At 32.3% G+C, this 543,337-nt stretch overlaps 1 protein-coding gene and 3 long non-coding RNA genes across 5 annotated transcripts; 3 read left to right on the top strand and 1 right to left on the bottom strand.

Moving 5' to 3' along the window:
* Positions 1-57,038: 57,038 nt before the first annotated feature.
* Positions 57,039-347,258, top strand: LOC143061976 (uncharacterized). Its single transcript, XM_076233859.1, has 9 exons — positions 57,039-57,150; positions 78,506-79,293; positions 226,249-226,300; positions 229,056-229,184; positions 230,998-231,126; positions 249,073-249,198; positions 322,597-322,636; positions 342,961-343,057; positions 347,240-347,258. The coding sequence occupies exons 1-9, from the start codon at positions 57,136-57,138 to the stop codon at positions 347,256-347,258; spliced, it is 1,395 nt and encodes a 464-aa protein (XP_076089974.1). The 5' UTR covers positions 57,039-57,135.
* On the bottom strand, positions 96,773-110,395 carry LOC143043382 (uncharacterized). Of its 2 annotated transcripts, XR_012968362.1 has the most exons (10): positions 110,321-110,395; positions 109,437-109,533; positions 107,743-107,839; positions 106,049-106,145; positions 104,355-104,451; positions 102,661-102,757; positions 101,420-101,516; positions 99,725-99,821; positions 98,030-98,126; positions 96,773-96,884 (listed from the first exon to the last, which is right to left on the bottom strand). It is a non-coding gene; the product is annotated as an uncharacterized LOC143043382 (long non-coding RNA). The 2 variants fall into 2 exon arrangements; XR_012968356.1 differs by lacking the exon at positions 110,321-110,395 and having other exon boundaries at positions 109,437-109,626.
* On the top strand, positions 222,327-223,901 carry LOC143048470 (uncharacterized). Its single transcript, XR_012969870.1, has 2 exons — positions 222,327-222,422; positions 223,194-223,901. It is a non-coding gene; the product is annotated as an uncharacterized LOC143048470 (long non-coding RNA).
* Positions 347,259-528,536: 181,278 nt separating the features above from the next.
* Positions 528,537-532,524, top strand: LOC143043372 (uncharacterized). Its single transcript, XR_012968348.1, has 3 exons — positions 528,537-529,802; positions 530,374-530,442; positions 531,358-532,524. It is a non-coding gene; the product is annotated as an uncharacterized LOC143043372 (long non-coding RNA).
* The last annotated feature ends 10,813 nt before the right edge of the window (positions 532,525-543,337 follow it).

The raw sequence follows: 543,337 nt of genomic DNA, 5'->3' as shown, positions 1-543,337 counted from the left end.
GGTTTGATACCTTTTTCTAAAAGTTGTATATCTTTATCATGTATACATATAGAATAAAAGCAAAGGTCAAAATCTAGAACGTCAAATTAAGCTATGACCTTGGGATCAATTTCAAGGTCATAAACCAAGGACCTCAAATCAAAAGACCATAGGTCTTTATTATATTTAGTTAATGAGTTATATCACCAAACGCGTATTTTTAAATACAAGAGGGTAGAAAACTCCCTTTTACATTCAACGTACGCTTGCAATCAAAATTTACATCTTACGACATGTCGCAACTAACAATTTAGTAAAAATAATTTGTTGATATCTTATACAGTCTTTGGATATAAGTGAAAATAAGCCAAATTCAAATATTAGAATATGACCTTGACCTTTGACCTTGACCTAATTTTCATTTTTTGGGACCAAGGACCTCAAATCAAAAGATCCTAGGTCTCTATCACTTATGATTTATAAGATAGAAATTCATATCACTTATATCAGATGCATAAGGGGAAATAACTCTCATATGGAGCGGTCATATCGCTTCGGTCAAAATAGGACAAATCATGCGAAGGATATAACGAGCAATTTTGTAAAATAAATTTGTCATAATCTTTTACGGTTGCGAAGGAGATGCGCTAACAAGGAAAACAGTGTTTGGGGAGATAACTCCTACAAAGAAAAGTATTCGTTTACGCAGGGTAAATTTCAAAAGCGCATAAACTGTTCGATATCATATACCAAATATCTAAGCGACATATTGCGAAACAAATGTTTATCGCAAGAACAAAATTAGGCGGAAGAAAAAAAAAAAAAAAAAAAAAATAATCAGAAGAAAAACAATAGGTCTTTCCACAGAAAAGTGGAAAGACCTAATAATAATTAAAATGTCAATTGTTCTTGAACAATTGAGAGGTCTTTCCTTTTCGAAATGTAAAGTACATGTTCCAATAGTCGTAGAATGCATTGAAAAGCTCTCAAACACACACAAAACCGTTAAAAAATGACAAAAACAACAAATTCGATAATTTGGACATGACCTTGACTTTTGACCTTGTAACTTTTGTGAAGGTCATTGGTCCACAATGTCATTATAAAAGACCCCATGGGTCTAGGACTTTTCGTTCAAGAGTTAAAGCTAATTTTACCTTTTCAGAAACCGTTAACGGGGGTTATGCCCCTTAAGAATATGTCAAATCCTTTCGGTCAAAATGTAGAAAAGTTGTGCCTTAGTCACCCAAACATTTTTCACTGTTTACTATTTCTGTAAGAGTAACCGTTTTTGAGATATCGACTAAAAACTTGAAAGGTCAAAGGTCAAGGTCAACCTTAAAAAGCTTTAAAACACACTAAAAATCCTTAAAATAAGGTCAAAAACACATAATTCGCTATCTGGGACTTGACCTTGACCTTTGACCTTGTGACCTTTGTCAAGGTCATTAGTCCCAAATGTCATTGCTGAAGATCCCATGGGTCTAGGACCTTTGGTTATATAGTAAAAGCTGATTTTGTCTTTTCAGAAACCAAAATCAAGGGTTATGCCCCTTACAGAAAGGTCAAATCTCTTCGGTCAAAATGTAACAAAGTTGCGCCTTAATGACCCAAACATTTTCCACTATTTAAAATTTCTGTAAGTATAATGGTTTCTGAGATTATCCCATAACAAGGTGTTAGGTCAAAGGTCAAGGTCAACATACAAATTTGACCTTGAGGTATTTTTCAAAGATACATGAATTGATGATGATTGGTGAAGATCCTAGGTGTCTACGACTTACGGTTTCTGAGTTTTGGTGGTCAACCGACACCGGTTAATTTTCAGAGGGGCATAACCCTACCAATGAGTCGTTGAATCTTTTCAATCCAAATGTAACGGAGAACCGGGGTCTGGTCCTGAACAAATTTCACCCTTCGGTTTTTTTCTACCTATTACGGTTACGGTGTTGGAACGATAACAAGGTTTTTGGGTTTCGGAGGGATTACTCCGAACCGACAAAATATTTCGACTCACAGGGTGAGTTCCGGATAGGTATTCATGACACAGATACAAAGTGTGAATATGAAAGTGACACGTCTGACGGTTATCGCGGATAAATTTGTCAAAGTTTGGCGGAAGAATAATAATAATAATAATAATAATAATAATAATAAACAGAAGAAATACAGTAAGGTCTTTCCTTATAGAAAAAGGAAAGACCTTAATTAAACTGTCAATTGTTCTTGAACAATTGAGAGGTCTTTCCTTTTGTAATGTAAAATACATGTTCAAACAGACGTAGAATGTATTGAAAAGCTTTAAAACACACTGAAAAACCTTTAAATAAGGTTAAAAACACCAAATTCGCTATATGGGACATGACCTTGACATTTGACCTTTTGACCTTTGTCAAGGTCATTAGTCCCCAATGTCATTGCCGAAGACCCCATGGGTCTAGGACCTTTGGTTATATAGTAAAAGATGATTTTGTCTTTCCAGAAACCTAAAACAGGTGTTATGCCCCTTAAAAAAAGGTCAAATCTCTTCGGTCAAAATGTAACAAAGTTGTGCCGTAATGACCCAAACATTTTCCACTATTTAAAACTTCTGTAAGTATAATGGTTTCTGAGATTATCCCATAACAAGGTGTTAGGTCAAAGGTCAAGGTCAACATACAAATTTGACCTTGAGGTATTTTTCAAAGATACATAAATTGATGATGATTGGTGAAGATCCTAGGTGTCTACGACTTACGGTTTCTGAGTTTTGGTGGTCAACCGACACCGGTTAATTTTCATAGGGGCATAACCCTACCAATGAGTCGTTGAATCTTTTCGATCCAAATGTAACGAAGAACCAGGGTCTGGTCCTGAACAAATTTCACCCTTTGTTTTTTTTCTACCTATTACGGTTACGGTGTTGGAACGATAACAAGGTTTTTGGGTTTCGGAGGGATTACTCCGAACCGACAAAATATTTCGACTCACAGGGTGAGTTCCGGATAGGTATTCATTACACCGATACAAAGTGTGAACATGAAAGCGACACGTCTTACGGTTACGGAGGCTAACTTCGTCAAAGTTTGGCGGAACAAAAAGAATAATAATAATAATAATAATAATAATAATAATCAGAAGAAATACAGTAAGGTCTTTCCCTTTAGTAAAAGGAAAGACCTTAATAATAATAATAATAAACAGAAGAAATACAGTAAGGTCTTTCCCTTTTGTAAAAGGAAAGACCTTAATAATAATAAACAGAAGAAATACAGTAAGGTCTTTCCCTTTTGTAAAAGGAAAGACCTTAATTAAAATGTCAATTGTTCTTGAACAATTGAGAGGTCTTTCCTTTTATAATGTTAAATATATGTTCCAATAGACGTAGAATGTATTGAAAAGCTTTAAAACACGCTGAAAATCCTTTAAATAGGTCAAAAACACATAATTCGCTATTTGGGACATGACCTTGACCTTTGACCTTTTGACCTTTGTCAAGGTCATTAGTCCCCAATGTCATTGCTGAAGACCCCATGGGTCTAGGACCTTTGGTTATGTAGTAAAAGCTGATTTTGTCTTTTCAGAAACCTAAATCAGGGGTTATGCCCCTTACAGAAAGGTCAAATCTCTTCGGTCAAAATGTAACAAAGTTGCGCCTTAATGACCCAAACATTTTCCACTATTCAAAACTTCTGTAAGTATAAGGGTTTCTGAGATTATCCCATAACAAGGTGTTAGGTCAAAGGTCAAGGTCAACATACAAATTTGACCTTGAGGTATTTTTTAAAGATACATGAATTGATGATGATTGGTGAAGATCCAATGTGTCTACGACTTACGGTTTCTGAGTTTTGGTGGTCAACCGACACCGGGTAATTTTCAGAGGGGCATAACCCTACCAATGAGTCGTTGAATCTTTTCGATCGAAATGTAACGAAGAACCGGGGTCTGGTCCTGAACAAATTTCACCCTTCATTTTTTTTCTACCTATTACGGTTACGGTTTTGGAACGATAACAAGGTTTTTGGGTTTCGGAGGGATTACTCCGAACCGACAGAATATTTCGACTCACAGGGTGAGTTCCGGATAGGTATTCATGACACCGATACAAAGTGTGAACATGAAAGCGACACGTCTTACGGTTACGGAGGCTAACTTCGTCAAAATTTGGCGGAACAAAAAGAATAATAATTAAAATGTCAATTGTTCTTGAACAATTGAGAGGTCTTTCCTTTTGTGATGTAAAATACATGTTCCAATAGACGTATTATGTATTGAAAAGCTTTAAAACACACTAAAAATCCTTAAAATAAGGTCAAAAACACATAATTCGCTATCTGGGACATGACCTTGACCTTTGACCTTGTGACCTTTGTCAAGGTCATTAGTCCCCAATGTCATTGCTGAAGACCCCATGGGTCTAGGACCTTTGGTTATGTAGTAAAAGCTGATTTTGTCTTTTTAGAAACCTAAATCAGGGGTTATGCCCCTTACAGAAAGGTCAAATCTCTTCGGTCAAAATGTAACAAAGTTGCGCATTAATGACCCAAACATTTTCCACTATTCAAAACTTCTGTAAGTATAAGGGTTTCTGAGATTATCCCATAACAAGGTGTTAGGTCAAAGGTCAAGGTCAACATACAAATTTGACCTTGAGGTATTTTTCAAAGATACATGAATTGATGATGATTAGTGAAGATCCTAGGTGTCTACGACTTACGGTTTCTGAGTTTTGGTGGCCAACCGACACCGGTTAATTTTCATAGGGGCATAACCCTACCAATGAGTCGTTGAATCTTTTCGATCCAAATGTAACGAAGAACCGGGGTCTGGTCCTGAACAAATTTCACCCTTCGGTTTTTTTCTACCTATTACGGTTACGGTGTTGGAACGATAACAAGGTTTTTTGGTTTCGGAGGGATTACTCCGAACCGACAAAATATTTCGACTAACAGGGTGAGTTCCAGATAGGTATTTATGACACCGATACAAAGTGTGAACATGAAAGCGACACGTCTTACGGTTTAGGCTGCTAACTTCGTCAAAGTTTGGCGGAAGAATAATAATAATAATAATAAACAGAAGAAATACAGTAAGGTCTTTCCCTTTTGTAAAAGGAAAGACATTAATTAAACTGTCAATTGTTCTTGAACAATTGAGAGGTCTTTCCTTTTGTAATGTAAAATACATGTTCTTATAGATGTAGAATCTATTGAAAAGGTCAAGGTCAACCGTACAAAGCTTGAAAACACACTTAAAATCCATTATATGAGGTTGAAAACACTAAATTCGCTATCTGGGACATGACCTTGACCTTTGACCTTTTGACCTTTGTCAAGGTCATTAGTCCCCAATGTCATTGCAAAAGACCCCATGGGTCTAGGACCTTTGGTTATATAGTAAAAGCTGATTTTGTCTTTTCAGAAACCTAAAACAGGGGTTATGCCCCTTATTAAAAGGTCAAATCTCTTTGGTCAAAATGTAACAAAGTTGCGCCGTAATGACCCAAACATTTTCCACTATTTAAAACTTCTGTAAGTATAATGGTTTCTGAGATTATCCCATAACAAGGTGTTAGGTCAAAGGTCAAGGTCAACATACAAATTTGACCTTGAGGTATTTTTCAAAGATACATGAATTGATGATGATTGGTGAAGATCCTAGGTGTCTACGACTTACGGTTTCTGAGTTTTGGTGGCCAACCGACACCGGTTAATTTTCATAGGGGCATAACCCTACTAATGAGTCGTTGAATCTTTTCGATCCAAATGTAATGAAGAACCGGGGTCTGGTCCTGAACAAATTTCACCCTTTGTTTTTTGTCTACCTATTACGGTTACGGTGTTGGAACGATAACAAGGTTTTTGGGTTTCGGAGGGATTACTCCGAACCGACAAAATATTTCGACTCACAGGGTGAGTTCCAGAAAGGTATTCATGACACCTATACAAAGTGTGAATATGAAAGCGACACGTCTTACGGTTAACGCGGCTAAATTTGTCAAAGTTTAACGGAAGAATAATAATAATAATTAAACTGTCAATTGTTCTTGAACAATTGAGAGGTCTTTCCTTTTGTAATGTAAAATACATGTTCAAATAGACGTAGAATGTATTAAAAAGCTTTAAAACACACTGAAAAACCTTTAAATAAGGTTAAAAACACCAAATTCGCTATATGGGACATGACCTTGACCTTTGACCTTTTGACCTTTGTCAAGGTCATTAGTCCCCAATGTCATTGCCGAAGACCCCATGGGTCTAGGACCTTTGGTTATATAGTAAAAGATGATTTTGTCTTTCCAGAAACCTAAAACAGGTGTTATGCCCCTTAAAAAAAGGTCAAATCTCTTCGGTCAAAATATAACAAAGTTGCGCCGTAATGACCCAAACATTTTCCACTATTTAAAACTTCTGTAAGTATAATGGTTTTTGAGTTGTTCTGATAACAAGGTGTTAGGTCAAAGGTCAAGGTCAACATACACATTTGACCTTGAGGTATTTTTGAAAGTCTCATGAATTGTTGATGAATGGTGAAGATCCTAGGTCTCTACGATTTACGGTTTCTGAGTTTTGGTGGTCCACCGACACCGGTTAATTTTCAAAGGGGCATAACCCTACCAATGAGTCGTTGAATCTTTTCGAATCAAATGTAACGAAGAACCGGGGTCTGGTCCTGAACAAATTTCACCCTTCGTTTTTTTTCTATCTATTACGGTTACGGTGTTGGAACGATAACAAGGTTTTTTGGTTTCGGAGGGATTACTCCGAACCGACAAAATATTTCGACTAACAGGGTGAGTTCCGGATAGGTATTCATGACACCGATACAAAGTGAGAACATGAAAGCGACACGTCTTACGGTTTAGGCTGCTAACTTCGTCAAAGTTTGGCGGAAAAAGAATAATAATAATAAACAGAAGAAATACAGTAAGGTCTTTCCTTATAGAAAAAGGAAAGACCTTAATAATAATTAAACTGTCAATTGTTCTTGAACAATTGAGAGGTCTTTCCTTTTGTAATGTAAAATACATGTTCAAATAGACGTAGAATGTATTGAAAAGCTTTAAAACACACTGAAGAACCTTTAAATAAGGTTAAAAACACCAAATTCGCTATATGGGACATGACCTTGACCTTTGACCTTTTGACCTTTGTCAAGGTCATTAGTCCCCAATGTCATTGCCGAAGACCCCATGGGTCTAGGACCTTTGGTTATATAGTAAAAGATGATTTTGTCTTTCCAGAAACCTAAAACAGGTTTTATGCCCCTTAAAAAAAGGTCAAATCTCTTCGGTCAAAATGTAACAAAGTTGTGCCGTAATGACCCAAACATTTTCCACTATTTAAAACTTCTGCAGGTATAATGGTTTCTGAGATTATCCCATAACAAGGTGTTAGGTCAAAGGTCAAGGTCAACATACAAATTTGACCTTGAGATATTTTTCAAAGATACATAAATTGATGATGATTGGTGAAAATCCTAGGTGTCTACGACTTACGGTTTCTGAGTTTTGGTGGTCAACCGACACCGGTTAATTTTCATAGGGGCATAACCCTACCAATGAGTCGTTGAATCTTTTCGATCCAAATGTAACGAAGAACCAGGGTCTGGTCCTGAACAAATTTCACCCTTTGTTTTTTTTCTACCTATTACGGTTACGGTGTTGGAACGATAACAAGGTTTTTGGGTTTCGGAGGGATTACTCCGAACCGACAAAATATTTCGACTCACAGGGTGAGTTCCGGATAGGTATTCATGACACCGATACAAAGTGTGAACATGAAAGCGACACGTCTTACGGTTACGGAGGCTAACTTCGTCAAAGTTTGGCGGAACAAAAAGAATAATAATTAAAATGTCAATTGTTCTTGAACAATTGAGAGGTCTTTCCTTTTATAATGTAAAATATATGTTACAATAGACGTAGAATGTATTGAAAAGCTTTAAAACACACTGAAAATCCCTTAAATAAGGTCAAAAACACATAATTCGCTATATGGGACATGACCTTGACCTTTGACCTTGTGACCTTTGTCAAGGTCATTAGTCCCCAATGTCATTGCCGAAGACCCCATGGGTCTAGGACCTTTGGTTATATAGTAAAAGCTGATTTTGTCTTTTCAGAAACCTAAAACAGGATTTATGCCCCTTAAAAAAAGGTCAAATCTCTTCTGTCAAAATATAACAAAGTTGCGCCGTAATGACCCAAACATTTTCCACTATTTAAAACTTCTGTAAGTATAATGGTTTTTGAGTTGTTCTGATAACAAGGTGTTAGGTCAAAGGTCAAGGTCAACATACACATTTGACCTTGAGGTATTTTTGAAAGTCTCATGAATTGTTGATGAATGGTGAAGATCCTAGGTCTCTACGATTTACGGTTTCTGAGTTTTGGTGGTCCACCGACACCGGTTAATTTTCAAAGGGGCATAACCCTACCAATGAGTCGTTGAATCTTTTCGAATCAAATGTAACGAAGAACCGGGGTCTGGTCCTGAACAAATTTCACCCTTCGTTTTTTTTCTATCTATTACGGTTACGGTGTTGGAACGATAACAAGGTTTTTTGGTTTCGGAGGGATTACTCCGAACCGACAAAATATTTCGACTAACAGGGTGAGTTCCGGATAGGTATTCATGACACCGATACAAAGTGAGAACATGAAAGCGACACGTCTTACGGTTTAGGCTGCTAACTTCGTCAAAGTTTGGCGGAAAAAGAATAATAATAAACAGAAGAAATACAGTAAGGTCTTTCCTTATAGAAAAAGGAAAGACCTTAATTAAAACGTCAATTGTTCTTGAACAATTGAGAGGTCTTTCCTTTTATAATGTAAAATATATGTTCCAATAGACGTAGAATGTATTGAAAAGCTTTAAAACACACTGAAAATCCTTTAAATAAGGTCAAAAACACATAATTCGCTATCTGGGACGTGACCTTGACCTTTGACCTTGTGACCTTTGTCAAGGTCATTAGTCCCCAATGTCATTGCTGAAGACCCCATGGGTCTAGGACCTTTGGTTATATAGTAAAAGCTGATTTTGTCTTTTCAGAAACCTAAAACAGGGGTTATGCCCCTTACAGAAAGGTCAAATCTCTTTGGTCAAAATGTAACAAAGTTGCGCCTTAATGACCCAAACATTTTCCACTATTCAAAACTTCTGTAAGTATAATGGTTTCTGAGATTATCCCATAACAAGGTGTTAGGTCAAAGGTCAAGGTCAACATACACATTTGACCTTGAGGTATTTTTCAAAGTCACATGAATTGATGATGAATGGTGAAGATCCTAGGTGTCTACGACTTACGGTTTCTGAGTTTTGGTGGCCAACCGACACCGGTTAATTTTGATAGGGGCATAACCCTACCAATGAGTCGTTGAATCTTTTCGATCCAAATGTAACGAAGAACCGGGGTTTGGTCCTGAACAAATTTCACCCTTCGTTTTTTTTCTACCTATTACGGTTACGGTGTTGGAACGATAACAAGGTTTTTTGGTTTCGGAGGGATTACTCCGAACCGACAAAATATTTCGACTCACAGGGTGAGTTCCGGATAGGTATTCATGACACAGATACAAAGTGTGAATATGAAAGCGACACGTCTTACGGTTAACGCGGATAAATTTGTCAAAGTTTGGCGGAAGAATAATAATAATAATTAAAATGTCAATTGTTCTTGAACAATTGAGAGGTCTTTCCTTTTATAATGTAAAATATATGTTCCAATAGACGTAGAATGTATTGAAAAGCTTTAAAACACACTGAAAATCCTTTAAATAAGGTCAAAAACACATAATTCGCTATATGGGACATGACCTTGACCTTTGACCTTTTGACCTTTGTCAAGGTCATTAGTCCCCAAAGTCATTGCTGAAGACCCCATGGGTCTAGGACCTTTGGTTATATAGTAAAAGCTGATTTTGTCTTTTCAGAAACCTAAATCAGGGGTTATGCCCCTTACAGAAAGGTCAAATCTCTTCGGTCAAAATGTAACAAAGATGCGCCTTAATGATCCAAACATTTTCCACTATTCAAAACTTCTATAAGTATAATGGTTTCTGAGATTATCCCATAACAAGGTGTAAGGTCAAAGGTCAAGGTCAACATACACATTTGACCTTGAGGTATTTTTCAAAGTCACATGAATTGATGATGAATGGTGAAGATCCTAGGTGTCTACGACTTACGGTTTCTGAGTTTTGGTGGTCAACAGACACCGGTTAATTTTCATAGGGGCATAACCCTACCAATGAGTAGTTGAATCCTTTCGATCCAAATGTAACGAAGAACCGGGGTCTGGTCCTCAACAAATTTCACCCTTCGCTTTTTTTCTACCTCTTACGGTTACGGTGTTGGAACGATAACAAGGTTTTTTGGTTTCGGAGGGATTACTCCGAACCGACAAAATAATTCGACTCACAGGGTGAGTTCCGGATAGGTATTCATGACACCGATACAAAGTGTGAACATGAAAGCGACACGTCTTACGGTTACGGAGGCTAACTTCGTCAAAGTTTGGCGGAACAAAAAGAATAATAATAATAATAATAATAATAATAATAATAATAATAATAATAATCAGAAGAAATACAGTAAGGTCTTTCCCTTTAGTAAAAGGAAAGACCTTAATAATAATAATAATAATAAACAGAAGAAATACAGTAAGGTCTTTCCTTATAGAAAAAGGAAAGACCTTAATTAAACTGTCAATTGTTCTTGAACAATTGAGAGGTCTTTCCTTTTGTAATGTAAAATACATGTCCCAATAGACGTAGAATGTATTGAAAAGCTTTAAAACACACTGAAAATCCTTTAAATAAGGTTAAAAACACTAAATTCGCTATATGGGACATGACCTTGACCTTTGACCTTTTGACTTTTGTCAAGGTCATTAGTCCCCAATGTTAATGCCGAAGACCCCAAGGGTCTAGGACCTTTGGTTATAAAGTAAAAGCTGATTTTGTCTTTCCAGAAACCTAAAACAGGTGTTATGCCCCTTAAAAAAGTGTCAAATCTCTTTGGTCAAAATGTAACAGAGTTGCGCCGTAATGACCCAAACATTTTCCACTATTTAAAACTTTTGTAAGTATAATAGTTGCTGAGATTATCCCATAACAAGGTGGTAGGTCAAAGGTCAAGGTCAACTTCCACATTTGACCTTGAGGTATTTTTCAAAGATACATGAATTGATGATGAATGGTGAAGATCCTAGGTGTCTACGACTTACGGTTTCTGAGTTTTGGTGGTCAACCGACACAGGTTAATTTTCATAGGGGCATAACCCTACCAATGAGTCGTTGAATCTTTTCGATCCAAATGTAACGAAGAACCGGGGTCTGGTCCTGAACAAATTTCACCCTTTGTTTTTTCTCTACCTTTTACGGTTACGGTGTTGGAACGATAACAAGGTTTTTTGGTTTCGGAGGGATAACTCCGAACCGACAAAATTTTTCGACTAACAGGGTGAGTTCCGGATAGGTATTCATGACACGAATACAAAGTGTGAATATGAAAGCGACACGTCTTACGGTTACGGAGGCTAACTTAGTCAAAGTTTGGCGGAAAAAGAATAATAATAATAATAATAATAAACAGAAGAAATACAGTAAGGTCTTTCCCTTTTGTAAAAGGAAAGACCTTAATAATAATAATCAGAAGAAATACAGTAAGGTCTTTCCCTTTAGTAAAAGGAAAGACCTTAATAATAAACAGAAGAAATACAGTAAGGTCTTTCCCTTTTGTAAAAGGAAAGACCTTAATAATAAACAGAAGAAATACAGTAAGGTCTTTCCCTTTTGTAAAAGGAAAGACCTTAATAATAATCAGAAGAAATACAGTAAGGTCTTTCCCTTTAGTAAAAGGAAAGACCTTAATAAACAAAAGAAATACAGTAAGGTCTTTCCCTTTTGTAAAAGGAAAGACCTTAATAATCAGAAGAAATACAGTAAGGTCTTTCCCTTTAGTAAAAGGAAAGACCTTAATAATCAGAAGAAATACAGTAAGGTCTTTCCTTATAGATAAAGGAAAGACCTTAATTAAAAACCAATTGTTCAGAGAACAATTGAAGGTCTTTCCACCAGTAAATATCTATTTTGATATTAAAATATTAAAAATCAGTCTAAAATGTCAGTTCCTATGGCTTTATGATGTATAGATATGAATTTTAACCAAAGGTCATAATCTAAAACGCCAAATTTACCTATGACCTTGACCTCAATTTCAAGGTCACAAACTGAGGATCTCAAATCAAAAGACCCTAGGTCTCTAATATGTATGGTTAAGAAGTAATATCCCTTTACGCATCATTTTAGATGTGGTAGGGGCTAAAACTCCGATTTATTGTCTACGCACCCTTTCAACCAAAATTATTATGTTACGACATGTCACAACTAACAATTTAGTAAAAATAATTTGTCGATATCTGATAAGGTTAATGAAAATGAGTGAAAATAAGCCAAAATCAAAATTTAGAATATGACCTTGACCTTTGACCTTGACCTTATTTTCATTTTTTTTGACCAAGGATCTCAAATCAAAAGACCCTAGGTCTCTATCACTTATGGTTTTCCAGTTTAAAATACATTTCAAAATTTCAAATACAAAAGGGGAAATAACTCTCATATGGAATCTCTATACGGCTTCGGTCAAAATAAAACAGCACATCCTGAAGATGTAATGAGCAATTTGCAAAAATAAATTTGTCGGTTTCTTATACGGTTGTGAAGATTACGCGATAACAAGAAAAACAGTGTTCAGGGAGATAACTCTTATATGGGAAACATTTTGGTTACACGGTGTCAGTTACAAAAGCGTAATAACTGTTCGATATCATATACCATATGTCTAAGCGACATCTTGCGAAACAAAAAAATTGCGGAGGAACAAAAAGTTGGCGGAAGAAAAAAAATAATAATCAGAAGAAAACCAATAGGTCTTTCCACGGAAAAGTGGAAAGACCTAATAATAATAATAATCAGAAGAAATACAGTAAGGTCTTTCCTTATAGAAAAAGGAAAGACCTTAATAATTTAATTAGTATTTTATGAAACCATTATAAAACTTTTGAAACTGAAATATGGTTATTTCTCATAAAAATGCATAGTTTATGAGAATCAGCTTCCTAAATTCTAAAATTATATAAAAATTTGTCATTCAAAAATTTTTGATTGGAACAAATATATTTAAATAAATAAATTTATAAGTCCTGCTTTGAAATTCTAAAAGAATATGTTTGTTATACAGGATTGACTTTTGTTTATATTTAGGTGTGAGCCATTTAAGCAAAAATCATTCTATTCCTCAGTAATATTATTTTTTGTGTTGCACTCCTGACATGGCATAACTTTTTTTCAAAACACATCTGTATCAAAACGGTTCAATGGATAAGCTTTATTCTGAGTTGAAATCATCCCTAAGACATATTAGTTGTAATATACATAAGAATCTATGGCACATATCATCATATTACAAGTTGCTGTGTCTTTCAAATAAAACTTTTTTTTTCAAAATGTCAAGAAAAAGTGTTGCACTCCTAACAATTTTGGCATCTTTTTTAATGTAATTTTTCCAATGCTTGAAATTTTCCAAAGATATTTAGCAGGATTATTCTACACATTAAGCTTCAACATTCAGCCCATTTTAACATTGCAATCACTGCCATTTAAAAAGAATAGTAGCGAAATGTGATGAGATGTGAATTTATATATAAAAAAAGTGATATGTATGATATAGCTAAAAAAAAATATTCTTTACAGTGACTTGGCTGTTAGTGTTGCTCTCCACCAATAGCAACTCATTCAAAATTTTGACCAAATTGCAATTTGTTTTATTAAACCAAATTGTACAACTGGTCAAAATAGTGAACAAATTGTTCAGACTAAATGTGAAAGTGCAAGGTGATACAATAAAACATATTTACAATCATATAAGACTTTAACTCCACTTTAATGTTGTTGTGTTAAAATCAGTCTCTCAGTTTGTATAAGTATATTATAGTCATTTCCATGATGAAGGAACTGTTATTATTTTGAATTGGTATAAAAATGTCCAAACTAAGCTTTAATATAGTTTTTCTTTCTAAAAGTATTCTATATTCATAAGAATCAGATATCATTTTAAATAAAACATCCTATATTCAGTAAAATATGTGTGAAATAACAATATGCTATTGATAAGTTTCCATGGGGAGATAACCTAAAATATTATTCTTTTGAATAAAGACATTTTGAAAGAAAAAAATGAATATCTCCCCATGGACACTTCCTACGAACATATTGCAATTTTACACATATTTTACTAAATATGAAATGTATTAATTCACATAAAGTCTGATTCTTATGAATATAGAATAATTTTAAAAAGAGAACTATATGAAAGCTAAGTTTGGACATTTTTATACAATTACAAAATAATAACAGTTCTTTCAGCATGGAAATGACTACAATATACCTATACAAACTGATAGACTGATTATGTCACAACATCTTTATAGTGGAGTTAAAGTCTTATAGAATGTAAGTATGTTTTATTTTATCACCTTGCACTTTCGTGACTTGGCTGTGATTTTCTACAGCAGTTTGTTCAAATTTCTGACCAGTTAAACAATTTGATTTTATAAAACAAATTGCAATTTGGTCAGAATTTTGAATAAGTTGCAATTGGTGGAAAGCAACACTAACAGTCAAGTTACTGTAAATGAAAATAAAATGTCAAATCTGAAAGGCATAAATGTATATACACACTTAATCTAGAAATCATGGTATGATTTGATGATGTATAAACTATTTTGTTATGATATATATTGAATGTCAGGAGTGCAACAAGAAAGGGGAAATAAAGTACCTTATATAAGTTTTAATTAAAAAAAACAAAATAAGAGTTCAGAAAAATTTTGAAGACTGCAGATTTTTTTTTAAGCTGTTAAACAACAATTCTGACGGAAATTTAATGGCATTTAGTTCATAGTTTAGTAACTTACCCTCAATTGTATAAGAATGTGTCAGAAAAATGAATTTAAATATGGTCTGCAGTGCATAAGGTGCATAAGGTAAAACAGAAATTACATTCAAATGACAGATTTAGGTCTTTATAAACCAGCAATTATTAAAAAATTAAAAAAAATCATGAGCATTTTGTTCTTAGTTTCTGTATTTTAGTTTGGTGTATAATATGTCAGGAGTGCAAAAACAGGGGAAATAGGATGTATTTTCTGTTTGATACATATTTTTTATTAAAAGATTTATCTATCATTTTTTTTTCGTCAGTGAATTTAAAAAGGGTTAATTTTGATAAGGAGAAGGTTTTTTATCAACTTACTGATGAATTATTTTTTAATTAAAACTTTTTCAATCAACTTTAAATGAATTGATACAAAAAATAGCCAAAAACATTAAAAAAAAATTATAATCAAAGATGAGATTATTAATTTTTGCATTGAAAGTAATGTTTGGATTTCTGCAATCAAATGGGTTGAAAAAAATATTAATATTTGATAGTATGTGTTTGAAATCATATTCCCAAAAGGTATACTTGATTTATTTTTTTTCAATTTTTTTCAATTGGTTTTTATATCGTTTTAGATTTATTAACTTAAATGTATATGTATCAAAATACTATAAAAGAAAATAGACTAAAACAATGTTGAAATTTGACAAAAAAAATAAATTTGAACCATTTTTTTTTACTTTGCCCTACAGTCAAAGTGCTTCAAACTTTAATTTATTCAAAAATAAAACACTCTTAAGATATTTATCATGTTTATAGGACACTTCAACTAATATAAATAAAGCAATGACTCACCTAACATGTTTAAAATCCAAATAAAAAAGATATAAAGTCACAAAATTCAACATACATGATTTAAAAAGCCTGCTCTCTTTCACCATCCATCAGGTTAACCATCCGATCAAGAAAATCGATATATGAAAGCTAAGTTTGGACATTTTTATACAATTACAAAATAATAACAGTTCTTTCAGCATGGAAATGACTACAATATACCTATACAAACTGATAGACTGATTATGTCACAACATCATTAAAGTGGAGTTAAAGTCTTATAGAATGTAAGTATGTTTTATTTTATCACCTTGCACTTTCGTGACTTGGCTGTGATTTTCTACAGTAGTTTGTTCAAATTTCTGACCAGTTAAACAATTTGATTTTATAAAACAAATTGCAATTTGGTCAGAATTTTGAATAAGTTGCAATTGGTGGAAAGCAACACTAACAGTCAAGTTACTGTAAATGAAAATAAAATGTCAAATCTGAAAGGCATAAATGTATATACACACTTAATCTAGAAATCATGGTATGTTTTGATGATGTATAAACTATTTTGTTATGATATATATTGAATGTCAGGAGTGCAACAAGAAAGGGGAAATAAAGTACCTTATATAGGTTTTAATTAAAAAAAACAAAATAAGAGTTCAGAAAAATTTTGAAGACTGCAGATTTCTTTTTAAGCTGTTAAACAACAATTCTGATGGAAATTTAATGGCATTTAGTTCATAGTTTAGTAACTTACCCTCAATTGTATAAGAATGTGTCAGAAAAATGAATTTAAATATGGTCTGCAGTACATAAGGTGCATAAGGTAAAACAGAAATTACATTCAAATGACAGATTTAGGTCTTTATAAACCAGCAATTATTAAAAAATTAAAAAAAATCATGAGCATTTTGTTCTTAGTTTCTGTATTTTAGTTTGGTGTATAATATGTCAGGAGTGCAAAAACAGGGGAAATAGGATGTATTTTCTGTTTGATACATATTTTTTATTAAAAGATTTATCTATCATTTTTTTTTTCGTCAGTGAATTTAAAGAGTTAATTTTGATAAGGAGAAGGTTTTTTATCAACTTACTGTTGAATTATTTTTTAATTAAAAGTTTTTCAATCAACTTTAAATGAATTGATACAAAAAATAGCCAAAAACATTAAAAAAAATTATAATCAAAGATGAGATTATTAATTTTTGCATTGAAAGTAATGTTTGGAATGGGTTGAAAAAAATATTAATATTTGATAGTATTTGTATGAAATCATATTCCCAAAAGGTATACTTGATTTATTTTTTTTCAATTTTTTTCAATTGGTTTTTATATCGTTTTAGATTTATTAACTTAAATGTATATGTATCAAAATATTATAAAAGAAAATAGACTAAAACAATGTTGAAATTTGACAAAAAAAAAAAATAAATTTAGACCATTTTTTTTTTACTTTGCCCTACAGTCAAAGTGCTTCAAACTTTAATTTATTCAAAAATAAAACACTCTTAAGATATTTATCATGTTTATAGGACACTTCAACTAATATAAATAAAGCAATGACTCACCTAACATGTTTAAAATCCAAATAAAAAAGATATAAAGTCACAAAATTCAACATACATGATTTAAAAAGACTGCTCTCTTTCACCATCCATCAGGTTAACCATCCGATCAAGAAAATCGATATCACACACATTTAAATCATGTAATTTTTAAACGAGATAAATTGACACAAGACAATCAATTTCGGATAAGTGTATTATATGGGCAGTGTACAATTTGATTACATGTATTGAAGAAAAGTATATCACTAATTTCAGATCAGAGTATTGAATTGTATTATATTATTATTGTAACATTGTATTTAATTGTAATATTCTAATATAAAATATAAGAAAATAATACTTATCTATATGAAACCCTGTTCTTATAGATACTAACCATTTCAGGGTACCTTACAGTTAAAACTGTAGCGGTAAGGTCATTGTTAACACAGCTTTAGTGCAATAAATTTATATTCAAGTGTTAAAATATTATCATAAAATTTGTTTCTTAAAAAAGTTATAAAGGTCTTTTCTTAAAAAAGTTATAAAGGTCTTTTCTTAAAAAGTTATAAAAAATCTTATATATATGTTACAGTAAGGGATTATGTAGAATCCCTAAAATTTACAAGAGTCAAGCTATCCAGCAATTCTCATCCTGCAATTCTCTTTATAAAAAGCTATCTTACAATTCGTCATCCTGCAATTGCGTTTAGACAACTACTTGAGCGACAATATTAATTTTCTTTAAATCATAGTTTTTGATTTTTTTTGTTTTGTATGGCTAGGGATTATAGACGCTGCCCTTATGAATAGCTTTTGAATAGTATTACAACGTGAGGGTAAATAATTTCTTGGGTAGGTATTCTCAAAGGCCGAAAATTTCGTCCGTAAAATACGCATTGGGGTCACCCACTTGTTTAAACCCATTGCCTCGGTAGTTCTGTATGGCTTGGGATTATAGGCTCAGCTCTAATAAATAGCTTTTGGATAGTACTACAACGATACAGCAAAGAATTTCTGGGGAAAGCATTCCTAAAGGCCGAAAATTTCGTGCGAAACATGAAATAAAGACAAATTCGATAAAATAGCATTTGGGCCATCAACTTTCAAACCCATTGTTTCGGTAGTTCTCTATGGCTAGGGATTATATACGCTAGCCTAATGAAAAGCTTTTGCACAGTATTGCAACGTGAAGGTAAAGAATTTCTTGGGTAAGCCTTCTTAAAGGCCGAAAATTTTGTTAAACAAAACTGAAAAAGTGTATTACGTATTTTTCGATCAAGCGGCTTGCGCTTGAATATAATAAGATGGTGGGTTTATTTTTGCAATCAATGTATGGCAAGCAAAGAAATCATAAATGTATTATACTTATGGCGTACTATCACTTTGTAGTTGACACCAATATGTATTTGATCGAATTTGTCTTTATTTCCATGTTACGGACGACATTTTCGGCCTTTAGCAATGCTTACCCCAGATTTATTTTACCCTCCTGATATAGTTCTCTCCAATAGCTTTTTATTAAAACAGAGTCTATAATCCCTAGCCATACAGAACTGCCGAGGCAATGGGTCAGAAATGTGAGTTATGAAGTTGTATTGTCGGTATACCACGAACAAATTAATTTTACATCAAAATTCTAATTAATTGTAAATATGAGTGTAGACAATCGCAAATGTTGGTTAAACATGCGTTTATACGAATCACATCCTGGACTTAACAGATAACGCTTTGTTTGAATCGTCGTCATGATTTTTTTTTATAGTAAATGCTAATTACAAAATCTTAAATATGAGTTAGAAATCTACAAACTAAAGTTAGAATTATCTCAATGGGATATAAAATCTTGTTTCGAACAAAAAAGTCAAAAACTATGATTTTAAAGAAAAATAAAATTGTCGCTCAAGTAGTTTTCCGAACGCATTTGCAGGTTGACGAAAGAGGCAGGATAGTTTATCATAAAGAGAATTGCAGGATGAAAATTGCTGGATAGTACTAGTATTTGTACCCCTATTTGTGACATTTTGTTCATGCATCATTGTCAATATAATGGAAATCATGCGATTGTCGTAGAAGTTTGAGGTTTGGCCCTTTAAAACCATGGTTCAACCCACTATTTTCTACCTTTGACAATGCCTGTACCAAGTCAGAAAGTTGACAGTTGTCCTTTCGTTTGATATGTTTTATCATTTGATTTTGCCATTCGATTAGGACTTTCCGTTTTGAATTTTCCTCGGAGTTCAGTATTTTTGTGATCTTACTTTTTGCTCGCCACAATTTTTGGAGTCCATAAATCCGCAGAGCAAGAAATTAAATTAGTGTGACCTCTACAGCGTCAATAAATAACAATTAATACAACAAAAACATTTAACTTTATAACTATAATGCAATAAATAATAAAACCGTGGGTAAACAGACACAAAAATAAATTTCTTAAATAAATCTTATCAAAGACCACAGTCACAGAGAGAAAGCTCAAAATATAATTCGTAAAAACTAGTTGCTGTTTTCAGAGTAAGAGACAATAACGATCAAAACCAAGGAGTAAACAAGACTCAAAAAACCAAAGGACATTTACATCAACAGTTATAAATAATAAATAAGAAACAACACGAACTCCACTAAAGACCGGGAGTGAAATTAGGAGCTCCGGAAGGGTAAGCATTTCCTGCACCGTATACGGCACCCGTCGTGTTATTTCTTTGTTCAGTTCGATAATGATGGAAGGTTATTTTGATTGAGGAAGAATATCATATATGATTTCTGACACACTTTTGTCAAAATGGCCAATCAGCTCACGATGGCGACCGTTTTCTTGAGTGATGACCTTAATTTGATTGATTAATAGCCCTGTCCTAGACAGAGAACATGTACAATATTTATTCACTAATTCTATGCATATAAGATGTAATCATCTGATATCTTCGAGGCTAAGGCTTTCCATATATGAGAAGCTTTCATCTTAAAAGTTTTAAATATAAAACGATTCAAATTAAATGATTGTACAGTATTGACAATTGATATTTCGATCTAGTTTTACATTTTCCCCATTTGCATATATATTATCCTCTAGAAAGAAATCCAAAACTTGATAAATACGCATACTTTTATACAATTTATCAATCCATATCTTGTGTAAATGACTAAACAAAAATCGGCACCGTTTATTACTCCTTTCATTGCTGATCATCCATAGGCCCACATAATTTATGAATCACATAATTTGGACAGCAGTGAAAAAAGTAGAATATTTTTTTCTTGATAAAATATGAACGTTATTATTGTTTGAAATAACTTGTTAATCACATCCCCAGGACCACACGGGACGTTAACATTTGATTTTTATTGTGTATTGGTTTAAACATTTTATCATCTTGTCGATGTTTATCCTTTACACCCCAGGTACAAGATCATACATTATAATGACAATTTAAAATAATTATCTCAAACACGACAAAAATATATTAAACTGTATGCCACAGATACTTTTACACGGGATAAGTTGATATGAGATTTTAATCTCAGTTGCTGTTGATTTTAATCAAATTGGATGTTTCAATTTCTATAAAAAATTTTAAATGATTTTTGACATTTAAATACGTAACGTTGCCATTGTAAAATGATGTGTTGTAAATGAGACTTCTTTGTTATCATTTTACGTAGAATACACTCAATTTATACCCAATTAATAGCTAACTATACCAGATGATTGATAGCTCGCACACCCATTTCCATGTTGTAATGATATAGCCGGGTGAAATGTCGTTCCGGCTAAATGTAAATCAAGAAGGAATATTTCGCTCCTAAAACTTTTATTTCAGCAGTCCGGCAAGACCGAACAACAAACTCCAAACTAAATGTAAAGTAACATGCAAACAATAACAATATATACAAGCACAAGCAATTAAAGGATTAAGCAGATTAACAGAAGACAAATTAGAAATTACAATAAATTAAAAGAGTAATAAGTGTCCGACACGTATTTGTGAATTAAAGTTTAAACTGTCACAGAGAATAAATAATGAGATAAATAGAGTAAATGCTTTTAAGACCTTTGTCCAAGATTATGACACATAATCTGTGTGTAAAACACTTATGCCTAAATTTACGACACAGTCTTGAATAATAAAATAAATGCAAAACCTAAATATACATTAAAACAATTGAAATACTAAAATGTTGTTTAAAAACTACTTTCATTGTTACGACAAAGTCTTTAATAATAAATAATGCAAAACCTAAATATACATTAAAACAATTGAAATACTAAAATGTTGTTTAAAAACTAATTTTATTGCTCTGTCCGGTCATAATATTGTCAATACATTTAATTGTCATGTAAGTTTATTTTGCATTTCTTCACTTTTTCTTCCTTTAAGTCAATATAATATAACTTTTTATATGTTCTGCCCACTCTACTCCTACTTGCGATAACGATCGGAAGATTATACACCAGGATGACATCAAACCTAACAAAGTTTGACACGTATAAAATCCCACAAGAATTTGCTTCTATGCTGTTTTGGAAGGTACAATTAATCAGTTATCACGCGTGATTTTTAAGGTAATTTTGATTTATCTATTATATGATATTCACAACCTCTCAAACCAGGTTTTATTTACCATTTATAACATAAAAGATATGCCTGTACTATGTCAGGAATATGACAGTTGTTTCTCATTCGTTTGATGTGTTTGAGTCTCGAGGTTTGAACTTTTGATTTTACTATTTGTTCAAGGATGTTCCGTTTCATTTTTCCTTGGAGTTCTGTATTCTGATATTTTTCTTTTTGTTCTATGCTACTACTCAACACGGTAGATAACAAATACAAAATTGTTGGCCACAACCGTTGAATGAATGTATTAAATTAATTGCAATTAATTTGGTGTTTTTTCCCTTATAAATGCAAAGTACCATTATAGTCAATTTCTAAAATTCTAATTTACATGAAAATCCAGAGAATGTTTAACTTTCTCTGTTTAATAATATTAGTAATAAAAGTATTCTTACAGGAGATTAGTGTTTTTCTCCAGGATCTCCGGGTCCCTTCACCAATAAATACTTCACTCCTTATAAAAAAGACAACAAAAATATATAAAAAAGAATCAAAGATTCTTCTTATTCCGCAAACAAACAGAACAAAATTAAAGTATTCACCGAAGTAAGAAAAAATTTACGATCATCAATTTCACTGTCAGAATCTGATTGAAAAAGAACCAAAATAATTAATCAAAAAATGGTATGAATTTTATATTTATTCGTGTATTGTCTTATTGACCACAAACATTCTGATACTGTGCTGCTTTATCAAATGTTTGCTACCTTTAAACATGTTAAATGACGAAAATATTGATAGATTAATGCTGCATACCAAAAACAGATTTCTTAAATTGAAAGTGTCATATTAGAACATGTCTTACATATATATTCCAAGTTCGCAAAAGTAGTTACTGTGGATTTATCTATTTCCGAGGGTATCAATTTTCGTGGATTGAGGAAAAGTTGTGCTTTCGAGGATGTTCGATATGTGGTTTTGTCAACTTCTGCATACAAAGTCTTTGGAAATTTATAATTAGTCGAATATTCGAATTCGTTGCTGACTTGTACCCACGAAACTCACGAAAATTGGTATTCAACGAATAATAATAAATCTACAGTATCCGATAATCAATTTCATTTAAGTATTTATGGAATTTGATGCGACTGACGTTCCAATGCGAGGTTTAACGCTATACAACTAGGTTCAATCCACCATTTTCTACATTTGAAAATGTCTGTACCAAGTAAGCAATATGACAATTGTTGTCCCTTCGTTTGATGTGTTTTATCATTTGATTTTGTCATTTGATTAGGACTTTCCGTTTTGAATTTTCCTCGGAGTATTTTTGTTATTTTACTTTTTTATGAATATATTTTAAAGTTTTTCTTGTCGTATAACACGCCTTTTGGTGTCATGATTTGTGTTTCTTTGGGTAAACCTGAAACCCAAAGTTGTGTTATAATAGTAGACAAGAAAAAACTTACAATGTGCATTCAATATCGTACTGATATATATCGTCAATTTTTTTTATTTTCTTCAGCAAAAAATACTTTTTCAGAGGATAAAATGTGCAGGAAATTGTATCATTTTGCCGATCAAATGAAAATAGAGTACAACGGGTCAACTTACAGGATAAATTAAACCCAATATTATAATCCTTGTCTAGACTTTAACGTTATTAGTCACTATCAAGTTTCATTGAAAATGAAATTTATTCTATTAGTATGAAGCAAGAAATAAAGCAGATGTGTCGGTGTATCAAAATCAAGTTACTTGGTTAATTAAACTTGAATAAAGGGACAGTGTAATTTTCTTCTGTCTGGTTTATGACATTTTTATCGCAAACAGGAAATCTCTTTTTCAGCAATTGAAAATTGACCGATTTAATATACATTGTAATTATTTTCTTTCTTTGCCTTGCAATACAATTTTTCTTAAAATAGTAGAATCTAGAGAGAATAATACCTAATTCTATCTCGCAAAATTGTGCATTGTGGACGTTTTCAATATAATAAATCAAGTGAAGGATTGTTTCTGTTTAAAACATTCGAGGAATATTAAAACGGAAAATTGTAAAAAAAACCTCAACAACACACGATTACTAACAAATGATGTTTTAAGACACTGTAGTTTGCAATATCATCTGGGTAAATAATGGCCTAACATATGTCATTTACTTTGCATTGAAGCACTTTTCATTTAAATTTGATTTCATCAGGGTTGTTTCTTCAGACGAATGATATATTGTTCGGAAAGAAATAACTCCGTATAAGTATATAAAAATGGTGTAAACATATTGGGATGTATCGTTTAATCGCAAACCATTCAACAGAATCGAAATTAGATTTTATTTGTAATATTCAGTAAATATTAATCTAGAGAAACTTTCACCTTCTATATCAGGATATATTTTTCAACATTTGAAATTGGAAAATGCTTTATAAATTTTGTTATCAAGAGATCATTCGGCTTTTAGTATTTGCGAAAGGTTAATTTAAAACGTGTTTTTTTTTTAATTTGAAATAAGCGTATTATAAATATTAATAATTATCTTTCGTGAATTAAATGGTGTCTTGTCAACGACATTTACAAAAGGCATACGTTTATATAAGATTTCGACACATTTTTGTTTCTCCAAAATAATCTTGATTTACGAATCCTTTCTTGCCGATTTTGACTTTACTCCTTTTTACTCTTTTAAGTCCTTTTTCGGTGTTATCAGCTACCTCAATCACCACTGACATGATATTAAGAAAAAATCATTAGGTGGAGTGACATTGGAATCGTTTATGTTATATACTCTAAGAAAAGCATTTTTTCGATGGTGATAATACATACAGTGATAATTGTAGTACAGAGTAGGTACGGGGCGCCGAATGGGACTTACATTTTTGTAACCAAAATCAATTTTGTGTATACAAAATTCAATTCTGTCATAACAAAATCATTTTTGTCTTACAAAACTATGCGATTCAGACTTGTTTTATGAGAACTTCAATTTTGTAATGACAAAATTCTTTTTTGTAGACAAAATTCATTTTTGTAGACAAAATTCATTTTTATAGACAAAATTCATTTTTATAGACAAAATTCATTTTGTCATGACAAAAGTCAATTTTGTCAAAAAGGTATGCAAATATCAACTTATTTGCATACAAAATTGACTTTAGTTACCTGATATGGAAATTAAAACACAAAAGTCAATTGTGTGAGACAAGATTCAATTTTGTGAACCAAATTCAATTTTGTCTTCATAGAATTCACAAAATTGACTTTTGTGAGACAAAATTGACATTTGTGAAGACAAAATTCAATTTTGTCTCACAAAAGTCAATTTGTCTCACAAAAGTCAATTTTGTCTCACAAAAGTCAATTTTGTGTCACAAAAGTCGATTTTGTATGCAAATTAGTTCACAAAATCCAAACTGAACTAATTTGCATACAAAATTGACTTTTGTCGCCCAATTTTCAAATTAGGTAACAAACGTCAAGTCTGTGATACAAAAATGAATTTAACTAGTTAAAAAGAAAATCGTCAAAGAGGTAAGGATGTTAACATAAATAGACATGTGAATATAGACGCACCATATAAACTTAAATCAGTGAACTGACTTTGTACCAATTAAGACCTCGCATCAAGGGTGACTTGTTTCAAGTACTTTGAACAATAGGTCAACTGTATTCGGTGTTAAGGATGAATATAAAATGTACAAGTCTATCTGTCAGGGTTTATCTGAACTTATTCCTGATTATTTGGCTAACATAAAAAATATGTGGTAAACCACGTTCTCAGATACTTCAAGCAATGTGTGAATTATATTTGTATGTTGTGGATAATGAATTTATGTCAAACAATTCAAAATGTCCGTTTTTTTGCATTGCTTTCCTGTAACATTGGCTCTTTCATACTGGATAAAATTGAGAATGGAAATGGGGAATGTGTCAAGGAGACAACAACCCGACAATGGAACAAACAACAGCAGAAGGTCCCCAACAGGTCTTCAATGCAGCGAGACATTCCCGCACCCGGAGGCGTCCCTTTAGCTGGCCCCTAAACGAATATATATACTAGTTCGGTGATAATGAACGCCATACTAAACTCCAAATTGTACACAAGAAACTAAAACTAAAAATAATACAAGACTAACAAAAGCTAGAGGCTCCTGACTTGGGACAGGCGCAAAAATGTGGCAGGGTTAAACATGTTTATGAGATCTCAACCCTATGGATCATTGATCTAAAACAATATACGATTTTTTTATAGGCCTCCTTGACGTTTTGTCTAAAGTGTAGGTAATGAAAGTCCGATTGTGTATATATATATATATATATTTATATATATATATATATAAAGTGCCTAGAAAATCAACTTAACGATGTTAGAGTAGATTTGAATCATAACTTCCTCCCCGGCGCCGGGGCTGGAACTGTACTTATGAGTCTAAAAGATTGTGTAACAATACCGATAAATAGATGGAAAACAAAACACTAAAAAGTGTTGTTTTCCATCTATTTATCGGTATTGTTACACAATCTTTTAGACTTATATAATTTTTCCTGTTTGTGTAGTATTGTCAATTTTGACGATCCAATACCTATTAAGTTTACTGGTTGGTAGATTCTAAAAATAGCAACAATCAACATTTAATCTATTTAAGCGTGGATCAGTTTGTGAAAATAAACTGATACAGTTACTGAATTAAAATTATATAAATGTCTAAGAATATACTTAAACACGCTAATTAATACATTAAAAAGTTCTATTAGATTTTAAATAGTAATACGCAATATTTCGCTAAACACATTAGCTTCATCAGGCGTGTGCATCTCTCAAGGTGAAATCGGATGCATGACAAAAAAATATTTTTAATCTATACAGGATTTGAGGAAAAGTGTAACATATTTATTGATGTTGCATAAAATATGTTTGTAGCTACAACTACATCAAGTTGGAATAAAAGTTTAACACATTTATAGTTTTTCGATTAATTGTATGAATTTCTATAAATTAATTTGTATGATTTCAAGATAATTATGGTTTTGATTTGCTTTTAAATCTTTTTTCGTCTGTCTCATATATATATATATATACAAGGTATAATTTGCAGTTATCACTACAGATAGGCAAATATACATATATGTTACAGGGAATTTGTAAAATCAGTTATTTTGTAAAATCAATGGATTTTGTAAAATCACTAACAGTTTCAGTGGTTTTGTAAAATCCCTGAAATTATTAGGAATTTTACAAAATCACTGAAAATAGAGCTAGGGATTTTGTAAAAGCCCTGATTACAATTAAGTCTAACTTGCTATTAATAATGTGTTTTTCTTAATATAAAAATAGACTAATGATCACCAATGATTTTGAAATATATTTGTTTATTAAACACTATGAACTAGATCTAGTGTATAATGATAATGACTAAAAGGCATGTAAACGAATATTTAGACCACCGTGAATTTACTTATTTTCGCATGGCAAGTTTGGGTGACATCTACTGTTACATATTTGCCCTGCTTTTCATGTCTTCAAAACATACATAATATTTATAAAACATCTTCATCTGATGAATACTGCTTTATCGATTTTTTTCAAATATTTTCCACTGGATCACATACCCTAACCCACTATATTTCTTATACCTTACATATGTGTTTTTCTTCTCTAATGACAGCAATCAACCTACATGTAATATTCCGTCTTTATATTTGATTTTAAAGATTTGATATAATTGGTTTTATTTTTTACAGTATTTACAGAAAAAAACTAAAATAAACAGTTACATTCTTTCAAACAAGGTAGTGATTAAAGCTTGTTTTGTCTTCTTTCTGTGGCTCTATGACAACATGTTCCAAAATTTCATCATATTTTCCGCAGTTCCATATGTTGCACTTTAATTTTCCCTCAATTATTTGAAGTAATTTTTGTGTGTATGTTTGCTCTTAATTTAAAGACATCTGTGCCTGAGCCACAGTATGTCAGTTGTAAAGTGCCTGAAAACTGCTCACTTAATATCAAAATAAAGGCTAGATTAATCTGAAACTTATTGAATGTTACTGTAGTAGGATTTTTTTCTCAGAAATTCTTAATAAATATGAATGAATTTACAAATTCCCGGAATTTAATCAGTGAATTTGTAAAAAATATCTTAATTATTTCAGGGATTTTGCAAAATCCCTAGTCAAAATCAGGGATTTTATAATATCACTAATCAGTTCAGTGATTTTACAAATTCCCTGATTTCACAAATTCCGTGTAACATATATACTGATCTGTTAAAATAGCATCTTCATGCCTTATATATCATGTACTGTAGTACGACGCTAGATTAAAACCGACGTGGAAAGGTAACACCCGGCCACCAAAAGCTTCATTTTGAAACCCAGGTGGTCGTGTGGGCTAGCGCACAGGCGATTTGGTGTCACGATATCTCAGTAGCATAGGTTCAAATCCCGGCGAGGGAAGAACAAAAACATTGCGAAAGCAAATTTACAGAATAACACTGTTGGGTTGATGCTGAGACGAATATATATAATTCGTCTAAACATCAACCCAACAATGTTAGATCTGTAAATTTGATTTCGCAAATTGTTGTTCTTCCCTCGCCGAGATTCGAACTCATATATATTATAGATATAAAGTGCCTAGAAAATTAACCTAACGATGTTAGAGTAGATCTGATTCTAAACTTCCTCCCCGAGCGGGACTGGAACCTGTACTTTTTATTTCTAACTTCTTCGACAACCCCGCCTTGCAGAGTCCTATATATATCTATAATACTAAAATTACGAGCTCCAATTTGTCAGCCGTCATCACGTAAAAACGACGAATCAAAGAATTCAACTTTATATATAACTAATATAGTACTAAGGTGTAGATTAAAAAATTACACCACTCCAGGCCCTTTTGTTTTCCACATAATTAATATTGCCAATAATTAAGAAATTCCGGGTCGAGTCCGATACCGATACCAATAGTATATTCACCTGTTACCTATTACCTTATCTGTACGTTCCGCATCTTAAAGGCGCACCAACAAACGGTGTATTCAGGATTAATATGCTATATACACGGGTCATAATCACTAAATTGTCGAATTGTTACCTATTGTAGTATTTTAATCAGTAAGACTTTCTAAGATAACAATACGAATACTAATAATCTGGACTAAAAATAAGGCGTATAGGTACAGTTTTCAATTTGTTAGCGGGCATGACGTAAAACAGCGAATCAAAGAATTCAACTTTATTTATAACTAATATAGGACAATGCTGTTGATTAAAAAATACTCCATTCCAGGACCTTTTGTTTTCCAAATAATTAATATTACTAATAATTGATAAGTTCCAGTTCGACGGGTTCAAACAGAAAGATTTGAAAGCAGAGTAAACTGTGTATCTTATAATCGGCATGACTTTATCAGATGACAATACTAATACTAAAATAATGCTTGCGCATAGTTATATACTTTAATTCAGTCACGGACCCGCGATATCACGGGTGTGTTCTAGTATATATATATGTATACTAAAAATTGAATTCTGTGTCCACACTAGTAGAAATATGAATAGAATTAAATTTCAGAATGCTCTTAAAGTCCTTTAACTGTCTACATTTTTCTCCAACTGGTTTCACATCTTTGTGATAATCATGGATGAATGTAACTAACGGCAACATAACGTCACGATAATAAGTCTGTAACAAAACAACAAAGGTACGTAACCCTTACAAAAGTAACGTCTTATCTGTTTAGGCTTGGTTTGTACTTTAGTATAAACATATTTCCTTTATTAATTCTCATTTCATTTGTGAAAAAAAAAGAGGGACGAAAGATACCAAAGGGACAGTCAAACTCATAAATCTAAAACAAACTGACAACGCCATGGCTGAAAATAAAAAAGACAAACAGAAAAACAATAGTACACACGACACAACATAGAAAACTAAAGAATAAACAACACGAACCCCACCAAAAACTAGGGGTGATCTCAGGTGCTCCGGAAGGGTAAGCAGATCCTGCTCCACATGTGGCACCCGTCGTGTTGCTTAAGTGATTACAAATCCGGTAAATAGTCTAATTCGGTAGGTCATATTCATGAAAGGGAAGGGGATTGTAGTTACGAACCGGTTGGAGAAAAATGTAGAGAATTAAAGGACTTTAAGAGCATTTTGAATTTTTTTTTTATATATATATATATATATATATATATAAAATGACTGAATAAATAGTCAACGATTAATCTTACAGGGCGATGGATCATGTAATATGATTCCGTACACTACAAAATATAATATATAACAAGTCAAAAATGGGTACAACATCACCATTAAAAACTATAAAATGAACAAATATTAGATATTTCGGATAACAGATATCCTTCAATAATATTCAAATTGAGACACTATCAAAATCTTGAAAGTATATACAATTTAAGCGGACACATTGTATATACTTTGTTCAAAATACTCGTATGGTCTGGAACATATATATATATATATGTATAGAAAAGTGTACACAACAACACAAATAACACAAAAAAAAAGGAACTATAAATGTAAATATTTATAAATATTTCGGATAACAGATATCCTTCATCAGTATAATTGGGATGTTAAATGAATCATATCAGTCTACTTTGATTAAACTATAGCAAACTTGAAATTTATACAATAAAAAAGTCAAACCCAACATAAGTTAAAACGCTTGCACCATTCTTAAAATATGTAAATATTTTTTTTATATATATATTAGTATGTCTGAACCAGTTACAATTCTACAACAAATGTATCCATCGGATCACCAGCAATGATGGTGATACATGGCTGTGTTCATTCTGTAATATCAACTTAACAATGTTAGATCTATAAATTTGCTTTCGCAAATTATTTTGTTCTTGCCTCTTCAGTATTCGACCTCATGCTACTTAGATATCGTGACACCAAATCGCCTGCACTGTATCCGACGCGCAAGATAGCTCGATCACCTGGGCTCCAAAGCATTAAATCTTTCAAAACTGACGAGGAAAGGTAACACTCGGCCACCGAAAGTTTTATTATCTTTGAAAATAGGGTTGATTAGAGTCTATCAATGCAAGAAAAAGGAATTCACTGCTTTATTTCATTTTATATATTTAACAGAAAATAAATCAAAAAATTCAGGTGGACATTATACAGTTTATTATGCCCACATTTTGTTTTTATTACAATAGAAAATAGAAAACAACAAAATGTGAACTAATTATAACCTAGAAGAATACTAAAATCATATATTTTTTAATTGTTCATATTTGACATATACGATCTTCAAATAAAACGACAACACCTAATATATGGATACAAGTCAGAGACTAAAAGTTTTACTCCATAATTGTTTTAGTTACAATGCAGATTTGTACTATATATAAGTCGTTTTATTGATCTGATCAGTAAACAAAAAATGTTGATGTTAATAGAATTTTTTTGTAAATGAAAATGATAAGAGAGTAGACACCAATATTAATAGTCATAAGATAGCAAGTGAAGATATACATAAGCAATGGCATTTTTTTTAAGTAGTGTTATCTAAACAAAAATGTACATGTCAATAAATCTAATCAGCTGATTGTTCCCTGGGTAGTCAGTGGAGTGCAATAGTGTTTATCAAGAGGAGCAATAAAGGATGTTTTTCGAGGCACACTAGATTTGATGAATAAACATATAATATCGTTAAAAAGAAACGCTCAAACCTTAACATTTCAAACACAGAGAGCTAACACAAAAAGTTCAAACGCTATGAGAAATACGACTAAAAGGGACATAACAATGAAAGCCAAACTAATTGAAGGCATCTTTATAATGACCCAATATGAAATTTGTACTGACAACAAATGATTGAGTTTGTGAGAGTATGACTACGGATTTTTCGAGTGAATATGAGAACAAAAATTTAAACAAACATACTTCATTTCTTGTAAGACTTGAAACAGATGTTTGAACTTAATATACAAGATACTACAAGGTTAGTTAGTATTTGTGATAAAAAGGTATCATCATTCCTGTATTAATTTGTGTTATGAAAGTTTTATTTAGCTTGACTATGCTTGTATTCCAAAATATAGATAAAAGCTATTTATAAACATAGAATTGAGAATGGAAATGGGGAATGTGTCAAAAAGACAACAACCCGACCATAGAGCAGACAACAGCCGAACGCAACCCATGGGTCTTCAATGCAGCGAGAAACTCCCGCACCCGAGGGCGTCCATCAGCTAGCCCCTAAACAATATGTATACTAATTCAGTGATAATGGACGGCATACTAAACTCGGAATTATACACAAGAAACAAAAATTTCAAATCATACAAGACTAACAAAGGCCAGAAGCTCCTGACTTGGAACAGGTGCAAAATTGCGGCGGGGTTAAACATGTTTTTTGAGATCTCAACCTTCCCCTATACCTCTAGCCAATGTAGAAAAAACAGACGCACAACAATACGCAAAGTAAAATTCAGTTTAAGAGAAGTCCGAGTCCGATGTCAGAATATGAAACGAAAGAAAATCAACAAAATGACAATAATCCATAAATAACAACAGATTACTAGCAGTTACTGACATGCCAGCTCCAGACCTCAACTAAACTGATTGAAAGATTATGTCTTCATCATATAAATATCAGGCACTATCCCTCCTATTAGGGGTTTAGTATTATACCATCATGAAATATATGAGAAAAACATAAGCCGTGTCATGCCAACAGCTGGTTTAAGAATGAATGTGTTTAATTCTGATGTAAAGACCCTAAAAGTGAATCAATATAAAAGCAAACATATGCAATTTTTAATGACTTGAAAACAGTATCGTAAAAATATCTTTAACTAATAAGTATGTTTTAAGGTTTTGTTAGCTTTTGATATGAATACTGAAATTTTTGTGTTTTTGTAAAGAATATTACCATAAAAGATTTGATGTGAAATACCTGAACGTATAAGATGTCTGCATGTTGATTTATATTTACGAATGATTTCCGTATAGCGATGATAAAATCTTGTAAATGCTTTGACTAGTTTGTGATATCGAAAACCCTGGTGTAATAATTTTTCAGTAATACATAAATTTCTCTCGCTAAAATCTAATACGGTGTTACATACACGAGCGAATCGTACACGTTGACTATATAAACACCATAAGATTGTGACAAGGGAAATGGATAATTAACGATAGGAAAAGAAAAATCATCTCTTTTCGTTATAAATTGTTGTATTACGCTTCCCGTTAATAATATAAATATATCAAGATCGGGGAAAGGGAAGTGGTTAGTGTTAGTATTAACTTTATTTAAAGAAAGTTTAATAGGATAAATGTCTTTAATATACATACTGAAGTCGTCATTATTGAGAGCCAATATATCATTCAAATATCTAAAAGTATTGTTATATTTTTGTATCAAATATTGTTTCGATCTTTGCTGATTTAAGTCATCAATTATAAATCATAACAATACAAAAACAGGTCCACAATAAGTGTTGCACAGTTAGTCCCCATTGGAATTCCAATAACTTAACGATATGCGGAATCTCCAAAGCGACCAAAAATGTTATCAAGTAAAAATTCAAGCGCAAATATAGTATCAAAGCATGTCCAATTGACATAGTTCTTTTGTTTGTTGCTACTAAAAATTGACCTAAAAGAGTTTGAACATATGTATTCGCATTCTTACTTTTTAACTGCCCACTTAATTAGGTGTGTGGATTTTTCTTAATAAAAATATGAGGCAAAGTTGTATATAGGGTAGAAAAATAAAAACTTTGAACAGATTCAAAATCACCAATTTATGCATGCAATTATTATCAAGTATTTCTAACGAGTTTTTTACACTCAAAAAGTAATTAATTCCATTATTTTCAAAGGCATTATTTGAACGATTTATTATCAGGTACCAAGTGAACTAGTGAGTAGAATAGACAATTTAGTAGTGGAACAATGGCTTGAAGACGAAACAAATCTATATTTGTAAGGTGTGTTTTGAAGCTTCGGAAGCCAATACATAGTTGGGACTTTCATTGTGTTTGGTTCTGCTTGTAAAGAAGTAGCTAACAATTTATGTTTGTTACAGATGTCGTTTTCTAAAAATGAAGTCAGTTGGAATGTTGATGAATTCGTGATTTCTGTTGTGTTGTTAAGAGTAAAATGTTCTTTAAAATGTTGTATACGTATATCAACTATCTTCATTACTGAATTAAACTAGACGCTCTCAAGAGCCTGTGTCGCTCACCTATATTAACTGACATAATTAATAGTAGTATTAGTTAAACAAACCCGCATCTCACTAAATCACTCATACTACAAAATATTAAATAAAATCCATTTTAAACACAATGGCCCACTAAGATTTTTGAATAAATATATTCACAGGCTTTTGCATATATATACATGTATATATATAAATGCACACAAGAAAATAAATGTCTGGTTACTGTAACTTTTTTTTTAAATACAACATTAATTGTTTAATATGTTGCATTCCACGTTCATGTATACTACATGTATAAAGGTTCTAAGAAATCACTGGTAATGTGAATTAATAATTATAAGGTATAATCCTTTATACTATGTACATGTACAATACATATGCATGAATAATAAATCTTTTTGTTTTTTAATTAACTTAAATGCACCAACTTTATATGGTATTAAGTTTCCTCTTGTCACTGGTTGCATGACTAAACGCACGCTTTGTATATATATATATAGCCTACATATAATTTTTGGTATTCATAAATACATGTTTCAATCAAAATTAAAAGTTCTCACTTCCTTAATAATCAGGTAATTGAACTATTACCAACGATAAATATAATGATTAATAACACATAAAATATCACACAAAATACTGGTAATAATAAACATATCTATAATATAACAATATCAGTCATGGTCTGTCTGTTCTCTGTCTAGTTTATTATGGACTTGAAATCTGGTATTTTTGGCTGGTTCTCCCACTGGTTGATACCATCTTTTCATATTTCCTTGAAAAGGTTTAAGTCTGTTCACATGAACAACTTTAAATTTCACTTTTGGGCCTTCCTGAATTTTATACAAGACATCAGAAAGCACTTTAATAACAGTAAAGGGGCCGGACCACCGCATTTGAAATTTGGGTGAACGTCCTTTATATTTCCTAGGGTCATGTAGGAGTACTCCATCTCCTACTTTAAATGTGCGGAAAGTACAAGAGAGGTCATAACGCCTGTTTTGTCTCTCACTTGCACTGACAAGTCGGTCCCTTACTTCTTCATGGACCTTTTCTATTTTATATGACAACTTATCAACATAGATGGTCACACTATATTTATTAAGGTTAATACCACAAGCCCCCCATAAATTAAATCTACTGGCAGCCTAACTTCCCTGCCCACCATCATGAAACATGGTGTCTCTCCCAATGCTTCATGCACTGATGATCTATAGGCCATCATAAGGTACGGTAAATATTGATCCCAGTCCTTTTGGTGTTTAGGCACAAATTTACTAATCATATCCTCAATTGTACGATTCAATCTCTCCACTAATCCTGAACTTTGGGGGTGAAATGGACTATTCCTGGTCTTGTCAATATTTAATTTTTTGCACATTTGTATAAACAAATCGGAAGTAAACTGAGAGCCCTGATCAGTGTGTATTTGTAAGGGGAGACCTTAACGGCATATAAATTCTTCTAGCAGCTTATCTGCTACAGTTTGGGCTTCTATATCTGGTACCCCATATGCTTCAGCATATCTGGTAAAATAGTCCGTCACGACAATGACATATTTATTACCCTTATAGGTTCGGGTCACTGGACCTAAAATATCAAGCGATACCCTCTCCATAGGTTCCCCAACAATATATGATTTCATTTGTCCCCTGGTATGATGGGAAGGTTGGTTCCTTTTCTGACATTCAGTGCAACGTTTACACCACCTTTCTACAAAACTGGTATACCCAGCCCAATAAAACCTATGCCTAATTCTGGCTATAGTTCGTTTAAATCCGAAATGTCCCCCTAACTGATCATTATGCAACAATAAAAGCACACGGTTTCTATCTGCACATGGTAAAACATACTGTAAATTTATATCATTAGTGGTGGTATTTTCCCACTTTCTATATGATATTCCCTCAACAACAGTTAGTCTTTCCCATTGACTCCAATAGGTATGGTGTTGACTAAGATGGGAAATTTCCGGCCACTTTGGTTTTTCTGGTGACTTTTTCCAAGTCAAAATTTTACTAATAATAGGGTCATCTAATTGAGCTTGTTGGAATTCATCAGGGGTCTTATTGTTAAACCAATTAGTAACAATAGGGGTTTCTTCAATTTCATTCTCATCCAACATGTTAATGGCCCTTATTGTTGGATTCTCAATTTGATAACTAACTTCTGTTACATCTCTGGTATCACAGTGTTTACAATGAACACATGGTCTCCTAGAAAGACCATCAGCATTTCCATGCTTTAAACCAGCACGGTGTTTTATAACAAAAGTATAGGTTCCTAAAATTTCTAGCCAGCGGGCTAGTTGACCTTCAGGGTTCTTGAAATTTTTGAACCAGTTAAGAGCTCCGTGGTCAGTTCTCACAGTAAATTTGACCCCGTACAAATAATGGTGAAAATGTTTCACAGCTAAAACAATAGCCAATAATTCCCTTCTGGTAACACAATATTGTCGTTCAGTTTTAGATAAAGTACGACTAAAATATGCAATAACACACTCTTTGCCCTCATCATTGATTTGGGATAAAACTGCCCCCACCCCTGTGCCACTGGCATCGGTGTCTAAAATAAATTCCTTATCAATACAAGGATAGGTTAAAATCGGACTAGTTATAAGGGCCTCTTTCAAAATATTGAATGCTGTTTCACATTCAGCATTCCATTTAAAAATCACATTTTTTTCTGTAAGTCTATGTAAGGGTCGGGCTATTTTTGAAAAATCTTTAATGAATTTTCTATAATAGGAACAGGTTCCAAGAAAACTTCTTACATCCTTAGCGTTGGCTGGTATAGGCCATGACTGTACAGCTTCAATTTTAATTGGATCTGGTGAAATACCATCTGAATTCACAACATGTTCCAGAAATGAAACTTTCTTTTGAAAAATAAAACACTTTTTAGGAGCAATTTTCAATCCAGCCAACTGAATTCTATCAAAAACTTCTTGGAGCCTGGTAATGTGCTCCTCAAATGACCTCGAAAACACAATGATGTCATCTAGGTATACTACACAAATTTCCCATTGCAACCCAGATAAGATATACTGAATAAGTCTGGAAAAAGTGGCACCAGCATTACACAGACCAAAAGGCATGCGATTGAATTCAAAAAGGCCTTTACTAGTAACAAAAGCTGTTTTAGCACCGTCTTGAGGGTCCATGCCCACTTGATGGTAGCCACTGGCCAAATCAAGAGTACTTAACCATTGATTTCCCCTTAACACATCAAGGCAGTCCTCTATTCTTGGTAACGGAAAATTATCCTTTATAGAAGTATCGTTGACTAAGCGAAAATCTATGCATAGGCGAATAGACTGGTCTTTCTTACGAACAACTACAATAGGAGAGCTCCATGGTGACTGATAATGACGTATGATACCCCCGTCAAGCATACGTTGTATTTCTTCGTCAACTTCCTTCCTTTGAGCCAAAGGTACGCGTCGTGGATTTTGTTTTATAGGATGAGCATTCCCTGTATTTATTTTATGTTGGATTATATCTGTCCTACCTAGGTCATTTTTTGACATTGCAAAAGCTCCTGAGTATTTAGTTAAAAGATCAACTACAATTTTGCATTGATCCGCTTTGAGGTTATCTCCCTTAAACGTACAAATAGATTTTGCAACAAAAAACACCCTTATTCTTAAAATAAAGTTAAAAGGCTGACTGGTATTGTCAAGAATCATGGTTGTACCATAAGGTTATTTCTCATTAGGTAGTGCATGAATAATGGTTTCACTATTTGGGGGGGGGGGGGGGGTATAGTCACTTGCTCATCAATTGATATTTTGAACAAACTAGGTATTTGACTCTCTAAATGACAGTCCACAGTTTGACTATTCAATAAAATATTTTTATTTGGTACATTAATCACACATTGATTGTTATACATGAAATCATATCCTAGAACAATAGGTATATCTATATCAGCAATCACAAAAATTTGGTATATGTACTGATTGTCAATTAATAACGGTAACTTAACAGTGCCTAATGGTCTAACATTATGCCCATCTGCCATTTTCAAGTTATTTTCATATGGTTGTAACTTGGTTTTACAATGCTCAGGTAAACTATCAAAAATTTTGGGGTTTAAAACACTCATAGATGCCCCAGTATCAAGTAAACAATGAATTGTTCTACTAAAAATCTCAACTTTCATGAATAACCCATCATGATCATGAGTTTTCACTTTCAAAATATTGGGTCGTTTCAAAATAAAAGGTTCAGCTGGGAGGTGACCCTCTCTTCCAGCAACTAACAGTTTCCCTGGTTTTAGGAATTTGTTGTGGACACTTCACTTCTTGATTGGTTATTTTGTCTGTTAAGACCTTGGTTATTATTGTATTGACCACTTTTCATTTGCTGAATGAATTGATTATTATCAGTCATGCGTTTTTCACAATCCCTCTTAAAATGTCTTGGTTCCCCACAATAATAATATGCCCCTTTTCCTGAATTTCCCCCTTTAAAATGGGTTTTCGGTGCATTATAATTTGAGTTTACTTCGCTGACCTCTGCAAGTTTCCTTAAATTAGGTTTCCTATGACTTGAATGAAAAGCTTCATATTTCAGAGCCAAATTAAGGGCATCATCAACAGCGTCAATATTTGATTGGGTAAGAGCCCAAGCAAGGTCATAGTCATTTAATGCTTCTCTAAAGCTTCGGTAAGCAAGACTATCCAAAACCTCTTGGTGTGCTTTTTGGTAAGCCAAACGTACAAGTCTTTTTAATATCCTGGGCAAGATCAGGCAAACTTTCCCCCCTTTTCCTAATTCTTTTGTCAAACTGAGTTTTGTACAGCTCAGTCTGGTTTTCTGGTGCAAACCTTCTAGTTAAAGTATTGATAAGCTCACTATAAGATGGTGGACAATTTGTATTTATATCACCAATTGCTGCAAGTGCTTCATTTTGCATACAAGAAATTAATTTTAAAGCTTTAATTTCACTAGACCATCCATTTAATTGTGCAACAATCTCAAAATGCACTTTATAATCTGACCAATTTGATTTTCCGTCATAACTGTTGGGTTTGGTATAGCCAACATTTTCTGAATTATGGTTATTAAAACTAATACTAGGGTTAGATACAACATTTATTGGTTTATCAATCTGTTGACATGTTATAACTGGTACTGGTTTTATAAACATGTCTGAACTAGGTGTGTTCTTGGTATTCTCAATAGGTACAAAAGCACTAGGTATATGACCTGACGTATGGTTCTCAGGGTTTTGTAGGTTTTGGTTGTTTGATTTATTTTGGTTATTTATTTCATGCACACTAGACTTAGCAAGATGTGTGGTATCACTATTTGAATTTGGGGATGGTTAATCATTAAAACTGGCTTTTAAAGGGAAAAGCTTTTCTAATATATAATCAGCTTGCTTTTCCATTGCTTTAGTGATTTTTCCCATTTCACCATGAAGGTTCACAAAATTATTTTGTAATTTTGTGTTAATTTCAACAGATTGGTTTTCTAATTTTGTGTCAAAATCTTTTGACATGTCACTTAATCTGGTATTAAATTGTAATGACAGGTCTTCAATTTTTCTATTGGCATATTCACTATAAGTATCAAATTGGTTTTTGAAATTTTGGTTCTCTTCAGCTTGGTCACTTAACCCCTTGTGTAAATGGCTAACAATACCAGTTAAAACATCAAATTTGGTTTCAATAGTATGAAAATCTGGTGCTTGCACCGCAGATGGTGATAATATTTCAAGAGATGTCACTTGGGAACTTTGACTACTTAAAATTAGTGAATCTCTTGCACTTGCAGCTTCAGATCCACTGTAACTGTTTTCACTCATTTTATGTCAGTAATATTTAATAAAATTTATTTAATTTTATGTTTAACTTTATGTCAAGAGAAAAAAAAACTGGGTTCATACATCGAATCCCACCGCCGGTCACCAAATGCAACGCCTCTGGTATAGCATTACGAAGTAATATTTAAATGTGTGTGTGTTTTCTTGCTTAACACTAGAACCTTGGTAGCAGGCCTTTTATAAACTTTCACTGGTAATCGTGAAACATGCAATGGTAACTTGCAAACCTTGGTAGCTGGACTGAGTAATCTAATACACTGGTTTCTTATTCATTTCAAGACAAAACATAACAAAAACATATAAGTTTAGCAATGATTATTTAATCAGTCATAAATCAATATATATTATATATTATATATAAATATACTAAATAAATAAATGATTTGGAAAATACATTGAAGGTATAAAAAGTCATGAGAATTCCGAATGCAATTGGGTTATATCCGGGCACTCTGGTTCTAAACCTTGGTTCCATCTGGGTTTTCTGGTTCTGAACCTTGGTTCTTTGGTTCGAAACCATGGTAACTGGTTCTACATCCGGGTTGTTTGGTTAAGGCAACCCAACTTCTTGGTTCCATCTGGGTTCTATTCTAGATCATTCTAATGTTCCCGTTGAACATAACAGAAGATAACCGCAAGTCTCCGAATAAAAAGGTAAAGTAGGTCAAAGACGCTATAATCATTTTATAACATTAAACATTTTAACATCGACGGTAAAGGGAGCTATAAGGTATTTATCTTCTCATTTTAATTATTTTGATAAGGAAACTAGATAAAAATAAAGCATCGTATAGATTTTTAAAACAAACCGAAGTATACAGTACATCGAACATCCTTTTATTTAATTTAGTCGTTTTGTTTTGTTTTTTTTCCTTTACTCATCCCTTATTTACGTAAATATGTCTAGACAGTGGCGGATCCAGAACTTTTCCTAAGGGGGCGCGCTCCAGTCATGCTTCAATGATTCCCTATATAATCAACAAAATTTTTCCCACGAGAAGGGGGGGGTGCTCCCCCCCTGGATCCACATATGCTAGAAGTTTTAAAACCACCCAATTAGGACATGTTGTTTATATGGCTAACGATCACAGGGACTCGGTTAGCAGATTAACATTTTGTAAATCAATGTTTTTAATTTATTTTTTATTATTTCCTGTCTATTTGCATTACTATATTAACGTATTTAACGTTGCCTTCACTATTTCTTTGTTTTCTGGCAATGTGCAGTTTACTATCCATATCCATATACTGAAAAAACCTAAAGAGATCTAAGTCGCCATCTTGAATTGCCTTCCCTACTTTAGATAAAAAATAATTAAAAATATTAATAAATTACTATATACCTAACAACAGCCCTCATTTTCTTCCGAAATTATTCTTCTATCACATGCATATTTTGATTTGTGGATTAAGGCAACGTTAAATACGTTAATACAGTAATGCAAATAGACAGGAAATAATAAAAAATAAATTAAAAACATTGATTTACAAAATGTTAATCTGCTAACCGAGTCCCTGTGGCTAACGATATGTGCATCTAGCCACTTGACAAGTTGACGACTTGCATATATATTTGATTGCACATTTATTATCATTTTATTTAATGGCTTTTTAATAATGTCAGATTTGAAAGAAATACATGTGAAGTATATGTAACAAATCTTTTTGTTCAAAACAGCATGATAAAAGACATATAACGGAAAGGATGATCAATAAGTTGGTAAGCTTTAATTAGTTGGAAAAAAAGTTATAAAATATAATAAAATGTATAATTATTCACAATAAATTTGTCAAATTTGATACTCATTCAGTCATTGTGAAGGGCATGCATATAATCATTCGGCCAAAAATAAAGAAATCAAAATTAAGATTGAATATTTTTATAATAAAATTATGTGTACATGTGTTAATGACAGTGCTAGTGGGATGTGTATCACCAGCACAATAGTCAGAACTTCTGTGTTGGCGCCATGATTTAGGGGCATAAAGAGTTACACTAGTGCGTCTATCCCGAACGTCCCATAAACACGGGTTCCGCTCTCCTAACTTTAGTTTGCCTCAACCAAATACTACAAAACTTATGCACAATAAATAAAAGAAGCTGGTGCATGAGTGCCAATGAGAACTCTCCACAAGAGACTAAATGACACAGAAATTAACAATTATACAATGTAGCCTAGGTCACCACACGGTCTTCAACAATGAGCAAGATTCATACCGCAAAGTCATCTATTAAAGGCAGCGACATGACAATGTGAAACAATTCAAACGAGAAAACAAACGGTCTAATTTATGTACAAAAAATAAATGAAAAACAAGATAGGCACGTGCATATAAAATAAGGCGGGGTTAAACATGTTAGCGGGATCCCAACCCTCCCCCTTATGTGGCATGAGTGCCAATGAGAACTCTCCACAAAAGACCAGATGACACAAACACTAACAACTATAGGTCAAATACAGCTTTCAACAATGAGCAAAGTCAATACTGCATATAGTCAGCAATAAAAGGCACTGAAATGACATTGTATAACAATATTTAAACGAGAAAATAAACGAACAAAAATTAATTTATGTATAAAAAATGAACGAAAAACAAGTATGTTACACATAAAAAACGACATTCATTGAATTACAGGCTCCTGATTTACCACAGGCACATATATACCGAATAAGGCGGGGTTGAACATGTAAGCGGGATCCCCACCTCAACACAAAATCAAATTTGAAATTTTTAAGTGTCACTTTTACCGTTCAAGAGTTATCATGTCCCTTTAAAAACATAAGTGCTGACTCTTTCGTTTCCTTTCTCTTAAATAAGTCTGACTCAATAAAATGTTAGGAACCTTATACGCGATTCACATTACCCCATAACACAGATCTATTAAGTTCGATATAGGGTCCCGATGGCGTCACTGTTCATGAGTTTTTAGATGTAAAAAGTTGTGGTCTGAGTACCAATGATACAAATGTCAACCCGGAGCCTTGAGATAGGAAAACTGCTAAATCTATTGTTTCCGTTCTTTAACTTTAATTTGCCTCAACCAAATGTTTTGAAACTTATTCACAATGCGTATGGTCACAAAACGGTCAAAATTACGCGAATCCTGCATCTATATGTGGAAGTTTACTCATTTTTTTCACAAGCAGGGGCATCTGTGGTTAATAGACATATTCTACATTTATTTCAGTAATCAGCTTATTTACTTCCATTGAATTCTTCTTTAAATAGACTTAACTTGCACATTTTTTTTAGGATCTCGGTGCAGTTTGGTAACAGACTGATATTTCAAGTTATATGTGACCAACTTAACAAAGTGTTTCACTAGATTGAGCTCTCTGTCTAAGTGTACTTTAAAGGTTCTTAGCATTGAGTTCAGTTTATTTATATGCGTATATCGTCTGTGTGAATTTTTATGACGTAGAAGCAGACTATCCATACCTACATGTCCATGAAATGAAAGCTAAGGTAAAATGATTGAAACATTTTGCATTATCTATCACAACTGGCAGCACACGATGCTACTGAAGCAGTAAATTTTCTTACTTGATATTCACGGAAATTAAAGGATCTAGTTTCATCTGAACCAAACATTCTTACAAATTGAGAATGGAAATGTGGAATGTGTAAAAGAGACAGTTACCATGTCAAAAGAGCAGAAAGCAGTCAAAAGCCACTAATTGGTCCTAATAGCTGACTATGCGGTATGGGATTTGCTCATTGTTGAAGGCCGTACGGTGACCTATAGTTGTTAATGTCTGTGTCATTTTGGTCTTTTGTGGATAGTTGTCTCATTGGCAATCATACCACATCTTCTTTTTTATATCTTCAACAAAGCGAGAAAATCCCTCGCCCAGAGGCGGGATTCAGATGGCCCTTAACAAAATGTGTTCCAGTTCAAACTCCAAATAATAAAATAAACTTACAATTAAAAACATACAAGACTAACAAAAACCAGAGACTCCTGACTTACCGTCAAGGTAATCATATCAGAAGACACATTCAATATGCAAAGTTCGAGAGTCAGAAAGTCATAGTCTGGTCAAGAGATCCTTGTCAAAAAAAACACACAAAGCGGATTTTGAAAAAAGGGTCATCGTGGTACACAAAACTAACAATATATCTATATATCTAATATATCTAAGAAGATGTGGTACGAGTGCCAATCATACAGTTAATTCTCCATTTAATTCAAACAAAATATACAAGTTTTACATTGAGGGCAAAGGTCAAGCTCACATGAAGTTTCTCGTGCCAATAGACTCATCATCTTATGACAACACATCTACATGCCACATATTCAGAAGCAAGGTCAATTGAAAATTATATTTTGAGGTCAAGGTAATATACCGAGAAACACACTGCAACATGATGACACACCCAACATGCATACATGTAGGTTAGGAGTCAAAAAGTCAAAGTCTGATCAAATGTTCCATGTAAAAAATACACACAGCAGTCTTGCACGAAAGCTCATCATGGTACACGTAACAATGTCTTATGTCATGATGCACTACACATGCAAAATATAGAAAACCTAGGGCAGAGACAGAAACACAAGACATATAACTAAACTCAATGGAATGGTACTTGTATTCCAGGTCACTACAATCAACAATCTTTTCACTGATTATGTTACATGCATAGATCACTTTATCAGATACAGTCCCAGGAGATGGAAACTGTTTTGTTTTCTCTCTCTAAGTTTAATCATAAAAGTAGACTTGGAGACTTGAGTCTGGGTAGTACATTTAAGTATAAACTGTATATATTGTATGCTCCCATATTGTCCAAAATTGGATTTTATGGGAAGATGGAGTTAATATGATAACCCCTGATAATACCATGACTTTGATAGATATATACATGTACAGGGCATGTTACTTGGGAGTATGTCATGTATGTGGGCTACATCCTTAAAAATTCAAGCTGCAACAGTCACCTGTATATTTTATGCATCAGTTTAAACCTGATCAAAAAACATTTTCACTCTACAGAGTACTTTATCACTTTATACACACTTATGGTTATATAACATCACAGTACCAAATCTGCACTCAGTAACCAAAATTGCACCTATTCAACAAAAAAAAGCTGTGGAAATCTTACATGTTTTCTTTCACCATGTGAAGTTATCTAATTATCATCTTTTTGAAATGAGCAAATTAATTTTGTAACCAGCATCCTTTTCTTCAAAAAATATAAGTTGAAGCATGGAATAATGTCAAATTGTTCGAAATATTTGAAGAAATAAGACAAAACATCTGTTTATATTCCAGTTTTAAGGATTTGAAATAACATGTAATGATGTATGGAATTTGGGTACTGACCTCATTACAGAATCATGGATTGTTTGGAGGTCAGTTCAAATCCATTTTTCTATGACTCTGCATGGACTCAAAATTAAATTGGTGTAACTGACAATACAGGTGCAATTTGGGTACTCTCATGTTAGCAACTTCACAACAGAACTACAAATTTATTTTCATGACCAAAATAAAAAAAGTACAAACCTAAAGGCAATAAAATGCTTCGCCATGCACAGCCTGATATGACCACAGATGTACAATGTATATTTAGCATATAAAAAACACCAATTTTTTTTTTATCTCAGTTGCAATCAAACATATTTTAATTTGGGACCCTTCAAACTTCAATATGGACTAATTTGAAAACAGGTATCAAGTGAACCCAAACATTTCTATTCAGCAGAAGTCTCTAACTACATATCTACTTAATTTCATATGATATTGATAGTACAAATGTATTAAGTCCTACAAAAATATTGAAAATGTGTACGTTTATTTTTTTTCCTAGCTTCTCTCATTCGAAAGCGGTACCTTTTTGGTCACTATTTATGTGTTGCGTCTAAATAAGAATTGTAACACTTTATAGTGACTGAACAGGTTAAACAAATACTTCAAAAGAAACAGAAAAAGAAGACAACTTGGAACAGCACCAGCCATGCCAGTATATGTATGAATAAAAACTCAGATCAGAATAGCATGGACAATATGTTAGTTATATCCTTGGGAATATATAGTGAGTAAAGTTATCAATAATTCTGCAGATAATGCTTCTGCAATTTCATCAAGTATTTTGTACATTTTCGGTTAAAATTTTCACAAAATCAGTGAAACATTCAAAAAGGCTAAACTTAATTTTTATTACTGAAAGTTTTAAACAATGACAAGTGTTTTATTAACCAAATAACTCAGGTGTTTCTGCAAGAAAAAAAATCATGTGCAATTTTGGGAATTAAATGCAAAGAAGATCCTTTTGCCTTGCACTGGCGCATGTCAATTGTGAATATACTTACCAAATATATTATCTTTATCATGATACTCATGTCGACATTATGAAGAAGTACATATCTGATATCATAGGAAAAATTCACAAATTACAGATAAAATAATTAAAACATCCTATTTTGTGTGCATCTCCTGCCAAATCAGTATTTGTTGCATCTATATATACTAGATTAGTATAATCAATGTAAATATGGTAAATTTTAAAAGAAAAACCCAAAATTTTGATAAAAAAACACCCCCAAAAATATTGTACCATAACCCCAAAATCAATTCTAATCTTCCTTTTGTGTATTGAACCTTCTAGTACAATTTCATAGAGATCCATTCACTTATACTAAAGTTTTTGTCTTGAAACAAAATGTGTCTTCTTGAAAACAACTATGACATGATTAAGCATTACTCGAAAGCAAATTTTTGACATGCTTGTATTTCCCATTTCCATTCTAAAATTTATTTTGCTGCCATATAAAAACTTGAAAAGTGAGCTAAAAAAAAAAAAAAAAATATGCAAGAAATGTCATAAAACTGACTCTGAATTAGGACATGAAATTGATGTAGAACTAACAAACTGAAGATGATCAGGAATACGAATGTTTTTTTGTTTGAGTCAGATTTTTTTAACTGAACCCCTTCATCGCTATCAATTAAAATTATTTAGTCAAAATTTAACATCATCATAACAAATTGGCAAATACAGCCGTATTATCACATAAAAAATTACTGTGTACAGACTTCCCTGTGCGGTTTGGGAAGTTTTAAATATTTTTAGATATATATAAAAGTATAAATTTATTTTGCATATCTGAAAGATAAAATAATTTTTTGTGAAGATCTGGATTCAAAATATTTTTTTTGTCCTCTGCTTGAACAGATTTTTTTCATCAATTTGGGAATAAGAATTTATTTTTTAGGAAAATACCATAACCCCCTCCTGCCTTTTGAAGTTTAATGATCGTTTCCTAAACATTTTCCATCTGAACTTATAATTTTATTTTAGACAAAAACTATATGTTAATGTAGCCTAGGACATTCGTCCTGAACATGCATGAAATATTTGCAACTGGATGTTAAACAACCAACAGCTAATCAATATGCAGGATATATCATAGTCTTAGTATAAAGCTGGCATTAAAGGTAGCGCCTTCCTCATATTACAAAAATGTATATGTACAATAAATTTATCAAATTTGAGACTCCTTGTGAAGGGGATGCATATAATCATTCGGCCCCCCAAAAAAGAAATCAAAATTAAGATTAAATATTTTTATAATAAAATTGTGTGTGTATGTGTTAATGACAGTGCTAGTGGGATGAGTATTACCAGCACAATAGTCAGAACTTCTGTGATTGGTGCCATAGTGGAGAGGCATAAGGTGTTACCCTAGTCCGTCCTTCCCGAACATCCCCAAAAATGAGTCCCGTTCTCCTAACTTTAGTTTGCCTCAACCAATATTGGGAAATACTATAAAACTTATACACAATATAAAAAAGAAAATTTGGCATGAGTGTCAATGAGAACTCTCCACAAGAGACCAAATGACTCAGAAATTAACAACTATAGGTCACCATACGGCCTTCAACAATGAGCAAAGTCCATACACAATAGTCAGCTATAAAAGACTTCGAAATGACAATGCAAAACAATTCAAACGAGAGAACTAACGGCCTAATTTATGTACAAAAAACAAATATGTAACACATAAACAAACGACAATCACTGAATTACAGGCTCCTGACTTGGGACAGGCACAGGCACATATATACAGAATAAGATGGGGTTAAATTTGTTAACGGGATCCCCACCCTTTACCTAATATGGCTTGAGTGCCAATGAGAACTCTCCACAAGAGATCAGATGGCACAGGAATTACCAACTATAGGTCACAATACGGTCTTCAACAATGAGCAAAGGTCATACCTCATAGTCACCTATAAAAGGCACCGAAATGACAATGTTAAACAATTCAAACGAGAATAGAAACGGACAAATTTATGAACAAAAAATGAACGAAAAACAAATATGTAACACATTATCAAACGACAAACACTGAATTACAGGCTCCTGACTTGGGACAGGCACATACATACAGAATAAGGTGGGGTTAAATTTGTTAACGGGATCCCCACCCTTTACCTAATATGGCTTGAGTGCCAATGAGAACTCTCCACAAGAGATCAGATGGCACAGGAATTACCAACTATAGGTCACAATATGGTCTTCAACAATGAGCAAAGGTCATACCTCATAGTCACCTATAAAAGGCACCGAAATGACAATGTAAAACAATTCAAACGAGAATAGAAACGGACAAATTTATGAACAAAAAATGAACGAAAAACAAATATGTAACACATAATCAAACGACAAACACTGAATTACAGGTTCCTGACATGTGACAGGCACATACATACCGAATAAGGCGGGATCCCCACAGGGGCTCGGTTAGCAGATTAAAATTTTGTAAATCAATGTTTTTAATTTATTTTTTATTATTTCCTGTCTATTTGCATTACTATATTAACGTATTTAACGTTGCCATCACTATTTCTTTGTTTTCTTGCAATGTGCAGTTTACTATCCATATCCATATACTGAAAAAACCTAAAGGGATCTAAGTCGCCATCTTGAATTGCCTTCCCTACTTTAGATAAAAAATAATTAAAAATATTGATAAATTACTATATACCTTACAACAGCCCTCATTTTATTCCGAAATTATTCTTCTATCACATGCATATTTTGATTTGTGGATTAACAGAACCCTTACGCAGTTTCAGTTGCATTCGTGTCAGAATATTCAAATTTCCCGGCGAAAGCAACGTATCATTCGGAAACTTCCAGGTTGATGCGTTTACTACAACGATAAATCCTTATAAACAGACGAGTTTTAGTAGTCTGTTGTTATTTATGTATTGTTGTCATTTTATTTATTTTCTTTTGTTACATCTTCTGACATCGGACTCGGACTTCTCTTGAACTGAATTTTAATGTGCGTATTGTTATGCGTTTACTTTTCTACATTGGGTAGAGGTATAGGGGGAGGGTTGAGATCTCATAAACATGTTTAACCACGCCCCAATTTTGCGCCTGTTCCAAGTCAGGAGCCTCTGGCCTTTGTTAGTCTTGTATGATTTTTAATTTTAGTTTCTTGTGTATAATTTAGAGTTTAGTATGCCGTCCATTATCACTGTACTAGTATACATATTTTTTAAGGGGCCAGCTGAAGGACACCTACAGGTGCGGGAGTTTCTCGCTACATTGAAGACCCATTAGTTGCCTTCGGCTGTTGTCTGCTCTATGGTCGGATTGTTTTCGCTTTGACACATTCCCCATTTCCTTTCTCAATTTTATCTAGTCCGAGATTACTCTGACGTCCAAAGGCTGTTTTTGCCAGACAAGCTTGGGCCGTGGGACGTCAGGTGAAACTTATATAAATGAAGAGATAAATGAAAACTGAACAGATTGATGCCCAATTTATATAATTCAAAGGCCGTCAGTCGGCCCTAGAAACATCAAGCAGCACATCTATTTTGGACGGGCAAATATCCTCTTTTTGATATGGGACGAGCTCTGACGTCCCACGGCCCCAGCTTGTCTGGCAAAACAGCCGTTGACATCATAGTAATCTCGTACTACCGTTCATCCTATCTAGACTCTTTAAAATCAAGAGTCTATACTAAATTGAGGTAAATTATATGGCCTTCCAAATACCGTTTTCATCCTTAACATCACTGAAGAGACATTAATTGTCGAAATCCGGATGTGGTGTACAAATTTTTGCACCTCATGTTTGTGGTACATCATCTTTGCCGGAAGTTTAATAATTTCTGTTTTGTATCTATACTATTAAGCGAGAACACATCATTTTGTGGGTCGCTTCTCTTCCTTTCACAATGAGTTAATCATCATGCATTTGTGTCCTATAGGTACCATGCATAGTTGCATTTGTCATCCTCGTTTATGATTATTCCGTTTGGGTCATTTTGGGAGAAAAACGACAATAAAGGCGGCCTGATATTGTGTCCGTCATCGGTTTGATTTTTTTTAGGACGATATAAAATTACACATAGTTTTTATGAAGGTCGTAATGGGGGTACCTTTATGACGAATAGCAGTAAAAGTTCTTGCAAAATTACTTTAACGGTAATTCTTGGTGTATGACGATAACATGACTTGTACACTTTCTGATTTTGACGAATCACGTTAATTTTTTCCCCAAAGTGACTTTAAAGTTAATTATTTGAGACCTCTGATTAATCACGATAAGGATATGTTGACGAATCATGCTAAAATGTTGACGAATCGCGGTAAAATTTTAATTCACTTGACGCTAACGGTAGCCGAAATAACTGTTTGATACCTGACGTATAAAGACATTACTACCCTCTTTCATAGGTGCTTGAGGGACATCACAGAAGTTTCTTTATCGCTTTACATATACTATAAATAAAGTGGACATTGTATTTGCTTTTTACTATCAATGCCAAGTGTATCATCAACGGCGGTCATATATTACATGCTTTACTTTTACTTTCTTTCTGGCTACTTATTATATGTTTTTTTATCCAACTTATTGTGTACTATACATATATGGATATCTATTTATTTTTTTCTCTCTTTTTGGGCTGTTTGTTTGTTATCTATATCAACCACACTTGCATTAAAATGCACTAGATATTTAAAAAAAAATATATTATAGGTTCTGTATCTATATATTCTTTAAGAACTTACTAGATAGTTCTCATTAATCCTTTTTTAATCTTATTGTTTGTATTGTAATGAAAATTATTTATGTTGTAATGTTTCTGCCCTTTTGTTTAGGGCTGTAATTGGAAATATAGATTCCTACACTGCAACAAGTGTATTACGATATTTCTCCACTCGAGACAGTTAAATTTTATTATTTAAAGCGCGAGGCTTACCGAGCTCTTTAAATAACTAACATTTAACGTCGAGTTATAGTGTAGAAATCTGTTTCTCTAATGATTTTTATCCTTCTTTTTCAAAGATTTTCAGAAACTTGTGTTCTTTATATGTGTCATCAGGCATGGATGACTTGTTTCATGACGTCACAATAGGAAAATTCAGAAGAAAACAAAACATTTAGACGTCATAATCAAATTTCGACTAATCATTTGCCGAGAACAGATTTTTCACTAGTGAGGAGAAATATTTGTCTCACACCGGTCAGGAAATGTGAAAATAGCACAAAATTTAGAGAAAATGAGATATCTTCTTTTTCTCCTTCTATTATATAGAGATATATAACAAAGCATAACATAAAAAATGTAGTGCACATTTTCAAATAACCCGCTACGCGGGTTATTCAGAGGGCACCACATTTTTTTATGTTATTTTTATACATAGACAGAATTTTTTTTACAGCCATTCCTTAAATGGAAAATTAATAAAAAATTAAAAAAAGATAAAATAACGAATTTGGAAAAAAAGGGTGAGGACTAAAATAAATTGCTCTGCCACCATGTACCTTTGACTTTTGATACCTTTGCTGAAATTCTCCATTCATTAAATATTTTACAAAAAAAATCACCCTACAACAGTTTTCATACTTTCAACCAAGCTCTAAATGCCCGCGATTTTGCAGGTGCGTTCTAGTTAAGTTACAAAGATCAGTTTTATTACATCTTGTGATCAATTTATTTGACAATCGTCAATGTCAGTCAGCAGGGTTTATGAACATCATAAAATATACTTTTTCACTTTTTGGTCTCTTAGAAAATGTTGCACATGCTGTATTAGACCCATCTACAACGAAATTTGTTTTACATGCACACGTATAAAAATAGCGATTTTTATCCGACGCAAATATTGGTTTGAACGTTGTTTTCAATTAAGACTTGTTTATATATATAATTGATCACAAGATGTAACAAAATGGATCTTAATATAAATTTAATACTAAATAGAAAACAATAAACTTGTGGCCAAGATGTTATGCCACAAACATAAGGTGTCAATACTTTTTTTGTACACCAGATCCTGATTTCGACCATTAATGTCTCTTCAGTGATGTTAGGGATCGAAACGGTATTTGGAAGGCCATATAATTTACCCTCAATTTAAGATAGACACTTGAATTTTAAGAATCAATATAGGATGAACAGATCATACAAACCGGAGGGAAAATATGATACAAGCCCAAACGAAAAAATATAAACAAGTCTAAATTGAAAACTACGTTCAAACCTATGATTGCGTTGGATAAAAACCGCAATTTTTATACATTTGCATGTAAAACAAATTTCGTTGTACAAGGGTATAAGTACAGTACAAACAACATTTTCCAAAAGACCAAAAAAGTGAAAAAGTATATTTAAACAAAACGCATTTGACTAACAGGTTGAACAATTGATTTTCTTTAACTCTGCTGACTGCCATTGGCGATAGCCAAATGAACTTGATCACAAGATGTAACAAAATGGATCTTAATATAAATTTAATACTAAACAGAAAACAATCAACTTGTGGCCAAGATGTTATGCCACAAACATAAGGTGTCAATACTTTTATTGTACATCAGGTCCGGATTTCGACAATAAATGTCTCTTCAGTGATGTTAGGGATCGAAACGGTATTTGGAAGGCCATATAATTTACCCTCAATTTAAGATAGACACTTGAATTTTAAGAGTCAATATAGGATGAACGGATCATATAAACCGGAGGGAAAATATGATACAAACCCAAACGAAAAAATATAAACAAGTCTAAATTGAAAACTACGTTCAAACCTATGATTGGGTTGGATACAAACCGCAAATTTTATACGTGTGCATGTAAAATAAATTTCGTTGTAGAAGGGTATAAGTACAGTACAAACAATATTTTCCAAAAGACCAAAAAAGTGAAAAGGTATATTTAAACAAAACGCATTTGACTAACAGGTCGAACAACTGATGTTCTTTAACCCTGCTGACTGCAATTGGCGATTGCCAAATAAAGTTGATCACAAGATGTAACAAAATGGATCTTAATATAAACTTAATACTAAACAGAAAATAATAAACTTGTGCCCAAGATGTTATGCCACAAACATAAGGTGTCAATACTTTTTTTGTACACCAGATCCTGATTTCGACAATAAATGTCTCTTCAGTGATGTTAGGGATCGGAACGGTATTTGGAAGGCCATATAATTTACCCTCAATTTAAGATAGACACTTGAATTTTAAGAGTCAATATAGGATGAACGGATCATATAAACCGGAGGGAAAATATGATACAAGCCCAAACGAAAAAATATAAACAAGACTAAATTGAAACTACGTTCAAACCTATGATTGCGTTGGATAAAACCGCAATTTTTATACGTGTGCATGTAAAACAAATTTCGTTGTAGAAGGGTCTAAATACAGCACAAACAACATTTTCCAAAATTCCAAAAAAGTGAAAAAGTATATTTAAACAAAACGCATTTGACTAACAGGTCGAACAACTGATGTTCTTTAACCCTGCTGACTGCCATTGGGGATAAATAAATAAAATTGATCACAAAATGTAACAAAATGGATCATGATATAAATTTAATACTATACAGAAAATAATAAACTTGAGGCCAAGATTTTGTACCACAAACATAAGGTGTCAATATTTGTTTTGTACACTAGATCCGGATTTCGACAATAAATGTCTCTTCAGTGATGGTAGGGATCGAAACAGTATTTGGAGGGCCATATAATTTACCCTCAATTTAAGATAGACACTTGAATTTTAAGAGTCAATATAGGATGAACGAATCATATAAACCGGAGGGAAAATATGATACAAGCCCAAACGAAAAAATATAAACAAGACTAAATTGAAAACTACGTTCAAACCTATGATTGCGTTGGATAAAAACCGCAATTTTCATACGTGTGCATGTAAAACAACATTTTCTGAAAGACCAAAAAAGTGAAAAATAAAATTGAGAAAAGAAATGGGGAAGGTATCAAAGCGACAACAACCCGACCATAGAGCAGACAACAGCCGAAGGCCATCGGTGGGTCTTCTATGTAGCGAGAAACTCCCGCACCCGTATCCTTCATTTGGCCCCTTAAAAATATGTATACTAGTACAGTGATAATGGACGTCATACTCAACTCCGAATTATATACAAGAAACTAAAATTAAAAATCATACAAGACTTACAAAGGCCAGAGGCTCCTGACTTGGGACAGACGCAAAATTGCGGCGGGGTTAAACATGTTTATGAGATTTCAACCCTCCCCTATACCTCTAGCCAATGCAGAAAAGTAAATGCATAACAATACGCACATTACAATTCAGTTCAAGAGAAGTCAGAGTCCGATGTCAGAAGATGTAACAAAAGAAAATAAATAAAATGACAATAATACATAAATAACAACAGACTACTAGCAGTTAACTGACATGCCAGCTCCAGATCTCAAATAAACTGATTGAAAGATTATGTCTTCATCATATGAATATCAGGTACAATCCCTCCCGTTAGGGGTTTAGTAACATACTATCATAAAATATATGAGAAGAACATAACCCGTGTCATGCCAACAACTGTTTTTGAAATAAATGTGTTTATTTCCGATGCAAAGACCCTATAAGTGAATCAATATTAACGCCAAAATATGCTTAAACAAAACGCATTTGACTAACAGGTCGAACAACTGAGGTTCTTTAACCCTGCTGACTGCCACTGGCGATTGCCAAATAAAATTGATCACAAGATGTAACAAAATGGATCGTAATATTTTAGTCTAGTTGTTATTGTCGCTAACTGCAAATACTACCGGATCTGTAATTAGTGTCTTCTTTGTTGTAGGGATGTATGAATACATTACCTCGTCCGGTCTATGTTTTTGTTAGGTTTCTTTTTACTTTGTATCGATCTGATGAATTAAACTCTTTTCGACTGATTGTTATAGTTTGTTCTTATGTTGACAATGTACTGTTACACCACTGTACTAGGTAAGAGGAGGGTTTGGCGCCAGTAAAAATGTTTCACCCTTCCAAATTCTCTATGTGCTTATCCCAAGTCAGTAATTCAGTGGTAGTCGCTTGTTGCTGTATATCATAATGTTTTTTTCCGTTAATTTGTTTGCCCATAAATAAGGCCATTAGTTTTTTTCGTTTCAATCGTTTAACATGTGTCATTTCGGGACCTTTTATAGCTGACTTTGCCCATGGTATTCTTTATATGTTGCATCTGTTCTTAATAATCTAATTGTTTGTTTATTGTTATGGACTTTTACAGCTGTCAATAATTGCGAGTACTCTATGATGTAATTTGTGTTATTGTTTTTTTTTTTAAATTATTTTGTTATGCTTTGGTTCGATCTGATGAATACACATTTTAACACCGTTACATTCTTTATGTGCCTATTGCAATGTCGTTTGCTGTTGGTTATCATATTTGTTTTTCGTGTGTATTGTTTTGTATATAAATTAGGTCGTTAGTCTTCTCACTTGAATTGTTTTTTATTGATATTTTAGGGTCTTTTTACTGAGCTTACAATGCGGTTAGGGTTTTGCTTATTTGATGTTTTCTAAACCTGACGTCTTTTATTGAACCTGTTTTTTTGTGAATTCTGATAAGTATATTCTAGTGTTAGTCTAGATCTTTGACATACTAATTACAAGGAAAATATGTTACATATATAGATTTTGTTATAAAGACAATATTGGGCATCTAGTATTTTGTTAACTTCATGTATGTTGTTTAATTTGAAAAATAGTCTTTTAAATGAATGGAATATTTTTGTTATGTTAATATTATGTAATCAACTATTATGCAATTAATGGCAAAATCTTGGTTTGTTCACTTAAATGAATTGAGCTCTATCATCTCTATAACTATACAGGAAATTTAACGAAATCATAAATCTCATAAACCTGTAATATTAGTGTAAACATCCTTACTACATAAAAGTATAGATAATGCTTGATTTAGAGTTAAATTTGATCTTTTCATTCTATCCGAAATCTGAGACACCGTTTTGTAGATAATGGCTCTAGGAATATAATTTCTCGGGGTATCCATGAAGAAGATAATTTCAATTGAAAATGAAAATTTCTTGCAAAATTTTGTAGACTGTTAACATTATAATTGATAACATGACTGTAGCATAATGCTAACATTGCATTGATTATAAAGAGTAATCTGTTAGCTATCCATAAATACCACTTTTATAAATTTAAAGCATTCTAAAGAAAGTTACAGTATTTTAAAACTTGGCAATCGGAGGTATACAATTTGTCTATTGTTCTACCTTAAGATAAAAGTTAGTTAGATTACTTGGAGTGCATTTTTTTCTAACACATACGATGCAAACGACTAATCGCACACATGTTTTGATCATTTGTTTCTAACATGCGCTTGCAAAGTTTACATAAACTTTGACGAACTATGCACTCGCTCAAAAATGCGTCTAAAGTTTTTCGTTCATCGTTTGTTAGTACAAACGCTACATTTGTTTCTAACTTCAACCTGATTAAACGATGTATTTGTTTCTAAGTTTGTCAAAAGTCTGTTTACCAACAACCTGTGCATGCATTATTGAAAGTTCAAACAGGGTCAGTAAACACTGATTAAACGGTTTATTTTTTTAATTTTTTTTGTAGCGTTTAGAAAATAACAAACGCCACACAACGTTTACAAAATTTTGGTTAGAAAGAAATGCACTCTGTATTTAAAATGAAGAACGTTGATTTATATTTCGAAAATATTATTTCGTAGAAAAGTTATTAGTTATAGGCATAACCTTCTTCTTCTTCTTCTTTTCTGTAACTTCCTCCTAAAAAACCTACACAAAAACATGATACCACTAAACAAAAATAGTGCAAGGTGGGTTTGTCTTCCACGTGTCATTTGCTATTCAAATGTATAATGTTACGCAGGTAATACTGGTCGTTAATGAGATAAAACGCACATTATTAAATGAACTAAGTGTTGTTGGATGTATATATTTGCTGTAAGTTTATTTATTTGTATTATACATTAATTAATTTGCAATTTAAATAAATAATTCTACCCTTTACCAATGCATGCCAAGGTTTATATGTTGCTCTATTTAGAAAACTTTTGTATTTTTACTTTTTGCACGTATTTATAATTGATGTTCTGTAGGGATTTTATATATTCTATTCTAGATGTTATTCACATGCTTATTTATAGGAACACACGTTATGCATATTCCAACTTTTATGTTTTGTTTTTATTTGTTGATGTTCAAACGAAAGCTATCTTTGATAGTTTAGTTATATCCGTTACTTCAATCCACAAAAGAACAATAATGTTTCCATTTTTTTTGTTTTACCCTGGACAAGTTTTTGAGGATTATTCATTTCAAATAGTAATCAATTCTTTTGATGAGAGAAGAAATTACACAAAATGAAACCGATCTGAAAAACAGCAATGACACGTGTTTTTGCCTAGATGTGCTACCATTCTTATCAAGGGTTTAATTTAAATCTCCTTTTTTTTAAATGCTGGTTAAATATGTTCGTTACTTGTGCAAGGATCAAGAAAAGCGAATACTTATATTTTTACACATAAAAGGTATTTATATTTTTGGCATTTTAATTGCTTTGGAAATTTAGATTTATTTTTCGGGTAAACGGCTTACACTTGAAAGTAAAATTGACCCTTCAATGTGAAAATTTATTATGGTTAGATAATATTCTACATTTTAAATTTATACATATCAAATTGATTTAGCGCATTCCGGTACTGACTGAAATAATACGTTTGCAGTCTAGAATGAATAAATTTGCTTTTTAAGCATATTACGGCAAAATCTCTGTAATCAGAAATAAGAACCCGTAGAAATCTGACACGCATAGTCTCAGATATAGAAACTTTGATATAACATAATGTACTCTATATACGATCAATAATGAAGCATACTCTGTTTTATAAATTAGGGTTGACAAGGTTATCACATAAGTTGATTTCAGCTCAAATGAGTCTTTTTTTTAATTCTTCTGTAAAAATGGTAAAAAACTGTTTTCCTACCAGTCACAGAAATACCAGCTTTTTCTACTTTGCAAATACACGGAGGAAACTCGAATGTAGGTAACATTGACTATTTAATGTGAAATTGTATTGTGATGAGAGTATTTTCTATGTCTTATACTTGAGACCATATTGGTACTGACTGAAATAATACATTTGAACTCTAGAATAAACGAATTGGCTTATTAAGCATTTTACGAGCAAATCTCTGTTACAAATAAAAAGAACCCGTTGAATTCTGGCACGCAGAGTCTCATATATAGATGACACTTTGATATAACATTATGTACTCAATACACGAACAATAATGAAACATACTCTGTTTCATAAGTTATGGTTACCAAAGACGAAAGCCGATTTCGGGTAAAATTAAGACTCTAACTTTTTCTGTAAAAATATAAATAACTAGAACACACCCGTGATATCGCGGGTCCGTGACTGAATTAAAGTATAAAACTATGCGCAAGCCTTATCTTAGTATAAGTACTGTCATCTGATAAAGTCATGCCGATTATAAGATACACAATTTTCTCTGCTTTCAAATCTTTCTGTTTGAACCCGTCGAACTGGAACTTATCAATTATTGGTAATATTTAGTGTTGTCAACGGTAAATCGGTTAACCGGTTAACCGTTCGAACGACCGAATACCGAATACCACTAACGCTAACCGGTTAACCGGACTTTTTTTCTATTTTGATAGATTTGATATAAATTTGTATTGAAATCATTAAATATTGATGTTGTCTTTAAAAATTGTCGTCGTGGTAATTAATTTGACAGATCAATTGTCCAGTATATTGATTGCTATTGTTAATCCAAAAATATAAAATTAATTAGAACTTGTCTCTCAGCTCGGGGCAATTTATTAAGGAAACATAATTAGTTGCATGTTTTTTTAACAGTAACTTTAAATCAGTAATACGATTAAATTTTACGATTTACTTCATTATTTCAATTTTAATCTAAATTAATATTGTGTAGACCTACATCTGATTGTGCAATCTCCATCGTGCAAGTCTTTGTCATATTTTAAACGAAAAGGTAACTCAAAAACTATTAAAAAAACAAACCAACGTGAATGTAATCAATATATACTTAATAAATGGATAAATCAATTAAAATTAAAATACTTCCCATTATTTTCGGAAACAACGAGTGAAAATGAAAGAATCATCGGTTTAAGACATATTCAAATCTACGAGATCACGATTTTTTTTTAAATTTTTCAATCTGAAGTTAGTACAAACGCCATAGTTGAAACCGTGTATTTGATTAAAAATTAAACCTAGCCAGGAATCTTCACAGACAAGCCATATAATACCAACGGAAAAACTTCAATTCATGGTATTATAAAAACGTAAATGTATGACTTGAATGGAAGGTATTCACATTGACACTCATACCACATCTTCTTACATCTATGTGTAGGGTACTATTGAAAAAACTTTCAAACATCAACTTTAACCACCGGTTAACCGGTTAATCGGTCGAACAATTATCCGAGTAACCGATTAGGCAAAAGTGTACGATTTGACAACACTAGTAATATTAATTATTTGGAAAACAAAAGGTCCTGGAATGGAGTATTTTTTAATCAACAGCATTGTCCTATATTAGTTATAAATAAAGTTGAATTCTTTGATTCGCTGTTTTACGTCATGCCCGCTAACAAATTGAAACTTATTTTTAGTCGAGATTTTTAGTATTCGTATTGTTATCTTAGAAAGTCTTACGGATTAAAATACTACAATAGGTAACAACTTGACAATTTAGTAGTGTCAACGCTGTGATTATGACCCGTGTATATAGCATATTAATCCTGAATACACCGTTTGGTGGTGCGCCTGTCAGATGCGGAACGTACAGATAAGGTAATAGGTAACAGGTGATTATACTATTGGTCTCGGTATCGGATTCGACCCGGAACTTCCTAATTATTGGCAATATTAATTACGTAGAAAACAAAAGGGCCTGGAGTGGTGTTATTTTTAATCTACACCTTTGTACTATATTAGTTGTATATAAAGTTGAATTCTTTGATTCGTCGTTTTTACGTGATGACGGCTGACAAATTGGACCTCGTAATTTTAGTATTATAGATACTTTTATCCTTCCAGTCAAAGAAATACCAGTTTTGTCTTCTTTGCAAATATATTATGTCAATCTGGAGTATCAATTGTATAAACTGATTTTAATAATCAACCTTTCGATTTCCAAAACGTCTGCTCATAACAGACTAAAATGACTAATGTTGATTTCAGGGATTATATGTGCAGGAGAGTCTTTGAAAAATTCCTATGTAAAGAAAATCAACCACGTTCATACAAGTTTTACTTCTATTTTTGACTAAGCATATTGTATACTGCAATCAGTCAACTATTGTTTACATGACAGGTATACACATACATGTCTGCTTTATTTAAACTAGAAGTAAGTCCAGTGTTACCGGTTTCCATGTTTTATGATCGGTAATTATCAGAAAATGCTGTTACCATTCACTCACAAGATTGAATGTTAAAACATATCCGTTGATTATTTTTTTCATGCACAATGGCAGTCATTCTTGGTAAAAGCTATATTTTGCTCGCTCATAGAGGATAATGCAACTACATTCATGTTTATAGTTTTCACGGTAATTTCCACCAAGTTGATATACTTCAAGTAACAACTAAGACGGTGTACATTAAGCCACATGGCTGAAATGACCCACTTATAATGACTTAGTGTTGTCATTTTGAAACTTTTACTTTTATATTTTAAAACATTTAGCGCCCAAGATAGAAGTTCAAAAATGAAACAAACAAACATTTAACATACCAATAAATGCAAATTTTAATACTCAGAAGTGTTTTTTGTAACAAATTATAATTGTAACATAAGTGGTGATTTTTCGTTTGATCTTATAGTGAGTTAACTTCAGTTATTTTTAGATTGTTACGTTCTTGAATGATTGTTTAGTTATTTCACTCTCTTATACCGCCGTTGATTGTTTCTCGTTTGAATAGCTAAGAATTGGAGGAGCTTAAACCAGTGCATTAACATCCCTCTTAAAATTGGTTAATGCCCAGTCTGTCTCTGCCTCCTTGGGGTAGTAATTATTGAAAGATTAAAACAAAATGAAATAGAAATGACTACATTTTCCTGAGACATTTTCCTACAGTTATTTTGCTTGGATACCTGTTATATCGTGTCGAAACTATTAATAGCCTAAAAATATATGGCACTTGATGTGTAGTAATATTCTTCATTTTACAAAGGTATATTTCCGTGTATTGATCATGATTCAAACATTTGCCCTGGACCTTACATGCATTCAACACCCAATCATTGCAATCAATTAACCAATCTCTTCCCAGTTCTTTGGAATGAAAGAAGATTATTAATTACCTTCATAATTTAGGTCTTTCCTCTAGGCCAGAAAAGACCTTATTGTTTTTCTAATGTTTTTTTTTCTTTTTCTTTTTTTTTCACTTCCAGCATTTTTTTTGCACGCCCTCCTACAAAATTTAAACCATCGATAGACCTCATGAAGTTTTAACAGATGAACTTTTGTAGGATTTCATCTTCCCATTTAGAAGTTATCTTCCTTTTATTGATTTTTTTCAACATTGCCCCCTCATTATTTTTAAAGATATCATGACTTTATTTGGACAATTGGTAGATCTCATCATGATGTATTACCATATGAGGCTGCATAGGATTTCATCATCCCCTATGAGAGTTATAACCTCTTTAAGAAATTTATTTCCTTTGCATTTTTCTCAAAAAGTATTAGATAGAATCGATTTGAAAACGGAAACATGTACAAGAACAGATGGCAATGTTAATAAACATACACAATCATTTTGTTGTAAACTCTTATAGGGAGTTATTTCCCTTGAAAAGTTGAAACAATTTAAAAAAAAAATGTATTTCGAGAACCGGAAGTCGTACATCAAATGAAAGGTCGTACAAAGAACATTACGAAAACATCACTTTTACAGGACCTTTCAAATTGACGTCCCCTTAAAATGAAAGGTCTTATTATTTACATTTCAAATATCAAATTCCTGTCCTCCAAACATGAGTTGAATGGGGTTATTTAGTGCAAAAATTAAACTTTCTAGAACATGGTGTTGTCGCATATGAAATGAAGAACATCAAGTCTGCGTTACACATATCATATTTCCAATCTCGAAAATGTGAGCGGATAGGATCATTAAGTGTAAAAAGCGAAAAGTTTCAGAAGGCATGATTGTCGTATATCAATCGAAAGGTCGTGCAAAGTACATTACGAAAACATCACGTTTACAGGAAAGACCTTTCAATTGTTGTACACACAATTGAGATACTAGTTGGTATTAGGAATTGTTTCTCTTTTACACAACGTCCTTTGAAACTATTTTTTGCACTCAATGACCCCACCCAACCAATTTTTAGGGGACGTCAATTTGATATTTGAAATGTACGCGCTATGGACTTTCATTTGATATGCGACAACCCAACCATCTGAGAAGTTTGATTTTTTCACGTCTTTCTGAATTTGAGGGCAAATAAACATCGAATGAAACTTTGCATTACCTCGCCTTTTTTTTTTATCTCCCTACCACAACTCATTTCTGAAGAATTTTCGTGAAGAAAATATTCTATAACACATAGATGACTATCGAGTATGAATCACACAGCAACAGTTCTTTTAATTTCAAACGTACCTTTATCGGACAAATTCAACTGACATCTGCTGCATGAATAAATAATAAAAAATTGTTTTATTATTGTGTCATATATTAATTGACAAATATTTACAAATCACAGTATTCAATAAAACAATCAATACCCAGTCATAAATTTGACTTATGAGACACTTAACACATGCTATGTACATATTAATATAGTTTCAAGGTAAAATTGATAAAATTATAATCGAAAAAGTTCAAAAATGTTTATGCATTTAAAAGCATATTACCTGAACAAAAAATAGAATTCTGAAATGAGTGCTGGTTAAAAAAGTATGAAAATAAATAAAAAAGAATTAATATATTTGATTATCTTATCATAAATTAATTACAGTGACTTTGAAATCATGAAATAGACTGTTACAACTAGTATATTATTAGTAATAATTAAGAAAATGATTTTCGTCTCATAAAACTCTTATCAGGCGGAAACCCGGTTGAAATAGAACAAAAGAATCGAAGCTCTTTGTTAGAGAAGGCGATAAATGCTTATTGTTTTGTTTAATATAGTAACAAATTTTTTAAAAGTTAATAGAAACAAATAAATAACAATTTTCTGCTAAATTACGAAGTGTTTTATTTTAAAAACACCATTTGCATAAGTTTTCAATTTAACTTCTACATAGTTAAGTAGAACAATTAGATATCAAGTCGGCGACATGGGTATCTATCAAGTTGGATGAAGAAAATGTGTGATCTCCGATTTAATTCTTTTTACCACTGACGGAGAACATATTAATCTATTAGTTCAGTTGTTTTCGTGTCTGCCCCTCCATTAATTTATGTGACGCAAGAAAAAATTCCCCAAAACATTTTGTCTTGAAATCGTGTAAAGCAAGAGTATTTGATATATCATCTCGCTTCAGATTCTATCATTTTTATATATCAAGTCTACAGGTTGACTTTATAACTTAACAAAATCACAGTACTAAAAGATGAAATATATAGGTCAAGTAAAATACCTTTCTAATGAATCACAAAAACAGAGTAGGTGTGTTCGAATAGGTATTCTTTTAACTAAAAGTACTTGACGACAGTCTTTTAAGTTGGATGTTAAAAATGCATATCTTCGAAGTGTGATAATTAGGGTTTATAGTCTTCAACCACTGAAAATGTTTAATCTGCCCTTCCACTAAATATTTAATCAGAAAATTTTCAAATGTTTATGAATTTTCGAAAATTCCACCTGACAACCGATCAGGCAATAGTTTAAAGTTGACTCAATGCAGATAAGAACATTATCTGATGCTCATTAGCTAGTAGATACATTTGTCTTTTAAAATGCTGTTATGTAAACACTTGCTTAAAATTTTTTGAATATCATAACATTTAACTATTACAACAAGTTTAATATCATCATTTAACTTTGAGAAATTGTCAATATATTTTGAACATTCGAACAACAATTCAAACCTAATGTCATCATATAAGAAGCAATTTAAAAGAAAACGTTTTGCAGATTCAACACTATTTAAGGAACAAAATTTACAAAGTCTATTTTCGAGTGCTGTAGGCGGCCTGGTGTACCTGCCAGTCTCGATGGCTAACGGAAGCGAACCGGCGCCTAACAAGGCTAGAGTACGTCTACGACTGCGGTTTAATTTGGAAAACTTATGTCTCGGCATAATTGTTAGTTTTGAATAACCTGCACGTTCAATGTTTGTTGCCATTTTCCTGTCCACGATCATTAAATAGTTCACTTTGCCATTCGATATCATCTAACACCTTTATTTTGTCCGTCACAAACTTCGTAATTGTTTTCGTAGATAATAATAAATCATTTACAGTGTTTCTAATGTTTAGTAAGTCGTTAATTTTGTCCACCTCGCGGCACCAACCTTTGCGTCTTCTCGAGGCCTACTTTCATATTTTGAACACGTTTTGATTTTCGTCTGTCCTTGTTATTTTACACAAAAGTCTGATATATGATATACGCTGCTTATTTAAACACGGATTAAGGCAATGTCATTCGCGTACAACAATAAACTTAACATAGTCTCATTTATATTGATTCCATAATTTAACGCATTTATACGATCTGAAAGGTCGTTAATATATACCGCGAAGAGCGAAGGTGACAGTATACAGACTTGTTTTACTCCTGACGTCACACTGAACCAAGGGGTTAACTCATTATTCATACGGACAGTACATTGAACACCTTCATTAAGCGATTTGATTGCATCAAGAAACTTCCCACGTACACCAATAACTTGAAGTTTATACGAAAGTAAATCCCTTTTGACCGTACCGAAGGCTTTTCTCATTTCGACAAAACACGCATAAGTTGATTTCTTGGCAATTTTTCGGTCATTTGAAATTGAATAAAGTGAAAATAAATGTTCCTCGCAACTGCGTCCTTTTCTGAATCCGTTTTGTTCATCGCACAAGCAATCATTTAATAACTTCTAACCATTTCCTTAGTCGAAAAATTCAGGACAGAGCAGTAAATTTTTCAGGGCACAAATATTAAAGTTATACCTCGATAATTCAAAGGACATCTATTAACCATGGAACCCTGTTTCAAAATTGAATTTATAATTCCACTTGTCCACTGACTGGGCACTCGGCCAAGTTCGAAACAGCCACTAATTATTTGGTATAAAAGTTTTATCGCCACTTCATTTTTTAAAACCTCGGCAGGTACATCATCAATTCCAGCAGCCGATTTTTTGCCTGAGTAACGGCTAACAGAATTTCATCTGGGTTTTTTCACCATTTAAAGAATCAACATCTATGTTAGAGTCGAAATCCGTTTCATCAAGATTGTTGTTATTCTCACTTTTATTCGTAAACAAAGCTTGAAAATCACCTTTCCATTTGTTTAAAACACTGTTCTTATCGGTTTTAACATTTCCTGTATCGTCAATAATGACTCACGGAACGCGTGGTTTTCGTTCATTCGCTATTCCGGTCTCTCCTATCGATTTCCAGAATTCATTTTGGCTACACGCATTCAGTTGGTCTTCAAGTTTTTGTTGTTCCTGGTACACATACTTCCTTTTATATTTCTGGTTTCTAACATTACAAAACTCCTTTTCAAGTTTACGTTTGATTGTCTTTGATCTTTTTAATTTTAACATTTTTTTTTCTGATTCACAGACTTAATTCCACTGTAGAGAAAGATTATCTCATTCCAATAAGGTTTATAGAAGGACTTCTTACGTTTTTTACTTCCATTTGCAAAAATTAAAACTGACTTTCTTTTTCATTTCACTTTGAATTAAAAGTTGAAATTCATTATACGCCGTTTGTACGTTTAGTGTGATTTGTATAGAGTTTTCAATTCTAATGATAGTTTCATTTCCTTTTTCGATAATTCCAATGTTTTTCAAAAAATCGTTCGAAACATTTGCCGATCTAAATTTGCGGTTTTGAACTTTCGGATCACTTTTTAAAACATCTATGTTCTCCGTATCCCGTCCTCCAGGAATAATGACATCACAGATCAGTAATGAATGGTCAGGAATTTTATCCGGCATATAATTAGATAATCAAAGTTGACATTGAGACTATTTAACAATCTTTTATTTACTGTATGTCCTCATAAGGAACGCACATATAATCTACGACCAATTTGCCAGACGTTGAAATACAAGTAAATTCATGATCATGAAAACGGCCATTTAGCAGAGCAAAAATAATATCACTTAAAAAATTGATAAATATATCTCCTTGTTGATTTTCACTAAAATCGACAATATTTCGTGGTTTCACATTATCCACTCCTCAACATAATCTGTATCATGTCCTTAACTGAATTTAAATCGCCACAAATTATATTTTTTTCTAATTTCTGGTAACTATAAATTTGTTGAAGCAAATTTTGAAAATATAAATCCGAATCCGTAGCTCTGCTTGAATCAGCTGGAGGTAAAAAAAAACACACTGCTATGATAACCGATATATCGATAGATTTTGAGTTAAACTTAATTTACTGTATTCCCATATTTAGTATATCAACATCGTAAAAGGAAAAAAAAAATCATTTTTCATAAGTAAACCCACCCCTGCAGACCCTCTGGTAGCATTTCTATGTAAAATTTCCCTGTTATGACCGAATAATGTATAACCGAGGAAGTTCGATCTTTGAAGTTCGTCACTGCGCAAAAACGGTTCTGTAAGAACATCGCACTGAGAATAATCCAATACTCATTTCCTGAATTGCGAGTTATCGTTTGTCTTTACTGACCACCCCTGCAGTTCCAGACCGCAAGCCGCAAGTCTATTACCCGAAAATCTGTAACTTTTCTCACTACGGATTTTTTTTCAGTACAGTCCGGACGATTGCTTGAAAGTTGCGTGTTTCTTGGGGTAAATTGTTCTCAATGTACACTTTGTTATATTTAGTGATATTTTTAAGGTTTTTCTTGTTTTTCATAATTTCCCTTTTATTGTCAAATTTGACCACTTCTACAATAACCAGCCCAGGGGCAAAACCTTTACTATCCTTCCTTATAACCGATTTCAACACAACATTTGACAACGCGTGCTCGTCTTTCAACATAGCCTGCACTTTGTTGGTAGTAATTATGTCATTGTTCTTTTCATTTTCATCAAAGTCAAGATTTTTTATAATGAATCTGTTTTTTCGTATATCATTTTCTTTGGTATTGTTTTTATCTGCCAAATACCTCTCTAACCCATTAAGTCTGGTCTGCAAAGCAATCATGTCAGATTTTACTTTTGTTCTAACCTTATCTAATTTTTCCTTTATTCTGTTGGCGATCACCCCAGAAATCATTTGTGAAATTTTTGTTGACACTTTGTCTTCGAATTTTGTTTTTTGTTTCTAATTCATCAAGTCTATTTTCCAGTTATTCACTCACACTATTTATATTTGTTGATAGTTGACTGCTAAGTTGTAATATTAGCGATTCGAGTCTATCTGTTTAGGTGGAATGTATTAATTTAAGATATAGTAACACGCCACCATTTGATTGACATATCAAAAAGTTCAGTAAAGTTTGTTTGGTCAGGATTTAATCTTTTACATTTGTCATAGCCAATTAATGTTACAAATTTTAACATATTTAATCCACGCAAAGCTGGTCCGGGAACACAGTTATGGTACGAATATAGTCCTAGTTTGGACAGTGTGTTACTTGCTAATTTTTTTATACTCGTGTTAGAAATTTGATTCATTAAATTTAAATTTAAAGTAAAGTTTTGATTTGGTCCAGCTGAAAAAGGTTAAAAATGAGCATTTCGGAAGCTGTCCATCGACGTCTGTTCTGTCCGATGGAAAATTTTGAGCATGTTCAAGATTTTGAACGGACGTCCTTCGTCCTACGGATGAAGTGTGTTTTGAACGTCTTTTTTGTACGGTACTCGTCCGTTTCGTTTCTCTTTTGTATCCGTTACCGTTATACATCCGTTGGACGTCTGGTAGACAAATTCACCAACGGACTTCTTCCGGACGTTTAACAGATAAAAGAATGTTGAACGAATGTGAAACGGAATTTTACCGGACACGGATGAAACGGACGATGAACGGATCTGAAACGGATAAATGTCAATTAAAAATTTCGCGACAGAAGTGCCAATTATTGGTATGTCCGATTTCTTGAGTGTCATGAATTCATATTATTCATAATCGATCTTAGAGTGAGGACACGTCCTTACTATGAAAAGCTCTTATTCAGGCCAGACACTATCCTTTGGCGGCATTTTGAAGAACAAACCAAAACCAGTTACACAGAAACTTTTTGAATATTTATGTGATTAACGTGTATCATTTATGTCGCCTTTAATTTTTCCGTATATCTTGTTGATCCGTTTTATTTGGTACGCTTCCGTTAGGTGTCTGTTTTATGCGGTACTTGTCCGTAGGATGTACGTTCGACAACCGTTCTGTCATTTTCGTTTCCGTTTTTCGTACGTTGCATATCCGGTGAGTGTCCGTTATGCATTCGTTACGCGTCTGTTTATTTTGGTCAGTACACCAACGGACTCCCAACGGATAACAAGTTTGTCAACGGACAACTTTTATTTTCATCTGTTATGCGTCTGTAAGGTGTGGCAACAGCTTAACATAAAATTGACCATATTTTGAGTTAGAGCCGATGAAGATTTCTATAATTTTGATATGATTTGTCCCAAAAGTAGTACAACACACTGTAAAAATATTATAATTAAGAAAGCGCAGGTGGAATTTTTTTTATTTCCATTTATTGTCTAAAAGAATTGCAGTTACGAAATATCTGTACAGTCGGAAACCCGGTTGAAATAGAACAAAAGAATCGAAGCTCTTTTTTAGAGAAGGCGATAAATGCTTACTGTAAGGTTTACTATAGTGACAAAAATTTTAAAAGTTAATAGAAACAAACAAAATTACAATTTTCTTCTCAATTACGAAGTGTTTTATTTCAAAAATACCTTTTGCATAAGTTTTCAATTTATTTAGTACATAGTTCAGCAGAACAATTAGATATCAAGTCGACGACATGGGTATCTTTCAAGTTTGATGTAGAAAATGCATAACCTCCAATTTTTAAAAAAAAGATTACCACGGACGGAAAACATATCACTCTATTAGTTCAGTAACTTTTGTGTCTGCCCTTCCATTGTGTGACTCAAGAAAAAATTCAAAAAATGGGTAACAATTGTATTAAAAAGAGAAAATCGAGTGTACCTTTTTATGTTAGGGCGTGTTTGAGTTGAATATTTTGTCTTGATATCGTACAAAGCAAGAATATCTCATACATCGTCTCGCTTCAGATTCTATCATTTTTTATATATCAAAGCTACAGGTTGACTTTATAACATAAAAAATTCACAGTACTAAAAGATGAAATATATGGGTCATGTGAAATACCTATCTAATGAATCACAAAAACAGAGTAAGTGTGTTCGAATAGCTATTTTTTAATGAAAGTACTTAACGACAGTCTTTCAAGTTGGATGATGAAAATGCATATCTTCGAAAAATTATAATTTTTTTGTGTGTGAAAACTAGGGTTTATAATCTTCAACCACTAAAAAAATCTAGTCTGCCCTTCCATGAAATATTTAATTAGAATTTTTTTAAATGTTTTGGAATTTTCGAAAATTCCACCTGACAACCGATCAGACAATAGTTTTAAGTTGAATCAATGCAGACAAGATCATTAACTGATGCTCATTAGCTAGTTGATACATTTGTCTTTTAAAATACAACTGACATACAAGGATCGTAATGGTGCAATGTGGATAAATTTATCGGTTTCCGAGAGCAAAATTTGCAGCGCATCATCCCGACAATGGCTTCCATTTCTACGATTGTGAAAGTGAACTGGCGTAATGGGGAGATAATTTTGACGAAGTAGAATCCTGACTATGTATTCTCGGACCAGCTTCACTTTTCGTGAATTAAATAAGTTAATTCGTAAAAGGCGAGCTATATATCTCCAATATATATATATATATATATATATTACATAATGATTTCTCCAATATATATATATATTACATAATGATTATACACTTAAAAAAGTAATCAAACAATATACAATCCAATTTGATTCAAATCTACGAAAAAAGCATTCACTCTTATTATTTATAGATAGTTTGTAGGTTAATAACTGCGTTTGATTATCAGTTCAATATATATTTATGTAATGACACTTGAAACGGATAAATGAAGCGCATCGTTGTAAATATAACGGAATTTGATGAGACTATCGTAAAATTGAGAGATTTAGCGCTATAAAACCAGGTTCAATCCACCATTTTCTACATTTGAAAATGTCTGTACCAAGTCAAGAATATGACAGCTGTTGTCCATTCGTTTGATGATTTGACATTTGATTTTGCCATGTCTTTCCTCGGAGTTCAGTATTTTTGTGATTTTACCTTTTGATATGATAGTATTTGAATTTCAATTAACCTAATCTCAGTTCTTTAAAATTGTTGCATAAGAAATAATTTATGGAATCCATAGATTTGTTAGAAATTTACACATGATATTCGAATTTTATCCTGAGCGTAAAAAAACGTCAGTTAAAGCGTTTTCATTTGTATGACGTCATGATTTGAATAAATGTGCCAAAAAATATTGGGCTTTCGTGGAATTTTATTTTATTTTGATTTTTTGATTTCTCCAATTTTTTGTGCATTAATTCTTTTTATTATGCATCCGAATAAGAACAAAAATTGTGTAGTCTTTTTAGCTAACCTGGCAACAAGTACCAAGTGAGCTTTTCTCATCACTTGGCGTCCGTCTTCAAAATTGTACTTTACAAGGAAATATTTGTTCTCCATTTTAGTGGTGTCACATAAGCAAAAGAAAATAAGTCATATTTAATGACGAGGATTCGGTTGAATGTTTTTACGTCTTAACATTATCATAAAGTATACCTTATTTTGATTTTTTTTTTAAAGCAGAACGAGAAGAAAGCTAATTGAATCATGTGTTTTTGACGGTTATGAGTGAGCTATTTTCTTTATCGAATAAAACATATTATCAACATAATAAGATAAACATACATGTACGTATAGCACATGACATGTTCCTGTTAAACAAAGACTTAATACACTAAAGGGTAGTCAAAAGTCATATTCCAAAAGAATCTGACAAAGCTATTCCAAAAATTAAAAAAAAAAACTCTCTACAAAACTCTACATTGCAAATTCAAATCCGAAAGACAGATACCAACCTAATATATGTCGTAATCGCAGGTGCCTTAAAAGTATAACACCACTAATTCATATTCCCTTGCTTTAGATTTTAAATTCTACAATTTCAAACATTCATACACAGCTACTTTAGTATCAAGTTATCTTGATGTACAGTTCTAAAGATGCATATTAAATGTACATCTGCAAAGCTGTATATCAACTGTACAGCTGTAAAGCTGTATATAAACTGTTAATCTGTAAAACTGTATATAAACTGGACTTTTTTAAAACTGTATATAATTTCACTTATTTTCAAGAACCGTATAAGATATCGACAAATAAATTTTAATAAATTGTTAGCTGCGACATGTCTTAACACGTACATTTTAATTACAAGGATATGTTGACCGTAATGGGGAGTTTTCTCCCTTTTAAATTTAAAATTACATGTATGGTGGTATTGCTCATTTACAAAGCAAATAAAGACCTAGAGTAATTTGTTTTAAGGTTCTTGGTTTATGACACTGAAATAGAGCTCAAGGTAAAGTTGAATTTGACGTTCTTGATTTTTACCTTTGTTTTAACTTCATATTTAAACACGATAAAGCCATGGGACTTATTTCATAAGGTTGCAATTAAGATGAGCATGACGATCAAACCTGAAATGACTATCATGTATACACCGGAAGTAGCTTTGTTTTGTACTTATTTGATTTAAAAGAATATAGAAATACATATTTTTGGAATCAGTTTTAAGCTAAATTGTATAGAAACCATATATTTTTGGAATCAGCGTATGTTAAGGTATAATTTGACACTCACAATGACATTTTAGCCGTATTTTGATATTTCTATATCAAAATGAATCGGAATTGGGACTATTATACTAACGGGATTGGAAACCGTTACACCAATCAGTGTAATACTATCTACATCACAGTAGTTAGAACGAGACCTTACCTGCGGAACCGGAACCCATATACACGGCTCAAATAAATTTTAAAGATCCTATAAAATTACCTTCTCCTTTTTATGTGTGCAATATTTTATTATAATAAGGGTTAGTTTTGCTTAATAATGGTCTTCAGGTGGCAATAGCATAACACTTCGTGATATATATTTTCACAATTAGAACTACAAAAGAAGGCCCTACCATGCACAGCCATATTAAAAGTTTGGTGTTAACACGAGCTAGGTTCACAAAAGTTGAAAACCATGTGGCTATAGTTTCATAAGACCAGGGTAACTTTTGTTATATGAATTAATTAGGAATTGAAATTGTCAACATTGTTTTTATTGCACACTTATTGTTTTTATCAGGTTATTTATGATCTTTAAAGTAAAGCAGTCAGCACAAACACAAAATAGCAAATACGCACTTAACAAAAACAATTTGATAGTAGCGACCTATGCTAGATAATTGTTAGTTTGAAAATACCGAAATATAAAATAAAATGTTGATGCCAAATAATCTGCATTTCATTGTCGTGTTAACAAGAACGAATTCACAGACCTTTGTTTCATATTAATAATAATAAAAAAAAGGATCCAGACTAAATATTGACTGCATTTAAACTAATTTATTTGATAATTATTCTTTATTTCAATTCCACCAATTTTAACAGTTTTTCTATATATGCTGATTTGTTTGCCGAAATCTATTGTTAACATGTACCGAATGCTTATTTACAACGTGACACGATAAGCTGTTTATCAAAACAAAAAAAACAATAATCTGCTGAAATCCAGTCCTGTTAGTATAACAGTTCCAGATCGGAAGAAGTGGAAAGACCCTCAATTGCTCTCTGAACAATTGGTTTTAAGTCATTATTATTTTTATTTTTTTCCCGCCTAATTTTTTTCATTCGCTTTTTTTTTGTTGTTGTTTCGCAATATATTGCTAAGATATTAGGAATATGCTATCGAACAGTTTGTACGCTTTTGAAACTCACACCGCTTAACGGAATACTTTATTATGTAAGAGTTATCTCACCGAACACTGTTTTTCAAAATCTTTGCAACCGTATAAGAAACCGACAAATTTATTTTTCCAAATATTTGTTAAATCCTCAGGATCTTAAGAATAATTTTGACCGAAGTGGTCCGGAAACTCCATATGAGAGTTATTTCCCCTTTTGTATTTGATATAACTGAAATGAATTTGTAACTGGAAAACCATAAGTGATACAGTCCTAAGGTCTTTTGATTAGAGGTACTTAGTCTATAAAAATGAAAATAAGGTCAAGGTCAAAGGGTAAGGTCATGTTAAAAATCTGGATTTTGGCTTGTTATCACTAATTTTCAGAAATGTTATAAGTTATCGACAATAGGTTACAAGCCATATAAGTTTGAAACACAAACCTAAAGCGACCTTGTGTTAACCAGAAGTAGCTATTTTGGGACTTTTTTTATGCAAAAGTGTGTAGAAACCATATATTTTTAGAATCAGCTAAGAATAACTTAGCATTTGACACAGGAAATGACATTATTAACCGAATTTTAGTATTTTCATATCAAAATAAATCGTTAGCAGTGGTAAGACCTTTAATTGTTCGCTGCATAATTGGTTTTTAATTAATTTCTTTATCTTTTGTCTAAGCAAAACGTTTCAGATTTACTTCAACACCGTGTTGTTTTTATAAAGGGACATGACACCATTACAAACAATGTATTACAGGTCTACTAACCCCATATTAAACATACACGGTATCCACGCGTTCGCTTTTATCACATGATGTTCCTACAAATGTACTAGAGGTAAAATAAATGTTCTTATTGTCTTCAATGTCAAGTACATTGTACAATATGAATAATGAAGGCAATAGATGTATATACCGCTGTTTAATATGGCTTCAAAATTGTGTAGAAATTTGAAATAGGTTACTCGGTTTCATTTAAGATTATTACCGTTCTTTTCTGTATTTGGATACGAAAACGTCAAGTTATGGGAAATCGATGTTTTCGGCGAACAAAAAAGATGTCTGATTTTTTTTTTAGAACGGACAGGATAAAGAATTAGCAATAACAATCGATTTTTGACAATGTTTGTATGTAGTATAGAAACTATATTGGTAGAAAAACCTACATATTTTAAAATTCAATTGTAATAATAGCATGACAAGTTGAAAAAAAACTTTAAACGTCAATCTTTTAACCGATTGATTTGACGGACTTTTAAGTGCAAGTACAGGTAATGTTACGCAATCTTTAGCAAACAATTGATTACTACTGATTTAACCGCCACTACGTCATGTACATTAACGTGCGTTTATAACATAGGTACACATTAGATACTTTCAATATAATCGCGTATATGTATATTTAATCTACGTTCGTTATTGAAATAATGGAAAATGTCACAGTACCTTTACTAGAAAACTCCAAAATTGGGGTACACTAATAAAATATGTACACGTGTGGTTAGTGTGTGTTTATTAAATATAATGCTTGGTCTGAAACCCAACGGATAGTCAGTGAGACAGTATCCCATCGACAGAAACAACCAAAAGATATTTAATCATAATTCTATGAAAGTATAAAAAAGAAGATGTGGTATGATTGCCAATGAGACAACTCTCCACAAGAGACTATATGACACAGAAATTAACAACTATAGGCCAGTGTACGGCCTTCAACAAACAATTTCAGAGAGAATATAGTAAAAATAGTCTTATTATGAATATATTTCTATAAATGCAATTGTCCTATTGTTTTGAAGCTAGAAGGAGGATAACAAGAATCAAGTTTGAAAATATATAAGGTCAGATGTAAAGCGCATCCTACTAACACAGTCTTTTATCAGGTACTTGTCGACCTTGTTGAACTAAAGTGTTTCCCATTTGTTTGGTTTAGTTGTATTCATGTCGTGTAAGAAAAACTTTATTTCCCCTCTAAGTTCCACGGAGTAGACTGTATAGTTATTTAACATGGATGATATTCCTGTGAAAGTGATATTTTTCTAATTTCAAAATTCCTTGTCCGGTTTTAGCTGTACGTAAGGTCCTGTTTGGTTGGTCAGTTCTTCAAAGTTTGTATGCGTTTCAGATTTTAAAATACTTTGGCCTCGAGCATCACCAAAGAGATATTAATTGTCGAAATGCGCATCTGGTGCAGTAAAATTGGTACCGTTAATGATATTATTCTATATAATAACCTCTGGGTCCATAAAGCGGCTGATGTACTAGAAGTCCCCGAGGGTATCATCAGTCCATGCAAGTTTATCTATCATGCAAAGCTCTGATTTCTTGTTCGGGTTTGGCTATACTTTAGGTCATTTTGATTGATCAACTCTTCTACGTTTGTATTAGGATTTAGATTTTCTCATGTTTAGGCCTTGAGCATCACTGAAGAGACATTACTTGTCGAAATGTTCATCTGGTGAAGTAAATTGGTACCATTATATTATTAAAAGTGAATATACGCCTTTTTGAGAAACTGTCGCATGACTTTTTATTTAGTATGCTCAACTATTTCTAAATTTTCATAGTCCTCTTGTTCCCTATTTTTTATGGTGACTTGAGTAACACCGGTATCACTCAGATTACAATTCTACCTTGACAGGTAAGTGTGTATTTAGCCTATACAATACTTATTTAGCCTTGAGAATTGAAAGGTCAGTTTATCCCATTCATACAATAGAAGTTTACCTATAAGGGTCAGAATGGAGTTTACAGAATAGAGAACACATGTAATAGCAACGAAAAATAGAGAATAGAGAAAATGAACAACAAAATAAGGAATAGAGAATAATTTAATGCGATGCAAAAGTATAAAGAATAACTGTGCAAAATAAAAAGGTAACTTAGGTAACTGTAATGCAATACTGATAAAATAATGATCAATGTACAGAATTGATAAATAATCTTGTAACAGAAAGACTAAATAGTAAAATCATTTTCATGAGAATTTTACAGAATAAGAGTTATTTTTAAGGCTATTAAAAGAAAAAAATGCCCTAAAAATTTAAAGAATACAGATATTAAAAAAACCCATGTAGGTCCTCATGTCATTTACATTGTCAAAATATAGGACACATCTAGTCAAACTGGTTTTAAACTAGACATCTAGTCAAACTGGTTTGATTTAACTGACTGTTTCTTGCCCTAGATGTCTATTTCACAGTGACCTTATGTGTCTGTGCTAAGAGTACATTGTACTGTCATATTAATTGATTTTCTGTTGGGACATGACCTACATTGTTAACATGCAAAACAGTGGCTTGAGATTTCAACTGATATTAGTATGATAAATCAATATTTGGAATGTTATATCCTGGTTGATGGTGTGTTTTAGGGACAAAGATGTTTTCTTTATTTTTGTTCACATTATGATTATTTTAACCTTCAATGCACATTTAAAGATAGAAAAAATTTCAGCTCTCATTTAAAATATTTTGCAACTAAATAATAATCTGTCAGATTTGGTGTAAACAAAAAATAAGACAGTGTAATAAATAACCTGCAAGTCTATTTCTATAAAGTCAAGCAGATATTTTTTTTTTATATCTGAAAAAAAAAAACTACCATGTAAAGAAACATGAGAAATATGCAATTACAAGGCCGAAATAACCCCAAAAATTCAGCATTAGCAGATTTTCAACAATTAAATCAAGATGCACGAAGTTTTAAGTATTGGTCAGAATATAGGGTTCTTTTGTACTTTAACAATATCACAATAACAATAAAGTGACCTTAATTTTGGACAAGGTAAATGGCATGAAGCCAAATTTATCAACTTCTATTGTATGAATGGGATAAGCTGACCTTTCAATTCTCAAGGCTAAATAAGTATTTTATAGGTTAAATACAAACTTACCTTGTCAAGGTAGAATTGTAATCTGAGTGATACCGGTGTTACTCAAGTCATCATAACTGTATGATCTTCCTCCTACAATGTATAGTCTGTGTTTACTTTTATTTTTCGGTTACCGTTTCATGAATTAAATAATATGTTCGTAATACAGAAACATAAAATGCTGTTAAAGTTAGTATGTCAACATAACAAATGACAAAACAATCATACATTTTGTTTTTAAGTGTGACTAAATATGCCTTCTATAATGTTTTTAAACACAATGTTTCTAATCACACTTAAAGTATTACAATACAGTAAAACTGATATATGCTTAAACAAAGGCAACAGTAGTATATATACCGCTGTTCAATAGTTATAACTCGATTAAGCGAAAACAAATCCTAGTAACAAACTAACACCAAGGGAAAATCAACAACTATAAGAGGAAAACAACGGAACATAAACACTGAACTGCAACAAAAGCAAACGCCAACATACATTGAAACAGACTGGTTGATAACAGCAACCATATTCCTGACGTGGTACAGGACATGACATGTTACTAATAAGAAAAAGGGTAGGTTGAACCTGGTTTTATGGCTAACCAAACTTGTCTACATATAGTTTAAGCATAGTCAACATAATAAACGTTTGATCTAATCGACAAACCTAAAACAACTCACAGGGACACAACATGACCAAACTAGTCAATTTGCGATGTCTAACTAGTGTCATGTTCATTTAATCCATACCTTTTCATATTTTTTAAGTAAATTTTATTGACAAAACAATCTAGATTTTCGGGGTGTTTTATAGCCGACTTCAAGGTATTGGTTTATCTCATTGTTGAAGGCCATAATGTTGCCAGTAATGGCTTACAACCACTTCATTTTAATTTTGGGGGATAGTTGTCGCTGTCGTTGATCAAAAATTAAACATCAGTATGTAAATAAGTAGATAAATGCTTCATACTCAAATATGTGTGTCCGAAGCAAGTCTCATATAACATTTTCATCTTCTATCAGTATTAAGATATGTGAATTTACTATCAATCATATAAGTTAAAGATAAACTGTATCTTAAATATAATTTTTTCATTCATTAATTAAGTTGTAGTTAGATTTTGCCCTGTATATGTATATTCTATTTTAGAAATGTACAATCAATTCAAAATCACATTTGTAAATCCTATAATTTTATTTTAGGTTTTACGAAACGATACATATCTGCAATTTAAATTTCAATCAAGCCAAATGGAACGACAGCATTGGTGTTCATTTTGTCTCATTCCTTTCATGAATGAATTTAGCTTAATAGCTCATCTAAATATTCATGCACAACAACCACCAGTTCCTTGTAGTCTGTGTCCGCAAACATTTATACATCATAGTCAAATAGGATATCATATGAGATTTAAGCATTCTGATTGTATCAATAAAAAGTTTGTTGAAAATTCCGAAAGTATTTGTAGAAAAAATTTCACAGACATCACAACTGAGGTAGAATCTGATTCCGAATGGCCAGACAGTTCTGAGGAAGAGGAAACTGTAACGAGCAGTGAGGAAGAAGAATGTTCGGATGAAAGCTATGACATGGTCAATTCAGATTCTGAAAGTGAGGAAGAACCCGTTGAAAAAAAATCGAACGAAATAAACTACATCTTAGCTCGAAATGTGAATGATGCTTCTGCCAATGAAAATCGTGAAAGCGAATTTGATATAAAAGGAGTCAAAACCAAACATGTGAATAATTCAGATGGACATTATGGCAATGTAAAGAGTTGTGATGTTTCATTTCTTACCAAATTAGAAAGGAAAAAATCAGGAAGACAATATTTGAATGTCACAAGAAACATTCCTAATTTAGAAGATAACTCTAAACGACACATATTACAACAGCACATGAATACGGCGTTCCTAAATTCAGATTACAGTGTGTGTTCGCAACGACCTAGTTATAATTTTAGTGATAAAGATACAGATTCTGATTTACGGTTTGTATGAAGTTTAGACATTACGATACAAATTGATTATAAATTTTACAACACCACTTCATTTCTGCCCTAAACTATGAGTTCTTCTGACGAGTGTATTTACGATATGTCATATAGATGAAAATAAATATCGTAGTGTCGCTTGAAAGGATCTTTAACATACTAGTATATATTGTTTTTTTTTATTCTTTATATTTCGTAAATGTTATACATTGAACTGTTTAGAATAACTTTGAATCATAGTATTTTACAATTTTTTTTTACATGATTGCTGTTGTTAATCTGTGATAGTTAGATATAATTTCGCAAAAAATAGAATTCAAAATAGCATAATTCCTAGCTCTCGCTGTCCTCAAAACTAATAACGGAAATCCTGTTAATATATATTTGATTAACATTATTCAAATGCACTGTCGCATTTGTCATCCTCGCAAATGATTATTACAATTTGTTAATTTTGGAGGAAATCGAAAATAAAGGCATCCGGTTATTGTTTCCGTCATCGGACAGACTTTTCGGTCGTAGGTAGCAATAAAGATAAAACGGTACTATCACATTTTCTCAGCATTAGGTTGGCCTTGTGTGTACCCAAGACAGGTGAAGGAAGTCAACTTAGGAGCGCCGTGATTGGATGTAAGGGTACAATATATTTTTTATTTATCTATGAATAACTGCAGTGTTTATATTTACAATATAAATTTTAAAACTTATTGAAATATTTTCTAGAGAATTATTCGAAAAGGCTTTCAAAATTTTATAAATTTGCTGCAAAATGACGGTGGGCATGGATAACATAAACAAGCTCCGTTGGAAATTGGTCATGATACTATTTGGTTTTAATTTTTAAAATAGAGTAACAAAGTACTAACACCACACATAACTGTTTTATCCAGGTTTTTATTATAAAAAGTGGTAAAATTAGAAAATGTTAGTATTGTCGCCTATGGCAGAATAAATAGTACCGTTTTCCCTATACTCCAGCAAGGAATTGTATATTTAAAAGGAATGGAAACACGGCTCGAGATCAATCGGGATACCCGCAGAGCACCCGCAGAGCTAATAACCCATGTCTGGTTCAGGCGGAAGTATGAAGAATAATATAAAAAAATCATGACAGTGGTCCATTTCCTGTCATATAGATCGGTCTTTAAATTCACGGGATCATCTTGTTTGAGACGATATAAATGAGAGATAAAGCCGAAATCAAGAATAAACTTTTATTCCTTGAAAAAGGAACGGCCTTAGGTATCATTTTAATGCCTCATTAAACATAGGTTTGTAATATTGTATTGAGTAAATTCTCATTAGAATAGACCTCTCTCTTGAAACTTGAGGGAGTTTCATCCGGATTACAAAACAAAAAATACGGTGTTTTGATTTTTTCTAAAAACTCGACAACTACGAAGCACAAAACAAAACAGTTGATATCATTACGAAGCTGAAACCTTATTCTATCGTTTAGCTATTTTTAAAGTTTCTTGTTACTTTTCTGAGTTTATTCTACAATTTTTCGAAATTTCTGTTTTGAGTTTCATTATTCTGTCAAAATATGTCTATCAATCTGGGAGTGCACTACGATTTCTTTATAATATTGAAAAGTAGAATGAAAAAAGTGAGAAAATGAGATATCACTTTAAAGAAGAAAAATTTCCTACAGTTTGGTCTAAATTACGAATGCTAAATATAAATGATACTATGTAAATTATTTTATTTCGAAACATGTTGAAAATTTGAAGTTGTGCGTCAATAAATACATCGACACTTTGTATTTTGGTATGAGTTAAATAACTGCTTGAAATAGATGTGACATTGACATACAATTTTAAAGCTTAATCTTTTTTTTCTATCAAATAGTGTTGGTTTTATGAAAATGGTGATAAAAACGAATGTTCTATGATTTTTCGAAATCCCATGTTTATAGTTCACATTGACGCCATTTTGTTCAGTCAAGTTCGACACCGACGAAGTTGGAAATAACAGACAAGAAATATATACAAAGACTTACGATTGGGATTGATTGTGCCTTTTTATATACGACATGTACGATGTTATTCATTTATTTTTTTGTAAATACTTTTTTTTTATACTAAATTTTTGTTTGGTAATGCAGTTTGCCATTATTAAGCGTTGCCGCAAATTACCATACGCAACAACAAAACTGTTCTTTCCTTTTTTCTCGCAGAGCAGTAGTCTATAGGTCGCAAAAGTATTCATTTGGTGTTAAAATACATAAAATGCGAATGTGGGAAAGTTTTAACTGTTTCTAATTAGAAAATTTATTGCATCTCTGCATAATTTATTATTAATTAACAGGTGAGCTCGGCGTTATTAATTTTTAACATCTTAAGTATGTAAGACACAAATTAGCTTATCATTGATACATGAAATATTATACCTGCAAATTGGAACATCCCGCATATGCCATTGTTTATTATAATACCTGTAATCTAAGTTCTTTTATCTAGTTAATATACTGCAGTTGTTTACTTTTTTCTTCCCTTCTTAATGATTTAGTAACATACAGTACTTGCAACCTTAGGCGTTACTATTTCAGCGATCAGTCAGCGGTCATCGATCAGTCACCGATCAGTCAAGTTCGCGTCAAACTCACGTCAGCAATCCGTCAGACTCATAGTAAAAGTAATTGACTGATCGGACTGATCGGACGGATAGTACCGATCGACCTTGATGACGGATTGAACTTTAATACGTCACATGATAAACTAATACAAATTACGGAATCTTAGTTTCGTTTAATTTAATTAAAATGGCGACTATTGAAAATCGAACGTTAAATTATACATTTTGTTTATTAATTATTTAGCAAAGTTTTATGAATTGAAATGAAAAGAAATGTACAGATGAAACCTAAATTAAAATATCATCATTAAAGAATGGTCTTTTTCGTTTTATTTAGGTTATATATTTTCAAAACCGGCGAGTTCTAAAACGGTGTCTCAACGCTGTTTTTATTTTATTATTTTCAAAACATTCTCGGGGAAAAAACAAAATGAAAGAATCAGTTATTGAAAAATGTAGTCTATTTTTTTTCAATATTTTAAATTTTTGTATCCTTTTCATCATAAAATTCTTATAAAAAACTTATCATAATCACGGACTTTCTATATTCTCGTCACAATCGAAGCATTTAAAATAACAAATTACAAAAATAACTGCTGTATTTTTTAACAAGAAATAGAAATAATTTTAAACAATGCAAACAACATTACATTATATTTTTCTGAGAGTCTTTTTTTAATAAAAAAGATAACTACTCCTAAACAATAAAAAGTACATCATTACATCTCAAATTCTCAATTCTACAATACTTAGACAATACTTTATTAATAAACCTCAGACACATAGGTGTACAAGAGGACATCATATATACACGTATACACATGTTTATACTCAATACATTCACACTAAACATAATAATGCTACATACATGAGAAAATATAGCAAATGTCAATTTACAAACTACCATAACTTTCAACTAAAAACCAACATAAATCACAAGTATCGTGTAAGAATTTTTAAAAATATTGCTAAGTTTTTGTAAAGTTCTACATGACAAAATGTTAAAAGCTGTTTCAATTTGTACTCCGTTGGATTTGCAGTATAATATTGTGGAATATATTTATTTCTAAGCAGTTTTATTTCCTGTTTTTGACACTTAAAAAGATAATGAAATTCATCCCCTATTCCATTTCCACAAAGATGACAAATTCGTGCATTTTTTGGAATTCCGGACCATCTTCCCGTTTCTACAGGAATTTTTAAATTTGAACATCTGAGTTTTGCCATATAAATCCTGTCACACAGCTTCAACTTTATCAAATAGGTTTCCAAACGAAATTCCTCTTTATAAAATGAATAAAATGCACCTCTTGAAGAGTTATTCATTTGTGAAAACCAATGTTGGATGAATTGATCATTCAGTTTTTGTGAAATAATGTTCTTTAATCCCAGTTTATCCAATGAAAGTTGATTTTGCCAAATAAAACTAATTCCATTTTCGTCAAATATGGATTTAACGTACGTAATCCATTTAAATTTTGTGGGGTTTTGAAAATGTAATTTGAGCATTAATTTATACATAACGGAAGATAACTTGTTATTTTCCGATAACAAGTTATTCCAAAACAACACCATTTTACGTTTAATAATGGTTTCCAAAGGGAATCTTCCGAGTTCCCCATACACCATATAATTTGGTGTACTGCTTCTTAATTTCAAAATGTTTTTGCAAAATTGAAGGTGTATTTTCTCAATGCTTTCTTTATTTTCAAATCCCCATACCTCTGAAGCATATAATAAAACAGGACTAACCAATGAGTCAAAAAGTTTTAGCTGCAAATCGACGGGAATACATATATTTTTAATTTTTCGGTATAGAGCATACAAAGACTTCTGTGCTTGAACAAGAAGTTTTTTTCGTGCTGTACAAAAGCTACCGTTGTAATTGAAAAGTACACCAAGGTAGCAGTAGGAATCAACTATTTCAATTTTTTCACCATATATCATAAAATTCTGATTTCTTTTTACTTTCCTTTTACTAAAAATCACTACTTTGGTTTTGCTTGTGTTAATCTTAAGCTTCCATTTTTTACAATATTCTTCAAAACATACAAGGGTTTTTTGTAATCCTTCTGCACTTTCAGACAATAGCGCAGTATCATCTGCGTACAGTATAATAAACAATTTAACATACATTTCTAATGATTCCAAGCACAGCTTTGAAATATTATTTAGACTTTCTATATTATTTTCCACAAAATAATTTTCTAAATCATTTAGAAACAAAGAAAATAAAAAAGGTGATAGATTTTCACCTTGTTTTACTCCTGTATGAGATATAAAAAATTCGGAAAATTCATTTCCTTTCTTGACACATGTTTTTATATTTTGATACATATTATAGATCACATTAAATAGTTTACCTTTAATGTTTGATTTTTGCATTTTTTGCCACAATCCTGACCTCCATACAGTGTCAAAAGCGCTCTTAAAGTCTATAAAAGTGCAAAATAGCTTCTTACCAAATGAAAAATATATAGTAATTAAAGAATACAATACAAATATATTGTCAACAGTAGAGAATCCTCTACGAAAACCTGCTTGTGCCTTTGAAATCAGGTCTACGTGATCTGCATAATTATTTAACCTGTAATTCAACACGGCAGAAAAAGTTTTACTAAAGCATGAATTCAAAGTGATTCCTCTGTACATTTCGGGATCAGATCTTGATCCTTTATTTTTAAATATAGTAATCATGATTCCATTAGACCAACTGTCAGGAACAATTCCAACATAAATTGGCATTAAATCGTCAATTGTATTCTTTATATACTCATTTAAAATTTCATCACTACCTGAAGCTTTGCCATTTTTTAAGTTTGAAACAACTTTTTTAATTTCATCTTCTGTTACTGGACTGTTTAAAAATAACTCAACATCGTCTGGTAGAGTATCAAATTCCAAATCTTGTTCGAAATCATTTTCTGTCTCAACAGTTTCATTTAGTATTTTAAAATGATCATACAATGCTTTTAGAGATATATCGTCATTGTTATCTTTTTTTTTACTATCATTTAGATTATTAAGGATTTTCCATAGAGCTTTTGTATCCTTTTTAGAAATGTTACGCAACTCATCAGCAGCTCTCTGTTGATAGTTTGCAAAAGATTTATTTAATGTTATTTTATGTTCTTTACTAGCTTGTCTCATTTTACTTCTGTTTTCAGCATTTTTCAAAAAACTATATCTCTTTCGAGCTTTATGAAATTTTTTTCTACTCATCGAGCATTTTCTATTAAACCAAGGTTTTGAATTTTCATGTTTGTAAAAATGTTTATGTTTATTTACTTTCCCAAACGTTTCTGCTGCCGCATCTTTAAAATTTTTGCTGATATCTAAAACTATATTGTTTATATCATTTTGAGTTGCATCATTATTTACGGACAATTTGTCCAGTTTATTCATAACAGTGGTCAAAATACCTTCGGAATCATTGTGAATTCGATCAACGTATTCAGATTTCTGTTCACTCTTCCACCTGACAAAAGTTTTATCATTTCTATTGTTGATAACAATTGAATCTGATTTACTAAATGTGGCCTGAAGTCTAAAATTTATAAAAGAATGACAATCAGAATATAACGGTATAAAGTCAGCAATTTCAAAATAAACAATCAAAGGGAAGAGCATTGATGAAATAATTAAATAATCAACAACACTTGAATCGTTACATGTTTTCTCCCCAATATCTTTATCTGATCCAACTCTTGAATTTGCAATATATAAATTATTTTTTCTGCACAACTCTAACAGTCTATGACCATACTTATTAGGTCTACATGTACACTGAGACACTCTTTGTAAGGTGATTTTGTTTCGAGTCAGATTCTCATAATCATACAAATAATCTAATATGTCAGCATCACAATCTAAATCAAACATACTAACAATTGACTCATCAGGTATAATATAATCGGGTAAAGACCCAGTTTTTGAGTTAAAATCGCCAACTAGGGCAATATAACAATTTTCAGTGTTTGTAAGGATATTCAATTCATTTTCCAATTCTTCAAAAGCTTCTATAGTAGAATACTTAGAATTTTCAGGTGGTACATAAACACAACCAAAAATTACATCTGAATTAAGTGACAAAATTGATTTCGAAAGTTTAAACCATAAAACAAATTGACTCTCAGTATTATAGAAATTCAACTCTTTTTCTAAACTCTTTCTATAAATAACAACTATTCCACCTGATGCTTTTTTAAATTTTTTTCTATTTTTTGTGACATAAATATAATCGTCTGGTAAGTTTAAATTATCTAAATCAGTTAACATCGTTTCAACTAAAATACAGATATCATGTTCAAGCAAAATTTCAATGAAATCAGGAGACAATAGTCTTTTCTTAAGTCCACAAACATTTAAGAAACAAATATTTAAACTATCATTGTTAATTGTATATTTCTTATTCACAGTTTTATAATTTTTCGATTTCTTTTGAGGTTGTCCTCTTGCACCATTCCCCTATCTGCCAGAATTTGGTGAATCATCTGTGTGCGGTGGGCCAGGGGACGGTCCCTGTCGCTGTCTTTTGCTAGGAGGGGTATCACTAGAATAAGACCCTTTTGGGCTCGTGTCATGGTTTGTTGATGAAGAGCCAGTATGCTCCGTTCTAGTGTCCTCTAGTACCGTGTTAGGAATGTAGAGCTGGTTGTCTATGTATAGCCTATCACGCACAAGAGAGGCTTGTCTATTTTGCTGTTTGGCCTGTTTTAACACCGGATACAGTTCCTTCCGCTTTTGTTCAATTTCATGAGGAAATTGCTCCCGTATTCCGTATGGTCTACCTTTTAGTCTGGTAGCATTTGCTAAAACATATTCAAGATCACGGTGATATAGGAATCTTGCAACTATCGGTGCTCTTCTGTTGTCCCCCTTTGTTCGGAATCGATGGACATTGCCGAATTCGATCCTGTAGTCGATCCTCAGCTGATCGTATAGAAAAGATCGCAAAAGCTCTTCCGTATCTTCACCCGGAACTCTATGCAATCCCGTAAAGATCAGATTGTTTTTCATTGACCTGCATTGCAAGTCAAGAATGGCTGTCTTTAAGGACTCAATTTCCTTTGAATTGATGACTGATGGAACACCCGGTCGGACGATGGTGTTGTCTTCAAGTTTCTTAATTCTCGTATCATGATTGTTTATATTACGTCTGTTAGTTTTTACTTGTCCAGATACCTGATCGAAAAGATTGCTAACACCTTGGCAGCTAGTCTCGCAGTCTGACAGCTTTTTGTTGAAATCGCTCGCCTGGTCTTCTAATGTTCTAACCCTAGCTGACACCGTTAAGAAATCTTGTTTCAAATCATCAAGGCGCTTCTCCATACTTGTTTCCATTCGTCTCATTGTGGAGTCGATACCCGTAACTATTTCCAAAATCATGTTAAGCAATGTGCCGGAGTTCAGATTGACATCATTGGAAGCGTCAACTATTCTTCGGCTCTCTTTAATCAACCTCGACGTATCGCTCATCGACATACTTTTTGATATGATTGGTTGTTCTTATAGGTGAATAGGTCAAATTTACTATAAAACAGCTGATTTTACTATAGTCCAAAGTCCACTTTCATTCAATGTTTAATGAACAGTTTTCAATACATACACTGTTTATCCCCCAGGGTATACAGGACAGGTCTCAGTGAAAATAATAGTTTCGTTGTTATCAAAAACTTCTAATATGGGTTCAAGATCTCCGAAATTTAGACAATAAGTTCAAAAAGTATAATATTTACAGTTGTTGAAATCTTACTCCAAAATCTCCTGTATAACTAACCGAAATCCATATTTTTGTTGAGAGAGTAACAACACTTCATTTTCTTTCTAATCACGTCACAGACTTGTCTCAAGATGGTAAAAAAACTGATTTCAAATAAAATAGTATCATTTTTGATAAAAAGAAGAATAATTTTGGTTATTCAAAAACAATGCGAATAAAATTTTAGTATGATTTCTCTGACATTCCTTTAATTTTATGAACAAAAAAACTATTTCGAACTATAAAAATTACAAAATCCAATGGCGGTCAATAATTTTCAGTAAAATGAAGAAATATTTGCATTTTACGTAACGCGTACAAAAATTTAATATCTTTTTCCTTAAAGTAAGCATGTTTTATGAGGAACAGACAATCCTGATGTACAAAAAGTAATGAAATCATATGACGGTTAATAATTTGTATCAAAATAAATCAATAACTGCATTCTTATTCCACAAAAATAAAAGTTTAAGTATTTTAATTCTCATTATATCTCAATTCTAATTAGAAGACTTGTCTCAAGATAGTAAAAATAACTGATTTCAAATAAAATAGTATCATTTTTGATAAAAAGAAGAATAATTTTGATAATTTTAAACAATGCGAACAAAATTTTAGTATGATTTTTCTGATATTATTTTATGAAAAAAAACTATTCTAAGCTATTAAAAGTACAAAATTCCAATGGCGGTCAATAATTTTCAGTAAAATGAAAAAAATATTTGCATTTTAGGCAACGCGTACAAAAATTTAATATCTTTTTCCTTAAAGTAAGCATGTTTTATGAAGAACAGCCAATCATGATGTACAAAAAGTACTGAAATCATGTGACGTTATTATTTGTATCAAAATAAATCAATAACTACATTCTTAGTCCACAAAAACAAAAGTTTAAGTATTTTAATTCTCAATATATCTCAATTCTGATTAGAAGACTTGTCTCAAGATGGTAAAAATAACTGATTTCAAATAAAATAGTATCCTTTTTGATAAAAAGAAGAATAATTTTGATTATTTTAAACAATGCGAACAAAATTTTAGTATGATTTTTCTGATATTATTTTAATTTTATGAAAAATAACTATTCTCAACTATAAAAAGTACAAAAATTCAATGGCGGTCAATAATTTTCAGTAAAATGAAACAATATTTGCATTTTAGGCAATGCGTACAAAAATTTAATATCTTTTTCCTTAAAGTAAGCATGTTTTATGAAGAACAGCCAATCATGATGTACAAAAAGTACTGAAATCATGTGACGTTATTATTTGTATCAAAATAAATCAATAACTGCATTCTTATTCCACAAAAATAAAAGTTTAAGTATTTTAATTCTCATTATATCTCAATTCTAATTAGAAGACTTGTCTCAAGATAGTAAAAATAACTGATTTCAAATAAAATAGTATCATTTTTGATAAAAAGAAGAATAATTTTGATAATTTTAAACAATGCGAACAAAATTTTAGTATGATTTTTCTGATATTATTTTATGAAAAAAAACTATTCTAAGCTATTAAAAGTACAAAATTCCAATGGCGGTCAATAATTTTCAGTAAAATGAAAAAATATTTGCATTTTAGGCAACGCGTACAAAAATTTAATATCTTTTTCCTTAAAGTAAGCATGTTTTATGAAGAACAGCCAATCATGATGTACAAAAAGTACTGAAATCATGTGACATTATTATTTGTATCAAAATAAATCAATAACTACATTCTTAGTCCACAAAAACAAAAGTTTAAGTATTTTAATTCTCAATATATCTCAATTCTGATTAGAAGACTTGTCTCAAGATGGTAAAAATAACTGATTTCAAATAAAAAAGTATCCTTTTTGATAAAAAGAAGAATAATTTTGATTATTTTAAACAATGCGAACAAAATTTTAGTATGATTTTTCTGATATTATTTTAATTTTATGAAAAAAAACTATTCTCAACTATAAAAAGTACAAAAATTCAATGGCGGTCAATAATTTTCAGTAAAATGAAACAATATTTGCATTTTAGGCAATGCGTACAAAAATTTAATATCTTTTTCCTTAAAGTAAGCATGTTTTATGAAGAACAGCCAATCATGATGTACAAAAAGTACTGAAATCATGTGACGTTATTATTTGTATCAAAATAAATCAATAACTACATTCTTATTCCACAAAAATAAAAGTGTAAGTATTTTAATTCTCATTATATCTGAATTCTGATTAGAAGACGTGTCTCAAGATGGTAAAAAATAACTGATTTCAAATAAAATAGTATCATTTTTGATAAAAAGAAGAATAATTTTGATTATTTTAAACAATGCGATCAAAATTTTAGTACGATTTTTCTGATATTATTGTAATTTATGACAAAAAAACTATTCTTAAATATAAAAAGTACAAAAATCCAATGGCGGTCAATAATTTTCAGTAAAATGAAGAAATATTTGCATTTTAAGCCTCGGTCACACCTTACCGGATAGCACGAACGGACGCCTAACGGATGAAAATAAAAGTTGTCCGTTGACAAAATTGTTATCCGTTGGGAGTCCGTTGATGTAATGACCGAATAAAACGGACGTGTAACGGATGCATACCGGACACACACCGGATATGCAACGTACGAGAAACGGACACGTCCCGGACAGAACGGATGTCGAACGTACATCCAACGGACGAGTACCGCATAAAACGGACACCTAACGGAAGCGTACCGGATAAAACGGATGAACAAGATATACGAAAAAATCAAAGGCGACAATAATAATACATGTAAATCGCATATATATTCAAAATGTTTCTGTGTAACTGGTTTTGGTTTATTCTTCAAAATTCCACCAAAGGGCAGTGTCTGGCCTTAATAAGAACTGCTTGATTGTGAAGACGTGCCTATACTCTAAGATCAATTATGAATAATAAGAATTCATGAACCTTAAGAAATCTGACATACCAATAATTGGCATTTCTGAAGCGAAATTTTCAATTTGCATTTATCCGTTTCAGATCCGTTCATCATCCGTTTTATCCGTTATACGTCCGGTAGAAGTCTGTTTCTCATCCGTTCAACATCTGTTTTATCCGTTAAACGTCCGGTAGAAGTCCGTTGGTGAATTTATCTTCAAGACCTCCAACGGATGTATAACGGACACGTAACGGATACAAAACGGAAACGAAACGGACGAGTACCGTACAAAACGGACGCCTAACGGACGTTCTACAGACATTTTATCCGTTGGACGTCCGTTCAAAGTTTTGAACATGCTCAAAAATTTCCACCGGACAGAACGGACGCCGACGGATAAAACGTACGCTTAACGGACATGCAACGGATATGGACAGACGTCTAACGGATAAGAACGGACGTCTAACGGACATGAACGGATTGGAAAAAAGTTATCCGTTAGGCGTCCGTTCGAGCTATCCGGTAAGGTGTGACCGAGGCTTTAGGCAACGCGTACAAAAATTTAATATCTTTTTCCTTAAAGTAAGCATGTTTTATGAAGAACAGCCAATCATGATGTACAAAAAGTACTGAAATCATGTGACATTATTATTTGTATCAAAATAAATCAATAACTACATTCTTATTCCACAAAAATAAAAGTGTAAGTATTTTAATTCTCATTATATCTGAATTCTGATTAGAAGACTTGTCTCAAGATGGTAAAAAATAACTGATTTCAAATAAAATAGTATCATTTTTGATAAAAAGAAGAATAATTTTGGTTATTCAAAAACAATGCGAATAAAATTTTAGTATGATTTCTCTTACATTCCTTTAATTTTATGAACAAAATAACTATTTCGAACTATAAAAATTACAAAATCCAATGGCGGTCAATAATTTTCAGTAAAATGAAGAAATATTTGCATTTTACGCAACGCGGACAAAAATTTAATATCTTTTTCCTTAAAGTAAGCATGTTTTATGAGGAACAGCCAATCCTGATGTACAAAAAGTAATGAAATCATATGACGGTTAATAATTTGTATCAAAATAAATCAATAACTGCATTCTTATTCCACAAAAATAAAAGTTTAAGTATTTTAATTCTCATTATATCTCAATTCTAATTAGAAGACTTGTCTCAAGATAGTAAAAATAACTGATTTCAAATAAAATAGTATCATTTTTGATAAAAAGAAGAATAATTTTGATAATTTTAAACAATGCGAACAAAATTTTAGTATGATTTTTCTGATATTATTTTAATTTTATGAAAAAAAACTATTCTAAGCTATTAAAAGTACAAAATTCCAATGGCGGTCAATAATTTTCAGTAAAATGAAAAAATATTTGCATTTTAGGCAACGCGTACAAAAATTTAATATCTTTTTCCTTAAAGTAAGCATGTTTTATGAAGAACAGCCAATCATGATGTACAAAAAGTACTGAAATCATGTGACGTTATTATTTGTATCAAAATAAATCAATAACTACATTCTTAGTCCACAAAAACAAAAGTTTAAGTATTTTAATTCTCAATATATCTCAATTCTGATTAGAAGACTTGTCTCAAGATGATAAAAATAACTGATTTCAAATAAAATAGTATCATTTTTGATAAAAAGAAGAATAATTTTGATTATTTTAAACAATGCGAACAAAATTTTAGTATGATTTTTCTGATATTATTTTAATTTTATGAAAAAAAACTATTCTCAACTATAAAAAGTACAAAAATCCAATGGCGGTCAATAATTTTCAGTAAAATGAAACAATATTTGCATTTTAAGCAACGCGTACAAAAATTTAATATCTTTTTCCTTAAAGTAAGCATATTTTATGAAGAACAGCTAATCATGATGTACAAAAAGTACTGAAATCATGCGACGGTTATTATTAGTATCAAAATAAATCAATAACTACATTCTTATTCCACAAAAATAAAAGTGTAAGTATTTTAATTCTCATTATATCTGAATTCTGATTAGAAGACTTGTCTCAAGATGGTAAAAAATAACTGATTTCAAATAAAATAGTATCATTTTTGATAAAAAGAAGAATAATTTTGGTTATTCAAAAACAATGCGAATAAAATTTTAGTATGATTTCTCTTACATTCCTTTAATTTTATGAACAAAAAAACTATTTCGAACTATAAAAATTACAAAATCCAATGGCGGTCAATAATTTTCAGTAAAATGAAGAAATATTTGCATTTTACGCAACGCGGACAAAAATTTAATATCTTTTTCCTTAAAGTAAGCATGTTTTATGAGGAACAGCCAATCCTGATGTACAAAAAGTAATGAAATCATATGACGGTTAATAATTTGTATCAAAATAAATCAATAACTGCATTCTTATTCCACAAAAATAAAAGTTTAAGTATTTTAATTCTCATTATATCTCAATTCTAATTAGAAGACTTGTCTCAAGATAGTAAAAATAACTGATTTCAAATAAAATAGTATCATTTTTGATAAAAAGAAGAATAATTTTGATTATTTTAAACAATGCGAACAAAATTTTAGTATGATTTTTCTGATATTATTTTAATTTTATGAAAAAAAACTATTCTAAGCTATTAAAAGTACAAAATTCCAATGGCGGTCAATAATTTTCAGTAAAATGAAAAAATATTTGCATTTTAGGCAACGCGTACAAAAATTTAATATCTTTTTCCTTAAAGTAAGCATGTTTTATGAAGAACAGCCAATCATGATGTACAAAAAGTACTGAAATCATGTGACGTTATTATTTGTATCAAAATAAATCAATAACTACATTCTTAGTCCACAAAAACAAAAGTTTTTAAAGTATTTTAATTCTCAATATATCTCAATTCTGATTAGAAGACTTGTCTCAAGATGGTAAAAATAACTGATTTCAAATAAAATAGTATCCATTTTTTAAATAGAAGAATAATTTTGATTATTTTAAACAATGCGAACAAAATTTTAGTATGATTTTTCTGATATTATTTTAATTTTATGAAAAAAAACTATTCTCAACTATAAAAAGTACAAAAATTCAATGGCGGTCAATAATTTTCAGTAAAATGAAACAATATTTGCATTTTAGGCAACGCGTACAAAAATTTAATATCTTTTTCCTTAAAGTAAGCATATTTTATGAAGAACAGCCAATCATGATGTACAAAAAGTACTGAAATCATGCGACGGTTATTATTAGTATCAAAATAAATCAATAACTACATTCTTATTCCACAAAAATAAAAGTGTAAGTATTTTAATTCTCATTATATCTGAATTCTGATTAGAAGACTTGTCTCAAGATGGTAAAAAATAACTGATTTCAAATAAAATAGTATCATTTTTGATAAAAAGAAGAATAATTTTGATTATTTTAAACAATGTGATCAAAATTTTAGTATGATTTTTCTGATATTATTTTAATTTATGACAAAAAAACTATTCTTAAATATAAAAAGTACAAAAATCCAATGGCGGTCAATAATTTTCAGTAAAATGAAGAAATATTTGCATTTTAGGCAACGCGTACAACAATTTTACATCTTTTTCCTTAAAGTTAGATTATTCTATGAAGAACAGCCAATCATTATGTACAAAGAGTACTGAAATCATATGACAGTTAATAATATGCATCAAAATAAATCAATAACTACATTCTTATTCCACAAAAATAAAAGTTTAAGTATTTTAATTCTCATTATATCTGAATTCTGATTAGAAGACTTGTCTCAAGATGGTAAAAATAACTGATTTCCAATAAAATAGTATCATTTTTGATAAAAATAAGAATAATTTTGATTATTTTAAACAATGGGAACAAAATTTTAGTAGGATTTTTCTGACATTCTTTTAATTTATGAGAAAAAACTATTCTTAAATATAAAAAGTACAAAAATCCAATGGCGGTCAATAATTTTCAGTAAAATGAAAAAAATATTTGCATTTTAGGCAACACGTACAAAAATTTTATATCTTTTTCTTGAAAGTTAGATTATTTCTATGAAGAACAGCCAATCATGATGTACAAAAAGTACTGAAATCATATGACGGTTAATAATTTGCATCAAAATAAATCAATAACTGCATTCTTATTCCACAAAAATAAAAGTTTAAGTATTTTAATTCTCACTATATCTCAATTCTGATTCGAAGACTTGGTTCTAGATGGTAAAAATAACTGATTTCAAATAAAATAGTATCATTTTTAATAAAAAGAAGAATAATTTTGGTTATTTTTAACAATGCGAACAAAATTTTAGTATGATTTCTCTGCCATTCTTTTAATTTTATGAAAAAAAGCTATTCAAAATATAAAAAGTACAAAAATCCAATGGCGGTCAATAATTTTCAGTAAAATGAAGAAATATTTGCATTTTAGGCAACGCGTACAAAAATTTAATATCTTTTTCCTTAAATTAAATTATTTTATGAAGAACAGCCAATCATTATGTACAAAAAGTACTGAAATCATATGACAGTTAATAATATGCATCAAAATAAATCAATAACTGCATTCTTATTCCACAAAATTAAAATTTTAAGTATTTTAATTCTCATTATATCTCAATTCTGATTAGAAGACTTGTCTCAAGATGGTAAAAATAACTGATTGCAAATAAAATAGTACAATATTTGATAAAAAGAAGATTAATTTTGGTAATTCTAAACAATGGGAACAAACTTTTAATATCATTTCTTTGACATTCTTTTAATTTCATGAAAAAACAACCTATTCGAAACTATTAAAAGTTCAAAAATCCAATGGCCGTCAACAATAACCATTTTCGTAGAAATAAGTTCATGTTAACTGAGTCATATAATACAATTATGTATTATATGTCTCTGATGTTTATAATATTTAATACGAAAATATTAATTAACACAAACAATTTAACGCTCTAAGCATCTTATTCTGTTAAACTATTTTTACTTTTTTATTGCAACTAATTTTATTACAAATTATAACGTGTAAATTAAGGTGTCTTCGTAGAGGTCCGCGTTCATCGATTGTAAACACTGTGGAGTTCGGTTTACATAAGAATTTTAAATATATACGTATCCGTCCGATCCGTGCATAAATTTAATTTACTGATCGATCGGTGACAGTTGTCAGGGTAACTCTTACATAGGTTATTTGACTTATCTGACGGATCCTATGGGTCACCGATCACCGATCAGTCAAACATCCGTCACCGATCATTCACCGATCAGTCAAGTTCACGTCAAACAGTAACGCCTAAGGTTGCAAGTACTGTAGCATGTGGTTGTATTGTTATATTTTTTTTTGGATTAATTTATTTTTGGTTTCATGATTTATCACCTACTATACCACGTTCGTACTGGGGTAAATTCAGTAAAAAATCTCCCTTTGACTTTAATGCTTATCTATGTATGGAATTAAATTTATACCTGATTTACGTTTAGAAATTGGAAACTTTCATATAACATTCATGAAAGTACAAATGTAGCCCTATCTTTTGCACTAATAAAAACATCGGGTCATGCGGCATTTTTGGGCATTCACATGGCCTTGTTTACAAACAATGTAGATTCGCACTGAATTCCTATACTGACCCCCATTACTTTTCCACCCTCTAGTAAAAAAAATTAGTACATTCAGCATTTATTTTTTATTTTTTTTCAACTCTAGTTTTGATCCATCTGCCAAAAAATATTTATTACAAACATTATCTACCAATCAGAGGAGCATATGACTTCAGTGTTATACAGAAAGCTCTCCCCTAAATGGGCGGTCCCTGGTGACGTATATTTATTTACTGAATTTACCCCTATAAGGGACTTTTTTACTTCTTTTCCCACTTTTTTTGTAATAAACATGTAAGGTATCCAATTTTCAAGTTCCAGTTTCAATACAACATTCATAAATGCTAAGTTTGTAACGATAGAACAAAAATTATACTACAGCCCATACTGCGGCCAATGTATATTTGGTATATAAAGTTGCACATTGACTGTTTTTATAAGAATTGTGTAAAATACTATGTTTAATAAATATGAATTGTTTTCTGTGTTTGCTTTGACCAGTATTGCAAGTAAACCTAGAAACTAAAGACTTGGTGTACTCTTAGTTAAATTTTTCCTTATATGGAAGTTTTTGATTAAATACCCTGAAAAGAGCACAAAAGGACTTTTTAAAGGTTTTTTTAAGCAGTTTGATACCAAATAAAACAACAATTATGTTTCATTATACTAAATCTGTGTTTTAATTACTTGTAAAGTTCACAAAATGTCATTGACAATCACTCTGCAGAAATTCCTGTTACCCCAACATCAGGATGGATTCTTCGCCAAAACTAGACAGCCAAAACTGAAGTAGAAAAAAGTGCCAAATATGAATAAATAAGTCTAAATATAACCAAACTTTGCATTTGGAAGATTAAAGTAACAATTTAGAATATTTAAAAGCAATTATTTAACAAAAAAAATTCAATTACAAACATTTCAACACTAGTTTCCTAGATGAAGGACATGTAATCATGAAAAGTTGTCTAGTATAGTTTTTAAATAAAGAATCGCAATGCGTTATGTGAAAATAAATGAATATCTTCATGCGGTCAGATTATTTGAGTGTTAAAATACTAGAAAAGTGCTTATTTACCACTTGTTCTACAACTTAACATAAGGAACACAGCTAAAAAAAATATCACTATGTCAAAGGGAGCTAATCCATTTTTTCAAATGATTTTATATATATTATGAGGAGAAATATGTGCAAAATGTGATGTAAATGGGGAGGATATTTGTGCCTTTCATTGATATCATAACTCTAAAGTGTCATTTCTATTGTTTTTTTTCAATCTGCACACAAAAACTGATTTTTAACATATACCCCATGCTTCCTCTCACAGTACACTCAGTGCATCCTGAATAGCCGCGGCTAAGATAGAAATTTGTATAAAAAACAACTTCAAATGGTTCAAAAATCCTTCCATTACATTAATATTTACAGGAAATGAGTTTGTGGATTATTGTGTGGCCTTGGACAAGTATAGTGAAAAATGCATATTTTCCTATAAGGGACTTTTTTACTTCTTTTCCCACTTTTTTTGTAATAAACATGTAAGGTATCCAATTTTCAAGTTCCAGTTTCAATACAACATTCATAAATGCTGAGTTTGTAACGATAGAACAAAAATTATACTACAGCCCATACTGCGGCCAATGTATATTTGGTATATAAAGTTGCACATTGACTGTTTTTATAAGAATTGTGTAAAATACTATGTTTAATAAATATGAATTGTTTTCTGTGTTTGCTTTGACCAGTATTGCAAGTAAACCTAGAAACTAAAGACTTGGTGTACTCTTAGTTAAATTTTTCCTTATATGGAAGTTTTTGATTAAATACCCTGAAAAGAGCACAAAAGGACTTTTTAAAGGCTTTTTTAAGCAGTTTGATACCAAATAAAACAACAATTATGTTTCATTATACTAAATCTGTGTTTTAATTACTTGTAAAGTTCACAAAATGTCATTGACAATCACTCTGCAGAAATTCCTGTTACCCCAACATCAGGATGGATTCTTCGCCAAAACTAGACAGCCAAAACTGAAGTAGAAAAAAGTGCCAAATATGAATAAATAAGTCTAAATATAACCAAACTTTGCATTTGGAAGATTAAAGTAAAAATTTAGAATATTTAAAAGCAATTATTTAACAAAAAAAAAAATCAATTACAAACATTTCAACACTAGTTTCCTAGATGAAGGACATGTAATCATGAAAAGTTGTCTAGTATAGTTTTTAAATAAAGAATCGCAATGCGTTATGTGAAAATAAATGAATATCTTCATGCGGTCAGATTATTTGAGTGTTAAAATACTAGAAAAGTGCTTATTTACCACTTGTTCTACAACTTAACATGGGGAACACAGCTAAAAAAAATATCACTATGTCAAAGGGAGCTAATCCATTTTTTCAAATGATTTTATATATATTATGAGGAGAAATATGTGCAAAATGTGATGTAAATGGGGAGGATATTTGTGCCTTTCATTGATATCATAACTCTAAAGTGTCATTTCTATTGTTTTTTTCAATCTGCACACAAAAACTGATTTTTAACATATACCCCATGCTTCCTCTCACAGTACACTCAGTGCATCCTGAATAGCCGCGGCTAAGATAGAAATTTGTATAAAAAACAACTTCAAATGGTTCCAAAATCCTTCCATTACATTAATATTTACAGGAAATGAGTTTGTGGATTATTGTGTGGCCTTGGACAAGTATAGTGAAAAATGCATATTTTCCTATAGGGGTAAATTCAGTAAAAAATCTCCCTTTGACTTTAATGCTAATCTATGTATGGAATTAAATTTATACCTGATTAACCTTTAGAAATTGGAAACTTTCATATAACATTCATGAAAGTACAAATGTAGCCCTATCTTTTGCACTAATAAAAACATCGGGTCATGCGGCATTTCTGGGCATTCACATGGCCTTGTTTACAAACAATGTAGATTCGCACTGAATTCCTATACTGACCCCCATTACTTTTCAACCCTATAGTAAAAAAAATTAGTACATTCAGCATTTATTTTTTTTTTTTTTTCAACTCTAGTTTTGATCCATCTGCCAAAAAATATTTATTACAAACATTATCTACCAATCAGAGGAGCATATGACTTCAGTGTTATACAGAAAGCTCTCCCCTAAATGGGCGGTCCCTGATGACGTATATTTATTTACTGAATTTACCCCTATAAGGAACTTTTTTACTTCTTTTCCCACTTTTTTGTAATAAACATGTAAGGTATCCAATTTTCAAGTTCCAGTTTCAATACAACATTCATAAATGCTGAGTTTGTAAAGATAGAGCAAAATTTATACTACAGCCCATACTGCGGCCAATGTATATTTGGTATATAAAGTTGCACATTGACTGTTTTTATAAGAATTGTGTAAAATACTATGTTTAATAAATATGAATTGTTTTCTGTGTTTGCTTTGACCAGTATTGCAAGTAAACCTAGAAACTAAAGACTTGGTGTACTCATAGTTACATTTTTCCTTATATGGAAGTTTTTGATTAAATACCCTGAAAAGAGCACAAAAGGACTTTTTAAAGGCTTTTTTAAGCAGTTTGATACCAAATAAAACAACAATTATGTTTCATTATACTAAATCTGTGTTTTAATTACTTGTAAAGTTCACAAAATGTCATTGACAATCACTCTGCAGAAATTCCTGTTACCCCAACATCAGGATGGATTCTTCGCCAAAACTAGACAGCCAAAACTGAAGTAGAAAAAAGTGCCAAATATGAATAAATAAGTCTAAATATAACCAAACTTTGCATTTGGAAGATTAAAGTAACAATTTAGAATATTTAAAAGCAATTATTTAACAAAAAAAAATTCAATTACAAACATTTCAACACTAGTTTCCTAGATGAAGGACATGTAATCATGAAAAGTTGTCTAGTATAGTTTTTAAATAAAGAATCGCAATGCGTTATGTGAAAATAAATGAATATCTTCATGCGGTCAGATTATTTGAGTGTTAAAATACTAGAAAAGTGCTTATTTACCACTTGTTCTACAACTTAACATGGGGAACACAGCTAAAAAAAATATCACTATGTCAAAGGGAGCTAATCCATTTTTTCAAATGATTTTATATATATTATGAGGAGAAATATGTGCAAAATGTGATGTAAATGGGGAGGATATTTGTGCCTTTCATTGATATCATAACTCTAAAGTGTCATTTCTATTGTTTTTTTCAATCTGCACACAAAAACTGATTTTTAACATATACCCCATGCTTCCTCTCACAGTACACTCAGTGCATCCTGAATAGCCGCGGCTAAGATAGAAATTTGTATAAAAAACAACTTCTAATGGTTCCAAAATCCTTCCATTACATTAAAATTTACAGGAAATGAGTTTGTGGATTATTGTGTGGCCTTGGACAAGTACAGTGAAAGAGTGCATATTTTCCTATAGGGGTAAATTCAGTAAAAAATCTCCCTTTGACTTTAATGCTAATCTATGTATGGAATTAAATTTATACCTGATTTACCTTTAGAAATTGGAAACTTTCATATAACATTCATGAAAGTACAAATGTAGCCCTATCTTTTGCACTAATAAAAACATCGGGTCATGCGGCATTTTTGGGCATTAACATGGCCTTGTTTACAAACAATGTAGATTCGCACTGAATTCCTATACTGACCCCCATTACTTTTCCACCCTGTAGTAAAAAAAATTAGTACATTCAGCATTTATTTTTTATTTTTTTTCAACTCTAGTTTTGATCCATCTGCCAAAAAATATTTATTACAAACATTATCTACCAATCAGAGGAGCATATGACTTCAGTGTTATACAGAAAGCTCTCCCCTAAATGGGCGGTCCCTGATGACGTATATTTATTTACTGAATTTACCCCTATAAGGAACTTTTTTACTTCTTTTCCCACTTTTTTGTAATAAACATGTAAGGTATCCAATTTTCAAGTTCCAGTTTCAATACAACATTCATAAATGCTGAGTTTGTAAAGATAGAGCAAAATTTATACTACAGCCCATACTGCGGCCAATGTATATTTGGTATATAAAGTTGCACATTGACTGTTTTTATAAGAATTGTGTAAAATACTATGTTTAATAAATATGAATTGTTTTCTGTGTTTGCTTTGACCAGTATTGCAAGTAAACCTAGAAACTAAAGACTTGGTGTACTCATAGTTACATTTTTCCTTATATGGAAGTTTTTGATTAAATACCCTGAAAAGAGCACAAAAGGACTTTTTAAAGGCTTTTTTAAGCAGTTTGATACCAAATAAAACAACAATTATGTTTCATTATACTAAATCTGTGTTTTAATTACTTGTAAAGTTCACAAAATGTCATTGACAATCACTCTGCAGAAATTCCTGTTACCCCAACATCAGGATGGATTCTTCGCCAAAACTAGACAGCCAAAACTGAAGTAGAAAAAAGTGCCAAATATGAATAAATAAGTCTAACTATAACCAAACTTTGCATTTGGAAGATTAAAGTAACAATTTAGAATATTTAAAAGCAATTATTTAACAAAAAAAAATTCAATTACAAACATTTCAACACTAGTTTCCTAGATGAAGGACATGTAATCATGAAAAGTTGTCTAGTATAGTTTTTAAATAAAGAATCGCAATGCGTTATGTGAAAATAAATGAATATCTTCATGCGGTCAGATTATTTGAGTGTTAAAATACTAGAAAAGTGCTTATTTACCACTTGTTCTACAACTTAACATGGGGAACACAGCTAAAAAAAATATCACTATGTCAAAGGGAGCTAATCCATTTTTTCAAATGATTTTATATATATTATGAGGAGAAATATGTGCAAAATGTGATGTAAATGGGGAGGATATTTGTGCCTTTCATTGATATCATAACTCTAAAGTGTCATTTCTATTGTTTTTTTCAATCTGCACACAAAAACTGATTTTTAACATATACCCCATGCTTCCTCTCACAGTACACTCAGTGCATCCTGAATAGCCGCGGCTAAGATAGAAATTTGTATAAAAAACAACTTCAAATGGTTCCAAAATCCTTCCATTACATTAATATTTACAGGAAATGAGTTTGTGGATTATTGTGTGGCCTTGGACAAGTATAGTGAAAAATGCATATTTTCCTATAAGGAACTTTTTTACTTCTTTTCCCACTTTTTTGTAATAAACATGTAAGGTATCCAATTTTCAAGTTCCAGTTTCAATACAACATTCATAAATGCTGAGTTTGTAAAGATAGAGCAAAATTTATACTACAGCCCATACTGCGGCCAATGTATATTTGGTATATAAAGTTGCACATTGACTGTTTTTATAAGAATTGTGTAAAATACTATGTTTAATAAATATGAATTGTTTTCTGTGTTTGCTTTGACCAGTATTGCAAGTAAACCTAGAAACTAAAGACTTGGTGTACTCATAGTTACATTTTTCCTTATATGGAAGTTTTTGATTAAATACCCTGAAAAGAGCACAAAAGGACTTTTTAAAGGCTTTTTTAAGCAGTTTGATACCAAATAAAACAACAATTATGTTTCATTATACTAAATCTGTGTTTTAATTACTTGTAAAGTTCACAAAATGTCATTGACAATCACTCTGCAGAAATTCCTGTTACCCCAACATCAGGATGGATTCTTCGCCAAAACTAGACAGCCAAAACTGAAGTAGAAAAAAGTGCCAAATATGAATAAATAAGTCTAAATATAACCAAACTTTGCATTTGGAAGATTAAAGTAACAATTTAGAATATTTAAAAGCAATTATTTAACAAAAAAAAATTCAATTACAAACATTTCAACACTAGTTTCCTAGATGAAGGACATGTAATCATGAAAAGTTGTCTAGTATAGTTTTTAAATAAAGAATCGCAATGCGTTATGTGAAAATAAATGAATATCTTCATGCGGTCAGATTATTTGAGTGTTAAAATACTAGAAAAGTGCTTATTTACCACTTGTTCTACAACTTAACATGGGGAACACAGCTAAAAAAAATATCACTATGTCAAAGGGAGCTAATCCATTTTTTCAAATGATTTTATATATATTATGAGGAGAAATATGTGCAAAATGTGATGTAAATGGGGAGGATATTTGTGCCTTTCATTGATATCATAACTCTAAAGTGTCATTTCTATTGTTTTTTTCAATCTGCACACAAAAACTGATTTTTAACATATACCCCATGCTTCCTCTCACAGTACACTCAGTGCATCCTGAATAGCCGCGGCTAAGATAGAAATTTGTATAAAAAACAACTTCAAATGGTTCCAAAATCCTTCCATTACATTAAAATTTACAGGAAATGAGTTTGTGGATTATTGTGTGGCCTTGGACAAGTATAGTGAAAAATGCATATTTTCCTATAGGGGTAAATTCAGTAAAAAATCTCCCTTTGACTTTAATGCTAATCTATGTATGGAATTAAATTTATACCTGATTAACCTTTAGAAATTGGAAACTTTCATATAACATTCATGAAAGTACAAATGTAGCCCTATCTTTTGCACTAATAAAAACATCGGGTCATGCGGCATTTCTGGGCATTCACATGGCCTTGTTTACAAACAATGTAGATTCGCACTGAATTCCTATACTGACCCCCATTACTTTTCAACCCTGTAGTAAAAAAAATTAGTACATTCAGCATTTATTTTTTATTTTTTTTCAACTCTAGTTTTGATCCATCTGCCAAAAAATATTTATTACAAACATTATCTACCAATCAGAGGAGCATATGACTTCAGTGTTATACAGAAAGCTCTCCCCTATATGGGCGGTCCCTGATGACGTATATTTATTTACTGAATTTACCCCTATAAGGAACTTTTTTACTTCTTTTCCCACTTTTTTGTAATAAACATGTAAGGTATCCAATTTTCAAGTTCCAGTTTCAATACAACATTCATAAATGCTGAGTTTGTAAAGATAGAGCAAAATTTATACTACAGCCCATACTGCGGCCAATGTATATTTGGTATATAAAGTTGCACATTGACTGTTTTTATAAGAATTGTGTAAAATACTATGTTTAATAAATATGAATTGTTTTCTGTGTTTGCTTTGACCAGTATTGCAAGTAAACCTAGAAACTAAAGACTTGGTGTACTCATAGTTACATTTTTCCTTATATGGAAGTTTTTGATTAAATACCCTGAAAAGAGCACAAAAGGACTTTTTAAAGGCTTTTTTAAGCAGTTTGATACCAAATAAAACAACAATTATGTTTCATTATACTAAATCTGTGTTTTAATTACTTGTAAAGTTCACAAAATGTCATTGACAATCACTCTGCAGAAATTCCTGTTACCCCAACATCAGGATGGATTCTTCGCCAAAACTAGACAGCCAAAACTGAAGTAGAAAAAAGTGCCAAATATGAATAAATAAGTCTAAATATAACCAAACTTTGCATTTGGAAGATTAAAGTAACAATTTAGAATATTTAAAAGCAATTATTTAACAAAAAAAAATTCAATTACAAACATTTCAACACTAGTTTCCTAGATGAAGGACATGTAATCATGAAAAGTTGTCTAGTATAGTTTTTAAATAAAGAATCGCAATGCGTTATGTGAAAATAAATGAATATCTTCATGCGGTCAGATTATTTGAGTGTTAAAATACTAGAAAAGTGCTTATTTACCACTTGTTCTACAACTTAACATGGGGAACACAGCTAAAAAAAATATCACTATGTCAAAGGGAGCTAATCCATTTTTTCAAATGATTTTATATATATTATGAGGAGAAATATGTGCAAAATGTGATGTAAATGGGGAGGATATTTGTGCCTTTCATTGATATCATAACTCTAAAGTGTCATTTCTATTGTTTTTTTCAATCTGCACACAAAAACTGATTTTTAACATATACCCCATGCTTCCTCTCACAGTACACTCAGTGCATCCTGAATAGCCGCGGCTAAGATAGAAATTTGTATAAAAAACAACTTCAAATGGTTCCAAAATCCTTCCATTACATTAATATTTACAGGAAATGAGTTTGTGGATTATTGTGTGGCCTTGGACAAGTATAGTGAAAAATGCATATTTTCCTATAGGGGTAAATTCAGTAAAAAATCTCCCTTTGACTTTAATGCTAATCTATGTATGGAATTAAATTTATACCTGATTAACCTTTAGAAATTGGAAACTTTCATATAACATTCATGAAAGTACAAATGTAGCCCTATCTTTTGCACTAATAAAAACATCGGGTCATGCGGCATTTCTGGGCATTCACATGGCCTTGTTTACAAACAATGTAGATTCGCACTGAATTCCTATACTGACCCCCATTACTTTTCAACCCTGTAGTAAAAAAAATTAGTACATTCAGCATTTATTTTTTATTTTTTTTCAACTCTAGTTTTGATCCATCTGCCAAAAAATATTTATTACAAACATTATCTACCAATCAGAGGAGCATATGACTTCAGTGTTATACAGAAAGCTCTCCCCTATATGGGCGGTCCCTGATGACGTATATTTATTTACTGAATTTACCCCTATAAGGAACTTTTTTACTTCTTTTCCCACTTTTTTGTAATAAACATGTAAGGTATCCAATTTTCAAGTTCCAGTTTCAATACAACATTCATAAATGCTGAGTTTGTAAAGATAGAGCAAAATTTATACTACAGCCCATACTGCGGCCAATGTATATTTGGTATATAAAGTTGCACATTGACTGTTTTTATAAGAATTGTGTAAAATACTATGTTTAATAAATATGAATTGTTTTCTGTGTTTGCTTTGACCAGTATTGCAAGTAAACCTAGAAACTAAAGACTTGGTGTACTCATAGTTACATTTTTCCTTATAAGGAAGTTTTTGATTAAATACCCTGAAAAGAGCACAAAAGGACTTTTTAAAGGCTTTTTTAAGCAGTTTGATACCAAATAAAACAACAATTATGTTTCATTATACTAAATCTGTGTTTTAATTACTTGTAAAGTTCACAAAATGTCATTGACAATCACTCTGCAGAAATTCCTGTTACCCCAACATCAGGATGGATTCTTCGCCAAAACTAGACAGCCAAAACTGAAGTAGAAAAAAGTGCCAAATATGAATAAATAAGTCTAAATATAACCAAACTTTGCATTTGGAAGATTAAAGTAACAATTTAGAATATTTAAAAGCAATTATTTAACAAAAAAAAATTCAATTACAAACATTTCAACACTAGTTTCCTAGATGAAGGACATGTAATCATGAAAAGTTGTCTAGTATAGTTTTTAAATAAAGAATCGCAATGCGTTATGTGAAAATAAATGAATATCTTCATGCGGTCAGATTATTTGAGTGTTAAAATACTAGAAAAGTGCTTATTTACCACTTGTTCTACAACTTAACATGGGGAACACAGCTAAAAAAAATATCACTATGTCAAAGGGAGCTAATCCATTTTTTCAAATGATTTTATATATATTATGAGGAGAAATATGTGCAAAATGTGATGTAAATGGGGAGGATATTTGTGCCTTTCATTGATATCATAACTCTAAAGTGTCATTTCTATTGTTTTTTTCAATCTGCACACAAAAACTGATTTTTAACATATACCCCATGCTTCCTCTCACAGTACACTCAGTGCATCCTGAATAGCCGCGGCTAAGATAGAAATTTGTATAAAAAACAACTTCAAATGGTTCCAAAATCCTTCCATTACATTAATATTTACAGGAAATGAGTTTGTGGATTATTGTGTGGCCTTGGACAAGTATAGTGAAAAATGCATATTTTCCTATAGGGGTAAATTCAGTAAAAAATCTCCCTTTGACTTTAATGCTAATCTATGTATGGAATTAAATTTATACCTGATTAACCTTTAGAAATTGGAAACTTTCATATAACATTCATGAAAGTACAAATGTAGCCCTATCTTTTGCACTAATAAAAACATCGGGTCATGCGGCATTTCTGGGCATTCACATGGCCTTGTTTACAAACAATGTAGATTCGCACTGAATTCCTATACTGACCCCCATTACTTTTCAACCCTGTAGTAAAAAAAATTAGTACATTCAGCATTTATTTTTTATTTTTTTTCAACTCTAGTTTTGATCCATCTGCCAAAAAATATTTATTACAAACATTATCTACCAATCAGAGGAGCATATGACTTCAGTGTTATACAGAAAGCTCTCCCCTATATGGGCGGTCCCTGATGACGTATATTTATTTACTGAATTTACCCCTATAAGGAACTTTTTTACTTCTTTTCCCACTTTTTTGTAATAAACATGTAAGGTATCCAATTTTCAAGTTCCAGTTTCAATACAACATTCATAAATGCTGAGTTTGTAAAGATAGAGCAAAATTTATACTACAGCCCATACTGCGGCCAATGTATATTTGGTATATAAAGTTGCACATTGACTGTTTTTATAAGAATTGTGTAAAATACTATGTTTAATAAATATGAATTGTTTTCTGTGTTTGCTTTGACCAGTATTGCAAGTAAACCTAGAAACTAAAGACTTGGTGTACTCATAGTTACATTTTTCCTTATAAGGAAGTTTTTGATTAAATACCCTGAAAAGAGCACAAAAGGACTTTTTAAAGGCTTTTTTAAGCAGTTTGATACCAAATAAAACAACAATTATGTTTCATTATACTAAATCTGTGTTTTAATTACTTGTAAAGTTCACAAAATGTCATTGACAATCACTCTGCAGAAATTCCTGTTACCCCAACATCAGGATGGATTCTTCGCCAAAACTAGACAGCCAAAACTGAAGTAGAAAAAAGTGCCAAATATGAATAAATAAGTCTAAATATAACCAAACTTTGCATTTGGAAGATTAAAGTAACAATTTAGAATATTTAAAAGCAATTATTTAACAAAAAAAAAATTCAATTACAAACATTTCAACACTAGTTTCCTAGATGAAGGACATGTAATCATGAAAAGTTGTCTAGTATAGTTTTTAAATAAAGAATCGCAATGCGTTATGTGAAAATAAATGAATATCTTCATGCGGTCAGATTATTTGAGTGTTAAAATACTAGAAAAGTGCTTATTTACCACTTGTTCTACAACTTAACATGGGGAACACAGCTAAAAAAAATATCACTATGTCAAAGGGAGCTAATCCATTTTTTCAAATGATTTTATATATATTATGAGGAGAAATATGTGCAAAATGTGATGTAAATGGGGAGGATATTTGTGCCTTTCATTGATATCATAACTCTAAAGTGTCATTTCTATTGTTTTTTCAATCTGCACACAAAAACTGATTTTTAACATATACCCCATGCTTCCTCTCACAGTACACTCAGTGCATCCTGAATAGCCGCGGCTAAGATAGAAATTTGTATAAAAAAACAACTTCAAATGGTTCAAAAATCCTTCCATTACATTAATATTTACAGGAAATGAGTTTGTGGATTATTGTGTGGCCTTGGACAAGTATAGTGAAAATGCATATTTTCCTATAGGGGTAAATTCAGTAAAAAATCTCCCTTTGACTTTAATGCTAATCTATGTATGGAATTAAATTTATACCTGATTAACCTTTAGAAATTGGAAACTTTCATATAACATTCATGAAAGTACAAATGTAGCCCTATCTTTTACACTAATAAAAACATCGGGTCATGCGGCATTTCTGGGCACTCACATGGCCTTGTTTACAAACAATGTAGATTCGCACTGAATTCCTATACTGACCCCCATTACTTTTCAACCCTGTAGTAAAAAAAATTAGTACATTCAGCATTTATTTTTTATTTTTTTTCAACTCTAGTTTTGATCCATCTGCCAAAAAATATTTATTACAAACATTATCTACCAATCAGAGGAGCATATGACTTCAGTGTTATACAGAAAGCTCTCCCCTAAATGGGCGGTCCCTGATGACGTATATTTATTTACTGAATTTACCCCTATAAGGAACTTTTTTACTTCTTTTCCCACTTTTTTGTAATAAACATGTAAGGTATCCAATTTTCAAGTTCCAGTTTCAATACAACATTCATAAATGCTGAGTTTGTAAAGATAGAGCAAAATTTATACTACAGCCCATACTGCGGCCAATGTATATTTGGTATATAAAGTTGCACATTGACTGTTTTTATAAGAATTGTGTAAAATACTATGTTTAATAAATATGAATTGTTTTCTGTGTTTGCTTTGACCAGTATTGCAAGTAAACCTAGAAACTAAAGACTTGGTGTACTCATAGTCACATTTTTCCTTATATGGAAGTTTTTGATTAAATACCCTGAAAAGAGCACAAAAGGACTTTTTAAAGGCTTTTTTAAGCAGTTTGATACCAAATAAAACAACAATTATGTTTCATTATACTAAATCTGTGTTTTAATTACTTGTAAAGTTCACAAAATGTCATTGACAATCACTCTGCAGAAATTCCTGTTACCCCAACATCAGGATGGATTCTTCGCCAAAACTAGACAGCCAAAACTGAAGTAGAAAAAAGTGCCAAATATGAATAAATAAGTCTAAATATAACCAAACTTTGCATTTGGAAGATTAAAGTAACAATTTAGAATATTTAAAAGCAATTATTTAACAAAAAAAAATTCAATTACAAACATTTCAACACTAGTTTCCTAGATGAAGGACATGTAATCATGAAAAGTTGTCTAGTATAGTTTTTAAATAAAGAATCGCAATGCGTTATGTGAAAATAAATGAATATCTTCATGCGGTCAGATTATTTGAGTGTTAAAATACTAGAAAAGTGCTTATTTACCACTTGTTCTACAACTTAACATGGGGAACACAGCTAAAAAAAAATATCACTATGTCAAAGGGAGCTAATCCATTTTTTCAAATGATTTTATATATATTATGAGGAGAAATATATGCAAAATGTGATGTAAATGGGGAGGATATTTGTGCCTTTCATTGATATCATAACTCTAAAGTGTCATTTCTATTGTTTTTTTCAATCTGCACACAAAAACTGATTTTTAACATATACCCCATGCTTCCTCTCACAGTACACTCAGTGCATCCTGAATAGCCGCGGCTAAGATAGAAATTTGTATAAAAAACAACTTCAAATGGTTCCAAAATCCTTCCATTACATTAAAATTTACAGGAAATGAGTTTGTGGATTATTGTGTGGCCTTGGACAAGTATAGTGAAAGAGTGCATATTTTCCTATAGGGGTAAATTCAGTAAAAAATCTCCCTTTGACTTTAATGCTAATCTATGTATGGAATTAAGTTTATACCTGATTTACCTTTAGAAATTGGAAACTTTCATATAACATTCATGAAAGTACAAATGTAGCCCTATCTTTTGCACTAATAAAAACATCGGATCATGCGGCATTTCTGGGCATTCACATGGCCTTGTTTACAAACAATGTAGATTCGCACTGAATTCCTATACTGACCCCCATTACTTTTCAACCCTATAGTAAAAAAAATTAGTACATTCAGCATTTATTTTTTATTTTTTTTCAACTCTAGTTTTGATCCATCTGCCAAAAAATATTTATTACAAACATTATCTACCAATCAGAGGAGCATATGACTTCAGTGTTATACAGAAAGCTCTCCCCTAAATGGGCGGTCCCTGATGACGTATATTTATTCACTGAATTTACCCCTAGTGCACAACGCAACTTGCACAATGTAAGTACCATTACTCTACAATAAAATATGTATTTCGAATTATCTTCTAAAAAAACAATTATGATTTATTTCACACCAAGTAAATTGAAAAAGAATGCCCCTCAGAAGGATTTTAGTTCATTATAATATTTTTTATTACAGAAACATGCCTAGAAAAAAAATATCATTGTCAAGTTAGATAACTAGTGTCAGATTAAATGACCACGTTCGATAACTTCTACCGTATAAGTAATGAGCCAGTTAGAGCGATGGGGTGTAATAAACACCCGGTCGAAGCAAGAGATGCATCATAATATTTTCTTTGAAGTCGGCCGCGTTTCCATTCCTTTTAAATATACAATTCCTTGACTCAAGATAGCAAGGGAAATCAAAATTAATCAGACTTAAGTCATATTATACTATTTTGAAGCATTTGATAAGTACATTTGATTTTCATCACAAAGAATAGAAATTTTTAACTGAGAACAGTACTGTGTTGAGAAAAGTGCTGAGTCATCATTATAAGTCATATTGATGCGTACTGGTTTAAACTTTATTCTAGGATTTCAATATTAACTATATTGTATAAACTGCACCAAACTATTCTTCTTTGTATTTGTTTTCACCTTTCGCAATGATTAATTCAATTGGAAATCCTAGAATTCAAGTCGCGACAAATATTTTTAACCATATATTTGCCTTTTTTGCTGTGTTAAATTCCCTAAATGTATCACTTAGGTATTTCTATAGGCATAATATTTTAAAATAGAAAATTGTCTGGTAAAGTTTGTAATGTTTATGGAGTAAGACAATATTTGTTCATACTAAAAGCATTTTCAGTGTTAAAATTGTGTATTTAAGAAAAAAAGAGGCCCACCTGAGGCTAAATTTAGAAAGAATTTGTACACTCCTGTGTAAAGAATTGCTCACATTGTTGGCAATTCATGCAGCAAATATTTCAATAGTGCTTCATTTTGTATTTTCTATCTTTTATTATATCAGACATATATAATTTGTCATTTTGTACTGTCTGAAAGGACTGTTGTTGGAAATTAATACTCCCAAGGGACATAATTCAGCTTTTTCATTGATTAATACAGGTAACAAAGGCATCTTTAAAGCTTAGTATTTTGCATATTAAATATTTTAAGTGTCTAATATCTTTGTTTTCATCATCTCAAGACAGAAAAATAGATTTGATAACAACCTCTATAATTTTGCATCACAATATGGCATATACTAAAGCATGGGATGGAGATTAGTATGGATAATCTTGAATTTGTACTTTCGTTTTAAATTTTGGATACAATGAATACAAATTGAATGGAATTGTCATTTTTATCTGTTTTAATGGAACTGTTTATTATTCTTTTTTAAATGAGATAAGATATGACTGGACACAGGTTGTCTATTAGACCTTATCTGAAAGAAGCAGAGAAAGAGGTAAACCAGCATGTTTGGGTAGGGACAAAAAAATATCCATGTTTCTTTAAGTAATGGGGACATACAAGTATTTATTATAGCCAAGGTTTTCACAATAACCCAGTATTGCATTAATAGTGTCATAAGAATTCTTTATAGCTTTATGTCACAGTATAGGGAAAACGTTACTATTACATTTCCCAGCATTAGGTTGGCCTTTTGTGTATCCAAGACAGGTGAAGGATGTCAACTTAGGAGCGCCGTGATTGGATGTAAGGGTACAATATATTTTTTATTTATCTATGAATAACTGCAGTGTTTATATTTACAATATAAATTTTAAAACTTATTGAAATATTTTCTAGAGAATTATTCGAAAAGGCTTTCAAAATTTTATAAATTTGCTGCAAAATGACGGTGGGCATGGAAATCATAAACAAGCTCCGTTGGAAATTGGTCATGATACTATTTGGCTTCAATTTTTAAAATAGAGTAACAAAGTACTAACACCACACATAACTGTTTTATCCAGGTTTTTATTATAAAAAGTGGTACTCTTAAAATTAGAAAATGTTAGTATTGTCGCCTATGGCAGAATAAATAGTACAGTTTTCCCTATACTCAAGATAGCAAGGGAAATCAAAATTAATCAGACTTAAGTCATATTATACTATTTTGAAGCATTTGATAAGTACATTTGATTTTCATCACAAAGAATAGAAATTTTTAACTGAGAACAGTACTGTGTTGAGAAAAGTGCTGAGTCATCATTATAAGTCAAATTGATGGGTACTGATATGAAAATGAAAATACGGAGAGCCAATTTAAAACAGAAAAAAAAACCATAAAAACTTGTAAAAAATAATCTTGATGTTCTTATAAACCATCTTTGAAGGCTAAATTAGAACTCAGTTGTCTAAAAATGAATTTTATTACAGAATAACTTTTATATTTGAAAAATCCACCGGGGTCAAAATGCGACACTCAAACTCCTAACTGTGTATTGCTACCATAGACACAACTTCCGTTTAGGACTGTCTAAAATAACAAACAAAATTATAATTAACAAACAACCCTTAATTCCTAACTAGACAATGTTTTGGGTACCTGGGCTACAGGAACCGGTATAAAACATTCCGTCGGTCCCTGGAAGCGATAAAATTCCGATTTCAAGGGAGCCCAATGCACCGGTGTATAATCGTGTTTTATTTATTAAGAACTCCAATATGACGTCCTTATTACGCTTTGTAAACAAAGCCGTGTTCTAAAAGCACAAAATATGCTTGACACATGCGCACAAACTTACTGCTTATATTAACGTTATTTCCATTGTTATCCTGTTTGTTTTTTGAACTTTTAAATCTCCACGGGGGAGAAACGGGAACAGCCAAACATTTCTATGGCATTTTTATGGAACGCCATGACTGTCTTCTGATATGGATTGTTTAATATGTTCGGTACTTTGTGCATTATGTTCAGTATTATCTATATTATGTTCAGTAGTATTTATATTATGTTCAGTAGTTTTCATATTACATGTATGTTCATTAGTTTTGACAATATGTTCGGTGCTTTGGTTATTATGTTTAGTAGTTTCATAATAATATATGCAGTGGTATTTAAATTATGTTTGATACGTCTGACGTTATATTCAGTGCATTTTTCATTATGTTCAGTAATTTCGAAATTATGTTCAGTAGATTCAATATTATTTGCAGTACATTATGTATTACCTTCAGTGGTCCCGGTTTCTTTATATTCGGTGGATTGTTCATTATGTTCAGTTAAATCATCAGTATTATACTCGGTTCAAAGAACTGTATGTTCAGCGGTTGTATCTTAATGATGATGCAGTAAAAGTCGGGAAATCAATAACGGAATTGTTGGGGAAAAAAACGAACGAGGATATTTTTGACTGATGTTTTCATACGACACCTTTCATACGTGATGAAATCAAAATAGAAGAAATTGAGGCTGTATGAAATCGGTTTGGTTTACGCTTACACGTTGGCAATTTTCACATAGAAAAAATAACTCCTGACTTAATATGTAAGAATTCATGATTGATTGATTATTGTTTTCTGGCAAATATTTCATGAATATTTATTACGGAGAGAAGAATTTTCAAACCAAAAAAAAAGCAGTTGCGTGCGTTGTTGTTGAAACACCATTACCATAGAGAGACGACAAAAAAAATAGACAGCAAAATACAAAATCTAAAACCATATTCTATAGCTTTTATATTCTTTGAAGTCAACCCTTTTCGTTGGTTGGTTGTAGCATATATAGCTCATGCACCGACATTTTACAAAGAATTAAATGATTAACAACATAACTAATCTCTGCGTTTTCTGAATTCCAAATTTATTATTAATATAAGTATACCATTTGGAATGAAATCTTGAACTGCACCTATTCATAACTTGTCCATTGATGTTAGCCATGCAAATTATGTTCATTCGTATACATGTATAAGCATCGGTATTTTCCTCCAAATTCTTGACGTACCAATTCGTCCACTATTGCAGACAACGTTTATCTTACATTCTTTTCTCCATGCATTGCGTTAGAAATTTTAACAACAGTGATACAACAGTTCGTGAATAGATAAGAATGGTCTGGCCAAAAGAATTACTGGACAAAGAAATAAAGACCCCCCCTTTCCGTTACCCCCAGTCCAAACCTTCAGTTATCATTGTGACGGATAGTTTTGTTTAATATATTTAACTGTATTTGTCTTCAAAATGAGTATTTGTTCAACAAGGTGTTGTTGACCGTTCTTACGGTCGTAGAACAAATCGATGGCAAAGAAAATTTCGGACCAATCATACCAATATTTCGGACCTAATTTCTATTTCAAAAAACAACGGCAGACATTATCTGTTAACTAAGGTCTGTTAATTACTGGTTAATAAGTTAAATAAAAATTTGAAGGATTGCAACACAATTTCATATAGCAGTCCTAAGTATGAAATTGTTCTAATTATTATGGCATATTGTTATTCTAAACTATTTCCAAAATTGATCGCCCTGAAGATCATAAAAAACATTTTATTAAAATAAAGTATCTCAATAAAGGTTTTGATTTTGTAAATATTGCCGGTATATTTAACGACCATTCTGTTAAAGAACAAATTCCTGGATATTTTGACAATACTGAGCTACCTCTTATTTGTTATATTTACAAGAAATCTACCCGGAAATTTGTGTTTAATTATAGCCAATTGTGTAAAGATGTTATATCAGTGAAAATACACCTACTTCATGTAATTGTAGTAATTCCGAATACATTTATGGACCCATTTGCCATGTTATAATAGGAGATCTTAACATCGTCCAAGACCGAGAGTTAAAATCATTCCTCAGTAAACGACCTAAATATCGTCCCCCGTCAATATTTAATTTGAATGAGTGTCGTAATATAATCCACGACTCACTCCATACTTACTGTTTATAATGGATAAAACGGGAAAAAGCTGACAAAAAATCTTTGGACTCTTTTTTTTAATTCAGTAATGAAGATAGTTGATATACGTATTCAACATTTTAAAGAACATTTTACTATTAACAATAACCACAATAAACCTATCAAACATAAACTAAAAGAACTAGCCAAGAAATTTGTTTTTGTCCCGGTCGATAAAGCTGCTAATAGTATTATTATTGTTTGACTTTTGATTTTACATTGAGGTTCTGAAAAAAAAAACGCCAATTCACCAACATTCCAATTGACTTCATTTTCAGAAAAAGACATCTGTAACAAACATAAACTTTTAGCTACCGCTTTACAAACAGAACCAGATACAACGAAAGTCCTAACTATGTATTGGCTTCCGAAGCTACACAAAACGACTTACAAATATAGATTTATTTCGTCTTCAAGCCATTGTTCCACTACTTAATTGTCTATTATAAATGACTTCTTACCAGTACACTTGGTACAATCAAAAACCTGATAATAAATTGTTCAAATAAGGCCTTCGAAAATAGTGGAATTATTTACTTTTGAAGTGTCAAGAACTCGTTGGAAGTACTTGATTAATTGCATGCTTATATTTGTGATTTTGAATCTGTTCAAAGTTTTTGATTTTTCTACCCTGTATACCACATTGCCTCACATTTTCATTAAGAAAAAGTTCACACACCTAATTAAATGGGCATTTAAAAAAAAACTATGTCAATTGGACATGCTTTGGTACTATATCTGCCCTTGAATTTTTACTAGATAACATTTTTGTTCGTTGTTGGAGATTCCGTATATCGTCAGGTTATCGGAATTCCAATGGGGACTAACTGTGCACCACTTATTGCGGACCTGTTTTTGTATTGCTATGAGTTACAATCTATGACAAAAATCAGCAAAGACCCATCGAAACAAAATCTGATAAACAAATTTAATAATACTTTTAGATATTTGGATGATATTTTGGCTCTCAATAATGACGACTTCAGTATGTATACTAAAGAAATGTATCCTGTTGGACTTACTTTAAATAAAGCTAATACTAACAATGACCACTGCTCTTTCCTCGATCTTGATATCTATATCACTAAAGGAAAGCTTTTACATTGACCCAAAGTAACTTGTAATGTTTTCCATGTATATAACCTTTAATGTTTTCCAGGCATGGTAACTTGTATTTTTTACCATCGCCAATCAAAAACAATTTTTTTTTTTCACGTAGTGATCCGAACCTGCTAGGAGGGTTTAAGTCCTCCCTCCCGCCTCTATGAAAATTTTGAAAATTAGACTATACTTATTTTCTTCAATAACACATTAATATAGTTCTTTTTCCAAAAAGAAATCCGTTGTATTGAACGGAACGGATATGTCATCTCTTCGCCGGAGATTGTAAACTAATGTGCCATTTTAAGTAACTTACCCCCCCCCCCCCCGAAAATCAAATGATTGCTACCGAAAAAGCAGTCTACGATTTCGGTCTAAATATACAGCAGCTACTTAAGACTTGCTTGCTTGGTTTGTATTCATGTTTGCCTAGGCATTGTAATTGAGATAGAGCTTGAACTTATGAGATATATTTATTCAATTATTTTGATTGAAAATTTTGCTTGATAATTTTGATTTGATAATTTTGCTGGTAATAGCATAATTATTTTACCGGGATTAGCACAATTCTAACTTAGCAGATGTATTCTATTATTTGTCTATCTCGGAGATCCTGAATTCCAATTGCGGAATAGTAGTACAACAAAGAAGTTATTAATGAAATGTTAGTAGCTACATGTATATATTAAGAGGATTCCATTAAACTGGACTTCTGATATTAGTGAACACTAATTGACTAATATTATTTTTAAGTCACCACCAACTTCAAATGTGTTCAATTTGCCTGTCCGTCTATCCGTCTGTCCATCACACTTCATTTTCAGTTTAGAAATGCTTTGACCAAATGATTTTATTATTGGTTTGCTCAGCTTAATATTATGTTACAGGTCAATTTTGTGATTTATGCTGGTGGAATAACATCTCAGACGGGTGTGTGCCATAAGAAATTAAGAATGTTTTTACAATTATTTGGGCCATATCTACCTTGCTTTGCTATAAGCCAGGTTGGCCCGGCTATTGAAATTTCATGAAGTTCATCATCTGTTAACTTTCAAAAATTTGATTTTAAGATGATGAACTCGGAACAAAGTCCGACCAAACGCAATTATCTTTACAAGTATCTACTTGTATGCAACATTTAAAAAATCAACATACCTCCCTCCCTTATTTTCCACGTCACCGCCTCATCCCCCAACCCAAATGTTACATTATATATTATATTTATTGAAGAATCTGGAGAAAAAATCCAGACAAGACTGAGAGTGAAGAAAAGAATGAACTCATATTCCAATTTGAAAATAAACAGCCTCTGTTTATGTTTTTTTACATAAATTTCTATTTGTGCAGTTTTTGAGGGGATGTTGCTATGGATATTATGTGATTCCGTGGTAACAATTGAAGTCAAAAACACTTGACGATAGTAATTTTAAGTTTTCGATAGCTTTATGTATTTTCTTATCGATTATAAATCACTTCAGGACATTTGAACTGCAATATTCTGGAAATAAAAACTCCGTTTCCAAGGAAAAAATTGTTTGCTATGGTGATAAAACTAAAAAAAAAAAAAAAACACGAATTTTTCTATTTAATTTGGTAAAGAAGTATCCAAACTTCATAACTACAGTGCTAACTATTTTGTACATATTTGCACTTTTCTGAAAAACACCAGAGAAAATTTGATAATTTCGCAAAAATCCCAATTTCAGAAAAGTTGAAAATATACATTTTTTGGCATAATTTTTCAAAAAATTTACAAATTTGGTTGACATGCAATCTTAACTAAAATGAAGCTTAAACCAAGTTGTATCAATGTTACATATGAACATTAATGAAAAATGCATGATTCTATTCATAATCAGGCTCTGAATTGTGGTGATTTAGCTGATTTTTGCAAAAATTTAACCACGCTTATCAACCAAAAAATAGTGTGTCCGTTACCATGGTAACCACTCATATTTTCCCAGTCAAAATTATTTTTTGAGCAGTTTTCATTTATTGCTTCTACTAGTCCAATTATAGATAAAATCTGGAACCCCCCATGTATCACATGCATATGGCACTCTGCCTGGTTCTTATAAAGAGCTGTACTTAATACTAAAATTCATGATAATAGTTAATAATAGATAATAGTACCAGGATTATAATTTAGTACGCCAGACGCGCGTTTCGTCTACATAAGACTCATTAGTGACGCTCATATCAAAATATTTATAAAGCCAAACAAGTACAAAGTTGAAGAGATAACAGAGATGATTTTTCATTTCCTATCGTTAATTATCCATACTTGTACGATTCGCTCGTGTATGTAACAGTGTTTTAGATTTTAACGAGAGAAATTTATGTATTACTGAAAAATTATTACACCAAGGTTTTCGATATCACAAACTAGTCAAAACATTTACTAAATTTTATCATTGGTATTAGGACATCATTCGTAAATATAGCTCAACATGCAGACTTATTATACGTTCAGGTATTTCACATCCAATTTTTTATGGAAATATTCTTTATAAAGCACAAACATGTCAGTATTCAACTCAGAAACTAACCAAACCTTTAAATAGACTTATTAAGAAGGGATATAGTTACGTTCCTGTTGTCAGGTTATTAAAGATTGAATATTTTGACGTTAATATTGATTCATTTATAGGGTCTTTGCATCGGAACTAAACACATTTATTCAAAAACCAGTTGTTGGCATGACACGGGTTATATTCTTCTCATATATGTTATGATGGTATGATACTAAACCCCTAACGGGAAGGATTGTGCCTGATATTCATATGATGAAATCATAATCTTGCAATCAGTTTAATTGAAGTCTGGAGCTTGCTTGTCAGTTAACTGCTAGTAGTCTGTTGTTATTTATATATTATTGTCATTTTGTTTATTTTCCTTGGTTACATCTTCTAACATCAGACTCGGACTTCTCTTGAAATGAATTTTAATGTGCGTATTGTTATGCGTTTACTTTTCTACATTGGCTGGAGGTATAGGGGGAGGGTTGAGATCTCATAAACATGTTTAGCCCCGCCGCATTTTTGCACCTGTCCCAAGTCAGGAGCCTCTGGCCTGTAAATCTTGTATTATTTTAATTTTAATTTCTTGTGTACAATTTGGAAATTAGTATGGCGTTCATTATCACTGAACTAGTATATATCTGTTTAGGGGCCAGCTGAAGGACGCCTCCGAGTGCGGGAATTTCTCGCTACATTGAAGACCTGTTAGTGCCCTTCTGCTGGTGTTTTTTCTATGGTCGGATTGTTGTCTCTTTGAAGCATTCCCCATTTCCATTCTCAATTTTATTGATAGATGTACAACCAACCAACAACAAGGGTTGCCTTCTAAGAATAGAAAGCTATAAAAAATGTTTTATATTTTGTATTTTGCTGTTTGTCTTTTTGTCGTCTCTTAGAAAACAACAATCAATCAATCATGACATCTCAAAAACTGAGTCAGACGTTATGTTTTCATTGTGAAAATCGCATGGGGGAGCGTAACTCAAACTGATTTAATCAGGGCCGTAACTACATGGAGGCAAATGAGGCAAATGCCTCATGTTGGAAATTTGAAAAAAAAAAAAAAAATTGAAACAAAAGCTTGTCTTCATATCAAATTGTTTTCACGGCGAGTGTCTTGCAAGAAGCAAGTTCTCTTCACTCTCTGATGTCGCCCCTGCATGTTTTTCGTGATCTATGTTTCTAATTTACTTTTAGTTTTCAGTGTTGATGGTCTATTGTTTGTAGTTATGTGTCTTATCTGTACCCGGGTTTGTCTTTTGTTCATTTATTGTCCTACTTTATGACTATAGTCTAAGTGTTGATTTTTTTTTGTAAATCTAGTAATTTTGTTTAAAACTTGAGTTTTCTTATACTGAAGGACCTTTTGTCTAATTGAAAAAACTACATTCAATAGTAAGAATATTTGAAATTAGATCTACGATGACGGGTGAACGGTTGTGTGGTTTTTGGCAATGTTGCATGTCCACCGATGTCCAGACATTGTGCGAGAAAATATTTTAAGAAGATACGATGCTACTGGACACAGAAAAAAATGGTCGTTTCTTCATGAAGAATTGAATTTAATATTAAAGAATACAAAACTGGCTCTCTTTTTTGTAGATAAAACTAGATAGCTGACATGGGTTAAATTAAAGTGAGACCACCAATCTCGCGGTATCAAATCATTTGAAAAAAACAACAATGTATTGCCATATATGACCTTTTACATTGAAGCGCTTGCAATTAAGTCGTGTTCAGACCCTTTAATACAAAATAAAGGAATATGGAGTAAACGTGCACGGGACTTAATCGCACACAAAGTCAATACATAGAAAAAATACAAATTATCTATGATCAGGGTTTTTATCCCTGTTCTTCATCTTGATAGTCGCTGGCCTGAGGGTCTTCAGCAATGAAAGAATCATAAATACCATAAAACAAAGTCAAGATGGTTCCTAATGTCGACTTAAGCGGTACTTAAAGTATAATACTGCACTGTCACTATATCTAAATTCAGTCATAAAAAAAATTCTCCAAAGTTTAAACACAATACAAGATAAGAACAGACAGATCTGGTATTAAAATGATTATGAGAATTACGATTTTTGCTTTATCCTACATATCGGTCTTTTGATGTTGTCCCTTAAACCTAAAAGTTTTTATTTACAATGAATCTATATATTTTGCTTTGAGACCAGAATATTGTCGAAAAATAGCTAAAAATTAATTGCGTTTCAGAGTAAGAAAGAGTCCGGGAAACGGTCAGAATGCACGATTTTGCGTCATTTTTTTCAGAGCTTCTGGGGGCCTTGAGCGGCCTCCAGACCCTTCGCCTCGCTTCGCTCGGCTAATATATTTTGCCTCACTTTTAAAAGAAGCTAGTTACGGCCCTGTTAATAATGCTTCCAATTCTGCCATTTCATTCCATCCCGTCAAATAAAAATGATGTCCATGAAGAAAACATCATATATCTGTGGTTGTTTTTTCCCCAAACAAATTCCGTTATTGATTTCCCGACTTTTACTGCATCATCATAAAGATACAAACGCTGAACATATAGTTGATTGACCCGAGTATAATACTGATGATTTTACTGAACATAATGAATAATACACCGAATATAAAGAAACAGGGACCACTGAAGGTAATACATAATGTACTGCAAATAATATTGAATCTACTGAACATAATTTCGAAAGTACTGAACATAATGCAAAATGCAAGTTGCATATAACGTCAGAAGTACCAAACATAATTTAAATACCACTGCATATAATAATGAAACTACTGAACATAATAATCAAAGCACCGAACATAATGTCAAAACTACTGAACATAATATAGATACTACTGAATATAAAGCATAAAGCAACGAGCATATTAAACAAGCAACATCAGAAGACAGTCATGGCGTTCAATACATTTTCGTTCTCTTCAGCTTATAAAAGTGCTGTATTTGTCCTATTAGAATGGAAATAATAATATTTCCTAACGCTCAGTGTAAAATATCAACAAATATAATGCATATCCATGTTAAAATGAGCATTAAGCATAACACGAAGGGATTATTTCTTAAATAATTTATGCAAGCCATAGATTTGTTGTAAATTTTTCACATGGCCTGGGTCGTTATATTGAAGCTTCATCCCGACCGTAGGCAAGTGATAAACTTTATTAAATTAACGAATATGTGAAAAGGAAAATAAATCTATGGAATGCATGCATTATTTTGATTCTAATATATATAGTAAAGTTTCCCACTGAAAAGTCTGACTATTTTGTGCACAAACGCATTGTGACGTCAGTGATTCAGGTGGCCGGTTACTGTGGCTTTACGACCGAGGACACCTACGTAGGTCCGTCGCCCGTCTATCGTTGCCTTCCAAGGCCGAGATGCATAAAGTATCGTTTCATTTTTGAGCGAGATTCTGACTTAGAAGCGTTCATTCATAATCCCTAAGATGGTAGCTTCGCACCATTGGCTTATCAGTGGTTGCATGTGGTTTATTGGGTATTTTATTATGGCTCTATTCATATAACGTAATAAGCACCCCGTTTTAAAATTAATTTGCTTTCTTAAAAGTCAACACCTTACATCATTTATAGATGTCAGTAAAATATGACGGTTTTGTGTTCAAATCTCATTGTTTATTTTGGCGCTCTTTTCATAATTCCAATTTTATTTCCAAATATCATATAATAATCTGATTTTGTTAGTGGATGGTTTCTAGTAACTAAAATTGTAAAGGTGAATATATTGATTGTTCTGGCTTCTTCTCAACGAAAAGCAAGGTGACAAATCAAATCGCTTCCTAAAAATTGTGCGTTAATCTCACTACAAATAGCTGACCTATGTGTTGACATTCTTTAGATTTACATCCCATATTTTGAATTGGTGAAAAATACGAAATGTTATATTGATCAGTTCATGTTTACGATACTTTCAAATACCTTTCCTGAAATTCTCCAGTCATAAAATCTTTTACAAAAATTCATTCTACAATAGTTTACATACTTTCAACTACGCTCTAACTGCCCGCGATTTTGCAGGTGTGTTCTAGTCAATTTTGAATTGGCACACACAATTTTACATAAGTCAAAGATTATGAATTGTTCCTAAAATTTACCATTCCGATATTCCAAGCAATTCTTTAGAAGTCCCTATGATTTTATGGATGTAACACAATATTGAACCTTTCAGTAATTTTGAACTTCTAATTAACACAAACAAAAATTCAAATAGTTTAAGGTAGTTTATGAAAAATGACAGAATTTTCTTATACTTTGTTGACTTAAATTTTGTTGCGTGGTTATTGGAAAATACAATAAAATTTGGGGCTCACCGATCCTCCAAGAGATTTTTTTTATGTCTGGAAATGAGTGGTAGTTGAAGAATGAAAATAGGATAATTGCTAAATGGATATATCTGAAAAATGGACCAAAGACCTCTATGATTGAATATTCACAGCAAAAAACAAAAAAATTACAGAAGTTGCTAATTTTTTCATACTGAAAAGCTTGGTGTCTCTATGTTATAAAATTGGAATAAAATTTGGGAGTCACCGGTAATATAAGATTTATTTCTACATTTTTGACTGGCTTACCACAGAAGCAGACTAAAAGTAACATTTCAGAAAAACAGATTTTTTTTGATTGAAGAAGTTAATATCATTATATCTTCAATAATTAGTGGAAGATATAAGCAAGCAAAAGCAAGGGAATTGTGCAAATGATGATACAAGCATGAAAATTAGCACGAAGCATCATTATTATATACATTTTAAGAAAAAACTGCTGGCCATAAAAAAAAATCATTTTTTCAAGATGGCCACCACCTTTTCTAAAATAGCTGTTTTTTCAAGATTGAAATACTTATTTTTCTGGAAAAAAATCTTCTTTGAGCTTCTTGCAGTAAAAAAAAATTATCAGGTTTGGTGGATTCCTTCTTTACATCTGACTATTTGACAAGTTATGGATTTGCGCATGCGTGAAAATGTTACAAAATTCACACACAAACATTTGAGCTATTTATTACATGCTTAGCGCTTTTGAGTTTTTAATGATGTTATGAATTTGTTTGATGACGTTTTGTTAGGTTATGATACACATACGTTAAACAATTTCGCGCACGCGCAAACTATTTATAGAAAAATAACGAATAACACGCACTACAGGTGCACAATGATTGAAATCGTAGTTCTTCTAACAGATGAAGATTTGAATTTCTTAAACATATCTTGGTCGTCATTCATTCCTCTAAGCATCTAGGCTCTTCTGTTCGAATATAAAGTGTTACTTCTTTGACGCCACTGTTTAAAACAATTACTTTCAGTTGCAATGGTCAAGCATTCGATGGATAAGGTGAAAAAGGTGGTTAAGTTCTAAATATCGGGCAAACATTAATTATAGCTGCAGATAAACCCTTTGGTATTGGCTAAGCAATTTCAGTTGGAATGACCATATTTGTTTATCGTCATGTGTGGTGGATTGTCCATGGCTTGTTTTAAAATTCTGAGTGATATATTACGTGATAGTGGATGGACATGTGCCCTCACTGAAGCCGATATTGCAACACCTAGAATGGTCAAATGTTCAAATGTAATTAAGAATGGACACGCGCATCAGATAACTGCATGTGGTTTGCTTGAAATGATAATGCTAGTCGTTATGAAAGCGAAAACACAGAAAATATAGTTCATGGCTCTGTGACGTTCAAGTATGTGATCAACGGGTGTAAGGAAACTAAGAGAGTCATATCGACCACAGTTTAATTTCTGGCTTTCAATAATGAATTACGAACTTCATTTGCTTTCAGTAGAACGCTCATATCACGAGTCAGATATCGTACTTTACAGACAGTCCATATCAAGCATGATACCAATCTTGTTCTTGACCGTGTAAAGTATTTAAGATATGGATTCCCTTCACAAACATCACGCACAGGTTGCAATAAAATTTGTAAATGGTAATTTTTACTGTACGTAAGACCAGCAAGTTGATTTCTTATATTACAAATGATCAGGCACATAATAATGAGTCGTGAACGGCGATGTTGGTACATGTACCATACGTTTAATCAAAGATCCTTTCGACACGACGGGTGATAGCTGGAGCAGAAGTCAGTAGACTGGTAGATGAATTTGTAAGATTCAGTGGTTTGAGTCAATTTCTAGAAGAGTCGTCAGATATGTACAAAATGAACTCTTTTAAGGAAATTGTTGATTCAGAAGTAGGTAAGATATGTATATAACTCCAAGATATTGGATCCAAACAGTATGATCTTTTGAAGCAAATATGAAACAAAGAGAATCTGCTTTTTTAACCAGATGAAAAAGAACGTTTCCATATAAAAGCCGTAAAATTAAACTGGAAACTTCTTTGTCAAAAAACAAAGCTAGAGAACCTGAACACGGATTGGGATCTTTTTTCTAGACTTTTCATTTCTTCTTTAACCATTAAAACCAAACTGCCCCTCCGTCTTTGTGTCAAGATGAGGTATTAAATCGCAGGAAATGGGTATACTTGAAACATTCTGCGATTTGCCATTAAGTTATCATAATTCTGACGCATTTATCGTTGGTGTGGCAGCAATGGTTAATATATTGCCACCATTCGGGGCAAACATATTTGATGATTATGCAAATGATATCATACTGCCTTACATAAAATCTTCCTTCGATAAGTATCCAAGAGAAGACATCGATTTGATGTTTACTAAATTCATTATTTAAAGGCTGGAACGAAAACAAAATGCAAAGTACTGGTGCTAGACGGAAAGTTGTTGGTTCTGGTAGAACGCCAAGGGTTTGGAGTAGTTTTCTTTGTGAAGATGACAACAAAACGGAATTGTTCAAGTTTCTTGCCGACAGAATTGCTTCTTTATATAGGGACTAATGAATATGGTTATGCTACTCAAGGTGAAAAAAATTCTTTGCAATTTCAATACGGATACCTCCAGGCTACCCCCTTGTAACCATAAAAAACAGATACACAAATGATTGTCCATGATAAGCATGCTGCTGTAATTTAAGTTTTATCAAAATTTGCATTGGATTATACTTATTACACAGCTTTTAAAAGATTTACGAAATGTGACTAATTGGATATGACGCCATTTGCAAAATGAGCGGTGGCCATCTTGAAAAAATGATTTTTTTTTATGGCCAGCAGCTGATTTTTTTTTTTATCATTTAATCCACCCATATGCCAAATTTCATGCTTGTATCACGATTTGCACAATTATGTCCATAATATATCCCACTAAATGTACATGGTAATTATATACTGTTTGCAGAAGTAAACGCTGATTTTAGGAGTTCAAGTTCCCATAGCAAAACACGGACTCCGCCATTACATTGATATAGAAAGATGTGGTGTGAGTGCCAATGAGACAATTCTCCATCCAAATAACAATTTATAAAAGTAAACCATTTTAGGTCAATGTGAGGCCTTCAACACGGAGCCTTGGCTCTCACCGAACAACAAGCTATAAAGGGTCCCAAAATTACTAGTGTAAAACCATTCAAACGGGAAAACCAACGGTATAATCTATATAAAAAACGAGAAACATGTATTCCATTTCAAATATCATCAGCATGTCGCTTGAAATTTTTATAGCAAGAATTAAATAAAACTTTGAAGGATTATTTTAAGTATCATTTGTAGATATGAAAAAAAAACTTTTTTATATTTATCAAATTGAATTTGTGGTCTATTATGGTAAAACAAGGATTTTGCTATTTTTGTGTACTACATATATGTATCTCCTCTCTGAGAAATACCGCCATGAGATATGATGTGAATCAGACATTTAGTACATGGAACAGACATAGACTAATATGAGCATTTAGGCTGTGATGGTTCATACTACAATACTACAAAAAGGTTAACTACCTCCCAATTATGTTTATGTTTATTGTTATTGTTGTTGTTGTTTGGGGTGGGGGTGGTGGTGGGGGATTGGGGTTAGGGCACTATAGTCTTTTTCATTGGAACATCCAGTTCCCTACCGTTTTCATATATTTTGAATATTTAATAAAACATGTCCTATCTTATTTTTTGCCTCCCAATATAGCTATCAACATATGCTATTTCCTACAGAGATAAAGATATTTGACATGCATGTACAGCTGTTTAGTACGGACATTCCTAATTGTTGAAGGTTTAGAACGTCATTGTTCTTTGGTCTCCGGTGGATTTTTAATGTAAGCAGGTCTAATCAATGAGATGTTGAAGTCCAATTGTCAGATATTTCAGTTGAGATGTTATATTAAACTTGATATACAAACATTGTATCTTATTTCTTTGATTGGGATATTTGAGATACCAGTTTTCTATTGTTTGATATATACTTTAAACATTAATCTATCAAAATAGAATGAAATGTGTATGTTGTGTTCCATTCTTTTTTTATTTTCTAAATTAATGACATATGGCTCAAACAGATCCATTATAGAATTGAGAATTGAAACGGAAAATGTGTCTAAGAGACAACAACCCGACCAAATAGCAGAAAACATTCAAAGGCCACTAATGGGTCTTCGACACTGCGAGAACACCCCCTACCGGAGTTGGCACAACCTTGCCCCTAAACAATAATACAATTTATTATATGACTAGTAATATTCTGTTTTCTCATTGGCTAAAAGCATAGGAAATCCTCATTGACAAAAAGTTGTATTCACCGCGGGAAAATTTGTAGAGGTTAATTGCGGAAACGGTTTACGCAGTATATATTGCACGACCTCTGTAGTCTTTCGGAACACCGGAAGTCTTTTCGGAATACATTTGTTCTTTTCTATGACCACCTGCGAAAAAGGTAATTAATTGATCTAATGAATATTCATTACCGTTATACCGTTGTTGAAAAGCTAAGTGTTTATCGAGACTATATTTATATTTGTTATCCTCTGGGACTTAGTTTCAAAATAGGAAAAAAAAAGGTTCCTCATTCCTTTTCTTTTTTTTTTTTATCTCAGCTGGGATATGAAATATTTCATCATATTTTATGTACAACGTAAATCTTAAATCAGTCTTTCAAAGTCAGAAAGATAGTAAGAACAATTTCTGGTAATTTCTGCCAAAAAATATGTACATGTATCTAAGAATATACGAATAACAGAAATCTGATTTGGATAAGTTTTAGACTCAATGGAATTTATAACGACATGTTGAATATCTATTACTATAAAGTGACTATTTTTGGATCAAATTTAATTAGGATCATATTTAAATTTTGTTTTAAAACAGGGGGATTAGCTGGAGATCAATCAAACTTCATTTAGATGGACGTGTCTTAAAAATTAATGCAGTAGATAAAAAGAAATTTGTGGGGTTGGGGGAGTAAATGATTGGAAAGAGAAACATATTTTCTATTTATTTAACATTTTAAATTTAGGTAATATAACATCTTCCTCGGTTCGTCTTTCTCTAAGGACATCATTGAAGAAAGGAAATTCAAAAGCAATTAATCCAAACTCAATAACCCTTTTTATGATTTTTTCATACACCGATTTGAAAGTACACAATTTGTCAAAGTCTTAAATGTCACTTATCAAAATAAAAATTGGAAATAGATCCAACAGAAACGAAAAAAAATATCTACCATTAAGCAAGTCTAAATATTAAAAAAGTTATTAGTTTTAAACTTACCAAAGTTGTATTTCCCCCTTTCTTTACCCTACCAGAAACTTTCCTAGGATCCGTGGATTACGGAATATCGTCAACATTTCTAAAACGTTCACGTTAATTGACTGTGTCATGTGTTAAAACAGTTGTTGGCCAATCAAATCGGTATATACGATTTAATCTGCACGCTCTCGGTGACCCTTTAATCCGACCTCCTACGTCGTACGCCGTTCGGATTAATTAGGGTCACCAGAGCCGTGCAGATTAAATCGTATATACCGACTTGCTTTGTCAATAACTATAACATATTGTGTCACAGATATCCTAAATCAGTAGTTAATTTATAGAAAATGATGTGATAAGTTTTCAGAAGCATAAGCTGTGCTCACATATGGGATAAGATTTTAAGCGAAAGAAGTGACTGTCAGTGAATAGATTGGGCGTTTTGTTTTTATTTTAAAATTTGGTCATTTTAGCAAATTTAAAAAAGGAGCGCAGTCCATTTAGACAGCGTTTAAATGCTTAACAGAATAAAGTACGGTCATACGATTGCCAGTAATTGCTCACTCCACTTCATTTGAACTCTTTTAGTGGATAGTTGTCTCTTTGGTAATCATACCATATATCCATATTTTTTATCAATCTTATATGAAAACAATACCAGTTTATCCTGGAAATTAAGACGAAATTTAAAAGGCACCTTTTGGGTGTGTTAAATCAGTGAAATATGATACAGTATTATAAGTGTCTGGGCAATTAAATGCAAAATTATGCCATATCAAAACAGTTGATTGATCATCGGAATACGCGTTTGACTTATTCCTTAAAATTATTCTATAGATCTATATTAAACGATTCACGAACACTGACTTCCTTATTGTTTAAAACTTATGGTCATTGCGAAAAACAAAAATGGGATTCAATTTTTTATGAAAATATTCTTTATAAAGCACAAAGGTGTCAGTATTCACCTCAAAAACTAACAAAACCTTTGAATAGACTTATTTAGAAGGGATATAGTTACGACACTGTTGTCAGGTCATTAAAGATTGCATATTTTGGCGTTAATATTGATTCACTTATAGGGTCTTTGCATCGGAACTAAACACATTTATTCAAAAACTAGTTGTTGGCATGACACGGGTTATATTCTTCTCATATATGTTATGATGGTATGATACTGAACCCCTAACGGGAAGGATTGTGCCTGATGTTCATATGATGGAATCATAATCTTTCAGTCAGTGTAATTGAAGTCTGGAGCTGGCATGTCAGTTAACTGCTAGTAGTCTGTTGTTATTTATGTATTATTGTCATTTTGTTTATTTTCTTTGGTTACATCTTCTGACATCAGACTCGGACTTCTCTTGAACTGAATTTTAATGTGCGTATTGTTATGCGTTTACTTTTCTACATTGGCTAGAGGTATAGGGGGAGGGTTGAGATCTCACAAACATGTTTAACCCCGCCGCATTTTTGCGCCTGTCCCAAGTCAGGAGCCCATGGCCTTTGTTAGTCTTGCATTATTTTAATTTTAATTTCTTGTGTACAATTTGGAAATTAGTATGACGTTCATTATCACTGAACTAGTATATATTTGTTAAGGGGCCAGTTGAAGGACGCCTCCGAGTGCGGGAATTTCTCGCTACATTGAAGACCTGTTGGTGACCTTCTGCTGTTGTTTTTTTGTTTTTGTTTTTTTTTTCTATGGTCGGGATGTTGTCTCTTTGGCAAATTCCTCATTTCCATTCTCAATTTTATTTGATATATTCCTCGATGTTTGCCATCGAAAATTATTGTGAATTACAGTACTAGTATGTGGTTTTCGAGAAAATATTAGCAATATTGTTTGCATACTATTTAGTGATGATTATCTTATCAAGTCAGATATGCGTTTGTCTTATCGTTTCTTGAGGGAGAGGGGGGGGGGGGGGTTTCAAAGGGACACTGAGCTGTGTCGACTACCCCCCCGCTCCAAAAAAAAAATAGTTATAAAATGAAAAATCCATTCTTTTGTTTTTGTCATGTGAAACCCCTCCCAAAATAGACCTTATTAAAACATAATGTAGCAGGTGCACAGCTTTGTGTCTTATAATTCTTATAGATGAAGTTTTAGGGAATTCCGTCAATTCATTTACAAGGAGTTAAGGTCCTCTCTATTCATAAGTAAAGTTGTCTTAGAGAGTCTAGTTGACCGAGACCCACAGCGTGTTTGTCGAAAAATTAGGACGATATGTTATTAAGCCAAATATAAAAAACACTTAAAAACCCCAGCTTAGTACAATTCTTTTTTCTTACAATGAAAATCAGTATCCGTATTCAACGGACAGGCGATTGCAAAACTTTTTTTTTTAAATTGCGTACTGAACATGAACTATATGTATACTGCATTGGCCTTTTAATTCCTGCTTCGATCCTTCTCAGTTTCTATCACACAGCTTTACCGACCTTGCGAGGGCTGATAAGCCAGTCAAGGTAGTTAAACATTTCCACCATAACACAGCCGTATATAAACAACAAAACTACAGCTTCTTTTATTTGGGCTAATTTACAATAGGACAAGCTAGAAATAAAAAAGTGAGATTCGTTTGAAAAAGTATAAAGTTCCGGTTTCAAACTGTTTCAAACTAAGAATGGTATTCATAAAATGATAAAAAAATATCGTGAATATGAAAGCCAATGACCAAATAACAAAACAACACCAATATTAAAAAAAGAAAACATTAAATGTAATTATCTAATAGTATTTCGATGAGGAAAAACTAAAATTTGATCCCGCAATTTGCAGATTTAACATTGTAGAGTAGTTATATGTATATAAACCTTTATTATATAAGTACGTCTGCACCAGTGACGACTGTACAAAAGATTTTAACCATCGGACCACCAGAAGTGATGGTGATACAAGGCTGAAAAGACATTTTGTATATATGTATACGTCATATAACGTTTATAACAAAATATGTGTCCGGGTCATGTGCATAGTAAAAATTTACACATTGGAAAAGTGAAACAACAAACAAAGATCTTCTTTATTGCGTTTAAAGCTAAACGTCTTGGAAAATTCTGACAGATCTGACAAATTATTGATAGCCTACTGTATGGATGGACAAAAGCACAAAAATAGCAATAGAAAATGCATTGCAAAGAAAATTCTGTAGGAAAAAAACATATGAAAAAAGAAAATGAAGGTCAGTTAATAAAATCTTGCTTATATTATTATCTCTCTACTTAGTAAGCTATATTTCCATTCTCAATTTTATAGTAATAAGAGCAAAAACTAGCTTATCAAGCCAAGTCAGCCAAACAAGAAGTTTATTCATAGAGATGTGTTCTTACAAAATTTAATTTATTCAAATGGCAAATTCTTGTCAAATTTAAGCATCTTTGATTATTATTGAAGTAAAATGCACAAAATTTGTCCCACCAGTTTCATTTCATTTCCTATTACTAGTATTCAGGTAAAGTATATATACAATACTTTGTTTATAAATATGTAATTATTTAAAGAAGCTGATACAGCAACCTGTTCAAGAGAAGGAGTCCCATTTTTTCCAAAAAGTTTACTTTCATAATCTATAAAATACCCTGAGAAATAAGACAAAGGGCTACTGTGCAAGCTAATCTAATAGTTTAATTTTACAAAAATAATGATTCTGAAATTCAAAATTGTGTCACTTAATTTCACTTATAATTTAAAGCATATTTTTTTACAGAATTTCTGTCAATATTTTTGGTATAAAACTTATAAATCCCTTTTTTGTATTTTACTGTTCAACTAAGAAACATAGGCTTGAGTTTAAATTAAGGCTCTCTTAATTTGAAGAACTTTGTTGTGACTCTTATATATGATCAGTACTATTTATTTAATAATTATATCAATTTTCAGAAAGATTATTGAAATTGTATAAACTATGTTTTATTGCATTAAATATAATCAGAAGTGTTTTAAAAAATTCTGCTAGGAATGATCCCACATATAAAAATTACATGTAGTATATTTCATCCGCCAGATCTAATTTCTTTCAATATAGCTAGGTTTTTAATTTTACATGTAAAATCTAGGTGTCATTATCTACATTTCTGAATTGTTTTTTTTTTACTGCAGTAATATTTTGTCTTTTAATATTTACATTTAGTCCTTCTCTGAAAAATAGGGGGAAGTATCTCTTCTTTATATTATCATAACATAGTTATAAATCGAGTTTCGTTTATTTTCTTTCTAATTTTTGTAAAGTAAACTCCTTTTTTAATTTTTATGCATTTTGCTGGGTTTTTATTTTTGACTGGTGATATTAAGGGGAGATAACCACTTGCACAAATCGGCATAAAAACCACCGCTTCGGTTTGAAATCAATTTGACGTTTGCGTATCCAACATTCTATTGCCGAGATATTCATATCGAGTGTTTGTCTTAATGAGATGCTTTATTAAATTTAAATTCAACCCATCATTTTTAGTTTCCTCGTAAATATTTAGATTTTTCGTTCAGGAGACTTGACAATTTTCACCCAAACTCCAAGTTTGCAGATAAAATAAAGAATAAAGGACTTTGATTTGATGTGTGAGCTTTGACGAGAATAAACTATGGATACTCAAGATTAATTAGGTCAATAAGTTTTTATTACGACAATAGTATTCAGTGAGTTAAAATGAGGTTTGTCTCATCCGTTTTTTTACTGAATTTTCACGGTCACGTGACTCTATTGTTGCTGATAAACTTGGGGTCAAACCGTGACCTGCTTTCCAACTGTGTACGACTCGGAACCGCGCTAGTCGCGATGATCACGCTTAAGTGCGATTGTCTACGCTGAAGTTCGATGATGACATTGTGACGTTAACTTGTTGATATCTACACTGGAGTGCAATGGTAGTAACGCTGTAGTGCGATGGCCAATCTAAGACTTTGAGTAAAAGTAAAATGCTCATGAGCTGTTTTAATAAAATAACACCATTGAGATTTGACAAAAGTAGCTGCTAGCCTCTTATTTCTTCAGTATCCACGAAGTAAAATACCGACAAGTAAATCTGTGCTTGACTAATAGCGAGGCTTGTGAATTATTTCACGAAAAACAAAGATGAGGATGATAAATTGGGAAGTACACGTAGGGTTTAGTCAGGTTAATTTCTGTCTGACATGTTGTAGACTGAAACCATAAAAAATAAGACTAGAGCGACCGTGTTCTTTCAAAACAAAAACAAAAATGATCTCGGGAATAAAACTACATTATATAAACTTGATATAGCAAAAACATTGAAACATTGCTAATACTAGCATATTTTTAAATTAAATTGCCCACATAAAATCATGTGACGCTTACGTAAAGATAAATTAAGATTAATATTTAGATTAGTATACTGCATTTATCGTACAAAAAGTCTGCGGCATAATTCAGAATACTGGTTAGCCCATTTGGTGATCAAGTTCATCTTTCAGCCGCTTTCCTGCCTAAAATGTTCAAACATATTTTTGTAACCTCAACATGTAATGCTTAAAACTGTTCGTTTCTTTCTTATTTCCTTACTTTCCTTTGTTTGCATGAAACCTTCATCTACAAAACCCTATTCCCCTGCCGGCGAATCCATGTTGTATTTTGAAAACGCAACGTCATACACAAAACCATCGCACTTCAGCGAAAGGACCATTGTACTTCGGCGTGGACCATCGCACTTCAGCGTCCCCATCGCACCTCCGAGTCCTACATATATAACTGGTCTAAACATTAGCCAAACAATGTTAGATCTGTAAATTTGCGTTTTCCAAAAAAAAAAAAATGGTTTTAGTTTGGGATTAGCAAAAATAATGCAGCTTAGAATTTTTAACTATTTTCAAACTTACTACAAAAACAAATTATCAAGATTAATTGATTGAATTTCTTCACATTTGCCTTGTCTAAAAAAAACCCAGCACCTTAGAATGGAACATTTAACAAGAATATTTCAGCTCACAATGAACAATAGTTACATTAACAATCAATATGTCAGTTTCTTATTCTTATACATCAAAAATAATGTAAATCAATGCATCTTTATGAAACAATTATCTGATATTTAATGCCAAACAAACATTGAAGTATACGATTGCATTTCTTTTTTTTTTTTTAAAGAAAGCAACTTGTATAATATTTGGAACGGCGTCCGTGTACCTAATTATAGACGTTCCAAGGTAACGTCATTGACATAGGTTCACAACGCTAAGTAAATCCCGTTTTTTTTTCTTCTTTTGCTTCTTGTTTTTTCGGTTTATGTTTCTCTGTTCTTGTTTGTTTTTTTAGGAGCATTTGTTTTTGATTAACTTTATTGAATATTTCAACTCATGAAAATAAGCAACTGCAAAAGCCCATAATATATTTAATAAACTTTTAGTATGATCGGTTTACATTAGATCGAATCAAATTAAACTACCTCTTTTGGTGTTTTAGTTTAGACCGATTGAAGATCAATTCAAAGCGTTCACATTAGCCCTTAAAGCGAGATCTACAGTGAACCGGTCTAGTTTAAATCGATCTAAATGTCCTAGTGTGAACGGGGTCTCATTTTAAATGTGAACGCAGAGCTCGATTTTAACTAGTACGATTGAATCGGAAGTAACGTATGCGCATGTATAGCGGCAAAACTATATCAAAGTTACGTTGTTTTTATCCATATTTTTTTGTTAACAGACCTTTTAAACAAACTGAAAATATGTTGTCTTCGCCTTAGCAAAAATTTGCGAAATCTGTGTCTTCTCTTCTTATGTCGATTTTTCTTCTTTTCAGGACCGCGTCATGTCTGTAACTTCGTAGCTACAGTTTCTATCTTCAAAATTAAAGAAATACTAGAACACGCCTGCGAAATCGCGGGCATATACTGTAACAGCTTGTAAACTGTTGTAGGATGAATGTTTGTAAAAGATATTATGACTGGAGAAATTCATATAAGGTATTAAAAGCCTTCTCCCTTTTTTCCAAAGTCCGTCATAGTGTTTCCTTTCTGTTAAATTCAATTATTTTTCGTGTTTCTGGCCTTATACCACAATTATTCTTCCCCTTTGCTACAATGCATTTTTTGGTAAAAGTCAAATTAAATTAAAAAGTTGCACCGCTTCAAACATGAAATAAATGAAACTGCTTATAGACCATTATTATTCTAATAAAATGTACTTCTAGGACTCCATCAGTACGTTTCCTTTTGAGAGCCCTATTAACATGCCAATTGTAGGATTTGAATCTCGTATAAATGACTAAGGCTCATTTGAGGGGTGGTCTGAGGGGCCCCGATCCAAAAATCCCGGCCTTAAAAACATGAAATCCCGAGGTGCGTATTTTAACGAAATTCATACCCGACATTCCGAAATTTAAAAAAAATATTCCCGCATCCCGTAAAGATCAATCCCGTAATCCCGAGCTTAAAAGCACCCGATTCCGACGTCCAGAATAAGTCCTGCCTCCCTCTAATCTTTACCCTACTTTCATTTTGGCCAAATCACTACTTTCACTTTCAATAATAAATTTTTATTCCCCATTTATGGGAATTATGTTTTCTAGTCTGTTCGTCCGTTCGTTCGTTCGTTCGTTCGTCCGTCCGTCCGCCCGTCTGTCCCGCGTTAGGTTAATATTTTGTCGAGGTAGTTTTTGATTAAGTTGAAGTCCAACCAACTCGAAACTTATTAAATATGTTCCCTATGATATGATCTTTCTAATTGTAATGTCAAATTAGAGATTTTACCCCATTTCACGGTCCACTAAACATAGTAAATGATATTGCCGATGTGGCATCCGTATACTATGAATACATTCTTGTTTCCACTTATTTTACTTATTTCAATATATATGCAACTGGTATGACCCCTTAGATAGTAAATATTTCAGAAAAAAGTAGACCGAATACAGAGAGTCTGTATATTATAGTATTTAGTAGTATAATCGTAGCTTACAGGTGGATAAACGCGAAAACAATTGTCTCTAAGGAGGTATAATAGTTGTGGTTCTTACGATCTAAGCACCATGATATGGAGAACGCTCTTTTTTCATTTTTGTAATCTATCATACGATTTGTTGTTCTTGTGCATGTTTAAAACCGGAAAAACTTATCTATGACTAAAAGTTAGTCTAATAACGGGAACAATATCCGGACACCTATTTTGTCGTTTTTCTCCCAAAATAACTCAATCTGAATAATCATAAGAATAGATCACAAATGCGAATATACATGTTACCTAAAGAACACAGAGACATGATGATTAATTTATCGTGGAAGAAAGAGAAGCGACACAAAATGAGGTCTTCTCGTTTAATAGTATAGAAGATAATCAGGAAGGTTAGATAGACGGATTAACAAATTGTCACTTTAGCACTTAAAATATTTTGTCTGAACTTGATTTATTTCTAATTCACATTTGTCCAAATCTTCCTGGTTATATTCGCCACTACTCCATTTAAACTCGGTCTCCGAGTTTGCCGAATTGAAACAATTTGACTTGGTTATCTTCGTTGGTCACCTCCTCCTCGTTGGTGTTGATGCGAATTGTGAGAATAGTTTGTACGCAAAATTTCAATATGATTCTCGGCGATTGAAAGTTCATGAAGCAAATTTTGATGATCACGTATATCGTTGGAATGTTGAATTTTAAGTCTCTGAATTTCGTTCTTAAGTTTTTTTTTATAACATGACAGTCTTGCATCTCTTTTATTTTTAAATCCATGGTTAATCTGTATCTAGTGTTGGTTAAGCTTAGGTTTTCCTCTTTCAACCGCACTATTTCACTCTCAAAATTTTCAGTTCTACGGTATGTTCGGCATACTCATTTTCGATCATTTGGGTTAGCCGAACATGTTGTAAATTTTTCAAATTTAAATAGTCCAAACTGTTCCTTAACATCACGTTTTCTTTCATTACGGTATCATAAATAGGTCTATACAAATATAATATATATATAATATATAAAATAATATACAAAAGCCTATACATAAAACAGTATCTATAGAAAAGGATTAGTTTTCAAAGGATTAAGTTTAATCGTATGCTTTAGCCAATCATAATTGTAAAAATTTTGATAAGTCCATATGTTGGAAATAAAATTGAGAATGGAAATGGGGAATGTGCCAAAGAGACAACAACCCGACCATAGAAAAAAAAACAACAGCAGAAGGTCACCCACAGGTCTTCAATGTAGCGAGAAATTCCCGCACCCGGAGGCGTCCTTCAGCTGGCCCCTAAACAAATATATACTAGTTCAGTGATAATGAATGCCATACTAATTTCCAAATTGAACACAAGAAACTAAAATTAAAATAACACAAGACTAACAAAGGCCAGAGGCTCCTGACTTGGGACAGGCGCAAAAATGCGGCGGGGTTAAACATGTTTGTGAGATCTCAACCCTCCCCCTATACCTCTAGCCAATGAAGAAAAGTAAACGCATAACAATACGCAAATTAAAATTCAGTTCAAGAGAAATCCTGTCTGGTGTCAGAAGATGTAACCAAAGAAAATAAACAAAATGACAATAATACATAAATAACAACAGACTACTAGCAGTTAACTGACATGCCAGCTCCAGACTTCAATTAAACCGACTGAAAGATTATGATTTCATCATATGAACATCAGGCACAACATTCATTAAAAATGTTGGAAATTTAATTCAACCATGCAGATCTTAAAATGGAATCATTTTCTAATTTCAGCAGTTATAGCTTAAACACAATGTAGCATAGTTATTCTTGTTTGCCTTTTACTTTTCTTATCCAATATGATCGATTTCGTTCTGATTTTGATATATGAATAATGGGGTATCCGGATGAGTTCCCCAATAATTGAGAAGGAGATTACAAAATTTTAAATGAACTTTTTGCAGTTAATAAATAATTTGTTATATCAAATTTTAAAAAGTAAATTAACATGGCCCTATAAGGCTTCCGTAACAACTAATAACAAGATATCTGTTCTTCCTTTTCGTAAGATATCAACATTGCGTTTGGAGCCTTTTCTGCAAATGACGTTGACCCGTTTTAAAACTGCCAGTTCTAGAGAAATATATCCCTAGATTATTAAAATCTTTAACAATATCGATGAGTTATTGTATATAAATAAATATTAATTTATTTTGTAATCTTCCTTTGTAAAAAAATACTATCTTTTGTTTTTTTCAACATTCATCTTGAATCCCCATATATGTAACAATATATAGCTTGTTGTTCGATGTGAGCCAAGACTCCGTGTTGAAGGCCGTACATTGACCTATAATGATTTACTTTTATAAATTGTTATTTGGATGGAGAGTTGTCTCATTGACACTCACACCAAATCTTCCTATATCTATGTATTGAATTGATATAGGGAGGCCTGGAGATAAGTCGCAGTTTCGGCAAGTATGATCGTGGCATCAGAATATTAAGATGGTCCAAGAACACAATTAGCGTCCTTTGGTTTTGTAGTTCCTACTGTGAATAGTTCATAACTTGCCTTTTTTATACGCTTTCCCAATTTATTTCTTGATATTTAAGGCATGAAATACTAAGTAGAGGGATAAAATAACATGTTAACAAAATTTTGGGTCGAATTTTTATGTTAAGGAGTGATTCGGTCCACTTAAAAAAGGTCAGAAATAAGTACGTCTGAAGCTGTCTAACTGAATTTTAAACCACCTAAACACAGAATTGTCGATATTTTGAGTTAGAGCTGGTAGAAGTATCTATAATTACGATATTATTTGTCCAAAACGTAGTACACTTTACTGTAAAAATCTTTTTGCGGTAGAGCAGGTGCGATGTTTTTAATTTGAATTTATTGTCTAAAAGAAATGCACTACGAAATAACTGTGTTCTCGGGCCAGGTACAGCAAATATATAGTTTTTTTCCTCTAATAAATATTCTGCAAGATCAAACTAATAGCTTTGAGTTATAGATACATGTAATAATGCATGTAACGTGCACAATAAATAAAACAATTAGACAAATAAACAAAACAATAAATAGTAACTGGAATCGGGGCATAATTACCCGCATTCGATTAATCCAGCTTTTCAAAAGGAAAAAAAAAGGAAAATTCTTTTGCGAAAAGAAAAGAAAAAATGTAAATATAAAAAAAATGTGGTATGATTGCCATTGAGACAACTCCACAAGAGACCAAATGACAAAGAAATTAACAACTAAAAGTCACCGTACGGCCTTTAACAATGAGCAAATCCCATACCGCATAGTAAGCTATGAAAGGCCCCGAACTGACTATGTAATAAATTCAAACGAGAAAACTAACGGCCTTATTTATATTCAAGAATTAACGAAAAACAAATATGTAACACATAAACATATGACAACCACTGAATTACAGGCTCCTGGCTAATGTGACAGGGTTAAACATGTTAGCGGGATATAACCCCCCTTACCTAGGACAGTAGTGTAACAGTACAACATAAGAACGAACTATAAAAATCAGACGAAAAAGGCTTAACTCATCAGATGGGAACACATACAAATATTACAGAGTGGACTTTGCCGGGTTCTTGTTTATTCCAACACCAAAAAAAATCTGTTTGTTAAAAACTCCTAGTTTCATAACTGTTTCTCCAAGAAATGGTTATATCAAATAATGTCCACAAACTATCAAGTAAAAAATGAGGAATGAAGTACCATGAACTATAGTTTCATGTATATTTCATACTCAAGGTATGGAGGGGTTGGGGAATTGTTTTTACGTTTACGGATTTTGCTGTGAAATCATTTCCGCTAATTCTACGCTAGCAAAATGGTTTTTCAGGGGTTTTTAATCGCTGCTTTGAGCACATTGTATTCAATTCATCAGCGGACGATTTAAATTACTTACGTTACAGTTTTTTCCCATTTGATGTTTTAATTTGTTTACATCTATCTTTCGCATATTGGCAGGATCTTTTTTAGTGTACGACAATGGCTAAACTGCTTTATAAGCTACCAAAAATAAGTTCGTTATCTATAATTTTTGATCTGTATTACAGTATTCATGAGGTTCCCTCTTCTCCAATCGGGACCGCCCTCCCCCTTCTGGGAAAAATTGGGTTGATATCATAGATAATCAGAGAAACATGACCAGAGCGGGCCCCCACTAAAGCAGTCAGTGGGCACTCACTTATGAAAATTTCTGGATCCGCCTCTGAGAGTTGCAATGAAGATAACATTCTATCGGACGAGACAAGCACCAACTTCTTTGACAAGTATTTGTACATGTTTTTAGTAAGCGTTCTTTTTTTTATTGGAAATAAGGAGACTTCTCCAATAATCAACCTACGAACAAATCTATTCTTAAAACAACAACTATGTTTAGATTGAAGTATACATTAATATGAAAAGTTTGATGTAAAAACAATAAATAATGAAAACAAAAATATTTACCGAAATAGGTAATTATAGTTTTATTCTATTTTCCGTAAGAAAGAAAAATTACTGACACTTGTTTACACATATCAATTGTTCTCAAACACTTTTAACCATATGTAAACGTTTAGCATTTTGAATTAAGAATAGTCCCTACATGTCAGGCTTTTTGCTCATTTTAACATGGATAGGCATTGCATTTGTCGATGTTTTAGCACTGAGCGTTAGGATTTATTTCGATTCTAATAGGAAACACACGGTATTTTATATGTCGAAGCGTAACTGCATGAAAATCCGAGTGATTGATCATGAACAGAATATTCTATGGGAGTGATGTCTAGCGACAGCTGGTTATGAAAGGGTTTTGGATTTATAAAGGAACTAAATGTACTTCACCCAAACGGCATCAAAAGAAATACTTGCAGTGTTATAGAGGACTCCTCTATTATTCTACACTCAATTTGACAGTTAGGGATGTACAAAATGTATATATATTAACACAGTCACTGCTATTTAGTATTGAGTTCCGTTTTATTTGATGGGATTCAAGATTTGGGATTAGATTAATAGATCAAAACTTACCTGTATTATTGCTATTTTGCACAAAAAACTAGTTTTGTTATATTATTGACACTGACTATGGCTTTTTGTTAAGCTGGGGTCACACATTCACGATTTTTACTGCCTTCCTTGACAGGACCATTCGCGATTAAAATTTGTCAAAAGTCTGATCAAGAACCTGTGAATCGTTGATCGAAATTCAAACTTTGATCAAAATTTGTAAAAAAAAAAAATTAATCACGACAACAATCAGATATTTTTCAGGAAGCGTCGATATTCAACCGTTTCCAAACGAATTTGTCCCGATAATCCCGGTCTCAGTCGTATTGTATTTTGTAATTATCGGCACTCTGACGTGAGTATCATTGACGAATTTCGTATTAATAACGGGACTGTTCCGGAACGGTTTAGGCAAAGACGGTTCGCACTCGACAAGATCTAGATGCAATCTGAACTCAAACGGCAGAAAAACAGCAACGAAAAATTTCTATAGATCATTCCCATTCCAACGGACACCGTCCAGAAAACACTGAACATTGTAAGGACTTTGGTAGCAATACACAGTTAGGAAAAAAACTTAAAATTTACACTCATAATTTTCAAACACCCTTTTCCCCATCCTGTCTAACAAAGTAAGGCTTAATATTTGTGTTATGCATGTATACATTCATAGAAAGAGAATCTTCCATAGATTTGATTTCTAATGGTTATAATGGTGAAATATAATCCCTTTTGGGTGTAACCATGGCAACAATCTACATTTCTTTAATACAAAATATAGCAAAAAAGGGGGTGAACATGTCACAAAAGTCTCCAAAATATGGTCCAATGGAAAATTTCAATCAATTACAGTGATACCTTTCCTGAAACCATAGGTTTATATCTATCAAGTGGTCCAAAAATAATCATATGTATTTCTGCTCATTTTTCCATAAAATGGAATTGAAAAGATCGAGCGCAAAATCTTTGTTGATAAACGCTACAACAATTTATGGACTTATGGGCGGTACGAATAGGAAAATACGGACTGCCAAACAGATAAATGGCCTATAAAACATGCTAAAAACAATCTTAATGTTCATATAAACCCACTAAGAAGGCTATATTATTCTTCAATTATTTAAAAATCAATTTTATTGTACAAAAACTTTCATATTCAAAAAAATCACCATGGCCATAATGCGAAACTAAACTTCTAACTGTGTATTGCTACCTTAAGAATTAACATTTTTTTCCCAACTCCACTTTAAATGGATTTCTGTTTTCTGCTAGCTAAAACGAGCAAATTGTCCTACTAGTTTGGAAAATCAGTTCAGAAATAAATATTTTATGAAGGTTAGCAGTTGACACTGAAATGCAACAAAAAAGTGATTTTATGAAACATGCCATGTCAAAGTGCATTTTCTCTTTTTTAAGTCAAATTTCTAAAACTATACCTTCTGTGCCTTTATTTTCTTGTTTAAAAACTTAAAATTAACCTTAACAGTAGACAAATTTTACAAGTTTAGACTGTCAATTTTGTTACGTATTAGCATACCAAAGCCTTGGTTAAAATAAAGTAAATACTGAATTTGTTTATGACAGCGGGGAAAAAAAAGGCTTAATTCATGCTCTCATGGTAAACGCAAGAACCGCAATCAACGTATTAAACATCGTATAAATTATACACTTGCTGATCTGTTATCTATAATAAAGAATAATGGCAGACATCAAGTATAATGCAAACTGGGTCAGATACCTATAAGTAAATTATATGCTATTTTTCTGGAGTGTGATACAATTTCTTTTTTTAGCCCATTTTATGAATACACCCGTATTATTACAGCTTGTCATCACAGGCTTTTTCCTATTATGGATAAACCTGAAAATCATAAACGACATTTTCTCAAATTAAAATATATAAATAGAGGTATTGATTTTATTAATTTGTGTAGCATATTCAATGACTCTTCTGTCTATAGCTTAATACCTCCATATTTTGATAATATAGAACAACCCATTATTTCGTATTCTTATAAAAAAACGAGCAGAAATTTGATTTTCAATTATACGTCAATTACAACAGACGTCAATATAGAAAATAATGTTCCTTCCACTTGAGATTGCGAAACATCTAGTTTTAAATATGTTCCCTATGGTCATGTTATCACAGGAGACCTCAACATAGTCGATGACCGTGAAGTCATAACTATTCTAAAGAAAGGACCGAAATACCGTCCTCAATCTAAAATAGATTGGAAACAGTGTCGTCATGTTTAAAGACGCTCTGTCTGCCTATTGTAAAATTGGTGCAAACGTGAAAAATCCGATAAAAAATCTTTAGACAGTTATTTGAATAAAATTATGAATACTGTTGATATTCGAATATCTCATTTAGAAAACAATTCTGAAATTAATAATAGGAACCATGATATACCCATTTCTAGAATAAAAAACAAACTCAAGGTACTCGCAGAGCGGTTTGTGTTCGTACCGGCAGACAAGGCAGCAAATAATGTAGTGGTGGTGTGACGCATATACTACACGAAAGTTCTTCAAAACGAAATTATCAATTCCTCTACATTCAGGTCAGTGCGCACCACAGAGAGTCAAATCGTTAACAGGCATACCACTGCCACTGCCCAGCTTAAAGCATCTTCCGAACATTTGAAAGTCCCTACCATGTACTGGTTACCGAAATTACACAAAAAACCATTTAAATTCCGTTTCATCTCCGCTTCGAGTAAGTGTTCTACTACTAATCTATCAGTGCTTCTAACCACCTCCCTTACTACTATCAAAGAACTGGTTATTAACTTTTGTAATAAAGCTTATGAAAATAATGGTATTAATTATTTTTGGAGTGTTAAAAATTCTTTAGAGGTTTTAGATAAAATACATGCTTTCAATGGTCCTTACAATTCTGTTGACAGTTATGATTTTTCTACTCTGTACACTACACTTCCACACAATCTTATAAAGAAAAAGTTTTTGAATTTGATTAAATGGTCTTTCGAAAAATCTCATTGTAATTTTATTTGTTGTAACTCGTTTAAGGCCTTTTTCTGTAACGAAAAAGGAAAGTATGCTAGATACACTTACTGGAAATGTGAGGATATGATTGAAGCTTTAAACTTTCTGCTTGATAACATTTATGTACGTTTCGGCGATAAAGTGTATCGTCAGGTAGTAGGTATTCCTATGGGCACCAACTGTGCCCCTTTAATAGCAGATTTATTTCTCTATTGCTATGAATCTCAGTTTATGACCAAACTCAGTAAAGACCCATCATTGTTACATTTGGTTGATACATTCAAAAATACCTACCGTTATCTGGATGATATTTTTTCGTTGAATAATCCAGAGTTCTCTAAATATACTTCAGAAATTTACCAAAACGAACTTACTTTAACTAAATCTAACATAAACAGCAGCAGTTGTCCTTTTCTAGATTTAGACATTTCAATTTCAAACGGGAAACTTCACACTAAAATTTACGACAAAAGAGACGATTTTTCATTTCCTATTGTTAATTTTCCTTTTTTAGACGGCGATGTTCCTTTGGCTCCATCATACGGTGTTTATATATCGCAACTCGTTCGGTTTGCCCGTGTGTGTTCTGATGTCATAGATTTTAACGAACGTAATCAATGCATCACTGGTAAATTGTTGTGTCAGGGATTTCGATACCATAAATTACTTAAAACTTTTACTAAATTCTTTCATAGATACAAAGATTTGATAAGTAAATTTGGCTATACCTGTAGAAAGCTTATTAAAAATGGTATTTCACATCCTAAATTTTATGGTAATATTGTACTTAAAGCGAGGAAATCACTATGTGATCCTTGTAAACTCATCGAACCTTTAAACAAACTTATAAGTAAGGGTTATCGTACCAATATTGTAATTAGATCTCTGAATATAGTTCACATTGGCACTAATATTGATTTTGTCATTAGCAAATTAAAACATAACTAAATTTCATTATCTTTTGAGGCGAGATGTATAGAGACACAGACACGTTAACTTTTATTTCTATAGAAGTCGCTCTTCACTATACTACTACCTGTCGATACATTTATTTTTGGCATTGCACAAGTCATGTCTTCTTTGACTATTAATGACGTTAAAATACTAAATCCCTGTGATGTGTTTTAGTCGATTTTAGTCTCTGATGCATGATTTTTTACTATTAATTGGTTTTGGCTTTTAACTAGCTGTCAGTAACTGCGAGTACTCTCAAATCGTATTTTCTTGTTAATTCGACCTGTTGATACTGTTTATCATGTTTATAATGCTTTTTTGTTATTTTTTATTTATATGGATCTTGTCTGTACACCAGCTTTGATTATTTGTAATATCCTCAATTTTTCACTTATTCTTACAACATTTGTATAAACTTCAAGATTATAAAAAACCGGTTTTTTTCTAAAGTGAACATTGATTGGTTAAATATTTCTCAGTGTGTTTGAATTTGTTTGTCAGCTTTATGGTCATGAATGTTTGTCTCTAATGTTTAATTAACTGTGCATTTGTATTCAGATATCGCAGATCAAATTTATTCGTTCATTGTGTAATCATACGTTTTTTGATTGAGTCAAGTCTGCCAATTGATATTTTATCGTATGTTTTTCTATGTTGTGATGTTATGCTATTGTTTCAGAAAAAGGGAGAAGGTTTGGATCCATTAAAACGTTTAATCCCGCTGCAAATGTTTGCACCTGTCCTAAGTCAGGAATCTGATGTACAGTAGTTGTCGTTTGTTTATGTAATATATACGTGTTTCTCGTTTCTCGTTTTGTTTATATAGATTAGACCGTTGGTTTTCCCGTTTGGATGGTTTTATACTAGTAATTTTGGGGCCCTTTATAGCTTGTTGTTCGGTGTGAGCCAAGGCTCCGTGTTGAAGGCCGTACTTTAACCTATAATGGTTTACTTTTTAAATTGTTATTTGGATGGAGAGTTGTCTCATTGGCACTCACACCACATCTTCCTTTATCTATCAATTGTGACTCTATACTTGCTAAAATAAAAAAAATTGATTAAGTCGCATGAACAAATATTAAGCGTTCCTTTCTAAGGTTTCTACATAACGCGCAATCTTCTTTTCCAAGGGGTAGCCAATAAAGTATCAATTTATGACCGAACCAAGTCTTTGTGTCAAAATGTCTTTATTGGTTGCTAAGGACAATACACAACAAAACTAACATATATTGTCATACTAAAAGATGTTTCTCACTCAGAATTGTATTTATAATCTAAATATCAATAGATTTGTGGTATGATTTGTCTAAAAATGAGCAATTATTTGCTTTGTCAAATGCCATAAGGTAGCAATACACAGTTAGAAAAAACACTTAAAATTGACACTCATAATTTTTAAACACCCTCTTTCCCCTCCTGTCTAACAAATAAGGCTTAATATTTGTGTTATGCATGTATATATTTATAGAAAGAGAATATTCCATAGATTTGATTTCTAATGATTATAATGGTGAAATATAATCCCTTTTGGGTGTAACCATGACAACAATCTGCATTTCTTTAATACAAAATATAGCAAAACAGGGGGGGGGGGGGGTGAACATGTCACAAAAGTCTCCAAAATATGGTCCAAAGGAAAATTTCAATCAATTAAAATGATACCTTTCCTGAAACCATAGATTTATATCTATCAAGTGGTCCAAAAAACTTTATATGCATTTCTGCTTGTTTTTAATAAATTGAATTGAAAAGATCGAGCGCAAAATCTTTGTTGATAAACACTTCAATAATTTATGGACCTATGGGCGGTACGGATAGGAAAATACGGACTGTCAAACAGATAAATGGCCTATAAAACAGGCTAAAACAATCTAAATATTCAGATAAACCCACTACGAAGGCTATATTATTCTTCAATTATCTAAATATCAATTTTATTGTACAAAAGCTTTCATATTTTTAAAATTCACCATGGCCATAATGCGCAACTAAACAACTAGCAGTTGACACTGAAATGCAACAAAAAAGAGATTTTATGAAACATGCCATGTCAAAGTGCATTTTCTCCTTTTTTAGTCAAATTTCTAAAACTGTACCTTCTGTGCCTGTATTTTTCTTGTTTAAAAACTTAAATTAACCTTAACAGTAGACAAATTTTACAATAAACTCATCATATATATTATTTGTATTGCTACCTTAAGGATTAACATTTTTGTTTCCAATTCACTTTAAATGGATTTCTGTTTTCTGCTAGCTAAAACGAGGAAATTGGCCTGCTAGTTTTGAAAATCGGTTCAGAAATAAATATTTTATGAAGGTTAGCAATTGACACTGAAATGCAACAAAAAAGTGATTTTATGAAACATGCCATGTCAAAGTGCATTTGCTCCCTTTTTAGAAGGGGCTATAAGGGGCAACGTTGCCCTCAATATGAAGAATTTTTCAAATTCTACTTATTCGTATGTGTATGGCTTTCTTTTTCCGTTGGACATATTCATTTTATGAATAAAATGTTTTTTTGTAGTTATGACGTCACAATGCCGTGTTTTGACAACACCTCACGTGCATATTTGTTGGCTTTTCGCAATTTTTTACTCATTTTCACTAAGTATTTTTACCAAAAAAGTACCAGCGCATTCTTGCCCCAACAAAATATTTTGCCAGAGCAATAATATCAACAAAAAGCATCTTATGTTGAAATATTTCCATGGGGCAAAGCTGCGCTCATACTGAATTTTAATTAAAAACTTGCTCAAAACCGGCATCAAAGTTCGAAAATTATCGTCCGTTTTTCATATATACCGGTATCGGACTAAGGTTGACAATACGGGGCGCCGAATGGGACTCTTGTGATTTTGTACTCGAAATTCAATTTTGTACAGACAAAAGTGAGTTTTGTTCAACAAAAATGAGTTCAGTTTAACAAAATTTGTAGCATACTACAAATTTAAAATTTTGTCATACAAAATTATCTTTCAGTGGACAAAAGTTACTTTTGTCATGACAAAATTCATTTTTGTAACACAGAATTTTACTTTTGTTACCTAATTTGAAAATTGGGCGACAAAAGTCAATTTTGTATGCAAATTTGTTTAGTTTGGATTCTGTGAACTAATTTACATACAAAATCGACTTTTGTGAGACAAAATTGACTTTTGTGAGACAAAATTGACATTTGTGAGACAAAATTGACTTTTGTGAGACAAAATTGACTTTTGTGAGACAAAATTGACAAAATTCAATTTTGTCTCACAAAATTGAGTTTTGTCTCACAAAAGTCAATTTTGTATGCAAATTTGTTTAATTTGGATTCTGTGAACTAATTTGCATACAAAATTAACTTTTGTGACACAAAATTGACATTGTGAGACAAAATTGACTTTTGTGAGACAAAATTGACAAAATTGAATTTTGTCTCACAAAATTGAATTTTGTCTCAAAAAAGTCAATTTTGTCTCACAAAAGTCAATTTTGTCTCACAAAAGTCAATTTTGTCTCACACAATTGACTTTTGTGTTTTAATTTCCATATCAGGTAACAAAAGTCAATTTTGTATGCAAATAAGTTTATATTTGCATACCTTTTTGACAAAATTGACTTTTGTCATGACAAAAATGTATTTGTTTACAAAAATGAATTTTGTCTACATAAATGAATTTTGTCTACAAAAATGAATTTTGTCATGACAAAAATGAAGTTCTCATAAAACAAGTCTGTATCACATAGTTTTGTAAGACAAAACTGATTTTGTTATGACAGAATTGAATTTTGTATAAAACCACAAGAGTCCCATTCGGCGCCCCGTAGACAAGGAACAGTTGTAATTTTTTAACATATTTTTTTGTCAATGGTTGATAAAAATAAAGTTTGGTTATAGAAAGTAAATTATAAAGTTAAAACATAGCCTCTCAAGTACAGCCTAGCCCTTGTCGTCTATATTTATTGTAAGTGATTACGGAACTGACACGCGGAATTTTACTGGTGCTGTTGTTAAGAAGCTTTTCTTAGCGGAATAGAAATCAGCGTATCATTCGTTAAATACACAGATAATAACAGACAGAATTGAAAAAGTTAAAACTTAATATAACTAAACACGTAAAAAATTCCACGGTACGGCAGGGGCGTGTTTTTTTGTTCTTCGGTAGTGAGCCAGAAGAGGTCCATTTCTGTTTTTTTTTTGGTATTGGGAAGATCTTCTGGCTCTCTTCCATCTCTTCTTTTTAAATAGGTGGTTTAGGCGGTAGAGACACAAAACAGACATGGCGTCGTTTAGTTGAAACGACAGTAATAAATTTATGAATGTAGATATAAAAGAATGTGAGCTGTGTTATACATGTTTTTATGGTACGACAGTCTTAGTAGGACATCTCTGTAGGACGATAAGCTAGATGAATATAAGAACTACACGGACAATAACAGCTAAGGGCCAACTATTTGAAATTCTAGGGAAGGGATTTTGATTTATTGATGTTAAACCCTACTTTCATAATTAATGATTTGGCTAGTGGTCAGTTTAAATAATTAGATGAGGAATAATGAAGGAAAGAGGGCATTGTTGATCATTTTAATATGTCGCTAAACATACCTATTTTTCAACTCTTATCAGGAAACCAGGAATTACTCCTGTCCCCCACCCCAACCGAAGTTATTAAATATCAGTTGATTTTCTCTTATTTAACACAACTTAAAGGTGATGCAAATTTTCAACGCACACTGGCACATACATTTGTATTTTATGCATACTCAGGAAACACGGGATTAAACGTCAGATATATATAATATAAAAACAAAGAGATCACTATAGGGCCCCGCCTTTAGGCGGGTCGCCCTATAGTGATCAGTCTGTCCGTCCGTCCGTCCGTCCGTCCATCCGTAACACTTTAACTTTGTGTCCGCTCCATATCTAGAGAACCATTATGATTTCATACTTTAGACTTTACATGTTTATTAACCACCACCAGAGGGCGTGTCATGATGTATGGTAGTCCGAAGGTTTTGACCATCAAAATTTTGCATTAGAAATAATAGTTAAAACCAGAAGATGTTCTTCAAGGAGCACAATAGAAAATCAATTTTTAGAACTTTCAGATATCTTAATTAGCTTTATACAAAAAAAGTCGGTTCGGTTACTTTAAAAAAAAAATGGATAAACTAAGATGTACTTTTTGATCAGTCATATTCCAGACAAACATTGACGATTTTTAGTGCAGTTTAAGATTATTCTTAAAAATCAAATAGCGGGAGATTAAGCCTGGTTTGTTAAGAAAAAATGAGTTAAAGGAAAGCACAAAGAAAATTGCAACGAACAGAGCACACTTTTACAGTCATGCATGTCTACCAGACGTATCTTAATTTTTCAAAAAAAAAAAGTCAGCTTAAACTTAATTTTTGTCATCCAACAAAACAAAAAACTGCTTCATTGGACGTCAAAATGAATTTTTATTTTATTGATCTCCCGTAGAATATCTTCAGAATAAAGATTGTTTTTTTTACTCTTCACCAGAACACATTCTGGAGATGTGCAGAAGAGACCAATAAAACACGCCCTACTAGACGAAAACCTCAGTTTCCATTTTGCACTATTAACGTCTGTTTGGTAAAACTGAGACTACTATAATATAATAGTAGTCTCAGGGTATTATAGTCATCTCAGGGTAAAACAAAAATAATTTAGACCATGACATAATCAACAATTATGAAACGGTCCTATCATTGATATAAACAATTTAGTCGAATAAGAAGTAACGGAATAAAAACAAAACAAAATTGTTCCTAGCGTTTATGAATCAAAATGATAAATATGAGTTATTAAAATGGTCTACGTTCGATTCTCATCAGAACCAATTGTTTTTTCCTTGTTTCGTAATTTTTTACATTTATCGTTTAAAATCACATTATCATTTATCAATAATATTGTAAAGACACCTTAACAACAAAAAATTAAAAAAAATTAGATATAAATAATGTGCTAACAATATTTCAGTTTTATTAAGGTTGAGCCAGTAATTATTGAAATGTATAGTTTATGAAATTGCGAACTTTATTCAAATATTATATGTATACTAGTACGTAATTTGTTCTACCTTCTTGTGTTCTTATCAGCAGAGTACATAAAAGTACACACAAACTTATTTTTGGTTATTCAAGTTAAAAGAAAACATAAAAAAGCCCTTAGTTTTCTCGTTTGAATTGTTTTACATTGTCATATCGGGTCCTTTTATAGCTGACTATGCGGTATGGGCTTTGCTCGTTGTTGAAGGTCGTACGATGTCCTATAGTGGTTCATGTCTGTGTTATTTTGGTCCGTCTTGTGGACAGTTGTCTCATTGGCAATCATACCACATCTTCTTTTTTTATACAAACAATAACCATAGATTTCCTTTGGTGAAACATTTCTATAATTTAGTCATAACATAGAACGAATGTTAATTTTGTTGTTACCATAGCAACTATATTACTGATATCAAATAGTTGAACTTTATATCAATTTTGTTCTTCATTGTATTAATACCGTAATGGTTCACTAGTAATAATGTATTCGCATTGATTATTTAAGGTGTAATCTATTTTAAAATGTACACAATACATTAAAAAAGGATAAAATACGTAAAAATGTGATATTTTAGCTTAGTCAGTCTACCATTTTTATGACGTCATAACAAGAAAACGGCAAGAGATAAGTATAAAATTCTTGGTGTTTTATAAGCTCCATATCATAGAGATCAATTGAAAGAAATACCAATAGATTCTGAAGTGGGGCCAATTTTGCCCCTTATAGCCTCTTCTAAAACTATACCTTCTGTGCCTGTATTTGCTTTTTTTAAAAACTTAAATTTACCTTAAGGTAGCACAATATAAAGATTTTTTTACTTCCAATCCCCAACCTTTAAAATGCTGTAACTTTTTAAAAATTGCATATAAATTAATAAAAGAGGTATATGTAGATTTTTAAAAGAATAATCTTTTAAATGAATGCAATATTTTTGTTATGCAATCATTGTGTAATCAATTAGTATGCAATTAGTGGCAAAATCTTGGTCAGTTCACTTAAATGAATTTAGCTCTTTCATCTCTATAGCTACACAAGAAATTTGAACGTTATCTTAATCAGCACAGCAAGAGCTTCAAAGGGTCTCTCGCTATCGTATTCCATTCTCTCATAAATTTGTAATTAGTGTAAACATCCTTACTACATAAAAGAAGCTAATATATGGTTAGGTGTAAATAAATTTGAACGTTATCTTAATCAGCACAGCAAGAGCTTCAAAAGGGTGTCTCAAATTATCGCTATCGTATTACATTCTCTCATGAATTTGTAATTAGTGTAAACATCCTTACCACATAAAAGAAGCTAATATATGGTTAGGTGTAAAATTTGATCTATACATTCTATCCAAAATCTGAGACACCCTTTTGTTGATAATGACCTAAGGAACAACATATAATAAAATCAACCCTCTAGGGGGATCCATGAAAAAGGTAATTTCAATTGAAAGTGTAAATTTGTTGTAAAATTTTGTAGACACAGTTATCATTATAATTGATTACATAATTGTTGTATAATACTCACATTGCATTAATTTGAAAGAGTAGTCTGTTAGCTATCCATGGATACCACTATTATACATTTTCAAGCATTAAAACAAAAGTTACAGCATTTTAAACTGGGGAATTGGAGGGTTAAAATCTTTGTATTGTGCTACCTTAACAGTAGACAAATTTTACAAGTTAAAGCTATAATAAAGCTCTAGAATGTCAATTTTGTTGTGTATTAGCATACCAAAGCCTTGGTTAAAATAAAATCAAACATAGTCTTCTGGACAAGTTTGCAATTCCGTTGAGTGCAAAAGATGTCACCTGAATTTTTTGAGTTAAGTCAAAATGAAGTTAATAACTTGGTTGGTATTGGTTCCCTGATATTTGTCCTAAAATGTTTTGGCTCTAGCACCACTGTCGAAAAAGTTATGCTCTTTTTTCAACCATTTCCTCAGAGGAAAAGTAGTTTTTCCTCAAGGGAAATTGTTTTTACCTCAAGGGAAAAAGATTCCCTTAGGGAATTTGCTGCATAAATATTTCCTTTGAGGAAATTCTATTGCCTTAAAGGAATTCTATATCCTTTGAGGAAATTCTATTGCCTTAAAGAAATTCTATATCCTTTGAGGAATTTTTCGGCTTCAATTTTTCCTTTCAGGAAATTTGTAGCTTCAAATTTTCCCTTGAGGAAATACTTCTTTCCTGTGAGGAAATTTGTAGCTTCAAGTTTTCCTTGGAGGAAATACTTTTTCTTGTGAGGAAATTTTTGACAAACACTTTTCCTTGAGGGAAAATTCAAGACATAAAATCTAAGGAAATCAAATTTCCCTTAATGAAATGTTTTCCCTTATTTTTACTTGTTAAACATTTCTTCACTATACCATGTATACAAACAGTATGAATATAATTTTTACAGGACTGAATAATTGATACAAATGATATTTAAAACTTTAATAAATGTTTGACTCAACATTTTAATGACATTGAAAATTAATACAATATGACTGTTTAGGTCTAGGTATTGTTTATACTTTTTATATAACTTTAACTTTGATTTATAAACAAATTTTGTAGCAAAGGATTCTGTTTTCTTTGTAATTGTTTCAATGCAATACATTAATAAGCAACCAATTTGAATGTCAAACCATTTGTGGTGTTCTAAAGAATTTGTTTATATTTGCAGATTAAATAATAAAATAAACACTTTTCCTGTTATTTTAAATTAAAATTATCTTCTGTTTCAGCTTGTGTACTGTTATTCAATCCACTACGTAAGAATTCAGCGAATACATTATTCCTTTCACTAAACATTATTCTTCAATTCTAAGAGAAAACGTTTTTGCAAATTGTTCTTCAATGATCTTCTTCCGTATATTTGATATGAGGGAGCGATGTAAATGAGTGGATACAAATGGTGTTCCTTTTTTCAACAACAAAATAGTACTTGTTCTGCATTTCTCCTTTCTTTCGACTAGTATATATAATATGTTGTTGCTTTTTAACAATATCTTTTTTGCAGGAAAGCCCACTTTCCAGTTCAAATTACCCCAATTGCACACTATGTAGATAAATTTCAACTTTAAGTTTCCTCTTCAGTAATGACCTATTGATCATGAAAAACAAGATGTCTGATCACCTATAAATACACAAAATAAACAAATAAAATGTTATAAATGGAGAGAGAAACAGCAATAAAAGTTTATTTTGTCATGTTTATTAACATTTTAAATATATTTCCTTTCTTACTTGTTAATGCTTTTGTCTATAGTTCTTATATTAGTTGATTTTGTGCATTTATCAATCTTTCAAGTTGAGGCAGTTTGTTCTTTATATACATATGTTGAGCTGTTAAACCACTGTCTAAAGTAAGGGTAGGGTTTAGTGCTCATAAACCTGTTTTATGCCCCACCTACGATAGTAGAGGGGCATTATGTTTTCTGGTCTGTGGCTCCGTTCGTCCATCCGTCTGTGGTTTCGTTCGTCCGTCCAGGTTAAAGTTTTTGGTCAAGGTAGTTTTTGATGAAGCTGAAGTCCAATCAACTTGAAACTTAGTACACTTGTTGCTTATGAGATGATCTTTCTAATTTTTAAGCCAAAGTAGACTTTTGACCCCAATTTCACGGTCCACTGAACATAGGAAATGAAAGTGGGAGTTTCAGGTTAAAGTTTTTGGTCAAGGTAGTTTTTGATGAAGCTGAAGTCCAATCAACTTGAAACTTAGTACACTTGTTGCTTATGATATGATCTTTCTTATTTTAATGCCAAATTAGATAATTACCCAATTTCAACGGTCCATGGAACATGGAAAAGGATAGTGCGAGTGGGGCATCCGTGTACTTTGGACACATTCTTGTTTATTACATGCATTAGTTTTTTTTATGGATTTTTAACTTAAGCTGTCAGTTACTGTGAATACTTAACTTTGTGCCTTCTTAATTAAGGGAAATGTATAAATTTCGTGCTTACTGTAAATCAACTTATTTTCGCCAGCGATTTATTTTCACAAGCAATTTATTTTCGCATTTAAAAATATACTAGTCAACAATAGAAACGATACACGACTTTGAAATAAAATTTATCAAAAAGTATTAAATATAAAACAAAATGAAATACACTATTTTAAAAGCTTTCATTTGCAATGTATGCACATGTGATAATGAAAATCAAAACTTGTCGGAAAGTATCTAAATTCCCTGTAATCGACTATAGGGTGCAAATAAGTTTTGCGGAAAGTTGAATAAAAATTCGACACGTAATTTTCTAAGTACTAAATAAAATTTCAACTTTGTTTAAAAATATTCAATATGCTAATCAAGTTGTGTTTCATGTTGTAACTAATGGGTTGAAATATTGTTTTTTTCAAATTTTTGGGAAAAAAAATGTTTTTTTTAAATCTAAAAAAATGCAAAATTTTTTTTTTAAATTTTTGTCTCAAATCAATGGATATGAAAACAACACACAGTAAATTTGGAACATTTCGGATTAGTTTTAAGATTGTGACCGCTTTTTGAATATCACTTTACACATACTGTCTATGGTAAATCAGTTGATAATGTATACATTTTAACGATTTCTCGTGGGCCGAACTTTGGTAAACAAATAAACGAAGAAACTGTATGATTTTTTACGGAAGCCGATAAGGGCCATTCAAAAAAAAAAATTATGTCGTAATTACGACATAGCATGTCGTAATTTCGACATAATATGTCGTTATTACGACATCGCTATGTCGTAATTTCGACATAACATGTCGTTATAACGACATCGCTATGTCGTAATTTCGACATATCATGTCGTAATAACGACATCACTATGTCGTTAAAACGACATAGCTTATGTCGTAATAACGACATCGCTATATATAAAAGAATATGTATTATGATTGCCAAGAGACTAAATGACACAGAAATTAACAACTATAGGTCATCATAATGCCCCCAATAATTAGAAAAGCCCCACATAGTCAGCTATAAAAGAGGAAGGAAAGATACCAGAGGGGGAGCCCCGGAAATGCTGTGTGGCAGACAGTGTTATTAATTAATTATTAGCTCCCTTGGTAAAACTCCAAATTTCATATTTAATGTATTTCATTGTTAAATAATTTACATGAAGCTTAATAAGTACATATTTGTTAATTGCATAGACTTTGCTATTTGAATTCATTGGTTAAAGATTTTTATTTATATTGTAAAGTTTAATATTTGCATCGTCGCAAAATCTTTGGTTACCTTCTTTGAATAGATTCAGTGAGAAACTTATATATTTTATAGATCCCATGTAATTATACGGACCGTGTATGTTAGGTCTAACGTTCATTCCTACCAAGGCAAGTCAAGCTATCTATCTCCCTACAATTAAGTGCAAACTTCAAGGTTTTGTGGAATAAGGTTGAATTGAAGTATTGATTGCTCTATTTCTAGTTTCAAACGTTGGGCACGATGTTCCTACAACGCCTAGGATTTAAAACAGAATCTTCAAAATTTCATCCGCAAAACAAAACAAAAATAAAAATGTTAGAAAACACGAAACAATATTGTAACAAAATTCAGTATATGTTTTAAATTATGTTTTTACAGCTCTTGATCATATACTAAGTAATATCTAGTTTATTTGAGGATTAAAATAAGAAAGCTATGTGAAAAAAAACGCATGTCCAACGTTACATTTATGAAAAACTGTTTTAACTCTTATGTATAGTGATCCTATTTCTTATTCTCTGATCTTCTTGATTCTTGGCAGGAACAACGACATGTGTTGGTTCTCTGTGCCGTTAAAGCCGTTATTTTGCCAAATTTCATTTGACTCAGTGGCTGCATATTAAGCTGGAATAAGAAAAATGTCCAACGACGTTTTTCATTAACTCAACGACTGAAAGTGAATTTTATAAGTAGATATAGCAGAAAATGAATAAAAAGAGTAAGACAATAATAATATCTAACAAAAGTACAAATATTTGCCTCATGTGAGTTCAAATATTGCTGATTCAATAAAATCTTCTCTACACAGTCGTTTTTCAAACGGTAGCCATTTTGTCCAAGTTGATATTTCATTTTTCAAAGCAGTTAACGCGTATTTTTTATAATTGATAAAAACAAAAGTTAGATACACGAAGAGTAAAAAATGCCAAGATTCTTTTCTTAATACCTACATATTTGGGTCTTAAAGGAATAAAATGCTTCCACACATTACAAAACGGTAGCCAATTTGTCCTAACGTCTGAAAACGTCTAAAATCCTAAAGACGCTAATTTCCGACGTTACATGTGCTAAAGTTTCAATTAAATGTTCATGATAATTAAAACAAATTGTGTTATGAAATTTGGAAAAAGAGGTTGATGATTGCTGCCGAAAAAAAAAGAATAGTGCATGTTGCTATAGACTCCGCCCGGGAACATAGGTTCGACACAGGTTAAATTTTGCAATTTTTATTAATCGTTTATAGCTTTTAACGATTTATTTAAAAGAATTGGGAAATGGGGAAAACATCCCATTACATGAACTTCGTTCAACTTTTGCAAAGACAAATTGGAGACATCAGACAGTCCTCTAAATGTAAAATGCGAATTGAAATTTATGTTACGGAAGTACTCCGAAATAGATCATTTAAAGTCGTCACTTCAGTAAGGTGCAATCACCAATATTAAAAGACTTAATACCAGTTCACGGAATGTTTTACTTCGCGATTTGTCCTGCTATTCATGTTATAACGGTCGTGATGAAAATAATTCCTGTACTAGCGAAGCCGGAACTTTTCGTCAATATAAACTTGTGCATGAAATGGAGGTAATTGAAAGACGAATCCCAAACAGCAACGAAAACCGTTTCATCGAATTAATAAAACCCGGGATTATATTACGGCAGGTAACTTTTAAAATTCATACGGGATTTTAAGAATATATAAGTTTTTCACTGAAGGTATCCAAAAAAGGTAACCAAAGATTTTGCGACGATGCAAATATTAAACTTTACAATATAAATAAAAAATCTTTAACCAATGAATTCAAATAGCAAAAGCTATGCAATTAACAAATATATACTTATTAAGCTTCGTGTAAATTATTTAACAATGAAATACATTAAATATGAAATTTGGAGTTTTACCAAGGGAGCTAATAATTAATTAATAACACTGTCTGCCACACAGCATTTCGGGGACTCTCCCTTTGGTATCTTTCCTCCCTCTTTTATAGCTGACTAATCGGGGGCTTTTCTAATTATTGGGGGCATTATGATGACCTATAGTTGTTAATTTCTGTGTCATTTAGTCTCTTGGCAATCATAATACATATTCTTTTATATATAGCGATGTCGTTATTACGACATAGCTATGTCGTTTTAACGACATAGTGATGTCGTTATTACGACATGATATGTCGAAATTACGACATAGCGATGTCGTTATAACGACATGTTATGTCGAAATTACGACATATCGATGTCATAATAACGACATGTTATGTCGAAATTACGACATGCTATGTCGTAATTACGACATAAAATATTTTTTTTGAATGGCCCTTATCGGCTTCCGTAATTTTTAAAAACAAATTTTTGGCAAAGATTGTCTTTACCTTTAAATGAGAGGTTGGCATCATTAGTTGAAACTTCTGTTTTTCAAATTGTCGTTTTATGTAAATTTTGTAAAAAACAAAAAAAAGTCGTCAAAAAACATCACGAAAGAAAAAAATATTTTTTTTAAACGGATTTATATTTTCATAATGATGAAGTATTACTACCTTCTATATTGGTCCTATAAACGGAAAAATTTATCTTAAATTTGAAAAAAAGTCTTGTATCGTTTCTTTTGTTGACTAGTATATATAACGTGCATATAAATCGTCGCGAATGTTTTTCATATGTATCTTTCATTATTAAAATACATTAAGTAAACTTGAAAATCGCGAAAAATAAATAGCTGCGATGTAGAATAGAACGTATAAAACGCAAAATAAAGTATTCGCGAAAAATTAGTTGGTTTACAGTCGTGACAGTAGTCCAGTCTGTGTTTACAGTAAATTTACATCATTGGTTGTCTGGTGGAGAGTTGTCTTATTGGCAATCATGCCACATCTTATTTTTATATAACCATGCCACATTCCTATTGTGCCTGTCCAAAGTTTGGAGCCTGTAGTTTTTGTCAGTTTAGTCTGACACTAAAAATTAGTGGTTGTTGTTTCATACCGGTCATATTTATTTTTATGCCCCACCTACGATAGTAGAGGGGCATTATGTTTTCTGGTCTGTGCGTCCGTTCGTCCGTCCGTTCGTCCGTTCGTTCGTCCGTCTGTCCCGCTTCAGGTTAAAGTTTTTGGTCAAGGTAGTTTTTGATGAAGTTGAAGTCCAATCGACTTCAAACTTAGTATACATGTTCCCTATGATATGATCTTATAAATTTTAATGCCAAATTAAAGGTTTACTCCAATTTCACGATCCACTGAACATAGAAAATGATAGTGCGAGTGGGTCATTCGTGTACTGGGGACACATTCTTGTTTGTAATTTATTTTGCTATAAACTAGGCAATTAGTTTTACAGTTTGGATTGTTTCAAGTTTTCATCTGAGGGTCTTTTATAGCTGCCTACTTTGACTATAGGGTATGGATTTTCTCATTATTGAAGGTCGTCACAGGTCTACAATTGCTTTCTCAAAGCCATGATCAATAGTTTTCATATTTAATATACCACATCTTTTAATTTTTATAGTAATCATGATAATCATCTTTCAAGTTCAATAACTTTTTTTAAAAACAAAAGGGGCCTTACCATTTAGGTTTAGTTGGCTTCTACAAATTTTAAATTGCATATCATTTCTGCTGTTTATAATTTCTCTGTATCTTCTATAGTTCTTGTCCTATACATAAAAGAGTAAAAGTTATAATTGAATGACATCTTGCATCAATATTCTTTTTGCTGTTTAATGTACATGAATGTATATTAATGTGTGTTTAATAAAAATCTGTACCATGAGTGCTTGATAAGCTTGTTACACTTTTAGATGGTCTTTATGCTTTAAATGAATTTTAATGATCAACTAGAAAAACTATGAGCACTGCGCAAATAAGACCCCCCTCCAAAAAAAAGGACATGCACACACTGTTGTATTCATTGACATAAAACATGTAATTTTGCTCCATTTAGAGATATCTCAGGTGACTATAAGTTTAAGGCTGTGATTTTTTAACAAATACATTTCTAAAACCTCCCAAAGTTTGAAAATGGACAGATTTTAAATAACTTTCCAACAACTAAAGTTCCTTAACTCTGCATCTTATATAAAAATATACATGATAGATAGGGAATGATAATCCAGCTTGAATATTATTCAAAGTTTTAAAGGAACATAACTGAAGAACGGTAAAAGTTTTACTACCAAACTTTGAAATTGATTTGATTTTGTGGTAAAAAGTTTAATAAAATTTGGTTGAGGTAAACTTAAGTTAGAGGCCGGAAACGAATTTTTCCATTTTTAAAGAACATAACTATAGAATAGTAAAAGAGACACTACCAAAATTCACACATAATCTGTATTTTGTGGTGATAAGCATTGTGTATAAGTTTCATAACATTTGGTTGAGACAAACTAAAGTTTAGAGAAAGGGAAACCAAAAATTCAGCATTTTTTTCCCATTTGTAAAGGGGCATAACTCTGATACTCTAGTACAGTAACGCTGACATAATCAAAATTTAAACTTGATCTGAGTATTGTGATAACAAGCTTTTGTAAAAGTTTAATTAAATTTGGGCGAGGCAAACTAAAGCACTGTAGGAGAACATAAAACAACTTAGGGACAGACGGACAGACAATCAAGTGTTAAAGTTAATACCCCCTCCACCATTGGTCATGAAAATGAAAAGGGAGTTTATGTCAAGATATAAAAACAATTCACCAAAGTTTCATAAAAATTGGTGAAAGCATGCTTGAGACTATCCAAATGGAGCAAGAATCCCCCCAATAAAAAAATTATGAAAAGTTCTGGATCCTCCCCTGTCAACCTTACACTCTGGTCATTGGTGAAGAGTTGTCACACAAAGTGAATGATACCAAATGTTCATATGAATATGTTTTAGGTCGTGTAGGTGTAAGGAGGCAACCATTTGATTTTTAGGTTGAAAAAGGTGAATAATCTTGCCTTGTAAACTTGTGCTATAAATAAAAATTACCAATACATTAAAAAATCCGTCAGCCCAATCTCATCCAGTGAAATAAATTATTGTCTGTTTCGAAGTTATATGGACATTTTGCAAAATTACTGCAATGATTGGTGCTTAAGTGTGAATAAAAACAAAACAAAGGTTCTTATATTCAACAAGGCAGGTAGATTAATTAACAAATATGATTTTATGCTAAATGGTGTAAAACTAGAGTGTGTTAATACATATAAATATTTGGGTATACGTTTTTGTGCATCTGACTCCTTTACAGTAGCCAGGATGAATTGTATTAAAAGGCACTAAAAGCCTATTTTAAGTTATCAAAAGATTTGTTATCCTTGCGTCCTTCAGTCAAAACAAGCATGCATGATTTTGATCATACCACCAAACCCATCCTATTATACAGCTGTGAGATATGTGGTGCCTTTAACCCAATGTCGTCTAGAAATGGGATTTTTTTCATTTGACCATATTTACTCTAGTTAACCTGCTGAAAAACTTCATACTCAATTCTGTAAATTTATTCTTGGGGCTCCAAAAAAAAAAGCACCAACTTTGCAGTATTTACTGAGTTGGGAAGACTACCAATATATTTTAACATGATTAAAGCAATGACTAAATACTATTACAGACTAGAAAAAAATAGACACTAACTTTCCATTGTTATATAATGCTTTTATAGAATCAAAGAAATTGTATGAGTCAAAGAAACCATCGTGGTATATGTCATCTGAATAACTTCTTTCCCTGATTAATAATTATCAAATATCCTCAGACACGGTTAAACCAATTGACAACAGTAAACTTAGAAATGCCATGTTGAAAGATTGGGAAAAAAATCTCAAAACTCACTCAGAAGATAAACTATTCACATATGTTACCTTTAAATCAAATTTTGGTTGTGAAAAATGTCTTAATATTGTTAAAAAATTTGAAGATAGACGGAGTCTAACAAGATTTCGCATATCTGCTCACCATTTACTTATAGAGAGAGGTAATTATAGTAATACTCCCCGACACAATAGAATATGTAAGATATGTAGTAGTAATGAGGTCGAAGATGAAATACATTTTCGTTTCAACTGTGATAGTTTATCAGACCAAAGGAAAGACATGTTAACAATGATAAATAATTGCTGCAAAAATTTTAAAAATCTTGACCCGACCCAAAAACTGATATGGTTAATGAATAATGAAGATGAGAATTTATTATCAGAATTATGCATGTTCATTAAGAAATATGAAAAGTTTTAATGGGATTTATCTCCCTCTACTACTTGTAATTTGAACTTTATATTTTCTCTATAGTGAGTTCTAGAGCACCGCCCCTTGATGAATATTGCCAAGTAGCAATGTCAACCCTTGCTGCTGTGCATTAATCATGAGGAGAATCACTATTGGAGTAATCTCATATCTCATGTATCTGTAGCTAGTTCTGAAGGATCTCCCCTTGATGACCTTTGCATTGTTGTGATGTACAAGTCCCTCACTGCTGTGCACTGGTCATGAGGAGAACTACTGCAGAATGAGATACTATATTCCTGGTTCTATTTTTACTTTTTTTTTGTTTCTCTATTAAAAAACTTTATATCATATTCTTTTAATATTAAATCGGCCTCGATGCACTCAATGCCTCTTACCATAATTATATCCTACATTACTCATATTATCAATTTATTATTTGTTTATGACGTATTGTATATTTCACTAAAAAAAAATAAATGTTTATATAAGCATTGTATTATGATGTTTTTGTACCTTGCCCGACAAGGGCCCATGATTGGTATGATAATATAATGTCTAATGTCTATGGAAGTACTTAGTAGTCCAGATAATTATGACGCATTGCAAGGCATTTTTTCTAAGGAGAAGTGGGGAATGGAACCAATAAATTGATCGGATCCGATATGATCTTCCCAGTAACGGAGCACCTATCACTTTGAGGTAATTATTAGTGTCGGTGGTCTCACAAGTAAATCAGAGTGAAAATTGCATGCACATTAATTAACAGAGAAGATACAATTATCAACTTGTGTATTATTCATTTTCTCGCAGTTATTTACGGTAAATTAGCTATATGTATATATATTACAGTGAATTTGCATAATCAGGGATTCTGTAGAATCCCTGATTTTTCAGGGAATATGTAGAATCACTGAAATCATTAGTAATTAAGTCTCCCAAACAAAGTTTGGAGACTTATTGTTTTTGGTCAGTTCTTATTATTAGGTCTTTCCACTTTTCTGTGGAAAGACCTATTGTTTTTCTTCTGATTATTTTTTTTTTTTCTTCCGCCTAATTTAGTTCTTGCGATAAACATTTGTTTCGCAATATGTCGCTTAGATATTTTGTATATGATATCGAACAGTTTATGCGCTTTTGAAATTTACCCTGCGTAAACGAATACTTTTCTTTGTAGGAGTTATCTCCCCAAACACTGTTTTCCTTGTTATGGCATCTCCTTCGCAACCGTTAAAGATTATGACAAATTTATTTTACAAAATTGTTCGTTACATCCTCAGTAATTTTTGGCGTATTTGGATCGAAGCGATTCGAAGAAATTTTATAGGAGTTATCTATCTTTTCGGAATAAATTTGTCGGTATGTTTTTTTAACTCATAAACCGTTAACCGTATAACCCTGGAATGTTTTTATTTGAGTCCCCTGATTCCTAACTTAGAAAATTAGGTCAAGGTCAAAGGTGAAGGTCATATTTTAGATTTTCATATGTCTTTGATTTCCCTATAACTCTTGAACGGTTATAGATATAGATACAAAAAAATTAAGCCGTGAAAAATGCTTGGTACTTCAAGGGGCAACTTTTTTTACATTATGACTATATTGATTTTACCATCATGTAAGGGACATAACTCCCATCGATGGTTTTTAAAAGGCCATTTTTAGGCAAAACTCTTAAACAAAAGGTCCTTGACCCATAGGGTCTTTTGCAATGACCTTGTGGAGCAATGACCTTGACGAAGGTTACAAGTTCAAAGGTCAAGGTCATCAAATTATGTGGTTTTGGCACTATTTAAACAGTTTTATGTGTGTTTGAATTTCAACCAACCAACCAACATACCAACCAACCAACCAATCAATCAATCAATCAATCAATCAATCAATCAATCAATCAATCAATCAATCAATCAATCAATCAATCATGATCATGATCAATCAACCAATAATGATCATGATCAATCAATCAATCATGTTTCCGTCTCATGTGTTTCTTATAGGGTTCAACCAACCAACCAACCAACCAATCAACCAATCAATCAATCAATCAATCATGATCATGATCAACCAATCATGTTTCCGTCTCATGTGTTTAATATAGGGTCCAAGATCTTCTTTGTGTCTTTTTCCGTGTTTCAATTGACCCTATCCAATGTGTTTAACCAACCAACCAACCAACCAACCAACCAACTAATCAATCAATCAATCAATCAATCAATCAATCAATCAATCAATCATGATCATGATCAATCAATCATGTTTCCGTCTCATGTGTTTAATATAGGGTCCAAGATCTTCTTTGTTTCTTTTTCCGTGTTTCAATTGACCCTATCCAACGTGTTTAACCAACCAACCAACCAACCAACCAACTAATCAATTAATCAATCAATCAATCAACCAATCAATCAATCATGATCATGATCAATCAATCATGTTTCCGTCTCATGTGTTTAATATAGGGTCCAAGATCTTCTTTGTTTCTTTTTCCGTGTTTCAATTGACCCTATCCAACGTGTTTAACCAACCAACCAACCAACCAACTAATCAATTAATCAATCAATCAACTAATCAATCAATCATGATCATGATCAATCAATCATGTGTCCGTCTCATGTGTTTAATATAGGGTCCAAGATCTTCTTTGTTTCTTTTTCCGTGTTTCAATTGACCCTATCCAACGTGTTTAACCAACCAACCAATCAACCAACCAACCAACCAACTAACCAACTTATCAATCAATCAATCAATCAATCAATCAATCAATCAATCAATCAATCTGTATGACTGTTTAATCATGACAGTTTATTGAAGGAACAAACTCTCAATTATTCAAGAAAAATTGAAATTTAATATTGTTCTTACGTCACTTCTGAAAAAAAAAATCCACATGTTCTCTGAAACTACAAGTACAATCGACCTCAAAATTTGCAGTCAGCAGGGCATACATGTACTTAACGTTTATAAAAAAACTTGGTGCAGATATCTCTCAAAGCTTTTCCTAGAGAAAAGAAATGGCAATGCCGAAAAAATAGCTTGCTAGGTCCGTAAATCTCAGTAAAAACCTACAATAAAATGTCCGCTCCGAGTTTGAAATACTAATCTGTGTTACAAACAGGTGCTGAAAAATGTACATTATCAGAAAATAATCAATAAATGTGTTTTAAAGTTACACCGGATCAATTAAATCCAAAACATACACTACTTGTGAACCGTCATCAAAATGTCAATTTCCTACAATGACAAAAGAAATTACATTTTTGTACATTCCATCTCTATAGATGTTGTCTGTTTAACGTCCCCACCTAAAAAGAAATAAAAAGACTATCTTTTCGTTATTATAAACCCGTGTCACGTGATGTGGCGCGCGCGCTGTACCTAAAATAAAAGAAAAACTTTCCAAACTAAACATGAAACTTCTCCGGTAACAATAATATAGACCCCATACAGAAACAAACAAACAAACAAACACCCCCCAATTCAATTAGTTTTACAGGGGGAAAGACCCCCTACAATTGCTTTTTTAAAGCAATTGATTTATATTTTTTATTATTCTTCTTCTTCCTCTTCCTCTTCCGCCACTTTGAAAAATGAACTTGTCCGCAGCGTTTCTCCAAAACCGCTGGTCAGATTGACTTAGGATTTCATAAAATGGTAGACTAATATGTCTAGGTGAGCCATAAATATTTCCTTTGTGCATTGGGATCTACTAAGGGGTATTTTGGGGGGTAGAAAGGAGGGAGGGGTTTACTATAGAACCTTATGGGATTTTATTTTCTAAAATTTTCAAATGAATATAACTTGAAAACTGTAAGTGATAGATACACGAAATCTTCAGAAATGATTATAGGACAATTAAACAAATCACATGAAATATAAGGGGGTACCCTGGGGGTTCATCCCCACCCCCTTCAATTTGAGAATATGCTTTTATCTTGTAAACGGTCCAGATCCCCACCCGTAAACCATATATATTGTTGAATGGGACGATAAAACAAATCAAATAAAATTAAAGGGAGGTCCCCGGGGGTCATCCTCATCCCGTTCAATTTGAGAATGTGCTATTATCTTGTTAACAGTCTAGATTCCCACCCCTAAACCATATATATTCTTGTAGGGGACAATAAAATAAATGAAATGAAATAAAAAGGAAGTCCCTAGGGGTCACCCCACTCCTCTTGTTTGAAAACTTGTAAACGGTCAACATCCCCACCCCTAAACCATAAACATTCTTGTATGGGACAATAAAACAAATCACATGAAATTAAATGGAAGTTCCTGGGGGTCACCCCCACCCCGTTCAATTTGAGAATGTACTACTAGTATTATCTTGTAAACGGTCCAGATCCCCACCCCTAAACCATATATGTTCCTGTAGGGACAATAAAACAAATGAAATGAAATAAAAGGGAAGTCCGGGGGGTCACCCCACCCCCTCTTGTTTGAAAACTTTTAAACGGTCAACATCCCCACCCTAAACCATATATATTCTTGTAGGGGACAATAAAACAAATGAAATCAAATAAAGTGAGTCCCTAGGGGTTCACCCCACCCCCTCGTATTTGAAAACTTGTAAAACGGTCAACATCCCTAAACCATATATATTCTTGTATGGGACAATAAAGCTAATCAAATGAAATTAAAGGGAAGTTCCTGGAGGTCGCCCCACCCCGTTCAATTTGAGAATGTGCTATTATCTTGTAAACGGTCCAGATCCCCACCCCTAAACCATATATATTCTTGTAGGGGACAATAAAACAAATCTAATAAAATGTAGCTAAAGTCCCTTGGGGTCACCACCACCCCTTCCTGTTTAAATACTTGTAAATGGTGGAGATCCCTACTCGTAAGCTATATATATTCTTGTATGGGACAAACAAGCAAATCAAATGAACATGGGACCATATGAATGGCGAGTTATGGGAGCTTTGTTTGGGAAACTTCGTAAAAGCATCCTGTTACAATTACTTCTTGTTATATATAATCCCTGAATATGACCAGTGATTTTACAAAATCACTGAACATTTTAATGAGTATTCTACAAATTCCCTAATATGATTTCAGGGATTATCAAAAATTTAAGGATACTTTGTTTGATATTTTGTTTTAAATATAGACAAATTATCCTTTTTTCCTTTCATATTCCTTTCCAGATGAGATTATTCTCCTTTTTAACACAGAGTAATCTTAAAGATTTAAACAACACGGGGTTTTGAGATAAAGTTGAAGGCTTCAAAATAAGAAATATCAACATTCCCTTTATAGCTATAACTTTACATGTATTGTTTGTTTATCAAAATCCAGCGTCAAATCGATATTCATGTTCTATTTGTAAATCCACAGAGCATGTTATTTGTGGTAAAACAAATGATGAAGATGATTATGGAACATATGTTTTGTGTTGTGTTTTTTTTTTGTTCAAATGAACAAGAAATTCAAACTGAAAGAACTTACGCATCTTAGTGTATAGAAAACAGGCAGAACTAAGGATTGACAAATAGAACAAAATTGTAGAGGAAGCTGACATTTGATGTAATATTCTCATAGCAATTCCACAGGGTAAAAAAGAAAGGGAAACCCCAAAACATGGTATATTGCTCGAACTAGTTTGAGGTTGCTGATACCCTTTTATTTTTATTTATTTATTTATTTTTTATTTTAATTATTTTTTTTTTGGGGGGGGGGGGTGGGGGGAACCTTCGGATGTTTTTACTGAACACTTTATTTCTCTTAGGCGTGTCGTAAAATCTGATTTGTGAAGGAAAATGTTTTTTTAAAGTTTGGATATTGTGGTAAAATAGATGTGAAGCAAATAAACATGCCTATTAAAAATCAGGGCAAATATGCAATGGTCAATGCCATCCAAATTTAATTTGTAAAAAATAAATGACTGTTTTTGTAACCTTATGCAAAAACATTTCACTGTGTCTAATATTATACAATTATAGCCTTTGTATAAGGTTGGTACAAACATATTTTAATCTGAAAGACTGATATTGACTGAGGACAGATTATTATTTTAATATATTGTGTTTAACATTTTACAATTTATGTTTATAATGATGTTTCATTATGATTTTATAGAATAAATTATTTGATTTTTATTCATTTTCTTTATCAATAAAATTATTTCTTCATTTCAGTTATTATCTATAATCACTGACGTTTTTTCTAGTGATTATACATAATCTCTGAAAATTTTAGTGATTATTTATAATTCTACATAATCACTGTTTATACAAATTCACTGTAACATAATATATCCCAAAACAGGTGCTCGGATCTAGTATACGACTTTTAAATAACAGTTATATTTATATTCTGTGGCGGGTCGAAGAGGATGGAATCCGGGGGTTGGACTCCCCTTTTTGTGAGCAATCATTGCATTTAATGATAATCTCGGGAATCCTCTCAAGTTCTTATATACAAGGTGATAGGACGTGCTGTTGAAATAGGTCACCTTTTCAGGCTGAAAAATATGTGAATAGGTCGGAAAAACTCTCTTTTGACACTTAGGTATTGCACTGTTACATTACACACGAAACAAAACGCAAACAATATGGGAAAAGATAACAGTTAATTCTACACAGTATATGAAAAGGTATACACTTTTGAAATCTAAATTATATGAAAAAGGTGGGGTAACAGAATCCCAGCGACAACGACACCCTTTATTTAATGGAGACATGTAGTTGCAACCCCCTTTATCGTGGCTGGATCCGCCCCCGATTTTACATGTAAATCAAGCCCCGGGGTTCTGTTGGTATAACGGTAATCACGAAGAGGTGGTAATTAAAAGCACTAGGAATTATAAATATACAATTGAACAGGGGTAGAGTGCATGGAGGAATGGGAATTAAAATTGTCACTTCACGATGATCGAAAAAAGTATCTTGCACGTTATTTTCATCATCTTGTCTGAAACACTCTGAATAATGAGCTTCAAGGCGAAAACAAGTCATGTGAAATACTAATAACATACACGTTGCATGGACAAACCCTTAAAATCCCTCAACAAAAATTGCTTAATTCATGTCATATCAAATAAATTATAGCGCGGAAAGGTAACTTTAATATCAAAACTAAATATTTGTTATATTTTTCAATAAATTTATAAATCTTAATTAGGCATGCGTGAGTTCCATTTCATGAGACCTACAAGGATTTCTATAAAATAAATTTAAATTATAAATACAGTTTTTAATTTTTTCCCGGTATAGATAAAAAATATGTATATAATCTTTTGGGAAATAATACGATTTGGTTGAATTATTTCACTTCATAATAATGATAAATCCTTCAGTTCCTAAATTTTTGATTAAAATGAATATTTCATTTTGATCTCACGATAAACTTTTTAAATTGTACATGTAGTGACATGGTCAGTCACCTGATTAGTTACATGGCTGATTACCATCTTACAGGTGACCCAGTAATTTTGAACCACTGTTATAGATAATCCTAGATTATCTCAGATAAATTAGGATTTTCTCAGATAAACTAGGAGTATCTCATGAAGCGCCAACCGTTATTGTAAATGGTTGGCAGATATTATATAAATATCAATTTTAAAGTCGAAGGAATAAAACTGTTTTGAAGTCCAAACTTTGAATAATCAAGAATATTACACCCCAGCTCCTTTGTTCTAACAGGGGTGATCTGAGCCGGATCACCCCTACCAGATCACCCCAGTTTGAGTTTCTTTGTTATGCATGCTTTCCTTTGTTCTGTAACATTTTGGCGGGAATGTCAAATCCACTATAAAACTTATAATTAATTATACGGAAAAGATTATCTATCAGAATTCACGTAGAAAAAATCCAGTGTAAATACTGGGATTCGAACTCAAGACCTTGAGCATATCAAGCCACGACACATACCACTACACCAGGACGACTGGATACGAAATAATAGTAATTTGACATACTTAAAGGAAGCAAGATCTTTTTATAAGTGGGGCGAGTTGTCAGACCTTTATTCAGTGGGGTTTTAACCTTTTTCGTTAATTAGTGAGTTTTCAGACTGATTGTTCAATTTGATTTTACACTTTTTCAAAGTATGGCAAGTCGGTAAACAAGAGTGGGTCGATATTTTTATAAAGTGGCGATATAGTGTGGGCCGATTAGCAAGTGGGGCGAGTTGACATTGTTTAATATCTACTCATCGTGTTTGGGGGTCAAAAAGGGTATACATCATATAGTAATATATAAAGTATATTGTTATGGTTGTGTGGCGTTCTAAACTAGATTTTATGAATTGTAAATGGGTTTTCGTCTAATCTAAAACAGCTGGGATGTAAAATAGTTATCCCAGTCGGACTTGGTGTGTCAGTGTTAGATCACCCTCTGGCCTCCGGCCATCGGGGTGATCTTACACTGACACACCGCGTCCTTGTGGGATAACTATTAAAGATTTGTTGGAATTAAATAAAAGCAGCTTTATTAAAAGCTAATATCATAAATAATAATTATGAATCAATTACAATATATCTAAATAGAATTGCAGTGTGTGCTACTATAGTGAAAATACATGAATAGTAAATCTAGGTCATTTACTAAAAACAGCTGATCTGTCTGCTATCTAATTTGAAACTGACTATACTTTTCTCTAAACGTTTAAAAAAGATCAAGTTAATCAATACACCTAAAAATAGTATGAATGAATGAATGATTTTATTCTCATAAACTAGTACATAGCTACAGAGATAATAACAGTTCATATATAATACATATCTTTGTTTCGCATGTGTGAAAATAAATAACATTATAATAATATTACAGTTCCTCTAACCAGGAGGGCAGACTTTCAATGATATATATCGTATAAATCTACACAATTTTTCTAGTTCTACAACATTTTCAGATGAGAATACAGTTTTATATTTAATAATGTTTGCATTTTTGTTACAATAGTGTGGTAAATATTTTTCTCTTTCTATGTTAAAACAATTGCATGACATAATGTAGTGAAATTCATCGCCAATATCTTTAGAGCTACAGAGATTACAAGACCTTTCCGATCTTGGAATAGTTTGCCACCTTCCTGTCTCCACTGGCAAACGATGATTTCCGCATCTAAATTTACACAAAGTATATAAAAAATTAAAAGGCAAAGTCGACAAATACTTTTCAAATTTAAATTCAGTCTTGAAAATTCTATAACATAAACCTTTTGAAGATTGATGTAAATCTGCACACCACTCTTGTCGAAATTGGTCTTTAAGCTTTTGCTCAATACTTAATTTTATCCATTTTTTGTTAAAATAATCTTGGCAATGCCATACATTTGACATGCCACATTCATCAAAAATTTTCTTAATACATAAAATCCATTTATTTCCAATACCATAATTGTTATAATTAATGTATAGTAATTTATATAGTATACAGGATAATTTATTTTCATTTGTATTATCAAGAAGGCGACACCAAAAATTGATCATTCGTAATTTTGCATATAAAGAAATGGGGTATCTCCCAAGTTCTCCATAAATCATAAAATTTGGAGTCGAGTTTTTAAGTTTTAAAATGTGCTTACAGAATTTCAAATGAACTCGCTCAAGTATATCAAAATTTTCGTATCCCCAAATTTCAGCCCCGTATAGAAGAATGGGTACAACAGCTTTATCAAACATTTCTAGTTGGCATTCAATCGATAAGTGATTCAATCTGCTCTTCTTGATAACACTATACATAGCCTTAGTTGCTTGGTCTCGTAAATATTTTCTAGTTTCGAAAAAAGATGAATTTCTAGAAAAAATAACACCAAGGTATTTATAATGTTTAACTATCTCTATTTCTTCTTTTTCAATACAAAATTTCAAATTATTGGATATTCTTCCTCTTGTAAAAACCATCACTTTGGTTTTGCTAACATTGATTTTTAATTTCCAATTATTACAATACTGTGAAAAATTATTTAAAAGTAACTGTAAATCTGAACTTGATTCAGCAAGTAAAATAGTATCATCAGCATATAATAATACAAACAATTTTAGGTATATATTAAGTTCATTTTCCATATCTAATGTTAAAGATTGTACACCAGTACGTGTGTACACAAAATGAAAGTAACCAAAATGGCCATAAAGTTGACAAGTTCGATTTGGGATAATTCTAACATTATAAAAGGATAATTATGGATTAAATAGGATGCATTAATAAATTCTGAATAAGGTAATTATGTTGTAACTATAGAAAATCATTCCGCATAACAAACAAGTGTACAAAAAGTGAAAACATGTATGACCTAGTTTCGCGGGAAAATATACGCCGGGAAATACGAATGAATGAAGGTTATTATTAAAAGAATACTGCAAATAATCCTGGCACAACATTATTTTACTTTAAGCTAACTTCATAAAGATCAACCGGGATTATCTCGATTTTTTCAGATAATCCCGGTTTATCTCAGAATTTTCATATAAACCGGGATTTTCTCAAGATAATGAATTTTCTATATTTTCTAAGATAAATTAGGATTTTCTCGAATTTGAATTTAGCTGAGAAAATCCTAGTTTATCTGAGATAAACAGGGATTATCTGAGAAAATCCGGGATTATCTGAAAATTCTGAGAAAATTGATTAACTGAAAAAAGGAGCCAATTAAAAGTCACGACACATTGGAGGAAAATTTCATGGTAATAAAGAGACAATGAATGGTGCATCTATACAGATAGAGAGGAATGAAAGATGAGGCTCTTACGGGAAAAGTTTTAGAACGTTTAATTTTCCTAATTTGATAGAAAAATAACAATTGATATATTCAGGATGTACATGTATGAAAAGTATATCGATAATAACGAAGATCCGAGGGAATGAACAATTTAGATAATTGTCTTGAGAGTTTCTTTTTTAGAAATTTGAAAGTTATATCCGTATTTATTTTTGGAGATAATGAAATATGTTAAACAAAATCTGGCATCCGCAGATTTAACAAGGCCGGACAAATAATTCGATTTAAAGGGCTTGAGCTTAATTCGATTACACGGCATATCAATTTTAACAGCTAAAGCACTCCTCACAATATTTTGAATGCACAGTCTGCTAGGAAGTAACTGAATATATCTAAGGTCAGATTGTTGAGTTTATTGTACGCATAATTAATGTAAACCCACCCAATAAGTTAAGCAATGAAAGGTTGACATACACCATTTCGATATTTTAAAAAGTTTCGTTTTAGAAAGTTATAATCTTATAAAAAAACGTATCACCCGCAGTTTTCTTGCAAATCAAAGCACCCAAGTTATTTTTTAAAGTACACGGATGTATGTGAACCCATGCAATTCAAGATTTATTGCAAGCCAAACAATTTTTTTAAACGATGATTTTTTTTTAATTTATTTAAATATAAACATGATAAATTAGTAATATGTTATCACATGAAATTATATTACTTCATTCTTGACTTAAATGCTCTTTGCTTGTATAGATATTTGAATGCAGACGAATATTAAGTGGATCCGAAACTTAATAAAACACATAATACATCATTTATAACGAGATATTCTCATATTTCATTGTCATTAGGAGTAAATTATAAGCTGATATTTACTACGTCATAAACACGTGAAAAACAGTTATAATCTTATAAAAAAAACGTATCACCCGCAGTTTTTCTTTCATAATTTTCTCTATTAATACAGTGAAATATGGTGGACACGCCTGGTAAACCAAATGGTTGAGACGGAAAAAAGTATTCTGGCACTTCCTGTTGAGCTTTTCTGGTTCAAAATATTCAAAATAAACACAGGGTAGGTCGAATTTTCGTCGATTTACTGAAAATCAATAACTTTTTTGTAAAATCGGAGAATGTCATGCCATAGATAAATAATAATTGTAACTAATATGTCTCTTCTTGGTTTAAAATATTTTAAAATGAAGTCACGATCACTTTTCTCCTACGGATTATAATGTTTACATTCTTTAAATCCGATAGAACTGCTATAATATTAATGACTTAGCAAGAAAATATGTCAATTATTTGTGTTTTTTTAGGCTTTACGATACCTGCACAATTATTTGTTTGTCAAGTCTACTCTGAGCAGAAAAATAAAAAAAAATATAAATGGTTGAGATATAAAGGTATTGGTTGAGTCTTTCTGTCACAATGTTGAGACTTTCTGGTTGCGCTGTACTATTCGAGTTTACCTTTTTTTTACGGTTAACCTGATTCATGTTTTCTGTCTGTGGTAACATAAAATCTAAATATAGATACAATTTTAAGCATTGCCGATAGAAAAATGCATGCCTTACAAATATAAATAAGATTATTTTACAATGGTTATTTATTAATATAATTTGGATGAATTCGATTCCAAACAGACATTATTTAATGCCGAAAATGCGTACATTTATAAAGAAATAAAATAGTTAAAAACTAAACAATCGAACAGGACCCTTTTTCTAGGTTTATTTTTTCGTACACATTATTTCAGGTGGTGATAATTTAAATGTGAGTAAAAGATGTCATTTTTGTCATTATAATACTTATCACAAAAAAAATATGATTCGATTTTAAAATTGCTTTGTAGGTATTATAAGTGACGTCCAACTTAGTGTAATCACAGGTGTTGTATTGAAATAATTAAAACTTAGATGTTTGTTCGCAACTGTATTCAGGGCACATCCTTAATATTTGGTAGTATTCAGAAACATTTATATTATAACCTGGGCCCCGTCACACTAGGCCGTGATTGCACTACGATCTCTAAAACAATAATGCTATTGACGATCGTAGTGCAGTATGGTCGTGTTACGGTCTTGATGAGGTCTTAGTGATCGTGTTGAGAGAAACAAACTTTAAACATGTTCAAAACAATCGTGATGCGTTCGTGGCGAAATCAGGTCGCAGTTCTGTTCTAGTCGTAGATTTTTTTAGCCGTGGAACTGTCAGGATCAGTTCAAGGTTGAACTGTGTAAATCAGTTCTAGGTAGAACTTACCAATGACCAAATTAGTTCTTAGTTAGAACTGTTCTAGCTAGAACTGTTTTAAAAGTGTCAGGAGATAGTTCTATATTTGTCCGCTAGAACAGTTTTCCTTCAAATGACAGTTAGAGGTAGTCTCCATTATATGTACATCTCCTTTGCAATTATCTATTTTAAATGAAAATAACTTTTGATGAAATGAATGAATTTAATGATTATCCATTTCTGAATATTAATTCAGTTTTCTTTTTAAATATTTTAAAACTGGATTCGACGTAGCTAAATTGTGGGAGATAGTTATTTGCACTCTGGCCTGGTCAACTTAAATTCTAAAAAAAAAATTGTGTGAGTCTATGCTAAGCATGCGATATCTGCTAAAAACTGTGGACTGTGGTCACTTACCAGATAGCTCGAACGAACGCCGAAAGGATAGCTCGAACGAACGCCGAAAGGATAAACAAAAGTTTTTCATTTACAAAATTTGCATTCGTTAGGAGTCCGCGATGTAATGACCAAATAAAACGGACATGTAATATGCCGAAAAATGGGGTGGAAGAGGAATAAGAAAAAAAAAATGTCAGAATAAAAAGCCAATAATTTTGCCTGATCATGATTAAGAAGTTGAGCCAAAAATATTCACAGATACTAAAGAAAACTAACATACCAATAATTGCTTTTTCTTACGCGATTTGTTTTCAATTTGTATGTATCCGTTTTATTATCAATGTTCTTTCTGTGGTACGATTACCAATGATACAACTCTCCACAAGAGACCGAAAGTGACACATAAAGTAACAACTAGAGGTCGCCGTACGGCCTTCAAATATAAGCATACTGCATAGACAGCTATAAAAGGCCCCGAAATGACAATGTAAAACAATTGTAACGAGAAAACTAACGGCCTTATTAATAATAAAAAAAAAAATGAACGAAAAACAAATATGTTACACATAAATAAATAAATAAAGTCTAGCCCTGGGGATGTCAATTACAATATTATTGACGTTAAAGCTTCTATGCAAAACTGCATCTCAAACGCTAGACTTTATCTCCAGCGGTAGAACTTTAATACTAGTACTTAAAAAAACACACCTATTTACTATTTATACTCTATTACAACCGAAGGCCTCTTTAGAAGCTGCTGTGATAACTACAGACAAGATTAAAATGACTGTTGAAATGTCAAACAATATACGGCAAGTTTATGGATTTTGACAGTTGTATATGTAATCGATACTAAGCTACACAAGGTCATGTTTTTCTCTGACTGTTTATGACGTCTTTACACTAAATTCATTGGATGTTGGATGTGTACGGATTGATAGTTTAGTCTTAGATGCATGATTTTTTGTTAGTTGTTAGTGGCTTTGAACTAGCTGTCAGATAACTGCGAGTACTCTCAGATCTGTTCCTAGTGTATTTTTGTTGTCGGGATGTTCAAGAACCCGGCCACGTCCAATTGTATTTTTGTCCATCTGATGAGTTAAACCTTTTCAACTGATTTTTATAGTTCGTTCTTATGTTGTACTGTTATATATACCACTGTCCCAGGTAATTGGGGAGGGTTGGGATCCCGCTAACATGTTTAACCCCTCCACATTATTTATGTATGTGCCTGTCCCAAGTCAGGAGTTTTCTCGTTTAAATTGTTTTACATTGTCATATCGGGGCCTTTTATAGCTGACTTTGCGGTATGGGCTTTGTTCATTGTTGAAGGCCGTACGGTGACCTATATTTGTTAATGTCTGTGTCATGTTGGTCTCTTGTGGACAGTTGTCCCATTGGCAGTCATACCGCCACATCTTCTTTTTTATAGTTGAAAATTTCATTCACCAGAAGATCTCAACATTGTTCCAGAATATCTCAACCGATACCAGAAAATCTCAACATGACCTACTTTATAACATATTTAGCTTTATGAAATTATATTAGTAAAGAAAAAGAACAAACTGTAATTTTATGTTTATAATGTTTTAGAAAAATACTAATTTACTGATATATATGCTAGTTTATCAATGATATCACTGTCATTTTGTCAATAGCTGACTGTGCTGGCCACATTTACCTGCTGGAGAAAAGTCATTACGATGTCATTTTAAATCATATTTATTTGTGTTATTATACACGAGATAAACCGCAATTCCAATATCTATGGCATTCTCCGATTTTACAAAAAATGCATTGATTTTCAGTAAATTGACGAAAAGTCGACCTACCCTGTGTTTATTTTGAATATTTTGAACCAGAAAAGCTCAACAGGAAGTGCCAGAATACTTTTTTCCGTCTCAACATTTGGTTGAGATTAGATGGTTTACCAGGCGTGGTGGAGGAATAGACATTTGCGGAAACTGTTATACACCTACGATTAGGATTGCAATTACACTTACATGTAGCATTTAAATCTTGGGTCGTGTCAAAGTGTAAATATAAACCGTCGATTCAAAACAAAGACTAACTCCTGTGATGTTTTCTATAGTTGAACAACGGGATTTCAACGAAATATCGGTAAAAAATAGCTTCTTGGCAGCTTGAGGTGGAATCTAGTGGTGAAAAGACAACTCGGACCAGTTTGAAACACTTATCAGACCAGTGACTTTTCGTGGTTTTTACGTTTAATTTAATTTTTGTTTGTTTTGTCTAGTTTTTTTTCTTCTCAGTTTTCCCTAACCTACCATCTTAGCTAGCTGTGACAACTTGTCAGTTTGATGAATTTCATTAAGTTCTGTTACTATAAATTGTTTTATGACGGCCTAACGAGATCAATTAGAAATAGAAAACAACAAATATCTTCCAATGCAATGAAAATATAAAGCATATATATATTCGTCTTTACATTTACGGCCCGTGTTGTAATAAATGATCCTAGAAATCTTTCAAGATGGTTGAAATGCCTTTTACCGTCATGCGCCAAATGGTAATTTTCCACTATCGTTAGCGTCAACTTGATTCAATTTATATTGTGGTTTGTCAAATTATCCTTATTTGTCAGAGGTGTCAATTATTTATAACAGTTACTGTTATAATAATTGGAAAACATATATCATCATTCGTCAAAATCAGTTGATTTTTTTATATCGTCATCAAGAAATGAACAATATGTATCTTTGTGGAGTTTTTGTTTTATTTCTATTTTCGTCGTTTTAATTTTGACCACGGTGGGGTCTTTTTTCTTGACTTATGGGTTCTAAATGCCCCTTTTCATCGTTTTCCTTTAAAAAAAAAAAATAAAAGTAACTTGAGTTGCGTTAAACATATACATTTCAAACCAAAATCAAGCATTCAAAGAATTTCGTTTAAATATTCTTAAAGCACCAAAGTTGTCTTTTAAAGTACACGGATGTATGTGAACCCATGCAATTCAAGATTTATTGTAAGTCAAACAATTTTTTTAAACGATGGTTTGTTTTTTTATTTCTTTAAATATAAACATGATAAATTAGTAATATGTTATCAAATGAAATTATATTACTTCATTCTTGACTTAAATGCTCTTTGCTTGTATAGATATTTGAATGACGAATATTAAGTGGATCCGAAACTTAAACAAACACATAACACATCATTTATAACGAGATATTCTCATATTTCATTAGGAATAAATTATAAGCTGATATTTACTACGTCATAAACACGTGAACAACAGTAGAAAGATACCGTTTAAATTATATTATTTGGCAAGATTTAAACGTTATTGTTAAAACAAACATTCAGTATTTTGTAAAATAACACAGCCCGCGCCACAATCAATAAAATGGTTAAATTATAACGACACCTGTATTTGTTGTCCTTGTAGCATTTATCATTGAAATAGTTCAAATTGTGTGGGATAACTATTTATATTATAGTTATATATAGCTGATGATCAGGGGTTTAGTTATATATATATATATATATATATGTATATACAAATATGTTTTATGTTATTAAACTAGTTCATATTTTCTAACTATATTAAAGTAGGAATTACACATACTTATTCATAAATATATTATTTATGCAACTCCGTATTTATTTTAACACATGCATATTTCACTGATTTTTCTAAGGCTTCCGATCATCAGCCGCCCAGCCAAAATTTTAAACGTTATGATACTCTTGTTAGATGCTTAATTTCAAGGACGGTATATGCAGGTGAATTTATCTATAGAAGATTTCGATATCTTTCCCATCTCAGAGAAAACAAAAGAGCATATTACATGTATCATGTGTATTAAGATGTAATTACTTAAATATGTTCATAGTTGAATTAGTTCGTTTTATGTAATGATAGCTGTGTATTCGACTAAGGTATGCATTTAGAACATAATTAGATTTTAACTACATACAAAAGATAGCTTCCATTAGCATGGTAATACAGAGATTTCTTTTGTTGAAATCAAATACGTTACACGAGCGAATCGAACAAGTTGAGATATACAAACACCATAAGATAGTGACAAAGGAACGTCACCATCTAACAATGGACAATTAACAAATGAAAAATCATCTCTTTTATCATTAATTTTGGTATTATGCTTCCCGTTTAAGATATAGATATCATGATCTAGGAAAGGGTAGTGTTCGTTGTTAGTATTATCTTTATTTAAAGTCAGATCGGCAGAATAAATCTCTTTAGTGTGCATACAGAAGTCGTCGTTATTGAGAGCCAATATATCATCTAAACATCTAAAAGTGTTATTAAATTTTTGAATCAGATGTTGTTTCGATGGGTCTTTGCTTATTTTCGTCAGAAATTGTAACTCATAACAATACAGAGACGGGTCCCCAATAAGGGGTGCACACTTAGTCCCGGCCATGGGAATTCCGATAACCTGACGATATACGGAATATTATGTGTGCGAGATAATTTGTTTGCCACCCGCAAAATAACATTTGTTCTCAAAATAATTAAACATTCATTGTAGAAAATTTGATAGAAAATATACCATTTATGAATGCTCTAAAACGAGTTGATGTAATATTTGAAGAAAATATATATAGAAAGGGGAGAAACAGTAGTCATATCACATTCCATATAATATTAAGAGACGTTTATTTATTAATACGTGTATCGCCTGTTGCAATCAATTTAACTTTAGTAGCTTCCGACAAAAACCTATTGATAACAGAAATTCAATAACAAAGAGTTAGACCAAGTACATTTTTAAAAATAATTCGGAAGAAATAAATATTTTAGTTCAAATGATTAAAAAATGATAACTGAAAGTAGCTTTATTCTTTTATAGCAGCGGTATTTGTTAAAGGGACTGAGCGATTAGACGTGCGTGTTCAACATCATGCAAGCATGGTGAAATGGTTAAGTGGTTAAATGCTTGATAAGTGAAATGACAGCGTTATTGTCTTTACGCTTAAGCAGGTCAATTCAGTTAAATGATGCACCGTCTAGTATTTCTCGCACTTATATCATCAGAAAACGCCAAAGGTAATTACATTTCAGTATAAAAATTTATATGCAACAGTTTCATCAAAGGAGCGAAGTGATGTAATTTACTATGTGATATTTTGAAAAACGGTATACAGTCTTGGATTTAAGCCGTTGAGGGTGAAAACAAAATCTACATGTTACAGCTTACAATTCATATCTTTTCTCAGTTTTGAAATGGCAAAGTAAAGCTATAAATCTGTTATAGCATGTAGATAGTAATATGTTAAAACAGTAATTATATAGTATAAACATAAACGTTATTAATTATAGAGGTTTTAAGTTTTTCTGATAACCATCCAAAGAAATTGTTGAAGGCCGTACGGTGACCTATATAGTTGTTAAAGTCATATGAAACGAGTGACCGGTGACAAATAATGTTATTCCAATTCTTGAACCTATGAATACAAAACATTATAAACTTAGTCTCCTGTGCACGATTTTATCATTTTTTTCGCATAAATTTTGTTTAATAGTCATTTTTTTTCAATCGGTCAGTGTTGTTGTGGAAATATGGCAGGTAATTAAAGTTCGTTTTTTGAGCCGAAGTTTAACGATTGTCACCTTTTTGTCAACAATCAACAAACAAAGCATGGATATTGAGCACGTGTTTAACATGTAAATCAGATTTTAGTTTATTTTAAGGACATCCATGCGTATTGCGATCACCGGATTTTCACGAAATGTGTTACCCTGAGGTCACTTCCATACGGAAAATATGTCGGGGAATTGCTTGCTTCCTGGAAGGAAGCAATTAAAATAAAGTAGAATTCTTCTAAATATGAACAAATTAAACAATTTTCTTCAGAAAAAAGTATATGTAGAAAAGTTTTATAATGAAAACTATCCATTAATTTTACATTTTTAGGTACTTTTCTTTTATTGAAAGGAAGCTCTCATGGTGTTTAGTTGCTGTATTACCAATCAATACATATGCATAATCAGACTCCTCCTCACAGTAGTAGCATTTAAACATTTTCAGCTTCCATTTTTGAACAATAGAATAAATAATACAAGATACAAGACAGTTCATGAAATATTTCGGATGTATACTCTTTAAAAAACAAACACATATCTCACCTTTATACAATATACATGTATGTATGTACGTCTCGATCCAAATTGTCTATGCTTACATTAGATTGTTGACAAAACGAATATATTTCTAAGATGCGAGAAAAAAGAACATATTAAAATGACCACTACTTGTTTATAAAATGCAAGTGTTAATAAATCATGTGCCTTGAAAGTTCTTAATTTGAACCTTTATGTTATAGTTTTTTTTAAAGTTAACGTAAATACACCAACACATAACAATTTTAGGTATACAAAATTTGTTTAATCCCTCGATAAAAAAGGACACACTCGAAAAAGCCCGGACTGCTCTCGAAAAAACCAGACATGACGAAATGAATTTAGTCTCAAAATGTCGTTTTCAATGCAATAACAATAGTTTTTGTAAAGTGTCTGTATAGCTAAGGCTAAATAGATTCCATGTATGCATTTCCGTCGACATTTGCATTGGTATGTATATGAAAATGGCTATATTCGGTATTTTGGAATAAAAGCATTGTAAGGCTAAATTTAACCTTTTTAACGAAAAGAAATGACAGAATGATCATATCTTTTTATCTCAAATACTAACATAATGTAGCAGGTTTAACCTTAAATATAAAATTCAAGCTTCTATATCACGTCTTGTTAGAAAAGAAGTCTGTTTGTTTACATTTTTGATCATATTCACTCGTGGACACACCCGAAAAAGCCCGATCAAATCACTCGAAAAGCCTCGATCCTAGCCGGACACTATACCAACCGTTCATACACAGATGAGATACCAATCCAGCAACACATTAAACTAAAAGTCTTCTAGAGGGCATACATATAAGCATTCAAAGGCAATCTACATCTGAAGCACCTAACTTCATTGACCTGTACCAGGAACGGCCAGAACCAAAACTTTGAAAGCAAACTTAGACCCATTGGTAGCCTTCGGCTGATATTAAAAAGAAGATGTGGTATGATTGTCAACAAGACAACTTTCCACCAGAGACCCAAATGACACGGAAATTAACAACGATAGGTCACCGTACGGCCTTCAACAATGAGCTAAGCCCATACCGCATAGTCAGCTATAACAGACCCCGAAATGACAATGTAAAACAATTCAAACGAGAAAACTAACGACTAATTTATGTACAATAAATGAACGAAAAACAAATATGTAACACATAAACAAACGACAACCACTGAATTGCAGGCTCCTGACTTAGGACAGGTACATACATAGAGAATGTGGCGTGTTTGAACATGTTAGCGGGATCCCAACCATCCCCCTAACCTGGGACAGTGGTTTAACAATACAACATAAGAACGAAATATAAAAATCAGTTGAAAAAGTGAACGTGGTCGTGTACTTGTACATCCCAATAACAAAAAGACACTAAGTACAGATCTGAGAGTACTCGCAGTTACTGGCAGCTAGTTCAAAGCCACTATTGATGTCTGCTCTTTTGTCGGGTTGTTATCTCTTTGACATGTTCCCCATTTCCGTTCTCAATTTTACAATGTATAGATATATTAGCATATGCTAGGAGCTTTATGACCAAAAGGAACATACAAAGAATAGCAAAATATACGTAAGTTCAGCTATCCCCAGGGGCGTAGCTAGAAAGAAACGATCTGCAAGCAACTACCGCCGAGCGAAGCGAGGCGAAAAAATTTTGGGAAACTTTTATGCAAACATTTTATTTGTTTTCGGTTTTCGGTCATTGAACGGTTCAAAGAGGAGCTACATGTTGTGATGTACATAGGACTTATAAACCATTCATGAATGCAACATTATTTAGAAATCTTGACTTCTGAATAGAGTAAAGCATGATTAATTGAATATTTAAGCAACACATTTTTGTGATACAGAATTTACTCAAAATTGTCCAAAATCTGCTCTTCGGGAACGTCTCTATTACTTTGTCAATATTCACACTGAAATCCCGATGAATTTAATGAAGTAATGCTAGCGATAATAACCTAGCTGTAGTTGTTCATGGTTAATCATACATATGTTTTCAACAGATGTAGTACACTGAACGATCTCTCCGCGGTAGCACTCGTGTTCGCCATCGAGCGACCTCCCGATTGCATTTGACAAATTATATGCCAGGCCAGTTTCGTACGTCTCAAACAATGCAGAGATTCGTTCGTTTGTTGCATTACCGACAACACAAGGAAGCAGATAATGCGCATAGAAGCGATTTCCTGATGATATCAGACGCGACTCCAGTTCCATTATCATGTGGTCTATGAACGCAAAATATAATGAGACTTTCCAATACTGTTTTAGCGAGTTTTCTGGGGGTTTGGCTCTGGTAGGCTGTCGAACACTTTGCCCTGGCATACTTTCAACGATATCGAAGGGTAATGATAAATATAATGTCAATTGGTACATCGCAGTCCAAACAGTGAAACCGTACTCTGTAAAATGTGCCCGAAACTACTAGAGTATAACAAATTCAAATCTTGTAATAGATGCAAGTTACTGTTTGTCTTTTCATCTCCAATAAAACTTTAATTTTGAAACCAAATACCGCTATTAAATGACATTACATCATTTAAAAAAGCGATTACATATATGTGTTTCCTTCAAACATTTAATTTATAAATTTTATTTTGTCATTTTTTTTTTTGCATGCCGAATTGATGTGCACGCAACTGCGTGTTGGCGTATAGGGAGCTACGCGCCTGTATCCCTCAGGGAGTTGGAACCCTAGATTCTTTTAAAATAATTTCGAAGTTTTATCATCGGCGAATTTTGGAAAAGTATGTCAGGACCGAAACACATGTGTTTTTGGTACTCTAGGGGATTATAGAACAGCAGTCCTCCTTTTTTGAGCGATTCGATACCAGCGGCGGATCCAGCCATTTTAAAGGGGGGGGGGTTCCCAACCCAGAGTAAGGGGGGTTCCAACTATATGCTCTCATTCAAATGCATTGATCGGCCAAAAAAAGGGGGGGTTCCAACCCCCGGAACCCCACCCCCCCACCCCCCCTGGATCCGCCACTGGATACTGTCATGAAAATAATTAATTTTGTAAAGCTTGTGTTTACTAATATTTTATGCTTGAGATCAAAGCTTAAATTTGTAGAGCAAAAAAGTATCAGTGTGGTTGAACTTTTTCAGCCAATGACTGAATATAAGAACTCGTTTTAAAAGTCGCTCGGCACGCCTTATATTTCGACTTTGATATAATGCAGCATTATATTATTCATAACTGTTGGTTACTCGGGATCTGTGTCATAAACCCTGGGATAAGTGTACAATCTACATTTATTTATTCTAAAAGGTAATAAAAAAATCGGGAGTGGAAAAAATTCAAACTGAATGTCCAGTTGAGAAATTTCCCTATAATAAAGATATAATGTATAGGCGGAAGATTACGTACAGAAGCGTATTAGCGCCACACAATTTTTTTTATATTTCTTCCTACATATATGTTTGCGTTTTTAACGCAAACATTTGTGCTAAACAGCAAACCTTTGCGAAATAACGCAAACAGTTGAGATATAACGCAGACCTTTGCGTTCTAACGCAAAATTTTTCGGAATAACGCAGACATTTTCGAAATAACAAAGAATCTGTCGCATTCTGAAATTTCAACAAACGATTTCTTACATCAAAATTTAAAAATGTTTATTCTTAATAATTTATTTTAAAACAAAAAGATAATTCAATTTGTTTCTATATATTTGACTTATAGTTTCACAATTGTATGACATTTATTATAGTTTTGCGCTAATCTAGTACATGTATACCCCTTTTTGTTAATCAAAATTTTAAAAATCTTGACCTTTCAATTAGAATTTGCCAAAGCCATATCTATTTTCTTGTTAGAATTATAAAATTTAAAATTATATCATGAATGTAAATGTAAATCCAATATAGTTTCTGAGTATACCATATAGAAAACTAAATTAAGAATTGAAAACGAAAAACGAAGGAAGAAATTTAAAAAAAAATGTGTGGCGCTAATTAGCTTCCTTAAAATATACCGATTGTAGTATGGAATCACATTTATGGGCTAACCTTCTCCGTGCCTAAAAGCTGAATCACGTTTTCATTAGTACATAATTATTATTGATTAAAAATTATTTTTTACTAAATGAAAGCCAAATAAAATTTTGGTCCGACAATTTATCTGTTTAAGGGGGTATAATTATACTTGCATGGGACAAGGAAAAACACACAGGAATAAACTTTTTTAAATCAATGTTCTTTTTTCTGGTAGAAACAATTCATATTTTTTTCTATTCACCTCAGAATATTTTTTTTCTTCATTTTTTAGAAAAGTCATGGTTTCTTTATAAAATGAAAAGATGGTCGTTATCTTAGAATAGTAACTGTATACAATATTATATTGACAAAATGTTTTTTATGTCATATAATCTAAAATGCAACAAACTCCTTTGTCGGTGTAGCAGTGACTTTAAAATGATGTCGAGCAATGTCAGATTAATTATAAATTACGGCGGAAACTAGAGGATGGAATGTAGGAGTGATGGTAAAACAACGACCTTCCCTGTATCAAATATCCGTGAGAAATGCATAATCAGCATGTTATGCATAGCTTACATTTATATTTCCCGCTTCATTCGCCCTATATCTAAATAATCATGTTAGTTGGGTTAAACTTAAAGCAGTTATATTTCCTGTTAAAAATAAAACAAGGTGTTTGTGTACGTGAATATAATTGGGAGAACAATTTCGTTTTGATGTAAAAGATAATGGGTTTTACACAAGACTTTGTACTGGGAAAGGCCATCCAAAAACACTTTATATAACTAAATCTCTTGATCTCACAATTAAATTATTTTAACAATTGCATTTCTTATTTCTTTATTAACTTATTTGTTTAAGGTGACCTCTCATACACAGGACCTTTTTTGAGAATATAAAATACTTCTTTCAATTTAGTTCATAATTCAGATCTAAATAAAAGAAGGTGTGGGTTGTACAGCAATCAAACAACAAAATACAGTTTGGATTTTTACTATTTGTTTTTTAACAAATGGTGTGATGAGTGGACACGGTATAAACTCGGACTGTGGATTTCATATAACTACTAAATATGTAACACTCCCAAACGTGTCCTTCCCCCCAAACGTGTCCGATTTGTCCGAATCCCCCAAACGTGTCTATTCTCCCTAAACGTGTCCATAATATTCAATATTCCCCAAACGTGTCCGATTTCAGAACCCCCAGACGTGCCCGATACTACTTTTAAACGCCAGAACGTCTCGCATCTTTTAGCGCTAATACATGTCCTTAACGCGACATCAATAACGTTCACGGCAGTTCTATGATGGGGACACAGTTGATGAAGTGTTAATTTATTAGCATTAATTTGTTCAATGCCGGTTGTTAAAGATTATCATTACTGAAAATTTAATATGTAACATATGCATTAACTTTTGACTGAATTTGCTTATTGTCCAGTTGCAAGTATTTCATGCTCATTTGCTTTGTAAATTATTTTATACTATTAAACTCCGATGATGCCTTTTATATTAATCAGAATATTGCACGGTGGGCTTTCAGTCGAATTGACCTCCCATCTTTTTTTAACAGTTCTAATTTTTAATAAATTATAGGTTACGAGAACCTCGCATTTCCCCCGTTTCTAAGCCTCATACAAATAAATTTCATATTTCAAGACACTATACGTATATTGTCTAATTATCAAACCGGGAATTTAAAATTGGGCATTTATTTTTACGGTTATTTGGGATGACCACTAGTTGGGATTTTAATCTAAAAAAAATAAATGCGAGTAAAGACCGATTTGTTTATGACTTCAGTAAGAAACTACTTCAATGTCTGTTATGTTATATAGAGGCCGTTTCAAATAAAAGTTGCTGAAATTTAAAAAAAATGTTGCCTTCCAAAATACAACTTATTGCACATTATAAAGAGTGAAATGCTACTAACATTTTAATGCGCAAAGAAAAAGAATTTAAGTAAAAGTAAAAGATCGTGAAATGATTATACAATAATAATAATAAAAAAAACCCACACAAATAACCTACGTTTTTATAATATGAACACGAATGATAGTTCCAGTAAAATAAAAAGCTTGATATGGACACGTTTGGGGATTGGACACGATTGGGGGTTTATTAAAAAATGGACACGTTTGAGCGTTTATACAAATGACACGCTTTGGTGCCCTTTGACAACTAGACATGTGTTTGCAGTTCAGTGACGTCGATGTGGACACGTTTGGGGGAATCGGACACGTTTGGGGGGAAGGACACGTTTCTGAGTGTTACAAATATACATTGAATTTAAAAAAAAATAAAGTTAATTACTGAGCGCTAGACGTTACAGGGGCGGATTCAGCATATTTCAAAAAGGGGGGTGGGGTCCCAATCCAGGATAAAAAAGGGGGTTCCAACCATACGTCCCCATTCAAATGCACTGATCGTCTAAAAAAGGGGGCCAACTCCCGGACCCCTCCTGGATCCGCCACTGCGTTACATTTAGAGCACCATACTCATATTTCGAGCTCTAGACTTTTAAATCTCCAGCACTAGACTTTACATTTTCAGTGCTTGGGTTTATATCTTTAACGCTGAACTGTATCTCCACCGCGCATTTTACATCTGTAGCGCCAGTCTTTCCATATCCATTGCTAAATTTAAAATATATCTACAGCGATCAACCTTTATATTTGCAGCGCTTGAGTTTACAGCTTCAGCGCTGTACGTTATATCTTCAGCGCTAGACTTAACATCTTCAGCGCTGGACATTAAATCGTCAGTTCTGATCTCAATATCGTCAGAGCAAGACTTTAATTCTTCAGCTCTATCCCAACATCTTCAGAGCAAGACTATACATCTCCAGTGGTAAACTTAAGATTTCAGCGCTATACTAATTAAATTTCAGCGCCAAACTTTAATTCCTCAGCGTTCGACTTTCCAGCTTTAGCCTGAGACTTTTAATCTTCATAGTCAAAACACTTTTTACACAAAGAAATGTTTCACCTATTTGCAGAAATTTAGAATCAAACCAATTCAAAGTCGCTTGACAACGACCTAGGGGACAGGGCCTCGAAATAGTCGTCAAAATGGTATGTACTGATAGTAATACAACTCTATTGAAAATGTTATTCATCTATCACAAGTAATTCATGTATAAAAGACTGACTTTAACAGAAAAGAATCTAACATTGAAAATTGCTTCAAAAGTCAAAACCACTGCACCCTGACATAGGGACAGGGCCTCAAAATAGTCGTTAAATTATTAAGTATTGATAGTATTGCACCTTTAATATCATAGAACCTGTCATAGACATTTCCTGATCGCAAATGCAAATACATTTTAGCGCGTGTATATATAATCTGTATTTCATCAAATATTTAACATTGTAAGTCAAAGTAAACTAAAAGATATGACTTTTCCATGATATAAGCTCCTAGATATATATGGTGCCGCAATATTTATCAAACAAAAATGTTCCTAGCTTTAGAGTAAAGTATAACCTTAACTTAATATGCTTGGTTAACACATTTTCTTGTTATCTTTTGGAGATACTTGCTTATTATTTTCCAATTGAAGAAATTATTTGACTTGTAATGTACATGGAATAATTGCATCCCAATATGTCATTCTTATATTAAGCTCATCTAGACAAAATATCCAAATGTGTTTTGGTTGTCCATTGGCATCCGTCGTCCTTGAGAACCGTCGAAAACTTTTAAATGCTCCCTCACATACACGGATGTTTCTTACGAGTCCTTCCGCTTTGCTAGTTGTCAATTGTAAGCATCCGTGAATGACTCGCTGGTACCCGTAAATAACTGGTTAGAACTCACAACAACTCGCAGACACTCTTAAGGATCAGGAAAGGAGAGAAAAGTTTTATTCATGTCAAAAATCTTTTCACGATTGTCCATTGATCGATTTTTCGGTATTTAACCTTCAGTAGGTATCGTACGTTAACCGCTCGTAACAGAACGTAACAATCCGGTTACTGCTTGCACAAATCCGTAAATGACTCGTAAATTTTTTTTTAACGATTTGTTTTCGAATTATTGATGGATTATTACGAGTGCTTACGTATTGCTTACGATTTCTTTAGGTTCATGTTACGACGTCTTTATGGATTGCTACGAGTTATCACGAGCACTTTATGTGTAGTTAATACTACTTATAGATACGTTCTCTTTGCGTGTTCTCGCGTACTGTTTACAATTTTGGGTAAGGTATTAGTATACATGCTACAAAATCGTATGGGCTCGTAAATACTCGTAACACTATCTCGTTACTATTCTTAATAACACATCGACAGGCCGTAACTAACACGTAAAAGCTTTGATGAATAGCAAAATTTCGTAATATATTTCGTAATATATACGTTACAACCCATAAGTTATCAAAACATGCCCGTAAGCTACTGAACTAAGCTGCTCTTATTTATTCGTGACAACTCGTATCAAATCGTAGAATTTTGACATTAATACATCGTAATAACTTGTAATAATTGATAATAAACCGTATATAGCTCGTAAAATGAATTAGAAGTCACTGTTTTAAAAAAAAATGAAATAAAACTAAATTCTTAACGTTAGTATAATAGTCCCAGGATTAAAGTGTTGATAAAATAAGATTATGAAAAGAAAAATAGCTGGCGATATACTACCTACATCTTTAGACAAATCAAGAAGCATTTGAACATTAGCGTATACTGAGGGAGTGAAATTACCAAATTACAACAAACATATATAAACGTGTAATTGGTGAAAGAGACAGAAACAAGAAACGAAATATTTACAATTTTACTAGCAAAGATAGGAGACGTCTTCTGGCAGAGAGAACATTGCTTATTTTTAATAAATAGAAGAAACTGGTAATACACAAATTGTTATTTTGTGTTATTGTTGCAAATTATTATAAATTAAGGAATGTATCTCCCTCATGCAAAGCTCTGATTCCTTTCACGGATTTGGCTATACGTTTTGGACCTTTTGGATTATAGCTCTTCATCTTTTACATAAGCTTTGGATTTCAAATATTTTGACCACGAGCATCACTGAAGAGACATGTATTGTCTAAATGCGCATCTGGTGCAGGAAAATTGATGTTATTGCAGACAATTCTTCGCAACAATTAAAAATTGTTCATGTATTTAAAAAAAAAAAAAAAATTAATTCAAGGATTTTTGTATTTGCACCGGCTTGAAGAAAAAAAAAAACCATATAAAGAAGCAACTTCGAAAATCGGTATTTTCACATGAGTAGAATATAAGGTCAATTTTTCGTGGAACAACGTAAAAATCGATGTTTTATTAGGAATGTCGTGTAACGTTAAGTGGCACCAATACCGTGCTTAACGTCATAACAATTCTTAAATCGGTCGTTAATTTGAACAAATCGTCGTTTTCTATTTTTATTACCCTTTCAGGGTTGTTGTACTTGATTATTTGAAAAATCCAAATGTTGTGGTTTCTGAAAGAATGACTAGTTCGGTTTTCGTTGTTTAAAATTTACCATTCCAGAGTTATTGTAACAGTACTTATTTGTTGAGATTTTTTTTTAATTTTGTGGTTTCCTATTAATAAATGAAAATCTTTTTTGAAATTGATTGAAATGTAAATAATGTTTTTGAACACTTAACATAATCATGTTCTCTATGTTCCTACGGGCGGGGTAGATGTGATCACTAACTCTCTAGTTTCAGTTTTATTTTTGTCGAGCCTGCGACATTATGTTGCGAAAGCAACATATAGCGATCCTACATTTAGTCGTCGGCGTCAAAGGTGTCAATATTTAGTTTCTGTCTGTGGTTAAAGTTTATTAAACGTTCATGGAATTTTATAAATAAAAAGTTTGACAGAAGCTTATTTGTGATAAAAATACAGCGACTCTTTTCCCCTAAAATTCTAAGATTAAAATAGGTCGTAAGTTATACTGAAATATTTTTGACTTGATAGTATTTTACTCTTAAGATTCTTTTTGTGAATAGAGTAACTGTTCCCCGAGAAAAATTTGAAAATATTTATTTTCTTTTTCCGATTTCTACTGATAAATAGAGTAGGACTTAGTTTTTTTATTATTTCATTTAACATTTAGATTCAGCCCGACTGATGTTAAATCTTTTAAGTCATCAATAACTTAGTCAAACCTTCATAGAATTTTTAGAAAGGAAAGAAGCTGTTCATGATCAAAATACAGTATCAAGAGCAATTTTTTAAAAATTATTTTACTGATAATTGGACTTATTTTTTTAACTTAACATTCAGATTCAGTCTTAGGTTAAGGTTTTCAGTCTTCAATAATTTTGCAAAACTTTCATGAAATTTTATAAAATGTGGACAGAAGCTTTTTAATGACCAAAGAACAGTATCCAGAACAAATTTTGATAATATGTATTTTCATTTTCCGTCATTTACTGTTAAATGGACTTAGTTTTGCAGTTAACAAGTAGTTTTGGTTGTTAATATATATATATATAAACGAGTCTAAATTGAAAACTAAGTTCAAACCTATGACTGCGTTGGATAAAAACCGCAATTTTTATACGTGTGCATGTAAAACAAATTTCGTTGTAGAAGGGTCTAAACACAGCACAAACAACATTTTCCAAAAGACTAAAAAAGTGAAAAAGTATATTTAAACAAAACGCATTTTACTAACAGGTCGAACAACTGATGTTCTTTAACCCTATATATATATATATATAGAGACAGTCTGGACATGATACGTTTTAAGCTAGTATCCAAGAAATAGCATCTGAAGACAATGTTTGATTTTTTTTTAAATTCTGTGTTTTTTTTACTGATAAATAGACTCACTTTTAAGTCAACATTACCACGGTGGGTATGGTTGTCCTGCGAGAGAACGTACTGTGCTGGTGATTTGGTCCTGACGGGTGCTGGTGGGTCCTGATTCTGTGCTGGTGGGTTTGTTTACATTGTATCAGAACGGCAATAAAACGACTGTTTTGTTGCTTAATTTTTCTCTGATGCGTCATAAGTACCATGCAAAGTATATTTCAACAATATAAAATTGCAAAAGTCGTGCAAGTTCGTTAAACGGAATTGTCCTGACGATGTGCTGGTGATAAGAAAAACGGTCCTGGTTCTGTGCTCCTATGTCCTGGTTCTGTGCCTTTATATTTTAGTTAAAAGTGGCAAATATTCAAGATCATTGATGCTGTACTGTTATTGACTACTAGTAATTAACTGTTGTCTGCTTTCTTGAAATTAACATTGTTATGAATCTGTTTACTGTTATTATGAGAGAAAAAAAAACCTATTTTTTATTCTTTTTAAAATTAACTGTGATTTTATTTATTGGCCTGTTAATGGAACCCTTCTTGCCCCCTTTTAAGATAAGAAAATATGTTTACGATTTTCGGGATTACGATCATTTTGCAAGATCGCCAAAATACGTTGTAATTTATACAATACTTATATAAAGTAGATGATGTTGTATGTTTGTTGTCAAAGGACAAATTTCCATAAGAAACCAAAGAAAGTATGTGTTAACAACCATACGTCATTGTACGACCTTCAACAATAACCCATAAAATAAAAATGTAAAAGGTTTTGTATAAAAATGGAGAGCAAAAATATAGAAGAAAGGACTTTCTGAGCGTTTGAATCATATGTCTTTAGCAGCTTAAAACACATTTGTTTGTGAAAAATTGAGTGCTGACTATAAGAATGACAATAGTATTGCGGGTTTGTTTGTTTGAGTTTTTCTTGGGGGATGGGGGATAAGTTAGAGCGAGGTTACAGTGAAAGTGTTAAGCTTGGAATAGTTTCCCGTAAGATTTAAAAGTTGTATTTTAAAAGAAAAATGTATCTTACAGCTATTAAGAATCACTTGCTGTATCTGTAAGATTTTTTCAACATATTTTTTTTTGTCTGAACGGTTATCAGGTATTTTTTTTCGAAAGTTCGATAGAACACTAAAAAAATCACTATTTTATGAAAGGGCAGACTAGAATATGTCAGAGAATATGTCAGAGAATGAAGACGAGATAACCTAGAGAACATTAACAAAACTAAGATTTCTTAGCTCTTTCATTTCAAAATTCCAAAATAAATAAATATTTTTGATAAAGAATTACGGGGAGGAAGTGAACAATGTGTCCTACTTTTCTATATTTAAATATTTTTATGAATAAAAATCAAATGTGCCTTAATTATGATTGAAAATGAGTAAATGGAAAAACAACCAAACTAAAATACACTTTTATTTTAATATTGGTAATATCACTAAGCTTTTAAGTTTTGTGTGTCAAACACACCATCTCTGTAGTAATGACTCCTTATTAAGATATTTCACATCTCCATTTTTTTTCTGCATTTTTTTATATTGTGAATTCTTAGTATTATTATATTAAAATGTAGACTTAATTTATATTTAAAAAAAACTGAATCTAAAGCCAGATAAATCAAACATTTTTGTTTCTATCTATCCGTTTTCAGGACTTTAACAATCAACGTAAACACGCCTGGAAAGTAAAATGCGTACTCGGCTGTCTGTAATCGACCATTTTTAGACACCCTCCTAAAAAACAAGCCGGGGGTGGGGTTCAGAGATGCAAATTAAGTACTTAGATCAATATTTTATATTTTCGTGTATGGTTTATCACCCCCTCCTGTGGCCTGTCAATTACGAAAATGTGCAAACTGCAATAGTATCAAAACAGCACAGACAATGAATAATAGAGATATAATTTTGTACATATACATGTATCAAGGGATAATAGAGATATAATTTTGTACATATACATGTATCAAGGGGAAACTTCTTGCAAAGCATTATTATTTATAGTTCATTATTGTATTTAGTAGAAAAAGAGAATTTGGTAAAAATAAAATCACTATTTTTGTAGAAAATTCACAGACCTTTGTACAGAGATTTTTGTTATGTTTAGCATGGGATTAACAGAAGGGTACATTATCCTTAAAAATCTATTTAAAAGTATTTGAAACTAACGTTTGCTTTGTTAATTGTGCCTTCAATTTCAAAAATTAAAATATCTCGTAACTTCATACTACTAATTGAGTATAAAACAAGTATATAAGTTTAAAAAAGAAATTCTTAAATTAAACACCTAGATTTAACTTTAAAAAGTCATAACAGTTTAAAACAATACAAATTTACACAAACAAACAACTGGCTTAATTTCAACTGATTTTCAACCCGAATCGCTATAAGATCATATATAAGCTCAACTGTGTCGAGGGATCGTATGAGGTTCATTTATTGTCTTGGCGTCCGTATTACAATGACCAAATGTTACCAAATGATTTTTCAAGAGTGAATCTAGGAAAAACAATATTCATCAACAAACCAGACCACTGTCTGTTAAAATGTATTCGAGTTTTTAGTTACAGCCGATTCCATTGAGTATGTAGGCAAAGGTTATATCTTTGGTTAGCTTGCTTGTTAGCTAAACCGTGAAGTCATTGTTAGGTAAGGTCTATACCCTCCTTTCGAATTAGCTGGTCCTACAGACAGAAAGATGTGTCATTTGTCGGACTAGTCTACTCTTGAAGTAGGGTTGTTTACATAACCTAACAATGACTTTTCTGTTCAGCAAGCAAGATAACCAGATATTCCCTTTGTCTACACGCTCATTGAAATCGGCTTTAATATTGCAAATGTTCAAGCAATTAGGGCAAAACTTACCGAGTAAAAAAAATCAAAATGTCTATCTACCTTGCACTTTCAGAAAATTCAGATCAGATAACGAAACTGGGTCCAGCAACATTTATAAGCAATTTAAGATTTTGACCCTCACAGTTTCCATTCACCACAAATATTCTCGTTACAACGAATCAAATACCAGTTGCAGTCTTTTGTTTATCTATTAATATATGTATACGGATAAAGTTATGAAAGGTAGCAGGGTCACCAGGGTGAGGAGTCCATGTCATCTGAAATAAATGCTAAGCATAGATCTAGAAAGCGGCAGATAATCATGACATTAAAAAAAACTCTCTTCTTTTCGACTTTTTTCGAACAAATTGACACATAAAATTAATTATATAGTATTTTGGAATTTTTAACTTGTGTTCAATTCATTGGTTACACCTTTTACTAGGATAACAGTCCTGTCAAGTATGAGCTGGGTAAAATATTTCAGAAAAGAAGATGGAAATGTGAAAGTTTCCGTGCGTCAGGTGCAACAGCATACGAACAGCTAACATGTCTCGTCAGGGTGGAACCTAAAAAGTCCACGAAAATTTGATTTAAAACCTTTATTCGTTTCAACAAAGATATTGAGATTTTGTTGAGGATTTAACCATCTACGACAACAAAATTTCTTTTTTTTTTTAGAATTTACAGCTCTTCTATAAATATATGCAAGGCAAACCATTTCAAAAAGTCTTTTCATAATGAAGAAACATACTCCTCAGAAATACATGTAATAAGAGTATAAAACATCATACAAGTTATGCTAAAACCTCGATAAAATCATACAAGTCATGCTAAAACCTCGATAAAATCATACAAGTAATGTTAAAACCTGAATAAAACCTTGGTAAAATCATTAAAGTAATGTTAAAACCTTGATAAAAACAGAAAAGAAAGCACTATACACTGGAGAACATTACTGAGACATTTGTTAGCACTATAGTAAAGTTACAAGTCTGCTCTGGCACAAAATTTATATGCAACGGTCTTGATGTAGTCATGCCTTGAAATTTCCCCTCTTAGGTACATGCCATGTTTCTCCATAAGATAGTCAGTTTTCTCTTTCTCCCATCGTCGAACTGCAGCCGGTGTGTCCATAGATCGGATTTTGATGTATGTTGTAGCCTGAATCTTCTTTACAACGTCAACATAAATAAACATGTTTGGATGTTTTGAATAAAATTGTTCATTAAAATGTGCATGGAATGACTCCGGTCCATTGTTGGTTCGTTTAAAATTAGCAGTGGGTGTAGCAGCCCAAAATGACGGTGGATATCTAGATTCCGGGCTTATATAAGTTTCCAAAACATAATCAGCAAATTTTATGCATCTGCTATCAGTTGGAGATTCAGTCATAATATCATCTACGAAGCAGTCTTCAATTTGATCAGGCGGTAGATATGGTAACCCAAAAAATGATGATAACCATTTACCAATTTCGCAGGTCTTTTCCTTATACTCGGTACTTAATCCAAGATCTTGAATTTTCCGCCACCAATTTTGGCCAAGGTGAAATCTACAGCAATCGATTTTCGATCCTGGCAACATTCGCAAAATAACATTATGCATGGCTTGTTCAAAGTCTATATGAATAGACTGTGGTTTAAGTACAAGATTTCTCTGTTCACAAAGTTGAAATATAAAGTTCCACATGTTTGTGTAGCATTCTTCACTTTTTCCAGGAAGCAATGCATATACAAGCGGCACATAGTTACCATCTTTACATCCATGCAGTGTGTACATTTGAAAAAAATATCTTGGACAGCATTTTAAGGTACCATCCACAAATACATCTGGTACATCATTACAAAGACACTTAAGATTAGCAGTACAGGAAAAAATGATAATTCCACTTTCAACATCATTTATCAAAAGAAAATTCTCAAATTTGTTTGTTTCCATTTTCATTTCCTTCACTGCTTCGTGGATATCTGCTTTATCTTTTGGTAAAGTAGGGTAATCTTTTCTTCGTTCTCGGTATATAGCCAAGGCAACATTTTTTTAAGTCATTTGTACGTAGGTGGTTTTCATCCATTCCTGAAGAAGAAAAACAATGGTGTTAAAAATATTTATCCATAGAATACAAAGTAACATACAAGGAACTTAGAAAGTCCCTAATCACATGGCAAATTGGAAGACAATGGAATCATTTAACTTTTCTGCTCTTATTTTCTTTTTTCAATTAAAATGAATTTAACAAAAGAAGATGTGGTAGTAATGTCAATGAGATAACTATAGGTGACAAACAAAATTACCTTGTAGTTCTGTGCGTATTATCTTTGAAGGTCTTGCAGTTATATCACCAGATGCTTTCCGAACTCGGACTCTGAGTTGTTGAGATTCTACATTCTGCTGGTTTACTCCATGGTTGTGCTCGTTTAAAGTTTTTATAATTGTTTTGCTGTCCGCGTCAGTCGTAATCCTGGCTTTACAGGTTTTTTTGGTACACCTGAAGGATTTGTCTCCATTTTTTAAAACATTTGATAACCTATATATGTGGTCATCAAATATCACAGAATTCTTTCCTCTGTTTGTCTCAGATTTGACTATGTCCATCTTGACACATCACACTGGACTGGTCATGTGAACACTATATATATATAATTATAACCTTAGTGACTCTCAGTTTTGTATTAGAAATGAGTATGAACTCACACATATATCCAGGGGGAGTTATGTACAAACAAAAAACAAAATAAATCGTAAATAATATTTAACTTTTCCGTTATATTACCTGTCATACCTGTAAAATGGCGCAAATGAAGGTTTTTTTTTTGGCGCAAATGATATATAACCTTAATTGTGGCGCAAATGAAAGGTTTGATTTTTTAAAAATTGGCGCAAATGAAATGCGCCCGATTAAATTGCTTGCTATGATTGTTTGGATGTTTGTAAACGACAGGTAAGTAGTCTGTTTACTATATACTACAATTTGTTTGGAAAATAAACATTAACTTCAATTCCTGTCAGTTTGTATTTGTCCAATCAAATCCCAGTATGTATTGAAACTGCGCCTACCTATTGTTTGAAAACATCCAAGCGAACATAGCAAGCAAGTCAATCAAAGTTTTTTTTGCATGCTTTTATAGAAGAGCTGTACTATATAATGCAAGGAAGCGTTTAAGTCTTTCGCCAAAAAATACTATCAATTTCTTTTTGTCCTATTTAAACTTCCGTACCATTTCCTTCCATTCATGATCATTAAATTGAACTGTAAAATATTTCTTTGTACCTTCTTAATTCCTTTATGAGTCTTATGTAAACATAATTATGACAATAACTGTTGTGAGAACAAGATTCACTGCACACTTTTAAAGTTCTGCTTCATCAAACATTAAAATGTAAACTTAAGTTTTGAGACTTTTTTAATCTACACGATTGGAATTTTTGTATATGAGAACATGGTTTATCTATTAGTTGAAAATGCGGCTTTGAACTAACTTTCAGTACCTGTAAGCATTCGTTATTTAATAATGTGTGTCTTTGTGTTATTATTTTATGTAATAAATTGTTGTGTTGATACACCACTGTAACAATGAAGGAGGAAATGAGGAGGGTTGGTTGGGTGGAAGTGGGGAGGGGTATGCGGAGCGCTAACAAACATGTCAATGCGGCATTGGCTTTGATCATTGTTGAAGCTTCAATGTAAGGGGCATTTAAAATATCTTAATAAAACTATTCTTATTTTAGATACTATATATTGTTATCTGATATTGGACGAAAGATGTTGCCCTTTTATGTAATTATTTAATACAAGTTACGATCATTTCAAAACACATATTAAACAGCCAAATGGATGCACAAGAGCTAAAATAGGAGTCATAGATCCTATTGACAACAATTATCTGCCCAATTTTATTGATTTTGTAACATTTGTTTCAAATATGACCAACTTCTTATCCAAAATCACCAGCACTGTATCAGGACCCACCAGCACAATGACAGGACCCACCAGCACAATGACAGGACCCACCAGCACAGTATCAGGACATGAATAAATTGAGAAAATGCTAAATTTTAATAAATTGCAATGTTTTTTCACAAAATAGTTTTGTCGCGTGGATTGCGGTATAGAAAGCGGACTCTATGAGCATTTTTGTTTTATTTTTTCAGTTCGAGATTTTCTGAAAATGAGCATTTCTGTGTTACGCTTACTGAAAAAGTTTAGAGGGTAAACTTTTTAATGGTTTACATATGAACCCATAAGAAACAAAATTGAAAAATCTCAACCGTTTTCTTCCATTTTTTTATGAGTGAAAACGTCAAAAATCATTATTTTCGTCTTTGTTTACATTTTTTCATTGATCACCAGCACCCGTCAGGACCAAATCACCAGCACAGTACGTTCTCTCGCAGGACAACCATACCCACCGTGATTACACTTTTAATCGGACAGCAGCAATCGTAGGCGAAACACAGGGTTTCACTGAACCCTTTACGAATTTTTCTTAAATTATTCTTATGGAACACTTTGTGATGAGTTTCCCCCATCCCCAAAAAAAAAAGATTTGTAAAAAAAAAATCTTGTAGAGGGATTTGTTGCTAAGTGGTCTAAGTTGTCGAACTACTTTATCACTAGCCAGTCAACACCGAGGTTGTGAGTTCGAAACCCGCACGGATCAGGTGCACTCGACTCCAATATTAATTGACTAGAATTGTCAGTTTTCCTACAGAAGGTCGGTAGTTTTCGGTGGGCCAAGTCCGGATTTCTCCACCAATAAAATTTGATCGCCACAAAGTTGCACAATAGTGTTGAAAGTGGTGTTAAATATCAATCAATCAATCAATCAATATTTCTCTTTTATAGCACAATTTTTATTACAGATATACATGAACCTAGTCTAGTGTCTGAATAATACTTTAAGTTAATAAAATTAAAAAAAAAAACAATAATTTATAATAATTGATAAAAGTAAAACTTGAAGGGTTAACTAGTAAACATATTAACATAAATTACAGTTATATGTAAATAAGAAACATAGAACACACGAGTTAAGTTATAAAAGAGAGGCGAAGGACACCAAAGGGACAAACTCACAAGTCGAAAATAAACTGACAATCGTCACTCTATGGCTAAAAAAAGAAGAAAAAACGAAACAAAATAACATAGAAAACCCAAGACTGAGCAACACGTACCAAACTAAAACTAAAGGACTGAAGTGTATTATTTCAACAATTGTCTTTAAACCAAGATGTCATTATTTGAAACTTTATATCTTGCATCGATAACATAAGGTTGCTTTGCTGAAGAGCCCCTCCTAAATTATTGAAATCTATCGTTTTGCAAAAACCATAGTATATGTTGTTGTAAGTAAGTAGGTGATAACAAATTCAAAACATGTGTCAAAATGTATTTAGAATGAAAAAATGAAGCTGCGATAATGAGTTCTTTTTATTAATCTGTCTGATGCATTTTTTGGGGGGGGGGGGGGGGGGGGCATACTGTAAAACATGGTATGGTACAGTGGTATGATATAAAATTGTGGTATTGTAACATCAATATAATGGTTAAATGGTAAAAATCCAATCGTAACATGTATATACAAATGATATGGAACAAATACCACCGTGCATTTGTAAAGTTATCTGTGCACCTTATTTAGGGCACATAATATCTTATTTACTAGCCTCATAGGAACACTTGTGAATCATAAATATTTACGGAAGTATACCGAATTCAACATTTATCAGGGGCGGATCAAGCCATAATCCATTTAAAAAAAAAGGGGGGGGTCCCAACCCAGGACAAATAGGGAGGGGTTCCAACTATATGTCCCCATTCAAATGCATTGATCGGCCAAACAAAAAGGGGGGATTCCAAACCCCCTTTTTGATCCGCCACTGTTTATTACCATTCTGATGTTCGATTTTGTTTAACAGGGAATATGAGCTCAACAAGTTATTATCAAGTTCAATCTCTGCTATCAATATTATGGAGACCTGAAATGAGTTTAGTCTATTACTAAAACTTTCTTATTTTACAATTTTTAATCTAACTATGGTATTGTAGTATATTCCTTATGACCATGCCATACCACGATACCATCGTTACATACATTTGTACCACGTCATGGTAGCATTTGTACCATACCGCATACCCTATAATCTTACTATATCAAGTTTTACGGTATGCCGTTGTTTATATAAGCTAATTGAACAATATTTTTGTTCCGTATTTTGTAATAGAAAAGTTATTCTAAATACAAATACGACAGTTTTAAATCAAAATGACAGCTGACCAGGTTAAAAGAAAATTTACATCGTCTCCAATCTTTTCTAAAACAATTTCCCAGAAAAGCATGTCCAATTTTCTTTTGAGTAGCACCGCTTATAAACAAAAGGACAAATTCAAGTTACGAAACTATTAGCGGCATATACATGATATACGTAAGAATACAATGAAGGTGAGGGATCAAGGCTTTGTCATTAGAAAAATCAAACAAAAAATTAAAAAGTCTTCTATATTAAATCTAAAATATATATTCTATAGTATAGTAGTCTATTGTTTTGTCAATGTCCTCTTTTATTTCCATTTTTTTTTATTTTTCATTAATTTTTTATTACACCTGCATGCCTGTAGATGGTGTCTAAATTGTTTGTTTGGTTTGACTCGGACAACTTCCATTCATTTCTGTGTATGTGTGTGTGTGTGTGTGTGTGTTTTATGATTGGGTCTTGTGACGAACATATGCAGGCACAAAACTTATCTAAATTAATTAGGATCAGAACGGGTTAACCGAAAAGAGGAAAATGGACCAAATTTAAAGAAAATCAAATAGGACAAAAACTTTTTTTTTCTTTCAAAAATCGAGTGTTAAAATTAAAAGAATGAAATTTAAGTCTCTGTCTATCAGTGGGAAAATGCAGGCATCAGCAGACGTTCCGGCAACCATCGGGCGAGAATAATAATTTCTAAAATACAGATATGAAGATCCTAATCAAGAAAGACCCTCATCAAAGTTTTTTTTTTAAATATAAAGCAAATTATTTTTTTTTCTTATTTCCGTACTGAAACAAATTATTATATTTTAGAGATTTTGACTTTAACAATTCTTTAAAAATAAAATACCTACCCTAATAACAAAAACAAAGGTCAGTGCCTAACATTATGTATTGCGGAAAATTAAAAATTTCTCCAGATTATATTATTACATAGGACATGATTCCCTTCGTCGTGTGTGCAAGATGTCATGCACCTATTTTCATTTTCTGTGATATGTTATATTGTTTTAATATTCAAAAAATGACTTGAAATCAATTTGGTTTATCAGTTTTGTCCTATTTTCTTCCAGCTACTAATAAACATTGGCATTTCAAGTGCATTAGATCAATTTTAAGGGAGACAACGATTTATACTTTTCAGCCACTTCTAAGAGACCAAGAGTTATCTCCATTGAAATGTGGTTTGGAATCGATACACATGCTTCTTTAAAGATTTTTCGACGTAATACTAGCATTCAAAGCACAACACATAAAACGTTTCTGTTAAGAGAAAATGCAATTCTTTCACAGGAAATTAGTTTTAAGACTGTGGGAATGAGCAATTTGTCCAAACTTCAGTTGTAAGTTAGAAATTTCGTAGGAAAATCATTAATTTTGTAAAAAAACAAAATTCGACTTTAAAACTAAATTTTCTGCATATGTAAAAATGATTACCGTATGTATTTCTTTTAGAGAGACTACTTGGTGTCATGGTAAGACACGTCGAAATTTACGAAAGAGCCGTTTAATCGTATATTACAAATATTCGTAATATAGAAAATCTATATTACAGATATTCGTAATATTGATTATTACGCTTTTTTGTAATATAGGCCTTATTTTACACAAAGCTGTAATGTTACTATTTGCCGTAATATTACAAGTTTGAGGAATATTACGAATAACAATAATCGCCTGGACTGATTACTGAAAAGTTATTACACCAGGATTTTTTGATATCACAAACTAGTCTACACTAGTGTAGAGTAGTATGCTGATCGGAGCTGGAACCGCTTGGGATTTTGGAGTCTCTGGCCTTTGTTAGTCTTGTATATTTTTAATTTTACTTCATTTATGTTTTGGAGTTTAGTGTGACGTCTATTTTCACTGAACTAGTACACAATTGTATTAAGGGTCAGTCGAGGACCACCTCCGGATGCGGGATATTCTCGCTGCGTTGAAAAACCCATTGATGGCCTTCGGCTGTTCTCTGGTCGAGTTGTTGTCTCTTTGAAATATTCCCAAATTTCCATTCTCAATTTTATCTTAATATTAAAATAGTTATTCGTTTATTTATGATTAAATTGAGATTTAAAAAAAAATCTAGTTTAGACCTTCATCATATTCCTGTGCCAGTCCTTGCCTCGTCAGTTTTTGTCTTAATATGATATTTAATCCGGAGAATATGGTAATGATGATAGATATTTGATTGTCTAAATTATGTTTAATTACAACCTTCATATACTTGAGGTAAATTGCATGTGGAATTGTTGAAAAATCCTACATTTATAAAAGCTGACTGACGACCTATGGCGTGTATTGTTTTAAAGCACTATGTTGAAACACTATAAATCAAACACTGCTTATCATATTTTCCGAAAACAATCCATTTTATTATGCATTTATCTTTTTTAAATCGTCAACAACAGAAGTTATTTTTTAAAATCTCTGATAAACAACTTCTCTTATATACATACAATAATGTTCCCTACAGTAGGTATATACTAAACCTTTTCCTTGCAACCCGTCAGATACTGACAATATCCAATCAGATAATGAAATACGCTGCATTGTCAGATCATAACGAAAAGAAGTGTTATATTTTGTTAATTTTACTTGCTTTGATTATCTGTACTAATATGTTTGCATTTTAACCCTCCAGGGTTTCATGTTTTGCAATAAAGATTATTTTTTTGATAAATTTTCCTTTTCTTACTTGCCTGTGTCTGTCGAAACAATCTATGATTAAAGGGAGATAACACTTTCTACTCGTCTATATTACAGATATTCGTAATAAAGGTAAAATTACTTGTTTAAGTAATATTACCCATCGAAATAATATTACACGAATAAATAATCTCCTGGACTGATTAGGAATGGTGATAATAATTAATCCTGGTATTTTATAATATTATTTTTAAAGTTTTATTTATAGGTGATGTGCTATCTATAGCAGATTATAATATGTTATATCAATTAAGGAATACTTGCATTGATTAAACTTCAATATGTAGAAGTTTAAGTTAATTAATTGACCTTGACCACTGCAGAGGTTATTATATCTGACATATTTTTGTTACGTTTGTAGGCAATGATAGGTGGCCGACTGAACAGTTTACATGCAGTAGGGTCATTAAGTATAATTGACCAATGTTTCCGTAATACTGATGATAGCTTCCGAATCGAGGGATGGTACTTAGTGACCATAGTTAAAGGGGTGTCCTTGTTATTAGATTTCTTTCTATATTTCATTGCATTTTCTCTTTTAGTATTTAAGGCTGAATTTATGCAATTGTGAATTTCGTTTGATGAGTAACCTCTCTCTAATAACTTAGATTCAAAATGTTTGATAACATTTTCAAGATTAGATTGATTGCTGTTTAAACTTAAATGTCTTAGGGTTTCCCCTTTTACAAAATCTTTAAATGTTCCAATAGGGTGTGCACTTGTTCTATGTAGAAACTGATACGTTTCGTTTTTTTTAATGTAGGATTTTGTATCTAATATATTAGTGGACTGAAATCGATCGCCCTTGTATATTGTGACGTCTAAGAAATTAACAGACGTTTGGGAATATTCACAAGTAAACTGCGGTAGTTCATGTTCTGAATTTGCTATATCGAATAGCACTTTAAGTTGTTCTAACTTTCCAGAAAATAAAATCAAGCCGTCATCGCGAAATCTTTTGTGAAAGATAACTTGTTTATTAAATGGAAATTTTTCCAAGATCGAGCTTTTAAATGTGTAAGCTCTAACATCACAAATAGAGGGTGACGGAACTGTACCCATTGAACAACCAATTCTCTGTAAGAAATGGTTTCCGGCAAATTCAAATTCATTAGTATATAGTACTAGTTTAAGTATATTTATAAGATTATTTTTTATTGATTAATGGGATTTCATAATCGCTTTGTGTCATGTCAGTGTACGCATTTTCTATGGCGCTTATAAGTTCATTATAGTACATATTGGTATACATGCTTCCTAAGTTATAGGTGCATAAAATTATATCATAAGGACATATAGTATTTCCTAACACTTGTAGTATTTGTGTAGTGTCCCTAGTATATGTATTTTGTCGTTTCACTACTGGTTGGAGAAAGTAATATAATAATCTACCAATTGATTCTGTAGGGGAACCACATTGTGAGATGATGGGTCGTCCAGGTATCTTAATTGTAATTCTATTATGAATGTTTTCTAGATTGTTTATTATACTGCCAGACAGTTTATGAACTTTTGGCAAGAAATATAATCTACCACATTTGTTATTTTGAAATCCTTGTCCAAGGAGCTTGTAAGTGGTCTTATCTATTTCGTTAGTGAGATGAAGATGTTCTACTAGTACTTGAACATCGCTCTGGATCATGTGTGTGTTTGGGGCTTCAATTTTTTCGTAATGTATGCTATCGATATGCATTAGACCTTGGAATATGTATGTATCGCTTTTAAGTATAACTATATTATTGTTCTTATCAGCTTTTTTTTTATCACAATGTCAGCCCTTTTTCTCAGGGATTTTAATGCATTCCATCCGTTTTTAGATAAGTTACTATAGTGTGTTGAAAATTTAAAGTTGTCAATTTCAATCTTTGTTTAAAATATATAAGTTTCGATTGCATTATTAGCAAATTGAGGTGTATATACAGATTTAACATAAAAGGGATGTAGTGGTTTGTAATTACCGTTATCTAATTCAAATTTACATCTCATTTTCCGACAGAGACCATTGGAATCCCTCAGGATATTACTTCGTAGTCTATCAGTGGAGGGTGTCGGGATAAATTTCAACCCCTTTCCTAAAATTAGGTATTCATCGTCACTTAGTGTGACATCTGAAAAGTTTTTAATATGTTTTTTTGCTGAAGCAAGGTTATAATTGTGCTTCAGAGATTTCCTGCGATTTTTATGATTTTTTAATCGCTTTAGCTTAATTTACGCTTAGCACGTCTATTCGCCATATTGATGATCAACAGAATTTTCAACACACTATAGTAACTTATCTAAAAAACGAATGGAATGCATTAAAGTCCCTGAGAAAAAGGGCTGACATTGTGATAAAAAAAGCTGATAAGAACAATACTATAGTTATACTTAAAAGCGGTACATACATATCCCAAGGTCTAATGCATATCGATAGCATACATTACGAAAAAATTGGAGCCCCAAACACACACATGATCCAGAGCGATGTTCAAGCACTAGTAGAACATCTTCATCTCACTAACGAAATAGATAAGACCACTTACAAGTTCCTGGGACAAGAATTTCAAAATAACAAATGTGGTAGATTATATTTCTTGCCAAAAGTTCATAAACTGTCTGGTAGTATAATAAACAATCTAGAAAACATTCATAATAGAATTACAATGAAGATACCTGGACGACCCATCATCTCACAATGTGGTTCTCCTACAGAATTAATTGGTAGATTATTAGATTACTTTCTCCAACCAGTAGTGAAACGACAAAATACATATACTAGGGACACTACACAAATACTTCAAGTGTAAGAAAATACCAGGGGCGGATCCAGGATTTTAGGTTAGGGGGCGCAAAGTTTTTAGTGGGCGAGCGGAGCGAGGCGAAAATTTTTTTGAGGTAAAATTATTGAAATATTCTTCTAAAGGGGGTGCAATGTAGATATCTCGAACTATTGTTTGGTAAAATTAGCGAGAAATTTACGTTTCAAGCTGAAACCGACGAAATCCACCTCTGAAAATAATCTATAATTACCAGAATTAACAAGAAATCTGTGAGCTTCTATTCATTGAGACTATCCCATACATTTACTCTTACAAGTTGGAGAAATCCACAACAATCTCCTAACTCCCCTCACTCACGAATGCACTAAGGGATTCATATTGTATATATGAGTTTATAAAGCTACAGTTATAAAGCTGCAGCCCCAAAAACAGAAGCTGAAGATCATGCGAACCTTTTATTTTGAGTCTGTGTTCCTGTGCAAACCAATTTACAATCAAGACACCATCACTTGTAAAATTATCTATATAGCAATATCGGGTAAGCTTAAAAGACGTGCTGGAGGTAGTTGTGATAAAAAGAAATACAGGTATACCACAACAAAAGTTGGTTGGAACTTAGATTATCAAAAAAATTGAAAATAAAAAGCGCAAATACAATGAAATAATTAACTGCTAAAAATATATTATGTTTGTCACCAAACGCAGCTCCGCGTTTGACACCTTCCTTTGGAGTATACAATATTTAAAGAACTTAAATAAATCGTAGGTCAGTTGATTAGTAATCACATTAATTCTGTTAAACTGACTGTTATATATACAATATAATATAATGAATGTTAAAAAAGATGGAATGGTATCTTCTGATACTTAAATAAGTTGAAGACAACCCATTCTTTGCAAGTTTTAGGGGGGGGGGGGCGCACGCCCGCCACGCCCGCGCCTAAATCCGCCCCTGTAATACTGTATGTCCTTATGATATAATTTTATGCACCTATGACTTAGGAAGCATGTATACCAATATGTACATTAATGAACTTATAAGCGCCATCGAAAATGCGTACACTGACATATGAGACAAAGCGATTATGAAATCCCATTATTCAATAAAAATTATCTTATAAATATACTTAAACTAGTACTATATACTAATGAATTTGAATTTGCCGGAAACCATTTCGTCCAGAGAATTGGTTGTTCAATGGGTGCAGTTCCGTCACCCTCTATTTATGATGTTAGAGCTTACACAATTTATAAGCTCGATCTTGGAAAAATTTCCATTTAATAAACAAGTTATCTTACACAAAAGATTTCGCGATGACGGCTTGATTTTATTTTCTGGAAAGTTAGAACAACTGCTATTCGATATAGCAAATTCAGAATATGAACTACTGAAGTTTACTTGTGAATATTCCCAAACGTCTGTTAATTTCTTAGACGTCACAATATACAACGGCGATCGATTTCAGTCCACTAATATATTAGATACAAAATCCTACATTAAAAAAACGAAACGTATCAGTTTCTACATAGAACAAGTGCACACCATATTGGAACATTTTTAAAGGTTTTGTAAAAGGGGAAACCCTAAGACATTTACGTTTAAACAGCAATCAATCTAATCTTGAAAATGTTATCAAACAGTTATTAGAGAGAGGTTACTCATCAAACGAAATTCACAATTGCATAAATTCAGCCTTAAATACTAAAAGAGAAAATGCAATGAAATATAGAAAGAAATCTAATAACAAGGGCACCCCTTTAACTATGGTCACTAAGTACCATCTCTCGATTCGGAAGCTATCATCAGTATTACGGAAACATTGGTCAATTATATTTAATGACCCTACTGCATGTAAACTGTTCAGTCGGCCACCTATCATTGCCTACAAACGTAACAACAATATGTCAGATATAATAACCTCTGCAGTGGTCAAGGTCAATCAATTAACTTAAACTTCTACATATTGAAGTTTAATCAATGCAAGTATTCCTTAATTGATATAACATATTATAATCTGCTATAGATCGCACATCACCTATAAATAAAACTTTAAAAATAATATTATAAAATACCAGGATTAATTATTATCACCATCCCTATTGGAAGCTATCTTTTGTATGTAGTTAAAACCTAATTATGTTCTAAATGCATACTATAGGCGAATAAACACCTATCATTACATAAAACGAACTAATTCAACTATGAACATATCTAAGTAATTACATCTTAATACACATGATACATGTAATATGCTCTTTTGTTTTCTCTGAGATGGGAAAGATATCGAAATCTTCTATAGATAAATTCACCTGCATATACCGTCCTTGAAATTAAGCATCTAACAAGAGTATCATAATGTTTAAAATTTTGGCTGGTCGGCTGATGATCGGAAGCCTTAGAAAAATCAGTAAAATAAATACGGAGTTGCATAAATAATATATTTATGAATAAGTATGTGTAATTCCTAATTTAATATAGTTAGAAAATATGAACTAGTTTAATAACATAAAACATATTTGTATATACATATATATATATATATATATATATATATATATATATATATATATATATATATATAACTAAACCCCTGATCATCAGCTATATATAACTATAATATAAATAGTTATCCCACACAATTTGAGCTATTTCAATGATAAATGCTACAAGTACAAACAACAAATACAGGTGTCGTTATAATTTAACAATTTTATTGATTGTGGCGTGGGCTGTGTTATTTTACAAAATTATGAATGTTTCTTTTAACAATAACGTTTAAATCTTCTATCGATAAATTCACCTGCATATACCGTCCTTGAAATTAAGCATCTAACAAGAGTATCATAATGTTTATACATAGTAGTGATGGATATACAGAGTGATGATAGAAATACAGAGTGGAGGTAGATATACAGAGTGGTGGTAGATATACAAAGTAGTGGTATGTATACATACAAAAGGGTGGTTGATACTCAGAGTAGTGATATATATATAAAAACGCAGGTGATACATATATAAAGAGTGATGATAGATATACAGAGTGGTGATAAATAGAAAGAGTGGTGATTGATATACAGAGCGGTGATAGATATGTAGAGTGGTGATATGTAGATATAGAGTGGTGATACATATACAGAGAAGTGATAGATATACAGAGTGGTGGTAGATATACAGAGTAGACATAGGTATAAAAACGAAGTGATAGATATATAGAGTGGTGTTATATATACAGAGTGGTGGTAGATATAAAAACATTGTGGTAGCTATATAGAATTTGATAGATATACAGAGTGGTAGTAGATATACAGAGTGGTGATAGATATACAGAGTGGTAGTATATATAGAGTGGTGATAGATATACAGAGTGGTGATATATATACAGAGCGGTGGTAGATATACAGATTGATGATAGATTTACAGAACGGCAATAGATATACAGAACGGCAATAGATGTACAGAGTGGTGATAGATATACAAAGTGGTGGTAGATATACAGAGTGGTGATAGATATACATTGTGGCGGTAGATATACCAAGTAGTGATAGATATACAGAGTGTTGATTTATTTAAAAACGTAGTGGTAGATACACAGAGTTGTAATAGAAATATTAAAATGCTCCGCAGAGCGCAGCTTGATACGAACGCAGAGGTCGAACTCTGAACAATTGAGGCCAGTATGGACACAACATTCAAGTTTGATACAGCTCTGAATTTGGATTGTGATTTAATATTTGACACAGCATAGGTTTCCGACAAAGAATGAATGTGGTCGAATGACATTTAAAAAAATAAATTTACTTATTATGGTCCAATATCCAAAATCACAAAATCTATACACAGAGTGGTGATAGATATACAGAGTGGTGGTATATATACAGAGTGGTGATACATATACAGAATGGTGGTAGATATACAGAGTGGTGATAGATACACAGAGTGGTGATAGATCGGAGTGCTGGTAGACATACAGAGTGGTGGTAGATACACAGAGTGATGATACATATAGAGGGGTGGTAGATATACAAAGTAGTGATAGTAATACAGAGTGGTGATAGTTAAACAGAGTGATGGTAGATATACAGAGTGAAGACAGATATACAGAGTGGTGATAGATATACTGAGTGGTGATATATATATAAAGTGGTGGTAGATATAAAAACGTTGTGGTAGTTATATAGAATTTGATAAATATACAGAGTGGTGGTAGATATACAGAGTGGTGATAGATATACAGAGTGGTAGTATATATAGAGTGGTGATAGATATACAGAGTGGTGATATATATACAGAACGGTGGTAGATATACAGAGTGATGATAGATATACAGAACGGCAATAGATATACAGAAAGGCAATAGATATACAGAATGGTGGTAGATATACAGAGTGGTGATAGATATACAAAGTGGTGGTAGATATACATAGTAGTGATAGATATACATAGTGGTGATAGATATACCAAGTAGTGATAAATATACAGAGTGTTGATAGATGTAAAAACGTAGTGGTAGATAAACAGAGTTGAAATAGATATATTAAAATGCTCTGCAGAACGCAGATTGATACGACCACAGAGGTCGCACTCTGTACAATTGGGACCAGTATGGACACAACATTTAAGCTTGATACAGCTCTGAATTTGGATTGTGATTTAATATTTGACACAGCATAGGTTTCCGACAAAGAATGAATGTGGTCGAATGAAATTTAAAAAATTAAATTTACCTATTATGGTCCAATATCCAAAATCACAAAATCTATACACATAATGGTGATAGATATACAGAGCGGTGGTAGATATACTGATTGGTGATAGATATACAGAGTGGTGATAGATAGAGAGTGGTGATAGATACACAGAGTGGTGATAGATCGGAGTGGTGGTAGATATACAGAGCGGTGGTAGACATCCAGAGTGGTGGTAGATAAACAAAATGGTGGTATGTATACCAAGTTGTGGTAAATAGAAAGAGTGGTGATAGATATACAGAGTGGTAATAGATATACAGATTGGTGGTAGATGAACAGAATGGTGGTATGTATACCAAGTTGTGGTAAATAGAAAGAGTGGTGATAGATATACAGAGTGAAGATAGATATACAGAGTGGTGGTAGATATACAAAGTGGTGATATATATACAGTGAAGTCATAGCTATGAAAACGTAACAGTAGACACACAAAGTGGTGATAGATATACAGATTGGTGATAGATATATAGACTGGTGGTAGATATACAGAATTGTGATAGATATACAGTGAAGTGATAGCTATGAAAACGTAACGGTAGATAAACAAGTTGGTGATAGATATTAAGAGTGCTGATAGATATATACAGAGTGGTGGTAGATATACAGAATGGAGTTATATAACAGAGTTGTGATTGATATACAGAGTGGTGATAAATATACAGAGTGGTTATGGATATACAGAGTGATGATAGATATGCAGAGTGGTGGTAGATATACAGAGTGGTGATAAATATACAGTGAAGGGATAGCTATGAAAACGTAACGGTAGATAAACAAAGTGATGATAGATATAAAGAGTGCTGATAGATATACAGAGTGGTAGAATATATAGAGTGGTGATAGATATACAGAGTGGTGATATATATACAGAGCGGTTGTAGATATACAGAGTGATGATAGATTTACTGAACGGAAATATATATATACAGAACGGCAATAAATATACAGAGTGGTGGTAGATATACAGAGTGGTGATAGATATACAGAGTGGTGGTAGATATACAGAGTTGTGATAGATATACAGAGTGGTGATAGATATAAAAAACGTAGTGGTAGATACACAGAGTTTTAATAGATATGTTAAAATGCGCCGTAGAGCGTACCTTGATACGACCGCAGAGGTCGAACTCTGAACAATTTGGGCCAGTATGGACACAATATTTAAGCTTGATACAGCTCTGAATTTGGATTGTGATTTAATATTTGACACAGCATAGGTTTCCGACAAAAAAATGAATTTGGTCAAATGAAATTTAAAAAAATAAATTTACCTATTATGGTCCAATATCCAAAATCACAAAATCTATACACAGAGTGGTAATAGATATACAGAGTGGTGGTAGATATACACAGTGGTGATAGATAAACAGAGTGGTGATAGATATACAGAGTGTTGGTAGATATACAGAGTGGTGATAGATGCACAGAGTGGTGATAGATCGGAGTGGTGGTAGATATACAGAGTGGGGTAGACATCCAGAGTGGTGATAGACATCCAGAGTGTGATAGATATACAGAGTGGTGGTAGATATACAGAGTGTTGATAGATATACAGAGTGGTGATAGATATACAGATTGGTGGTAGATAAACGAATGGTGGTATGTATACCAAGTTGTGGTAGATATAAAGAGTGGTGATATATATAAAAACGTAGTGTATATCTATCACTTCTCTGTATATCTATCAGCACTCGGTTTAGCTATCAATACTCTGTATATCTATCACCACTTAGTATATCTATCACTACTCTGTATATCTATCACTACTCTGTATATTTACCAATTCTCTGTATATCTACCACCACTCTGTATATCTACCTTCTCTCTGTGTATCTATCACCACTATGTATATCTACCACCACTTTGTAGATCTACCACCACTCTGTATCTCCACTATATCTTTCGCTCGAAATGTCAATATATGCTTTGCTTATATATATATATATATATATATATATATATATATATATATATATATATATATATATATATATATATATATATATTACCACACTCTGTATATTTGTCACTTCCTTGAATATCTATCACGATTTTGTATATCTATCACCACTCTGTATATGAATCACCACTCTGAATATCAATCACTACTATGTACATCTATCACCAGTTTAGAATATTTCACCCCAGTCTCAATAGAAAGATTTTATACTTCTAAAAAGATATGGTTTCGAAGATCATTTATTTCAAAATAGGGAGAAAATTGATCAATTGCGATCAGTTCCAAAACTTGACCTTTAACCTAGACTTAAATTTCAAGGTCATAGATGATGAATCTCAAATCATATGACTTATGGTGCAATAAAAGAAAAAGGTGCAATAAAAAAAGGACTGCACAGCTGTCTTTTGGGTATATGTTTCGTTAGGCTGTTTTATGAAACAGATAATATACCTGTCTAGATAACCTCAATTGTAATAAAAGTGTATCATCATGCCGTGAAATGTATGGCCTTGAAGAATGTCAACAAATGATGAACGATGTCTTTGATCATCGCTTGTGTAAATATTATTAATATATATTATTGTATTTGATAAAGTTTACTTGTTTTTAAAGACTGCATTTTTTAACACCGAAATTTTATTTGAATACACAAACAAATATCCTGAATCTTCTTTGTTTGTTACATTGTCAACACCAATATCATCAAGAAGTTTGTGAAATTCAGATTGATTTTTTGGTTGCACTGGATGAATTTCCCTTCTTTCGCTGTACACAATGTACATTGATTGACGAACTTACTCTAAATTTCTTTTCTTTCTTTTCTTAACGTTCTTCGTCAATTTAAAAGAGCTCTGAATTAATTATTGTTGAATGCTTATTTCCTGTGACCTTTTATCGTTTACAATTTTTCTGTTAAATGGGCAGCTTTTATTTATATGTTCATGTTCAGTAATATTTTTATCAGTTATTTCACAAAATATTATATAAAAACAATGTTTTATAGATTTCAGTATAAAAAATCCAACTGATTGTCTAAAAAGATAAGTCCTTCCTTATCAAAGAAACAGTTTTCTTTTCACTGGATTCTGATGTTATGTCTTAAGTTCAAATATGCTAGTTTTCGAGTCAAAAGTGATTATTAGAATAAAGTATTATTTGTGTATTAGATTACTTAATTGCCTTCTTTCTAGTAACGGTTATCTCTATTTTGTTTACGGACAAATGACGAAATAATGGAATAGTTCTAATTAAATATTTTACAAAACTTTGTCACGATTAAAAAATTAAATCCGACTGAATAAATTGAAATATGAATTAATGATTATCGATGTCAAAATTAGCCGTCGGTAATAAACAGTTAGTTTGTGTAAAAGAAATAGCTACCAAATTTGTTTATTATGTCTGTACAAAGTATACATATATTGTATATAATCAGCCTTTCTGTATATAACTTGTTTTTATAATTGATTCAACAAATTTTGCTTGTCCAGGTGTCAATAACGGTGATGTCCACACCATGAGACTTTTAATATTAACATGATAAATGACACAATAACACAGCGATCGATCAATAATATAAGTAAAAATTGCGTGCCGTATCTTGAACGTCGCCCCTCGGCCTCCTCTGAAAAAGGACGGTAATTTTTATATAAAATCTCGCAAAATTATGACCCATATTTTGTCACATTACCGTTCACCCAATAAAAGGAAGTGAATTCGTCACCACCAAGAGAAAGTAAAAGTTTAAACGATTTTCGTACAATTAAAACACTCGGTACATTACTGTTTGGTATATTTAGAATCCGAGATAAATCTAGATTTTCTCGAGAAATGAGATAATTCATTATCTGAAATTGAGAAAATTAATTATCTGGAGATAAATTAGGATTATCTGAAAATCGTTCAGAAAAACCTATATTTTCTAACATTTTAAGATAAACCGGGATTTTCTCCAGATAATAAATTTTTCTGTATTTTCTAAGATAAACTAGGATTTTCTCGAATTTGAATTAAGCTGAGATAATCTTAGTTTATCTGAGATAAACTTGGATTATCTGAGATAAACCTAGTTTATCTGACATAATCTAAGATTAATTAATAAAAGTGGTTCAGGCGTGCCATAGTACACGATATACTGTCATATGGAAAATTACTGGGTCACCTGTAAAATGGTAATCAGCCATGCAACTAATCAGGTCACTGACCATGTCACTACAATTTAAAAAGTTTATCGTGAGATCAAAATGAAATATTCATTTCAATTCAAAATTTAGGAACTAAAGGATTTATCATTATTATGAAGTGAAATAATTCAACCAAATCGTATTATTTCCCAAAAGATTATATACATATTTTTTTTATCTATACCGGGAAAAAATTGAAAACTGTTTTTATAATTTAAATTTATTTTATAGAAATCCTTGTAGGTCTCATGAAATGGAACTCACGCATGCCTAATTAAGATTTATAAATTTATTGAAAAATATAGCAAATATTTAGTTTTTACATTAGATTAAAGTTACCATTCCGCGCTATAATTTATTTGATATGACATGAATTAAGCAATTTTTGTTGAGGGATTTTAAGGGTTTGTCCATGCAACGTGTATGTTATTAGTATTTCACATGACTTGTTTTCGCCTTGAAGCTCATTATTCAGAGTGTTTCAGACAAGATGATGAAAATAACGTGCAAGATACTTTTTTCGATCATCGTGAAGTGACAATTTTAATTCCCATTCCTCCATGCATTCTACCCCTGTTCAATTGTATATTTATAATTCCTAGTGCTTTTAATTACCCCCTTTTCGTGATTACCGTTATGCCAACATAAACTAGGGGCTTGATTTACATGTAAAACGGGGGCGGATCCAGCCACGATAAAGGGGGTTGCAACTACATGTCTCCATTAAATAAGTGGTGTCGTTGTCGCTGGGATTCTGTTACCCCACCCTTTTCATATAATTTAGATTTCAAAAGTGTATACCTTTTCATATATTGTGTAGGTTAAACTGTTATCTTTTCCCATATTGTTTGCGTTTTGTTTGGTGTGTAATGTAACAGTGCAATACCTAAGTGTCAAAAGAGAGTTTTTCCCGACCTATTCACATATTTTTAAGCCTGAAAAGATGACCTATTCCAACGGCACGTCCTATCACCTTGTATATAGGAACTTAAGAGGATTCCAGAGATTATCATTAAATGCAATGATTGCTCACAAAAAGGGGAGTCCCACCCCCGGATTCCATCCCCTTCGACCCGCCACAGAATATAAATATAATTGTTATTTAAAAGTCATATACTAGTACTAGATCCGAGCACCTGTTTTGGGATATATATACATATAGCTAATTTACCGTTAATAACTGCGAGAAAATGAATAATACACAAGTTGATAATTGTCTCTTCTCTGCTAATTAATGTGCATGCAATATTCACTTTGATTTACTTGTGAGACCACCGACACTAATAGTTACCTCAAAGTTAATAGGTGCTCCGTTACTGGGAAGATCATATCGGATCCGATCAATTTATTGGTTCCATTCCCCACTTCTCCTTAGAAAAAATGCCTTGCAATGCGTCATAATTATCTGGACTACTAAGTACTTCCATAGACATTAGACATTATTTTATTATACCAATCATGGGCCCTTGTCGGGCAAGATACAAAAACATCATAATACAATGCTTATATAAACATTAGTGAAATATACAATACGTAATACACAAATAATAAATTGATAATATGAGTAATGTAGGATATAATTATGGTAAGAGGCATTGAGTGCATCGAAGCCGATTTAATATTAAAAGAATATGATATAAAGATTTTTAATAGGGAAAAAAAAAAAAAATTAAAAATAGAACCAGGAATATAGTATCTCATTCTGCAGTAGTTCTCCTCATGACCAGTGTACAGCAGTGAGGGACTTTTACATCACAACAATGCAAAGGTCATCAAGGGGAGATCCTTCAGAACTAGCTACAGATACATGAGATATGAGATTACTCCAATAGTGATATTCCTCATGATTAATGCACAGCAGCAAGGGTTGACATTGCTACTTGGCAATATTCATCAAGGGACGGTGCTCTAAAACTCACTATAGAGAAAATATAAAGTTCAAATTACAAGTAGTAGAGGGAGATAAATCCCATTAGAATTTTTCATATTTCTTAATGAACATGCATAATTCTGATAATAAATTCTCATCTTCATTATTCATTAACCATATCAGTTTTTGGGTAGGGTCAATATTTTTAAAATTCTTGCAGCAATTATTTATCATTGTTATCATGTCTTTCTTTTGGTCCGATAAACTATCACAGTTGAAAAGAAAATGTGCTTCATCTTCGACTTCATTACTACAACATCTCTTACATATTCTATTGTGTCGGGGAGTATTACTATATCTACCTCTCTCTATAAGTAAATGGTGAGCAGATATGCGAAATCTTGTTAGACTCCGTCTATCTTCAAATTTTTTAACAATATTAAGATATTTTTCACAACCAACATTTGATTTAAAGGTAACATATGTGCATAGATTTCCTTCTGAGTGAGTTTCGAGATTTTTTTCCCAATCTTTCAACATTGCATTTCTTAGTTTTCTGTTGTCAATTGGTTTAACCGTGTCTGAGGATATTTGATAATTATTAATCAGTGAAAGAAGTTTTTCAGATGACATATACCACGATGGTTGATTCTATAAAGGCATTATATAGCAATGGAAAGTTATTGTCGGATTTTTCTAATCTGTAATAGTATTTAGTCATTGCTTTAATCATGTTAAAATATATTGGTAGTCTTCCCAACTGTGTAAATACTGCAAAGTTGGTGCTTTTTTTTGGAGCTCCAAGAATAAATTTACAGAATTTAGTATGAAGTTTTTCAGCAGGTAATCTAGAGTAAATATAGTCAAATGAAAAAATCCCATTTCTATATTTAGACGACATTGGGTTAAAGGCACCCCATATCTCACAGATGTATAATAGGATGGGTTTGATGGTATGATAAAAAAACATGCATGCTTGTTTTGACTGAAGGATGCAAGGATAAAAAATCTTTAGATAACTTAAAATAGACTTTTAGTGCCTATTTATACAATTCATCCGGGGCTACTGTAAAGGAGCCAAATTATTATATATATTAACACACTATAGTTTTACACCATTTAGCATAAAATCATATTTGTTAATCAATCTACCTGCCTTGTTGAACCTTTGTTTTGTTTTTATTCACACTTAAGCACCAATCATTGCAGTAATTTTGCAAAATGTCCATATAACTTCGAAACAGACAATAATTTATTTCACTGGTATTGGGCTGACGGATTTTTTAATGTATTGGTAATTTTTATTTATAGCACAAGTTTACAAGGCAAGATTATTCACCTTTTTCACCCTACAAATCAAATGGTTGCCTCCTTACACCTACACGACCTAAAACATATTCATATGAACATTTGGTATCATCCATTTTGTGTGAAGTTTTCATATTTTCTTTGGGGGGATGCTTAATCCAGTCATGCTTCAGTGATTCTCTATATAATCAACAAAATTTTTCACACGAAGGGAGGGGGTCTTTCCTCTTAATTAGAAATCTTTATTTTCAGGCATAGGCTCATATAAATTTGCCTTTTGAAGAACTGAAATTAATATGAGACGGCTAATGAGTTTTCAGCTGCTTTACATTAAAATACATCATGTACATACATGTGACATACACAATTATATATAGAGCCATTTAAAAAGCGATTTTTTGCAATACTTAAATAATGTAGGATCAAATCTTGATACACGAAGTTGAAATTGTTAGCTTTAAACATTAAAAAATGAACACCCAAAGTTTTAACATAAGAATGACCATATAGTCTTTAATGTATATGCTATTGCCATGAAACTAGGTCATTGTAGGTAAACTGTCATCTATTCCCTTACATCTTTGTTCACGCCAAGTTTGATTAAAATTAGTCGAGCATATATCTACTCTATTAGGTCTCTAGTTTGGATAGTGTATAACTTGCAAAACAAAATCATACTCCTTCCAAATTTATTTCTTTTAATATTATGGATGAAATAGCAAGTAAGGGATGAAATTAAATTGGATGAAATGTGTCAATTTTTTTTAGGTAAAGTAGTGATTTCGTATAGTTTGAAAAGGTAAAATATTAGTATGTCTGAAGTTGTCATTTTAAAAGTGTGTGCGGGGGGGGGGGGGGAGGTTGGGATTTATTTTGTGAGTTTTTGTCCAGAGTTTAGGAATTACATGAATTAGGGGCCAAAAGGGGCCAAAATTAAACTTTGTTTGATTTTATAGAAAATTAAATTATTGGGGTTCTTTGATATGCCAAATCTGACTATGTATTTAGATTCCTAATTTTTTGGTCCTGTTTAAATTGGTCTACCTTAAGGTCGAAAGGGTCCAAAATTAAACTTATTTTGATTTTAACAATATTTAAGTTCTTGGTGTTCTTTAATATGCTGAATCTGAATATTTACTTTTATTTATTATTATGGGCCTAGTTTTCAAGTTGGTCCAAATCGGGGTTCAAAATTTTACTTTGTTTGATTTCAACAAAAATTAAATATATGGGGTTCTTTGATATGCTGAATCTAACCATTCATTTACATTTTTGATGTTTTGGACCGTTATCAAATTGGTCCACATTGAGGTCTAAAGGGTCCAAAATTGAACTTTATTTGATTTCATAAAAAAATGAATTATTTGGGTTCTTTGATCATGTTGATATGCTGCATCTAACCATGTATTAAGATTTTGAATATTGGACCATATTAGAGGCTAATTGTCAATTTAAAATTGTTAAGTACTTGGACCACATTCATTCTGTGTCAGAAACCTATGCTTTGTCAACTATTGAATCACAATCCAAATTTAAAATTCAGAGCTGTATCAAGCTTGAATGTTGTGTCCATACTTGCCTCAACTGTTCAGGGTTCAAGCTGTACGTTCATATCAAGCTGAACATTGCGTAGTATTTTTATTGGTTATTATCTTGAATCTTATTTATGATAAAGATATACTGTAAACAGCAAATATAATTAGCAAAGTTAGTTCTATAAATATGATATTAATACAACCAAAATTGTCAATTGACCCCATAAGGAGTTATTGCCTTTTAAAGACAATTTTTCACAATTTGGTCATCTAGTTTGCTTAATACTCTAAAGAATCTTCTCCTTTGACATTGTGGAATATATTACAGCCAAACTTGGACTGAATGAGTTTCAGAGTAACTAGTAAAACGTTTGTATTTTATTTCCTTTTACGTCAAGAAACATAGTCACTTTATAAAAAATGTAGTTACATGGCTAAAATGGAACATAAGGGTAAAATTATCACAAATGGAAGATTGATGCAAAAAATTTCAGGTGAACACTTCAGGCTCTTGAGAGACTCTTGTTTAATTGCTTCTGTAAGTAATATTATATTGATTTGAAATTTTGACGAGTGAGACACATACAGATTATACTGTAAACAATATTTCAGAGTTTAACGTAGTCAAGCGAACAAATCATAGAAGAATAGTTGAATCATGTCTTTGTTGTCCAATGAAAAATTAGTACGAACACGAAGAAAAAGTATGGGAATGTTTGTTTTTTAAACTATTTACCAGGGTGAAAGTCTTTGAAAGTGATGACTGGCAAAAAGTTTGTGAAATGAAATAGCACAAATATTCCATTCTTTTTAAATATTATTGTATATAAAGAAAAACACATACTGATGTTTAATAATAGTTTTTTCCCTTTTTATGTTTTATAGGACAAGAAATATAGAAAAATAATGAAAAATATAAACAGTTACAATCGAAATGACCGGCAAAACAAGATAAACAGAATACAACAAGGCCTAAATGGTAAGACCACTTCTATATACTGTAAATTCAGAAATTATTGCTTGCATTTATTATTGTGATTTTTCACGAATGGACAACTTATTGTGATTACCAAAAAAAAAAATCTGCATAAAGATCTATATATATATATATGTTTCTTTTATCAAAATATGAGTTCTTATTTTTGCGATACTCACCCAGTCACATTATTCGCATTACTAAAAACCTCTGGATAATTTCTGAATTACAGTAATAAAAGTAATTGCCTTTGAATGATGACTCATGTAAAAATAGGAAGATGTGGTATGGTAAATGAGTGACTTATCCACCAGAGTTCAATGAAGTTGATGCAAGAAATTAAAGGCCAATGATGGGCCGGCCTTCAATAATGAGAAAACACTTCCTTTATAGGTCAGCCAATAAAGATCCCAACATTAAAGGTTTAAACAATCCAATTTAGTTCAACATGTTCAAAGTCATTAACAATTAATAAAAAAAATGATGTCTGTGAGCATTAACCTTACCATAATATAGGACAGTGGTTCAAATAACACAACATATGAACATTCTATAACAACTATTGCAAGTGGCGCAACTTTAAATATCACTGCAAGGCACTAAACAACGAATATTAAAGCACTGAAATAAGAGAACTCATAAGCATGATAAATAAGAATATCAATTAAATGAAAGTTTCTCAAAATGTTCATTAAAACATGATAAAATAAGCTTATTTATATTGCTGTTTTTTCCTCATTTATAACATTTTTATTTTAGTTTGTGTATTTATAGGTCAGATATCTTGGTTTTTATGATCATCAACAGGTCCTGCAGGTCTATACTGAAGAGGAAACGTAATTGTTAATACTTTTCTACATAATGTGCTAATTGGATTATTTAATGTGAAATGAACTGTGTGTTTTTCTGGAAAAAGAATTAGAAAAAAATCTACAAAATTGCTATAAACAAAATGGAGTACTATCAAAGATGCACAAGAATACAATTGTGTAAAATGTAACAACCTACATATTCACTGATGAATTATGGAGAAATTAAGAAAAAATAGTATCTTTGTCATGTTTGTTGTCGAAATAAATACCTGCTTTATCCATTCATGTACATGGCTCCATCATATCAAATATACAGAGAAAATGTTTGAAGAACAAGTTGACAAAATTTATTCAACCAATTGAAGGAAGATGTCTTGTGAATGGAATTATTTATGCACTGAACTGTTATGCAGGGGGTCAAATAATTGTACACAGCAGCTGAAACAGAAGAAAAGTTAATTTAACATGAAAAGTGTTTATTTTATCTAATATGCAAATATGAGCACAATATTAATAACATCACAAATGGTATGATATTCATAGCGTTTTGCTTATTGTTGTATTGTCTTAAACATGTTAAACAGTCAGCCTTTTGTTTTTGTATGTTTAATACTCACCATGAAAATTTGTATTAAAGTTTTAATTATCTTTTGTATCAATAATTCAGTCTAGGAAAAATTATATTTATACTCTTTGTACTGTTATGAAATTTCCATAGAGGAAAAATAGGGGAAAACACTTCCTTAAGCATGTTAAGGGAAATTTGATGTTCAGAAATTTCTTTTGAGGAAATTTGAAGAACAATGATTTCCTTAGAGAAATTTTGTTGTCTTGAATTTTCCCTCAAGGAAAAGTGTTTGTCAAAAATTTCCTAACAGGAAAAAGTATTTCCTCCAAGGAAAATTTGAAGCTGCAAATTTCCTTACAGGAAAAAGTATTTCCTCAAAGGAAAATTTGAAGCCGCAAATTTCCTCAAAGGAAATAAAATTTCCTCAAAGGAAATAAAATTTCCTCTAAGGAAATAGAATTTCCTCAAAGGAAATATTTATGCAGCAAATTCCCTAATGGAAATCTTTTTCCCTTGAGTAAAAATCTTTTTCCTTTAGGGAAATTAGATTTCCCTTGAGGAAAACTACTTTTCCTCTGAGGAAATGGTTGAAAAAAGGGGCATAACTTTTTTTAACAGTGGTGCTAGAACCAACAAACTTTAAGACAAATATCAGGGAACCAATACCAACCAAGTTATCAACTTCATTTTGACTTAACTCTAAAAATTAAGGTGACAACTTTTGCACTCAGCGGATTTGCAAACTTGTCCCGGACACTGTTAAAAATACTGAATTTATTTATAACAGCTGGAAAAAATTTAGGCTTAATTCATGCTAATTGTGACTCTATACTTGCTAAAATAATAAATTTGATAAAGTCACATGAAAAAATATTAAGCGTTAAGCGCAATCTTCTTTTCCAAGGGGTAGCCAATAAAGTATCAATTTATGACCGAACCAAGTCTTTGTGTCAAAATGTCTATATTGGTTTCTAAGGACAATACACAACAAAACTAACATATATTGTCATACTAAAAGATGTTTCTCCCTCAGAATTGTATTTATAATTTAAATATCAATAGATTTTTGGTATGATTTGTTTAAAAATAAGAAGTTATTTGCTTTGTCAAATGCAATAAGGTAGCAATACACAGTTAGGAAAAAAATTTGAAATTGACACTCAAAATTTCTAAACACCCTCTACCCCCTCTTGTCTAACAAATAAGGCTTAATATTTGTGTTATGCATGTATACATTTATAGAAAGAGAATCTTCGATAGATTTGATTTCTGATGGTTATAATCATTATGGTGAAATATAATCCCTTTTTGGTGTAACCATGACAACAATCTGCATTTCTTTAATACAAAATATAGCAAAAAAAGGCGGGTGAACATGTCACAAAAGTCTCCAAAATATGGTCCAAAGGAAAATTTCAATCAATTACAGTGATACATTTCCTGAAACCATAGGTTTATATCTATCAAGTGGTAGAAAAAAATTATATGCATTTCTGCGCGTTTTTCAATAAAATTGAATTGAAAAATCTTTGTTGATAAACACTACAATAATTTATGGACCTATGGGCGGTACGGATAGGAAAATACGGACTGTCAAACAGATAAATGGCCTATAAAACATGCTAAAAGCAATCTAAATGTTCATATAAACCCACTAAGAAGGCTTTATTATTCTTCGATTATCTAAAAATCAATTTTATTGTACAAACACTTTCAATAAAAAAAATTCACCATGGCCATAATGCGAAACTAAACTTCTAACTGTGTATTGCTACCTTTGATCCGATACATCAGAATCTGTCACGACATAGTCACGCTTGTAATCCGATTAGAAAAAATCGGCTGAGTTTCCCCGAATCTGTCGGGGTGCTTCTCCAAACTATCAGGACCATTCCCGAACTTAAACAACTGCGTTCAGACAATGATAGGACATTCGAGATAATTGAGGATAGTTATCCAACTTTTTCCACTTTTCGTGTCTTATCGCTGTCTGTTCTCTAACGGGAGCAACACATCGGCAATGTGTGAACCCCGCATTAAGCCGAAATATTTGTCAATACGATTTTATAACATAATCTTCGTATACTACCGTCTTATATTAATACCTTGGTCAAATCTTTAGACTTGCATATACTAGTCTTAGTTGAAACAACGTTCAAACATATGATTGTTTTGGATAAAAACCGCAATTTTATAAGTGTGCATGCAATGCCAAAAAAAAATTCTTGGTAGAGGGGTCTAAAAACCTAGCACAAACGACATTTCCAAAAGACAGTTTATATATCCATAAAAAATACATTTAAGACCCATTTTGATTGTAATGAATTCTTCAAATCCTGACACATACATGATATATTTTTTCATGTGTGTTTATATTCCAAAACAATCTTCCGAAATATATATTATTTTGCATACATGTAAAATTGAAGCAAACTCTTTAACATTGTAGGGATGAATATCAACATGAAAAGACTCCAGTACACACAAACGAAATTGTACAGGTAATATTTTTAACATTGCATTTATAGAAAGGAGATCACACCAGTATACTTTGTACGCATTTTGATTTTAAAACGAAATAATGGTAAAAAGAGTACATCGATTAAAAAAACAGCTTTCATTCGCTCAAAATTCAATATTGTACCTGACAAGTATTTGTAAACTTCTTTTTTTAATTTCGATACACAAACTTAATCAAATTAAGGCATTTAAAATCTTCAAAATATCCCTAGAAAATAATAAAAAAGCGAGTGCCAGGGTGGTTTAATGTTGAAAATGCTACATAAATGTGCTGTTGGATAATGGAATATTTATTTAAGACGGTCTAATGTTTCTTGTTTCTGGTCAACGTATAAATTGAGGAAGATAATTCAGAATCGTAAATAATACGCCCATCACACTAGGACCACAATCCCTCTATGACTTTGATATTATGACAGTTTGGAAGTGGTAGTAAGATCGTGGTGTTCGTGAAAAGGACGTTTCAAAGTCACCATAATCGTGGAGGTCTACGACCAATCAAAACATGCTCAAAACATTCAAAGTGCAGTCGTGACCAAAACTAGTCGAAGTAGAAGCGTAGTAAGGACGTAGTAAGACCGGACATCTTAATACCGATTCTACGACACTAATACGATATACTACGATGAGGTACGCTGCTACTACGCGACTTTTGTCTTTAGTACGACCTTACTACGATATTACTACGTTATAGCCATGATAATTGCACGACATCTTTTTGTTGTATAAGAAAACGGACGCAATAACTTCTACTTGAAGTACAACCATGAAAAAACATGAGCAAAATCAACTTCTGTAATCGTTAATTCATCTGCACTGTATCTATTTAGCTGATCAAGCTACACTATAAGTCATAAGAAGAAGAAGACATACTATACAGCGTGGGTACTTTTTGGCTCGCTTTTTGTTGAAAGGAGACTCCAGGTATGAACATGTGATCAGAGTAAGTCCTCAAATTCAGAAGATAGACACACTATTTAAAACGACACTAGATCCAGGTCTGAAAGTTTCTATAACCTTAAGACACTTAGCTTCTAGGTATCAAACTCTTCAGTACGATTTCAGAGTCACTCATAATTCTATAAGTACTTTCATTCCTGAAGTTTGCCAGGGGATTGTACAAGAATATTAAGATGAAGTTATATCCAGTCCAACAGAACTAAATGAATTGCGAGCTATTGCAAATGAATTTCAGAGAAGGCAAAATATGTCACATGATATTGGCGCACTCGATGGAAAGCATGTTGTTGTTAGAAGCTCTCCTAAAAGCGGATCCTTGTTTCATAACTATAAAGGGTTTTTCCCTCTGTACTTCTTGCCTTGGAGGATGCAGACTTCTAATCATTTTGGATAGATATAAGAGGAAACGTAACAGAATCTTATCAGAATCATAGCAAGGTCGTGGTATGAACGTGTAAACTATGAAATATTGAATATTCAAGCCGACCATACAACTATCCTATTCTTTTATAGATCTTAGTTCGATCTTCATGGTATTGGCCTGGTATAACGGGGCCTGAAGACTTGTTCAACAAATATCCAATACTTCTGTGATGTTAATTGGCATATGAACTCTTTTAAAGGTGTGGAATCAATACAAATAGTGGTCAGACACGGACTTGTGACATGCCTTAAAATAAATAAAAACGTATGTTGCGATCATGTAGGACCACTTTAGTTGGACTGACAATTCCTGCGAGTTCTCTCCGCCAAAAGGTCTATTGTTTAAGCGTTTGATTTTGCGATTTGCTTAGGGACTTGCTGTTTAGAATTTCCCTCGGAGTTCGGTATTTTAGTTATTATACTTTTTGCATGTTTTCAGTTTTTTATGACTTATTTAGAGTAATATGATTATAAATGGTTAGGTCAAAATTAAGATATAACGTAAAGTTCAGAATTTAAATGCAGTATGTTTTTGTTCAAGTCCATTAGATTCGGATCATTTGTTTTCCCGTAACCTTTTGTCAGTAGCAAATTTTGCAGTAATTGATTTAGCATGTGCTGTTCTCATTGATAATTTTTGTAGAAAAGGAAACCTCATTTATTTTCCCATTTGATAATGTGAAGTTGAATTCAAAAATAAAAACGAAGATTTTCAGAGCATAATATAACCAACATAAAAAGGGCAGAAACTGTACTTGAAATGATGATACGATAGATCGTAATTCTAGTATATTAGGTTAAGATACCAGAAATTACAAGTATGTTGTATTTAAAGGCTTCAAGTGAGGCAATTGAATTGTAGAAACTCATAAAGGTTACCGTACTTAAATATTTAATGAAATTAAATCATTAGTTAACGGTCTTTAATTTGATTTCTGTAAAAAGAATGTAAACTGTAAAAGTCGCGAAATTATGAGCGAAGATAGCTTTGAAACGTGCAGCGATCATTGAAGGACAAATTTACTTAAGAAGGAAATATTCTTTTCCCTAAGTTACGAATTAGCAGTTTGAAAGACCTTTCCCATTGAGACACATTAAGTAATTTCGTTAACATTCGTATATTTTGTACAAGTACGATTTCATTTAATATCCATACTGTTTGTAAGTGAGTGTCACTCTTTTCAAATTGATGATTCATTTGTCTTTGAGATTGTGTAAAATTCATAAGCGTAAATAAATGAAAATGTATATCAAATTACCTCAAACTGAGACAATTATTATATTTTTTACAATTTTGTATTTAAATTTGTAATTGGTTTGGATGATTGTAACTTTATGTTTTCCTTTTTTAAGCAAACCCAATTGGTTGATTTAGATAGCGAAGACGAAGACAAACTGGAGTATGGGGAAATCAGAGTTATGATAGGCCGAAATGATGTTCACGATGAAGAAGAATTAATACGAGTAAATGAATATCATGAGGTAAAATACAGTTGTATCCCAATTAATTGCATAAATAATCTATTTAATGATGATCATTTACAACAAGTATGGATAAAGCTATACTAACAATATTACATATTACTATTAAACCAATTACTTTTTTTCTAAACTGCAATTTTTTTTAATAGAGCAAACGTGTTTTTTTGTATCAATCAGTGTTGTTTTACTTGCTTTGTTCACTTAACATTTATTATCGTGACTTTAACATCGGTATCATATTCCTGTGTCTGTATTCAGCAATTCAGCTACTTTAATATATTCATTGCAATTATAATTGTTGCTTGAGCACATTTTAGTTTCAAGTTTATGAAATCTATCTTTCTGCCACATGATAGGTAAATTGCGTTTAAATGACGTCCTTTTATAAGGCTTGGTATGAAATCTATTATGCAGTGTTTATTTCTTATATTTTTGCATATTATAGAAGAAAACAAAATATCATTTGCATGAAACAACGTTTTTAAGTTGCGTTCTTCACTTTTCTTATAACTGTTTTATGTAAGTGATTCGTAGTTTCAAATTTGTTTTATTTTTAATTAAAATGTCATTATGTTAGTTTAAGATTTTTAACAAAGATATTTCTACGGTTTGTCTTGTTTTTTTCGTTAGTGATTTATCCTTTGTTTCAATGGCTTGTGGAATTGAACATAGGCATTTGCAGAATTTCCTGGTGTACTGTTCCAAAACCATACATTAGAAGATAGATATGAAAACGAACAACAAATTCATGATAAATGTCATGATTTATACTTAAAAATTGACCCACAGTCAATTAAAACAGACAGCATCAAATTGCACCAATTAACTTCACTATCAAGTTCTCTTTTGAACTTAAGACTGATCAAACCATTATTTGTAAATTTGAACTTTTTTTTCTATCGTAAGATGTCTCAGCAGTATTTATATCTGTAATGTTCCTCAAATTTCTACCAAAAGGTATGTGTTTAAGTTACTATCATTCTCGAAAAAAGTACATGTACCTAGTGTAAAATACTACCGTTTGACACAGTTATAACACAATTTTTCTGCCGTACTTTTTGTACATTATTGGAAAAATGTCATAAAACAGGTTGCCCTGATTAATATATCTCACAGTTAGTCATTAAAATAATTGACACTTTTCAAAGGTCTGCATTGTCAGGTTAAACCTTATTTACCTTTTGTAAACACATTTCTGCAGACGAAACTATAAAGAAAATTTAAGGATAATGTTTAGATTGATGTTTGAATCCTTGCAGTTTCCCAGATATATCATAGTTTAATTACAAGTTAGCATGTTGCCATAACCCGAAAAGAGAGCCAATCCCTCTTTCCTCATTTACGCTTATTCTTAGAGACCCAACCTCACGTATTCAAGCCCACGGGATTTCTGTAAAATGAATGTAAACTGTAAAAGTCGCGAAATTATGAGCGAAGATAAGTTTGAAATTCAACGTGCAGCGATCATTGAAGGACAAATTTACTTAAGAAGGAAATACTCTTTTCACTAAGTTACGAATTAGCAGTTTGAAAGACCTTTCCCATTGAGACACATTAAGTGATTTCGTTAACATTCGTATATTTTGTACAAGTACGATTTCATTTAATATCCATACTGTTTGTAAGTGAGTGTCACTCTTTTCAAATTGATGATTCATTTGTCTGTGAGATTGTATAAAATTCATAAGCGTAAATGAATGAAAATGTATATCAAATTTCCTCAAAATGAGACAATTATTATATTTTTTACAATTTTGTATTTAGATTTTTAATTGGTTTGGATGATTGTAACTTTATGTTTTCCTTTTTTAAGCAAACCCAATTGGTTGATTTAGATAGCGAAGACGAAGACAAACTGGAGTATGGGGAAATCAGAGTTATGATAGGCCGAAATGATGTTCACGATGAAGAAGAATTAATACGAGTAAATGAATATTATGAGGTAAAATACATTTGTATCCCAATTAATTGCATAAATAATCTATTTAATGATGATCATTTACAACAAGTATGGATAAAGCTATACTAACAATATTACATATTACTATTAAACCAATTACTTTTTTCTATACTGCAATTTTTTTTTAATAGTGCAAACATGTTTTTTGTATCAATCAGTGTTGTTTTACTTGCTTTGTTCACTTAACATTTATTATCGTGACTTTAACATCGGTATCATATTCCTGTGTCTGTATTCAGCAATTCAGCTACTTTAATATATTCATTGCAATTATAATTGTTGCTTGAGCACATTTTAGTTTCAAGTTTATGAAATGTATCTTTCTGCCACATGATAGGTAAATTGCATTTAAATGACGTCCTTTTATAAGGCTTGGCATGAAATCTATTATGCCAGGTTTCATTAAATCAGTGTTTATTTCTTATATTTTTGCATATTATAGAAGAAAACAAAATATCATTTGCATGTAACAACGTTTTTAAGTTGCGTTCTTCACTTTTCTTATGACTGTTTTATGTAAGTTATTCGTAGTTTCAAATTTGTTTTATTTTTAATAAAAATGTCATTATGTTAGTTTAAGATTTTTAACAAAGATATTTCTACGGTTTGTCTTGTTTTTTTTGTTTGTGATTTATCCTTTGTTTCAATGGCTTGAGGAATTGAGCATAGGCATTTGCAGAATTTCCTGGTGTACTGTTCTAAAACCATACATTAGAAGATAGATATGAAAACGGACAACACATTCATGACAAATATCATGATTTATACTTAAAAATTGACCCACAGTCAATTAAAACAGACAGCATCAAATTGCACCAATTGACTTCACTATCAAGTTCTCTTTTGAACTTAAGACTGCTCAAACCATTATTTGTAAATTTGAACTTTTTTTCTATCGTAATGATGTCTCAGCAGTATTTATATCTGTAATGTTCTTCAAATTTCTACCAAAAGGTATGTGTTTAAGTTACTATCATTCTCGAAATAAGTACATGTACCTAGTGTAAAATACTACCGTTTGACACAGTTATAACACAATTTTTCTGCCGTACTTTTTGTACATTATTGGAAAAATGTCATAAAACAGGTTGCCCTGATTAATTTATCTCACAGTTATTCTATTCATTAAAATCATTGACACTTTTAAAAGGTCTTCATTGTCAGGTTAAACCTTATGTACCTTTTGTAAACAAATTTCTGCAGAAGAAACTATAAGGAAAATATAAGGATAATGTTTAGATTGATGTTTGAATCCTTGCAGTTTCCCAGATATATATTAGTTTAATTACAAGTTAGCATGTTGCCATGACCCGAAAAGAGAGCCAATCCCTCTTTCCTCCTTTACGCTTATTCTTAGAGACCCAGCCTCGCGTATTCAAGCCCACCCTTCGTGTTTCGTTTGTTTTAAAGACATAATTCAATATAACGATTCAAGGAACTGAAACCTACGCGCTACTTTGTTTCATGAAAAGGGATTTAAATGTATTGGTTCTCTTAAAGAATAAGACACAATGAACCAATTCGATAAACGATCAAGTCATACAAATTCGTCAAACTTGACAGCTTTTAACCAAACAAGCATATATTCAGCAAACCAACACACTTATCAAAACTCAAAAGAAATTAATCAACCAATAAATATGCAGTAGATGTCATATGGTGGATTGGTCCAACATACAAAACCAGCCACCAGCAAATTGTGTATGAACATTGGGGAAAATATCCAATAACAATTGTTTGTTCAAACGATTGACTTTGTTATTTGCTTTCCTTCCGCCATATTTTTCCCTTCCGCAGTATTGTAGTTACGCAAAGACATTTTCTTAATCTTATTGCACAGGAAGGGTGCTTTTGAAATTGATCCTGCTTGTCTGAGTGCTTGATCTGTAAGAGTAAACTCTACAAATATATTTTTTCTTGTGAGCACATCTCATTTGTTACAAAATAAAAACCCAACGAAACAGAACTATATTCAATTTGTCAAATTATTTTGTTTATTGCTCTTTAAGTCATGGATTTTTCCGTCAAACTTGATCAAGTGACTACATCTATTAAGCGTTATCAACCCTTCTATATTTAAACAATTTGTTTTTTCGCGTTTTCCAGTATTCATTCACCGTTAACCTTAGACAAAACCTAAGGACTACATACTCATGAACGATGACTAGAACACTTATACCAGGTCACAAATATCATGTTCTTAATTTTTCGTTTATTTCATATTCATTGCTCTTTAAAACGTTTTAATTTGTCAAAAGAAAATTAATTGAAATGTAAGTCGCAACATGGCGTTAAAGGAAAAGTATATCAAAATAGTAAGTTGTAAACTATAGTAGTGTAGTGATAGGTTCGTACTTTTAACCACGAAATTGAGGTCAAATTCAAAAGTCAAATTGACGTAAACGAGTTTGATCTTTCCGATACATGCAAACTGGTATATGAAAAAATATGAAGAGTTTTGAATTTAAAATGAATTCTAGGACCTTGATTAATTCAACCAGAACTGACCTTGTTGAAATGGACAACACCTATTAGTTTGATTCTGAGTACCTGAAAGCATATATATATCTTAGGAAACAATGTGAAGTAACTTTTCATGTGAACCCGGAAGTGACGATTTATTATCCGGAAAAAGCAAAGACTCGCCATTCTTTCATGTAAAAGAATTTGGAACCAAATTCGTAAATCTCCGTTATTTCAAGATAAAACTATCTAAAGTTATGAATTTTTAAAAATTTATGAAATGAACATTAACCAATTTAAAATGATAACAACCTAATGGTTTCTCCACTAAAATTGTAATTCTCATATGCTAAAAGAGAAATTTTTGACCACTTTTGAATTTTTAAGGTTAAATTATGTTGTATTCTACTAAATTTTTCAATGTCCAGAGAAAATGTTACGGCCATGTTCCATATTCGGAATATTTCTACTATATTGCATTTGTTTAAGTATCAACATATGCTCATTTTACCAAAAACCATACTGATTCATTTATTTCTATGAATAGTAGATGCTACATAATGGATTTTACTGGGTCTTAAAGATTATGGATGCTCTTTCGATTATATTTAATAACTTTTGTAGTTGTGAAATTGTTTTGTATAAAAAGCACATAGCATATTTCAAAAAAGTGACTGTGGATAATGAAGAAAAAGATTAAAATTGCATCTCCACCTTTGACAGATGCTGATGTAATTCTTTTAATTTCATATTGAATACCTCAAAGTTTGGATGCTGGCTTCCAATTATTTATAGATTCTGGCATCCCAACATATCTGGATGCTGGCATCCCAAAATAACCGAATGCTGGCATCCCAATATATCTGGATGCTTGCATCTCAATATATCTGGATGCTTGCATCCCTAAATATCAAGATGCTGACATCCCAATATATTTGGATGCTGGCATCCCAAAAATATCCGGATGCTGGCATCCCAATATATCCGGATGCTGGCATCCCAAAATATCTGGATGCTGGCATCCCAAAATATCCGGATGCTGGCATCCCAAAATATCTGGATGCTGGCATCCCAAAATATCCGGATGCTGGCATCCCAAAATATCTGGATGCTGGCATCCCAAAACATCCGGATGCTGGCATCCCAAAATATCCAGATGCTGGCATCCCAAAATATAGGGATTCTGGCATCACAACCATGCAGACATGTACCATTTTTCATTATGACATACGAATTTAAATGCTGCTTCCTAATCAACTGGATTGTAGTGTTAAGCCGCCAATATAACACCCAGTACATTTCCTAAGGTTTTGATGTGTGTTGAATGCATATGAAAACAATCAAGTAAACATAAGAAAAAGCTACTGATGAATGCCAGGAAGATTATATGTTTTGTCTTTGTTCATGTCCAGTGGCCAGTTTAATGCATATTGAGAATGTGACATCATAGGTCAGAGTGTGAAATGTATACTTGACCCCAAATTGAGTCTGAATTGTTAAGTGCTAGTTTACCATGCGAATGCTGATGTAAACAATTTGATATTTATAAAACTATGTCAATGTACTACCGTTAAGTTTCCAATAATTAGCCAATTTTAATGTTATTTTCTGACTTTGATTACCATTATGTAAGACATAATGTATACATTTTACTGACCATTGTGGTCTCGAGACATTCCATTTATATATGATGACATCAGGACAATTTTCAAATCTGATATGCTCATGTTTCGAATACTCATAGAATTTTTTTTTGGAAAATAAGCTTAATGCAATTGCCGACTGAAATATCAAGTTTAGTGGTTCCCAAGGCTTTCAGAAATCAACTGGACATTCTTTTTTCCTGGACTAGATTCTTTTTTACAGGGCAATCACACATATGATTTGGAAAAAAAAATGCTGCTCATTTTGTATTGCATAGTATCAATCAAATGAATTTGCCCAATGACCATCAACCTTGGGAATTTCTGATTAACTAAGTCATCCAGCACAAACACTCTACAAAACGGATTGGTGACTGTACCTTTATTAAAATGCTAAATATGAGGTGCATTATATGTAAACCTGCATAATAATTTTGTTTTGTGTCTATGAGAAACCCCATTGGCATTCAATGTATAAATTAAGGAGATTTGTTTCCTGCAATTGCATGTATACAATAAAACATGTACCACAATGCAATATTTAAAAAAAAATCTATTATCAATACTTGTACATAGTGTCTATGATCTGTACGTACTGGATATTGTCAGTATCTCTGGACTTGCTGTATACATCTTCCAATGAGTCAGTACATCATGTCAGGATCTTCTAGTACTAGAGCCTTTCATTGCATTAACAAAACTTACATTTTCTTTATTACAATCATTATTAAACTTGTATCTTTCTTCTGTATTTTAATATTTCAATATTTGTTAATCATTTAATCAAATCAGTTACACGAACTGGAACTTTCAAACTTTCTATTATCATGTATTGCTAGTAATCTGAAATCAGCTGGAATCACAAATGATCTGGTGCTGTTTGGATGATTCGTCGTCTGAGTTTAACCTGTCCAATAACTATAAAGTGTTGCGATACATTAATACACAACACATGAATAGTAACCAGACAGGTGAAGCCACTTCTTTACAAATGCTGAAAAGAGAAATAATAATTATATGAAAGATTATTAACAATAATTGTTCGTTGTAACATCACAACACTAGTAGGGAACAGAAAGTAGATATTCATGTATGATGTCATAATGATGTAGAATTAAATTTAAAGATTGCTTTCTCATTCGTGGTTGACATTAAAAATAAAATACTTGCACACCCACGTCCCTACGAGAAAAAAGAAAACCTTCATTTAAACTTCTTATAAATTAAGTTTTCCACACCAATATATGCCTGTCGTTTCTGTGTAGTCGTTAAAAACTATTCAAAACACATATGGACCACTAGTTCAATTGAATTTTTATGGAACAACATTATGAATGGGAGAAAAGTGTTCAATTTCATCAGGTTTTTTTTTAGAAATACATCCTACATGTATTTAGTGACTTTCGTGAAATTTTATTCCCATCTAAGAGTGTATTCGGTTAACACCTTAATTTGTATGTTGTGTTTTTTTTTATTTTAGCCTAGTCCTGGAACACAAAACTCTTGTAGCGATATTTACATTTTCCTAAATTTTCGTATTTTCTTTTCATTCATTTTGCAAATTTGCTATGTATTGCTTTTATTATCAAGCTTCCACCGAGCTTCGTTTTAAAAAAAAAGAAATAAATCACGAAAATATCAGCTTAAAATCATTTATGAAAAGATGACTCCGAGGCATATTTGTAAGACTAGCTTGACCCATAAAACTATGTAACCTATTATCATTAATTCCTGCCAGTAAGCTAAGTACAAAATGTATTTAATTATATTGGAGTAAATTTATTTTGAAATCGGTAAATCTGTTATGTATGATAAGCGTTTCTTTCTTTTAAAACATAGTATTTCAAATTTTACATTCACTCTTATTCATATATGACTATGCGGTATGAGTTTTGTTCATTGTTGGAGGCCATATGCTGACATTTAATTGTAAACTGCTTAGTCATGTTAGTGCTATATTATTTTGTCTCAGTCCGGTGGAGAGTTGTTTCATTAGAAATCATACCATTACTCAGATATTACTCTGACTTCAAACGGCTGTTTTACAAGACAAGCTAAGCCTATGAGGAAGTCAAGACTCAGAGTTATCTCGGACGGGCACAAGTTAACTGGTTTTAGACACTTGCAAAAAAGGCAAACATACAACACATTCAATTTTCTAGACCGAAAATCAATCTTAAATTAAGTTTTTCATACTTTATTTTTCTTGAACTCAAAGGACTCTTACCAGTGATGCATTTTTATGGTTTTTCCATAGGTTGTCTAGGGGTAAACAAATTAATTTTGCGGACCCAATATTTTTACTGGCCATGGTCATATTGATGGTGGTTAATAGTCTCGGTGGGGTTTATGTCGATCATATTTGTCAAAACTATTCATAACTTCATGAAAAAGTAGATATTTCCATAAGGCAAAAGAAAAAGAATATAATATGTGTATTTCCTATTTCCATACCTACCTTCAAGTTTTTTAGTCCAGCCCCCTCCTTTTTCGTGTGAAAAAAAAATGGTTTATTACACAGGTAAACAGAAAAGATGACTTTAGCGGGTCCCTCTGTTATGGCAGTCAGTGCCCCCATCCCCAAATCCCATTTATAGAAAGTTCTGAAATCACCATTGGCTACCACAAACGGATCGAAGTGCATCCCTCCCCGACGACATGGGAGAATCTGGCGACTGACATTAATCATTGTTGCCTAACCATTTAAGCCTGTAATTTTCCCTCTAGAAGTAATCATAATTATATTATCCGGCTGGCGTATCAAGTCACTGAAATGCGTCCGAGATTACTCGGACTTCAAACAGCTGTTTTGCAAGACAAGCTAGGCCCATGAGCGTAGGACGTCAGAGTAATCTTGGACGGGCACAAGTCAAATCGTCTCCTATAGAAAAATTCGACATCTGATAGTATATATATGAAACCATTACAGACATACAGTTGTCGAGTTGAGTTGAATATTCATTATGAATGGCTAAATCTGAGAAATCTCGGACTACGAAGTGCATGTAAAATATAAGCAAATCTACTTACCTGTATGAATAGCGTTCTATTGTGTATATGTTTCTGTTATATCAAAATGATAATAATAGCGGCATACTGACCAAAGAAGTGTTTTTCGTCCTTCCCCTTGCAACCATTTCCACTTTTTAAACATTCTTTTTACATGACGTCATGCGGGTGGGATTTGCCGCAATTAGCGTAGAAAAATAGTACAAGCGCTTTCAGTATTAAACATAAGAAAAACTAATAAATAAGAGAATATTAAAAGGGTTATCTGTTTTAATTACTTTTTAATAAACATTTATATCGGTATAAGTGATTGATTTCTTATCATGTTTACTGTCTCTGCATGAATCTCTACGCATGATGGGAAAACATTTCTTACGTCATAATATCCCTGACGTCATTAGATAAAGTGTTGGGAGGAAAACAACAAACGGATTTTTGTTGTTGTTTTATTTTTTGCATTACACAAAATTATGCATTGGAGTACATATATCGAAATTTGGCCAACAGTATATCAAACAGAACTTGTAGGATTACTGCATTCGGATATTTTGCCAGCATCTCAATATTACGGGATGCCAGTATCTCAATAAAACGGGATGCCAGCATCCCAATATGACTGGATGCCAGCATCCCAATAAAACGGGATACCAGCATCATAAAATAACGGGATGCCAGCATCTCAATAAAACGGGATGCCAGCATCCCAATATGACTGGATGCCAGCATTTCAATATATAGGAAATCCAGCATCCCCAAAAAATAAAAAAATATTTAAAAAAAATATATGCAAAACTAGCATCCCAGTAATAGTAAGATGCTCCAGTACATTATTCTTTTAACAACAGCATCTACATCAAATTTTTATGCTGGAAGCATATAAAATCAAACAGACAGCATATGTACTATAAAAAGATGCTACCTTATACAAAATATGAAAGCAATTAAAAAATTGAGAAATACTTTGACAAATTATTCAAAATTAGCATATTTTCATTGACATATAGTATTTCCTAGTTATTTCACGGAATGTATGAAAAAAAACTGTACATGAGAATTTGAAATTTTAGTTGAGAACGCATTACCTTCAGGTCCAGTAGTGGAACTGTATTCTTGAACCCGGAAATAATATTTTAACTAACTGTTCTAATTCAATGCTGTTTCTTGAAAGGGGAAATACCTTCAATCTTGTATTCTAAAAAGGGCAGTTAAATTTTATGTGGAAAGGCCATCAGAGGTCGTTCTGATTATTTTACTTCTCTTCGAACAAATGTGTTTCTTGCTCTCTGTGTTCTAATGGTGTCGTTTAGGTAATTGGTATATAAAATCGAACAGTTTTAACGTTTTAGAAACTGACATCACTTAGTCGAACGTTTTTCCAATTTAAGAGTTACATTTCTGTAGGCTGATTAACTTATCATAGCTACTCCTTCAGAATCGTAAAAGAAATCGCCATTTGTATTCAAAATTACTTGCTACTTCCTCAGCATGATACACATGATTCAATTTTGATATGAGCGTCACTGATGAGTCTTATGTAGACGAAACGCGCGTCTGGCGTACTAAATTATAATCCTGGTACCTTTGATAACTATTTACACCACTGGGTCGATGCCACTGCTTGTGGATGTTTCGTCCCCGAGAGTATCACCAGCCCAGTAGTCAACACTTCGGTGTTGAAATGAATATCAATAATGTGGTCATTTTTACAAATTTTCTGTTTAAAAAACTTTGAATTTTTTGAAAAACTAAAGATTTTCTTATCCAAGGCACAGATTACCTTAGCCGTATTTGGTATAACTTTTTGGAATTTTCGATCCTCAATGCTCTTCAACTTTGTGATTGTTTGGCTTTTTAAATATTTTGATATGAGCGTCACTGATGAGTCTTATGTAGACGAAACGCGCGTCTGGCGTATTTAATTATAATCCTGGTACCTTTGATAATTATTTAGGACTTGGTATGAGGGTTGTTTCTATGTTATAAGTTAAATATACTTGCCCAATACCTTTACAATATAGAATACGTTCTGCGTATTAGAATACTCTCATACACCCGGGTGATCCGGAATTTAAAAATACCGTATCCGCTTCCGAGTGTTAACCCCATGAGTAGAAATCACCTCGGTAAGAATAAGGTATAGTTTTTACGTTGAATTGAACGGACGCTCTCATTCAATTCTTATAGTAAGTAATAGTTTGAAACTTCGTCGATATTTATTCAACTTTTGGTCTGTGTCTGTAGTTATTTCATATTTTATCGTAATTGTGGATAGCAACGACGAAAGGCTTGATTCTGACAGTAGAGAGGAATTTTCTATTTTGACTGCCAATTCTGCAGGTGACAAACTCAAGAAGAAGTCTAGTAAGTCCAGTGCTAGAACTTGTAGTTTGGAGAAAGTAAGTAAAAAGGAACGTACATCAAAGAAAGATGCGTTACAGGCTGTTTACGATGAGAAATAGGCAAATTTGGAATATAACTTAAATGTGAAGTTTGATAAACTTTTTCAGTTATTTGCTTATTCTGCTGACATTGTTCGGAAAGTTCAGCTTTGCCCGGATCTGATGGTCATAATGTGGATAACGTCCCATCTGGGGAGCATAGACCACTTGTCAGGCTTATACCAAACATGGACCCCGATTTGGAGTCTTTAGGAACTCAGATCTAGATGTGCGTACGGAAATATCTATCAGTGTAGGTGATAGAGAACGCAATGAATTAGATATTCATTAAGATGATGATGATTATAGTGTGTCTGGAAACAGTCCAGTTAGAGGGAACACTAATCGAATGTCAAAGGGGAAATATTTTTTAAGCATGTAAATGTACGCAATGAACAGGTAGAGGCACACGATCTTGAAAAAGCAAAGTCTGATGAGAGGCAGACAACAACTAATATGTTGTCACATATATTTAGTGAAGATCTGAACAAAGAAAAATCTTCAGTAGGACTTATTATAGCCCAAGCACAGGTTCAAATATTAGAGAGTTCTTGGCGTTGTAAGATCCCAGAACATCCTACTGCATACAAAGAGGAATACACAAGTTGTTTTCCAATTAATACTAATTCAGCAAGCTTTTTACAGGTGCCTAAACTTGATGATTTATTGGAACCTATGATCAGACAAACTCATGGTCAAAAATTATTTCGGTCTAGAGATAATCATAGAATGTTATATAGTCAGCCTTATAAGCAAATTGAGAAACTTGGTTTTCAGGGTCAACTAGCATCAAGAATGAACATAATGTCTTTGCTATACATGCAACAGACACTATAATTTTTATTGAAAGATCTCAAAGAAGATGGTGTTGACAAAAGTACAGCATGTCAGAACGTGAAATACATGTTTGCTATGTCTACTCAATTATTAGACCGAGCTGGTTGGTCTGGTGCGTTTTTTCATCTGTCACTCATCTGCTGCTCACGATTCAGATTTATCAAATATAAAGGATTTCAAGATGTCAGTATCTTCCTTTATCTGAAGAGGGAGTCTTCGGGTAAGGGCTTGAAATTCTAGATTAACTTCAACCAAGTAAGCTAGATTGTCTGATCAAGGTGCTGGACCTACACGATTTCAGAATACTTCCAGTGGTTATATACCTCGTATAACAATAGGAAACCTGTTTCAACTTATAATAGTTATAACAGTGCAAAAGATAAAGCAGGAAGTTCTAACCGACAAGAGGGGAACAAGAAAGACTCAACAGTCGACAAGACAACTACAAAGAGTTCCCGTTTTTCTTTCGGATCTCTAAACGGAATGATAGTTTTGTGTCCAGAAATTCAAGTAGGGGGTCGCCTAACAAAATATCTTCAAAATTTGGAACAAATTACAACAAACAAATGGGTTATGTCAATGATAAAGGAAGGGTAAAACTTGGAATTTATTCAGAAATCGTCTTGCACGGGAATAACAAAAATAATAATCAACAGCTTTGAATTTTTTTAAAATTCTACATGTAGGCACAGTGGTGAATCAAATTTTTGTTCAATGGGGGAGTCCTCTGGTATATCTCTTTGCATCATTGGGGAACAGACATACGGAAAATTTCTGTACATGGATTCCACATCCAAATGCTTTTGCAGTTGATGCTCTAACGATTTCATAGGAGAACATGTATGCTTACATATTTCCTCCAATTTGTCTGATACCGAAGATATTAAAATATATGAGGCAGTTCCAGTGTCAGATTATCCTAATTTCCCCCAATGGCCAAGGAGGGTTTGGTATCCAGAGATTCTGGAATTATTGGTAGCACTTTCAATAAGAATACCAATGTTAGAAAATCTGTTGAGTAAACGGAAGACAAAGATCTATCATCCAAATCCACAGATGTTAAGTCTAAATGTATGGCTTTTCTCGACCGGAATTTCGAAACAGAGAGCTTTTCAATGTCAGATAGAACCCTGCTCAATGCATCTTGACGCCAGGAACGCAGAAAGATTATTCTGCCTAATTGGAAAAGTACTGTAGTTGGTGTGATAAAAACAAATTGATCCCTATACAGCTACTTTGAATCAAGTTGCTGATTTTTTGAGTATTTTTATTTAAATCAGGGTTACAATATCGTTCAATATCTGGTTATCGTTCAATATTATTAGCAGTACTACTTCCAGTTCAAAAATGTCCGGTTGAACAACATCCTTACATTTCTAGACTGATCAATGGCGTTTTTCATTCCAGACAACCTAATTTCAAATTACTTCCAGAATGGAATTTAGAAGTTGTTTTAAATGGTTTAGAAAAACAAATTTTTGAACCTTTAAATGATGCTTAGAACAGTTGTAAATACCATTTTTGTATATGTTTAGTTACTGTTTTTGGTGTTAGGATGTTATTGGTGATGGAATTTAAAGAAGAAATTTATACAACTTCTTAAGACCTTTCACTGCTTTGTATTCTAGAATGTAAATGTATCAGCCAGTATATATAACTTATTCACATAAAATGGATATTTTTGAATATCAAGAAGAGATTTTATGTGAATATATTAGTTAAATATACTTTCCTGAATCCACCCCCACCCCTTCATAAATTTTTTGTGTTGTATGATTGATTATTTATATTATCAATGAAACGCAATATTAAAAGTAATGAATACCTGTGTGATTTCTACTCAGGATAGTTTGATGGGGTTAATGCGGGGTTCACATATTGCCGATTATTGCTCCCGTTTGAGATCAGACAGCAATACGAAAGAAAAAGTGAAAAAGTGGGATCACTATCCTCAATTATCTGGAATGTCCTATCATTGTATGAACGCAGTTGTTTAAGTTCGCAACAGATTCCTACTGGTCGGGAAGGATTCTGCTGTATCGAATCAAAATCCTAACAATGTTCTGTGTATTCTGGACGGTTTCCTGTGGAATGGGAATGATCTGGAGAAATTTTTCATTGTTGTTTTTCTGCCGATCGAGTTCAGATTGCATCCAGATCTTGTCGATTGCTAACCGTCTTTGCCGAAACCGTTTCGGAACAATCCCGTTATTAATACGAAATTCGTCAATGATTCCCACATCAGAGTCCCGACAATTACAGAATACAATACGACTGAAACCAGACAAAGCCGTTTGCAATGCGATAGAACGGACCATGGTAGGATTACGTTCCGACAGTACCTGATCATCCCGAGTATGCCGACAGTTTTCGAACGGATAACTTCCGTCAGCGTCGGTTCACTGTCTGGTCACTGTCTGAACTCTGTCGGATTACATACGGTAGAATCGGGACGCAGTCGTGACAGACTCGGTCGAATTTTACCAGACGAAAGATACAAATTGGATTAGAAGCGGATTGGGAATGGGATTATCGGGATAAATTCGCTTGGAAACTGTTGGATATCGACGCTTCCTGAACAATATCTGATTGTTGTCGTGATTAAATTATTTGTTTTACAAATTTTAATTAAAGTTTGAATTTCCATTTACGTTCATAGGATCTTGATCAGACTTTTGACAAATTTTAATCGGGAATGGTCCTTTTAAGGACGGCAGTAAAAATCGTGAATGTGTGACTCCATCTTTATACCCGGAAACAGATAAGGTATTTTTCATTTCCGGATCACCACGGTGTTTGCGATGAGAGTATTCTAATACGCCGAACGTATTCTATAATGTAAATGTATCAGGCAAGTATATTGAACAAATGTATTTACATAAAATCTCTTCTTGATATTCAAAAATATCCATTTTAGTTATTTGATATACCTGATAGTATTTGTAACTGATAAACCATACACGAGGTTATTAGTACAGTGACCAGACCCAATTTTTTAAAAATTTAATCGTCAAACATACTTTATGACTATATTATATATCATTGGATTCGGCAAAATGAGTACTTTTGGAATATCGATGTCGTCAAAAAGAAATTGGGTAACAGTTTTGCATAAATTAAGTTCAAAGATCAACATACTGTTTTCTTGTTTTCGTTCTATATTTTAAAAATTGAAATATATAACCAGCATTTTGTGTTACATTTCAGATACAGACATTTTTGTCAAATTAATTAACTATTCATTTTCTCGAAAATATAAAAAAAGGAACTTATTACTTAGTAATCGATTAATTCCAAAAATTGGCGTTTTTCAAACACTTGTTCTATTATACAAGAGCAATACAAATTCCGTTAAAGTTACATTAGTTACCTTGCCGAATGACATTCAACCTCAGCAATAAATGATAAATATTGTTTTCAATTGAAGCCTACTATCCCGAATCGTTTATTTTGCAAAACCTCATGCATGTCATGCATTACCACTTATTACCTCGAAAACAATTACAATTGAAAAATCTAATCAAAATGTTCCACCAAACAGATTTCTTCTAGGAGTATCTTCTGATTCATCTGTCAAGGAGTTTTTACATAATTCTAACCCTTGACAGGAGCAAAGCTCCGTACATGTAAGGTTTTGTTTTGAACAAAAACATGACTTTTTACATAGAGATTTTTTCTAACATGATCACACAAGATCCTGCAAAAATTCTGCTGACATATGCCATTCACAATACACGGGTTGTAAGGATTTTTAAAATTTTCGCCAACCGTATTCTAAAGATGACGGAATATGCGATTTAACAATGTGTGATGTATCAGGCAAGTATATTGAACAAATGTATTTACATAAAATCTCTTCTTGATATTCAAAAATATCCATTTTAGTTATTTGATATACCTGATAGTATTTGTAACTGATAAACCATACACGAGGTTATTAGTACAGTGACCAGACCCAATTTTTTAAAAATTTAATCGTCAAACATACTTTATGACTATATTATATATCATTGGATTCGGCAAAATGAGTACTTTTGGAATATCGATGTCGTCAAAAAGAAATTGGGTAACAGTTTTGCATAAATTAAGTTCAAAGATCAACATACTGTTTTCTTGTTTTCGTTCTATATTTTAAAAATTGAAATATATAACCAGCATTTTGTGTTACATTTCAGATACAGACATTTTTGTCAAATTAATTAACTATTCATTTTCTCGAAAATATAAAAAAAAGGAACTTATTACTTAGTAATCGATTAATTCCAAAAATTGGCGTTTTTCAAACACTTGTTCTATTATACAAGAGCAATACAAATTCCGTTAAAGTTACATTAGTTACTTTGCCGAATGACATTCAACCTCAGCAATAAATGATAAATATTGTTTTCAATTGAAGCCTACTTTCCCGAATCGTTTATTTTGCAAAACCTCATGCATGTAATGCATTACCACTTATTACCTCGAAAACAATTACAATTGAAAAATCTAATCAAAATGTTCCACCAAACAGATTTCTTCTAGGAGTATCTTCTGATTCATCTGTCAAGGAGTTTTTACATAATTCTAACCCTTGACAGGAGCAAAGCTCCGTACATGTAAGGTTTTGTTTTGAACAAAAACATGACTTTTTACATAGAGATTTTTTCTAACATGATCACACAAGATCCTGCAAAAATTCTGCTGACATATGCCATTCACAATACACGGGGTGTAAGGATTTTTAAAATTTTCGCCAACCGTATTCTAAAGGTGACGGAATATGCGATTTAACAATGTGTGATGCGGTCCAAATTGCCGCTTCACAGGGAGGTAACCTGACTAAACCTACTTATTTACTGGTGGTAATAGTTATCAAAGGTACCAAAATTATAATTTAGTACGTCAGACGCGCGTTTCGTCTACATAAGACTCATCAGTGACGCTCATATCAAAATATTTTTAAAGCCAAACAAGTAAAAAGTTGAAGAGCAATGAGGATCCAAAATTCCGAAAAGTTCTGCCAAATACGGCTAAGGTAATATATGCCTGGGTTTAGAAAATCCTTATGTAAGCTTGACGCGCATTTTATTCATATCATGATGGAATGATTTGAAGAGATTTTTCAGATCAAACACCTATAAAACTAACTTTCTTGCACAAACAAGAGCTTCATCTCTCTCAGTACTCCCGAAGCTCTACACCTAACATAATCGTGTGTGTCCATCAAAGTCTTGTTTTCTTTCCTACTCCAAACAGAGACGAAGTTGTGTCGCATCCGTTAAGAGTATGTACAGCTGGCAGCAGTTTACAAATTGTAAGGGAAAAGCAAGCACATAGTTTGTTAATGGGTAAACATCCTCGCCCATTCTTTACACTGCTAATGTTCTCCATCTGCACCCACAACTCGCTTGTATGTGTCATATGTTTGTAATAGTGAACACAGAACAATCATACCTGTATCAGGGGTCCGTTTGACTGTTCTGCTGCTCATTCCCATTTCTCTAAACTTCATGTCAAAGTATAAGGCATTAATTATCATACAAGTATTGAGCCTTGTTGAGTTCTAAACAAGTTCCGACAGTCATTAACATTATTGTCTGAAATAACGTTGTCAATTTCGGGATTTACAAACGTTCCGGCTAAGTAAAGCTCACTATAATGTGGAATCATAGGGGATTTGTCATAGCTTTGAAGAAAAAAAACTACCAAAGAAATTGGGAAGGGCCTGCTGGTAACAGAAAGAAACTTCTTCCACTCAGGAATCCTTCTCCCTTTAATAATCTGATACACTTTGGTGGAAGCTGTAGTCTTTGTGTGGAGTTCATTTTCAGCAGACGACTTTATTTTTTTTTTCATGTCGTAGCGGTCAAAAACGTCTGCTACTGTAGAAAAGCATTGAGTCATATTTTGTTTTAAAGACAGCTGCAAGGCCACCAGATGATTTGCTTTTCTTATAATCAATACGTTGAACCAATGCCATACCTTCTCTCAAACTGATGTAAGTTGTGATTGTTGGCCAGGTAAAGTGCACAAGAGCCTTCTCGTCGAATTGCTTCACCAAATCCGGAATTTAAACAAACGACCCATACTCTTCAACAAATTGCTGGCAGATTCCATCATAACGCATTTCAACTGAACTAAAGAAGCAACGTTTACTCTTTAACAGTAAAGAAAGTGACTGATTCAGTACTTATTCTCTGACAAACGATATACTTTTCAAAATTAAAACTTATGTTTGGCCTTTTAGAACTACTAGGACCTAATCGTAAAGGTCTTTTTAATTCAAACATTTTCCATATAAATACAGGTCCAAATTCAGATTTGGTTCTTAATTTTTGAAATATATCAAAAGAAAAAAAAACATATCAAATAAACATACGGAAATAAAAATCTTTTAAAAATAACTAAAAAAACGCGATAACCAACCAAAATCGGAACATGATAAGATATATCATTTATAGATTAAATAATATTATCGGTCCGGTTCAACATTTTTGTACAAGTCGAATTTCCGGAGGAAAACCTGTATCTTCGATTTTGTTGTGTATATTTTGTTTCAATGCACAAGTCGAAAAAATGCTTCTGAGATAAATGATTTTGATATTGTTGTTTAATAAAGGTTTGAAATATCATATCAATGTTGATTATTTTAAATTTTGCGTAAAAGTAAATGATGAAAATGAATTGAAACGTATTCTATTAAATGCAAAATATTCGTAGTGTTCATTTTTTACAAAAACTCTTCAATAACGGATTACTTTTGCTAAATTTTGTTTGAAATTGTTAAAATAAGGTGTAACAACAATGTATATAATAACAAAAATCATATCACGAATGTTCTTTTAGAATGTAGACCTCAAAACTTTAGCAAGTCAATTTTTCTTTAAAGTAAGGGAGCGTACTTCAAAGCCCATTTTACAAAAATTGCACCGTACGATATTTTGACGACAAGTCAAAATGTGAAGTGTAACCTTTGAACAACCAATACTGTTATTTATAGCCGTATAGTCCGAATGACGATTAAAATCCTTAAATAAGCGACTTTTCCTTACTTGGTCACCGAACTATATCCTATGAACTACCCAAATAAAAGTAAATCATTAGTCACCTGTTTTCTATTTGTATATTTAAAAAATAACGAAAAATGTAAAATTAAAATGTATCAGTATGGAAAAGTCTAAAATTAAATATGGAGTGTGAATCATTTGATTTAATTTACTAAAAAGTAAGTTATTAGATGACCATATTATTTGTGTTCCAATATAACGAATCATTTATTTGGAACTGCCGTCACAGTGGTAAACATTCTGGAATATCGCTTCCAGTCATGCAAAGGAAGTAAGATGTTATTAAAATGCATGGAATTTGTGAAATCTCAAAAAAGTCACCCTTTCCATAATGATGATTCATTTGTCACTCTTTTTTTTTTAAATCACAAAAATAGAGAAATGACGATGCATATCAATTCACTAGAAACAGAACAAATTTATACTTCTATTCATTTGACAATTTTAATTTCTTTTATTAATGTTCGTTTCTTTTTAATGTTTATTTGTAAGACAAACCAATGGAATGGTGAGATCGATGATGACCAGGAGGACAAAGATCAACACAAAGCAATGATAGAACATGATAATACTAAAAATGGAGGAGAACCAGTGTCATTAAATGAAGATCAGGAGGAGGTAAAATATATTAGTTTCTCAATCAATAAAATATGATATAGTTTATAGTGATTGTTTTGTAAACACTATGTTAAAGGTATAATTGTTATGTACCATGAAGCATGTTCCTTTATTCAAATAAATGAGAAAAAAAACTTAATAATTCTGCACTGTATTATCTCAGTAGAAAAAGACATATTTGTGTCGTTATATTACTCAGTTTTGTTTAATTTTGTTTGCATAATCAACATCGATTTTTCGTGGATGTAAAATAAGAATACTTATGTTTTATGAGCACATTTGGAAAACAGTTAATTTTGCAATACTCAATTTTGTTTTACCTGAGTTGCATCTTCAAAATTGATTTGTTTGTGTGATTGTAAAATCGGTATATTAATGCTGCGTTAGCACATTTAGTATCAAGTTATTCTAGCACAAACTATATCGATGCTTTAAAATCACGTTTCTTTAAGATGCTTCTGATAAAATGAATTAAATATACCCGAGTTTGTTACATCAGTGGTTTTACTCCATAATTTGCATTTTACAGAAAAAAGCCAAAACTGTTTTTGACAGTGCGTCTTGGACTGTTCCCATTTAGGATTTATATGACTTCTTAGTATATTTCGGATGTGTTTGATTTTGGTGAGAATTCGATTTGATTTTAGTTACAGTTTTTTTACGTATTCATATTCTTCTAAAAATTCCGCAGTAAAATTACCTTAGTAATGAGGCGAGAGATACTTGCATATTTATTGGGTGACCACTTTACTCAAGTAAAACCGGAAACACACTAGACGGTAGATATTAAACAGGAAAATGAAGGAATGACAACTAACATGACTTATACATAATACAAGCACATAATTTGTCGCTCAATTGCAACATATATTGTTAAAATGTTTTGAATATAGCTCTACAGTAGTTTTTCTCCCTTTTTGATTGTACTTTTTAAAAATATCTTTTAGAAGGAGAAAAAAGATATACCTAGGAGACATTCTAATATCATAAGTCTAAGATAAACAAACAATTACATGGCAACACAATATAACAACGAAAAGGCAAAATAGTCCACGAAATTTTACATAGAAACAATCTACTATGATAGTTTGATTTGGAGCAAAAAAGCTTTAAAAAGTTTAGTTACTATACTCTGTAATGTAGTTTTGTTGACATCAAGTGAAAAAACTGAAGGGAAATGATTTCAAATGTTTTTACTAGATTGAAACAAATATGAAGGCAGTATAGATTTTAACAGGATTGCCTAATTATGATTTTGGGGATTATTGAAAAAAATAAAAGTTTAAGAGCCTTAGGCTCCGATAGTCCATATAACGATTGAGCAACACGTTTTTTATTTGTTTTTTTTTTAAATGTTTTTCAACGATAATTATTATTTAAAAATGTTCTGCGTCTCTTTGTAACCTTCACGGATACTGCTTAACCCCAAAACATGAAAAGTTTTCTGTCGATTTTGCCTACAACTGATTCGATTCGATTACCACCAATGAGGCATATTGGCCACATGCACGTCTGCCGAACTCAGTTATAAGTTCTGTATCTTTTAAACAGCTCAATCGGGCAGGGTATATTAAGAGTTCAAAGTAGTAAACCTGTTCATTATCAAACAAATACCTAGTCTGCAAAATGGGTTTCAACACTGCACAAAATTGAATCTCAAAATGTATTTGAAAAGAGCTTCACTCTTCAGAATGGCACAAAGCATAGATATTAAATAGATTAATAATAGTGAAAGATACAACGTATAGGTCTAAGTGTACCTTCAGTATAAAAAAATAGTATAAAAGAAAATTTATGAACCGTGTTTCTATTGATAAAGATTTGAACAAGCGATGACTTTTCTCTCGCTGTTTAAGATTTGAATGTGTATAACAGTACTGATTAAATCTGTCATAGATACATATATACTAAGAACGACTGGTGAAGTTTAACTTATTGACTGTTAAGTGAAAGTAATCAAATTATTTATGAATGACAAATATCTATTATATATGTATGACTCTAAAGTGCGATGGTACTCTCAAGTGCGATGGTCACGCTAAAGTGCGATGGTCTTCGCTAAAGTTGGATGTTGTCTCACGCTAAAGTGACATGGTTGTTTGTTCGCTAAAGTACGATGCTATATAACGCTGAAGTGCGATGGACCAAAAGTTTAAGATTCGAGTGATTAAAACATCGAGGTTAAAAAATAGTCTTTTTGCAAAAACTAATTGGTGTAGATCGCCGTTCGCACAGTCTAATACGAATGGGAACACCTCCTCATACAGTCGTCATCGTAAATTACAAATACAAAATTAGATTAATGTTGGAATATGTAACAATTGTTTTAAGCTTTAATCTAAACGAGAGAGAGAGAGAGGCGATGTTCGATGACTTTTCTTCTTATTCAAAGTGATCGCACAATCATATTATATTTTCATTCAATACACAAACTAATGTTTTAGCCGACTAAATCAAATTATAATTTACGCATGAAAACAAGTACTTTCATTTTACCGACGTTACTTTCCAATAAAATCGACAATATTTTAACTGGAACTGAAAAGTAAACTGCAACATAGACGATTGTCTTTTGGTTGCTCAGCATTTTTATTACTGTGACTAAATTTCAACGTTATTTCCTAAGTAAGTAGAGAGTGATCTTGGATAATTTGAAGATCTGAAGGTCAAATTTACCATTAAAATTGAGAAAGCAAATGGGGAATGTCTCAAAGCGACAACAACCCGACCATTGAGCAGACAACAGCCGAAGGCCACCAGTGAGTCTTCAATGTAGCGAGAAACTACAGCACCCGGAGGCATCCTTCAGCTGCCCCTAAAAAAATGTATACTAGAGAGTGATCTGGGATAAGTTGAAGATCTGAAGGTCAAATTTATCTTTGTTACCATTAAAATTGAGAAAGGAAATGGGGAATATGTCAAAGCGACAACAACCCGACATTGAGTAGACAAAAGCCGAAGGCCATCAGTGAGTCTTCAATGCAGCCAGAAACTCCCGCACCCGGAGGCGTCATTCAGCTGGCCCCTTAAAAAATATGTATACTAGTTCAGTGATAATGGACGTCATACTAAACTCCGAATTATACACAAGAAACTAAAATTAAAATCACAAGATTAACAAAGGTCAGAGGCGCCTGACTTTGGACAGGCGCAAAATTGCGGCAGGGTTAAACATGTTTATGAGATCTCAACCCCCCCCCTATACCTCTAGCCAATGTAGAAAAGTAAACGCATAACAATACCCAAATTATAATTCAGTTCAAGAGAAGTCCGAGTCCGATGTCAGAAGATGTAACAAAAGAAAATAAACAAACTGACAATAATACATAAATAACAACAGACTACTAGCAGTTAACTGACATGCCAGCTCCAGACCTCAATTAAACTGATTGAAAGATTATGTCTTCATCATATGCATATCAGGTACAATCTCTCCCGTTAGGGGTTTATTATCATACTATCATAAAATATATGAGAAGAACATAACCCGTGTCATGCCAACAACTGTTTTTTAAAAGTAAATGTGTTTAGTTCCGATGCAAAGACCCTATACGTGAATCAATATTAAAGTAAAAATATGCAACCTGTAATGATCTGACAACAGTATCGTAACTATATTCCTTCTTAATAAGTCTGTTTAAAGGTTTTGTAAGTTTTTGAGGAGACATTTTTTTGTGCTTTGTAAAGAATATTACAATAAACGATTGGATGTGAAATACCTGAACGTATAAAATGTCTGCATGTTGAGTTATATTTACAAATTATTTCCGTATACCGATGATAAAATTTAGTAAATGTTTAAATTTGACTAGTTTGTGATATTGAAAACCCTGGTGTAATAATTTTTCAGTAATACACAAATTTCTCTCGCTAAAATCTAATACGTTGCTACATACAAGAGCGAATCGTACAAGTTGAGATATATAAACACCATAAGATGGTGACAAGGAAACGGCATCATCTAAAAATGTATCATTAACGATAGGAAATGAAAAATCATCTCTTTTATCATAAGTTTTTGTATTAAGCTTCCCGTTAATGATATAGATATCAAGATCGGAGAAAGGGCAGTGGTCATTGTTGGCATTAGCTTTATGTAAAGTAAGTTCAACAGGATAAATTTCTTAAGTATACATACTGAAGTCGTCATTATTGAGAGCCAATATTTCATCCAAATATCTAAAAGTATTTTTGAATTTTTGTATCAATTTTGTTTCGATGGGTCTTTGCTAATTTAAGTCATAAATTGTAACTCATAACAATACGAAAATAGGTCTGCAATAAGTGGTGCACAGTTAGTCCTCATTGGAATTTGAATAACTTGACGATATACGAAATCTCCAAAGCGAACAAAAATGTTATCAAGTAAAAATTCAAGCACAGAAATAGTATCAAAGCAAGTCCAGTTGACATAGTTCTTTTGTTTATTGCTACTAAAAAATGACCTAAAAGAGTTTGAACATATGTACTTTTTAAATTTCCAGTTAATTAGGGATGTGATTTTTTTCTTAATAAGAATATGAGGAAAAGTGGTATATAGGGTAGAAAATCAAAACTTTGAACAGATTCAAAATTACTAATATATGCATGCAATTTATAAAGTACTTCCAACGAGTTTTTGACACTCCAAAAGTAATTAATTCCACTATTTTCAAAGGCCTTATTCATGTTATTTAAACAATTTATTATCAGGTTTTTTTATTGTACCAAGTGTACTAGTAGTAAGTAGAATAGACAATTTAGTTGTAGAACAATGGCTTGAAGATGAAATAAATCTATATTTGTAAGGTGTTTTGTGTAGCTTCGGAAGCCAGTACATAGTTGAGACTTTCATTGTATTTGGTTCTGCTTGAAAATATGTATCTAAAAGTGTGTGTTTGTTACAGATGTCGTTTTCTGAAAATGAAGTCAGTTGGAATGTTGGTGAATTCACGATTTCCTTTTGCAGAACCTCAATATAAAATTTACGTCAAACAATAATGATATTATTAGCAGCTTTATCAGCCGGGACAAACACAAATTCCTTTGATAGTTCTTTTATTTTATGTTTGATACACGAAATAGGGCACATATTTGCTCTATAATTAAACTAGTTTTTGTAACTTTAAATTTGCTAAAAATGTCCAGCATTTCGTACGGTACTACGCAGTAATCCACAACGCTCAGACCGCGGGTCGATACATAGGTGTAGTAGGCATTTAATAGGATATTTCGTCCATTTTAAATACAACAGCTAACATCTGTAAGAAATTCACAAAAACCTTCCCATAACTCTTACACTGAAAATCAACAACATGTCTGTCAGGTAGATTATAAATACAAGTAATTGAATCCGCAAAGTCCGAACATCGGTTAAATTCATTGCATATGCTATTTCGGATTAAAATTCCAACACCACCCGATCTGGATTTTGCTCGGACATGAATATGCTTACGATTGAGACCAAACCACTGATAACTTCAACGTTATCTCCAGTAAGATGGGTCTCCGCTAGTCCAAGTATATTCAAATTATGATGTTTTACACATAAAATTAGAAACATATATTTTTGGCTATTTACATCAGAATTCCAACCATTAATATTAAAAAATCCGCAATTTACCTATGTATGCCCACCACGGCTATTCTGATTTTGACCTCCGTTCTGACCTCTGTAATTTCCTCGACACCGACCGTTCAAATTCCTTTCTGACTGATTATGTTTATAAGAGTTTGTATTGCAATTATCAGTGGCAGATTGTCCAATTCTATTTGTTGATCTTTGATCCGTGTTATGGCTATTCCCACCTCTAATGTTTCCACGACCACGATTATTTTGTCTGTAGTAGCCACGATTACCACTCTGTGTATCATTATTGATTATCGTATCGTCTCGGTCACCGCGTCTATGTGTAATGGTGTCGGTGTCACGTGTATTTTTACCGTATCTAGCAAGTCCTTACCAGGGAAAACGGTACTATGTATTCTGCCATAGGCGACAATACTAACATTTTCTAAATTTACCAGTTTTTATAATAAAAACCTGGATAAAACAGTTATGTGTGGTGTTAGTACTTTATTACTGTATTCTAAAAATTGAAGCCAAATAGTATCATGACCAATTTCCAACGGAGCTTGTTTATGTTATTCATGCCCACCGTCATTTTGCACCAAATTTATGAAATTTTGCAAACCTTTTCGAATAATTCTCTAGAAAATATTTTAATAGGTTTTAAAATTTATATTGTAAATTTACACACTGCAGTTATTCATAGATAAATAAAAAATATATTGTATAAAAATGACAGTCTCATTCAATTTGTATACATTTTATCCAAAATTTACAACATAAGCACAAATTCAAGATTTGTCATACTAATCTCAATTCCATGCTTTAGTATATGCCATATTGTGGTTCAAAATTTCAGAGCTGGTTATAAAATCCATTATTCTGTCTTGAGATGATACAAACAAGGATATTAGACACTTAAAACATCAAATCTGCAAAATACTCAGCTGTTAGGTTGCCTTTGTTGCCTGTATTAATCTATGAAAAAGCTGAATTATGTCCCTTTGGAGTATTAAATTCCAACAAAATTCCTTTCAAACAGTACAAAATGACAAATTATATATGTCTGATATAATAAAAGATAGAAACTACAAAATGAAGCACTATTGAAATATTTGCTGCATGAATTGCCAACAATGTGAGCAATTCTTTACACAGGAGAGTATAAATTCTTTCTAAATTTAGCCTCAAGTGGGCCTCTTTTTTCTTAGATGAACAATTTTAACAGTGAAAATGTTTCTAGCATGACCAAATACTGCCTTACTATTAAACAGTACAAACTTAACCAGACAATATCCAATTTTAATAAATTTTGTCAAGGGAAATACTCAATTGATACATTTAGGGAATTACACAGCAAAAAAGGCAAATATTTCAGTTAAAAATATTTGTCGCGACTTGAATTCTGGGTTTTCCAATTGAATTAATCATTGCGAAAGGTGAAAACAAATTCAAAAGAACAATAGTTTGGTGCAGTTTATACAATATAGTTAATATTGACACTCTAGAATAAAGTTTTATATCAGTACCACTCAATTTGACTTATTATGATGACTCAGCACTTTTCTCAACAAAGTACTGTTCTCAGATAGAAATTTCTATTCTCTGTGATAAAAATCAAATGTTCTTATCAAATGCTTCAAAATAGTATAATATGACTGAAGTCTGATTGCTTTTGATTTCCCTTGCTATCTTGAGTATAGGGAAAACGGTACTATTTACTCTGCCATAGGCGACAATACTAACATTTTCTAAATTTACCAGTTTTATAATAAAAACCATGATAAAATAGTTATGTGTGGTGTTAGTACTTTATTACTGTATTCTAAAAATTGAAGCCAAATAGTATCATGACCAATTTCCAACGGAGCTTGTTTATGTTATCCATGCCCACCGTCATTTTGCACCAAATTTATGAAATTTTGCAAGCCTTTTCGAATAATTCTCTAGAAAATATTTTAATAGGTTTTAAAATTTATATTGTAAATTTACACACTGCAGTTATTCATAGATAAATAAAAAATATATTGTACCCTTACATCCAATCGCAGCGCTCCTAAGTTGACTTCCTTCTCCTGTCTTGGGTACACAAAAGGCCAACCTAATGCTGGGAAAATGTAATACTACCGTTTTCCCTATACTGTGACACAAAGCTATAAAGAATTCTTATGACACCATCAATGCAATACTGAGTTATTTCAGGAAACCTTGACTATAATTAATACTTGTATGTCCCCATTACTTAAAGAAACAGATAAGGCTTAACAAACAACCTGTATCCAACTATATCTTATCTTATTTAAAAAGAATAATAAACATTTCCATTTAAACAGATAAAAATGACAGTCTCATTCAATTTGTATACATTTTATCCAAAATTTACAACATAAGCACAAATTCAAGATTTGTCATACTAATCTCAATTCCATGCTTTAGTATATGCCATATTGTGGTTCAAAATTTCAGAGCTGGTTATAAAATCCATTATTCTGTCTTGAGATGATACAAACAAGGATATTAGACACTTAAAACATCAAATCTGCAAAATACTCAGCTGTTAGGTTGCCTTTGTTGCCTGTATTAATCTATGAAAAAGCTGAATTATGTCCCTTTGGAGTATTAAATTCCAACAAAATTCCTTTCAAACAGTACAAAATGACAAATTATATATGTCTGATATAATAAAAGATAGAAACTACAAAATGAAGCACTATTGAAATATTTGCTGCATGAATTGCCAACAATGTGAGCAATTCTTTACACAGGAGAGTATAAATTCTTTCTAAATTTAGCCTCAAGTGGGCCTCTTTTTTCTTAGATGAACAATTTTAACAGTGAAAATGTTTCTAGCATGACCAAATACTGCCTTACTATTAAACAGTACAAACTTAACCAGACAATATCCAATTTTAATAAATTTTGTCAAGGGAAATACTCAATTGATACATTTAGGGAATTACACAGCAAAAAAGGCAAATATTTCAGTTAAAAATATTTGTCGCGACTTGAATTCTGGGTTTTCCAATTGAATTAATCATTGCGAAAGGTGAAAACAAATTCAAAAGAACAATAGTTTGGTGCAGTTTATACAATATAGTTAATATTGACACTCTAGAATAAAGTTTTATATCAGTACCACTCAATTTGACTTATTATGATGACTCAGCACTTTTCTCAACAAAGTACTGTTCTCAGATAGAAATTTCTATTCTCTGTGATAAAAATCAAATGTTCTTATCAAATGCTTCAAAATAGTATAATATGACTGAAGTCTGATTGCTTTTGATTTCCCTTGCTATCTTGAGTATAGGGAAAACGGTACTATTTACTCTGCCATAGGCGACAATACTAACATTTTCTAAATTTACCAGTTTTATAATAAAAACCTGGATAAAATAGTTATGTGTGGTGTTAGTACTTTATTACTGTATTCTAAAAATTGAAGCCAAATAGTATCATGACCAATTTCCAACGGAGCTTGTTTATGTTATCCATGCCCACCGTCATTTTGCACCAAATTTATGAAATTTTGCAAGCCTTTTCGAATAATTCTCTAGAAAATATTTTAATAGGTTTTAAAATTTATATTGTAAATTTACACACTGCAGTTATTCATAGATAAATAAAAAATATATTGTACCCTTACATCCAATCGCAGCGCTCCTAAGTTGACTTCCTTCTCCTGTCTTGGGTACACAAAAGGCCAACCTAATGCTGGGAAAATGTAATACTACCGTTTTCCCTATACTGTGACACAAAGCTATAAAGAATTCTTATGACACCATCAATGCAATACTGAGTTATTTCAGGAAACCTTGACTATAATTAATACTTGTATGTCCCCATTACTTAAAGAAACAGATAAGGCTTAACAAACAACCTGTATCCAACTATATCTTATCTTATTTAAAAAGAATAATAAACATTTCCATTTAAACAGATAAAAATGACAGTCTCATTCAATTTGTATACATTTTATCCAAAATTTACAACATAAGCACAAATTCAAGATTTGTCATACTAATCTCAATTCCATGCTTTAGTATATGCCATATTGTGGTTCAAAATTTCAGAGCTGGTTATAAAATCCATTATTCTGTCTTGAGATGATACAAACAAGGATATTAGACACTTAAAACATCAAATCTGCAAAATACTCAGCTGTTAGGTTGCCTTTGTTGCCTGTATTAATCTATGAAAAAGCTGAATTATGTCCCTTTGGAGTATTAAATTCCAACAAAATTCCTTTCAAACAGTACAAAATGACAAATTATATATGTCTGATATAATAAAAGATAGAAACTACAAAATGAAGCACTATTGAAATATTTGCTGCATGAATTGCCAACAATGTGAGCAATTCTTTACACAGGAGAGTATAAATTCTTTCTAAATTTAGCCTCAAGTGGGCCTCTTTTTTCTTAGATGAACAATTTTAACAGTGAAAATGTTTCTAGCATGACCAAATACTGCCTTACTATTAAACAGTACAAACTTAACCAGACAATATCCAATTTTAATAAATTTTGTCAAGGGAAATACTCAATTGATACATTTAGGGAATTACACAGCAAAAAAGGCAAATATTTCAGTTAAAAATATTTGTCGCGACTTGAATTCTGGGTTTTCCAATTGAATTAATCATTGCGAAAGGTGAAAACAAATTCAAAAGAACAATAGTTTGGTGCAGTTTATACAATATAGTTAATATTGACACTCTAGAATAAAGTTTTATATCAGTACCACTCAATTTGACTTATTATGATGACTCAGCACTTTTCTCAACAAAGTACTGTTCTCAGATAGAAATTTCTATTCTCTGTGATAAAAATCAAATGTTCTTATCAAATGCTTCAAAATAGTATAATATGACTGAAGTCTGATTGCTTTTGATTTCCCTTGCTATCTTGAGTATAGGGAAAACGGTACTATTTACTCTGCCATAGGCGACAATACTAACATTTTCTAAATTTACCAGTTTTATAATAAAAACCTGGATAAAATAGTTATGTGTGGTGTTAGTACTTTATTACTGTATTCTAAAAATTGAAGCCAAATAGTATCATGACCAATTTCCAACGGAGCTTGTTTATGTTATCCATGCCCACCGTCATTTTGCACCAAATTTATGAAATTTTGCAAGCCTTTTCGAATAATTCTCTAGAAAATATTTTAATAGGTTTTAAAATTTATATTGTAAATTTACACACTGCAGTTATTCATAGATAAATAAAAAATATATTGTACCCTTACATCCAATCGCAGCGCTCCTAAGTTGACTTCCTTCTCCTGTCTTGGGTACACAAAAGGCCAACCTAATGCTGGGAAAATGTAATACTACCGTTTTCCCTATACTGTGACACAAAGCTATAAAGAATTCTTATGACACCATCAATGCAATACTGAGTTATTTCAGGAAACCTTGACTATAATTAATACTTGTATGTCCCCATTACTTAAAGAAACAGATAAGGCTTAACAAACAACCTGTATCCAACTATATCTTATCTTATTTAAAAAGAATAATAAACATTTCCATTTAAACAGATAAAAATGACAGTCTCATTCAATTTGTATACATTTTATCCAAAATTTACAACATAAGCACAAATTCAAGATTTGTCATACTAATCTCAATTCCATGCTTTAGTATATGCCATATTGTGGTTCAAAATTTCAGAGCTGGTTATAAAATCCATTATTCTGTCTTGAGATGATACAAACAAGGATATTAGACACTTAAAACATCAAATCTGCAAAATACTCAGCTGTTAGGTTGCCTTTGTTGCCTGTATTAATCTATGAAAAAGCTGAATTATGTCCCTTTGGAGTATTAAATTCCAACAAAATTCCTTTCAAACAGTACAAAATGACAAATTATATATGTCTGATATAATAAAAGATAGAAACTACAAAATGAAGCACTATTGAAATATTTGCTGCATGAATTGCCAACAATGTGAGCAATTCTTTACACAGGAGAGTATAAATTCTTTCTAAATTTAGCCTCAAGTGGGCCTCTTTTTTCTTAGATGAACAATTTTAACAGTGAAAATGTTTCTAGCATGACCAAATACTGCCTTACTATTAAACAGTACAAACTTAACCAGACAATATCCAATTTTAATAAATTTTGTCAAGGGAAATACTCAATTGATACATTTAGGGAATTACACAGCAAAAAAGGCAAATATTTCAGTTAAAAATATTTGTCGCGACTTGAATTCTGGGTTTTCCAATTGAATTAATCATTGCGAAAGGTGAAAACAAATTCAAAAGAACAATAGTTTGGTGCAGTTTATACAATATAGTTAATATTGACACTCTAGAATAAAGTTTTATATCAGTACCACTCAATTTGACTTATTATGATGACTCAGCACTTTTCTCAACAAAGTACTGTTCTCAGATAGAAATTTCTATTCTCTGTGATAAAAATCAAATGTTCTTATCAAATGCTTCAAAATAGTATAATATGACTGAAGTCTGATTGCTTTTGATTTCCCTTGCTATCTTGAGTATAGGGAAAACGGTACTATTTACTCTGCCATAGGCGACAATACTAACATTTTCTAAATTTACCAGTTTTATAATAAAAACCTGGATAAAATAGTTATGTGTGGTGTTAGTACTTTATTACTGTATTCTAAAAATTGAAGCCAAATAGTATCATGACCAATTTCCAACGGAGCTTGTTTATGTTATCCATGCCCACCGTCATTTTGCACCAAATTTATGAAATTTTGCAAGCCTTTTCGAATAATTCTCTAGAAAATATTTTAATAGGTTTTAAAATTTATATTGTAAATTTACACACTGCAGTTATTCATAGATAAATAAAAAATATATTGTACCCTTACATCCAATCGCAGCGCTCCTAAGTTGACTTTCTTCTCCTGTCTTGGGTACACAAAAGGCCAACCTAATGCTGGGAAAATGTAATACTACCGTTTTCCCTATACTGTGACACAAAGCTATAAAGAATTCTTATGACACCATCAATGCAATACTGAGTTATTGTGGAAACCTTGACAACTATAATTAATACTTGTATGTCCCCATTACTTAAAGAAACATGGATAATTTTATGTCCCCACCCCTACATGCTGATTTCCCTCTTTCTCTACTTCCTTCAGATAAGGCTTAACAAACAACCTGTATCCAACTATATCTTATCTTATTTAAAAAGAATAATAAACATTTCCATTTAAACAGATAAAAATGACAGTCTCATTCAATTTGTATACATTTTATCCAAAATTTACAACATAAGCACAAATTCAAGATTTGTCATACTAATCTCAATTCCATGCTTTAGTATATGCCATATTGTGGTTCAAAATTTCAGAGCTGGTTATAAAATCCATTATTCTGTCTTGAGATGATACAAACAAGGATATTAGACACTTAAAACATCAAATCTGCAAAATACTCAGCTGTTAGGTTGCCTTTGTTGCCTGTATTAATCTATGAAAAAGCTGAATTATGTCCCTTTGGAGTATTAAATTCCAACAAAATTCCTTTCAAACAGTACAAAATGACAAATTATATATGTCTGATATAATAAAAGATAGAAACTACAAAATGAAGCACTATTGAAATATTTGCTGCATGAATTGCCAACAATGTGAGCAATTCTTTACACAGGAGAGTATAAATTCTATCTAAATTTAGCCTCAAGTGGGCCTCTTTTTTCTTACATGAACAATTTTAACAGTGAAAATGTTTCTAGCATGACCAAATACTGCCTTACTATTAAACAGTACAAACTTAACCAGACAATATCCAATTTTAATAAATTTTGTCAAGGGAAATACTCAATTGATACAGTTAGGGAATTACACAGCAAAAAAGGCAAATATTTCAGTTAAAAATATTTGTCGCGACTTGAATTCTGGGTTTTCCAATTGAATTAATCATTGCGAAAGGTGAAAACAAATTCAAAAGAACAATAGTTTGGTGCAGTTTATACAATATAGTTAATATTGACACTCTAGAATAAAGTTTTATATCAGTACCACTCAATTTGACTTATTATGATGACTCAGCACTTTTCTCAACAAAGTACTGTTCTCAGATAGAAATTTCTATTCTCTGTGATAAAAATCAAATGTTCTTATCAAATGCTTCAAAATAGTATAATATGACTGAAGTCTGATTGCTTTTGATTTCCCTTGCTATCTTGAGTATAGGGAAAACGGTACTATTTACTCTGCCATAGGCGACAATACTAACATTTTCTAAATTTACCAGTTTTATAATAAAAACCTGGATAAAATAGTTATGTGTGGTGTTAGTACTTTATTACTGTATTCTAAAAATTGAAGCCAAATAGTATCATGACCAATTTCCAACGGAGCTTGTTTATGTTATCCATGCCCACCGTCATTTTGAACCAAATTTATGAAATTTTGCAAGCCTTTTCGAATAATTCTCTAGAAAATATTTTAATAGGTTTTAAAATTTATATTGTAAATTTACACACTGCAGTTATTCATAGATAAATAAAAAATATATTGTACCCTTACATCCAATCGCAGCGCTCCTAAGTTGACTTCCTTCTCCTGTCTTGGGTACACAAAAGGCCAACCTAATGCTGGGAAAATGTAATACTACCGTTTTCCCTATACTGTGACACAAAGCTATAAAGAATTCTTATGACACCATCAATGCAATACTGAGTTATTGTGGAAACCTTGACAACTATAATTAATACTTGTATGTCCCCATTACTTAAAGAAACATGGATAATTTTATGTCCCCACCCCTACATGCTGATTTCCCTCTTTCTCTACTTCCTTCAGATAAGGCTTAACAAACAACCTGTATCCAACTATATCTTATCTTATTTAAAAAGAATAATAAACATTTCCATTTAAACAGATAAAAATGACAGTCTCATTCAATTTGTATACATTTTATCCAAAATTTACAACATAAGCACAAATTCAAGATTTGTCATACTAATCTCAATTCCATGCTTTAGTATATGCCATATTGTGGTTCAAAATTTCAGAGCTGGTTATAAAATCCATTATTCTGTCTTGAGATGATACAAACAAGGATATTAGACACTTAAAACATCAAATCTGCAAAATACTCAGCTGTTAGGTTGCCTTTGTTGCCTGTATTAATCTATGAAAAAGCTGAATTATGTCCCTTTGGAGTATTAAATTCCAACAAAATTCCTTTCAAACAGTACAAAATGACAAATTATATATGTCTGATATAATAAAAGATAGAAACTACAAAATGAAGCACTATTGAAATATTTGCTGCATGAATTGCCAACAATGTGAGCAATTCTTTACACAGGAGAGTATAAATTCTATCTAAATTTAGCCTCAAGTGGGCCTCTTTTTTCTTAGATGAACAATTTTAACAGTGAAAATGTTTCTAGCATGACCAAATACTGCCTTACTATTAAACAGTACAAACTTAACCAGACAATATCCAATTTTAATAAATTTTGTCAAGGGAAATACTCAATTGATACATTTAGGGAATTACACAGCAAAAAAGGCAAATATTTCAGTTAAAAATATTTGTTGCGACTTGAATTCTGGGTTTTCCAATTGAATTAATCATTGCGAAAGGTGAAAACAAATTCAAAAGAACAATAGTTTGGTGCAGTTTATACAATATAGTTAATATTGACACTCTAGAATAAAGTTTTATATCAGTACCACTCAATTTGACTTATTATGATGACTCAGCACTTTTCTCAACAAAGTACTGTTCTCAGATAGAAATTTCTATTCTCTGTGATAAAAATCAAATGTTCTTATCAAATGCTTCAAAATAGTATAATTTACACACTGCAGTTATTCATAGATAAATAAAAAATATATTGTACCTTTACATCCAATCGCAGCGCTCCTAAGTTGACTTCCTTCTCCTGTCTTGGGTACACAAAAGGCCAACCTAATGCTGGGAAAATGTAATACTACCGTTTTCCCTATACTGTGACACAAAGCTATAAAGAATTCTTATGACACCATCAATGCAATACTGAGTTATTTCAGGAAACCTTGACTATAATTAATACTTGTATGTCCCCATTACTTAAAGAAACAGATAAGGCTTAACAAACAACCTGTATCCAACTATATCTTATCTTATTTAAAAAGAATAATAAACATTTCCATTTAAACAGATAAAAATGACAGTCTCATTCAATTTGTATACATTTTATCCAAAATTTACAACATAAGCACAAATTCAAGATTTGTCATACTAATCTCAATTCCATGCTTTAGTATATGCCATATTGTGGTTCAAAATTTCAGAGCTGGTTATAAAATCCATTATTCTGTCTTGAGATGATACAAACAAGGATATTAGACACTTAAAACATCAAATCTGCAAAATACTCAGCTGTTAGGTTGCCTTTGTTGCCTGTTTTAATCTATGAAAAAGCTGAATTATGTCCCTTTGGAGTATTAAATTCCAACAAAATTCCTTTCAAACAGTACAAAATGACAAATTATATATGTCTGATATAATAAAAGATAGAAACTACAAAATGAAGCACTATTGAAATATTTGCTGCATGAATTGCCAACAATGTGAGCAATTCTTTACACAGGAGAGTATAAATTCTATCTAAATTTAGCCTCAAGTGGGCCTCTTTTTTCTTAGATGAACAATTTTAACATTGAAAATGTTTCTAGCATGACCAAATACTGCCTTACTATTAAACAGTACAAACTTAACCAGACAATATCCAATTTTAATAAATTTTGTCAAGGGAAATACTCAATTGATACATTTAGGGAATTACACAGCAAAAAAGGCAAATATTTCAGTTAAAAATATTTGTCGCGACTTGAATTCTGGGTTTTCCAATTGAATTAATCATTGCGAAAGGTGAAAACAAATTCAAAAGAACAATAGTTTGGTGCAGTTTATACAATATAGTTAATATTGACACTCTAGAATAAAGTTTTATATCAGTACCACTCAATTTGACTTATTATGATGACTCAGCACTTTTCTCAACAAAGTACTGTTCTCAGATAGAAATTTCTATTCTCTGTGATAAAAATCAAATGTTCTTATCAAATGCTTCAAAATAGTATAATATGACTGAAGTCTGATTGCTTTTGATTTCCCTTGCTATCTTGAGTATAGGGAAAACGGTACTATTTACTCTGCCATAGGCGACAATACTAACATTTTCTAAATTTACCAGTTTTATAATAAAAACCTGGATAAAATAGTTATGTGTGGTGTTAGTACTTTATTACTGTATTCTAAAAATTGAAGCCAAATAGTATCATGACCAATTTCCAACGGAGCTTGTTTATGTTATCCATGCCCACCGTCATTTTGCACCAAATTTATGAAATTTTGCAAGCCTTTTCGAATAATTCTCTAGAAAATATTTTAATAGGTTTTAAAATTTATATTGTAAATTTACACACTGCAGTTATTCATAGATAAATAAAAAATATATTGTACCTTTACATCCAATCGCAGCGCTCCTAAGTTGACTTCCTTCTCCTGTCTTGGGTACACAAAAGGCCAACCTAATGCTGGGAAAATGTAATACTACCGTTTTCCCTATACTGTGACACAAAGCTATAAAGAATTCTTATGACACCATCAATGCAATACTGAGTTATTTCAGGAAACCTTGACTATAATTAATACTTGTATGTCCCCATTACTTAAAGAAACAGATAAGGCTTAACAAACAACCTGTATCCAACTATATCTTATCTTATTTAAAAAGAATAATAAACATTTCCATTTAAACAGATAAAAATGACAGTCTCATTCAATTTGTATACATTTTATCCAAAATTTACAACATAAGCACAAATTCAAGATTTGTCATACTAATCTCAATTCCATGCTTTAGTATATGCCATATTGTGGTTCAAAATTTCAGAGCTGGTTATAAAATCCATTATTCTGTCTTGAGATGATACAAACAAGGATATTAGACACTTAAAACATCAAATCTGCAAAATACTCAGCTGTTAGGTTGCCTTTGTTGCCTGTATTAATCTATGAAAAAGCTGAATTATGTCCCTTTGGAGTATTAAATTCCAACAAAATTCCTTTCAAACAGTACAAAATGACAAATTATATATGTCTGATATAATAAAAGATAGAAACTACAAAATGAAGCACTATTGAAATATTTGCTGCATGAATTGCCAACAATGTGAGCAATTCTTTACACAGGAGAGTATAAATTCTATCTAAATTTAGCCTCAAGTGGGCCTCTTTTTTCTTAGATGAACAATTTTAACAGTGAAAATGTTTCTAGCATGACCAAATACTGCCTTACTATTAAGTACAAACTTAACCAGACAATATCCAATTTTAATAAATTTTGTCAAGGGAAATACTCAATTGATACATTTAGGCAATTACACAGCAAAAAAGGCAAATATTTCAGTTAAAAATATTTGTCGCGACTTGAATTCTGGGTTTTCCAATTGAATTAATCATTGCGAAAGGTGAAAACAAATTCAAAAGAACAATAGTTTGGTGCAGTTTATACAATATAGTTAATATTGACACTCTAGAATAAAGTTTTATATCAGTACCACTCAATTTGACTTATTATGATGACTCAGCACTTTTCTCAACAAAGTACTGTTCTCAGATAGAAATTTCTATTCTCTGTGATAAAAATCAAATGTTCTTATCAAATGCTTCAAAATAGTATAATATGACTGAAGTCTGATTGCTTTTGATTTCCCTTGCTATCTTGAGTATAGGGAAAACGGTACTATTTACTCTGCCATAGGCGACAATACTAACATTTTCTAAATTTACCAGTTTTATAATAAAAACCTGGATAAAATAGTTATGTGTGGTGTTAGTACTTTATTACTGTATTCTAAAAATTGAAGCCAAATAGTATCATGACCAATTTCCAACGGAGCTTGTTTATGTTATCCATGCCCACCGTCATTTTGCACCAAATTTATGAAATTTTGCAAGCCTTTTCGAATAATTCTCTAGAAAATATTTTAATAGGTTTTAAAATTTATATTGTAAATTTACACACTGCAGTTATTCATAGATAAATAAAAAATATATTGTACCTTTACATCCAATCGCAGCGCTCCTAAGTTGACTTCCTTCTCCTGTCTTGGGTACACAAAAGGCCAACCTAATGCTGGGAAAATGTAATACTACCGTTTTCCCTATACTGTGACACAAAGCTATAAAGAATTCTTATGACACCATCAATGCAATACTGAGTTATTTCAGGAAACCTTGACTATAATTAATACTTGTATGTCCCCATTACTTAAAGAAACAGATAAGGCTTAACAAACAACCTGTATCCAACTATATCTTATCTTATTTAAAAAGAATAATAAACATTTCCATTTAAACAGATAAAAATGACAGTCTCATTCAATTTGTATACATTTTATCCAAAATTTACAACATAAGCACAAATTCAAGATTTGTCATACTAATCTCAATTCCATGCTTTAGTATATGCCATATTGTGGTTCAAAATTTCAGAGCTGGTTATAAAATCCATTATTCTGTCTTGAGATGATACAAACAAGGATATTAGACACTTAAAACATCAAATCTGCAAAATACTCAGCTGTTAGGTTGCCTTTGTTGCCTGTTTTAATCTATGAAAAAGCTGAATTATGTCCCTTTGGAGTATTAAATTCCAACAAAATTCCTTTCAAACAGTACAAAATGACAAATTATATATGTCTGATATAATAAAAGATAGAAACTACAAAATGAAGCACTATTGAAATATTTGCTGCATGAATTGCCAACAATGTGAGCAATTCTTTACACAGGAGAGTATAAATTCTATCTAAATTTAGCCTCAAGTGGGCCTCTTTTTTCTTAGATGAACAATTTTAACATTGAAAATGTTTCTAGCATGACCAAATACTGCCTTACTATTAAACAGTACAAACTTAACCAGACAATATCCAATTTTAATAAATTTTGTCAAGGGAAATACTCAATTGATACATTTAGGCAATTACACAGCAAAAAAGGCAAATATTTCAGTTAAAAATATTTGTCGCGACTTGAATTCTGGGTTTTCCAATTGAATTAATCATTGCGAAAGGTGAAAACAAATTCAAAAGAACAATAGTTTGGTGCAGTTTATACAATATAGTTAATATTGACACTCTAGAATAAAGTTTTATATCAGTACCACTCAATTTGACTTATTATGATGACTCAGCACTTTTCTCAACAAAGTACTGTTCTCAGATAGAAATTTCTATTCTCTGTGATAAAAATCAAATGTTCTTATCAAATGCTTCAAAATAGTATAATATGACTGAAGTCTGATTGCTTTTGATTTCCCTTGCTATCTTGAGTATAGGGAAAACGGTACTATTTACTCTGCCATAGGCGACAATACTAACATTTTCTAAATTTACCAGTTTTATAATAAAAACCTGGATAAAATAGTTATGTGTGGTGTTAGTACTTTATTACTGTATTCTAAAAATTGAAGCCAAATAGTATCATGACCAATTTCCAACGGAGCTTGTTTATGTTATCCATGCCCACCGTCATTTTGCACCAAATTTATGAAATTTTGCAAGCCTTTTCGAATAATTCTCTAGAAAATATTTTAATAGGTTTTAAAATTTATATTGTAAATTTACACACTGCAGTTATTCATAGATAAATAAAAAATATATTGTACCTTTACATCCAATCGCAGCGCTCCTAAGTTGACTTCCTTCTCCTGTCTTGGGTACACAAAAGGCCAACCTAATGCTGGGAAAATGTAATACTACCGTTTTCCCTATACTGTGACACAAAGCTATAAAGAATTCTTATGACACCATCAATGCAATACTGAGTTATTTCAGGAAACCTTGACTATAATTAATACTTGTATGTCCCCATTACTTAAAGAAACAGATAAGGCTTAACAAACAACCTGTATCCAACTATATCTTATCTTATTTAAAAAGAATAATAAACATTTCCATTTAAACAGATAAAAATGACAGTCTCATTCAATTTGTATACATTTTATCCAAAATTTACAACATAAGCACAAATTCAAGATTTGTCATACTAATCTCAATTCCATGCTTTAGTATATGCCATATTGTGGTTCAAAATTTCAGAGCTGGTTATAAAATCCATTATTCTGTCTTGAGATGATACAAACAAGGATATTAGACACTTAAAACATCAAATCTGCAAAATACTCAGCTGTTAGGTTGCCTTTGTTGCCTGTATTAATCTATGAAAAAGCTGAATTATGTCCCTTTGGAGTATTAAATTCCAACAAAATTCCTTTCAAACAGTACAAAATGACAAATTATATATGTCTGATATAATAAAAGATAGAAACTACAAAATGAAGCACTATTGAAATATTTGCTGCATGAATTGCCAACAATGTGAGCAATTCTTTACACAGGAGAGTATAAATTCTATCTAAATTTAGCCTCAAGTGGGCCTCTTTTTTCTTAGATGAACAATTTTAACAGTGAAAATGTTTCTAGCATGACCAAATACTGCCTTACTATTAAACAGTACAAACTTAACCAGACAATATCCAATTTTAATAAATTTTGTCAAGGGAAATACTCAATTGATACATTTAGGGAATTACACAGCAAAAAAGGCAAATATTTCAGTTAAAAATATTTGTCGCGACTTGAATTCTGGGTTTTCCAATTGAATTAATCATTGCGAAAGGTGAAAACAAATTCAAAAGAACAATAGTTTGGTGCAGTTTATACAATATAGTTAATATTGACACTCTAGAATACAGTTTTATATCAGTACCACTCAATTTGACTTATTATGATGACTCAGCACTTTTCTCAACAAAGTACTGTTCTCAGATAGAAATTTCTATTCTCTGTGATAAAAATCAAATGTTCTTATCAAATGCTTCAAAATAGTATAATATGACTGAAGTCTGATTGCTTTTGATTTCCCTTGCTATCTTGAGTATAGGGAAAACGGTACTATTTACTCTGCCATAGGCGACAATACTAACATTTTCTAAATTTACCAGTTTTATAATAAAAACCTGAATAAAATAGTTATGTGTGGTGTTAGTACTTTATTACTGTATTCTAAAAATTGAAGCCAAATAGTATCATGACCAATTTCCAACGGAGCTTGTTTATGTTATCCATGCCCACCGTCATTTTGCACCAAATTTATGAAATTTTGCAAGCCTTTTCGAATAATTCTCTAGAAAATATTTTAATAGGTTTTAAAATTTATATTGTAAATTTACACACTGCAGTTATTCATAGATAAATAAAAAATATATTGTACCTTTACATCCAATCGCAGCGCTCCTAAGTTGACTTCCTTCTCCTGTCTTGGGTACACAAAAGGCCAACCTAATGCTGGGAAAATGTAATACTACCGTTTTCCCTATACTGTGACACAAAGCTATAAAGAATTCTTATGACACCATCAATGCAATACTGAGTTATTTCAGGAAACCTTGACTATAATTAATACTTGTATGTCCCCATTACTTAAAGAAACAGATAAGGCTTAACAAACAACCTGTATCCAACTATATCTTATCTTATTTAAAAAGAATAATAAACATTTCCATTTAAACAGATAAAAATGACAGTCTCATTCAATTTGTATACATTTTATCCAAAATTTACAACATAAGCACAAATTCAAGATTTGTCATACTAATCTCAATTCCATGCTTTAGTATATGCCATATTGTGGTTCAAAATTTCAGAGCTGGTTATAAAATCCATTATTCTGTCTTGAGATGATACAAACAAGGATATTAGACACTTAAAACATCAAATCTGCAAAATACTCAGCTGTTAGGTTGCCTTTGTTGCCTGTTTTAATCTATGAAAAAGCTGAATTATGTCCCTTTGGAGTATTAAATTCCAACAAAATTCCTTTCAAACAGTACAAAATGACAAATTATATATGTCTGATATAATAAAAGATAGAAACTACAAAATGAAGCACTATTGAAATATTTGCTGCATGAATTGCCAACAATGTGAGCAATTCTTTACACAGGAGAGTATAAATTCTATCTAAATTTAGCCTCAAGTGGGCCTCTTTTTTCTTAGATGAACAATTTTAACAGTGAAAATGTTTCTAGCATGACCAAATACTGCCTTACTATTAAACAGTACAAACTTAACCAGACAATATCCAATTTTAATAAATTTTGTCAAGGGAAATACTCAATTGATACATTTAGGGAATTACACAGCAAAAAAGGCAAATATTTCAGTTAAAAATATTTGTCGCGACTTGAATTCTGGGTTTTCCAATTGAATTAATCATTGCGAAAGGTGAAAACAAATTCAAAAGAACAATAGTTTGGTGCAGTTTATACAATATAGTTAATATTGACACTCTAGAATAAAGTTTTATATCAGTACCACTCAATTTGACTTATTATGATGACTCAGCACTTTTCTCAACAAAGTACTGTTCTCAGATAGAAATTTCTATTCTCTGTGATAAAAATCAAATGTTCTTATCAAATGCTTCAAAATAGTATAATATGACTGAAGTCTGATTGCTTTTGATTTCCCTTGCTATCTTGAGTATAGGGAAAACGGTACTATTTACTCTGCCATAGGCGACAATACTAACATTTTCTAAATTTACCAGTTTTATAATAAAAACCTGGATAAAATAGTTATGTGTGGTGTTAGTACTTTATTACTGTATTCTAAAAATTGAAGCCAATTAGTATCATGACCAATTTCCAACGGAGCTTGTTTATGTTATCCATGCCCACCGTCATTTTGCACCAAATTTATGAAATTTTGCAAGCCTTTTCGAATAATTCTCTAGAAAATATTTTAATAGGTTTTAAAATTTATATTGTAAATTTACACACTGCAGTTATTCATAGATGAAAAAAAATATATTGTACCTTTACATCCAATCGCAGCGCTCCTAAGTTGACTTCCTTCTCCTGTCTTGGGTACACAAAAGGCCAACCTAATGCTGGGAAAATGTAATACTACCGTTTTCCCTATACTGTGACACAAAGCTATAAAGAATTCTTATGACACCATCAATGCAATACTGAGTTATTTCAGGAAACCTTGACTATAATTAATACTTGTATGTCCCCATTACTTAAAGAAACAGATAAGGCTTAACAAACAACCTGTATCCAACTATATCTTATCTTATTTAAAAAGAATAATAAACATTTCCATTTAAACAGATAAAAATGACAGTCTCATTCAATTTGTATACATTTTATCCAAAATTTACAACATAAGCACAAATTCAAGATTTGTCATACTAATCTCAATTCCATGCTTTAGTATATGCCATATTGTGGTTCAAAATTTCAGAGCTGGTTATAAAATCCATTATTCTGTCTTGAGATGATACAAACAAGGATATTAGACACTTAAAACATCAAATCTGCAAAATACTCAGCTGTTAGGTTGCCTTTGTTGCCTGTTTTAATCTATGAAAAAGCTGAATTATGTCCCTTTGGAGTATTAAATTCCAACAAAATTCCTTTCAAACAGTACAAAATGACAAATTATATATGTCTGATATAATAAAAGATAGAAACTACAAAATGAAGCACTATTGAAATATTTGCTGCATGAATTGCCAACAATGTGAGCAATTCTTTACACAGGAGAGTATAAATTCTATCTAAATTTAGCCTCAAGTGGGCCTCTTTTTTCTTAGATGAACAATTTTAACAGTGAAAATGTTTCTAGCATGACCAAATACTGCCTTACTATTAAACAGTACAAACTTAACCAGACAATATCCAATTTTAATAAATTTTGTCAAGGGAAATACTCAATTGATACATTTAGGGAATTACACAGCAAAAAAGGCAAATATTTCAGTTAAAAATATTTGTCGCGACTTGAATTCTGGGTTTTCCAATTGAATTAATCATTGCGAAAGGTGAAAACAAATTCAAAAGAACAATAGTTTGGTGCAGTTTATACAATATAGTTAATATTGACACTCTAGAATAAAGTTTTATATCAGTACCACTCAATTTGACTTATTATGATGACTCAGCACTTTTCTCAACAAAGTACTGTTCTCAGATAGAAATTTCTATTCTCTGTGATAAAAATCAAATGTTCTTATCAAATGCTTCAAAATAGTATAATATGACTGAAGTCTGATTGCTTTTGATTTCCCTTGCTATCTTGAGTATAGGGAAAACGGTACTATTTACTCTGCCATAGGCGACAATACTAACATTTTCTAAATTTACCAGTTTTATAATAAAAACCTGGATAAAATAGTTATGTGTGGTGTTAGTACTTTATTACTGTATTCTAAAAATTGAAGCCAATTAGTATCATGACCAATTTCCAACGGAGCTTGTTTATGTTATCCATGCCCACCGTCATTTTGCACCAAATTTATGAAATTTTGCAAGCCTTTTCGAATAATTCTCTAGAAAATATTTTAATAGGTTTTAAAATTTATATTGTAAATTTACACACTGCAGTTATTCATAGATGAATAAAAAATATATTGTACCTTTACATCCAATCGCAGCGCTCCTAAGTTGACTTCCTTCTCCTGTCTTGGGTACACAAAAGGCCAACCTAATGCTGGGAAAATGTAATACTACCGTTTTCCCTATACTGTGACACAAAGCTATAAAGAATTCTTATGACACCATCAATGCAATACTGAGTTATTTCAGGAAACCTTGACTATAATTAATACTTGTATGTCCCCATTACTTAAAGAAACAGATAAGGCTTAACAAACAACCTGTATCCAACTATATCTTATCTTATTTAAAAAGAATAATAAACATTTCCATTTAAACAGATAAAAATGACAGTCTCATTCAATTTGTATACATTTTATCCAAAATTTACAACATAAGCACAAATTCAAGATTTGTCATACTAATCTCAATTCCATGCTTTAGTATATGCCATATTGTGGTTCAAAATTTCAGAGCTGGTTATAAAATCCATTATTCTGTCTTGAGATGATACAAACAAGGATATTAGACACTTAAAACATCAAATCTGCAAAATACTCAGCTGTTAGGTTGCCTTTGTTGCCTGTATTAATCTATGAAAAAGCTGAATTATGTCCCTTTGGAGTATTAAATTCCAACAAAATTCCTTTCAAACAGTACAAAATGACAAATTATATATGTCTGATATAATAAAAGATAGAAACTACAAAATGAAGCACTATTGAAATATTTGCTGCATGAATTGCCAACAATGTGAGCAATTCTTTACACAGGAGAGTATAAATTCTATCTAAATTTAGCCTCAAGTGGGCCTCTTTTTTCTTAGATGAACAATTTTAACAGTGAAAATGTTTCTAGCATGACCAAATACTGCCTTACTATTAAACAGTACAAACTTAACCAGACAATATCCAATTTTAATAAATTTTGTCAAGGGAAATACTCAATTGATACATTTAGGGAATTACACAGCAAAAAAGGCAAATATTTCAGTTAAAAATATTTGTCGCGACTTGAATTCTGGGTTTTCCAATTGAATTAATCATTGCGAAAGGTGAAAACAAATTCAAAAGAACAATAGTTTGGTGCAGTTTATACAATATAGTTAATATTGACACTCTAGAATAAAGTTTTATATCAGTACCACTCAATTTGACTTATTATGATGACTCAGCACTTTTCTCAACAAAGTACTGTTCTCAGATAGAAATTTCTATTCTCTGTGATAAAAATCAAATGTTCTTATCAAATGCTTCAAAATAGTATAATATGACTGAAGTCTGATTGCTTTTGATTTCCCTTGCTATCTTGAGTATAGGGAAAACGGTACTATTTACTCTGCCATAGGCGACAATACTAACATTTTCTAAATTTACCAGTTTTATAATAAAAACCTGGATAAAATAGTTATGTGTGGTGTTAGTACTTTATTACTGTATTCTAAAAATTGAAGCCAATTAGTATCATGACCAATTTCCAACGGAGCTTGTTTATGTTATCCATGCCCACCGTCATTTTGCACCAAATTTATGAAATTTTGCAAGCCTTTTCGAATAATTCTCTAGAAAATATTTTAATAGGTTTTAAAATTTATATTGTAAATTTACACACTGCAGTTATTCATAGATGAATAAAAAATATATTGTACCTTTACATCCAATCGCAGCGCTCCTAAGTTGACTTCCTTCTCCTGTCTTGGGTACACAAAAGGCCAACCTAATGCTGGGAAAATGTAATACTACCGTTTTCCCTATACTGTGACACAAAGCTATAAAGAATTCTTATGACACCATCAATGCAATACTGAGTTATTTCAGGAAACCTTGACTATAATTAATACTTGTATGTCCCCATTACTTAAAGAAACAGATAAGGCTTAACAAACAACCTGTATCCAACTATATCTTATCTTATTTAAAAAGAATAATAAACATTTCCATTTAAACAGATAAAAATGACAGTCTCATTCAATTTGTATACATTTTATCCAAAATTTACAACATAAGCACAAATTCAAGATTTGTCATACTAATCTCAATTCCATGCTTTAGTATATGCCATATTGTGGTTCAAAATTTCAGAGCTGGTTATAAAATCCATTATTCTGTCTTGAGATGATACAAACAAGGATATTAGACACTTAAAACATCAAATCTGCAAAATACTCAGCTGTTAGGTTGCCTTTGTTGCCTGTATTAATCTATGAAAAAGCTGAATTATGTCCCTTTGGAGTATTAAATTCCAACAAAATTCCTTTCAAACAGTACAAAATGACAAATTATATATGTCTGATATAATAAAAGATAGAAACTACAAAATGAAGCACTATTGAAATATTTGCTGCATGAATTGCCAACAATGTGAGCAATTCTTTACACAGGAGAGTATAAATTCTATCTAAATTTAGCCTCAAGTGGGCCTCTTTTTTCTTAGATGAACAATTTTAACAGTGAAAATGTTTCTAGCATGACCAAATACTGCCTTACTATTAAACAGTACAAACTTAACCAGACAATATCCAATTTTAATAAATTTTGTCAAGGGAAATACTCAATTGATACATTTAGGGAATTACACAGCAAAAAAGGCAAATATTTCAGTTAAAAATATTTGTCGCGACTTGAATTCTGGGTTTTCCAATTGAATTAATCATTGCGAAAGGTGAAAACAAATTCAAAAGAACAATAGTTTGGTGCAGTTTATACAATATAGTTAATATTGACACTCTAGAATAAAGTTTTATATCAGTACCACTCAATTTGACTTATTATGATGACTCAGCACTTTTCTCAACAAAGTACTGTTCTCAGATAGAAATTTCTATTCTCTGTGATAAAAATCAAATGTTCTTATCAAATGCTTCAAAATAGTATAATATGACTGAAGTCTGATTGCTTTTGATTTCCCTTGCTATCTTGAGTATAGGGAAAACGGTACTATTTACTCTGCCATAGGCGACAATACTAACATTTTCTAAATTTACCAGTTTTATAATAAAAACCTGGATAAAATAGTTATGTGTGGTGTTAGTACTTTATTACTGTATTCTAAAAAATGAAGCCAAATAGTATCATGACCAATTTCCAACGGAGCTTGTTTATGTTATCCATGCCCACCGTCATTTTGCACCAAATTTATGAAATTTTGCAAGCCTTTTCGAATAATTCTCTAGAAAATATTTTAATAGGTTTTAAAATTTATATTGTAAATTTACACACTGCAGTTATTCATAGATAAATAAAAAATATATTGTACCTTTACATCCAATCGCAGCGCTCCTAAGTTGACTTCCTTCTCCTGTCTTGGGTACACAAAAGGCCAACCTAATGCTGGGAAAATGTAATACTACCGTTTTCCCTATACTGTGACACAAAGCTATAAAGAATTCTTATGACATCATCAATGCAATACTGAGTTATTGTGGAAACCTTGACTATAATTAATACTTGTATGTCCCCATTACTTAAAGAAACATGGATAATTCTATGTCCCCACCCCTACATGCTGATTTCCCTCTTTCTCTACTTCCTTCAGATAAGGCTTAACAAACAACCTGTATCCAACTATATCTTATCTTATTTAAAAAGAATAATAAACATTTCCATTTAAACAGATAAAAATGACAGTCTCATTCAATTTGTATACATTTTATCCAAAATTTACAACATAAGCACAAATTCAAGATTTGTCATACTAATCTCAATTCCATGCTTTAGTATATGCCATATTGTGGTTCAAAATTTCAGAGCTGGTTATAAAATCCATTATTCTGTCTTGAGATGATACAAACAAGGATATTAGACACTTAAAACATCAAATCTGCAAAATACTCAGCTGTTAGGTTGCCTTTGTTGCCTGTATTAATCTATGAAAAAGCTGAATTATGTCCCTTTGGAGTATTAAATTCCAACAAAATTCCTTTCAAACAGTACAAAATGACAAATTATATATGTCTGATATAATAAAAGATAGAAACTACAAAATGAAGCACTATTGAAATATTTGCTGCATGAATTGCCAACAATGTGAGCAATTCTTTACACAGGAGAGTATAAATTCTATCTAAATTTAGCCTCAAGTGGGCCTCTTTTTTCTTAGATGAACAATTTTAACAGTGAAAATGTTTCTAGCATGACCAAATACTGCCTTACTATTAAACAGTACAAACTTAACCAGACAATATCCAATTTTAATAAATTTTGTCAAGGGAAATACTCAATTGATACATTTAGGGAATTACACAGCAAAAAAGGCAAATATTTCAGTTAAAAATATTTGTCGCGACTTGAATTCTGGGTTTTCCAATTGAATTAATCATTGGGAAAGGTGAAAACAAATTCAAAAGAACAATAGTTTGGTGCAGTTTATACAATATAGTTAATATTGACACTCTAGAATACAGTTTTATATCAGTACCACTCAATTTGACTTATTATGATGACTCAGCACTTTTCTCAACAAAGTACTGTTCTCAGATAGAAATTTCTATTCTCTGTGATAAAAATCAAATGTTCTTATCAAATGCTTCAAAATAGTATAATATGACTGAAGTCTGATTGCTTTTGATTTCCCTTGCTATCTTGAGTATAGGGAAAACGGTACTATTTACTCTGCCATAGGCGACAATACTAACATTTTCTAAATTTACCAGTTTTATAATAAAAACCTGGATAAAATAGTTATGTGTGGTGTTAGTACTTTATTACTGTATTCTAAAAATTGAAGCCAAATAGTATCATGACCAATTTCCAACGGAGCTTGTTTATGTTATCCATGCCCACCGTCATTTTGCACCAAATTTATGAAATTTTGCAAGCCTTTTCGAATAATTCTCTAGAAAATATTTTAATAGGTTTTAAAATTTATATTGTAAATTTACACACTGCAGTTATTCATAGATAAATAAAAAATATATTGTACCTTTACATCCAATCGCAGCGCTCCTAAGTTGACTTCCTTCTCCTGTCTTGGGTACACAAAAGGCCAACCTAATGCTGAGAAAATGTAATACTACCGTTTTCCCTATACTGTGACACAAAGCTATAAAGAATTCTTATGACACCATCAATGCAATACTGAGTTATCGTGGAAACCTTGACTATAATTAATACTTGTATGTCCCCATTACTTAAAGAAACATGGATAATTCTATGTCCCCACCCCTACATGCTGATTTCCCTCTTTCTCTACTTCCTTCAGATAAGGCTTAACAAACAACCTGTATCCAACTATATCTTATCTTATTTAAAAAGAATAATAAACATTTCCATTTAAACAGATAAAAATGACAGTCTCATTCAATTTGTATACATTTTATCCAAAATTTACAACATAAGCACAAATTCAAGATTTGTCATACTAATCTCAATTCCATGCTTTAGTATATGCCATATTGTGGTTCAAAATTTCAGAGCTGGTTATAAAATCCGTTATTCTGTCTTGAGATGATACAAACAAGGATATTAGACACTTAAAACATCAAATCTGCAAAATACTCAGCTGTTAGGTTGCCTTTGTTGCCTGTATTAATCTATGAAAAAGCTGAATTATGTCCCTTTGGAGTATTAAATTCCAACAAAATTCCTTTCAAACAGTACAAAATGACAAATTATATATGTCTGATATAATAAAAGATAGAAACTACAAAATGAAGCACTATTGAAATATTTGCTGCATGAATTGCCAACAATGTGAGCAATTCTTTACACAGGAGAGTATAAATTCTATCTAAATTTAGCCTCAAGTGGGCCTCTTTTTTCTTAGATGAACAATTTTAACAGTGAAAATGTTTCTAGCATGACCAAATACTGCCTTACTATTAAACAGTACAAACTTAACCAGACAATATCCAATTTTAATAAATTTTGTCAAGGGAAATACTCAATTGATACATTTAGGGAATTACACAGCAAAAAAGGCAAATATTTCAGTTAAAAATATTTGTCGCGACTTGAATTCTGGGTTTTCCAATTGAATTAATCATTGGGAAAGGTGAAAACAAATTCAAAAGAACAATAGTTTGGTGCAGTTTATACAATATAGTTAATATTGACACTCTAGAATACAGTTTTATATCAGTACCACTCAATTTGACTTATTATGATGACTCAGCACTTTTCTCAACAAAGTACTGTTCTCAGATAGAAATTTCTATTCTCTGTGATAAAAATCAAATGTTCTTATCAAATGCTTCAAAATAGTATAATATGACTGAAGTCTGATTGCTTTTGATTTCCCTTGCTATCTTGAGTATAGGGAAAACGGTACTATTTACTCTGCCATAGGCGACAATACTAACATTTTCTAAATTTACCAGTTTTATAATAAAAACCTGGATAAAATAGTTATGTGTGGTGTTAGTACTTTATTACTGTATTCTAAAAATTGAAGCCAAATAGTATCATGACCAATTTCCAACGGAGCTTGTTTATGTTATCCATGCCCACCGTCATTTTGCACCAAATTTATGAAATTTTGCAAGCCTTTTCGAATAATTCTCTAGAAAATATTTTAATAGGTTTTAAAATTTATATTGTAAATTTACACACTGCAGTTATTCATAGATAAATAAAAAATATATTGTACCTTTACATCCAATCGCAGCGCTCCTAAGTTGACTTCCTTCTCCTGTCTTGGGTACACAAAAGGCCAACCTAATGCTGAGAAAATGTAATACTACCGTTTTCCCTATACTGTGACACAAAGCTATAAAGTATTCTTATGACACCATCAATGCAATACTGAGTTATCGTGGAAACCTTGACTATAATTAATACTTGTATGTCCCCATTACTTAAAGAAACATGGATAATTCTATGTCCCCACCCCTACATGCTGATTTCCCTCTTTCTCTACTTCCTTCAGATAAGGCTTAACAAACAACCTGTATCCAACTATATCTTATCTTATTTAAAAAGAATAATAAACATTTCCATTTAAACAGATAAAAATGACAGTCTCATTCAATTTGTATACATTTTATCCAAAATTTACAACATAAGCACAAATTCAAGATTTGTCATACTAATCTCAATTCCATGCTTTAGTATATGCCATATTGTGGTTCAAAATTTCAGAGCTGGTTATAAAATCCGTTATTCTGTCTTGAGATGATACAAACAAGGATATTAGACACTTAAAACATCAAATCTGCAAAATACTCAGCTGTTAGGTTGCCTTTGTTGCCTGTATTAATCTATGAAAAAGCTGAATTATGTCCCTTTGGAGTATTAAATTCCAACAAAATTCCTTTCAAACAGTACAAAATGACAAATTATATATGTCTGATATAATAAAAGATAGAAACTACAAAATGAAGCACTATTGAAATATTTGCTGCATGAATTGCCAACAATGTGAGCAATTCTTTACACAGGAGAGTATAAATTCTATCTAAATTTAGCCTCAAGTGGGCCTCTTTTTTCTTAGATGAACAATTTTAACAGTGAAAATGTTTCTAGCATGACCAAATACTGCCTTACTATTAAACAGTACAAACTTAACCAGACAATATCCAATTTTAATAAATTTTGTCAAGGGATATACTCAATTGATACATTTAGGGAATTACACAGCAAAAAAGGCAAATATTTCAGTTAAAAATATTTGTCGCGACTTGAATTCTGGGTTTTCCAATTGAATTAATCATTGCGAAAGGTGAAAACAAATTCAAAAGAACAATAGTTTGGTGCAGTTTATACAATATAGTTAATATTGACACTCTAGAATAAAGTTTTATATCAGTACCACTCAATTTGACTTATTATGATGACTCAGCACTTTTCTCAACAAAGTACTGTTCTCAGATAGAAATTTCTATTCTCTGTGATAAAAATCAAATGTTCTTATCAAATGCTTCAAAATAGTATAATATGACTGAAGTCTGATTGCTTTTGATTTCCCTTGCTATCTTGAGTATAGGGAAAACGGTCCTATTTACTCTGCCATAGGCGACAATACTAACATTTTCTAAATTTACCAGTTTTATAATAAAAACCTGGATAAAATAGTTATGTGTGGTGTTAGTACTTTATTACTGTATTCTAAAAATTGAAGCCAAATAGTATCATGACCAATTTCCAACGGAGCTTGTTTATGTTATCCATGCCCATCGTCATTTTGCACCAAATTTATGAAATTTTGCAAGCCTTTTCGAATAATTCTCTAGAAAATATTTTAATAGGTTTTAAAATTTATATTGTAAATTTACACACTGCAGTTATTCATAGATAAATAAAAAATATATTGTACCTTTACATCCAATCGCAGCGCTCCTAAGTTGACTTCCTTCTCCTGTCTTGGGTACACAAAAGGCCAACCTAATGCTGGGAAAATGTAATACTACCGTTTTCCCTATACTGTGACACAAAGCTATAAAGAATTCTTATGACACCATCAATGCAATACTGAGTTATTGTGGAAACCTTGACTATAATTAATACTTGTATGTCCCCATTACTTAAAGAAACATGGATAATTCTATGTCCCCACCCCTACATGCTGATTTCCCTCTTTCTCTACTTCCTTCAGATAAGGCTTAACAAACAACCTGTATCCAACTATATCTTATCTTATTTAAAAAGAATAATAAACATTTCCATTTAAACAGATAAAAATGACAGTCTCATTCAATTTGTATACATTTTATCCAAAATTTACAACATAAGCACAAATTCAAGATTTGTCATACTAATCTCAATTCCATGCTTTAGTATATGCCATATTGTGGTTCAAAATTTCAGAGCTGGTTATAAAATCCGTTATTCTGTCTTGAGATGATACAAACAAGGATATTAGACACTTAAAACATCAAATCTGCAAAATACTCAGCTGTTAGGTTGCCTTTGTTGCCTGTATTAATCTATGAAAAAGCTGAATTATGTCCCTTTGGAGTATTAAATTCCAACAAAATTCCTTTCAAACAGTACAAAATGACAAATTATATATGTCTGATATAATAAAAGATAGAAACTACAAAATGAAGCACTATTGAAATATTTGCTGCATGAATTGCCAACAATGTGAGCAATTCTTTACACAGGAGAGTATAAATTCTATCTAAATTTAGCCTCAAGTGGGCCTCTTTTTTCTTAGATGAACAATTTTAACAGTGAAAATGTTTCTAGCATGACCAAATACTGCCTTACTATTAAACAGTACAAACTTAACCAGACAATATCCAATTTTAATAAATTTTGTCAAGGGAAATACTCAATTGATACATTTAGGGAATTACACAGCAAAAAAGGCAAATATTTCAGTTAAAAATATTTGTCGCGACTTGAATTCTGGGTTTTCCAATTGAATTAATCATTGCGAAAGGTGAAAACAAATTCAAAAGAACAATAGTTTGGTGCAGTTTATACAATATAGTTAATATTGACACTCTAGAATAAAGTTTTATATCAGTACCACTCAATTTGACTTATTATGATGACTCAGCACTTTTCTCAACAAAGTACTGTTCTCAGATAGAAATTTCTATTCTCTGTGATAAAAATCAAATGTTCTTATCAAATGCTTCAAAATAGTATAATATGACTGAAGTCTGATTGCTTTTGATTTCCCTTGCTATCTTGAGTATAGAGAAAACGGTACTATTTACTCTGCCATAGGCGACAATACTAACATTTTCTAAATTTACCAGTTTTATAATAAAAACCTGGATAAAATAGTTATGTGTGGTGTTAGTACTTTATTACTGTATTCTAAAAATTGAAGCCAAATAGTATCATGACCAATTTCCAACGGAGCTTGTTTATGTTATCCATGCCCACCGTCATTTTGCACCAAATTTATGAAATTTTGCAAGCCTTTTCGAATAATTCTCTAGAAAATATTTTAATAGGTTTTAAAATTTATATTGTAAATTTACACACTGCAGTTATTCATAGATAAATAAAAAATATATTGTACCTTTACATCCAATCGCAGCGCTCCTAAGTTGACTTCCTTCTCCTGTCTTGGGTACACAAAAGGCCAACCTAATGCTGGGAAAATGTAATACTACCGTTTTCCCTATACTGTGACACAAAGCTATAAAGAATTCTTATGACACCATCAATGCAATACTGAGTTATTGTGGAAACCTTGACAACTATAATTAATACTTGTATGTCCCCATTACTTAAAGAAACATGGATAATTCTATGTCCCCACCCCTACATGCTGATTTCCCTCTTTCTCTACTTCCTTCAGATAAGGCTTAACAAACAACCTGTATCCAACTATATCTTATCTTATTTAAAAAGAATAATAAACATTTCCATTTAAACAGATAAAAATGACAGTCTCATTCAATTTGTATACATTTTATCCAAAATTTACAACATAAGCACAAATTCAAGATTTGTCATACTAATCTCAATTCCATGCTTTAGTATATGCCATATTGTGGTTCAAAATTTCAGAGCTGGTTATAAAATCCGTTATTCTGTCTTGAGATGATACAAACAAGGATATTAGACACTTAAAACATCAAATCTGCAAAATACTCAGCTGTTAGGTTGCCTTTGTTGCCTGTATTAATCTATGAAAAAGCTGAATTATGTCCCTTTGGAGTATTAAATTCCAACAAAATTCCTTTCAAACAGTACAAAATGACAAATTATATATGTCTGATATAATAAAAGATAGAAACTACAAAATGAAGCACTATTGAAATATTTGCTGCATGAATTGCCAACAATGTGAGCAATTCTTTACACAGGAGAGTATAAATTCTATCTAAATTTAGCCTCAAGTGGGCCTCTTTTTTCTTAGATGAACAATTTTAACAGTGAAAATGTTTCTAGCATGACCAAATACTGCCTTACTATTAAACAGTACAAACTTAACCAGACAATATCCAATTTTAATAAATTTTGTCAAGGGATATACTCAATTGATACATTTAGGGAATTACACAGCAAAAAAGGCAAATATTTCAGTTAAAAATATTTGTCGCGACTTGAATTCTGGGTTTTCCAATTGAATTAATCATTGCGAAAGGTGAAAACAAATTCAAAAGAACAATAGTTTGGTGCAGTTTATACAATATAGTTAATATTGACACTCTAGAATAAAGTTTTATATCAGTACCACTCAATTTGACTTATTATGATGACTCAGCACTTTTCTCAACAAAGTACTGTTCTCAGATAGAAATTTCTATTCTCTGTGATAAAAATCAAATGTTCTTATCAAATGCTTCAAAATAGTATAATATGACTGAAGTCTGATTGCTTTTGATTTCCCTTGCTATCTTGAGTATAGGGAAAACGGTCCTATTTACTCTGCCATAGGCGACAATACTAACATTTTCTAAATTTACCAGTTTTATAATAAAAACCTGGATAAAATAGTTATGTGTGGTGTTAGTACTTTATTACTGTATTCTAAAAATTGAAGCCAAATAGTATCATGACCAATTTCCAACGGAGCTTGTTTATGTTATCCATGCCCATCGTCATTTTGCACCAAATTTATGAAATTTTGCAAGCCTTTTCGAATAATTCTCTAGAAAATATTTTAATAGGTTTTAAAATTTATATTGTAAATTTACACACTGCAGTTATTCATAGATAAATAAAAAATATATTGTACCTTTACATCCAATCGCAGCGCTCCTAAGTTGACTTCCTTCTCCTGTCTTGGGTACACAAAAGGCCAACCTAATGCTGGGAAAATGTAATACTACCGTTTTCCCTATACTGTGACACAAAGCTATAAAGAATTCTTATGACACCATCAATGCAATACTGAGTTATTGTGGAAACCTTGACTATAATTAATACTTGTATGTCCCCATTACTTAAAGAAACATGGATAATTCTATGTCCCCACCCCTACATGCTGATTTCCCTCTTTCTCTACTTCCTTCAGATAAGGCTTAACAAACAACCTGTATCCAACTATATCTTATCTTATTTAAAAAGAATAATAAACATTTCCATTTAAACAGATAAAAATGACAGTCTCATTCAATTTGTATACATTTTATCCAAAATTTACAACATAAGCACAAATTCAAGATTTGTCATACTAATCTCAATTCCATGCTTTAGTATATGCCATATTGTGGTTCAAAATTTCAGAGCTGGTTATAAAATCCGTTATTCTGTCTTGAGATGATACAAACAAGGATATTAGACACTTAAAACATCAAATCTGCAAAATACTCAGCTGTTAGGTTGCCTTTGTTGCCTGTATTAATCTATGAAAAAGCTGAATTATGTCCCTTTGGAGTATTAAATTCCAACAAAATTCCTTTCAAACAGTACAAAATGACAAATTATATATGTCTGATATAATAAAAGATAGAAACTACAAAATGAAGCACTATTGAAATATTTGCTGCATGAATTGCCAACAATGTGAGCAATTCTTTACACAGGAGAGTATAAATTCTATCTAAATTTAGCCTCAAGTGGGCCTCTTTTTTCTTAGATGAACAATTTTAACAGTGAAAATGTTTCTAGCATGACCAAATACTGCCTTACTATTAAACAGTACAAACTTAACCAGACAATATCCAATTTTAATAAATTTTGTCAAGGGAAATACTCAATTGATACATTTAGGGAATTACACAGCAAAAAAGGCAAATATTTCAGTTAAAAATATTTGTCGCGACTTGAATTCTGGGTTTTCCAATTGAATTAATCATTGGGAAAGGTGAAAACAAATTCAAAAGAACAATAGTTTGGTGCAGTTTATACAATATAGTTAATATTGACACTCTAGAATACAGTTTTATATCAGTACCACTCAATTTGACTTATTATGATGACTCAGCACTTTTCTCAACAAAGTACTGTTCTCAGATAGAAATTTCTATTCTCTGTGATAAAAATCAAATGTTCTTATCAAATGCTTCAAAATAGTATAATATGACTGAAGTCTGATTGCTTTTGATTTCCCTTGCTATCTTGAGTATAGGGAAAACGGTACTATTTACTCTGCCATAGGCGACAATACTAACATTTTCTAAATTTACCAGTTTTATAATAAAAACCTGGATAAAATAGTTATGTGTGGTGTTAGTACTTTATTACTGTATTCTAAAAATTGAAGCCAAATAGTATCATGACCAATTTCCAACGGAGCTTGTTTATGTTATCCATGCCCACCGTCATTTTGCACCAAATTTATGAAATTTTGCAAGCCTTTTCGAATAATTCTCTAGAAAATATTTTAATAGGTTTTAAAATTTATATTGTAAATTTACACACTGCAGTTATTCATAGATAAATAAAAAATATATTGTACCTTTACATCCAATCGCAGCGCTCCTAAGTTGACTTCCTTCTCCTGTCTTGGGTACACAAAAGGCCAACCTAATGCTGAGAAAATGTAATACTACCGTTTTCCCTATACTGTGACACAAAGCTATAAAGAATTCTTATGACACCATCAATGCAATACTGAGTTATTGTGGAAACCTTGACTATAATTAATACTTGTATGTCCCCATTACTTAAAGAAACATGGATAATTCTATGTCCCCACCCCTACATGCTGATTTCCCTCTTTCTCTACTTCCTTCAGATAAGGCTTAACAAACAACCTGTATCCAACTATATCTTATCTTATTTAAAAAGAATAATAAACATTTCCATTTAAACAGATAAAAATGACAGTCTCATTCAATTTGTATACATTTTATCCAAAATTTACAACATAAGCACAAATTCAAGATTTGTCATACTAATCTCAATTCCATGCTTTAGTATATGCCATATTGTGGTTCAAAATTTCAGAGCTGGTTATAAAATCCGTTATTCTGTCTTGAGATGATACAAACAAGGATATTAGACACTTAAAACATCAAATCTGCAAAATACTCAGCTGTTAGGTTGCCTTTGTTGCCTGTATTAATCTATGAAAAAGCTGAATTATGTCCCTTTGGAGTATTAAATTCCAACAAAATTCCTTTCAAACAGTACAAAATGACAAATTATATATGTCTGATATAATAAAAGATAGAAACTACAAAATGAAGCACTATTGAAATATTTGCTGCATGAATTGCCAACAATGTGAGCAATTCTTTACACAGGAGAGTATAAATTCTATCTAAATTTAGCCTCAAGTGGGCCTCTTTTTTCTTAGATGAACAATTTTAACAGTGAAAATGTTTCTAGCATGACCAAATACTGCCTTACTATTAAACAGTACAAACTTAACCAGACAATATCCAATTTTAATAAATTTTGTCAAGGGAAATACTCAATTGATACATTTAGGGAATTACACAGCAAAAAAGGCAAATATTTCAGTTAAAAATATTTGTCGCGACTTGAATTCTGGGTTTTCCAATTGAATTAATCATTGCGAAAGGTGAAAACAAATTCAAAAGAACAATAGTTTGGTGCAGTTTATACAATATAGTTAATATTGACACTCTAGAATAAAGTTTTATATCAGTACCACTCAATTTGACTTATTATGATGACTCAGCACTTTTCTCAACAAAGTACTGTTCTCAGATAGAAATTTCTATTCTCTGTGATAAAAATCAAATGTTCTTATCAAATGCTTCAAAATAGTATAATATGACTGAAGTCTGATTGCTTTTGATTTCCCTTGCTATCTTGAGTATAGGGAAAACGGTACTATTTACTCTGCCATAGGCGACAATACTAACATTTTCTAAATTTACCAGTTTTATAATAAAAACCTGGATAAAATAGTTATGTGTGGTGTTAGTACTTTATTACTGTATTCTAAAAATTGAAGCCAAATAGTATCATGACCAATTTCCAACGGAGCTTGTTTATGTTATCCATGCCCACCGTCATTTTGCACCAAATTTATGAAATTTTGCAAGCCTTTTCGAATAATTCTCTAGAAAATATTTTAATAGGTTTTAAAATTTATATTGTAAATTTACACACTGCAGTTATTCATAGATAAATAAAAAATATATTGTACCTTTACATCCAATCGCAGCGCTCCTAAGTTGACTTCCTTCTCCTGTCTTGGGTACACAAAAGGCCAACCTAATGCTGGGAAAATGTAATACTACCGTTTTCCCTATACTGTGACACAAAGCTATAAAGAATTCTTATGACACCATCAATGCAATACTGAGTTATTGTGGAAACCTTGACTATAATTAATACTTGTATGTCCCCATTACTTAAAGAAACATGGATAATTCTATGTCCCCACCCCTACATGCTGATTTCCCTCTTTCTCTACTTCCTTCAGATAAGGCTTAACACACAACCTGTATCCAACTATATCTTATCTTATTTAAAAAGAATAATAAACATTTCCATTTAAACAGATAAAAATGACAGTCTCATTCAATTTGTATACATTTTATCCAAAATTTACAACATAAGCACAAATTCAAGATTTGTCATACTAATCTCAATTCCATGCTTTAGTATATGCCATATTGTGGTTCAAAATTTCAGAGCTGGTTATAAAATCCATTATTCTGTCTTGAGATGATACAAACAAGGATATTAGACACTTAAAACATCAAATCTGCAAAATACTCAGCTGTTAGGTTGCCTTTGTTGCCTGTATTAATCTATGAAAAAGCTGAATTATGTCCCTTTGGAGTATTAAATTCCAACAAAATTCCTTTCAAACAGTACAAAATGACAAATTATATATGTCTGATATAATAAAAGATAGAAACTACAAAATGAAGCACTATTGAAATATTTGCTGCATGAATTGCCAACAATGTGAGCAATTCTTTACACAGGAGAGTATAAATTCTATCTAAATTTAGCCTCAAGTGGGCCTCTTTTTTCTTAGATGAACAATTTTAACAGTGAAAATGTTTCTAGCATGACCAAATACTGCCTTACTATTAAACAGTACAAACTTAACCAGACAATATCCAATTTTAATAAATTTTGTCAAGGGAAATACTCAATTGATACATTTAGGGAATTACACAGCAAAAAAGGCAAATATTTCAGTTAAAAATATTTGTCGCGACTTGAATTCTGGGTTTTCCAATTGAATTAATCATTGCGAAAGGTGAAAACAAATTCAAAAGAACAATAGTTTGGTGCAGTTTATACAATATAGTTAATATTGACACTCTAGAATAAAGTTTTATATCAGTACCACTCAATTTGACTTATTATGATGACTCAGCACTTTTCTCAACAAAGTACTGTTCTCAGATAGAAATTTCTATTCTCTGTGATAAAAATCAAATGTTCTTATCAAATGCTTCAAAATAGTATAATATGACTGAAGTCTGATTGCTTTTGATTTCCCTTGCTATCTTGAGTATAGGGAAAACGGTACTATTTACTCTGCCATAGGCGACAATACTAACATTTTCTAAATTTACCAGTTTTATAATAAAAACCTGGATAAAATAGTTATGTGTGGTGTTAGTACTTTATTACTGTATTCTAAAAATTGAAGCCAAATAGTATCATGACCAATTTCCAACGGAGCTTGTTTATGTTATCCATGCCCACCGTCATTTTGCACCAAATTTATGAAATTTTGCAAGCCTTTTCGAATAATTCTCTAGAAAATATTTTAATAGGTTTTAAAATTTATATTGTAAATTTACACACTGCAGTTATTCATAGATAAATAAAAAATATATTGTACCTTTACATCCAATCGCAGCGCTCCTAAGTTGACTTCCTTCTCCTGTCTTGGGTACACAAAAGGCCAACCTAATGCTGGGAAAATGTAATACTACCGTTTTCCCTATACTGTGACACAAAGCTATAAAGAATTCTTATGACACCATCAATGCAATACTGAGTTATTGTGGAAACCTTGACTATAATTAATACTTGTATGTCCCCATTACTTAAAGAAACATGGATAATTCTATGTCCCCACCCCTACATGCTGATTTCCCTCTTTCTCTACTTCCTTCAGATAAGGCTTAACAAACAACCTGTATCCAACTATATCTTATCTTATTTAAAAAGAATAATAAACATTTCCATTTAAACAGATAAAAATGACAGTCTCATTCAATTTGTATACATTTTATCCAAAATTTACAACATAAGCACAAATTCAAGATTTGTCATACTAATCTCAATTCCATGCTTTAGTATATGCCATATTGTGGTTCAAAATTTCAGAGCTGGTTATAAAATCCGTTATTCTGTCTTGAGATGATACAAACAAGGATATTAGACACTTAAAACATCAAATCTGCAAAATACTCAGCTGTTAGGTTGCCTTTGTTGCCTGTATTAATCTATGAAAAAGCTGAATTATGTCCCTTTGGAGTATTAAATTCCAACAAAATTCCTTTCAAACAGTACAAAATGACAAATTATATATGTCTGATATAATAAAAGATAGAAACTACAAAATGAAGCACTATTGAAATATTTGCTGCATGAATTGCCAACAATGTGAGCAATTCTTTACACAGGAGAGTATAAATTCTATCTAAATTTAGCCTCAAGTGGGCCTCTTTTTTCTTAGATGAACAATTTTAACAGTGAAAATGTTTCTAGCATGACCAAATACTGCCTTACTATTAAACAGTACAAACTTAACCAGACAATATCCAATTTTAATAAATTTTGTCAAGGGAAATACTCAATTGATACATTTAGGGAATTACACAGCAAAAAAGGCAAATATTTCAGTTAAAAATATTTGTCGCGACTTGAATTCTGGGTTTTCCAATTGAATTAATCATTGCGAAAGGTGAAAACAAATTCAAAAGAACAATAGTTTGGTGCAGTTTATACAATATAGTTAATATTGACACTCTAGAATAAAGTTTTATATCAGTACCACTCAATTTGACTTATTATGATGACTCAGCACTTTTCTCAACAAAGTACTGTTCTCAGATAGAAATTTCTATTCTCTGTGATAAAAATCAAATGTTCTTATCAAATGCTTCAAAAAAGTATAATATGACTGAAGTCTGATTGCTTTTGATTTCCCTTGCTATCTTGAGTATAGGGAAAACGGTACTATTTACTCTGCCATAGGCGACAATACTAACATTTTCTAAATTTACCAGTTTTATAATAAAAACCTGGATAAAATAGTTATGTGTGGTGTTAGTACTTTATTACTGTATTCTAAAAATTGAAGCCAAATAGTATCATGACCAATTTCCAACGGAGCTTGTTTATGTTATCCATGCCCACCGTCATTTTGCACCAAATTTATGAAATTTTGCAAGCCTTTTCGAATAATTCTCTAGAAAATATTTTAATAGGTTTTAAAATTTATATTGTAAATTTACACACTGCAGTTATTCATAGATAAATAAAAAATATATTGTACCTTTACATCCAATCGCAGCGCTCCTAAGTTGACTTCCTTCTCCTGTCTTGGGTACACAAAAGGCCAACCTAATGCTGGGAAAATGTAATACTACCGTTTTCCCTATACTGTGACACAAAGCTATAAAGAATTCTTATGACACCATCAATGCAATACTGAGTTATTGTGGAAACCTTGACTATAATTAATACTTGTATGTCCCCATTACTTAAAGAAACATGGATAATTCTATGTCCCCACCCCTACATGCTGATTTCCCTCTTTCTCTACTTCCTTCAGATAAGGCTTAACACACAACCTGTATCCAACTATATCTTATCTTATTTAAAAAGAATAATAAACATTTCCATTTAAACAGATAAAAATGACAGTCTCATTCAATTTGTATACATTTTATCCAAAATTTACAACATAAGCACAAATTCAAGATTTGTCATACTAATCTCAATTCCATGCTTTAGTATATGCCATATTGTGGTTCAAAATTTCAGAGCTGCTTATAAAATCCATTATTCTGTCTTGAGATGATACAAACAAGGATATTAGACACTTAAAACATCAAATCTGCAAAATACTCAGCTGTTAGGTTGCCTTTGTTGCCTGTATTAATCTATGAAAAAGCTGAATTATGTCCCTTTGGAGTATTAAATTCCAACAAAATTCCTTTCAAACAGTACAAAATGACAAATTATATATGTCTGATATAATAAAAGATAGAAACTACAAAATGAAGCACTATTGAAATATTTGCTGCATGAATTGCCAACAATGTGAGCAATTCTTTACACAGGAGAGTATAAATTCTATCTAAATTTAGCCTCAAGTGGGCCTCTTTTTTCTTAGATGAACAATTTTAACAGTGAAAATGTTTCTAGCATGACCAAATACTGCCTTACTATTAAACAGTACAAACTTAACCAGACAATATCCAATTTTAATAAATTTTGTCAAGGGAAATACTCAATTGATACATTTAGGGAATTACACAGCAAAAAAGGCAAATATTTCAGTTAAAAATATTTGTCGCGACTTGAATTCTGGGTTTTCCAATTGAATTAATCATTGCGAAAGGTGAAAACAAATTCAAAAGAACAATAGTTTGGTGCAGTTTATACAATATAGTTAATATTGACACTCTAGAATAAAGTTTTATATCAGTACCACTCAATTTGACTTATTATGATGACTCAGCACTTTTCTCAACAAAGTACTGTTCTCAGATAGAAATTTCTATTCTCTGTGATAAAAATCAAATGTTCTTATCAAATGCTTCAAAATAGTATAATATGACTGAAGTCTGATTGCTTTTGATTTCCCTTGCTATCTTGAGTATAGGGAAAACGGTACTATTTACTCTGCCATAGGCGACAATACTAACATTTTCTAAATTTACCAGTTTTATAATAAAAACCTGGATAAAATAGTTATGTGTGGTGTTAGTACTTTATTACTGTATTCTAAAAATTGAAGCCAAATAGTATCATGACCAATTTCCAACGGAGCTTGTTTATGTTATCCATGCCCACCGTCATTTTGCACCAAATTTATGAAATTTTGCAAGCCTTTTCGAATAATTCTCTAGAAAATATTTTAATAGGTTTTAAAATTTATATTGTAAATTTACACACTGCAGTTATTCATAGATAAATAAAAAATATATTGTACCTTTACATCCAATCGCAGCGCTCCTAAGTTGACTTCCTTCTCCTGTCTTGGGTACACAAAAGGCCAACCTAATGCTGGGAAAATGTAATACTACCGTTTTCCCTATACTGTGACACAAAGCTATAAAGAATTCTTATGACACCATCAATGCAATACTGAGTTATTGTGGAAACCTTGACTATAATTAATACTTGTATGTCCCCATTACTTAAAGAAACATGGATAATTCTATGTCCCCACCCCTACATGCTGATTTCCCTCTTTCTCTACTTCCTTCAGATAAGGCTTAACAAACAACCTGTATCCAACTATATCTTATCTTATTTAAAAAGAATAATAAACATTTCCATTTAAACAGATAAAAATGACAGTCTCATTCAATTTGTATACATTTTATCCAAAATTTACAACATAAGCACAAATTCAAGATTTGTCATACTAATCTCAATTCCATGCTTTAGTATATGCCATATTGTGGTTCAAAATTTCAGAGCTGGTTATAAAATCCGTTATTCTGTCTTGAGATGATACAAACAAGGATATTAGACACTTAAAACATCAAATCTGCAAAATACTCAGCTGTTAGGTTGCCTTTGTTGCCTGTATTAATCTATGAAAAAGCTGAATTATGTCCCTTTGGAGTATTAAATTCCAACAAAATTCCTTTCAAACAGTACAAAATGACAAATTATATATGTCTGATATAATAAAAGATAGAAACTACAAAATGAAGCACTATTGAAATATTTGCTGCATGAATTGCCAACAATGTGAGCAATTCTTTACACAGGAGAGTATAAATTCTATCTAAATTTAGCCTCAAGTGGGCCTCTTTTTTCTTAGATGAACAATTTTAACAGTGAAAATGTTTCTAGCATGACCAAATACTGCCTTACTATTAAACAGTACAAACTTAACCAGACAATATCCAATTTTAATAAATTTTGTCAAGGGAAATACTCAATTGATACATTTAGGGAATTACACAGCAAAAAAGGCAAATATTTCAGTTAAAAATATTTGTCGCGACTTGAATTCTGGGTTTTCCAATTGAATTAATCATTGCGAAAGGTGAAAACAAATTCAAAAGAACAATAGTTTGGTGCAGTTTATACAATATAGTTAATATTGACACTCTAGAATAAAGTTTTATATCAGTACCACTCAATTTGACTTATTATGATGACTCAGCACTTTTCTCAACAAAGTACTGTTCTCAGATAGAAATTTCTATTCTCTGTGATAAAAATCAAATGTTCTTATCAAATGCTTCAAAATAGTATAATATGACTGAAGTCTGATTGCTTTTGATTTCCCTTGCTATCTTGAGTATAGGGAAAACGGTACTATTTACTCTGCCATAGGCGACAATACTAACATTTTCTAAATTTACCAGTTTTATAATAAAAACCTGGATAAAATAGTTATGTGTGGTGTTAGTACTTTATTACTGTATTCTAAAAATTGAAGCCAAATAGTATCATGACCAATTTCCAACGGAGCTTGTTTATGTTATCCATGCCCACCGTCATTTTGCACCAAATTTATGAAATTTTGCAAGCCTTTTCGAATAATTCTCTAGAAAATATTTTAATAGGTTTTAAAATTTATATTGTAAATTTACACACTGCAGTTATTCATAGATAAATAAAAAATATATTGTACCTTTACATCCAATCGCAGCGCTCCTAAGTTGACTTCCTTCTCCTGTCTTGGGTACACAAAAGGCCAACCTAATGCTGGGAAAATGTAATACTACCGTTTTCCCTATACTGTGACACAAAGCTATAAAGAATTCTTATGACACCATCAATGCAATACTGAGTTATTGTGGAAACCTTGACTATAATTAATACTTGTATGTCCCCATTACTTAAAGAAACATGGATAATTCTATGTCCCCACCCCTACATGCTGATTTCCCTCTTTCTCTACTTCCTTCAGATAAGGCTTAACACACAACCTGTATCCAACTATATCTTATCTTATTTAAAAAGAATAATAAACATTTCCATTTAAACAGATAAAAATGACAGTCTCATTCAATTTGTATACATTTTATCCAAAATTTACAACATAAGCACAAATTCAAGATTTGTCATACTAATCTCAATTCCATGCTTTAGTATATGCCATATTGTGGTTCAAAATTTCAGAGCTGGTTATAAAATCCATTATTCTGTCTTGAGATGATACAAACAAGGATATTAGACACTTAAAACATCAAATCTGCAAAATACTCAGCTGTTAGGTTGCCTTTGTTGCCTGTATTAATCTATGAAAAAGCTGAATTATGTCCCTTTGGAGTATTAAATTCCAACAAAATTCCTTTCAAACAGTACAAAATGACAAATTATATATGTCTGATATAATAAAAGATAGAAACTACAAAATGAAGCACTATTGAAATATTTGCTGCATGAATTGCCAACAATGTGAGCAATTCTTTACACAGGAGAGTATAAATTCTATCTAAATTTAGCCTCAAGTGGGCCTCTTTTTTCTTAGATGAACAATTTTAACAGTGAAAATGTTTCTAGCATGACCAAATACTGCCTTACTATTAAACAGTACAAACTTAACCAGACAATATCCAATTTTAATAAATTTTGTCAAGGGAAATACTCAATTGATACATTTAGGGAATTACACAGCAAAAAAGGCAAATATTTCAGTTAAAAATATTTGTCGCGACTTGAATTCTGGGTTTTCCAATTGAATTAATCATTGCGAAAGGTGAAAACAAATTCAAAAGAACAATAGTTTGGTGCAGTTTATACAATATAGTTAATATTGACACTCTAGAATAAAGTTTTATATCAGTACCACTCAATTTGACTTATTATGATGACTCAGCACTTTTCTCAACAAAGTACTGTTCTCAGATAGAAATTTCTATTCTCTGTGATAAAAATCAAATGTTCTTATCAAATGCTTCAAAATAGTATAATATGACTGAAGTCTGATTGCTTTTGATTTCCCTTGCTATCTTGAGTATAGGGAAAACGGTACTATTTACTCTGCCATAGGCGACAATACTAACATTTTCTAAATTTACCAGTTTTATAATAAAAACCTGGATAAAATAGTTATGTGTGGTGTTAGTACTTTATTACTGTATTCTAAAAATTGAAGCCAAATAGTATCATGACCAATTTCCAACGGAGCTTGTTTATGTTATCCATGCCCACCGTCATTTTGCACCAAATTTATGAAATTTTGCAAGCCTTTTCGAATAATTCTCTAGAAAATATTTTAATAGGTTTTAAAATTTATATTGTAAATTTACACACTGCAGTTATTCATAGATAAATAAAAAATATATTGTACCTTTACATCCAATCGCAGCGCTCCTAAGTTGACTTCCTTCTCCTGTCTTGGGTACACAAAAGGCCAACCTAATGCTGGGAAAATGTAATACTACCGTTTTCCCTATACTGTGACACAAAGCTATAAAGAATTCTTATGACACCATCAATGCAATACTGAGTTATTGTGGAAACCTTGACTATAATTAATACTTGTATGTCCCCATTACTTAAAGAAACATGGATAATTCTATGTCCCCACCCCTACATGCTGATTTCCCTCTTTCTCTACTTCCTTCAGATAAGGCTTAACAAACAACCTGTATCCAACTATATCTTATCTTATTTAAAAAGAATAATAAACATTTCCATTTAAACAGATAAAAATGACAGTCTCATTCAATTTGTATACATTTTATCCAAAATTTACAACATAAGCACAAATTCAAGATTTGTCATACTAATCTCAATTCCATGCTTTAGTATATGCCATATTGTGGTTCAAAATTTCAGAGCTGGTTATAAAATCCGTTATTCTGTCTTGAGATGATACAAACAAGGATATTAGACACTTAAAACATCAAATCTGCAAAATACTCAGCTGTTAGGTTGCCTTTGTTGCCTGTATTAATCTATGAAAAAGCTGAATTATGTCCCTTTGGAGTATTAAATTCCAACAAAATTCCTTTCAAACAGTACAAAATGACAAATTATATATGTCTGATATAATAAAAGATAGAAACTACAAAATGAAGCACTATTGAAATATTTGCTGCATGAATTGCCAACAATGTGAGCAATTCTTTACACAGGAGAGTATAAATTCTATCTAAATTTAGCCTCAAGTGGGCCTCTTTTTTCTTAGATGAACAATTTTAACAGTGAAAATGTTTCTAGCATGACCAAATACTGCCTTACTATTAAACAGTACAAACTTAACCAGACAATATCCAATTTTAATAAATTTTGTCAAGGGAAATACTCAATTGATACATTTAGGGAATTACACAGCAAAAAAGGCAAATATTTCAGTTAAAAATATTTGTCGCGACTTGAATTCTGGGTTTTCCAATTGAATTAATCATTGCGAAAGGTGAAAACAAATTCAAAAGAACAATAGTTTGGTGCAGTTTATACAATATAGTTAATATTGACACTCTAGAATAAAGTTTTATATCAGTACCACTCAATTTGACTTATTATGATGACTCAGCACTTTTCTCAACAAAGTACTGTTCTCAGATAGAAATTTCTATTCTCTGTGATAAAAATCAAATGTTCTTATCAAATGCTTCAAAATAGTATAATATGACTGAAGTCTGATTGCTTTTGATTTCCCTTGCTATCTTGAGTATAGGGAAAACGGTACTATTTACTCTGCCATAGGCGACAATACTAACATTTTCTAAATTTACCAGTTTTATAATAAAAACCTGGATAAAATAGTTATGTGTGGTGTTAGTACTTTATTACTGTATTCTAAAAATTGAAGCCAAATAGTATCATGACCAATTTCCAACGGAGCTTGTTTATGTTATCCATGCCCACCGTCATTTTGCACCAAATTTATGAAATTTTGCAAGCCTTTTCGAATAATTCTCTAGAAAATATTTTAATAGGTTTTAAAATTTATATTGTAACTTTACACACTGCAGTTATTCATAGATAAATAAAAAATATATTGTACCTTTACATCCAATCGCAGCGCTCCTAAGTTGACTTCCTTCTCCTGTCTTGGGTACACAAAAGGCCAACCTAATGCTGGGAAAATGTAATACTACCGTTTTCCCTATACTGTGACACAAAGCTATAAAGAATTCTTATGACACCATCAATGCAATACTGAGTTATTGTGGAAACCTTGACTATAATTAATACTTGTATGTCCCCATTACTTAAAGAAACATGGATAATTCTATGTCCCCACCCCTACATGCTGATTTCCCTCTTTCTCTACTTCCTTCAGATAAGGCTTAACAAACAACCTGTATCCAACTATATCTTATCTTATTTAAAAAGAATAATAAACATTTCCATTTAAACAGATAAAAATGACAGTCTCATTCAATTTGTATACATTTTATCCAAAATTTACAACATAAGCACAAATTCAAGATTTGTCATACTAATCTCAATTCCATGCTTTAGTATATGCCATATTGTGGTTCAAAATTTCAGAGCTGGTTATAAAATCCGTTATTCTGTCTTGAGATGATACAAACAAGGATATTAGACACTTAAAACATCAAATCTGCAAAATACTCAGCTGTTAGGTTGCCTTTGTTGCCTGTATTAATCTATGAAAAAGCTGAATTATGTCCCTTTGGAGTATTAAATTCCAACAAAATTCCTTTCAAACAGTACAAAATGACAAATTATATATGTCTGATATAATAAAAGATAGAAACTACAAAATGAAGCACTATTGAAATATTTGCTGCATGAATTGCCAACAATGTGAGCAATTCTTTACACAGGAGAGTATAAATTCTATCTAAATTTAGCCTCAAGTGGGCCTCTTTTTTCTTAGATGAACAATTTTAACAGTGAAAATGTTTCTAGCATGACCAAATACTGCCTTACTATTAAACAGTACAAACTTAACCAGACAATATCCAATTTTAATAAATTTTGTCAAGGGAAATACTCAATTGATACATTTAGGGAATTACACAGCAAAAAAGGCAAATATTTCAGTTAAAAATATTTGTCGCGACTTGAATTCTGGGTTTTCCAATTGAATTAATCATTGCGAAAGGTGAAAACAAATTCAAAAGAACAATAGTTTGGTGCAGTTTATACAATATAGTTAATATTGACACTCTAGAATAAAGTTTTATATCAGTACCACTCAATTTGACTTATTATGATGACTCAGCACTTTTCTCAACAAAGTACTGTTCTCAGATAGAAATTTCTATTCTCTGTGATAAAAATCAAATGTTCTTATCAAATGCTTCAAAATAGTATAATATGACTGAAGTCTGATTGCTTTTGATTTCCCTTGCTATCTTGAGTATAGGGAAAACGGTACTATTTACTCTGCCATAGGCGACAATACTAACATTTTCTAAATTTACCAGTTTTATAATAAAAACCTGGATAAAATAGTTATGTGTGGTGTTAGTACTTTATTACTGTATTCTAAAAATTGAAGCCAAATAGTATCATGACCAATTTCCAACGGAGCTTGTTTATGTTATCCATGCCCACCGTCATTTTGCACCAAATTTATGAAATTTTGCAAGCCTTTTCGAATAATTCTCTAGAAAATATTTTAATAGGTTTTAAAATTTATATTGTAACTTTACACACTGCAGTTATTCATAGATAAATAAAAAATATATTGTACCTTTACATCCAATCGCAGCGCTCCTAAGTTGACTTCCTTCTCCTGTCTTGGGTACACAAAAGGCCAACCTAATGCTGGGAAAATGTAATACTACCGTTTTCCCTATACTGTGACACAAAGCTATAAAGAATTCTTATGACACCATCAATGCAATACTGAGTTATTGTGGAAACCTTGACTATAATTAATACTTGTATGTCCCCATTACTTAAAGAAACATGGATAATTCTATGTCCCCACCCCTACATGCTGATTTCCCTCTTTCTCTACTTCCTTCAGATAAGGCTTAACAAACAACCTGTATCCAACTATATCTTATCTTATTTAAAAAGAATAATAAACATTTCCATTTAAACAGATAAAAATGACAGTCTCATTCAATTTGTATACATTTTATCCAAAATTTACAACATAAGCACAAATTCAAGATTTGTCATACTAATCTCAATTCCATGCTTTAGTATATGCCATATTGTGGTTCAAAATTTCAGAGCTGGTTATAAAATCCATTATTCTGTCTTGAGATGATACAAACAAGGATATTAGACACTTAAAACATCAAATCTGCAAAATACTCAGCTGTTAGGTTGCCTTTGTTGCCTGTATTAATCTATGAAAAAGCTGAATTATGTCCCTTTGGAGTATTAAATTCCAACAAAATTCCTTTCAAACAGTACAAAATGACAAATTATATATGTCTGATATAATAAAAGATAGAAACTACAAAATGAAGCACTATTGAAATATTTGCTGCATGAATTGCCAACAATGTGAGCAATTCTTTACACAGGAGAGTATAAATTCTATCTAAATTTAGCCTCAAGTGGGCCTCTTTTTTCTTAGATGAACAATTTTAACAGTGAAAATGTTTCTAGCATGACCAAATACTGCCTTACTATTAAACAGTACAAACTTAACCAGACAATATCCAATTTTAATAAATTTTGTCAAGGGAAATACTCAATTGATACATTTAGGGAATTACACAGCAAAAAAGGCAAATATTTCAGTTAAAAATATTTGTCGCGACTTGAATTCTGGGTTTTCCAATTGAATTAATCATTGCGAAAGGTGAAAACAAATTCAAAAGAACAATAGTTTGGTGCAGTTTATACAATATAGTTAATATTGACACTCTAGAATAAAGTTTTATATCAGTACCACTCAATTTGACTTATTATGATGACTCAGCACTTTTCTCAACAAAGTACTGTTCTCAGATAGAAATTTCTATTCTCTGTGATAAAAATCAAATGTTCTTATCAAATGCTTCAAAATAGTATAATATGACTGAAGTCTGATTGCTTTTGATTTCCCTTGCTATCTTGAGTATAGGGAAAACGGTACTATTTACTCTGCCATAGGCGACAATACTAACATTTTCTAAATTTACCAGTTTTATAATAAAAACCTGGATAAAATAGTTATGTGTGGTGTTAGTACTTTATTACTGTATTCTAAAAATTGAAGCCAAATAGTATCATAACCAATTTCCAACGGAGCTTGTTTATGTTATCCATGCCCACCGTCATTTTGCACCAAATTTATGAAATTTTGCAAGCCTTTTCGAATAATTCTCTAGAAAATATTTTAATAGGTTTTAAAATTTATATTGTAAATTTACACACTGCAGTTATTCATAGATAAATAAAAAATATATTGTACCCTTACATCCAATCGCAGCGCTCCTAAGTTGACTTCCTTCTCCTGTCTTGGGTACACAAAAGGCCAACCTAATGCTGGGAAAATGTAATACTACCGTTTTCCCTACCACTGATCCCCTGATCTCAAGCTTGTCGTTACCAATTGCGTTGACAATACTCCTCAAGTTATAGTTCAATAGGCGTTGTGTGCTTGGAATGGCATTATTAATATAGACATCTTTATAGATACGAGTGTTTCTTAATTTACGTTTTTTCTCCATTACCTTTTGTTTGTCATCCCTATTATTTTTTATAACAATTCCTTTTTTACCTGTGTGGATATTCTTTTTTCGCTCCACAGCGGCAACTTGTTTACTATTTAATGTAATCAAACTTTGATTAAATCGTCAACTTTACTAGAAATATTTTCTTTTTCTGTTTCGGGCAGATTTTTTTTATCACCAATGAGAGATTTTCTTCACTGATCACCTGAGTTTGCATTTTGTTTTGTTTAACAACATCTGAATATTATTGTTCTAAGGAGATGACTTTTTCGGACACTGCTTTTAATTCTGTTTCAAATTCTTCTCTAACTTTTTTTTATTTCTTCCGAAACTTTTTGGTCGATCCTATTCGTCACTTGTTTTTGAATGTTAGTTTCAATATCACCCATTCGTTTAGTTAAGGTGTCACAAAATTAATTCATGCTATTTGGCTGATATTATAACATTTTATTGGAATGTACACATTTAATAATGACAACGAGGGTCGGTTGAAAACAAAACTTTACGACAAAAGAGATGATTTCAGCATTCCAATTGCGAACTTTCCATTTCTAAGTAGCAACATTCAGCAGCACCTGTATACGGGGTATATATCTCCCAATTGATACGATATTCCCATGCTTGCATTTCCTATCATGATTTTTTTTATAGAGGGTTGCTGATCACAAGGAAGCTATTAAACCAAGAGTTCCAAATGGTGAAGTTAAAATCATCCCTTCGTAAATTTTACAGACGCCATCACGAGTTGGTTGACCATTATGGAATAAACGTTTCACAAATGATATCGGATATGTTCCTTACGTCGTAACTACAATCCCCTTCCTTTTCATGAATGTTTCCTACCGAATTATACTATTTACCGGATTTGTTATCACATAAGCAACACGACGGGTGCCACATGTGGAGCAGGATCTGCTTACACTTCCGGAGCACCTGAAATCACCCCTATTTTTTGGTGGGGTTCATGATGTTTATTCTTTAGTTTTCTATGTAGTGTCATGTGTACTATTGTTTGTCTGTTTGTCTTTTTCATTTTTAGCCATGGCGTTGTCAGTTTATTTTCAATTTATGAGTTTGACTGACCCTTTGGTATCTTTCGTCCCTCTTTTAATAGTAATTAATCATTTCAAACCACAAGCACTTGCATTTGGTTCGTACACATGTCATGCATGAACATGTAAGCATGTACTGTAAAAAAACAATTGTGCATCAATTGGTTTAGGTTAGAAGGTTTCTTCTTGTACTGTATATAACGGTTTTAAGCTGACAGAATGACATTCTATATGATCGGTGTAACTTGTTGACCTAGAAAACAATTGACATTTTAATAGATTTGAGAAGAGATTTTAATATCGATTAGTTACTCGTTTGGGGAATAGCTCCTCATTTGCCAGGTTGTCACTTAAATGCTGACAACACTCAAAATTTGTTGAAAACAAATACAAATGAAAGAAAGAGGGCAAAATATGATGGACTGTTGGCAGAGTGCAGAGATAGAGGATGGCAGACATGGAACTTTCCTGTTGAGGTTGGCTGCAGAGGATTCCCTGCACAGTCAGTGTGGAGAATGTTTTCTGCAGTTGGAGTGACTGGCCAGAATAGAAGAGCAGCAATCAAGAAACTGGGCCAAGCAGCAGAGAAAGCATCTTGCTGGATATGGATGAAGAGAGATAGTAGTAGCTGGAAACCCACCACCAATGCGCAGTGATTGATCACCACTGTGGACCCCCCATCCTGAGAGTGTACCGAGCTAGGGGTCGAAACACATGATGACGGATGGCCTCGGCTGAGGACATTGGCGGTGTGTGCAGTAATTCCACCAGTACTGTATGTAAGTAACTTGTAACCTGGACCTACCAGTGACTGCTGGGAAAGACTGGCTGACAACCAAGAATAGAATGGTGACGTCTGGAGAGACAGATGGCATTCAGGGAAGACTGAAACCAGGGTGTGAAGGGTTGGCATCCCAACACACTGTTCCTGTGAAGGAACACCATACCAAGCTACAGAACAGAATAAAGAGCAATACCCCCAGGGTCTTCCGAGAGGGGGGGAGGATGAGAGACCCATTGAGCAGGACAAAACGGTAACAACTCGGCTAATCCAACGGACTTTGACTGGAACAACGGCAGAAACCAAGTGTCATTGTGGGAAGGTTTGCAAGAACTTAAAAGGTTTGAAGATACACCAGGCAAGAACTAAGTGTGGATCTGGGAAGCAGCAAAGGGAACGCACAGTTAACACTGATGAGACGACGGAGGACCACAGCCAGGAAGCACACCACAGTGCTGAGGACCTCTTACCTAATGAAGCTACTCAGATCAACATTGAGGAGGAGCAAGGGAATCAAAACCAGCAGAGAACATCGACACCTTCAGCAGACAGCAGGAAAGAAAAGATACAATGGCCACCAACAGATGATAGGAGATGGGAGATCTTTGATGAAGACCTAGACAAGATCTTGGATAACACACTTACTGGAGACGTACAAAGAAAGATATCAGCATTGTCAACTATTGTATATGCAGTAGGACAAGATAGATTTGGAGTTAGTAACACCAAAACCAGAGAAGGCACTCAGGGTAACATGAAACATAACAGACGTCAACAAGAAATACAAACACTCAGAACCGAAATAAATGATGTCACAAAACAGTATAGAAAAGCAAATGAGGAGGAAAAAGAAGGATTGAATGAGTTAAGATCAATACTTAGGGAAAGAAGAAACAATCTACAAAGAGCAGAAAGAATCAGAAAAGCAAGGAGAGAAAGAGGGAAGAAGAGAGCAACGTTTGTTGCCAACCCCTACAAGTTTACTAAAGCAACACTGGACGGAACAAAGGCGGGTTCAGTAAAAAGCACGAAAGAGGAAGTGGAAAAACATCTATCCGAGACACACAGCGACGAAAGGCAGTGGGAACATCTAGGTAACTGCGATAGGATAGAAAATGTACCAGAACCAGAAATACCAATGAACACTAAGGAACCATCATGGAAAGAAGTGTCAGATGTAGTGAAGAAAGCCAGGTCTGCATCATCACCAGGACCAAATGGCATCCCGTACAAGGTATATAAGAATTGCCCAAAAATTTTGAAACACCTGTGGAGGCTACTGAAAGTAGTTTGGAGGAAAGGGAAGATACCATCATGTTGGCAGAAAGCAGAGGGGTGTTTTATTCCAAAAGAAGAAAAATCGGAGGACATCACACAATTTCGGACAATTTCCCTCCTAAATGTAGAAGGAAAGATCTTCTTCTCTATTATGGCTAGAAGGATGACATCATATATGACAGATAACAACTATGTAGACACTTCAGTACAGAAGGGCGGAATACCAGGATTCTCAGGATGTATTGAACATACAAGCATCATTTCACAACTTATTCAAGAGGCCAAAGTGAACAAGAAAGATCTTACAGTAGTATGGCTAGATTTGGCCAATGCCTATGGTACTGTTCCTCACATGCTGATACAACAATCACTAGATCACTACCATATTCCCGACCACTTTAAGAAAGTGATAAGAAGTTATCTCAGTGGGATTGAGCTGCGATTTACAACAAGCACATTTACAACAACATGGCAGAAACTACAAAAAGGAATAGTTACTGGATGTACCATCTCAGTTATCTTGTTTGTCATGGGAATGAATATGATTATTAAATCTGGAGAAAGAGAAACTAGAGGCCCGAAAACATCTACTGACATCAGGCAACCACCAAATAGAGGGTTCATGGACGATTTAACCATCACTACAGATACCCATGTCCAGGCTAGATGGGTATTAAAGGCCTTGGAAGAGACAGTAACATGGGCAAGGATGTCTTTCAAGCCAAAGAAGTCTAGAGCTCTAATTATAAGGAAAGGGAAGAGAACACACCAAGTCGAACTGAAGGTGCAAGGAGTAGTCATTCCATCAATAATAGACAATCCCATCAAGTGCTTAGGAAAATGGTATGATGACTCTCTAAGTGACAAAAACAATATCAAGAGAATTGAACAACAGGTTTCAGAGGGAATGAGGAACATCGACAAGACAGGTCTACCAGGGAAATTAAAGGCATGGATATACCAACATGGACTCCTGCCAAGGATATCATGGCCACTTATGCTGTATGAAATAACATTGACAACAGTTGAGAAGCTTGAAAGAACCATCAACAGACATCTTAGGAAATGGTTAGGTGTCCCTCCAAGTTTTACAACTGTAGGACTGTACAGCAGGACCGCAAAGTTGCAGCTACCATTTACATCTCTAGTGGAAGAATTCAAAGTTAGCAAAAGTCGCCTTGTGATGACACTGAAAAAATCTAGAGATGATAAAGTAAGAACAGCAGGTGTCCAAGTAAGAACAGGACGAAAATGGTCAGCATCAAAAGCAGTTTCAGAGGCAGAAAGTAGATTGAGGCATAAAGATATTGTTGGAACAGTGGCAGTAGGACGACAGGGCCTTGGTACATCGAAAAGTTGCTACTGGAAGAACGCTAACACCCAAGAAAGACGAAGTCTTGTCCAAAGAGAGATAAAATCTAGAGAAGAAGAAAACAGACAAGCAAAGACAGTAGAATTAGGGAGCCAAGGTGCTTGGTCGAGATGGGATTTGGAACAACGATCCCTTACATGGTCAGATATATGGCGATATCCGCAATACCAACTGCAGTTCCTTCTGAGATCAGTGTATGATGTGTTACCAACACCTTCAAATCTGCACAGGTGGAAACTTTCAGAAACACCAGACTGTCCCTTGTGCGGAAACAGAGGAACTCTACAACATGTTCTTTCAGGGTGCAATATCGCTCTTACACAGGGGAGATATACATGGCGACACAACCAAGTACTCCGGGAACTTGCTGAAGTGATAGAGAAACAGAGGAAAGATGCAAAACACATTAGAGACAAACCTATCAAGATCCAGTTTGTGAAGGAGGGTGAAGTAGGCCAGAAAAGTAAAAAGAACATATCAGGAATGCTTAACCAGGCGAAGGATTGGCAATTAGAAGTTGATCTAGGAAAGAAGATGCAATTTCCTGATATTGTACCAACTAACCTAAGACCAGACATGGTACTTTGGTCTACAAGCAGTAAAAAGGTAGCAATCATAGAGTTGACAGTTCCCTGGGAGGAGAGATGTGGCGAAGCAAATGAAAGAAAGAGGGCAAAATATGATGGACTGTTGGCAGAGTGCAGAGATAGAGGATGGCAGACATGGAACTTTCCTGTTGAGGTTGGCTGCAGAGGATTCCCTGCACAGTCAGTGTGGAGAATGTTTTCTGCAGTTGGAGTGACTGGCCAGAATAGAAGAGCAGCAATCAAGAAACTGGGCCAAGCAGCAGGGAAAGCATCTTGCTGGATATGGATGAAGAGAGATAGTAGTAGCTGGAAACCCACCACCAATGCGCAGTGATTGATCACCACTGTGGACCCCCCATCCTGAGAGTGTACCGAGCTAGGGGTCGAAACACATGATGACGGATGGCCTCGGCTGAGGACATTGGCGGTGTGTGCAGTAATTCCACCAGTACTGTATGTAAGTAACCAAATAAAGAACTAGGGAATCGATAATTGGTCTATTGATTCCGACGGTCATGTTGCGTTTTCAATTCGTGCGCTTTGAGATCTTGCATTGTTTTAAAGAAAGACTGGTCTAGTAGCTAACGCATGATCATCAAAATGAAGCGACATTATGGTGTTCAGGATGTCATCCCGATATCTTTGTAAATGTATGGTAATCATATCAAGCTTATGATCATGGGAAACATATGCCAATACTATTACAGCGCTGCCACCGAAAACTGTACCAAGATTGGTATTGTCCCGATAAAGGTTTTTCATATCCTCCAAAAACGTGTGTACGATTTTCATTAAGAAACGACTTTCACTGTATGAATGCATTCTTCTCAATCTGCGTAACGTCCATTGGTGGTTGGTTTTTAAACCACTAGAATCTTACTTTGCGTTGTCTTAAAGTAAATTATTTGTGCTTTATTGGCCTCTAAGCCTATAGACGTTCAAGTGCTAAAATCATTTGTGTTTCCTCAGAAACGGTAAGGCAAAAAAACACACAAAACAGATTCAAAAACGGGTTTTGAACAATCAATATGTAATCGAGTAAATTTGTACACGTCTTCAAACGTTACCTATTGTTAACAATTTTATATTGAATGTTGATTTTTTATTTTATTGAAAAAAATCAACAAGAAAAGCAATGTGTCGAAATTAAATATGATACTGCTTAACTTATGGCAGAATGTATAAATTAAATATTTTTATTCTATGAATGGTAATTTAGTTTTTCTGCTAAATAAATTAAATACTTGCAGCATAATGACACGATCATAAGGTATTCTTCATCACTTAATGGCGACAAAATGTGATCATTTATAATCATCATCCTCAAGATTTGTAATGCCACTAGATTAATAAGTTTTTATGAAATCTATACTATTAAACGAGAAGACCTCATTTTGTGTGTCGCTTCTCTTCCTTCCACAATAAATTAATCATCATGCCTCTGTGTCCTATAGGTACCATGCATAGTCGCATTTTTCATCCATGCTTATCATTATTCAGTTGCATGTACACTCTTATAATACACAGAGACTATCTATATAATATATCAGTGACCGCCGTGGATAATAAACTTGGAATTGATAGACTTAGTAAATAGCAAATATACATTATTTATAATGTACAATTATATACAGAATACACGAAAATAATTGAAATTAAAAAAAAATAGAAAACAAAAATTAATTCACTTTGGAAACTAGAAGCTCTTAAGAGCCTGTGTCGCTCACCTTGGTCTATGTGCATATTAAACAAAGGAAACAGATGGATTCATGACAAAATTGTGTTTTGGTGATGGTGATGTGTTTGTAGATCATACTTTAATGATCATTCTTGCTACTTACAATTTTCTCTATCTGTAATGAACTTGGCCTTTTAGTTACAGAGGAAAATATTTTGTAAAAACTTACCAAAATTTACCAAATTAATGAAAATTGTTAAAAATTGACTGACCATTTTCAAATTGATCATGTTGACTAATTTGTAGATCTTAATTTGCTGAACATTATTGCTGTTTACAGTTTATCTCTATCTATAATAGTATTCAAAATAATAACCAAAAACGGCTAAATTTCTTTAAAAAATACCAATTGGGGGGCAGCAACCCAACAATCAGTTGTCCAATTCATCTGAAAATATCAGGGCAGATAGATATTTACTAGATAAACAAGTTAACCCCATGTAAGATTTGCTTTAAATGCTTTGGTTTCAGAGTTATAAGCCAAAATCTACATTTTACCTCTATGTTCTATTTTTAGCCATGGCGGCCATCTTGGTTGGTTGGCTGGGTCACCGCACACATTTTTAAAACTAGATAACCTAATAATGATTGTGGCTCAGTTTGGTTAAATTTTGTCCAGTAGTTTCAGAGAAGAAGATTTTTGTAAAAGATTACAAAAATTTACGAAAAATTGGTCAACAATGACTATTAAGGGCAATAACTCCTTAAGGGGTCAACTGACTATTTTGGTCATGTTAACTTATTTGTAGATCTTACTTTGCTGAACATTATTGCTGTTTACAGTTCATCTATATCTATAATAATTTTCAAGATAATAACCAAAAACGGACAAAATTTCCATAAAATTACTCATTCAGGGGCAGCAACCCAACAACCCATTGTCCGATTCATTTGAAAATTTCAGGGCAGATAGATCTTGACTTAATAAACAATTTTACCCCCATGTCAGATTTGCTCTAAATGCTTTGGTTTCAGAGTTATAAGCCAAAATATACATTTTACCCCTATGTTCTATTTTAAGCCATGGCGGCCATCTTGGTTGGTTTGGCGGGTCACTGGACACAATTTTTAAACTAGATACCCCAATGATGATTGTGGCCAAGTGTGGTTAAATTTGGCCCAGTAGTTTTAGAGGAGAAGAATTTTGTAAAAGTTAACGACGACGGACGACGGGCGCCAAGTGATGAGGAAAGCTCACTTGGCCCTATGGGCCAGGTGAGCTAAAAAGGGAGAGAGCTAAACAATTTACGTCTTCTGTCACGCGTTTATCCCATTGTCTGGCACAATCATCGACTGAATCCATCAGTATTTTGAAGTAGTATTTCCAATTGATGGATTAAGACTCACGATATTTCGGACCTTTCGATAACAAATTTCGCAGGGAAGTGTTATTGACAATGTTGAGGTCTTTGAGGTCTCAAAATTACAGTCGTCATTAAACCATTCTTTCTTCAATTTTCCGAGTTTCTGTTTTCCTTTTGTCTTAGAATTAGAAAATTTACATGTTTCAAATGTGGATTTGGCAGAATTATAGAATATTGAACACAAATGGTCAAGTAAGGTATTATTTTGTGTTTTATCGACTGACGAGTACTTTTTACTAAAATCTAGGAGTCCACATTCAACTTCGTCTAATAATATCCTTAATTCATTAAACTTTGCCTTGTTCAATCTGATCTTTAAATTCATGACATTTTTCATGGTCCCATTTCTTAATTTTTTCAGAAAATGTTTGACTATTACAATTTTCACCAGTTCCCTCTACATTATCCAACTTGAAGGATGATCCCGACAATGAAATTGCAAGTGCACAATGCACATCTGAATAAAAATGACTAAAATAAAGTACAGAAAAATTTCTAAAATATTTCAGTAAACTTGTAGAACTTATATAATAATCTACAATGCAACCATTTTTACATGTTAACTTTCCCATCATTTTGTCTTCACTTATTCTCCAATTTACAATAAATAAATCATTTCTTTTGCAAAAATCTAAAATTTTATTTCCGAACCTGTTTTTTTTATAGGATCTAAACTCTTTCGTTTCCGTGGTATATTCAGTGAGTCAAGTGTCCGTACATAGGTTTAGACCTGTAATATTTAAAACATTATTATCTTTAGTTTTACCAAGGAGTTTATATTAGAAGGAGAGTGAACACTCTGCTTCACACAAAATTAACATCCCAAGGATATCAGTTCGATCAGAGGAAAATGATAAAATTATAAAGAAACCGACATGTTTATCACCCTTTTGGCATGGCCCTCTGATGTACCGGGCTGTTACCGCGAGCAGTTCGGACTATTAGATAAATCGCATATGTCACGTGATTGTTATCAGTGACTGGGTAATATAGTTCAGGTGTAATTTTGATAGCAATGCAGTGTATAGGTGTTTATGATATGGAAAAAGATTTGATGCGCAAATCAATCGTCTTTCTACGGTGAAAAAAGATAAAGAAATGACAAAGTTATGAGGGTTTAACGGAAAGTTAGTGTGCAATTTTTATTAAACACTACATTGCTTTAAACAAAGATTTTCGCTTCACCTTTCAATTTCTGTTGATGAGAATTGGCAGGTCATAATCATAGAAAATATACGAATATGCAAAGTACTTTAGTTACGGTGACCGGTAACGACCGGAAGGAATATTTGCAATTGAAACATAGAGAAATTTATCGGGAACAACGTAAAAGTGACTTTCTGTTGATATTAATTGACGGCAATGAGACGGATATTCGTTTCATTTCTATTGGTAATGAGGTTTTTTTTTAACATAAAATTTTAATTTTTAATTACTTTATAAAAAATATCACAAAACAACTTTTTAACATGTCAATAATTGTATATCCGGTCAGTTCATGACACCTCGGATGTTTCCGTTCGGTTCATTCCCTCTATTCCCACTTTTTATAAATCTGGTAAGAAAAGGTAAAATTTCATGTGGGAATAGAAGGAAAACTTGTGCAAACAAAGGATTATACTGTACAAACATTTTTTAATCAACTGTTAATTGACTAGTGTTTTTTTTTTTTATTATTAGAACAGGTAATAAGTTATTTTTACATCTGTATGAATTCTGTTTTTTTTTTAAACAAAATAAATAATGAAGTAAAGTTAACAGTTTTCACCCATTATTTTATATCTTTGAGTAATTATATTTTAAAGTACACTTTTATTCCACATCTTAAGCCAACAGGAATCACCAAAAGCATTAAATTATCGTTTATTTAAAGTTACTGTGGAGTTTGAGAAATATTTATTTTGGATGACCGGCAGATATCCTTATTTCTTAAATTTGGAACTTTGAACATGAAATCTCCAAAAGAAACTGGAAGATGGCAAAACATAGAAAGAGAAAACAGAAAATGTGTATTGTGTAATTCAGATGCTAATGGTGATGAATACCATTACATTTTTAATTGTTCAGCTTTCGATAATTGTAGAAAACAATGTATTGAATTTTATAATAGAAATAGAACAAACACATTGAAGTTTTATGACTTAATGAATTCCCCAAAATGTACAGAACTGAACGAACTTTGTAAACTTATTAAGGAGATCTATAACAAATTGAAATTTTCTGGGTGAACAATTGTGAATGCCTCTATCTACTTTCGTACATTATTTATTTATGTAATTGTATTGAAATATGTATAATTATCTCTATACCTTTCTGTAATTTGGTTTGTGAGAATAAAGATATATATATATAAGATTATACTTGGTTATAATATTATTTATATCATGATTTATTAGTAAAGCAGACAATTTTTTAAAGTTACAAATTCAAAAATTTAAAAATAAATCTGACTCCAATCTATTTATCATAATTTTTCAGTACAAATTCAAAAAGAAACATATTAAAAATAAACAAGGTATTATACCTAAACAGTGTACTAAATATGTTGGGCTTTAAACAAAATACAGGTAAATCTTATATGAAATTCTAATTAACCCTGATTGTTATAAAAACAAATTATTTATCAAAACATCTATTGTTATTTGCAAGTGGGAATAGAAGGAATAGTATTTTTAAAAAGTGGGAATAGGAGGAAGACACCTTCCGTTCTTACTCGGGTATTTAATAAGGACAACATCTTCCTCTGTGACAAAGTTGATCTCAACTAATTAACACCCACTTACAGAAAAGTCGGTAACATATTATGTGTAATTATCGTCTTTCGTCCTCTCTCCTTCTAATATAACCTCCTTGGTTTTACATTTATCATTTAATATATAGTTATTTATATTAATGTTATTAACAGATGAATCATTGTTTTTTTCTTATTCGTCTTAGGTTATGCATGTATGTTCTCCTTGGCATTTCTAATGAGGTGTCTTAAGACTCGACACTACATGCTGTCGTTTAATTTGTATCGTCCATTCTGCTTGTCATTGGATGGAGTCATCAGAATGTCCTTTTATTCAGTGTTCTCTCTGCTACCTTCGCGCTGTATTTCTGTTGGTACTGGTTCTTGGTTTTGCAAAATGGGGTTTTCTGTATTTGACCTCGGAATGAACACTATCAATATATAGTTTATCTTGGAACATTTTGACAAGTTGTCCGTCCTGTTTTGCCAATTTCATAACGGGATAAAGCCTTTTTCGTTCTTTTTCTATTTTAACTGGAAATTGTTCCTGTATTCCGAAAGGTTAACCTCTTACCTGTTCGCATTTTTAAGAACTTGTTCTAAGTCACGATGATATAGAAATCGAGATACTATTTTTGGTGCTCTATTGTAACTTTTCTTTCCGAATCTATGAACATTTCCAAATTTAATTGGGTGTTGTATTTCTAGTTCTTCGTACAAGAACTAGATATAGAATTTAACTTTTCACATTGAAGTCTATCTTGACCAAAATAAATGCCTGAAGCTTTGACGGTTTGTTTGTTCAGCGTATGCCCTCAATCTTATCTACGCTGATTGTAAGCACCCAATCCAAATTCTTTCTGTTTTATCACGGTTTATCTCAACCATGAGAAAAAAAAACCCAAATGTTTCAATTATTTTCATAGTTCTAGATATATCTGATTTTGAACTACAAAACAGTGGTGTGTCACCAGCTTATTGTGATATTCTGATGCTTTGAGTTTTATTATCTATATTAATACGAAAGCCTTTAATGTCTAAGGTTTGCCTCAATCCCTCGGGCATAATTTCGCCCGATGAAACAAAAAGTAAAGCCGATAAAGGACACCCTTGTCGGATGCCCCATGAGTTTTCAAAACATTTCGGATACCTATCCATTATTTTTTATACTTAGACAATATACGTATAGTGTCTTGAAATATGAAATTTATTTGTATGAGGCTAAGAAACGGGAAAATGCGAGGTTCTACCGAGCATTTTCCCGTTTCGTGCCGAATACAAATAAATTTCATATTTCAAGACACTATACGTATATTGTTTTTATACTGAAATCGATCAAAAAACAAAAAAATAATAAAAATATGAAACAAATATTATTAAAAAAAAGTGTTTGGAATTCCCCCCCCCCCTGGGGTACCATTTTGGGGTATTTCCCTATGAGCGTAGTCTAGGCGGTAAGCATTGACAATTTAAGGAATTAGAAAGGGAAAATGAATTTAATTAATAACATTTGATGACCATGGTAATAAAAATTGTATATAAATTACCAATTTGAAGACATAACAGGTCTAAATTGATAAAAGTTTGACCATTGTTACTACACGTTGTCATGGTTGTGACGTGAAGTTGTAAGTAGGTGGGGCATATAGGTGAGTTGAGGTCATTGACGTATAAAGCTAACGTTTATACGTATAGCTTTATCTGTATAGTAAAATAGCTGATTGCAGTATAAACGTCTGTATTCCCTTATACAATATTTCCACCCATGATATGAATGATTGAATTTCATTAAAACCAAAATGTTTCAGAACGCTTAACATAATTTCCTTTTTCAAAGAATCAAAAGCTTTTGTAAAATCAACAAATATAATAGCCCGTTTGATTCTGCATAGTCCATTATATCTCGTCTGATTGTCGTTAAGTGTTCTAATTCGCTTTCTAATTTTCTTGTTGTTTCTATTGATAATTTCGATTTTCTTTTACAGTTGAGAATAGATTCGTCTTTAATTTCGATTTTTAGATTGTCCTATAATAGACGGATATCGCTACCGTCAATGTTATTTATAAATTTTTCGAACTGATTAATTACTCTGTTTATTGTTCTTTTATATTAATTATCTTTTAAAATATAATTATTTAGTTTCCAGTATCTATTCCCTCTTTCTGAAGCCCCTGCCTTAAAGTTTAAAACTATCCCTAGATGGTCAGTCACTTTAATCAGTGCCGGTTTAATTTTACAATATTCATCGAGAGACTGAAATTCTTTTGCAATTAAAATTAAATCTATCCTACAAGCTTGTGTCTTATCCTTTCTTCTCCATGTAAATTGTTGTGTGGTTTTATGTAAAAAAAAACGCCAAATATCTATAACATTGTGTTTTTTCATCAGAACTTGTATACTATTAACGGGCTGAGAAAACTTCGTATTTTTATATAAGCTTTTCCTGTCTAAAATCTTTAACGCTTCATTAAAATCGCTGGCAACCAGAGTAATGCTTATAGATTGTGTTTTTAAATTGTTTACTTTCTTGAAGGAAGAATTTCCGTATGTTTCGAAATTTGGCGCGTAAAGACAAACTAAAGACAATATTCCATTGTCCATTTTCACATTTAATGAAATAAGTCTTCCGTCATGATCGCAGAATTTGTTAATAACCTCAATGTCTGCATATTTATTATACCTATTACTACCACTCTACTTGCCGTAGTTCCATGACTGCAGTAAAAAGTAAAATGAGTTTCTTTTTCTAGACTAGCTCTAGTTTTTTCATTGAGATGTGTTTCTTGTAAAAGGGCAATGGAACACTTATTACGTTTAACACAATTTAAAACTCGTGATCCATTTTCCTTATTTTGCATACCATTTACATTAAGTGTGCATAAATTAATATTTGTCATTGTAATGATTATTTAAAAGGTAATTTAATTTCGTTGACTTATCTATACGATCTATTTTAACATTAGTGTCTTAGTATTATAGTTTATTATATACATTTTATACAGATAACCATTGAGAATCATTTTCAGATGATTAGAAATTGAATTTCTCCTGTTTCTCTAATTATTCTATGTAAACAGAATATAATAATGTGTTGCACATTTTTGGAGACCATGCTTATTTCGAAGCTATGTTTCAATAATCCAAACTTTTTAAGTGGAGTATTTTACTCGACGTTTTACATTTCCGGAAATTGGCCTTACTTTTCCGTGGGAAAAATGACGTTTCCAGGTAAAAAGTCTACTATACAGGGAATAAATACCTTACTTTTCCAGAAAACTAGTAACGATTCCTGAAAAAAATATTAAGACATACCTGTTGAACAAAGGCAAAGTAAAAATAAAAATGAATTAAATATTTATCAAATTAATATAGGTCATCATCACCTTCAAGTAAAATTCACAATTAAAATGAATTAAAACGTATGTTTTAAATGCAGCACTTTTCAGATATATCTTAAAAAGAGCTCATAAATCAGTTCTGGAATAATATTTGTAGCCAACCCAAAGAAATGTGTCAACCATTTTCCAAATTCCAAATCTATGTCCATGTAATCCGCACTACGACCTATCGAATGAATTTTAAGCCACCAACTTTGACCTTAATCAAACCTGCAACAACTGATTGTATCAGCATGCAATGTTTTTGTGATATCAGTATGTATTGCACATTCAAAGTCAATATGAACTACACTGGAGATCACTTCTTACCTCTTGTAAGAACTGTCAGAATAATCTGTCATACTAGAATTGTTCTATACTGTTCAAGAACTGTTCTTCCCTATAACTGTTCTAAGTAGAACTGACCAAATCAGTTCTAGGTTTCACCTGTTAGATTACCATGTTTTATTTTGATCAGTTTGTTCAGGATATTTTGCTTGGTAATAATATTATGACCTTTTTCATTGCAAGTAATTCATAAAATAATATTGTTTAGGTGTTTAAGTGCTCACAACATTATATTAAGTGCTCACAACATTATATTAAGTGCTCACGACATTATATGCAGTGCTCACAACATTATATGCAGTGCTCACAGCATTATATGAATGCTCACACCATTATATGCAGTGCTCACAACATTATATTAAGTGCTCACAACATTATATTAAGTGCTCACAACATTATACGCAGTGGTCCAAACATTAAATGCAGTGGTCACAACATTATATGAAGTGGTCACAACATTATATGAAGTGGTCAAAACATTATATGAAGTGCTAACAACATTATATGAAGTGATCACAACATTATACGTTTTTTGTTGTATAATGAGATTGATGTATGATGAGATCATTCGGTAAACTTCGTTTTTCAGCGGAAATTACCGAATCCATAATTGGTAAATTACGGTAAATTAATGCCCAGCAAACAAATTTCAACAGTTATTATCATATGTGTTATCATCAAGGCAGTATACAATATTTAAAACTGATTGAAATAAGTAAATTAAGAAGTATGATCAATTTAACACAAACTAATTCCACACCAGGGCAGTTTAAACTTATTTTGAGGATCAGTTTCACCATATTCACAACTTAATATGTATATAAAATTATATTTAAGTCTTTATTAAATTGCTTCGCCGAATGCAGTTGGATACGACCGCAGAGGTCCAACCCTGAACCGTTCGGACAAAAATGGACACACTATTCACGCTTGATTCAGGTCTGAATTTGGAATGTAATTAAATATTTGACACATAATAGGTTTCTGACACAGAATAACTAGAGTCAAAGAACTAAAAATTGGTTATATAATTTGAATTTATACTAAATTTTTTGCTTTTGCACTACGCTGTTGCGAATTGCCCCACCCCCTCCAAAAATTAAAAAAATACCCTCGTTTTTTTTGTTGTTTTGTGCAATATACTATGCTGTTGCATACTGACCCCAACATCAAGAAAAGAAAAATGTATCCCCCACTTTTTTTCTTTTTAATTTCTGAAATCTGATATGGGAAAAAAAAATCTTTACACATAATTTTAAAGCAGTGTAAGGGAGGTAATCAAACATGTCTGGATTACCTTAATATATTTGGATTACCTTCCTTACACTGGTTTCAAATTGTCTTAATTGACCATTAACCAAGAAACCCTTGTTTTTCCCTCTTTTTTGCCTCTAATTTCTAAACAGTTTGAGCCATAACACCTCCCCCCAGCTACCCCTCCGAGCAAATCATAACCATCCCTTTTGTAGTTTGGAAACTTGTGGTATAATTTCAGAGAGATTCATACACTTAATGACTGGAAACTACAATTTTTTTTATTTCGACCCCCTTTTGTGCTCCTAATTCCTAAACAATTAAGACCATAACCCCCCCCCCCCCCCAAATCAATCCCAACCTTTCTTTAGTGGTTATAAACCTTGTGTTAAAATTTGATTGATTTCTATTTACTTAAACAAAAGTTATTATCCGGAAAACATCTGTCTTCGGTGACGCTGACGACGACGACATGATAGCAATATACGACCATAATTTTTTTCATTTTTTCTTACAGTCGTATTAAAACATGTAGATTTATACACATATATTGTGCATTTCTGAATAAATATATTCAGATTACTCGGGATTGTAATTAAGATATGTTATGACCCAGTATTTTTCAAGGAGAACCGAATATCTGTCAGAAGTATACTGTTCATTGCATTTTTTTTTTTATCAATGTTGGTCAGCAATTGCAAATAGAATTTTACTTAAACATTTACGATTTTCAATCATATTTTAAAAAGGCATGTCACAGCAATGTTTGGTGCAAAATAACAAGTTTGTGAATTTAAATTCTTTTAAGAATATAATTCGGACTATGCTATACATAAAAGTCAAATTAGTTTCGACAATTTTCTACATTTTTTTTCCGTGAGTGATCCATATCCATGAGAAAGAAGCCCCACAGAAACAATCAAGATCCGTCGTCAAAAGTAACTTTCCAGATAACGAAAAAAATATTCAGATATGAAATTTTCAACCTTTTATATTGATGCTAACATGGGATATGGAAAAAAAATTTGTAGCAAAAATAACAGAAATCCCCAGACTATAGACAAGCTTGTATGTGAGAAGAATAAGAACGCCAATAACAACAACGAGAAGAATTCACAGTAAAACAATACTAGAAGTTTTCCATTAATATAATGATATTACAATTCTATATTGACATAATAACGAGTATCGTTTTTTTTTGTGCTTTTGTTACAAAATAAATTGTGTGGACTTAAAATAAAATCAAAGAAGTGCTCAGCAACAAATAGCATTCCTCTTTTATGTGTTGTTGCTATCATCTGGACCTAAACACAAATTTGAATCTTTTTTCGAGGTCCATTGTTATCAAAGAAGTGCGATCTAAAAGATATTATTCTTCTTTGACTTGTAGTTGATCCTATTTTGTATCTTAATGTACCTTAACCAGAATTAATTTAGGTCAAGTAGTTATCAAAGGTACCAGGATTATAATTTAGTACGCCAGATGCTCGTTTCGTCTACATAAGACTCATCAGTGACGCTCATATCAAAATATTTATAAATCCAAACAAGTACAAAGTTGAAGAGCATTGAAAATGACTCTTTTTTCATGGACAATCGTTACTATCCAATAATAGTAAATCATTCTTTTTTACTCACAGTTTGTTTCAATCTTTACCTAAATGCAAAACTTAGATGCATGTTTTTTTTATTAGTTGTTAGTGGCTTTGAACTAGCTGTCAGTAACTGCGAGTACTCTCAGATCAGTACTTATAGTGTCTTTTTGTTGTTGGGATATACAAGTACCCGCCCACGTCCACTCTATTTTCTTGTTAGATGTATTTATATTTGTACCCATCTGATGAGTTAAGCCTTTTACAACTGATTTTCATAGTTCGTTCTTATGTTGTTCTGTTACGCCACTGTCCCAGGTTAGAGGGAGGGTTGGTATCCCGCTAACATATTAAAACCCGCCGCACATTCTGTATATATGTGGCTGTCCCAAGTCAGGAGGAGCCTTTATTTCAGTGGTTGTCGTTTGTTAATGTGTTATATACATGTTAGTTTTTCGATCGTTTGTTTGTACATAAATTAGGAATGTTTTACGTTTATCATTTCGGGGCCTTGTATAGCTGACTATGCGGTATGGTCTTTGCTCATTGTTGAAGGCCGTACTGTGGTCGTTTAGTTGTTAATTTCTGTGATGTCATTTTGTCTCTTGTGGAAAGTTGTTTCATTGGCAAGTATACCACTTTTTTTATATATATTAACCGTGCAAACTGACGAACAAACGTAGTAAACGTTTTATTCATCCCCACAAACTCAGTTTTTATAAGAGATGATAACTTTAAATGTAGATGTTAAACTGTGTCTTGAAAGGGTAATTTTTTCTGATGAAAGTTTATATTTCTATATAAGACTGCTGATCATACTTAGAAGACAAACTACTTGGCGTGCTAAAAAGCTTGTAAAAAAATGGAATAATTGATGTAAAGTTATGTTAAACACCTACAATGAAATGCTTTAAACTGCATTTTCCATATCTGTTAGATACTTATTCATGTAAAAATGCCAAATTCTGAAAATCGATGCAAAAAATGACTCTATCATGATATATATAAGCTAGCGTAATATGGCACTTATGTTTTATTTAAAATGTAATTAAGCTTTTTAAAACTGAGTACGGACTATAAAGTGGCACCTTGCTAAAGTTCTTCAGTAGGGAATGAACTCGGGGAATATATCATACAAATTTTCCTTCGATATTTCATTAAATAAACATTTTATTATTTAACTTACATTTTGCCATTCGTATTTCTTACGACGAACAGAACTACTTCAATCATTCACCTCTTAGTTTCATCTTTTCCTTACTTATTTCAATCAGTTTTAAATATTGTATACTGCCTTATGATAACATGACTTTAATAACTGTTTAAATTTGTTTGCTGGGCATTACCGTAATTTACCAATTATGGATTCGGTAATTTCCGCTGAAAAACGAAGTTTACCGAATGATCTCATCATACATCAATCTCAATCATACATCAATCTCATCATACAACAAAAAACGTATAATGTTGTGAGCACTTCATATAATGTTTTGACCACTTCATATAATGTTGTGACCACTGCATATAATGTTTGGACCACTGCGTATAATGTTGTGAGCACTTAATATAATGTTGTGAGCACTTAATATAATGTTGTGAGCACTTAATATAATGTTGTGAGCACTGCATATTGGTGTGAGCACTGCATATAATGTTGTGAGCACTGCATATAATGCTGATCATTAACATAGGGCAGTCATGGCGTTCCATATAAATTGTCGGTAGATTAAAGGATGTTGGCATTCAAGGAATAAACCGTTTAATTAGTATGATTGTTTTGAAAAGCATGCACTTTTGTTGTGATAACTACTTACACCTATTCCTCCTCGAGTGCCAACATAAATTTACAGGTAAATTGTCGGTAGATCAAGGGATGTTGGCATTCAAGGAATAAACCGATAAAAAATAGAGAGAAGGTTGTAAAATTAAACCGGATTACTGATTTAAAGTTACTGTACAAAAAAAATATTTTAATTATGTTTAATTAAGAACTTGCCATGAGGTGATAGTCAAGTTGTTAAAGTTCTAATTAATTTGATGTTTTTTTTTATTTTCCATAGCATTCAATATACTGGATAATTTATCTGTCTAATTAATTACCGCGACGGTAATTTTTTTTAAATTCAAAGATTTCAATCCACATTTATATCAGATCTATTGGAATAAGAAAAGGCCTGTTAACCGGTTAGCGTTTTTGCCGGTATTCGATATTCGGTCCTTCCGACGATAAACCGTTGACAACACTACAGTGAATATACCGGTATAATTATAACCAGTATACCACAGTAAGACCTTGACAAAAAACAAATATAAACGAAACTATGGCAAAGTGTACAATAAACCTAGTTTATTTTGGTTAAAAATCATATTATTGAAATCATCAATTCGTGCTAGAATTATAATTATTTATTCATTCTTTTGTTTTAGCTCGCAGAAGCTGATGTGTTATATAGTCCGGCACAAGCAGGTATATTTTTGTCAGATTTCATGAAATTGAATCGTCCATATCGTATTACAATGTATGCCCTTGTTCAACACTCATCCACCAAGAGTTTTTTTCAATAAACTTAGATAAGGTGTAGAAAACTTTAAATATAACTGCATACACGGTCATCCCAAGTCATAACAAGGGTGAACGTAATTGGTTAAAAGATGACCGTAATTAGTAAAGGATGACTGTAATTTATAAAGGATGACCGTAACTTTTAAAGGATGACCGTCAATTCTAAGAAATATCCGTATTGGTATTCATAGTTTTTTGTTGAGTTTGTCTAAATAGAGGCTCGGTTAGCGGATATAATTATGTTTAATCAATTTCTTTTTAACTATGTGCCATTTTTTAAGTTAATGACATTGGTAGTAAATTGTAATTTGTTGATGAGGACATTAAGATTTTTATACAAATTGACAGCGATACGACAAAAAAAATTAAGAAAAAAAACCTATTAATTAAACATATGAATATCTGGTAATTGAGCCCATGTGTATGGTTCCAAGACAAAGACAAGACAAAATATTCCAGAGGAAGCAGATTACAATCTTAATTTGTCTTGATATTATTACATTTCTGTTTATACAATTTGACAAGAATCCCCCTTGCAATACGATATTCGTTCCATCTGAAATAAAGAATATTTGCAATGGCAGTTGAAACGATATAATATCAATGGGTGTACATACGTTGGCATTTTGAAAAAGATGTACCATTATATGACATTAAAAGAAATCCCAGAAATAAAAAAAATCTACTGGCTTGTAGTTCTTATTGTGAACTATGTATCTGAAGCCCGTATTATTTTCTTCTACCTATAGGATAATACTCTCTTATAAATTCGTTTTATACAAACACGATTAATTATTTGATACAAAAAAAGTAATACAAATCGGCGCGAGACGTTTGCACTTTTTCATAGGACATTTATTTTTTGGACACTTGAGCTTCAAATTATAGTACGTTTGCGCTTTTTACAAAAGGACATTTGCGCTTTTTACATAGGACATTTGCCCTCTTGTAATATTTGGTTTTTATGACTTACCTCCTCTTTATCCGGCCTTGGACCGGACGGTTTGACCTTGCAGAGTTTAAATTGGTTGTACATGTGCAAATAACTGTTTAGTTTTCTTTATCGTTGACATGAAGATTTTTTTTCATTTTAATGTCCGTACGGAATAACCTTCAAAGAGATTGTGGACATCTCTCTTGACTTAGACAAACTTGGTTGCGATTTTCTTCTTAAAAATGAAATGGAGAATGGAATTGGGAATGTGTCAAAAAGATGTTGTCATACTCAAGTAAATATATATTGGTCAGTCAACGATAAATACGTAAACAGAATATACAGAATTCACTTATACACAGAAATATAAACAAAATTATCCATATGATGCGTGTGCAATAAATGTCAAAAACTATCTCAAGCCAAAAACGCAGAAGACACTCGACGGAACCATCGCCTGGTTAAAGTCAAAGCTTCAGCGTAAAACCTTCCAGCAAAAAAGTTATCACTGATAACGAATTAAAAACTGTAACTATTCCTGAACAAGGTAAACCTCCTGTTTCTAACTCATCTACACAAAGTAATCATAAGTGGTTAATGCCATAATGTTCGGAGACCTACGCAATGAATTAAAATCCGACTTAAAGGTGTATTGCAACAGCTAAACCGTTCCTCTCTTTACTTACTTAAAACGGAAAAAAATTGAACTGAAAAAATCCATAAACGAGGTAGGAAAACTGAGTTTAAAAATGGACGACTTAGAACAGCACAGCAGGAAGAGTTGTATAAGCGGGTTCTTTATACCCAGAGTGAAGATACAACAAAAATTCTATGTGATGTAGCATCTTAACTTGAAGTTGATTTACAAAGCAACGACATTAGCGTATCCAATCGTTTACCAACAAAAGAAGGCCACAAGTAAATCACAAGATTCAGCACATTAAGAAACGTGCTGAATTTTTGAAGGCAACACAAAATATCCGAAATATCCAAATTGAAGATTTACATAATGTCGGAATAAGTCAGGACTTTACCATGGCACGTAGTAGAGTTGCTTTCTTAGCTCGTGAAGCAGTGAGAAAGGGTAAATTAAAATCTACATCAGTATGGGACGGAAAAATATTCTTAACAGTCATTAATGATGATAAACGCATTGTATCTACCGAATCGGAACTGAAAGAATTCATAAACGGTAAACCAGATCCAAGACGAAGTGATAGAGAAAACAATGTTGTTGATATGACTATCGCGCGTTCCCCTGGTACTCTTCATTTTTTACCAAACAACATGATGTTTCCTCCACAAATGATGCAATACCAAAGCGGGGCCCAAGCGATGTATCCACAAATATATGAAATAATGCCATGGTGTACTTTAACTTTGTACATGACGGAAATCAGTGTATTCTTCTGTAATTTAAAGCGTACCCTGTATAATTTAACGTTAACTTTTAAAGATAGAAAGAAAGAAAAATCAACATTCAAAAATATGTAAATTTGTAAAGCAAAATTATATCCGGGTGAAATTTGATCCGGAGGAAAAAAATGTCACAGTAGTTGTTGTTTTTTTTTTATCCGGAGGAACATATTTCCTTGGGATATTTTTTCCTTTGCAGTGAAATTCTATCTGGGTAGTTAACTTATTGAATAGTTATTAGAAACAATTTTATCCTTTAAAAATACTATGAAATAATAATAGTGTATTTAAAATAAAGCGAAATTGTTAAAAAAAAAAATATTATAATGGGAAATAATTTCACAAATTATACTTGAAAAAGTTTCCTGAAATATTCAAGTCAATATCATCCTTTTAAAAAGAAAATTATCATGAAACATAGGGAAGAAAACCAGAAGTAATTTCAAAGATCGTAATTGTGAAAATAATATCATGATTAAACAGGTCGAGAACTCTAGATTTCTAGACGTCAGAATATATTTGCATAGTAATTTCCAAAACATAAGGCCAATACGGCCTTGAAAAACTGACCAATCGACTCAATGAGCTACAATGCATTGTGGGCTACTACATGTACGAGTTAACTACAACCGAAAAACACGTGGAATTAGTGGAAGAACCGTCAACTAATATAGTGCCTGGGATTCTCAAAATACATGTTTTTGTTCTGCGAATGTGATTATTGTAAAATATATAACATAATCTTAAATTTGCATGCTCAGATTAAAAAAGTATTGTTTACGGGCTTCACTATTCGACTTTCTTTTTCGTCTTGTTAAAGTTGTTGAACAGGTTTTTTCCATTGTTATTCATTGTACCTGTGCAATAATTTTACGACATGAAACAGTGAAATTTCAGATAAATGACCACTGTCCACTATGAAATTTTTTGAGCTCTTTTAAACCTGTATAATGTCATTCCAAAATCATTTCTGCCTAGAAAAACACGAAAACTTTCATTGAAACACTTCTTTCTGTACTGGATGTGTAAAATTTATCAAGACCTGAACTGAAAGTAAGAACATCATAATATTCATTATGCTAAAAATAAGTGTTATGAAAGCGGCGGGCGGATCCAGTCATTTTAAAAAGGGGGTCCTAACCCAGAACAAAGGGGGAGGGGGTTCAAACTACATGTCCCCATTCAAATGCATTGATCGTTCAAAAAAAGGGGGTCCAACCCCCGGACCCCCTCCTTTTGGATCCGCCACTGAGCGGGTACGGTAAATAGCTTAATACATTTTATATAGCTTCATACATCGATATTATAGTCCGTTAGTTGCTAATTTTGTCACAAAATATACCTCAGAGATTTTTTATCGTTCGGCTGCTGTCATGTTGACGTATGTAAATATCTCCAATATTTAAAGCCTCTGGATCACATTTGAATTAAGGTACAGTATTCGACCATCGATTGATTCGACAAGAGTTCATTTTTCAGGTTTAAATTCAATTCAAATAAAAAAAACATTAACGATCGATTTATTCCACAAATCTTTAATGATAGATACGATCGATAGCGATTTAACATTGTTTGTCGATTCAATCAACTCAATGCATAGGTGTTATGGCGAAGATTCGATCGTAACGATCGATACGATCGATAACGATTGAACGTCATATGTCGAATTAATCGACTCAATGTGTTTTGAAGAAGACTCGATCGTAACGATCGATACGATCGATAACGATTGAACGTCATATGTCGAATCAATCAACTCAATGTGTTTTGATGAAGACTCGATCGTAACGATCGATACGATCGATAACGATTGAACGTCATATATCGAATCAATCAACTCAATTTGTTAATGGTAACTACTTAATAAATGTTATATATAAAAATTAAATAAAATAAGTTGTATTACTGTATTTCCCACTTCAGCACTGATGGAGATAAACTCTATGAAAATAATACATGTCAGAATGGGTACGGAGAATAGTGTAGTGAACATAAAATGTACACACAATTGAAAAATATACAAAAGTTGAAGCATAGGAATTTGCTGTTTCAAATACTTTTAACACTGATAAAACATTAATTCAAGTTTGAAGAAGGTTCATAGCAACAGTTTCAGGAGAGAAACGTATGTATGTGACAAAAATGTGTATTGCAGTAGCAAGTTTATGACAGTAGTATATATAGAACATTAAAATGAAGAAACAGAAATGAGTAAACCAACATGAAAATTATTTCAAAAATTATTATCAAATGAATATTAAAGGAAAGAGAGTTCAATGTGCCTGCTTGTGCTGTAGTAATTCTAATGCAAATAGAATAACCATACATTGTCTCGAAATATCAATCGGTTATTTGTACTCGGCTCGAAACAGGTAGAAATGCTCGGCACAGCCTCGCTTTCTACCTGTTTCTAAGCCTTGTACAAATAACATTGATATTTCGAGACAATGTATGGTTATTCTATATTTATAGCTGTATTAAATATAAGCCATCTAGCGTCGTAGACTATGTTGATGTGCCTTTTTGCACCGTAGGCTGTGTCAATTTATCGCCTAGCACCGAAGTCTGTATTATTGTGTCAGACTAAGGTTAGGGTTAGAGTTAGGGTGACAGTAAGACTGTAATTACATACGGCTTCCAGATCCGTAGGTTGTGTCAATATGCCGCCTATCGCCGTAGGCTATGTTATTGTAGCCGACTTAGGTTAGGATTAAAGTTAGAGTAATAGTAAGACTGTATTAAATATGTCTTCTAGCGCCGTAGGCTGTGTCAGACTATCAATACGCCGCCTAGCGCCGTATGCGTATGTTATTGTATTAGACTAAGGTTAGGGCTAGAGTTAGGGTAATAGTAAATCTGTATTGATTATGCCCTCTTAGGCAATAGGTTTTGTCAATATTTCGACTAGCGCCACAGGCTGTGTCAATATGCCGCCTAACGTCGTAGGCTATGTTATTGTGTCATACTAAGTCAAGGGTTAGAGTTGGGGTAATAAAAAGACTGTATTGAATATGTCATCTAGTGCCGTAGACTGTGTTGATGTGCCTTCTAGCGCCATAGGCTGTGTGTATATGCCGCCCAGCGCCGTAGACTATGTAATTGTGTCATTGTCAGACCAAGGTTAGGGTCAGAATTAAGGCAACAGTAAGACTGTTATAAATATGCAATCTACCGCCGTAGACTGTGTTGATGTGCCTTCTAGCGCCATAGGCTGTGTGAATATGCCGCCTAGCGCCTAGGCTATGTTATTGTATCTAACTGTGTTAAGGGTTAGAGTTATGGTAATAGTAAGAATAATAAATATGTAGATTGTGTCTATATGTCACCGAGCTGCACCGTAGGTTGTGTCTATTGTGTTAGACTTAGGTTAGGATTCGATTTATGGTTATAGTAAGACTGTAATAAATATGCCGTAGGCTGTGTCAATATGCCACCTAGTGCCGTAGACTATTTTATTTTCGCCGCGGTTGACAATGTTTTCTCGGGGTAACAATCTGCTCTATCACCCTCTCAACTATGTGTTATTTATAAAGTGTTATACTTAGGTTAAGGTTATATGCCTTCTAGTGCCGTAGGCTATGTCTATATGTCACCGAGCGGCACCGTAGGCTATGCTATTGTGTTAGACTTAGGTTAGGGCTAGACTGTAATAAATATGCCTTCTAGCGCCGTAGGCTGTGTCAATATGCCACCTTGTGTCGTAGACTATTTTATTGTGTCATACTTAGGTTAAGGTTATATGCCTTCTATTGCCATAGGCTATGTCTATATGTCACAGAGCAGCACCGTAGGCTATGTTATTGTATCAGACTTATGTTAGGGTTAAAGTTAGAGTAATAGTAAGACTGTATTAAATATGCCTTCTAGCGCCGTAGGCTGTGTCAATATGCATTATAGCGCCGTAGGCTGTGTCAATATGCATTATAGCGCCGTAGGCTGTGTCAATACGCCGCCTAGCGCCGTATGCGTATGTTATTGTATTAGACTTAAGTTGTAAGAATATCCATTAAAATACAGAGTTGACTGAGTTGACCATATTTATCAACCGTGGCATAATCATATTGAATGAATACGATTTATACTTTCGTTATTAGTTTATAATATTAATGAAGAGTTGATTGAGTTGATTATATTGATCAATGGTGGCACAATCGTAACGATTGAATACGAGATCGTGCAACGTTTGAAATGAAAAAAATAGAGTTGACTGAGTTGATTACATTGATCAACTGTGGCACAATCGTAACGATTGAATACGATCGATACGATCGTACAACGTTTAAAATATGAAAATATAGTTGACTGAGTTGATTATATTGATCAACTGTGGCACAATCGTAACGATTGAATACGATCGATACGACAGTGCAACGTTTAAAATATGAAAATAGAGTTGACTGAATTGATTAAATTGGTCAACTGCGGCACAATCGTAACGATTGAATACGATCGATACGATCGTGAAAAGTTTAAAACGTTAAAAAATAGAGTTGACTGAGTTGATTATATTCATCAACTGTGGCACTGTTGTAACGTTTGAATACGATCTATACGATAGTGCAACGTTTAAAATATGAAAATAGAGTTGACTGAGTTGATTAAATTGGTCAACTTCGGCACAATCGTAGCGATTGAATACGATCGATACGATCGTGCAACGTTTAATATATGAAAATTGAGTTGACTGAGTTGATTATATTCATCAACTGTGGCACAATCGTAACGATTAAATACGATCGATACGATCGTGCAACGTTTAGAATATGAAAATAGCTAGAGTTGACTGAGTTGATTATATTCATCAACTGTGGCATAACCGTAACGATTGAATACGATCGATACAATCGTGCAACGTTTAGAATATGAAAATATAGTTGACTGAGTTGATTATATTGATCAACTGTGGCACAATCGTAACGATTGAATACGATCGATACGATCGTGCAGGGTTTGAAAAAGAATAAAAAGTTGACTTGGTTGATTATATTGATCAACTGTGGCAAAATCATAACGACTGAATACGATCGATACGATCGTGCATAGTTTGAAAAAAGAATAGAATTTATTACAATCATAGCACAGTTGACTGAGTTGATATATCACGACATGAATGAAGTATGTTAATTTGGTACAACACATGATTGAATCGACATACTGATACGATCGAGTACAGTTGACAAGATAATTATACTACAAAATAAAATATGTCGAATCAATCGATTGTCGAATACTGTACCATAGTCCCAAATGTGTGTGCCATATTACCTATTATTTTTATTCTAAAACGTGCTTTGTATATAGAAATAAGAAGATGAGGTATGAGTGCCAAATGAGACATTGCTCATTGTTGAAGACCCTACGGTGAACTATAACTGTTAATGTCTGTGTCATTTTGTTCTCTTGTGGACAGTTGTCTCATTGGCAATCATATCACATCTTCTTTTTTATATTAGATCCAACGCTGCAATTTTCACAAAACATATCAAATTTTCCACCTCGTCGCACATACATATAAGTATAACATCATTACAGCTTATTTCCTAATGATGTAGAGCAAAACTTTGGTTAGCTTGCTTGCTTTGTTTGTATATTGTTCAATCAAATTAGGATAACAACAAATTAAATTCAAATATAAAATATACAAGTTAATCTATGCATATATATAATAAATTGTTTAAACAACTATACACACAAAGCAAGCAAGCCAACCAAAGTTTTACTTTGCAAGCATAAGGAAATCAGCTGTAATGATTTTATTCAATTTGGCGAATGTCCAAGCCTGTTCAAAAACGAAAACAAAATGAAACTACAGCTGCTGACTTCAATACCTTCAAAACAAGGGGAAACAGTTTGGAAGTCTCATATACTGAAATATGACAAACATAAAAACTTACAGATTTTGTTAACACTGCCATGTATGTAAATATTTCTTCGCCTTTTTTACGAACACAAAATGCAAGGCATTTGTCTTTAATTATCTATACGGAAATTGCTGTACTCGTGAATATTAGCACCAGCTGTTATCGACGGCTTACTTTACACTAGTAAGTTTGTCTCATGGGTAATTATGTTTTTCGCTGTTGTTTCGTTGCTGTCTGGTGGACGAATACATGAAATCTCCGTGCCATCATCAAACATATTAATGGCTAGATATCGGGTAATTCAAACCCTTTTTTCTTCGCATAGAAACAACTCTTCGTTAATCTGAGCATGGAAGGAATACTTTGTATCACAAACTATAAATGAGGGGGTGTTGCTAAACGGCGGAAACGGAATACGGAACGGAAACGGAAAGAATTATCTATTTGGACGGAATTTAAGGGGGGAATGGAAAGAACTACCTAAAATCAATAACGACTGAAGTAACGAAATTTCACATAAATTATATTGACAATAGGATAGAAACTAGATTTCAAATAAAATAGGAAACAGCTAATAAAAAAAGAAGCTATAAAGAGAAAATGCCATTCATCTAGGTCCATATGCATCTGAAACAATGGGAACTCTCCAACATTATAGACTTGAAGTCAGGAATCTGATGTACAGTAGTTGTTGTTTAATTACGTAATTTATACGTGTTTCTTGTTTCTCGTTTTTTTATTTAGACTAGACCGTTGGTTTCCCCGTTTAAATGGTTTTACACTAGTAATTTTGGGGCCCTTTACAGCTTGTTGTTCGGGGGGAGCCAAGTCTCGGTATTGAAGGCCGATACATTGACCTATAATGGTTTACTTTTATAAATTGTTATTGTGTAATCTCTCTGTCTTCTTTAGTTTTTACAAAAAATACATGACGTCATTAAAGAAAAATCATATTTTTAAAAAGAAAATTGAGAATAGTAATGGGGAATATATCAAAGAGACAACAACACTGGCAAAGAGCAGAAAACAGCAAAAGGCCACCAATGGGTCTTCAACGCCTTGATAAAATTCCGCACTAAAATCGCCAATGCAGAACAACGCAACAAGATACACCACAAGAAATCTTGATTCAAGGCAATTAATAAAGAAAAAAAGAAAAATCGATGAAAAGCATTTCCCCAAAATTGTATTACTTCACAACCTATCCATAGAATCGAGGTCAACGTCCATCTGTTTAAGCCGTCTGTAGATCTTTTTTGGGTTGTTAGGTTATCTTATTGACATTTATTCAAATTTTTATTTAAATAAGAAAAGTGGAACAGACTATACTTAATCGCATGACCGTATCAAATGTTTCAAAAACAGTCCCATCATCTTCTGCTAATTATTTCAATACTTTATGTTTCAAAATCTTTTATTTTCAATTTATTCTCTGTTACTCTTTCTTGTAAACATGTGTTATACTATTAACATGCTTATGAAGATAAATTTATCAAAAAGAAAAGATTTTAATTCTTTCTGTTTCCGTTTTCCGTTCCGTATTTCGTTCCGTTTTCCGTTTCCGCCCTTTAGCAACACCCTAAATGAGGCTACACAAAATGAAAAACTAAGCGAAATTGTGAATCCCGCATTGCACGAAAAAATGTGTTGTATTTCAATAAATAACACGTGTTCTCGGTTGGTTGTAAACACGTAGTAGTCCATCATGCATTGTTACTCATTTAGTGGATTGGTCAAAAACCTAGGTAAAAATAAATTGCGTCACATGTAAATAAAGAATTACATGTGCGAGAACATAAGTATGCTAATTTATGCATTTCCATACAAGGTAGTGGTCCCGACCTGTTAAATAAGGTTAGTTACATCCCAGCTCCTTTGTTCTAACTGGGGTGATCTGAGCCGGATCACTCCTGCCAGATCACCCCAGTTTGAGTTTCTTTGTTATGCATGCTTTCCTTTGTTCTGTAACATTTTGGCGGGAATGACAAATTCAGTATAAAACTTATAATTAATTATACGGAGAAGACTATCTATCAAAATTCACGTAGAAAAAATCCAGTGTATATGCTGGGGTTCGAACTCAAGACATTTAGCATATCAAGCCATGACACATACCACTACACCAGGACGACTGGATACGAACTATCAGAAATTTAACATACTTAAAGGAAGCAAGATATTTTTATAACTGGGGCGAGTTGGCAGACCTTTACTCAGTGGGGTTTAAACCCTTTTCGTTAAATAAATGAGTTGTCAGACTGATTGTTCAATTTGATTTTACACTTTTTTAAAGTTTGGCGAGTCGGTTTCAAGAGTGGGGCGATTTTTTCATAAAGTGGCGATATAGTGTGGGTCGATTGGCAAGTGGGGCGAGTTGACATTATTTGATATCTACTCATCGTGTTTGGGGGTCATAAAGGGTATACATCATATAGTAATATATAAAGTATATTATAATGGTTGTGTGGCGTTCTAAACTAGATTTTATGAATTGTAAATGGTTTTTCGTCTATTCTTAATCAGCTGGGATGTAAAATAGTTATCCCATTCGGACTTGGTGTGTCAGTGTAAGATCACCCTCTGGCCTCCGGCCATCGGGATGATCTTACACTGACACACCGCGTCCTTATGGGATAACTATTAATGAAATACATGTAAAAGTGAGTTGTTTTCAGATCTCAGTACAAATATAAATTTAAAAGTAAGGTAGAAATATAGTTGCATTACTACTGTTAACAGTAATAGCAGAATTTGATTATGATGATATTTTTAACTACATTGTATATAAATAGTTTTGTCTGGGGACAGAGATGTAGTTGTTGATTATATGGAAATCAGATAAATCATAGCATAACAATATATTGGAACAAAAGCATGTTTAACAGCTGAATAGTTTTTACCTGTGAAATGTTATCTGTCTTATTAAATGAAGTTGTAAGTCATCTTGTTATATAAATAAATAAACTACATCCCTTTGATAAATTATGCAAATTTGGTCTACCTTTGTGAAACATTTTATAATTATAGTCAGGTATATATTGATTGTGAGTACCTTACATAGTAGTTAAAGGGACTCTATTTCACACGGTTCTGTGAAATATAGTACGGCAAATATATACCGGTACATACTATCCGCGTAACACAGATAGATTTTCACTCCTCTGGAAAAAATCAACCTGTGAAATACCATGCCTGGAAAAAAAATACAGGTACAAATTATCCTCCGGATAAAATATCACAGAGGAAGAAATAAACCGTTACAAATTCACATATTTAAAAGTCAATTTTACTTAGGCTTTGTTTGTCAAAAGAAGTATTTGTTTCTCGCTTTCCTTTGGTAACGGTAAGAAAGTATCAAATCGAAGGATTTAAGCCTGCCCATATCAATTGAATATGTTATCTAATTATTGTAGTTTATTGACTCGTTGTTTACACTTTGTTTGACTACTACTTACATTTTTGTTTATATTTTATTTTGCCGTTCATCAAACTAGTTATCTGACCTAATAAAAATCACACGGTCCCATAAATTAATAGTACTGACAATTTTGATATAAATCTTTCTCTGGAGCTGTGTATTCGAATTCGCCAAAATTAAGTGTGTAAATATGTTTGTTATAATTTGTTGTTATTTTGTTATAATTTATTGAATTGTAAATAGCACGGGTGACAATTATATATATATGTTACAGTAAATAGGTGAAATTAGGAATTACACGTAATTACTAAACATTTCAGTAAATACCTGTAATCACTAGTCAATTTAGTAATTACATGTATTTACTAGTTGTTTCAGTGATTACAGGTATTTACTGATTTTTTTGGTCATTTTTACAGCTATTTACTAACTTGATATTTTTGTTTAAAAATTAAAGACATAATTCAAGATATCAAATAAGAAAGTAAGGGGTAGGGATTTTTAGGGCTTACTTAAGTATCAAGGAGTATAAGGCACATTAAAAGTGCATACTCTTCAGTGTTTGTGAATTGAAACTGGAAAATGGTTGTTTTATAAGTTTTGAAACTCCCTAAAAATCATTTTGAGCATGCAAGACAATGATATCAATCCAATATTGAGAAAAACATTTTTGAGAAATTTATAGGCAACTTAGCCAGCTATATTTTAAGATAGACATTATATTATGGCAAACTTGGTTAAATTATCTTGATAATTCTTAAAATCTCATAATTTTGTTATATAAAAATCTCCATCAGGCATACTCTGCATATCAACTTGGCCAATAACATGAGTTAAATTCCTTTTACAAAAAAGGTTTAACTACGACTTCTTTTGTCAGACATTTGCGATGAAGCTGACATTCTTCACAAACAAATTTATACAAATTGATGGCGTTAAGAGTCACATTTTCATATTTCCGTGCTTTTATGAGTTCTTCAAGACCTCCAAACTTAAACTTATATACCTCCAACAAAATTTTATCATCGTTTCTTCCTGTATAAGAATGATCTTTTTGTGGATTGAAAAAGTCAACTAAATGGTCCATCCCTTTTGTTTTACTTTCAATGTTGACATTCTTTTCCTTTTTTTCGAGCCTGCGTTTTTTGTCGCAAAAACGAGACATAGCGAACCAACCTAATAATTCCGTCGCCAGCAGCGTCCACAAATATTCGCTCTGTGGTTATATTTTTTAAATTATCCTGGATTTCTACCAAACTTGAACAGAAGCTTCAGTTGTTTATGATCAAAAGATAAATTTCAAGAAGTAAATTTTGTAAAAATAAAATCAAGTTTTTCCGTATTTTACTTATAAAGGGACTTAGTTTTTATGCCAGTTAACATTACATTCACACTGTGGTTAATTTTTTTTAAATTTTAATAACTTTCTCAAAATATCCTGGATTTCTAAAGCTTGTTTATGATCATAAGATAGTATCTAGAAATAAAGTTTGTAAAAATAACTATGCTTTTCGTATATAACTTTTTTAAACGGACTAATTTTTTTCCAGTTAACATAACATACACTCTGCAGTTAAAGTTTAGATTTCATAAACCATCCTGAATTTTTAACAAATTTTGATAGACAGAACTAGTCAAAAGATAGTATCTAGAGGAAAATTATAAATATTTTTTAAACCCTTAAAGTTTTGATAGCTGAATACTCACTGATTTTCTTATTAGTATTACCATAACTTTTGATCAGTTGACCATATTACAACATTGTTTTAACAGTGAGTAAATAGGTGTAAAAATTCATTTTAAAATCAGTAATTACTGGTAATTACTGGGCAGTTCTAGGAATTACTTGTATTTACTGAGTGCATCGGGAATTACATGTAATTCCTAAATTTTAGTAATTACATGTAATTCCTAATTTCACCTATTTACTGTAACATATATATCACAGTGTAGATACTATTCTAAACGCTATCCAGAAGTCGCGATTTTCGAAGCGAGAACTTTTTTGATGACATTTTAAATTTGATGAATATACTGAATTAAGATATTCTCAAATGGTTAAGAATTAAGTTCAGCACATTCATTATTCGTATATTTGCCTTAATCAAAATATTTTCAAGTGCATCACTAAGGAAAATCAGTCGGTGAACCTAAAATTAATCTTTTTACCCTCTAAGTGTACAAATTAAGGTAAAAACCAGACTTAATTAATTAAATGAAGTATATTTCAAGTGGTGGTACAAGTTTCAATCAGATCTTTGAAGCCAGAAATAAGAAAATTACATTTGTTTGAATTTCTCACTGTACGATCAGTCTCGCTTGTATATTTTGAAACTGTATGATCAGTCTTTATTTCACTGTATTCTAGTGGTGATTTCAAAGTTATTTTCGATAATTAGAAGGTGGCATTTTTCTAAATAACACAAATATATTTCAATAAATTCACATCCTGAAAACTTATGAAACATGTTTTAGCTTGATAGGGTGTACTCGACTTACTACATTAAGTATAAGGATGTTTAAATGTTGTATAAATAAGAGAAAGGTTTGTTGTATATATAAGTTTCAGAAATGTCCTCCGTTATACTTAAAATTGTACAAACACACATATTCAATTGTTATATAAAAATGCATGTATTTGCACACATTCGAGGCCATACTGTAGCCTATAATTGATCACAGTTCCTTCACTTTATTTTGGATGTAGAGCTGTCTCTTTGACACTCAATTGTACACCACTTTGTAAAGCGGGGGTTTATAGTGATAATGAAGTCCGTCTTTCCGTTCGTCCGTTGGACCAGTACAATATGTTTCGCCGGTTTTGTAAGCGCATCTCATCATAAACCACTAATATACATTGGGGGTTCCAACCATTTTTAAATGGAGAGGGGGTCCAATCCAGGAGAAAAGGGGTTTCCAAATATATGTTCCCATACAAATGCATTGATAGTTAAAAAAAGGGTTTCAAACCGCCGGATCCCCTTTTTTGGATCCGTCACTGATATACATACATTAAGTGTGCATGATTCACATTGTGGAATTATGATTTTATTGTCCTTCTTAATTTCAGCAGGTATCAGTTTGAAATTTTTTGTTCAGACATTTGTAATAGATGGAGAAACACGTGTTGCAACTTTCAACTTTAATTCTTCCGAATCATGACGAATTATGCAATGATCTACAAGTTCTGCAAAATCCTTTGACCGTACATTTGTGCAATAAAAATTTAAACACCGAAACTCTGTCATTGGATTATCCTGAAAAAGAAATATATCTTTCGTTTACTTAAATGCATTACAGCATTTATATTGATTTGAATTTAAAATGTACATTTCATAAACAATTTTCAAATAACAAAGTCAGTGGACTAGATATTAATGATGTGCCACCCTTTCACCCCATCCCAAAGTTTTCCTCAGGGACGACTAATACCAACTTTTAGCCTGAATGTTTCTATAATGAGGCAGATGTAAATGAAAAATTGATGATAAAAAAACATAGCCGACTCCCAAGGAAAATCAAAACAAGAGCCTTTCAGAAGACAGCAATCCAGATTTTTTTTAATTTATTCATATCTTGCATTTTTCAATCTTTCAAGAACCATCACTCATGAACGTTGAATGTGAAAATCATCAATATCATATTGACCTCCATGTTATCATCAGTAACACAATATTAAAGTTTGAAAAGTTGTATGATTGAACGATTCATGAGTTAACGTACGGAGACGACTGGAAACACCATTTTAAAACCTTTCAAGAAGCATACCTCATGATCAAAAACAGTAAAAATCGTCAATATCAAACTTGACCTCCATTTTGGCATCAGTAACGACAAATTAAAATTTTAAAAGCTTTGATTGAAAGGTTCATGAGTAAAGGGCATGGACAATGTTTGGCAGCATTCTAACATCACCAAAATGATATAAATAAAAAGATGTGGTATGAGTGCCCATGAGACAACTCTCAATCCAAGTCCCAATTTATTTTAAAATTTTAGTACAGCGGGTTTAAACGTTTTAATGGTCGCACCAACCTTCAACCTATCAACCGATTTTTCTGTGGAAAATCCGGTTAAAAAGGGTGAAAGTACATTAGCAAATTATTATCATTTTCATAAGTTGCCACGAAATTAATAAATGCAATCAGTACAATGAAATATATGGATTAACCCAGAAATCGCTTTAAGTAAACTGATAAAATCCTTTTCATTTTAAATTCATTCGTTATTGATAAAGGTAATGATTTCTGTAAACTTACCCAAATTATATCACATGAATTATCCCCCTTCGCAAAGCTTTCTTTATCCATTTTTTGTAATTTTAAAGGAGACAAGCTTGATTTATGTTATCATCAATTGGTCAACGGCGGACGGTGTAAATAGTCTTTAAAAATGTAATAGCTAAACAGATAACTGTAACGATACACTATACTCATGATACTAGCCCAATACCATTCATGGTTCACCCTCGGCGGGTCGTAGAAAGCTGCTCCCTGCAGAGCACCTGGTTCTGTAATTTTAAAATCCAATTCTCTGAAAATTTTACAAAGTTCACAAGCGAATCATGTATTGCTTTTTATGCATTTGATTTAAAATAAGACTGACGGAACAAAAATACAATTATTTTTCCGTCTGCAAAAATCCTCAGAAATATATTTGTATTGTCTGATGAAAGAAATACACGTTATAGTTCCCTGAACAGTTCTTGTTATCACATAGACACGTATATACCTTCAAATTGCCGTTGTTTTTTTTCTTCAAAATCACGACTGGTCATACAGTCAAAAAATCTGAAATCGCTTCTAGAATACAGTCAGTTCTAGACTGATCGTACAGTAATTTATTTTGGGATCCTCAAGGGAAACATATTTTTTATGGGAAATACGAATATTCTACTTAAATACGAAAAGAATATTGAAACAGTATATATTTAACTGTAAACTGATGCAAATTTTTGCAATAAAAGATTATTTGCTAAATGTACTACGAGAGCAAAATTGTCCATCGATTTCACTTTTTTCTATCAAGTTGGTGTGATGCACACGTATATTTTATATTCTAATGCATGTTTTTGTTACAGTTATTCATATTTAAGATGCTATACATACCTTGAAGATGTTCAAAGCACTTTATGGATATGAGTAAACAAATGATTAGAAAAATCACCGTAGGCAAAACCGTCCTGTTAGCCAGTTGGAAATCATCGCTTTGAAAATCGCGACTTCCGGATAGCGTACAGAATAGTATCTACACTGTGTATATATTAAGGCTGAAATGTTGAATGTGGAAGAAATGACCACTCTGACTCACTGTTACACTTCTTGGGATATCAAAGTTACTTGATGGGTATTTCCAGCGCACTTTACAAATTTAAGGTGGGACTCTTATACAATCGAGGAACAAGAGTTAAAGAAAAGTTGTTAAACTTAGATGATATTGATTTTGCAAATTTATTTATGCAGCATAGTTTGGGTGCTATACCTGTAATGTTATTGTTAATCATATGTTAATCTGAAATAAAAACCAGAATCGATTTCAAAGAGAATTCAACAGTTTTTTGTCAAAAGGAAGCCAAATACAGTCGGGCTTGTTTACTAAATATTTACCAAAGTGTTGTATCATATATTGTAAAATAACGAAAAATGTATTATTTATTATGCTATTTATATTGATATTAGTCTTGCTTTTGTCTGAGGATATAGAAAAAAACTCCTGGTCGATGTGCTCGTTGAGAGATTTTCCGAACTATTAATAGATTTTGCTTCGAAAGCTATTCCAAATAAAATTATCCCAGTCAGGAAAACCGAGCTCAGTGGATGAATAATTACATGTACATACGCCTGACTATTAGAAAAAGAAACCGTATTTATAAGAAGGTGAAAAAGGCAAATAGTCCCGAAAATTGGCTACAATTTCGTAGAAGTCGAAACAAAAGTGTGAACGTAATAGGGATCGAGAAGACAAAAATTCTTTGACAAATTGATCGAAAAGCTTAGAACGACCATGTCTTCAACCAAAGTTTGGTTGCATTTAGCCTACCACATAACCAACCTAAAATCTCGAGACATGAATGTCCCGCCTATCAATTTAAATAGCTCTGTTATTGATGACGATAAACAAAAGACCGAGGCATTCAATTACTATTTTGCGTCGCAGTCTAATATCGACAAGAGCAACAAATTAGTGCCTAGGGACGATGTCCCTCCAGATAGACGATTAAGTAGTATCGTTTTCGAAACGTACGAAGTTAAAGACATTATTCAAACTCTAAATGTCAACAATGCTTCGGGACCCGATGCTTTAAGCGGTCGTATTCTCAAGCCGGTTGCCGATATTATAGCAAAACCATTACGCGCTATTTTCAACTTAAGTCTTGAAACAAAAAGTTTCCGTCCGCATGGAAGCTAGCTAATGTAATTCCTTGTTTCAATAATGATGATAAAAGCATATTTAGTAATTATCGTCCAAATTATCTCTTCTCTCGGTGAAAAAAGTGAGTAAAGTTTTTGAGCGTTGTGTATATAAGCACGTATTTAACTTCATACGAGTTTTGATTACCGAGCACCAGTCTGGTTTCATGCCTAACGATTCGACCAGAAATCACCTTTAATACATTTGTAACGTTCTTAGTAAAGCCTTAGACGAAGGCAAAGATATCAGGTTAATATTTTTCGATAAAAGTAAAGCCTTCGACCGTGTGTGGCATAAGGGATTGCTCTATTAGTTGCAAATGATGGTGATTGTTGGTGACCTTCTCCTGTGGCTTAAAGATTACTTGTCGAACAGAAAACAAAGGGTTATCATAAACGGAGTAGAATTTACTGGGCTGATGTAAATGCTGGGGTACCCATGGGTTGAATTTTTTTGGCCCTTGTTGTTCCTCATTTATATGGATGACAGTATTAACTTAGGGGTCATCCATAATTGTCAACCATTTTCCAAAGTGTACAAAACGTACACTTTTTCAGACCCCCCACCCTCCCTCAAAAAGTGTACATCAACCATTTTCAGATTTCAAGAGAAGAATCAGTCATTCTTAATAAAAAGAAGATCCTGTCTATTATATTTTAGTTTAATATAGAAATTTGCATTGAAAAAAAACTAAAACATATCTGACTGTTTTATTTGATGACATCTATCTGTGATGCTTGTGTTTTGTCAGAATAAAGAGTACAAAGATTAGTGTTTCCCCTATCACACAGTGGGAATGGTAACTCCAATAAAAAATGGTAGAATGAAATTCAAAAGTGTGGCTGTGGCCATTGATTGACACATTAAATTCCTCCATTGACTGGGACAATTTAGTTGAACGTTTGTATGTAACGACCACTGCTCACTATGTACTTTTTAAAGACACTTAAACTATGGGGTCACCAAAGGTTCTCAACACCTTAATAAAGTAATTCGAAAAACTAATCAGAAATAACACGATGTTTTGATTTATATCAATTATATAAATCAAATCATAAAGGTTATTCCTGATTAATTTCTTGAATTATTTTATAATTAAAGGCGTTAAGAAACCTTTGGTGACCCCACAGTTTAAATGTCTATCGTAGGTACGTCGTGAACAGTGGTCGTTACAGACAAACGTTCATGTAAATTGTCCCAGTCAATGGATGAATTTAATGTGTCAATCAATGGCCACAGCCACACTGTTTTGAATTTCATTCTAAATTAACAAAAGGGCACATAGATTATGCTAAGAATCAAAGAAAGGGAAATGCATGGTTATATTGCATTGGTAAAGTATGGACTGACAGTTGTTGATGGAATCAGAGCTCAAGACAGCAATCAATAAAAGTGTAATGTTTTAAAACATTTTGAGTTTTTAAATTTCCCGCCTGTATTTTTATTTAAAAGGTCCCTGTAAATATGCCATTCATTGCACTATTATCGTTTATGTATATATACTGTAGCGTGCACATATATTGGATATTTTCTAAGTTAAGGTTAAACTTCATATGGAGGTGCTCCTAATATTAAAGGAGGCTTATACTAAGAAAAATAAGTTTACTTCTGGTTTACTGGTTTACTATTTTGGAATGCGCTCATTACAAGGAAATTAATCGAAGGACCAGTTTAAAATCTTTTCATAAAATGGCGTCTTGTCAAAATCAAAACATTGAAAGAATTTAGTGTTTCCATCAATTTTGTTTATTAAACAGAGTAAAACGATATCGATCAATAATAAAGCAGGTGAAATTGACAATCGGGGGTACTGAGAAACGCTTGCAAACTTTTTGTTTAAATAATTTTACTAGTTCACATTTTTGAAAGATTTAGCCTAGTTTTCATATGATTTGATCTTTTAATCGTTCAATCCCGATTGAGTAGAATTATGATATCGAAATCAATATCATCAAGTGAAAATAATAAAGAAGAAATAAGAAGAGAAACACACCCAAGCCAATTCTCGATTTTATAAATCGACTTTCCCTACCGAAACGATATAAATTCCGCAAATAAAAAAAAAGCGTACGGTAAAAATGTTGATTTTTTAACCCCCTCCCCCCAAGTGTACGTTTTGTACACTTTGGAAAATGGTTGACAATTATGGATGACCCCTTAGTAATCTGTAAGATTAAACTATTTGCAGACGATACAGACATTTATGCTGTTGAAGATAATCCACTGGTTTCATTGATTTCTTTAAACTACAACTTGCGTAAAATAAATAGCTGGGCGGATAAATGGTTAGTAAATTTTAACCCGTCTAAGACAGAATCCATTGTTTTCTCACAAAAAAGCGAACCAGATTATCATCTCCCTTTGAATATTAATGGCTTCATTATAAAATGAGTTCAACTCGTATGGAACGCCGAAACTGTCTTATAGTGTAAATATTTAATGTGTTTTGTCGATTTGCCTTTACGTCCTGTCATTTCTTCTTTATGTTAAGTGCAGATGCCTTTATTTCCTGACACGGCAACCCTGTGTTATGTAAAATTAGTAATTTGTTTGGTCAAACAATTGTATGATATGTCATTGCTAAACTTTGTTGTGTAAAATATGCATTACATTATGATGTAACTACTATATATTCTGTGAATACTTCGAAACTTTATGATCAACCACCTTTACATTCTCTCATATTTTATCTATGTTGTGTCTATTCTTCTTTTACGTAAGTCAGTTAATAATTGCGTCCTGTCTCAAGTATGATTGTTTTGTCAAATGTTCTAAAGGTTTTGTTTTGCTACACCTTTATTCTATGTAAATCTCATGACATTATAGTCTTTTGGCGTTATGGTGTGTTTATACATATGTATCTCCAGTGAAAAACACAATACATCATGGTATAATTCATATGAGTTTTGCCGAACAATTGATACTCTCTGTGAGCATGCATTACGTCATGTGCAAATGTCTTTTTCTTTATGTGCAAACAACTTATACGTTTTGTGCAAACCTCGTTTACCTTATGTGCAAACATCGTTCACCCTGTGTGCAAACATCGTTTACCTTATGTGCAAACACCCATTACGTTAAGTGTAAATACCTATTAAGTTATGTATAAAAACTACATCATTATGTGAAAACACTATTACGTTATGTGCAAATACCGCTTACATTATGTGCAAACACCATATAAGTTATGTGCAAATGCCTATTACATTATGTTCAAACATCTATTACGTTATGTGCAAACACCTATTACGTTATGTCCAAACACCTATTACGTTTATGTGCAAACACCTATTACGTTCTGGTAAACGCTTTTTTGACACAGACTGAAAAAACCGCATCAATGATATGCATTTTGTAAATGAAGAAAATTAAAAGTTTGACCTTTCTAACAAACTGTGGAAATTTATATTAATTATATTGATTAGTGTAAAAATGCTATATATACATACAATGTATCTAGTTTTATGGAAAATTATTTTGCTCTACTTTAAGAGTGTGCGTTATGCATCCATGCTTTGAAAATTTGTTCACTTTACTTGTTGAAAATTGTAACAAATATACAGACATGACTTTAGTTTTCAAGAGGTGCAACCGAAAGGAACAATACGATATAAAAAGGAGGATGTGGTACGAATGCCAATGTGACAACTCTTCACAAGAGACCAGGCTGATTTGTTATTACCCTCCCAGTAGGGTTTTCATGTATCGAGAAACGTGTACTAGATTAATGCTACAAATGTAATGACGTCTCCCACGATTCATGTATCAGCTAAGGGATCCTTCAAAATGTTTAAGATTTTATTTTCGTTCATTTCCTTTAACAGTTTTGAATATTATTCTGATTAACCTTTCTAAGACTTATTATTTCCTCCGTCCCTGACAAGGAGTGTTGAAACGGGTGGATGTCCTGAAAAGAGGTGGTCAGGTGACCGCCCCTCTTATCTGACAATTTTTTTTAAAACTAACAGTGATTTTTCATATTAAAAACTGCCTTATCCTGTAATCCACAAAAATGACGCATACACATATTTTTTTCTGAATGAAAGGGTTACCAGCCTTATTTCACCTTCACTGGTCATACTCGAAATTAGATCCCGCATCTTGAAACTCCAGATAATGACTTTCATTTATCCGTATTTGGTCCGGTAACTTTTCGAACCGTGTCACCAAGAACGATACAAAAAATATATATTCTAGTAAATTGTAATTGTTTTCTTCTATTAATTTTTTTATAAGTGATGTGCATATCATTTTGTTGTCTATAAGAATAAATAAATAATTTCGTTGCTAAAATGGTCATCATAACATAATTTTCCCTTTGAATTTCAGAAAACAACTGACTATCTATAAAAAAAAAAGATGTGGTATGAATGCCAATGAGACAATTCTCCACGAGAGACCAAATGACAAAGAAATAAATAGCAATAGATCTTCTTATGGCCTTAAAAAAAAAAACCCGTACCGCATACATGTAGTCATCTAATGTATTTATTTTTTTACCCCATTTAATTTTTTACCAGTTTAAAAAAAATGGTTACAGTTAAGTGATTCGCCTTTATCCTGCAATTAGCTGAGTTATTGTATACAAATAACAGGTAAACAACATTTGTTTTATCTTTGTTTGTACATGTACAAATAAATTTTCCTGCTACCCACTTCCATGTTGATCAATCGGTAATATGGATATTTCTTTCTGGGTAATAGTTCATTTTGGGGTTTTCTTCGAGTCCTCGTTTCAGTAATTGTAAAAATTAGAGACAATGGTTAAGATTTAAACAACTTATGCTCAAATACCAGGTGTAAATTGTAAACAATATATGTACATTGTCAGAAATATAAAATATATTAGTTCTCGCTGCGAAACAGGAGAAAATTCGGCAAGCCTCGCTTTTCGTCCTGTTTCTAAAGCTTGTACAAATAAATTTCACGTTTACCGACAAAGTACATTTATGATCAATACATTATTACACAGTTGTTGATATGAATTTATCGTTTTGTTCAATATTTCAACGAATATCGTCGTATAAATTAGAAACATCAACTTATTTTCCGAACGGAGAGTCATAAATTTAATGAATATTATTGCGAGATATACGGTATAAACGGTAAGCTTCGATGCGTTTAGTTATGAACGCGAATGGTTCGTTAAATATATCTAAATACACAATCAAGCCAAATGCTCATAAAAGGGATTTGCTGCACATCATTATTTTGAGAAATCGTAATTTAAAAAATATAAAATTTCATACAAATATATTCTATTGGATCTAAATGTTATCATTCTAAAATATGTTTTGACAGTTTCCGTTAAATATTACCATTTTTAGATATATCGGTCCCCCTTTTCTCGGCTACTGTTAGAGCGAGACGTTTTTTTTTGTTCATTAATAGCCAGCGAGACACGCCGTTCATATGATACAATCCAAATTATCCTCAAAGTGCGAAACAATCTTGAATTGATGCAATCTTGTTCGCCTCGAAATCGACATAACATATTTATTCAAAATTCTTTAAAAAAATCACCTATATAACGAAAAGAAAACTGTGACAGACTTTAACACGAAAGGGAAGGCTTAAATTCTTCTGTAATTTTCCTGCTACTGATTATTAATTAAGAAAGTTCACTTGTCATGTTTTGAATTGTTGGAATTTCGGAACCCTCTTGTTCATCCGTTTAAAGCACCATGAAACAATTGCCAGCTAACTCACAGTTTTCAAAAATCTTTAAATGTGCAGTATTTCATTGATACGATTTGAGTTCTCAAAATGAATCAAGATAAAATAAGGTTATAAGACATTTGTAAAAAATATAAAACCCTTGTTATGTTTTATTAATTTTTGAGAACATCTTTATGTTAAAGATATTAATCAAAGTACTGAAGTACTGAACATCGGATGACCGCAAGTTCTTGTGGACGGTCACAAGCACTTGTCTCAGAAAACCAAATCACATCTCTTTACCTGAAAGTGACGTTAAAGTACAGATATATATTTTTTCTGTGCTTGGATGATAAATTCAACCTCATCGTAGAAGTGATACAAATCAGTAAACTCTGTTTTTTTTTTTTGTTATACATTATTTAAATATTTGTAAATCACAGTTACATGTATTATATATAAGTTTTGTCCATTTGTATATCATTCTATTGCACTATATTAATTATAGTGCTGTGCAAGTGCATGATGGACACTCTTCGGTAATAATTCGATTTTTCTGATAGATTGAATTTGAGTGGGCATTCATATTTTCCAGCAAAACATTCAAAGTCCCACGCAGAGAGAGGGAGCAAAGACAGATAACTCTGCATGGGAAATTGCAAACGTTCTTGAGATATTCTTCCGCATGCGGTAACACACTTTTTGTACGTGTGTATAAATATTAAAGATTTTTTACTTTATTTATGTTTCTAACGAGTTTTACGACATTTTCATATCATTAATTTATGTTAAAAAAAATATATTTTTAGGAGTATCCATTTGAAATGAATTAAGAACAAGTGATAAGGAATGTAATTTTGCACTCGATAATGTCCGCGTATATATTATTACCATGTTTATAGATGGGTCAATCTCAAAACGAAGGTTACGTACTGGAAATTTAGGCGACAGCATTACACATGAATGCCCTCACGGTCATCCGATATAAAATGAATAGAGAAGTTGTTCATTAAGATATCATTAGATAAACAAACACACGGACCTAATTATTTTTTCTTTTTTTGATTTCTCATTCAATGACCAGTGGCGGAACCAGAATTTTTGAAAATAATGGAGCTGCGTTTGTTGGTTCTATAAGCAGTTTGATTAAGAGGGGGCTCGGAACTCAGTTTTGCCAAAACTCCCTGCCAATTCCAAAAAAAAAAATACAAGATAAGAGGTGGCGGGAAAATATCTTCGTCCTCGGTCAATATAATCTGAATAGACGCATATATGTGTTGACCTTGTCAAAAGTCTATAATTTATAAATGTAATTCAGCGCCTTCCAAAACCATATGTTATGATTATGTATGCAAGATATGGCGACCTATGAAATGACCCGCTTGGTGCAGATGAAAGAGAACATTACATAAATAAGGCCGTTAGTGCTCTCGTTTGAATTGTTTTACATAATCTTTTCGGGGCCTTTTATTGTTGACTATGTGGTTTGGGCTTTGCTAATTGTTAAAGGCCGTACGGTGACACCAGACTCAAGCTGGCAGCCACTTTCATCGGCCAATCAAGATAGCAGCCACTTTTTTCCAGCAGCCAATTTCGACAATATGTCTAAAAACCAAAAAACTGCGTGAGGCTCAAACGTTCCAAAAATCGCTAAATCTTAGTTAAATGCAATCTAACAGCGGAAATCGACAATTTCACGGTTTCTGCTAATTTCTAAAGCATTTCATTCCGTTTTAAATATGTATGTAAGCGGTCTGTCCTTTATTTGACATTCGATAATTGATATTCAATATCCAACCGACTGCTAGCCGTCGGTTCAATATTTAAATTTAGTTGAAAATCACTATAAAGCCTGAGGGAAAAGATACCATTTTATGACCCCTTCAAGCTGTCATAAATTTTCGTTGTCCTCGAATATAAACCCTGATACAAGTTGTATATTTGTCTTTATGTTATATAGATTTTTATCAATAAAACATTACAGAGGATTCAACAAAGATGTAATTTAAGATATAAAATATGAAACAAAATCCAATTACTCCAGAAACATATAGAAATATACATAAATACTTATGGAAAGCCAAAAAAGAAAAGAAATTAATAGTGAACACCTACCAGAGACTGCTTAAATGACGGTGACCACCCTAAGACGACTTTGGACGTTTGTGGTGGCCAGACGGGCCCGGATCCCAGAAAAATATTTAAGTGGCAAATAGCTTGAATCAATACCTTTGAAATGAGCTAGGTCCGGTTCGGAACTTTGCCGTAGGGATATGTCGAGGAGTACCGAATGTGTGGTTGATATGGAAAATACGTAAATTGGCAACTTTGAACCTCTGTGGTGGCCAGACGGGCCCGGATCCCAGAAAAATATTTAAGCGGGGAATAGCTTAGGTCAATACCTTTGAAATGAGCTAGGTCCGGTTCGGAACTTTGCCGTTGGTATATGCCGAAAAGTACCGAATGTATGCATATGGTTAATACGGAAAATTACGTTAAGGGGCACCTTTGAACCTCTGTGGTGGCCAGACGGGCCCGGATCCCAGAAAAATATTTAAGTGGCAAATAGCTTGAATGAATACCTTTAAAATGAGCTAGGTCCGGTTTGGAACTTTGCCGTAGGGATATGTCGAGGAGCACCGAATGTGTGGTTGATATGGAAAATACGTAAACGGGCAACTTTGAACCTCTGTGGTGGCCAAACGGGCCCGGATCCCAGAAAAATATTTAAGTGGCAAATAGCTTGGATCAATACCTTTGAAATGAGCTAGGTCCGGTTCGAAACTTTGCCGTAGGGATATGTCGAGGAGTACCGAATGTGTGGTTGATATGGAAAATACGTAAATGGGCAACTTTGAACCTCTGTGGTGGCCAGACGGGCCCGGATCCCAGAAAAATATTTAAGCGGGGAATAGCTTAGGTCAATACCTTTGAAATGAGCTAGGTCCGGTTCGGAACTTTGCCGTTGGTATATGCCGAAAAGTACCGAATGTATGCATATGGTTAATACGGAAAATTACGTTAAGGGGCACCTTTGAACCTCTGTGGTGGCCAGACGGGCCCGGATCCCAGAAAAATATTTAAGTGGCAAATAGCTTGAATGAATACCTTTAAAATGAGCTAGGTCCGGTTTGGAACTTTGCCGTAGGGATATGTCGAGGAGCACCGAATGTGTGGTTGATATGGAAAATACGTAAACGGGCAACTTTGAACCTCTGTGGTGGCCAAACGGGCCCGGATCCCAGAAAAATATTTAAGTGGCAAATAGCTTGGATCAATACCTTTGAAATGAGCTAGGTCCGGTTCGAAACTTTGCCGTAGGGATATGTCGAGGAGTACCGAATGTGTGGTTGATATGGAAAATACGTAAATGGGCAACTTTGAACCTCTGTGGTGGCCAGACGGGCCCGGATCCCAGAAAAATATTTAAGCGGGGAATAGCTTAGGTCAATACCTTTGAAATGAGCTAGGTCCGGTTCGGAACTTTGCCGTTGGTATATGCCGAAAAGTACCGAATGTATGCATATGGTTAATACGGAAAATTACGTTAAGGGGCACCTTTGAACCTCTGTGGTGGCCAGACGGCCCGGATCCCAGAAAAATATTTAAGTGGCAAATAGCTTGGATCAATACCTTTAAAATGAGCTAGGTCCGGTTCGGAACTTTGCCGTAGGGATATGTCGAGGAGTACCAGATGTGTGGTTGATATGGAAAATACGTAAATGGGCAACTTTGAACCTCTGTGGTGGCTAGACGGGCCCGGATCCCAGAAAAATATTTAAGTGGCAAATAGCTTGAATCAATACCTTTGAAATGAGCTAGGTCCGGTTCGGAACTTTGCCGTAGGGATATGTCGAGGAGTACCGAATGTGTGGTTGATATGGAAAATACGTAAATGGGCAACTTTGAACCTCTGTGGTGGCCAGACGGGCCCGGATCCCAGAAAAATATTTAAGTGGCAAAAAGCTTGGATCAATACCTTTGAAATGAGCTAGGTCCGGTTTGGAACTTTGCCGTAGGGATATGTCGAGGAGTACCGAATGTGTGGTTGATATGGAAAATACGTAAATGGGCAACTTTGAACCTCTGTGGTGGCCAGACGGGCCCGGATCCCAGAAAAATATTTAAGCGGGGAATAGCTTAGGTCAATACCTTTGAAATGAGCTAGGTCCGAATCGGAACTTTGCCCTTTGGTATATGCCGAAAAGTACCGAATGTATGCATATGGTTAATACGGAAAATTACGTTAAGGGGCACCTTTGAACCTCTGTGGTGGCCAGACGGGCCCGGATCCCAGAAAATATTTAAGTTGGTAATAACCTTGGTCAGTACCTTTAAAATCAGCCAGGTCCGGTTCGGAACTTTGCCGTAGGGATATGTCGAGGAATACCGAATGCATTGTTGATATAGAAAATACATGTACGTAAATGGACAATTTTGAACCTCTGTGGTGGCCAGACAGTGCCGGTTCCCGGAAAAATTTTGAAGTGGCGAATATCTCGGGTCAATACCTTTAAAATGAGATAGGTCTGGTTTGGAACTTTGCCGTAGAGATAAGCCTAGGATTTCCGAAAGCATGTGTGGTTAATATGAAAAGTACGTTAAGGCACACCTTTGAATCCCTATAATTTACAATATCTTTCATTAGTACAACACCTCCAAATATAGATAAATTAAAATTGGCTTCTTATAATGCTAGTAAAAAAAGAACACGAATATAAAGTGTATGGAACTTGTTTGGTAACCTTCTTTCATTGAAACAGGTTAGATTTAAAGTAGGGGACGGACACAGTTTTCAACTTTAAAGAAAAGAATGTTTAAAAAGGTGGACCGAGAAAAGTCTTAACTGGTGTCCCAAGTGTTAAACACTTAAGCCCAAAGGTATCGCATAAACGATTTTACTGACGAAAAAGTACAAAGTTCTTTTTATGAACCTTAACTTAAAAGACGGTTCAGGATTTGAACCGCATCGGAAAGGTCTTGCGAAAACAAAACAGGTGTGGATGAAAGAGGTCATTGTTCCATGAAAAGGGTAACCTAAGTCCTTAAACTCTTGATTCAAACAATAAGATTTGCAGTACCAACCTTTTAGCAAGTATAGGCTTTGACAATTTGCCCAAGATTATAAAGGATACTTTCGTTATGCGAGTATTAATGCGGTGAAGGCTTAAACATCTGGACTACGTCTTTACCAAATAATAAACCACTAACGGATTTTAATCTCCCACCAGCATGTTTCGATAGAATACACATCCTCAGACTCTCTAGATTTTTCTTGTTTTGGTCTTAAGCTTCTATTGACAACTAAAGTTTCAAGAGTTCATCAATGTTTTATGTGTCGAGTTTTTAATCTGATTTACCTCGAGTTCTTGGTGCAGAGTGGTCTTAAACTCATCTACCATTTTCTCGAGTTCTTTAATGACTGTATCATATCCTTTCTCTAGTCGTTTTATATCTCTCTTTATCTGGTTACACGCGGATTGTAATTTTAATTCTAACGGTTTCGTATAGTGTTTCAATTGACGCATGACTCGTCGTTTTGTTGCAGCATCCGTATTATTATTCTAAGATTTAATGTTAGTGATAGGATTGTTGTTCATGTTCAATTCTTCAAGCAATTGACTCCTATTTATTTCTCAATTTCCATAAAGTCCAAATTTGTCTGTCTTGGAAACGCAACTTCATCAAGGTTTTCCTTCAGACAACAATTGTGACAAATACAAACAAAAGTGTCCACAGACCACTGGTGTTCTTATCTGAAGTTCATCGGTGATGTAGTAGATCTTAAGTTTCAAGTAATTTACCATTACGTAAGGGGGAATTAAAGTCCGTAAGAATCAAAATACGTTTTGCTTGTTGTCATCTTAAACTAACACGTCCAATGGGTTCCAGGTCTCATAATGGAAGGGTTAAAAGGTCATCAAACACGTCTTGCAATCGTTAAATGTAATGCTCTGTCAATTGACTTGTTTCTTCCTTCCTTTAGCTTTCCTGGTGTGTTGACCAAGATTGTTCGTATATACAACCACCAGCCCAACTACCAAATGTATTTAGTAATGTAAATCATAGATTTTTTTTTGTTGACGTTGGTCGGAATTCGAAAACGGGTTGTCCATACAAAAGTTTGATGTGTCAATCTTGTTTTGAATGTGAGATATGTCTTTGTAAAAGTCGTCGGTTTAAATTTAATAGGCTGAACTATCAGTGTCGGTAAACAATTGTCGAGCTTTGTTCCCGTTGGTTTACGCACAAAGTCCAAATGAATGTAGTACATTTAAAATCTTTGAAATGTCTAAGATAATTGCTCCTTAGTACTGTTACGGTTTAGGGTATAGGCTGTAGGTTTGTATATATACGACTCTATCGGGCTACTCAGTAAACACTCATTTCTATTTACGCGCTCGTCGTTTACTGTTAGCCAACGCGTATACAAAGACATTTGATGAACATTGTATATACTTTTATTGTTATTGTATGTAAATATTGTTAGTAAGGTCTCTGGGAATAATAGTATAGAGTTCGTCTTCATTGTTTGACCATGGGGGTCCCCTGACTATACGACTGTTCCCACCTTCTGTTTACCCTTATTTCACACGTTCTCGCTTTATTACCTTGTTATTTTATTAGCGTTAGGCATACATATTGTAACCGAGGCCCATACATGCTAAGAGTAAGCTTAGATAAGTCCCGTTTGTCCATTTCCCGACTTGACAGAATGTCAACATTCCGATCGCCGCCATTTGCATCACTATGTTTATTGACGTCAATGACCTAATGACCTGAGATCAGCATCCAATCAGCATAACGTAATTTGCCCACCATCTCCATAGGGGCACGAGACGTTGGTGGGACAGAGATATAAAAGCAAGTGCACAACAGTCTTCAAACAGGGCAGTCACTCCTGATACCAAGGAACTTACCAAGACAAACCAAAAGTGCCGCAGTCGATGCAATACATGTACCTTGTTATTGTATGCATCCCCGTTGAATAAATGGACCAAACCATAATTGACCTAGATGTTTTACTACGTTTACTACGATGTTGACAAACGATTAACGTACCGAAAAGGGGGTTTCTGTATATTTTATTAAGTGTTTTATTGGGTTTTTGTCATGTGATTTATACTTGGCCGGAATAGTATTGATTGTTAGTATATAATAAATTATGAAGCTTTATTAATCTTGTTATCTGTTGTACATGTAATTAGTAAGTCAATGTTAATGAGTTTCTGTGCTACCATATTTAGACCAGTGCCTTAACTGTTTTGCCTGCTACGCTACCATAGTCTTGACCATTTTACCAGCTACACTACCAGTATAACCTAGTTTGTAACTCGACACCAGAGTTGACAGATCTATACTAGAATTTACCAAGAGTATAGTAACCAGGGTGTTAACCTTGTGTAGAAATACCTTTACTTATGGGACACCCCCGTCCCGTAACAGTACACAGGCTTGTTAAACTTTAGTTTGGTTTTCTTTATGTTTACTACTACCATGGACTCGTTATACACCACGAATTGGTCACAGTTGGGTGTAGCTATTAGTTTCAACGGTTGCTTATCAGTAGTCATTAATATTATATTCACTCGTTAACGTGTGTTTTCCATGGTATTTTCAAACATTGGGTTGTTCATCAGTTTAAAGGAATACTTTTCAGATACGATACTGGCTATGATTCTAAGGTTAGTGTTCAGGTCAATGAAAATTTTAAGCCAAATTGATTGTTAAAGTTTTGACACACGATGCACTTTGGTTTATACCAACCATTGGAAACAACACTGTTTCAAATTTCTAAAAAAAAATAGTAAACACATGTAGTACATGAACATAGTCAGCCACACTAATGTGTTTATTATTAAGTCGGTCAGCAGATAGTAGTTGTGTTTTCGTCATGTCGTAATGACCCTTCATGAAATCGTAAGATAAACATTTTGTTTTTAATCATTTATCATAAATTCATTATTCTACCTAAATCACGACTTTCATACCTTAAATTGGTTCAACTTTAAATTCTAAGCTAAATATATAAGGTGTCGGACGAATTTAACATAAACTTACACGAATCAATGAAAAGCATTTCTTACCGGTAATTGACAGTCTAAGTTACATTTTTTTATGTGCTGCACCACGATACTTACCTGTCGAACGCTCGTGATCACGCACTTTGTCTTCACCTAATTCATCATCGCACATGTGACAATCTTAACTCGCTGTAAAACATTGGGATCTTCTTCAGTCATCACCAGGTCTTTTATCAATGTAGATGTCTGCAATCGCCTTCATTATCTCTTCCATACAAGCCACAAATCTCTGAACAATGTCTTCCAGTGAGTACAATTTTGTTTCTTTATATTCCCTATGAGCATACTGGACACGGTAGTAAAACCAGAAGGTGTATTTTGTTAGTTAACATCCGTGTAAGCTTTTAGTTTGTCAGGTTGGCAAGTGTCTATCTGTTCTGAGCTACATTGAATGTCAGCATAAATAACATAAGGAAATCGCATTTTACGTTGGTACTGTGTTGTAAGATATTGTAATGGTATCTTCTTCTGGAATTTCGATTTTCACTCCATTCATCTTATCACAATACATTAAATGTTCGTCTAAAAAGTCCTCACTTTAACAATGATTGAAACATCTTCGACAAAAACACTTTACCAATATGGGATGACACTTGGGGACTTAACAACTGTGATAATAGTTATCAAAGTACCAGGATTATAATTTTGTACGCCAGACGCGCGTTTCGTCTACATAAGACTCATCAGTGACGCTCATATCAAAATATTTATAAAGCCAAAAAAGTACAAAATTCCAAAAAGTTGTGCCAAATACGGCTAAGGTAATCTATTCCTAGGATAAGAAAATCCTTAGTTTTTCGAAAAATTCAGTTTTGTAAACGGGAAATTTATAAAAATGACCACAATATTGATATTCATGTCAACACCGAAGTGTTGACTACTGGGCTGGTAATACCCTCGGGGACGAAACGTCCACCAGCAGTGGCATCGACCCAGTGGTGTAAATAGTTATCAAAGTACCAGGATTATAATTTTGTACGCCAGACGCGCGTTTCGTCTACATAAGACTCATCAGTGACGCTCATATCAAAATATTTATAAAGCCAAACAAGTAAAAACTTTTTATCCAACAGTAATGATGTTTAGTAGCATTGGTTAAATACAACGTGTTTGTGTGAGTTCTATTCTTTCTGATGTTTTTTTAATTTTTAACGGGTTCTTTTTTGTATTTTTTGTATTGACTCACTCGTAAAATGTACTTTTCTGATCCACCTATTAATGATGTTATTCTGAGAATACAGCTCACGTTAATAATGGCCTTCTTCTGTGCTAGTTTTACTGAAAGGCGTAGGTAAGACTCAAACTTCAGGGATACAATTTATTCATATGAAGGTGTACTTCTACAATATGACTAACGTTCACTCACTTCCATCACGCATGCAAGTTGCTATGCTTTCTTTTGCCTTTTCTATCATTACTGTTAGTTCAGTGTCTTAGTTGGTTGATTCAGTAATACTAACTTGCCATGCTTGAGTTGACCTTAAAAGTGGAATCACTGTCACCTGTTGCAAGGTTTTTTTACCAACTGTACTAGAAGCACCTTCGATGCCTACTTTAAGTTGTCTTCTGAAATTTTACGAATCAAATGTATGTAAAGCACTTCGACTTGCCTTAAAAATGAATTAACAAATGGTTCAATAAACACTGTAGTTCTCTTCTACCATCTTTCATCTTAATTACAGGTTTCTTAGCTATGTCTTGTTGCAGTCCTTTTTCCTTTATCTTGATCTATATATAAGGTATACCACGTTTCTTTGCCTTTAGTATTAATTCATTTTTAGTGAACACTTCTGTATGGGGTAACAACACTTGATGCGTTTTGTCTTCAATTAGCTTTACCAACACGTCTTTTGGGTTTATACTATATCCTTTTAACCCCAAATACTTTGCCAGTCTATGTAATTAGTTTACCGTTATTTGTAAATGACCCGTTGGTATTGTCTTTATAAACCTAGCGCAACCTCTTTATTATGTATAGCATGTATATTAACTGACAATCTAGGCGTACCCGGTATGTTTTTGTTTGTTAATGCCATTGTTTATTTAATACTTACACACATATGTCTTTTTATGATTATTTTTTTTTCAATTTTACACCCCTAACCACCACTTGTAATTTTTTTAATCTAATGTTTACTAGATGTGAAAAGAAAAATAAGGACACGTACTACTACGCGGTTTTCTGTCTAATAAGGGTATAGGCAGTCGTACTTCTGATGAACGGTCCTTCCAACGTTCTTGTTTCGTAATACAACCCACTACAAGCCCACACCTTACTTGTTACCCGTTTTATTGACTTCAAGATTAGTAGGTAAGTATCACAAATTATTTCATCCCCACTTGTAGTGTCATATTTTGGTTCACCTCACTTGTTGGCAGGTCCTTCCATTTTTGTTTTTCTTTTGTGTCAAAGGTATTCAGATCAATGAAATAATATTGATTATAAGATGCCTTCATAATCCTAATACTTATAAAAATATTCCTATATTCTGTTTTTTTTTTCAATTTAAAAAACACCACCCCGTACTCCTATTCAAATTCTAACACTAACACCCCTTACCCTAACACACCTTACTCTAAAACCTTAAACACCTTAATGAGCAGTTTTAAATCAGACTACTTTAACTTTTACACCATGATGCTTATTTACCTGTATAATGTTACGTCATAACTTTTACTTACTAATATGACGTCACTTTTTTCACTGTCACCTTCCTACGTTCACGTTCACTGTTAATTACTAAAATTGAAAGTGTTGCAGCATTCTCTATTCTACACCACTGGTATGAACCCAGGCTATTCACTACTTTTTTTATATATAATCCAGAGCCATCTGCATTACAGTGGTTCCGAAATTCATATAACGTATTTAACTTACAAACCACATATTCGGAACATCTTAGCATATCCTTACGGCAAAGTTCCGATCTAATATTTTTCTGGGATCATGGCAATCCTGACCACAATTGGGGTTAAAAGTTGTGCCTTAACATATTTTCATAATAATCATGTCAGAACATACACAAATACAAACACTATGCTATGGTAACGTTGTTACCATAACGCTATAGTGAGTGACGTTATTGTATTATTCATTAGCTATCATGACGATTAAACGTATATAGAACACACAACGCATTTATTGAGATTTTTTTTCATTTATGGTGCCATGACGGACGTTAAAGGCAATACGTGTCGGCAACAGAGCAGCAGTGACGAAGCTATGGATCAAAATTCGAGGAGCTGAAAGAGAATCCTGAAAACGTCAAAATGGAGGAATTCAAAGCCATAGAGTATGCCGTAACCCAGAAAAAGAAGATTATTCATGATTTAAACGAGAATCAATGGATCACATTGAACAAGAAATTACAGACTCGGATGAGTATATGTTTGATTTAGACAGTAAACTAAAGCAAATACGAAAACTTAAGCAAACAATCAAATCCCCCAACAATAATTCTAATTTAAAAGAAAGTAAACAATGAACGCTAACACTGAATGCTATATACCTACATCAAATGCTATTAATACAAACACATCAGCCGTTTACATGCTAAACACTAGAAAACGAATTCCATCGGAGGAAAATCCTACCGGAAATCAATCAAGCAACTTTATTGGTCCGATTTTACAATCATACAATACTCAGGAAGATTGTTCGTATATACAACCACCAGCCCAACTACCAAATGTATTTAGTAATGTAAATCATAGATTATTTTAATTAGATTAGCCACATTTTGACGGGTATGTTTTGCAGTTGAGCACATTTTGGGACATTTACGAATGTACCATACACTAAAATAGTAGCCTTACACCAATACAGAAATTTAGTTATCTGAAAGCCAAGCTTATAAGAACCGCCGCCCAAACCATAGCAGGATTTGCGCTTACGCACACCAATTATGAGACAGCCGTTTGTTTGAGAGAGAGATTTTGAAACTCACACAATTTTTTAATGCTTACATGAAATCACTCATGAGCTTACCCGCACCGACAAATGATGCATTTAGCTTGAGATCTTACGGAGACAAACTTGAATCATATGTGCGAGGATTAGATTCACTTTGTCAAACACCTGAGATGTATGGTTCGCTTTAGTTTTGGACAAGTTACCGATTGACATGAGAAAATCTATTGCAAGAAAACGCGGGAGATATAACTTGATATTGAAAAATCTACGAATAGCAATAACTAAAGAGATTGAAATACTTAAAGCTGGCGAAGGAGTCATGAATTCAGACATATTGTACGCCACTGCACTTTTTTATGGGTACGCAATCACATTCATACAAGAGCGAATTCAAAGACACACGTAAGATGGTAAATACACATACATGTATATTTTGTTTAGCTGAGCACTATCCGGCGAAGTGCCCTGAAGTAACAGACGTAAACATAAGAAATCAAATTGTAAAACAGAAACAGTTATGCTTCAACTGTAAAGGGTCACACTAAGTAGACGCATGCCACTCTCCTGAACGATGCAAAAAGTGTAACGGATTACATCATACTAGCATATGTAAAGGAAAAGAGGTAATTCCAGGTATGACACCGCAGCCTACAATACAATAGTCAGCAATCAACGTAGTTGAAACACCAAACGAGACTACAGTAATGTATCCATCACATCAGAGTCAACACATTCTCCCGAAAACAACAACTGCACCAGTTGTAAATAACGACCAAGAACTAGAAAGAAACATCTTATTTGACGAGGAAGCACAGCCTTCTTCAATTTTATAACTCAGAAATTAACTGATAAATTAGAAATAAATCCTACAGAAAAAGTAAGCATTCATCCGTCTGTGATTTGAAATTTATCCCAGAAGGGAAAAGGAAACTTAGACACTGCAACAATACAGTTACAGACCGACACAGGAGAAAAAGTCCATAGCATACATTCGGTACTTTTCGGCATATACCAACGGCAAAGTTCCGAACCGGACCTAGCTCATTTTAAAGGTATTGACCCAAGCTATTCCCCACTTAAATATTTTTCTGGGATCCGGTCCTGTCTGGCCACCATAGAGGTTCAAAGTTGCCAATTTACGTATTTTCCATATCAACCACACATTCGTTACTCCTCGACATATCCCTACGGCAAAGTTCCAAACCGGACCTAGCTCATTTCAAAGGTATTGATCCAAGCTATTTGCCAGTTAAATATTTTTCTGGGATCCGGGCCCGTCTGGCCACCACAGAGGTTCAAAATTGCCCATTTACGTATTTTCGATATCAACCACACATTCGGTACTCCTCGACATATCCCTACGGCAAAGTTCCGAACCGGACCTAGCTCATTATAAAGGTATTGATCCAAGCTATTTGCCAGTTAAATATTTTTCTGGGATCCGGGCCCGTCTGGCCACCACAGAGGTTCAAAGGTGCCCCTTAACGTAATTTTCCGTATTAACCATATGCATACATTCGGTACTTTTCGGCATATACCAACGGCAAAGTTCCGAACCGGACCTAGCTCATTTCAAAGGTATTGACCTAAGCTATTCCCCGCTTAAATATTTTTCTGGGATCCGGGCCCGTCTGGCCACCACAGAGGTTCAAAGTTGCCAATTTACGTATATTCCATATCAACCACACATTCGGTACTCCTCGACATATCCCTACGGCAAAGTTCCGAACCGGACCTAGCTCATTTCAAAGGTATTGATCCAAGCTATTTGCCAGTTAAATATTTTTTCTGGGATCCGGGCCCGTCTGGCCCCCACAGAGGTTCAAAGTTGCCCATTTACGTATTTTTCATATCAACCACACATTCGGTACTCCTCGACATATCCCTACGGCAAAGTTCCGAACCGGACCTAGCTCATTTCAAAGGTATTGATTCAAGCTATTTGCCACTTAAATATTTTTCTGGGATCCGGGCCCGTCTGGCCACCACAGAGGTTCAAAGTTGCCCATTTACATATTTTCCATATCAACCACACATTCGGTACTCCTCGACATATCCCTACGGCAAAGTTCCGAACCGGACCTAGCTCATTATAAAGGTATTGACCCAACCTATTCCCCATTTAAATATTTTTCTGGGATCCGGGCCCGTCTGGCCACCACAGAGGTTCAAAGGTGCCCCTTAACGTAATTTTCCGTATTAACCATATGCATACATTCGGTACTTTTCGGCATATACCAACGGCAAAGTTCCGAACTGGACCTAGCTCATTATAAAGGTATTGGCCCAAGCTATTCACCACTTAAATATTTTTCTGGGATCCGGGCCTGTCTGGCCACCACAGAGGTTCAAAGTTGCCAATTTACGTATTTTCCATATCAATAACACATTCGGTACTCCTCGACATATCCCTACGGCAAAGTTCCGAACCGGACCTAGCTCATTTCAAAGGTATTGATCCAAGCTATTTGCCAGTTAAATATTTTTCTGGGATCCGGGCCCGTCTGGCCACCACAGAGGTTCAAAGTTGCCCACTTACGTATTTTCCATATCAACCACACATTCGGTACTCCTCGACATATCCCTACGGCAAAGTTCCAAACCGGACCTAGCTCATTTTAAAGGTATTGACCCAAGCTATTCCCCACTTAAATATTTTTCTGGGATCCGGGCCTGTCTGGCCACCACAGAGGTTCAAAGTTGCCAATTTACGTATTTTCCATATCAACCACACATTCGGTACTCCTCGACATATCCCTACGGCAAAGTATCGAACCGGACCTAGCTCATTTCAAAGGTATTGATCCAAGCTATTTGCCAGTTAAATAATTTTCTGGGATCCGGGCCCATCTGGCCACCACAGAGGTTCAAAGTTGCCCATTTACGTATTTTCCATATCAACCACACATTCGGTACTCCTCGACATATCCCTACGGCAAATTCCCGAACCAGACCTAGCTCATTTCAAAGGTATTGACCCAAGCTATTCCCCACTTAAATATTTTTCTGGGATCCGGGCCCGTCTGGCCACCACAGAGGTTCAAAGTTGCCCATTTACATATTTTCCATATCAACCACACATTCGGTACTCCTCGACATATCCCTACGGCAAAGTTCCGAACCGGACCTAGCTCATTATAAAGGTATTGATCCAAGCTATTTGCCAGTTAAATATTTTTCTGGGATCCGGGCCCGTCTGGCCACCACAGAGGTTCAAAGGTGCCCCTTAACGTAATTTTCCGTATTAACCATATGCATACATTCGGTACTTTTCGGCATATACCAACGGCAAAGTTCCGAACCGGACCTAGCTCATTTCAAAGGTATTGACCTGAGCTATTCCCCGCTTAAATATTTTTCTGGGATCCGGGCCCGTCTGGCCACCACAGAGGTTCAAAGTTGCCAATTTACGTATATTCCATATCAACCACACATTCGGTACTCCTCGACATATCCCTACGGCAAAGTTCCGAACCGGACCTAGCTCATTTCAAAGGTATTGATCCAAGATATTTGCCAGATAAATATTTTTCTGGGATCCGGGCCCGTCTGGCCCCCACAGAGGTTCAAAGTTGCCCATTTACGTATTTTTCATATCAACCACACATTCGGTACTCCTCGACATATCCCTACGGCAAAGTTCCGAACCGGACCTAGCTCATTTCAAAGGTATTGGTTCAAGCTATTTGCCACTTAAATATTTTTCTGGGATCCGGGCCCGTCTGGCCACCACAGAGGTTCAAAGTTGCCCATTTACATATTTTCCATATCAATCACACATTCGGTACTTCTCGACATATCCCTACGGCAAAGTTCCGAACTGGACCTAGCTCATTATAAAGGTATTGACCCAACCTATTCCCCACTTAAATATTTTTCTGGGATCCGGGCCCGTCTGGCCACCACAGAGGTTCAAAGGTGCCCCTTAACGTAATTTTCCGTATAAACCATATGCATACATTCGGTACTTTTCGGCATATACCAACGGCAAAGTTCCGAACTGGACCTAGCTCATTTTAAAGATATTGGCCCAAGCTATTCCCCACTTAAATATTTTTCTGGGATCCGGGCCTGTCTGGCCACCACAGAGGTTCAAAGTTGCCAATTTACGTATTTTCCATATCAATAACACATTCGGTACTCCTCGACATATCCCTACGGCAAAGTTCCGAACCGGACCTAGCTCATTTCAAAGGTATTGATCCAAGCTATTTGCCAGTTAAATATTTTTCTGGGATCCGGGCCCGTCTGGCCACCACAGAGGTTCAAAATTGCCCATTTACGTATTTTCCATATCAACCACACATTCGGTACTCCTCGACATATCCCTACGGCAAAGTTCCAAACCGGACCTAGCTCATATTAAAGGTATTGACCCAAGCTATTCCCCACTTAAATATTTTTCTGGGATCCGGGCCTGTCTAGCCACCACAGAGGTTCAAAGTTGCCAATTTACGTATTTTCCATATCAACCACACATTCGGTACTCCTCGACATATCCCTACGGCAAAGTGCCGAACCGGACCTAGCTCATTTCAAAGGTATTGATCCAAGCTATTTGCCAGTTAAATAATTTTCTGGGATCCGGGCCCGTCTGGCCACCACAGAGGTTCAAAGTTGCCCATTTACGTATTTTCCATATCAACCACACATTCGGTACTCCTCGACATATCCCTACGGCAAAGTTCCGAACCGGACCTAGCTCATTTCAAAGGTATTGACCCAAGCTATTCCCCACTTAAATATTTTTCTGGTATCCGGGCCCGTCTGGCCACCACAGAGGTTCAAAGGTGCCCCTTAACGTCATTTTTTCGTATTAACAATATGCATACATTCGGTACTTTTCGGCATATACCAACAGCAAAGTTCCGAACCGGACCTAGCTCATTTAAACGGTATTGGCCCAAGCTATTCCCCACTTAAATATTTTTCTGGGATCCGGGCCTGTCTGGCCACCACAGAGGTTCAAAGTTACCAATTTACGTATTTTCCATATCAACCACACATTCGGTACTCCTCGACATATCCCTACGGCAAAGTTCCGAACTGAACCTAGCTCATTTCAAAGGTATTGATCCAAGCTGTTTGCCAGTTAAATATTTTTCTTGGATCCGGGCCCGTCTGGCCACCACAGAGGTTCAAAGTTGTCCATTTACGTATTTTCCATATCAACCAGACATTCGGTACTCCTCGACATATCCCTACGGCAAAGTTCCGAACCGGACCTAGCTCATTTTAAAGGTATTGACCCAAGCTATTCCCCACTTAAATTTTTTTCTGGGATCCGGCCCCGTCTGGCCACCACAGAGGTTCAAAGGTGCCCCTTAACGTAATTTTCCGTATTAACCATATGCATACATTCGGTACTTTTCGGCATATACCAACGGCAAAGTTCCGAACCGGACCTAGCTCATTTTAAAGGTATTGACCCAAGCTATTCCCCACTTAAATATTTTTCTGGGATCCGGGCCTGTCTGGCCACCACAGAGGTTCAAAATTTCCCATTTACGTATTTTCCATATCAACCACACATTCGGTACTCCTCGACATATCCCTACGGCAAAGTTCCGAACCGGACCTAGCTCATTTCAAAGGTATTGACTCAAGCTATTCCCCACTTAAATATTTTTCTGGGATCCGGGCCCGTCTGGCCACCACAGAGGTTCAAAGGTGCCCCTTAACGTAATTTTCCGTATTAACCATATGCATACAGTCGGTACTTTTCGGCATATACCAACGGCAAAGTTCCGAACCGGACCTAGCTCATTTTAAAGGTATTGGCCTAAGCTATTCCCCACTTAAATATTTTTCTGGGATCCGGGCCCGTCTGGCCACCACAGAGGTTCAAAGTTTCCCATTTACGTATTTTCCATATCAATAACACATTCGGTACTCCTCGACATATCCCTACAGCAAAGTTCCGAACTGGACCTAGCTCATTTCAAAGGTATTGACCCAAACTATTCCCCACTTAAATATTTTTCTGGGATCCGGTCCCGTCTGGCCACCACAGAGGTTCAAAGGTGCCCCTTAACGTAATTTTCCGTATTAACCATATGCATACAGTTGGTACTTTTCGGCATATACCAACGGCAAAGTTCCGAACTGGACCTAGCTCATTTTAAAGGTATTGACCCAAGCTATTCCCCACTTAAATATTTTTCTGGGATCCGGGCCTGTCTGTCCACCACAGAGGTTCAAAGTTGCCAATTTACGTATTTTCCATATCAACCACACATTCGGTACTCCTCGACATATCCCTACGGCAAAGTTCCGAACCGGACCTAGCTCATTTCAAAGGTATTGATCCAAGCTATTTGCCAGTTAAATATTTTTTCTGGGATCCGGGCCCGTCTGGCCACCACAGAGGTTCAAAGTTGCCCATTTACGTATTTTTCATATCAACCACACATTCAGTACTCCTCGACATATCCCTACGGCAAAGTTCCGAACCGGACCTAGCTCATTTCAAAGGTATTGACCCAAGCTATTTCCCACTAAAATATTTTTCTGGGATCCGGTCCCGTCTGGCCACCACAGAGGTTCAAAGGTGCCCCTTAACGTAATTTTCCGTATTAACCATATGCATACAGTTGGTACTTTTCGGCATATACCAACGGCAAAGTTCCGAACCGGACCTAGCTCATTTCAAAGGTATTGGTCCAAGCTATTTGCCAGATAAATATTTTTTCTGGGATCCGGGCCTGTCTGGCCACCACAGAGGTTCAAAGTTGCCCATTTACGTATTTTCCATATCAACCACACATTCGGTACTCCTCGACATATCCCTACGACAAAGTTCCAAACCGGACCTAGCTCATTTTAAAGGTATTGACCCAAGCTATTCCCCACTTAAATATTTTTCTGGGATCCGGGCCTGTCTGGCCACCACAGAGGTTCAAAGTTGCCAATTTACGTATTTTCCATATCAACCACACATTCGGTACTCCTCGACATATCCCTACGGCAAAGTTCCGAACCGGACCTAGCTCATTTCAAAGGTATTAATCCAAGCTATTTGCCAGTTAACTATTTTTCTGGGATCCGGGCCCGTCTGGCCACGACAGAGGTTCAAAGTTCCCCTTTTACGTATTTTCCATATCAACCACACATTCGGTACTCCTCGACATATCCCTACGGCAAAGTTCCAAACCGGACCTAGCTCATTTTAAAGGTATTGACCCAAGCTATTCCCCACTTCAATATTTTTCTGGGATCCGGGCCTGTCTGGCCACCACAGAGGTTCAAAGTTGCCAATTTACGTATTTTCCATATCAATAACACATTCGGTACTCCTCGACATATCCCTACGGCAAAGTTCCGAACCGGACCTAGCTCATTTCAAAGGTATTGATCCAAGCTATTTGCCAGTTAAATATTTTTCTGGGATCCGGGCCCGTCTGGCCACCACAGAGGTTCAAAGTTGCCCATTTACGTATTTTCCATATCAAAACACATTCGGTACTCCTCGACATATCCCTACGGCAAAGTTCCAAACCGGACCTAGCTCATTTTAAAGGTATTGACCCAAGCTATTCCCCACTTAAATATTTTTCTGGGATCCGGGCCTGTCTGGCCATCACAGAGGTTCAAAGTTGCCAATTTACGTATTTTCCATATCAACCACACATTCGGTACTCTTCGACATATCCCTACGGCAAAGTTCTAAACCGGACCTAGCTCATTTTAAAGGTATTGACTCAAGCTATTCCCCACTTAAATATTTTTCTGGGATCCGGGCCCGTCTGGCCACCACAGAGGTTCAAAGTTGCCCCATAACGTAATTTTCCGTATTAACCATATGCATACATTCGGTACTTTTCGGCATATACCAACGGCAAAGTTCCGAACCGGCCCTAGCTCATTTTAAAGGTATTGACCGAAGCTATTCCCCACTTAAATATTTTTCTGGGATCTGGGCCCGTCTGGCCACCACAGAGGTCCAAAGTCGTCTTAGGGTGGTCACCGTCATTTAAGCAGTCTCTGGTAGGTGTTCACTATTAATTTCTTTTCTTTTTTTGGCTTTCCATAAGTATTTCTATGTATATTTCTATATGTTTCTGGAGTAATTGGATTTTGTTTCATATTTTATATATTAAATTACATCTTTGGTGAATCCTCTGTAATGTTTTATTGATAAAAATCTATATAACGTAAAGACAAATATACAACTTGTATCAGGGTTTATATTCGAGGACAACGAAAATTTATGACAGCTTGAAGGGGTCATAAAATGGTATATTTTCCCTCAGGCTTTATAGTGATTTTCAACTAAATTTAAATATTGAACCGACGGCTAGCAGTCAGTTGGATATTGAATATCAATTATCGAATGTCAAATAAAGGACAGACCGCTTACATACATATTTAAAACGGAATGAAATGCTTTAGAAATTAGCAGAAACCGTGAAATTGTCGATTTCCGCTGTTAGATTGCATTTAACTAAGATTTAGTGATTTTTGGAACGTTTGAGCCTCACGCAGTTTTTTCGTTTTTTAGACATATCGTCAAAATTGGCTGCTGGAAAAAAGTGGCTGCTATCTTGATTGGCCGATGAAAGTGGCTGCCAGCTTGAGTCTGGTTACGGTGACATAAAGTTGTTAATTTCTGTGTCATTTTGGTCTCTTGTGGAGAGTTGTCTCATTGGCAATCATACCACGTCTTCTTTTTTTTTAGATCAACTTATTTTACGTTCACATTTTCCGTAAAGAAATGAGGTTGCATTTTGTTTTTTACATGTAGCTTTTTTTTGCTTCGAATAACAGGGTAGAGCTTTTAGTTTCAGTCGATGTACACGCCATCTTGAAATAATTACTTGTCACATATAAATTCTGTTTGGTTGCTTCATGATGTGTCTGATATTCAGCAACAACTATTGGCTTAAATGAGATAAATAATTACAGACTGTTCTCTTCTGCGGCTATTAAGCCATCAAATGCCGGAAAATTAACTATGTGTATTACATTTCAGATCAAATGTTATATATTCATGGTCGTTTTATTATGCATATATTACACACTGAAATTGAAAATTGAAATATCAATCATTAATACGTCTTTATTTGCATTGCTAATCTGCAATATGCACGATTTGTTTGCTAAAAAAATGTTCCTGTACAATGTTTTCAAAAATGCATTAAATGTATTTTATGACTTTTTCTCACCTCCAGAGAGACACACATCGAGAATCGTGTCTATATATTTGTAAATATTTTAATTTTCAACAAGTAAAGTGAACAAAATATAAAAAGAATGGTTGTATAACGCACAATCTTTAAGTAGAACAAAAAACAAAATATTTATATAACATTTTTATATCAATCAATATATAAAAATACTACATTTCCAATACTAAATCAAAAATCCGATGCACATGTATTACCTTCAGTTTACATTCAGCATCAAATGGATATTACCTTGAAAAAGAATACAGCGAAGTAGTTAAGGGGGCTCCTGGGTATAAATCAATTTTTTTTTCTAATATAGGATTTTGCTATATTTTTTTATAAATGAACTTTATCATATACTTAAAAGAAAAATGAAATAAAAAGATGGGGTCACCGTTCATTTAAACTCACAATCTGCCTCTGGAACAAGCATACATTTTTGTTAATGTCCTTTTTTTTTGTTGAACTAATAGGAGAAATAGATGTAATATCGAAATTAAAAATAACCTAATTACAGAAATCGCTTAAATTTTACAATTATTTAGTTTATGTACAGCTTATTTGAAAACAATAATAAAAAATATAGGTCACCGATGAGTTAAAAAAGATAATTCAAATTAAATGACAAAAATGGCATTTTTGCACCAAAGGGAGATAATTTGGAGCTTTTTCAATGATATAAACATTTTAAAAGTCATCTGGGACCAAACTGAATCATTTTTTTGGGTTGATTTTTGTACCATATCATAAAGTAATAACTAATAGTGTAATAAATAAAACTTGTAATGAAAAAAAAAGGTTTAATTTTTTGCTGAAATTTTTGTACCCAGGAGCCACCTTAAGAGCTTTTTAGAAAGCTAAAACTTATAATATTCTTAATTTTCAAAGTGTATATCACTGATGCGTTTTGTTTTAATCTGTGTCAAAAAAGCGTTTACCAGAACGTAATAGGTGTTTGCACATAACGTAATTGGTGTTTGGACATAATGATGTAGTCATTATACATAACTTAATAGGTATTTGCACATAACGCAATAGGTGTTTGCACATAGAGTAAACGATGTTTGCACATAGGGGGAACGATGTTTGCACATAAGTTAAACGAGGTTTGCACAAAACGTATAAGTTGTTTGCACATAATATATAGGCAGTTGCATTTGACGTAATGAATGCTCACAGAGAGTATCCTTTGTTCGTCAAAACGCATAGGAACTATACCATGATGTGTTGTGTTTTTCACTGGAGATACATATGTATTAACACAACATAACGCAAAAAGACTATAATATCATGAGGTTTACATAGGAGAAAGGTGTAGCAAAACAAAACCTTTAGAACATTCGGCATAACAATCACATTTGAGACAGGACGCAATTTTTAATTGACTTACGTAAAAGAATAATAGACAGAACAGATAAAATATGAGAGAATGTAAAGGTGGTTGATCATAAAGTTTCGAAGCATTTACAGAATATATAGTAGTAAAAGCATGATGTAATGCCTATTGTACACAACAAACTTTAGCAATGACAAATCATACTACTGTTTGACCAAACAAAAAACTAATTTGACATAACACAGAGATGCCGTGTCATGAAATACAGACATTTGCACATAACATAAAGAAGAAACGACAAGACATAAAGACAAAGCGACAGAACACATTAAATGTTTACAATATAAGACAGTTCCGGCATTCCATACATAAGCACTTAGGATTAACTTCCTCGAGTGATGGAACATGGAACCATCACATCGAAAAAAATATTTCAAAGACATTACCTCGACTCAACTTACTGCGTCGCCTAAAATTTAGGCTTGACAGAAGATCTCTTGAAAAAATGTATTTTAGCTGTGTTCGTCCATTACTTGAATATGTTGATGTTTTCTGGGATAACTGTCCCGAATACTTAAAAGCAAAGCTTGAACATATAAATTACGATGCTGCACGCATCGTTACTGGTGCGACAAAACTCACCAGTCTACGCTTACTTTTGGCAGAATTTGGATGGGAGACTCTTCAACAGCGAAGAGATAAGCATAAACTTTTACTTTTTCGTAATATGGTGAATGGAAAGACCCCATGTTATCTAAATGATATCCTACCCGATCAGTTTAAAAACATACATGAGTATAGAACTCGTCACGCAAATAATTTCCCATCAGTACCCTGTCGAACTACTTATTATATGAATAGATTCCTTCCATCAACAAATCGACTTTGGAATAGCCTTCCCCCAGATATAAAAAAAATGCTGGTTATATCGCTCCACTAAAAGCATTTCTTAAGATAAATCATTCTATACCAAATTATTAGTATGCAGGCGGTAGACTAGGCCAGATATATCATGCCCGAATCCGTACCGAGAGCAGTAGTCTTAGAGATCACTTGCATCAGAAAAAAATGGAATTGGACCCATTTTGTAAATGTAAACAGTCAGAAACCTCAGAACACTTTCGTCTAAGCTGTCCCATTTATCATCGAACTCGTGAAGGCCTTTTTGTTAACCTAGTCGGTACACTTAACATAGATATGTTACTTTATGGTAATCCGAACATTACAGATGTACAGGTATATCACTAGCCTGCTTCGATTCTTCGAATCTCCCATCTTGGACTTTTGAACCTACCCAAGTTAACTGGGAATAAATCCTGAGTTAAGCAGATTAAGAAGATTTACAAAATAGCGACATACAATAATAGCAAAGACGAACATACCAAAGTACCTGACCTTTTACAAAATTCAGCCTAAGTAAGATAACTGATAAGGGGAGATTTATTTTTGTTGTAATTAAGCATTTAATTTAACAACCATTTGTTATTGTTAAGCAGATAAAGAAGATTTACCAAATGGCGACATACAATGATAGCAAAAACGAACATACCAAAGTACCTGACCTTTTACAAAATTCAGCTTAAGTAAGAGAACTGATAAGGAGAGATTTCTTTTTGTTGTAATTAAGCATTTAATTTAACAAACATTTGTCATGCGTAAAAACTTTCGGTAATATTTGTTAATCGAACAGATAGAATATAATTTCTGCAAAATTAGTTCCTTAGAGGTAAATGTGAAATTATTATGAAAATCGATTCCTTTTCCTAATCCATATCACTAATGGGGACCTTTCTAATATTTCCGATCCTACACGAACATGAAGGTGTATGCTACAGCAGGAGATATGATTATCGCCTGTCTGACCAACACTTTTATACTCTGAGATCGTTTAACAGCTTTGATGCTTCCACACCTTTTTGTATTATTCGTCATAGTCAAAGAGCAGGATGTTGAGGTATAAAAGAATATGTTAGAAATTAGTGTTCATGAACATGTACACTTTGTTCTACAACAAATATAAAACACAAGCATTTGCATTTCCACCCTTAACGTAGCATTGTCTGCCTTCTTTTTACTTTCATAAGAAAACGCAAAGTTTCAAAGAAGTTTACTTAGTTAGCGGCACTAAGGGATATATACAGGAGAAAGGGTTGATAACATTTATGCTGTTTTGAATAAATTGTCAATAAATCCTTATCTCCCTTATGGAAATTGTTGGTCAGATCTATTTGATACATATCGGGGAAGACATGACTGTGGATACAATACGTTAATTTTGTAGTCGATGGTGCTGATATGCAGCAATAAAAGGATTCCAGTTATACCATGTTTTTTCTTGTTTTATTTCCAACATACACAATCTATGTATCATATTTCGGAAAAAATAAATACCGCTTTGCTGTTTCTAGCAACATACATTTATGTACTTGTACGTTTTCTGCTCATAATACAGAATAGGGAATATATAACCCCGTGAATTTCCGGCATAAGTCCGTGAACTTCGGCACGGGTGACATTAAAGTCTGTAGGGCTATAAATGTGGCTGCTTTAAACGCAAGACCGTATACAATATATATACAAATCTATTTACAAGTTTACAGCTTGAAATCTAGGGGAAGACTGCCCCAGCAGCAGTTTAAAAAACACAAATTAATTTAAGATAAGGATGTTAAAGCATTATTAAAGGTTCTTATAAAATATAAATATAATTGTCCAATGTTATGTAATACTAATAGGATTTTTGTCCTCCGGCTAAACTTTATAAAATAGCAATAATTGCTTTTGTAGTTCAAGTATTAGATACATGTATTATCTCGCACTTTTGACAGCCATCGGAATAAGTTGTAAAATAATAAATCTACATGTATAATTTCTTTGGATATTTGAAATAAGAAACATTATATTTAAGAAAAAGGGAACATTGAAAACAAGAAATATTCAACTTAAAACTAAAATGGGAAATAATCAATGTTAAAACGAGAGTTCATATAAATATTCAAATCAAATCGAGAGTTTATATAAATATTCAAATCAAAACGAGAGTTCATATAAAGCACTTTGCGAATTCAGATAAAAGTTCCTAAAGTCACTTTTCTTGCGGTTATACTCTCCACTACTTCCCCGAAGTGCTAGTCCCGAGCACAAATTGCTACATTTCGTTTTTGGGTTTGTAATGTTATTTCATCTACATGTATGGGTAATTCGTCTTTGGGTAAATCGTCTTTGGGTAAATCGTCTTTGGGTAATTCGTCTATGGGTAATTCATCTTTCTGGATGCTGAAAGTGTGTACATATTAAAAACATCACGAACAAAGAAAATGCACATATTTAATACATATACAAAGGGGTATGTGGAGGGGTATAAACATAAATATACTATATATTCTGTGGGGGGGGGGGGAACTTCTGACATAAATATACTTAATATTCTAAGGAGGGGGACTACTGACATAAATATACTTAATATTCTGAGGAGTGGGACTATTGACATACATATACTATATATTCTGAGGAGGGGACTACTGACATAAATATACTAATATCTATTTCAACTTCACAACTCAAAAGAGCATGGCTCTATTATATGTATAGATATATAAACAACAAAGGGTGCTTTTATCATAATCATAAAAGTAGAAAACTAAGTATCTGAGTATTCAATGAATTGCAGAAAAAAGGGGGTGCAAAATGATCATTGACCCGTTTAGTATTCTAACAATCTACACTTTACTGTCTGGAAGGTTTTCGAAAACACTATCAAGAATATAAACCGATTATCAGATTATCAAGATAGGTGACGAGTCCATCTTACACTCCTGCTTCGGACCAAAATTGTATTCTAAAATGATTTTGTTATACCACTAATAATCTAAGTATTCACACGGAAGCACATACGTGTAAATTCAACTACTTATAGCATGGTGCGTGAAATGATACAAACTAATAACTACAACTAAAACAATAATTGTGGTTATTTGGTATACTATAGTCAGTGATCTTTGTTCAAAGTTACAACTTTCACTTGTGTAAAACACTAGGTTCTATGAGACAACAAGGATACCAGGACTTTAGCTCGAATTATTGGTGATTTTCTTATTGCCAGAGATAAATATCTCAGAATAAGAATGAATATTCATCTTAGAAAATGAAGTTTTCTTTTAACAAAATAGATTTCAAATACAAAAATAGACTTTTCTCATATTCACGGGGTTAAATATTTCATTTAGTTGATTATCTAGACTTGATTAAAACCATGTACTGAAAAAACTTGGCCTGGTTTATTATTAATGTTATCCATGTCGTTTTCGCTGACTTTTACTTTGACTCTGAGCATGAAAGTGTTGGATTAAATTATTAGGTATATTGTTTGATGGTTCCCATGTATTTTGTGAACTACTATAACCTCGCCATTTAATAAGGTACTGTTTAATGTTGCCTCGTTTTCTACACTTAAGTATTCTTCTTGTTTTTTTTTGTATACTGGGACTAGTTCATAAATAAAACACCCGCTTGGCTGCAAAGGTTACGGTAATCAAGGGATCCTTCCCAATTATAACCCCGTGAATTTCCGGCAAAATTCCGTGAACTTCGGCACGGATAACATAAAAGTCTGTAGGTCTATAATCGACACTGTGGCTGCTTTAAACGCAAGACCGTAGAACATATATATACATCTTTATAAGTTTACAGCTTGGAATCTAGGGGAAGTTTACAAAACATATATATTAATTCAAAGATAAGGGTGTTAAAACATTATTAAAGTTTCTTATAAAATATAAATATAATTGTCCAATGTTATGTAATAATGATAGGATTATTGTCCTCCGGCTTAACTTTATAAAATAGCGATAATTGCTTTTGTAGTTCAAGTATTAGATACATGTATTTAATTTATCTCGCACTTTTGACAGCCATAGGATTAAGTTGTAAAATAGTAAATCAACATGTATAATTTCTTTGGATATTTGAAATAAGAAACATTATATTTAAGAAAAAGGGAACATTGAAAACAAGAAATATTCAACTTAAAACTAAAATGGGAAATAATCAATGTTAAAACGAGAGTTCATATAAATATTCAAATCAAAACGAAGGTTCATATAAATAATCAAATCAAAACGAGAGTTCATATAAAGCACTTTGCGAATTAAGGTAAAAGTTCCTAAAGTCACTTTTCTCCCAATTATAAATACAACAGCATATAATTGGTGAACAAGCACTGCAGTTTATACATGTTTATTTCGAAAATAACACAATATAAACTAAATTTACAAAAAGAAATAAGAACATTTAAATTCCATTTACTTTATTGAAGTATCAATGAACAACAAACTTTAATTGCAGTATGGAATGAGGCTATCGACATACTAAAGGATACTTTTATGAAAAAGAAGAAAAGAGTTAGAAAAAGAGGACGGTTCGCTACAACAAATACAGTTTCGTTCACAAAGTGGTTACCCGCTAACTTTCCTTTGGAAGGTGTCATGTGTGGTTGTGGAAGAAACCTTAAAACGCCAAGATCGCTTTTAGGCCACTTAGGAAGAAAAAGCTCGACCGCCCGAAAAAATGTAAAATTATTTAAAAAGGGAATATAATTAAAAACCAATTACATGCTTTTGGAGACGTTAGATACCATGCACATTTACAATGGCTGAACATACAAATGTAGTTAAATATCAAAGTGCAAACATATTAAGAATTTATTAACAAGATTAATACTACAGAGGATATGTTTCATTTTTGACACTATTTCAAAGACGCTTTTTTTTAAAAGCAAACTTAAATGTCATGAAACAGTTAGAGAATAAAAAGATGAAAATAAAAATTGTTGCATCATGTTCTTTTATTCTTAAAATGATAATCATGAAATCCGTACGTACATTTGCAACTTATCATTGACAATAATAACATACCAAATTGCAAACACAACAGATTAAAATAAAAGAACAATGAAGTGTTGATCCTTCTGAATTCACCTTTCTTTATGTTTGAACAGAGTTCTGCATTCTGCTTAAAATACGGACTCTGTGTGTCCGATATGTTCATACAAGGATCTGAAAGCGCTCCATTCTACTTTCTGTTGAAATACCATTCGGGGTCTTTGGCTTCTTTTTCAGATTATTATTGTTGTTTTTGAGCAATTGATTTTGTAATTTGATAAGGGACGTTCCGTTATGAATTTTCCTTGGTGTTCGTTTTTTTTTGTTGCTATTTCACTTTTACACATTTTCGAAATTAGGAAATATGACATTTCATTTGCTTATGTGATAAATACCAAAACAGAAATAAAACAGATTGTTGTCATATCCTGGTAAGCAAATCAGGGACCATATTGCGTTTTTGTTAGGAAGTACATGGGTTAAATTCAGATTTTATTTCAGAATAGAAACATTCTGTCATTCATTGACTTTAATTATAGCGTTTGGTTTTTTCCCCCCAATTTTTCATATTCCACCATTACGAGGAATCGGATAACTTATAAAACAAATCATGTTTTGATTAAGATAAGAGACGGTAAGCAATCTGTTATTATGTGATATTGTATAATTGACAATGAGATACAGTCTCACCTATAGACCAAATGAGGTGAAAGCAAGCAACTTTAGGTCATCTTTTTTTTTAAAGACGTACACATTTTATCCCTAAATATTTCCTGTATACAATTACCTTAGTCGTCCAGGAACAGGGCAAAATGAACCATTTATCCAGAGGAAATAGAAGGCAATAAAAATGTAGTCCACCTTTTACCTTGGATTTACAATTCGTGTAAAAACATATATCCATATAATGTTAGAAGCATCTAAAAGTTCTATACTTTAATTTCAAAATAGTAGGTACATGTAAATAATAACATACCCACACAAAATATGTGCATTTTCTACAATAAACCTGATAGTTTAATACGTTTTTATCATTTTTTCAAATGCTTGTATAAATTGATAAAACCGATATTCTTATCAGAGATGGGTCTGATTACTTTCAATGTAATTGATTAGATTACATTTACTTTGTCATTTGTACGATTAGATTAAATCAATGAGTGCATCATGTCTGAAAGTAATCTTGATTACATCTGATTACAATGAATTTAAAAAAACAACAACATTTAAATGATGTGAAAAACTAAAGGTTTAAGATAAATATACAGCATTTTTGGGGAATCTTATGTTTATGTTATAAAATAATAACTTCAAACTTCATCTATTTGATAAACCACAAAAATTCACAATACATATACATGAACATTTGTGTCACTGGTTATGACCCATTACACTCTTTCATCATTGATCTCTGAATTATTTTGACTTCAATTGAATAATTATAAATGTTTTAAAATTGAAGAGTTTGTTTTTTTTTATTTCAAACAACATATACATTTTTCTTATTTTTAAAATTAGTGTGTGCTAATTAGACAAATTTTCACATGTCTGATTTATCTTTCACCATATATATTGCCCTACAGCTATACACAATTGGTATTGCAATAAAAACAAACCTTAATTGGTGTCCAACTTGTCAACAAAATCACACGAATAACAACAGATTATGATTCAGAGGTTAAAGAAAAGTATTACTTGAATATAACTGTTATTATTAAAGATTTATACATGTACATCTTTAAATTGTAATTATCCTATGTATATGTTAGCGACAATAAGTTAAATTAGGCATTAAGCTTACACCATAGTCAATAAGCTAACGTCTAGGCAGTAAGTCTATTGCCTAAATGATGTAAGGCATTAGTCTTAAATCCTGAAAAATGTGTGCAAGCATTAAACTTAATGCCTAAAATATACATACAAGTAAATAAAAGACATTTATTCATTTAAATGAAAAAAGTATAGTTGTTACAAACTAAAATTATGAGAACTGGTGCCTGTTTATCGAAACCGTGTCTTAAGATTGGCCCTATATGATATTCTTACGACAGACATTATTATTATGATAAAGTTAGGGCCGACCTACGACATTTCTTAGCATGCTCATCGAATCTATCTTAGGATTATCTTAGCTAGGATGTCCTACACGCTGTCCTACGTATTGGCGTAAAAGAAAAAGAAAATGAAACATTGTATCAAATTTAACCGACAACTTTTATTTAAAAACTTATTAACTATTAGAAAATAATTATGAGTTTTAAATTAAAGGTAATAAATACTTTTTATATTATAATTGTACATTCAATCTCTATGAAACAAAACATTTTAAGTAAACTAAATACAGCTACTTTTTTTTCAGAATTGAACTAACTAATCGAAAATAGTTAAAATTAAGTCGGTAAAATCATTAAATGCTTTCAGGGAGCTGAATTCGAAGTGCCACGGTTTCATACTAAAAGGTCAAAGGCAAATCTCGTGCATCTTTCATATAAATACTGAGTTCTTCAACTGTTTTGTTTTATTACTGCATACAGTCATGTATAACATGCGTGTGAATATGAGCAAAAGGAGAAATTCGAATTTTATCGATGCAAAACTACAGGACCCAGTGTCATCTTAAATATGAAAAAGAAGATGTGGTAGAATTGCCAATATGACAACTGTCTACAAGAGACCGGAAATAAAATCACTTATAAAATTTGTTATTTATATTAAAACGCATCAAATAATAAGTTACAAATTTTGTCTAATCTTGACCAGTTCAAACCATTTCGACTAATGAAGTGTAAACATTTTCAAATAAATATCATAATTATTCTATAGAATCTCCCCCTTTTTTATTTGGATACAATCACATTTTTAAAATCTTTTGGATATTTTGTATAACCACAAAAACATGGAAAAAGTATGAGTAAATTCTGTGTTTTAACTGCTAAAATTAGTGAACAAACTTACTAAACTTGAAGATCTATTAGAAAAATAATAAAGAATCAAATATAACTGCATTCCAGAGTTCACTAATTGCCTAAAATTATATTCGGCAAAAGGATGAATAATCATCATTAGATTTCAGGAATAAGCTAAATGCCTGAAAAAAATCTGGTAATAACTTAATGCCTAGGCGTTAGCTTATTGCCTAGGATTTAAGCGTAATGCCTAATTTGCTGAGTTGCTTTTTTGTTAATCAATACTCCTGTCCTGTCTTTTTTTTAAATTGCATCCTAGCCATCATCCTTTTTTAAATTTTCCCATAAAAATCAATGGAGGCTCCCTTATTCAAAAGACAATCAATAACTATCACACAAAAGCTGGAGCTATACTAGACAAAGAACCATTCCGTTTAACCTCGACTTATGAATGTCCCTTTGGTTTATTCTTTCTTCCGCCTCTTGTATAAAAGGGATTGTTATGTTCTTATTTCATAATTAGGCCTTTCCACTTTTCGTGGAAAGACCTTTTGTTTTTCTTCTGATTATTAAGGTATTTCCTTTCTTAATGGAAAGACCTTACTGTATTTCGTTTGTTTATTAGGTCTTTCCACTTTTCGTGGAAAGACCTTTTGTTTTTCTTCTGATTATTAAGGTATTTCCTTTCTTAATGGAAAGACCTTACTGTATTTCGTTTGTTTATTAGGTCTTTCCACTTTTCGTGGAAAGACCTTTTGTTTTTCTTCTGATTATTTTTTTTTTCTTCTGCCGTCTGAGATGTTTTTTTGTCTTACAACATATTGAATGGATTTTTTGGCCAATGATGTTGTACAGTAATTGGGGTTTCAAAACTCACCCTGTGTGACCGAACACTTATTCTTATAGGAGTTATCTCCCCGCGTCCCTTTTTTCTTGTTATCGCTATATCTCTAAAACCGTAAAAGATTTTAGCAAACTGTTTTCACCAAAGTGTTTGTCTACTCTTGAGAATGATTTGGTTTATTTTGACTTGAATGATCGGAAGACATCTTATGGGAGTTATTTCCCTTTGAAAATTTAAGATAGGCGATTTGTTGGATAAATTCATACGTTATAAGTCGTAGAGGCCTACAGTCTTTTGATATAAAATCCTTGGTGCATTTGAAGGAAATTGAGGTCAAGGTCAAAGGTCAAGGTCATGTTCTACATTTTTAATTTTGCTTGTTATCGTTATTCCACAGAAACTGTGACAGTAAATGATATGATGTGTTTGCCAAATAACTGTTTACAATAAGGCGCAACTTCAACCTATTTCAGTCAAAGTGTTTTACTTAACCCTTAGAGGAGTTTTCTCCCCTTAGGTATTTCAAATCAGTATTTCTCCACAACCATACAAGTGATTGACCTCCGGTCTTCCGTTTTGAGTTCACTGACCTATGACCTTGAAATTGAGATCAAGGTCGAAGGTCAAGGTCATGTTATAAATTTTCAATTTTACTTGTTATCGTTATTCAAAAGAAAGTTGTTACAGTTAATGATATGATTTGTTTGCCAAATTACTGTTTACAAAAAGGCGCAACTTCAACCTATTTCAGTCGAAGTGTTTTGGTTAACCCTTATAGGAGTTTTTTCGCCTTATGTATTTGAAATCAGTATTTCTCCACAACCATACAAATGATTGACCTGGGGGTCTTTTGATTTGAGATCACTGACATATGACCTTGAAATTGAAATCAAGGTCAAAGGTCAATTTGACATTCTAGATTTTGACCTTTGCTGAAAATTATTTTCTGTTCATACTAAAACAATTAAGTCTTCTGCATATACCTATAAATCTTATTTTTTTATATCAATTCGAAGAACCAAATTACATCAACAAGGAGTTACATTTTCTAACATCGTTTTTTAAATTTCATTCTTATTATCGAGGTGGAAAGACCTTCAATTGTTCTCTGAAGAATTGGTTTTTAATTATTGATTGTTATGGTCTACTTGAATTGAAACAATATTCAAAATAAGCAATACAAAATCCCGATTTTTCGTATATGGTACATGTAGTTGAATTTTATATTCATTTTTTTTAATTGTCATCCGAACTATGATTTTGTCTATTAATAATGAAGTTATCTATTTATTTAATTGATGTCTGTTTCGGTATTCATTCTTAACAGTCTTACAAGAACAGTCATTCGTTTATTCTTAAGAATAACATTCGCCAAAAAAAAACCCCAATGGAATTCCTTTGATTAAGATAATCTCCATTCGTATTCAAATTATGATGTTTAGAATTAAGAATAGAACATTGGACAAGTTTCGGGTCAACTCGTTTTCTCAATTACTGTTTATTTACGTTGTCATACATAAGACCTAATACTAATCGACTAAAACACTCACGCAAGTATTCTGAGTTTAATTTTGCACAGCATAAATGAATGATATAAACTGCAAAAATTAAATAAGCAATGTAGTTTAAAAATCTGATTTTCGATAAATCATGATAGAAGATATAGAATTCAAATGGCCTATTCATGAAATTTTTAACATTGCTTTAATCGTGAAAAATTTTGATGATATACTTTAAAATGGTTACTAAACTCATAGAGTGATACGTCTAGTTTTTACAACACTTCACTCCTTCGTGTAAGGACTACCTTAATTGGTGTCCAACTTGTCAATTCAAAAACAAATCACACGATTAACAAAAGATTATGATTCAGGGGTTATGAAAAGTATTGCTTGAATATATTTGTTATAATAAAAAATTTATACATGTACATCTTTAAATTGTAATTATTCTATGTATATGTTAGCGACAATAAGTGAAATTAGGCATTAAGCGTAAATCCTAGTCAATACGCTAACGTCTAGGCAGTAAGTCTATTGCCTAAATGATGTTAGGCATTAGTCTTAAATCCTAGGTTTTATTTCATATTTCATATTTCATATTTCCATATTTCCATATTCCATATTTCAGCCAATACCTACATCTCATATATCTCAGTGAACTTGAAATTAAGGATACTACTGATACTAAAAGGATTGCTCCATACCTTGATCTTTTCCTCAATATTGACGTAGATGGACGACTTCACACGAAAATCTATGATAAACGGGACGATTTCAACTTCCCAATTATCAATTTCCCATTTCTCAGCAGTAACATACCCTCTGCCCCTTCGTATGGTGTTTACATATCACAATTGATACGTTATTCTCGTGCTTGTTTGCACTATACGGACTTCATATACAGGAGTGTGCTCCTTACGCAGAAACTGCTCCAACAAAGTTATGAGGATGTGGATCCATACGATGTGTCTTGACCAAACTAGTTACGGACATTTTAACCACATGGTAGATTGTGTTTTGTCATTATGTCGTCTAATCTTTTAATTACCAAACGTGACTTATTCCCGATTGTGACTGTTTTGCTAAGTGTGAATTCGCATTACTATAAGACGTGTTACGGTACTTGTCTATCCCAAATTCATGTATTTAGTTTAAATGTTTAATGTTATATTTGTAATTCTCATCGGATTTTGTCAAATGTGTTAACGTCTTTTCTATTATATTTATGTGTTATGGTAAAGAAAATTAATCACCGCATTCATTTATTAGGTCTTTCCACTTTTCCGTGGAAAGACCTATTGGTTTTCTTCTGATTATTAGGTCTTTCCACTTTTCCGTGGAAAGACCTATTGGATTTCTTCTGATTATTTTTTTTTTCTTCCGCCTAATTTTTTCCTTCGCTGTTTTTTTGTTTCACAAGATGTCGCTTAGATTTTTGGAGTATGATATCGAACAGTTTATACGCTTTTGAAACCAACTCTGCTTAACCGAATACTTTCCCAAATAAGAGTTATCTCCCCAAACACTGTTTTCCTTGTTATCTCTAAGGCTTTGCAACCGTATAAGAAACCGACAAATTTATTTTTCCAAATTGTTCGTTATATCTTGAGGATGTTCTGTTTTATTTTGACCGAAGCCGTATACAGATTCCATATGAGAGTTATCCCCCCTTTTATGTTTGATATAAGAATATGCATTTCTAACTGGTAAACCATAAGTGATAGAGACCTAAGGTCTTTTGATTTGAGATCCTTGGTTCAAAAAAATGAAAATAAGGTCAAGGTCAAAGGTCAAGGTCATATTATAAATTTGATTTTGGCTTCATTTCACTTATTTTCAAAAGCCGTATAACTTATCGACAAATTATTTTTATTAAATTGTTAGTTGCGACATGTCGTAACACGTAAATTTTAGTCGAAAGAGTACTTAGACATTTGATGCCAGTTTTGCCCCCTTTTATATCTAATATTAGTTGTAAGGTAATACAATTTATTAACAATATATAGTACAGGCCTAGAGTCTTTTGATTTGAGGTCCTTGGTTGATGACCTCGAAATTGAGCTCAAGGTCATAGGTAAATGTAACGTTCTACATTTTGACCTTTGCTTTTACCTCATATGTATACATGATCAAAACATTGGACTTTTAAAATTAGGTTGCAGGCCTAGAGTCTTTTGATTTGAGGTCCTTGGTTTATGACCTTGAAATTGAGCTCAAGGTCATATGTTAATTTAACGTTCTAGATTTTGACCTTGGCTTTTACCTCATATGTATTCATGTTAAAGCTATCAGACTTTTTGCATTAGGTTGCAAGCAATGTGACGTTGAAAAAGCTAACCGGAAGTGACCTTTTGTAAACCGGAAGTAGCTAATTTCTATAAATTGTTGTAAAAGTATGTAAAACCATATATTTTTGGAATCAGCGTCAAGTAAACTATAAGACAGTACCGGAAGTAACATATTTTGAACCGGAAGTAGAAAATTATCTCCCTTATTTATATCTTTTTGTGTAGAAACCTTATATTTTTGGAATCAGCGTACAATAAGTTGTCATTTGACGCTGAAATTGACATTTAAAACCAAATTTTAATATTTTAATATAAAAAAAACATTCCTGGTGGAAAGACCATCAATGGTTCTCTGAACAATTGGTTTTTAATTATTTTTTTTTTCTTCCGCCTAATTTTTTTCCTTCGCTGTTTTTTTGTTTCACAAGATGTCGATTTGATATTTGGAATATGATATCGAACAGTTTATACGCTTTTGAAACCAACTCTGCTTAACCGAAAATACTTTCCCATATAAGAGTTATCTCCCTGAACACTGTTTTTCTTGTTATCGCTAAGGCTTCGCAACCGTATAAGAAACCGACAAATTTATTTTTCCAAATTGCTCGTTATATCCTAAGGATGTTCTGTTTTATTTTGACCGAAGCCGTATCGAGATTCCATATGAGAGTTATTTCCCCTTTTGTATTTGAAATTTTGAAATGTATTTTAAACTGGAAAACCATAAGTGATAGAGACCTAGGGTCTTTTGATTTGAGATCCTTGGTCCAAAAAAATGAAAATTAGGTCAAGGTCAAAGGTCAAGGTCATATTCTAAATTTTGATTTTGGCTTATTTTCACTCATTTTCATTAACCTTATAAGATATCGACAAATTATTTTTACTAAATTGTTAGTTGCGACATGTCGTAACTTAATAATTTTGGTTGAAAGGGTGCGTAGTAAATAAATGGGAGTTTTAGCCCCTATCATATCTAAAATTATGCGTAAAGTGATATAACTTATTAACCATACATATTAGAGACCTAGGGTCTTTTGATTTGAGATCCTTGGTCCAACAAAATGAAAATTAGGTCAAGGTCAAAGGTCAATGTCATATTCTGAATTTTGATTTTGGCTTATTTTCACTCATTTTCATTAACCTTATAAGATATCAACAAATTATTTTTACTAAATTGTTAGTTGCGACATGTCGTAACTTAATAATTTTGGTTGAAAGGGTGCGTAGTTAATAAACGGGAGTTTTAGCCCCTATCATATCTAAAATTATGTGTAAAGTGATATAACTTATTTACCATACATATTAGAGACCTAGGGTCTTTTGATTTGAGATCCTCAGTTTTTGACCTTGAAATTGAGGTCAAAGTCATAGGTAAATTTGACGTTCTAGATTATGACCTTTGCTTAAAATTCATATCTATACATCACAATGCGATAGGAACTGACATTTTAGACTGATTTTTAATAATTTAATATCAAAATAGATACTTACAGGTGGAAAGACCTTCAATTGTTCTCTGAACAATTGGTTTTTAATTAGATTTGATTTTGTTCAACGTAATCAGTACGATATTTTACGTTTGAAGTTAGATTCTAAACAAACCGGACATAGCTTTATAATATAGTTAATTGCTACCTTAGTTTGCTATTAATAAGTATTAAAATGTGCATTGTCATTAAATGCAATATCAGTTTTTAGTTCAAATATAATCTTAAATCAATCTTATTCATTCAAATGTGACGCCATTTTTCATTTTTTGATGATCTGTTTTACAAATTCAAATGATGTCATTTTTTTGTCATTTTTTACAATTTCAAATATGACGTCACTTGGCGTTGAGGTTTAAACTTATTCGGATGTGTCTACATTTTGTGTTGCAAATGTCTGGTTATGTAATGTATTTCAGTTGTTTCTTGTAATTAGTTAATAATTCACTTTTATCATGTACATCTTTTGTATAGTGATTTTATAAATTTACTGTTTGCAAAAGTATAAATAATTCTAAATAATAGGGATGTTCTGGTAACTAACAGAAAACCCTGGCCGTTTTTGGCACATTTTTTTTCATCTTTTGGTCCTCGATGCTGTTCGACTTTGTACGTGTTTCGGCTTTCAAACTTTTGTATCTAGGCGTCACTAGTAGATCTTGTGTGGACAAAATTCACTTCTGGCGTATTAAAATTTTGAACTTGTTGCCTTTTGTTGGCTGTTGTTCGTGTGTTTCTTTGTCAATTGTGTTCTCCAATTTATCAATATTGTAGTCCTGTGGTGTTGAGTTGTCATTTTAATGTTATATTATACATGGCTATAAAAGAGGGTGGTTTGGCATGCCACAAAACCAGGTTCAACCCACCATTTTTTCCTTTAAAAATGTCCTGTACCAAGTCAGGAATATGGCCATCGCTATATTATAGTTCGTTTCTGTGTGTGTTACATTTTAACGTTGCGTCGTTTGTTTTGTCTTATTTTTTTAGTGTAAATTCACATTGTGATAAGACGTGCCACGGTACTTGTCTATCCCAAATTCATGTATTTGGTTTTAATGTTATATTTGTTATTCTCGTGGGATTTTGTCTGATGCTTGGTCCGTTTCTGTGTGTGTTACATTGTAGTGTAATGTCGTTGTTCTCCTCTTATATTTAATGCGTTTCCCTCAGTTTTAGTTTGTTAGCTTGATTTTGTTTTTTGTCCATGGATTTATGAGTTTGAACAGCGGTATACTACTGTTGCCTTTATTTAAGCTTAAATCCTGAAAAATGTGTGCAGGCATTAAACTTAAAGCCTAAAATATAAATACGAGTAAATAAAAGACATTTATTCATTTAAATGAAAAAATATAGTTGTTACATAATAACATTATGAGAACGAGTGCCTATTTATCGAAACCGTGTCTTAAGATTGGCCCTATATGATATTCTTACGACAGCATTATTATTATATTAAAGATAGGACCGACTTACGACATTTCTTAGCATGCACATCGAATCTATCTTAGGATTATCTTAGCTAGGATGTCCTAACCGCTGTCCTACGTATTGGCGTAAAAGAAAAAAGAAAATGAAACATTGTATCAAATTTAACCGACAACTTTTATTTAAAAACTTGTTAATTATCAGAAAATAATTATGAGTTTTAAATTAAAGGTAATAAATAATTTTTATATTATAATTGTACATTCAATCTCTATGAAACAAAACATGTTAAGTAAAATAAATACAGCTACTTTTTATTTGAGAATTGAACTAACTAATCGAAAATAGTTAAAATTAAATCGGTAAAATCATTAAAACACTCAAGCAAGCATTCTGAGTTTAATTGTTGCACAGCATAGATGATATAAACTGCAAAAATTAAATAAGCAATGTAGTTTAAAAATCTGATTTTCGATAAATCATTATAGAAGATATAGAATTCAAATGGTCTATTCATGAAATTTTCAAACATTGCTTTAATCGTGAAAAATTTCAACACTTCACTCCTTCATGTAAGGGCTATGGAATGGAAAATCGTGTATTTTGCAAATACATGTAATACTCATTTTAGCATACTCACAAATACTTCATATACTTTCCGTCATATACGGATACGTCCTCGATACGTGAGTTCTGCAACAACTCTATTTGAAAGAGGAAAACGTCTTCTAAAATTGGACAAATCATAGAATTGTCTTAAGAAAATAGTATATGTACATAAGTTTTATAATAAAAACTAGCCATCCTTAGTACATCAGGCTGTATCAAATATTTAATATTTATGTTAGTAGTATGTACATAGGATTTCAGATGATGTTGTTCGGCGTTCACAAACTATTGATGAGAAAAGATGTTATCGTAATACATTAGGCTGTATCATATATTAATGGATTTGAATCTGACAAACTAGTTAATCACAGAAACGGGTACAATTTATAAAGTGTATGCTCGCTTGTTCTTAAATTTATATTCTAAGAGATATTGTATACTTACGTAAAGATGTGGAAAACCTCATTTTCTATTTCTTTTTGTTTGTTTAACGAAAAGGCTGCACAGGCAAATAAGTCATTAGTCTAACTATACCTATTTCATACCAGAAAACTAAGATCTATTTCAATAAATCACTGGATTGTTATATCATTTTTATGGTTCCTGTCTTTAGGAGAGCCATGCCAGTCATGTTATAGGGTATTCGTTAGATTTTACATAATAATAATCGTTTATGTTGCAGTCTTGCAATTGACTGCTCCATAGGTTTACAAGCAAAACAGCTGATCTTTGAAAATTAAAAAATTAAAAATGCAACATCGAAATTGTTCATTTCTTGTATGTACTAATGTGAAATTTCGATTTAATTGAAAAAGTCCATGCCACGAAGAATAAAAAAGTTACGTAATCCTGAAATGAAAACATATTTTTCTACTTTCTGTTTGCTTTTTTTACTAGGCCACACTACTTCCAGTAAATCCTTCCCCTTTCCTGGCTTGATATCCCTAGAAAGGCGCAAGATTTTTTTAAAATCTATACATATGTTTCAATTCAGTATCAACCTATAATCAACCAGAACAAAATGAGTCAAGAAACAAATTCAGAAAAAATACACTATTTTAGTTTCCTCCATGTTTTGACATTCATCGGAGTTGTAATACAAGAATGGTACCTATATCAATAATGCCATGCCTTAAACAAATAAATCATTTAGTTAGTTTCATTAAGTAGTCATATTTGAAAATAAAAAATGCCATTAAAAGTGCTGTTTAGTTGTATTGATAAAAATAACCCCACTATTAAAGCAGTACTCGTTTCTGAAAACAGGCAAAATTTGGAAATCAGTCATGATTATTAAATGATCTGTAAATCTCATTCTAGTCTATCTGTATGAATGTTTTCTTATTATTTGGATACTGTAAAGCTAGAAGAGTATTCTTATTTCTTATTTTTATTTTTTTCCTTCACTTTTATTGAACAACATTCAATAGTTAACCCCTCCCCCTTTTCCCATGAAATCTACCCAAGTGTGTCTCTTGTTTAAGTCAAATTGAACAACTACCCAAAACTTTTTCATATTGAAGAATTTGCTATAATACAACTATCTAAACACAAGAAAGACCATACCTTTCTCTTTTTTGACTATAAAGGTCTTTATACATGCCTCTTATATCATGGGTTTTAAACTGTACTTGACACCCCAATGCATATAAAATTTCCAATAAAAATCAAGAAAAAACAAAATGAATACTCAAGTTGCTGTTTCTGGTAAGAATATTGCTTACTTGTCACACCTAATCACAAAAATCCTTGTCATGATTGATAGTTTTAGAAAAATTCTGCTTTTTAAACAATTTTTTTTACCCAAATATGGAATCTTCAATTAACTATGCAATACCGCAGACAGAAAAAGAAGTATATAGACTCATGCAAAGTAAACACTTTGTGAAAATCTTTTCACCAAAAGTTCATTTTATACATATTCTACCTATATGTCAACAACTGAGCCATGAAAATAATAAGCCTAAAGAATAAAATTACTTTTGTATGTAGCTGTCTCTTCAACTATGCACTGATTTTCAATAACACTGCGCAACTAGAATTTTCATCACAAAAAAAAAGCTTTCATAGAGGAAAAAATCTTTCTATGCTCTTTTCAATTGAAAATCATGTATGTGATACCTTCTTAATCTCAACTTGCCTCAAAATGTTGTGCTTTATACCTATTAATACTTTTGAATGGTGTCTAGTATAAAAAAGCATAATTATTACATAATTTCAGTTTTTTCAGTGTAACTTGATATCCCTTGATTTTTTTCTCTTAGACAGTCCTTCAATCATGATGTTTTGTCATTCTGGGCACACAAAAGTTAACATGAGCTACTTCCTTGCAGTGAACTTATGAAAAAATTACCCTGTGCAGGTTGCAGTCTTGTAATTGACTGCTCCATAGGCTTACATGCAAAACAGCTGAACTTTGAAAATAAAAAAATTAAAATGCTACATAGAATTTTTTTTCATGTTTATTTCATGTATGTACTAATGTGAAATTGTGATTTAATTGAAAAAAAAAGTGGGTCATGCCACGAAGAATAAAAAGTTAAATAATCCTTTAAAACCATTTTTTTTTACTTTGTTTGTTGTTTTTACTAGGCCGCACCACTTAAAGTAAACTTGATATTCTTCCACTTTCCTGGTTTGATATCCACAAACAGATGCAAGATTTTTTTTAAAATCTATATATACGTTTCAATTCAGTATAATCCTATAATCACAGTGGCGGATCCAGAACTTTTCCTAAGGGGGGGGGGGATACCCTGGATCCGCCTATGAATCAAACAAAACAATTGAGTCCGGAAAAATTCAAAAAAATGGACTATTTTTGTTTCCCTCCATGTTTTGACATGCACCGGAAACTGGAGTTGTAATACAAGACTGGTACCTTTAGACGATAGGAATTAATCCTTGATAATGCCTGCACTAGTAACCCGAATTTAACTTGATCGGACAAAAACGTGTTAACGCTATTTAAATGAGATTGATCGTTATTTGATAAAGATTGACAAAAATTAAAAATTATATTTAATTCATTTCAATTCATAGCAATTCATTTTAACGCCAGTCAAATAGTTTTCTCTGCAGTAGATCAATTGAAATCAATTTAGTGGTTAGTTGCGTCAAACTAATAGGCCACGCCCCTGTTAAGCTATTTCAAACATGCATTAATTCGTTTTAAACATGGATGAGACCCGGGCTTTTTACAGGTAAATCACTCAAGCAAAACGACCTCGATGTATCTATCGTTTGGGCAGAATCAATTTGCGCCAATTGCAGTTTTTTGTTTCAAACTTTAAATGCGTACAGTCTTAGTAAAGTCGCATGTTTCACAATTTAATCAAGCGAATGAATAATAGGGCGCCCGAATAATACACGTGACATGTTCATATATAAGGAATTAAAATAATATTGTACTCGTATGTAAATGTAGACACGGAAAACTACACAGAAATTATTTATTGTGTACATAATTTAAATCGATGTATTTCATATTTTCGGTATTGACTGTAAAAAGTGCTTGAGTGCAGTATGAGTGAAATACAGAATTAACTCTACCTTTTCTATATTTCTTTATTTGAGAGGTAAGCTGCTGGCCAAGTTTCACTTATTCTGTCGCAAATCATTTACTTCAATAACCAATCAATTGTATTCTGAAAGAAGTTGATTTGTTCTCTGTACGAATACATGAAATATTTCTCACTGAACGTTATGTTTGCAATCGATGATCAAATACAAATCTACAGTATTTATATGAAAGAGACTTAATAATATATTTTTTTTATTATTATTCTACATATATTTGAAGGATCGAAATAATCAGTTCTACAAATGGATGTTATTTAAAGACTTGAAATTTTACAATTATCAAGTGCATCCATGAATTTTTTATCGACGCACCAACCTTTTCCCTTTCATCGTGCATAGCTCATTTTCCGATTCACTTAAGGTTTCTAACGATCTTCTTACTTGTTCATTGCATTCTAAAATTAAAATCCTACACAAATTGCAAAAAATGTTATTCTCCGGCTAGACTGCGTAAAAGATAAATATTGCTTTGTTTGTGTATACACAATGTTTTGAAGGCCGATATCCAGTTTGGCTAAAAAAGAATTAATTTGCACCACAAGTTAATTACGCGAATTCTTTTTTTTTTTTTTTTTTTATCACTTTATCATAAAAACTGCAACATTCATTTGCGCCAATAAAACACTCATTTAATTGTGCAAATATTACAATATGACAAATTACACCTAACCGTTTTCACAAATCAGTAATTTTTTCGCCCGGGGATATACACCTGCCAGTAATCTACCTTCAGTAACTTTACAATACCCAGCCGTGTCATTTCCGTATATTGTACATGTAGATATCACGTGTTATACATGTATATACACCAGAAATACCCATTCAAGTGATTTTTAATTTCAGAAGAGCTCCATATCGGGTACATCATGTACGTAAACATAAAATTACAATAATATGAAGAAAAAAAATGTTGTTTTAGTAAATGCACCTAGGTGTGTTTTTGTACACTTATGTTAATTCGTTATTTCATGTATCTTTTTTTTGCTTCAATTACTTTTTTGTATCTTATTGACTTATTCGTAAATCGAAAAAAACGGACAAATCTGAAATGAATCGTAAGCATGGCATTGAACATGTTGAATGATTTCTCTAACTCAAAACTAGTTATACATGTACATGTAGATGCCTCTGAAATTATATTTTTCTCGTTGGGTTGCTTGTCCATTAATTGACGTTTACGCTATATTCTTATGTTCGGTATTTGTGAAAACCGCTCATCTATCAATTTTACAAGAAATATAATACTTGTAAGTCATGAACATTGAAGTTTAACTTGCTATCATTTTTTCGTATACGCACAAACATAAAATAAAATGAAACACCTTAAGCTGGGGTCACACATTCACGATTTGTACTACCGTCCTCGACAGGACCATTCCCGATTAAAATTTATCAAAAGTCTGATCAATTTCCTGTGAATCGTGGATGGAAATTCAAACTTAAATCAAAATTTGTAAAAAAAAAATAATTTGATCGCGACAACAATCAGATAGTGTTCAGGAAGCGACGATATTCAACCGTTTCTAAGCGAATTAGTACCGACAATCCCGTTCTGAATCCGCTTCTAACCCGATTTGTATTTTTCGCCAGGTAAAATTCGACCGAGTATGTCACGACTTCGTCCCGACTCTACCGAACGTAATCCGACAGAGATCAGACAGTGACCAGACAGTGAACCGACGCTGACGGAAGATATCCATTAGAAAACTCTCGGCATATTCTGGATGATCAGGTACTGACGGAACGTAATCCTATCACGGTCCTCTCTATCGCATTGCAAGCGGCTTTGTCTGGTCTCAGTCGTATTGTATTCTGTAATTATCGGGACTCTGACGTGGGTATCATTGATTAATTTCGTATTAATAACGGGACTGTTTCGGAACGGTTTCGGCAAAAAACGGTTCGCAATCGACAAGATCTGGATGCAATCTGGACTCAATCGGCAGAAAAACAAATATGAAAAATTACTCCAGATCATTCCCGTTCCACAAGACACCGTCCAGAATACACAAGACATTGTTCGGAATTCGATCCGATACAGCAGAATCTGTCACGACATAGCCACGATTGTAATCCGACTAGACAAAATCGGCTGAGTTGTCCCGAATGTTACGGTACGCACCTAACTGTCGGGGTGCTTTGCCGAACTATTCGGACCCTTCCCGACCCGTAAGAATCTGTTACGAACTAACACGACTGTGTTCAGACAATGATAGGACATTCCAGATAATTGAGGATACTAATCCGACTTTTTCACTTTTCGTGTCGTATTGCTGTCTGATCTCAAACGGGAGCAATAATCGGCAATGTGTGAACCCCGCATTAAAGCGGTTTAAATTATGCAGTGCATTTTGAAAATATAGTTTTAAAAAACCGGTTATTTTTGTTTCATACTTTTTCTATCCCTTTTCTTAAAAATTAGGACACGTGTCACTGGTTAATATAGAATACAATTAACGGTACGAATTTTCTTGTACCAGATGCGCATTTCGAAAATACATGTCTCTTCAGTGATTAGAATTTGAGCTGTTTTATAAGTATATATGATGGTGCCTCGTTTTAAGGGATTGGAATTCTTTAAAATAAATTTATCTATTCATCCATAATTATTTTTTTGTTAAAATACACTATAATTTCACTTTTTTTTAAATGACAACTTGTAATTACCGGAAGATTTGCAGATATTGACCCCCGTGCGTTTGGATTAGCATTTAAATGTTCCTGTATTTTTATAAGAAATACGTTATAACACAATTTGGACTTGTACACGTATATATATGCATCTATAAGTCCAAGAATGTGCATACAATAATGCATGTATGTATACGCATGAGACCCGTAATATAGGCCGTCCTCTTTTGTCTGCTCTATAGTCGGGTTTTTGTCTCTTTTACACATTCCCCATTTCCATTCTTAATTTTGTAATATACGACGGTATATTGGGGAGCGTCTAAACACCACCTAGGCCGCTTTGGTGCACTAAGCTCAAGAAAGTGCACTAAGCCTATGATGGGATGGTGCTATGAATGTAAAAAAGATACCATCGGACGCTGTTTTTCATGAAAATAATGTATCTGATTTTTGTCGAGCCTGCAACTTTTGTTGCAGAAAGCTCGACATAGGGATAGTGATCCGGCGGCGGCGGCGGCTACGGCGGCGGCGGCGGCGGTGTTAGCTCACTTCTTAAAAGCTATATATTTTAGAAGGAAGAAGACCTGGATGCTTCATATTTTGTATATAGATGCCTCATGTTACGAAGTTTCTGTCAGTCACTTGTCCATTGTCCTTGACCTCATTTTCATGGTTCAGTGACCACTTGAAAAAAAAGTTCAGATTTTTTGTAATGTTAAATAATCTCTTACTGTAAGTAATAGGATAACTATATTTAGTAGGTGCGTACCTTGCAAGGTCCTCATGCCCGTCAGACAGTTTTCACTTGACCTCGACCTCATTTCATGGATCAGTGAACAAGGTTAAGTTTTGGTGGTCAAGTCCATATCTCAGATACTATAAGCAATAGGTCTAGTATATTCAGTGTATGGAAGGACTGTAAGGTGTACATGTCCAACTGGCAGGTGTCATCTGACCTTGACCTCATTTTCATGGTTCAGTGGTTATAGTTAAGTTTTTGTGTTTTGGTCTGTTTTTCTCATACTTTATGCAATAGGTTTACTATATTTGTTGTATGGAATGATTGTAAGGTGAACATGTCTAGCGGGCAGATGTCATCTGACCTTGACCTCATTTTCATGGTTCTGTGGTTATAGTTAAGTTTTTGTGTTTTGGTCTGTTTTTCTCATACTTTATGCAATAGGTTTACTATATTTGTTGTATGGAATGATTGTAAGGTGTACATGTCTAGCGGGCAGATGTCATCTGACCTTGACCTCATTTTCATGGTTCAGTGGTTATAGTTAAGTTTTTGTGTTTTGGTCTGTTTTTCTCATACTTTATGCAATAGGTTTACTATATTTGTTGTATGGAATGATTGTAAGGTGAACATGTCTAGCGGGCTGATGTCATCTGACCTTGACCCCATTTTCATGGTTGAGTGGTCAAAGTTAAGTTTTTGAGTTTTGGTCTTTTTATCTAATACTATATGTCATAGGTCAACTATATTTGGTGTATGGAAATATTTTATGATCTATATGTCAGTCGTGCAGGTTTTATTTAACCTTGACCTGGTTTTCACGGTTCATTGCTCAGTGTTAAGTTTTTGTGTTTTGGTATATTTTCTTAAACTATAAGCAATAGGTCAACTATATTTGTTGTATGGAAGCATTGTTAGCTGTACATGTCTGCCTGGCATATGGTTCAACTGACCTTGACCTCATTTTCATGGTTCATGTTAAGTTTATGTGACAGTCGTAATAAAGCTTTATATTTAGGAGTATCAACATAATATCAATGATTAGTAAAGAAGGCGAGACATTTCAGTGTGTACACTCTTGTTTAGTCATTAGAAATTGTAGTTAAGCCGTAATTTTGATTTTTTCTGTCATCAAAGGTTTTGTCCGACGACACGTGCCAGTAATTAACCAGGTAATAAAAACACTGATCCATGCAGAAATAAAGAAACATAACAAATACACGGCTTCCACCTTTTTATTTGCCGTGTTATATAATTGTTTGTTTTTGTAGGATTTAAAACAAAACTTTGTATTTCTTTCTTTTTTGTGTGTATTTTTTTATAGGTTAATTATTTTGACTTTATGATACTTTTTTTGGGGTTTTTAGTCAAACTTCATTGTAATTCGAAGTTGATGATTTTTGTAAAACGATTGTTTTAGGTGGTGTTTGTTTCGTTGTATTTGTAAAATTGTATGAAAGATTGGTTTGTCCTATAATAGAATACGGAGCAGGTATATGGGGTCAAAAAACATATTCCTGTATTAACTCTATACATAATAGGGCTTGTAGATTTTTTTTCTCGGAGTACGAAAATATGCACCAAATGCTGCAGTTACGAGAGACTTAGGAATACCACCTATTTTTGATATAAACAGTGGAAAAGTATTATTCGTTTGTGGTGTAGATTGACTAACATGAGCTCAAATCGGTAAAATGCAAAAGTTCACAAGTGGGCTGATAGTGTGAGTATTAAGCATAAGTGTGTTAAAAACTGGATTTTATTAGAAAAAAAACCTTCTAGCTAAATTCAAGTCATTTATCGTGTCCTGAAAATATGGACACTAACTTTGTAATTTTTTTATGTCAAAATTGTTCCTGTAACAAATACCATGTACATGTACATATATGAGGCTATGAAAGTAAATAAATGGAGTTTACAGAAATAAAGATGATAATGGGATAAGCACTTTTAATTACAGAATAAAGAGATGAAAATATAAAGAATAGATTAAATGATTCATGGTTGCTTAACGACCAGTTACAAATATTACATTCTACCCCTCCATGTTTTTGTCCATCTGATGAGTTAAGCCTATTTAAACTGATTCTTATAGTTCGTTTTAATGTTGTACATGTACATTTATACTACTGACCGAGACTAGGGAGAGGATAGGGAGCCCGCTAACATGTTTAACCCCGCCACATCATTTATGTATGTGCCTGTCCCAAGTCATGAGCCTGCAATTCAGTAGTTGTCGTTTGTTTATGTGTTACATATTTATTTTTCGTTCATTTTTTTTTGGTTATATAAATAAGGCGGTTAGTTTTCTTGTTTGAATTGTTTTACATTGTCATATCGGGGCCTTTTATAGTTGACCATGCGGATTTGGCATTGCTCATTGTTGAAGGCCGTACGGTGACCTATATTTGTTAATGTCTCTGTCATTTTGGTCTCTTGTGGACTGTTGTCTAATTGGAAATCATACCACACCACATCTTCTTTTTCATATTCCTGTGCTTTTAAAATGCCCATTATAGACATACAAATGTATCATGCTACATTAAGCTCAACATTTTAATTTAACAATTTATATATTTATTCAATAACGACAATGTTGCTGCAATAGGTGCCAAAAACATCAACAATATTTTATTGAAAAGAAACGGCATTTTATTTCACTTGTTCTTAAAGAAAAAGATGTTTAATTTCATTTAGTATACGGACACTGTAAATTTTCAATTTAAATGAGTAAAAATTTGTTTATATTTATATATTGTGTCTTATACGTCTCTCATTTATCTTTTAAAGATTGATGCATACAACACACATGTTTAAATGTTTTGTTCAGTTCTGTGATTCTCATTTTATGTTTGTATGTGGTGAGACTTTGAAATAATAATAATGATAAAATATTGAATCTAAAAATATTCAGAAACTATACACTTTTCTTAAATTTATACTTGAGTCAGAAAATTAAAACCAGCAGTGTCAAAAATATTTTTTTAAGCTGACAAATATTTTACACTCAGCGGCATTCAATATCATTGACATACTATATAGCACTAATCGCATTATACATGTACATATATTTTGGAAATCTTATCAGTAATCTCTGTATTGAAGATGTTGAAATCTATGTATTATAATTATACGCTTATTAGGCAAATTCATATTCTACAAAGATATTTTCAATCATTTTAGTTTTGATAAATACCATTACAAATAACATATTTGTCTCAGTCTCCTGTGTGAGGATATTCGATTGATATAAAACAATAAACAATTTAAGGTCGTCAGGTAAATGTGGATTACGGATTAAGATGTTAGATGTCAAACTTGAATTAACAAACTGAGGTGAATTTAACCCGAATATGTAGTTTCTCTTCAACAGTGTTTTAATTCCAAGTTCCTTATTTTCATTTAAACTAAATCAATTATATAGAATGATAGAAAGATTCGGAACTAAAGATAGTCACAATTAAAAATATGTATTTTGAAAAAAAGACAAAAACCGCCAGATCATATCTGATTTAAATCCAGGGTCCGTATATGCATCTTCTGACATCAGACTCAGACTTCTCTTGAACTGAATCTTAATGTGCGTTTTGTTATGCATTCACGTTTCTACTTTGGCTAGAGGTATAGGGGGGGGGGTTGAGATATCATAAACATGTTTAACCCCGCCGCATTTTTGCGCCAGTCACAAGTCAGGAGCCTCTGGCCTTTGTTAGTCTTGTATTATTTTAATTTTGGTTTCTTGTGTACAATTTGGAAATTAGTATGGCGTTTATTATCACTGGACTATATATATATATATATATATATATATATATATATATAGTATATATTTGTTTAGGGGCCAGCTGAAGGACGCCTCCGGGTGCGGGAATTTCTCGCTACATTGAAGACCTGTTGGTGACCTTCTGCTCAATGTTGGTTTTTTTCTTTGGTCGGGTTGTTATCTCTTTGACACATTCCCCATGTCCATTCTCTATATTACAATGGTACGTAAATTCAGATTTTATCCGAAAAGACGGATTTTTCTACATGTTCTACAAAACATTTGTACAACTATTGAATATTGTAAATGTTTAATGCATAAATGTCCATATCTAGATCGAACTTGCTTTGCTTCGTCGAAAGTACGAATATAGAAAAATCACAGATTTATATTACAACTAAAAGGTCCTAGAACAGTTGCAGAAATCATCAGAATTTGTTTATTGTTAGTTATTTGTACATGTATAACTATAATGCGAACCCGAAGTTGTGAAATAGCAACTAAGCGTGAATTCTTTGGAAAAGCGACGGTTCTATGAAAACCTATTGTCAATTTCAAGTTCTGTTTCGACATCATTATAATATATGTCACTGGACGTTAAAATTTAATCCTTTATTTCGTCTTCGTCTTCGTCTAATAGTGCTGTTGGTTTCTGCCGAAAAAAATCTTTCAAAAAGTTGTAACCTTTGTAACTTTTTCAGATAATTTGACCACATGACAAGAAATTATACAATAAACATTGGTCACGCACGATAGATTCTGATGTAAGACACGTACCGTTACAATACCCAGTTTACACGCATCAGCGCACACAGGTTTGTCGAATGGGCCAGTTGATTGGAGGAAAGTTACCAAAAACCACGCCTACCTTTAACTATTATCCAATCAAACGCCTTTGACATAAACATAAATAATGCATGGGTAATATTACAGAGATTTTGAAAAAAGTTGAGACTCTAAATTCTAACTTAAAAGTATAGATTAATGCTCGTAATGCATTTTCGCAATTAATATTAAATTTTTAACATACTTTCACCTATCTAGTGAGGAAAAAATACAAATTTAAAACAATTGCAAATTACAACTATTTTAAATTATAATGCACAGCAAGGACGTATATTAGTTATCCGTCCGTCTGCACTGTTTGTGATAAATGGGTGTCAAAATGTATAAACAAAAACCTAAAAACCAGTTTCAAGAAGAATTCTTTGCTTTTATTGCAGAATCGCATAAAACATAATGTTGTCGTATTTTCAAAAAGAATCATCAATTTGAAAACTACTTTTCCTTTCTACCTTTCTTAATTCATATATTACCATGATTACGCAGATATAGATGTGGTAGTTGCCGATTGAGTCTAGAAGGTGTCAGGATTTACACAGAGAAGAGAGAATATGCCGTCTCTGTGACTCAAACAACATTGATGACGAGTACCATTACATTATGAATTGTAAAACATTTAAACTATAGAAAAAGAAGGAAATGTTTAAGGAACTACTGTTAGTCAAACCCTTATATCTTTAAAGCTGTTCAACAGTTAAACTCATCAAATATTGTAATATTAGAAAAACTATGTAAAAGTTATAAATGTGAAAGTCAGTCCTCCAAGTTTATTTAATTGTATCGTTTACACATGCATGTAATAATTTTACCTTATAGTTATGTTTATGTATGTTATTGATAACTAGCAATTAAAGTTTTATGAGAAATAAAGTATTCGTATTCCTTTAAACCATAAATTACAGTACACGAAGACAGCCTACGGGTAAAGTACAAGTGAATATATCACAAAGATCATCCGTACGCGTCCCTGTAAATGCAAAACTCTGGATTTTTTATGATAATTACCCGAGAGGTTATAAAAGATCTAGAAAAGACTTCAAAAGGTGTTTGCCAAAAATGAATTGAAATAAAAGATTTTTGTGTAGACGAGTTACAACATTGCATAAGCATGATTAGAAAAATTTGAACAAAAAATGTAAGTGCACATCTTTCTAGTGGCGAAAAACACGCATATCGAGTTACGTAGACGAAAAAGAATAAGTACATTCATAATGATTATGATGTAAATTCACGAAATTATAAGGTTATAATTAGAAAACAATCTAAAACACGATTCGTCATTCCCCATGTTTATAGATTAAAACAGAATTATAATTTTAATTCTTAAATTAAATTCTGAAATTCAAAAGGAATGTTTCTGATACTTGACAGTTCAGCGAACACTATTACATGAAATGCACGATGATATTGACCGAAAACAAAGGTGAAAGATTCAAATTGTAAAATCAGCCGCTGAACGGTAGAATTTCTATCAATCATTCAACGATAAAAAAAAGACTATTGAGTGTAAAAGTATGATAGAAATACTTTTAATTTATTGAAATGCCTGTTAAATTTTTCCAGTCATTGGTTACTAGTGATTGTCAATCCATATCGATATTTCATAGCACTTTTACAAATTCTGAAAAAAATAAAATAAAAATATAATATTCCCATGGGAAAATATATCTTCCCATGAGAAGAAATTTGTCCCGCACAGTGTTTAACTCCCAAAAAAAGGGAGTCTAACCAGCAAAGAAATGCTTTATCATCTGTAGATTGATTTTTATATATGAAACGATGTGTATTGATTTTACTTGGTTCAATGTTCAGTGGCAAGTATTTTATATATGCGCAGGTCCTGAGACAGAAAATCCAATTACTCATTCACTTATGGTCTTCAAAAATAACGATTGCGGGATGACGGACAGGAAGACTTCAAACGTAACAGTGTGAACTAGCTGTCAGAAACTTAAGTACTCTCAGATCCTTTCTTGCTATTGTCGTTTTATTCTTCTGGTAAACAAGTGATTCTTTCATTGTTGAAGACTCTCTAGCGACTATAAAGATGAACAGGAATAAAACGCTGACCATTGATAAATTGTATTTTTGTTAAGCTCTGACTTTGTGTTCGATAAGGTCCCGTGGACTTTTACTCCATATTCCTTTATTTTCTATAAATGCGTCTGTCTTGACAGTAAGTTAACACGACTTAATACAAGTTAAACCCTTAAATGTAAGACACCAGATGAAAATACTCAAAAAGGAGAGCCAGTTTGGTATTCTGTAAGGTTAGAGTTCAATTCTTCATGAAGAAACGACTATATGTTTTCTGTATTCAGCATAGAATCATATCTTCTAAACTATATTTTTTTCGCACAATGTCTGGATATTGGTGGACATGCATCATTGCGAAACCAGACATTTACAAATGAAAATTAATACTTATACTATAGCCATTTAGTAGGAAAGTAAATGCACAAAAGACAAGTAAATCAGAAACATGCATGGATCACGCAAAATTATGCAAGGGCGACACCGGAGTAATGGGAGTTTGCTTCTTGCAAGACATTCGCCGTGAAAACAATTTGATATGAAGACAAGCCTTTGTTTCAACTTTGTTTTAAAATTTCAAACATGAGGCTGTTACGGCCCAGGTCAATGTTCTTAAGCAACACATATTTTCCTTTCATTTTGCTGTTAGCTTTTTTATATAAATTTTTACATATTATAGACTATTATGATTCTTTTTTTTTCAATTTCAGTTAAACACTATATCTGATTTGCTTTTAAATAAATTTTTACATGTTTAAATGTCTTTTTCTTTTTCTTCATCTTTTTGAAACCCTGGTTTTGTATTACCACTGACCAGTTCAGTAAAGAAACAGCTGACTCATGTTTGCATAAATGTGTTTTTAACCAATCTAACATGCTATTATTTCCTTATTTTTTATTCCGTGTCTATAGATAGTCTTCATCGGGGAGGCAAGATTTATTTTGTCTGTTGGTTGCTTGGCTAGCGTAAGCTAATCGATTTACCTCACATTTTGAAGTTGGATGGAGATTGTTTTTAAATAAATGCCGTACCTTTGTACTTTGGTTTCCTGTCGGATTTTTCTCAATTTTAAATTGGAAAGTTTTAACATTAGTTTTGCATAATTATTATTTTTGACTTGCAAATGAACGATTAATAAATCTATTCCCATGTGTGCTAGCGAAATGTCTTTAGTGTAATCTCGGAGTTTAATTTTTATTTCAACTTTTACGTTTGCATCAGGACGACCTAAAACACGAAAACTTTCTTTTTTTTAAGAATGACATTCGTTACTTCAAACAAAATCGCTTTTATCTTCTTTTTTTTGCAGTAAAAGACCGGTTTCTTTAAAAAAAAATCTTTCATACAATCGACTGAACGAAGTATAAGCTTCGGGAAGGTCAAGGATTATAACATATTTTTCGTAATTCTGAAAAATTCAATGGTCGAATTGAAGCTTAATACCTACAAAAAAATCTCAATGAGCGAGAAGACTTTCATTTTAGTAATCTCTGGTGTACTTATGATGGCTTGGTTTGAAGCGAGAACAGACGAACTATGCTTACTAGTGCTGCATAAAAAAACATGAGGATATGGTTTGTCCTTTATTACAAATTTGACTCCAATAAGGATAATTTTTGTCTCATAGAAAAATCGGTATTTTTTACCGATAATTTATTTTTCGATTTTTATCGGATATAATAGTTATTTTGAAAAATACAAACCGGATAATTATTTATTAAAGTTTCGTATGCATCACAAATCAAGCTCCGGCAACTTTTGACTTGTTCTAATATAAATAGTAATGATTTTCATCGGAGAAAAAGGTAGATATTTTTGTCGTGATTGGAAGAATCGTAAAAGTGTTATTTTTCTAAATTCTGTTTGTTTAATCGGACATCGTAGAGTTTTACTTTGATTTCTTTTTGCCGAACTGGACTTCATATTGTGTATTGATTTGAAACATGAACGCGGACCTCGATGAGAACACCTGGATTGAAAGTTTGCAAACGTTCCGACCAATGAAATTCATTTTAATATGTAACGAGAGCACCTAGATGGAATATTTTATCTATACTACAATCAGTTTTAACTTAGAAATTTTCGCTCAAATATATAGGAAATAAAATTATATGAAAGCAACAATGCAGAATGTTTCTTTTCCATTTTTTATTTTTTTTAACAATGTTTATGTTCATTTCAATTTGGTAAGTAGACTTATATTAAATGCCCAAAACGTAAAGGTATGTTTTCTTTTAAAACATTAAAAAAAACGTAAGAGTATGCCGACAAATAGCCTGTCAAGGTCGTTAAACTTAAATCAACTTACCCATCTTTATCGCAGACTAAAATTTATCTCATATATACAGAATACATGTTCATTTATTACAAGTACGTCAGGGTGCATGATAGCACAATAATCTTTTTACAGAATCGTAACAACAATATTTTTGTTTGATATTTGTTTCTCTTCCACAATTAACGCCCGATTTGGCAAGTGACCGGTATTACAATTTAACACAGTTTTAAAAGTTCAGTGGGCTGCTACTTCATTTAGAATTTTGAGCATGCCTTTCTGTTTATCATATTCAACGTCAACATTATCTTCGTCAATTTTATTATTCAACAATATCTTGTTTTTCATTACAAGCTTTTCCAAATATCAATATACAGCAAGAGAATGACTATATGTTGCTTCCCGGAAATATAAGACACATCAATTTAAATTATGTACACAATAAATAATTTCTGTGTAGTTTTCCGTGTCTAAATTTGATTTACGAGTACAATATAGTAAACAGAAAAAAAGAGAAACGGTTAATATACAGGAATACATAAAGTTTCGTTACTATATACATGTAGTTGCAAAGGATCACACGTTACTTACGATAGATACATCGAGGTCGTTTTGCTTGAGTGATTTACCTGTAAAAAGCCCGGGTCTCATCCATGTTTAAAACGAATTAATGCATGTTTGAAATAGCTTAACAGGGGCGTGGCCTATCAGTTTGACGCAACTAACCACTAAATTGATTTCAATTGATCGACTGCAGAGAAATCTATTTGACTGGCGTTAAAATGAATTGATATGAATTGAAAAGAATTAAATATAATTTTTAATTTTTGTCAATCTTTATCAAATAACGATCAATCTCATTTAAATAGCGTTAACACGTTTTTGTCCGATCAAGTTAAATTCGGGTTACTAGTGCTGTTGACATTATTCACACTGAGGTTATCCAAAAGGGATTTTAGATCAGCTTAATATGCAAACTATTTGTATAATCAATGTATGTCCTTCAGTTTGATCAAAACCTTTTTTCGAAATCAGAAGTATTTCTTTCTTATAGATATTCGAATACGTTAACCCCGCATGTGTTTATATGAAACTTTTTCTGGAATTCAGTTAGCATTCAATTGTCATCTTTTGCTTAATTAAAAGTTAGGTTGTTTAATAACTTATACAAAATCTAATTGATGTAGACACAGAGCTGCGGTAATTTCAACTGTTCATGTTAATTTGCATATTTCCTCTAGAAATAATTAGTTTTACCAAGCTTGAAGTATACACCCTTAAATTTTATTATAACGCTACTTTGATGATCTCGATTTTTCAGAGATCAATTACCTCACGACTGATCAGTTCCTCATCTACAACACATGTATTAGTCTTCTGTTAGCTGTCTTCAAAAACAGTTAGAACAGCAACTGAAATCAAAATCACTGTATTGATTTCAAAATGCTTCTCATAATCAGAACACCAAAATCACAATACCGATACCGATACATTCGGTTGAAAATCACGTCCATGAAATAATTTAATGCGTACATTAACAAATGATTTGTGGTTGATTGATTTTTGAAAAATCATTGAATTGTGGCATTTTTATGCCCCACCTACGATAGTAGAGGGGCATTATGTTTTCTGGTCTGTGCGTCCGTTCGTTCGTTCGTTCGTCCGTCCGTCTGTTCGTTCGTTCGTTCGTCTGTTCGTTCGTCCGTCTGTCCCGCTTCAGGTTAAAGTTTTTAGTCAAGGTAGTTTTTGATGAAGTTGAAGTCCAATCAACTTGAAACTTAGTACACATGTTCCTTATGATATTATCTTTCTAATTTTAAAGCCAAATTAAACTTTTGACCCCAATTTCACAGTCCACTGAACATAGAAAATGAAAGTGCATGTTTCAGGTTAAAGTTTTTGGTCAAGGTAGTTTTTGATGAAGTTGAAGTCCAATCAACTTGAAACTTAGTACACATGTTCCTTATGATATTATCTTTCTAATTTTAAAGCCAAATTAAACTTTTGACCCCAATTTCACGGTCCACTGAACATAGAAAATGAAAGTGCATGTTTCAGGTTAAAGTTTTTGGTCAAGGTAGTTTTTGATGAAGTTGAAGTCCAATCAACTTGAAACTTAGTACAAATGTTCCCTATGATATTATCTTTCTAATTTTAATGCCTAATTATATTTTTTATCCAATTTCACGGTCCATTGAACATGGAAAATGATAGTGGGAGTGGGGCATCCGTGTACTTTGGACACATTCTTGTTATAGCTTAATATTATCAACTGTACAACTGTTCTACTTAATATAAAGGCACTGTGTGGTGTGGCTTACTATTGTTGAAAATTTTGACGGACAAAAAGAAAGTACGTAAAGAAATCTCATCATTAAGCAATTTTCGGATAAAACAACGTTGTTCTATTGCAAGTAAAGTCTTTAAAATTGTCAAAACTAGTTACAAAGTTTGCAGAAAAAAATACCGCTTTTATGTTAAGAGGGTTTTAATGAACATAACAATTGTAACTTCATATTTATGACATTTAGTTGCAAACTCGTTCGAAGAATTTTTTTTTTCTTAGTTATTGAAAATTTTTGTAAAATCTCTGAATGAATTTTTTTTTAAAAGTTTGTCTGTTTTCCATTATGCATTGACTACTTACTTCTTCAATAAACAAATATTGACTGTTTTTTTTTTTAAATTTCAGAGGAATTTTCAAACTCGTCCACTAATATCACAAAAGAAAAATCAAAAATTTCTGCGACTGTTTTAACAGGTATATTCGAATGACCGTAAGAAAAAAGGGGAACTTCAATATGAAGATTAACAACTGTAAAATTATTCTGCTTTTTATAACGACACTTTGTGGTGTTGTTTATTTTTGTTGAACATATTGACTGAAAAATGTAGGCACGTAAAACAATTTAGCTATAAGCAATGTCGGATAAAACAACGGTTTTCTATTGTAAGGAACGTGTTTAAAAAAGTCGAAACTAAAAACAAAGTTGGCAGAAAAATAAATCAGCGATATTATGGAAAAATGTTTTCGATAAGTTGTTAACCCATTTGAAAAAAACATAACTGCATTCTTAGTTGTTATTTTTTTATATGGATTAGACAATTATAGTCAGAGAGATTGTATATTCGTTTTTGAATGGGAACTGATCGTATAAAAACGCAGACATTATCGAGTGCAAAATAATAGTCCTTGGCGCTTCAAGGAATACTCATAAAAAACATTTTTTAGAACATATTAAAATAATTTAATTTTGGATGTAACGCGTCTTCTGATTGGCTGACGTTATTTGTTATGAGCCCATAGACATAATTTAGTCATGTGACCGTGTCGTCATCAACGTTTTTTTTATGGTTTTCTACGATTTAAATGGAATTAAGAATTAAATTATAAGTAATGACTGTAATATCTTTTCTGTCTATTCGAAATAATATAAAAAATGTGGTGCACACTGTTAAAAAAACCGCTAAGCTTGTTATTCAGTGTGCACCAAATTTTTAATGTTATTTCTTCATAGACAGAAAAAATATTACAGTCATTCCTTAATTAATAATATGAAAATGTTGTGTCGTTAGAAATTTATATAGACATTTGTAGGTACAAAAATATTTATATCTATGCACATGTACATAAATATTGTGTTTACGAATGCACAATATCTCAAGAAAGTTTTTGCGGGAAAATATGAATGCCTACTTTAATCCAATCTATAAGTTAAATCAAATTATTACAGAAGAGTTTTCAACATGCGCTTGCACTACACTATATTTCTATTATTAGATTATAGTAGAATAGAATGATATACAAACAGATGAAAATTGTATATACAGGTAATTGTTATATACAAATATCAATGTAATATGTAACAACAAACCAGACTGTACTGATTTGTATCACTACAATATATTAGTGATTACGGTGAGGTAACATTCCTTATCGTTTCATATAAATTCATTTCTTTAATGAATGCTCAGCAAATACTTTTTAAAGAAGATAAATTAATGATATTAAAATTTTTGTTATACGTATGTATATATAAGGAAAAAATAATATCTATGCACTCGCATGCGGAAGAATATCCAAGAACGTTTGCAACCTCAAGGAACGATTACTCTGCATGGATGATTAAATATGTTTTGCCGGATAATACGAATGTTGACTCAAATCCATTCGAGTTATTACAGAAGAGTGATGTGTCCACCATGCACTTGCACTGCACTATTATCAATATTTTATGAATGATATACAAATGCATGAAAATCATATATACATGTAACTGTAATATACGAGTATTAATATAATAAATAACAGTAAACCAGAGTATACCGATTGGTTTCACTACAATATACTAGTCATAACGGTGAGGATGAATTCCCTGTCATTAATTTATCATCCACATACGAACTTGTCCCAAACACAAATGTATCTGTACCTTAACCTGACTTTAAAGTATAGAAATGTGATGTTTTTTCTGAAACAAGTGCTTGTCGGACCATCCAAAAGAACTTGCGGTCATGCGATGTTTTATACTTCAGTTCTTTGATTTCAGACAATTGCGTGTGACCATCCACAAGAACTTGCTGCCATCCGATGTTCAGTACTTCAGTCCTTTGATACTTTCTGTTCTGCTAAATATTACATCAGCCAATGAAAATTCGGCCTTCACATTTTTGAAGGTGTATATAAATACGACAAAACCGATATTCCCAATGGTCTTTAAACAGAATATACAATGAAGCGTTTTCAGATCCGCGTGATTTAATTAGAATGGTGTCTAAATGAACATAAAAACACTGCATTTATTTATTGTTTACTGAGGCCTGGTGGTCTCTGTCAGATAGATAGTTGTGTTTACAAAATTTAATGGGACTTTTAATATTTTGCGTTTATCTTTAAAACTACAATAGATTAAAAAAAATAGTGCAATGTGTCTGAAAAGATTCTATGGCAAATTGTAAGGTCCCATTTGGTCAATTTTGGCTCTTGTCTGTTTTGTTGTTTTATTGACTATTATCGTGTTAACTTATTTATAGATAAACGTTGTCTTATTCAAATGGTATAGACAAGAACAGATTGAAAAATAAGTAAATTATAATTATTGTCATTTTCATCATTGGTAGTAGGGACGTGGTAGGAAACATTAGAATCCTCTATTTTTTTCCAAGTCATTACCTTGAATTAGAAAATAAACAATCAAGACCGCTTTCAAAAGACATAAACTTTTCACCCTTCTCTCTAAAAAAAAACCCACCAAAGAACAATAAAACACAACTTTCTCAATACTTTGGTTCGTAATAACAAAAAAACGCATAACATTTCTGATGAATTATCAGTTAAAAATAGCACGTCAATGTTGGATCTGGAACTTCAAATTTGGAAGTTGTTTGTGCCATGGAAATTAATTTGGTCTCATTGATATGTACCACTCCTTCATTCATTATTATTAGTTTTAGATGAAACATACTCTGCTAAAGGAAATTAATTGTTGTAAATAAGGATCTAGATTTTGACATGTGAGACAGGGGAGCTAGGCGTAGAAATTGACGTCTTTCGAGTCAAAACTATTATTTTTACTGGGGTGGGGGAGAGTACGATGAGAGTCAAACCTTTAACAGGTAGGACAATCATAGGTTTGTGACACAAAATTAATGTGGTTTAAACTTTTCTAAAGTTGAAATTGGACAATTACCTATTATATTGTCTAATATCCAAAATGTAAAAGTTTTCCTAGATTTAGCATATCAAAGAACCCAAAGAATTGCTTGTTCTTGGTCCCGTTTTGACCCCTAATTTCTGAAAGTTATTACCTGGCAACAAAGTATTTTTTTTTTAATATCAAAACGATTTATATAATGTTGTAAGACAATGCTACAACTCTTATCAGAAGATTAACTTCCTTATTACAACATTGTACGTCCTTCAAATATATACATTTGTATTAATAGTTCTCACATTTGTTAGTGGATACATCAAATACCGGTACCTTACCCCAGCCTCGTTAACCGTTTTCTGTAAAACATATGTTTATAAATTATAATATAATCCAACTAATTGTCTAGTCAATTACAAATAGAAAAAAATACAATATAAGCATATATAATTGCAAATCATTCACATTGATAATTACGTAATTTTGTTACGTATTTGACCTTAACTTTTACATCCTCATTATTGGATACAATCTACCTGACACATATTGTTCGTTTAGAACAATCGTGCATGTGTCTTAGTGCGATCAAATAATCGTAACCTGACATGATTGAAGGATAATATAGTTCATGTGTTAATCTTTTCGCTTTTGGATTATTATCAAAAGGTAAAATATAATATGTCTATTATTATCGAAATATGAATGTATTGTCTTTCCCCATAATATGTACCTTATTATGTTTTGATTTAAAGTGTAAGAATAAGTGTAATTTAAGGGTTTTTCTTTACGGCCGCTGAGGTGTCAATTTTTATTTTGCATTTGTAGTATTTAATTTTAAAGATACTGGAGTGATTATTTTCTACGTTATGTTTCGAAACTATATATAAATATTATGTTTACATATTTTATTCTCTAACTGTTTAAAGAAATTTTTGAAACATGCGAATTAGATTACTTTTACGTTTTTTTACACATCTGTTTACCTCAAAATATAATTCAAATTCTTTTTTGAAGAGGTTGTATATGTCGGCGGATTTTGTTCTTTGTCCCGACGTGTAAAATGATTTGTAAGTTGAGAAACCTATCAACGTTATAATAAGATTTATGTCATTATAATGTCACTCTCCTATTTTATATCCTAAGACTATATCTATTAAGTTTATTTTCTTACAGAAGTTTATGATATTCATTTTATCTGTTATTTTATTCCATAAGTCTTTTAAAAATCGATAAAAAAAATGTTGATAATTGTCTGTGCATTTGCATAAAGCAAACTCTGACGTATTAGATATTTTCCATTTGAAAAGATTTTCTGTGTTCGGCAATATATAGCTAAATAATTTCCATTTATAAACTTTAAGTTCGTTTGTGTATATTTCTTTGTTTGTAAATGATCAGGAGTGTCTAATTTGTAATGGTTTTGCGCCTAATATTCTTTGCCATTTTTTTATTCCAATGTTTGAAGTTATTTTGTTTTTTATAAAATATTGATAGACGGCTTTGTTATCAAGATCTGCTTAATTTATTTCTGTTTCATTCATTCTGATTATGTTTTCGTTAATACAAACTCGATTTATTTGTTTTCAGGATATCTATCCAACATTTGGGAATAGCTTTTTTTAGTATTGATAGTTCGGCTATCCAGTTGTGTTTTATTTCTAATTTATGCAGTATTGTCTTGTCGTTGATTTGACCGTTGTCGTCAATAATTTCATTATTATAGATTATATTGCTTTTGATCCAATTTAGCATCAACAATGGTTTAATTTTAATTTTTATGTTTTTATTACCCCATATAATTTTCTTTGCGTATTTCTCTAAAATTAGTGGGTGATTTAGTTTGACCTCCACCTTTCCGTATCCAGCATTTTACAATATCCAGATAAAATTCTGGTAATTCAGTTGTAATTTTAATTGGTTTTAATTTTTTAAGTTCTAAATTCATTTTGAAGATAAGGAAGTTTTTTCTGTATTTATCAAAAAAGAATCTCGGAATAATTGACCAATTTTCATGTTTTGACTCCATTAATCTTGATACCCATTTAATTTTAATTGTATTAAAGTAGCTGTCGATATCTATTATATTGAGTCCTCCTGTACTGTAATCTGCTATTAGAGTTGACTTTTTTAATTTGTCTTGTTTACCGTTCCAAATGAAATTGAAAAGTTCTCTTTCTAGATTGTCGCTATACGTTTTATTTATGACTGTCATACTTGCTACGTATGTGAATTGTGGAATAATAAGGGGTTTGATTATAAGAAGTTTACCGATGATAGTAAGATGTCTTTTTCCCAAGATTTTATGAGTTTTTTTGCTTTTTTAAACTTATTTTCCCAATTTAGTTTTGCGCATTTTGCTTTATTTGTGCCGAAATACAATTCTAACACTTTAACGGGTTTATCTGTGAATTTTGTATTATCTACTTTATCTTTACAATGTTTTAGTTTTCCTATCCAAATACCTTCCGTTTTGTTTTTATTTAATTTAAGACCAGAAAATGTGCCAAATATTTCAATAACGTTTAATGCTGCTATAATATCATTTTTTGATTTAAGAAACAGAGTGGTATCATCTGCTAACTGGGAAATTTTCAAATTATGTTTTGAATGGTCAAGTCTGATTTCAAAATCTTTAATGTTATAATCATTCCTTAATTTACATGTCATGATTTCAACTGCGATCACGAAGATCACGGAAGAGCAGGTGCATCCTTGACGCACCCGCCTTTTTAGACTAATTGGTGCAGCAATCCATCCATTATTGAACACTGAGCTATTTATATCAGAATATAACGTCTTGATCCAGTTAATAAATGAACTATTAAAGCCGAAATGTTGGAGAGTTTGCTACATAAAGATCCATTTTTAAGTATCAAATGCTTTGAAAAGTCTAGAAACAAAATTGCACCTTCAACATTAAATTTGTCGGCGTAATCTATGATGTCTTGTATTTGTCTGAGACTGAAGCCAATACATCGTTTTTTATATATCCTGTTTGGTCTGCATTTATTATTAAATTTAGTACATTTTTTATTCTTTGAGCTAATGTGTAATATAGTATTTTATAGTCTGAGTTTAATAAGGAGATTGGCCTATAATTTGAAAGATCTAGTGGATCATTCTTTTTGTATATAAGATTAAGGATACTTTGTCTTTGAGAAAATGGTAGCTTTTGCCTGTCGTAGCTTGTATCAAAGATGTTAACAAGAATTAGGCCTAATGATTGCCAAAACTTTTTATAGAAATGTTTTGTGATACCATCTTTACCTGGTCTTTTATTGGGTTTTAAAATATTTACTGCTAGTTTTAATTTTTCTATTGTAACATATCCGTCACACGTCTGACTTTCATGTTTTGATAATTTATTTTTTATTTCGGTACTGTTAATATATTCCCATGATTGGGCAATGTTTTCATTTTCTTTTGAATGAAGTTTTTTGTAAAATTCTTTTCAATTTGAAGTATTTCACTTTTATCCGTAACAATATTTCCTTGGTCATCTTTTAGTTTTACTATTGTTTTTTTTGTTTGTTTATTTTTTCTAGGCCTAAAAAGTAAGCTGTATTTTTTTCGCTTTTTTCTTCCCAATCTTGTTTCAATCTTAATTGGGCGCCTTAAGATTTATATTCATAATGTTTTCTAACTGATTTTCAATTTGATTTATTTTTTGCAAAAAATCGTTGTTTTCATTTTTCTGATATTTTTCAGTTAAATTTTTTTTCCCATTTGCTTTATTTCATTTTTTTTATTGTAAGCTCTACTTTTGCAATAATTTATTGTAAACAGTTTAATATCAAGTTTAATGGCGTCCAAAAGAAGATGCACATCCGTAGTGATGTCTTGCATGATGGTTTTGTATTTAGCAATTATTATTTCTATTTCTTTACAATATTCATTTTCTTCTAAAATAGAATTATTTAATTTCCAGTATCCTGGACCTCTACTTTCGGCCGTTACGCTTTGTAATTTAAGAGACACGCCTTGGTGGTCTGTGCTTTTTATTAATGCGGGCAACAAAGTATTTACGGACAAAGAACACATCGCCAAAACATTATACCGCGGCAAATATATAACTATCAACAATTGAATACCACCATTCTATAAAACAAAATCAAAATTAAAGGCTCCCTTAACTTCTCCTATCCCCACTTTATGGGGTTTGCAAATGACCGGTCCACTATATTAGAAATTACCATATCACTGTCTGATTTTTGTCCATTTTTGTGTCTTTCTTTAGAAAAGTGGTGTATAAAGAGAAACTTCCAAAGCTTAAATGGTCAGTCAAGCAAACTTTACATAAAAATTAACACGGGAAATTCATGTATTTCTTTCTTAAAAAAACCCGCTAACGCTTAGTATAAAAACAAGCCTAGTACAAGGAGCATAGTGCATGGCATTAAAGAATCATTTCTTTAATTTAATAACTTTAACTGTATGCTCATTATTGTAGACCCCGTATGATCATTATTAAAGACCAATCGATTAAAACTTAACTTTTCAATTCATAAGCTCATAATTTTCCAATAATATCTGGTGTGATTTTTTTCATTTTAAATCGAGGAACAACCATGTCAAGGTTTTTCTCCTTTTAAACCTAGAACATTTTCCAAATGATAGCTACAGATTTGTTCTGAGTTAATATGAATTGCGCAGAAGCAGATCGGAATCAGGTATGACGTAAACAGTAATCATTCTAATCGTAATCATGTTCATTGACCATAATGACGATGAAAGCACATCATATGATGACGTTTCGACATCATATAATGAAGTTAACCTTACCACATGATATAAGATTACAAGCAATTAACAAAATGACACACCCACACATAAAGATGTTTACACAAAATATAAGGGAAAATGCACATAATATAAGGTTTTTTGCACATCATATACGTACATTTTCACATCATATACGTATATTTGCACATCAAAAAAGGATATTTGCACATCAAAAAAGGATATTTGCACATCATATAAGAATGTTTGCACATCATATAAGTACATTTGCACATCATATAAGGATGTTTGCACATCATATAAGGATGTTTGCACATCATATAAATATTTATGCACATCATATAAATATGTATGCACATCATATAAATATGCATGCACATCATATAAGTATATTTGCACATCATATAAAGATGTTTAGACATCATATTAATAATTTCTCATAATATAAGCACATTTGAACGTCATATAAAGGTGTTTGCACATCATATAATGACAGGTGCACATCATATAAAGGTGTTTGCACATCATAGAATGACAAGTGCACATCATCTAAAGGTGCTTGCACATCCTATAATGACAAGTGCACATCATATAAAGGTGTTTGCACATCGTATAATGACAAGTGCACATCATATAAAGGTAAATGCACATCATATAATGACACGTGCACATAATAAAAAGGTAAATGCACATCATATGAAGGTAAATGCTCATTATATGATGAAAATGGTCACCACAAGGCATTTTTGGCGTTCCATAGTTGTAGTTTGTTGATTTGTTACATACCTGTACCGGTATTTGTTTTTCGTTCATTTTCGTACATAAATTGTTCCGTTAGGTTTCTCGTTTAATATTTTACATTTGTCATTTCGGGGCATTTTATAACTGACTATGCGGTATGGGCTTTGTTCATTGTTGAAGGCCGTACGGCGACCTATAGTTGTTAATTTCAGTGTCATTTGATGTCTTGTTGAGAGTTATCTCATTGGTAATCATATCTCATCGTCTTTTGTTTTTTATTACATCAATTTTCCGCTCGACGTCAAGCTTGTATTTATAATCAAGCAAGTGAAGCTGTGGAATAAATGAATGACAACATAATATAAAGATGCACGCAAATGTTATGCACCGAGTTAAAACTCATCCCATATCTCCTTTAATTCATTGTTTAAGTGGTATCGGTAGCCGAGTGGTCCAAATATCTAGCATGTCAACACTTAAGTTGTGAGTCCGAATCCGGCACGTGGCAGGTAAGGACTAATCTTAATGGAATAGAATTATTAGTTTTGTCTACCAAAAGTCGGTGGTTCTCTCCGGGGACTTCGGCTTCTTCAATCAATATAAACTCACCGCCACGAATTGGCGTGATAGTGTTGAAAGTGGCGTTTTACACAAATCTATCTATCAACAAATTAGTCAACCAATCATCCCTTAATGAATACTTATGCAAGAGTAGAACATTTTGTAGCTGTTGTTATGGAATATTTTTAAAATTGACTTTGAGTTCATTGGTGTCTTTTGCAATGAATAGAAATAAAACAATATGATATGCGTGCCAAAATGACAACTCTAAATCTAAATCATAATGTGAAAAATGTAAACAATTATAGGTCAAATTACGGCTATAAATAAGAGACTCCAAAATTTGTTTTATCATATTTTCGCCGCAGCCGGGAAATTCTTCAACTAGCTCCTATATAAATTGATCTTCATCTTCCTTCGAAATGTTTGAAACTATAACTTTTGTTAAATTGCACTGAGTCTGTCTCACTTTATCTTAAAAATACACTCTCGCTTGCGATAGCAACAGATTTAGGAATTATTTCTTAAACTTAATGACTTTAACTGTATGCTCATTATTGTAGACCCCGTATGATCATTATTGTATACCCATCGATTTTTTTTCATCTTAAATCGAGGAACCAACACGTCAAGGTTTTTCACTTTAATCGCAACTATTTTCAAAATGATAGCTACAGATTTAAGACAGGTTTATAATAATTCCGCAGAAGCAGATCGGAATCATTTATGACGTAGACAGTAATCATTATAAACGTAATCATGTTTATTGACCATAGCAACGATAAAAGCACATCATATAATGACGTTTCGACATCATATGATGAAGTTTACCGAACCACGTGATATAAAATTACAAGCAGATAGTATAATGACACAACCACATCATGTAAAGATGTTTGCACATAATATAAAGGAAAATTCACATCATAAAATGATGTTAGCACATCATATAAGGATGTTAGCATATCATATAAGTTTATTTGCACACCATATAAGGATATTTTCACATCATATAAGTAAATTTTCACATAATATAAGAATGTTTGCACATCATATTAGTACATTAGCACATCATATAAGTATTTATGCACATCATATAAGTATATTTGGATATAGTAATAGATGTTTGGACATCATATAAAGATGTTTGGACATCATATAAAGATGTTTGGACATCATATAATGACAAGTTCACATCATACTATGACAAGTTCTAATCATATAACGACAAGTACTTATCGTATAATGACAAGTACTTATCATATAATGACAGGTACACATCATATAATGACAAGTATTTATCATATAATGACAAGTTCACATCATATAATGACAAGTACACATCATATTATAACAAGTACACATCTTATAAAGATAAATGCACATCATATAATAAAAATGGTTCAAATAATACAGTTTTGGCGTTCCATTCATTTCAAACTATACGTTGTAAAACAATTCGAACAACTATAACTGTATTCTTAGTTGTTGATTATTTTTGTAAAACAATTTCTAACAGGTAGATTCGAATGATCGTTATAAAAAACCGAAACATCAATATCAAGATAATCAATTGTACCATTACTCTACCTAATATAACGGCACTGTGTGGTGTGGTATAATTTTGTTTAAAATGTTAAGTGAAAAACAGACACGTAAAACAACTCATCAATGAGCAATTTCGGATAAAACCACGTTTTTCTATTGCAAGGAAAGTCCTTCAGAAGTTGAAACCAATGACGAAGTTTGACAAGATAAATCAGCGCTTTTATGAATAGACGTGTTCAATAAACATAACTAGAACACACCCGTGATATCACGGGTCCGTGACTTAAGTCTATAACTATGCGCAAGCCTTATTTTAGTATTAGTATTGTCATCTGATTAAGTCATGTCGATTATAAGATACACAGTTTTTCTCTGCTTTCAAGTCTTTCTGTTTGAGAACCGTTGAACTGGAACTTATCAGTTATTGGTAATATTAATTATTTGGAAAACAAAAGGTCCTGGAATGGAGTATTTTTTAATCAACAGCATTGTCCTATATAAGTTATAAAATAAAGTTGAATTCTTTGCTTTGCTGTTTTACGTCATGCCCACTAACAAATTGAAAAATGTACCTTAACGCCTCATTTTTAGTCCATATTTTTAGTATTCGAATTGTTATCTTAGAAAGTCTTACTGATTAAAATACTACAATAGGTAACAATTTGACAATTTAGTAGTGTCAACCCTGTGGTTATGACCCGTGTATATAGCATATTAGTCCTGAGTACAACGTTTGGTGGTGCGCCTGTCAGATGCGGAACGTACAGATAAGGTAATAGGTAACAGGTGAAATATACTATTGGTATCGGTAGCGGACTCGACCCTGAACTTCTTAATTAGTGGCAATATTAATTACGTGGAAAACAAAAGGGCCTGGAGTGGTGTCATTTTTAATCTACATCTTTGTACTATATTTTATATATAAAGTTGAATTCTGTGATTCGTCGTTTTTACGTGATGACGGCTGACAAATTATAAGATACACAGTTTTTCTCTGCTTTCAAGTCTTTCTGTTTGAAACCGTTGAACTGGAACTTATCAGTTATTGGTAATATTAATTATTTGGAAAACAAAAGCTCCTGGAATGGAGTATTTTTTAATCAACAGCATTGTCCTATATAAGTTATCAATAAAGTTGAATTCTTTGCTTTGCTGTTTTACGTCATGCCCACTAACAAATTGAAAACTGTACCTATACGCCTTATTTTTAGTCCAGATTTTTAGTATTCGTATTGTTATCTTAGAAAGTCTTACTGATTAAAATACTACAATAGGTAACAATTTTACATTTTAGTAGTGTCAAATTAACCCTGTGGTTATGACCCGTGTATATTATGTATATAGCATATTAGTCCTGAATACAACGTTTGGTGGTGCGCCTGTCAGATGCGGAACGTACAGATAAGGTAATAGGTAACAGGTGAATATACTATTGGTATCGGTAGCGGACTCGACCCGGAACTTCTTAATTATTGGCAATATTAATTACGTGGAAAACAAAAGGGCCTGGAGTGGTGTAATTTTTAATCTACACCTTTGTACTTTATTAGTTATATATAAAGTTGAATTCTGTGATTCGTCGTTTTTACGTGATGACGGCTGACAAATTGGACCTCGTAATTTTAGTATTATAGATAGTTGTACCTTCACCTTTCAGACATGAGTTTCAAAAAGTTAAATCACAAAAATACTGAACTCAGAGGAAGATTCAATCGTAACCCCATTCAACAATTATAAATATGTTTTTACGTAATGATAATTTTTGTAAAAAAAAATTGATCGAAAAGCTATAAAGTATGCACTGTCACGGTGGGTAAGGTTACTCTTCGAGAAAACGTTCTGTGCTGGTGGGTCCTGATTCTGCGCTGGTGCGTCCTGATTCTGTGGTGGTGGGTTTGTTTACATTGTATCAGATCGACAATAAAACAACAATTGTGTTGCTTAATTTTTCTCTGATACATCGCAAGTACCATGCGAAGATTTTTACAACGATTTTTTCATTACAAATGTCGTGTAAATTAACCAAACGAAATCGTCCTGACGACGTGTTGATGATTAGAACAACGGTTCTGGTTCTGTGCACATAAGTTCTGGTTCTGTGCCGTTATATTTTAGTTAAAAGTGGCAAATTTCCATGTTCATTGAAGCAGAAAAGTTTTGTAATTGATAGAAAATATACCTAGCATATATTTGGTGGATATTTTATATGTGCCAAGTTGAGTCTATTTGGTTTTAATTTGATTTTTGAGAAGGGGTGCAAGGTTTTTCTGTTGAGGTGCTTGAGGCATTTTCAAACTTTTGTTAACTGTTATATTGAAAATATATGTGCTGTTACTGTTATTGGCTAATTCTGTTGAGGTGTTTTAGGATTTTTTTTACTTTTGTTAACTGTTATATTGAAAATATATGTATTGTTACTGTTATTGACTATTAGCTGTTATCTGTTTTTGTTGAAATTGACATTGTGAAATGTTTACTTTATTGTGAAAAAAGTAACCCCTGATTTTTGAATTCACTGTTATCGGTTATCAATATTTTAGATTTTCTGTAATCTGATAGAAGCGAAAAAAAAAAAAAGTAAACTTGTTAATGGAACCCACATTGTCCCCTTTTAAGATAAGAAAATATGTTTATGATTTGCAGGAGTACGACCCTTTTGCATGACCATCAAAATACGGTGTGAAATATACAATACATATATTAAAAATATTATGTGATATGTTTGGCAATGGACAATTTTCCATCAGAAACCAAATGCAGTAGGTGTTAACAACTAAACGTCACCGTACGACCTTCAACAATCACGTAAAAATCAAAATGCAAAAGGTTTTGCATATAACGAAGAACATAAATATAAAATAAAAGACTTTTTTCTGATAAAATTGAGAATGAAAATGAAGAATGTGTCAAAGACAACACCCTGACCAAGAGCCGATAATAGCCAACGGCTAGCAATGGGTCGTTATCACAGCGAGAAACTCACGCTACCGGAGGTGGGCTTAGTCCCTAAAAAAAATATGAACACGTTCAATGAAAATGGACTTCACACTAAACTCTATAATATATTATTCATCTAATATTAAAAAAAACATACAAGATTAACAAAGGCACCATGCTCCTGACTTGGGACAGGCGCAAAAATGCGGCGGGGTTAAACATGTTTTGTAAGAATCAGGCACAACCTATCAGGAGAGTCTGACCACTTTCTAAATGAATTAAGATTATAATGTCGGTGTAACCTAAGAATCCTGGATATTGTTTCTCTGACAAATTTGTACAATACAGTTTTCTTTATATTCAACTAAATGAATCTCTGCCTTGTTTCTGCGCGTAGTAATCCTGTATTCTGAGCAGCTAAAATCAAATTTCTGTGTAATAATGTAGTGCTTACTGAAAGGATGACTATAGTATTGCGGTTTTTGTTCGGAATAAGGAAGAGGGAGGTCACAATGAAATTTTTTAAGCTTGGAGTAGTTTTGAAATTCTAAAATTGTCGAAAAAAATAATTTGATGCAAATGATGAAGAACGATTTTAAAACTGGAGATGATAATTTTAAAATAGAGGGGAAGGGGTGTTCCTTTAAGTTTTGAATGTTGTTCTTTAAAAGAAAAAAAATGTATCTTTAAGCCTTTTTTCGACATAACATCATTGTCTGATCGGTTGTCAGGAGGTAGTTTCGAAAGTTTAATAAACCACAAAAATATATTTCATTATTTAAGGAGCTACCATTTGATATTAAAGGGGGCAGGGTGTGGAATGAAATTTAAAAAAAAGGCAGGACAGGAGTTTTAAGTAAAAAGGTCGGATGAGTCACTTGCAAAAAGATATACCAGGATGACAATTTAGGTAAAGAATTACAAAACAAAAGGCAGGACCAATTAGAAGTGAAAAATAAAAAGACAGGACAGATATTACGACGAAAAAAAAATGCAGAACAACATTTTTCATCGTAGCTCCCATACCCCCTTGCCCTCATTTTTTAATACTTTGAATTCTAAGTATTATTATATCAGCACGAAGCCGTGATATATAGATTTTGAAAAATCGAATCTAAAGCCAGATATTCTTTTCAAAACAATCAAATCAAACGCCTTAAAAGTAAAATATGTACTCGACTGTCTCTTTACGATAAGACAATTGCCCATTGTTACCCTCCCCCTAATGTTGCCGGTGGGGACAGAGATGCAAATACACGCTTTTTAAGAACAATATTTGTTCGTGTATGTTTTTTATTCAGTTGAATTTATGCTTATACATCTTTAAAAAAAATAACTATTTGCTCCTACCGCAACTTGGTCTAGCAACCTTTATCAGCAATATAAGATTTTGACCTACACAGTTTCCGTTCAGCACGAATATTCTTGTTGCACTATATGAATCATTTTAAATGCAAAAATACTGGTTCAGCCTTTAGTTTGTTTCTATATATATATATATTTGAAAATTAGTAGGGTCACCAGGTTGTGAAATCCATGTCTTTTGAAATAAATACTATGCGTAGATCAAGAAATATACAAATAAACATGACATTTAAAAAAATATTCTCTGTTGTATTCGATTTTTTTGCAGTATTGTTTTGCCTTAAAATATTGACACACAATTTGAATATAATATTGTGGATTTTTTTAACTTCAAATGTTCAGCTTCATTGGACACACCGGTTACTAGGATAATAATCCTGTCACATATGAATTGGTTAAACATTTCAGAAAAGAAGATGGAAATGTGAAAGTTTACGAGCGGTAAGTGCAACAGGATATCGACCGCTTACATAGGTGGAAGCTTAAAAGAGGATCAAAGTCAATGAAAAATTGATTAAAAACCTTTATTTATTCAAACACAGTTGTTGTGATTTTGTTGAGGATTTTATCATTTACGACAAGATGTTTTTTTAGAAAATAAGAAGGTTTAAAGTCTTTCGCCACCAAATATTATCAATTTCTTCTAATCCTATGTTAACCTCAATACAATATCAATCCCTCTATTATCAATGAATTGAATTGTAAAATACTGCTTAGAATCTTGCACATGCCTTTATAATGTCTGATGTATACATTATCATGACAATAACTGTTGTGAGCACGAGATTCACTGCACAGTTTGAAAGTTCTGCTAAATCAAAATATGTGAACTAAAGCTTTGCGAAATGTTTTTGATATGTACTGATTGAGATTTTAATCTAAGAGAACATTGTTTCTCTATCAGTTGAAAATGCGGCTTTGGACTAGATTTCATTAGATGCGAGTACTCGTGGTTGAATACTTTGTGTTATCATGTAATTATTTTGTGTGCTAAGTGTTGTGTTGTTGCACCACTGTACCAATAAAGAAGGAAAGAAGGAGGGGTTGTTGGGTGGAAGTGGGGAAGGATGTGTTGAGCGCAAACACACATGTTAATCCCTGTCACGAGAACCCAAAACAAGTGGTTGTAGATGGTTGCTTTCTGTCATTATTTTAATTTGTTCCAAGCTGTAATTTAGATCAGGCCGAATCGTTTTTATCAATCGTTTACATTTTTACGGCTAGTATTCGTTATGGAAGGCAAGGCAAGTCCGAAATAAGTCAACTAAAGTGACAAAGTTTGCAGAAAAATAAATCAGAGCTTTTATGAAAAGCTGTGTTCATTGAACATACATGTACCATATATACAGTATTCTGCCATAAGAATTGGTAAAAACAACAATTGCAGTCACGTCTCGGAAGGGTAAACAAGTTTTTGCCGTCGTTTCCATGTCACAATCGGGATGACAATGAATCATAATTTAAATATAGATTGTTCTGTAGAAAAAAACATGTAGTTGTCATATGACACATGCGTGATGGTATCATTCTTGCCTTGTAAACAATATGGGTCGCAGGGGAAAATAACTGACATCTTATCAGAAAAGTGATCTCGCTGCATTAAATGATGCAGGTTACCGAAAAAGTGAAATAGTCAGATTTGCCGGCACTAAAAATTGACCCGTTAATATTTTTTTGAAGAGGTATGAACATCGCAGGGATATAAAAAAATATACGGAGATGCAGCAGACCTAAATCCTTACATGACCGGTTTACGAAAAAAATTTGCCGTCGCGAAAAAAAATATCGCCATAAATGTTTAGCTGAAATTACAAATATTTTTAATGAGAGCATTGATATACCTTTCTCCTTAAGAACTGTTGAACGTAAATTACATTTCGATTGATTCCGCACGCGGTCAGTTCAGAAAAAAATCGTATATGTGAGGTCAGCAAGAAAAAACGAATGGCATACTGCATAGGAAATCTACATAAAACAGGAAATGCACACTGGAGTAAACTGATATTCAACGATCAGTGCAAGGTAGTCATCCGGCAAAATTCTTCAGCCAATGTCTAGAGAAAGGTCAGAGAAGAGTAATTGATGGATTGTATTTTCATTCCGTCTCAGCGCAACTATAGTTTGATGATCTGGGGATGTATTAATTACAATGACGGGAAACTATAACTGTTATTGAAGGGAACATAAATGCCTTAAAATACATTGACATAATTGACAACAAAGTGTGGTCAGTGATTATTCAGAAGAGTTTTTAAACTTTTGGTCGAATAATCTCACAATAGAGGAAACAAATATTTTGGCGACTTTTTTAGCAGGTATACTCGAATGACCATTAGGAAAAAAGCGAAAGATTAATATCAAGGTAATCCATTTTACATTTATTGTACCTAATATATCGGCACTGTATGGTGTGATCTAATTTTGTTGAAAATATTGACAAAAAAAGAGTAAGCACGTAAAACATCTGATAAATTATCAATTTCTAATAAAACAACGTTTTTCTATTGCAACGAAAATCCTTTCAAAGTTCGAACCAATGACAAGGTTTGAAAAAAAAATAAATCAGTGCTTTTATGAAAAGATGTTTTCAATGAACATAATAAAAGAGGGACGAAAGATACAAGAGGGACAGTCAAACTCATAAATCGAAAATAAACTGACAACATCATGGCTAAAAATAAAAAGTTCAAACAGACAAACAATAGTACACATGATACAACATAGAAAACTAAAGAATAAACATCACGAACCGAATTTATAATTATACCTTCACATTTCACAAATTAGTTGTTAACCCATTCGAACAAAAAGAACTGCATTCTTAGCTGTTGATTATTTTGAACAAAAGCCTAATGAAAAAATTATAAAGTATGCACTGTTTTCTATTATACATTGATAACTTACTTCATCAATTTACAATTATTGACTTAGTTATATTATTAATTTCAGAAAAAATGATCATCTTGTCGAATAATCTCATAAAAGTAGAAGCTAAAATTTCGGCGACTTTTTTAACAGGTATATTCAAATGACCGTTAGATAAAAGCGGAACATCAATATTATGATAATCAACTTTACATTTATTCTACCTAACATAACTGAACTGTGTGGTGTGATTTAACTTTGTTGAAAATATTGACAAAAAAAAAAATACGCACGTAAAACATCTGATCAATAAGCAATATCAAATAAAGCAACGTTTTTCTATTGCAAGAAAAGTGTTTCAAAAGTTGAAACTAGGGACAAAGTGTGCAGTTAAACAAATCAGCGCTTTTATGAAAAGATGTCTTCAAAGAATATCACAATTATACAATCACATTTCACAAAATAAGTTGTTAACCCATTCGAACAACTATAACTGCATTCTTAGTTGTTGATATTTTTTTGTAAAAAAAAAATGACCGAAAAAGTTATAAAAGAGGGACGAAAGATACCAAAGGGACAGTCAAACTCAAAAATCTAAAACAAACTGACAACGCCATGGCTAAAAATGAAAAAGACAAACAGAAAAACAATAGTACACACGACACAACATAGAAAACTAAAGAATAAACAACACGAACCCCACCAAAAACTAGGGGTTATCTCAGGTGGTCCGGAAGGGTAAGCAGATCCTGCTCCACATGTGGCACCCGTCGTGTTGCCTATGTGATTACAAATCCGGTAAATAGTCTAATTCGGTCGGTCATATTCATGAAAGGGAAGGGGATTGTAGTTACGACGTAAGGAACATATCCGATATCATTTGTGAAAAACGGTTAATCCATAACGGTCAACCAACTCGTGATGGCGTCCGTAAAATTTACGAAGGGATAATTTCAACTTCACCATTTGGAACTCTTGTTTTAATAGCTTCCTTGTGAGGAGCAAACCTCTATCAAGAAAATCATGAGAGGAAATCCAAGCACGGGAATATCGTATCAATTGGGAGATATATACCCCGTATGCAGGTGCTGCTGGAATGTTGCTACTTAGAAATGGAAAGTTCACAATTGGAAAGCTGAAATCATCTCTTCTGTCGTAAAGTTTTGTTTTCAACCGACCCTCATTGTCAATTTCTAGATGTAAGTCAAGATATGAAGCCGACTTAACTGTATCTGTAGTATCCTTTATCTCTACTTCGATTGGATAGATGCGTTCAACATAGTCACCAAATTTTGAATTGTTTAGTGAAAGAACATCATCTATATAGCGGAAAGTAGAGTTAAAGGATATTGCTAACTTCTTATCTTTCTTCCATGTGCGCACTGTTTTTTTTACCTTATGCATTGATTATTTACTTCATCTATAAACAATTATTGTACACTTTTTATTTTTAATTTAAGAACAATTTTCAAACACGTCGAATAATATCTGAAAAGAGGAAGCAAACATTTCGACGACTTCTTTTTAGCAGGAATATTCAAATGAAAGTTAGTAAAAAGCAAAACATCAATATCAAGATAATCAATTGTACAATAACTCTAACTAATATAACGGCACTGTGTGCTGTGGTTTAATTTTGTTGGAACTATTGACTGAAAAAAGTGGGCCCGTAACACATCTCATCAATAAGCAATTTCCAATAAAACAACATTCTTATTTTGCAAAGAAAGTCCTTACTAAGTCAACCTAAGTGACAAACTTTGCAGAAAAATAAATCAGGGCTTTTATGTAAAGCTGTTTTCATTGAATATACATGTACCATTTATACAGTATTCTGCCATAAGTGTTTGTAAAAACAACAATTTGCGTCGTCTCCATGTCACAATCGGTATGACAGTGAATCTAAATTTAAATATAGATTGTTCTGTAGAAAAAACATGTGGTTGTCATGTGACACGTGCGTGATGGCATTATTCTTGTCTTGTGAAAAAAAATGGGTCGCAGGGGAAAAGAACTGACATCTTATCAGAAAAGCTATCTCGCTGCATTAAATGATGCAGGTTACCGAAAAAGGGAAATAGTCAGATTGATTGGCATGAAACAAAGACCCGTTGATATATTTTTAAAGAGGTATGAACATCGCGGTGATATAGAAAACATACGGAGATGCAGCAGACCTAAATCCTTTCATGATCGGTATAAAAGAAAATTTTCCGGTGGCGTAAAAAAATATCGCCGTAAAGGTTTAGCTGAAATTACAAATAATTTTAATGAGAACATTGATAGACCTTTCTCTAAAAGAACTGTTGAATGTAAAATACAATTTGATTGATTCCGCACGCGGTCAGTTTAGAAAAAATATCGTATATGTGAGATCAACAAGAAAAAACGAGTGGCATACTGCATGGAAAATCTACATCAAACAGGAAATGCACACTGGAGTAAAGTGATATTCAACGATAAGTGCAAGGTAGTCATCCGGCAAAATTCTTCAGCCAATGTCTAGAGAAAGGTCGGAGTAGAGTGGTTGATGGATTGTATTTTCCTTCCGTCTCAGCGCAACTATAGTTTGATGATCTGGGGATGTTTTAATTACAATGACTGGGAACGTTAACTGTTATTGAAGAGAACATAAATGCCTTAAAATACATTGACATAATTGACAACAAAGTGTGGTCAGTGATTATTAATTTCAGAAGAGTTTTTAAACTCGACGTCGAATAATCTCACAATAGAGGAAACAAATATTTCGAAGACTTTTTTAGCAGGCATATTCGAATGACCATTAAGAAAAAAGCGAAACATCAATATCAAGGTAATCAATTTTACATTTATTGTACCTAATATATCGGCACTGTGTAGTGTGGTCTAATCTTGTTGAAAATATTGACAAAAAAAATTAGGCACGTTAAACATCTCATAAATTATCAATTTCTAATAAAACAACGTTTTTCTATTGCAACTAAAGTCCTTTCAAAGTCCGAACCAATGACAAGGTTTGTAAAAAAATAAATCAGCGCTTTTATGAAACGATTTTTCAAATGAACATAATAAAATAAGGACGAAAGATACCAGTGGTACAGTCAAATAAACTGACAACACCATGGCTAAAAATGAAAAAAATCAAACAGACAAACAATAGTTCACATGATACAACATAGAAAACTAAAGAATAAACAACACAACCGCATTTATCATTATACCTTCACATTTCACACAATTAGTTGTTAACTCATTCGAACAAAAAGAACTGCATTCTTAGCTGTTGATTATTTTGAACAAAAGCCTAATGAAAAAATTATAAAGTATGCACTGTTTTCTAGTATACACTGATAACTTACTTCATCAATTTACAATTATTGACTTAGTTTTATTATTAATTTCAGAAAAAATGATCATCTTGTCGAATAATCTCACAAAATTAGAAGCAAAAATTTCGGCGACTTTTTTAACAGGTATATTCAAATGACCGTTAGAAAAAAGCGGAACATCAATATTATGGTAATCAACTTTACGTTTATTCTACCTAACATAACGGCACTGTGTGTTGTGATTTAATTTTGTTGAAGAAATTGACAAAAAAATTAGCACGTAAAACATCTGATAAATAAGCAATATCGAATAAAACAACGTTTCTCTATTGCAAGAAAAGTGTTTCACAAGTTGAAACTAGGGACAAAGTGTGAAGAAATACAAAACAGCGCTTTTATGAAAAGACGTTTTCAAAGAATATCACAATTATACAATCACATTTCACACAATAAGTTGTTAACCCATTTGAACAACTATAACTGCATTCTTAGTTGTTGATAATTTTTGTAAAAAAAAATGGCCGAAAAAGGTATAAAGTGCGCACTGTTTTTTTTTACCTTATACATTAATTACCTACTTCATCTATAAATAATTATTGTATACTTTTTATTTTCAATTTCAGAAGAATTTTCAAACTCGTGGAATAATATCTGAAAAGAGGAGGCAAAAATTTCGACGACTTCTTTTTAGCAGGAATATTCGAATGACCGTTAGAAAAAAGAGAAACATCAATATCAAGATAATCAATTGTACAATAACTCTAACTAATATAACGGCACTGTGTGGTGTGGTATAATTTGGTGAAAATATTGACTGACAAAAGTGGGCACGTAACACATCTCATCAATAAGCAATTTCCAATAAATCAACATTTTTATTTTGCAAGGAAAGTCCTTACTAAATCAACCAAAGTGACAAAGTTTGCAGAAAAATAAATCAGGGCTTTTATGAAAAGCTGTTTTCATTGAAGATACATGTACCAATTATACAGTATTCTGCCATAAGTATTCGTAAAAACAACAATTGCGGTCACGTCATGGAAGGTTAAACAAGTTTTGGCCGTCGTCTCCATGTCACAATCTGGATGACCGTGAATCTAAATTTAAATATAGATTGTTCTGGAGAAAAACATGCGGTTGTCATGTGACACGTGCATGATGGCATCAACCTTGTCATGTAAACAAAATGGGTCGAAGGGGAAAAGAACTGACATTTTATCAGAAAAGTGATTTCGCTGCATTAAATGATGCAGGTTACCGAAAAAGTGAAATAGTCAGACTGACCGGCATTAAACAAAGACCCGTTGACATTTTTTGAAGAGGTATGAACATCGCGGTGATATAGAAAACATACGGAAATGCAGCAGACCTAAATCCTTTCATGACCGGTATATGGGAAATTTTCCCGTCCCGTAAAAAAATATCGCCATAAAGGTTTAGCTGAAATTACAAATAATTTTAATGATAGACCTTTCTCTAAAAGAACTGTTGAATGTAAAATACATTTTGATTGATTCCGCACGCGGTCAGTTTAAAAAAATATCGTATATGTGAGATCAACTAGTAAAAAACGAGTGGCATACTGCATACGAAATCTACATAAAAGAGGAAATGTACACTGGAGTAAATGGATATTCAACGATAAGTGAAAGGTAGTCATACGGCAAAATTCTTCAGCCAATGTCTAGTGAAGGTCGGAGAAGAGTGGTTGATGGATTGTATTTTCCTTCCGTCTCAGCGCAACTATTGTTTGATGATCTGGGGATGTATTAATTACAATGACGTGGGAATTATTACTGTTATTGAAGGGAACATAAATGCCCTAAAATACTTTGACATAATTGACAACAAAGTGTGGTCAATGATTATTAAATTCAGAAGAGTTTTTAAACTCGACGTCGAATAATCTCACAAAGAAGGAAACAAATATTTTGGCGACTTATGTTAGCAGGTATACTCGAATGACCATTAGGAAAAAAGCGAAAGATCAATATCAAGGTAATCAATTTTACATTTGTTGTACCTAATATATCTGCACTGTGTGGTGTGATCTAATTTTGTTGAAAATATTGACAAAAAAAAGTAGGCACGTAAAACATCTCATAAATTATCAATTTCTAATAAAACAACGTTTTTCTATTGCAACGTAAGTCCTTTCAAAGTCCGAACCAATGACAAGGTTTATAAAAAAATAAATCAGCGCTTTTATGAAAAGATGTTTTCAATGCACATAATAAAAGAGGAACGAAAGATACAAGAGGGACAGTCAAACTCATAAATCGAAAATAAACTGACAACACCATGGCTAAAAATAAAAAGTTCAAACAGACAAACAATAGTACACATGATACAACATAGAAAACTAAAGAATAAACAACACGAACCGCATTTATAATTATACCTTCACATTTTACACAATTAGTTGTTAACCCATTCGAACAAAAAGAACTGCATTCTTAGCTGTTGATTATTTTGAACAAAAGCCTAATGAAAAAATTATAAAGTATGCACTGTTTTCTATTATACATTGATAACTTACTTCATCAATTTACAATTATTGACTTAGTTTTATTATTAATTTCAGAAAAAATGATCATCTTGTCGAATAATCTCACAAAATTAGAAGCAAAAATTTCGGCGACTGTTTTAACAGGTATATTCAAATGACCGTTAGAAAAAATCGGAACATCAATATTATGGTAATCAACTTTACGTTTATTCTACCTTACATAACGACACTGTGTGTTGTGATTTAATTTTGTTGAAAAAATTGACAAAAAAAATTAGCACGTAAAACATCTGATAAATAAGCAATATCGAATAAAACAACGTTTCTCTATTGCAAGAAAAGGGTTTCACAAGTTGAAACTAGGGACAAAGTGTGAAGAAATACAAAACAGCGCTTTTATGAAAAGACGTTTTCAAAGAATATCACAATTATACAATCACATTTCACACAATAAGTTGTTAACCCATTTGAACAACTATAACTGCATTCTTAGTTGTTGATTATTTTTGTAAAAAAAAATGGCCGAAAAAAGTATAAAGTGCGCACTGTTTATTTTACCTTATACATTAATTACCAACTTCATCTATGAATAATTATTGTATACGTTTTACTTTCAATTTCAGAAGAATTTTCAAACACGTGGAATAATATCTGAAAAGTGGAGGCAAAAATTTCGACGACTTCTTTTTAGCAGGAATATTCGAATGACCGTTAGAAAAAAGAGAAACATCAATATCAAGATAATCAATTGTACAATAACTCTAACTAATATAACGGCACTGTGCGGTGTGGTATAATTTGGTGAAAATATTGACTGACAAAAGTGGGCACGTAACACATCTCATCAATAAGCAATTTCCAATAAATCAACATTTTTATTTTGCAAGGAAAGTCCTTACTAAGTCAACCAAAGTGACAAAGTTTGCAGAAAAATAAATCAGGGCTTTTATGAAAAGCTGTTTTCATTGAAGATACATGTACCAATTATACAGTATTCTGCCATAAGTATTCGTAAAAACAACAATTGCGGTCACGTCATGGAAGGTTAAACAAGTTTTGGCCGTCGTCTCCATGTCACAATCTGGATTACCGTGAATCTAAATTTAAATATAGATTGTTTTGTAGAAAAACATGTGGTTGTCATGTGACACGTGCATGATGGCATCAATCTTGTCTTGTAAACAAAATGGGTCGAAGGGGAAAAGAACTGACATCTTATCAGAAAAGTGATTTCGCTGCATTAAATGATGCAGGTTACCGAAAAAGTGAAATAGTCAGACTGACCGGCATTAAACAAAGACCCGTTGACATTTTTTGAAGAGGTATGAACATCGCGGTGATATAGAAAACATACGGAGATGCAGCAGACCTAAATCCTTTCATGACCGGTATATGAGAAAATTTTCCCGTCCCGTAAAAAAATATCGCCATAAAGGTTTAGCTGAAATTACAAATAATTTTAATGAGAACATTGATAGACCTTTCTCTAAAAGAACTGTTGAATGTAAAATACATTTTGATTGATTCTGCACGCGGTCAGTTTAAAAAAATATCGTATATGTGAGATCAACTAGAAAAAGACGAGTGGCATACTGCATAGGAAATCTACATAAAAGAGGAAATGTACACTGGAGTAAATGGATATTCAACGATAAGTGAAAGGTAGTCATACGGCAAAATTCTTCAGCCAATGTCTAGAGAAGGTCGGAGAAGAGTGGTTGATGGATTGTATTTTCCTTCCGTCTCAGCGCAACTATTGTTTGATGATCTGGGGATGTATTAATTACAATGACGTGGGAATTATAACTGTTATTGACGGGAACATAAATGCCTTAAAATACTTTGACATAATTGACAACAAAGTGTGGTCAATGATTATTAAATTCAGAAGAGTTTTTAAACTCGACGTCGAATAATCTCACAAAAAAGGAAACAAATATTTCGGCGACTTTTGTTAGCAGGTATACTCGAATGACCATTAGGAAAAAAGCGAAAGATCAATATCAAGGTAATCAATTTTACATTTATTGTACCTAATATATCTGCACTGTGTGGTGTGATCTAATTTTGTTGAAAATATTGACAAAAAAAAGTAGGCACGTAAAACATCTCATAAATTATCAATTTCTAATAAAACAACGTTTTTCTATTGCAACGAAAGTCCTTTCAAAGTCCGAACCAATGACAAGGTTTGTAAAAAAATACATCAGCGCTTTTATGAAACTATGTTTCAAATGAACATAATAAAATAAGAACGAAAGATACCAGTGGTACAGTCAAACTCATAAATCAATAATAAACTGACAACACCATGGCTAAAAATGAAAAAAATCAAACAGACAAACAATAGTTCACATGATACAACATAGAAAACTAAAGAATAAACAACACAACCGCATTTATCATTATACCTTCACATTTCACACAATTAGTTGTTAACTCATTCGAACAAAAAGAACTGCATTCTTAGCTGTTGATTATTTTAAACAAAAGCCTAATGAAAAAATTATAAAGTATGCACTGTTTTCTAGTATACACTGATAACTTACTTCATCAATTTACAATTATTGACTTAGTTTTATAAATAATTTCAGAAAAATGATCATCTTGTCAAATAATCTCACAAAAGTAGAAACAAAAATTTTGGCGACTTTTTTAACAGGTATATTCAAATGACCGTTAGAAAAAAGCGGAACATCAATATTATGGTAATCAACTTTACGTTTATTCTACCTAACATAACGGCACTGTGTGTTGTGATTTAATTTTGTTGAAAAAATTGACAAAAAAATTAGCACGTAAAACATCTGATAAATAAGCAATATCGAATAAAACAACGTTTCTCTATTGCAAGAAAAGTGTTTCACAAGTTGAAACTAGGGACAAAGTGTGAAGAAATACAAAACAACGCTTTTATGAAAAGACGTTTTCAAAGAATATCAAAATTATACAATCACATTTCACACAATAAGTTGTTAACCCATTTGAACAACTATAACTGCATTTTTAGATGTTGATAATTTTTGTAAAAAAAAGTGGCCGAAAAAGGTATAAAGTGCGCACTGTTTTTTTTAACCTTATACATTAATTACCTACTTCATCTATAAATAATTATTGTATACTTTTTATTTTCAATTTCAGAAGATTTTCAAACTCGTGGAATAATATCTGAAAAGAGGAAGCAAAAATTTCGACGACTTCTTTTTAGCAGGAATATTCGAATGACCGTTAGAAAAAAGAGAAACATCAATATCAAGATAATCAATTGTACAATAATTCTAACTAATATAACGGCACTGTGTGGTGTGGTATAATTTGGTGAAAATATTGACTGACAAAAGTGGGCACGTAACACATCTCATCAATAAGCAATTTCCAATAAATCAACATTTTTATTTTGCAAGGAAAGTCCTTACTAAATCAACCAAAGTGACAAAGTTTGCAGAAAAATAAATCAGGGCTTTTATGAAAAGCTGTTTTCATTGAAGATACATGTACCAATTATACAGTATTCTGCCATAAGTATTCGTAAAAACAACAATTGCGGTCACGTCATGGAAGGTTAAACAAGTTTTGGCCGTCGTCTCCATGTCACAATCTGGATGACCGTGAATCTAAATTTAAATATAGATTGTTCTGTAGAAAAACATGTGGTTGTCATGTGACACGTGCATGATGGCATCAACCTTGTCTTGTAAACAAAATGGGTCGAAGGGGAAAAGAACTGACATCTTATCAGAAAAGTGATTTCGCTGCATTAAATGATGCAGGTTACCGAAAAAGTGAAATAGTCAGACTGACCGGCATTAAACAAAGACCCGTTGACATTTTTTGAAGAGGTATGAACATCGCGGTGATATAGAAAACATATGGAGATGCAGCAGACCTAAATTCTTTCATGACCGGTATATGGGAAATTTTCCCGTCCCGTAAATAATTTTAATGAGAACATTGATAGACCTTTCTCTAAAAGAACTGTTGAATGTAAAATACATTTTGATTGATTCCGCACGCGGTCAGTTTAAAAAAATATCGTATATGTGAGATCAACTAGAAAAAAACGAGTGGCATACTGCATAGAAAATCTACATAAAAGAGGAAATGTACACTGTAGTAAATGGATATTCAACGATAAGTGAAAGGTAGTCATACGGCAAAATTCTTCAGCCAATGTCTAGAGAAGGTCGGAGAAGAGTGGTTGATGGATTGTATTTTCCTTCCGTCTCAGCGCAACTATTGTTTGATGATCTGGGGATGTATTAATTACAATGACGTGGGAATTATTACTGTTATTGAAGGGAACATAAATGCCCTAAAATACTTTGACATAATTGACAACAAAGTGTGGTCAATGATTATTAAATTCAGAAGAGTTTTTAAACTCGACGTCGAATAATCTCACAAAGAAGGAAACAAATATTTCGGCGACTTATGTTAGCAGGTATACTCGAATGACCATTAGGAAAAAAGCGAAAGATCAATATCAAGGTAATCAATTTTACATTTGTTGTACCTAATATATCTGCACTGTGTGGTGTGATCTAATTTTGTTGAAAATATTGACAAAAAAAAGTAGGCACGTAAAACATCTCATAAATTATCAATTTCTAATAAAACAACGTTTTTCTATTGCAACGTAAGTCCTTTCAAAGTCCGAACCAATGACAAGGTTTATAAAAAAATAAATCAGCGCTTTTATGAAAAGATGTTTTCAATGAACATAATAAAAGAGGAACGAAAGATACAAGAGGGACAGTCAAACTCATAAATCGAAAATAAACTGACAACACCATGGCTAAAAATAAAAAGTTCAAACAGACAAACAATAGTACACATGATACAACATAGAAAACTAAAGAATAAACAACACGAACCGCATTTATAATTATACCTTCACATTTTACACAATTAGTTGTTAACCCATTCGAACAAAAAGAACTGCATTCTTAGCTGTTGATTATTTTGAACAAAAGCCTAATGAAAAAATTATAAAGTATGCACTGTTTTCTATTATACATTGATAACTTACTTCATCAATTTACAATTATTGACTTAGTTTTATTATTAATTTCAGAAAAAATGATCATCTTGTCGAATAATCTCACAAAATTAGAAGCAAAAATTTCGGCGACTTTTTTAACAGGTATATTCAAATGACCGTTAGAAAAAATCGGAACATCAATATTATGGTAATCAACTTTACGTTTATTCTACCTAACATAACGACACTGTGTGTTGTGATTTAATTTTGTTGAAAAAATTGACAAAAAAAATTAGCACGTAAAACATCTGATAAATAAGCAATATCGAATAAAACAACGTTTCTCTATTGCAAGAAAAGGGTTTCACAAGTTGAAACTAGGGACAAAGTGTGAAGAAATACAAAACAGCGCTTTTATGAAAAGACGTTTTCAAAGAATATCACAATTATACAATCACATTTCACACAATAAGTTGTTAACCCATTTGAACAACTATAACTGCATTCTTAGTTGTTGATAATTTTTGGAAAAAAAAAATGGCCGAAAAAAGTATAAAGTGCGCACTGTTTATTTTACCTTATACATTAATTACCAACTTCATCTATAAATAATTATTGTATACGTTTTACTTTCAATTTCAGAAGAATTTTCAAACACGTAGAATAATATCTGAAAAGTGGAGGCAAAAATTTCGACGACTTCTTTTTAGCAGGAATATTCGAATGACCGTTCGAAAAAAGAGAAACATCAATATCAAGATAATCAATTGTACAATAACTCTAACTAATATAACGGCACTGTGCGGTGTGGTATAATTTGGTGAAAATATTGACTGACAAAAGTGGGCACGTAACACATCTCATCAATAAGCAATTTCCAATAAATCAACATTTTTATTTTGCAAGGAAAGTCCTTACTAAGTCAACCAAAGTGACAAAGTTTGCAGAAAAATAAATCAGGGCTTTTATGAAAAGCTGTTTTCATTGAAGATACATGTACCAATTATACAGTATTCTGCCATAAGTATTCGTAAAAACAACAATTGCGGTCACGTCATGGAAGGTTAAACAAGTTTTGGCCGTCGTCTCCATGTCACAATCTGGATTACCGTGAATCTAAATTTAAATATAGATTGTTTTGTAGAAAAACATGTGGTTGTCATGTGACACGTGCATGATGGCATCAATCTTGTCTTGTAAACAAAATGGGTCGAAGGGGAAAAGAACTGACATCTTATCAGAAAAGTGATTTCGCTGCATTAAATGATGCAGGTTACCGAAAAAGTGAAATAGTCAGACTGACCGGCATTAAACAAAGACCCGTTGACATTTTTTGAAGAGGTATGAACATCGCGGTGATATAGAAAACATACGGAGATGCAGCAGACCTAAATCCTTTCATGACCGGTATATGAGAAAATTTTCCCGTCCCGTAAAAAAATATCGCCATAAAGGTTTAGCTGAAATTACAAATAATTTTAATGAGAACATTGATAGACCTTTCTCTAAAAGAACTGTTGAATGTAAAATACATTTTGATTGATTCTGCACGCGGTCAGTTTAAAAAAATATCGTATATGTGAGATCAACTAGAAAAAGACGAGTGGCATACCTGCATACTGCATAGGAAATCTACATAAAAGAGGAAATGTACACTGGAGTAAATGGATATTCAACGATAAGTGAAAGGTAGTCATACGGCAAAATTCTTCAGCCAATGTCTAGAGAAGGTCGGAGAAGAGTGGTTGATGGATTGTATTTTCCTTCCGTCTCAGCGCAACTATTGTTTGATGATCTGGGGATGTATTAATTACAATGACGTGGGAATTATAACTGTTATTGACGGGAACATAAATGCCTTAAAATACTTTGACATAATTGACAACAAAGTGTGGTCAATGATTATTAAATTCAGAAGAGTTTTTAAACTCGACGTCGAATAATCTCTCAAAAAAGGAAACAAATATTTCGGCGACTTTTGTTAGCAGGTATACTCGAATGACCATTAGGAAAAAAGCGAAAGATTAATATCAAGGTAATCAATTTTACATTTATTGTACCTAATATATCTGCACTGTGTGGTGTGATCTAATTTTGTTGAACATATTGACAAAAAAAAGTAGGCACGTAAAACATCTCATAAATTATCAATTTCTAATAAAACAACGTTTTTCTATTGCAACGAAAGTCCTTTCAAAGTCCGAACCAATGACAAGGTTTATAAAAAAATAAATCAGCGCTTTTATGAAAAGATGTTTTCAATGAACATAATAAAAGAGGAACGAAAGATACAAGAGGGACAGTCAAACTCATAAATCGAAAATAAACTGACAACACCATGGCTAAAAATAAAAAGTTCAAACAGACAAACAATAGTACACATGATACAACATAGAAAACTAAAGAATAAACAACACGAACCGCATTTATAATTATACCTTCACATTTTACACAATTAGTTGTTAACCCATTCGAACAAAAAGAACTGCATTCTTAGCTGTTGATTATTTTGAACAAAAGCCTAATGAAAAAATTATAAAGTATGCACTGTTTTCTATTATACATTGATAACTTACTTCATCAATTTACAATTATTGACTTAGTTTTATTATTAATTTCAGAAAAAATGATCATCTTGTCGAATAATCTCACAAAAGTAGAAGCAAAGATTTCGGCGACTTTTTTAACAGGTATATTCAAATGACCGTTAGAAAAAATCGGAACATCAATATTATGGTAATCAACTTTACGTTTATTCTACCTAACATAACGGCACTGTGTGTTGTGATTTAATTTTGTTGAAAAAATTGACAAAAAAAATTAGCACGTAAAACATCTGATAAATAAGCAATATCGAATAAAACAACGTTTCTCTATTGCAAGAAAAGTGTTTCACAAGTTGAAACTAGGGACAAAGTGTGAAGAAATACAAAACAGCGCTTTTATGAAAAGACGTTTTCAAAGAATATCACAATTATACAATCACATTTCACACAATAAGTTGTTAACCCATTTGAACAACTATAACTGCATTCTTAGTTGTTGATAATTTTTGTAAAAAAAAAATGGCCGAAAAACGTATAAAGTGCGCACTGTTTTTTTTACCTTCTACATTAATTACCTACTTCATCTATAAATAATTATTGTATACTTTTTATTTTCAATTTCAGAAGAATTTTCAAACACGTAGAATAATATCTGAAAATTGAGGCAAAAATTTCGACGACTTCTTTTTAGCAGGAATATTCGAATGACCGTTAGAAAAAAGAGAAACATCAATATCAAGATAATCAATTGTACAATAACTCTAACTAATATAACGGCACTGTGTGGTGTGGTATAATTTGGTGAAAATATTGACTGACAAAAGTGGGCACGTAACACATCTCATCAATAAGCAATTTCCAATAAATCAACATTTTTATTTTGCAAGGAAAGTCCTTACTAAGTCAACCAAAGTGACAAAGTTTGCAGAAAAATAAATCAGGGCTTTTATGAAAAGCTGTTTTCATTGAAGATACATGTACCAATTATACAGTATTCTGCCATAAGTATTCGTAAAAACAACAATTGCGGTCACGTCATGGAAGGTTAAACAAGTTTTGGCCGTCGTCCCCATGTCACAATCTGGATGACCGTGAATCTAAATTTGAATATAGATTGTTCTGTAGAAAAACGTGTGGTTGTCATGTGACACGTGCATGATGGCATCAACCTTGTCTTGTAAACAAAATGGGTCGAAGGGGAAAAGAACTGACATCTTATCAGAAAAGTGATTTCGCAGCATTAAATGATACAGATTACCGAAAAAGTGAAATAGTCAGACTGACCGGCATTAAACAAAGACCCGTTGACATTTTTTGAAGAGGTATGAACATCGCGGTGATATAGAAAACATACGGAGATGCAGCAGACCTAAATCCTTTCATGACCGGTATATGAGAAAATTTTCCCGTCCCGTAAAAAAATATCGCCATAAAGGTTTAGCTGAAATTACAACTAATTTTAATGAGAACATTGATAGACCTTTCTCTAAAAGAACTGTTGAATGTAAAATACATTTTGATTGATTCCGCACGCGGTCTGTTAGAAAAAAAAAATATCGTATATGTGAGATCAACTAGAAAAAACGAGTGGCATACTGCATAGGAAATCTACATAAAAGAGGAGATGTACACTGGAGTAAATGGATATTCAACGATAAGTGAAAGGTAGTCATACGGCAAAATTCTTCAGCCAATGTCTAGAGAAGGTCGGAGAAGAGTGGTTGATGGATTGTATTTTCCTTCCGTCTCAGCGCAACTATTGTTTGATGATCTGGGGATGTATTAATTACAATGACGTGGGAATTATTACTGTTATTGAAGGGAACATAAATGCCTTAAAATACTTTGACATAATTGACAACAAAGTGTGGTCAATGATTATTAAATTCAGAAGAGTTTTTAAACTCGACGTCGAATAATCTCACAAAAAAAGGAAACAAATATTTCGGCGACTTTTGTTAGCAGGTATACTCGAATGACCATTAGGAAAAAAGCGAAAGATCAATATCAAGGTAATCAATTTTACATTTATTGTACCTAATATATCTGCACTGTGTGGTGTGATCTAATTTTGTTGAAAATATTGACAAAAAAAAGTAGGCACGTAAAACATCTCATAAATTATCAATTTCTAATAAAACAACGTTTTTCTATTGCAACGAAAGTCCTTTCAAAGTCCGAACCAATGACAAGGTTTATAAAAAAATAAATCAGCGCTTTTATGAAAAGATGTTTTCAATGAACATAATAAAAGAGGAACGAAAGATACAAGAGGGACAGTCAAACTCATAAATCGAAAATAAACTGACAACACCATGGCTAAAAATAAAAAGTTCAAACAGACAAACAATAGTACACATGATACAACATAGAAAACTAAAGAATAAGCAACACGAACCGCATTTATAATTATACCTTCACATTTCACACAATTAGTTGTTAACCCATTCGAACAAAAAGAACTGCATTCTTAGCTGTTGATTATTTTGAACAAAAGCCTAATGAAAACATTATAAAGTATGCACTGTTTTCTATTATACATTGATAACTTACTTCATCAATTTACAATTATTGACTTAGTTTTATTATTAATTTCAGAAAAAATGATCATCTTGTCGAATAATCTCACAAAAGTAGAAGCAAAGATTTCGGCGACTTTTTTAACAGCTATATTCAAATGACCGTTAGAAAAAAGCGGAACATCAATATTATGGTAATCAACTTTACGTTTATTCTACCTAACATAACGGCTCTGTGTGTTGTGATTTAATTTTGTTGAAAAAATTGACAAAAAAAAAATTAGCACGTAAAACATCTGATAAATAAGCAATATCGAATAAAACAACGTTTCTCTATTGCAAGAAAAGTGTTTCACAAGTTGAAACTAGGGACAAAGTGTGAAGAAATACAAAACAGCGCTTTTATGAAAAGACGTTTTCAAAGAATATCACAATTATACAATCACATTTCACACAATAAGTTGTTAACCCATTTGAACAACTATAACTGCATTCTTAGTTGTTGATAAGTTGATAATTTTTGTAAAAAAAAATGGCCGAAAAAGGTATAAAGTGTGCACTTTTTTTTTTTACCTTATACATTAATTACCTACCTCATCTATAAATAATTATTGTATACTTTTTATTTTCAATTTCAGAAGAATTTTCAAACTCGTGGAATAATATCTGAAAAGAGGAAGCAAAAATTTCGACGATTTCTTTTTAGCAAGAATATTCGAATGACCGTTAGAAAAAAGAGAAACATCAGTATCAAGATAATCAATTGTACAATAACTCTAACTAATATAACGGCACTGTGTGGTGTGGTATAATTTGGTGAAAATATTGACTGACAAAAGTGGGCACGTAACACATCTCATCAATAAGCAATTTCCAATAAATCAACATTTTTATTTTGCAAGGAAAGTCCTTACTAAGTCAACCAAAGTGACAAAGTTTGCAGAAAAATAAATCAGGGCTTTTATGAAAAGCTGTTTTCATTGAAGATACATGTACCAATTATACAGTATTCTGCCATAAGTATTCGTAAAAACAACAATTGCGGTCACGTCATGGAAGGTTAAACAAGTTTTGGCCGTCGTCTCCATGTCACAATCTGGATTACCGTGAATCTAAATTTAAATATAGATTGTTTTGTAGAAAAACATGTGGTTGTCATGTGACACGTGCATGATGGCATCAATCTTGTCTTGTAAACAAAATGGGTCGAAGGGGAAAAGAACTGACATCTTATCAGAAAAGTGATTTCGCTGCATTAAATGATGCAGGTTACCGAAAAAGTGAAATAGTCAGACTGACCGGCATTAAACAAAGACCCGTTGACATTTTTTGAAGAGGTATGAACATCGCGGTGATATAGAAAACATACGGAGATGCAGCAGACCTAAATCCTTTCATGACCGGTATATGAGAAAATTTTCCCGTCCCGTAAAAAAATATCGCCATAAAGGTTTAGCTGAAATTACAAACAATTTTAATGAGAACATTGATAGACCTTTCTCTAAAAGAACTGTTGAATGTAAAATACATTTTGATTGATTCTGCACGCGGTCAGTTTAAAAAAATATCGTATATGTGAGATCAACTAGAAAAAGACGAGTGGCATACTGCATAGGAAATCTACATAAAAGAGGAAATGTACACTGGAGTAAATGGATATTCAACGATAAGTGAAAGGTAGTCATACGGCAAAATTCTTCAGCCAATGTCTAGAGAAGGTCGGAGAAGAGTGGTTGATGGATTGTATTTTCCTTCCGTCTCAGCGCAACTATTGTTTGATGATCTGGGGATGTATTAATTACAATGACGTGGGAATTATAACTGTTATTGACGGGAACATAAATGCCTTAAAATACTTTGACATAATTGACAACAAAGTGTGGTCAATGATTATTAAATTCAGAAGAGTTTTTAAACTCGACGTCGAATAATCTCACAAAAAAGGAAACAAATATTTCGGCGACTTTTGTTAGCAGGTATACTCGAATGACCATTAGGAAAAAAGCGAAAGATCAATATCAAGGTAATCAATTTTACATTTATTGTACCTAATATATCTGCACTGTGTGGTGTGATCTAATTTTGTTGAAAATATTGACAAAAAAAAGTAGGCACGTAAAACATCTCATAAATTATCAATTTCTAATAAAACAACGTTTTTCTATTGCAACGAAAGTCCTTTCAAAGTCCGAACCAATGACAAGGTTTATAAAAAAATAAATCAGCGCTTTTATGAAAAGATGTTTTCAATGAACATAATAAAAGAGGAACGAAAGATACAAGAGGGACAGTCAAACTCATAAATCGAAAATAAACTGACAACACCATGGCTAAAAATAAAAAGTTCAAACAGACAAACAATAGTACACATGATACAACATAGAAAACTAAAGAATAAACAACACGAACCGCATTTATAATTATACCTTCACATTTCACACAATTAGTTGTTAACCCATTCGAACAAAAAGAACTGCATTCTTAGCTGTTGATTATTTTGAACAAAAGCCTAATGAAAAAATTATAAAGTATGCACTGTTTTCTATTATACATTGATAACTTACTTCATCAATTTACAATTATTGACTTAGTTTTATTATTAATTTCAGAAAAAATGATCATCTTGTCGAATAATCTCACAAAAGTAGAAGCAAAGATTTCGGCGACTTTTTTAACAGCTATATTCAAATGACCGTTAGAAAAAAGCGGAACATCAATATTATGGTAATCAACTTTACGTTTATTCTACCTAACATAACGGCTCTGTGTGTTGTGATTTAATTTTGTTGAAAAAATTGACAAAAAAAAAATTAGCACGTAAAACATCTGATAAATAAGCAATATCGAATAAAACAACGTTTCTCTATTGCAAGAAAAGTGTTTCACAAGTTGAAACTAGGGACAAAGTGTGAAGAAATACAAAACAGCGCTTTTATGAAAAGACGTTTTCAAAGAATATCACAATTATACAATCACATTTCACACAATAAGTTGTTAACCCATTTGAACAACTATAACTGCATTCTTAGTTGTTGATAATTTTTGTAAAAAAAAATGGCCGAAAAAGGTATAAAGTGTGCACTGTTTTTTTTTACCTTATACATTAATTACCTACCTCATCTATAAATAATTATTGTATACTTTTTATTTTCAATTTCAGAAGAATTTTCAAACTCGTGGAATAATATCTGAAAAGAGGAAGCAAAAATTTCGACGATTTCTTTTTAGCAAGAATATTCGAATGACCGTTAGAAAAAAGAGAAACATCAATATCAAGATAATCAATTGTACAATAACTCTAACTAATATAACGGCACTGTGTGGTGTGGTATAATTTGGTGAAAATATTGACTGACAAAAGTGGGCACGTAACACATCTCATCAATAAGCAATTTCCAATAAATCAACATTTTTATTTTGCAAGGAAAGTCCTTACTAAGTCAACCAAAGTGACAAAGTTTGCAGAAAAATAAATCAGGGCTTTTATGAAAAGCTGTTTTCATTGAAGATACATGTACCAATTATACAGTATTCTGCCATAAGTATTCGTAAAAACAACAATTGCGGTCACGTCATGGAAGGTTAAACAAGTTTTGGCCGTCGTCTCCATGTCACAATCTGGATTACCGTGAATCTAAATTTAAATATAGATTGTTCTGTAGAAAAACATGTGGTTGTCATGTGACACGTGCATGATGGCATCAATCTTGTCTTGTAAACAAAATGGGTCGAAGGGGAAAAGAACTGACATCTTATCAGAAAAGTGATTTCGCTGCATTAAATGATGCAGGTTACCGAAAAAGTGAAATAGTCAGACTGACCGGCATTAAACAAAGACCCGTTGACATTTTTTGAAGAGGTATGAACATCGCGGTGATATAGAAAACATACGGAGATGCAGCAGACCTAAATCCTTTCATGACCGGTATATGAGAAAATTTTCCCGTCCCGTAAAAAAATATCGCCATAAAGGTTTAGCTGAAATTACAAATAATTTTAATGAGAACATTGATAGACCTTTCTCTAAAAGAACTGTTGAATGTAAAATACATTTTGATTGATTCTGCACGCGGTCAGTTTAAAAAAATATCGTATATGTGAGATCAACTAGAAAAAGACGAGTGGCATACTGCATAGGAAATCTACATAAAAGAGGAAATGTACACTGGAGTAAATGGATATTCAACGATAAGTGAAAGGTAGTCATACGGCAAAATTCTTCAGCCAATGTCTAAAGAAGGTCGGAGAAGAGTGGTTGATGGATTGTATTTTCCTTCCGTCTCAGCGCAACTATTGTTTGATGATCTGGGGATGTATTAATAACAATGACGTGGGAATTATAACTGTTATTGACGGGAACATAAATGCCTTAAAATACTTTGACATAATTGACAACAAAGTGTGGTCAATGATTATTAAATTCAGAAGAGTTTTTAAACTCGACGTCGAATAATCTCACAAAAAAGGAAACAAATATTTCGGCGACTTTTGTTAGCAGGTATACTCGAATGACCATTAGGAAAAAAGCGAAAGATCAATATCAAGGTAATCAATTTTACATTTATTGTACCTAATATATCTGCACTGTGTGGTGTGATCTAATTTTGTTGAAAATATTGACAAAAAAAAGTAGGCACGTGAAACATCTCATAAATTATCAATTTCTAATAAAACAACGTTTTTCTATTGCAACGAAAGTCCTTTCAAAGTCCGAACCAATGACAAGGTTTATAAAAAAATAAATCAGCGCTTTTATGAAAAGATGTTTTCAATGAACATAATAAAAGAGGAACGAAAGATACAAGAGGGACAGTCAAACTCATAAATCGAAAATAAACTGACAACACCATGGCTAAAAATAAAAAGTTCAAACAGACAAACAATAGTACACATGATACAACATAGAAAACTAAAGAATAAACAACACGAACCGCATTTATAATTATACCTTCACATTTCACACAATTAGTTGTTAACCCATTCGAACAAAAAGAACTGCATTCTTAGCTGTTGATTATTTTGAACAAAAGCCTAATGAAAAAATTATAAAGTATGCACTGTTTTCTATTATACATTGATAACTTACTTCATCAATTTACAATTATTGACTTAGTTTTATTATTAATTTCAGAAAAAAATGATCATCTTGTCGAATAATCTCACAAAAGTAGAAGCAAAAATTTCGGCGACTTTTTTAACAGGTATATTCAAATGACCGTTAGAAAAAAGCGGAACATCAATATTATGGTAATCAACTTTACGTTTATTCTACCTAACATAACGACACTGTGTGTTGTGATTTAATTTTGTTGAAAAAATTGACAAAAAAATTAGCACGTAAAACATCTGATAAATAAGCAATATCGAATAAAACAACGTTTCTCTATTGCAAGAAAAGTGTTTCACAAGTTGAAACTAGGGACAAAGTGTGAAGAAATACAAAACAGCGCTTTTATGAAAAGACGTTTTCAAAGAATATCACAATTATACAATCACATTTCATACAATAAGTTGTTAACCCATTTGAACAACTATAACTGCATTCTTAGTTGTTGATAATTTTTGTAAAAAAAAAATGGCCGAAAAAGGTATAAAGTGCGCACTGTTTTTTTTACCTTATACATTAATTACCTACCTCATCTATAAATAATTATTGTATACTTTTTATTTTCAATTTCAGAAGAATTTTCAAACTCGTGGAATAATATCTGAAAAGAGGAAGCAAACATTTCGACGACTTCTTTTTAGCAGGAATATTCGAATGACCGTTAGAAAAAAGAGAAACATCAATATCAAGATAATCAATTGTACAATAACTCTAACTAATATAACGGCACTGTGTGGTGTGGTATAATTTGGTGAAAATATTGACTGACAAAAGTGGGCACGTAACACATCTCATCAATAAGCAATTTCCAATAAATCAACATTTTTATTTTGCAAGGAAAGTCCTTACTAAGTCAACCAAAGTGACAAAGTTTGCAGAAAAATAAATCAGGGCTTTTATGAAAAGCTGTTTTCATTGAAGATACATGTACCAATTATACAGTATTCTGCCATAAGTATTCGTAAAAACAACAATTGCGGTCACGTCATGGAAGGTTAAACAAGTTTTGGCCGTCGTCTCCATGTCACAATCTGGATTACCGTGAATCTAAATTTAAATATAGATTGTTCTGTAGAAAAACATGTGGTTGTCATGTGACACGTGCATGATGGCATCAATCTTGTCTTGTAAACAAAATGGGTCAAAGGGGAAAAGAACTGACATCTTATCAGAAAAGTGATTTCGCTGCATTAAATGATGCAGGTTACCGAAAAAGTGAAATAGTCAGACTGACCGGCATTAAACAAAGACCCGTTGACATTTTTTGAAGAGGTATGAACATCGCGGTGATATAGAAAACATACGGAGATGCAGCAGACCTAAATCCTTTCATGACCGGTATATGAGAAAATTTTCCCGTCCCGTAAAAAAATATCGCCATAAAGGTTTAGCTGAAATTACAAATAATTTTAATGAGAACATTGATAGACCTTTCTCTAAAAGAACTGTTGAATGTAAAATACATTTTGATTGATTCTGCACGCGGTCAGTTTAAAAAAATATCGTATATGTGAGATCAACTAGAAAAAGACGAGTGGCATACTGCATAGGAAATCTACATAAAAGAGGAAATGTACACTGGAGTAAATGGATATTCAACGATAAGTGAAAGGTAGTCATACGGCAAAATTCTTCAGCCAATGTCTAGAGAAGGTCGGAGAAGAGTGGTTGATGGATTGTATTTTCCTTCCGTCTCAGCGCAACTATTGTTTGATGATCTGGGGATGTATTAATTACAATGACGTGGGAATTATAACTGTTATTGACGGGAACATAAATGCCTTAAAATACTTTGACATAATTGACAACAAAGTGTGGTCAATGATTATTAAATTCAGAAGAGTTTTTAAACTCGACGTCGAATAATCTCACAAAAAAGGAAACAAATATTTCGGCGACTTTTGTTAGCAGGTATACTCGAATGACCATTAGGAAAAAAGCGAAAGATCAATATCAAGGTAATCAATTTTACATTTATTGTACCTAATATATCTGCACTGTGTGGTGTGATCTAATTTTGTTGAAAATATTGACAAAAAAAAGTAGGCACGTAAAACATCTCATAAATTATCAATTTCTAATAAAACAACGTTTTTCTATTGCAACGAAAGTCCTTTCAAAGTCCGAACCAATGACAAGGTTTGTAAAAAAATACATCAGCGCTTTTATGAAACGATGTTTCAAATGAACATAATAAAATAAGAACGAAAGATACCAGTGGTACAGTCAAACTCATAAATCAATAATAAACTGACAACACCATGGCTAAAAATGAAAAAAATCAAACAGACAAACAATAGTTCACATGATACAACATAGAAAACTAAAGAATAAACAACACGAACCGCATTTATAATTATACCTTCACATTTTACACAATTAGTTGTTAACCCATTCGAACAAAAAGAACTGCATTCTTAGCTGTTGATTATTTTGAACAAAAGCCTTATGAAAAAATTATAAAGTATGCACTGTTTTCTATTATACATTGATAACTTACTTCATCAATTTACAATTATTGACTTAGTTTATTATTAATTTCAGAAAAAATGATCATCTTGTCGAATAATCTCACAAAAGTAGAAGCAAAAATTTCGGCGAGTTTTTTAACAGGTATATTCAAATGACCGTTAGAAAAAAGCGGAACATCAATATTATGGTAATCAACTTTACGTTTATTCTACCTAACATAACGGCACTGTGTGTTGTGATTTAATTTTGTTGAAGAAATTGACAAAAAAAATTAGCACGTAAAACATCTGATAAATAAGCAATATGGAATAAAACAACGTTTCTCTATTGCAAGAAAAGTGTTTCACAAGTTGAAACTAGGGACAAAGTGTGAAGAAATACAAAACAACGCTTTTATGAAAAGACGTTTTCAAAGAATATCACAATTATACAATCACATTTCACACAATAAGTTGTTAACCCATTTGAACAACTATAACTGCATTCTTAGTTGTTGATAATTTTTGTAAAAAAAAAATGGCCGAAAAACGTATAAAGTGCGCACTGTTTTTTTTACCTTATACATTAATTACCTACTTCATCTATAAATAATTATTGTATACTTTTTATTTTCAATTTCAGAAGAATTTTCAAACACGTGGAATAATATCTGAAAAGAGGAAGCAAAAATTTCCATGACTTCTTTTTAGCAGGAATATTCGAATGACCGTTAGAAAAAAGAGAAACATCAATATCAAGATAATCAATTGTACAATAACTCTAACTAATATAACGGCACTGTGTGGTGTGGTATAATTTGGTGAAAATATTGACTGACAAAAGTGGGCACGTAACACATCTCATCAATAAGCAATTTCCAATAAATCAACATTTTTATTTTGCAAGGAAAGTCCTTACTAAGTCAACCAAAGTGACAAAGTTTGCAGAAAAATAAATCAGGGCTTTTATGAAAAGCTGTTTTCATTGAAGATACATGTACCAATTATACAGTATTCTGCCATAAGTATTCGTAAAAACAACAATTGCGGTCACGTCATGGAAGGTTAAACAAGTTTTGGCCGTCGTCTCCATGTCACAATCTGGATTACCGTGAATCTAAATTTAAATATAGATTGTTTTGTAGAAAAACATGTGGTTGTCATGTGACACGTGCATGATGGCATCAATCTTGTCTTGTAAACAAAATGGGTCGAAGGGGAAAAGAACTGACATATTATCAGAAAAGTGATTTCGCTGCATTAAATGATGCAGGTTACCGAAAAAGTGAAATAGTCAGACTGACCGGCATTAAACAAAGACCCGTTGACATTTTTTGAAGAGGTATGAACATCGCGGTGATATAGAAAACATACGGAGATGCAGCAGACCTAAATCCTTTCATGACCGGTATATGAGAAAATTTTCCCGTCCCGTAAAAAAATATCGCCATAAAGGTTTAGCTGAAATTACAAATAATTTTAATGAGAACATTGATAGACCTTTCTCTAAAAGAACTGTTGAATGTAAAATACATTTTGATTGATTCTGCACGCGGTCAGTTTAAAAAAATATCGTATATGTGAGATCAACTAGAAAAAGACGAGTGGCATACTGCATAGGAAATCTACATAAAAGAGGAAATGTACACTGGAGTAAATGGATATTCAACGATAAGTGAAAGGTAGTCATACGGCAAAATTCTTCAGCCAATGTCTAGAGAAGGTCGGAGAAGAGTGGTTGATGGATTGTATTTTCCTTCCGTCTCAGCGCAACTATTGTTTGATGATCTGGGGATGTATTAATTACAATGACGTGGGAATTATAACTGTTATTGACGGGAACATAAATGCCTTAAAATACTTTGACATAATTGACAACAAAGTGTGGTCAATGATTATTAAATTCAGAAGAGTTTTTAAACTCGACGTCGAATAATCTCACAAAAAAGGAAACAAATATTTCGGCGACTTTTGTTAGCAGGTATACTCGAATGACCATTAGGAAAAAAGCGAAAGATCAAGATCAAGGTAATCAATTTTACATTTATTGTACCTAATATATCTGCACTGTGTGGTGTGATCTAATTTTGTTGAAAATATTGACAAAAAAAGTAGGCACGTAAAACATCTCATAAATTATCAATTTCTAATAAAACAACGTTTTTCTATTGCAACGAAAGTCCTTTCAAAGTCCGAACCAATGACAAGGTTTATAAAAAAATAAATCAGCGCTTTTATGAAAAGATGTTTTCAATGAACATAATAAAAGAGGAACGAAAGATACAAGAGGGACAGTCAAACTCATAAATCGAAAATAAACTGACAACACCATGGCTAAAAATAAAAAGTTCAAACAGACAAACAATAGTACACATGATACAACATAGAAAACTAAAGAATAAACAACACAACCGCATTTATGATTATACCTTCACATTTTACACAATTAGTTGTTAACCCATTCGAACAAAAAGAACTGCATTCTTAGCTGTTGATTATTTTGAACAAAAGCCTAATGAAAAAATCATAAAGTATGCACTGTTTTCTATTATACATTGATAACTTACTTCATGAATTTACAATTATTGACTTAGTTTTATTATTAATTTCAGAAAAAAATGATCATCTTGTAGAATAATCTCACAAAAGTAGAAGCAAAAATTTCGGCGACTTTTTTAACAGGTATATTCAAATGACCGTTAGAAAAAAGCGGAACATCAATATTATGGTAATCAACTTTACGTTTATTCTACCTAACATAACGGCACTGTGTGTTGTGATTTAATTTTGTTGAAAAAATTGACAAAAAAAATTAGCACGTAAAACATCTGATAAATAAGCAATATCGAATAAAACAACGTTTCTCTATTGCAAGAAAAGTGTTTCACAAGTTGAAACTAGGGACAAAGTGTGAAGAAATACAAAACAGCGCTTTTATGAAAAGACGTTTTCAAAGAATATTACAATTATACAATCACATTTCACACAATAAGTTGTTAACCCATTTGAACAACTATAACTGCATTTTTAGTTGTTGATAATTTTTGTAAAAAAAAAATGGCCGAAAAACGTATAAAGTGCGCACTGTTTTTTTTACCTTCTACATTAATTACCTACTTCATCTATAAATAATTATTGTATACTTTTTATTTTCAATTTCAGAAGAATTTTCAAACACGTGGAATAATATCTGAAAAGAGGAAGCAAAAATTTCCATGACTTCTTTTTAGCAGGAATATTCGAATGACCGTTAGAAAAAAGAGAAACATCAATATCAAGATAATCAATTGTACAATAACTCTAACTAATATAACGGCACTGTGTGGTGTGGTATAATTTGGTGAAAATATTGACTGACAAAAGTGGGCACGTAACACATCTCATCAATAAGCAATTTCCAATAAATCAACATTTTTATTTTGCAAGGAAAGTCCTTACTTAGTCAACCAAAGTGACAAAGTTTGCAGAAAAATAAATCAGGGCTTTTATGAAAATCTGTTTTCATTGAAGATACATGTACCAATTATACAGTATTCTGCCATAAGTATTCGTAAAAACAACAATTGCGGTCACGTCATGGAAGGTTAAACAAGTTTTGGCCGTCGTCTCCATGTCACAATCTGGATTACCGTGAATCTAAATTTAAATATAGATTGTTTTGTAGAAAAACATGTGGTTGTCATGTGACACGTGCATGATGGCATCAATCTTGTCTTGTAAACAAAATGGGTCGAAGGGGAAAAGAACTGACATATTATCAGAAAAGTGATTTCGCTGCATTAAATGATGCAGGTTACCGAAAAAGTGAAATAGTCAGACTGACCGGCATTAAACAAAGACCCGTTGACATTTTTTGAAGAGGTATGAACATCGCGGTGATATAGAAAACATACGGAGATGCAGCAGACCTAAATCCTTTCATGACCGGTATATGAGAAAATTTTCCCGTCCCGTAAAAAAATATCGCCATAAAGGTTTAGCTGAAATTACAAATAATTTTAATGAGAACATTGATAGACCTTTCTCTAAAAGAACTGTTGAATGTAAAATACATTTTGATTGATTCTGCACGCGGTCAGTTTAAAAAAATATCGTATATGTGAGATCAACTAGAAAAAGACGAGTGGCATACTGCATAGGAAATCTACATAAAAGAGGAAATGTACACTGGAGTAAATGGATATTCAACGATAAGTGAAAGGTAGTCATACGGCAAAATTCTTCAGCCAATGTCTAGAGAAGGTCGGAGAAGAGTGGTTGATGGATTGTATTTTCCTTCCGTCTCAGCGCAACTATTGTTTGATGATCTGGGGATGTATTAATTACAATGACGTGGGAATTATAACTGTTATTGACGGGAACATAAATGCCTTAAAATACTTTGACATAATTGACAACAAAGTGTGGTCAATGATTATTAAATTCAGAAGAGTTTTTAAACTCGACGTCGAATAATCTCACAAAAAAGGAAACAAATATTTCGGCGACTTTTGTTAGCAGGTATACTCGAATGACCATTAGGAAAAAAGCGAAAGATCAATATCAAGGTAATCAATTTTACATTTATTGTACCTAATATATCTGCACTGTGTGGTGTGATCTAATTTTGTTGAAAATATTGACAAAAAAAAGTAGGCACGTAAAACATCTCATAAATTATCAATTTCTAATAAAACAACGTTTTTCTATTGCAACGAAAGTCCTTTCAAAGTCCGAACCAATGACAAGGTTTGTAAAAAAATACATCAGCGCTTTTATGAAACGATGTTTCAAATGAACATAATAAAATAAGAACGAAAGATACCAGTGGTACAGTCAAACTCATAAATCAATAATAAACTGACAACACCATGGCTAAAAATGAAAAAAATCAAACAGACAAACAATAGTTCACATGATACAACATAGAAAACTAAAGAATAAACAACACGAACCGCATTTATAATTATACCTTCACATTTTACACAATTAGTTGTTAACCCATTCGAACAAAAAGAACTGCATTCTTAGCTGTTGATTATTTTGAACAAAAGCCTAATGAAAAAATTATAAAGTATGCACTGTTTTCTATTATACATTGATAACTTACTTCATCAATTTACAATTATTGACTTAGTTTATTACTAATTTCAGAAAAAATGATCATCTTGTCGAATAATCTCACAAAAGTAGAAGCAAAAATTTCGGCGACTTTTTTAACAGGTATATTCAAATGACCGTTAGAAAAAAGCGGAACATCAATATTATGGTAATCAACTTTACGTTTATTCTACCTAACATAACGGCACTGTGTGTTGTGATTTAATTTTGTTGAAAAAATTGACAAAAAAAATTAGCACGTAAAACATCTGATAAATAAGCAATATCGAATAAAACAACGTTTCTCTATTGCAAGAAAAGTGTTTCACAAGTTGAAACTAGGGACAAAGTGTGAAGAAATACAAAACAACGCTTTGATGAAAAGACGTTTTCAAAGAATATCACAATTATACAATCATATTTCACACAATAAGTTGTTAACCCATTTGAACAACTATAACTGCATTCTTAGTTGTTGATAATTTTTGTAAAAAAAAAATGGCCGAAAAACGTATAAAGTGCGCACTGTTTTTTTTACCTTATACATTAATTACCTACTTCATCTATAAATAATTATTGTATACTTTTTATTTTCAATTTCAGAAGAATTTTCAAACACGTGGAATAATATCTGAAAAGAGGAAGCAAAAATTTCCATGACTTCTTTTTAGCAGGAATATTCGAATGACCGTTAGAAAAAAGAGAAACATCAATATCAAGATAATCAATTGTACAATAACTCTAACTAATATAACGGCACTGTGTGGTGTGGTATAATTTGGTGAAAATATTGACTGACAAAAGTGGGCACGTAACACATCTCATCAATAAGCAATTTCCAATAAATCAACATTTTTATTTTGCAAGGAAAGTCCTTACTAAGTCAACCAAAGTGACAAAGTTTGCAGAAAAATAAATCAGGGCTTTTATGAAAAGCTGTTTTCATTGAAGATACATGTACCAATTATACAGTATTCTGCCATAAGTATTCGTAAAAACAACAATTGCGGTCACGTCATGGAAGGTTAAACAAGTTTTGGCCGTCGTCTCCATGTCACAATCTGGATTACCGTGAATCTAAATTTAAATATAGATTGTTTTGTAGAAAAACATGTGGTTGTCATGTGACACGTGCATGATGGCATCAATCTTGTCTTGTAAACAAAATGGGTCGAAGGGGAAAAGAACTGACATCTTATCAGAAAAGTGATTTCGCTGCATTAAATGATGCAGGTTACCGAAAAAGTGAAATAGTCAGACTGACCGGCATTAAACAAAGACCCGTTGACATTTTTTGAAGAGGTATGAACATCGCGGTGATATAGAAAACATACGGAGATGCAGCAGACCTAAATCCTTTCATGACCGGTATATGAGAAAATTTTCCCGTCCCGTAAAAAAATATCGCCATAAAGGTTTAGCTGAAATTACAAATAATTTTAATGAGAACATTGATAGACCTTTCTCTAAAAGAACTGTTGAATGTAAAATACATTTTGATTGATTCTGCACGCGGTCAGTTTAAAAAAATATCGTATATGTGAGATCAACTAGAAAAAGACGAGTGGCATACTGCATAGGAAATCTACATAAAAGAGGAAATGTACACTGGAGTAAATGGATATTCAACGATAAGTGAAAGGTAGTCATACGGCAAAATTCTTCAGCCAATGTCTAGAGAAGGTCGGAGAAGAGTGGTTGATGGATTGTATTTTCCTTCCGTCTCAGCGCAACTATTGTTTGATGATCTGGGGATGTATTAATTACAATGACGTGGGAATTATAACTGTTATTGACGGGAACATAAATGCCTTAAAATACTTTGACATAATTGACAACAAAGTGTGGTCAATGATTATTAAATTCAGAAGAGTTTTTAAACTCGACGTCGAATAATCTCACAAAAAAGGAAACAAATATTTCGGCGACTTTTGTTAGCAGGTATACTCGAATGACCATTAGGAAAAAAGCGAAAGATCAATATCAAGGTAATCAATTTTACATTTATTGTACCTAATATATCTGCACTGTGTGGTGTGATCTAATTTTGTTGAAAATATTGACAAAAAAAGTAGGCACGTAAAACATCTCATAAATTATCAATTTCTAATAAAACAACGTTTTTCTATTGCAACGAAAGTCCTTTCAAAGTCCGAACCAATGACAAGGTTTGTAAAAAAATACATCAGCGCTTTTATGAAACGATGTTTCAAATGAACATAATAAAATAAGAACGAAAGATACCAGTGGTACAGTCAAACTCATAAATCAATAATAAACTGACAACACCATGGCTAAAAATGAAAAAAATCAAACAGACAAACAATAGTTCACATGATACAACATAGAAAACTAAAGAATAAACAACACGAACCGCATTTATAATTATACCTTCACATTTGACACAATTAGTTGTTAACCCATTCGAACAAAAAGAACTGCATTCTTAGCTGTTGATTATTTTGAACAAAAGCCTAATGAAAAAATTATAAAGTATGCACTGTTTTCTATTATACATTGATAACTTACTTCATGAATTTACAATTATTGACTTAGTTTTATTATTAATTTCAGAAAAAATGATCATCTTGTCGAATAATCTCACAAAAGTAGAAGCAAACATTTCGGCGACTTTTTTAACAGGTATATTCAAATGACCGTTACAAAAAAGCGGAACATCAATATTATGGTAATCAACTTTACGTTTATTCTACCTAACATAACGGCACTGTGTGTTGTGATTTAATTTTGTTGAAAAAATTGACAAAAAAAATTAGCACGTAAAACATCTGATAAATAAGCAATATCGAATAAAACAACGTTTCTCTATTGCAAGAAAAGTGTTTCACAAGTTGAAACTAGGGACAAAGTGTGAAGAAATACAAAACAGCGCTTTTATGAAAAGACGTTTTCAAAGAATATCACAATTATACAATCACATTTCACACAATAAGTTGTTAACCCATTTGAACAACTATAACTGCATTCTTAGTTGTTGATAATTTTTGTAAAAAAAAAAATGGCCGAAAACGTTTAAAGTGCGCACTGTTTTTTTTACCTTCTACATTAATTACCTACTTCATCTATAAATAATTATTGTATACTTTTTATTTTCAATTTCAGAAGAATTTTCAAACACGTGGAATAATATCTGAAAAGAGGAAGCAAAAATGTCCATGACTTCTTTTTAGCAGGAATATTCGAATGACCGTTAGAAAAAAGAGAAACATCAATATCAAGATAATCAATTGTACAATAACTCTAACTAATATAACGGCACTGTGTGGTGTGGTATAATTTGGTGAAAATATTGACTGACAAAAGTGGGCACGTAACACATCTCATCAATAAGCAATTTCCAATAAATCAACATTTTTATTTTGCAAGGAAAGTCCTTACTAAGTCAACCAAAGTGACAAAGTTTGCAGAAAAATAAATCAGGGCTTTTATGAAAATCTATTTTCATTGAAGATACATGTACCAATTATACAGTATTCTGCCATAAGTATTCGTAAAAACAACAATTGCGGTCACGTCATGGAAGGTTAAACAAGTTTTGACCGTCGTCTCCATGTCACAATCTGGATGACCGTATATAAATTTAAATATAGATTGTTCTGAAGAAAAACATGTGGTTGTCATGTGACACGTGCATGATGGCATCAACCTTGTCTTGTTAACAAAATGGGGCGAAAGGGAAAAGAACTGACATCTTATCAGAAAAGTGATTTCGCTGCATTAAATGATGCAGGTTACCGAAAAAGTGAAATAGTCAGACTGACCGGCATTAAACAAAGACCCGTTGACATTTTTTGAAGAGGTATGAACATCGCGGTGATATAGAAAACATACGGAGATGCAGCAGACCTAAATCCTTTCATGACCGGTATATGAGAAAATTTTCCCGTCCCGTAAAAAAATATCGCCATAAAGGTTTAGCTGAAATTACAAATAATTTTAATGAAAACATTGATAGACCTTTCTCTAAAAGAACTGTTGAATGTAAAATACATTTTGATTGATTCTGCACGCGGTCAGTTTAAAAAAATATCGTATATGTGAGATCAACTAGAAAAAGACGAGTGGCATACTGCATAGGAAATCTACATAAAAGAGGAAATGTACACTGGAGTAAATGGATATTCAACGATAAGTGAAAGGTAGTCATACGGCAAAATTCTTCAGCCAATGTCTAAAGAAGGTCGGAGAAGAGTGGTTGATGGATTGTATTTTCCTTCCGTCTCAGCGCAACTATTGTTTGATGATCTGGGGATGTATTAATAACAATGACGTGGGAATTATAACTGTTATTGACGGGAACATAAATGCCTTAAAATACTTTGACATAATTGACAACAAAGTGTGGTCAATGATTATTAAATTCAGAAGAGTTTTTAAACTCGACGTCGAATAATCTTACAAAAAAGGAAACAAATATTTCGGCGACTTTTGTTAGCAGGTATACTCGAATGACCATTAGGAAAAAAGCGAAAGATCAATATCAAGGTAATCAATTTTACATTTATTGTACCTAATATATCTGCACTGTGTGGTGTGATCTAATTTTGTTGAAAATATTGACAAAAAAAAAGTAGGCACGTAAAACATCTCATAAATTATCAATTTCTAATAAAACAACGTTTTTCTATTGCAACGAAAGTCCTTTCAAAGTCCGAACCAATGACAAGGTTTATAAAAAAATAAATCAGCGCTTTTATGAAAAGATGTTTTCAATGAACATAATAAAAGAGGAACGAAAGATACAAGAGGGACAGTCAAACTCATAAATCGAAAATAAACTGACAACACCATGGCTAAAAATAAAAAGTTCAAACAGACAAACAATAGTACACATGATACAACATAGAAAACTAAAGAATAAACAACACGAACCGCATTTATAATTATACCTTCACATTTCACACAATTAGTTGTTAACCCATTCGAACAAAAAGAACTGCATTCTTAGCTGTTGATTATTTTGAACAAAAGCCTAATGAAAAAATTATAAAGTATGCACTGTTTTCTATTATACATTGATAACTTACTTCATCAATTTACAATTATTGACTTAGTTTTATTATTAATTTCAGAAAAAATGATCATCTTGTCGAATAATCTCACAAAAGTAGAAGCAAAAATTTCGGCGACTTTTTTAACAGGTATATTCAAATGACCGTTAGAAAAAAGCGGAACATCAATATTATGGTAATCAACTTTACGTTTATTCTACCTAACATAACGACACTGTGTGTTGTGATTTAATTTTGTTGAAAAAATTGACAAAAAAATTAGCACGTAAAACATCTGATAAATAAGCAATATCGAATAAAACAACGTTTCTCTATTGCAAGAAAAGTGTTTCACAAGTTGAAACTAGGGACAAAGTGTAAAGAAATACAAAACAGCGCTTTTATGAAAAGACGTTTTCAAAGAATATCACAATTATACAATCACATTTCATACAATAAGTTGTTAACCCATTTGAACAACTATAACTGCATTCTTAGTTGTTGATAATTTTTGTAAAAAAAAATGGCCGAAAAAGGTATAAAGTGCGCACTGTTTTTTTTACCTTATACATTAATTACCTACCTCATCTATAAATAATTATTGTATACTTTTTATTTTCAATTTCAGAAGAATTTTCAAACTCGTGGAATAATATCTGAAAAGAGGAAGCAAAAATTTCGACGATTTCTTTTTAGCAGGAATATTCGAATGACCGTTAGAAAAAAGAGAAACATCAATATCAAGATAATCAATTGTACAATAACTCTAACTAATATAACGGCACTGTGTGGTGTGGTATAATTTGGTGAAAATATTGACTGACAAAAGTGGGCACGTAACACATCTCATCAATAAGCAATTTCCAATAAATCAACATTTTTATTTTGCAAGGAAAGTCCTTACTAAGTCAACCAAAGTGACAAAGTTTGCAGAAAAATAAATCAGGGCTTTTATGAAAAGCTGTTTTCATTGAAGATACATGTACCAATTATACAGTATTCTGCCATAAGTATTCGTAAAAACAACAATTGCGGTCACGTCATGGAAGGTTAAACAAGTTTTGGCTGTCGTCTCCATGTCACAATCTGGATTACCGTGAATCTAAATTTAAATATAGATTGTTCTGTAGAAAAACATGTGGTTGTCATGTGACACGTGCATGATGGCATCAATCTTGTCTTGTAAACAAAATGGGTCGAAGGGGAAAAGAACTGACATCTTATCAGAAAAGTGATTTCGCTGCATTAAATGATGCAGGTTACCGAAAAAGTGAAATAGTCAGACTGACCGGCATTAAACAAAGACCCGTTGACATTTTTTGAAGAGGTATGAACATCGCGGTGATATAGAAAACATACGGAGATGCAGCAGACCTAAATCCTTTCATGACCGGTATATGAGAAAATTTTCCCGTCCCGTAAAAAAATATCGCCATAAAGGTTTAGCTGAAATTACAAATAATTTTAATGAGAACATTGATAGACCTTTCTCTAAAAGAACTGTTGAATGTAAAATACATTTTGATTGATTCTGCACGCGGTCAGTTTAAAAAAATATCGTATATGTGAGATCAACTAGAAAAAGACGAGTGGCATACTGCATAGGAAATCTACATAAAAGAGGAAATGTACACTGGAGTAAATGGATATTCAACGATAAGTGAAAGGTAGTCATACGGCAAAATTCTTCAGCCAATGTCTAAAGAAGGTCGGAGAAGAGTGGTTGATGGATTGTATTTTCCTTCCGTCTCAGCGCAACTATTGTTTGATGATCTGGGGATGTATTAATAACAATGACGTGGGAATTATAACTGTTATTGACGGGAACATAAATGCCTTAAAATACTTTGACATAATTGACAACAAAGTGTGGTCAATGATTATTAAATTCAGAAGAGTTTTTAAACTCGACGTCGAATAATCTTACAAAAAAGGAAACAAATATTTCGGCGACTTTTGTTAGCAGGTATACTCGAATGACCATTAGGAAAAAAGCGAAAGATCAATATCAAGGTAATCAATTTTACATTTATTGTACCTAATATATCTGCACTGTGTGGTGTGATCTAATTTTGTTGAAAATATTGACAAAAAAAAAGTAGGCACGTAAAACATCTCATAAATTATCAATTTCTAATAAAACAACGTTTTTCTATTGCAACGAAAGTCCTTTCAAAGTCCGAACCAATGACAAGGTTTATAAAAAAATAAATCAGCGCTTTTATGAAAAGATGTTTTCAATGAACATAATAAAAGAGGAACGAAAGATACAAGAGGGACAGTCAAACTCATAAATCGAAAATAAACTGACAACACCATGGCTAAAAATAAAAAGTTCAAACAGACAAACAATAGTACACATGATACAACATAGAAAACTAAAGAATAAACAACACGAACCGCATTTATAATTATACCTTCACATTTCACACAATTAGTTGTTAACCCATTCGAACAAAAAGAACTGCATTCTTAGCTGTTGATTATTTTGAACAAAAGCCTAATGAAAAAATTATAAAGTATGCACTGTTTTCTATTATACATTGATAACTTACTTCATCAATTTACAATTATTGACTTAGTTTTATTATTAATTTCAGAAAAAAATGATCATCTTGTCGAATAATCTCACAAAAGTAGAAGCAAAAATTTCGGCGACTTTTTTAACAGGTATATTCAAATGACCGTTAGAAAAAAGCGGAACATCAATATTATGGTAATCAACTTTACGTTTATTCTACCTAACATAACGACACTGTGTGTTGTGATTTAATTTTGTTGAAAAAATTGACAAAAAAATTAGCACGTAAAACATCTGATAAATAAGCAATATCGAATAAAACAACGTTTCTCTATTGCAAGAAAAGTGTTTCACAAGTTGAAACTAGGGACAAAGTGTGAAGAAATACAAAACAGCGCTTTTATGAAAAGACGTTTTCAAAGAATATCACAATTATACAATCACATTTCATACAATAAGTTGTTAACCCATTTGAACAACTATAACTGCATTCTTAGTTGTTGATAATTTTTGTAAAAAAAAATGGCCGAAAAAGGTATAAAGTGCGCACTGTTTTTTTTACCTTATACATTAATTACCTACCTCATCTATAAATAATTATTGTATACTTTTTATTTTCAATTTCAGAAGAATTTTCAAACTCGTGGAATAATATCTGAAAAGAGGAAGCAAAAATTTCGACGACTTCTTTTTAGCAGGAATATTCGAATGACCGTTAGAAAAAAGAGAAACATCAATATCAAGATAATCAATTGTACAATAACTCTAACTAATATAACGGCACTGTGTGGTGTGGTATAATTTGGTGAAAATATTGACTGACAAAAGTGGGCACGTAACACATCTCATCAATAAGCAATTTCCAATAAATCAACATTTTTATTTTACAAGGAAAGTCCTTACTAAGTCAACCAAAGTGACAAAGTTTGCAGAAAAATAAATAAGGGCTTTTATGAAAATCTGTTTTCATTGAAGATACATGTACCAATTATACAGTATTCTGCCATAAGTATTCGTAAAAACAACAATTGCGGTCACGTCATGGAAGGTTAAACAAGTTTTGGCCGTCGTCTCCATGTCACAATCTGGATTACCGTGAATCTAAATTTAAATATAGATTGTTCTGTAGAAAAACATGTGGTTGTCATGTGACACGTGCATGATGGCATCAATCTTGTCTTGTAAACAAAATGGGTCGAAGGGGAAAAGAACTGACATCTTATCAGAAAAGTGATTTCGCTGCATTAAATGATGCAGGTTACCGAAAAAGTGAAATAGTCAGACTGACCGGCATTAAACAAAGACCCGTTGACATTTTTTGAAGAGGTATGAACATCGCGGTGATATAGAAAACATACGGAGATGCAGCAGACCTAAATCCTTTCATGACCGGTATATGAGAAAATTTTCCCGTCCCGTAAAAAAATATCGCCATAAAGGTTTAGCTGAAATTACAAATAATTTTAATGAGAACATTGATAGACCTTTCTCTAAAAGAACTGTTGAATGTAAAATACATTTTGATTGATTCTGCACGCGGTCAGTTTAAAAAAATATCGTATATGTGAGATCAACTAGAAAAAGACGAGTGGCATACTGCATAGGAAATCTACATAAAAGAGGAAATGTACACTGGAGTAAATGGATATTCAACGATAAGTGAAAGGTAGTCATACGGCAAAATTCTTCATCCAATATCTAGAGAAGGTCGGAGAAGAGTGGTTGATGGATTGTATTTTCCTTCCGTCTCAGCGCAACTATTGTTTGATGATCTGGGGATGTATTAATAACAATGACGTGGGAATTATAACTGTTATTGACGGGAACATAAATGCCTTAAAATACTTTGACATAATTGACAACAAAGTGTGGTCAATGATTATTAAATTCAGAAGAGTTTTTAAACTCGACGTCGAATAATCTCACAAAAGGAAAAAAAGGAAACAAATATTTCGGCGACTTTTGTTAGCAGGTATACTCGAATGACCATTAGGAAAAAAGCGAAAGATCAATATCAAGGTAATCAATTTTACATTTATTGTACCTAATATATCTGCACTGTGTGGTGTGATCTAATTTTGTTGAAAATATTGACAAAAAAAAGTAGGCACGTAAAACATCTCATAAATTATCAATTTCTAATAAAACAACGTTTTTCTATTGCAACGAAAGTCCTTTCAAAGTCCGAACCAATGACAAGGTTTATAAAAAAATAAATCAGCGCTTTTATGAAAAGATGTTTTCAATGAACATAATAAAAGAGGAACGAAAGATACAAGAAGGACAGTCAAACTCATAAATCGAAAATAAACTGACAACACCATGGCTAAAAATAAAAAGTTCAAACAGACAAACAATAGTACACATGATACAACATAGAAAACTAAAGAATAAACAACACGAACGGCATTTATGATTATACCTTCACATCTTACACAATTAGTTGTTAACCCATTCGAACAAAAAGAACTGCATTCTTAGCTGTTGATTATTTTGAACAAAAGCCTAATGAAAAAATCATAAAGTATGCACTGTTTTCTATTATACATTGATAACTTACTTCATGAATTTACAATTATTGACTTAGTTTTATTATTAATTTCAGAAAAAAATGATCATCTTGTAGAATAATCTCACAAAAGTAGAAGCAAAAATTTCGGCGACTTTTTTAACAGGTATATTCAAATGACCGTTAGAAAAAAGCGGAACATCAATATTATGGTAATCAACTTTACGTTTATTCTACCTAACATAACGGCACTGTGTGTTGTGATTTAATTTTGTTGAAAAAATTGACAAAAAAAATTAGCACGTAAAACATCTGATAAATAAGCAATATCGAATAAAACAACGTTTCTCTATTGCAAGAAAAGTGTTTCACAAGTTGAAACTAGGGACAAAGTGTGAAGAAATACAAAACAGCGCTTTTATGAAAAGACGTTTTCAAAGAATATTACAATTATACAATCACATTTCACACAATAAGTTGTTAACCCATTTGAACAACTATAACTGCATTTTTAGTTGTTGATAATTTTTGTAAAAAAAAAATGGCCGAAAAACGTATCAAGTGCGCACTGTTTTTTTTACCTTCTACATTAATTACCTACTTCATCTATAAATAATTATTGTATACTTTTTATTTTCAATTTCAGAAGAATTTTCAAACACGTGGAATAATATCTGAAAAGAGGAAGCAAAAATTTCCATGACTTCTTTTTAGCAGGAATATTCGAATGACCGTTAGAAAAAAGAGAAACATCAATATCAAGATAATCAATTGTACAATAACTCTAACTAATATAACGGCACTGTGTGGTGTGGTATAATTTGGTGAAAATATTGACTGACAAAAGTGGGCACGTAACACATCTCATCAATAAGCAATTTCCAATAAATCAACATTTTTATTTTGCAAGGAAAGTCCTTACTTAGTCAACCAAAGTGACAAAGTTTGCAGAAAAATAAATCAGGGCTTTTATGAAAATCTGTTTTCATTGAAGATACATGTACCAATTATACAGTATTCTGCCATAAGTATTCGTAAAAACAACAATTGCGGTCACGTCATGGAAGGTTAAACAAGTTTTGACCGTCGTCTCCATGTCACAATCTGGATGACCGTATATAAATTTAAATATAGATTGTTCTGAAGAAAAACATGTGGTTGTCATGTGACACGTGCATGATGGCATCAACCTTGTCTTGTTAACAAAATGGGGCGAAAGGGAAAAGAACTGACATCTTATCAGAAAAGTGATTTCGCAGCATTAAATGATGTAGGTTACCGAAAAAGTGAAATAGTCAGACTGACCGGCATTAAACAAAGACCTGTTGACAGTTTTTGAAGAGGTATGAACATCGCGGTGATATAGAAAACATACGGAGATGCAGCAGACCTAAATCCTTTCATGACCGGTATATGAGAAAATTTTCCCGTCCCGTAAAAAAATATCGCCATAAAGATTTAGCTGAAATTACAAATAATTTTAATGATAGACCTTTCTCTAAAAGAACTGTTGAATGTAAAATACATTTTGATTGATTCCGCACGCGGTCAGTTTAAAAAAAATATCGTATATGTGAGATCAACTAGAAAAAACGAGTGGCATACTGCATAGGAAATCTACATAAAAGAGGAAATGTACACTGGAGTAAATGGATATTCAACGATAAATAAAAGGTAGTCATACGGCAAAATTCTTCAGCCAATGTCTAGAGAAGGTCGGAGAAGAGTGGTTGATGGATTGTATTTTCCTTCCGTCTCAGCGCAACTATTGTTTGATGATCTGGGGATGTATTAATTACAATGACGTGGGAATTATTACTGTTATTGAAGGGAACATAAATGCCCTAAAATACTTTGACATAATTGACAACAAAGTGTGGTCAATGATTATTAAATTCAGAAGAGTTTTTAAACTCGACGTCGAATAATCTCACAAAAAAGGAAACAAATATTTCGGCGACTTATGTTAGCAGGTATACTCGAATGACCATTAGGAAAAAAGCGAAAGATCAATATCAAGGTAATCAATTTTACATTTGTTGTACCTAATATATCTGCACTGTGTGGTGTGATCTAATTTTGTTGAACATATTGACAAAAAAAAGTAGGCACGTAAAAAATCTCATAAATTATCAATTTCTAATAAAACAACGTTTTTCTATTGCAACGTAAGTCCTTTCAAAGTCCGAACCAATGACAAGGTTTATAAAAAAATAAATCAGCGCTTTTATGAAAAGATGTTTTCAATGAACATAATAAAAGAGGAACGAAAGATACAAGAGGGACAGTCAAACTCATAAATCGAAAATAAACTGACAACACCATGGCTAAAAATAAAAAGTTCAAACAGACAAACAATAGTACACATGATACAACATAGAAAACTAAAGAATAAACAACACGAACCGCATTTATGATTATACCTTCACATTTCACACAATTAGTTGTGAACCCATTCGAACAAAAAGAACTGCATTCTTAGCTGTTGATTATTTTGAACAAAAGCCTAATGAAAAAATTATAAAGTATGCACTGTTTTCTATTATACATTGATAACTTACTTCATCAATTTACAATTATTGACTTAGTTTTATTATTAATTTCAGAAAAAATGATCATCTTGTCGAATAATCTCACAAAATTAGAAGCAAAAATTTCGGCGACTTTTTTAACAGGTATATTCAAATGACCGTTAGAAAAAGCGGAACATCAATATTATGGTAATCAACTTTACGTTTATTCTACCTAACATACACTAGTAGCACGATTTCAGTCTGAAACGGTCATTTTGGTCTGATCGTATCTTAATTGACTGGATTTACCGCTAGAGGAAAACGTCAAGATTTGTCAGATCGTTCAGTCTCCATTCGGATCGATAGTCTCATTAGGTAAATTAGTCCCGTTAAGGCATGTCAAGATATTTAAGACTGTATCTTCTAGCGAGCTGTTTAGATCCGTTAAGACCGTGTCAGACCAAAACAGACCATGGATACAAACTGACGTCAAGATGTTGTCAGACCGTGTCCAGTCGTGTTCAGATTTTAATAATTTGGACACAAAACGAGTGAAACTTTCCCATTATTTATCAGGGGTTGCTCCCCTTTCAAGAATAAAATAAAACTGTGAAAGAAGACGATTTTTTTAACTGAAAGTCTACCACGTCCCCTTAATCATGTTATTTAAATAAAACAAATATTCAATTTTAATTCTAACTTCTTCCTATTTAATTATTTAACACTGTTTTATAATTATATAAATAAAAAAAGTAGCTCAAAGTCATACTGCTGCACAAATCGCCGCGAATTGACTAAAAAAAATCAACAGATTGCCGAAATAATATTTGATTATTGAATATAAGCACCTGAACCTTTGTATTTAATGGTTTACAAGTGATTGCAATACGTTTTATATGCAATTACAGACTGCCGTACGTGGTGAAGAATTTGTCATTCATTTTTACACCCTTATTTAATAATAACGGATGTCGGCCGTGAACACTTGAAAACTTTATTTTTGCCAGACTCATGCGTTTGACTTTCCATCTTTATTTTTTAATGTGTCTATAATTCGAGAGCCTTTTGTAAAAAAAACTACATACCAGAAGCCTTCGTTAAAAAATAAAGTTTGAATATTATAGCAGAAAAAGGCTTATAAATTCATTCAAATTTATATTTGAAATAGGATAAATAATCAAGAAAATGTTTATAAATACGTCAGACACTGTACTTAAAGTACATTTAAAGACCAGGTTACATATATATTAAATGCATACAGCATAATAAAGCTGGTTTAATTTGAATGACTATCCATTAGGGACATTTTTCGACGATAATTAATCAAATCTGACAAGTTTAATTAAAAACGGAAAATAATTCTTCGCCCGTAAACGATTTAACGTTACCGTACCCTTTTTGTTGCATTCATGTCGCATGTGTGTCGGCAGTGTCAGCGCTTCTAATAGCTAACTTATTTTACATAAAATCGTTGACATGGTAGAAGGAAACTATAGTACAATATAAGCTGAGCTGGAAATTGCAATTGGTGAGTAGAAATGAATATTTTAATACATGTCTATCAGAATAATCATTGATTATGGATCATCACCCAAGAATTTGAAGGAAAAATGTTCACATTTGTTAAATTTGTGCATACAGGTATGAATCGACGTTCCAATACTCTACACTCTTGGATAGTAGCCTGTTCAAAGGCAAAGTAAGAATTTGGGCTTGTTAAAAAATTGTTCCTGTGATTGGACCCCCCCCCTTTTTCATGTTTTTTGGAAGATCAATGCATGATTTAAAAAGTTACATATCAACTAGTATGGTTTAAACCTCCTTTTAAAAATGGCGGGATCCACCCCTGTTTATTGCCTAACATGCATTGACATGTGGGGTATTCACAATGGTATGGTTGTGCGGGATGGCCTATACAACAGTTACAAGACCTAAACCCCTGATCGAGTAATCCTATATATTGTATGTTAACATGGCTAATGTATTGATAACTGTCACGTCCTAAATTTGCATGAAATATTTGTCACTTTTTTTATTAACCAATAACCAACCAATCTTCACATGTTACCATGTAGTCCGAGACAAGCTTGTCTGGCAAAACAGCCGTTTGGACGTCAGAGTAATCTCAGACTAGTTACGACGATGATATACCTATTTATATAGCCACTGGTGGGTGATGTACAATAATTATAATTTGTCACATATGTGTTATGAATACCTTCAACATGTTCAAGGCTTGGGTTTATATATATGCAATAACCTCAAAATTGCCCGGGGCAAAAAAAAGAGTATATTGATATTGTGCCCTGACATGCCTGATTCCAAATGATGAGACGACATTGCGTCCTTAACAATAATTTTTAACACTTTTCATCTTTTGTGATAAGAAATTTAAGATTTTACCGGGTATGATTCATTATTTTGTTATAAATGATTTGTTATGCTCTAAATTTTGTAGAACTTAAATATATGTTATAACAAGAAAAAGAAATTATGTTGAAATTTTTATTTTTATCTTTTGTATATTAATTATTATTCACTGTCATGACTGTCATGACTAAATAAAAATTAGATCCCACGCATGCGCGGCATAGTTACTGTAAATAAGTGCCGGACACGTTATCATCAGTATGTTGATGGATTATAAAGAAGAAGAAGAATCTTATAAATACTATTTGCTTTGTCGCCATGTCACGTTGGTAGTAATATTCAACAAATTCTATTTTAAAATAAAAAAGTATTATAAATTGATCACAACAAGTATAGTGCTATACAATGCTATGGCCTCTATTAGACAACAGTAACCCTTCAATGAAGTATACACCTAAGAAAACATTGATGTAGAAAGAGAGAACATTTTGTTTTAGAAATAGAACCTCAAAAAAGGGTTTTATTCTTCTTCTCATAAGGGACTTATCAATTAAATTGTATTAGTCATAAATTCATTTCTTTACATCATTAAACTTTGTTGTCAAGCAAATTATGATTGCTAGTTTTTCTTGTAGATAAATATATACAAGTTTATATATAATAAATACTTTATTCTTAATGTATGTTTTTTTTGTAGATAAGATATCACATTGGTTTGAGCATGATTCCCAGCCAGATTATGAAGCGGCATATATCATGTATATCAATGTATATATAGGAAATATATAGTGTCACTAAGTTACTCTCATATGGTACCTCATTTGTACCTGTAGCTATAAATTGTGAAATGGTGGATTCATTCATAATTTTGTGTTACTTATTGGTTTGGAAATAACGTTGATAGAGCTAACAGCATTATGTCATGATGTACAGTTGATGGGATGATCTGATTGGACAAAAAGAGAATTGTGAATTGAACAAATAGCAAACTTACAATTCATAGAAAAAATGTAGGAAATACAATGTACTACATTACTTGGTGACAGAGCATACCTTTGATATATATATATATATATATTTGAAATAAGTAATATTAACAATTTGAAATAAAGAGAATTTAAAGTTTTCTAGGAATATTAGTAGTGCATCATATCTTAATTCCATGATTATCTTGGATAGTTATATCATTAAGAATAGAAAATTGGAATAATGGAAATTTCTAGTTTCAGTGAATATCAATCATTGTAAATACTAAACGTGCAGCATCATGATCATACATCATCTGATTCACCTTGGATAATTATTCATTTGAAATAAGAATTTGGATATAATAAGAGTTTCTATGCTGCCATTGCTATTGTTGGCTACATGTACCACCAGGGAGTGTTAAACCTCCTTTACTTTCCATGAGGGTCTGTCACGGTCCATCACTATTGGTTAGTGTCATATATATGCATGATGATGGAAGTTTTTACCAACCTAGACAAGCTTTAGTTTACAGCCCTGGCATGGTTGTTGGTTAGAGTCGAATGACAGCTTGCTGTATAGTTATAATAGTCTGAATGTATCTACATGTATTTTAATAATCTTCTAAATTACTGTTCATTCTGAAACTGGCATTTTATAATAGTAGTCAAACATATTAAACAATACATGTACTTCAAAGTATCATTTTATTTTGTCTCGCCTTACACAAAAGTCATGAAAGTTGGTTGTATACAAGAAATTTGTATGACAGTCTTGGGGTGATGATGTAAGCTATTTTATAGAGCTTTACATTTTAAAAGCTAAAAGAGCTGGATGTTTCTTGTCTTGTATTCAGATGCTAGTAGGTAATTAATATGTTATGATGTTTCAGTTTGCCATTATATGTACATTGCACCTGACCCCATTTTCATGGTTCAATGACTGCATGTAAAATATACTGTTACTTAATCAATGAAATGCTCTTTTATACTGTATATTTTATATATGTAATTGGATACATTTTATTGTATATGAGTATCTTGAAAGATCTACTTGTCTATCAGGTTGGGTTGACCTGACCTTGACCTTCATGGATAATTTAAGTGATTAAGGTTATTTCAGTTTGATACAATGTTAACATGGTTAGGTTTGTTTCTCAGTTTATACTTCCTAATCATGCTAATAAAATTGACACTGGAAATGGGGAATGTGCCAAAAAAGACAACAACCCAACTTCAGAGCAGACAATAGCCGAAGGTCATCAATGTTTCTCATAAGCTATAAGCTACATTGTACATGTATAGGATCACTACTTTTGGCATAATTATGGAATAAATGTAAGTTGTACATGTTTGACATTTTTGAATGGCTTATTTCATCTGACAATGACACCATTTTCATGGTTTTTATGTTTAGTCTTTTTCTCTGTTTCTATGGTTACTATAAACGTTTAACCATAAATTTGGGGTATGGAAGAACTGTGAAATTCAAAAATTCATGAAATTCATGAAATTATCTGTCCTATATCTGTCTGGCATGGTTATTTTGACTGGACTTCATTTTAATGGATTATTGATAATGTAAAGTTTATGTGATACTTATAGACTAGTAAAATCTTCTTATTTCAGAATTTCAATAAAAAGATCATGAATAAGTCCACATTTAAAAGAATGTCTGTTTCCCATCCCAGGGGGCTTATTTTTTACCTGGGTGTGGGGAGGGGAAACAAACAATTTTTATTTTGGCCTAAGGAGATATGGTGAGACGACTATCAACCATTTATACCATGTAGACCAAGTGATTTACTTGTTAGTCACTATATAATAGGTCACTGCACACCCTTCAACAATGACCAAAAACTAAAACTTTATAATGAGCACCCTATAAAAGGTTCAGCCTGTAATGAGGCATCTGACACAGTTAATGTAAAATATTCAGACGAAAAACCCAACAGTGATGACAATTTGATTTATTATACCATACCCTCCCCCCCTCCCTTGAAGTTAAATGTCTAATCCCTTGGTGTACTAATATGAATAGTATTTTACTGGAAATGTTTCGGAAAAATAGATATTGATGCTAACGTAAATATTTTATCCAATAAAAAGACAGGAAATAAGTCGGTGAACCAAAAAGTTCAAATCTAATTGAAAATTAAAGTGCCCATGAACTCACTGATCAAGCACGAGTGATTCTATTCATAAAAAGTGTCCGTGTAACAATTATGAAGAGTCTGTGTATCATCGAAAAAGAGTCTGTGTAACACCCCTTAATGTACTGTTTTTCTATAGCTCTGCAAGGGGGGGGGGTCAAAGTCGTTCAAAGGTCACTGTACGGCCTTTAACAATGAGCAAAATCCATACAGCATTCTAGTACGGCATACGTTTTACCTCAGCGAACTCACTGTCTTGGTGATGTATCAATCATTTGCTTCAGGTCGATCCATTTCGCATCTCGTCATGAATATGCGTGATATATTTGCCACTGGACATTAAGGGAGCAATCAATTTATCAGTTTCATTTAGTGATGCATGCTAATTATATATAGTTCTCAAATGATAATTGTCTAAAACTGTTTCCATTTTTGTGTATTTTATTTTTTAGCGTAAATTTTAGAATTTCTTTCCGAATCTTTCTCTTTGCATTTATTTGTTTGTAAACATTTAATAAAGTAGTCCATGTCAGGGGTTAGATTGTATACAGCCAATCTAGGACCAGGGCAGTAGAACAGAAAACAGTCTCCATTGTATACATACATATGCATTTATGTTGAAGCGTAAAACAACGACATGTAGTTGAGCTCGTTTTGGTGAAACAATTACTGTCAAATCTTTATATATATATATCTGGTAAAGTTGTCATAAAAGCAAAAACGGACGAAAAAGTTGGCAACAATTTATAATAAGACTAAACTTATTTTGGCCGTTTCGTTTCTTCTAAAGTGTTAAATTCAAGTTGACAACCATGCGACTGGCTTACTTGGAGATTCAGGTGACCTTTTTCGTTTTTTAGAAATTTCAATCAAAGTTCGTATATCCCTTCAACGATTTATTCACTTTTTTTTTAACGTATAGATAGCGCGAAACTCTCACTACACCATGCATAGACTATTTTTTTTTCGACCAAATGCGGCTGCTTATTTATACAACCGAACAACCAAACGTCCGCACCCAATTTTAGCAAAGATATACTGTCGAACGGGAGATGTGAATATTTCTATACCCAATCAATCATTTGGTTTTGAAAACAATTTTAAAGGTATACATTAATACGACATCAACCCAACGACACATATCAATCAAAACATTAAGAGTCAACACACAGATTTTTGTTATAGAAAGAAACCTATACAGAATAAAAAGCCTAAACCGCAACAAGACTAAATAATACGGGAGCAGTGATTTTTTTTAGACAAAAATGCAAGTGTTCCGTAGAAATATTTCACGTACCATTTTTTTTTATTTCGATCGTTGAAAATTATAGCAGGTGTGATATAAATCAGTAGATTCAGGCCAAAACTATAATATGGAAATATAATATGAAAATTAAGCCTGCTTTGTACTAGACCGACACACTGAGATGGATTTTTAACGTGTAAGTTCACAAGCTAACAGTTCGAAAGAAAGAAAAAAACTCTTTGTTAGACCCGTTTGGGATTCGGACTAAAGTCCTCTCGCTGTTGAGGTGAACTTATTCTCACGAGACCAACCAGTATAGAGGTCGCATAGTCATACCATGGAAGTATTATATTGACGTCAATATAATACTTCCATGGTCATACCAAAAACTCGAGCATAATAAACAATACAGTTTAACAGAATTATCACCGTTACTAATGCGATTTTAAAGTCATGATCTTATCTAAATTAGATACTGTTATGTGATGTTGGTATCTACACGTATGAATAGAGATGGCCGACATCAGAGTAGATTGAGAGGACCATCGCTCTCTGCAAATTGAAAACTCTTCCTCAATGATGTTAGTGGTCCCACTGTAGCGAGCTGTTGCAAGGCTAAATTTCTATCCTTATTAAATCTTCTCTCATTATTCAGTGGTTACCGTATTTCAAGTTTACTTTTAATCTTATTGTCGAACGACTATTTGAAGTGCTTCCTATTATATTTAAAACTTGTGTTTTCGTTATGAACACGAATGAAATATTTGCCACTGGAGGTGACTGAGGCAAACAACAATGAATCACCATCACTAAAATATAAGTATTTGTTCTCACAAAATACTTTGTAATTAATTAGAAGAATGATGACAATTTCTCATCTATTCACGTTTTGATCGAGCCGCTTCAACCTCAAATCTTGCTGCATTGTTTTACATTTAGGCTACTAGTATTAAATACTAGGCACTGGCTACGGTTACATGAAAATGTAACAATAATAAAATTATTATTATTACATTGAACACTAAATGCCGGAATGCATGGTTGGGTAAGGACCGGTTTAATTACGAATGTAACAATACTTATTGAGGCTACGGTTACATTGCGTTATTGTTACATGAAAAAAAGCAATGTACGATGGGACTAGTAATATGTACTAAATAATAAAAGTTGAGGACATTGATTACATACATTTATAACATATAATTTATTTACTGTAATTTTTTATTTACAATGACAAATTTCTACAAATCCAGTAAGTTCTTTTTGAAGTCCGACACATTTTTGATGAACGAAATTACGTCCTCCACGGATACGTGTACATACAGAATTTCTTAGTATTTCAGTTACAGTTAGCAAACTTTGCTTTTGATTATCAATTTGCGTCAAGTTATAAAGCTGTATGAAATGTATGTCTTGATATTGTTTCAGTTTCGTTTAAAACACATCCCAAGTTGGTTTTTTTCACCATAAACAAAATTGGTCCAAAGTATAACATGTATAATGACAGTAATAAGAGTAGATGTGCAGTTAAATACTTTAAAAAAGTGAAACCATTGAACTATATTTTTCGCCTTAGTTTGACAGTCACACTCCTAATCTTGAGTAGTATCTTAAAGAACATCAAAGCCATTAATACGTAGTAAAACTATTCAAGTTGTACACCATTTGTTGAATAATAATATTTTATCATTTATCAGTATTAAGTTACAAGTATTGTTTAGTACATATGAAAGACTGAAGCAATACAACTATAAAAGATTTAAGTTTAATCAATCTAGCGTACATTGCTGTTTTTCATGTAACAATAACGTAATGTAACCGTAGCCTCAGTAATTATTGTTACATTTGTAATTAATCGGTTCCTCACCCAACTTTGCATTCCGGCAATTAGTCTCCAATGTAAAAATAATATTTTTATTATTGTTACATTTCCATGTAACCGTAGCCAGTGCCTAAATACTATTGTATTCATTGAAGTTTACATGCGTAGTTTTTTGTATTCAAAAGAATAAATTAATATTTATAAATAAATTGGACTGAACAAACAACACTAATTATTTCGCATTTGCATGTAACGCAGTTTAGAAAAATAAAAGATTGGATTTTTTTTAGATTAGCACACATGCAACGCATCCCCACTTAGGAGTCCTCCAAAAAGGTAAAATTTACCTGTAAGGGAACATGCATGTCTGGTGTATGTATATCACTCGTTCCATCTACAATATACGGAAATGACACGACCGGGTATTGTAAAGCTTTGAGGGACTTTTAATGTCAAATTCATATCCCTGGGCGAAGAAATTACCAAGTTTGGAAAACACCGTGTGTACACTGACTTATAAAAGTGTTTATGTCTTTCATGCTGTCTAGTCTGAGAATAAAAGTTTGAGCAGTTTTTGAAGGTAAAAAATAAAGGTTTAATATTATTGCAAAAGTCTGTGAATAATTGAAAATAGGACGTTCCGGAAAACACAAGTCGCTATATTTAAATGCTTGTAAATCTCTGTTACATGTGGTGCGCTTCTATTTAAATACCTTTCTGTTAATTAAGAAAGTGTAAAAACAGTTATTGAAATCCGGCTGAAAAAAGGGAAAACGAATAGTGACTATCTAACTTATTTTTCAAATATCGAATACACAAATAAATCTCTAACCATCCACGCTTACAATTTGTTTTTACTGACAGGTGTCTGCTGGCATTCGATTGGATATCAGTTTTATGTAGGCGTAACAATTCATCCCATTTATCCAATCAGCTGTCTTGTCGATCTCATACGGTTCACATGGTCTAGTTTTTTATAATGATAGCGATAAAAATTATTCGTGCAGAATATACATACACTATAAAACAAAAATATCCTGTCCAAAAATGACTTACGAGACACCATATTAACCAAATAACTATTTAAAAAATTAGACAGCATACATGTAAAATATTATCATTCATAACAATTACTATTTAAAAGGGAAATATTATACTATTAGTATCATGGTCCCAGCATTTTAACAAATTTATCAAAACAGGACGTTGTTGCAATGGTGTGACTAGGACTTTACGGTGCGTCTAAAAATAACCTAGGCCGCCTCGGTGCACTATAAGCTCTCGAAACTGCACTAAGACCATGATGGAACACTATAGCGAACTTTCTATACTAATGAAATGTCCATGTGTGGAAAAAAGATCTTACTATACACTGTACGGACATTTAGACTTATTCACTAGCTGTGATATACAGTAGAAGATTTAGCAAGGATAGCAAGGATACAAAAATTACGATATTAATAACGCTAAAAATTAAAAGGAAAGTGTACGCTATGTCGCCCGGAATCCGACACTGACCTAGCAAATTACGACATAATTAAACCATTAGCAACTTTGTAAAAAAATATATAGAAAAAATGTCTTTTCTTTTCCTTAAACTGGGAATATTATGATAATCAGATAAAGGTAATGTCTGTCAAAAAACGTATTTTACGAAATAATTGAAATCGGATTGAACAGATACTGGTGAGAACCCAACCACTTTAAAAGGGGGTCCCAACCGAGCATAAAAAAGGGGCGAGTTCCAACTGTATATATATGCCCCCTTTCAAATGCATTGATCGTCTAAAAAGTTTAAGATTCGACGGTTTTCTCCAACAATATGGTTTGATAAATTTCTTTCGAAGTTCATTATACTTTTCACATACTAAAATAAAATGATATTCATCTTAATTACTTGTTTATCACACCATATTACAAAATCTCGGATATCTCTCAATATTATAAAATCGACAAGTTTCTATATTCAAACAGTGAACAGACTGATTTATGCGGTATTTACAAATAAATGGTTTTATAAATATAATTTACAGCATGATCTAATACATCTATGCAACATACATTTAGGCGAGTCTTCAAAAAAATAGTTCATTTCACTATTAAGGCAGCAACCATTTGATTTTCTTGGGGGGGGGGGGGATTTTTTTTCCAAACATTTTTTTGGCGACAAATTTTTTTTCTTTCAATATTAGCATTACATATAGTGTCAGCTGAGGGTAAAACAAACATTTTTTTTTTCTCAGAGTCAAAAACAAATTATTTTTTTTCCAAAACTCGAAACAAACTTTTTTTTCCATAAAAAACATACCCCCCCCCCTTTCCACCCCCAGAAAATCAAATGGTTGCTTCCTAAAGCTACCGTTTAATCTATCTTTGAATTCAATTAAAAACAAGTTCACATTTTTTTTAACCTTAATGTAACCGTATGTTAAAGCGTTGTCATCCGTATCAATAAATTGTTTATCAAAATTGAAGTGCATGAGTATTATTAACGTCTGGGATGAGTGTGAGATTTCTCTGTTGATGGGAATAAACAAAATTTAGCTGAATTTGTATTATTCAAATTAATGAAAAGGCAAGCTAGTGTGTGTTTAAAATGATATTGTTGGAATGGATTTATAACATTAAAAATGTGTGTAACCGATTTTAGGTTGACTTGGACTGCGAATTTGAAAATAATTTATTTGTGAAATCACATTCTTTAAGATGACATATTTTGTAAGTACGTTAACCTTTTATTCTAATTATAGTATCTTTGAAATGCATTTTATAGCTGACTATGCGGTATGTGCTTTGCTCATTGTTGACGGCCGTACGGTGACATATAGTTGTTAATGTCTGTGTAATTTTGGTCTCTTGTGGACAGTTGTCTCATTCGCAATCATACCACATCTTCTCTTGTATATTTATATAGCTGTTACTTACAACTGTCATGTGTACATGTTCCAGGCTCGTGCCGCTGAAAGAGGTCCCTTTTCAAGTTTGAAAATAGGTGAATAGGTCGGGAAAACTATCAGAAATATATATGATAAAAAAAACAGTAAAGTTCCCACTACTTTTTTGGTAAACTTTCTTGCTATTCCCGAATGTGTTTTTGTGATTTATGCAATTTTATTCATGGACTAGCTAGCATAAAGAATTACATGTACTTTAAATGTATAAAATAAATTTTTTCTACAATGATATATAATTAGGAATGGAAATTAAAAGCCTAATTCAAAAACATAAAAAGGATTTTTTTATTTGTATCTTTAAATATCCTCGAAAATAACTGCGTTTGAAAGCTTCTTTTAATATAATTTACACGTATATCGAAATGTGTTCATACCAATTGTCCCGCTTAATACCGAACCCGCGTAACCTTAAAAATTAAGACATTACACAATCAAAACATTACAATTTTGTTTATTACAGATATATTTTATCATATCCACGGTTGAATGCACAATATCCCCACCAAGAGAACCGTCTACGGTTAGAGGTGGGACGACAGCCTAGATGTCGTGTGCAAAAATAATAATCACTTGGTACGGTTTCAGCTTGCGTATTGTTATTTTAAATAGTATAGATCGATTCGTGTTTTAAAATCAAACAAACGCTACTGCTTGCACTGATGATCAAAAATTACTTTTATATATATATATATATAAACAATGTATTTGTTACATGTTATTGGTATTAAATAGTATATTTTGAAGATCATATTCCGTAATGTTATGCCCTGAATTCTATTCGATGTCTATAAAGCAAATAAAATCTATTTGTACTCGTAACAAGAAGGAGAAAAGATTGGGCTGCCTCTCTTCAATTTTGTCCAGTTACCAAAGTAAAATCAAAATTAAATTCTCCGACAATGCACATGTTGATATATTGTATATGTCATTCCAACACTTACACTTGTTCTTTTATTTGTGTGGCAAATTTAATGACCATTTTAATTCAAAGCTTGGATTTGCATCCTTCATTCTCCAGTACGTTTGAATTTCTACATACATCCAGTCAGTAATTAAAGTTGTGTGTTAAACGTCAATACGAAAGCAAACAATCCATAGTAAAAAAAGATATTTAGAGGGCACATATGTATCTTTCGTCTGACAGCACGTATACACCACAGTTATCGTAAATTATATAAACATATAAAAAAAAAAATCGTTTTTTTTTTTTTTTTTAAGACAAAAAAGAGAAAAGAACTGATAAGTGCGGGTAATCCATGCGCCTTGCCTCCTTCATGTTTCGATATCTTAAAAATTAATTATTCTTTTATCTATTATAACACGTGAAAACTACACCGGTGAGTTCCATACATGTCATAAACTTACAGCTGGTCCTGAACATGCATGAAGTATTTGCCACTGGACTTTAAACAACAATCAATCACACTACAACTTATAGTATATATAGTTGTGAAATACAAAATGTATATTATAATGATACATTTAGATGAATAAATAGAATACAAATACACACTACTTTATATAACTGACACAATTTAAAGGAATACTCTCTAAACTATATAGAGAAGCGAAACGTTTCTTTTGAATACTAAACAAACTTCCTAACAGTACATGTTTTTTAATGGTTTTACATGCGGCGCTCAAATATTTTGCATGGTCTTTTGGTATATGATATTGTAAGAACCTTTAACGTTTAATAGATTCACATTCGTTACTTTGCTCAATATAAAAAAAAACATAAGCATTAATTTATATTAAAAACTGAAGGTCAGACATCACTAATACGTGTTCATTCATTCTTTATTAAAGTTTAGACCTTTTTATCAAGAATGATGATGAGAGTAATTGTAAAATATAATAGGCATGTACTTTCTTACGTTATGGATCATTGATTTTGTTACCTGTTGACCCGGTTGATTACTAGCACGTGCCATTGAACTCGACCGTTTTAACTAAAACAGATTTTATTTCAAATCAACGCCATATATATATAGACGAGTTGTATATATATATATATATATATATATATATATATATATATATATATATATATATATATATATATATATATATATATATATAAACAAAGTATATACAAAGTACTATATACATATTATATGGATAAGAAAATAAATATTATAAGGATATATTGTTTGAATGAAAATTTTTATACGGTGATATTTTAACACCGTCCCGACAGAGACTGAATGCAGTATATGATCAGGTTTCGGGATCCGGGAAGTCTTTTTTCGAATTTCCGAATGTCGGGAATATTTTTTTCCAACTTTAATAGAGTAACTCGCACGAAAAAAAAATAAACATACCAAAAAAGCAACAGCTTCAACGGTAAACTAGGACATATATCAACAGAAAACGAATTAAAGAAACTGTCATGCATAAAACAAAAATATGCATGACTGTGTTAATTTGCCTCCGCTGCATTTCTGTGGATTGTCTCATTGGCAATCATACCACATCTCCTTAATTTTTTTAGGTTACGTTTAGGATTTTCCGTTACTAATCTTCAAATACAAAAAAACATTTTTACCGGTGTTCACAACATTTCAAGGTTAAATTTATGGCATACATTCTGGTGTGTATACAATTAACGTACGTCCTTGCATTTAACTATCAATATATATTTATATAAACTAACATTTATTAAAAAATAAACAACATATATATATAGAAGAATAATTTATTAGTTTTTAACAAAACAAGAAAAGAAATAAAGAATTAACACAAGATTTAATCTTTTTTTTTTTAATTAATCAAAATATACTTCAAATTCTAATAATAAAATACATATATACATGTATTAATCTAAAATGTATTATCGAGTAGAAGGGGCGCAACTCGTGGTATCAAACCGGTATACTGAACGGATCAAAACAGGGTCTGAAAATTTTGAACGTTCTTTTGTATCCATGGTCTGTTTTGGTCTGACACGGTCTTAACGGGTCTAAACAACCCGCTAGACGATTCAGTCTTTTCCGTCTTGACACGCCTTAACGAACTGATTTACCTGATGAGGCTATCGATCTGAACGGCGACTTAACTATCTGAAATATCTTGACGATTTTTTCTAGCGGTAAATCCAGTCAATCAAGATGTGATCAGACCAAAATGACCGTTTCAGACTGAAATCGTGCTACTAGTGATAACGACACTGTGTGTTGTGATTTAATTTTGTTGAAAAAATTGACAAAAAAAAATTAGCACGTAAAACATCTGATAAATAAGCAATATCGAATAAAACAACGTTTCTCTATTGCAAGAAAAGTGTTTCACAAGTTGAAACTAGGGACAAAGTGTGAAGAAATACAAAACAGCGCTTTTATGAAAAGACGTTTTCAAAGAATATCACAATTATACAATCACATTTCACACAATAAGTTGTTAACCCATTTGAACAACTATAACTGCATTCTTAGTTGTTGATAATTTTTGTAAAAAAAAATGGCCGAAAAAAGTATAAAGTGCGCACTGTTTTTTTTACCTTATACATTAATTACCAACTTCATCTATAAATAATTATTGTATACGTTTTATTTTCAATTTCAGAAGAATTTTCAAACACGTGGAATAATATCTGAAAAGTGGAGGCAAAAATTTCGACGACTTCTTTTTAGCAGGAATATTCGAATGACCGTTAGAAAAAAGAGAAACATCAATATCAAGATAATCAATTGTACAATAACTCTAACTAATATAACGGCACTGTGTGGTGTGGTATAATTTGGTGAAAATATTGACTGACAAAAGTGGGCACGTAACACATCTCATCAATAAGCAATTTCCAATAAATCAACATTTTTTAGCAGGTATACTCGAATGACCATTAGGAAAAAAGCGAAAGATCAATATCAAGGTAATCAATTTTACATTTGTTGTACCTAATATATCTGCACTGTGTGGTGTGATCTAATTTTGTTGAACATATTGACAAAAAAAAGTAGGCACGTAAAAAATCTCATAAATTATCAATTTCTAATAAAACAACGTTTTTCTATTGCAACGTAAGTCCTTTCAAAGTCCGAACCAATGACAAGGTTTATAAAAAAATAAATCAGCGCTTTTATGAAAAGATGTTTTCAATGAACATAATAAAAGAGGAACGAAAGATACAAGAGGGACAGTCAAACTCATAAATCGAAAATAAACTGACAACACCATGGCTAAAAATAAAAAGTTCAAACAGACAAACAATAGTACACATGATACAACATAGAAAACTAAAGAATAAACAACACGAACCGCATTTATGATTATACCTTCACATTTCACACAATTAGTTGTGAACCCATTCGAACAAAAAGAACTGCATTCTTAGCTGTTGATTATTTTGAACAAAAGCCTAATGAAAAAATTATAAAGTATGCACTGTTTTCTATTATACATTGATAACTTACTTCATCAATTTACAATTATTGACTTAGTTTTATTATTAATTTCAGAAAAAATGATCATCTTGTCGAATAATCTCACAAAATTAGAAGCAAAAATTTCGGCGACTTTTTTAACAGGTATATTCAAATGACCGTTAGAAAAAGCGGAACATCAATATTATGGTAATCAACTTTACGTTTATTCTACCTAACATAACGACACTGTGTGTTGTGATTTAATTTTGTTGAAAAAATTGACAAAAAAAAATTAGCACGTAAAACATCTGATAAATAAGCAATATCGAATAAAACAACGTTTCTCTATTGCAAGAAAAGTGTTTCACAAGTTGAAACTAGGGACAAAGTGTGAAGAAATACAAAACAGCGCTTTTATGAAAAGACGTTTTCAAAGAATATCACAATTATACAATCACATTTCACACAATAAGTTGTTAACCCATTTGAACAACTATAACTGCATTCTTAGTTGTTGATAATTTTTGTAAAAAAAAATGGCCGAAAAAAGTATAAAGTGCGCACTGTTTTTTTTACCTTATACATTAATTACCAACTTCATCTATAAATAATTATTGTATACGTTTTATTTTCAATTTCAGAAGAATTTTCAAACACGTGGAATAATATCTGAAAAGTGGAGGCAAAAATTTCGACGACTTCTTTTTAGCAGGAATATTCGAATGACCGTTAGAAAAAAGAGAAACATCAATATCAAGATAATCAATTGTACAATAACTCTAACTAATATAACGGCACTGTGTGGTGTGGTATAATTTGGTGAAAATATTGACTGACAAAAGTGGGCACGTAACACATCTCATCAATAAGCAATTTCCAATAAATCAACATTTTTATTTTGCAAGGAAAGTCCTTACTAAGTCAACCAAAGTGACAAAGTTTGCAGAAAAATAAATCAGGGCTTTTATGATTTATTATACTCATAATAATTATACAGTATTCTGCCATAAGTATTCGTAAAAACAACAATTGCGGTCACGTCATGGAAGGTTAAACAAGTTTTGGCCGTCGTCTCCATGTCACAATCTGGATGACCTTGAATCTAAATTTGAATATAGATTGTTCTGTAGAAAAACGTGTGGTTGTCATGTGACACGTGCATGATGGCATCAACCTTGTCTTGTAAACAAAATGGGTCGAAGGGGAAAAGAACTGACATCTTATCAGAAAAGTGATTTCGCAGCATTAAATGATGCAGATTACCGAAAAAGTGAAATAGTCAGACTGACCGGCATTAAACAAAGACCCGTTGACATTTTTTGAAGAGGTATGAACATCGCGGTGATATAGAAAACATACGGAGATGCAGCAGACCTAAATCCTTTCATGACCGGTATATGAGAAAATTTTCCCGTCCCGTAAAAAAATATCGCCATAAAGGTTTAGCTGAAATTACAACTAATTTTAATGAGAACATTGATAGACCTTTCTCTAAAAGAACTGTTGAATGTAAAATACATTTTGATTGATTCCGCACGCGGTCAGTTAGAAAAAAAAATATCGTATATGTGAGATCAACTAGAAAAAACGAGTGGCATACTGCATAGGAAATCTACATAAAAGAGGAGATGTACACTGGAGTAAGTGGATATTCATCGATAAGTGAAAGGTAGTCATACGGCAAAATTCTTCAGCCAATGTCTAGAGAAGGTCAGAGAAGAGTGGTTGATGGATTGTATTTTCCTTCCGTCTCAGCGCAACTATTGTTTGATGATCTGGGGATGTATTAATTACAATGACGTGGGAATTATTACTGTTATTGAAGGGAACATAAATGCCTTAAAATACTTTGACATAATTGACAACAAAGTGTGGTCAATGATTATTAAATTCAGAAGAGTTTTTAAACTCGACGTCGAATAATCTCACAAAAAAGGAAACAAATATTTCGGCGACTTTTGTTAGCAGGTATACTCGAATGACCATTAGGAAAAAAGCGAAAGATCAATATCAAGGTAATCAATTTTACATTTATTGTACCTAATATATCTGCACTGTGTGGTGTGATCTAATTTTGTTGAAAATATTGACAAAAAAAAGTAGGCATGTAAAACATCTCATAAATTATCAATTTCTAATAAAACAACGTTTTTCTATTGCAACGAAAGTCCTTTCGAAGTCCGAACCAATGACAAGGTTTATAAAAAAATAAATCAGCGCTTTTATGAAAAGATGTTTTCAATGAACATAATAAAAGAGGAACGAAAGATACAAGAGGGACAGTCAAACTCATAAATCGAAAATAAACTGACAACACCATGGCTAAAAATAAAAAGTTCAAACAGACAAACAATAGTACACATGATACAACATAGAAAACTAAAGAATAAACAACACGAACAGCATTTAAAATTATACCTTCACATTTCACACAATTAGTTGTTAACCCATTCGAAAAAAAAGAACTGCATTCTTAGCTGTTGATTATTTTGAACAAAAGCCTAATGAAAAAATTATAAAGTATGCACTGTTTTCTATTATGCCCGCGTCACACTGTCCCGATTTTTACGCCGATGGCAACACAATTATGGAAATTGCCAAAATCGGGACTGATCGTATCCAGATCGGGCTATTCGTAGTGCCATCTTTAACCATCGTAGAACCATCGGCCACTTTTTCAAGCCTTCGGGGACAACTTCGGGAAGGGTTCTTAATTTTTTAACATGTTAAAAAATCCCCGAAGGTGAATCCGATGTTGAGGGTTCGTATTGAGTTCGTATCACCATCCTCACCATCGTAATGTCACCGGGAATGCATCTTTGAACATCGTATTGCATTCGTGTTTCCATCGTTTACATCGGGCAGTTTTTACATTACGATGTCTACACGAATGAATCACGAAGCTACCCGAAGGTCTTACGATGGCAACACGACTTCGTGAAGACCTCGTAATCCCGTCGTGTTGCCGTCGAATAAAAGTACGAAGGCGACAAGATGGAACTACGACGGCAATAAATCCAGCTAAATGTAAGTTAATTTTCGCACTAAAATACATTTAAAGTGCCATGCGCGATATGCACTGGTCAGTCTAATATGACAGTTAAGAAAGACGTTCACAAAACATGGAGCTCATATCATATGATTCTATGAGAACAAGAAAGGCGACAGCGTTGTTTCTATTAATTCAAATGGAACAAGAAGAGCAGCTATAACAGGCTCAGGATTTACTTTTACAAGTAAAATATTATTTTTTGTCAATTTTGCATATCAAGTAACATAATAAAAATCATAAACGCGCCTCGTATACCAACACTGCAGGTACACGTATATATATTTTTCTTCATTATTCTGATTTTTTTATGTATCGTCTGAGTTGTTGTCACACCAATGTTTTCTCCATAACCATTTTGTTTTCTATATGTCATATTTTGCGCATTTGTTGCTTTCCCCACATCCTTTTTTTTGTCTATATTATTATGATATTCTCCTGGAAAGAGCTCTTTTTGAATAAAAGGGATCAACGAACCCATTACCTTACCTTTAAGATAGATCAGTAAACATGGGCATACATATGGGTGATTATTCAGACTAGTGCACACATTTTACAGTTAAAAAAAAAGCAATGTCGAGCGTGGCATCCCCTCGTATATAACATTTTGGGGACAAATATGGACACTATATTTGTATATGACACATGCAGAAAATGATACATTGAATATGCATATTTGATACATAAACTATTTTTTTAGAAATCAACCAAAACATTCAGTAACTGGAAATACCTTTAATATTGTCTTTAGAACCAGCAGGTAAAAAATGAGCGACCTATTTCCTGTGTATTATGCTATTTCAAGGAGAAAAAACAAGTCTATCTGCATGACCTTGACCTTTGGCCTTGAACGTAAAAAATGTCAGATCATTACAAGGAGGAACAATATACCAAATGTGGTTAAAATCGTTTGAAGCATATTGGTTTTAGAGTGTCCACTAGGGTGATATTGCCTTGTATTACAACTGCCACTGTGACCTTGACCTTTGATCTTTAAAGTCAATAGCGCTTAAGATATTCTTAACGAGTAACACCATACCAAGTTTTGAGCATTTTGGTTCTAGAGTGTCCATAACAATTTTATCTACACGCAACTTGCATGTAGTAGGCGAGGGGATAATAAACTGTACACGACATCTCTTAGACATCGTATGGCCATCGCGCCATCATCGTAATCCATCGTGTAGCCTTCGTAATCCATCGTGTAGCCTTCGTGATCCATCGTGTAGGCTTCGACTGAGATATGAAGCTTAAATACCCGTCTTCGGTTAACCTTCGTATGTCCATCTATTGCTATCGTATATAATTTCGGCACCATCGTATAGACTTCGTTAATCATCGTACTTGCTTCGGTCACTTTTTGGTATTTTAACGAGATCGGTACCAACTTCGTACGAACTTACAATTTTCGCTTTCGGGCGTCCATCGTATATAAAAATCGGGACAGTGTGACGCGGGCATTATACATTGATAAGTTCATCAATTTACAATTATTGACTTAGTTTTATTATTAATTTCAGAAAAAATGATCATCTTGTCGAATAATCTCACAAAAGTAGAAGCAAAGATATCGGCGACTTTTTTAACAGGTATATTCAAATGACCGTTAGAAAAAAGCGGAACATCAATATTATGGTAATCAACTTTACGTTTATTCTACCTAACATAACGACACTGTGTGTTGTGATTTAATTTTGTTGAAAAAATTGACAAAAAAAAAAATTAGCACGTAAAACATCTGATAAATAAGCAATATCGAATAAAACAACGTTTCTCTATTGCAAGAAAAGTGTTTCACAAGTTGAAACTAGGGACAAAGTGTGAAGAAATACAAAACAGCGCTTTTATGAAAAGACGTTTTCAAAGAATATCACAATTATACAATCACATTTCACACAATAAGTTGTTAACCCATTTGAACAACTATAACTGCATTCTTAGTTGTTGATAATTTTTGTAAAAAAAAATGGCCGAAAAAGGTATAAAGTGCGCACTGTTTTTTTTACCTTATACATTAATTACCTACCTCATCTATAAATAATTATTGTATACTTTTTATTTTCAATTTCAGAAGAATTTTCAAACTCGTGGAATAATATCTGAAAAGAGGAAGCAAAAATTTCGACGATTTCTTTTTAGCAGGAATATTCGAATGACCGTTAGAAAAAAGAGAAACATCAATATCAAGATAATCAATTGTACAATAACTCTAACTAATATAACGGCACTGTGTGGTGTGGTATAATTTGGTGAAAATATTGACTGACAAAAGTGGGCACGTAACACATCTCATCAATAAGCAATTTCCAATAAATCAACATTTTTATTTTGCAAGGAAAGTCCTTACTAAGTCAACCAAAGTGACAAAGTTTGCAGAAAAATAAATCAGGGCTTTTATGAAAAGCTGTTTTCATTGAAGATACATGTACCAATTATACAGTATTCTGCCATAAGTATTCGTAAAAACAACAATTGCGGTCACGTCATGGAAGGTTAAACAAGTTTTGGCCGTCGTCTCCATGTCACAATCTGGATGACCGTGAATCTAAATTTAAATATAGATTGTTCTGTAGAAAAACATGTGGTTGTCATGTGACACGTGCATGATGGCATCAATCTTGTCTTGTAAACAAAATGGGTCGAAGGGGAAAAGAACTGACATCTTATCAGAAAAGTGATTTCGCAGCATTAAATGATGCAGGTTACCGAAAAAGTGAAATAGTCAGACTTACCGGCATTAAACAAAGACCCGTTGACATTTTTTGAAGAGGTATGAACATCGCGGTGATATAGAAAACATACGGAGATGCAGCAGACCTAAATCCTTTCATGACCGGTATATGAGAAAATTTTCCCGTCCCGAAAAAAAATATCGCCATAAAGGTTTAGCTGAAATTACAAATAATTTTAATGAGAAAATTGATAGACCTATCTCTAAAAGAACTGTTGAATGTAAAATACATTTGATTGATTCCGCACGCGGTCAGTTAAAAAAAATATCGTATATGTGAGATCAACTAGAAAAAGACGAGTGGCATACTGTATAGGAAATCTACATAAAAGAGGAAATGTACACTGGAGTAAATGGATATTCAACGATAAGTGAAAGGTAGTCATACGGCAAAATTCTTCAGCCAATGTCTAAAGAAGGTCGGAGAAGAGTGGTTGATGGATTGTATTTTCCTTCCGTCTCAGCGCAACTATTGCTTGATGATCTGGGGATGTATTAATTACAATGACGTGGGAATTATAACTGTTATTGAAGGGAACATAAATGCCTTAAAATACTTTGACATAATTGACAACAAAGTGTGGTCAATGATTATTAAATTCAGAAGAGTTTTTAAACTCGACGTCGAATAATCTCACAAAACGAAAAAAAGGAAACAAATATTTCGGCGACTTTTGTTAGCAGGTATACTCGAATGACCAATAGGAAAAAAGCGAAAGATCAATATCAAGGTAATCAATTTTACATTTATTGTACCTAATATATCTGCACTGTGTGGTGTGATCTAATTTTGTTGAAAATATTGACAAAAAAAAGTAGGCACGTAAAACATCTCATAAATTATCAATTTCTAATAAAACAACGTTTTTCTATTGCAACGAAAGTCCTTTCAAAGTCCGAACCAATGACAAGGTTTATAAAAAATAAATCAGCGCTTTTATGAAAAGATGTTTTCAATGAACATAATAAAAGAGGAACGAAAGATACAAGAGGGACAGTCAAACTCATAAATCGAAAATAAACTGACAACACCATGGCTAAAAATAAAAAGTTCAAACAGACAAACAATAGTACACATGATACAACATAGAAAACTAAAGAATAAACAACACGAACCGCATTTATAATTATACCTTCACATTTCACACAATTAGTTGTTAACCCATTCGAACAAAAAGAACTGCATTCTTAGCTGTTGATTATTTTGAACAAAAGCCTAATGAAAAAATTATAAAGTATGCACTGTTTTCTATTATACATTGATAACTTACTTCATCAATTTACAATTATTGACTTAGTTTTATTATTAATTTCAGAAAAAAATGATCATCTTGTCGAATAATCTCACAAAAGTAGAAGCAAAAATTTCGGCGACTTTTTTAACAGGTATATTCAAATGACCGTTAGAAAAAAGCGGGACATCAATATCCTGATAATCAACTTTACATTTATTCTACCTAACATAACGGCACTATGTGGTGTGATCTAACTTTGTTGAAAATGTTGACGACAAAAAAATACGTACGTAAAACATCTGATCAATAAGCAATATCGAATTAAGCAACGTTTTTCTATTGCAAAAAAAGTGTTTCAAAAGTTGAAACTAGGGACAAAGTGTGAAGAAATACAAATCAGCGCTGTTATGAAAAGACGTTTTCAAAGAATATCACAATTATACAATCACATTTCACAAAATAAGTTGCTAAACTCATTCGAACAACTGTAACTGCATTCTTAGTTGTTGATAATTTTTTGTAAAAAAAAATAACCGAAAAAGTTATAAAGTGCGCACTGTTTTTTTACCGTATACATTGATTACTTACTTCATTTATAAACAATTATTGTATACTTTTTATTTTTAATTTCAGAATAATTTTCAAACTCGTCGAATAATATCTGAAAAGAGGAAGCTAACATTTCGACGACTTCTTTTTAGCAGGAATATTCGAATGACCGTTAGAAAAAAGCAAAACTTCCATATCAAGATCATCAATTGTACAATAACTCTAACTAATATAACGGCACTGTGTGCGGTGGTATAATTTTGTTGAAACTATTGACTGAAAAAAGTGGGCCCGTAACACATCGCATCAATAAGCAATTTCCAATCAAACAACATTTTTATTTTGCAAGTAAAGTCCTTACTAAGTCAACCTAAGTGAAAAAGTTTGCAGAAAAATAAATCAGGGCTTTTATGTAAAGCTGTTTTAATTGAACATAAATGTACTATTTATACAGTATTCAGCCTTAAGTATTTGTAAAAACAACAATTTGCGTCGTCTCCATGTCACAATCGGTATAACAGTGAATCTAAATTTAAATGTAGAAAAACATGTGGTTGTCATGTGACACGTGCGTGATGGCATCAACCTTGTCTTGTAAACAAAATGGGTCGAAGGGGAAAAGAACTGATATCTTATCAGAAAAGTGATTTCGCTGCATTAAATGATGCAGGTTACCGAAAAAGTGAAATAGTCAGACTGACCGGCATTAAACAAAGACCCGTTGACATTTTTTGAAGAGGTATGAACATCGCGGTGATATAGAAAACATACGGAGATGCAGCAGACCTAAATCCTTTCATGACCGGTATATGAGAAAATTTTCCCGTCCCGTAAAAAAATATCGCCATAAAGGTTTAGCTGAAATTACAAATAATTTTAATGAGAACATTGATAGACCTTTCTCTAAAAGAACTGTTGAATGTAAAATACATTTTGATTGATTCCGCACGCGGTCAGTTTAAAAAAATATTGTATATGTGAGATCAACTAGAAAAAACGAGTGGCATACTACATAGGAAATCTACATAAAAGAGGAAATTTACACTGGAGTAAATGGATATTCAACGATAGGTGAAAGGTAGTCATACGGCAAAATTCTTCAGCCAATGTCTAGAGAAGGTCGGAGAAGAGTGGTTGATGGATTGTATTTTCCTTCCGTCTCAGCGCAACTATTGTTTGATGATCTGGGGATGTATTAATTACAATGACGTGGGAATTATAACTGTTATTGAAGGGAACATAAATGCCTTAAAATACTTTGACATAATTGACAACAAAGTGTGGTCAATGATTATTAAATTCAGAAGAGTTTTTAGCTCGACGTCGAATAATCTCACAAAAGGAAAAAAAGGAAACAAATATTTCGGCGACTTTTGTTTGCAGGTATATTCTAATGACCATTAGGAAAAAAGCGAAAGATCAATATCAAGGTAATCAATTTTACATTTATTGTACCTAATATATCTGCACTGTGTGGTGTGATCTAATTTTGTTGAAAATATTGACAAAAAAAAAGTAGGCACGTAAAACATCTCATAAATTATCAATTTCTAATAAAACAACGTTTTTCTATTGCAACGAAAGTCCTTTCAAAGTCCGAACCAATGACAAGGTTTATAAAAAATAAATCAGCGCTTTTATGAAAAGATGTTTTCAATGAACATAATAAAAGAGGAACGAAAGATACAAGAGGGACAGTCAAACTCATAAATCGAAAATAAACTGACAACACCATGGCTAAAAATAAAAAGTTCAAACAGACAAACAATAGTACACATGATACAACATAGAAAACTAAAGAATAAACAACACGAACCGCATTATAATTATACCTTCACATTTCACACAATTAGTTGTTAACCCATTCGAACAAAAAGAACTGCATTCTTAGCTGTTGATTATTTTGAACAAAAGCCTAATGAAAAAATTATAAAGTATGCACTGTTTTCTATTATACATTGATAACTTACTTCATCAATTTACAATCATTGACTTAGTTTTATTATTAATTTCAGCAAAAAATAATCATCTTGTCGAATAATCTCACAAAAGTAGAAGCAAAAATTTCGGCGACTTTTTTAACAGGTATATTCAAATGACCGTTAGAAAAAAAGCGGAACATCAATATTATGGTAATCAACTTTACGTTTATTATACCTAACATAACGACAATGTGTGTTGTGATTTAATTTTGATGAAAAAATTGACAAAAAAATTAGCACGTAAAACATCTGATAAATAAGCAATATCGAATAAAACAACGTTTCTCTATTGCAAGAAAAGTGTTTCACAAGTTGAAACTAGGGACAAAGTGTGAAGAAATACAAAACAGCGCTTTTATGAAAAGACGTTTTCAAAGAATATCACAATTATACAATCACATTTTACACAATAAGTTGTTAACCCATTTGAACAACTATAACTGCATTTTTAGTTGTTGATAATTTTTGTAAAAAAAAAATGGCCGAAAAAGGTATAAAGTGCGCACTGTTTTTTTTTACCTTATACATTAATTACCTACTTCATCTATAAATAATTATTGTATACTTTTTATTTTCAATTTCCGAAGAATTCTCAAACTCGTGGAATAATATCTGAAAAGAGGAAGCAAAAATTTCGACGACTTCTTTTTAGCAGGAATATTCGAATGACCGTTAGAAAAAATAGAAACATCAATATCAAGATAATCAATTGTACAATAACTCTAACTAATATAACGGCACTGTGTGGTGTGGTATAGTTTGGTGAAAATGTTGACTGACAAAAGTGGGCACGTAACACATCTCATCAATAAGCAATTTCCAATAAATCAACATTTTTATTTTGCAAGGAAAGTCCTTACTAAGTCAACCAAAGTGACAAAGTTTGCAGAAAAATAAATCAGGGCTTTTATGAAAAGCTGTTTTCATTGAAGATACATGTACCAATTATACAGTATTCTGTCATAAGTATTCGTAAAAACAACAATTGCGGTCACGTCATGGAAGGTTAAACAAGTTTTGGCCGTCGTCTCCATGTCACAATCTGGATGACCGTGAATCTAAATTTAAATATAGATTGTTCTGTAGAAAAACGTGTGGTTGTCATGTGACACGTGCATGATGGCATCAACCTTGTCTTGTAAACAAAATGGGTCGAAGGGGAAAAGAACTGACATCTTATCAGAAAAGTGATTTCGCAGCATTAAATGATGCAGGTTACCGAAAAAGTGAAATAGTCAGACTGACCGGCATTAAACAAAGACCCGTTGACATTTTTTGAAGAGGTATGAACATCGCGGTGATATAGAAAACATACGGAGATGCAGCAGACCTAAATCCTTTCATGACCGGTATATGAGAAAATTTTCCCGTCCCGTAAAAAAATATCGCCATAAAGGTTTAGCTGAAATTACAACTAATTTTAATGAGAACATTGATAGACCTTTCTCTAAAAGAACTGTTGAATGTAAAATACATTTTGATTGATTCCGCACGCGGTCAGTTAGAAAAAAAAATATCGTATATGTGAGATCAACTAGAAAAAACGAGTGGCATACTGCATAGGAAATCTACATAAAAGAGGAGATGTACACTGGAGTAAATGGATATTCAACGATAAGTGAAAGGTAGTCATACGGCAAAATTCTTCAGCCAATGTCTAGAGAAGGTCGGAGAAGAGTGGTTGATGGATTGTATTTTCCTTCCGTCTCAGCGCAACTATTGTTTGATGATCTGGGGATGTATTAATTACAATGACGTGGGAATTATAACTGTTATTGAAGGGAACATAAATGCCTTAAAATACTTTGACATAATTGACAACAAAGTGTGGTCAATGATTATTAAATTCAGAAGAGTTTTTAAACTCGACGTCGAATAATCTCACAAAAAAGGAAACAAATATTTCGGCGACTTTTGTTAGCAGGTATACTCGAATGACCATTAGGAAAAAACGAAAGATCAATATCAAGGTAATCAATTTTACATTTATTGTACCTAATATATCTGCACTGTGTGGTGTGATCTAATTTTGTTGAAAATATTGACAAAAAAAAGTAGGCACGTAAAACATCTCATAAATTATCAATTTCTAATAAAACAACGTTTTTCTATTGCAACGAAAGTTCTTTCAAAGTCCGAACCAATGACAAGGTTTATAAAAAAATAAATCAGCGCTTTTATGAAAAGATGTTTTCAATGAACATAATAAAAGAGGAACGAAAGATACAAGAGGGACAGTCAAACTCATAAATCGAAAATAAACTGACAACACCATGGCTAAAAATAAAAAGTTCAAACAGACAAACAATAGTACACATGATACAACATAGAAAACTAAAGAATAAACAACACGAACCGCATTTATAATTATACCTTCACATTTCACACAATTAGTTGTTAACCCATTCGAACAAAAAGAACTGCATTCTTAGCTGTTGATTATTTTGAACAAAAGCCTAATGAAAAAATTATAAAGTATGCACTGTTTTCTATTATACATTGATAACTTACTTCATGAATTTACAATTATTGACTTAGTTTTATTATTAATTTCAGAAAAAATGATCATCTTGTGGAATAATCTCACAAAAGTAGAAGCAAAAATTTCGGCGACTTTTTTAACAGGTATATTCAAATGACCGTTAGAAAAAAGCGGAACATCAATATTATGGTAATCAACTTTACGTTTATTCTACCTAACATAACGGCACTGTGTGTTGTGATTTAATTTTGTTGAAAAAATTGACAAAAAAAAATTAGCACGTAAAACATCTGATAAATAAGCAATATCGAATAAAACAACGTTTCTCTATTGCAAGAAAAGTGTTTCACAAGTTGAAACTAGGGACAAAGTGTGAAGAAATACAAAACAGCGCTTTTATGAAAAGACGTTTTCAAAGAATATCACAATTATACAATCACATTTCACACAATAAGTTGTTAACCCATTTGAACAACTATAACTGCATTCTTAGTTGTTGATAATTTTTGTAAAAAAAAAATGGCCGAAAAAGGTATAAAGTGCGCACTGTTTTTTTTACCTTATACATTAATTACCTACTTCATCTATAAATAATTATTGTATACTTTTTATTTTCAATTTCAGAAGAATTTTCAAACACGTGGAATAATATCGGAAAAGAGGAAGCAAAAATTTTCACGACTTCTTTTTAGCAGGAATATTCGAATGACCGTTAGAAAAAAGAGAAACATCAATATCAAGATAATCAATTGTACAATAACTCTAACTAATATAACGGCACTGTGTGGTGTGGTATAATTTGGTGAAAATATTGACTGACAAAAGTGGGCACGTAACACATCTCATCAATAAGCAATTTCCAATAAATCAACATTTTTATTTTGCAAGGAAAGTCCTTACTAAGTCAACCAAAGTGACAAAGTTTGCAGAAAAATAAATCAGGGCTTTTATGAAAATCTGTTTTCATTGAAGATACATGTACCAATTATACAGTATTCTGCCATAAGTATTCGTAAAAAAAAACAATTGCGGTCACGTCATGGAAGGTTAAACAAGTTTTGGCCGTCGTCTCCATGTCACAATCTGGATGACCGTGAATCTAAATTTAAATATAGATTGTTCTGTAGAAAAACATGTGGTTGTCATGTGACACGTGCATGATGGCATCAACCTTGTCTTGTAAACAAAATGGGTCGAAGGGGAAAAGAACTGACATCTTATCAGAAAAGTGATTTCGCAGCATTAAATGATGCAGGTTACCGAAAAAGTGAAATAGTCAGACTGACCGGCATTAAACAAAGACCCGTTGACATTTTTTGAAGAGGTATGAACATCGCGGTGATATAGAAAACATACGGAGATGCAGCAGACCTAAATCCTTTCATGACCGGTATATGAGAAAATTTTCCCGTCCCGTAAAAAAATATCGCCATAAAGGTTTAGCTGAAATTACAAATAATTTTAATGAGAACATTGATAGACCTTTCTCTAAAAGAACTGTTGAATGTAAAATACATTTTGATTGATTCTGCACGCGGTCAGTTTAAAAAATATCGTATATGTGAGATCAACTAGAAAAAACGAGTGGCATACTGCATAGGAAATCTACATAAAAGAGGAAATGTACACTGGAGTAAATGGATATTCAACGATAAGTGAAAGGTAGTCATACGGCAAAATTCTTCAGCCAATGTCTAGAGAAGGTTGGAAAAGAGTGGTTGATGGATTGTATTTTCCTTCCGTCTCAGCGCAACTATTGTTTGATGATCTGGGGATGTATTAATTACAATGACGTGGGAATTATAACTGTCATTGACGGGAACATAAATGCCTTAAAATACTTTGACATAATTGACAACAAAGTGTGGTCAATGATTGTTAATTTCAGAAGAGTTTTTAAACTCGACGTCGAATAATCTCACAAAAAAGGAAACAAATATTTCGGCGACTTTTATTAGCAGGTATACTCGAATGACCATTAGGAAAAAAGCGAAAGATCAATATCAAGGTAATCAATTTTACATTTATTGTACCTAATATATATCTGCACTGTGTGGTGTGATCTAATTTTGTTGAAAATATTGACAAAAAAAAAGTAGGCACGTAAAACATCTCATAAATTATCAATTTCTAATAAAACAACGTTTTTCTATTGCAACGAAAGTCCTTTCAAAGTCCAAACCAATGACAAGGTTTATAAAAAAATAAATCAGCGCTTTTATGAAAAGATGTTTTCAATGAACATAATAAAAGAGGAACGAAAGATACAAGAGGGACAGTCAAACTCATAAATCGAAAATAAACTGACAACACCATGGCTAAAAATAAAAAGTTCAAACAGACAAACAATAGTACACATGATACAACATAGAAAAATAAAGAATAAACAACACGAACCGCATTTATAATTATACCTTCACATTTCACACAATTAGTTGTTAACCCATTCGAACAAAAAGAACTGCATTCTTAGCTGTTGATTATTTTGAACAAAAGCCTAATGAAAAAATTATAAAGTATGCACTGTTTTCTATTATACATTGATAACTTACTTCATCAATTTACAATTATTGACTTAGTTTTATTATTAATTTCAGAAAAAAATGATCATCTTGTCGAATAATCTCACAAAAGTAGAAGCAAAAATTTCGGCGACTTTTTTAACAGGTATATTCAAATGACCGTAAGAAAAAAGCGGAACATCAATATTATGGTAATCAACTTTACGTTTATTCTACCTAACATAACGGCACTGTGTGTTGTGATTTAATTTTGTTGAAGAAATTGACAAAAAAAATTAGCACGTAAAACATCTGATAAATAAGCAATATCGAATAAAACAACGTTTCTCTATTGCAAATAAAGTGTTTCACAAGTTGAAACTAGGGACAAAGTGTGAAGAAATACAAAACAGCGCTTTTATGAAAAGACGTTTTCAAAGAATATCACAATTATACAATCACATTTCACACAATAAGTTGTTAACCCATTTGAACAACTATAACTGCATTCTTAGTTGTTGATAATTTTTGTAAAAAAAAAATGGCCGAAAAAAGTATAAAGTGCGCACTGTTTTTTTTACCTTATACATTAATTACCAACTTCATCTATAAATAATTATTGTATAGGTTTTATTTTCAATTTCAGAAGAATTTTCAAACACGTGGAATAATATCTGAAAAGTGGAGGCAAAAATTTCGACGATTTCTTTTTAGCAGGAATATTCGAATGACCGTTAGAAAAAAGAGAAACATCAATATCAAGATAATCAATTGTACAATAACTCTAACTAATATAACGGCACTGTGTGGTGTGGTATAATTTGGTGAAAATATTGACTGACAAAAGTGGGCACGTAACACATCTCATCAATAAGCAATTTCCAATAAATCAACATTTTTATTTTGCAAGGAAAGTCCTTACTAAGTCAACCAAAGTGACAAAGTTTGCAGAAAAATAAATCAGGGCTTTTATGAAAAGCTGTTTTCATTGAAGATACATGTACCAATTATACAGTATTCTGTCATAAGTATTCGTAAAAACAACAATTGCGGTCACGTCATGGAAGGTTAAACAAGTTTTGGCCGTCGTCTCCATGTCACAATCTGGATGACCGTGAATCTAAATTTAAATATAGATTGTTCTGTAGAAAAACGTGTGGTTGTCATGTGACACGTGCATGATGGCATCAACCTTGTCTTGTAAACAAAATGGGTCGAAGGGGAAAAGAACTGACATCTTATCAGAAAAGTGATTTCGCAGCATTAAATGATGCAGGTTACCGAAAAAGTGAAATAGTCAGACTGACCGGCATTAAACAAAGACCCGTTGACATTTTTTGAAGAGGTATGAACATCGCGGTGATATAGAAAACATACGGAGATGCAGCAGACCTAAATCCTTTCATGACCGGTATATGAGAAAATTTTCCCGTCCCGTAAAAAAATATCGCCATAAAGGTTTAGCTGAAATTACAACTAATTTTAATGAGAACATTGATAGACCTTTCTCTAAAAGAACTGTTGAATGTAAAATACATTTTGATTGATTCCGCACGCGGTCAGTTAGAAAAAAAAATATCGTATATGTGAGATCAACTAGAAAAAACGAGTGGCATACTGCATAGGAAATCTACATAAAAGAGGAGATGTACACTGGAGTAAATGGATATTCAACGATAAGTGAAAGGTAGTCATACGGCAAAATTCTTCAGCCAATGTCTAGAGAAGGTCGGAGAAGAGTGGTTGATGGATTGTATTTTCCTTCCGTCTCAGCGCAACTATTGTTTGATGATCTGGGGATGTATTAATTACAATGACGTGGGAATTATTACTGTTATTGAAGGGAACATAAATGCCTTAAAATACTTTGACATAATTGACAACAAAGTGTGGTCAATGATTATTAAATTCAGAAGAGTTTTTAAACTCGACGTCGAATAATCTCACAAAAAAGGAAACAAATATTTCGGCGACTTTTGTTAGCAGGTATACTCGAATGACCATTAGGAAAAAACGAAAGATCAATATCAAGGTAATCAATTTTACATTTATTGTACCTAATATATCTGCACTGTGTGGTGTGATCTAATTTTGTTGAAAATATTGACAAAAAAAAGTAGGCACGTAAAACATCTCATAAATTATCAATTTCTAATAAAACAACGTTTTTCTATTGCAACGAAAGTCCTTTCAAAGTCCGAACCAATGACAAGGTTTATAAAAAGATAAATCAGCGCTTTTATGAAAAGATGTTTTCAATGAACATAATAAAAGAGGAACGAAAGATACAAGAGGGACAGTCAAACTCATAAATCGAAAATAAACTGACAACACCATGGCTAAAAATAAAAAGTTCAAACAGACAAACAATAGTACACATGATACAACATAGAAAACTAAAGAATAAACAACACGAACCGCATTTATAATTATACCTTCACATTTCACACAATTAGTTGTTAACCCATTCGAACAAAAAGAACTGCATTCTTAGCTGTTGATTATTTTGAACAAAAGCCTAATGAAAAAATTATAAAGTATGCACTGTTTTCTATTATACATTGATAACTTACTTCATGAATTTACAATTATTGACTTAGTTTTATTATTAATTTCAGAAAAAAATGATGATCTTGTGGAATAATCTCACAAAAGTAGAAGCAAAAATTTCGGCGACTTTTTTAACAGGTATATTCAAATGACCGTTAGAAAAAAGCGGAACATCAATATTATGGTAATCAACTTTACGTTTATTCTACCTAACATAACGGCACTGTGTGTTGTGATTTAATTTTGTTGAAAAAATTGACAAAAAAAATTAGCACGTAAAACATCTGATAAATAAGCAATATCGAATAAAACAACGTTTCTCTATTGCAAGAAAAGTGTTTCACAAGTTGAAACTAGGGACAAAGTGTGAAGAAATACAAAACAGCGCTTTTATGAAAAGACGTTTTCAAAGAATATCACAATTATACAATCACATTTCACACAATAAGTTGTTAACCCATTTGAACAACTATAACTGCATTCTTAGTTGTTGATAATTTTTGTAAAAAAAAAATGGCCGAAAAAGGTATAAAGTGCGCACTGTTTTTTTTTACCTTATACATTAATTACCTACCTCATCTATAAATAATTATTGTATACTTTTTATTTTCAATTTCAGAAGAATTTTCAAACTCGTGGAATAATATCTGAAAATAGGAAGCAAAAATTTCGACGATTTCTTTTTAGCAGGAATATTCGAATGACCGTTAGAAAAAAGAGAAACATCAATATCAAAATAATCAATTGTACAATAACTCTAACTAATATAACGGCACTGTGTGGTGTGGTATAATTTGGTGAAAATATTGACTGACAAAAGTGGGCACGTAACACATCTCATCAATAAGCAATTTCCAATAAATCAACATTTTTATTTTGCAAGGAAAGTCCTTACTAAGTCAACCAAAGTGACAAAGTTTGCAGAAAAATAAATCAGGGCTTTTATGAAAAGCTGTTTTCATTGAAGATACATGTACCAATTATACAGTATTCTGCCATAAGTATTCGTAAAAACAACAATTGCGGTCACGTCATGGAAGGTTAAACAAGTTTTGGCCGTCGTCTCCATGTCACAATCTGGATGACCGTGAATCTAAATTTAAATATAGATTGTTCTGTAGAAAAACATGTGGTTGTCATGTGACACGTGCATGATGGCATCAATCTTGTCTTGTAAACAAAATGGGTCGAAGGGGAAAAGAACTGACATCTTATCAGAAAAGTGATTTCGCTGCATTAAATGATGCAGGTTACCGAAAAAGTGAAATAGTCAGACTGACCGGCATTAAACAAAGACCCGTTGACATTTTTTGAAGAGGTATGAACATCGCGGTGATATAGAAAACATACGGAGATGCAGCAGACCTAAGTCCTTTCATGACCGGTATATGAGAAAATTTTCCCGTCCCGTAAAAAAATATCGCCATAAAGGTTTAGCTGAAATTACAAATAATTTTAATGAGAACATTGATAGACCTATCTCTAAAAGAACTGTTGAATGTAAAATACATTTGATTGATTCCGCACGCGGTCAGTTTAAAAAAATATCGTATATGTGAGATCAACTAGAAAAAAACGAGTGGCATACTGTATAGGAAATCTACATAAAAGAGGAAATGTACACTGGAGTAAATGGATATTCAACGATAAGTGAAAGGTAGTCATACGGCAAAATTCTTCAGCCAATGTCTAGAGAAGGTCGGAGAAGAGTGGTTGATGGATTGTATTTTCCTTCCGTCTCAGCGCAACTATTGTTTGATGATCTGGGGATGTATTAATTACAATGACGTGGGAATTATAACTGTTATTGAAGGGAACATAAATGCCTTAAAATACTTTGACATAATTGACAACAAAGTGTGGTCAATGATTATTAAATTCAGAAGAGTTTTTAAACTCGACGTCGAATAATCTCACCAAAAAGGAAACAAATATTTCGGCGACTTTGATTAGCAGGTATACTCGAATGACCATAAGGAAAAAGGCGAAAGATCAATATCAAGGTAATCAATTTTACATTTATTGTACTTAATATATCTGCACGGTGTGGTGTGATCTAATTTTGTTGAAAATATTGACAAAAAAAAAGTAGGCACGTAAAACATCTCATAAATTATCAATTTCTAATAAAACAACGTTTTTCTATTGCAACGAAAGTCCTTTCAAAGTCCGAACCAATGACAAGGTTTATAAAAAAAAAATCAGCGCTTTTATGAAAAGATGTTTTCAATGAACATAATAAAAGAAGAACGAAAGATACAAGATGGACAGTCAAACTCATAAATCGAAAATAAACTGACAACACAATGGCTAAAAATAAAAAGTTCAAACAGACAAACAATAGTACACATGATACAACATAGAAAACTAAATAATAAACAACACGAACCGCATTTATAATTATACCTTCACATTTCACACAATTAGTTGTTAACCCATTCGAACAAAAAGAACTGCATTCTTAGCTGTTGATTATTTTGAACAAAAGCGTAATGAAAAAATTATAAAGTATGCACTGTTTTCTATTATACATTGATAACTTACTTCATGAATTTACAATTATTGACTTAGTTTTATTATTAATTTCAGAAAAAAATGATCATCTTGTGGAATAATCTCACAAAAGTAGAAGCAAAAATTTCGGCGACTTTTTTAACAGGTATATTCAAATGACCGTTAGAAAAAAGCGGGACATCAATATCATGATAATCAACTTTACATTTATTCTACCTAACATAACGGCACTGTGTGGTGTGATTTAACTTTGTTGAAAATGTTGACGACAAAAAAATACGTACGTAAAACATCTGATCAATAAGCAATATCGAATTAAGCAACGTTTTTCTATTGCAAGAAAAGTGTTTCAGAAGTTGAAACTAGGGACAAAGTGTGAAGAAATACAAATCAGCGGTTTTATGAAAAGACGTTTTCAAAGAAAATCACAATTATACAATCACATTTCACAAAATAAGTTGCTAAACCCATTCGAACAACTATAACTGCATTCTTAGTTGTTGATAATTTTTTTGTAAACAAAAATATCCGAAAAAGTTATAAAGTGCGCATGGTTTTTTTACCTTTTACATTGATTACTTACTTCATTTATAAACAATTATTGTATACTTTTTATTTTCAATTTCAGAATAATTTTCAAACTCGTCGAATAGTATCTGAAAAGAGGAAGCTAACATTTCGACGACTTCTTTTTAGCAGGAATATTCGAATGACCGTTAGAAAAAAGCAAAACTTCCATATCAAGATCATCAATTGTACAATAACTCTAACTAATTTAACGGCACTGTGTGCGGTGGTATAATTTTGTTGAAACTATTGACTGAAAAAAGTGGGCCCGTAACACATCGCATCAATAAGCAATTTCCAATCAAACAACATTTTTATTTTGCAAGTAAAGTCCTTACTAAGTCAACCTAAGTGAAAAAGTTTGAAGAAAAAAAATAAATCAGGGCTTTTATGTAAAGCTGTTTTAATTGAACATAAATGTACCATTTATACAGTATTCAGCCTTAAGTATTTGTAAAAACAACAATTTGCGTCGTCTCCATGTCACAATCGGTATAACAGTGAATCTAAATTTAAATGTAGAAAAACATGTGGTTGTCATGTGACACGTGCGTGATGGCATCAACCTTGTCTTGTAAACAAAATGGGTCGAAGGGGAAAAGAACTGATATCTTATCAGAAAAGTGATTTCGCTGCATTAAATGATGCAGGTTACCGAAAAAGTGAAATAGTCAGACTGACCGGCATTAAACAAAGACCCGTTGACATTTTTTGAAGAGGTATGAACATCGCGGTGATATAGAAAACATACGGAGATACAGCAGACCTAAATCCTTTCATGACTGGTATATGAGAAAATTTTCCCGTCCCGTAAAAAAATATCGCCATAAAGGTTTAGCTGAAATTACGAATAATTTTAATGAGAACATTGATAGACCTTTCTCTAAAAGAACTGTTGAATGTAAAATACATTTTGATTGATTCCGCACGCGGTCAGTTTAAAAAAAATATCGTATATGTGAGATCAACTAGAAAAAACGAGTGGTATACTGCATAGGAAGTCTACATAAAAGAGGAAATTTACACTGGAGTACATGGATATTCAACGATAAGTGAAAGGTAGTCATACGGCAAAATTCTGCAACCAATGTCTAGAGAAGGTCGGAGAAGAGTGGTTGATGGATTGTATTTTCCTTCCGTCTCAGCGCAACTATTGTTTGATGATCTAGGGATGTATTAATTACAATGACGTGGGAATTATAACTGTTATTGAAGGGAACATAAATGCCTTAAAATACTTTGACATAATTGACAACAAAGTGTGGTCAATGATTATTAAATTCAGAAGAGTTTTTAAGCTCGACGTCTAATAATCTCACAAAAGGAAAAAAAGGAAACAAATATTTCGGCGACTTTTGTTTGCAGGTATATTCTAATGACCATTAGGAAAAAAGCGAAAGATCAATATCAAGGTAATCAATTTTACATTTATTGTACCTAATATATCTGCACTGTGTGGTGTGATCTAATTTTGTTGAAAATATTGACAAAAAAAAGTAGGCACGTAAAACATCTCATAAATTATCAATTTCTAATAAAACAACGTTTTTCTATTGCAACGAAAGTCCTTTCAAAGTCCGAACCAATGACAAGGTTTATAAAAAATAAATCAGCGCTTTTATGAAAAGATGTTTTCAATGAACATAATAAAGGAGGAACGAAAGATACAAGAGGAACAGTCAAACTCATAAATCGAAAATAAACTGACAACACCATGGCTAAAAATAAAAAGTTCAAACAGACAAACAATAGTACACATGATACAACATAGAAAACTAAAGAATAAACAACACGAACCGCATTATAATTATACCTTCACATTTCACACAATTAGTTGTTAACCCATTCGAACAAAAAGAACTGCATTCTTAGCTGTTGATTATTTTGAACAAAAGCCTAATGAAAAAATTATAAAGTATGCACTGTTTTCTATTATACATTGATAACTTACTTCATCAATTTACAATCATTGACTTAGTTTTATTATTAATTTCAGAAAAAAATTATCATCTTGTCGAATAATCTCACAAAAGTAGAAGCAAAAATTTCGGCGACTTTTTTAACAGGTATATTCAAATGACCGTTAGAAAAAAGCGGAACATCAATATTATGGTAATCATCTTTACGTTTATTCTACCTAACATAACGACACTGTGTGTTGTGATTTAATTTTGTTGAAAAAAATTGACAAAAAAAATTAGCACGTAAAACATCTGATAAATAAGCAATATCGAATAAAACAACGTTTCTCTATTGCAAGAAAAGTGTTTCACAAGTTGAAACTAGGGACAAAGTGTGAAGAAATACAGAACAGCGCTTTTATGAAAAGACGTTTTCAAAGAATATCACAATTATACAATCACATTTTACACAATAAGTTGTTAACCCATTTGAACAACTATAATTGCATTTTTAGTTGTTGATAATTTTTGTAAAAAAAAATGGCCGAAAAAGGTATAAAGTGCGCACTGTTTTTTTTTACCTTATACATTAATTACCTACTTCATCTATAAATAATTATTGTATACTTTTTATTTTCAATTTCAGAAGAATTTTCAAACACGTGGAATAATATCTGAAAAGAGGAAGCAAAAATTTCGACGACTTCTTTTTAGCAGGAATATTCGAATGACCGTTAGAAAAAATAGAAACATCAATATCAAGATAATCAATTGTACAATAACTCTAACTAATATAACGGCACTGTGTGGTGTGGTATAATTTGGTGAAAATATTGACTGACAAAAGTGGGCACGTAACACATCTCATCAATAAGCAATTTCCAATAAATCAACATTTTTATTTTGCAAGGAAAGTCCTTACTAAGTCAACCAAAGTGACAAAGTTTGCAGAAAAATAAATCAGGGCTTTTATGAAAAGCTGTTTTCATTGAAGATACATGTACCAATTATACAGTATTCTGCCATAAGTATTCGTAAAAACAATTGAGGTCACGTCATGGAAGGTTAAACAAGTTTTGGCCGTCGTCTCCATGCACAATCTGGATGACCGTGAATCTAAATTTAAATATAGATTGTTCTGTAGAAAAACATGTGGTTGTCATGTGACACGTGCATGATGGCATCAACCTTGTCTTGTAAACAAAATGGGTCGAAGGGGAAAAGAACTGACATCTTATCAGAAAAGTGATTTCGCTGCATTAAATGATGCAGGTTACCGAAAAAGTGAAATAGTCAGACTGACCGGCATTACACAAAGACCCGTTGACATTTTTTGAAGAGGTATGAACATATAGAAAACATACGGAGATGCAGCAGACCTAAATCCTTTCATGACCGGTATATGAGAAAATTTTCCCGTCCCGTAAAAAAATATCGCCATAAAGGTTTAGCTGAAATTACAAATAATTTTAATGAGAACATTGATAGACCTTTCTCTAAAAGAACTGTTGAATGTAAAATACATTTTGATTGATTCCGCACGCGATCAGTTTAAAAAATATCGTATATGTGAGATCAACTAGAAAAAAACGAGTGGCATACTGCATAGGAAATCTACATAAAAGAGTAAATGTACACTGGAGTAAATGGATATTCAACGATAAGTGAAAGGTAGTCATACGGCAAAATTCTTCAGCCAATGTCTAGAGAAGGTCGGAGAAGAGTAGTTGATGGATTGTATTTTCCTTCCGTCTCAGCGCAACTATTGTTTGATGATCTGGGGATGTATTAATTACAATGACGTGGGAATTATAACTGTCATTGACGGGAACATAAATGCCTTAAAATACTTTGACATAATTGACAACAAAGTGTGGTCAATGATTATTAAATTCAGAAGAGTTTTTAAACTCGACATCGAATAATCTCACAAAAAAGGAAACAAATATTTCGGGGACTTTTGTTAGCAGGTATACTCGAATGACCATTAGGAAAAAAGCGAAAGATCAATATCAAGGTAATCAATTTTACATTTATTGTACCTAATATATCTGTACTGTGTGGTGTGATCTAATTTTGTTGAAAATATTGACAAAAAAAAGTAGGCACGTAAAACATCTCATAAATTATCAATTTCTAATAAATCAACGTTTTTCTATTGCAATGAAAGTCCTTTCAAAGTCCGAACCAATGACAAGGTTTATAAAAAAATAAATCAGCGCTTTTATGAAAAGATGTTTTCAATGAACATAATAAAAGAGAAACGGAAGATACAAGAGGGACAGTCAAACTCATCAATCGAAAATAAACTGACAACACCTTGGCTAAAAATAAAAAGTTCAAACAGACAAACAATAGTACACATGATACAACATAGAAAACTAAAGAATAAACAACACGAACCGCATTTATAATTAAACCTTCACATTTCACACAATTAGTTGTTAATCCATTCGAACAAAAAGAACTGCATTCTTAGCTGTTGATTATTTTGAACAAAAGCCTAATGAAAAAATTATAAAGTATGCACTGTTTTCTATTATACATTGATAACTTACTTCATCAATTTACAATTATTGACTTAGTTTTATTATTAATTTCAGAAAAATGATCATCTTGTCGAATAATCTCACAAAAGTAGGAGCAAAAATTTCGGCGACTTTTTTAACAGGTATATTAAAATGACCGTTACAAAAAAGCGGAACATCAATATTATGGTAATCAACTTTACGTTTATTCTACCTAACATAACGACACTGTGTGTTGTGATTTAATTTTGTTGAAAAAATTGACAAAAAAAATTAGCACGTAAAACATCTGATAAATAAGCAATATCGAATGAAACAACGTTTCCCTATTGCAAGAAAAGTGTTTCACAAGTTGAAACTAGGGACAAAGTGTGAAGAAATACAAAACAGCGCTTTTATGAAAAGACGTTTTCAAAGAATATCACAATTATACAATCACATTTCACACAACAAGTTGTTAACCCATTTGAACAACTATAACTGCATTCTTAGTTGTTGATAATTTTTGTAAAAAAAAATGGCCGAAAAAGGTATAAAGTGCGCACTTATTTTTTACCTGATACATTAATTACCTACTTCATCTATAAATAATTATTGTATACTTTTTATTTTCAATTTCAGAAAAATTTTCAAACTCGTGGAATAATATCTGAAAAGAGGAGGCAAAAATTTCCACGACTTCTTTTTAGCAGGAATATTCGAATGACCGTTAGAAAAAAGAGAAACATCAATATCAATATAATCAATTGTACAATAACTCTAACTAATATAACGGCACTGTGTGGTGTGGTATAATTTGGTGAAAATATTGACTGACAAAAGTGGGCACGTAACACATCTCATCAATAAGCAATTTCCAATATATCAACATTTTTATTTTGCAAGGAAAGTCCTTACTAAGTCAACCAAAGTGACAAAGTTTGCAGAAAAATAAATCAGGGCTTTTCTGAAAATCTGTTTTCATTGAAGATACATGTACCAATTATACAGTATTCTGCCATAAGTATTTGTAAAAACAACAATTGCGGTCACGTCATGGAAGGTTAAACAAGTTTTGACCGTCGTCTCCATGTCACAATCTGGATGACCGTGAATTTAAATTTAAATATAGATTGTTCTGTAGAAAAACATGTGGTTGTCATGTGACACGTGCATGATGGCATCAACCTTGTCTTGTTAACAAAATGGGTCGAAGGGGAAAAGAACTGACATCTTATCAGAAAAGTGATTTCGCTGCATTAAATGATGCAGGTTACCGAAAAAGTGAAATACTGTGAAAGTACTTTAATTCGTGGGTATCAATTTTCGTGGTTTGAGCAATATTTACATGTTCGTGGGTTTTTAAATTCGTGGATTTTAGTTTTCTAAAAAAAAATAAAATTGAAAAATTGAAGCCTTTAGAAACGAGGGTTACAAATAGTCTAGATTGAAGGAAATTGTAAAGTAAACATTGACCCGTGTAAATCGTAGTGATAACATTAGTTAACCCATGATAAAGTGATCAACAGATTAAAGACCACCAAAGGTGTTAATTAGGCAATTAACATGTCACCTAAAGAAAACAGTAACATAAACAAATGCTATGAATTGCTAAATAATTCTTATCAAAACCAAGACCAGCATAATTTTTTTATTTCTTATATGTACGAGAACTATGAGGATATAAAATGAACACTTTATCATCACAGTGTACAAGCGGACAGTGACACAAAACGGAAGTTGCTGATCTGTCCGACGGCGATCGGCTCGTTGTTTTTCAAAAAAATATAGAATATCAACACAAAGTGTCCCATAATGGATTGTTCAGCAGCTCAAGGTAAGTGAATAACTACAATGATGTATTTTTGACCATTTAAAGCTTATTTTATGCTTTTAGCATCAACCGTCTTTTTAAAATAACTCCTGATCATGAAGAGGGGTCAAAATTTTGCGATTTTTCGAGTCATAAATCTTAACAAAACTCCGAAAATTCAAACATTTTCAAGATTTTTAATCGATACATAGTTGAATAATCATATTCCGCATACACACACAAAAGTTTGGTTCATTTTTTTTTATTATATTGTCACAATTGAATCTTTTCTATTCAAAGTGTACTGTCCGCCTCGTTGCCACCGTATGTTTTCATACTGTCCGATTCGTTGGTCATATTCATGATCGATATCTTAAGCAAAAGTAAGATTGAAACATGCAATTTATCCACATTCATGACCGATTTCCTAGGAAATATCAACATTTATAAAATGTTACTGATTATTACAAAAAAGCATTGTTAATGCATGCACATGAAAATTTAATATACGTTTCTCTAGTTTGTTTTAGGAAAATGGGGCACGTAGGTGATTTTTATGGTATATTTATTCATACATTCATGTGGAACATTGTTATTTTTATCACTTAAAAACATAAATAGGGGTAATAACTTTTCATGAAAAATACAACCATGCAACAAAAGTTATTTCTAGGACTTTATAGCTGACTATGCGGTATGGGCTTTGCTCATTGTTGAAGGCCGTAACGGTGACCTATAGTTGTTCATTTCTGTGTCATTTAATTTGTTCTCTTGTTTAGAGTTGTCTCATTGGCAATTACACCAAATCTTCTTTTTTATATTTATAAACGTTTGACACAGAAAATCAAAACAATAGTTTTTTACACCCAGTTTGCGTCTTATTTCACCAATAATCAAACAAATCTCATGGCTTGGAATTCAAGTCAAAAAGAATCAATTGAAAAGTTACGGTGTACTTGAATGGTCCATGAGTTTGTTTTCCTATTGCCTTAGTAGAGGTAAGAATACTTGTATACACACATTTAACATGAAGTATGCGGTGAAGCCTTTCTTGTTAAATTTTTTATCATAACTTGCATTTATTCTGTATGAGTTATTATTCAATTCTTATATGTACAAATCATCGATTAAATAAATTAATATGAATACATTCACGTTACTTAATACATGTATTTGTAATCGCTTAGGCAGTTGTGGATCCAGGCGGTCGGGGGTCCGGGGTTGGGAACCCTAGTTACTTTTTTTTTAATCTTTCATCTGGGTATGAATTCTCTCTTAACAATTTCTGGATCCGCTCCTGAATTATATTTTTGTAAGTTTAAAAAACACGAATATCAGTGAAATTAACAAATATGGAAAATATGGGGCAAAAAATACCCGTCCCCATGTACCTACGATTACATCTATGTTATAGTATACATTATGATCGAAATGTTAAAGTCTGATCACGGATGCAAAGTAAGAGCGTATTTTCCTTTTGAAATGTCTGTGAAGAAAAGGACACGATAATTTTAAATTATTACATGGCATTTTCCATATCGACCCTGGTATAAGCCCTAGACTTCCATATCAAGCCAGAGGGCTTTAGCCCGAGGGCTTGATATGGGTCGAAGGCTGAAACCAGTGCCGATATGTAAAATGACATGTCATGATCTATTTATCACATATTTCCAAGTTTAATGGGGCTGATATGGATTTTCAAAAGCTAATATCGATTCTCAAGGGCTGATATCGATTTTCAAAGGCTGATATCGATTTCAAGGGCTGATATCAATTTTCAGGGGCTGGTATGGATTTTCGGGGGCATCACTCACTATCATATACTGTTGTTTTAAAATAACTTTTAAACAAGAATGTGACCATAGTACACGGATGCCCCACTCGCACTATCGTTTTCTATGTTCATTAGGGCCGTAAAATTGGATCAAAACTCTAATTTTGCATTAAATTAGAATTCATGTCATAGGGAACATGTGTACTGAATTCACCATGCATTTATTAGAATATTATATCGGTAGAGAATCTAACAACAAGGTCCGCAAACGATGAATACGAGCAGCAGACATGAGTAAAGGTTCTGGAAGAGTGACCAATGTCCCCCTTTAATTGACACGAGATCCAAGCTGAATATATAATCTATAAATATTTTCCATATATAATCATAGACAGTATCTGTGTTGAATAAAGTTTAAATGTGGATAAATTGCATGTTTCAATCTTACTTTTGCTTAAGATATCGATCATGAATATGACCAACGAATCGGACAGTATGAAAACATACGGTGGCAACGAGGCGGACAGTACACTTTGAATAGAAAAGATTCAATTGTGACAATATAATAAAAAAAAATGAACCAAACTTTTGTGTGTGTATGCGGAATATGATTATTCAACTATGTATCGATTAAAAATCTTGAAAATGTTTGAATTTTCGGAGTTTTGTTAAGATTTATGACTCGAAAAATCGCAAAATTTTGACCCCTCTTCATGATCAGGAGTTATTTTAAAAAGACGGTTGATGCTAAAAGCATAAAATAAGCTTTAAATGGTCAAAAATACATCATTGTAGTTATTCACTTACCTTGAGCTGCTGAACAATCCATTATGGGACACTTTGTGTTGATATTCTATATTTTTTTGAAAAACAACGAGCCGATCGCCGTCGGACAGATCAGCAACTTCCGTTTTGTGTCACTGTCCGCTTGTACACTGTGATCATTAGCATATCAATACCGGAAATCTGACTTTCATTGATCAAAAACAAAAGTTGTACATTTTAGGTTATTAAAGATTAAATGGGTATAATCCTGCATGCGGTTGTAGTTCTGTGACTGCTATTAAAGTATTCTCAGAGTTGGTGATATTCAATATCTTCTCTTAGACTAGATCATACATGTCATATCAGTAGTCAAACCTACTGATTGGGATCTTTCCAGGTCTTGATTTAGACAATGGTTATTTTATTTCGTTGGACACTTAAATTCGTGGATAAAGTCATCCACGAAAACCACGAAAATTGGTACCCCACGAATAAAAGTACTTTCACAGTAGTCAGACTGACCGGCATTAAACAAAGACCCGTTGACATTTTTTGAAGAGGTATGAACATCGCGGTGATATAGAAAACATACGGAGATGCAGCAGACCTAAATCCTTTCATGACCGGTATATGAGAAAATTTTCCCGTCCCGTAAAAAAATATCGCCATAAAGGTTTAGCTGAAATTACAAATAATTTTAATGAGAACATTGATAGACCTTTCTCTAAAAGAACTGTTGAATGTAAAATACATTTTGATTGATTCCGCACGCGGTCAGTTTAAAAAAATATCGTATATGTGAGATCAACTAGAAAAAAACGAGTGGCATACTGCATAGGAAATCTACATAAAAGAGGAAATGTGCACTGGAGTAAATGGATATTCAACGATAAGTGAAAGGTAGTCATACGGCAAAATTCTTCAGCCAATGTCTAGAGAAGGTCGGAGAAGAGTAGTTGATGGATTGTATTTTCCTTCCGTCTCAGCACAACTATTGTTTGATGATCTGGGGATGTATTAATTACAATGACGTGGGAATTATAACTGTTATTGACGGGAACATAAATGCCTTAAAATACTATGACATAATTGACAACAAAGTGTGGTCAATGATTATTAAATTCAGAAGAGTTTTTAAACTCGACGTCGAATAATCTCACAAAAAAGGAAACAAATATTTCGGCGACTTTTGTTAGCAGGTATACTCGAATGACCATTAGGAAAAAAGCGAAAGATCAATATCAAGGTAATCAATTTTACATTTATTGTACCTAATATATCTGCACTGTGTGGTGTGATCTAATTTTGTTGAAAATATTGACAAAAAAAAGTAGGCACGTAAAACATCTCATAAATTATCAATTTCTAATAAAACAACGTTTTTCTATTGCAACGAAAGTCCTTTCAAAGTCCGAACCAATGACAAGGTTTATAAAAAAATAAATCAGCGCTTTTATGAAAAGATGTTTTCAATGAACATAATAAAAGAGGAACGAAAGATACAAGAGGGACAGTCAAACTCATAAATCGAAAATAAACTGACAACACCATGGCTAAAAATAAAAAGTTCAAACAGACAAACAATAGTACACATGATACAACATAGAAAACTAAAGAATAAACAACACGAACCGCATTTATAATTATACAATCACATTTCACACAATAAGTTGTTAACTCATTTGAACAACTATAACTGCATTCTTAGTTGTTGGAAATTTTTGTAAAAAAAAATGGCCGAAAAAGGTATCAAGTGCGCACTGTTTTTTTTTTACCTGATACATTAATTACCTACTTCATCTATAAATAATTATTGTATACTTTTTATTTTCAATTTCAGAAGAATTTTCAAACACGTGGAATAATATCTGAAAAGAGGAAGCAAAAATTTCCACGACTTCTTTTTAGCAGGAATATTCAAATGACCGTTAGAAAAAAGAGAAACATCAATATCAAGATAATCAATTGTACAATAACTCTAACTAATATAACGGCACTGTGTGGTGTGGTATAATTTGGTGAAAATATTGACTGACAAAAGTGGGCACGTAACACATCTCATCAATAAGCAATTTCCAATAAATCAACATTTTTATTTTGCAAGGAAAGTCCTTACTAAGTCAACCAAAGTGACAAAGTTTGCAGAAAAATAAATCAGGGCTTTTATGAAAATCTGTTTTCATTGAAGATACATGTACCAATTATACAGTATTCTGCCATAAGTATTCGTAAAAAAAAACAATTGCGGTCACGTCATGGAAGGTTAAACAAGTTTTGGCTGTCGTCTCCATGTCACAATCTGGATGACCGTGAATCTAAATTTAAATATAGATTGTTCTGTAGAAAAACATGTGTTTGTCATGTGACACGTGCATGATGGCATCAACCTTGTCTTGTAAACAAAATGGGTCGAAGGGGAAAAGAACTGACATCTTATCAGAAAAGTGATTTCGCAGCATTAAATGATGCAGGTTACCGAAAAAGTAAAATAGTCAGACTGACCGGCATTAAACAAAGACCCGTTGACATTTTTTGAAGAGGTATGAACATCGCGGTGATATAGAAAACATACGGAGATGCAGCAGACCTAAATCCTTTCATGACCGGTATATGAGAAAATTTTCCCGTCCCGTAAAAAAATATCGCCATAAAGGTTTAGCTGAAATTACAAATAATTTTAATGAGAACATTGATAGACCTTTCTCTAAAAGAACTGTTGAATGTAAAATACATTTTGATTGATTCCGCACGCGGTCAGTTTAAAAAAATATCGTATATGTGAGATCAACTAGAAAAAAAACGAGTGGCATACTGCATAGGAAATCTACATAAAAGAGGAAATGTACACTGGAGTAAATGGATATTCAACGATAAGTGAAAGGTAGTCATACGGCAAAATTCTTCAGCCAATGTCTAGAGAAGGTCGGAGAAGAGTAGTTGATGGATTGTATTTTCCTTCCGTCTCAGCACAACTATTGTTTGATGATCTGGGGATGTATTAATTACAATGACGTGGGAATTATAACTGTTATTGACGGGAACATAAATGCCTTAAAATACTATGACATAATTGACAACAAAGTGTGGTCAATGATTATTAAATTCAGAAGAGTTTTTAAACTCGACGTCGAATAATCTCACAAAAAAGGAAACAAATATTTCGGCGACTTTTGTTAGCAGGTATACTCGAATGACCATTAGGAAAAAAGCGAAAGATCAATATCAAGGTAATCAATTTTACATTTATTGTACCTAATATATCTGCACTGTGTGGTGTGATCTAATTTTGTTGAAAATATTGACAAAAAAAAGTAGGCACGTAAAACATCTCATAAATTATCAATTTCTAATAAAACAACGTTTTTCTATTGCAACGAAAGTCCTTTCAAAGTCCGAACCAATGACAAGGTTTATAAAAAAATAAATCAGCGCTTTTATGAAAAGATGTTTTCAATGAACATAATAAAAGAGGAACGAAAGATACAAGAGGGACAGTCAAACTCATAAATCGAAAATAAACTGACAACACCATGGCTAAAAATAAAAAGTTCAAACAGACAAACAATAGTACACATGATACAACATAGAAAACTAAAGAATAAACAACACGAACCGCATTTATAATTATACCTTCACATTTCACACAATTAGTTGTTAACCCATTCGAACAAAAAGAACTGCATTCTTAGCTGTTGATTATTTTGAACAAAAGCCTAATGAAAAAATTATAAAGTATGCACTGTTTTCTATTATACATTGATAACTTACTTCATGAATTTACAATTATTGACTTAGTTTTATTATTAATTTCAGAAAAAAATGATCATCTTGTCGAATAATCTCACAAAAGTAGAAGCAAAAATTTCGGCGACTTTTTTAACAGGTATATTCAAATGACCGTTAGAAAAAAGCGGAACATCAATATTATGGTAATCAACTTTACGTTTATTCTACCTAACATAACGACACTGTGTGTTGTGATTTAATTTAGTTGAAAAAATTGACAAATAAAATTAGCACGTAAACATCTGATAAATAAGCAATATCGAATAAAACAACGTTTCTCTATTGCAAGAAAAGTGTTTCACAAGTTGAAACTAGGGACAAAGTGTGAAGAAATACAAAACAGCGCTTTTATGAAAAGACGTTTTCAAAGAATATCACAATTATACAATCACATTTCACACAATAAGTTGTTAACTCATTTGAACAACTATAACTGCATTCTTAGTTGTTGATAATTTTTGTAAAAAAAAATGGCCGAAAAAGGTATAAAGTGCGCACTGTTTTTTTTACCTGATACATTAATTACCTACTTCATCTATAAATAATTATTGTATACTTTTTATTTTCAATTTCAGAAGAATTTTCAAACACGTGGAATAATATCTGAAAAGAGGAAGCAAAAATTTCCACGACTTCTTTTTAGCAGGAATATTCAAATGACCGTTAGAAAAAAGAGAAACATCAATATCAAGATAATCAATTGTACAATAACTCTAACTAATATAACGGCACTGTGTGGTGTGGTATGATTTGGTGAAAATATTGACTGACAAAAGTGGGCACGTAACACATCTCATCAATAAGCAATTTCCAATAAATCAACATTTTTATTTTGCAAGGAAAGTCCTTACTAAGTCAACCAAAGTGACAAAGTTTGCAGAAAAATAAATCAGGGCTTTTATGAAAATCTGTTTTCATTGAAGATACATGTACCAATTATACAGTATTCTGCCATAAGTATTCGTAAAAAAAAACAATTGCGGTCACGTCATGGAAGGTTAAACAAGTTTTGGCTGTCGTCTCCATGTCACAATCTGGATGACCGTGAATCTAAATTTAAATATAGATTGTTCTGTAGAAAAACATGTGTTTGTCATGTGACACGTGCATGATGGCATCAACCTTGTCTTGTAAACAAAATGGGTCGAAGGGGAAAAGAACTGACATCTTATCAGAAAAGTGATTTCGCAGCATTAAATGATGCAGGTTACCGAAAAAGTAAAATAGTCAGACTGACCGGCATTAAACAAAGACCCGTTGACATTTTTTGAAGAGGTATGAACATCGCGGTGATATAGAAAACATACGGAGATGCAGCAGACCTAAATCCTTTCATGACCGGTATATGAGAAAATTTTCCCGTCCCGTAAAAAAATATCGCCATAAAGGTTTAGCTGAAATTACAAATAATTTTAATGAGAACATTGATAGACCTTTCTCTAAAAGAACTGTTGAATGTAAAATACATTTTGATTGATTCCGCACGCGGTCAGTTTAAAAAATATGGTATATGTGAGATCAACTAGAAAAAAACGAGTGGCATACTGCATAGGAAATCTACATAAAAGAGGAAATGTACACTGGAGTAAATGGATATTCAACGATAAGTGAAAGGTAGTCATACGGCAAAATTCTTCAGCCAATGTCTAGAGAAAGTTGGAGAAGAGTGGTTGATGGATTGTATTATCCTTCCGTCTCAGCGCAACTATTGTTTGATGATCTGGGGATGTATTAATTACAATGACGTGGGAATTATAACTGTCATTGACGGGAACATAAATGCCTTAAAATACTTTGACATAATTGACAACAAAGTGTGGTCAATGATTATTAAATTCAGAAGAGTTTTTAAACTCGACGTCGAATAATCTCACAAAAAAGGAAACAAATATTTCGGCGACTTTTGTTAGCAGGTATACTCGAATGACCATTAGGAAAAAAGCGAAAGATCAATATCAAGGTAATCAATTTTACATTTATTGTACCTAATATATATCTGCACTGTGTGGTGTGATCTAATTTTGTTGAAAATATTGACAAAAAAAAAGTAGGCACGTAAAACATCTCATAAATTATCAATTTCTAATAAAACAACGTTTTTCTATTGCAACAAAAGTCCTTTCAAAGTTCAAACCAATGACAAGGTTTATAAAAAAATAAATCAGCGCTTTTATGAAAAGATGTTTTCAATGAACATAATAAAAGAGGAACGAAAGATACAAGAGGGACAGTCAAACTCATAAATCGAAAATAAACTGACAACACCATGGCTAAAAATAAAAAGTTCAAACAGACAAACAATAGTACACATGATACAACATAGAAAACTAAAAAATAAACAACACGAACCGCATTTATAATTATACCTTCACATTTCACACAATTAGTTGTTAACCCATTCGAACAAAAAGAACTGCATTCTTAGCTGTTGATTATTTTGAACAAAAGCCTAATGAAAAAATTATAAAGTATGCACTGTTTTCTATTATACATTGATAACTTACTTCATCAATTTACAATTATTGACTTAGTTTTATTATTAATTTCAGAAAAAATGATCATCTTGTCGAATAATCTCACAAAAGTAGGAGCAAAAATTTCGGCGACTTTTTTAACAGGTATATTCAAATGACCGTTAGAAAAAAGCGGAACATCAATATTATGGTAATCAACTTTACGTTTATTCTACCTAACATAACGACACTGTGTGTTGTGATTTAATTTTGTTGAAAAAATTGACAAAAAAAATTAGCACGTAAAACATCTGATAAATAAGCAATATCGAATGAAACAACGTTTCTCTATTGCAAGAAAAGTGTTTCACAAGTTGAAACTAGGGACAAAGTGTGAAGAAATACAAAACAGCGCTTTTATGAAAAGACGTTTTCAAAGAATATCACAATTATACAATCACATTTCACACAATAAGTTGTTAACCCATTTGAACAACTATAACTGCATTCTTAGTTGTTGATAATTTTTATAAAAAAAAATGGCCGAAAAAGGTATAAAGTGCGCACTGTTTTTTCTACCTTATACATTAATTACCTACTTCATCTATAAATAATTATTGTATACTTTTTATTTTCAATTTCAGAAGAATTTTCAAACACGTGGAATAATATCTGAAAAGAGGAAGCAAAAATTTCCACGACTTCTTCATAGCAGGAATATTCGAATGACCGTTAGAAAAAAGAGAAACATCAATATCAAGATAATCAATTGTACAATAACTCTAACTAATATAACGGCACTGTGTGGTGTGGTATGATTTGGTGAAAATATTGACTGACAAAAGTGGGCAAGTAACACATCTCATCAATAAGCAATTTCCAATAAATCATCATTTTTATTTTGCAAGGAAAGTCCTTACTAAGACAACCAAAGTGACAAAGTTTGCAGAAAAAAAAATCAGGGCTTTTATGAAAATTTGTTTTCATTGAAGATACATGTACCAATTATACAGTATTCTGCCATAAGTATTCGTAAAAACAACAATTGCGGTCACGTCATGGAAGGTTAAACAAGTTTTGACTGTCGTCTCCATGTCACAATGTGGATGACCGTGAATCTAAATTTAAATATAGATTGTTCTGTAGAAAAACATGTGGTTGTCATGTGACACGTGCAAGATGGCATTAACCTTGTCTTGTTAACAAAATGGGGCGAAAGGGAAAAGAACTGACATCTTATCAGAAAAGTGATTTCGCTGCATTAAATGATGCAGGTTACCGAAAAAGTGAAATAGTCAGACTGACCGGCATTAAACAAAGACCTGTTGACATTTTGTGAAGAGGTATGAACATCGCGGTGATATAGAAAACATACGGAGATGCAGCAGACCTAAATCCTTTAATGACCGGTATATGAGAAAATTTTCCCGTCCCGTAAAATAATATCGCCATAAAGGTTTAGCTGAAATTACAAATAATTTTAATGAGAACATTGATAGACCTTTCTCTAAAAGAACTGTTGAATGTAAAATACATTTTGATTGATTCCGCACGCGGTCAGTTTAAAAAAATATCGTATATGTGAGATCAACTAGAAAAAAACGAGTGGCATACTGCATAGGAAATCTACATAAAAGAGGAAATGTACACTGGAGTAAATGGATATTCAACGATAAGTGAAAGGTAGTCATACGGCAAAATTCTTCAGCCAATGTCTAGAGAAAGTTGGAGAAGAGTGGTTGATGGATTGTATTTTCCTTCCGTCTCAGCGCAACTATTGTTTGATGATCTGGGGATGTATTAATTACAATGACGTGGGAATTATAACTGTCATTGACGGGAACATAAATGCCTTAAAATACTTTGACATAATTGACAACAAAGTGTGGTCAATGATTATTAAATTCAGAAGAGTTTTTAAACTCGACGTCGAATAATCTCACAAAAAAGGAAACAAATATTTCGGCGACTTTTGTTAGCAGGTATACTCGAATGACCATTAGGAAAAAAGCGAAAGATCAATATCAAGGTAATCAATTTTACATTTATTGTACCTAATATATATCTGCACTGTGTGGTGTGATCTAATTTTGTTGAAAATATTGACAAAAAAAAAAAGTAGGCACGTAAAACATCTCATAAATTATCAATTTCTAATAAAACAACGTTTTTCTATTGCAACGAAAGTCCTTTCAAAGTTCAAACCAATGACAAGGTTTATAAAAAAATAAATCAGCGCTTTTATGAAAAGATGATTTCAATGAACATAATAAAAGAGGAACGAAAGATACAAGAGGGACAGTCAAACTCATAAATCGAAAATAAACTGACAACACCATGGCTAAAAATAAAAAGTTCAAACAGACAAACAATAGTACACATAATACAACATAGAAAACTAAAGAATAAACAACACGAACCGCATTTATAATTATACCTTCACATTTCACACAATTAGTTGTTAACCCATTCGAACAAAAAGAACTGCATTCTTAGCTGTTGATTATTTTGAACAAAAGCCTAATGAAAAAATTATAAAGTATGCACTGTTTTCTATTATACATTGATAACTTACTTCATCAATTTACAATTATTGTCTTAGTTTTATTATTAATTTCAGAAAAAATGATCATCTTGTCGAATAATCTCACAAAAGTAGGAGCAAAAATTTCGGCGACTTTTTTAACAGGTATATTCAAATGACCGTTAGAAAAAAGCGGAACATCAATATTATGGTAATCAACTTTACGTTTATTCTACCTAACATAACGACACTGTGTGTTGTGATTTAATTTTGTTGAAAAAATTGACAAAAAAAATTAGCACGTAAAACATCTGATAAATAAGCAATATCGAATGAAACAACGTTTCTCTATTGCAAGAAAAGTGTTTCACAAGTTGAAACTAGGGACAAAGTGTGAAGAAATACAAAACAGCGCTTTTATGAAAAGACGTTTTCAAAGAATATCACAATTATACAATCACATTTCACACAATAAGTTGTTAACCCATGTGAACAACTATAACTGCATTCTTAGTTGTTGATAATTTTTGTAAAAAAAAAATGGCCGAAAAAGGTATAAAGTGCGCACTGTTTTTTCTACCTTATACATTAATTACCTACTTCATCTATAAATAATTATTGTATACTTTTTATTTTCAATTTCAGAAGAATTTTCAAACACGTGGAATAATATCTGAAAAGAGGAAGCAAAAATTTCCACGACTTCTTCATAGCAGGAATATTCGAATGACCGTTAGAAAAAAGAGAAACATCAATATCAAGATAATCAATTGTACAATAACTCTAACTAATATAACGGCACTGTGTGGTGTGGTATAATTTGGTGAAAATATTGACTGACAAAAGTGGGCAAGTAACACATCTCATCAATAAGCAATTTCCAATAAATCATCATTTTTATTTTGTAAGCAAAGTCCTTACTAAGTCAACCAAAGTGACAAAGTTTGCAGAAAAATAAATCAGGGCTTTTATGAAAATCTGTTTTCATTGAAGATACATGTACCAATTATACAGTATTCTGCCATAAGTATTCGTAAAAACAACAATTGCGGTCACGTCATGGAAGGTTAAACAAGTTTTGACCGTCGTCTCCATGTCACAATGTGGATGACCGTGAATCTAAATTTAAATATAGATTGTTCTGTAGAAAAACATGTGGTTGTCATGTGACACTTGCAAGATGGCATCAACCTTGTCTTGTTAACAAAATGGGGCGAAAGGGAAAAGAACTGACATCTTATCAGAAAAGGGATTTCGCTGCATTAAATGATGCAGGTTACCGAAAAAGTGAAATAGTCAGACTGACCGGCATTAAACAAAGACCTGTTGACATTTTGTGAAGAGGTATGAACATCGCGGTGATATAGAAAACATACGGAGATGCAGCAGACCTAAATCCTTTCATGACCGGTATATGAGAAAATTTTCCCGTCCCGTAAAATAATATCGCCATAAAGGTTTAGCTGAAATTACAAATAACTTTAATGAGAACATTGATAGACCTTTCTCTAAAAGAACTGTTGAATGTAAAATACATTTTGATTGATTCCGCACGCGGTCAGTTTAAAAAAAAATATCGTATATGTGAGATCAACTAGAAAAAACGAGTGGCATACTGCATAGGAAATCTACATAAAAGAGGAAATGTACACTGGAGTAAATGGATATTCAACGATATGTGAAAGGTAGTCATACGGCAAAATTCTTCAGCCAATGTCTAGAGAAGGTCGGAGAAGAGTAGTTGATGGATTGTATTTTCCTTCCGTCTCAGCGCAACTATTGTTTGATGATCTGGGGATGTATTAATTACAATGACGTGGGAATTAGTACTGTTATTGAAGGGAACATAAATGCCTTAAAACACTTTGACATAATTTACAACACGTCAATGATTATTAAATCAGAAGAGTTTTTAAACTCGACGTCGAATAATCTCACAAAAAAGGAAACAAATATTTCGGCGACTTTTGTTAGCAGGTATACTCGAATGACCATTAGGAAAAAAGCGAAAGATCAATATCAAGGTAATCAATTTTACATTTATTGTACCTAATATATCTGTACTGTGTGGTTTGATCTAATTTTGTTGAAAATATTGACAAAAAAAAGTAGGCACGTAAAACATCTCATAAATTATCAATTTCTAATAAAACAACGTTTTTCTATTGCAACGAAAGTCCTTTCAAAGTCCGAACCAATGACAAGGTTTATAAAAAAATAAATCAGCGCTTTTATGAAAAGATGTTTTCAATGAACATAATAAAAGAGAAACGAAAGATACAAGAGGGACAGTCAAACTCATAAATCGAAAATAAACTGACAACACCATGGCTAAAAATAAAAAGTTCAAACAGACAAACAATAGTACACATGATACCAGATAGAAAACTAAAGAATAAACAACACGAACCGCATTTATAATTATACCTTCACATTTCACACAATTAGTTGTTAACCCATTCGAACAAAAAGAACTGCATTCTTAGCTGTTGATTATTTTGAACAAAAGCCTAATGAAAAAATTATAAAGTATGCACTGTTTTCTATTATACATTGATAACTTACTTCATCAATTTACAATTATTGACTTAGTTTTATTATTAATTTCAGAAAAAAATGATCATCTTGTCGAGTAATCTCACAAAAGTAGAAGCAAAAATTTCGGCGACTTTTTTAACAGGTATATTCAAATGACCGTTAGAAAAAAGCGGAACATCATTTTTATGGTAATCAACTTTACGTTTATTCTACCTAACATAACGGCACTGTGTGTTGTGATTTAATTTTGTTGAAAAAATTGACAAAAAAAAAAAAATTAGCACGTAAAACTTCTGATAAATAAGCAATATCGAATGAAACAACGTTTCCCTATTGCAAGAAAAGTGTTTCACAAGTTGAAACTAGGGACAAAGTGTGAAGAAATACAAAACAGCGCTTTTATGAAAAGACGTTTTCAAAGAATATCACAATTATACAATCACATTTCACACAACAAGTTGTTAACCCATTTGAACAACTATAACTGCATTCTTAGTTGTTGATAATTTTTGTAAAAAAGAATGGCCGAAAAAGGTATAAAGTGCGCACTTATTTTTTACCTTATACATTAATTACCTACTTCATCTATAAATAATTATTGTATACTTTTTATTTTCAATTTCAGAAGAATTTTCAAACTCGTCGAATAATATCTGAAAAGAGGAAGCAAAAATTTCGACGACTTCTTTTTAGCAGGAATATTCGAATGACCGTTAGAAAAAAGAGAAACATCAATATCAAGATAATCAATTGTACAATAACTCTAACTAATATAACGGCACTGTGTGGTGTGGTATAATTTGGTGAAAATGTTGACTGACAAAAGTGGGCACGTAACACATCTCATCAATAAGCAATTTCCAATAAATCAACATTTTTATTTTGCAAGGAAAGTCCTTACTAAGTCAACCAAAGTGACAAAGTTTGCAGAAAAATAAATCAGGGCTTTTATGAAAAGCTGTTTTCATTGAAGATACATGTACCAATTATACAGTATTCTGCCATAAGTATTCGTAAAAACAGTTGAGGTCACGTAATGGAAGGTTAAACAAGTTTTTGCCGTCGTCTCCATGTCACAATCTGGATGACCGTGAATCTAAATTTAAATATGGATTGTTCTGTAGAAAAACATGTGGTTGTCATGTGACACGTGCATGATGGCATCAACCTTGTCTTGTAAACAAAATGGGTCGAAGGGGAAAAGAACTGACATCTTATCAGAAAAGTGATTTCGCTGCATTAAATGATGCAGGTTACCGAAAAAGTGAAATAGTCAGACTGACCGACATTAAACAAAGACCCGTTGACATTTTTTGAAGAGGTATGAACATTGCGGTGATGTAGAAAACATACGGAGATGCAGCAGACCTAAATCCTTTCATGACCGGTATATGAGAAAATTTTCCCGTCCCGTAAAATAATATCGCAATAAAGGTTTAGCTGAAATTAAAAATAATTTTAATGAGAACATTGATAGACCTTTCTCTAAAAGAACTGTTGAATGTAGAATATATTTTGATTGATTCCGCACGCGGTCAGTTTAAAAAAAAAATATCGTATATGTGAGATCAACTTGAAAAAAACGAGTGGCATACTGCATAGGAAATCTACATAAAAGAGGAAATGTACACTGGAGTAAATGGATATTCAACGATAAGTGAAAGGTAGTCATACGGCAAAATTCTTCAGCCAATGTCTAGAGAAGGTCGGAGAAGAGTGGTTGATGGATTGTATTTTCCTTCCGTCTCAGCGCAACTATTGTTTGATGATCTGGGGATGTATTAATTACAATGACGTGGGAATTATAACTGTTATTGAAGGGAACATAAATGCCTTAAAATACTTTGACATAATTGACAACAACCCGTCAATGATTATTAAATTCAGAAGAGTTTTTAAACTCGACGTCGAATAATCTCACAAAAAAGGAAACAAATATTTCGGCGACTTTTGTTAGCAGGTATACTCGAATGACCATTAGGAAAAAAGCGAAAGATCAATATCAAGGTAATCAATTTTACATTTATTGTACCTAATATATCTGCACTGTGTGGTGTGATCTAATTTTGTTGAAAATATTGACAAAAAAAAGTAGGCACGTAAAACATCTCATAAATTTTCAATTTCTAATAAAACAACGTTTTTCTATTGCAACGAAAGTCCTTTCAAAGTCCGAACCAATGACAAGGTTTATAAAAAAATAAATCAGCGCTTTTATGAAAAGATGTTTTCAATGAACATAATAAAAGAGGAACGAAAGATACAAGAGGGACAGTCAAACTCATAAATCGAAAATAAACTGACAACAACATGGCTAAAAATAAAAAGTTCAAACAGACAAACAATAGTACACATGATACAACATAGAAAACTGAAGAATAAACAACACGAACCGCATTTATAATTATACCTTCACATTTCACACAATTAGTTGTTAACCCATTCGAACAAAAAGAACTGCATTCTTAGCTGTTTATTATTTTGAACAAAAGCCTAATGAAAAAATTATAAAGTATGCACTGTTTTCTATTATACATTGATAACTTACTTCATCAATTTACAATTATTGACTTAGTTTTATTATTAATTTCAGAAAAATGATCATCTTGTCGAATAATCTCACAAAAGTAGAAGCAAAAATTTCGGCGACTTTTTTAACAGGTATATTCAAATGACCGTTAGAAAAAAGCGAAACATCAATATTATGGTAATCAACTTTACGTTTATTCTACCTAACATAACGACACTGTGTGTTGTGATTTAATTTTGTTGAAGAAATTGACAAAAAAAATTAGCACGTAAAACATCTGATAAATAAGCAATATCGAATAAAACAACGTTTCTCTATTGCAAGAAAAGTGTTTCACAAGTTGAAACTAGGGACAAAATGTGAAGAAATACAAAACAGCGCTTTTATGAAAAGACGTTTTCAAAGAATATCACAATTATACAATCACATTTCACACAATAAGTTGTTAACCCATTTGAACAACTATAACTGCATTCTTAGTTGTTGATAATTTTTGTAAAAAAAAATGGCCAAAAAAGTATAAAGTGTGCACTGTTTTTTTTACCTTATACATTAATTACCAACTTCATCTATAAATAATTATTGTATACAGTTAACTCTCGTTGTCTCGAACTCGGTTGACTCGAAATTTCGGATGAGTCGAAGTTTTCACGTGGTCCCGAACTTTATTCCATACAAAAGTATGTAATTCGACTCCTCATGAGTCGAAATTGGATGAGTCGAAATTTCGGTTGAGTCGAACTAAATTTACGGTCCCAAGGTTAACAAAAGCATACAAAATTCATTTTTTATCTCGAACTAATACACATATGTCAAAACATGACCTCCGGGATTTAAATGAATTGAAGAGTTAATCTGACATGCAATACACGTGTAATTAAATTTCCGGTCACTGACCACCGTATTGATTTATGACGTGCTATTTCCATGAGTGTTTACCTAAGATTATCTTTTATAGAATTTTTATAAATAATTAGTGATACATTGTTAATGTTCATGAAAAAGTATTTAAATTGTTTACAAAACAATTAGATTGTGATTTACACTAATGAGCTTGGGTGTGTATAAAGTTAGGATTATGGCTTCCGTTGATGATCACCTAAAAACTACTCAAACGGCGTCTTTAATCTTGTTATATATTCTTTTGAAAAGAAAAAGTGAGATAAAACAAAATGAATAGAAATCAAAATTTTCTTAAATCTCTTGTACCCGAGAATAAACAATTTTGTCAGCTATTAGCGACCTGAATTACGAAACTATCGATTGGAAATTACCCTCTTGGAAAAGCCATAGGATTTTTTTTTAATTGAAACAATTGAATAAGTAAAATAAGTAAAAATAAAAGTCATTATAATAATAAAAGACTGTGACATACAAATACATCGATCTGATACTAGAATATCGATCCCCTTGCCATATTCACCCGGATTTATTTTAGCTTTACCAAGCTAAGCAAGAGTTGTGTCCCTTAGATTGTCGAACTTCCGGTGTTCGTTTGAGTCGAACTACGTATATCTCGAAATATTTCTCTGGTCTGGCTGACTTCGACATAACGAGAGTCGACTGTACTTTTTATTTTCAATTTCAGAAGAATTTTCAAACACGTGGAATAATATCTGAAAAGAGGAGGCAAAAATTTGGACGACTTCTTTTTAGCAGGAATATTCGAATGACCGTTAGAAAAAAGAGAAACATCAATATCAAGATAATCAATTGTACAATAACTCTAACTAATATAACGGCACTGTGTGGTGTGGTATAATTTGGTGAAAATATTGACTGACAAAAGTGGGCACGTAACACATCTCATCAATAAGCAATTTCCAATAAATCAACATTTTTATTTTGCAAGGAAAGTCCTTACTAAGTCAACCAAAGTGACAAAGTTTGCAAAAAAATAAATCAGGGCTTTTATGAAAAGCTGTTTTCATTGAAGATACATGTAGCTATTATACAGTATTCTGCCATAAGTATTCGTAAAAACAACAATTGCGGTCACGTCATGGAAGGTTAAACAAGTTTTGGCCGTCGTCTCCATGTCACAATCTGGATGACCGTGAATCTAAATTTAAATATAGATTGATCTGTAGAAAAACATGTGGTTGTCATGTGACACGTGCATGATGGCATCAACCTTGTCTTGTAAACAAAATGGGTCGAAGGGGAAAAGAACTGACATCTTATCAGAAAAGTGATTTTGCTGCATTAAATGATGAAGGTTACCGAAAAAGTGAAATAGTCAGACTGACCGGCATTAAACAAAGACCCGTTGACATTTTTTGAAGAGGTATGAACATCGCGGTGATATAGAAAACATACGGAGATGCAGCAGACCTAAATCCTTTCATGACCGGTATATGAGAAAATTTTCCCGTCCCGTAAAAAATATCGCCATAAAGTTTTAGCTGAAATTACAAATAATTTTAATGAGAACATTGATAGACCTTTCTCTAAAAGAACTATTGAATGTAAAATACATTTTGATTGATTCTGCACGCGGTCAGTTTAAAAAAATATCGTATATGTGAGATCAATTAGAAAAAGACGAGTGGCATACTGCATAAGAAATCTACATAAAAGAGGAAATGTACACTGGAGTAAATGGATATTCAACGATAAGTGAAAGGTAGTCATACGGCAAAATTCTTCAGCCAATTTCTAGATAAGGTCGGAGAAGAGTGGTTGATGGATTGTATTTTCCTTCCGTCTCAGCGCAACTATTATTTGATGATCTGGGGATGTATTAATTACAATGACGTGGAAAATATAACTGTTATTGACGGGAACATAAATGCCTTAAAATACTTTGACATAATTGACAACAAAGTGTGGTCAATGATTATTAAATTCAGAAGAGTTTTTAAACTCGACGTCGAATAATCTCACAAAAAAGGAAACAAATATTTCGGCGACTTTTGTTAGCAGGTATACTCGAATGACCATTAGGAAAAAAACGAAAGATCAATATCAAGGTAATCAATTTTACATTTATTGTACCTAATATATCTGCACTGTGTGGTGTGATCTAATTTTGTTGAAAATATTGACAAAAAAAAGTAGGCACGTAAAACATCCCAATTATTATCAATTTCTAATAAAACAACGTTTTTCTATTGCAACGAAAGTCCTTTCAAAGTCCGAACCAATGACAAGGTTTATAAAAAAATAAATCAGCGCTTTTATGAAAAGATGTTCTCAATGAACATTATAAAAGAGGAACGAAAGATACAAGAGGGACAGTCAAACTCATAAATCGAAAATAAACTGACAACACCATGGCTAAAAATGAAAAGTTCAAACAGACAAACAATAGTACACATGATACAACATAGAAAACTAAATAATCAACAACACGAACGGCATTTATAATTATACCTTCACATTTCACACAATTAGTTGTTAACCCATTCGAACAAAAAGAACTGCATTCTTAGCTGTTTATTATTTTGAACAAAAGCCTAATGAAAAAATTATAAAGTATGCACTGTTTTCTATTATACATTGATAACTTACTTCATCAATTTACAATTATTGACTTAGTTTTATTATTAATTTCAGAAAAAATGATCATCTTGTGGAATAATCTCACAAAAGTAGAAGCAAAAATTTCGGCGACTTTTTTAACAGGTATATTCAAATGACCGTTAGAAAAAAGCGGAACATCAATATTATGGTAATCAACTTTACGTTTATTCTACCTAACATAACGACACTGTGTGTTGTGATTTAATTTTGTTGAAAAAATTGACAAAAAAAATTAGCACGTAAAACATCTGATAAATAAGCAATATCGAATAAAACAACGTTTCTCTATTACAAGAAAAGTGTTTCACAAGTTGAAACTAGGGACAAAGTGTGAAGAAATACAAAACAGCGCTTTTATGAAAAGACGTTTTCAAAGAATATCACAATTATACAATCACATTTCACACAATAAGTTGTTAACCCATTTGAACAACTATAACTGCATTCTTAGTTGTTGATAATTTTTGTAAAAAAAAAATGGCCGAAAAAGGTATAAAGTGCGCACTGTTTTTTTTACCTTATACATTAATTACCTACTTCATCTATAAATAATTATTATATACTTTTTATTTTCATTATCAGAAGAATTTTCAAACTCGTGGAATAATATCTGAAAAGAGGAAGCAAAAATTTCGACGACTTCTTTTTAGCAGGAATATTCGAATGACCGTTAGAAAAAAAGAGAAACATCAATATCAAGATAATCAATTGTACAATAACTCTAACTAATATAACGGCACTGTGTGGTGTGGTATAATTTGGTGAAAATATTGAATGACAAAAGTGGGCACGTAACACATCTCATCAATAAGCAATTTCCAATAAATCAACATTTTTATTTTGCAAGGAAAGTCCTTACTAAGTCAACCAAAGTGACAAAGTTTGCAGAAAAATAAATCAGGGCTTTTCTGAAAAGCTGTTTTCATTGAAGATACATGTAGCAATTATACAGTATTCTGCCATAAGTATTCGTAAAAACAACAATTGAGGTCACGTCATGGAAGGTTAAACAAGTTTTGGCCGTCGTCTCCATGTCACAATCTGGATTACCGTGAATCTAAATTTAAATATAGATTGTTTTGTAGAAAAACATGTGGTTGTCATGTGACACGTGCATGATGGCATCAATCTTGTCTTGTAAACAAAATGGGTCGAAGGGGAAAAGAACTGACATATTATCAGAAAAGTGATTTCGCTGCATTAAATGATGCAGGTTACCGAAAAAGTGAAATAGTCAGACTGACCGGCATTAAACAAAGACCCGTTGACATTTTTTGAAGAGGTATGAACATCGCGGTGATATAGAAAACATACGGAGATGCAGCAGACCTAAATCCTTTCATGACCGGTATATGAGAAAATTTTCCCGTCCCGTAAAAAAATATCGCCATGAAGGTTTAGCTGAAATTACAAATAATTTTAACGAGAACATTGATAGACCTTTCTCTAAAAGAACTGTTGAATGTAAAATACATTTTGATTGATTCTGCACGCGGTCAGTTAAAAAAAAATATCGTATATGTGAGATCAATTAGAAAAAACGAGTGGCATACTGCATAGGAAATCTACATAAAAGAGGAAATGTTCACTGGAGTACATGGATATTCAACGATAAGTGAAAGGTAGTCATACGGCAAAATTCTTCACCCAATGTCTAGAGAAGGTCGGGGAAGAGTGGTTGATGGATTGTATTTTCCTTCCGTCTCAGCGCAACTATTGTTTGATGATCTGGGGATGTATTAATTACAATGACGTGGGAATTATAACTGTTATTGAAGGGAACATAAATGCCTTAAAATACTTTGACATAATTGACAACAAAGTGTGGTCAATGATTATTAAATTCAGAAGAGTTTTTAAACTCGACGTCGAATTATCTCACAAAAAAGGAAACAAATATTTCGGAGACTTTGATTAGCAGGTTTACTCGAATGACCATAAGGAAAAAGGCGAAAGATCAATATCAAGGTAATCAATTTTACATTTATTGTACCTAATATATCTGCACGGTGTGGTGTGATCTAATTTTGTTGAAAATATTGACAAAAAAAAGTAGGCACGTAAAACATCTCATAAATTATCAATTTCTAATAAAACAACGTTTTTCTATTGCAACGAAAGTCCTTTCAAAGTCCGAACCAATGACAAGGTTTATAAAAAAATAAATCAGCGCTTTTATGAAAAGATGTTTTTAATGAACATAATAAAAGAAGAACGAAAGATACAAGAGGGACAGTCAAACTCATAAATCGAAAATAAACTGACAACACAATGGCTAAAAATAAAAAGTTCAAACAGACAAACAATAGTACACATGATACAACATAGAAAACTAAATAATAAACAACACGAACCGCATTTATAATTATACCTTCACATTTCACACAATTAGTTGTTAACCCATTCGAACAAAAAGAACTGCATTCTTAGCTGTTGATTATTTTGAACAAAAGCCTAATGAAAAAATTATAAAGTATGCACTGTTTTCTATTATACATTGATAACTTACTTCATCAATTTACAATTATTGACTTAGTTTTATTATTAATTTCAGAAAAAATGATCATCTTGTCGAATAATCTCACAAAAGTAGAAGCAAAAATTTCGGCGACTTTTTTAACAGGTATATTCAAATGACCGTTAGAAAAAAGCTGGACATCAATATCATGATAATCAACTTTACATTTATTCTACCTAACATAACGGCACTGTGTGGTGTGATTTAACTTTGTTGAAAATGTTGACGACAAAAAAATACGTACGTAAAACATTTGATCAATAAGCAATATCGAATTAAGCAACGTTTTTCTATTGCAAGAAAAGTGTTTCAAAAGTTGAAACTAGGGACAAAGTGTGAAGAAATACAAATCAGCGCTTTTATGAAAAGACGTTTTCAAAGAATATCACAATTATACAATCACATTTCACAAAATAAGTTGCTAAACCCATTCGAACAACTACAACTGCATTCTTAGTTGTTGATAATTTTTTGTAAAAAAAAAAATAACCGAAAACGTTATAAAGTGCGCACTGTTTTTTTACCTTATACATTGATTACTTACTTCATTTATAAACAATTATTGTATACTTTTTATTTTTAATTTCAGAATAATTTTCAAACTCGTCGAATAATATCTGAAAAGAGGAAGCTAACATTTCGACGACTTCTTTTTAGCCGGAATATTCGAATGACCGTTAGAAAAAAGCAAAACTTCCATATCAAGATCATCAATTGTACAATAACTCTAACTAATATAACGGCACTGTGTGCGGTGGTATAATTTTGTTGAAACTATTGACTGAAAAAAGTGGGCCCGTAACACATCGCATCAATAAGCAATTTCCAATCAAACAACATTTTTATTTTGCAAGGAAAGTCCTTACTAAGTCAACCTAAGTGAAAAAGTTTGCAGAAAAATAAATCAGGGCTTTTATGTAAAGCTGTTTTAATTAAACATAAAAGTACCATTTATACAGTATTCAGCCTTAAGTATTTGTAAAAACAACAATTTGCGTCGTCTCCATGTCACAATCGGTATAACAGTGAATCTAAATTTAAATGTAGAAAAACATGTGGTTGTCATGTGACACGTGCGTGATGGCATTATTCTTGTCTTGTGAACAAAATAGGTCGAAGGGGAAAAGAACTAACATCTTATCAGAATAGTGATCTAACTGCATTAAATGATGCAGGTTACCGAAAGGGGGAAATAGTCAGATTGATCGGCATTAAACAAAGACCCGTTGATACATTTTTGAAGAGGTATGAACATCGCAAGGATATAGAAAACATACGGAGATGCAGCAGACCTAAATCCTTTCATGACCAGTTTATGAGAAAAATTTTCCGTCGCGGAAAAAAATATCGCCATAAATGTTTAGCTGAAATTACAAAAATTTTTAATGAGAGCATTGATAGACCTTTCTTCAAAAGAACTGTTGAAGGTAAATGACATGTTTAGTTGATTCTGCACGCGGTCAGTTTAGAAAAGATATTGTATTCGTGAGGTCAACAACAAAAAACGAGTGGCATACTGCAGAGAAAATCTACATAAAACAGGAAATGCACACTGGAGTAAAGTGATATTCAACGATAAGTGCAAGGTAGTCATCCGGCAAAATTCTTCCGTCAGTGTCTAGAGAAAGGTCGGAGAAGAGTGGTTGATAGATTGTATTTTCCTTCCGTCTCAGCTCTACTATAGTTTGTTGATTTTGGGATGTATTACTTACAATGACATGGGAACTATAACTGTTAATGAAGAAAACATAAATGCCTTAAAATACATTGACATAATTGACATAACAAAGTGTGGTCAGTGATAATTAATTGCAGAAGAGTTTTTAAACTCGTCGAATAATCTCACAATAGAGGAAAAAAAAATTCGGCGACTTTTTTTAGCAGGTATATTCGATTGACCATTAGGAAAAAAGCGAAACATCAATATCTAAGTAATCAATTTTACATTTATTGTACCTTATATATCGGCACTGTGTAGTGTGGTCTAATTTGTTGAAAAGATTTACAAAAAAAAAAATGCACGTAAAACATCTCAAAATAATTATTAATTTCTAACAAAACAACGTTTTTCTATCGCAACGAAAATCCTATGACAAGGTTTGTAAACAAAGACATCAGCGCTTTTATGAAAAGATGTTTTTAATGAACATAATAAAAAAGGAAAGAGAGATACCAGAGGGACAGTCAAACTCATAAATCGAAAATAAACTGACAACACCATGGCTAAAAATGAAAAGTTCAAACAGACAAACAATAGTACACATGACACAACATAGAAAACTAAAGAATAAACAACACGAACCGCATTTATAATTATACCTTCACATTTCACACAATTAGTTGTTAACCCATTCGAACAAAAAGAACTGCATTCTTAGCTGTTGATTATTTTGAACAAAAGCCTAATGAAAAAATTATAAAGTATGCACTGCTTTTTATTATACATTGATAACTTACTTCATCAATTTACAATTATTGACTTAGTTTTATTATTAATTTCAGAAAAATGTTCAAGTTTGTCGAATAATCTCACAAAAGTAGAAGCAAACATTTCGGCGACTTTTTTAACAGGTATATTCAAATGACTGTTAGAGAAAAAAAGCAAAAGATCAATATTATCTAAAACAGAAGATGTGGTATGATTGCCAAGGAGACACTTATCCAAAAAAGATCAAAATGACACAGACATTAACAACTATAGGTCACTATACGGCCTTCAACAATGAGCAAAGCCCAAACCGCATAGTCAGCTTTAATAGGCTCCGACCAGACAATGTAAAGACAATTCAAACGAGAAAACTAACGGCCTTATTTATTTAAAAAAATGAACGAAAAACAAATATGTAACACATAAACAAACGACAGCCACTGAATTACAGGCTCCTGACTTGAGACAGGCACATACATAAATAATGTGACGGGGTTAAACATGTTAGCGGGATCCCAACCCTCCCTTTAACCTGGGACAGTGGTATAACAGTACAACATAACAACGAACTATAAAAATCAGTTGAAAAAGGCTTAACTCATCAGCTGGACAAAAACAAAAGTTATGGTAATCAACTTTACATTTATTCTACCTAACATAACGGCACTGTATGGTGTGATTTAATTTTCTTGAAAATATTGCCAAAAAAAAATAGGCACGTAAAACATCTGATCAATAAGCAGTATCGAATAAAGCAACGTTTTTCTATTGCAAGAAAAGTGTTTCACAAGTTGAAGCTATGGACAAAGTATGCAGAAATACAAATCCGCGCTTTTAAGAAAAGATGTTTACAATGAATATAACAATTATACCATCACATTTCACACAATAAATTGTTAACCCATTCGAACAACTACAACTGCATTCTTAGTTGTTGATAATTTTTGTAAAAAAAAGACCGAAAAAGTTATAAAGTGCGCACTGTTGTTTTTACCTTATAAATTAATTATTACTTCATCTATAAACAATTATTGTATACTTTTTGTTTTCAATTTCAGAAGAATTTTCAAACTCGTCGATTTATGTCTGAAAAGAGGAAGCAAAAGTTTCGACGACTTCTTTTAAGCAGGAATATTCGAATGACCGTTAGAAAAAAGAGAAACATCAATATCAAGATAATCAAAAGTACAATTATTCTCCCTAATATAACGGCACTGTATGGTGTGGTATAATTTTGTTGAAAATCTTGACTGAAAAAGTGGTCACGTAAAACATCTCATCAATAAGCAATATCCAACAAAACAAAATTTTTATTTTGCAAGGAAAGATCTTACTTAGTCAACTAAAGTGACAAAGTTTGCAGAGAAATAAATCAGGGCTTTTATAAAAAGCTGTTTTCATTGAACATACATGTACCAATTATACAGTATTCTGCCATAAGTATTCGTAAAAACAACAATTGCGGTCACACGTTACGGAAGGTTAAACAGGTTTTTGCCGTCGTCTCCATGTCACAAACGGGATGACAATGAATCTGAATTTAAATATCAATTTTTCTGTAGGAAAAGACATGTGGTTGTCATGTGACACGTGCGTGATGGCATCATTCTTGTCTTGTAAACAAAATGGGTCCGATGTGAAAAAATTGACATATTATCAGAAAAGTGATTTCGCTGCATTACATGATGCAGGTTTCCGAAAAAATGAAATAGTCAGACTGACCGGCGTTAAACAAAGACCCGTTGATTTTTTATTGAAGAAGTATGAACATCGCGGTGATAGAGAAAACTTACTGAGATGCAGCAGACATAAATCCTTTCATGATCGTTATAAAAGAAAATTTCCCCGTGGCGTAAAATAATATCGCCATAAATGTTTAGCTGAAATAAAAAAATGATTTTAATGAGAGAACTTATAGACCTTTCTCCAAAAGAATTGTGTAACGTTAATTACATTTTAATTAATTCCGCACGCGATCAGTTACGAAACAAAATGGTATATGTCAGGTCAACAAGAGAAAACGAGTGGCATACTGCAGAGGTTATCTACATCAAACAGGAAATGCACACTAGAGTAAAGTGATATTCAACGATAAGTGCAAGGTAGTCATCCGGCAAAATACCTCAGTCAGTGTCTAGAGAAAGAGCAGGTCGGAGAAGAGTGGTTGATGGATTGTATTTTCCTTCCGTCTCAGCGCAACTATTGCTTGATGATCTGGGGATGTATTAATTACAATGACGTGGGAATTATAACTGTCATTGACGGGAACATAAATGCCTTAAAATACTTTGACATAATTGACAACAAAGTGTGGTCAATGATTATTAAATTCAGAAGAGTTTTTAAACTCGACGTCGATTATCTCACAAAAAAGGAAACAAATATTTCGGCGACTTTTGTTTGCAGGTATATTCGAATGACCATTAGGAAAAAAGCGAAACATCAATATCAAGGTAATCAATTTTACATTTATTGTAACTTATATATCGGCACTGTGTGGTGTGGTCTAATTTTGTTGAAAATATTGACAAAAAAAATTAGGCACGTAAAACTATGGAACGCCACAGCTGGCTTATGTGGAACTCTGATATTACTTTATGTTGTTTTACTATTACTTAATGATATTTTGTCTTTACTTAATATGGTTTTGACATTACTTAATGAAGTTTTGATATTACACGTTATGATTTCGTATTGACTTGATATCATTTTGTAATTACTCAATATGGTTTTGTCATTTCTCAATATGGTGTTGTCACTACTCGATGTGGTTGTGTCATTAGTCAATCTGGTTTGAACATTACTTGATGTGAATATGACTTAACGTTATGTAGTTGTTTCATTACATGATGTGGTTTTGTTATTTCGTAATGATGATTTGCCTATTCTTTATATGGTTTTAACATTACGTGATGATGTTATAAAATTTGACGATTTTACACTACTTGATGTGTTTAATTCATTATTTGAAAAGATGTTTTCAATGAACATAATAAAAGAGGCACGAAAGATACAAGAGGGACAGTCAAACTCATAAATCGAAAATAAACTGACAACACCATGGCTAAAAATGAAAAGTTCAAACAGACAAACAATAGTAAACATGACACAACATAGAAAACTAAAAAATAAACAACACGAACCGCATTTATAATTATACCTTCACATTTCACACAATTAGTTGTTAGCCCATTCGAACAAAAAGAACTGCATTGTTAGCTGTTGATTATTTGAACAAAAGCCTAATGAAAAAATTATAAAGTATGCACCGTTTTCTATTATACATTGATAACTTATTTCATCAATTTACAATTATTGACTTAGTTTTATTGTTAATTTCAGAAAAAAAGTTTCAAACTTGTCGAATAATCTCACAAAAAAAGAAGCAAACATTTCGGCGACTTTTTTAACAGGTATATTCAAATGACCGTTAGAAAAAGCGAAACTAATAAACTTTACATTTATTCTACCTAACATAACGGCACTGTGTGTTGTGATTCAATTTTGTTGAAAATATTGACAAAAAAAAAAAAATAGACGCGTAAAACATCTGATCAATAAGCAATGTCAAATAAAACAACGTTTTTCTATTGCAAAAAAAGTGTTTCACAAGTTGAAACTAGGGACAAAGTGTGCAGAAATACAAATCAGCGCTTTTATGACAAGATGTTTTCAATTAATATAACAATTATACCATCAAATTTCACACAATAAGTTTTTAACGCATTCGAACAACTATAACTTCATTCTTAGTTGTTGATAAATTTTGTAAAAAAATATGACTGAAAAAATTATAAAGTGCGCACTGTTTTTTTTACCTTACACATTGATTACTTACTTCATCTATAAAAAAATATTTTTATTTTGCAAGGAAAGTCTTTACTTAGTCAACTAAAGTGACAAAGTTTCCAGAGAAATAAATCAGGGCTTTTTCGAAAAGCTGTTTTCATTGAACATATATGTACCAATTATACAGTATTCTGCCATAAGTATTCGTTAAAATAACAATTGCGGTCACACGTCACGGAAGGTTAAACAAGTTTTTGCCTTCGTCTCCATGTCACAATCGGGATGACAATGCATCTGAATTTGAATATAGATTTTTTTGTAAAAAAATATGTGGTTGTCATGTTACACGTGCGTGAGGACATCATTCTTGCCTTGTAAACAAAATGGGTTGCAGGAGAAAAGAACTGACATCTTATCAGAAAAGTGATTACGCTGCATTAAATGATGCAACTTTCCGAAAAAAAAATAGTCAGACTGACCGACGTTAAGCAAAGACCCGTTGATATTTTATTAAAGAGCTATGAACATCGCGATGATATAGAAAACGTACGGAGATGCAGCAGACCTAAATCTTTTCATGATAGGTATAAAAAAATTCCCCGTCGCGTAGAAAAATATCGCCATAAATGTTTAGCTGAAATTACAAATGATTTAAATGAGAGCATTGATAGACCTTTCTCCAAAAGAACTGTTGAACGTAAACTACATTTTGATTGATTCCGCACGCGGTCAGCTAATAAAACAAATCGTATCTGTGAGGTCAACAAAAAAAAAACCGAGTAGCATACTGCAGATGTAATCTACATAAAACAGGAAATGCACACTGGAGTAAAGTGATATTCAACAATAAGTGCAAGGTAGTCATCCGGCAAAATTCCTCAGTCAGTGTCTAGAGAAAGGTTGGAGAAGAGTGGTTGGTTGATTGTATTTGCCCTCCGTCTCAGTGCAACTATAGCTTGATGATCTTGGGATGTATCATTTACAATGACATGGGAACTAAAACTGTTATTGGAGAGAACATAAATGCCTTAAAATACATTGACATAATTGACAACAAAGTGTGGTCAGTGATTATTAATTTCAGAAGAGTTTTTAAACTCATCGAATAATCTCACAATAGAGGAAACAAAAATTTCGTCGACTTTTTTAGCAGGTATACTCGAATGACCATTAGGAAAAAAAGGAAACATCAATATCAAGGTAATCAATTTTACATTTATTGTACGTAATATATCGGCACTGTGTGGTGTGATCTAATTTTTTGGAAAATATTGACAAAACAAATTAGGCACGTAAAACATCTCATAAATTATCAATTTCTAATAAAACAACGTTTTTCTATTGCAACGAAAGTGCTTTCAAAGTCCAAACCAATGCCAAGGTTTGTAAAAAAAAAAAAGGCCTGGACTGAGTCGGGTGTGTCTATCCTGTGTTGGTCTTTGCATTATGTATTCCTGTTTGTTTTCTGTAATGAGTTGATACTTCAGTTTCATTATGTATATCTGTTATATTCATTTGATAAAATTTACTGTTTGCAATAGCATTAATTGTTCTAAATAATAAGGATCTTCTTATCCCAAGCATAAAAACATAGCCGTATTTCACACAGCCTTTTTCAACTTTTGATCTTCAGTGCTGTACAATTTTGTACTTTTTTTAGCCTTCGATCTTTTATATCTGGGCGTCACTGGTGAGTCTTGTGTGGACGAGGCGCGTTTTTGACGTATTGAATTTTAAACCTGATGCTTTTTGTTATTCATTAATCATGTGTTTCTTTGTCTAATACGTTCTCCTATTTATTTGTATTGTAGTCCTGTAATATTATGTTGTCATTTCAATGTTATATTTAACATTGCCATAAAGGTGCGAGGTTTGGCATGCCACAAAACCAGGTTCAACCCACCACGATGTTTGACAAGCAATTTGGGAAGGAATATGACGCTTTTGACGCTACTAATGGATAAAACATTAATAAAAGGCAATTTGCGACACGCTCTAATGAAGTAAAGAAATTATTTTGTCTAAAATTTGAAGGATTTCATGTACGCTCTCAAGTAACAAGTATCCGGTATTGAAAGAGTATTTCATACAAAGTTATTTATTTTAAAGATCAATCTGTATATATATAGTCAATACTTTTGTCACGTTTTAAAGGGGAAAAAATGGTTTTGTCTTTAATTATAGGATGTTTGACATTGTTATTGTCATCCACTGATATTTTTTGTTGCAATTGGTTTGACTGAGCAAATAAAATTCAAACCGCAAACGGACCGGAAGTTGATACGCAAAAAGTCCGGAAACTATAGCGACAATCGATTGAACAAAATCCCAATCGATTATCGACATCGTGAGGCCTAACCAACTGATTTCCGACTTATTCCGATCATCGGAACAACACTACAAAATAAAATGATACTTTGAAGTACATGTATTGTTTAATATGTTTGACTACTATTATAAAATGCCAGTTTCAGAATGAACAGTAATTTAGAAGATTATTAGAATACATGTAGATACATTCAGACTATTATAACTATACAGCAAGCTGTCATTTGACTCTAACCAACAACCATGCCAGGGCTGTAAAGCTTGTCTAGGTTGGTAAAAACTTCCATCATCATGCATATATATGACACTAACCAATAGTGATGGACCGTGACAGACCCTCATGGAAAGTAAAGGAGGTTTAACACTCTCTGGTGGTACATGTAGCCAACAATAGCAATGGCAGCATAGAAACTCTTATTATATCCAAATTCTTATTTCAAATGAATAATTATCCAAGGTGAATCAGATGATGTATGATCATGATGCTGCACTTTTAGTATTGACAATGATTGATATTCACTGAAACTAGAAATTTCTATTATTCTAATTTCCTATTCTTAATGATATAACTATCCAAGATAATCATGGAATTAAGATATGATGCACTACTAATATTCCTAGAAAACTTTAAATTCTCTTTATTTCAAATTGTTAATATTACTTATTTCAAATATATATATATATATCAAAGGTATGCTCTATCACCAAGTAATGTAGTACATTGTATTTCCTACATTTGTTTCTATGAATTGTAAGTTTGCTATTTGTTCAATTCACAATTTTCTTTTTGTCCAATCAGATCATCCCATCAACTGTACATCATGACATAATGCTGTTAGCTCTATCAACGTTATTTCCAAACCAATAAGTAACACAAAATTATGAATGAATCCACCATTTCACAATTTATAGCTACAGGTACAAATGAGGTACCATATGAGAGTAACTTAGTGACACTATATATTTCCTATATATACATTGATATACATGATATATGCCGCTTTATAATCTGGCTGGGAATCATGCTCAAACCAATGTGATATCTTATCTACAAAAAAAAAATATACATTAAGAATAAAGTATTTATTATATATAAACTTGTATTTATCTACAAGAAAAACTAGCAATCATAATTTGCTTGACAACAAAGTTTAATGATCTAAAGAAATGAATTGATGACTTATACAATTTAATCTAATGGGAAGAAGAATAAAACCCTTTTTTGAGGTTCTATTTCTAAAACAAAATGTTCTCTCTTTCTACATCAATGTTTTCTTAGGTGTATACTTCATTGAAGGGTTACTGTCTAATAGAGGCTATAGCACTATACTTGTTGTGATCAATTTATAATACTTTTTTATTTTAAAATAGAATTTGTTGAATATTACTACCAACGTTACATGGTAACAAAGCAAATAGTATTTATAGGATTCTTCTTCTTCTTCTTCTTTATAATCCATCAACATACTGATGATAAAGTGTCGGGCACTTATTTATCTATGCTGCGCATGCGTGGGATCTAATTTTTATTTAGTCATGACAGTCATGACAGTGAATAATATACAAAAGATAAAAATAAAAATTTCAACATAATTTCTTTTTCTTCTGTTATAACATATATTTAAGTTCTACAAAATTTAGAGCATAACAAATCATTTATAACAAAATAATGAATCATACCCGGTAAAATCTTAAATTTCTTATCACAAAAGATGAAAAGTGTTAAAAATTGTTGTTAAGGAGCAATGCCGTCTCATCATTTGGAATCAGGCATGTCAGGGCACAATATCAATATACTCTTTTTTTGCCCCAGGCAATTTTGAGGTTATTGCATATATACATGTACAAACCCAAGCCTTGAACATGTTGAAGGTATTCATAACACATATGTGACAAATTATAATTATTGTACATCACCCAACAGTGGCTATATAAATAGGTATATCATCGTCGTAACTAGTCCGAAATTACTCTGACGTCCAAACGGCTGTTTTGCCAGACAAGCTTGTCTCGGACTACATCGTAACATGTGATGATTGGTTGGTTATTGGTTAATAAAAAAAAGTGACAAATATTTCATGCAAATTTAGGACGTGACAGTTATCAATACATTAACATACAATATGTAGGATTACTCGATCAGGGGTTTAGGTCTTGTAACTGTTGTAATAGGCCATCCCGCACAGCCATACCATTGTGAACACGCGCGGATCCAGAGGGGGGGGGTTCCTGGGGTTGGAACCCCCCTTTTTTTTGGACGATCAATGCATTTGAAAGGGGACATGTAATTGGAACCCCCCTTTGTCCTGGGTTAGGAACCCCCCCTTTTTAAAATGGCTGGATCCGCCCCTGGTGAATACCCCACATGTCAATGCATGTTAGGCAAAAAACAGGGGTGGATCCAGCCATTTTTAAAAGGGGGTTTAAACCATACTAGTTTATATGGAACTTTTTAAATCATGCATTGATCTTCCAAAAAACATGAAAAAGGGGGGGGGGGTTCCAATCACAGGAACAATTTTTTAACAAGCCCAAATTCTTACTTTGCCTTTGAACAGGCTACTGTCCAAGAGTGTGGAGTATTGGAACGACGATTCATACCTGTATGCACAAATTTAACACATGTGAACATTTTTCCTTCAAACTCTTGGGTGATGATCCATGATTATTCATGATTATTCTGATAGACATGTATTAAAATATTCATTTCTACTCACCAATTGCAATTACCAGCTCAGCTTATATTGTTTCCTTCTACCATGTCAACGATTTTGTGTAAAATAAGTTAGCTATTAGAAACGCTGACACTGCCGACACACATGCGACATGAATGCAACAAAAAAAAAGAGGGTACGGTAACGTTAAATCGTTTACGGGCGAAGAATTATTTTCCGTTTTTAATTAAACTTGTCAGATTTGATTAATTATCGTCGAAAAATGTCACTAATGGATAGTCATTTAAATTAAACCAGCTTTATTATGCTGTATGAATGTAATATATATGTAACCTGGTCTTTAAATGTACTTTAAGTACAGTGTCTGACGTATAAACATTTTCTTGATTATTTATCCTATTTCAAATATAAATTTGAAAGAATTTATAAGCCTTTTTCTGGCTATAATATTCAAACTTTATTTTTTAACGAAGGCTTCTGGTATGTAGTTTTTTTTTTACAAAAGGCTCTCGAATTATAGACACATTAAAAAATAAAGATGGAAAGTCAAACGCATGAGTCTGGCAAAAATAAACGGACAATGTCATGACAATAAACAGAAAACGATAAAAGACAGAGTTATATATATATATTTTTCCCTGCCTCAAATTTACTCAAATGCAATTTATATAGGTAACATAAAATGATAAATGATAATGCATTCATTTACAATATTTAAAAAAGTTAATCTTAAATTTAATTTAACATATTAAGATCACGTTTTCAAGTGTTCACGGCCGACATCCGTTATTATTAAATAAGGGTGTAAAAATGAATGACAAATTCTTCACCACGTACGGCAGTCTGTAATTGCATATAAAACGTATTGCAATCACTTGTAAACCATTAAATATAAAGGTTCAGGTGCTTATATTCAATAAATAAATATTATTTCGGCAATCTGTTGATTTTTTTTAGTCAATTCGCGGCGATTTGTGCAGCAGTATGACTTTGAGCTACTTTTTTTTATTTATATAATTATAAAACAATGTTAAATAATTAAATAGGAAGAAGTTAGAATTGAAACTGAATATTTGTTTTATTTAAATAACATGATTAAGGGAACGTGGTAGACTTTCAGTTTCAGCTTCTTTCACAGTTTTATTTTATTCTTGAAAGGGGAGCAACCCCTTATAAATAATGGAAAAGTTTCACTCGTTTTGTGTCCAAATTATTAAAATCTGAACACGACTGGACACGGTCTGACAACATCTTGACGTCAATTTGTATCCATGGTCTGTTTTGGTCTGACACGGTCTTAACGGATCTAAACAGCTCGCTAGAAGATACAGTCTTAAATATCTTGACATGCCTTAACGGACTAATTTACCTAATGAGACTATCGATCCGAATGGAGACTTAACGATCTGACAAATCTTGACGTTTTCCTCTAGCGGTAAATCCAGTCAATTAAGATACGATCAGACCAAAATGACCGTTTCAGACTGAAATCGTGCTACTAGTGTATGGAAAACACTGTAATATTCGTTAATGTCTTGTATCCAAATTCAATTTATATTATTTTACCGGGTTTTTTAATAGTCTAGTCAGATTTACTCAACTTTGTACTGTTATTGTACCGAGTGGTGTCTTATTTGAGGTTCACATGTCTTAATTAATAGCTCTCCACTTGGACGCAAAAATATTAACCATCGACTTTATATTTCGCCGGGTTTTTCTCAACAAATTTATCACATATACAGATGGGTGCGGTCCTAACCTTGACAAAGGTTAACTTAGAGTTAACTTGTTGACTGCTTTCTAAGTTAACTTGAGAATTTTTAAGCAGTCAAGCAAGTTAACTTCGTCGTTGGTGGACCAGACCTACGGTCTGCTTTTTTAGGACTGCTGCAGACCTATCGACAAGTCTGCTCCAGACCAGACCTGTGGACAAGTCTGCTTTTGACCAGTCCTGAGGACAGGTCTGCCCCAGACCAGACCTGTGGACAAGTCTGCTTTTGACCAGTCCTGAGGACAGGTCTGCCTCAGACCAGACCTGTGGACAGGTCTGCTCCTGACCAGACCTGAGGACAGGTCTGCTTCTGACCAGACCTGTGGACAAGTCTGCTATTGACCAGACCTGAGGACAGGTCTGCTTATGACAGATTATCGTTATAAGAGTTTTCATATCAGCCTTGAGCTTTCCGCATGCTTAAGATATGTAAACAACATTTCGCATTGTTTTTCCACAGATATTATTTTTATTATTTACTCGCTAGACTCTACTAGATATTATACAAATGCTCTCTTTTATTTGATATACTTGTATTCTTATATAAATAAAAAATGGCTATACGATCACCATGATCACACAGAGTTTGTTTTATTAGAAGGCGGATAGAAAGGTTATCCAACGCATTGGAACAATATTCTTATATCACGGGATATCGGCAACATTGTCTACGTTACTTCGTTCCCCGTTGTTTACCTGTCCCTTCCTAAATTTTACTTTATGCATAAATTTATACTTGCATGGACATTTCATTGATATTCAACTTGTTTGCATTGGATTTACTATTCTATTTCCCGCAAAATATTCTAACAGAAATTGTACAGTGTCCGTAAGCATACGGTGTGGTAAAACTATCAACAATCTCGTCAAATTTGTCAGATTTATCGAGAGATTTGTCATTGCCGATATTTATATGGGACATCCTAAAATTATACTCAATGCGCACTCTAATGAAATAGTTGCCACTTGACGTTTAACTATAAACAAAATCAATCAACCGACATAATAGATTCCAAGAAGAGAACCTCGTATACTTCTTTTTATTAAATCATTGTAAATAGTAAAAATGAATTCAGACATGTCAGTGTTGGTACTTTGATGATGTGGCATAATAGTTTTGTTTTACACGTACACCATCATGAACTCCTATATATGATCTGACTGTTATAATGAATAAATAGATGAAATTCTGACATTCTCAATTTAATCAGAATATATTTTGCATTAATAGTTTTCCAATATTATTGATTACGTGTACATTTACGATCCTACTAAAATGTGAACAGGAGCGCCAGGAGAAGACATGAAGGCGCTCGGTACAATGGTATGCGGGTATATAGATTTGTAAATAAAAGTGCACATATGATCAGTTTTGGTCAACTAGTTTTGTTTTCCAAGTCAGCATGAGGTATTAAAACTACTGAAATTTTGTTACGTATCAATATTTTGAATAAAAGGAGGACACGCTGGTATCCTAAATTTATGCGAACAAAAATTTGTTGTTATTAAATTGCAATATTGCTGTCCTTTGTCATGATTATATTATACATTGATTCCTGACATAAAAAATATGGCTGATTAATAGAATCATATTCAAAACAGTGTAGCTGTGGCCATTGATTGACGACCTTAAATTATCCAATTGACTGGGGTAGATTATGTGAACGTTTGTCTGTAACGACCGCTGCTCACTATGTACTTGTTAAAGACACTTAAACTGTGAGGTCACAAAAGGTTCTCAACACCTAAATAAAGAAATTAGAAAAACTAATCAGGAATGACACGATGTTTTGATTTATATCAATAATATAAATCAAAACATAAAGTTATTCCTGATTAATTTTTCGAATTATTTTAATATTAAAGGCGTTAAGAACCTTTGGTGACCCTACAGTTTAAATTCTATAATAAGTAAGTAGTGAGCAGTTGTCGTTACAGACACACGTTCACCGAATCTGTCCCAGTCAATAGGATAATTTAAGGTCGTCAATCAATGGCCACAGCTACACTGTTTTGAATATAATTCTACTATGGGCGTACGTCATGGTGTATATAGATTTACAAATTAAATACACATATGGTCAGTTTTGGTAATGCGGTCAAATAATTTTGTTGTACAAGTCAGCTGGAGGTATCAAAACTACTGAAATTTTGTTACGTATCAATATTTTGAATAAAATGAGGACATGCTGGTATCCTAAATTTATGCAAACAAAAATTTGTTGTTATATTGCAATATTGCTGTCCATTGTCATGATTGTATTATACATTGAATCCTGACATAAAAAATAAGGCTGATTTACTATGCGGGTATATAGATTTACAATTTAAAGAGCACATATGGTCAGTTTTAGTGGATGCGGTCAAATAATTTTGTTGTGCAAGTCAGCTGGAGGTATCAAAGCTACTGAAATTTTGTTACATATCAATATTTTGAATAAAATGAGGACATGCTGGTATTCTAAATTGATGCGA

Source organism: Mytilus galloprovincialis, chromosome 1, assembly GCF_965363235.1.
Source record: "Mytilus galloprovincialis chromosome 1, xbMytGall1.hap1.1, whole genome shotgun sequence".
In the NCBI taxonomy this organism is placed as follows: Eukaryota; Metazoa; Mollusca; class Bivalvia; order Mytilida; family Mytilidae; genus Mytilus; species Mytilus galloprovincialis.
This window is presented reverse-complemented; position numbering and strand designations above follow the sequence as displayed.

Bases quoted from the DNA above. Each gene is read 5' to 3' on its own strand.
- LOC143061976 (XM_076233859.1), top strand. The intron at 79,294-226,248 runs GTTTGTATGAAG...TTAACATTGTAG, and splicing joins GATACAGATTCTGATTTACG to GGATGAATATCAACATGAAA. The intron at 322,637-342,960 runs GTATATTTTTGT...AACTATTTGCAG, and splicing joins ATATAGTCCGGCACAAGCAG to ACGATACAGACATTTATGCT.